Genomic DNA, 576,716 nt, shown 5'->3' with positions numbered 1-576,716 from the left:
AGGTAATATGGGTTTCAGAACACTGACACTATATTAGAATATACTATCCTTTTAATGAATTAAAATTGCCTTTTGCGGTTATGACGCATCTCTTTTCCTTTTCTGCAACAGATAAATAAAACAAGCATTTAAATAAGGAACAAGTGGCACACCTTATTGAGAGATGCTTTTTTCCTTTTTGAATACTTCTCTACTATTACCCTTCAAAAGATTTCACAACACACTACTATAGCCCCTGTTTCTTTTTACATATTGATATCAATTGCTCATTAATTTCAACAGTGGCCTCTTTCCTTTTGGTATTGCAAGTCTCCCAATGATTGTTTCTTTCCTTTACTTTCAAAAATTGCTTTGTACAAAAATTATGTTTTATTTCAGCATGTTTTCTGTTTTTCCCTTTCTGCAATTCTGTTCCATTCTTTTTGATTTGGGACATTCAGAAAAAAAGATGTAGAAAAAGTTAATAAAAATGCCATCAATAGTTAATGATTATTTATTTCAAATAAATAATTTTATACTTGCATTTTCATTCCTAAACATTAATTTATTTTGAATATATTTGTTGTAATTATGTTAACAAGAAACAGAAACACAGAAATAGAAAAACATGTATTACTTAATGTATAGTATTAGGTTAAGGATTCCTGTATTTTTTATTTATTAAAGAGACTCACCAACTGGCTGTCATCTTTCAAACTACAAGTGTAGTATCACATATGCCTTTATATTGCACTACATGCTCTTGCTGCTGATACATATTTTCATAGGTATATAATTCAATTTAAATGCTAGGATTTACAATGAGAAGTCCCACTGATTTCAGATGGTACATATAGTTAATATTGCAGTCCAAAACTGTAGTTCAAAATGCACATACACTTAATGGGGAAGAACCCCATTTAAATCAGTGGGACTTACTTTTGAATATAGACACATAGGACTGGGATTTTAGTCAGACTTTTTTAGTCTAAATAAGAGATGTTGGGCCAGCACATAAGTGCTTAGAACAGGGGACACCAGTGGTTATCAATGGACATAAACATCATTTGTGATGCAATGGATGTTTACATTTAAAATTTAACTAAATGATACCAGCATTGGCTTCTGTTTGATAAATGAAACATAATGCAGGGGGCTGATACCTCAATAAAAACAATTAGTCCCACTGAGGCCAATGAAAGCTAAGTGGCGTTCAAGTTTGATTTAACTGTATACATGTAAAGCTGCCTTATACTGAACCAGGCCATTGGTCCATAAAGGTGAGTATCAACTACTCAGACTGACTGGTAGTTCTTCAGAGCCTTAGGGGAAAAATTCTTTCACATCATCTACAACTTGGTTCTTTTAGATGATGATGGGGGCTGAACATGGAAACGTCTGTATGCAAAGCAGATGCTCTACCACTGAACTAACCATGGCCCTTCCCCTAAAGAACGGGAAGTTAAGGTAAGTGGCCTTTGTAAGAGTAAGAAAATCAGGCCTTAGTCTTAGTGCTAAATTAGATGAGATCCTGGAAGATACGTTATTAGGTCTCTCTATTTCCTGGAACCTTTTAAATAAATATTCAAGATTTTCAGATTATTACAGGAGTTTTAAACTGTATGGCAAAAAGAATATATTTTGGTTCTGATTTTCTTATTTTGGAAGCTTGCTTGAAAGGATAGACTTGTGTGTGTCTGTGTGATAAACAGGTTAGGAACTTTAGGCTACTATGATGTATTTAGCATTAGGTTAGCACAGGGGGCGTGGTACCATTCACTCTCCACCACTTACAGTATTTGGTAGCAAAATCTCAGACACACTATATGGTACTGTCTGTGAAATTCTGTGAAGGTTTACCCAGAGGCAAATCCCGCTGAATTAAATGAGTTTTACTCCCAGGTAAGCATGCATAATTTGTATCTTTAGAGCCTCTACGGTGTGTGAATCTGTTACTTTTATAAAACAATTATAAAACCAGGCAAGTCAGAGAACTGTGTAAAGCAGCATAAAATTAGGATGATTTGGGCTTTTACATCATCCTTGCATGACAAATACACCTCTAAAATGGGCACAGTAGGGATATAACAAGGAGACAGCTGGGAGATTATGGAAAGACAGTGAGTGCCAGCCTGCACTGCATTTTTTTAAAATAGCAGCATAGCAGTTCAGAAGCAAAGAGTAAACTTCCAAACATCAAGCATAAGTGACTTGCTTGTACTGCTACTCAGAAGTGAACGGATGCAAGTGACGAACTTGCATTATCCAATGTCCTAATTTCCCAATGTCACAAAACACATACCAGAGAAGGCATATCATTAAGCCTTCATAATCTTATCTCTTTCTGTGTACTTGTGGCTACCCAGTAAAACCTAGCCATTAAGGAGAGGCAACAGCCCTCTTTTCTGTCTGCTGACATCTGCTTTGGTGTGCAAGTGTAACTGCCTTCCCTGCTTGGTATCAAAATGGCTGGATGCAGAAGCACTCCCAGTGCAGCAAGGCTTAGCCTCCATCTCCCCTGTTGCCAGCTACTCCTCCCCTTTATTTCCCAGAAATTGCACCTTTCATTGGCTTCAGACACACACAGGCGCGCGCACACACACCAGCAAACAAGCCCTCTCGAGGGGGGTGCCCCCTCTCCCCGACTGCTTTGTCATGTTCAAGACGTCCCAGCCGCAGCTTCCGCACTCATCTCATTTGCCACCGGCACCCATTAAAATGGAGAGGCAAACCTGACCCACTACCGGAGGCCCTCGTGCCAAACTCTGCCCAACAGCGAGGCATCTCAAAGGCCTCCTCTGCAGCTGCTCACCTGGAACAGCACATCCCGCCCAGGAGCACCTGAAATTAAAGCCGCCCCCTGGTCCAGAGCACCGCCCGGCTTTGATTCCCCCCTGATTTGCACACCCCTGTTTGCAGAAGGAGGCTGGGGAAAGGAATCGCAAAGGAAAAGGAATCCCCTTCGCCGGGCAAGCAAGAGTCAGGCCCGGGGGGGGGGGGCAACAGGAGCCCGCCGTGGACCCACAGCCCAAACCCCAGGGGCCTCCGCAGAGCCCCGTCGCCGGCCGGCCATCGCGGAGGCGCAGCGGGGCCTGCATGCGCAGCTCCCGCCGGCGGCTTTGTCTGATGCATCCCCAGCTCGTTACCTCCGTCGGTCCTCGGGGCGTCGGCAGGCTGGGCAGCAACCGAGTCCGTGCCGGGGCAGGGCAGCTGCTGAGGCTGGCGCGGGAGGGATGCGCGGGCAGGGCTAGTGCTGCTGCTGCTGCTGCTGCTGCTCGGCGTTTGCAGAGGTGCCCTGGGACTGCCCCCGCCGTGTGTGTGTGTGCCTGCCTGCCTGCCTGCCTGCGCTCGGCGTCCTCCTCCCGCACTGCCTCCCTCCAGCTCCCAGCGCCTATTTAAACAGCCACCACCTCCGGTGGCCACGCCACATGGGCTGACATCTTTGCTCCCCGGCGCAGTCCAATGAGAGCTTGGGCTGGGCTCCCCGGCGCAGAGCCTGGGCCGCTGCCAGCCCCTTGAGCCGCGCATGGGAGGCGCCGCCACTCGCCGGCCAGGCAGGCAGGCAGGCAGGAAGGCGAAGGGCAGCCCCGCGAGCACGCGCGGCCCCACGCACCAGCCGCCTGGGCAGCGGTGCCAGGCGGGGACCGGGCCGGCCCGGGGCAGCTTCTCCCCCCACCCGGCCCCGCCACAGGCCTCCGCTCTTTGACCCACAGGCCTCCCTCGTTGCAAGCTGCAACCCCCCCCGTTCCGAGGCCGGCATGCCGCCTGCTGCATAGGGGACGTCGGGGTCGGAGTTCCACTTTGCCTCGTCCGAACAGAGCCCCTTTGGGGGGGGCACCCCCATCCACTCGCGCCCCCACCCCTAATGCAACCCCTCTCGTGGGCCCTTCTGGTCACAGCCCCCCTCGCCCCCCCACGCCACGCACCTCCTCTCCGCGTGCTTTTTGCAAGGTGTCTCCTGACTTCGCCAAACGCCTCGGCGGTCTTAGAGGCGAGAAAACGCCGCCGCCGCCGCCGCGTTGATTCCGCCCAAACAAAGGACGGGAGTCTGGGCCGGAGTGCGCGTTCCCACTCACCCCCCGCCAAAAAAAATACCCCCCCTTATTTAGGCATCCCTGGGTAAGTGCTTCGACACAGGGAAGTATCGGGGAATGGGAGGCGTGGAGAATTTATTGCGAAAATCAATTTTTGATGGGGACCATTGAAAGGATATTTTTTGATTTAACCTCTCATATATACTTTCTATCACGATTACATATTAAGGTACTGAATGAATAACATTAGATTAGATAAGATAAATATATATTCCTTAATAGGGGGATTAGTTTAATCAGCAAAAGTATATACACTTTATTTGTAGATGGAAGCGAGTGAGGGGGAAGTCACTATATGTTTATTACAGATTACTTATTAATTTTTAGTGTTAAATATTGATTTTTACACGGATGTATTAAATGAAGGAAAACAATAAAAAAAATTCATATATTAAAAAAAAAATTCAGGTAAGTATCAAGGGCGCGCCGGAGGCCGAGCGAGGAAGGTAATTGATTCCTTGCTGCTCTTGTGCGCGGGGAGTTAGGAATTAATTACGCGTCACTTGGGCGCGCTTTGCCGCGCAGGCCTCGGGAGACTTGGTCGCGGGCCGCAGGCTTTCCGCCTGGGGAAGAGTAACCGGTGTCCAGGGAGACGGCGAACGCCGCCTGTCTTGTTATCCTGCGACCGCCTTCCCTGCGAGCCGGCAAATGAAACTTGACAAAGGAGCGACCACATTTTCCCGAGGCCCTGGTCATTGACGCAGCCCTCCAATCAGGAGAGCGGGGCGGGTGGGAGTGTGCGTGGCTAGGCCAATCCCCGGCGCTTGTGTGGGTGTTGCTAGGAGATAGGGTGATGTGGTGACTGTATAAGGGGGACGGCTCTGTTTAGGGAACGAAGCTGGTGGTGATGCAAGAAGCGCCTGTGAATTGTGGCTTATTTCAGGTCATTCACCTCAGAAGAGTGCGAGCTTCCCGGGTTACTACAGTTCAATCCACCACGCAGATGCCTGCTGAGTGAAATGTGCTTTAGGGGACCGAATTCTTACTACACCTCAGTATACTGTCCCAGGAGATAGTTAACTAGTAGTTTCGGGAGGTGGTGGGGGCACTAATCCCTTTGTCACAATTAAGCCAAGGCCTGCTCCATGTGGCTTTTCTTTCGCCAATCCTGCCTTGTTACTTCGACAAGCTTCACAGCAATGCCACTCCCACTAGTTACCAATGAGAACTTGTATAATCTGGTTAATTCAGAGCCTTCTGTTGGCACAAAGCTGTTCCACTATGGTCTTACAGTCTGGCTTCCCTCACCTCTGTGCCCTCTGAACTTACTCAACCTTTATATCTTCTTTGTTGCTTTCCCCAAATGCAACACCCCCACGAGACACAACAAAATAGCTTCCCATTCCTCTCCAAAATGCTTATATCTTAAAATGATAGGCAGAACTACAACATGGAGCATAGACCTGAGGTGTCCTTGAATACAGCCGAGAGTAAGAGTAATATTTTTATTACTCATAACAGTACAGCATCGTCCACAACGCTGTTATTTCTCCCTTCCTATATTTATTGATCATTAATCTTGTGGAATTTCTCCTTAGATTCAAATTTGATTTTTAAATAATTAAAACGTGAAGTTAGAAATATGCTTGGCCATTTACTGCTGGTTCAAAACTGGTCTCCAACGCAGTTCAACATTTCTGCTCCATTTTTGTGACTGATTTGCATAAAATGCTGGGACTCACAGGTTCAAAACATTCTTTAGATAAGAACCTACACCATGGCATCATAGGTGAGAATGCTGGAGATTTACCCAGGTTATTTTATTTATTTAACATATTTATACCCCACTTTATCTCTTTAGACTTTAGGAAGATCATATGATGCAATTTAAGAAAAAATTGTTCTATGTGAAAGACTTATATGTAGCAGGGAGGGAAACTTGGCCATCAGTGATCTGTACTGGACGATTATGAAGATTGCCAGAATGGCTGTAGCATCCCTGTGTTAATTTGCATCAGCAATAGGGTTTGTGAATACCAAGTGTGCCAGCGCTGCCCCAGTTTACTGATTTAGTTGTGCAGCGTAATGGTTAAGAGGGGCGGACTCTAATCTGAAGAACCAAGTTTGATTCCCCACTCCTCCATATGAAGACTGCTGGGTGACCTTGGGCCAGTCACAGTTCTCTGAGATCTCTCAGCCCACTCAGAGGCGGGCAATGGCAAACCACCTCCGGAAGTCTCTTGCCTTGAAAAGCCTACGGGGTCACCATAAGTCAGCTGTGATTTGACAGCACTTTCCACCACCACCAGTAGCCATTAAGAGTGCTATTGTACATGCTTCACTTGTATTTCAGTACATTGTTACCTATTAAATGCTTCTGCAAGTTTGTCTGTACAGGCAGTCTAATCCTTGGAATGCTATATACTCCTTGGAATACTAGATTCTCCCAAGGAGAAATTACAGGGGGGAAATTTCATTTTAAAAGAGAGAGAATAGCAACACTCAACATGAGAAAAAGTGAGAGTAAGGAAAACACCATCTTTTAACCAGCAACAATCATGTCAGCAGGACACCAATGTTAAGAAGCAAAACCCACATCTTGCAGCATCTTTCTAAGCACACAGCCATCAGGGCATGCTAAAGAAGGATATGTCCTAGAGCATTTGGAATCTTCTATTGGTCCTGGTGACACAACCAGCCATACACACCAGAACTGAAGCAATTATAGAGAAAAGCCTAACTCTGGTGGGGCAGCACACATGAGATCTTAGGTCAGTGGTGGCGAACCTATGACACACGTGCCAAAGGGGGCACTCAGAGCCCTCTCTGTGGGCACGGGCGCCGTCGCCCCAGCACAGAGTTCGCCTGAATTCGTTACTAGAAAGCCAGAGGGACATGGGGCTGGGCTGCTCCCCTCCCCTTTTCCACGTGCGCCTGAGGGCATTTCTCACATCACCCGCCCTTCTGCCCAGCAGCCCAATGGGAGCACTTCCTCCCTCCCCTGTCACATGCGGCAGGGCGGCTCACATGCCGAGCAGCTCACATGCGTCGTGAGGGTGCAGCGCGGACGGCAGCCTGTTGAGTCTGTGGCAAAGGTGATTCCCGTGGTGGGGTTGGAGGGGAGCATAGCTCACAGCGTGGCATAGCTGGAGGGGAGCAGAGTGCTCGGGCCACAGCATGGGCTTTGTGGCGCCTCCCACCTTTCAGTGAAATCCCCTAACAGAAGAACACCCACTTACCTAGCATGTAATTGACCTGTGGAACTCCTTGCCACAGGATGTGGTGATGGCATCTAGCCTAGATGACTTTAAGGGGATTGGACAAATTTCTGGAGGAAAAGTCCATCACGGGTTACTAACCCTGATGGGTATGTGCTACCTCCTTATTATAGATGTGGGCCACTAAACTAAAACCTCAGTATTCAAGTTAAATTGCCGTGTTGGCACTTTGCGATAAATAAGTGGGTTTTGGGTTGCAGTTTGGGCACTCCGTCTCTAAAAGGTTCGCCATCACTGTCTTAGGTGCTAACCTTGGATATGGTCACCTACCAGAGAGTACTGGAAGAGCCCCCGCCCCCATACACACAGCCACAGCTGCCAGTGTAGCCCAGAATATTTTACTTAGCAACTTTCCATCCAGTCAACCCTCATCTGTTCAATTTCTCAACTCTTTATCAGTGTTAAAACAGCAGATCAGATCAAAATACAACACAAAGGTTTGCTCATAATAATAATAATATGTTGAAAAAGAAAATTAACGATTGATTGTTAGCTGCCCAGAGCCTGACTGTAGTCAGGAAAGGGTGGGATATTAATTCAATAAACTAAACTAAACTTACTTCCTTACAAAAAAATTACCAAAATCCCTCAATAACATTTATTAAAATTGTCATACAGAGAAAAATGTAGAGATATAATCACCCTAATAAGAATAGTTTACAATGTCCACAATCAAAATATATTTAGATGGCACCTGTGAATCTGGTTTATCTACATAATCATACAAAACGGAAACAAACTCCCCTTAAATGCCTTAAGGTTACCTAAATTTGCTAATTCTGATGGGTCAGCTTTTCCATAAATTTATACACACACACACATCCCAAACTTAACTACCAAGCCTCAGGAGTGAGATTAGTACACCACTCATTCTCCAGAATAACGTTTGCTGCCATTAATAAATAAATAGCAAGATCTCTTACACCTGCAGACGTGTACTTTTTAACATTATTTAATAAAAGCACCATTGAGTCCACTGATTCCACAATTTGATTCTTTTTGGAACTCCCAGCTGTCTTGTATGTTTTCACAGCTCCACCAGAAATGAAAAGACGTACGGTACCCTTGAGATTTGTAATTTTAGGGGGAGGGCCTTGATACCATGAAGGGGAAAAACCCCACACTAAGGTAAGTATTCCAGTTATGCTGTTGTGGAGCTTTCTGCACCTTAGGTAGCATTTCCTGATAGACTTACAAGCATTCTTGTTCAGCTGGTAAACAGTTAAACTCTAGAATTCTGAAGAACCTACAGGCATGACTTAGCACCTAGCTTCTCCCACAAGATCTCATGGCTCCTTATCCCCTGAATTTGTGCCATGGAAACTCAGTACATTTCAGGGCCTTCTGTTTTATGTTAAACACGTTCAATTTAAGCAAGACACTGGTTAAGCCTCAAGTGAACTGCTCATCAACATCAACAGAGAGAGTAACTTAGCTCACACCCAACACTATTCTGAAGCTGCATATAGCAGAGAAAAAATTGAAATTGTAGACAATGGTCAATCTGCTTTTCAAGGAAGCTTGTGCACTATTCTTACTCTATGGTTTCCTCAGCTCACAGTCTGAAAATCAGTGTCCCAAGGCAAGCACTGCATTGGATTGTTTCCTTTTTGTTATTATTCATAAACAATGAGCAACTATCTATGATTGCAAAGTACATTTTTTCATTCCACATTACTACTGTTTACGGGGGGGGGAAGTTGCATGTGAAGCACAAGCGTTCACACTCAAGTAGCTTAACCATGGAATTGTGCTTAATGTGGGCAGCCTGAGGACAGGGTGATTTGGTGAAGGGTGTGATGCACCTGGTAACTTTCCTCAGTTGGGTTTGGCCATTAGCTTCATAACTTCCTGGGCTGGCTGTAACTAAGGCTTATTGGAGCAGACCACAGTGAGAATTCCCCCTTCTCAGACTATGGAAAGTATCCAAGAAACAGCACAAATGGTTTCTGGGAGTAGCTAGTGTGTGTAATGAATAACACTCAGTCCAATAAGACCAAACCATATTGTCTATGGACATAAGCCACTCCTTCCTTCCTGCAGCCAGTAACAGGTGCCGAGTTTCTGCCTTATGCCCATACATGGAAGCTATTAATGCAATAAATTTGTGACCTGTTTCACATCCTGGCTCTGCATTTATCTCCTGTCCCCTCACTCCCACAGTTGCTCACACACACTGTGAACTATAAGTATTTAAATTAGCGAAAAACATCTTCCATGGGCAGAAGGGCATTTTTAGATGCAACTCGATCTTTACCAACTCCAGCTGCAGGGAAAAGGTAGACTAACATTCAATATCACGTCCAATGAAATAGTCCAATATTTCCATTTGGTATCTTAATTAATGAAAGACTTATATCAAATGAAAAGTTCAATCCTTTACATTGTAATTTCGAATTCTGGTTTTCTCCCGAAAGGTACGAGGCTTTCGTGGTTGGTCATATGATGACTTGTTTGGTTTTTGTTTTGGCTGGACATTAAACTTGTTTCCTGTGATGGTTAAGGCAGCTGCTGGTGTCCTCTCTAAATATATGCTGGCTTTTTCTTCAGCGTCTTCAGATTTTTCAACTCCATGGAGACCTTGGTACTCCTCTGCAATCAGAAGGAAGGAAATACTTACATTATTTTTACCTGTAGTTTACCAGTAATGAAATTCTGCTAAAGGCAAAACTGCAATCTGATAGCACAATCTGGATTTGATGACACAGAAATGGTCTCTCCCCCCTCCATATTTTAAAAGGAACTAATAGGCACAGAGGAACATAGATTTCTGTCAAGTCCTGAAACTTACTGAATATCAAACCCTTTATTAAGGGGACTCCCTTTAGGATTTGTCATTTCATTGTAAAAAAAAAAAAGCAGTGAATTGCTTAGCATTATGTACTATGATGATCACACCTACAGCAAATCCTTGTTGCAATCTCTTCTTTGCCTTGAACTCACTAGTTCATAGAGGGCCTTTGGAAGCCTTGGTTTCTCAACCTAGGAACTTCCTCTGATGCCAATAATTCTAAACTAGTTTAAAAATTTGTTGTAAAGATTATTGTGACAGATTGTGAAGAGCCGTGAATACGATAGACTGCTAAAGTGGTTATTATATTCTTTACACAAGCCACTCACTCCCAAAGTATTACAGGGTGCATAGAACCTCTGCTTGGGAATCGTTGTTTTAAGCTTTAGTTATATGGCAGATAACAAATGAGATCCTGACATTCATTTTGGTTAACTTATTCACAATTCAGAAAGCTGTTCCATATATAATCAGCTTGAAGTCTTAAAGCACCATTTTTTTTAAAGAGAGGAGCACAGATTTTCTGAACCTTCACCAAATACTGGTTTTGAATGGATGGAAATTTTGATTATTTCCACTGCAGTTTCCAAAAGGATAAAACTTGTGTGATGAAGCAACTCAGTCCAATTGTCACCGCTGTTTCCATAACCAAAAGCACCCACTCCTACATGCAACAGCTTTGAATTTGACTCTGTGTATCATCAAGTACAGAAAATCAAATGGGACTAAAGTTAATATTTATAAAACACTTGGGAAATGAAAAGCTTTGCATAACAGAAATTGCAGTCCCCGCTACGCCTAGAGCCAGAAGAGCATTTACATCTCTCCACTGGTTAATATTCTACCCATTCCTCTCATTGTCTGGCTCTTTACCCACATAATGGAAAAATGTGTTGAAATTTTGTCTCACAGGCAAGAGCAAAAGATAACTTATGACCCAATAGAAAGAGCATGATTTCAGACTAGCCTACTGGATGCTTTCAACATCCAAATTTAAATATTGCGGCAGAAAAGCTACTGTGGTTTTAACTATCCCCTATTTTTCTGCCCTTTGGCATTTTTCATGTGCATCTTATAATTCCCCCTGGAGCAGGAGTTCTGGAACTAAAATAAGATCAGAAGTCTTAAAAATCAAAATTATTTTCCAACATATTCAGGCTAGTCAACAAAGTGCTACTGCAGTAGTTATCTCAATATATCAAGTAATCAATATACTGGCAGGCGAATCACTTCCGGTTGGGCAAGATGGCGAAGTGACCACGCCTTACAGGAGCGGGAGCGAAAAATACCTGTTTTGTGGCTAAAAACTCTATACTTTAGCTCTGGGTCAGAAGATTTTCTTCAAGACACCCAACTCTCAAGAGAGAGGAGGAACGTCGCCACCCAAAAAGAGTTTTGGACGTACCAGCAGGCATTTTCAGGCAAGTCCTATATAGCTCCGACCTCCCAATTGACTACCCCCCCGTCTTTCCCTCCCTTCCCTTATAACAACACCCCTTTTTTTTCTTTCTTTGCACAGAGAAATTAAATATCCATAAGATATTAAATTGGTAAGAACTCCACTAACCTTTTTTGTTTTTTGCTGAGGAATTGGCCAGCGGAGTGAGAGCGAGTGGTCCGGAGACCGGCAACGATAGTGGGCAGAGGCGCTGACTCCCAAGGAGGAGATTTAGCCCCAGAGGCCGACGGTGTGTGGGAGAGGCGGCGGCGCGGACCCCCGAGGAGGAGAGGAGTTCCTGGAGGCTGGCAGCGTGAGAGGACGGCGGAGCTAACCCCCGAGGAACAGAGGAACCCCTGGAACCCGACGGCGTGAGGGGGCGACTGAGCGGACCCCCGAGGAGGAGTCGAGGCCCCAGAGGCCGGTGGCGCAGGAGAGGGCGGCGGCGCTACTCCCGAGGAGACAAGGCCCGGGAGGTTGGCTACGCGAGAGAACGGCGCCTCTGAAGCTGGAGGAGGCGGCACCCTGTGACGAGGACGGGTGAGATCGGCCCGTGGAAGCCGGTGATAACCTGTGCTGCCTGAAACTACAATTCCCAAGAGCCTTTGCGACTTCTGGATGTGTCTAATACAGTGCTTTGGATGTATAAGGAACTTATGTATAAGGAACTTAACCATAACTAACTGGGGAAATTTGATGAGATAAATAACGCAGATAGTATAGAAGGGTTGCTATAATAATTAAGTGTGCCTATGACAGTAATTTATTCATAATAGCTATTGAATTTGAATAATCCATATAATATTTTTTTCTCTTTTTTGTCTGTTGGTGTTAAAAGTTAAATTGGTCCTATTGAATTAATTGCCACAACCAATATAAGTGATCTGATATAAACAATAACTAATTACCTAAACTAATAACTAAACTAAAATACTATCTATTACACAGAGAAACTGTGTATGTCTGGTACTTATAAAGAACTACAAACCAGAACGAAAACATACAGATATAATTTAATGAAAAAAAGTAGAAAAACAGACAAAACCAGCAATCCAACCCCAAGGAAGAGCTCAGAAGAGGAGGAAAAGGAAGAAGAAGCAGATAGCGCGGAAGAGACTGCAAGTTATCAACCGCATCAAAAGAAAGCTAACAAGGCTCAAGTCAATATGGAGAAAGCATTGGAGAAACTGGCTACTCAACTAACAGCTTTAACGACTCAACGGGAACAGAGCAAAGATTAGAGGCAAAAGTGGATCAAATAAATAATAAGATGGACAAGGTAAACAAAGAATTAGAAAGGTTGACCAAAGAATGCAACTCGGTCAGAACGGATGTGCTCACGGTGCAGATGGAAATGAAAACAGTCAAACAAGAGCTGGTTTCAGGACTCCAGGACATCAAACAAAAAATAGAGGAGAACATGAAGGACATATTAGACAACACAGAAGACATAAAGAAAATTAAAGAAAGGCAAACAAAGACAGAGAGAACACAAATAGAACATAATACTTGGAAAGAAGAAATGGAAAATAGAATAGCTACTACGGAAATGCAAGTAAGAGAAAATAACCTTCGCTTTCAAAAAATCTCAGAAGACATGCCGCAAGAAAGCTTAGAAGAAGATATGACTCAGTTGCTTGCTACATATCTTGAGATCGAAGAGGAAGCTATTGACATCAGATAAATCTATCGGGTTAATTCTAAATATGCGTCTGTAAAAAAATTACCAAGAGAAATTTTAATAAAATTTGCGGATAAAAGAATAAAAGAGGATATACTGAATAAGCAAAGTGAAGAACCATTAATATACAAAGGAAAAGAAATACAGATCTTCCCGGACTTGCCTTTTTTAGTTAGGAAAAAAAGGCGTGATTTTGACTCGTTACGCAGGCTACTACGTGAACGGGAGATACGGTATAGATGGGTTGGACCATATTTTCTAAGTGTCCAACTCCCCTCTGGCAGAATTCTGATACGAACTATACAAGAAGCATATGACTTAGAAGAAGAACTTAAAATGAGGAGTAAAAAAAAAGACGCTAGACTGGACAGATCAGACACATCACGGAACACGGATAAGAATGCGGCTGCAGATCAAGAAGGCCTAATGGACGAGGCAGCACCTTACAAGTAAACAACAATATGATGGAAGGCCTAGAAATATTATCTATCAATATAAATGGCCTGAACACACCACAAAAAAGAAAGACCTTTCATGCGCTTTTTAAACATAAAGCAAATATAATATGCCTTCAAGAAACACACATAAAAAGAAAATATAATCATCTATTAAATAATAAACGACTTGGATCAGTGTATACATCATCGGCGTCTGGAAAAAAAAAAGAGGGTATAGCTATATACATTAGGGATCCTACCATCAAAGTTTTAGAAGTAATGAAAGATACAAAAGGCAGACAGCTAACACTTAAATTACAACTCCCAACAGGAGAAATAAAAATATTAACCTCCATTTATACACCATTGACATCAAAAGAAAGATTTTTCACAGAACTTTTCACAACATTAGAAGAACAACTGGAATATGAGATGATTATTATCGGGGACATGAATGGAGTGCTGGACGTCAAGTTAGACAGATCCAAAAATCAAAAAAGTGGCAAGCTACCAAAAAGTGTAAAACTGGATATGCAGCGTTTTAATTTGCAGCACATCTGGAGAATTAAGAATCCAAACGTAAAGACTATACATTCTATTCAGATAGGCACAGGACCTTCTCAAGAATCGACGTGTTGGATTTCGACCTCCCTGGTGAAAAATTTAGAATATGTTAAAATACTACCTCGGATTTTGTCAGTTCATAATCCTATAGTAATAAAATGGCTGAAACAGAAAAAGGCAACATTTAGATGGAGATTAAATGATACCCTTTTAAATAAAGCGACAGATCTTAACAAGAGCCGCGAAGAACTTAAGGAATTTCTGCAGAGGAATGAAACACCAGTTATGAGTCAAGCAACGATCTGGGACTGTTCAAAGGCCTATATGAGAGGTATCTTTATTTCAATAAATTCAAAAAACAAAAAAGAACGGGTAAAACATCTGACAGAGCTTCAAACCAATCTTGTACAGCTAGAAAAAACCCACCAACGAACAAATAGCAAGAAAACTTTAAAAGAACTCAAAAAGATAAGACATGAAATGGATTTACTTTTTACAGATGAGATGGCAAAAAAACTAAAATTTATAAAACAGAGGCATTTTACACATGCGAATAAGCCGGGCAAGTACTTGGCATCTATGATCAAAACAGAAAAACAGAAAAGAGCAATAATCGCAGCAAAAATAAAAGGGCAGATAACACATAAAGAAGACGAAGTAGCACAGTGCTTCTTGGAATATTTTAAAGACCTTTATAAAAAGAAGATACAAAATGAACAGATGAAAGAAATAAAAAGCTATATCCAACAGAATCATCTAAATTATCTTCCCAAGGAAGATATAACTCTCTTAAATCAAGACATTACATTAGAAGAAGTAAAACAGGCAATCAAGAAGCTAAAGAGTGGGAAGACTCCTGGGCCGGACGGTCTTACAGCTATGTATTATAAGTCATGTATAGAAGAAGTGGCCCCAACGTTACAAAAAGTGATGAATGAAATATATAAGAAAAATAAGGTGCCAGATACCTGGAAAGAAGCATACATAACGCTTATTCCAAAAGGAGGAACAGATCCAACATTACCCTCTTCGTATAGGCCAATATCTCTCCTTAATACAGATTATAAAATATTTACAACAATAATCGCACAGAGATTGCTAGCCTATGCAGATACATTGATTAATCCAGACCAGACAGGCTTTATACCCAAACGACATATGGCAGACAACACCAGATTTCTAATCAACGCGAGAGAGTTAGTAAAATATAGAAAAGAAAAAATCGCCTTTATTTTTGTTGACGCAGAGAAAGCCTTTGATAACATCTCATGGAACTTTATAAGACAAGTAATCTATAGCATAAGCAATGAAGGTAATCTATTTCACTGGATAGCTAGTATATACACAGAACAACAGGCAAAGCTCATAATAAACGGCACTCTGACCAAAGATATAAAAATAGAAAAAGGAACAAGACAAGGATGTCCATTGTCCCCACTGCTATTTAACTTAACACTTGAAGTATTAGCAAATAAAATTAGAACAAACCAAAGCATAACTGGTTTACATGTACAAGGAGAAGAATTCAAAATAAGAGCCTATGCAGATGATGTCTTGTTAACAATTACACAACCAGAAACAAGTATTAAAGAACTTATGAATGACATTCAAATATATGGAGGATTGGCAGGTTATAAACTTAACACAACCAAAACAAAAATTTTCTTAGAACATGCAACTAAAGAAGAGGAATCAGAGATAACGACCATCTCAGGATGTACAATATCAACCAAACCGATAAAATATTTGGGAATAACGTTTCCAAAAAAAAATCAAGATTTATTCATCCACAACTATCAAGTGGTTTGGAGTAAGATTGAACGTGACCTCCAGATCTGGACCAAGTTGAAGGTATCCTGGTTAGGCAGAATAGCCATAATTAAAATGAATATACTCCCGAAATTCAATTTTTTATTTCAAACTATACCCATTAGAATCCCAGATAAGACTCTAAAATTTTGGCAACAAAAAATTAATGGTTTCATATGGGATAAAAAACATCCCCGAATAAAATTTAAAATTATGACTGATGAAAAGAAAAGAGGGGGCATGTCACTCCCAAACTTAACAATATATCATCAAGCGGCAACCTTGGTATGGATTAAAGATTGGATCATGCAGACCAATAACAGGACTACTAAACTAGAACTGGCAGGTTCACAAGTTGGAGCGCATCATCTACTATGGGGGGAAAACTGGAGAAAGAGTTTAGAAGAAATGGGAGGCCATCCAACGGTAGAAAATATGGTGGCAGTATGGCGGAAACTGAAATTAAGGTTAAGTCCTGATGGGCCATTACTGACGGCACCCTTCAATGTCTATGGTTCTGTAATGGACAGGAAAAAATACGGGACAATACAATATCAGGACCTGGTAAAAACAGATGGCACTCCCAAGGCACTATCAGAGATACAAGTTAGCTATCCCTGGCTAATATACCACCACAGATGCCCTGGCTAATATACCACCAATTAATTTCAAGATTTAAAGAGGACTGCTGGATTAGGGGAGTACTAAAAGGGAAAACAGAATTCGAGCAGATGATAAGTAAGCCAACGGAACATTTACTAGGTAAAATATATAAGTTATTGCTGACACATGATACAGAAGACGAACAAGTAAAGCGATGCCAAATTAAATGGATGGAAAATCTTAATGAGATTATAACAACAGACGAATGGGATCAGCTATTTCGTAGAAATCTTAAATTCACTCTTTGCCAAGGGATTCAAGAGAATTGGTTGAAAATGTTACATAGGTGGTACATCACGCCGAGTGACATCCAGAATATAAACAGTTCGACATTGGTTTGTGTTGGAAGTGTCATAAAGCTAGAGGTACCTTCTATCACTGTTGGTGGACATGTACATTAGTACAAAATTTTTGGAAGAAAATACATAAGAACATAGAAGCCATCATCGGTCAACCTATAACATATGATCCTAAACTATTTCTCCTGAGTAAAACGCCAGACGAAAGCATCAAAGACCAACAGATCATATTAAAATACTTAATCACAGCAGCAAGAACAGTGTTAGCATCACTTTGGAAAACAGATAAAATACCAAAAATCGAAACTTGGATTGATAAAGCTTACGAATATATAACAATGGCGCACCTTACAGAAACACTACAAAAAGACACTCATAAAGCAAATAAAGACAAATGGAATTCCTTTTATGAATATATTAAAACTACAAAATAATAATAAAATCTCATAAGTCATAAGTAAGTTAAGTTGACAATCAAATCTACTTTATTAATAAATGATTGTAATATTGAACCTACAAGGGGGTAGAATTATGTATTTGTTTTGTTTTTGTTTTTTAATGTTAACTACTGTTTAATCGAAGGGTTCCTTTTTCTTTTTCCCTGTACCCTTAGGGGAAGGGCCAGAAGCGCTCAGGAGGTGGTGTGACCCCTGCACTGGCATAAATGCCACTTGTGCAAGCGTAAGGGGCAATGACAACGATGCGGCATTTAAGCCAGAGCTGAGAAATGGCATGGCAGCGTCACACATGGGCACACATGCAGCTATGGCGGAAGTGCACCTCCGGCACAGGGGCTCACACCAGTGCCAAAGGGGGCATTCCCAGGGGTGGGACTGGCATTAGTCAGCTCCCTGAGCCCTTTTGCCCCAGGAATGCTCACATTTGCCAGCATGAACTTACGCAGGCAAAAATGTTGATGCAGTCCATGAAGCAGTTTCATGGGGGTTGGGGAAGAATCCCTGTTGGGTTGCTGGCTGAGGCACAACAAGCCACTTAGGAGGCAGCTCAACTGCGCCGTGGGTGTGCCATCCTCGGCCGCATGCAATTACACCCCCTGGACTGCGCTGCCCATTTTCTCATGAGATAAATGTTTGCAGCCAAATGTTTTGGACAAGGGCAGTTTGCTTTGTGTGCCTCTGGTCTTCATAGTGGCCTCATCTCCTGCTACCTGACTGAACAAGAAGCTACCGTTGAAACTTGCAGGTCACTGAGTTGGTCTATTAGGAAAAAATCTAAAAGCAACAGGCAGGCAATGGCAAACCACCTCTGAATGTCTCTTGCCTTGAAACCCAATGGGGTCACCATAAGTTGGCTGCAACCTGACAGCACTTTCCATCACCACCAATGTAATACCTGTTGAGCAAGCTTTTCTACCATGCCCTGAAATATCTCCCCTTTGACATCAGAAACCACAACATTTAGAAACCAGTGGGAGAACATTTTAACCTTCCAGGACATTCAGTTGCTGATTTAAGAGTAGCAGTTCTCTTGCAAAGCGATTTCAAAGGGAGATTAGAAAGACAGATTGCTGAATTACAACTAATAACGAAGCTCAAGACAATGCAATTTCCTGGATTGAATACAGATATAGGATTCCTGGCAAATGAAGAAGTGGGATTAAACAGACAGGATGAGATGCTGTTTTCAGTGACTTCCATTGAGTTGTTTGGAACAGAGCAAATAAACTATGAGAAATATGAGGAAAACCAAGGTTGCAAGAAGCAGGTTTTGCTCCCATCCCTCCAGCATACCCTTTTAATTTCTACTATAAAATGAATGGATGTCATAAACTCCTATGGGAAAAGCAAAGCATTACATGAGGGTACCACTCCTATGGGAAAAGCAAAGCATTACATGAGGGTACCACTTTGTGCCGGGGATAAAATCTGCCCACAAACCCAGACAATGACGCTCAGTGACTGTGGAACTCAAGTGGCTCTTTGGCATCCAACGTGGGGCTCTTCTGAGCACCATTCCCCAATGAGGCACCAGCCCCATGTTACAGGAAAGTAGACTCAGCCAATGCCCAGTAGGTCTTGTGGTGTGAAACAGCTGCCACAAGAGGGAATGGACGGTGAGCTGCAAGCCTCCCTGAGCTATGGGCCAAGGATAGATTTAAAGGGCCCATCCTTTCCAACAACCCACATCCCTTCTCCACAGCTTCTGCACTCTCAGCCCAGCACCTAGAAAGCTGTAGTGTGCACAGTATTTAGCATAAGTGTGCAGAGGACCAAAGATTAAGCAATATGCCTCACAAATGTGTGGGGTTTTAGAGGGTTTCTGAATTTAGGAGATTTGTCTGAAGCTCGCAGAACTGACATCAGCTAAGTGCCCAGTGATCTCTGTAGAAGGATGGATGAAGCATCTATGTATCTTCTCTGCAGAAATTGCTTGCTTGAATCTGGCTGACAGCTGTAGGAGCCTACTTTGCTTTGTGGTGGGAAGAGAGCAAGAGGACAAAGATGGAAGTAAAGGACACGTAGACTTTCTACTGCAGGAGCCTGCTTGGGTAGGGCCATGAGTGTTCTGAAGGAGAAGAGTTGGGTTTTTATATGCCGACTTTCTCTACCACTTAAGGAAGAATCAAACCAGCTTACAATCACCTTCCCCTCCCCTCAACAGACACCCTGGGAGGTAGGTGGAACTGAGAGAGTGTGACTAGCCCTAGGTCACCCAGCTGGTTTCATGTGTAGGAGTGGGGAAACAAATCCAGTTCACCAGATCCTGTCATTCATGTGGAGGAATGGGGAATCAAACAGCTCCAAACCACCGCTCTTAACCATTACACCACGCTGGCTCCCTGGCAGGTTTCAAGCCACCAATGCTTGTACTAGGATCCTACGGGGGAAGCCTGTGCACCCTTCCCTCTATGTCTTTGTCCTCTCTCCCTGGCATGAGGCTTGCAGCTCAGATGACAATGAGACAGCCAAAGGGACTCTACTCCATTCCAGGGTAAGATCAACAAGGCAGGCTTCCCACTGCCTGCTCTGTGCCAGCCAGCCGTGTTGTGAAGCCTTTGTTCACCAGAAGCCCATGCATCCTTTACTTCCCCTCTCTGCCTCCTCACTCTCTCTCTTCATCATGAAGGTGAGAAAGAGTGAGATTCCAACCTGCCTGGAAGAGAGCAAGCTGGCTATGGAGAAACAGGAGTAAAACCTCAACCACCCCACTAAGGCCAGCTTCCTCTTTTTATGGCAGGCTGTGATGGTGGTCTTTTTTCCCTGTGACCAGTTTGGTCTCCTCCTGGCAGCTTCCCAGGTGCTGGCATGAGAGTGCAGAGGCTGCGGAGAAGGGTGGGAGTTTTTGGAGAGGGCAGGCTCTTTACTTCCAGACCTGGCATGAGGGCCACATCTCTGGGAGGCTTGAGCTTATCCATTCCACTGACAGTGTTTGTTTCAATGTGGGAATCACCTGCCAAACGCAAGCCCCACTAGGCCTTCCTCCCTTTACCTAAACATGGAACATATTCCACACTGGGGGATTGTGCTTAGAAGAAGCATAGGCAGCACTGAGGGTCACTGGCTTAATGAATATATTAGATAAGTTCAAATGTACAGATATAGATAGAACTGAGAACTATCTCTATTCAGAACACTACAAAAACTACAAATGGTTCATTAATTACGAATCAGATTACAAATGCCTTGATCCTATATACTGAAATTACTCCCATTAGGTTTTAGTATTATGTATAGCAGAGCTAAAGGGAAGGATAACAGGGCTTTAAAAGCATGTACATTTAATGTCCTGCTTAGGCCCCATTACAATATGACCTTTGAGTTTGCATTGTTAATCTTTCTTCTTCTCTCATGATATTAATTTCAGGGGAACTGGGGAGTAATCCTGTTCCAAGTCTCCCATAGAAACACCCCAGAAGTCTTCTTTTTTTGCCATGATGTTGCAGAAAGGAGGTTCTGTAATAAATTTTATGACTTCCCTTATCTTTCCTGTTACGCCAACCATTGATAATCCTAATTAAATAATCTGCATAAACAATTCCAGTTACCTTCAATGCAAACAAACTTTCTCCTATCATACCATCACCAGATCTTAGATTGTAGGAACCACATCTAGCTCTTTGACATGCCACCTATGGCTCTTCAGAGCACCCACCTCATGTTCCAGTAAAGTGGGCAAGGCCTTTGCCTAGTGAACTTATAGTTGGCAGATGGTTCCCACCTTGAAACAGCTGCCACGAGAGGGAATGAAGGATGGGTTAGCTGCTAGCTTCCCTGAGCTGTGGTTCTTATGCCAGGATGTCCGTAACAGGCCAATCCTTACTAACAACCTCCCATCTGTACAGCTGCGGTTATGGTTATATATTTAATATTGTTATATTATTATATGTGTGTGTTTGTCACGTGGCTCTTTTGGTTGATGGTAATTGTGAATGTGGCTCACCATAGGCCATGGAGGGAGAACCACTGGTCTAATAAGTCTTCAAGGGGAGGAAAATCCACAACTGATAAGAAGAGAGCAACAATTCATTTCTCTACAATTCCATCGTACAGATTTAGTGCAGAAGTTGGAATAGTCAACACAGAGTATCAGAAGAAGCAAATAATCCTTCCTGTATTAGAAGAGATTGACTGGCATAATTTGATATTTAGAGCTGTTGAATTAAAAAAAATTCGGTCTAGTTCGGATTCGGCTGAATTCAGCCCGTTTAGATTCGGGATATGCCGAAGTCCGAACTCCCCCACTTCAGGTCCGTGCAATTCGGCGGGAATTCAAAGTTCGGGGAAAAAATTGGGCTGAATAAAGCCATTAAAAACACAACCGCGCCTTTCCATGGCTCTGGGGGGGCATTTTTGGGGGTAGAGGTCCCAAACTTTCAGCGGAGCTTCAAAGGACCCTTCTTGCCAGACCCCCCAGGTTTTGTAAAGATTGGGTCAGGGGGAGCTGAGATATGGGCCCCGAAAGGGGTCCCCCCCACCCTTAATGTGCATCTCTGAGCAGAGCTTGCCGCCCAGCCCGCCCATGCACAAAGCTCCCAGCCCCGACAAACAGCTGATGAGAGCAAGGGCCGGGCAGGTGCTAAGAAGTTTGCAAAGCAACACAACTGCAAAGCAACACTGCAAAGCAACACAACTGCAAAGCAACACCTTTGCAAACATGCAAAGGGCGGGGCAGGTGCTAAGAAGTTTGCAAAGCAACACAACTGCAAAGCAACACCTTTGCAAACATGCAAAGGGCGGGGCAGGTGCTAAGAAGTTTGCAAAGCAACACAACTGCAAACAACACAACTGCAAAGCAACACAACCCTGCAAAGCAACACCTTTGCAACCGTGCAAAGCATGGAAAGGGACAGAGGCAGCTAGCTATGCATAAGGAGCAGGAGGGGGTGGAATTTCCCCTTTTGCATCAGACTGGGACCAGGCAAATGCATTCTTTAAGTCACCATTTGAAAACCAGTTTTGAGCACGTATCAAAACAGACCTAACCGATCTTATGAATGAGGGAAAACCTGAGGACACACTGAAGCCCCCCCTCAAACCAGGGAGAGAGAGACTCGAGGGGGCACACCCCCCCAGGCAGAACGGGCGAAAGCCCCCTTTGGCTTCCCCCCCACCCACAGAAACTGCTCCCTCCCCACACACACACAGACTCTGCTTTCCACACACACACACACACACACACACACACACACACACGAGAAAAAGTATAGATTAAACCCCCCAAAGGGGTCTTACTGTGGCTGTCTTCTGTTCCATTAGGAGAGGCTGGGAGGAGGACTGGGTAATTCAAGACGATTCCATTTAAGCACAGGACGTTTTGCTCTGGAGATGCATACAGGATCCCATTCATCCCAATAGGGAAAAGGGAAAAGGGGAAAGCCCATATCTCGGGGGGCCCTGACCCAATGTTTACAAAACTTGGGGGGTCTCTTAAGAAGGCTTGTCTGAAGCTCCGCTGAAGGTTTGGGGTCTGTACCCCAAAAAATGCACCCCCTGCAGCTATGGAAAGAGAAAAGGGGGGAGCCGATATTTCTGTCCCCACTGAACCCATCTTTACAAAACTTGGGGGGGTCTCTTAAGAAGGCTCGTCTGAAGATATCCTGAAGGTTTGGGGGCTGCACCCCCAAAAAAGCGCCCCCTGCAGCCACGGAAATGGAAAAGGAGGGGAGGGAAAAGGGGGGAGCCCATATCTCAGGACCCCCTGACCCAAAGTCTACAAAACTTGGGGGGTCTCTTAAGAAGGCTCGTCTAAAGCTCCGCTGAAAGTTTGGGGTCTGCACCCCTAAAAATGCGCCCCCTGCAACCACGGAAAGAGAAAAGGGGGAGCCCATATCTTGGGACCCCCTGACCCAATGTTTACAAAACTTGGGGAGTCTCTTAAGAAGGCTTGTCTGAAGCTCCACTGAAATTTTGGGGTCTTTACCCCCAAAAATGCGCCCTGCAGCCAAGGAAAGGAGCGAATGTGCACAAGCACCCCCCACACACACACGAGGATTTCTCTCACTCTCTCTCTCTCCCCGGCCCGGCCGTGCGTCAGCTGATTCCTCCAGTACTCAATCCTGACTGATTGGCCAGAAGAAGACCCAGCTTGGCCACTGATTGGCCGGGGGAGGAGAATGCTGCTTACTGACGGCCCTGAATTTGCCGGATTTATTCGTGAACTCCCGAACTCACTGAATTCGGCTCCCCGGTTTCTCGCCATTTTTGAGTTCGGTTCGTCCCAAACTAAAAACCACCGAATCAGGGGAAATTCGGCTGTTTTTCAGTTCGGGCCCAACCGAATCGACAGACCTATTGATATTACAGTGATTCTGATTGACAGTTCATTTACATATAATACAAAATTATTTTAGCGTCTGTGATATTATCTTTTGAGGTACAGAAACCATCAATATGTAATTAAATATAAAACACATCTAAGTAATAACTTCCTCCTTTTAAAATATGTTGTTACGATGGCTTGGATCCTCTGGAGCATTTCTATGGATGGATTTCCACTCTTATAGTGCAGCTTTCTCACCTCCCAAAATGCGAGTCTACCAAAATGCTTTTCCTAGGGAATAGAGGACCCAAAGTAATGGCATTGCAGGGGGTAATTTGGGCTTCAACAGGATGGAGGAGGCGAGAAAGTTACCCTCTATGGACAGGAAACCTGTCCATGGAGATGTTCCAGTAGGTCTGACCCCAAATTTGCATTTTGGTACTTCTGGGGTCACACCAGTTTTGTCAATAATTCTCAAAAATAAAAGCTCTTAGTTTGCCTTGTACTCTTAACAAATAGATGTGAGATCCAAACTTCACTGCTCTTGCCATTTCAGCAGATTAGGTGTCAGTCCAAAAGTTTTCCTTGTTCCTTTAGATTTGAAACGGCCTGGTTCAAGAGTCTACTCTTCTGCACATAGCTGAATGTACTTTACTTGGTAAAACGGGATGGGGGAGAAGCTCCCTTCTGTAGCTATGTGGGATTACTGCCACATCTACAGACTCTGCAGTACAGAGAATATTACCCAACACTACCTCTAGAAGAAATTATTATTACCTTTCCTTTTATCCCTTAGAAGCTCCTTGATCAATTGATCTTGAGCAGCATATATCTAGTGTTGGAGGGATATAAGGACTGAAACAAATCTTGCCACTGACAATGTAGCCTTGGGGTCCCTATCGCTTAGTTAAAAAGGCATTATGTCGGTCACAGAGGCATTGGATTTGTATGTTAAAAGGGGGAATTATTATTACCATATTGTTGGTGCTCAGACCTCAGATGTTAAGCAGGGTTAATCCTGGTCAGTTTTTAGATGGGAGATCACAAAGGAATTCCAGGACTGCTACACAGAGGCAGGCAATGGCAAACCACCTTTGTTAGTCTCTTGCTTTGAAAACACTACGGTGTTGAATAAGTTGGTTGCAACTTGATGACACTTTCCTCCACCACTACCATGATGCTGGCAGTGCTAAATAAAGGCCTTTCCACACCAAATAGGGTGATCAGTTAGTTTGGAATGTAAGCAATACTACTAGATCAGACCAATAGTCCATCTAATCCAGCATCCTATTTTACATATTGACTAACTAGAAGCCCTCAGAAGGCCTACACACAAGGCACAGAGACCAAGGTCTCCCTCTGTTTTTGCCCCTTCAACAACTGGCATTGAAAGATATTTTGTCTGATCATGGAAGTTCCATTTATTCATCATAGCTAACAGCCATGGATGAACCTAACCTTAATGAATTTGTCTAATTTCCTTTTTAATGCCTTTTAAATTAGTTATAAGACTGGTATTCCCACACCCTTGTTATCTATGGTGTGACCACACTTGGAATCATAGAGTTGGAAGGGACCACCAGGGCCATCTAGTCCAACCCCCTGCACAATGCAGGAAATTAACAACTACCTCCCCCCACATCCCCAGTGACCCCAACCCTCCCCCCGCCATGCAGGATCCCACAATCAAAGCACTCCCGACCCTGCCTCTGCTTAGACCTCCACCACCCTCCGAGGCAGCACATTCCACCGTCGAACAGCCCTCACCATCAGAAAGTTCTTCCTAATGTTTAGGTTGAATCGCTTTTCTCTTAGTTTAAATCCATTACTCTGTGTCCTAGTCTCTGGAGCAACAGAGAAGAAGCTAGTTTCCTCATCAACATGACATCCCTTTAAATATTTAAACATGGCTATCATGTCTCCCCTCAACCTTCTCTTCTCCAAACTAAACAAACCCAACTCCCTAAGTCTCTCCTCATAGGGCATGGATTCCAGACCTTTGACCATTCTGGTCACCCTCCTCTGGACACGCTCCAACTTGTCAACATCCTTCTTAAATTGTGGAGCCCAAAACTGGACACAGTATTCCAAGTAAGGTCTGACCAATGCAGAATACAGTGGTAGTATTACTTCCCTTGATCTAGACACAATACTCCTATTGATGCAGCCCAGAATTGCCGCCATATCCCACTGTTGACTCATGTTCAGTTTGTGGTCCACTAAGACTCCCAGATCTCTTTCACATGTACTGTTGTCAAGCCAACTATCTCCCATCCTGTACCTTATGTTGTTTCTGCCTAGGTGAAGTACTTTACACTTCTCCCTATTGAAATCCATTTTATTGCTTATGGCCCAGCTCTCCAGTCTATCGAGGTCATTCTGAACTCTGACCCTGTCCTCTGGGGTATTAACTACCCCTCCCAACTTGGTGTCATCTGCAAATTTGATTAGCATGCTCTCTATTCCATCATCCAAGTCATTTATAAAAATATTAAATAGTACCGGTCCAAGGACAGACCCCTGTGGTACCCCACTGGTCACTCCTCTCCAGGATGAAGTTGTGCCATTAATGAGCACTCTTTGAGTTCGGTGGTATACTGTATATAGTTTTGTTTGCTGTATCTCAAAAATGATTTTGTAGAGCTGGAAAATGTGCATAAAAGAGCAACCAAATTATTAGGGCTTGAAGTACCCTCCCTTTGAGAAAAGGCTAAGGAGTTTGGGGGTTTTCAATTCAGAAAAAAGATCACTAAGGGAGAATATGATAGAAATTTATAAAGTTATGCATGGTATGTACAAAGTGGATAGAGAATTTTTTCCTCCACCTCCCAAAATACTAGAATTTGATGGAAAGCAGTGAAATTGATGGGTGACAGCTCCAGGACAAACCATGGAGAATGCTTCTTTACACAGCAGTATGTCATTAATTTGTGGAACTCAGACATAGGATGTAGTGACTGAAGTTAATCTGTTTTCTCACTGGGGGCTTTCAACTGGACTTGTATATAAGAATTGGCAATCTGAAGAAAAATCACTAACAGTTTTTTGAGAGCATTCAAGCTGCTTCCCTATTAAGGTTTTTATCTGGTTCAACATCCAACCTGGAGTAGGTTTTTGTTTGAGATTTTTTTTTTTTTAGCATTGTCCCCAATTATTTATTTTCCTCCACGTTGCTGCAATCTTTCCCAATCTTTTTGCAAATACTGCAGCCCACAGCTGCCATTTCCCACTGCCACCAGAGGGCTTTAAAAAAAATTATAATTTTATAGCAACATGTCAGTTACTAATGTTCACTCTACTTATTCCTCTGAATTCCCAGCTTTCTTTTTTAAAAAGGGTAAGTCACCAGCCCTTTTCATTGTGGACACATAAAGGAAATGATAAATCTCTGCAACATACGAAGCTAGAGACTTAAAAAAATGAAAGCTGGGAATTCATAGAGGCAAATATTGACAATATTTAAAGAGAATCCCTCTGGTTGTGAAGAAAAATGTTAACAACTGGGAGGGGGCTGAAGCAAGGAGAGTGGGGCAGTAACTCCAGCGACACTTCCTTACACTTAAGAATCTCTTCTAGCTCCTTCAGGGCTACCCTTCCCAGTCACAATTTCCTGATTTCGTGGTTACAGTCTCCCTTTTGGTTGATGATGGAGCCAAGGAACAGAAAACCTTTAACAATTTTCTTCATTGTCAACCTTAAAGTTGTGAAACTCCTCAGTGGTTATTACTTTTGTCTTCTTGATGTTCAGCTGTAATCCTGCTTTGGCACCAAGACCACGGTCACACAGCCTGGATAACCTACAAGAACCACTGCTTTGGCACGTTCTGCTTTAACCTTCAGCAGTAGTCATTTCAAGTCTGCCAGTAGTGTGGTGTCGTGTGTGTGTGTGTGTGTGTGTAAAGTGCCTTCAAGTCGCAGCCGACTTATGGCGACCCCTTTTGGGGTTTTCATGGCAAGAGACTAACAGAGGTGGTTTGCCATTGCCTTTCTCTGCACAGCAACCCTGGTCTTCCTTGGTGGTCTCCCATCCAAATACTAACCAGGGCTGACCCTGCTTAGCTTCTGAGATCTGACGAGATCAGGCTAGCCTGGGCCATCCAGGTCAGGGCGTGGTGCCGTTTACATATCTCAAATTGTTAATGTTCCTCCCCCACCCCGGTTTTCACTCCAGCTTCATCTAAATCTAATCCAGGTCTTCTTATGATATGTTCTGCATACAGATTGAACAGATAGGGAGACAAAATACATCCTTGTCTGCCACATCTGCCAAGTGGGAACCATTCTGTTTCTCCATATTCTGTCCTAGCCTTTTGTCCAGAGTATAGGTTGCACATCAAAACAATGCTGTGGTACATTCATTTCTTTTAACACCAACCATAGCTTTCCATGATCCCCACAGTCAAAAGCTTTGCTGTAATCTATGAAACATAAACTGATTTTCTTCTGAAATTCTCTTGTATGCTCCAGTAACCAACATAAATTTGCAATATAATCTCTAGTGCCTCTTCCTTTTCTGAATCCAGCTTGAACATCTGGCATTTCTCATTCCATATCTGGTAACAGTCTTTGTTGTAAGTTTTTGAGCATTACTTTACTCGTGTGAGAAATTAATGTGATGGTCCAATGGTTGCTGCAGTCTTTGATGTCTCCTTTTTACAGCTTACAGCTTTTTTACAGCTTACACATCTCTTAATTCAGGGGTCCCCAACCTTTTTGAGCCTGTGGGCACCTTTGGAATTCTGACACAGGGGTGGGCACAACCACAAAAAAGGGCAATGTAGGAGGCAGACACACATACATACAAACAAACACAGAGGAAGTCCACGTGTAGGGGAGATAAGGGGTAATTAAAAAAAATACAATGGGAAGGAGGAGTGAAAGAGAGAATAAAACAAACACTATTATATTAGCTGCTGCCAACACAATGTTATTTTAATCTGCACAGCCAATCAGATCTCCAGTGGTCAATTAAAAGCTGTACCAGACAACAGCCCCGTCCTACTTTCTAAAAACACCTGGCAGGCACTGGAAAGGGTATAAGCAGGCTCCATGGTGCCCACAGAGACCACATTAGGGACTCCTGTCTTAATTAATCAAGCAGAGTAGAGGGAGGCTTTCAACAGAACACTTTGAAGGATGATCAGAGAATATGAATGATGCATAAATCCCAGTGATTATTAGTTTCATGACGTTTGGAATTTTATTTAGAAATCAGCACATACTGTACTTCAGAAATGGAATGCTTCCAAATCACCAGTAGGTTAAAGACGCTTCAAGAGCATGCTTCCACAGTGTGATACAATGCAAAGACAGAGACATTTAATTAAAGACGGGGGTGATTATGTTCTGCAAAATCAGAACAGTACTACTGTTATCCTGTTTGTCTTTATGAGCCCTCTGAAACACAAGGCCCCACCCCTCTATCCTACTGAAATAAAATTAAAAGTCATTTTAAAATTGCCATTATATCCACCAAAGGTGAAAGAACAGAGTTGCCCCTACTGGAGCACCTTTTTATTTGTAATAAGAAAAATGGCAAGAATAGTATTTTACTCTATATCTAGGGTTGCCAGATCCAGGTTTGGCTATACCTAGAGATTATGGGGGTGCAGCCTGAGGCGGGCAGTGTTTGAGAAAGGGAGGGACTTCAAGGACGTAGAATGCCCTAGGGTTCCCCTTCCAAACTGGCCATTTTCTCCAGGTGAACTGATCTCTGTTGCCTGAAGATTAGTTATAACAGCAGGAGATCTCCAGCTACCACCTGGAGTTTGGCAACCAATATCCTTATTCAAGCTCTGTTGATTTGATTTCCTTAATTATGTTGTTTACTTCTTCTCTTTAGAACTAAAAACACTGGATAGAATAACTGAATGAAATAAGCACCTTTAAGTACGGAAATAATACAGTCCCTAGTACACCATGGATAGATGTTCTGCTGATAGGAGGAAGAGCAGCACACTTATCCCACTGCACTTTCCCAACCCACTTAATCTGTGCTGGCCCCCCTCCCAATCACCAGCAAGGTCACAGGGGTCTGCTGGGAAATAGGGAAGACAGGAAAAGACCCTTTTCCACTAGCAAATGTCTACAGAATCCAACATTTGAGGTTTTTCCCTGCAAATGCCACAATACATTGGACATGCAACTATTTCATAAGCTCTGGATGTCTATATAAAATCCCAAATTTTGAGTATCTGTTCCTGGTAAATCACTGTCCCACTTTGTCCCTCTTTTTGCTTTGCAGAACGTTTTTTGAGATGCCTTCTAAAATGTTCACATGCTGCAGCTAGTAAGATCCATTTATTGGTAATATATAATTCTATTTTTATGTTTGTCCTCAACGAAAGAACAAACTCCCTGTTTACTTTTCAGTTTGAGCAGAGAATATGAATACATATATTGCAAGGGGGAAAAGAGCCTTCAGCAATGTGACAGGTACTCAGCCATCCTTGGTACAAGAGTGAGGATATAACAGTACACAAGAATATTCCTATTTTCATCTATGAAACATTGGAAAATATGCAACTCAAGGTCTCAAACAGCACCCATCAGTGTTGAATTGGAGATGAGGTTTTCCTACCCATTTTCCATCTTGCAAGTACTGAAAAAGGACTCTTTGAAAAGTGATCTTGAAATTGAAGATTATAGCTCTAATTATTTCTGCATTTTACCCAATTAATCCATGTTTGCATGGAAGACTGTATTCCTTACTGGAACCGAGTTAGTTAATTGTTGGCATGCCATTTATCTAGAATAACAGTCCAAGTGATATAGCCAAACAATACAAACACTTGGAAGGAAGGATTAACTAACGGAAAAATATTTAAAAAATTCCAAGGACTTTTTCGGTTCTTTTCAGTTGGAAGAACTAGGAACTTTTTCTGTTTTGGAATGAGTGGGGGAAATTTTTTAAGACTTGTTTTACTTGTTCAAAATGTGTAGCATGCAGGACAACCTATAGCATTAGATAATGAAAATTCTTGAGTCTCCTGTAATCACATACAACACACTTTCAAGGATATGTCTATGTTTAAACAATAGTAATTTTGTCCACAATTATTAAGCCACAAGCAGGGGGCCTGTGAGAACTCATGGGGAGGGGACATCCCATTCTCCCCATCCCTGCTAGCCCCTGTGGTCACTGCTGTGATAAGCCCCTACCCCCAGCCAGATAATGCAAGAGCTGGGTTTGGAACAGAAAGCTCGCTGTATTTGAGCAACCCCTCAATCAGATGGGTAGTGGCGGCAGAGACAGATGGAGCAGCAAGGGCACCAGACATGATTTCTGCTCCAAATCTCACTCCCCTAGCTACTGCTAGCCAGCCGATCTGGGGTCAGCCAACCTTTCTTCTCCAAGTCCAGATGCCAATCATCTGGTTGGCAGTAGCAGAACAGTAGAAAAATTTGGAGTAGAAAGCGTGCCCCACTACCATTCTCCAGTCACCAACAGTGTTCCTCCTTTCATTTCCTAACTACTGTTGCTGAAGCTTTCTCCATCTGCCTGTTCACCCACACAGTGGTGGTAGAACTGAGGTGCTTCCCTTGGCTGCTGCTGCCCATTTTTCCCTGACCATTGCCCAGCTTCTTTACCCCTCTCAGTTGCCACCCTCCCAGTGATGGTGGAAGCATGCTCTTTCTCCTCCTAGAGCTGCTGCCAGCTGCCTTCTTGCGCACTCAGCTTCTTCCACTCCTGGTCACCACCACCACCACTGTTTGCCTTCTCTTCTGCCTGCCCCCCTTTACTTTTCAAAAATCTTATCTATACATGCCCCGATTATGTAGATTTGTTGACCAGCACATTCAGAATCTATATACTAATAGCGAAGTTGGCCAAATCTGAGGATACTTAAATCCGGTGACTGGAGCTGTGAATGAGCAAGACAGATCTTTCTACAAACCTGAAAAGGGACCCAGGTTTGCAGAACAATGTGAAATGTAAAATATATATATTGGGGGATTTAAAAAAAATCAAAATTATAAAAGGAGCGCCTGTAGTTTTAAGCAACACATTCCCTCAGTGACTGTTGCTAGACAACCACAGTATTCCAGGCTTGGAGTTTCTATGAGTAAAAGGCAGAGGAAGGGTCTTTTCCAGGACTATTTTGTCCTTTGAGGAAGGACTCATTGGGGCCAGGCCTGACTAGGGTTGCCACCTCCAGGTTGGGAAATTTCTGGAGATTCTGTGGTGCAGTCTGAGAAGGCAGGGTTTGTGGAGGGAAGAGGCCTCAGCCAAATATAATGTCAGAGTCTACCCTCCAAAGCAGTCATTTTCTCCAGGGGACAGATCTCTGTCGCCTACAGTTCAGTTGTAATTCTGGGAGATCTCTAGGTCTCACCTGGAGGTTGGTACCCTAGGTCTGAAAGCAACCTTTAGGTGACTTGATACCACCGACTTCCATAACTCAACTAGGCCTGGCTGCTTGCTACTGTTCAACAGCAGCCACCGTATGAAAGCGAGTGTGGCATAGTGGTTAGACATTCACAGTAGGGTCTGGGAGACCCAGGTTCAAATCCCCATCTTGCTGTGGAAGTTCACTGGCTGATTTTGGACTAGTCACATACTTTCAGCCTAACCTATCTCACAGGGTTGTTGTGGGGATAAAATTATGAGGAGAATTATGTAAGCTGCTTGGATCCTCACTATGAAGAAAGATGGGGTAAAAATGAAGCAAATAAATAGTAAATATAGCTGAAGATGGAAGGTAGAGAAAAGGTGGGTTGGTGAATGGCTGAGGAGAGAATGAGGCAGGGAAAGGGGAGAGGATATGGGGGTTGTCAGGGGAGGGAAAGAGGAAATAGTGTGGGAGGGAGATATAGGGGAAAGTGAGGTAACCCCCCACAAGTTCTTGAGGGTTCCCTTCCATACAAGGGGCCTTGTCCAGTGGCTAGCACCACACAACTGGGCCATAGTTTTCCTAGGTGGGGGGGGGGAGAAGGAAGGCTTAAGACAGAAGGGCAGATAAAGATAGGTTGGTTGTTGGGTGGAAGGAAATAGGGTTGCCAACTCCAGGTTAGGAAATTCCTAGAGATTTGGAGGCATGCAGCCTAAGGAAGGGAGGGTTTGAGGAGGGGAGGGACCTCCGAGGAGTACAATGCCATAGTTTCCACCCTCCAAAGCAGCCATTTCCTCTAGGGGAACTAGGGTTGTCAACCTCCAGTGGGGGCTGGAGATCACCCGGAATTATAACTGCTCTCCAGATGACAGGGATCAATTCCCCTGGAGAAAATGACTGCTGTGGATTATGGACTATATGGCATTATATACTCTGCTGAGGTCGCTTTCCTCCCCAAACCTCGCCCTCCAAAAGGTCCACCCCCCAAATCTCCAGGAATTTCCCACCTGGAGTTGGCAACCACAGGGAACTGATCTCTATACTTGGAAGATCTGTTATGATTCCACAAGATCTAAAGGCCTCCCTGGAGGTTGGCAACCCTAGAAGGAGAGAAGAAAGCAGGAAAAGGGTAGAGGCTATGAGGGCTTTCAGGCAAGGAAAAGAGGAAATCATGAGAGAAGGGGAAATGAAATGCCTCCTGCAAATCGTTGTTAGATATAAAGGTTATGTATATAATACTCAACTGAAGAGTTAAATGTTTTCTGTGTTCTAAAATTATCTTGATATCCAGGTATGTGGCCATATTACTATACTATGACAATATTAGACTCTGTCCAAATAATACTTATTTTTGTTTACAGCACTATTTGTGTTTTCTATTTTCAGCTTTTATTTTTTCCTATATGTCACATGGCAAAACCAAGATATACACGGTAAGTTAGCAATAGAAAGAGTAGGTTACATGTCTCTCTCCGCATAACTGGGCGTGTTCACAATTCTGATTGTAGAAAACTAAGGCGTGTATACATTTAAATTTCATAAATATGCTAACCAAGTTATAAATTATTCATTTATGTTGTTCAAGAATTAAAAATAAATTTAGGCTAGATAAGATTAATTTAATTATTGCATATAATCCCCCCTGGAAATATACCAGGGAAAACTGTTCCCCTTTCCCAACGGTTTCAAATTTTTGGAAATTTTACATCTTTACATCTTTTACATCTTCTGGCTGCATCCTGCAGTTTTTGGCTATGGTAGGCCCAGAGTATGATTAATGAAAAACTCCCCAGGTAAGTTTTTTTATAATCAATCTGCATGTCTCAGATAAAACAGAATATCATTATTATCTCTTTAATAATAAAAGCAGCAATTTTTGTTCTGCTGGACTTTGGAAACCTGCAGCACGGACAGCCTGTGGCCCTAGCTGGGGGTGGAAGTTTCCAGTCCTAGATTAGGAAACCTGTGTCCTTGTAAAGCTGCCAGTCAAGAGCATGAAACATTAGAAAAGTTGTTGTGACATCTGCATGTGCAAACACAGTTCTTGCTTTATCAATAGGTTCTTGACCTGTAATATGCCCGCTATGCCTGAGATCATCAACAAATTCTGAAAATGTGACAAACCACTGCTAGCAGCACATCCACAACCCCATACAGTCATCCTCCTTGCTGTAATGCATGTGCCAGTGTACATCAATGCTGCCATACACTTGCCAACGCAAGGACAGAGTAATAACACATTTTCTATTTTTAACACCCTTAGCAAATATTAGGGGAGCCAGCGTGGTGCAGCAGTTAAGAGTGGTGGACTCTAATCTGAAGAACTGGGTTCAATTCCCCACTCCTCCACATGAAGCCTGCTGGGTGACCTTGGGCCAGAAACAGTTCTCTCAGAACTCTCTCAGCCCAAGCAGAGGCAGGCAGTGGTATACCACCTCCGAATGTCTCTTGCCTTGAAAAAAAATGCCACCATTACAAAATGTTTAATACGGTCCCAGACCAACAATAAAAAACTTTTACATAATAAAAATAGTAGCTATATACATCAATACATCAATAAATATATAATCAAACATTAGTAGGGGAACTATTAAAAACATAAGCTTAACTAGAACACAGTTAAAATTCGTTGGGTTCAACCCATGCTCGTCTAGTCTTCATAATTCGCCATCCAAATTTGGCCATTTTAAAAGTTAGCTCGGTGTCTTTAACGGAGAGCAAATTAGAAAGGCGAGTCGCTCTAGTGCTCCCTGGGTGGTCAGCTATTACAAGGGAAATGTCTTCTCTTATTTTATTGTAAATGTTACAGTCATAAATGACATGTTCAAGGGTCTCTATGCCTTGAAAACCCTATGGAGTCGCCATAAGTCAGCTGTGTATTGACGGTGTACACACACAGAGCAAATATTAACAAATGAATCATAGTCCTGGGGCTATTCTAGAGAGAGTTTATTAAATTGTCTGGTAGATTAATATTACAAAACACTAGTGTCTGCAGGGACAAAGTTAAAAAGAGAGACATCCTTTTCATCAATACTGGAGAGGAAAATGGTTAGCTAATTCATCTATTCGGTACCTGAGGAATAAAGGGAAGTTATTTGGCCATACATTTTTAGCACGGGACCTTATGAAAAGGGAAAATGGACTGAGATGCCAGAGTTGTGTAGTGGTTAGAGTGCTGGACTAGGATCTGAGAGACCCAGTTTCGAATTCCCACTCTGCCATGGTAGGTCACTGGGTGACCTTGGGTCCATCACACATTCTTGGCCTAACCTACCTCACAGGGTAGTTGTGAGGATAAAATGGAGGAGGGGAGAAGGATGTAAGCTGCTCTGAGTCCCCATGGGGGAGAAAGGTGGATATAAATGAAGTAAATCGGTCAAGCAAGCAAATAAGACTTACCTTGGTCTTTGTTGCCCTGTGGACTTAGAATGGAAGGGCTTGATCCCATCTCTAGAATCTGCCAAATATCCTGCAGGGAACTATGTGTACCAGGTGATGACAATTGGCCTTGCTGGGATTCACTGGAACTTCCTTTTCTAAGCTGTTGATCCTGATGGGGTACTAAGATTTCATTATTTTGAAGTCCTGCAGTGTCATTTATAACAAATGATTTTGACTGAACCTGTAAAAATGAGAGCATGATCTTAGTTCTATCCAACATTTTGCATCAATGGTACCTGGAAATGGGCTGGAGAGGTGTCACAAGCCAGGAACAGGCCTGGTTCTAGTACAAGCACTTGTGTGTAACATGAACCACTAAGACACTTTACCATGGCAAGTAATAAAATTAGTGGGAAGAAACTGAAGGCAAAGGTAGGGGGCTCAAGTGGTTTCGAAATGACCCTTTAACATTTCTAATTTATAGCAGTGCATGAAGAGTAAAATTGTGCTGGAAGTTTAAATTCAGTATAACGGATATAATGGAAGTTACACAGCATTATTAAGTAACCCACAGTTCAAGAGTCTGAGAGTCATAATAAGTACATTAGCTAATGTTACAAACCTAAACACACTTACTGAATTGGGACTTACCCATAAGCAAACATGCCAAGGATTTTGTTACACAGAATATAGCTAAGGATATATAAAATATTGATCCTCTACTGTACCTGTTTCATTGAGAGTTCTGCTCCTTCACTACAGTTATTGCTGCTTGGGACATTTTTATTATTAAACTTCTCAACAAGACATTTTCCTGAGTTATGTTTTCGCTGTGCATATTGTAACTCCTGCCATGAAAAGGAGACAGTCTAAATTAATATGTTTCATTTATTACAAAATCACCTCTTTGTTTAGTGTAAATACATACATACACACACACACACACACACACACACTAAAATTAAGATTTAAAAAAATTAAGAAAAAGAACAAATCATCATATAAAGCTCCTACCCTGTCCCAATCAATGAATTACTCTGAGACTGCAATACTCCTACCCACTTATTCCTGCTTAAGTTCATGGACTTCAGGGAGGAGGAGGAGGAGGAGGAGGAAGAGGAAGAGGAAGAAGAAGAGTTGGTTTTTATATGCCGACTTTCTCTACCACTTAAGGGGGACTCAAAAACCAGCTTACAATCACCTTCCCTTCCCCTGAAGCGGAGAGAATGTGACTTGCTCAAGGTCACCCAGCTGGCTTCGTGTGTAGGAGTGGGGAAACACGTCCAGTTCACCAGATTAGCCTCCGCCGCTCATGTGGAGGAGTGGGGAATCAAATCCGGTTCTCCAGATCAGACTCCACCACTCCAAACCACCAGTCTTAACCACTACACCACATGCAACTAGCGTAAAGGTAGTCCCCTGTATAAGCACTGGGTCATTATTGACCCATGGGGTGACGTCACATCACAACGTTTGCTAGGCAGACTATGTTTATGGGGTGGTTTGCCACTGCCTTCCCCAGTCTTCTACACTTTACCCCCAGCAAGCTGGGTACTCATTTTACCATCCTCGAAGGATGGAAGGCTGAGTCAACCTTCAGCCGGCTACTTGAAACCAACTTCCATGAGGATTGAACTCACGTTGTGAGCAGAGCTTTGACTGTAATACTTTAGCTTACCATTCTGCGCCATGGGGCTCATGAGAGACCACCAAGGAATACCAGGGTCATTATGAAGAGGAAGGCAATGGCAAACCAACTCTGTTAGTCTCTTGCCTTGAAAACCCTACTGGATTGTTATAAGTCGGCTGCGACTTGCTGGCACTTTAGACATACACAAGCAACTAACACAGCCTAGTATTATTTATGGCATCATAAATCCCCTTTAGGAGAGGGGCTGTGGCTCAGTGGTAGAGAATCTGCTTGGCAAGCAGAAGATCTCAGGTTCAATCCCAGCATATCCAGCTAAAAAGGAGGTGATCTCAAAGACCTCTGCCTGAGATCCTGCAGAGCTGCTGCCTGTCTGCGTAGACAATATTGACCTCAATGGACAAGGATCTGATTGAGTATAAGGTACCTTTGTGCATGTGTTAATTTACAAAGTAAATGCAATCCAATTCTGTTAGATGTATTTCAGTAAGACAGCAACTGTAACAATATGGGAATAAAGATTTTTACTATAGTGAAAAGCAAAATTTGTCTGTTCCATAAAAGCTACACATAACTCTTTGATGAACTCGTAAAAGGTCTAGTGTTTGACACACGTTCCAAAAGGCCTAGTCCTGTTCCAGATTAATACTTCAAATATGGCCATTCTTGGGCTACAAGTTCACCTATACTTTCTTCCCTTCAGCTACCAGTTTGGCTTCTTTCTTTCTGTAACAATACGATTATAAAACTCAACTTGAGTCTTCATTAATTCTTCTCTTTTTCACCACCAAGTTCTAGGCAGAGTTCATTTAACTGACAAAATTCACTTTATATCAAAATTAAGAATAGAAGAATTAATGTGTTCCACCCTTGTCTCAAAAAAGTAAAACTGAATCATTTTAAAAACTAATAATAAATCTCGAACTAATCTGACCATGGGGTTGGTTCACAAACTCTGGAATAGGTTTTTAGTGCTAAACTCCCCTGAAGTTGTTCTTCCTTTTTCCACTCTGAGAGAGGGTGATTGGCTGGAGCTGCCTTAGGATGATGGTGAAGAGAAGCATTTGATAGAGGAGTTGTCTACTTTGGCTTCATTTTACATAATGAGCCAATGAGCTGTACAATGACACTGTCTCCAGATACGATTAACCGCAAACACTGATTTCAAAGGTTTATAGCAATCACTGGCATCCCAGGGACTTTTCCCAGGATACCCAAACATTAGAGTTAGCAGTGTGCTAACTCTAAAACCTTACTTTGGGGCAAAGATGTTACTTCACACAACTAATAATTAATGTATAGACTCACCACAAGATTAGTGATGACCACTAACTTAGGTGACCTTCAGATGCAGAAAAAGTTCCTTTCCCTAGGTACTGATTCTGTGGGAAAGATCCATGCAATCAGCCCTGCCAACATGATTGCATCATTCAGATACAGCCCTTAGCCATTTGAGGATACCTCATTGACGAGCAGCTGCTTCTACATCTGAAAGGCACCTCAGATGTCTTTTCAAAAGAGCAGAATAAATTCATGGAAGACTGGCCTATGTTCAGGGTCAGAGATCCACAGCACAAGATGCTGAGGACAAACAACAGGGATACCTGTCACCTTCATTCCATCAATATGAACTTCCAGAACGATCTGGCTGCACTCAAATGACCCTTCGTCTGATCCAGCAAGGCAATGATATGCTTTCTTTCTTGCATTCTCAATTACACCGGCTCCCACAAACTGAACTGGAGTTGACAACTGCTACTTGTACAAAAGCCCTTAGTGCATAAACAGCTGGATCCTATGATTTGCCAGCGGAGCTCTACCTCACAAAATGGAACTGTACTGCCACCACCCCCACAAACCCTCAAGACCCCATCCCCTTGGAGTTCGGAGTGCCCCCAGGACTAGCAGTGGATGCTGTGTGGGAGTCTGCAGTGGGAGGGAGGTAAACCAGCAAAAACTGCCGCCCCAATTGTTCCCTTGCCCTGGCAGAAACACAACGTGGGATCCCCACCCAAAGGGAAGGGGGAGGACGAGACGGTGGAGCTACTGCTAGGCAAACCCTGAGCTCTACTCAGAGCCTTCTCAGTCCTCCCAGCTGTGAGTACGTCTTTCCCTTTTGCACAGAATGATCATCAAAAATGATAGCAAATGTCACTCACAGAAATTATATCCCCCAACCCTTCTCTATCTAGGATAAAAGTATCCCACCTCTTTCAACATTCCTATGTCCTTCATACTAAATCCTCACTGCTCTCCTCCAGTATATCAAGCTGCTTTGATTCTAACAGAAGAGACAACAAGGAGGCACAGGAGCGATCTCCACACTGGAGATCTCCACACTGGAGATCTCCACACTTTTACTGTGGATTGGACCGATTTATGTAAGACAGTGAAAGGAGAGCATGCCGTGTGCATGTTCCTTTCCACTATCCAGCCTGGCTTATGTACAGCTTGCACCCAATGTCTCTATGACCTGCAGAGAGAATCTGGCACTCTCAGGCAGCTCTGCACATACAGAAAGCACATGACTGTATCTGTTCCAAGATATGCTCACGTTGCAAAGAAAATGCTTCATTACCTGTGTTGTAAGCTGGTACTGCAGATGTTCTAAAGCTAAAAGGCGATGCTTAGTCTCCCTGGCTAGAACCTTTGGATGGAGAGCATCAAGGAAAATATGTCCTGGAGTCTGATTTGAGCACTTGGAATCTTGAGATCCTACACAGACGAGAAAATAAATACACTGGCATTTTCTATTTACATTAAACTCAAGTTCTGCCTACTACCCATGACTGCTCATAGCGAATTACACAGTACAGCTGTTATATCAGGATATAATGTTAAAAGACCTGTGTACAAACTGATCTGAGAATATCTTTTGCAAGCAATAACCTTTACTTAGCTACTCTAGCCAAAGAAGTTGAGTCGGAGAACACAAACTCTAAAACGAAATTCTCTTACTAGGCATCTATCTTGACTTCAAGTTTGTTAAACAATAATGCCATTCTACATTGTTTCTGATTTCCGGGGGGGAGGGGGGACCCAACAAATGCTTATTTCAGGAAGCCTTATAAATACTTCATAAGCACATAAAAGACCTTTCTGCTGTTGTGCAACATTCAGTTGCCACCTTGACCTCACAGTGCCATTGCTAAAGGTTTCCATAGCCAAGACCAGGGACAAATACTTTGTTCATGTTTTATCCCACAGTCTTCAATGTTTGGCGCAATTGTGCTCTTAATTACTAGAACTTCATTCTCAAAATCAAACTGGGGACCACTTAATCTCAGCAAGGAGCCCAGAGCCAACACTTCTACCTCCTAGAGCTCTCTCCATCTCGAGAGGCTGAGTTTTCCCCCACCCCGCTTTATCCTCTTATTAGAATCAAAATACTTCTGCCCGGTAAGTTTTACCTTCCTTTGATACTGCTCCAAGTTCTGCTCTCAGTCTGTTTACCATCTCTAGTAACTGTTGCTTTTCTTTGCTCAGATTGGAGATTTTTCTCACAGCTTCCTTCAGTTTCCTTTGCATCAATTGTTCATAGTTTCCTGTAGGTTGGTGGGATCCATCGCCAGCCTCCATGCCGAAGAACCATTGCTTGAGATGTACAGAGTCACCCTGACGTCTCTCAGACACTGCATTCTAGAAGAAGTATAGAAGTATAACAATATGTTCAACAAAGTACATATTTCATGGTCGTAGAACTGGGGAGACCCAAGCTCAAATCACAGTGATGCCAAGAAACCACTGGGTGACCTAGGCCAGTCACTCTCTCAGACTACTCTACCTCAAAAGGTTGTTGTAAAGATAAAATGGAGGAGAGGAGAACCACATACACAAAATTACTATTAATCTAGTCATCCCCAAAGCATGAAGCATGGCACACATCTAATTGTTTCAAGCCACAGTAGTAAGAGGGGCAGAAATGTGGCTCTGTACCCCCCAAGTTGAGACAAGTGGGGGAAAAGATTGAGGAGGTCCCCCAAATTCGGAGAGAGAAAATGGGTATAGGTATGCCACCATACCCAGATTCTGTTCCCCCCAAAACAAGGAATAATCAATGTTGATTATCTGTTCACAGTTTGGGGTAATCTCTGCACCCCTGGTGTGTTCTCTGGTCAACTGGCTGTTAACACTGGATTTCATGGCCTTAACCAGGTCCAGCTTAAGAAATGAATTTCTTGGGAGAGCGTTTGTTTAGATTATGTCTAAATCATCACAGATCATCACTCAGTGCCCCTTGGATGCGGGTGGCAAATTTAGCTAATCCCCTTTCATATGATACAGTAACAGGTACATGCTGCTGATGTTCAAGATCTCTTTTGTAGCCAAGCCCAATTATATTAAACCAAGGTTTTTATGCTTCCATGTCATCCTATTCTAATAGAGAGGAATAACTGTGTCATTAAGTCTAACATAGCACAGACAGGTAGAGTCACAATGCCCTCTGGTGGAGATCCAAGGATAGATATCAATTCTAACGCCTATGCTGCAGATTAGGATAGTTGAGGTGCACAGTATGTCAGGCTTCTTTTTTTACAGCAAAGAAGATATTACAGTCTATAGAAAATTCAGTTGGAAAAAATATACTGGCTTAATTTCTGAACGCAACAAAATCTTGAGTTGTATCCTACCAGCTTTACTGCTAGTAAAAGGGGGAGGAGGAGTGTCTTCTAGGGCTGCCAGGTCCCCTCTCTCCTCCGGCGGGAGGCTTTGGGGCTGCGGTCGGGATTGCGCGCATGTCACTTCCAGTTTACAACTGGAAGTGCCACCTCGCAAGGGGCCTTTTCCTCTTAGTTTGAGTGGTAAATCAGCCCTTTACCACTCAAACTAAGAGGAAAAGGTCCCTCGCACATCGGGCTCATGTGCACGTTTGCCCGCCAACCCTCAGGTGGTCGGCGGGCAGAGGGGCGAATTGCCAGGGGTTTCAAGCCACCACCGGGCACCTGGCAACCCTGGTGTCTTCTAACCACCCCGCAAAAAAGCAATGCTAGAGATTGTGGGATCCACAAGGGGCCTGCAGTGAGGGAGGGAATCAGGCAGGATGAAGTGGGAAGGGTGGTAGCCCCCCGTTCTCAAACATTCAGTGGCTTTGTAACTCTGTTCTATTGTTGAATGTTCTTATGTAATCGAAAGTATCTGAAGAGTTTCCCTACCACTTGTGTTCCTGTTAAATCCACATGTGGAGCTTTAGCTTCATGCTTTTTCAAAGAAGCTCCAGTAATTTCATCTGGTTGCAATGTACCTGGAAAGGCAAGGAGCAAAAAAGAGAGACATCACTCTGAACTAGGGTTTTCTATATTTATTGAAACTGTAATCTGCTCAAAAAGGAACATTAAAATATAGGTCCATCACTGTAAAAAGACTGGGCAGTCTACTTAAAATAATGTTAAAAATTGACTTACTGATAACCATATCTGGATGAGGTTACACTCCCCTTGAAGGAACAGGTTTGTGGGCTGGGGATGCTCTTGAACCCAGGCCGCCTGCTGGATAAGCAGGTGGCAGCTGTGGCCAGGAATGCCTTTTACCAGCTACAACTGATTAGCCAGCTGCAGCCTTTCCTGGGCAGAAAAGATCTGGCCACTGTGGTGCATGCCCTTGGTTACATCTAGCTTAGATACCAGCTGCAATGAACTTTACATGGGGCTGCCCTTGAAAATTTCCAATGGTACAAAACTTCAATTAGGTTGGTGCAAAATGCTGCAGCCAGATTGTTGACTGCAGTGGGTCACAGGGACTATACCACTCCAGTCTTGGTTCATCTACATTAGCTCTCAATCTGTTTCTGGGCACAATTCAAGTTGCTGGTGTTGACCTTTAAAGCCCTATATGGCTTGGGACCAGCATACTGAAAGGACTGCCTGCTCTCTTACAAACCTACCCAGCCATGATGGTTATCTTCTGAGGCCCTGCTTTGGATGCCCTGCCTTTGGAGATTAAGCTCTGAATCTCTGCAGCAGTAAGGGACGTTTGCTTAGCCCCCTCTCCAGGTGACTGATGGATCCAGATAATTTCTAGGGACGTTTCTAGCAGACATGGCATGCAGTTTGGTCAATGCTCCAGTCAATTTCTAAAATACAGAGATAGCTTGGGTGGTTTTGCAATCGCACGGAGATATCCCCTTCTACTGATAGAGCCAAAGGAGCTCCCAAGCAGCCTTCAAATCAAACGGAGGAAAACTCAGGATGAATATAACCACATAAATGAGCCTATTTGAAGACCTATTCTATGGCATGAAGGCAGTGAAGAAGTGGGATTACTTCATTACGAAGGTGCTTGCTCACTGCCAACCAGCAATGCTTTTCTAGGCTCTTGAATGTGTAGAAACAAAGGATAATCTTGAACTGACAACTGCCCACTGTGACATATCAGCAGATAAAATTGACACTCAGGCCTGAATACAGTATTAGTAACACCCATCTGCTTTTTAAAAAATCATTTTAAATTACTGCAGCCTGAAGATACTGAAAAGAAACACAGTTCTTTGAGCACCAGTTGAAATATGCTCACTGCAGTGAATTCTGATTAACAGACTGCTGCATTCCTGACCAACTGTAATGTCCAGACTTTATAAAGGCAGCCCAATATATGACTCATTATAGTAGAGAAGCCTGAACATTAATAAAGCATGGATAACATTTTCTTGGGGGAGCAGACTGAATGGCAACTACAGTAAGTTGAAGGTGCTCAGTGCTATAGATCCTACCTGTGCATTCAAATTAAATTTGTATCTAACAGTATTCCTTCATACCTTTTTCCAATTACCCCCTCCTATGGTAGACCTCACTACCCCTTCAAGCTGTTCCTGGGGTCGCCTTTTCAACAGCGGGGAACAAGTTTTGGGCTGCAGCAGGACAGGGAAAACAAGAAAGCTGTACTCCACAGATGGAAGTCCCTTCCATCTTTGGAAATCCGCCATGTAATCCAACCACTGAACCAGCAGGGTTGTACTCCTCCATCTAGTTCCCATTGCAAGTTGCCCACCCTGGCAACTGAGACAGTCTCATTCACCAAGCCAGGCTGGAAGCCATAATGAATTGGGCCCATAATGCGCTTCATCTAGAAACATCAGGAGCTTGGCTATCATCTCTACACAGAAAGGGGGCATTAGTGAATGCCCAATAGTTAGAAATGTTATTAAGGTATAGGGAGGGTTTCTTAAGAGTGGCCTCAAGGCTGCCTCTTTGAAAGAGGCTCCCAGACCTAACCAACCAGCACCAGCACCTCCCCAGTTCCACATTATCAGCCAAGATGGGCAAAGTTCAAGCAAAATAAAACAAAAAACTTAGCAGCACGTTAAAGACTAAGAACATTTATATTGTTATGATCTCAACTTATATTGTTAAATCTCAACAGTGAGATAAATGCTGTTAGCCTTTAAGGTGCCACTAGATTTTTGTTTTATTTTGCTACAGCAGACTAACATGGCTGCCCCTTTGCAAAGATCAAGCAATACATCCAGGAGGCAGAGGTATATGACCAACAACCTTCTCCCATTTTCCTTGCTTCAGCCCCCAAAGCCATCATTTCCTACCCAGTCCCACCAGAGGAATTTTTGATCTTAAAAAAAATCAGGAATTACTAGATTATCTATATATATATCAACAGAACAGATTATATATCTATATTGCTGTGGAGGGATACCACAAGGTATTGCTGTGGAGGTTGAAAGATACCACAAGGGCCATCCAGTCCAACCCCCTGCCATGCAGGATCCCATTATATCCCATTATAATGATCTATTGCCACAATCTACATGTTCTTAGGTTTCATTTTTTAAACAAGTATCTAGCCCTTTTTGTTGTAGAGTTATAAAAAGAATGGTGTGTCCTGCAGCTTTCCCCCCTACAACTTCACAACAAAAAGGCTAGAGATGTAACATTCTGTCTAAAATGAAAGCTGGAAACTAATATAGTGGTAACAGATCATTATAATGTTATAGCAATGTGACAATTCTGGGTGTTTTTTTTTTTTAAGACCTGTAGTGAAGAAGTGGAAATGGTAGCTGTGGGGTCTGATGTGCAAGGAAAGTGCAGAGGAAACTGCTGCTCCATCACCACTGTAAATGTCTCTGCACTCATGATAATAACAAGAGATAAGCAGAAAATTGTCTCTGTGTAGAATCAGCTTACCTTGAACTTCCTTACCTATTTTTTCCAAAGTCAAAACTTTGTTATAGGTTTTCAAGAACAGGCTAACTGAATATGTGACTATGGCAAAACTAACATCCTTTATACATAATAGATCAGTTTCAGAATTTCAGGAAAAAATGAATGTCTTGTTATAGATTTTCAATATATTGATTATAGATATTTATATTACAGCTTTAAATGCATTTAATTCTCAGTCTTCTATTGTTTCGTCTGTATAACTGAACGTCTATGGGAAATGAAACTAAGTTAGCTCAGCGGTCAGCTGACAGTCTAGGAGCAGCACCAAACTACTGATATCAGCTTTGTTTACGGTACTTGCAAGAACAGAGGAAAAAATGAGGACAGAGACGCCTTTTGAATTCGGCTTGTCTGCCTTTTCATCTGCTTTCCTTTGCTTAGAAGTTAATCAAGATGCAATACATATATAACTTTTAAGTTCCCAGAACGCCAGCCTCCAAAATTGTATAAAATGGGCTTGAAAACTGAGAGAAATTGGGACTCTATCCCCCAGACTTGTTGCTAACAGTCTGTATGGGAAATTCTCTCCCAAACATGCTTGCGTGCTGTTTGGCTTGAGAACTTTCTCCTGGCATGGTCATTGATGGGTTGGTTACTGGGTTGGTAACTGATTTATAACTGTGTTCTATTAGATCTATATTCTTTTGTTTGAAGCTTGTATATATTGTGCATATATCTTTTCATTTTACTATTTTCTGAAGTATGTACAATAAAAAGGAATCGTTTTACAATTCAAAATATGTTGTATCCTCACTTACAGTGACTGGTTAAACAAGGTAACGTGGTTTTTAGTGAATCACAAAATCTAAAAATCTAGTCACAGTGATTGACTACTTCAGTCTTTTTTAATTATATAGTTGAAAATTAATTAAGAATAAAATTAAATAAAAATAGAAGAAGAAAGATTTAGGTAATACATGTTTTCAACAAATATGTTATTAGATATGAAGATATATTGAGAAGATAGAGTAATGTAACAGCGTGGTGTAGTGGTTAAGAGCGGTGGTTTGGAGCGGAGGACTCTGATCTGGAGAACCGGGTTTGATTCCCCCCTCCTCCACATGAGCGGAGGGTAATCTGGTGAACTGGATTTGTTTCCTACTCCTACACATGAAGCCAGCTGGGTGACCTTGGGCTAGTCACACTCTCTCAGCCCCACCTACTTCACAAGGTGTCTGTTGTAGGGAGGGGAAGGGAAGGTGATTGTAAGCCGGTTTGAGTCTCCCTTAAGCGGTAGAGAAAGTCGGCCTATAAAAACCAGCTCTTCTTCTTCTTCAAAAAGAAATGAACTACTAAAATGTAAAATTTAAAAAGTAAGCTCCACATAAATTGTAGGGATATGATTGTAGGGTGGATTTGATTTAAATCAAATCGATTTAAATCATGGTTTAAATCACTAGTCAATAAGACTAGATTTTCATGATTTAAATCACTAGTCAGTAAGAGTATATTTAATTCATGGTTTTCTACATAAACAGCACTGCTTATGATGTTGTTTCACTTGGGCCACAAGGCCTTGCATTCCTTGTTGCAGTGTTTGCATTTTGCACACACGCCTGCCTTACCCATAGGTAGAGGAATTTCATTAAATTATTCCCAAACTGGGTCTCTTTTATAACCTGCTGCCATTATAGGTTTTCTCCTCCAGTGAGAGAATAATATGATACACCTCAGGCTATACACACAAAGATTCCAAGACTTGTGGAGAACTCTGCAGATAAAGGTAGGTTGGGTGGGAAGGAGACAGAGTTGCCAACTCCAGGTTAGGAAATTCCTAAAGATTTTTTTTGGGGGGGAGCCTGGGAGGGGAGTTTGAGGAGGGGAGGAACTTCAGGGGCTATAATGCTACGGACTCTACCATCCAAAGCAGCCATTTCATCCATGGGAATTAAGGCTGTCAACCTCCAGCTGGGGGCTAGAGATCACCCAAAATTACAACTGATCTCCAGATGACAGAGATCAGTTCCCCTTCCTGGAGAAAATGGGAGATTAGGTGGGTGGTCCTTATGGCCTTATATCCTGCTGAGGTTGCTTCCCTCCTCAAACCTCGCTCTCTGAAAGGTCCACCCCCAAATCTCCATGAATTTCCTAACCTGGAGCTGGCAACCGTATGGACAGAAGGAAGTATAAAAGGGGGAGAGTTTATGGGGGCTTTCAGGAAGAGGAAAGAGGAAAATGAGATGCCTCCCACAAGTCCTTGTGGGTTCCCACTTGAACATCTATTGTTTGAATATCATTCTTATAACTATTAAGAAGAGAAGCATGTATTAGATAATTGTGAACTGTGCATAAAAGATTGCTGCACAGTAAAGTTAACCCAGCCTTCTTTATTACCAGGAGTGAATGAAACTGCAGCAGTATCAGCAGTCCTATCTGTATCCTGTGCTTTTATTTTGGCGTAGTCCAAAGAAGATTCTTGATTATTAAGGGTCTCCATTTCTCTCCTCATTTCTGCAATCACAGTCCTCAAGTTGTTGTTCTGTTCCTGCAACCTTTGAACCTCAGGAGAAAGAAAATCTGCTTCAATGGCTCCAACATTATCCTGCAGTGTAACCTAAAAATTAACAGACAAGCAATTACATCTCAACAGGAAAACGCAGGACTCAAAGCTGCATGGACAAGAATAGGGATTTTGTGAACACAAAACAGACGGATCTAATATTAAAAAATAATTTTAATGATATGTCACAAACCCTGTAGAAAAATGTAGAAACTTAAGAGCTGAAAGAGTGCTCTGGTAAAACTTTTGGCCAGATGTGAGGTGATATGTGTAATTTAACTTGAGTGCGCTTCATGATAAAAGCCTCATTAGGTCAGCCAAGAAGACTGTTTCTGATAGTGAGTATGTGACTGAGAGAAAAGAGCCAGAATGGCCACCAATGGGTATAAAGAAAAATTTTCCTCAACCACATGGGTTGGTGGTGTTGAAATATATATATTGAAAAATTAAGAACATACATTCAGCTTCATATTAATCAATTCAGTAGCCCTTAACTATAGAGATAAATTTCAAAAAACCCTCTAGAGGTAAATTTGGAAGAAGAAAAAAAGGCATTAGATTATTTTTCCAGATCAGGAGGCAAATAAATAACTCATATATTTTCAGTGTATGAATGCTAATCCTATAGCATGTTTTAGGGGGGTATTTATTATTTTGACCTATATGAGCAGCAATAACAGCTAGCCTGGAAATGCAGCCAGTCAGGGAACCTATTATGCCTCTCAATGTGTGCACTCAGTAAAACACTGTGTGATTTATATGCATAAGGCCCTAGGCTCAATCCCTGGCATCTCCAGTTAAACACAATCTCAGGAAAACTGGGACAGATTATTGTCTGACAATTGTTTAGGAAGTTGCTGCCTGTTGGAAAAGTCACTTACAGATTAGATGAACCAAGGATCTTGTAGTATAAGGCAACATCATATATTCAATGTATGAAAAATTATTTATTGAAAATGAAATGCCTCATCAAATCAAGAGATGTATGGTTTATGTCAAGAAATTACAAACAGAGTAAATAGGGAACCCAATTAACTGATCCTCACATTCTAAATTACCGTTTTCTGCATCTAACCAATTTCCAGTCATGCATTATAAAGAAGAACCACATGATCCCCAACCACAAATTCCCATCCACCAGGTTCTTGTATGTTTATAAAAAGTATGTCTTAAATATAATTTGTAATGATACATTTGTATGCATCAATTAATATCTCTCTCCAATTTAAATCAGAATAATATTTTTAATCTTCAATGGTAGTGGATTATTTTCTTAACTGGATTATAATGTTTTCTCTATCTAAAATTTCTGTGATCCATTTTAAGAAAATATTCAATCAGACCCAGGAGAGAGTTCCCAAGAAGATATTCCCAGGCAACCACTAGAGTACAGCACAAGATATCTTTACTGTCAACATTCAAAATAATCTCTTGCAACACATCTTCACCACTGTGTGTGAAAACAGTCATTATCAGCAAAAGTAGTATCACCACCAAAAGATCAGGCCAATGATCAGGAATGGCCTTACTAAACTAAAAAACATTTTAACATTTCTCACTGATTTGCATAATAAGGAGAAGAATTTACATCTGAAATGGGTCTGGTATTACAGATGGCACTAGTATTGACAACACAGAGCTGTGTTGAGGATTTAAATAGGCTTTGGTTATTAACTGTTAGAACCCCCCCCCCATATAATCTAGTAATTCAGCAGAGAGCTCAAAGGCTATTGTGTGCAGCAAAGCCCATCTAATCTCCGTGCCAGGAACAAAATTACTCGGAGTTTTTTAACTATTCAAACTAATATACTTGATTTATTATAGGAACTCCATTTCTGGATAGGATAGAGTAAATATAGTTTCCTAATCTAGTCTAACTAACTAGGATGGGCGTGGGGTGGGAGATAGACCTGTGTCCTGCCCTCATGGTTGAAAGATGGAGAAGGAATGCGTGTGAGTAGAGGTGTGAAAAGGAAGGAAGGAAGGAAGGAAGTGTTTCCTTGAGAGTAGCAATCTAGACATCAAAGGGATAGTGCAAAAACATTTACACTTAAGTCACTATAACAGAATACTTTGGCTGTGTTTTCAACAGTCATTTAGCGAGTCGACTTTACAGCTTCACTTAACAAATGGCACCCTGCTGGGCTACTGTAGGCACACTGGGGCAAATCTAGCTATCCTTGGACTTGTGAAGTTTCATTCTTCCATAATTTATTAACTTTCCTTATGTGCAGGAGGCTTGTGCAATTTACTGGACTGATTAGAGCACTTTATTGCCCAAGACAGATGTGTGTTATCCATTCTCCTGACTTTCATAGAATTTAAACACTGAGCAAACATTCAACAAAAACTGAAGTTACAGCACAAGAGAAGAAGAAGAGTTGGTTTTTATATGCTGATTTTCTCTTCCTTTTAAAGAGAATAAACCCGGCTTACAATCTCCTTCCCTTCCTCTCCCCACAACAGACACCTTGTGAGGTAGGTGAGGCTGAGAGAGCTCTGAGAGAACTGTGACTAGCCCAAGGTTACCCAGCTGGCTTCATGTGGAGGAGTGGGGAATCAAACCTAGTTCTCCAGATTAGAGTCCACTGCTCCTAACCACTACACCACGTTGGCTCTCAGAACTATCATTCTGGAAGCAATTGCTTGTGGCTTGTCTAGCCTGATAAATGCTTCCAGAATGATAGTCACCACTAAGATCACCACTTAGAAAGTTGAGCAACTTAGGCATGATGAAGTAGAAAATTCAAATCAAAAGAAATACAAATAAAATTCATCCAGTAGCTGTGTCTTTCTCTTTTCTGCAATGCAGGTTCACAAATGCTTAAAAATATTGAAGGAAGGGAACTGTCTTCCCAACAGGAAAAAGCAAACCTTCACACTCAAGGTTGTTCTAATTATCTGGTGGCATCAGGACTTCTTATAAAATCCAGTACCCAAAAGTCCAACACCCAAAGTAATTATAAATGTCCAATCTGTAATGTCTTGCAAAAAACTCTTTGCCTCTCATACATGACACAGATCTACTCGCATGTGGAAAGTAGTGTGCAAACCATATGGACATTGTTAGATGTGAAGACTGCTTGTGAGTGTGTTTTGGTACAGGTATGTGTGCTGCATCCACATTACAAAACCACATCCAATCATGATTTTCAAATGCCCATACATACAATGAAAGTACATATGTGAATATATCATATGACACACTACATGCGGGCTATGTACCATTGTCACATGTGAAGTTGTTGTCAGGTGCAATATATCCTAGAAACAGCTTTGATTATAAAGTGAACTGTCCTAGGATTCATTCAAGTCAATAAATGGCATAAGTAATTCAAACCTGTTTTTTTCCTTCCGCCAAGAGACCATGCTTTTTAAGTACCCCAACAGCTTGATCTCTCTCAAAGGTTACAGAAGACAGGACCATTTCCACTTCATGCAACTTCTGTTCCTTTTTTTGCAGCTCAGCAGTAACCTACAAAAGAAAATTACACTAATTTAAATCTCGTGCTAAAGAATTTATCACCTTAGTATCTATATTCAGTTGTCAAGTTCTCCACTATCATGCAGGATTTCTTTCACGAGAAAGCTCCTGGTGCTTCTGGTTCCTTTGATAGCCTCCTTCCCCTACAATAATTAATGTACCTTCCTAACTTAACACTTAATTTTTCCCAGCCTAGACAATAACTATCTGCATCCTTGGACAGGAAGTACTAAGTACAGCCCAATTTGACTATGGTTCACTAATCACTATTACATATTGGCAGAACTGTCATACAAAATATTTATTTTATTTACCTGTTATGTTTACATTCTGCTTTTCTTCCATCATTGACCTTGTCACTTAACAAATAATTCCCAGGAAGCCTCTCATCCAGGCATTGACTAGGCTCAACCCTGATTAGCTTTGTCAGTGTGGCTCTGTCATGAGCCCTCTGGCCATACCCTGGGAGCCACAGTGAAAAAACTCATGGTTACCCCTTGTCAAGTGAAACAGTCACCTCTGTAGCAATAAACCTGACAATTTATAACCATTACCGTTTGGCCATGTCATAAATTTAAAGGATTAGCCTGTTTCCTGGTGTATCATCCAAGTATTAAAGAATAACATGGGGAGAGTTCCATATCAAACGCTTACACACTCTTCCACTGTTCCCAAGATAAGATGAAGAATTTGAGATTGTGAATTTCAAAGCAATTTGACTTAACTGCCCTCAGCGATGTCAGATGGGAGGGGAAAATCTTGCTCCTCTTTGAGATTCATCTTTGGATCATATTCTTGATTGGCCTATACTGGTCAGAGGATCAATGGTCCAGTTTACTATTAAGTTAGCCTTTAGCCATCTGGCACAAGTTTTTCCAAGCAAGGCTCAATAACACCATCAGTACCAATAATGGGCCAGGGACCATCTTGCTGCATCTCTTCTCCGCTGCTTTGCCACATATGCTGATTTGAAGATCTTGTACCCTGCTTGCCTCCACATATGTAAAAGTATGTTAAGAAGCTAGATTTTGTTACTTTATTGCATCTGCTTGTCTTTTGCCTTATGCTTAAGCCCGAACCTTTCCTTTAATCTTTTCAATAAAGCCTGTTGCATTTTTTGTTGTGTTCTACTGCATGTGTGTGAGTCCAAACCCAGTTTTGGTCAAACTATTAGAAAACAGTGTTTCACTTACCTGTAACTGTTGTTCGTCCAAGGTCTTCTGTGCAGTCCCACATTGGGACTGCGCACGCACAGGCCTGCCGCTGGGAAGATTCCATGGCTTCTAAAGGCTAGAATAGGGGGCGCCGCTCCCTTTGCGCATGCGTCCGCTTTCCCGCCGAAACAGAGCCCTCTAGGGGCTGCGCCCCCGTATTCCCTCAGTTCTTTCTCCTGCCAAGTGTATCTGTAAGCAAGCATAAACAGTAAGAAGCTAACAGTGGGGCAGGAGGGAGGGAATGTGTGCCTGCACAGAAGACCTTGGACGAACAACAGTTAAAGGTAAGTGAAACACTGTTTTTGTCTACAGGCTTCTGTGCAGTCCCACATTGGGAGATTATATAGCTACTCACCAAGGAGTGAGTGAGCTGTTAGTCAAACAAAGAATGTAAGACTGCTCTCCCAACTGCAGCATCCTTTCTACTTTCAGAGTCCACCGCATAATGTTGAACAAACGTATCCGGAGAAGACCACGTGGCTGCTTTACAGATGTCCTCCAAGGGAACACCACTCCGGAAAGCTGCAGACGAAGACAGTGCTCTGGTAGAATGCACCCTGAGAGAACTTAGACAGTGCACACCAGACAGCTGATAACAGGTTCGGATAGTCTGAACAATCCACCTGGATAAAGAAGCAGATGAAGCCGGACGACCCTTCTTGGGTCCAGCAAAACAAACAAAGCATCAGATTTTCTAAAATGCTTGGTACGCTGTAAATAATACAATAAAGCTCTTTTAACATCGAGCGAGTGTAGCGTGATCTCAGCAGAGGACGTCGGCTGTGGAAATAAAATTGGTAAGGAAACCGCTTGGGTTAAATGAAACTTAGAAATTACTTTTGGTAGAAATTCACAACTGGGCCTCAGGACCACCCTCTTAGGGAAAAACTGGATAAAGGGTGGGGAAGCCCTTAGAGCCGCCAGCTCACCAACACGGCGAGCTGAAGTGATAGCTGCTAAAAAGCAAACCTTCTTGGATAACAGAGAGAGAGGCAGTGGCTAGAGGCTCAAAGGGTGACAGCATCAACCTAGAAAGGACTAATGACAATGACCATTGTTCAATTTTCCTAGGAACAGGAGGAAACCAATTGTTAAGACCTTTTAAAAATAGTTTAGAAGTGTAATAAGAAAAAAGAGGACCCCCATCAATCCATGTATGAAAGGCAGAGATAGCGGCCATATGCACCTTAACCGAAGACACAGACAGACCTGAATTCTTCAGTGTAAACAAGTACTCTAAAACTTTAGGTAAAGGGGCTGAATGGGGTCGCAAGCCCTGAGCCTTAGCCCATTGGGAAAAACAGAACCATTTACAAGTGTAGGAATAACAAGTAGTAGGCTTCCTAGAACTAAGAAGAACCTTTAACACAATGGCGGGAAAAGTCACTCCTGCGGCAGAATCCGCCATGCTGTCAGGCGGAACCTGTCGGAATCTGGGTGGAGAGTGCCCCTGTGGGACAACAGGTTGGGTGCCAGAGGGAACCGATGCCAGATGCCCCGCGCTAGTGTCATAACAGTTGGGAACCAAACCAGTCGGGGCCAAAATGGGGTAACCAAGATACAGTGGGTTCTGCACTGTTGGATACGCTTGATGACCTTCACCAAAAGGGGCAAGGGCGGGAAAGCATAAAACAGCCCTTTGTCCCATGGGATTGCGAAGGCGTCTCCTATGGAGTCGGCGTCGAAACCTGCTCTGGAGCAAAAGATTGGCGCCTTTGCGTTGTCCAAGGTCGCGAATAAGTCTACATCGGGGAAACCCCCAACGCAGGAACAGAGGTGTTAGATAATCCCAATGCAGTGACCATTCGTGATGAGGTGCGAAGTTCCTGCTCAGATCATCTGCTAACACGCTGACGGACCCCGCAATGTGTACTGCTTGCAGGGTCATGTTGTGCTGGTGGGCCCACTCCCAAATCCGTGTGGCCTCCCTGCAGAGGGACCGGGAGACCGTGCCACCCTGCCTGTTGACATAAGCCATCGCGGTGGTGTTGTCTGTCTGGAGCAGAACGTGCTCGCCCTGAAGAGATTCTGTAAAAAAGAAAAGAGCATACCGAATAGCCCGTAACTCGAGCAAATTAATATGTAGTGACGATTCAGATTGGGACCACATCCCCTGAGTGGAGAGGTCCTCACAACAGGTGCCCCAACCTAATAGGGAAGCATCAGTGGTAACCACCTTAGTAGGTACAAAAATTCCGAATGGGACACCAGAGGCAAAATTGCCTCTATGGACCACAAAGTAAGTGACCTAAGGACAGCTCTTGGAATTGAGAATTTCTTAGATTGCAAATGAACAAAGGGATTAAACACTCTGACGAACCAATTCTGTAGGGGGCGCATATGCAGTCTGGCGTAAGGGGCCACTGCAGTAGTGGAGGCCATTAAACCCAGGAGTACCTGGATATCATGAGCAGGGCGAAAACGGACTGATTGGAAACTTAAAACCAATTTCCTAATGGCACAACGTCCATCCTCCGGTAAAAACGCTCTTCCAAGGGAAGAATCCAGGATAACCCCTATAAACTGGGTAAGTCTAGTAGGATCCAGCGTGATTTATCAAAATTGACCAAAAAACCCAGTGAATGTAACAATTCCACAGTAGTTTGAGTATGAAGTTGAACCAAGAGGCTTGTGGGTGCAGTGATAAGCCAGTCATCGAGATAAGGGTAAATAGTTATGCCCTGAGACCTAAGGTGTGCTACAATCACCGCCATGCACTTGATGAAGACACATGGGGTGGTAGAAAGGCCAAATGGGAGTACAGAGTACTGGAAGTAATGGCCGCCCACCTCAAAACGGAGGTACCTGCGATGCTCAGGACAAATTGCAATGTGGAAATAAGCTTCTTTCAAATCAATAACGGTAAACCACCAATCGGGGTTCAATAAAGCAAGAACATGTTGCACAGTTAACATTCGAAATTTTTTAATGACTAAAAACTTATTCAAACACTTGAGATCGAGGATGGGCCAGAGGCCTCCACCTTTTTTCTCAATGGTAAACAACCTGGAGTAAAACCCAGAACCCAGGGAGTCCACAGGTAACAATTGAACTGCTCCCTTCACGACCAGTTCTTGCAAAGCTTGCCCCAAAGCAGGATGTGGCAGGGGAGGCGGCCATGGAGAAGACATCAGGAAGGGTAATGAAACAAACTCCAACGAGTAACCAAACTGAACAATGTGGAGAACCCAAGTATCAGTAGTAATGGCCCGCCACGCTTGCAAGAAAGGGACCAAGCAGTCGCCAAACTGACCCATAGAGGGCACCCCTTCCACCTCTAGTCAGAAAGCAGGTTTCTGGCCCTGCTTGGGCGAAGCGGCCTTATTCCCTTGATTGCGAGGTCTCTTGGGCCTACGCCTGCTCTGGTATGGTTGGTAAGGTTGATAGGGTTGGTAAGGCCTATTCTGCCAATATGAGGGCTGGTTCTGTCCCTGACGAGGCCAACGATTCTGGGACTGGCGATCCCTATAGGAGAAACGAGGTTGCTGGAAAGTGGTAGAAGGTGGTGCTGAAACCCCCATATACCTGGCGGTCTGTTTCTGGGCCTTCAATTGCTTCAACGCCTCATCAGTCGAGTCAGCAAACAAGGTTTTATCATCGAAAGGTAAATCCTCGATGTGATTCTTTACATCTTGGGATAGGCTGGTAGAATGGAGCCAAGAAAACCTTCGAAGACCTATAAAGGCAGCCATAGCCCTGGCTGCACAATCTGAACCATGCCTTCCCGCATTCATTTGTTTGCTGGCTAACTTAATTCCTTCAGTCATCACAACTCTGGCCAAGGATTTCTGTTCCTCAGGTAGAAACTCCATAAACGTACTCATACGGTTCCATAAGTAACCTTGATACGCAGCCATAAAAGCCTGGTAATTGGCTATACGGAACCCAAGGGCGTCAGCAGAATAGCCCTTTCGGCTAAGGACATCAATTTTCCTGCTATCTTTATCTACAGGAGTAGAATTGATGCTCTGGCGATGTTTAGCCTGGACCTCCGCTACTATCACTGATGAGGTTGGAGGATGCGAGAACAAGAATTCGCACTCAGATGGCTGGATCTTATAGATGTTTTCCACTTTGCGCGAAGTGGAAGAACAAGTAGAGGGTTTCTCCCAAGCTCGTTTAGCATTGTCCATAAAGTCCGAGAGGACAGGAAACGAAACGGTCATTGGAGTGTCAGAATAGATTGGCGCCAAAATCTTCTCTTTGGGCTTAGGGGTAGAAGAGGTGATGTCAACCTCCAAGGACTTAGCCAATCGCACCATCTGATCCGCAAACCCCGGACATCCTCATTAGGAGAAATCAGGAGTCCACTAAATGTTTCGTCAGGCGATGGATCCGAGGGATTCAACAGAGGCAACAGGGCGTTTGCGCTCGGCAGAGGATGGAACCATAGCCATGGAACCGACCGGATCCAATACGGCAGATTGCTCACGCCCGGCTGAAACATTTGAAGCTGGCGTCTTTGAGCCCAATAAAGCCTTTTCATACAACCAGGACTTAAGTTTATCAGACCTGGCAGTCCTGGCTCTGGGTGTAAACAGAACACAAATCTGACACGAAGCCATATTATGGGCCTCACCCAGGCAGTACACGCAAAGAGCGTGATCGACCGATTTAGGCATTTTGGAGCTGCATTTTTGACATTTCTTAAACACAGCGATGTCCAAAGACGACATAGTAGAACTTTGAGAACTTTTAGTAGGTAAAAGAATAGATACGTCACCAACGAACAGATGAAGAGACTAGTGAAGCTAGAAAGGTCCTTTCCCGAACGGCGGCAGAGAAAGAACTGAGGGAATATGGGGGCGCCGTCCCTAGAGGGCTCTGTTTCGGCGGGAAAGCGGACGCATGCGCAAAGGGAGCGGCGCCCCCTATTCTAGCCTTTAGAAGCTATGGAATCTTCCCAGCGGCAGGCCTGCGTGTGCACAGTCCCAATGTGGGACTGCACAGAAGCCTGTAGACGAAGGCAATTTATTCCAGGGCACTAGGTTTAGGGACAGGGGAATCAAATTATCCTTGCAAGGACGTGGTGGGTCGGAAACCCATGTCTTTGACACCCCTGTCACATTTTGACCTTTTTCAAACAAATCAGTCATTTGTAATGCGATTCTAAGCAAAGTTACTGACTGAGAAGAGTGTAACTCTGCTCAGGATGGTACCGTTAGCCCTTCTTACAGAACACAATCCTCAGTAGAAGAATCTGCTGGTCCTAGGTTTGTTTTGTTTACTAAAATATTTACATCCCTTTTCCATAGCTCAAGGCAGTGTACAAATTCCAATTTAAAACATGCAAAATACAATAAAACTCCACACAATCCATTCACCCCGAGATTAAGGCCTAGTGGTGCTGTTTACCTAAATTACAACCAAATTGCTTCCTTGCATTGGCTGGATCAGCATTAGGAATGTACATTTTGTTCAGTAAAGCAACTATTTAAACTATGAAAACTTTATATCATTTAAAGGTTTAAACATTAATGAGCTCAAAATCTAATGAGCACATTAATGAGCTCAAAATCTAGTCTACATATATATTCCTACATATTATTAGCTCCACTACTGACTTTTGTTAAGGAAATTAACATGGTAACGTGCTCTGGTGTCTGTCTTGTGTGCAGACGAGTCAGAGGAAGGCTAATATTGGCAAAGACACAGATGATTCTAGAATGCACAGTAACCCTTTCCCATCTCTCCAAGCCTTGGAAAATGTTTACAGCAATTATATAAATGGCCAACACATCTTTATAATTAAATCATTCAAAAGCGTAATGTTTTTACCTCCCTAATCAGTACAGATATTATATATTTCAGAAAGTGTGTGTTAAATGCCTGAGTAAGATGGTACTACTTGTGTATTTGCTAGAAGAATGGTCAGCTCAAAAACATCAGATCTCCCATCATGAAAAGATGCCTATGCCGGTCCTCTGTGCTAAGCTGCAGTGAATGTGATGCAATACTAACCTGATCCCTAGCTGTCGACAAGCTCTGTATGAGAGCCTCTGATTTCTGATATTGATCTCTTTCAGCATTCTCACACTGCCTCCGCCAGTCCAGCTCTATTTGCACTTTAGCTCTTTCCAGAGCCTCTTCTCTCTCCGATGATAGTAAAAGCTGCTGCTTATACCTAAGGCACAGAGAAATTAGGTATTTATTTTTAGCTTCTCAGTCAAGGTCAACAAATTCAACATAATGAATGCTTCAACGTGAGTTTTGTCTTTAAATGTTCACAACTGAGGGGCGTAGTCTACAGGCCAAAGAACTTCAGTTCAGCAGTGGTCAGGCAGTGCACTGTGTGGAACAGTAACCACAAGGTTGTTTTTTTTAAGAAGCTAGAGATTTGAAAATCCAAAAGGTATCATCACATATGTGTAGCTGAGAAAGAATCTTCCAACAGACAAAGAATCTGTTGCATGGGAAACATTCCTTCAAATAGACTTGAAGTTATTTTGAAAATACACTATATATTTATTTACAGCATTTATATCCTGCCTTTCTGCGCAATCAGAGCCATACAAGGATGGCTGTAAATGGTTTTAACTACTTCAAATAATTTGGTGGTTTATTATTTCAGGTATTTTATTTGTCAGAGATGTAGGCATTTACAAAACAATGTAAAAGTTTGCTTTAATAAAGAAGTGGACCAACAAAATATCAACCCAGAGAAGACATCTCCAACAGCCAGAGACCTGGGGTGGAAAATCTTCCATTTCCAAAACTGTTATTTCATAAAATTAACAACAGTGAATAGATGCCATTGCCAACACGATATTAGTTTGATAGTTTCACAGTTGTGATTAAGGTTTTTTGGGGGATGGGCCCTAAGAATCATGAGAGAATATTGGTTCTAGTGATTCATAAATCACTATGCAGGAATTTAAAAAAAAATACACATAATGCCAGAATAAAACAAAAAAAATACATATAATAATCCAAACTTTAAAAATTAAAACAAGTTATGAATTAATCTCAGTGGGTACACAGGTAAAATCAAAACCAATAAGTCTCCTCTCACATGGTGGAATGGATATTGTAATTACCAATCTGATGAAGAACAAGCAAGTAATGCTATGGAGAGTGACTGTGAAACTGAGGGTGCTTCCACACATTGATGGTTCTCTTACTACTACAGTGCCCCCATGGAAGTTTCCCAACATTTTCCTTGTCTCAGCCCCCCCTCCATAGTCACCATTCTTCCCTTCACCACTGCTATCTCACCCACCCCATTTTTTATGTAAAGACGGGAAACTGTTATATTGACATTGTAGAGTGTAAATGGGACACACTTAGATCATGCAAAAGGGCTCTGAGGAAATCAAGGTTTAGCAATCACTCAAAGCTATTTACCTTTCAATATCTTGTACTAAGCTAGTCACCTGTGCTCTCAGTTTCACCTCTTCTTCTTGTAGTACTTGAATCTGAAGGTCTTTTGAAATCGTCTCCCTGGAGATCTGAGCTACTTTAGAATCCCAGCTTGATTGCAGTGCCACTAGCTCTTGTTCAAGTCTATACAAAAGAGTACACAAGCTTGATAAAATTTGTGGGGCTTTCACTTTGAGTAAAATCAAAAGCAAAAACTGGTATGAAGAAGTTCAGTCTCACCTATCCAAGTGACCTGAAGGGCATTCAAAGCATTTAGAAAATCAGAAACTTAAATAAATGGAAATGCTAGTTACATACCGTATATACTAGCGTATAAGCCGAGTTTTTCAGCCCAAAAAAAAAGGGCTGAAAAAACCGGCCTCGGCTTATACGCGGGTCAATACGGTAGAGGAGGGAGGGGGGAACTTGCCATCGCCGCTGGGCCTGCGCGGCTCCCCCCGGCCAGGACCGGCCTGGGAGGGCCTCCTACGGCCGCGGGAAGGCCACACCGCCATCGCAGCCAGGCACGCCCGGCTCCTACCGGCCGGCACTGGCCTGGGAGGGCCTCCTGCGGCCACTGGAAATCAGTGCCACCGCCAGGTGCGCACAGCTCCCCCCAGCCAGGAGCGCCCTGGGGGGGCCTCCTGGGCCGCGGGGGGGGCCGCCGCCGCCTTCGCCGGGCCTGGAGCGGCCTAGGAGCGGCCTGCGGGGCCTCCTGGGCTGCGGGGGGGGGGCCGCCGCCACCGCCTGCCTGCGCACCTAAGGTAAGCCTGCTGGGGGGGAGGGGTTATAAGCCGACCCTCGGCTTATATGCGGGTGCCTAATTTTTGCCCATTTTGGGGGAGAAATTATGCACCTCGGCTTATAGGCGGGTCGGCTTATACACGGGTATATACGGTATTATTGCAGTGACAGCAAAATATCCAAAATATACAATGGATCTGAATAAACAAAACTTTAAAGTAATAGGTTCCTGATAAAGGTGATAAAAAAGAAAAATAAGAAAATGTACTTCTTTGATCCACACCAACCAGATATTCTCCAGTATGCATCCAAGCAGGCATCTTAAAATAGCATTTTAAGATGCAATTTGCCAAATTTAAAGAGACCCAGAGTGCCTTGGTATGCCAGAAAATGGAAAAATAAAGATCAAAGTAGCAACTCAGTACTGATTCCCATTTATGGACCTTTGGTATGAATTACAGCTGCTTCTACAAGGTAAGAATTTTCCATGTAGCTCTCGTTGCATTCGTAGAGGCATTTGCAGTGGCAATGGGGTATTTACGAACTGCAGTGCATACTTCCAGGCTCACTGCTTAGGGGAGGGGTTTGGGGTTAGTAACATACATCAGTGAGTTCTGAGAACTGGTTAGAATTATTTGAGAAAGATTTCATTAAAAAACTAACTGGAAATGCTCACTCCATGTGCTGTGGTAATAGCCACACTGGCAGTCCAGTATGGTGTAAGGGGCATAGTGCTGGACTGGAGAGATCCAGGTTCAAATCCTTGCTCAGCCATGAATTTTACTGGATGACCTCGGGCCAGTATTTCTCAGCCAATCCAACCCACAAGGTTACTATAAGGATAAAGTATATGGAGGGAATCCAGTATATGCAGCTATGAACTCCTTGGAGAAAGAGTAGAGTAAAAATAAGACAGATAACAACAGATAGGGATTAGGGATGGAAAACAAAGCAGCAAGCATCACAATGACATTGTCTAAGCTTATGGTACATCCATATTCAAAATATTATATGTGTTTCTGTTTATTCAGTTCAAAGCAGATGCAGTTCAGCTGGAGAAGGTACACAAATAACCAGCTAATGTCGTTCTTAGGAAAATATCCTTGGGATGGAGTAGTACTTTAGAAAAAGCTTAAATAACAGAAATGTAATAGAGTGGCAGAGAGTGACTGGGTTTTTTTTAATTGCTCTTTTTCTGAAAGCAAAAAAAAATTAAGACCATCCACCAAAACTGGAAGCTATAAGTTTAAGAAATACAAAATAATGTTCTCTTTACATTAAAGGTAAAGGTCCCCTGTGCAAGCACCAGGTCATTCCTGACCCATGGGGTGATGTCACATCCCGACGTTTTCTAGGCAGACTTTGTTTACGGGGTGGTTTGCCAGTGCCTTCCCCAGTCATCTTCCCTTTACCCCCAGCGAGCTGGGTACTCATTTTACCGACCTCGGAAGGATGGAAGGCTGAGTCAACCTTGAGCCAGCTACCTGAAACCAGCTTTCGTTGGGATCGAACTCAGGTCATGAGCAGAGCTTGGACTGCAATACTCCAGCTTACCACTCTGCACCAGAGGCTCCATTACATTACAAAAGGCTAATCTATGGAACTCATTGACACAAGATGCTCTAATAGTCATAAGGAAAAAGCCTTTTAAAAATAATTAGATGCATACATGGAGAGGTCACCTATTGAAGCCTTTCAGACTAGCTAACATAAAAGGTAAAAGGTAAAGGTCCCCTGTGCAAGCACCGGGTCATTCCTGACCCATGGGGTGACGTCACATCCCGACGTTTTCTAGGCAGACTTTGTTTATGGGGTGGTTTGCCAGTGCCTTCCCCAGTCATCTTCCCTTTACCCCCAGTAAGCTGGGTACTCATTTGACCGACCTCGGAAGGATGGAAGGCTGAGTCAACCTTGAGCTGGCTACCTGAAACCAACTTCCGTCGGGATCGAACTCAGGTCGTGAATAGAGTTTGGACTGCAGTACTGCAGCTTTACCACTCTGCGCCACAGGGCTCTTAGCTAACATAATGAATTAACAATAGGGGATGATGGATATCACTATTACTCTTACATGGACATTGTGCATTGAAGAATGTGTTGTGTTTTAGAGTATGCTTCCTCAACTCAGAATTGCTAATCTCAAACATTAGCTTGCCTCACTGGCTCTGGAAGTATCCATTATGGATACCATATTTTGCCCTTATACATCTGATGCCTTTCATCTAATCTGCGGTCTCTCTCTAGCACATTCAGTATGTTCTGGTTTAGAGAACATGATTTGGTTTCCCTTAAATCTATATATAGCTACACTATTCAGGAAGGTTTGCTGAAAGAATATGGCCTACAGAACAGACATAGGAGACTTGGGTTCTATCTGTAACTTCCAATGGTTTAGTGGGGGGGATCTAGCACAGGTCCCTCACTACCACAGTATAGTTTTCTCTATCAATAAAATAAAAACAACAATACACTCCAACATTAAAGAATATATGAAGTGGCAAACCAGATCCTGTAGTGCAGAACTCTGCCTCTTTTAGTAACCAGGAACAGCAGTTTCAGACAACATCCAATAAAAATTTAAGAGCAACAATTACTAAGTTGTTTAGTACTTATTTGCATACTAATTTTAATTGGCAAAGTGATTCACATTCTTGAATATGCTTGTCCTGTCATGTACATCACACATTCCTGTTTACAACTAAGGAAATGAGCTTGCCCAACACAAATCAACTGAGATAAAATAGCCATTGCTGGAGCAATCTTCCATTATACTTCAGAGTTCAATTTCAAGCACTGATTTTGCTCTATGAAACACCAAATGACCTGGGATTGGTGGATGAAAGACAGTTTCATCCTTTTAAAAAACCATCTTCTATAAACCTTTTCCAGGCACTTCTTCCTTTGGAAATTCAACAGGTTTCTATTGGAGACAGCCCCCCATGTATGGACTGCCTACTCAAGGATTGTTCATAGATGAGAAAGATTTAGATTAAATATATTTATTAAGCAAGTATTAAAGGTGTCAACAGATATGGAAGAATATGTGGAGAATAATGAGAAATGTAATTCAAAGAAGCTGGCAATTGAACTATAATTCTGAATGGCAAGTTTTATGAGTTATACTGTGTATATGATTTGATGTGCTTATGTTTGTTTATGGTGCCTTGTTAAAATAACATTTTATTTTTAAAAAAGGCTGGTCATTGGTTTTGTTTAGGCAGCAGGAAAGAAAAGCTATTTTATTTACCAAGACTAGACTGCAGCTGTGCATAGTTATGAACCCATAAACTGCTGAATTTGAGAGTGGATAATTTTGATGTTTTAAAGAATTTTGGTATGGATTTTTTAGATTGTATAAAAGCCATCTTTAGATTGTATAAAAGCCATCTTATGTAAATAGAAAGGCTGCCCAAACTCCATCTAGATCCAACACATAAATGTGTGCATATTTTATGTACGTAGCACAAGGTTTTTTTTGAAATTGCTTCCTTTTAATTTAGCACGATTACATGGCCAACATCTTCAGTGGGGAAAAAACCATAATGACCCCATTATGTAACAAGTTCCCTATATCTAGAATGGAGTTATACACTGTAAATGGTTAACTTATTATTTTCCAGGATTATTTTTTCCACTGAACATTACCTAGCACTTATGAAAATTACATACCACCTGTTGTTTAAGTCCCCACTTACTCATTATTACATTATTTTAAATTTATATTATTATTTTATATTTATAATATTAAAATATTTAGTCACCTTCATAGTACATTTTAAAGTGTTTGCCCGTTCTGCAACCCAAGTGGCATTCTGTCCGATGTACAAGGAGCCATGCTCTTTACCTCTCATAAATTTTACCTTTTATATTATACTTTTGTTTCCCATGTTTATGCATTTACTGTTTACATTCAGGAACTCCCTTTCAATTAAAAAAACAGCAATGGCTGATATTCTAAGGACGTTTTCATGGCAGTAAGGCCCTTCTGAATTAGACTTACTTCTGAGTGGATAAGCTCAGGACTGCTTCCCAGTCTTTCAGACTGTTAAAATATTTCTGAAAATGTACCTACACTGTATTTTTTTTCTGTCTAGTGACAATGGTCTCCATATACATGGGGCCACTGACAATTCAAAGGTATCAGCGATGCATGATTTTCTTCTTTTTAAAAAGTACAGCATTTTCTACCACATCACTTTGCCTGTGTGTGCTGTATATATTCTTCACTTTAAGTACCTAATGTACAGATGCTAATAAATATTATTTTAACTTATTCATTCATTAGCAGTTGCATCTAATTCTTCAGTATACTTTTTGTTTGCTATTCTGCACATACCTGGACTTCTTAAATCCAACTTCTTTCAAACAAATTTCAGCAGGATGTGTATACTATTGCTGCCTTTTTCAGTAGCTGGTAGAAAAGGTGAATACCCCACCCGCCCACCCATGTACCACCCATGTGTGACCAGAAAACACTTGTGTGCATATGGAGAGGTAGTATTTCTTTCTGCCACCACTGGGTGTCACACCAGCATGGAGGACTGCTGATGGATAGGGGAGCTGAGAAGTCCAGCATAACAAGCATGAGGTGGCATGTGGGGCTTTGGATGCACAACCTAATTTTGAGTTCACCACCCTGCAATCTACACAACTAACCTTGGAACCATTTTTCATTTTCAAAGGAACAGTGGCATATTATTGTCTGGGACACTAGCTAATTTTGAGAATAGTTTAGTTACAGTTAGTAGACTTACAATGCTAGACAAACCTGCTTAGATTTCTTGGGAGAATATTATCTGGCCTTTTCAAATTATTACTAGTAAAGTTACTGATCAGCACCCACACTGGCTTTGATCCACTGAAGCATTTCCATGGACAAATGGATTTCTGCCCACATTTTGCCTCCCTCTTCTCACTGCAACCTAAACTACTCCCCCAAATGCTTCCTCTAGGGGACGTGGGACTCCAAAGAACAGCATTTGTGAATGGCATTTCAGACTGCGCAGTAGGAGGGGAGAAGTAAGACAGTCACACTTCACAAGTGGAAATCTTTAACACTCTGGTGGATACAAGTCACTGTTTAGGCTCACAGTTTCCTTTGTAATTTTTAAAACAATCATATGATTAACGCCAAGATCCTATTTATTTGGAAGTACAATATATTTTTAAAATGAATATACTGCCTTTCCAATGTACTAGCGTAGGTCATTTACAGTTATTCTAGTCTAAGGTCACTGAAATCAATGGGCAGACTGGAGTAACTACAGAGGACTGCATTGTTAGTATCGGCTATTTACGCCATACCGCGGAGAAAGCTGGTTTCGGCATTCACACAAGGAAGAACTCAAACGAACACCTCTGTAAATTCTGTAAATTGGCCTCCAGAGATAAATGTAGATTCCTACATTTACAGTAATTCTCCTTGTAAGCATAAATGTGTGCACAACGAAAACAAGGTTGCAGTTACCTGTAACTCATGTTCATTTAATGTCTTCTGTGAAGCACACATTAGGACTGCGCATGAGCAAACCTGCTGCAGAGAGATTTTTTCTAGCTTAAAAATTCCACTACTGGGTGCTGAGCCCTCTCTCAGAGCCGTTGTGACTATTTCCCGCTGAACAGTCAAGTGGTCCAAGTGAGGACCGTCCCTTCCCTCAGTTCCAGAAAGCTCGCATCAGGGCAGGTGGGAGGCAACATGTGCTTGCACAGAAGACACTGGATGAACATCAGTTACAAGTAAGCGCAATCCTGATTTCATCTTTGATCTTCTGTGCAGTCCCACAATGGGATTTTAACAAGCTACTCACCAAAGAGGTGGGAAGAGCTCTCAGAACCACATCACTAGAACACAAACTGAAACACATACTTTCCAACTGACAGGTCTAAGGTGTAGCGCTTCACGAACGTGTCAGTGGTAGACTGTGTCGCAGCCCTTAAGATCTCCTGGATTGGGACACCTCTAAGAGCAGCTGAAGATGCCTGAACTCTCGTGGAATGAGCATGCACTATCAACTGACAGGGCAACCTGGCCTGGTTGTAGCAAATCTTTACATTAGGCACAATCCACAATGAAAGGGTTTGTGGTAAAGCCCTCTTCCCTTTAGAGGGGCCCAAATAACATATAAGCAATGTATCTTTTCTAAAACCCTGTGTTCTATTCCAATAAAACAATAAAGCTTGCCTCACAAGTTTCCTTTCTCATCTGAACTAGAGTCAGGGAAGAAAATGAGTAGAATAATTTCCTGAGTTTGGTAAGAACTCAATATTTTGTCTCAACACAATCCATTCTTCAAATATTTTGAGAAAGGGTGGGTCCATTCTTAGTGCTGCAAGTTCACTGACCCTTCTGGCCAAAGTTATAGCAAATAGGAAACATACTTTCATAGAGAGCTGGGCTGATGATATAGTAGGTAGTGTTTCAAATGGTTGTGACATTAACTGTGTGAGAACCACAGACTATTGTGGTACAAAAGTAGGTCTTGGAGGATATGAGTTCAGTAAGCCTTTTAGGAGCCTCTTGGTAAGTTTGTGTGAAAAAACAGAGTCTCCCTGTATTGGAGGATGATAGACAGAAATAGCTGCTAAATGTACTTGGATGGAAGAGTAGCCTAGGCCTTTATGGCTTAATGTAAGCAAATAATCAAAGAGTGACAGTTGGATCAATACTCGGAACCAACCTAACATAGCTGCCCCACTATTGTAAGTATGCTGGGGACATGAAATACGGGTATGGATGCCAAGGCATAAGCTTTGGTTGGGGGATAATGAGAAGATAGAACAGATATGACCTAGCCTTTGATCTGGAGGCTGGGTCGGGTCTGAAGCAGATCTGGGTCTACCTCCCCTTCAGGAAAAAAATGAGGAAGGGATAAAGAGTGAATTCTTGGAGGCAGGACAATTTCATCAAGGTCAGGAAATGGTTTCAGAGATGGAATCGGGGTTTCAGATCTGACTTAACACGTTCCATGTGCTTTTACTTAGATTTTTTTGCCAGCGATTCCAATGAACTCCTCAGAACTGAGGGGGAGCAGCATTGGGTCCGAGCCTCTTGTGGTTCTGACCTGAGGCCTGTCGGGGTTGACTTAGTGAAGAGCACAGAGGGCAGTTTAGAAGGCTTCTCTGGCATTGTGGTTTTGGAAGGTGGGACTGAGGAGAACAGAGCCTTTCCCCAGAGGGCAGCCTTCAATTTTGACATCCTGTTGCTATGACCCTTTGCCGTAAATTGTTGACAAACTTTACAAGTTGTGACATTGTGGCCCTCACCCAGGCAATGTAGATAAAGATTGTGATTGTCTGTCTGGGTCATTTCAGCTTTGCACTTGGAGAAATTCTTAAAGAGGCATTTCTAAGCCATTTCAAAAGTCACCACCGACTGACCACCTCAGAATGGGGGGGGGGGGGTGTCAATAGATACATTCAGGGCCAAATGAAGAAACGGTTCTGATGCCACCCTGAGAAAAGCACTGAAACAAAAAGCAAAGAGCAATCTTTAAGAAAAGTCCACCACAGACTAGAGAGATGTTAGGATGAACCTACTCCATCAGTGGCGAAGAAGGAACTGAGGGAAGGGACGCTCGCTCCTCACTCAAACCACATGACCATTTGGGTGGGAAACGGTTGTGACGTCTCTGAGAGAGGGTTCAGTGCCCCCAGTGGAATTTTTAAGCTAGGAAAAGAATCTCTCCGCAGCAGGCCTGCTGATGCCGTCCCAATGAGGGGCTGCACAGAAGACAGGAGATTAACAGTATACTAGGGCAAGTATGTTTAGGTTTGAGTTACAGGACATGTCCCTCTGTAACTGCAAACTAGGAAGAGTTACATCAACCAAACTAATATGTAAATGAAGAACAAGGGTATAATTTGTATCTGCTTTAATTAATAGGACATGAACAAGTCTCCAAGTATAATTCCAAAATTTATAACCAGCAAAAGGCTAAAATACAGACTGACTAATACATCTAAATTTACATTTGACCTTTTGTTTGAAGAGCATATGAGAAAGGCTTTCCCCTGGAGATAAGGCAGTACATCCCGCTATCACTCAGTACTGAACAGCTACAATGTTCTTATGTGGCATTTCTGAATGGGGAAATGGTGCTGTTCAACTGAGAAAATATATATACTACTTTTAGGAAATGTATTCTTAATAGGAAACATGTACTATACTAAGTACTTTGAATAGTTAGCCACTTGACCAAAAGCCCTGAAAAGGCACGGTCACTGCACATGATATATAAAATATTTTCAGTTAATCCCCCTTCACTAAATACCACACGCTCAAGCTATTCTCAGAACCTAAGAGTTTACGAGTGTCCTCAAGTTTAAAGCCCAAGACATATCAAAGAAGCAAGCTCAGGAGTCTCACAGCAGCAAGAACAGTGTTAGCATCACTTTGGAAAACAGATAAAATACCAAAAATCGAAACTTGGATTGATAAAGCTTACAAATATATAACAATGGCGCACCTTACAGAAACACTACAAAAAGACACTCATAAAGCAAATAAAGACAAATGGAATTCCTTTTATGAATATATTAAAACTAAAAAATAATAATAAAATCTTATAAGTCATAAGAAAGTTAAGTTGACGATCAAATCTACTTTATTAATAAATGACTATAATATTGAACCTACAAGGGGGTAGAACTATGTATTTGTTTTGTTTTTCAATGTTAACTATTGTTTAACCGACGGGTTCCTCTTTCCCTTTTTCTTTTTCCCTGTACCCTTATTTAATATGGAAAACCAATAAAAATATTTATAAAAAAAAAGGAGTCTCTTCTGGTCACGCTCCATTAGAATAGCAAGATGGAGCTGCCATTAATGAGCTGTGTTTCAATGTTAGTTGAAAATGATTTGGTACTGACACTGTACATCAAGTCCAAAAGATGTCCCTATGCTAATGCAGAACTGATGTGAGTTCTTCCTTGGCTCATGACACCAGGAATGTTTGCACTAAGTCATCCCTTTCGCGTACACATTAGAATTGAATTGTTAAAAATGCTTGTTATCAGCATGCGTGAGCCGGGTGATCCAATCTCCCTCCCAGTGTCTAAACAAAGCAGGATTGGAGACTACTTTGCTCCTGCTAATAACATCACATATAACATATTTACTTCAAACCATTTTGCAGTCTTATCTAACTCCAGTGAGGCTCTCAGCTAAATGCTACGTGTGTGGTTCAAAGTGGAGACTCAAACCCCCTGGCACAGGAAGATGAGGAAAACATTGAAAGCTCTAGTAATACCCTGAAAGAGCTCTCTTTATTGACTGCCAAAACAGTGGAAAGCATCTTTGAACAACTAAACTCAGTGCTTTCAAAGCTTGACCACCTAACTCATCATGGAAGGGGCCTTGGCTCAGTGGTAGAGATCTGCTTGGAATGCAGAAGGTCCCAGGTTCAATCTGTGGCATCTCCAGTTAAAGGAACCAGGCAGTAAGTAGGTGATGTGAAAGACCTCTCCTGGAGACCCTGGAGAGCTGCCACCGGTCTGAGTAGACAATACTGACTTTGATTATCCAAGGGACTGACTCAGTATAAGGCAGCTTCATGTAATCATGTGTTCATGTGGGAAGCACCCTTTTAAAACAAAATATTAATTTCCCAACACAGAAACTTGGAAATAAAATGCTATTAAGGTCAGGTTTGGGGATAACATGAAGACTGCCTTAGCTGAGTGCATTATTAACTGCAATATGTCATCTAAACACACCTGCCGCAGAATACGCTATTTCCACTATCTAATGTTGAAAATCCTGTCATTTTCACTATGCAGTCCTAAGTAGAGTTACACCCTTCTAAGATCATTGTCTTCAATGGACTTAGCATGATGCAAATCTTCTTGGGATTGAACCATTTGCTGCTCGTGAAAATACACATTTAGACATGAACGTTAAGACATATGAATAGACGACAACCTTGCATACCTGCAAAACTACAGCTTATGCACAGTAAAATCAAATAAGAAAACAATCTAAGACAGATCAAGTCACACTTACTTTTCAACAGCAGCCTCCTTCTCTCTCAAGCAATCTGTATACCTCAGTTCAGCCCGATGTAGTACCATTTCCAAGGTATCATTGTTTATCTGCAGTTCTCGGATTTGATTCTCCCATTTATGCTTTTGTTCTACATGGGCCTCTTTCATGGAACTTAATTTTGCATCCTTTTCCCTGGTCAAACGATCTATTGCCGCGTGTCTTTTTAAAAAAATTAAACAAACAGGAATGTATTTAAAAATTAAATGTAAATTAAATATGAATCTCATGCCTCTGGGAGCCCTTAAAAGAAAGCTGACTGAACTGGAGGTGTTCTTTTCCCCGTTGAGCCAGTACTGATTATGGGTGGGGGCCCATCCTCCTCCAACAGCAATGTGCCTTTATTTCAAGTACTTAAATGGATTACAACAACTGAGTTAAGGGTGTTTAAGCCATTTTCCCAACCTGAAATGGCCTTGGGGGAGCTATTTTTTCCCACTGGGAAAACCTACATTAACAACCCCCGGGGGGCCTTTTCAGGTTGGGGGGAAAAGCACAAGAGGGAACCGGCTTAAGAACCCTTTCCCCATGTTCCATGGTTACGATCCAAACTGATCCCCCCTGTGTCTGGGAGACATGAGCTCCCAGAACCCGCCGACCAACCTGACCTGAGGACACAGCGAAGAAAAATGTGTCCTGTAGTTAGGCCCTGAAAAGCACTGATATGATCAAGGGCAAGTTATCTCTGGTGTTATCTAACCAAAACTTGAAGAATTTTTTAACCTTTTCTATCAATTTTTTACTATCTACAAGCTGAACCAAGAGATACAAAGAACCATTTCAACAGCAAAAAATGCCTTCTACAGACCCAGCAGAACATTACTCCAATATGATCCTGATGCCATATCACAAACAGCATTTGACATAATCTCTGTTTAAGAGTCTCTTTTTTTGCCCAAACTGAAGTACAAATACACATTACACATGCAGCACTAGTATCATAGTTCTTTGGCCCATTGTCAATGTGTTTACAAGTGTACTGGGGGGAAAGGAACATGAGCTAGAGGAAGCTGCTTGCCAATTTAGTAACAGTGCAGAGTCATGCTTGCCAAAAAAGAAAAGAAAAAGAAGCTGAAACATATGAAGCCCCAAAATTAAAAAGAAAACAATGTGATTGGGGTACAGAGTGTCCAATGAAAATGAAATGCAAACACGTATCTATTCATATTTATTTACAGACACATTATTCAGACACATTTACGAGGAACAACTTTTAAAAAGACATGAAAAACAACTTAAGCCACATGTACTACCCATGTGTCTTCCCACAAGCTAACAGAGCATCGTAATCTGAAAGCAGAAGTCTTCCAGCTACGTCAAACCCCTGTATGGTTATGTGTAGAAAATGCCTGCAAATGACTACTTTTATGATATTGTCAAGAAATATAGTACACTTAAAATATACTGTCATCTTTTTAAGTACTCACTTTTGCTCAAATCGTTCTTTCTCTTTTTTCCAGGTCAGCTGCACTGAATCAAGTCTCCTTTCTAAATCTTGTATCCTATATTGGTATGTATTGGAGGAAAATAAAAATATTATATCTAAACAAATGATCCTCGGAATGAGGGTTAAGAAAGATATGAGATCAGAAAGCAATTGAAATTTGCCCTGCTAGAGAATAAATCTTTCCTAGAAAGAAGCGTGCTAAAGGATCATACGAACAGAGGTCTCCGACGTGGCGCCCTTCAGTACCGTTCCTGATGCCCAAATGTTTTTATAAAGTGGGTGGGGCCAGGTGGGCCTCTTGGCCAGGACTTCTGATTGGCTGTGCAGATTGTTAAAAAGTTGCTTTGACAGAAGCTGCCACCACAGCACAAGGATCTTTATTGTATGACTGAAGGTGACCGGTGTGTATGGAAGACAATATTTTTAAACAATATGTTAATTTTTAAAAAGCCTCCTGTTACACAGAGCTTCTACTTCAAATGTTGAACACTTACTATTACAGTTATGCATGATCTCACTTCCTGACATTTTGTGGTTGGGCCCTGCACCTGTGGCCACCATCTTATGCCTGACTCCGCCTCCTAGAGCAGCCATTTTGTTGTTGAGCCCACCACCCTGTGTCAGAATTCCAATGGTGTCAGCAGGCTCAATAAGTTGGGGGACCCCTGTTCTAGATCTTGCTATAATGATGTATCAAGGTGTATATCCACATCAATATTCTTATTGCATTTCATTCTGAGTACTCTTCATCCCCACTCTACGGCTACAGATTCGAGAGAAACTGTCATTTGGACAAGCCCAAAAGAAACAGAGTGATATTATTTTTGTGGGTCAGGTTCATGAGCACAACTGAAATTTTTCAGTCCATAGTACAATCCACTACTGCAACTGCTGATACCTACAGATTACTTTTAAGTAATCATAACTAATTATTACCAGAAACTTGGTTCTAAAAGCATACTTGTCTTGTCATTATCACTACTATTTCAGCAACATCTCTCACATCAGTTTCATTGCTAAATTTCTTACATTTCTTACAAAACATCTTTTGTTAAGAATCTTCCGATTCCATGCTGTATCTTCTATCAGGCAGGCAGGCAGGCAGGAACTGTGATTGCTAATTCAAGACCTACTACCTTTTGCCATGCATCTTTGGTAGCCATATCACTTACTAGTCAATTACACTGACTAGGGAAAGTTTTAGAAGCTAGAACAAGTTTGTTGTATTGATTTTATTGACTCAATTCTATGCTCTATGTCTTTTGTTAATAAACCTAATTGATTGTTTGAGTAAACCTGATGGTTCTGAGCTAGGAGGCTTCTACTTAAGCTGCTCTTACCCTATGTTGATTTTTGTTGTTTTAAGCAAGTTATTGAGAAAGTACATTACAACCTTTTAATGCAGTTGGGTGGAAACAGATTAGAAACTGACAGAGCTATTGTTTGATACACCTATAATCTGCAACAGAACTACTGCTCTTTAAATCGGTAGGTTGTGGCAACTCCTGATTTTTGTGTGATTTAGCAAGGATTTGTGAAGCGAGAGCAATGAGGCACCAACCTAACACTGTCCCACTAACAGCACAATCCTATGCAGAGTTACTCCAGCCTAAGCCCATTGAAATGAATGGGTTTAGACTGGAGTAGTAACTCTCCTTGGGATTGCACTGTAAATCTGATAAAGTTGACAATTCTTAAAGTGCATGATCTATACATTTTTAAAAGTCTAAAAAGTGGAACTGAACATTAAAAAACAATTCTTTAAGAAACAACACTGCAACACTTGAATTACCACCTAATCCAAATAACCCCGTGGGTGCCAAGGTAAGGGAGAAAGGGGCTTTTCCAGAGGATTGCAAGGAATGTTACATAATATGTCTTTAAAAAGATGTACGTCATCCCAGTAAAAACGTTAACACAATTCAAAAAGGTATTGGTGCACTAAGTTAACCCCATCCTCAGTCTTCTGGTTAAGATGTGCGAACTATGCCATCTGTTCTTGTAGCCTGCCTACTTTTCCTTGCCCTGCCTTTGCAGCCTTTCTTCATTTTTGTGGTTTTATGGTTTCATATATTTTATTGTTTATTGTTATATTGGAAATTTTAATGTTGTAACCTGCCCTGAACCCGGCCTGGCTGGAGGAGGGCAGGCTAGAAATACAAAAATAAATAATTAAATAAATTTACTTTGGCAAAGAAGGGGATCATTTTTGCAGATGAGCCTAATTTTTTTTACTTATTTAATGAGTAACTCTTTTCTTGGGGGGGGGGGCTGTTGATTACACAATTTTGTAGATCTGCAACATAAATGTGTACAATTGTAATTTGCTATAGTGGAAATGTACAATCATGCATGACTTTGCGAAACAGTATTCATGAAAAGTCATAATATAACAGTAAAGAAAACCGCACTGACAGCTACATTGGGGGTAGAGTTTTGATACTAGATAACAAAAAACCCACTGTTATCTAAACAAAGGGCTCATATCTAATTTGCAGAGATTAAAGGAGCATCGCAACAAGCACATAAGGCAATACAGACACTGGAAACTCTGTGCAACTCTGGAGGTACATTAAGCTGCACTGTATAAATTGTGAAGTGAGCCACTGTTATGCCAGATGTGTGTGTTATTCTTCTTGAGAGTCACATTTGCCTTTTGAAGACATGAAAAATGTCAAATTAACAACAAATTAGTGTGAAGAAAAAAGAGATGAGCTAAAAAGAAGCTTCTCTTAAACCTCAAAGGAACAATACGTACTGAGCATCTTTTACAGCTGCAAGATCCTTTATTTCCCAATCCTTGTGTCTGACTTCTTTTTCCAACTCTAAATTGGCTGCTTCTACCACTTTCATTGATTCTGCTGCATTCATCCCAGCATCTTTCAAAGCTTCCAATTCCTTGGTCAACAACTTGACCTTTCAGAGAAGAAAAAGAACAACAACAACAAAAGGATGCATTCTATTTATTCCTTCTCCATCCCAAGCATGATTAGAGAAGAGACTGCAATCATAAAGTAAACTTATTTTCTGAACCCAACCAAAAAACACAAATGTATTTTCCTAATGAGATTTAAAATACAGTAAAATACAAATAAATTTTGGTATGATATCTGAACTGAGAGTTTGTGAGCAACTGGGAAACCATCATTTGCACCCCATGGCTGCTGCTAACAATGGCTTGGCGAGATGCCTGAAATGGCAAACCATAGTTGTGGCTGTGGCTTGGTCTCCAAAGGCTACTGCACCTAGAGACTGCGGTGCTGAGCAAACAGAAAATGAAAAAAGCAATTACAGACCAAACAGAAGAGGCTGTGTTATACAGTGGTTTGAGTATGGGACTAAAATCTGGGAGACCAGAGATCAAATCTGCACTCTGCCACGAAGCTTACTGGGTGACCTTGGGCCAGTCACTTTCTCTCAACATAACCTAACTCACAGGGTTGTGAGGATACTGTGGGGGAAGGGAGACCCATGTACACTGCTTTTAGGTCCTTGGAAGAAGGGTAGGGTTAAAATGACAGACAGACAGCCCAGCCAACTGACCACGCTTGGGTTCTAAACTAGGGTTTGATGTGATATCTGAATTGCCCCATTGAAAGGATTTTTACTGACCCATGGCATGAAGTTATAAACTGAATGAATGCACCCATCTTAAGTATCTTCACTTCCCTCAGAAATTATTAACCATCCTTGAAAGGACGATCTGAAAAGTTATGAAGATCTCTCTCAGGAAACCATCTTTAGATTTTGCCTAGCACACCATCTGGGCATTTGCCTTCTCCTTACCTCCTTGTATGTGATACTTTATGGAACTAACCAATATAAATGTTAGTGCTATAATTAGTGGTAAGGGGATGGGAAAGTAAACAGAGCAAGGGAGTATACTCTCTGCATTTTAGGGGTGGGGGTTGGGAGTTGGATATTTTGTATATGCTCAAAGACTTTTTAAACAAACAATTAATAATAGCATCTTCCCAACTCAGATCCAACCCATACATTCTATCACCATTAAACATTTTCACACTGGAAGTAAAAATCAAAATAATGGCTTGTATCCTACAAGATCTGCAAGCAAAGCAGAGTGGAGCTCAGAGTGGAGATACCAATATGGGTTGGCTTAACATTTCCTTCCACCCCTATCCCAATAATGTAATGCTGTCTCTGAAATCCATAACCTGAAGCAGTCAGCTTTATGTTGCCTAATGGGCAGATTTGTCAGGAATTATGGAAACAGAGAAGAATATGACTAATTAGAACAACCAAACTAGGAGTAATCATAAGCGCATTGATTTTTTGTTTTGGCACTGCTATATTGCTATCACATTTTCAAGGTGCACTCACCTTAAGCTCATGAGACAGATATAAATTGCTCATTTCATCTGCTTTCTGTCGAAATTCATGTTCTCTTTTTTTAATTTCTGCATCAAATTCCACTAGAAGTTCCTGAAATTGAAAGCATGGAATTGTATATAATTGTGCAAACACATATGTATAACACAGTTTAAAGATGGATTCTAGGACTCAAAGTAGAAGCAAATGAATATTGAAAACATGAGTACTGTGGCGTCCTTTTGTCATGGCAAAAGTATGAGAATCTTAGCCACTTGTATAACCTGAATAAATTTGTATTAATCAGTAAATTACAGTACAATCCTAAACAGGTCTACTCAGAATCCTACTCAGGTCTATTAAATGGGACTTATTCCCAGGAAAGTGTTCTCAGGATTCCATTGTTAATCAATTAAAATATTAGTTGATTAAACAATCGGGAATAAGTTTGTTGAAGCCATTAGTCAAGGCAGTGTTTATTCTTGAGGCTATTTTAGTTATTAATTTCAAAAGGGTAGTCATGTTAGCATGCTATAGCAAAGCTAAGCAGAAATCAAGTAGCGTGTTTAAGACTAACCAAGTTTATTCCAGAATAAGATATCATGATGCAGAGCGCAGCTCAGTTCTGACCCACAAAAACCTATTCTGAAATTAACTTGGAAAGTCTAAAAGGTTCCACTTGATTTCTGTTTTAGTTCTGATATGTTACAGTAATAGGAAATGAAAAAGAAAATTTTAAAGAGATGGTCTTAATTTGAGAAATTTGAGAAATATATCTTTTAAATTAAATTGTATAGTTCCTTCAATATCTCAAAAAGGCGCCTATACTGTTAACAGGCAGATGATTAATCAACTAAACATTGGTTCTCGTAGGTTATCCGGGCTGTGTACCAAGACCACGGTTACACAGCCCGGATAACCTACGAGAACCAATGAACTCTGACCGTGAAAGCCTTCGACAATATTTTCAACTAAACATTGTTTAATAAGTTGATATATTTTTAAATAGCCATGTGCAACGCTGGAAGAAAAATAACTTTGAAATCAGAGAAGTAGTAATTGTTGGCAAAGGCCTGTGTGTTTATTTAGCCTTCATGACTGCCTAAAGCTGCTCCTGATTTATAGCACTGACCTTCCTGAATGTTCAACGTTGGCAAATTTAGCACAGCATTTCTGCTAAACCTTGTGAAAAGAATCTTACACTATCTCATTTTACTAGACACAATCCTACCAATTATTCCCAGAGGGAGGATTCCAGAGCAGGAAGAAAACAAAGAAAGAAACAAAGAAATCCCGCCGGATACCTAAAATCATGAAGTAATTTCAGCACACTTTATTTTTTTTGCCCTTAGAGTTAGAAATAAAAAGTATAAACTGAAGGGATTTCAGGGGGACAACATACACACAAGTTTGACTACAACATATGCTATAAATCATGGCTGTTTTCTCTACAAGAAAAGAAAATATCAGTCTTTCCTGCTTAACTAATTTATCTGTTATTCCATACCTGCCTTTGCAAAGCAAGTTCACCTTCTACTTCCTGAAGTTTTCTCTCTAGTTGTCGTTTCATATTCTCATATTCCTCACAATGGTGATTGATATCAGAGTCCTTAGAGCTATGAAACCAAGCAATTAAAAATACCCAAGTTAAAAAATATTTCAATAATTAATTTTCTTCAGATAAAATCCAGTGAAACCCCTTTTGCATTAGTTACAGCAAATGGTTTAAAATTGATTAACCCACAATAAAAAGTATGCCCTATTTCAAAGAACTTGGGGATAAAATGCCGTATGTATTATGTGCTTGAATAAAGCCTTATTTCTGTTTACTGTCTCCTGAATTAGTCGTCCCACTCTAACTGCAGTTAGGATCTGATTGTACAATTCATTTATCTAAAATAACAGTACAGCATAAGTAGCAATCTAAGCCATTTGTCTAGTTTCAGGTAATAATAATACTATAAGAAATTATAAGTTGTGTATAAATATATCAAATAAGCAAAGTACATAAGGTTGTCTCTGAACCAACATCGACTTCTGCCATAATTCAACACAGAGGAGGAGAGAGACTGCAAGGTATTTCATACTATATTTTATTTTTTATTTACTACTTTTATATCCCAGGTTTCTCTCCAATGGGGACTCTGACCACCTTGGAAAACAAAGTAGCACAGGAGGACCACAAAGTACCTCAGCCATGTAGAACATAATGGCCTGAATGGTACTCAGACCCTCTAGTTCAGGTCCATAGTCCTTGGTGGATCCTGCAATGTGTTATCAGCTGGCAAGTATACACTCGTGTACAGAGAAAACAAGCTTGTACACCATAAGGCCAAAATGCTATAAAATTCAAAGGGTAGCAGTCAGTCTGTTAAATCTCTATGCAGACAGGATAAAGATGGAATGATACATTCACAAGCCAATATTTTGCTTTCCTTTGCAATTAATGGACTTTGATATTTTTCAATCAGATTTTTGTTTCAGCTAGAATAAGCATCTCTCTTAAAAATAACCAAGTTTAACACTAATTCTATCATCCCTTAAAACTGGTGAAAACTTCATCAGTCATCATAAGGCACAATAGTTCACATACTTATATTAGGGCTTGATACTCAGTCAGGCATCACTACAAGTGTTATCCATTGATTCATCTGGAGGGTCTTTTACTCCTGTTTTATGTATAATTACTAGATGATCTCTGTAATTGTTTCAGTACTCTAATTATACCTCAAAGAACACTGAGGTTTACCTCCTATTGCAGAGAATACTGATCTGCCCAGTAACCACTATCAGCCCTTCTATCTGCTGGAGATTAATTTTTTGTGAAATGGAGTATAGGCTCAACAAAGCTGTTATATAAAAAGGAGGAGGAGCAGACTAAAGCAGAAAGGACACTGGAAAGAAGTAACTTCCAGGGACAATTCCAACCAGCACTGGCTAAAAATGTTACAATTCACAGTATACCCTCTTGCATAAAGGCTTTATTCAGTTTTAAATCAATGTGTCACTATATTATAACAACCAAATAGAATGGACATTTATGAAGTGCCGGTACAATATAAGGACAATTTTGATTTAAAATTAACATGACTTCAATCAACCCCATCCTATTGTGAAGTTCATCAAGTGTTCACAGAACTTATTCCAAGAAAATGAGCAAGAAAAAAAATCACACACTGAAAGTTATCACTTTTTCCTTGTTTTCAGAAAAGCTAGCTGTACAGACTACTCACAATATAGTGTATTTCACACATCTCACAGGTTAAAGACAGATGGTTGCTTCTTCAGGTTAACTGTAACTGTGTGCTACATACAACCATGACTTTCTGCGTTATAGTACAACAGCAATATGATGCAATACTGCAACAGGAGTACACTGTATTTTAAATATATGTAGGCCTTGATATAAGAGACGTTAGCTGTCCATCAATTAGACATTGCTAGATCACCAAAACTGGGCTTGAAAATTTGACTCTTCATTATATTTATGCAAATCAGATCTGTCTTACCTGAGAAGCCGCTCCAGACCTAACTGATGTTCTTTAAGGTTTTGTTGATATTGGTACAGCAAAGCTTCTTGTTTTTTGGTTTCTCGAGTAAGTGCTTGTTGCAGCTTGTCCACCTGAATTCTAAGCTCACTAACTTCTGCCTCCTTAGCATTTTCAACTATTTTCAGCTGGGTGAACAAGGTGTCATAGTGTTGGAGTTCTCTCTCTCTCTCTTCTAAGACTTTAAGGTTATAGGTGAAATCTTCCTTTAATCTGTTGAATTTCCTATTCATTTCTTGAAGCTGCTTTTGGGTTTCTTGCAGTGTCGTTTTCAAACAATGGATCTGACAAGCTTGTAGCTCTTTCAGTTCTTGTTCTTTACAGATGAGAAGTTCATTTAATTCTTTTTCTGTGTGTAACATTGCTGAACCTGAGAAGGATGAAGAGTGTTAACTACAAAGTGGAGACTATTACCCCAGTCTATCATTTTTTCTTAATGTAACATCATCATCACTAACCCTGCTCTCAGTACCCTCACTTGCAGAAGTGAGACGAAACGTGACCAGACAGGGCTTTCTCTGTGGCTACTTCCCTACTGTGGAATCCCCTCCCTCCTTGAAGTTCCCTTGGCTCCTATTTTTCTGACTTTTAAGTGCCAGTGAAAACATCTCTCTTCACCATTGCAGCAACCACGTACACAACACAAGAGGCTTTTTATAGGAGGAAGAGCAGGGTCCAAAGGGGTACTTTTAATCCAGCCCTAAAAACTACAAGAATGGCCTCGCAACTCCAGTGCAGTTACAATCTTGTACAGCTCGGCCTTGTCTAGGATGTTGCTTTCTCCATCCCATGCAAGGTTTGAACAATCTAAGACACAACTGAACCTGCCACAGACGCAAGAGGGAAAATAATAATAGATGCCACCTTTATTAGATTAGATTGATTAGATCCAGCAGTTGTACTGAGTAAAAAAAGGTATATGCAGTTGTGCTTTAGCAATCAGAAAGAAGTTCCTACTAAAATTCAAAACCTATTTAAGATTGTTTTCAGGGAAAATATTAACACTGAATATAATATTTTAAATCAGTCAATATATGTTATTGAGAAGCTCATATATCCAGCTCTTTAAGTTTCTGTCTTGTTACATTCAGGATATTATACATTCCCATTGTTTCAAGAGTATAAAAATTCCCTCCACCCCTTAAAAACTGTATTTCAAATATGTATGTTGGTCCAGCAAATAATAACGGAACTATAATCTGGCTGTTTAATCTCATAACTTCCTAAATTGATTGTGCTACTAATATAAAGAGGTCATCTCATTCTACAGATTATCCTCCAATAATCTTGGTATTTTGTCTCATACCCAATGCCTAGCAATTTTAGGTATAATAATGTTTAGGTATAGTAATAACATTTATAATTTCCATTCTGCCTTCTTATTTACAACTGGCACTTTAATGCTACAAGAAACAGTAAATTATATTACTATAACTATATTACTATTATTACTATAATTATTCTACTATTAGTATTTAGTTACTATAAAATTGCCTTCTTTACCTCATTATTTTTACTTTTACTCCATCTTCCATTTAAAAATATAGATTTAAATTTCATAGATTTTTATTTTTATTAATTTGCAATAAGTTTTTCCTGGTAAAGCTAACTTCCACGGGCAGCCCATTCCTGAAGGGGGGGCAGAAGCCACATAGAAGCCAGCATGACCCCTTTACCGGCATACGCGCCACTTGCACCAGCGTTTCCCAGCTTATCTCCCTGTGCCAGCATCCTCGGGGGCATTCCCAAAGCAGAGCTGCCTTTATGCAGCTTTCTAAGCCCTCCCGGGCCAGGCATGCACCATTTTGCAGGGTGTTCAGTTACACCTACAAAATTGTGGTGCAGCCCTGTGGAACTCTATGGAGAGTTCCATGGGCTTCTTTCTAAATTGCGCTTTCCCCCCCTTTTTTGGGGGGGGGCTTGCTGCACTGGCAGCAAGCTGCTCTGGAGGCAGTGGAGCCACCTCTGGACACAACCTAACCACTTCTGGACACAACCACCCTTTAGGAATGCGCTCTAAGAAAGAAATAGTAGTATGGGAGGTGAAAAGCTTGCAAGGAAGGGGGGCTCAGCTCCTTCCCACCTGCCCATGCTCTCAATCATACCACTCCTAAGCAGTGTTAGTCTGTCAATAGCAGTAGAAAGGAGCAAGAGTCCAGTAGCACCTTAAAGACTACCGTAACAAAATTTATGGCAGGGTATGAGCTTTCGTGAGCCACTGCTCACTTCTTCAGATACATTTAGAATGTGATTCCATCTATCCTTAATTAGAGAAAAGTGAATTAGACACACAAAGGCAGTGTATATGTTAAAAGCAAGTTAATTACATTAGCAGGCGTGATTGGATTAGGTGTGATATGCAGAGAGGTAGTAGGCGTGTAGAAATTAGCATTGGTAATGAGAGAGGAATCCCAGATCTCTATTCAATCCAGGATAATGCATTGTCTTGAGCTTCATTATTAGATTCAGCAGTCTCTATTTCTAATCTCCCTTTGAAATCCTTTTGTAAGAGAATTGCTACTCTTAAATCAGCAACTGAATGTCCTGGAAGGTTAAAATGTTGCCCCACTGGTTTCTGAACATTGTGGTTTCTGATGTCAGACTTATGTCTGTTTAATCTTTATCACAGGGACTGGCCTGTTTGTCCAATGTAGAGGGTGGAAGAGCATTGCTGGCATGGGATTGCGATGCAAACTACCCATGCATAAATGGCCAAGGAGTAAATCTTTCACCTAATGGAAATAATATTGGATAGTATGCCTTAATATTTAATATTTAAACTAACCAACAGAGAAATTGAATATAGTATCTTAATGGATACTATATTCAACCTTGATCTAGATATCCATTTTAACACAGGCCCACCAGAAGAAAGGCCTAACACACTGCCTGGTCTATTTATGCATCATTTTAACCCAGTTTCCATGATGGATGTCAACAAGATCCTGGGATCGGTGAAGGCCACTACTTGTACTCTGGATCCTTGCCCATCTTGGCTACTACTATCATGTCAGGACTATATCAGCAAACCCTTAATATCTACTATAAATTAGTCACTAACTCAGGGCACCTACCCTCGGCCACTCAAAGAGGCGGTTATTCATCCTCTACCTAAAAAACCATCCCTATAGAAAAATTATGTGGACAATTATCGCCCAGTCTCTCTAACCTGCCCTTTCTCAGCAATGTGATTGAGAAAGCAGTAGCAGACCAACTCTAAGTCTTCTTGGATAACTCATCTGGCATTCCACAGGACACAATTCTATCCCCTATGCTTTTCAATCTCTATGTAAAGTCCTTAGGGCAAATCATTCATAGCTTTGGGGTTGGATGTCGTCAATATGCGGATGATACCCAGCTCTATATATCCTTATCCAAGTCTCCTGGTGATGCGGTAGAGGTCATAAATTGCTGCTGTGGTAAATTGGCTAAGAGCAAACAAACAGAAACTAAACCCTGAAATGACAGAGGTAATGTTCACTGGGGAGGTGGATATCTTGAAGGACATTGTGCTCCCAACGTTATTGATGGAGTTCGGCTGACCCTTGTTGACTCGGTTAAGAATCTTGCGGTTACACTGGACCCAACATTATTCAACATTACTGATGGAGTTCAGCTGACCCTTGCTGACTCGGTTAAGAGCTTTGGGGTTATATTGGACCCAACATTATTGCTGGAGAAGCAAATTAATGCAGATGCAAAAAAGGCTTTCTCCCAACTCAGCCTAGCCCATAACATGGCCCCTCACCTTGATACAGCTGATATGGCCACCTGGATCTACATCATGGTGACATCCAGACTAGGCTACCATAATGCACTGTACATTGGTCTCCCCTCAAAATCAATCCAGAAACTCCAGTTGGTGTAGAACGCTGTGGCTTGGCTATTATTGGGAGCTAGATGGAGCACACCCTGACATGGATGGCCCAGGATAGTCTGATCTCGTCAGATCTCAGAAGTTAAGTGGGGCCGCCCTTGTTAGTATTTGGGTGGGAGTCCACCAAGGGTCACTCAATGACAAACCTCCTCTGAATATGCATGGGTATTAATTTGTTAAATTACAATGTAAAGAGAACTTCAATTAAAAGTATGAACATTTTTTTTCTGCCAGGCCTCCTGTGCCTTTAATAGCTAGACGACAGGCAGAAGTATACCACATGAAGCTTTTTCCAAATATGACATGATAGGTTGACCCTCTTTCCCATTTTTTAATTTTGTTTAATTGATTTTTCCTTCTCTAAACAAAGCAGAATTTGACGCTAGCTATATGAATAGTGGTATCAGAAAGCCTTAGTAAAATGCTTTTTAAACACCAACATCTCTCACACATGCCTCTTCGGTTAAACTTAGCAAGACCTTTCTAATGTCCCTTAGAGACTGAAACTTAAGACAATGCTGTTACTGGTTTTTGGCCCCTCCAATTCTAAAACAAGAATTACATATGCATTTCTTAGGATGAAGTTTTTTTTAACAGAGTTTTACATTTACATCCACTCTTGCAACTTCTTTTTTTATGATAAATATATAAAAATTAACACACCTGAATTAGGATTAAAAGAAGTAACAACCATAAAACTCATCAAATGACCTTGGACCAGCTATTGTCTCTCAGCCTCACTGGGTTCCTGTTACTGCTGCTGTTATAGCTTCTGAGTAAAATAATACATTGCTGTTATTAAAAAGAACTAACAATTATTCCATTTCATTACTAATTCATCTGTACTAAATAAATAAGAACATCCCATTTTGTGTATTGTTCTCCAAAACTGCCAACTCCATGCACACTATGCTTCCACTACCATCAGGAATAAACCCCTGAAATTTAGCAACCAGCTTCCAAAGACTCCCCCACTACTCACCTTTCCTCTGTGGTCATGATAGCCTGGTTATCTTAATTAACATATCTAATTATCAACATGGCCAAATCTGGGGATACTTAAACCCGAAGACTGGAGCCATGAACAGACAAAGCTGATGATCTTTCTACAAACCTGCAGAAAATCTGCAATGTAAACATAAATAAATAAATCGTATAGCTAAAAGTCCTCAAAATAATAGCAGTTGTAGCTTTAAGAAATTAATGGTAGGGGACTGTATTGCCAGCCTTCAAACTTTGGTTTCTGTCAGTAAAAATCAGGGAAGGGGGCAAGGCTTTTAAAGGAAAACTCATTAGGGCAGTAACCACGGGGTGACATGATGACACGCAACTTGCAGTGCTCATACAGACCCGGTTGCTTGCTACTGTTCAGCAGCAGCCACCCCAAGAAAACCAGTGTGGAGTAGTGGTTAGTGTTTCAAACTAGGATCTGGGAAACCCAGGTTCAAATCTCTACTGTGCCATGGAAGTTGGATGGGGTGTCTTTGGACCAGTCATATACACTCAGCCTCACCTACTTCACAGGTTTGTTGTGAGGGTAAAATGGAGGAAAGTGGGGGGACATAAACTGCTTTGGGTTCACAGTGTGGAGAAAGGCCAAGTATAAATTAAGTAAATAAATAAATATAGCTGAAAATGGGGGGCAAATAAATGGCAGGTTGGTTGTTTGATGAGAAGGAAGCAGGGAAAGGTGAGGATATGAGTGTTGCCAGGAGGAGGGAAAGAGAAAATAGTATGGAGAAGGGAATACCAGGGAAAATGAGGTGGCCTCCATAAGTCCTTGTGGTTCTCTACTGCACAATTGGGCCGGACTCAGTGGCCAGCACTGCATAACTCAGCCAGAGTTTTCCCAGGGAGAGGCTGCTAAAGTGCGCGAAAGTGAGAAAAATGAAGGAGTGGTGAAGATGCTGGTAGGTTAGAAGGAAAAGGGGAGAGGCTATGGAGACTTTCAGGGAATGGAAAGATTAAATAGGAGGGGAGGGGGAAATGAGATGCCCTCCACAAGTCCTTGCAGGTCCTCTACCTGTATAAGTCTAACAGAGAGAAGTCCTGACATGCCAGGCGAGCCTGATCTCATCAGAACTCGAAAGCTAAGCAGGATCGGCCCTGGTTAGTATTTAGATGGGAGACCACCAAGGAATGCCAGGGTTGCTGTGCAGAGGAAGGCGCTGGCAAACCACCTCTGTTCGTCTCTTTGCCTTCAAAACCCCATGGGGTCGCCATGAGTCAGCTGCACTTTACCCATACGAAAGAGAGACAGTAGTAGAAAAGAGCAAGAGTCCAGTAGCACCTTAAAGACTAACACAAATATTTTCTGGCAGGGTATGAGCTTTCGTGAGCCACAGCTCACTTCTTCAGAAAGTGAAGAAGTGAGCTGTGGCTCACGAAAACTAATACCCTGCCAGAAAATATTTGTGTTAGTCTTTAAGGTGCTACTGGACTCTTGCTCTTTTCTACTACTGCAGACAGACTAACACGGCGACCCACTGCAATAACAAAATATTTGTGTTAGTCTTTAAGGTGCTCCTGGACTCTTGCTCTTTTCTACTACTGCAGACAGACTAACACGGCGACCCACTGAAAAGAGAGACAGGAAACCGAAGGCAGTTTTTCCAAAGGGGAAGAGACGAACCAAAATTCCCAGTACAGCCAGTTCACAATTCATCGTACAATACCTACGCAGATAATCATCTATGGTGTTTATAGCTCCAGAGAAGGAACTGGGAAATGAACGGCGACCTTCTTGAACTCATAATACTGACCGCCTCAAATCCCCCCTCCCCGCCCCAAACTGTACTCTATTGTGCTTAAAGCGAAACCGGGTTTATTGTAGAAAATAACTTCAATGCATATTTGAGAAAGCAGGCGCTAATAAAGGCCCTCAAGAAAGACGCACGCCCGCTCCCGTTGTACGAACCCAGCAAACCGGTCTCCTCTTCAAACGGTACCGTCTCGGGTCGCGTTTCTATGGAAACCGCGGCAATGGGCGCGACGTGAAAATGCTTCCCCGGACCACGTACCTTGAGTCTTTGGGGCCGTCGCGGTTTCTTCCCCGGCGGCGCGAGGTTCAGTCCGTTAGCAACGGCTCCAGCCCGTTCCCACTGGAACAGTCTTCGCCATAACAGGGACAGCTACTGGGAACTGGGTGCCGCCGACCCCCCCCCCCCTCCAATTTGAGCTGAAAACACGGATGGTATCCGAGACCCCGTCTTCTACCCAAGTTGTGTGTGTTTGCCCTCAAGTCAACTGATTTATGGCGATAGGGTTTCCAAGGCAAGAGGCATTCAGAGGTGGTTTGCCATGGCCTGTCTCTGCGTGGGCTGTAGAAAAGAGCAAGAGTCCAGGAGCACCTTAAAGACTATCAAAAATATTTTCTGGCAGGGTATGAGCTTTCGTGAGCCACAGCTCACTTCTTCAGACAAGAGTCCAGCAGCACCTTAAAGACTAACACAAATATTATCTGGCAGGGGATGAGCTTTCGTGAGCCGCAGCTCACTTCTTCAGATACTTCTTCTTCAGATACTGAAGAAGTGAGCTGTGGCTCACGAAAGCTCATACCCTCCCAGAAATGTTGTCAGTCTTTAAGGTGCTCATGGACTCTTGCTCTTTTCTACTACTGCAGACAGACTAACACAGCGACCCACTGGGAATTGTCTGCGTGGGCTGAGAGAGTTCTGAGAGAAGTGTGGCTAGCCCCAGGGTCACCCAGCAGGCTTCATGTGGTAGAGCAGGGAATCAAACCTGGTTCTCCAGATCAGAGTCTGTCACTCTTAACCACTACAACACGCTGGCTCCGCTACGCCCCAGTGTAAAACATTCTGCCATTGCCATGATTTGCTGCCATCAGCATTACCATATTATTAAATCGGGTTGCCAACCTCCAGGTAATAGCTGGAGATCTCCTGCTATTACAACTGATCTCTAGCTGATAGAAATCTGTTCACCTGGAGAAAATGGCCACTTTGGCAATTGGACTCTATGGGATTGAAGTCCCTCCCCTCCCCAAACCCCGCCCTCCTCAGGCTCCACGCCAAAAACCTCCCACCCATGGCAAAGAGGGATCTGGCAACCCTATTATTAAAATATATTTACTTCATTTATATCCCACCTTTCTCTACATCGTCCGACCTCCATTTTATTCTCACAACAACCCTGTGAGGTTGGTTAGGCTGAGAGTGTGTGACTAGCCCAATGACACCTAGCAAGCTTCCATGGCATAGCCAAATTTCCTAACCAAGGCCTTCCAGTGAGTCCAACACTCTAACCAGTAGCATCCCTTATTATTTTTTTCTATTTTCTGTATACCCTTTCAGCTCTGCATCCACCTCCATTGACATTTCCAGAAAGTGACATGTTCTACCAGTCCCATCTTTTGTTTCATGTATTTAGAATGGAGTCTCTCCACAAGCTTGTATCCTTTCCTTCTTCCTCCTCTAAGCTATCTTTGCAGGCCACACACATCCTCTGTCAACTCCACCTATTCTCGGTCTTCTCCTTAGCTACATTTTATACATTTATAATATTTATATACTGTTTTTCAGAACTTTGTCCTGATGCAGCTCACATCAGTCAAAAAACAGACTGTCATTTCCAGGTTTCCAAACTAACAATAAAGGGCATCTAAAGGACAGGAAATGGAAGGAAAGGTCAGAGGACATAGACATCAGTGAATCAGCAATGCAAGCAATTGGGCCTGAGCTGATGTTCTTTGTAGGAGGGAGGGGTACAGTGCCTCCAGGGACTGAGGACACAGCATCCCGCATCTTCTGTACACAACTATCACACAACCACAATAGACTATCTCTCTGAATCCTTCATGCATTTCTAATCAGTTAATGACCACCCCAAACCTCATAAGAACATAAGAAAGGGCCTGCTGGATCAGACCAAGGCCCATCAAGTACAGCAGTCTGTACACACAGTGGCCAACCAGGTGCCTCTAGGAAGCCACAAACAACACGACTGCAGCAGCACCATCCTGCCTGTGTTCCACCGCACCCAAAATAATAGGCATGCTCCTCTGATACTAGAGAGAATAGGTATGCAGCATTACTAGTATCCATTCTAACTAATAGCCATGAATACCCCTCTCCTCCATGAATATGTCCACTCCCCTCTTAAAGCCCTCCAAGCTGGCAGCCACCACCACATCCTGGGGCAGGGAGCTCCACAATTTAACTATGCATTGTGTGAAAAAATACTTCCTTTTATCTGTTTTGAATCTCTCACCCTCCAGCTTCAGCAGATGACCCCGTGTTCTAGTATTATGGGAGAGGGAAAAAAACTTCTCCCTGTCCACTCTCTCCAAACCATGCATCATTTTATAGACCTCTATCAGGTCTCCCCTCAGCCGCCTTCTTTCCAAGTTAAACAGCCCTAAGCATCTTAACCGCTCCCCATAGGACAGTTGCTCTAGTCCAGTGATGGCGAACCTTTTAGAGACCGAGTGCCCAAACTGCAACCCAAAACCCACTTATTTATCGCCAAGTGCCAATACGGCAATTTAACCTGAATACTGAGGTTTTAGTTTAGAAAAAACAATTCATACATTCACATATTTTGCGTTAAAAGAAAAAACACAATAACAGAGCTTTCAATGATGCAAACTTTTACCTTTCAATAAAAAGTTGTTTGTATTTGGCATGCATCTCTCCAGGACTCGTCCTCTGCTCAGCCACCAGACATTATTGCTGGGGTTGCCAGGTCTCCAGCCACCACCTGGAGGTTGACAGCCCTAGTAGAGGAAGGGAAGGGGGAGGGATGGAGAAAGGAAGGAACTGGGAAAGGAAAGAGAATGAAGGAACTGGGGAAGGAAGGAAGAAAGAAAGGGGGAGGGATGGAGAAAGGAAGGAAGGAAGGAAGGAAGGAAGGAAAGAAGGAAGAAAGAAAGAAAGAAAGAAAGAAAGAAAGAAAGAAAGGAAGGAAGGAAGGAAGGAAGGAAGGAAGGAAGGAAGGAAGGAAGGAAGGAAGGAAGGAAGGAAGGAAGGAAGGAAGGAAGAGGGGAAGAAGAGGGGAAGAAGAGGGGAAGGAAGGAAGAGGGGAAGGAAGAAAGAAAGAAAGAGGGGAAGGAAGGAAGGAACTGGGAAAGGAAAGAGAATGAAGGAACTGGGGAAGAAAGGATGAAAGGGAGGAAGGATGGAAGAAAGGAAGGATGGAAGGAAGAAAGCAAGTGTCCTGGGTCGGGCCTCAAGGACTTGCTCCAGGGCGCACACCCGAAGTTCTCCCCCCCATTACCGGTAGCTCTGGGGAGGCGGCGAGGCGACGGCACGGGACGGCAGAGACGTTGGGCCCCGGCGCGGCGGCATTGGGCACCTCCCAGCTGGCTGTCGGGGGCAGGGGGCGGCGAGAGCGAGGGTGAGCGCACCAACACTCGTGACCCTGCCAGCCTGCGGGCGACCTTAGGGGGCAGGCAGGGAGAAAGCAGAGGCGGAGGACTTGAGGGTGGCTCCGGCTACCCCACAAGCTTACTGCAGGAGTCAGGGACGAGTGCGAGAGGGGGAGGACGGCGGGAGACGGCAGGCCTTTCTCTGGTGGACGCACTGCTGTTGAGGAGCCGCCTGGCCCTCCATAAGCGCCCTGAGAAGGAGGCGGCAGAGGCGGGCGAAAACGGCCGGGGGAGAGGCACCTGAGAAGGATGACGATGGCGGCAGCAGCCTGGAGCTGGACTTTTGGGAGCCGCCTTAGGGGGACGAGGAGGAGGAAGGCGGCGAGGAGGAGCTGCTGCTGGAGCCTGGAGGACGAGGCCCCGCCTCGTTGCTGCTGGCCTCCCCGTCGCCTATCAGCTGTTGCGGGGGAAGAGGAAGAAGCCAGCCACGTGCATGCGAGGCAGGAAGCTGACGCGCCCAAGCACGCATGGTGGGGGGGAGCTCAGCTGAGAGAGAGAGGGGCACAGACGGCCCGGGAGGCCGCACGTGCCAGCAGAGTGGGCTACACGTGCCGGAAGTGGCACGCGTGCCATAGGTTTGCCAACATGGCTCTAGTCCCCTAATCGTTTTGGTTGCTCTTTTCTGCACCTTCTCAAGCTCTGCAATAACCTTTTTTAAGTGTGGTGACCAGAACTGTACACAGTATTCCAAGTGTGGTCTCACCATAGATTTGTACAAGGGCAGTATGATATCAGCAGTTTTATTCTCTATTCCTCGTCTAATTATGGCCAGCAAGGAATTTGCCTTTTTTACAGCAGCTGCACACTGGGTTGACATCTTAATTGAGCTATCCACTACCACCCCAAGATCCCTTTCTTGGTCTGTCGCTGCCAGCACAGATCCCATCACCTCCCCTCCATAAAAAAACACTCACCAACTGCTATCATTACAGAAACATTAACTAATTTTCCTGACAGTTTCCTACCACTAACCACTTCCCATTTCTCCCTTACTAATAGACACTCGTCACATACATCAGCCTTCTGCGGCTCCATTAATTTTTCACATACTTGTATTTCTAAATAACCACATTAATTATCAAACTGTCATTATATGTCCTCTATAAATTATATAAGGACATGCACACCCTCTTTTTCTACTTGTAAATCCTCCACATTAACTTGCTGTGCCATTTGTGTTGGTTACATATACATTATGGCAGCACAACAGATTTTTTTTTTTCATTTGCAAATAGAGTTTTCCTAGCATGTCTACATGTTATGTAAAAATATTTTTGCAACCTCAGGAGGGTGGCAATTTGAAGCTAAAAGAAATCACAGTTGGAAAAACGGTGAACTATTCCATCCTTTGGCCCCTACTACTTCTCCACTCTGAATAGCACTCTACCAAAATTGTTTTTCATTTAAAGAAAAACGGCCCTTTTATTTCATTTAAAGAAAACATATGGACTTTCCACATACAAGCTCTGTTAATATTCTGTCTTAAAGGGGCCCTTCCAGAAGCATGACATAGGAGTATGATTTTTTTTAGTATTCCATCATACCTATTCTGTACCATAGCTGTATTAATGGATGATGCGTGCATTTTTCCCTGAGGGAGCGGGTTGCATAAATTGTAAATAAACTTTACACATTACACTATAGGTATCCTGGAAGTCTATGGGCATTCATGGTTTAGAGTAGCTGAATACATGAACAAGGCCAAGGATTTGCTGCATTCCCTGACGCATGGTACCGCTTTGCGCACTATGCTACCAAGTTTTGGAATCCTGTAATTGTAAATAGGTAGCTGTACTAGTTGACCAATTTTTCACAGTGGCAATTTTCTATAGAGGAATGTGACATAACCAATACTGACTCAGAGATGCAAGCACAGTAACTCCTTTGGTAGTGCCAAAGAGTTGGGTGACCAGTAGCAGCATACCTACCTACATTAAAAAAATGCTGCAAGTATCATGTACTTGATAGCTATCCTGATAATTACCTCAATTTTGTCTTTGTTATGAGACAGCAGGTCTCTGGAAAATCAGTAGGCCTTTTGGAAAATCACTGGGTTCCAAAGGAGGGGGCCAAGAAGATATATTTAGTTCAGAAATAGACAGGGAGAGGCAAGAAGGAGACAATAACATAACCAAAAAGTCATTATTCAGCCAAGCCCAAGATTGAAAAACAGAAAAGCCATCAGGGAATTAGTAGGGAGGAAGATTAGATAGAATACCAGGTGTCTTAACAATGGACTCTTTACACAAGTTTATTTAACCAATCATGTTATTGCTGCTTTATGACTTACCAATGAAATGTCTGTATTAGTAAGCCAATGAACAAATGAATTACATATTAATCAACCAATAAGTTAGCAGAAAAGTTGTAAACCAATCATTAGTATAATGTATAAATGACGTATTTTAGATAATGTATAATGAGCTAACCAAAGGTTATATAAGTTTAAACACATTTATGTTCAGGGCTCCAACTCCATCCTGAAAGCCTCTGAAGGGCAGAGTCTGGGGACTCAAATAGCTATTTGAAATAATAAATCTGATTCTTTCAAAGCTGGCTTTGAGTCTTTGTGTTTGAAAATCTAGCTCCTGAAGTCTGCTACAACAGTTAAAAAAATATTATTTCTCTCCTATTGATCATTATGACCACCTCCCTAATTTACAGATGTTCAAAATAACTAAAATATGTTATCCTAACTGTGGACTGTGAAGGGCTCTAAGATGCATGAGTGGGTCACAGAATGGCAAGTGAGATTCAGTGAAGGTAAGTGTGAAGTTATGCACTTTAGGGGCAATTAATTTTGACTTCACATACACACTGATGAGTCTAATGAACAGATGGTGACTAATCAGGAAAGAAATCTTGGGATCCTAGTGAATATCTGATCATAAGCTCAATGAAACCAACAGTACATTCCTAAGGAGAGTTACTCCAGTCTAAGCCCACTGCAAAATGTGTGGTAGCTGTGAAAAAGCTAAATTCCATGCTATTTGGTCCCCTCCATCTCAAAAAAGGGCACTGTATAACTCAAAAAGATACAAAAAGAATTGACCTAATTACGAAGCACCAGTGCACCTATCCGATAAGGAAAGGCTAAATATTTGGGGCCTTTGTATTTAGAAAAAGGATGACTAAGAGGGCCACGATAGAGGTCTATTAATTTATGAATGATGTGGGAAAGGTAGATAGAAATAACTTTTCTTTCCCTCCCACAATACAAGAATGCAAATTGATGAGCACAACATTCAGGACAGACAAAATAAAGTACTTTTGCAAAGAACATATAATTAAGTTATGGGATTTGCTGCCACAATATATGGTGATAGCCACTAGCCTATATATCTGTATACAAATTCATGGAGTATAGTCGGGGGGGGGGGATCAGTCTATTCAAACACTTGAGACCTAATAGAATCCTGAAGGAGGATACATGGGGGATTTTTAAAGTATCCCCCCATTCCTCATGATCATCAATTATTCATGATTTCACACTGTGTTTCTACGTGAGGCTCAAGCAGCAGTAGGTTGGATTTAATGCCTTGCTACTGTAGTCACTCTATGACTTGACTGTCTGGAAATGACATCGCTCGTTTCCTGTGGTGGTGGTTTGCTGTTTATTTAGCACAAATCTACAGGTCATTTCCGAGAAAGGAAATAATCTGAGAAGTGCTATTACAATTGCAGAGAAGTAGAAGTTGTTTGGTGGGGGCAGAGGTGCGGGGGGGGGGGTCAGTGTTCTCAAGAACACTTATGACGCAATTACTTGTTAAGTGTTACCTAGGATTCTATAGCTTTCCATTATTTTGTTAAATAGAGTCTCACTCAGAACAAGGAACTAGTGGTTATGAAAAGAGGAATTTCACCTGTTGAAATGTCTGCCTACACAGCCATTAAAGGTGCAGCGTCCTGTATTCCTCTGCATTTGATCTCACGGTAAGGTAGCAGGAATGGATTTTCTTATGTGTTAGGACCAATTCACATGATGAACGGCCACGTTGTGAATGCCATTTGAGTGGATCTATTAGCATTCATACACTGAAACCACAGTACGATTTCTTGGGCAGCTGCCCAAATTTAGTGTAATGTATGTAAATAGTTAGGCAATATGCAGGGGGAAACTCAGGAGCTTGAGTCCTGGACGAAGGATCCTAAGTCCTGCATGCACCATTGGTCCAAACCGGCTCGCGCCATTGGCCCTAAGCCGGCACGTGCCATTGGTAACCCGGGGCTGTCTCCCCCCTATCATGGATCGGGGGGGAGTGGTGCGGGCCGGACTAGGGAGCATATAAGCAGGGCCGTTTGCCCTGAGTTCTCCAGTTCTGTTCTGTTCTTCAATAAATGTGTTGTTGTTGGAACTCTGTCTCGACCTCGTGTGTCCTCCCCACGCAGACTTAACATTTAGCTTGCTTGTTTGTTTGTTTTGGATTTCTAACTCATTGCATCGGAACGGCTTATGCTTAGGGTTGCCAGGTCCCTCTTCGCCATCAGCGGGAGGTTTTTTGGGCAGAGCCTGAGGAGGGCAGGGTTTGAGAAGGGGAGGGACTTCAATGCCATAGAATCCAACTGCCAAAGCGGCCATTTTCTCCAGGGGAACTGATCTCTATTGGCTGGAGATCAGGTGTAATAACAGGAGATCTCCAGCTTGTACTGGAGGTTGGCAGCCCTATTCATACTGGGTAATAATAATAAAATAAAAATGTAAGAAAACCCTTAAATATGATGCCTATCGTGGATTAAAATACTATGATCATTACACTTGTTTCGCATATTATTGGCCCCATCCATTAAAGGCTAGTCCTAATAATAATATATTTCAGCACTCTCAGAAATTGCTCAGACTTTGGAGGGTCATGTTTCAACGTAAAAGTCAGCCCACACTTATTATACCACAAAGGGGCCAAAAATATGTCAACTGGTGGTGCTATAAGTATTAGTTGGGTTGCAAGCAGGGTGCAAATATCCTGAGCAATGGCTCAGTCTCACTGGATACAAAGCGATGAACAAACCCATGCATCTACAACAAGGTCCTGTGAATTGTCCCTTGGGAATGCCTGGCCTTGGTGAGGTGCACCTTGTGTTCTCGGTCACTGTATGTGTTATTGCATAATGTAGCTATATGGGCTAAAGTGGAAGATCCTGCTTCAGTGCAGGGTGTGGGACCAGAGAGTATTCAGGTTCTTTCAGGCCTTACTGTTTCTGTAAGTCTTCGTAGCTAGCAACTCACATGACAAATATTATTATGCATGGCTACCTTTGAAGTTACTCTGGAAGCTGCAGCTGGTCCCGAACGCAGTGGTGTGGGTCCTTACAGGGACCCCTTGGAGAGCGCACATACAATCAGTGCTCCACCAGCTGCACTGGCTCCAAATTGAGTGCCAAATCAAGTTCAAGATTTTGTTATTGACCTTTAAAGCCCTAAACGGTCTGGGACCATCATACCTCCGGGACTGCCTCTCCTGCTACACCCTCCAGAGAGCATTACACTCAGATGATAACCTCCTTGTGGTCCCTGGCCCAAGAAATATCCAGTTGTCCTCAATCAGGGCCAGGGCTGTTTTGGCTACTGGACCTGGGCCCCACTTCTACCCTGTGCATATCCCTAATATATGATGATGATGATTCAGACAAATTATGAAGACCAGTCTAGATGTGGTAGGGTAATTTACATGTATGTATACAGTTGTCCATCCATTCACATATGAAACACAGGGTGAGAGGTTTTTTTAATGGAATGTATAGGCAAGGGAAAGTAAACCTTGCCTTCTTCTTTTTGTGTCATTACATTCTGTTGCTCTCGGCTTTTTTTTTTTTTTTTTACCAACTCAGTTCCAATATGAGAAGTTAGGAAGTTTTATCAACAGCTATGTGGTATAAACATTTGCTTTGCAAAAAAAAAAAAAAGGAGCAAGCTTTACAGTACTCTGCACATGTTATGGCATTGATCTATTTCTTAATGCCTCTGTTGTACTCTAGGAGTCTGTTACATTTAGGGAAAATGTTGCACTCCCCAGAATCTAATTTTGAGGTCTTTCTTTGTTAACCTTAATGGCTAAACAGTTGTTGTTTCTTGCTGTGTGCTCACAATTCTTCGTCATGAATTCATCTTTTGAAAAGCCTTTTTTATCTGTATGATGTGCCTGCCTGCCTGTTCCAAAGAGCAGACAGCTAGAAAGGCATCTTTGCTGTACAAATCATCTACAAGGAAAGGCTCATTGGATGTGTCCGCTTGATTTATTATGTCACATTTTCAGTTTCACATTCTCTGCTTTCACTATGTGTGTATTTCTGCTCATTTATCAGGAAGCTATTTGAGGGCTTATGGAAGAGAAAAATCAACATTGAAGAGCTCCTGTTAGGCTGTAGCAGTTCCAAAGAGTTCCTGCAGCTCTTTCCAGTCAATTGCATGTGCGCAGTTGATTGGCTGCAACCCTAAGAGGGTCAAAGCCAATGCAAGCAGTGAGTCAGCAGGAGTGTCTTGCCATACATATATCAGGGAGTGCTGCATCACTGAAAGCATCACTCTTCTGCCATCTCTGGCTCCAGGGAGTGCATGTCATCTTTCTGCTCCTGCCAGTAAAAATGAACACAGCCTTGTTGTGCAGAATACTGGACTACATGTTCAAAAAGAGCTTTGGAAAGAGACAGCAGGAAGGAAATGGCCTTGAAATACCAACCCAGCTTCCAGAAAGAGGTACCACTGAGCAGAGGTATTCAGGATTTTAACATCTGCATTCTTCCACATTACTTTAGCCTTCCAGACAGTGGGGGTTTGATTGCTAGAGTGTCAGAACTGGGGAGGTCCAGGTTTAAATCCCCATTCAGCCATGAAGCTCGTTGGCTGACCTTGGGCCAGTCACTCTTGGCCTAATCTACATCACAGAGTTGTTATGAAGAAAGGGGGAACCATGTACACTGTTCTGAGCAAGATAGGATGAAAATTTGTTAGACAGTACACTTTAAAAAACTTCATAATATTTGCCCATGAAGCATGTAATCAATCCCTTTCCTGTGAGAGACTTCTGGAACCCAATTGTAAAGTTTATTGGCAATCAGAGCTATACCAGGAGTGCAAAAGGCATATTGTTCAGGCCTTGCAATTAAGCAGTGTGTGCCATCCTGCTTCCAGTGCACCCCAGAGCAATTCACAATCCAAGACTGTAGTACATTCTGAGCACAGAGCAGATGCAGTATGGCAAAAAGTACACATGGGATCAGTGGCTGATGATTCACATGCAAGAGCCCAGCCACATACCGTTGGTTTAAATATGTCTTCCACACTTGCAGCAAACAGCCAGCAATTAAAATCGATGTACTTTCCGATCTATTGCCCTTGGCATTATCCGCTTCCTTCTGGCAAAGGCTTCCAGAATTTCAAAACCTTTTTCATACTGACTCCCTAATCAACAACAAACATTTTTTAAAAATCTCTTAAAACTGAACAAATTACACATAGCAGAAGATGACATGATTTTATCCATCTAATATGAGAAGAGAGACAGACATCAGATGATGATGTAGATGATGATTGCATGTGGTAAGTGGGGGGAGCAATTTGTGTAGCACCCATAGGCCAACATAGATCAGTTGCCCTAAGGCCAAGAGCTCCAAGGCAGTAGCTGCAAGCTTTCGCTGTCCACTGCTGCTATTCTGTTTGCACAATCCCCTCCCTGACTGGATAAGTAGCAGCCTGACTATGTGGCTGCATCCCCATTTTGCAGAGACTCTTCTCCACTATTGGGTTACTATAAGAAAAGTTCTCTTTGTAATTTGACAGATTAGAAGAATTAAGAGCATTGTGCACACTAAGTTAAATACAGACTCCATTTTTAAATACTGCATTTTCCCTGAAATCTTGTGGAAGGGATGGAGGGAAGACCAAGTACACAGTTCAATGTAGACACATGTTGAAATAACAGGTTTGCTTTGCATGCACAAAAAGGAAAGAGTTTGTGGGGGGGGGGAATAATGTGCCTTGCTCCACAGCCCAGAAATCTTAGATATACATGGGTTGGAGAGGAGGAATACCTTTCCCTGGCAACAACATATTAGGTGATTTGACACTATGGACTTAGTTCCATTTAATTATAATTCACTGCTCCCAAGGAAACCTGGAAACTGTCGTTCAGGAGGTTTGGGGATTTCTCCCTGAAATAACAGTACTGTTGCCAAATATCAATTTTCAGGATTCTTTGAAGGAAGTTGTGACACACTGGTCAAGAAGTGTTCTGCTTTTAGAGTGCAATTGAAACACTATCTGGGTGGAAGAAATCTGGATCCCCTGCGGCAAATGAGTGACAAATCAAATGCAGATTTGTGGCACAAATTGATCATCTGGAACGGTTCTTATTCTATAAGGCAGACATTGCAATTAATGTATGTTTTTAAATGTGGAAGGGAAAAGGAACCCTCTCTCAGACAGAAAGAACCCACACACAGCATTCCTTAAAGCGAACAGCTCTATGCAAGAAGGAGAGCCCAAGGGGGTACTTTGTCATGTGTTATGAAATCAGAAAGACACTGCACAAAATCCCCATGCTCACCCTTCTCAAAAAGCCCTACTGATCACAAGGCAGGGTGGCAAGCAGAAACAAAAATGGCATTAGCTGCCATACTGCACAACGTTCACTGGTTTTGTGTGTGTGTGTGTGTGTTAAGTGCTATCAAGTCGCTTCCGACTCATGGCGACCCTATGAATTAAAGTTCTCCAAAATGTCCTATCTTTGACAGCCTTGCTCAGATCTTGCAAATTGAAGGCTGTGGCTTCCTTTATTGAGTCAATCCATCTCTTGTTGGGTCTTCCTCTTTTCCTGGTGCCCTCAACTTTTCCTAGCATGAGGGTCTTTTCCAGTGACTCTTGTCGTCTCATGACGTGACCAAAATACAATAGCCGCAGTTTAGTCATTTTAGCTTCTAGGGTCCGTTCAGGCTTGATTTGATCTATAACCCACTGATTTGTTTTTTTTTACAGTCTACGGAATCCATAACACTCTCCTCCAACACCACATTTCAAAGGAATCTATTTTCTTCCTATCAGCTTTCTTCACTGTCCAGCTTTCACACCCATACATAGTAATAGGGAATACGATGGCATGAATTAATCTAGTCTTGGTGGGCAGGTGGTTTTACGTATCACAAAATGAACCCTGGGAATGATGCAGCAACACACATGAGTCTGGAGAAAGGTATGGGTAAATGAGGCAGGGGATGACCAAGGGGGCTTTCAAACGTACAAAATGTTTTTTTGTTCTGGTCACCTAGAAGGCAATCTGACTCCAGATCCTTGTAGGTCCTGGTTCTGAAATTGCCCTCACTGTCTAAGGAGGATCTGACGATTGCCTAGCACATTGATATCCTAGTTGTGTTGACCTGAACAGAGGGCTGGCACTGGGATTCTGCATTCTGATGATTGTTCTGTCTGGTAACCAATTCTGTTTGCATCGCTGGCTTGTATATCTCTTCTGGCCTTGCCACAGAGTTCCCAGGCTCCAGCTGTTCTGATCCATTTCTGCAGCTCCTCATTTTGGGGAAAACCCTAACCAGGTCTACTGAGAAGCGAGTCCCGTTTTGGTCAACGGGGCTTACTCCCAGGAAAGAGCTCCTAGGACTGCTCTGGTTCTAACCCCCAGGTTCGATTACTCTGTTTCTCCTCCTTCCTGACCCACTTCTCCTCTCATTAGGCTGAGGTCCGCTTTGTTTGTCCTGTGAATCTGATTCAATCCCCCTGTCTACCATCTGTTCCTAACCCTATGTCAGACTCCAGGGCCTAGTTGCATCTCAGGAATAATAAACTTCGCTCGAATTGTTTACACGTAATGGCTTTGAAATGCAAAACATCAGAGTTCTCTCCAACTTCAAGAGAGAGAGGGTTCCGGCAAAATCACACCTTGAGATCAGAGTAGATTTACAATAGGAAGGCTACTTTGAATGGAGACATCGGAGCCTCTGGCCATAGCACCTTTCTCCAAAACTTTAGAGACTTTCCCATGGGACCAAAAGGTGTGTGGGGGGGGTAAAGACAGCATTAGAATCAGCACCTTACAAACCTACAGTCTGGTTCAGGTTCGTAGATGATACATTTACTATTTGGAGCCATGGTGAAGAAAAATTAATGGACTTTTTAAATCATCTTAATAATATCCATCCAAACATTCAGTTTACCATGGAAAAGGAAATTGAGGGTAAACTCCCATTTCTTGATACCCTTGTCATCCATAAAACAAACTTTCAGTTAGGTCACAAGGTCTACCGGAAACCAACTCACACAGATCGCTACTTAACAAAAACTCCAACCACCACCCCCGACAGAAAAGAGGAATAATCAAAACATTAATGGACCGTGCAAGACGGATCTGTGAACCACAGTTTCTCAAGGAAGAAACTAATCATCTAAATCACGCACTGCTAGCAAACGGCTAATCCAAGAATGAAATCAGCAGGGCCATTAAACCAAACAAAAATCAGAAAACTCAGGAAAAACAGTCTCCCATAGGAAAGGTATTCTTGCCATTTATTAAAGGAGTCACTGATAGGATGGAGAAACTTTTGAAAAAACATAACCTACAAACAGTGTTTAAACCCACCAAGAAAATACAACAAATGCTACGATCAGCAAAAGACAAAAGAGACCCCCTCACCTCTGCAGGAGTATATCGTATACCTTGCAGCTGTGGAGAAGTTTACATCGGGACCACAAAACGCAGCATACAAACAAGGATAAAAGAACATGAAAGATACTGCAGACTTGGCCAACCTGAGAAATCAGCAGTGGCTGAACATGGACTGACACCAACAGGACACAGGGTCTTATTCCAAGACACTGAAAGACTGGACAATTCTACCAACTATTTTGTCAGATTGCACAGAGAAGCCATTGAAATTCATAAACATCAGCACAACCTTAACAGAAAAGAGGAGAGTTTAAGAATGAATAAGGCTTGGCTTCCTGTCCTGAAAACCTCCAGACTAACAAAGACTACAGTCAACAATAGCCATGCAGATTAGCTTTGGATTACACACATTAACAGATCACTTCAGGATACAATGGTTCCGTATTAACATACCACACCCTCATTAGCACATTATCTTGATACTTACAGGACAATGATTAGCACATTACTTTTGCAGGACAATACTCAGCTCAAACCCAACCCCTTTCTGACTATATATTACTCTTCCTACACCCTTGACACTGAGAGACACTGTCCTTCAGTGTGACTCCTCTGAAGATGCCTGCCACAGCTGCTGGCGAAACGTCAGGAAGGAAAATACCAAGACCACGGTCACACAGCCCGGATAGCCCACAAGAACCAATGGTTTTCCCGGTTCCTCAGCGTCGTGGTCTCCGCACGGCCCCACGTGGCTTTTCCAGTCCCAATCCCATCCCGGCGCTGGCCCTAGCTGTCGGGATCCGCCTCTTCGGCCGGTGGCTTCCCAGGCTCGGACCCCACCCAGCGTCCGGCAGCCTGGCCCTGACCCGACCCGAGCGGCCCCCCGCCGCCTGCCGGCATCGCCCACGTCCCCTAGCTGCCCGAGTCCGCTATGGACCGGCTGCGGGCGGCGCTAGGACCCGTCTAGCCCCGGGGCTCTCCCTGGCACCCTCTGACGTGGGCTGGAGACGGGCAGGCAGGCATCGCCGCTCTTGAGCTACAGGCGCTAAATCGCCCCTGGACCGGAGCCGGCGCAGGACCCCCCCCCCCGGGCCTGGCCTCCCACGGCCATCGGAGCCGGACGCGCTCAGCCTGTCGTCGCAGCCCAGCCCAGCCCGGCGGCCCGGCACCTGCAGGTACCAAAGCAAGGCGGAGTGGGAACCTGGCGCAGGTGGCGCCAGCCTCCCGCGGCCCGAGACTTGGGAGCCCCCCATCCCCACGGGCCGTGGTCTACCCGCGCTTTCTAGCTCCGGGGCGGACCCCCCCCCCTCGGGATCCGGGTCTAGGCTGCGCGCCGGCGCGTCGCCCCATCCCTTTTTCGCGCCCAGGGCGCCTGCCCGCCGTTCCCCGAGGGGTACAGGCGAAGAGGAGGGGGAGGCTAGCCCGCGGGGTGGGATACCGGGGGGCACGCGGGGAAAAGCTTCGGGGGTGGACCTGCCCCCCCCCACTCTCCCACCGACGCTCCAGCAAGAGGTTGCGCCGTGAGAGATGCCGAGCAGGGGCGAATGGAGGCTGCGTCTGTGCAACAGGGGGATCGGTGGTGGGGCAGGGAAGTCTGTCAAGTCTGTTCGTTGCCATCTGTGCTTTCTTTCCGTGGGATTTTAGAAATGCTTTCCACGGCGACATCAGCGCCTTCAAATAAACGTCTTTCTGTAGACCATGGAGTTCTTTTCACCCAACCTTTGGGTGCCCAGCTTTGTTCGTAGCTTGGGTTTTCTTCCACCACCATCCCTTTTGCCTATCAACCTGTATTAGTTGCCATCTTTTAATGGGATTTTAGAAATGCTTTTCACAGCGACATTAGCGCCTTAAAATGAACGTCTTTCTGTAGACCATTGAGTTCTTTTCACCCAACCTTTGGGTGCCCAGCTTGGTCCACAGCTTGGGTTTTCTCCCGCCAACCACCCCTTTTGCCTATCAACCTGTATTAGTTGCCATCTTTCCACGGGGTTTTAGAAATGTTTTCAATAGTGACGTGAGCGCCTTAAAAGAAATCTATTCCTATATCTAATTGAGTTTTTTTCCACCCAACCGTTGGGTACCCAGCTTTATCCATAGGGTGGGCTTTCTCCCCCCACCCCTTTTTGTTGCTGCGGGGCAGGGAAGTCTCCCCCCCCCTCCCACAGACAGGCGATTGGACCGGCGGCGGCGTCCTCTACTTGACCCCCCCGACCCCTCCTCCCTCGGGCCAGGTCGCCCCCTGCTAGCCCCGGGCGTCGCGACGGCGCGCGCACGGCGGGCGCGTCTCCTGCTCATTCATTCCCCCGCGCGCGTCCCTGAGCAGCGGGGCTGGGGGCGAAGGACGGCCTCCCCCCGGGCTCTGGAGCGCTCCCGTTTCTGGGCCGTCGACCCGTCCCTTTCTCTAGGGCAGAGCCCGGCTCGGGACCCAGGCTCAGGCAGGCACAAGGTCAAGGAGTCGGCTGCCTCTCTCGCTGCGGTGAGATCATGCCGCTGAATGCGTCCTGCCTCTTGAAAGGTGCGAAAAGCGAGGCCTGAACCTCCCATGCTCAGGGGGTTTCAGCGAGGCGAAGAAGCTTTGGGTGGGGAGGGTGGCTTTCAAATCTGGGACCCAGCCACTTGTTTCTTCCCTTTCGCGGGGTTTAAAGTCTTGTGTGTGTGTGTGTGTGTGGATGGCCCAGGCTAGCCTGATCTCATCAGATCTCAGAAGCTAAGCAGGGTCAGCCCTGGTTAGTATTTGGATGGGAGACCCCCAAGGAAGACCAGGGTTGCTGTGCAGAGGCAAACCACCTCTGTTAGTCTCTTGCCATGAAAACCCCAAAAGGGGTCGCCATAAGTCAGCTGCCACTTGAAGGCACTTTACGCACACACACATAAATACCACAATCAAGGATCTGGAGGCTAAAAATTTCTTTCTGTCTTGCCTTTCCACTTGTGCAAGACATAGCACAAGTGATGTTTCAGCGACATCTGCCTGATAATGACATTCTTCAGTCATATATCACCTCCAGATTGGATTGTAATGACTGTAATGACTCTGCTGTGCAGAGGAAGGCGCTGGCAAACCACCTCTGTTAGTCTCTTGCCATGAAACCCCCCCCAAAAGGGGTTGCCATAAGTCGGCTGCGACTTGACGGCACTTTACGCACGTACATGTGTGTGTGTGTGTGTGTGTTAAGGGCCCTCAAGTCGCTTCCGGCTCATGGCGACCCTATGAATGAAAATCCTCCAAAATGTCCTATCTTTGACAGCCTTGCTCAGTCTTGGAAGGCTGCAAAAGATGGAGGAGGTGGAGGGAATAGAAAGGTGACCAGGGTCATGAGCCTGTCAAAGGGGAAATGAGGATATGTCTGCCTCGGGCTTCATTCCTAGAGACAGGTGTGTCGGGACTGGCTCAAAACTACTCGAAAATCACCTTCTTTGGAAGCTGACCCCTAGCTATGAATGAGCTGTGGTGATTCAGTTGTGAAACATGCTTGCTCAGGCAGGGGTACTCCCACATCCAGAAGCAGAAAACCTCTGAAACCCAGGGCTGGGAGGCAGCATCGAGGGCCATGGCCTCTGTACCCTGTTTATGGGCCATCCAGGGAAACTGGTTGGTCACTGTATGAATCAGAATGCTGCACTAGATGGACCACTAGTCTGATCCGACAGGGCTTTTCGTATATTATCATTTTCAGACTCTGAACTGAAAAATGTTCCAGGCAAAAACCCTAGTTCAGGTTAAGTTTTGGTAATATCCTTCCCCACTCCCACCTCTGTCAGTCTTCATTAAAATTCTCTCCAGGTCCCTGAAAAATTAAAATTTATCAGTGATAATCCCCCACCCCGTACCATCTTGACTATGGCTAACCATTTAGCTCAATCTTAAGTAATCTGAGGCATCCTTCCTGGTCTGCCTCTGAGCTCAGCATGTGCCTGATTCATCCTCTCCAGCCAGTGCTCGGATTCTAATGACTACTTTAATTATATATCTTTTTTTTTGTGACAGGCCTAGGACATTTGCTTAGATTTGAAATACCTTCCTGGGTCTTGACCTTGTAACCAAGTGTCCTCAATATCCTCGATTGCATTTCTTGTTTGTCTGCTTCTTTGATTTGGCCTTTTAAAAAGAAGAAAATACTAGTAACTGAAAGGGATGGATTTGAGGTTGCCTGTTTCTCCCTCTGTCTTCTTTTGACATTTATCCCATCATATCTGGAGTTGGAGCTTGTTTCAGATCACTTGGTGTCTCCATTAATAGGGCTCAAGGCAGCTATTAAGGAATATCACATGTCATCTGTGTTGTCTTTCTTATTATATATGACATCCATTTCTCCCCCAGTGTACCCTAGATATTCTGTTGGTTTTTAGCTGTGATTCCTAGCTCTGTCCTGGTGTGCTGGAAATCCCACTAAGTTCCACAGAACTTATTTTCACCTAAGTGTGTATATAGGAATTATGCTGGAGCAGCAGAGGAGCTGCTTGAAAATCTTATGTGGAGCAGACCTTTGGGTAATGGATTCTCATGTAAAGATGGCACTGTAATTAGACTGTTCTCATTCTGAGGACATGAGGCAAGGTACATGCCAGGTTCTGGCTGCTAGTGTGGCCTCTCAGCTCCTCTGTGCCTTGACATAGTCTGTTCCCGCTAAAGGGTAAATTCTCAAGATGGACAGTTGCTGAGCTTGTGACCCAGTCTAAAGTGCAGCTCTCCACTGAGAACTGACTGTAAAATGATAGCCTCACTTGACAGCTCTTTCACTTTGGTATTCAGTTCTCCTCATGACTTGCTTTCTGTTCATGCCAACATTTGTGCACGTGAAGTACTTGAGCTTCACCAATGGCGCCATATAGCAGGTTCAGAGTGATCACTGGCATGTAGGTAGTACCCATCTGCATGAATATTTGCAGGACCAAAGGGTTTCATTTTAACTCTTCAGTGAACCTCTTCTTACCAAATTGCAGCACCAGGGATTGAACTGGAAATCTCCATTGTGAAACAGCATGACTTTTTATAGCATCAGACACATGGCCCTGACTCTTGCACAGCGGCACGCTCTGTTTTACTTTTGGGATATTTTAAATAAATCTCAGTAATATAAAGCTAACAACCTGAAGGGTTTGATGCTAGCTAATCTGGTGGTATTTTCCGCAGAACTGTTCACTCAGTGCTGACAGCCATGGGCAGGCACACTTGTAAACCTGCAGCAAGCTTTCTCTGTACGTGAGCGTGTGTATACATGTGTGTCCGTGCGAGCAGGAAAGCCTGCCGGCAATTATGCATGATGCCAGAACGGAGGACACAGCCAGGCTTTCTGTTTGGAACAAAAATTGAGGTTGTAGTCTTGGCAGGCAACATCACAGCAACGTTAGTACTATAAAACACACATGCATAGATTTGCCCTTCCAAGATGAAACAGGGAGGTGGTAGGCAATCTTTCTGCCCTGAGTACCAAAAACGCACAGTGTCTATGTGTGAAAATGTCAGTGTGCTGGATTGTCCTTGGCCAGACACACTGAAAGCATGCAGAGACTCAGTGGCACAGTTAGTGACTCAGGGGCTCGCCTCAGATCCAGCTGATGGCTGCACAAGTCTGGGAGGTGATGACAGGCATAAGCCGAGCCCTGCTGCCTTGCCTTCTCTCATGCTGCTGGTCTCATTGGTGCTGCTGCCAGCACCCAGTACCTTGCCTTGGTTGCTTGGCCCTGCATTCTGAGCAAAAGGGTCTGGTGTACTACTCTCTGGCCTACATGCTGTTGACTGCCTACCCCAGTATAGGTTTATTATGGCTCTTCTTGAACTGGATCGTTTTGAGGGCATTGTTCTGATCAATACTCTCCAACTTTCCTCTGGGGGTTCAGAAATGATAACAGTTGGAGAGAGCTGTTGGTTGAAGCACTTAAAAAAAGGTAAAGGTCGCCTGTGCAAGCACCGGGTCATTCCTGACCCAAGGGGTGATGTCACAGCCCAACGTTTACTAGGCAGACTTTGTTTGCAGGGTGGTTTGCCAGTGCCTTCCCCAGTCATCTTCCCTTTACCCCCAGCGAGCTGGGTACTCATTTTACCAACCTCGGAAGGATGGAAGGCTGAGTCAACCTTGAGCCGGCTACCTGAAACCAACTTCCGTTGGGATCAAACAAAATGGACGGGTTGGGAAGGAACTTTGTGTTGTCCTTAGGTTAAGGTCTGAACAGTTATAACCTCAGTAGTGCTGGTGGCCAGAACTTCATTATGACCCCTTACGTGCAGCTACTACTTGAGAGCCAGTGTGGTGTAGTGGTTAAGAGCAGTGGTTTGGAGTGGTGGGCTCTAATCTGGAGAAATAAACTCTTCTTCTTATGGACTGAATCAGTAAAACTTGGAAATTCCTAGTTCAAATCTCAGCTCAGCCATGAAATTCCTGGGTAGCCCCTATCAGGTCCCTATCGTGCGTACAACAACAGCTGCAACAATAATAAAGGGCTGTTTTAAAGATTATTAATAGTGCTACCCTAAGTAAAGTTATATACTTTTAAGCCCATTGAGTTCAACTGATTTAGAAGGGTGTAATTCTGCTTAGAATAACAATGTAAGATCCTATGCATGAATAATGCTGAGTACTTAGAAAAAGTTGTATATAAATGCTTTTTATTTTTTATTGTAATCATTATTGTTAGATTTGCGATTATCAAAAAACATACAAAATTTGGTAGAAAATTTGGACCAGCCCAATCACATTCTGTAATTTGAATAAAATGCCATTTGCAATTTAAGAGTGGCTAAGGGCTTTCTCTCCCTCCCTCTCTGCTGCTCTCTCCTTGTGCCTAGCCGAATAAAACACACCACCTCTGTTTGGTCAAGTGGATGAGTGTTATTTGCAGTACTCCACAAGTTATAGAGCACTGCCCTTGCCTGTGCCAGTGACACAAAATGAATTTAGCACTGGTGTGAGTCCTCTGTGCTTTGGTTACTGAAAAAGAAATGTCATAGTAAAGGTCAGAGAAAAGAGGAGACTGTAGTGAGCTGATGGAATGTGTTGTCAGATGGGACCAATAAAATAGATGAACAGAGATGGGGAGATGAAAGGTGAGTTGTAGTTCTCCAGTTGGAGAAGGGTATCTGATAATATGGGGAGATATAAAAGTGAAGTGCTCTAAGAAAGATTCTTAAAACTCTGAGGAATGCAAAACAATCTGTTCATGGTTATGTGTACTTTTCTTTTATAATCAGAAGAAAATTCCATAAAGTACATTTTTTGTGAATGATAGTCTTTTATATGTTATGATTTCCAAATTATATCTCGTTCCATAAAGTCAATTAAATGCAAACCCAAACACTCAACAACACTCAAGTCTTACTTTCGCAACGTCTGTCAGACTCCAGATTTTACACTATTTTAACGTCAGCAGATCATGACTATTTCATTTACTGGCAAGTGATGGGTTGCAGCATAGCATTCTGATTTTCCTCTGGAAGAAGGCATCTTCTGAGCAGAGCGGTAGAAAACAACCCAATATTTCCACTGTGGTTAATTAATTCCAACCTAACACATAATGCTGGTTCTGAATTAGTCAGTCCTAATAGCCAACCAAGGGTGTTCAAAATAAGCTATATTTAATTACCAGTTTAATTTCAGGTTTAATTTTCCTCCAGACCCTCTGATTATATAAAATATACAGTTCAATCTTAAACAGAGTTACATCTATCTAAGCTCACTGAAGTCAATGGGCTTAGAAGGGTGTAATTCTGTTTAGGATCCCAATGATAGTGTCTTAATTCTCCCACTTTGTTTGCTATGTCTTGGTAATGCAAGCATTTCCCATCATGTACCACATCTCTGGGCAATCTTAAGGGCTGCTTGCGCTGTGGTGGCTGCCCGCCAGTATAACTGCGGCGCCATTAGTCTGCTCCCTGAAGAGTTTGGTTAGTGAGCGGCTGACAGGAAAAAGAGTTTGTAGCTGGGTTTTTGAGGTCACAACTACGTCATCATCCCCAGCAACTTGCACCATAGCAGGTGTTTTGTTGTGCCCACAGAATCAATCAGGGACCAGCAAGTGGGGGGGGGACTGGCCCTGCGTTTGCACAGTCCATGGGCAGGAAGGGGCGTGGCCAGGGATGCTGGCTCCATGTCTGCAGCACGCACACACCCTTAAAGGGACCAAGTCCTGTCACAAATCCCTGGGTAGCTGACAGAGTTGGCAAGGGCCCCCAGCAGTCCAACTCCCATGGAGACCCCTAGCAGGCCCTTGGGCCACATGGTGCCCCTCACCTTGGAAGGGGCACGGGGAAATATTGAGGAGAGTTTGTGCAGTTGCGGGTGTTCTCCGCTCACCGGCGACCACGACTGCCAGCAACCCAGCCATGCTGCCAAGGGTGCCCCTGGGCCACCCCCGCCAGTGCCAGAGCAGGATAGGGGTCACTGGGGTGGATTCAGACATGGGGGGCACAAAGCACCACCATCAGATCCCCCAATAGCCTCAATGGAGCAGAAGTGTTCTAGGATTGGAATGGCCATCCTTCCACTCTGGGCACTGCCATTCCAGTCCCAGAGCAATCTATCTGTGCCCAGAATCCATCATTCTCAATTCTTTCTGCACTCATAGTAACTTTTGTGTGCAGTAATGTATTACAATCGAGTCCATGCAAGTAAATTAGCATTCCTGGCTTCCAGTATATCCAACAGGCATTCCTGCATCTCCCATTGTTCCCAATAGGCAATCTTGTCATTTGTGTTAGTACTTAACCACTCAATACACACCTGGCTGTCCTTGATGTCCTTTGTGACATCCAGCAGCCTCTGCAGGTGCGGCACAAGTTAGACTTTATTGAACTGCAAATCATGGTGAGGTCTCATGACTCAAATTTCTACCTTCATGGAGCCATGGGGAAATGGACTCAGCCTTCCCTGGCACAGCGTGTGTCTAAGTGGGGTGGAGTCACAGGTGGAAGGGATGGGTGGGTGGGCTGGAGCAGAAGATTGAGCAGAGTGTGTGTGTGTGTGTGTGTGTGTGTGTGAGAGAGAGAGAGAGAGAGAGAGAGAGAGAGAGAGAGAGAGAGAGAGAGAGAGAGAGAGAATGGCACTAGCCATGCCTAGAGACCTCCCTGTTGAATCCTCACCTATGGGAAAGCAAAACAGAGACATGTGCAGCGACAACAAGCAGCCAGGAGTGCCTTTCTGGGCGCTGCCGTGTCCATCATGGCCCGCCGGGAAATCCACTCCAACTCCGCCACAAACATCCAAACCACACTCACCTGTCCTGCATTGAAGTGCTCAGAGAGTGCTAATGATCCATCCACTGTGGCAGCTGCTGCACAGGACCCCGTTCCTGCAAAAGAATGAGTTCAAGGGTTGTGTGGCAACCTACTCCACCTAGAATGGAGGGGCTCCATCCTCCACCCAACAAAGCACCCTGTCCTGGGCAGAGGGCAAGCCCAGCAAAGGAATGAGCTTACAGCCCAGCGTGGAGCTGAAAACTTGGGTCCTCTCTCCCGAAGCACTCCCCACTCACCAATCCCCCTTGTGCGCATGGGGCCATAGTGCTTGGAGGCCATGGCTCCTGCTGCCTCTGCTCAACCGCAACATTGGTGGGCTTGGGTGTGGGAAGTGGTATTGCCAGGGTGGACCCTAGCCATGAATGAGGGGAATAGGGAAGCAGGTTTGAGAACCAGGCCACTGCTTACCTGTCAGTATGGATGCTCCTTTGCATCCTGTCTCCTGAGATGGGGTTCCTGTTTGGGTTCTGAAATGGGAGAGGTCAGCCACAGAGTATGGACTTCTCTCTCCCCTTTGGGTGTTGTGCTAAGTGCGCTTGCTATGTTTTTCCTGCCACCAAAGTGCCTCACTGGCTCTAAGTTTGCACAGCTGGGAGCTCTGAGACAGTGTCCCATGCTATGTGCCCTACCTCTTGAGATGTATGGCATTCTAGCTGGGGTTTTTGTAGGGCTGGGGGGCACAATCAGGTGATGGGGAGGGGGCTTGGCCATAAGGTTGCCAACCTCCAGGTACTAGCTAGAGATCTCCCTCTATTACAACTGATCTCTAGCCGATAGTGATCAGTTCACCTGGAGAAAATGGCCGCTTTGGCAATTGGACTCTATGGCATTGAAGTCCCTCCCCTCCCCAAACCCCACACTCCTCAGGCTCCACCCCAAAAACCTCCCAGCAGCAGCAAAGAGGTTCCTGGCAATCCTACTTGGCCACCACAGGGGAGGGAGATGATTGGTTGCGCCTCTAGTCAGCATCCTGAGCTGCTTTGGGACTTGTAAGCATGGCCGCCAACAGTGGGGGAGCACTTGGTTTTTTAGTATAATTGGTGCCTATGGGCAACGCTGTTTTTTGTTGGTATATCTACCTCTGACGGGCATTTCCAGGCTGAAAGGGGTTAGGGAACCAATTAGGGTAGCCAACAGCCAAGTGGTGCCTGGAGATCTCCTGCTATTACAACTGGTCTCCAGACAACAGAGATTGGTTCCCCTGGAGAAAATGGCTGCTTTGGAGACTAGACTACTGCATTGTACCCTGCTGAGGTCCCTCCCCAAACCCCATTCTCCTCAGGCTCTACCCCCAAAATCTCCAGGTATTTCCCAACCAAGAGCTGGCAACCCTAGAGCCAACTAACTCCGGGATGATAAAGCAACTTTTGCATTTTTAAACATTTCTCACAAGAAACTTATCAATCATATTTTGCCATTCTTTTGGTGTTCATAAAGGAATTATCATTCATAAGTTTTCCAACAAAAATAAAGTTTTGGGTTAAAACATTAATCTATCTACAAGGTAGAATTTTTACCTATCTGAGAAAGCTGCTAAAGTGACCACTTCTTTATGTAATCTGATATTGATCAATGGTGAAATTTAAATTTCAAATAGGTCTTCAATATTGGTTGTCAAAAGATAACTAAATATTTAATGAATTTTCAGACTGGCTTCCAGTTTAAAGATGAGAAATAAAAGTTTTATAGTACTATCCAATGTAGAGCCACTTCAGTCTAAGCCCATTGACTAAAACTACTTGAATTACTGGAATAATTACGCATATGACTGCATTGTTAGAATCTTCCTGGATATTAATCTTCAAAAAGACAATTAATATTTATCCCATAACCACATACTCTCCTGAATGCTGTAATACATTTAAATACTTTTTGAATAGATGTTTTAGGATTAGCAACATAATCACCATAACGGCTGTTTTAGAAACACAACACCCTCTTTCTGTTCTGGTAATCCTTTCACAGGATCTAATGAAGATTGTAAAAGGCTCTGTGCAAACTGTGAATAACAAAGCAGATAATGACCTGTACATGATGAAGTGCGCTCCAGCCCACACACGTTTGTGTTAGAATATAAAACTTAGAATCATAGAGTTGGAAGGGACCACCAGGGTCATCCAATCCCTTGAACAATGCAGGACATTCCCAACTACCACTCGCCCATACCCCTAGTGACCCCTTCTCCATGCCCAGAAGATGGCCAAAAAAAAAAAATCCTCCAGAATCCCTGGCCAATCTGGCCTGGAGGAAAATTGCTTCCTGACCCCAAAGTGGTAATCGGCATTACCCTGGGCATGTAAGAAAGGGTTAGGAGAGCCAAACACTGATGCAACCCTTCCTGCTTTCCCTTTCATGATCTGCCTAAGTTCACAGAATCAGCATTGCTGACAGATGGCCATTTAGCCTCTGCTTAAAAACCTCCAAAGAAGGAGATCCTTCCCTGTTGGTGAGACTCAAGTCCAAGATGGCAGACCCCCTTGTTTCCCTCTCCACTTTCTGGAAAATGAAGTTGTCAGCAAGACAAGTCAGGAATTTATTTGACTTTTCACTTTTAGCAGAGTTGGACTTCAACAGATATCCAGGTAATTAAAATCACCCATGACCACTGTGTCCCACCTCTTTGAGAACTTTGTAATCTGGTCTAGGAGTGTCTCATCCAAGTCCTCTGCCTGGTTTGGGAGTCTAAAGCAGACCCCCACCATAATATCACTATTATTTCTTACTCCTTCTATTTATACCCATAGACTCTCACTGAACTTGCTAGTCTTTGTGGCCACAATACTAGCAACACAACTGTGTGTAAAGTGCAGTCAAGTCGCAGTCGACTTATGGCGACCCCATAGGGTTTCCAAGGCAAGAGACTAACAGAGGTGGCTTGCCAGTGCCTTCCTCTGTATAGTGATCCTGGTATTCCTTGGTGGTCTCCCATCCAATTACTAACCAGGGCCAACCCTGCTTAGCTTCTGAGATCTGACGAGATCAGGCTAGCATTACCCTTTTGGAAATGTAAATGTGGATGACCTTTTCTGGCTCCTTACTGCAGATTTATTGTTTCTGGTTTAACCAGAAATTGCTTTAATAAATTTGTTAATCCACCTCAAAATGCAAACTAAAAATTGCCATTCCACTCACAAAAACATTTTTTCAGCATCAAGGAACCAAATGCATTTCTTCTTCCTTCTGACCATTTTTAAACCATACTTATTGATTAGCTTCCATACTATCCCTGTCTCCATCCCAGATTCAGTTGTTCATATTTGTATTGTAATAAGGTTTCTACTTGTTAGCTGTCTTGGGCATTCTTTTGAACAAAAAGGCAGGTTATAAACAAATAAATATTGTATTTTGATACTTTTAAAATAATAGTTGAAGCATGTTATTTAATAGAGTTGCCAGGTCCTCCTGGCCACTGGTGGGGGATGGGGGTAGGGTTGTCAGATCCAGGTTGGGAAACTCCTGGAGATTTGGAGATGGAGCCCGAGGAGGACAGGAACCTCAGGGTAGTCTGGAGAAGAGCTTTAATTCTGGGGGATCCCCAGGTCCCACCCGAAGACTGGAATCCCTATAATTTTACTTCATTTATAGTCCACCTTTGTCATAAGAAAGGCCCTGCTGGATCAGACTAAGGCCCATCAAGTCCAGCAGTCTGCTCACACAGTGGCCAACCAGGTGCCTCTAGGAAGCCACAAACAAGACGACTGCAGCAGCACCATCCTGCCTGTGTCCCACTGCACCCAAAATAATGGGCATGCTCCTCTGATACTAGAGAGAACAGGTATGCAGCATGACCAGCATCCATTCCAACTAATAGCTATGAATACCCCTTTCCTCCATGAACATGTCTATTCCCCTCTTAAAGCCCTCCAAGCGGGCAGCCATCACCACATCCTGGGGCAGGGAGTTCCACAATTTAAAGTCACTGAGACTCAAGGTGGATTTCACAATGAAAACCAATGCAAGCAGAGCAATATACAATGAACAGTATACAATCAACAATGCTATAAAACAGTATTACAGACTTAGAGAATTGCATAGATGGTGTATTATAAAATTGTATAGTTCTTTTAAAAGAGTTGGATTATGAGTTGATGAATTACATGCACATTTTCGCTGTTATTTGTCACCTACAAAAACGCAGCTGCAGAGGCTACAACGTTCCACACAGGACTGATAGAAGGGGAAAGGGATTCTTAACTTTTCTGGTCAGTCAGTTTCTGTTAAAAATTGCCCCTTTCAAGTTGGTTCTCCTTCCTCACATGAGAAAAGATAACATCTGTTATAATTTGCCTTGCTTGGGGGTGGATTGTACCATGTACTGATGCTGCCCTGAGTCCTGCCCACCCCCACAGTGGGGCCGGCAAGGATGAGCAGACAGTGTTTTGCTTCATCTTACTGGCCCGGGCGTGGAGCAGCTAGCAAGGAGAAGAAAGGACATAGCAGCACCTGACTTTGTACTGCAAGGAGGGACACAGGCACGATGGTGCCCTGCTTCACCTGGTGAGGAGGAGAACAGGCACAGCAGTGCCTGGCTTTGCCCTGTGAGGAGGACTAAGGGCACAGTGACGCTCAGCTTGGCTGACAAGGAAGAGTACTGGCACGATGGCTGTGGGGACGCCTTCCTTTTCAGTTGGATCTGTGGGCTCCATCAGGTGAAGGAGGTGGTGCCAGGAGGGGGTGTGGCCCTTTGCCAGGGCTTTCGTGGTCTGCCCACCTCATCCTTGTTGGGTAAAAAAGCAGTTTGTAAAACATTGGTTCTCGTAGGTTATCTGGGCTGTGTAACCGTGGTCTTGGTATTTTCTTTCCTGACGTTTCGCCAACAGCTGTGGCAGGCATCTTCAGAGGAGTAACACTGAAGGACAGTGTCTCTCAGTGTTACTCCTCTGTCCTTCAGTGTTACTGTCCTTCAGTGTTACTCCTCTGAAGATGCCGGCCACAGCTGCTGGCGAAACGTCAGGAAAGAAAATACCAAGACCACGGTTACACAGCCCGGATAACCTACGAGAACCGATGAACTCTGACCGTGAAAGCCTTCGACAATAGTTTGTAAAACAATTTTGAATGGGAAAAAAATTAAAACCTGCCTTCATGAGCCTTTCACATATGACTGTTCCCTATAAGACTGTAAGCTCAGCATGGAAAAACTGAATGAAAAACTGAACTGTTTATCCCTAAATAACAAGTGATCCTGTTTGCCTTTTCTTTATGTCTCCTAATGTTAATACTGTTCCTTCTGTTTGTATTATTCAGTATTTCTATACTGAATGATTTGATCAGAATAAAATAGCCCCCTCTGCTTCTTATCAACAGAGTAAATGAAATCGAGAGGGTAGTTGGTTAATATGGCAATATAAGATCAGCTGCTGGTGTCTGCCCAATGCTGGACCCCAAAAAAAATCACAAAATCTATCAGTTTTGGCAACGAATGTATGGTGAAGTCTGTTGAAGCTGAAACGAAATACTAGGAGATCCTGAGGAAAAATGACAATAACAGTGATGTCCGTCCACAGATCAGCGTATCACCAAGTAGGCTGAGGCCCTGAACATTAGTAACACTATATTTGCATGTAATAGATAAAACAATTAAAATTTTGTTTGGCATGGAGTAGTGGTTAAGAGCAGCAAACTCTAATCTGGTGAACTGGGTTTGATTCCCCACTCCTCCACATGAAGCCCGCTGGGTGACCTTGGGCTAGGCACAGTTTTCTCAGAACTCTTCATTTATTTATTTATTTATTGCATTTTGACCCTCCCCCCCACCCTAAGGTCGGGCTCAGAGCGGCTCAGCCCCACCTATCTCACAAGGTGTCTGTTGTGGGGAGGGAAGGGAAGGCGATTGTAAGCCATTTCGAGACTCCTTAAAGGTAGAGAAAGGCAGGGTATAAAAACCACCTCTTCTGCTTCTACTCTTCTAAAAACAAGCACTAAAAATACAGCTTTAGTTTTTCCATTCTGGCTTCGTGCTACACAGGTAAGAAGTGATTCAGTTAACCAGTCCACGTTGCTTAAAATATTTGTACTTATGCCACTGTTCTTTTCACACACATGCAGCACACGGCAAAGACTATTCAGGCTAGGGTACATACACGCCAGTTATTGAAATCAGTGGCCCTGAGCTGCTTTATTAGATTGATGGGCCCAATAGGGAGCCAGCCAGTCAAGCACACCCAAAGAAACACCCACAACTGAGTCAACATTAAGCAGCCTCATCTCTCCTTACTATTCCTACCTCAGTTTCTAAGGCAACAGCCTAGAAAACAGAAGCGCACCTTTGGAGGGAAGGCTGTACTTTCTCCCTCTTTGATAGGTAAGGTTACCATAGATGTGTGGCTGCTTTATATGTGAGCATGTGAGGCAGAGTGGGTGCGAATGTGGGTGGCTGAATGATAGCAGAGGAAGCTAGCTGGCCGGATCAATGCATGTAGCCATTTGACTAACTGCAGTCTCCTGTCTCAGATTATGCCCCATGTAAATATTCAGCCGGGCAATTAGTTTGTTCCCAGGCTTTGGTGGTGTTACTTTTCCCAATTTGGTTGGGCAAGTCCCACTGACAGAAATGTTTTCTTCTTCAAGTAATAAATCATTGGTATGGGACAGTTGTGCCGTCATTACAAGGAACAAGCCCCACAGGTTGGCTATGGATAACCCACCCACGGGTTGCCGTTTGAAACATGGGATGCAAGTGGCAGTTTGGGATCTGTTCTCCTGTGCATTCTATGGAATGGACAATGGAACTACGGGATAGATGCTGATTGAGTTTAGCAGGAGGGTCCCCCTAGGAAGCATTCTGGAAATCTGATCCAAGGCTTCTACCAAACTGCAGGGACTTCAGGAATTTCTCTTGGTTGAACTTTACCGGCGTTCTTGGTGAAAAACCACTTCTTTTCCCTAAGAGATTGAGCTCAGAATCATAAATTGCAGTGAGGTCGGTTTTTATCCATGTTGTATGTAGATAACCAGAAATGCCTTAATGATAAACCGTTCTGCCTTTCCGTATTTACACAACTGTTATCAATTTCCGAGCCAAATATTTAATTTTACAGCTGCGACGATAGCGTTGTTGGAAGCATAACTGAAACATATTGCATTTTCAAAGGGGAAAGGCATTAGAGGTTTGAGTCTAAGGATTACAGCTGTTGACGGTCAAAAGAGAAAAGTTCTCCAGCTTCCCGTCAGAGTCGCGGGTCCTCTGTGGCTCTGGAAATGTACGGGGGGTAGGGGATGGACCCTTTATTCGGCTTTTCCGCCGTTTAACAAACACAAGGTCAAGGAGAAGAGGACCTTATAATGAGGCCTGGCCCTCCATACCCTTCCCCCGGACTCCTAGTATATAGCAAAGCAGCAGACTTTTTTTTAAATATAAATTTTTATTATTTTTTATAACATAAAACAAACAAATACAATAATAGTATAAAAAAACTAAAAAAATAGAAAATACAAAAGAGTATCTATATATACTTTTTAATACATTCATGGTTACAAAATTATAAAGTTCAAAAAGATACCCCTTCAACCCTCCACCCACCCTAAAAAGTGACCCATCACCCGACTTCCGAAGAAGTGTCTAAACAGTTTTAAAGGTATCTATTAACAGTAAAATATAAAAGTATAGCAGCAGACTTTCAAACGCCCCAACAAAAGAGGATGTGTTATGTGCGTGTTAATTCACCCCTCCAACTCTGGCCGTGCGTTGTTTCTGCCCGCGTTTTGCTCTTTCTGACCTAGGTATTGCGCTATCTAGATCACAATACTAAAATCGGGGGGACGGGGGGGGGGAAGCGTCTTGATCCTTCCCCTATGTATGGCTGAGGCTAGGCTACACCTGCTCCCTGCTCTGTCCGTAGTAGAGTCACGGTGGCTGCCGCTGTCGGATCAAGCAGCAGAGTTCACCCGAGTTGGTTCTTTTAAAGGGAGGTAAGGTGTCTTAGTTAGGATTCCTAAAAAAAAGAAAGAAGGAACGTTGTGCGTTTGTTTATTGCGTTTTTAAGAAACGCGCTCTGAAGCATTCTTGCATATATTTTCTGCAAAAAGAGAGGGAAAGAGGACGGTAATACTTTCTGACGCTTTCTTTTGCAACATTACGGTCTCCGTGGGTCGCGTCTACGTGCAGGCGCATATCGTCGGGTACTTACGGTACCGGTACCTCCCGCCCTGCTCGTTCTGTCACGTCCTTCACGTCTGCATGCGGAAGGGCGTCCCCCTCATTGCTCCACCCTTTGTGCTCTGCCGGCGTGGTTGGTTGGAGGGAGGGACGGAGGGCTTCCGTATGTTGTCCGTCTCGCGACGGCGGGTTTTATTCCTGTGAGACCATGCATAGGCTAGGACTAGATGTCTCTGGCTAAATCCCCCCCCCCCCGATTAAGATTGTAGCCCCAAGGACACTTTCCGATTATGGTTGTAGCCCCAAGGGACCATTGAATAACAGGGCGCTTTCTTCTGAGCAAGTTTCCTGAGGATTGTTTTCAACGTGACCTGTTCTGTGGTCATGCAATAATGTTCTGAGGCTCAGTTTTTTTTTTAAAGCAAGCAAGGGCTCAGACCAGAGTTTCCTACATAAAAGGAGAGGCGCCGAGAATTTCCACCTCTGCCTTGCTTCTTAGCAGCACATGGATGCAGTTAACAGCTCAAGTCCCTGCATCACGTTGCACCTGCTCAGAGGCTCATATTCCTGGCCTTCACAATATTTATTTAAAACATTTGTATGTTGCTTTTCTACCCAAATGTGTGTGTTAAGTGCCGTCAAGTCGCTTCCGACTCATGGCGACCCTATGAATGAAAGTCCTCCAAAATGTCCTATCTTTGACAGCCTTGCTCAGATCTTGCAAATTGAAGGCTGTGGCTTCCTTTATTGAGTCAATCCATCTCTTGTTGGGTCTTCCTCTTTTCCTGCTGCCCTCTACTTTTCCTAACATGACGGTCTTTTCCAGTGACTCTTGTCGTCTCATGACGTGACCAAAATACGACAGCCTCAGTTTAGTCATTTTAGCTTCTAGGGTCACTTCAGGCTTTATTTGATCTATAACCCACTGATTTGTTTTTTTGGCAGTCCACGGAATCCGTAACACTCCTCCAACACCACATTTCAAAGGAATCTATTTTCTTCCTATCAGCTTTCTTCACTGTCCAGCTTTCACACCCATACATAGTAATAGGGTGCCTACCCAAATAGGGGTGCCCAAAGCCGCAAACATTGAAACATTTAAAATATTGAAACAGCGTTTAAATTAAGGTGTGTGTGTGTAAGTAGGGTTGCCAGGTCCCTTTGCCATCAGCGGGAGGGTTTGGGGGCGGAGCCTGAGGAGGGCAGGTTTTGGGGAGGGGAGGGACTTCAATGCCACAGACTCCAATTGCCAAAGTGGCCATTTTCTCCAGGGGAAATGATCTCTATCGCCTAGAGATCAGTTGTAATAGCAGGAGATCTCCAGCTGGCACCTGGAGGTTGGCAACCCTACCGATAAGTGTTACTGGAGTATACCAAACAAAACAAGTCTTCACCTGCTGTTGGAACACAAGGATAAAAGACAGGTGAATTTCCTTTGGGAGCGAGTTCTAAAGTTTTGGTGCCACAACCAAGAAGGCCTTTTCTTGGGTTGCTACTCATCTAACCTGAGATGATGGGGCATCTGAAGCAGGGCCTCAGAATTTGACCAGATTGGATAGGTAGTTTCTTATGGGACAAGGTGATCCTTAAAGTATGCTGCCCCTAAGCCATATAGGGCTTTAAAGGTCAATAGCAGTCCCTTGCCCAGAAGCAAATTGGGAGCCAGTACAAATGGAACAAGTCAGTATTCTGGCCACAGCATTCTGCACCAACTGTAGCTTTTAAACAGTTTTCAAGGGCAGCCCCACACAGAACACATTGCAGTAATCTAATGTAGGTGTTTCTAGGGTATGTACCACAGTGGAACAATCTTTTCCACTGCAGCTTCAGCCAGCACAGTTAAGAGCGGTGGTTTGGAGTGGTGGACTCATCATAGGTTAAGGGCGGTGGTTTGGAGTGGTGGACTCTCATCTGGAGAACCAAGTGTGATTCCCCACTCCTCCACATGAGCAGTTGACTCCAAACTGGTGAACTGGGTTGGTTTCCCCACTCCTACACATGAAGCGAGCTGGGTGACATTGGGCTAGTCACAGCTCTCTTAGAGCTCTCTCAGCCTCACCTACCTCACAGGGTGTCTGTTGTGGGAAGGGAAGGTGATTCTAAGCTGGTTTGATTCTCACTTAAGTGGTAGAGAAAGTTGACATATAAAAAACAACTCTTCTTCATTAGCTGAAGGTGACGAAGGACACTCCTGGCCACTGCTGCAACCCAAGGCCCAGGTCCAGCAACTTCCCCAAATGACAAACCTGCTCCTGTACGGGGAGTGCAACCCCATCCAGAACAGGAGATATCCTGGGTCAAACCTTCCCCCTACCAGTAGCACCTGTGTTTTGACCAGATTAAGTTTCAGTTTGTTAGCCCTGATCTATTCCAAAACTGCCTCCAGATACTGTTCACTGTTTCAGCAGCCTTCCTGGGATCTGCTGAAAGCGTGAGATCAGCCCAAATTTCCAGATAGCTCTCCCAACAGCTTCATAGAGATGTTGAAAAGCAAGGGGGACAAAATAAAACCGTGCAGGACCCCAGAGGCCAAGGAGCAGTGCAGCTGCCCCCCACCCCCAGCATCATACTCCGAAACCTACCTTTGATGTAGGACTAAATCCACCTCAGAAAGGTGGCTCCCAGTCCCAACCGGCAGGACAGAAGGATACCATGATTGATGGTTACAAAAGCTGCTGAGAATTGAGGTGAATTGACAGGGTTGTGCTCCCCCATCCATGTCCTGGCACCAGGGCAACCAAGGCCAGTTCAGTCCCACGACCAGGTATGAAACCAGACTGGAATGGATACAAACAATCAAATCCATTGGAGCGCCAGCAAACCTTTGTATCTACAGCTAGTCTCTCACATTTGAATATACTAGAGACCTAGGGTTGCCAACTTCCAGGTAATAGCTGGAGATCTCCTGCTATTACAACTGATCTCCAGCCAATAGAGATCAGTTCACCTGGAGAAAATGGCTGCTTTGGCAGTTGGACCCTATGGCATTGAAGTCCCTCCCCTCCCCAAGCCCCGCCCTCCTCAGGTTCCACCCCAAAAACCTCCCGCCAATGGCGAAGAGGAACCTGGCAACCCTATAGAGGCCCCTAAATATTAAAAGTAAAAGATTGAATTGTATTTATTTTTAACAGGATCAGCCCAGGTGCTAATTCTGTGTCAGTTTTTCTGCCCATCAGACCAGATACATCTGGCAGAGTTTTCTGTTGCCAGAGTGTTGTGTTTTTTTTTTTTAGGGCCCCTACTATTTAATATTCCCATACGGCTGATAGCATAGAATCATAGAGTTGGAAGGGGCCATACAGGCCATCTAGTCCAACCCCCTGCTCAATGCAGGATCCGCCTAAAACATCCCTGACAAGTGTTTGTCCAGCTGTTGCTTGAAGACTGCCGGCATGTACAGCAGTGTTCCTAACATGGGTGCTACAGTGGCAACGGATGTGTTTTTTAGTACTCACTTGCTTCCCCGAAACACATCTTTCCCAAAGCAAAGAGCTATTCCTGGCTTTTCTCCACTTCATTAGAAGCATCACCTTTGGATCTTCTGGGGGAGCCCATTCAAAAATAGCTGCCCTTATAGGTGGATGTTACATTTTGTAAATGCCCCTTCAAGGCAGCCATTTTGTTATCAGTCTTGCCTCCCAAGGCAGCCATTTTATGGTGGTGCCCACAACTCTCCAAAATTCAAAAAATGTCCACAGGCTCAGCATGTTGGGGGACTCTTGCCAGCAACCTGGAGAAAAAAAATCCTGTCATATTAATTGAGGTTTAATGAGATATTATTTAATGGGTGATATTATTTACCTCTAAGCCATGAAAAGCTTCAGCTGCCCATTTCTGCACATTAATCCTCTCTGAAAGGGGCATGGCATATTTTCTCCAGGCTACTGGAAACCCTACCTCTGTTGATGCTGTAACAGGTTAGATGCCCTTGCTTGGTTTTACATAGCCATGCCTTGTTTTATAATAATTTTGCAGATCCTACAGAACATAGCGGAAAGGCAGTATAGTAGCCTGAATACTGGATTTGGATAGAGATGGTTTGGGTTCGAGTTGGTGCTCTGCCATTAAATTCTGGATGACTTGGGTGAGTCACTGTCCCAGCTTACCAGGTTGTTGTGAAGGTATAAAACAGAAAAATACACGTGTTGTTGCCCTGAGGTCTCTCAGGAAGAAGACAGTACAAGTGTAATAAATAAATTATCCTGTTTCTGGGATTTACCGACTGACAGTACATTCCTGAGCTGAAAGGATGAAAGTCCTTAGGAGGCCAGGAAGGGGCTGCGCTGGCATTTGGGGCCCCTGCACCGGCGCCCCCTGCACTGGCCACTTATGCCACCCAGGGTGGTATACGGTTGCCAGTGGGGGGGCTACGCACACCATCCTCCTGGCGCTGCCTTGGCAGCGCCACTCAGGAACACTGGCACAGCCTCATTCTGGTGTCCTTCCGGGGGAGTTCCTGGGGCGTTCCTGTGCCGGGCCAGGGGAGAAGGAACCAGGAACGGGCTTGGCTCCAAAGGTGCCATTCTTCTGACTGGCACTTTCATTGGTGGAAGAGGGGAGGATTTTTTTTGCCAATTACTCCATCTACTGCAGATCCCCACTTTGACCCTCCCCCCCCCATTTCTGAGAGACCCTGAACCTCAGAAATAGAATTGGAGGGTTTTATCAGGAGTGGGGATGGGTCAACTCCATTCTACTCTACTCTGGCAAAATGTAGCATCCAGCCATAGGTTAGGCTGTAAATGGCATAAGACAAAGGCAGAGAGAAAAGTGTTGAGACTTGATAAAGGAGTAACCATGAATAATTAGATCCTCAGTTTTAAGTGGCAAGTTTCAACTAGTTTTAACTCGTACATTTAATACTATTTATATAGTTCATTATGACTACCTAAATCTATTGACATTGTGGGGAAAGACTGGAAATTACCCCTGTTGACTTCCTATTAAGGAAGCTGTGTCTCTAGAAACCAGGAATATATTTATTATACCCATTTGGGGAAAATCTTTGGTGGCTCTTCCTAGTTTTATGACCATTGCAATTCTGCTGATTAAGGTCATGGCTTCTTGGGCCACCAACACCTTTTCTGGATCCTGCCAAGTGTTTTTCAGAAGTGGGCAGGGCCAGGTAAGGATTTTGTCCAGCAAGACTTCTGATTGAGTATTGGAAATTTGATTGGCTGTGTAGATTTTGTAAAAAGGTTGCTTTGGCAGCAGCTGCCACACAACAAGGATCTGTCTGCACTGTGTTACTAAAGTTAAGCTGTGGCAATCCTTTTGTGCCAGACTCCGCCTCCTGCCGCAGCCATTTTGTTGCTGTGCCCACCATGACGTGTCAGAATTCCAAATGTGCCTGCAGGCTCAAAAAGGTTGGGGGGAAAAGGTTACTCAGTAAAGGATGTTGGAGACAAAAGGTCTTTCTCAAAAGGCTTCATGAAGGGAGGCTAAGATGATGCAATGTGATGTGAAAGAAGCACTTTGGGTGAGTCAGCTGTATCAGGTTTCACTGCCAAAGCACGCAGTAAGCCATGTCTTAAAAGTGAAGTGCTGAAGGGGAAGGAAACCCTGTCACCAAACAATGATTTACATGGTCATGTCTGTCAAATGTTCTGCACGTTCTGTGTGTGTGACCCGTTCTAGTATTTGTACTCCTGTCTGTTAGTGTGAAGCACAGTGACCTTAGGGTAAGAATGAACAGCTGGCTGCTTGTACATGTATGTATAGATGGCCACAGGGTTCTATGGTCCTCCTCCTCCAATACAATGCCTGGTTTAGCGAAAGGGAGCAGGTCTCCTACAACAAGTCTCCTGTTTCATAGGTCTTTGGTGCCCTTAACCTTTAGTAAAACTCTGAGGGAATTGATTAGATTGATCTGTTATGCAGACAGCATGATCTGTCAAGCAAAACTGATCGTCTCTCAGCATTGTCTATCAGCTTAGACTACCCTGGAGTGTTAAGGACACAATGGGGGGCTATGTATGCCAGTCTGAACTCCTTGAAGGAAGAGCAGGACAAAAATATAATTAAATATACAAACTAAACCTGTTGAGTTCTGTCTGGCTTACAGAATGACTTAGGGCATATGAGTAATATAATGATCAATTGTCAGACAGTTTAATTGGCAAGCAGACCGTACGTGAGAGAAAGCCAGTAGTTGCATTCTTTTTGGGAAAACAGATCTTCTTACAGATCTCTGAGCTGTCCTAGTCTAAAGCAACTTTTTTTTAACAAAAGCACTCAGAAGATAGATTTACTCACTTATTACGACTTGTATTGTTCAACTTCTTGTGACTAAGACAGCTGATTCAAAATATGCTATTTTTCCTAGCTAAAAGATCACACTGCTATGTAGCAATAAGCGCTGATTCATTTAAGAATCCATCTGCCTACTTGCAGATAGAAATTTGACTGACAGGAGCATATATTGCCCTGGCTTGCAGAGGGGAGAACCTCAGACAACCTTTATTGTAAATTCAGCAGAGAAGATACAAGTGAGAAATGTGTACAGGAAATGATGCAGTGATATGTGGGTGCTGGTAAAGATGATTTCTTTGCAGATTGGGTAAGAACCCGCAGGATGTTGGTTAAGAAACGTCTTGGGCTTCTTGTTGTGGTCACAACATGTAACTGGCAAGCCTTGTCATGCAATAACGTTAACCCCGGGCACTCGCCAAGGTGTCGTCACCTTAGGAATCCTCTCACTTTTCTGGGAGAAGGTGCTCTTGGGCTAGGATTGAAAGAACTACTTCAGACATGCCCATGAGTTTGTACTTGCCCTGTGGGATTTTTAACTCCCCCCACCTTTGAACAGCAGACTCCTTTGCCTTATCACAACCTGCTTTCCAGCTGTCTCCTCTGTTTCAAAAGTGGTTTGCTTTGGGTCATGGGAGGGCTGGCCTGGCCTGGCCAGGGCTCCCTTGGGTATGTGGAATGAGTTGCACAAATTCTTTGGATCCTGCCCTTTATATGTTATGAAGCTTGTTGCTTTGATGCTTGTTTCATGTTCACTCTTTATGTGGTTTGGGTAGCTTGTGTATTTATTGTAACTGAATCTTCCAGCAGACATAAAGAGATGATGAAGGAAAAGCATTTGGATGTTCTCCTTCTATAAGAGCAGTTCCATGCAATAGATCTGCTGTGGTAGCCTCTGCCAGGTTTATTTCTGGAGTTTGAATGTTAAATTCTTTTCTTCCAAGCTGAGGAGTGCTGGGCCTGAATGTCACAGAAAGGACTCTGAATGATCAGGTATTCAGCCCTCAGCTGTCTAGACACCGTTGGCTCCAATTTCATATTCATACCCACGACTTGCGGGACATTTATCATAGGAACAAAGCACAAAATGGTTCTTATTTATATATAATAGCAAAAGGGTGCCATCATGTGGATCAGAACATCCATACAGTGGGGCCAGCCAAGGCTATGATACAGGTATCTGAAAAAGGGTTCAAAAACTCCCCAAATGGTAACAACAAGGTGTGCACAGGCAGAAACATTAAAAACTCCCACAAGTGTCCACCACTAGGAAGGAGGGGGAAGCAGGAGTCTGGGAGAGGAGAGGAGAGGAGGAAAAGGGCACTGTCAGAAGAGAGAAAGCTGGGGCTAGTGAGAATGTGGGTGAGAAGCGGAGACATCAGGGGAGGAGGGCCAGCAAGGGGAAAATAACGTAATTTCTCCCCTCCCCTTGTGGGTCCCCCTCTTGTCACTCTATCCAATAGTAAACTGCCTGGCTTCACATGGATGATGAAACTTGCTCAGTGGTGCTGCCTGCACACAAGGTAGAAGTCTCTTTCCACTCAGGGGGCTCTCCAGGTATGCAGAAAAATATGGCTTTGTCAATTAGCCTGAAAGGGGGAAAATCCTCAAAATATGCCCCAGTGGGAACTGAAAATGCTGAGAGAGATGGAATGTTGAGAACGGCTGAGCATTAGTAAAGGGGAAAGGGGGGGTAATCAGAAAGTTTATTGAATTTCTGAGGGGGAGATTATGAGGAGTGGAGTGATATTTCCAAATTTCCCCACCTCTTCCCATGATACATTGCAGGCCACCAGCATGCACATTGTAATATTCAGACTTTTGATTGTCTTGTGAGAAAGAGCTGCTGCTTAGCAGGAGACATCTTTCTTCAGCAAGTAATTGCATTCACTGCCTTTGGATTTTGACTGGTAACTTCGGGATTTCAGTGGTTTTGCCATTAGCCAAACATAAAATCTGGACTATTTTGGAAAAGTAGATTTAACAGAGACATTTGGATTTTTTAAAACTTTTCTTGAGTTAGAAAATTATGAACAAAGAAGCTAAACCATAGGATTAAAGCTTTGCTATCATGTTACTGTATTCACACGCTTTTTGCAAGAGCTGCCTCTGAATAAGAGAAGGACAGGTAGCTCTCTACCATGTAGAATGCATTAGGCACATACCTGTATTCAGAGAGTGCAAGCAAAACATTTGCCCCTTTGCAAACAGGCAGGTGCAGCCCCAGAACAGAAAACAGAATAGCAAGCAAACAGAGCCCTTTCTGCTTATTCAGAATTTGTAATTAGATTTTTATCCTGCCCTTTCCCTGTCAGGGTAGGGCTCAGGTCGGCTGACATCCAACAATATCATTCACAATATTCCAGTTAATCAATATCATACAATATAACAAATAATTAAAATCTATAATATAGTCTAAAAATGAACCATTTAAAACTAGACAAATCTAAATCCAGGTGACTCCAAGACGCCTTCCATATCGGTATGATTCCATATTAGAATCAGGAAAGCCCTCCCTAAGCCTGTGCCCTGATCGATGGAAAGTGGTACCTGTGCACAGAAGCACCTATCTCTTTGGCTGGAATCTGTGTCAGATTATCTGCCCTCCTCCCACTACCCCTCCCACTGCTCGCTCAACATGCAACTGTGAAAAGCAGACAGCAAAGTGCCAAAATAAGTTCTGAAGATTTCCAGTTTTAGAAATCAGATTTGATATATTAAGGAACAGAAGGGATTTGGTTTAGATTTGTAACAGTTAATTTACAATTATGCATCACTATAATACATCTAAAATTAATCAGAAACAGTCAGTTGGAATATTTGTCCTTTGGAGTGCATCTTTATAAAAAAAAAGCCACGTCTTCATAGTTCTTACAGTTTATTCACAGTTAGTCTGTTTTTATGCTTGCCCAAAGAGTTTGTTGTTGTCTCTTTTAAATCTCACCCAAGTTGCTCCCTTTGTATCTGCCACTTTCTGCTCCACTTTCCAAGCATTACAACTGTACATATGCTAACAATTTAAACATAAGTAATATCTGGTGGTTAAGGTAGGCCTCAGCAACCCTTCGTATCTATACCTAAGAAAAGACTAGCATTGCTTTTCGTGGCACATTCTGTTATTTAGAGCCTGCTGTACTACAGTTCTGTACTGAATAACAACACTGGGACATTTTTTCCTGTTACTTGTGGGCTATGTAATCACTGTTCCCCCCCCCCATATGTTTTAGGAAGCTGATACACTGTCACAATGGGAGCTGTGGTGATTGATGATGGTCCATCCGGAGTTAAAGCCCCAGATGGTGGCTGGGGCTGGGCTGTTCTCTTTGGGTGCTTTGTCATCACTGGATTCTCCTACGCCTTCCCTAAGGCCATGAGTGTCTTCTTCAAGGAGCTCATCCGAGAATTTGGTGTTGGATATAGTGACACAGCATGGATCTCCTCCATTCTATTGGCTATGCTTTATGGATCAGGTACGTTTTTTAATTTTTTTGAAAGAGTAGAAGTAAAGAGATCAAAGAAGCATTTAATCACAGATATCTTTAGATAAAAACTTACTTGAAGCAGAGATTAAAGAAAATGATCCAATGAGACAATATGTAGCACATTCTTTATCAAAGACAAGTTAAAATACACGGCATTTCAAGCAGACTGTTCTTTAGTTTGTACCAAGCAGCAATATTGGGAAGAGTGTAAGGCCTGGGAAGTTATTTACTCACTGTCTTAAGCAAGCATATTAAAAAAAATTCTGTCCCATTAATTAAACCAATACATCTTATACTATACCACCAGAAACAATGGATTTCCAATCCACACAGTTTTATTCAAAGTTATTTTAAGTGACACAGATCTCTCAGATTAGGATACACAGAAATTTTGCCAAAAGCTGGCTCTACCACACTTATAGTGCAATCCTAAGCAGAGTTACACACCTTTCTGTTAAAATCACTGGGTTCAGAAGAGTGTAACTGCTCATGAATGCACTATTGGAGGCATCCCAGCACCTCAGGACCAAATGGCTTCCCTATAAACTGGTACAAATCTTATGGTGATGTACTGATTCACATCTTCATCCCTGTCTTATCAGGAACCACAGTAAATTAATAAGCTACCCTAACACTGTATGAAACATTAATCTCAGTCATCCATAAATCTGAAAATGGCCCCGCAACACTTGCAAAGTACAGACTTATTATTTTGCTCATTAATGTACTCTAAAATCTTTACCAGTCTTGGTGGTTAAGTGCTAGGAAGTAATTCCCAAGTTGATTCCTAAAATCAGGTAGGCCTTATTAGAAGAACCCAGGACTCAGACACCATTAGATCCCTGATAGACTTTCTTCCCCTGGCAAACTTTAAATTAGAACCAGCAGTTGTCCATTCTCTTGATGCCAAAAAGGCATTTGATGAGATGCAGAGACACTTTTCAATGGCAGCTGTACAAGTATTAACCTGCTGTCCTTTTGGGCTGAGCGGCTCTGATTTTTAGCAGCGTGGCAAGAGGCCGAGAGCTATCAAAGGAACAAGGGGAGCAGCCCAGTTAGGCTCAAGGCAAGGAAGAGGTAAGAAGCTGTCCAACCAGATAGCTATGACTTCATGGACACAAAAAGAGCTGCTGAAGCAGAGCAGCATCCAGGCAGCTACTGAAGACCTTTGTCACTGCCTCTGCAGCATTAGTGGAACTGATCCTGGCGATGTTTAAGCTGAGCCCAGTGAATGGCAGCAGTGGGGTCTTGCGCTGCCTGCTGAGCACTGCACCTTATGCTCTTGGCTTCAGCTGTAGCCTGCTGTGTTCTCTGCTCTTTGGGTATTAGGAGTAGTTACAGAGGGTTCTGAGAGCAATACGGTAGGTGGCATCAGAGGTACATCTGGCTTCCAGGAGTGAGCAAGGTCCACGAATGCCACCTTGTAGGCATGTTGCTCAATGCCCTCATGTGGTGTTGCTTCCTCCTGACCCCTGCCAATACTGGGACCTGAAAGGAGGTCCTTGGTCTGATACAGGAGGTCTGGTGACATTGCCTCCTCCTCAGAAGCTGTTCAGATTTAGGTTATGGGAGGTCAGGAAACAATTACAACTGCCTCAGCAGTTTATTCATTGGATCCAGTTTATCTATGTTTCTCTGAATTGAGAAGAGTTAACCAGTGGAATAATCTCATCCTATGTGATATTTCAAAGAGGCACTTGATGAGATTGTTGCATTCACTCCTCCGGTTTAACTTGATAAAAAAACTTTTAGGCAGGTGGGCTGCAAAATAATAGAGGTCAGGGATTTAAGAGCGAAGAGAGGAGCAATACAATTCTATTATATGCAGATGACATGTTAATTCTTTTCTGAGAAAAACCATGCATCTCTGTCAAAACTCATCTTTTATAAGAGTATTGGAGTAAAACAGAATGTGTACTGTTTAGAACTAATATTTCACATTAAGTGGAAAACTACAAGATTTACTTACCTGGGATCAAAATAACACCAAACGTCTCTCAAATGGAATAAACCAATATGGAATGGATAATTCTACAGCTGAAAATAGATCTAGATAGATGTAAAGGACTAGCAGTTTATGGGGTAGACTTAACATTCTTCTGTTATCAGCTTCCTGAAAATATTCCAGCAGAGAAGTCATTTTTTTCTGGAATGATGCACCACTTTGTTTTTTCTCCATAAACTCCAGCTTCCAGTAACAGAGAAGGGAATTATGCTACATAATTTACTTAGCTATCATAAGGACTTCTTAATAACATCAGCACTGGAATGCAAATAGCCGCCTGAGGAACTCACATGAACTCGTATTCACGCATCCTCTTTAACTCCAGCAGGAGGCTGAACTTTCCTCTGTTCCACTTACCATTGTACCTCCCTTAAGCAGTTTGCCCACAATCATTGCGACTAGACATAGTATGCAATCAGCAGACAAAAAAAATTGATTTAGACACACATGCAGATCATTCAATTTGGCATAACTCAAATTAAAAAAATTGTTAACAGTGCCTTGGCCAATAATAAATTATTAATATGAAATCAACTTGCATACACCAATGCAGAGTTTTATTCTTTCCAAATGCTCTGGAATAAATATAATCTCCCAGAGACTACACAATGGCAGTATATACAGCACAAATACCTTCTGGGGGAAAATTGGCCTGGTAGCATGTAGTGCCATAACATCACTGCCCCAAATGCCTGAAGCTACTTTTATTTATAAATAACTTTCTTCATTTTATAAAACTGCTATACATGTATTTCAGGGACAGTAGAACCTAGAACAACTAATATTACCTAATCACTGGAAATGGGTGCTTGCATCAATAAAGGCATCTACTCTTGATTCAAGACTGAAACCTCTATACTAGGTATACTGGAGCCCCTACAGACTATTTTGGAGGGGGGGAAATCTAACAGTTTGCTCCTTGTTGGAGGTGTGGTCACCCGGAAGATTCTCTGATTCATATTATCTGGGACTACTCTGGAATTGCACCTTTTGCAGGAGAATGTACTTGAATGAATCTCTTTGTGCAAATAATTTTTAATGTAACGTATGTTCTGTAGGGCTATATCCCAGCAGTATGGAATCTGCCACTCAGTCATGAAAAACAGATCCCAAAAGTAACACGGCAAAAGACTGGACAGATACTTGTCCATCAATCCAACTGTGGAATGAAGACTTCTCTAACCTACCAGTTTTAGAATCTCACATATATAACCACAACTGAAGGCACAGACATCAATCCATCTGCATGTTTTATATAGAAACATTGTTTGAGACTGTCACACAAGATATAATGTCTCTTGAAAGATAAGCAAGGACGGCTGTAGTACAATTATAGATAAACAGCCTATAGGAGGATATTTACATCCCCTTCACTTTATACCCCTAAAATCCCAGTCACAAAAAGCAGGAAAGGTCTCATTGGTATTTGGGTACTGACTTTGACAGATGTCTGGAGAAGAAAATTCCACAACTATGGGGAACCACCAAGAATGCCTGTGTACATGCCCTTGCTGTTTCAATGTGGGTCACAGATGGTACAGTTAAAAGGCACTTAAGGATGGTCTTAAATTTCATGAGAGAACTAAGGATAGAATACAGTTCCTGAGATATGTAGAGCCGAAACCACTAAATGGTTTATAAGGTCAGAGCCAAGACTTAGAATTGGGCTCTGGAAATAACAGGATGCCACTGCAGATGTTGGAGTACCAGTGAAAGGTGCCTTTGGCAACTCCCAATGAACTGCTTCAAGCATGCATCAGCTGAAGTTACTGGACAGTCCTCAAGGGTGGCAGTGTGCCTGGAGTCTGTTGCAGTGGTCTACATGAGGTTACAGAGGCACGAATGCTGGCTTGCTGGCCTTGTGCAGCTGGAGATGATATATCGCACCTTCCAAAATTGAGCCCGTAAAAGGTGAATGTGAATACTACTCATCATTTCAGGAGCAGCTGTGGATCCACAGGATTCCCCAAGACTGCAAAGCTAAAAGGTCAGGAGAGGCGGAAAACAACCTATTACAGATGTCTCAATCTCTCTCTCCAAATCACAAGACCTACCAACCACTGTTACCTCGGTCTTTTCTGAGTTCAGCCAACTTGGTTCCAGCTAGACCCACACTGTGGCCAGAGACTGTGTAAGCACTAATTGGTCAAGCACTGTCATTACAGAACCTGGGCCACCTGAAAGAAAGGGGCAGCCTTGTAATGGTCTCCAGCATCATATTTCCCCACAGCTGAATCTGAGTGTGAAATATGGCGAGGTGGTCAGAATGTAACAAATACCCACAATTGTTCTATGCAGAAACAATTGTATGATGGTCTTTTTTTTTTGCCAGGTCCCCTGTGTAGTATGTGTGTGAATCGGTTTGGTTGCCGTCCTGTTATGCTGGTTGGAGGCCTCTTCGCTTCACTGGGGATGATAAGTGCATCCTTCTGCACTAGCATCATCCAGATCTATGTTACTGTTGGTGTCATTACTGGTAAGTGGTCGTGACAGGATTTGAAAGACTCACTTAACTATGCAGTATTTGAGACAATGGGCCAGTCTACACTTTCAAGAAAAAAAAGCCCATGGAACAGTCTTCTCCTTGATGTGCTAGCTTTGTGCATGCAAGGAGATTTCTAGGAAAGGCAATGCAGAGCCTCCATCTGCATTATGAAATGCTATAGCCTTCGGACAGCTGTAACATGTGCTCCTGTGTTCCCAATGTTCTTTTGTCTCCTGCATTCCCTGATTTCCCATCCCTTCTCCCAGCTGATTGGCTGCAATAAAACATCTGTTTCCGTTCTTTCTTCTTCTGCCAGGTAAGTGAAGCTCTCTTAGGGTTTGGAGCTGGATCACAAGCACCTGTATGTAGCTGCAAGTGGAGAATAGCTAGTGGACAGTCTGTTACGGGTCTTGGTTGCTATAACTGTTTCTGTAATTAAGTAGATCCGCCATTTAATGGTATTTATAAATACCACAGCCCTGACCTGGATGGCCCAGGCTAGCCTGATCTCGTCAGATCTCAGAAGCTAAGCGGGGCAGCCCTGGTTAGTATTTGGATGGTAGACCACCAAGGAATACCAGGGTTGCTGTTCAGAGGCAAACCACCTCTGTTAGTCTCTTGCCATGAAAACCCCAAAAGGGGTCGCCATAAGTCAGCTGCGACCTGAAGGCACTTTACGCACACACACATAAATACCACAATCAAGGATCTGGAGGCTAAAAATTTCTTTGTTTGCCTTTCCACTTGTGCAAGACATAGCACAAGTGATGTTTCAGCAACATCTGCCTGATAATGACATTCTTCAGTCATATATCACCTCCAGATTGGATTGTAATGACTGCATCAAGTAGCCTTTTGATTTTTGTGTGCAGCAACAGTGAGCACTGATTGAGGGGTGCTGCTGTGGCTGCTTTTCCCCATCTCCAGTCCCTTCTTGTCCTCTGTCCGCACTGGTATTGGGGGCTTTGCAGCATGGTTGGGGGGAAGGAGCAGAAACTAAAGGAGTGAGCAGTTGATAGGAAAGGAAATTTGCAACTGTTAAAATTGCTGGGAGCAACACAGCTTTAAAAGTGATAGAGGTCACGTTAGGGGTTGAGATAGGAGCCCTACAAGGAAAAGACAGGAGAAAAAACTGAGGCCTGAATGGAAGCTGGACTAGGAACAAAGCAACTCTTTTAATGTAAGCCACTTTGAGACTCAATTATTGGGAGAAAAGTACGGTGTAAATATTTTAAATAAATATAAATGAATCAGAAATAAAAAATCAGCACTTACTCTTACATTAGCTGCTGCACAGTATCTTGCACAAATGAAACAGTGTCAAGTCAAACTTCTCTTTCACTACTACATAGCAGGATCGGACTCCAAGTCTCCTTCTGTATAGGTTTTGACAATAGGGTGCACCGCATAATGGAATGCCAATATAACTGTATTAGTGAAAAGAACAAGGCCATAGGAATAACCACATCCTAGAAATTTTTGTATCTTGATAATCTGATAGTTTGATAACTTGATAATTACTCCAGACTTTCATAGCACATTGTGACTGTGGGATGTGGACATTTAGTTAACGACAGGCTATAATTTTCATTTGTAAGGAAGCCTGTAACAGACATAGAAGTTCTGCAGTTTTATATTTATTGACACCCTGCTAATACTACGTCCAAGAATTACACAGATTTGTAGAAATTTTATAATTTATAGTCTGGTGTGCTAATTTCTTTTAGACCACTGAAAGAAGGCAAATACGCCGAAACGCGTATGGTCTTTATATGATTATATGTCTATGGTTTGCATATGATTGTATGTCTAAATGTGTATTACGCCAATTGTGTTAGTTTAATATATGTATTTGGAAGGCTTTTTGCAAGGCCTTATAGGAGTCATCAGTCTTATTTGGTTTTAACTTGTATTAAATTTATGTGCACTTAGATTATTTTTTAATAGCTCAGCTTTTAATTGTACACTTCTTGGCCTTGTTAGTTTGTTTTTTTGCTTGGCCTTTTAGGTACTTGATTCTGTTTTTAGGATTAAGTTTTGTTTTTCTCCCCCCCCCCCTTTTCTTTGGAGACAGGTATTGATGACCTGCAGCATGTGCTTTGTGGAAATGTCCATCCCTTGTCCATCCCTGCTATAGATGCTGAATTTGGTTTGTTTAAAATGGCTTTTGTCCTTTTCCAGGTTTGGGTCTCGCACTCAACTTCCAGCCTTCACTCATCATGCTAAATCGCTACTTTGACAAACGCCGTCCTTTGGCCAATGGGCTGGCTGCAGCTGGAAGCCCCGTTTTTCTTTGCGCTCTTTCACCATTGGGGCAGGTACTGCAACATCAGTATGGATGGCGAGGGGGATTTCTTATCCTGGGCGGGATACTTTTGAATTGCTGTGCTTGTGGAGCTCTGATGAGACCTTTGGAAGCGCCTAAGAAAATCGAAGATGCCAAAGCAGTCCCTGAGAAAAAAATCAAGAAGAAACTACTGGATTTCAGTGTCTTTAAAGATCGAGGCTTCCTCATCTACACAGTGGCTGCATCCATCATGGTACTGGGTTTGTTTGTACCCCCAGTCTTTGTGGTGAGCTATGCCAAGGATCTGAAATACCCAGACACCAAAGCAGCTTTACTTCTGACCATCCTTGGATTCATTGATATCTTTGCTCGACCGATCTGTGGAATAGTGGCTGGCTTGGAGTGGGTTAGGCCCCGCTGTGTCTACTTCTTTAGTTTTGCTATGTTATTTAATGGCTTCACTGATCTCATGGGGTCAATGTCCCACAATTACGGTGGCCTAGTGGTCTTCTGCATTTTCTTTGGCATCTCCTATGGAATGGTTGGTGCTCTTCAGTTTGAAGTACTCATGGCTATTGTTGGTACACAGAAGTTTTCCAGTGCCATTGGCTTAGTTCTTCTGGTTGAGGCAATGGCTGTTCTAATTGGACCACCTTCAGCAGGTAAATTTCAGTTCAGTTAATTAACTCATTGTGCTTTAAGTTCGGTGGGGTGTTTTGTGGAATAAGACAGAAGAACAAGTGGTAACAGTGCCGTGGGAAGCATAGTGTGAGGCGTTGAATGTTAGTCTTCTTTTTGATGCCTCCCATTCATGTGGTGTTCCTATTGGTACACTGTCCTCCATTCCATTTTTTCTAGTTCTAGGTCTGGTGGACTGGGAAATGGTGGAGGCTGTTTCCTGAGAAAAAATAGGAAAGATCTGAAAAATCAACAAGAAAACTTACCTTAGGCTCACAAAGTGATGTCCAGTGGTTATTGTTTAAATCTAAGGTTGTTCATTACATTTTTATCCTACCTTTCCTCTAAGGAGCTCTGGATAGCATGCAAAGTTCCCCCCTCCACCATTTCACTTTCTCAAAAACCTTTTGAGGTAGGTTAGGCCAAGAGAGATCACCCAATAAGCTGCCTGTGGGGATTTGAACATGAGTCTCCCCAAGGCCTAGTCCAACATTTTAATCACTACAAAACTCTTGTTTGTTTAAGAAAATAAAGGGAGCTGCCTGAATGATGGTGAAGATGCTAATCATGTCAGGTCACCCAAGAAGTAGTGTGTGTGTAAAGTGCCGTCAAGTTGCAGCCGACTTACGGCAACCCGGTAGGGTTTTCAAGGCAAGAGGCTAGCAGAAGTGGCTTGCCATTGCTTTCCTCTGCATAGTGACCCTGGTATTCCTTGGTGGACTCCCATGCAAGTACTAACCAGGGCTGACCAGGCTTAGCTTCTGAGATCTGATGAGATCAGGCGAGCCTGGGCCACCCAGGTCAGGGCCAAGAAGTAGTACCCCTCACCTAATTTTACGGAGTGTTACCAATGGAAAGAAATCTCAGTGACAGAATTCTCACAGATAATCTGAATCTCCAGTTCATGTTGATTTGGCAGACTTTCTGAGATGTTCTGCTTTCTGCTAAAGTACTTCTCAAAGGAAATAGTTTCAAATATGATTAAGAGGTTTTATTTACAAAATTAAATATATGCATTTAAACATTTTTGCCCTAACATTTTCTGATCTTTAATTAGGAGGCTTACAGAATCAAATATAAAATGGGACACCGGTTAGGGGGTGGGAAATCCAAAAAGTGCACAATGGAACATACTGGTCTTGTCACCATTTTTATCCTTAAATTCCTTTTTTATTTAAAGATGAAGCTTTGTGCTAAAGGCTTGTAATATAGGTCTTTGGAAGGCTTCTTTGGAGAGTTACTCACTTGAACTTTGGCTTCTAAGTTTTTTGGGAAAATTTCTTTTTAAAATTGTAGTGTCTGTTGAAGGTATAGTCATGCCCATTTAGAGAATGTATTTGATTGAACATGTTGCCGTTTTCTTCATTGTAATGTTAGCAGTTTCTGTTTAATTACCTGTGAATTCTCTTTTCTAGGTAAACTTTTGGATGCAACCCATAAATATATGTATGTTTTTCTTATTGCTGGCATTGAAGTTGTTACCTCATCTATCGTGCTTGCCGTAGGAAATGCTTGTTGTATTCGGAAGAAACCAGAGCATTCACAAGCAAAAGATGTAGCAGAACGAGAGGTGTTAAACAAACACCCTGAAGACTCCAAAGTGGACTCTATTGAAGTGGAACAGTTTTTGAAAAAGGAACCGGAAAACAATGGGGAAGTTGTCACTAATCCAGAAACGTGTGTGTGAGTGTGACAAGGATGAATGCCAGATATTTAGGAGATTCAAGGAACTCCAACACTCTTATTTATTTTAGAAATAGGACTAGCTTAGGGCTGGGCCATCTGTTTGCCTAACTGGAGGCTAACCAGCTCATGACATCACTCTTTGGAAGCTGACTTTTTTTTTTAATAGAAAATCCCTTCCCCCCCTTAAAACAGGATTGATCTTCAAGTTAAGCTGCTTGGGCATAACTACTGCTGTAAACGAAACGAATGGCCTTCTAAACACACGTAGAGGCCCCTGCTATGCATCACCAGAAAAACTCTCACTTGGATGAAAATGTATTTTAACTAGAGAGGAATAATACCTAAACGTTTGTGTAACGCAGATGAAATAGCTGTGTTTTTATGTTGTGGAGCAACCTTCGATGTATCTTCCACGTCAGTATCTGCTTTAGGAGGAATGGCTTAGCAAGAAGAAATCTCAGGGACTCGGTAGTCTCCAGTAGGTTTTTAAAAAGCATACTTTCCCAGATATTTTAGATCAATTGACTCAGTCCTAATCTAGTTTTGATAACATGTACAATTTTCAGTGACTTTCGGTTTGTCAATGTATTTTTATGAGTTTTTGTTTTACTTGTCCTTTTTACTGGAAATATGATATATGTACCAAAAAGGCACTGAGATCTTTCCTGGGAATCCTTATAGTTGCAGTTCCAAAATGGTGTGAAAAACAAAACAAAAATTGTGTATAATCCTAAGAGGCCCATCGAGCGAGCTGCCGTATAAACTACCTGTTGACACTCGGTTTTCAGTGCAATCCCTTCCAAGTATACCCTACTTTGGACAGCATTTTGTACAGATAATTACCTTGAATAGATGGATTCAAAGAACCTTCCCCCCCAACGACTGATGGACATTAATTTCTAGAAGGAAATTAAACTGGAGGAGGGGAATGCCTTGGGCAGACAGGTGCTAGTGGATTCATTTTTATAAAATAAAATATTGTAAAATAATGCTTTCCCATTATTTAAATATTATGAGGAACTTACGAAGTTGCCAGCCCTGTTACTAAATGGGATAGGTTAAAGGAAGACGTACAGGAGCCAAGAGGACTGTTTGCCTTCTGCCACCTCACACTCTTCTGAAGGAAACCTCAGGATGGTATCTTCTTCCCCCCCCCTTGACTTGTAGTAGCTGGTGAAGCAATGTTTAGATGGCACGACAACATTTGGAAGCAAAAGTGTAGTTGACCCTGCAGTGATGCTTTTAATGGCAGGAATGGCAAGAATTCACTTGGACATTCCAAAGAGGAAAAGAGTCCTAGGATTCATAGCTTCATATAATGCAAGTTATTTGTCCCTGGATGAATTTTAATCCCCTTTGTCTAGCGCCAAGATTGTGAACAGATAGGCATTTCTGCTCCTTCAGAGTCTTCAAAAAGAAGGTTGGTAATTCTAAGGGCTTGTTTATGCAATCAGAGGTCTTTCAGATTTGGATGTGTCACAGCTGTGAGTCCTGATTGAATAAACCCACTCCCCGTAAAGAAGTTTATGGAGTTTATATACAACTTTGGTCCCCAACAGGAATAATTCACAATGACCTTTGTGTTTGTAGAAGACTTTTCTGTATACCAAATACGTGTACCTGACTATAGTTGAGATGAAGGATAGCCAACTTGCACCCCAAGGACAGTACCAGGTCTACAGCCTGTTGGTCTACCACCCCAGTGCCCCACAGGCTCAGCAGGCAGGGAAGGGTGACATGAGGGCAGAAGTGTGATGCTGTCTTCTTTTCTTGCACTAAGCATACATAAGAGTTGCCAGGCTTTGCACAGAGCAGAGAAGGATAATGGTACACTCCAGTTCTCATTGAAGCTAGTTAGAAGAGGCTGGCAAGGGAATAATTCTGCCCTCATGTCATCTTCCCCTCTACTCCGAGCTGGCAATGATGTCACATTCACATGAAGTCTAAGCGCACAAGCAGGATGTGTATGTGCATGCATGTGTGTTGTTTGCCTGGCCCCAGCCCCACAAACAACTCCATAGTAATCGTGCACAGTCATCTTATCCCACTCTTTTTCCACCCACCTAAATCAAATGTATTTGTTCCAAGAGCAGCTGTCAAAAATAGTAGCTTTCTCCCTCAAATTGCTAAGGCACAAAGTGGAAAAATAGGACAGTTTAAATTGAGCAAAGTTTAAATGGAGCACTTTGCCTTTTACAGTGAATGTTCAGAAATTAACTAAATTGGTTTTTAAACCTCTCTCTTCCATTGAAACAAACATTGCTTCAGGCTGGATCATGCCTACAGATTTTAATGGCAGCTGCAGATTCTTCTCTGCTTCATTGTCAGAATGTTATGGCTCTCCTACATGAAAAGTGCTTTCCTGCAGGAAATATTTGGACTCCCCCTATAGACAGCCATTTGCATCTTCTCTAGATATTTATGTGCAGTGTGCATATAAACATAACATACATGTTTTGGGAACTCAATGCCTCAGCTAGCTCCCAGATTTATCACATGTGGTATATTTGCTTCTGAGACTGTTACAGTTGATGATCTACACAAAGGTTTCACACAGTTTCTCCATGGATGCACTTTCTGATTAAGGGCTCTGTAATGTGTGAATTCGCTCTGATTTTTTTTGCATATTTCAGTTGTTCAGATTTTTTACTTCAATTATATTGGTACAGAGGTGAATTAAAAAAAATTCTAAATGTTTTAATATATGTATTAACTAAAACCCGAAACACAAATTATTTTTAAAAATGGTACATGAAAAATTGCAAGATTTCTCATAAGCATTTTTTCACATTATTCTAATCAATGTTAAACTGAAGAAGGGGTGTACTTATCATTTATTTTGATAAACCCAGGGATAAACCTTCATCACAGAAGTTAAGCCAAGCTTAACTTAAGAGTATGTAATGGTTTTCTGGAGGTAGACTATTAACATGTAGGGCTTAAGATACTCTGTTTTACGAGAAGGAAATGGTTAAACTGAGTAACAAAATTAGGTGCCTATTTGTTGACCTAGTGTAGTGATTCCAGTATGGTAGGTTGCAGAGGCTGCAAATGACTGTCTATAGGGGGAGTCCCAATATTTCCTGACAATGAAGCAGAGAAGAATATCTACAGCCACCATTAAAAGTTGTAGGCATGACCCAGCCAGAAGCGCTATTTCAAAGGGGGAGAGAAATTTAAAAACTGGTTTTGCAAGAGAGGGTCTGTTAGGTGCTTTTGAGGAAAAGGTCAGCTAAGGATTCCAAAGGAGGAGTCAAAAGCGTGTGATTATTAGCTGGGTCCTCAAAGACAGAATATCATTAGTACATTATTTAACTGAGTGGTTGATAACCAGTACTTTAGAGAGAACTGAATGGTGTACATTCACACTTAATTTAACTAAGGTGTCTTTAAAGGCATGTGCCTGACTTTTTAGTATTTTCTAATTGGGTACGTTCCTAAAAATACACTCATCAGCTATTTCTGCGAAAACCCAATGCACTGGTAGCACAGACATCAATATCTGCCCTCTTTCAGCTAAAGCTCTTTTGTATAATAGCCTATGCCTGTTAAGTTGATTTAAGGCAGACCACGTGTGCTGCATTACACTGACTCCCATGAGTAACCATAGAGCTTATCAACGCAATACATCTGCTTCTGAATGATGCAGAGAGAGTCACTGTGCTCCAGCAAATGTTATTCTCAAAGATGTTGACATTGACTTCTCAGACCTAAAGAACAATTTTCTGTTATTATTTTATTTCTAAGATGTGCCAGAGGAAGCAAAGATATTTTAAAAACCCTACTTATCCAACCTGCATCACCACCTATAAATTTAGAAACGAGAAAGTTGAAAAGAGAAAGGAGGTAGGAAATGGAAATTTGGATCAATAGACAAGCTATTTATACTTTCTAAAATGGGATAGATTCTAAAAACTGAGAATTGGCCCTTTGCTAACAGACAGGGTTTTCTGGGTTTTCTCTTCTCCTCCTGCCCTCGACTGTCCCAGGTGTCCTCTGCAGAATAGCTCGTGAGTGTCTATGGAGCCTCTGAAATGCTGGAGGAAGCTGTACCGGAGAGGGGGGAGGTTTGCACTGGAGGGGGCAGTTTTGCAGCATAGGAGATCCTCCTTGTTAGAGTAGAAGCTCCTTCCATTGGCACAAGGGGCTTACTAGACCCTATATTTTGAACAGCTGCCAGAAAAACATTACTCCTTTTATCTCCTTCATCCAAGGGTTCTGATATGCTATAGGAAGAGTACAAATTTAAGTAGCGTGTGGAGCAAAGGGTCTAAAAAATCATAGTTATAAAGGAGAGAAGGTAATTATCTTTTACTGGGACAATTTTTGGAAATGCATGCAGTGCGTGCATTTCAGCTTCAAAGTTCTTTTGGCAGAAAAATACATGTTTTCATCCAATAAAAAAGCATCATGACCTTTTCTCTCTTATCTACTTTGTACCACCTTTACTGGGCCGGCACTCTTTTGTGGGGAATTACAGTTAGTGAAAATCTATGCATAATAAACAGGCAACAGTATTTTTCCTAGTTTTATAATTGTGAAGATGGCAAGATCCCTACCTCTTAGTGCACTTCAAAATAAGATTTTTATTTTGTATATGCTTACTTGTCCACTACCACATGACAACTGATTATTCTGTATTTCATTACTCTCTCATACCCTTACACCGATTTTATATAAGGATGGGTATGCAGTATGTGTGAATGCAAATGCACGTGTACATGTACACAAATGAAAATGAACCACAGCAGCTTACACACACGCTCCTTGATCCAGAGATGTGTCTGTGCCCAGTTTATGCTCTCGTATGGACTAATGTCCCCATTCATTTTAGAGGATGCAGTCAATCTTCATGTATAAAAGAAACTCTACAGTTCAGCATGCCCTCCCCCCCAAATGAATAGGGAGAACATTTTGAGCAAGGGGAAACTCTGTGTGGGTACTGAGGTTCCCATGCACAGACTGCTGGATCTGGACATCTCACGTTTCTGTAGCAGGGAGCTGATATGGGTTCTCTGCTTTCGTCCTACATAAAGCAAAATTTCTGAATTATTTTTCTTCACTTTTTAAAATCACATTGGATACAAATATATATTTTTATTCATTTGGAGTATGATCAAAAGCAGCTGAACCAAATATATTTAAATGATGCAGGAGTGACCAAGAGCCTTGTTTTATTTCTTTTCCCTCAATACAACTATTGTTAACTTGTTGTCTAGGTCGTCACATTGTGTGTGTGTGTGTGTGTGTGCAGCAGATGTAGGACTGATCAATTCTGAGTTCACAAAAAAAAAAACAACCCACAACTTTATTTAGAGAGTCTATTAAATTATTTTCTTCGTTTTAAAAAAGGAACCACTGTCAACCGCTATCACCCTGTGATGAATTCAAATGTTCACCTTGGTTCATTCTCAAAGTGCAGCTGAGGCTGTAGCACAAGGACGGTCAGGGGGTGGTGATGAAAGGTTTTCAGGAGAACAAAGCTCTTGGGTGCTATAGATATTGCTGTGTGCAGAATGTGTCTGTTTCAACTGTGTGCGTCAATATAAGCCAGCTGAGCGTGTGCTTGAGGCAAGTGATGTCACTTTTGTCCCTGCGTTCGTGTAAATGCACTTTAATGTAATAATGTGTGGATGCTGTTGTAATCTGGATTGATGCTTTTTCTGGTGAACTGCTGCAACCATAGTGAATAAAGTTATTTATTCTGTTGTCGATATTGTTACGTCAGGAATGATGGCGTAGAAAATGAGTTCTTCTGCTCCAACCATGAATTCTGGGGGTTGGGCAGAGTTGAATTTGTACTAGGCCTCTCCCTGGCATATGCTTTCCATTCCAGGCCTCAAACATGAAATATATGAAGTAAAAAGAAATGAAAGTGCCTTGGAGCAGGTACAGAATTCATGACCCTTATAAATAGGAAGTCTTCACGTGCCCAAAATTAGAAGGGAGCATTTGCAGATCAGGGAGTGGTAAGTGAAGACGAGCCTTGGTATCTTCATTTCTCAATCCTGAGCTGCTTGCAAAAACTGGATTTAAGAAGTACTGCAATAAGAGCACGTAGAGTATGTTCACCTCTTTATCTAGGTCTAAACTTGCCGCAATCCCTCCAAATGTATCTTGATTTTCTGACAATCCCGCAATACAGAAAACTATTTATGTTGGCTAGACTGAATGCCATTCCATCAGGGGAGTTAAGGGGTCATTTAAATAGGGTACTGTATTGTGAAAGAGTATGTCAATGTGGTTCTGGCCAAACAGACACTCTTCAGCAATCCTTGTTTAGCTGCAACCTGCTCAACGAAGCTAGGGACAGATGGATAAAGCCTTTTATCTGGGAATCTTTCTGTGAATTGGATAATTTGAGGGTTCTTTTAGCAGGGGTGGATTTTAATACTACATTGGCAGTTGCCAAGTTTTTTTCTCAGTCATAGAATCATAGAGTTGGAAGGGACCACCAGGGTCATCTAGTCCAACCCCCTGCACAATTCAGGAAACTCACAACTACCTCCCACACACACACCCAGTGACCCCTACTCCATGCCTAGAAGATGGCCAAGATGCCCTCCTTCCCATGAACTGCCCAAGGTCATAGAATCAGCACTGCTGACAGATGGCCATCTAGCCTCTGCTTAAAAACCTCCAGGGAAGGAGCACTTACCACCTCTCGAGGAAGTCTGTTCCACTGAGGAACCACTCTGTTAGAAAATTCTTCCAATGTCAAGACGGAAACTTTTGATTTAATTTCAACCCGTTGGCTCTGATCCAACTTTCTGGGGCAACAGAAAACAACTCGGCACCATCCTCTATATAACAGCCCTTCAAGTACTTGAAGATGGTTATCATATCCCCTCTCAGCCTTCTCCTCTTCAGGCTAAACATACCCAGCTCCTTCAACCTTTCCTCATAGGACTTGGTCTCTAGACCCCTCACCATCTCCTCTGGACATGTTCCAGCTTGTCTACATACTTCTTAAATTGTGATGCCCAAAACTGAACACAACACTCTAGGTGAGGTCTAACAAGAGCAGAGTAAAGCAATACCATCACTTTACGCGATCTGGACACTATACTTCTGTTGATGCAGCCCAAGATCGCATTTGCCTTTTTAGTTACCGCATCACACTGCTGACTCATGTTCAGTGTTTGGTCTACTAAGACCCCAAGATCCTTTTCGCACACACTACTGCTGAGACAAGTCTTCCCCATCCTATAATTAGGCATTTGATTTTTCCTACCTAGATGCAGAACTTTACATTTATCTCTGTTGAAATGCATTTTATTGGTTTTAGCCCAATTCTCCAGCCTGTCAAGATCATCCTGTATCCTGGCTCTGTCTTCTACCATATTTGCTACCCCTCCCAATTTAGTATCATCTGCATATTTAATAAGCATCCCCTCTATTCCTTCATCCAAATCATTTAAAGCTATTGAACAACACAGGGCCCAGGACAGATCCCTGAGGCACTCTACTAGTCACTTCTCTCCAAGTGGAAGAGGAACCATTAACAAGCACTCTTTGGGTGGCATCTGTCAACCAATTACCGATCCACCTAACAGTAACAGGATCTAAATCACGTTTTCCCAATTTGTCAATAAGAATATTATGGGGAGCCTTACTGAAATCTAGATAAACTTTGTCTACTGCATTCCCCTGATCCAGTCAATTAAGATAAAAAAATACTACTTTCCTTATGGGTTATTTAGATAGTTCTTTTTCTTTAAGTTTTGATCTCGGTGTGACATTGTTCAGGGCCGAATTGGCCATATGAACAGTTTCATTAAAGTAAGTATCTTTATTTCTATACACTGGACTAGTGAGCTCATTTTTGCTTCCGAATGGCCAAACATTAGATTGCTGCGTTACACTGGCATGACAGAGAAATAAGCTGAGTTGGTTTTTATATGCCAACTTTCTCTACCACTTAAGGAAGAATCAAACTGGCTTTCAATCACTTTCCCTTTCCCTCCCCACAACAGACACCCTGTGGGGTAGGTGGGGCTGAGAGAGTGTGACTAACTCAAAGTCACACAGCTGGCTTCAAGGAGTGGGGAAACAAATCCAGTTCACCAGATTAGTGTCTCCTGCTCATGTGGAGGAGTGGGGAATCAAATCCGGTTCTCCAGATCAGAGTCTATCACTCCAAACCACTACACCATGCTGACTCTTTAGAGGACACGGAAATTAACAGGTAGTCCAAAGGACTAGAGTAATTCAAATCTCCACTGGGCCTCAAGGTCATGCACTTCTCCTTCTCATGCTCCACAACTGTAAAGATCAGAAACAAACTTGAGAAATTAAAGGTGCAATTCTTGTGACCCTGAGTAAGCCACCCTGTCCTGGGGTAGTGCAACCACACATTTTTATATTTGCAAAATCCAGCAAACTACCAAGCCGTGATTCAGGGTTTTGTAACCGTCAGGATAACTATAAAAATAGGCTTTGCTGGAGACTCGGTACAGCTGAACATTCACCCCCCCCTTTATAGTGCTCTTTCTGCACACATTCTGCATTTTAACTGGTACTGTAGGTGGTTTCCAGGTAAAGTGTAATGAGCTACCACTGCCATGGTACATTGCATGTGGCTAGCATTCCACCTGCAGAGATGTGCTTCTTTTCTCATGGAACATGTAAAACAGGTTATCAGGAAATATCCTAACCTGTTACCAGATGAGGGTTACTCTGTCCTGATCCCTTCACCAGTCTGCAGGTTTTCCACCACCCTGAGCATGCTATTTTATTCTCAGAAGCTTTCACCAATGCCACAGCAAAACTGGAGTCTTTTACTGAGATTGGCATGAAAACACCGGAAAGAAGAAATCTACGAAGGGGGCAAAATGGTTTTTAAAAAGAGAAGTACACAGCTGCAAACATCCTGGTTTCTAACTGCTTGATACCGTATGGACCTCTTAGCGATTACCAGAGGAATGTCGCTAAGCTTGGTTCTACAAACATGAAGATGAAACATGTTTTTTCAGATCTGAAATGAACATCAGGGCTCTAGGATATGTACAAGTTTGTCCCAAATGGTGTCACCCCACCAGGGCACCCTAGGCTGCCTGGTACACCCTGTGAGGTGTACTGGACTGGAGCGAACGCACAAGGAGAGGGCACTGCTGTGTAGCCAGAGACAAAATTGAAGTTTTCTGGCATCCATCTTTGTGACAAGCTCCAGAGCCGACCAGCCAAGTTGAGGCTTGTCTGCCTGCCTCCTCCAGGCTTATGCCTGGAGAACAATAAGACAGAAACATACCTTCTTCAGCATATGTTTAGCTTTCTCCTGCAGCAGGAAACCCCAGTGATCTCAGCAATTATAACCCATTCAGTGAACCTGGAATCCTTACCCAGCACAACCAGATGTCTAAAACAAACCTATCAAGTTGCCAAATAGCCAGGAACCAAGCCCCTCTGAGTCATCCCCTCTTTCCTGAAAGGGATCTCTTATGAACATCTAAAAAAAATCTATAGCAGAACTTGATCAAGAAGAACCTAGGTATTGTTCCCACCTTCTGTCTTTTCTCACCGAAACATCTAAAATAATCAAAGAGCAATCAAACCTTTGTCCAATGTTTGGTCACTGGTGATTTCACATCGACCCAGGACCCATTTCAGGTATAAATGTCTGCACCCTGGCAATTAGTTCTCAGTAAAAAATTGGGCCACTATGGGCTCTCTCGGCAGCTCCTCTTATCAATGACTCATGAATCGGCCAAAGAACTTATTAAGACCAGAGTTTTTGAGGTAGAGAAGCAGCATGATCTGAATACGATTCAAAATCCCCTTTAGAAAGGACCTGCTTATTAGGAACACCACTATGCCTTATTTGTCAGATATCACAAATCATGAATATTGTAGGGCTTTTATGCTCCTTTGATATAATGCTCTCCTAAGTTTCTTGAAGGAATATATAATAAAAGGCCAATGGATGCACGAAAATGTAACCAGGACACATTAGAAACCACTGAACACGTACTTTTTGAGTGCTAGGATCATATATGCTCAGGCCCTCTGAGTCCCTTGTTAGTGGATTGTCCCAGACCTCTCAGAAAACATTGTCTAGAGCTCCTTTTGTCAGATACAACACCAAATTTATCTGTTAGTATGGCTAGATTTGCCTGGTTGGCAACTAAAATAAGACAAAATGCACTTAAGGCTCTGGAACAACCAATCGGTGATTAGAATCTCTACTGTTTTATGCATACCTTAGAGGATTTTATCCCTTTATTCCAGTTTTTAATCTCCACTATATTTTTACTTTTTGTATTATTGGTCCATAACTATTGATGTATGTATGTAATTTCAATTTTTTTAAGGATATTTGATGGTCTATGACTGCAAATAAAGTCTGTTCGGTATAAATGTTTCCCCTTTTGCCATGGCAGTGTGTCCCATTTCTAGATCTGAAATGCCGTGCCCTGCGCTCTCAGTACAGCTTCTTCTGTGAGAACGCTGGTCGTCCTCGCTCCCCCAGCAGCAGCTGCCATCCTGGCCCTCCTCTGATTGGTAAATATAATCTCCCTGTATCCTTTTCTTCCCTTAGACCTTGCATGTATCTTGTTTGTGCATTGTTTGTGTGTGTTATTGAAACCCTTTTAATAAAACCCTTAAATTTATAAAACGCTTCTGTATTCAGAGTATTGCCACATCCTTCAAATAAATAAGCTCAAAGATCCCCTACGTCTCCTCTCGAAGAAAAGCTCTACCAGTCTCCTAGCTAATTTCCCCCCAATAAAAGGAGACCCCTCTAATTGGCATAACAATGTTGACACCCCCCCCACGGGGCGAGCATCTCCACACTATGCATACCTATACCAGTATTTTTCTTAGTCAATGTGCAAAACATAGATAACATACTCTCTTGTTAAACACAAGTCAAATATTGGGGCACACTGGTTTTTAACAATGCAGATCATGCAGCTATATCATACCGACTGGGAAAATAGTAATATTGGAGTATGCACAGCAAGTACATTTGCAGTATAAACTATGGAGCTGTCTGTGGATTTCATAGAGCTTTGTTAATGGAAGAGGTAGTAATACAAACCACCGATTGTGTACAAACCACCGACTTCCCAGACTTGTAATAATCTCATTTTAGCAAAAGGAAGGAATTGTTAGAACTTCCATCACAGTGTAAAGACATCTGAATTTAGAGAAGGCTTAGATAATGGTGCTAATATATCATGCACTTCCTGCTCATTTCATAGCAAGACCCCAAACATGTTCATGGAAGACACTAACAGTGGAATCTCAAGCAGAGTTACACACTTCTAACTTCACAGATGTCAATGGCCTTGGAAAAACAGTAAATTCTGCTTAGATTTGCATTGTAATACACTTCTTATATTTACTAGCACATTACAAATCACCTTCTGTAACTACATTCAATTTAAGAAAAATGTTGAGTTGGATCCAAAGGACCTTCAATTCTCTTTCCTGCCCACTGCCCTCCCTGAAACACTACTCTTCCGTGTTGATGAACCTCAGGAGAAGCATGGGATGTGATTGATGAAAACCCCTTTCTGGCCACAGAAGTGCCTTTCAGCAGGCAGAAAACAACATTGGATACAACCCAGTAGACACAGTGTTTGCAAGACATTTAAGAGGTCAAAAGTTTAACCGTCAGACATGTTTAATGACAAACTGTTTCTAAATGTGCACCTATCTGCATGAATAGTCTAGAAACTCGTTTCTGTTTCAGAATTAAGATCCTCAGGATTATCATATCCCAGAACTAGGTTAAATCTAGATTTTCCATTGTTTTTGTTTATTGTGAGCAGCTGACCATATGGTAGAGTACTATTAGGACAAAATAACAGGCAGCCTTTGCTGTTTGATGGTTGAACACTGAGTGAGTGTAAATTAGACGAACAAGGGCAGATGGCAATATCTTCTGTTTAACCTAAATTAGAGGAAACACATACACATCAACTTTTTCTCAAGCAGAAATAATTTACAACTCCAGCAATCTCTGTCAAAGGGTTTTTATATTTTTATTTTGGGCACATATTGAATAAACATCCTTGCTAAACTGTAAGCAATAAATCCAGAACTGAATTTAACTGTCTTGATCCATGTACTGGTGACACATATTCATATAGCACAACTTCACAAGATGTGGTCCAGTACACTTGATCAACTTTGAGCACATTGGTTTGAGTTGCTTTTGTCTTGACACCAAGTAGTGGCTGAAAAACACCATCCTCTGGCAAGACTTCAGTCCAGTAGCACCTTAGAGACCAACAAGATTTTCAGAGTATAAGCTTCTGAGAATCAAAGCTCTGAACCTCTAAGGTGCTCCTGGACTCAAATCTAGAAGAAGAGTTGGTTTTTATATGCTGACTTTCTCTACCACATAAGGAAGAAGCAAACTGGCTTAATCACTTTCCCCTCCCCACAACAGACACCCTGTGAGGTAGGTGGGGCTGAGAGAGTTCTAAGAGAGCTGTGACTAGCCCAAGGTCACCCAGCTGGCTTCATGTGTTGGGAGTGGGGAAACCAACCTTGTTCACCAGATTAGCGTCCACCACTCATGTGGAGGAGTGGGGAATCAAACCTGGTTCTCCAGATCACAGTCCACCGCTCCAAATCACTGCTTTTAAACACTACACCATGCTGGCTCTCAGCTGTTCTACTACAGACCAACAAGGGTACTTTTCTGAAAATCTATTTGATGAGTAAATGAGAAACTAGCCTTTTGACCCAAAAGCTAGCCTTTTGACCCAAATGAAGGCCAAGCCGGCAGTAGTACCTGTCTGAGGGCAGACATCTCATTGTCGTACATTTAAGATTCGAGTCCAACACTACAGACGCCAACAGGCTTTCAGGGTATAAGCTTTCGAGAGTCAAAGCTCTCTTTTTCAGACACACTCTACTCATGTCTGACAAAGGGAGCTTTGACCCGCAGAAACTTATATTTTGAAGGTCATGTTGGTCTCTGCGGTGCTACTGGACTCAAATCTAACTGTTCTGCTGCAGACCAACAAAGCTACCGTCTGAAACTACCCTCATTGTCATAGCAGAACTTGAACAACTGAGCTTCCAAAATTGAGATTTAAAAAAATGCCAACTGATGTTCTTTTAACACATCTTTAAGAACTCACCATTTTGCCTTCAGAAAGTCTTGACACATTTTAAGGTCAATTACATGTCACATCTAGCCTCCTCAGCCTAACAATACTCCCAAGACAGTTACTCTTTGCCAAAAAAAAAGTGGTATATTTGTCAATAATCTGCAAAGGGTTGTAACAAAATTAATCAGGAGTCCAGTAACACCTTAAAGACTAGCATACGTTTATGCAGGAACACATAAGTTTCCATGGCAGAGTGGGGATTCAAACCTGGGCTTCCCAGATCCTAGTCCACTAGGTGAAGTGGGACATATGCAAAAGGCTATACTGATTCTGTTGATGAAGGAACAAAGGATGACCACCTTTTTGAAAATTACACCAAATATGCCCCACTTCTGATACTTTGTGGGCAGAAGTCAATTGCAGTCAAGAACAGAATCTTGACGGAGGCCATAAAGAAGCCATATCCAGAGGCTCACAAGGCAGATAGGGAATGCTCAAAGAATGCACCCACTTTGAGGTAATGAAAAACAACTTTCAATTTTTTTTCTTCCAGACTGTCTTAAAAATTACAGGAAATGGACAGGTAAAGAGTGTCCCGTTCTGTTGGACGAGGGCAAGCCAGCCTTGAATAGGTCAAATGATGCTAGAAAGTCTCCCAGATTGAGGACAGGACTGAGTGTCTAAGAATTCTTCACCAGAAACTGGCTCACTCTTTTCAGATCTAAGATGGCCCTGATGTGTGACTGTTCTTCTCCCTTGGAATGGCAAACTCAAAAGAAATTGCTGTGGAACAGTGATCTTGGTGGCATGCAAGAAAATTCCAAGGAATGGCCTCTTCTATCTGACAGTGGCTGTTACCGCACTAGGTATTCCCAGCGATGTATCAAGAGTTTGAAAATGTTATAAAAAACATCGCTTTAAAAGGGTTTTTGTATGCCACGGTTTTAAAATGGTTGGAAGACGTCTTCACAGCTAAAGGGGCCAAACAAAGTACAAACAGTATTTTTATAACAGTTACAAACTCTTAATACATCGGTGGGAATAATAGTGTGGTAACAGCCAGTGACTTCAATTGACTACAAATGCTGAAAACCTTCCCCTTCATCTGTTGTGCAGAGGTGAAAATAGGAGGAAGAACAGATAGGATCTTGAAAGAACCTAACTGCTGCTGCCTTTAGATTCAGAAGCACATGTGCTACTTCCGCTTGTAGACTTCTGCCACTGCTGCCCTGATAGAAGCAGAAAGCATGAAGAGAGTACAAAGCATCATCATCTGTGGCATGATTGTGCTGAAGGAAGGATAAGCCTTCCTGGAGCTTGTTCTCTATTTTTCTTCCCTGGACCTTTTCAAAACCGCAATACGAAAAAAAACTATCCCTACTGCTTACCTACCTCACTTCCAGAAGTGGGGCACACATACAGCAGAGCCTCTAAAGAGGAGTCTAACTGCTAGACAAGTTTATAAAGGAGATGACCCCATAAATAAGCTTATCCTTTTTCGTTAGGCTTCATATGTATTAAAATGCACATTCCAGAGATGATGTCTGAAGATAGTTGCAAATCTGCTCTTTAACATAGTGCAACCATATCCAGGACAGGCTGAACCTGCAATCCCTGACTGGTCTTATTGTTGACTAATGGTATCTCATGTCTTACCTGGATTGAATTTATGTATTGGCCATCATCCAGTCCAATTTTAACAGATCCTAATACAGAACATCCATTAATTCAGCATCCTACTGGGTCGTATACAGCTCATATACACAACTGAATAGACATTTGCAAGTCTGTGCAATTCTGAGACATCAACGTCTAGTGGCATTGCCTGATTCTACATTTTCATGTCATAGTACAGAATTAAGTCTATTGTGCTTACCACAACGTCTAGTGGCATTGCCTGATTCTACATTTTCATGTCATAGTACAGAATTAAGTCTATTGTGCTTACCACTGAGGGTAAGGATTGCTCAAGTTTTTTCGTTTCCTTATTGTGACAACTAGCTGTTGCTGTGAAACATACCGAGATAATATATAAAGTGCAAGGTCTTATCCTCTGCTTCTGCGAAGTGTAAAGTGTATGTGTGAGAAAGGAATGTCCCGTGTATGTGTGAGAAAGGAATGTCCCATGTATATCTTCCAACATCCCCCTTTAATGTTCCTTCTCTTTGAACCACAGTCAAAGAAATCATCTTCAAGAACACCCCCCAATCCCAACTGCACTATGACAGTTTTCAGCTTCATCTGTATAAACAGAATGAAAACAAATGCCTTCACTGCTATTACCTGATCTACACAGAATGTTGGTTGCTAAACACACAAATGCATAACTGTTGGCCCAGAAAACAGAGGTCTTCCAGTTACAAACTGAACTGCAACCGTCTACAAAAAACAGAATTTCCAGATGTCTGATCAAAATTCCTTGTACTCAGTAGAATTCCTTGTACTGAAATACAGAGCTCCTACTACTGAATGAACACAATGTTCTACAGGCGGAGAATCTAGGGACGTGCCAATATGGCCACAAGACAACAAAAATTAGAAGTCCTTATGAATTTTATTTACACAATTATTAAAGTACACAAATACAGTGGTAATACAAATGAAGCGTTCTGAGATATTGGTTACCAGTACACAGGTTTAGAGAGACATTCTAACTATATTTTCAGTAGGTGATGGTGGGATATAACTATAATGGAAGGGCAAGGACTGCCCACAACCAAGTACAAGTCTAGAAATCTGCAATAGTCAACTTTTAAGTATAGTACAGCAATTTAAGGTTCCAGATATATAGAGAGAAGAGGCTGCTTTTATAAGTCTCTAACATTACATCATTTGACCACAAATATTTACAAAGAAAGCACACGGAAGTGTAGTACTGTACAAATGGAAGTGCACATGCCCGAAGAACCCACATTTACAGTAACCAAGTGATACAGTTTTGCAAAATCCTCCATGGAACAACATTTAAAAACATTCCCTCTGCACACCCCCAATCATAGGATGCATCCAAACAGACCCTGAACATACGAATAAGCACTTGGTTAATGTTTTAGAGCAGCTAAAGAAAAGTGACAAGATCGTTACTACTCAAAAAACCACAAAACTAAAAAAAAAAAAAGGAACTGGCAAGGCTTTCGAACAATAAAATGCCTGCAAATGAACAGAAAAAGAAACCGTGGATTGATATAAGCCACTAAGTTTCCAAGGAGGCAAGAATCTCACATCTGTTGATTAAAAAGTAGTAACACAACACAGCTATGTATTGCACCTTCATTCCCGAGATGGGAGTGATGTTACTTAGAGTGGTATTTGGTATGATTTACATGCCTTCTACTTTCCCAGATTACAGAGGGACAAAATATATTGCTCATGAAAACAAAGACTCTTCCGTATTTAGCTGGCACGCCTGTTTGCTAGGATAAGCGTTTTTGGCCATTATATATAAGTGTCTCTTCAGCTGAAGGCCAGCTGTTCCAGACTTGCACACTTTTAAATATTAAATTCAACAGGCTGGAATATTCTCAAGTCTTGGCATCTTGCAGCAGGAACATTTTGTTTACAGCTCCACCAAGTCTTGGCATAATGCAGCAGGCTATAAGCACTTGCTGTTCTTCGCGTACTCAGAAGCACACCTACAACAACACTGCTCACACCGCAGTGGCAGCATTCATATTTATTGGCATCTGTACCAAAAACCAAGCAGAAACACCGGATCTTGTCACTAACATTTCACATGAAATCCTCCTGTAAATAAAGAACACATATTGTACATTCAACATTAAAACCTTCCGAAAAAAGTTATTTTAGAGCATTTGACTTGTGCTCTGCAGAGTCTATGATCTTATCACCTTGACTGGGTACTTCCCCCCCTTCTAAATAACTTTTTTCTTGGATAGTACTAGAGACGAATAAACATTTTTTTAAAAATGTTACTGTGCTGCATGGAGATTTGATTAAAAAAAAAACTGGAAGAACAAGATGGTAAAAAAAAAATTCTTTAAAAACAACACCCCCCAAACCCTTAAACCTTGACAGCATCCATACTCTTCCTCCTTTTAGAATGGGACCATACAAAAAGCAAACAGTGTAAAGTGAAATCAAACTGTTCTAATTCATTTACACATTCCCTGCCTGATGTAAGTTTACAAGAAGTTCAAGTCTTTTTTAAACTTCAAGATTGTTCACATTTCTACATAAGTTTCAGATCAGACAAAAGCGAGAGTGAATTCTTTACAGAGAGTTAAGCCAATAAATCTTAGCAAAATGAATACAAAACTTTCTTAAACCAAGTAAAAGATTTATAGTTACAAGTAGAACAATAAAAAGAGGGTAAAGGCTGCCCGCCTGTGGAGGGAAAACTGAAATGGCTATTAAATAACAGGCGGTTAATGCTGTAAAGTGTCTCTTCCTTTTCTAGCCCTGTTGCTAGAGTTCACACCAGGTTATCAGGTTTCTGGCCAAAGCCTCTTGTAGTGGCAGCTGCTGGATTCTGTCCGTGTTCCTGTGAGTATCTTTAGTAAGTGGCAAGGAGAGATCCAGTTGTAATATTTCTTCTGCTCTAGTTTGGGGGAGCTTTGCTAGTAAAAGCCATTGGTAACATAGGAGATCAGCCATGCATTATCTGCCCCTCAATGGCAACCTTATTTCACCGATGCACAGCAGACTGGAGAACGCTGGTTGTCGCCAGAGCAGGAATCTATTGAAGCCAAGGAACAGGATATCAATATCAGCCCACACTACTGAAACAGCATGAAAATGGATCTGTCAAAAGTAATCTCAGCCACTTCTTGCCAATACAATTGAGCAGAGTTCCACTCCGGAAGGATGAAATGAGAATGTGCAAATCTACATTCCAACAGAATCAGGACTGCACCCACCTGTAGCACCCTATGAAGTGAATGATATCTTCCTTTTGCATTGAGGTTAAGGCTAAGGCAAGAAAGGCACCTCATGAGATATAGTTGACGAAGCAAGAGAAAAAAGCACATGCTGGCAAAAAGGAACAGATCAGATGATTGTAGCTGAGCTCTTGAATCAGTAATGAAATCCAAATCAAGGGTTAAGGTGATAAAAGCAAGTGGCACCTAGGAGAGATTTGCCTTAACAATGACACGTTAATGAATATATTCTATAAAATTCTTTCCGAAGCATATGCCAGTGTTAAGCAAGGACCTGTGAACTCTACAATCAAACCTGTGCTGAATTTGGCTGTGCAAGCCCTATTATGATAAACAAAGCAAAAATGATTTAGTGAGCTCCATACGTAGTTGGTATTGACTGCCTGAGTCTTAGCCTCACTTCAAGGTGTAAAGTAGAAACACTTAAAGTAGGAACAGATAGGGGGAGAACTAAAACTGTCTGCCCAAACATGACAATTGGATTTTGGTTTAATATTGGTTCTGTTGGGCTTGCCATGCCGGCCTTGGGTTCTGCTTGGCTTCTTTGGTCTGACATTGGTTCCGTGGGCTTATTGGTGCTATTTACACTGGGAGGCTTTTGGCCAGAGACTGCTCTTGTGCATTCGTCTATTAGCTTCTTTGCCCCGGAGAAAGCGTGGATTTCCCCCCCCCCATAGGAAACAATGCAGATAAGTAGGATGGTTGAGGGTACATTGTTCAGGGGTTTGTACAATTTGACCCCTTGATCCAATTCACTTGAAACTTGAGGTGGGGGTCTTTAGTGGACAGGCAGGTATAGGTTTCCTGCAATTTTGGTGTCATTTGCTTGGAAAACACCCAGTCTCTCCCCAGGAGTTCCTTATAGAGAATAATGGACCCAAAATTTTTGGAACCCCCCCCCCAAAAAAAAACCTCAAATCCAAATTCTAAAACTATTTGGGGACCTGAATAATCCAGAATACTGGTATTCTGAGTAATACCCTTCCTGGAATTAAAACCCCCCCAAAAATGAACAAACCTCTAAAATATCCCCCAACTTCTTTGGAGGTCCTTCCAGATGTTACATTTAAAATCCATGTTTGACTTCATATGAATTGGGCTGAAATTTGCTCCCATATCTTCCTTTACAAGAACGGATGAGAGGGAAAACTAATGTTTATTTTTTAAATAAGTAACTGTTAACAGTGTGCACTTGTCCATTCCCATGCCTAATGGGGCACTGCACAAGACAGTCCTCAAACCCACAAGTGGAAAATATAGGGCTAATGGAAAGGACATTAATTTGGCCCACCTAAGAGGATTTGCCCTGACCTGGATGGCCCAGACTGGCCTGATCTCATCAGATCTCAGAAGCTAAGCAGGGTCAGCCCTGGTTAGTATTTGGATGGGAGACCACCAAGGAATACCAGGGTTGCTGTGCAGAGGAAGGCACTGGCAAACCACCTCTGTTAGTCTCTTGCCATGAAAACCCCAAAAGGGGTCGCCATAAGTCGGCTGGACTTGACGGCACTTTACACACACACATGCACCAATCCAGGGAGAAGAAATTTCATGGTGTCCATCCCTAGCTCAATCCCTGCTACACTAGTCTTAATTAGTAGTGCAGTACCCCTTCAATCAAAATGATGCTAGTCAGACTGTGTAATGCTGGAACATAAAATAATCTGCTCACAGTCCTTCTTGAGCAACTACAACACTTTTTTGATGCACAGTTCACAAGGGCCCGAGTCGCACTAAAGTAGCAATGATATCTGGACATGCAACGAGAGGTTAATAGTTACAGACAAGAACCTCAGCAGTGGACATGATCCTGCAGTACTTCCCTCAAGGTTTCCACTTGGCTTTAAATAGGATTTTAAGACCAGCACAGATCACTCAATGTAACAAGCTGGAAATTATGTTCAACATTGATGATGATCACTCACCCCAATTACTCAAATGTTGTAGCTTCTGTGCTTCCCCAATTTCAATTGTATGCCCACCAAAATGATGTAGGGGGTGGTGATGGTGGAGAAGATGGACATATGGGAGAAACCAGCTGAAAGCCAGCTGGCTGAATGACTGTGACTGGCAATCTGCCATCTACATACAATGAATCCTCTCCTTCCCCAGTAATCTCCATAGCAGTCTCAAGTGCAGGTTATCCACCTTAATTATGAAGCCCAGACCACAAGCAAGATTTACCCTCATCCAAGCACACAAGTATTCTCAGGAAGCATCTGCCTAGCACATTCCAGCATGAACCCTGAATACAAGGTGGTTTGGAAGACCATCTGCCCAACTAAACTGTAACATGAACAGCTGGATTATCCAGATGATCGGACCCATGTGGATAATCAGTTTGCTAACATAACTAACAAAGCAAACCGCTGTTGAGTCAGAAAAACACAAAAGCAGCAGGGAGAAAAACAAGAGCAATTCCACACCAAAAGGAAAGAGAGATTAGTGTGATATGGAGCTTTATCAATGGGGGGAAAGGAGGAGAGAAAAGCAAGAGGACCTGTTAACAGAAACCAACGAACTTCTCAGTCTGACTGAACAAAAGCAATGAAACAATTCCTAACATATATCTGCAGCAAACTTGTTCACACACACTTCATGCTACTCTGCTGAAGCCCTAGCTGCTCTTAAGACCAAAAATAAAAAAAAATTGCAAAAATAAATCACCCTATACATTTAAGAACTGCTGCCACCACAGGCAGGCATGCAATTTCTACCAACACAGGCATTTAAGAGTCTCCTGTAAAGAGTCCAGAGGCACTGCTTCGAGCTTCAATTTGAAAATGTTTTTTTAATCTTTGGCTGCTTGTGGGAAAGGGAAGAGAATAAAGGCTGAATTAATTGTCTGTTCTACTCACACTAGAAGGTAGTCATAGTTAAACTATTCAACAATAATCATGGCCATAGCATCACAGTATTGTAAAATACTGGATACCCATAGAGAAGAATCTTATTACATTACTTAGTAATATTATTAGATTTATAAACTTGAAAGAGTGGCCGATCTTATTGTATAAGATGTACTGATTCTACTTACGATAGCATTAATTTTAATTAGACTTGCTTGAAACACTTGGAGGCATATTAATTTTCACATTCTGCAGACTACAATCATATAAAAAATGCCCCTGTGTTCTGTTATTAGAGAGTACTGTAATTAAGTGTAGAGTAAATTTGTTTGGAGACACAGATCATATGCAAGATACATCAGTATCTTATTAACTGTGTTGCAGCTTCTAATTGTTAGAAACCGAAGGGTTGCAAAGATGCAGTCTTGCAGCAAAAGTAATAGAACTTTCTGGCTTGCTTTAGGCGGACATTTTCCCTACACAATCTACTTAAATCTGTGTGCTTCTGGCAAAGCAGACTTGCAGCAAAGCAGCGTACATGCTTTCTCTCACATGGAGATCAACTCTGTGCAAGAAAAATGGCACACGCAGCATCCCCACCCCGATACTGCTTCATCACTACAACTTTTTGTTATCCTGTGCTGATAGCAACAGCTTCTCTCACTAAGACACCAGTACAACAGTAGTAAGTGAAGTACTAAAAAAATTCGGAAAATATCTTTACTCATTTGAAACCTGCCTATGCTTCACCGGTAGGGCAATAGGACATAAAAGCGCAGAACTGACACAAAATGCACCCAATTTGATATCCCCGCATCCAAACCCACCCGCCAAATTGGTGTCTAGTGAGAAGGGACTCACCCAGTGCTGCTTTCCAACGAGAAGGAGACGAGCAGCTACTTGCCATGGTGTTCGAAGGGAATGCTATTCTGAGGTGGGGGAAAAGACAGCCATTTGTAACAATTCCACTGGCCAATATACAATTTCAAACTGGTTTTTTGTTTTTTACTGAAGCTGCACTTGTGAAGGGTGTCTTTCAGCTGCCTCACAGAAGTTGTTTTCTCATGGATTAAAAATCCCGACAGAGTTGACAACTTAAAAGGAATGTGTTTAATGACTGACGCAGAAAGAAAGACTGCTTCAGCAGCAGGAGGCAAACCACAGTTATTTGGGAAGTGATTTTTGCTCCAGCGCCTCTCGGTCCCAAAGGATCATCATCACTTCAACTGTTTATTGCCAACACTGGCCACTGATTCAAAAAAACATTTTCCTGTGTCACAGCAGCTACCTTTGCAGAGCATTTTAACACCTTTGCAACCGAAGACAGACCTCACCTCTCCCTTGGTGCCCTCTGGTCATGATTCACAAATAACCCCGGAAACAACAACTTGAAACTCAAACTCATGACTAAGGTGGCAGCCACTCTGCTGTCTGAGCAAATGCACACAACCTAGGCTCCCTTGCAACATTGGCTTCTCTGTACTTAGAATGATCACAATGAAACTGGTTTCTTGCGGAAGTATCTATTTTAATACTACCAAATGCCACGTTTCGGTCACCCAATCGTGTTTGCAGTTCTCTGATCCAAAACTCTTGCTCTCTCATTGGTTTTCAGTTCCTTCTTTTTAGGCACACAGTTGTAGAACATCCACATATCTGTACACACATCTTTTCTTGCAACAAGAGCTGGTGTTTAGCAAGGTCAAACTGACTGCCCTCTTCTGTGAGATCACACACCAGCCAATCACGTTCCCATAGACATACCAGGAAAAACAACAACCTTGCACCTTAATGCCTTGACCCTTTCCTCTCCAAAAGCAGGATAAGCAAAGTTGTACAGAATAATTTTGTAACCAACTAATAAAAGTTAAGGCTGCTGGGAAAATATACTTGTTTAACATTAGAGAGGAAAGGCAAACCAGCACTTCCTCCTTAGGGGGTGGGAGGTTTTCAGGTTGATCACAAAATTGGCAAAAGCCACTATGCTGTTTAGATGACCATTAGCCGGTGTACATAAGAATCTAGTACACTACTACTGCTCTCCAATCAATCCCCAATAACAGTACCCCCACTCCTGATCTTTTTTTATGTTCTGAAAGACTATAGAGTGAGAGTTCTTAACAGAATGGGACTCCTGAAACATCTACTTGGGAAAATCTTGTTTCTGAAATTACAAAATAGGAAGATCATAGCAATCCTGAATAATCAAAAGTGCTTCATTTAAGCAGGCTTACTTTCACAGATAAAAAGGCTGCAATAAATGAACAGATTCCCACTAAATATAGCAATACTGAGTATTGAATGAGTCAAATCATGCTAGTCTAAATGTTTAAGACAGAACAACAGGAGTAATTTCATACAGCATTGCCAGGAGTAAACCTTCTGTAAACACAACATGGTATCTAACCCACCCCCCACTCCTCAAGTACAATACAACTTGGTATGCAATGTGCATACAAGTATATTTGCATAACTGATTTAGGATTGTTTCACCACTGGAAAGGAAAGACGCAGCTGCATGCACATGTACGAAGCAGCGTGTCATCTGTTTGGTGGGGTATACCCACCACCGCATTAGTTAACTAGCTCTAAGCCTTATGGTCGAGTTCTCACTGAGGCGGTAAGCCTGTGAGTGGGCTCCAACACTTCTGAGTGTATTCACTTATTTACTTTTATTTAGGTTTATATCCCTCCAATACAGTGGGACTTGGGGTGGGTAACAATTCAAATTTACATTAAAACCAAGAACAGTTAAAACAGATTAAACTCTACACACAAATAACAATAAAACGGCACCGGAAGCTCCCAGCAGAGTTGACTCCTGAGACTAACAGACCATCCATGAAGTAAGTGGGGAGGGGGACCAGGAGGGGCATATAAATTCCTCAACCATGTGCCTGGTGGATCATACAGCTGAATCTGAAATCCTCACTATACAAAAAGCACATCCCAGTGTCTGCTCCCCAGTGTGCTAGCATTTTATGTAGAGAGATATTTGGTCATATGGGCCTCTAGTGCACTCAGACGTATTGAAGCCCACTCACAGGTTTATCACCACATCGGGAACAAAGCCTTTACCACACCCTCAGGCCCAAGTTACTTGGCAGTTAAGAGCTATATAACACTCAGGGGTTTTGCCAAGATGTCTGAGCCACCAGAAGGCACCCCAATTTCTTGAACTTCTAGAAAGGCCTCGTGTATTCATCTGTTTGTTTCCCTGACACACTGAGACCTATTTCTAACATTGCCTCTGACCAACTCCAAGCCCTTCTCATCCAAAAACCTTTGGCAAGGAAGTTGACTGCAATTCTCGTTTGCCTCTCCAAGTTTCATTCTACTCACCTCCTCCTATTTAATGTAGCCCTGAAATGCAGTGAATTCTGCGGGAATAGCACTGCCCCTTGGTGATGTGGTATCTTGACCCTTACATGATCAATATAGAAAAGCAGAGTTCTACTTGATCCGCAATCTCCTCCTGTTTATAACGCACGAACTTTTTTATGCAAGGCCAAAACAAGAATCTGGCCAATATGATGGACCTACAAGGTTAGCAGTTTATTTAGCACTGAACAGCAGAATTCAACGTTTCAGGAGCAAAATGTCTCTTTAAATCCACTTCTTTGCTCTTTATTAACTCTTCTTTCTTCATCATCTTCTGCCTTTTGTCTTATTTGCTCTTCCTTCTGCACTTCTTTCTTTGCAGCAACTTCACATTTTCAGCTCCCCGAAGGCTCCACTCACACCCCATCCCCTGGTGCACCAAGGAAATAGTTAATGTTGACCATAAGATATCATGACAGGGATTTTAATGCTCAAAGAACAAAAACTAAATGGGGCGCCAGGGGAAGAATTAATATAATTTCACCACGTGTGAAGTGCTCTAGAACTCTGGGTGGAGCCACTGTGCTTGGGTTATTACTATGAAAATATCATAAAATATGCTAAGAATTTCTATCAAAGATGTTGGCAAGTTGACTGTCCTGATGGCATAAATATACAGCCAGCAGACTGAACTTTGCCCACAGTGTGAACTGTGATTTCCCAGTCAGATATGTCATATCTAGAGAAAACACTTAAAGTGGTAGCATAGTTGGTTCAAAACTGCTAGAGGTGCAAAATGGTGATACATTTAATCTTTCAATGTATACAAATACGCAGACAGAGAAGCCATATATTTGTAAAACCCAATTCTGTCAAGGAGAGGCTAACCCATTCCCCCCCACTCCTACACCAACCTTTACTCCACTCTTACTTGTCTCAGTAATTTTCATCCCTCCCTAGTTCCCAAGGGATAGCCCTGCGCTATGCATATCGCCATTGGGAAATAAAACACGACATTATGACAGCTGCCAGTCTCTTGGCCCTTCCCTGGTGCCGCTAAACCCAAAAAAGAAAGGAAATGCAGGCACACAGCTATTACAGACCTTTGACAGCAGGTCAGAAAGCCACAAACATAGCACTGTGCTGTGTTCTCCTAGCATGGGAAGCATAGCATGATGCCAGGATGGCAAAGCGAGTGTAGGTTGATGTCATATGGTATGTGGCAGCTTGCCTTGGAGTAACAGCCTCTCACCCAGCAGTGTGGCAAGTTTCAAAGGTGTGGCTAGTTTCTTGGAGGTGTACTTGCACTGCTGGCATACTATATTTCCCCCTCAAGGTTTAAAGCCTTGTTGGAAACAGCTTTTGCTATATACCTTATTACTATCATTCAGTATTTAAAAATTACAGTACAACCCAACTTTGCTTCCATAAGTATTAGATTCTAAACTTTCAAGCATTCTGTTATGTAACATTCTGAAGAATAAGAACTCTACAAAATTTCCATCGATGTAGGTATGGAAAGGAGGGTGTTTTTTACTAGATATATGTAACTGTTCACTGTGTGATATATCTATCATTGGTTTAAATTAAACAGCTCTGAAGCAGCTAGATTTTAAAAGGTGTGCTACGGATTATTCAAACGCAGCATTGTTAGAAGCTTTTCTCTGAAGCACAGTATAAAGGCAGACCAGGGACTTGAGATCTTCCCTGTCCTGGATGGGGCTACATACAATCCCCTTGAAAAGTCAGATTCACAGATTGGGAAAGGCGGCTCGACCTTGCGGTCACCTTAGAAAATCAAGTGGCTGCTGTGGTTTGGAGTGCTTTTGCCCAGCTTTGCCTAGTGCGCCAGCTGCACCCGTTCCTGGCACAGTCTGACCTAGCCACAGGGATCCATGCCTCAGTAACATCTAGACTGGACTACTTCAATGCACTCTACATGGGAGGGGGGCTACCCTTGGAAGAATGCTTGGAGCCTGCAGCTAGTGCAGAATATTGGGGCTAAACTGCTGATCGGGGCCAGTTAGCAGGACACCGATTCTACAGCTTCTGATTTGGCTTCTAATCTGCTTCCAAGCCCAATTCAAGGTGTTGGTTTTGACCTTTAAAGGCCTATATGACTTGGGACTGGTGCACCTAAAGAACAGTATCTACCCATATGTTCCGCCCAGGAACTAAAATCATAGGGAGAGGCCCTCTTGACTGTCCCATTGACCAAAGAAGCTGGTGGATACAAGAGAGAGGGCCTTTTCAGCAGCAGCCCCAAGATTATGGAATAACCTCCCAAGGAAGGTGAGCCTGGCCTCCTCCCTCTCAACCTCTAGGAGGCAGATGCAGACAATTTTATTAATCACTGCGTTTTGATTCGTTTTCAATTCTTCTGCTACCGGCAATTTTAAACTAAATTTTATTGAGTTTTAATATATTTTATTGCGTTTTATTGTTTACACTGTAAGCAAACCTGAGTTCCTATAGTAAAGAAAGGCAGCTAATAAATGTTTGCTGGGAAGTATTAGGTAGTCACCAAGGGGCTCATACTGAAACACAGAATATTTTATTACACAGGGAAAACCTACAAAGAACAATCAGTTTGGCCCTTCAAAGAGAAGGAGTCCTTTTTGGCTTTGCTACTTTACTCAGAAGCAAAGGCTGAATATGGTGGGCACTCTATATTCTGTGTGCAGTGAAGCCCAAGAATGGGCCATGCAACAGACTGCAGCCTTTTAGAAAGATCATCTAGCTGAAATGTATAAAGTGTGCACTATTTGGATCTCTGACATTTAAGTTAACCACATTTCTACTTGAGGAATGATTTGTTTTACCGAATGAACTAACAAGCTGATTCCTGTTGGGCTAACTTCGTGCTTTTTGGAAGGTTTTGGAAAGGTTGGAATCCAAAGCCAAACACACGGGACACGAAATGAAAACCTGTCAGTATGAAGCACTTTAATTATTAGTTCAAAGTATGTTGTCAACCAATTTAAAAAGTTGTTTATCTTCCTTTTAAATAGGAACTAACAAATATAAACAGACTCACTACCATTTGAGCTACATTTATGAGCTGACAGCACTATTACATTTTCATACATGCTGCAGGGTCCATGGTGTGTCATTAATTTTCCTGATAAAACAATCTGAATAAAGCAAAGTCACGTCAGAACAGAAAGCTGAGCCTTTGTGCATCTGAGGAATACTATTCCTTGGAATACAGCCTTTTTCATCCAAGGTCCTCAAAGACTGACCATTATGTCTGAACACAAACACAAGTCATGCAGAAAAACCTTAATTTAATAAACTGCACTTTATGTATGTAATTACTGGCATCATATTGCAAACTTCATATCAGATTTTACGGTAACAATTTAGCAAGAGTGACTACCTCGCTTTATCCTTCTCCCAAACACAAAACACAAAAACTTCCTTCATACAGAGGTGCCCTAGAAAAGTGAGATGCTGGTCTACAGAACACTGGTTGGAAATCAGTACCTCCTAAAATGGAAATATTCGCAGCTATGCATCATGGCATAGCTTGCTGAGCTTCGAATGCTCCAATACAAAGGAAAGCAAGTGATTGGATTTCAGAGTCTAAAAGGGCCTTTATTTCAGGTCATTTAAGTGGTTTAAATATGCACTTTCTTCCTCTTCCTTCGAGGCATGCAGGAACTTGGCTTTACACATGGAAGGATAAAAGAGAGAGTCTCAACATCAGCAGGATCTATACATCCCCACAACACGCTCTCATTCAAACCCTAAGCAGAATGCTCCAGTATACAAGCTCAGAATATTAAGTTTGAGGCCAAGAGCATTATCTTACTCACTAGAGATCTGGAGACTGCATAGTAAGTGAACACTATTTTACAGAATTTTCCCTCATTTTCTGGAGTGGATGTTACCTCATTACCTGAGTATTATCAATAAATATGTTCAGAAAGGTATTGAACAGCCAACCTTTACCTGCACATGAAGTGAGTTAAAGGCTGCAAAGAAAGCAAGGGTATAGTATGAATGAATTTATACTGATTATCCCGTGCAGAATTGGGGTTAGCAGAAAACTTTAAAATCCTTCAAAACCCTGAATATGTCTTTCTGCAGATTTTTTTGTTTGGTTCCTGTAAAAAAAAATCTGCTGATAGAAGGATTTCTGTCAGAGTGTGACTTCCCTGCTTCTGCAGACCCAAATACCATGCCCATGAAATGCTGTTTCAGGGAGGGGGTGGGAAACAGGGAACCCCCCAGGAACAGCATGAGGGTGGAGTCTGAGGTATGTGGTGGATGTCAGACAACCAACCAAAATCTTCCTTTCCTCTGCCTGTGGAAAAGTTCTGCAGGACCCAATCCAGTACATTATAGTAATATTTTTGCATGTAATTGCAACTATTTGTGTTGGATCACAATTTGTATTTCTACAGTGTTGCCTTCATCATATTCCACATTCCAATTTAGAACTGTTGTCTGCTTAACAGATTTTTGTCCTTTGCATCAGAGACAATTTAATATTTAGGAGACTGTAGAGGTTCAAAAACTGGTATTCAGGTTACATATCTTCAACAACAGCTGTCATGAACAGAAGCTTTAAAATATGGCAACAGTAAGAAAGCTTTACTAATTTTTGCTAGGAAGCAGTTTTACTACAGAATGGTCTCAATTTTTTACTGTATTACAATTAATAATCTGTAAACAAACTTGCTTCCATACACTTTTGGAGGGAGTGTGATTTGTTATCCAGTAGAATATTTTCTGGTTAAAAAAACGAACCACAGATACTAGAAGTTTGAATTCCAGAATTATAAACTTCTTAATTCTTCCTTTTCTTAGCTCACTGTCTAACATTCCTCATTCACTGATTTAGGAGTGTGGTGGTCTAAACATCATTCTCCACGACTGCAGCATCCACATTTATTTACTGATCAACCACACATGTTTTTGCTGCTTTGGCACTTCCTGGTTTGAAATCCAACCACAGACTAACTCATTAACGCTTCTAAAGAGCCACTTCCTTGACACAATCTTGCCTAAATTCTTAGTGCTACCAGATTCCTTTCTGTAATACAAGGCTTCTCTATGTCTCTCACACACGTTCCTCATTACAATGGTACACTCTGGCATCAAACTCTAACCAGCTGTCCAGTATTGCTTCTAAATTCACAGCTGTTTCTTTGGCTGCAATTTTGGACTGGAAAGAGTAATCCACAGCCCAGAGAGATGCCGCTTTTCCTTGCTCAAGATTCCATGTGATGAGTACCTTATTGGTGGTGCATGGATTAATGACAGATTTGGTTTCATGACACACACACATACTTGGGAACTGAGGATAAATCAGGTACAAAACCTAAAAGGCTCTTTCCTGTCGATCAGTAGGTTTCTTCAGAAGCATGACCATGAGTTTCCAAAGCAAGGGAGGGGGGAGCAACAAAAACGTAACAAAACTGAGTCAACTCTCATCAGGCTTCACAACTATGCATCCTATCATCCAAACACTTGAATCTCTATACAACAAGCATTCACATTACAGCTTATTGTGTAACTTACGCTGGAATTCAACTGAAGTATTTCAGCATTTGACAGACTTTACAAAATTAGTGCATACTGCATGGGAAAAGTTATGATTGCAATTAACATGTTTACAGGTCAAAAGCCACTCACTGCCCTTAAATTAAGTTTACTGCACAGGCTGCAAATTCAGACACCTAATCTAGCTCAGTTTCACACTTTCAACAAGGATGCATGCCCGAACCTAGATTGGAAACAATTTCTACTTCTCAAACTTATGCAGAGGATTCTAAATGTGCTAGAAGAGAAAAGAAAAGCAAAGTTGTATGAACAGTACCATCACCTAATACAATTAACAAAGCAAACTAGATAGACTTAATCTTGTTTCATCAGCTGTAACAATTGCAGGCACTGAATAGTTTAACGTACACCCCTCCTATAGCACATAGAGACTGCAGTTGCTAATACCAATCAAAGGTTAGCAACCATTTCCCACAGAAGACAATTTGTTTTGAAATACAGCCCATGCTATGTCAATATCTCTGGGGAGGCACACATTTTAACAGTTAGACACTGAACAAGTGCCTCAATTTATTATTCATCTTTAACTTTGAATAGACTCTATAGCAAGAATAAGAGCAGAGAACTTATTAATCCTGCTTCTCCATGAAATGAAACACATACAAATGGTATTTATTCATTTACACGAGGCTTCTGAGAGCTGCACTGGTTAGGAAAAAATACAAGCTTTACATCAGTTGATAAATCACATAGTGAAACAGAAGTCCCTGAAATTTGCATGGGTGTTTAAGACTGTACCTAGCAATATACAAATATCCTAAAATACAAAGGAGGTACCCACCCCTAGATTTTTGAACCCTTAACATTTAAACCACAAAAGATAAAGAGTGCAGGCTTTTTTTTATAAGTGGCCATTCAGCAATTTTCAGATCAGCTAAGAGATCTAACCGTAACAATTGTAAGGTGAACTTTCCTTTAATCCTAAATTTCATTCTGAGGAAGGCGACTAAACTCCTAACTCTTCTCTCACAAAAATAAATTGGAACCATTTTGTACCTGTGAGGTTGACATGCGCGAGGTATCTTGTCGGCCTGTTAAATCAGACGAGGAGATATTGACAGGGGCACCACGATGCAATCGCATACTCACTTTCCGTTCTCGCTCCATTCCAGATACTGGACGAGGAGAGGTGTTTGCTGTCAAAAAGATTTTAAAAAGTCAAGAACTACACTTGTTGATTGTGTTAAACTATTAAATCTGTTGGCCTCTTCAGAGAAGAATGTCAGAAGTTCTGCTATTCTTAAATAAATAGCGCTGAGGAAGGATTCACAATACCTCAATACTATTGTACATACCATTTAAGACACTGTGGGGGCTATTCAGTATTGGTGTTTGCCAAGGAGACAGCAGACAACCCACATGTCAACAACAGGCTGGTCAGGAGAGCTCAAAACAAAAAGTCTGTTGGATTGTTCAAAATCTTCTAAGCAAATATGAATAACTGAGGAGAAACACTTCAACTTATTACCATCATCATGCTTACCTTAAGTTACAGCCACCTAATATGGTACCAAAGCTGTGGGCTTAAGGGTGCTCTGGACTTGTCCTCTAGAAGAGCGGTAATGGTACAGTCCCAGAAAAATGGCAAACTTTTTAAAATCCAGAGGCCTTTCAAAATGAAGTTATTCAGTGTTGGTAGTTGGCTGTTCAAAGTAAAAAATGTCGTCTGGAACAGGCTTAAGCCTTTGGATGCTCCTGAAGTAGCTTTCTGAATTCCAGCCAGGATATTTTACCTGGCTTGAAAGCATCTACACAGGGTCAAGACCACTGTGGTAACATGATGTGTAACAGACCAAATGCAAAACAGAATGAACAGATGGGCTCCAAATGCCACCAGCAAAGGAATGGTTCTGTGCTTCAATCATTAGCTCGCTTCCAATTCTAGCAACACTGCCAGGTTAACAGCAGCTAGGATCATCTACTGGGAAGAATAATCTTTTTCTCCAAGTAATGTGGCTGAGACAACAGAAACAAGCCTTTATTGGTAGACAACATTAATTAAATGGCTCACGACAGAGACGGCACTTCGCTTGACTGTATCTTGCAGAAGCGGCAGTTGAGAAGAGATTCTATTCAGACATGTTTACTATATGTTCATTCTGCAAGACTATCAAGATCAAATCCAAGTTATAGGAAGCCACATATCTTATCTTAGCATTTGTCAGAGATGGAATCTTTTTTATGGACTAATTTCTCTCTTATACCAAGCAATACGAACAAGTACTCTGCAAAGGCGACAGACAATGCTTTGTGTGGCACACTTCCTGTTTGAACATCTGGAAACCCAGGGACCAAAGATGCTGTTCTGTCCCACCCTGCTGCATCTGCCTTGGGATTAGGAGCCAGGGCATTTCACTGCTTACCAGTATGTGAGGTTGGGGTAAGAGGAGTTGGTGGGGCTACATCTTGTGTCCCTCTCAGTCTGCCAGAGGCAGTGGATGGTAAACCACGAACTGCTGGGTTTCGTGTATGTCTCAGTCTTTCTTCCCTCTCCCTTCGTTCACGCTCAGCATCTTCAACTGCTCGGCTGGCACCCTGAAAGATTAACAAGAAATGTGACAGGGGTTGAACTACTGTGTGTAGTACTGAAACTGATGACTAAAGCATTATATCTGACACAGTACTACGTATCTGTGATGTACTGAATTTGTACTGATGCGCATGGAAACCCAACATTAGCCTTTCTAGGGGAAAACAGATAGAAAGGGTAACTACAATGCCACAACCCGAGATAACTCTTACTGGGGAAATGCCTTATACCCTGGAAGCATGTCAAAAGTTACAATAATCAGGTCTGCACTCTGTATATGCTGAGAGAGTGCTGAGTGGCTTTTACAGGCTAAAAGGTACACAAGGGAAAAGCAGGGTGCACGTGACTAATCTCCCAGCACAAAAATTATCCAGTTCCATAATAGATATTCAGATGGCCCAGTCAGGGAAGACCAAATGATAAAAGTCACACCTATATCCCAAAGCCTGGGAAGCCAAAAAAGAAAAACAAACCTTGCTCCCCTCCCAACAAAAGTTAAATGGTGGTGGTGTGTTCTCTGGAGGCATTTCTTGGTGAGTCACATTTGATAATTTGTTATAAAACTTGGTACAAATTGCATTCAGGCTATTTCAATCAGTCATACTTCAGTTGTTTTAATCTTTTAATTCTACTTAATATGAAACTCTGGAGGTTGCCAAGCTGTCGAACGCCCTTAGCTCTCTACTACCCAGTTGCTCTGAGTGCTGTTTTCTGTGTTAATCACTGCTCCTCTAGACTGTTGTAGGAATCACTCTTTGTTGCTTTAGAGAAGTAAGTAAAAGGAATGGGGTTATTCCTCCTTCTGTATTATTTAGGTCAATAAGCAGCAATGCAGCAGAGGGGGCCGGGGAAGACCACTCATGCGGAAACTTCCCCTAGTTTAGTTACCCAGAGAGAGAGAGCCAACTGGGAGTGCAGGAAGAGGGGCAAGGCTGGGCAGCTAACCTGGGAAGGCCAGTAACCTCACTGGCTCAGTGGTAGAGTAACTGCTTGGCATGCAGAAGGGTCCCAGGTTCAATCCCTGGCATCTCCAGTTAAAAGGACTAGGCAAGTAGGTGATGTGAAAGACCCCTGCCTGAGACCCTGGAGAACAGCTGCCGGTTTAAGTAGACAATACTGACTTTGATGGACCGAGGGTCTGATTCAGTATAAGGCAGCTTCATGTGTTCAATTTCTAGTTGCACAAGCATCAAGCCAATTCTCAACTATGGACAATATATAATCAGTTTAGCGAAAAGATCAGGAAATATCTAGTGCTGCTTTGTTCCACCTTTGACTAGAAGAAAGTGCTTTATTCCCTTGAATGATGTCCTCAACATGCTGAATGTAAGAGAGATTGCATTTAAATGCTGCAACCAACTCTGCTTGTTTGCAATAATTACTTCCTCCTCTGTGCAGAGTGTGACTGAAAACTTCCTGCTTTTGGAAGCCTTTGAACTCCAATTTGATATCCTAATATAGGGTGCTTAACAGGAGTGTGTTACAGCAGCTGAATGCGTCCAAAGAAACTCCACAGTGAATCCATATTTGCGATTGAGGCAAATCGGAGCCTTGTTTACTCACCATGAGGGCTCCTTCTGTTCTGGGGTCGAAGGGAATCTTGCAGACTGTGGGTTTTGCCATCACATGCCCAGGGAGGCAGGACTAAACTTTCAACGTCCTGTCTTCCTGGGCGGGAAACCCGCCTGAGCCCAATTTGCGGACTCATCGAGCTAATAAGACAGGTAAGTATAGAACAAACAACACTAGAAGAAAAAACAGCTTGAAAACAGTAAACTGTAGGTAGAAATTGGGAATCCCATGAAAAAACAACTAGGATGGCTCCCTTTCCCTACGGGGAAAACACTAACGGCTTGAGGAGTTCTAAAGAACTCTTAGCTTCAGCATGAATATGAAGTCAGCATCACCCGATGGGGCAAAGGTTTACAGTCATCTTGGGAATGGATACTCTTGGGTGGGCAAGATGCCCTTCGACCCCAGAACAGAAGGAGCCCTCACGGTGAGTAAACAAGGCTCCATTCTCGTTCTAGGATTCCGGGCATCTTGCAGACTGTGGGATCTCCAAGAGCTAGACCGTCTGGGTGGGCCTAGGATTCGTCCAAGACGTGCTGCAACACCCTTCTTTCGAAGGCTGCGTCAGCCGAGGACATAGTGTCTATTTTGTAATGTCTTATGAAGGTGGAAACTGTGGACCAGGTGGCCGCACGCCAAATTTCCTCCACAGAAGCTTGCCTACCGAATGCTGCCGTGGTGGCTGCGCTACGAACGGAATGAGCGGTGATTCCCGTTGGAACCACGATATCGCTGGCCTTATATGCTTCGGTTATGCATTGTCTAACCGCATAGCTGATTGTTGCTCTGGACATCTTCAGCCCTTTGGATGGGTTGGACAAGGATATGAATAGCGAATCGGACCTTCTGATAGGGGCTGTGCGTTTTAGGTATACTCTAAGGGACCTTCTGAGATCTAAATTGTGCCACTCTTTTTCCCTGGGGTGTCCAGGGTTGGGGCAGGAGGGGAGATTGATTTCCTGCTTGTGGTGGAAAAGTGAATTCACCTTTGGGATAAAAGTGGGATCAGGTCTAGGGACCACCTTGTCCTTATGGAAGGTGCAAAAACCTTTGCGAGCCGATAAGGCCCCGAGTTTGGAAACTCTCCATGCGGATGCGACAGCCGTTAGCAAAATTGTCTTCATCCTCAGCAGTTTCAATGGGATCTCCCTTATGGGCTCAAAGGGAGGTCGTGTGAGAGCTGACAACACTACATTAAGTCGCCAAGTAGGGAACCGGTGCACTGGAGGAGACTTAGTTTGAAGCAACCCTTTTAGGAAGGCCTGAATGTGTGGGTGCCTAGAAGGAGCTGCGCCATCGACTGAGGAGAGGATTGTTGATAATGCCGCTATTTGTCTACAAAGGGTGGCTGCCTTGAGACCTCTATCTGCACCCTCTTGTGAGGAAGGCGAGGATCTTGGGGAGACCCGGAGAAAGCGGGTTGACCTGCTTTCTTCTGCACCATAGGACAAAAGTCCTCCAGAAAAAATCGTATATTCTCCTAGTGGAAGGCTTCCTAGGCTCGATCATGGTGTTCACAATCTCCAAGCTATATTCACAATTTAGGAGTCTGCTCCACTTAAGTTCCAGGCGGTTAAGTGAAGCCATTGAGGATCTGGGTGGAACAGAGGTCCCTGTAGAAGTAGGTCTGGGACAGGTGGCAGCTCCCACGGCTGTAGGACTGATAGCTCCTTGAGGCTGGGGAACCATGGACTTCTTGGCCAGAATGGGGCAATTAGGATGATGGTTGCTTTCTCCTTCCTGATTTTCCTGATGACCTTCGGGAGGATGGGGAAAGGAGGGAATGCAAAGAGTAACTCCTTTGGCCATGGCGACATCAGGGCGTCCAGGGCTTCGGCTGCTGGGTGGAAATAGCGAGTGAAGAAGTGAGGAAGAAGATGATTGCTCGCCAACGCAAATAGGTCCACTGTGGGTTGGCCGAACCTCTTTGTTATTTGGTCAGATTGACTTGTTGCGCGACCATTCCCCTTCGTCTAGGATCTGACGACTCAACCAATCGGCTTGTAGGTTGAGAACTCCCCTGATATGTTCCGCAGAGAGGGAAGATATGTGAATTTCTGCCCAGGAGAGGATCAGCTCTGCTTCTTGATGCAGTTTGGAGGACCTCGATCCCCCGTTTGTTTAGATGTGCTTTGGCACACACATTATCCGTTCGCACAAGGACATGCCGGTGAAGAAGCAATTCCTGAAAATGGAATAGAGCTAGCCTGATGGCTCTGAGCTGTAGAATGTTTATATAGGGTTTTTTCTCTGCCTTTGACCCCTGACCCGAGGCTCTGACATGTCGCTCCCCAGCCCTCGAGACTGGCATCTGTGTGGATCTGGATTTGGTCCTCTACGCTGAAGTATAGTCCTTTGTTGAGATTCTTGCGTTTGCACCACCATCTGAGGCTGACTTTGAAGTCATGGTTCAGGAGAATGGATTTGTCTCTCTTCCTGGCTATGAGATGCTGGTATGGCTGCAACAGATGTTGCAGCGGCCTCGTGTGGAACCTGGCCCAGAGAACTCAACTCAAACAAGACACCATTATCCCCAGTAACTTGGCGAGGAACATGATGCCCCTCGTTCTGGATCTGATTCTTCCCTGGACCTGGCGCAGATCAGAATATCGTCCATGTACGGGAATATCTTTATTCCTTCCTTCCTCAGTAAGGCCACCAATAAAGACATGTGGTACTGATGCCAGGCCGAAGGGGAGGGCTCTGAATTGAAAGTGCTTTCCTGCATAGGAAAATCTCAGAAATCTCTGATGTTTGTGGAATATGGGGACATGGAGATATGCCTCCTTTAAGTCCAAGGAAGTCATGAAGTACTCTGCCTGCAAGGCCTCTACTGTGGATCTGAGGGTTTCCATGTGGAATTTCTTGTATAGGACAAATTTGTTCAGGTGTTTTAAGTCTAATATGGCCCTCCAGTCTCCGTTTCGTTTTCGGACCATAAAAAATATGGAATAGACTCCCATGCCAATTTCCTGGTCCAGTATTGGCTCTATTGCCTGAATAAGGGTCAAATGAGCTATGGCATCTAATGTCCTTAGATGTTTTCCCTTTTTTAAGGATCATGGGGACATGACTGGCCTGTCTTTCGGAATGCTGGTAAATTCTATTTGATAACCTACTGAAACAACTTGGGAAACCTATGAATCGGTGTATGACCGATCCCACATCCGCTGGAAATTTAGGAGCCTTCCCCCCACTGCCAATGTCCTGGCGTCATTGCCTAGTATTTTTGGAGAACTTGTCTCCCTTGTGGCCGCTGAACTGCTGCTGTCCCTGTTGGGGACGAAAAAACCTGCCGCCTCCTCTATGAAAGGAACCTCTATTGTTCCAATTTCCCCTGTGCTGGTCTGGTCTGAAGCGCGCGAGGGCGTGAAAAGACCTGAAGTTTGGGAAGGAGGAGGAGGAAGAGGAGGACTTGCCTTCCTTCCTGTATGATTTGGGTAATACTATTTTCTTATCCTTGTCTTCTACAAGGATCTTTTCAAGTCTTTCCCTAAATAATTTTCCACCTGAGAAGGGGTAGGATAGAGTGAGTGACTTCGTCTTGAACTCATTTTGCCATGGGTGCAACCAAAGAGCCTTTCTAATTGCCACATTGGAAGAGAGGGCCCAGGCGGCGAAGGTCATTGTTTCAAGTGAGGCGTCCGCCATGAAGGTAACAGCTTTTAAAAGTCTGTTGAGTCCTTCAGCTATCCTACGGTTTTCTCCTGTGTATAGCTGGGCTACTTTCCTAGCCCATACTATGGAAACTCTGGCCATAATGGAAGTGGCTGCCGAGGCCTGAATGGCTAGGGCAGAAGAGTCATGGACTTTTTGGATAAAATTTCAGCTTTTCTGTGCATGGGTTCCCTAATGTTACCCATTCTGTCTTCAGCAGGCAGGTCTGGGCAGTGGACTGCTGCCACAGGAGCATCAATTAAGGGCATTTGGAGAAGTTCCATAGCCTGGGGAACCATGGCATACAGCTTTTTGATGTTGGATGAGAACTGTCCGTTTGCTGATGGCTTATCTAACTCAGCTTTAACCTGCTTCTCAAAAAATTCTGGGAATGGTATGGCATGACTCAGATCGGGATCTAGGGGAAAATTTGTTATCTCCCTTCTTTCTGGATTTTGGGTTGGACCCTGAAGTAGGTTCAGGATCCTCGTCCAGATCCAAGGCCACTAGAGCTTTGCTCAACAGGGACTGAAAGTCCTCAGCAGGAAAGAGTCAGGGCCGTTGTTCCTCTAAAATGACTGGATTTTCCCCGTCAGAATCAAACTCCCCCTCCTCCCTGCTTTCTGCGTCAGAGTCTGCCCCCACGAAGGCAAGCTCCTCCCTGGATTGATCGGTGATATCTATGTAGGGGGCCTTCATGGCTGCCTTAGTGGGCCATCTGGAGTCTGCCAAGCTAGATCTGGCCTCTGCGTCCCCTCTAAAATTGCCATCAGTCCTACCCTGGGGTGGGACAATACATATATTTTTGAGAAGGGGGGGAGAGAGAATCACTAAATGCCTGTAACATTTGGGATTGTCTGTCTAGCACGCCACTGAACAGGTCAAAGGCTTCCCCTCTAGATAATGGAAGATCGGGGTCAATTACGTTACCCTCCAGCCGGCCTGCTGAGCTGGTCGTGGCGGCGCCCTTTCCTGCCAAACCTACTGGCCCGTGAGTTATGCCTGCCGATGCAGCGTGGTGCACTTTTCGCGCCATTTCCAAGCTGCAATTTTTAGGCGCGCTGGGTCCATCTACGGTCAGCTCCACGGTACTGCAAGGGCGGCCGTTGGAGTCCTCCTGGCGATCTTGCCATGTCGAGGCGACGAGGGCTCGATCGCTGTCCTCCTCAGAGAGGAGCTCTTTGTCCGAGCTCTTCGTCCGACTCCCTCCTTTCGCCCGCCATCTTGCTCTCAGGAGCAAAGGGGTGGGGGAGTGTCGAAAAAAAAAACTAGGAGGACTGGGATGGAGAGGGCAGACAGAAATAGAGGGCTTGGCTGGAGTGGGGAAGAACTAGTGAAGATTGAAAAGGAAAGAATAGAGACAAAAGTTCTCATAAGGTGCTGGAGCTCTGCGACGAAGCTGCCTCCCTAAAGCAAGGCAGGACGGAAATTGGGCTCAGGCGCGTTTCCCGCCCAGGAACACAGGAAGTTGAAAGTTTATTCCTGCCTCCCTGGGCATGTGACAGCAAAACCCACAGTCTGCAAGATGCCCAGAGCCCCAGAACGAGAACAACAGTTTCCCTGGAATGATCTGCTGCAATTTTGGAGCTGCTGTTCAATAAATGGGGAGTCTGGACACATGGTAGGATAACAGAATTAGAGAGCAATCCTACACAGGTCTACTCAGAATCTTGTTCTTATCAACAGAATGACCTGACATCTAAAGCAATTATTTACTATCAAAGATCAGAATAGCAAGCAAAATTCTTGATTTGAGGAAAAATTGAAAAACAAAAATTATAGGGACATCCTAGCTCTAGTTTTCCTCATCTTGGCATAATACAGAATTGTTCTGATTCCAAATAAAACAGCTAATAGTCAAGAGCCTAAACATAAGAAAAATTAAGGCCTATATTTTAAAGACCATCCAATGGCTCTATTCTCATTCTCTTTCTATTTGCCTTTTGCTTTTGGAACAACCATGGCTAATCAGAACAGATATGAAGAGGAGTATTTAAAATGTACAGGCAACTTATAGCAAAATACCTCAAGTGATCTCATGCTACTCATCAACATTGGTTTAATACAATTTGCAGTTATATAACAAAGATGATTAAAATCAATGCAGGTAGCCATCCTACAGTCCTGTTTACCCTGCCATCTTTCCTGACACTTATGAGAGAAAGTCAAATAAAAGTGGGCCAAAAACAACATCAGAACAGCACCAATTGGTCCACTGAAATGATGATATAATGGAATGTTAATTCCTAAGAGTCAGTGGCTTAGATCCAATGCAGCATTTATGTAGACAGAAGACCCGAGAACACAATGTGTGTGTGTGTGTGCGTGTGTGTGCGTGTGTGTGTGTGGAGCATTCTGAGCTGCAGTGGGAAGGAGGAGATGAGAAAGTTATGCTCCATGGATGGAAAGCCTTCCATTTCCAAAAACGTTCTGCTGGATCCAAGTGATAAAGCAGTGAGGCAAGTATCACATCAGATCAACTTTGACCTCTCTAAGCTAATGACTCGGCCCTGTTTATAGCTGGATAAAATACAGGTTGCCAAATACACATTGTCAGACCCAGTCTTCAGGGATTTAGCTGGAAGCTAACATCATAAACTCTGGTTGCAGTCCTGTTGCTTACAAAGACTCATGCCAACATATCAACTGGTTCAGATGTAAAGAAAATCTATACAGTGCCTACCCCAAACATCCAATACGAAGTTCAACATCAGAAGAAAGTTAGCCATTTAACCAGCCTTTTGGATAGCAAATCAATATATCATATACTACACTTAATCCAGTTCTCCAACAGCATTCCCAGTTTCCCCCCTACATTTTAAAGAGATTTAAATTATCTGGCTACTTACAAATTTGAGCATGTTCCAATCAAACACATAATCATAGGAGAAGCCTTGTCTGTGGAAGAGGTTTCTGAATAATTGTCTTAGATAAGAATAATCTGGTTTGTCATCAAAACGCAATGAGCGGCAGAAATTCAAGTATGTAGCAAACTCGGCTGAAATGAGAAATCCTGATCATATTACCCAAGTCAATGCAAAAAAAGAAGAAAAATCAGTACAGATTCAACAGCTTTCGAAACCACTCCTGAGCATTTCTGCATTCACCATCCCAGCTGCATGGCAACTGAAGCAGCAGATCTGTATTGTATGAAGTGATAAAATTTTGTCCCCCATATAGAGAAGTGAGGTCTTTTCTTCACATGCTGAAAGGTTCTCAGTGATGATCACATCGTATCATCCTTTGGACGTTATTAGGCTACATTAGTCAGAGCCATCCCACAAAGGAGTAGAGAGGTCTGAACGCTAGTCAGCCACAAGAATATAAGGATAGTATTTCCCTTTTAAAAGGATGGCAGAATAAAACAAGGCATTAACCCATGCTAATTGACTAACAAACCATTTCCAGTTTTCCCAATTTACAGGACAAAAGCAAAGGAAAATAGGTGCTGGGGATATAGTAAACAATGCAGTTCCTGCCTGTTCAAACAGGAACTTAGCAACTATAGGTTAAATTATGGCGCCATGTGAACACTAAGTGCACACACGACTTTTCCCTTTAAGGATGCAATGGGCAGTTCACCATGATAAGCAAACACTATAGGCAGTGCAAAAGGCATACACTGAGCAAATGTATCTGAAAAGATAAAAGGGCAAAAGGAGTTGCTGAGTCAACACAGAAAACCCAAACAATTCACTTAGCCCAAGATAAAGTTGCTACATGAAAAGAAATGCCAGAGTAAATGGTGAACTGGAGATGTAACAAAAGACATAATATTAATAGAAGTTTCACTGATAAGTTTGATTGCATAATCATTTCAAGATTATCTATTCCAGAGGATGAACTTACAAGGGTATCCTTTACACAAAACCTCAATGGGTGTAGACATTTTCTTTTCACTGATGCGTTCATATTTCTGTCTCTTTGTGGCTGCTTTCAATCCCTGCCAGGGGAGGGAGCCCAGGTTAAAATACATGAGTACATAGCCCAAGGACTCCAAGTCATCTCTGCGAGATTGTTCTACAAGAGTATAAGAGTGGAGCCATTAGGTTCTATTATCTGGTGAAATAGCACAAAGGTGTTTAATGCAACAAATGATACTTAGCGAAAATATTACCTTAAAAAAGATACTGCTAAATATTGGGGTAGGGGTTCAGTTTGCCACACAATAAAAAAAAATATGTTTACTCCTATTTATTCCTAATGATTCCCATAGTGCCGGAAAGGACTTTGTAGAACCAGGGTCATCCAGCTCATCCCCTACACAGGATCATTTATCCTGGCCTGCCCGCCTACCCGTCAATCAGGGGTTCATAAATTCTAGTTTGGCTTACTAGCCAGTTGTTTGTGGTCACCACTACTTCCCTTCTTCACTCCAGTCCTCTGCATGCGCCTAAGGACAAACATAAGCCGCTGGCTGGGGTCTGCTTCATTTACTAGAGCTTTTGCATCTCTCATGCTGCTGCTTGAATTTGAGAGGTCAGCACATGCCAACAGTGAGGGCATTTTTGGAGCCCTGTGATCCAGACCACAGGGTGCCAGGAACAGTGAACCAGCAAGCTGTGGAAAGGTAATTACAGAGCAAGTAGCTAGAGATGATTCACACAAGTGATCCAAGCCACGCTCTGCAGGGTTAATCATAACACATCTTTCACTCAAAGTATAGCCAAAGACACAAGGCAAGACACTCTTCTCCAACCTATCTGCTCCAGAACTTTCATTATGATTGAGATGTTCTTATTGCTGGGGGGCTGAACAAAGGCAAGGCCAACCCAACCTAGAAGCACTTTTGCCAGCTTGACCTGAAGGTAAGGGTGTTGCCTACTCCAAATAAAGGTATGTGTCTGAACCTGACCAAAACACAGCTATCAAACCACCCCCACAGAAACATATTGGCCAAAAAAGCACCAAGCATCTTTGTTCTATACTGGGGTTGCCTGATGTTTTCAAGAGGTGGAATGCACTCCCTCACTTGAGACTATATTTCAATCAATCAATCAATCAATCCTTTATTGGCATAAAAAGGCACAATACAAAAGGATACGAAAGGAATGGAGATATTAAAAGGTGCCCTTTAAAAATAGTTAATAGACAGTTACATCGAATAACATTGTTTGTTAAATATAGACTATATTGTATTAGGAAAATTAAATAGAGTTTTCAGAATGTCACCAAGAAAACTAGCCATTTGACTTCTCCAGCTCTCATTTTATGAGCATGGATGCAACAGTGAACAAAAATAATCTGCTCCCAGCTCACCAATTCCAAGATGAGTGTTGATGGAGGCATAGCGGGCAGTTCCTGTTAAGTTTTTATTTTCACGATATGGAATGTGCTGGTGGGTACGAGCATCCCGGTATTTCTTGGCCAGCCCAAAATCTATGATATAGACAAGATTGCCCTTCTTGCCTAGTCCCATCAGGAAGTTGTCAGGCTTTACATCTCGGTGGATGAAGTTCTTTGAATGAATATATTCTATTCGACTAATCTGATTACAAAAAATAATTAATATTCAATATGAATACGTTACTGGAAATGTTCATGTTACCATGTTATAAACACTACTCTGCTAAAGGTCACCTTTAAATAGTACATGCTTATTATTTTGTCTGCTTAACTGATCTTTGAAAATAATGCCTGCCAATTTCCCTTATTTTTATTATTCAACAGGAAATGTTACAAAATTTTGTATGACATGACTCCATTCTGCTGGTGTTTCTGCCATAGGAGAAAATCTTGTTCATTAGGGGACTGGAGTCAAGGGATCCAACTCAATGTTTCGGGTGGACATTTTTACTACATTGTACCTTATATATTGGTAAGGCAGAGTTCCCAGTGGAAGTGGGCTCCTAGTTCAAAAGCGTAACAGAACTGACTAGACAGAAGCAGTGACCCAGATGAAAAAAAGCTTTCTAAAAGCCTGAATCAGATTCTCAATGCTAGGAGGAGCCAGCCACAGAGACTCCAACTAGCCCATACAGGGCTCAATTTAAGGGTTAATGATTGTGGCTGAAAGGAGACTGGATTTAGCCCCATTTTCAGTGACCACCCCCCCACTTTCTTCAAATTGAACTGTATGCAGAGCAACAGCAAGTTTCCCAGAAGGATGTGACATTGCACTACCTGTGGGCAATGCTGAACCGCATGTACTTTAGCAGAGAATGGGAAGGGAGGCAAGGGAAATCCCAAAACAATAGCACCACCATATGCATGACAAGACATACAACAAGTTGCATTTTACAAAATAAGAGCAGAAGGCACCTGCGGTTGTCCCCTGATGATGATGATGATGGAGGTCAAGGGGTCCACATGGGGGGGGAAGGAACATGGGTGGTTGCAGTGGGGAAGGAACATGGGTGGTTGGGATAAATCACTGCTCTCCATTTCTTACAACAATGAAGCCAGAAGAGCCAGTTCTGCCAAACTCTCAGTCCCCACTGCAGCGTCCCTCCCCAGTCATGCAAGTCCCCAATCCTCATCATCAGCTTTTCATGGCCCGAAAGGGACTGCTGGAGGAAGGCAGTATACTGGGGGAAATCTGCTTCTGTGAAAGTCTTGTCCTTTGTAGGAACCACCATCCTTCTGCGCCACTCTTGAAACATGCAGCTTATATTGGACTGATGGGGTTATCTACCTTGTACAATGTCTCCACAACCAACTATCTGTTTCAAACACAAGAACAATGTAACAGCACACTCCAGCTCACACCAGCACCCATGCACATAGAAGACATATGCTATGACAGTACTTAGTAGCCATTAGCCATGATATCCTCTGTAGACAAGTCTAGTTCTTGTTTTAATGGAAATACAAACCAAAACACCTTTACATTTTGTTTGGAAGAACAACCCTCACTACAAAGCTACAATTGTTTTTTAAACTCCAGGGGAATAACAACACCTAAGACTTTAGGTTTTACCATTTTTGTAAGTATACCCTTCTAAGAGATAAGGGCTTGGACCCTAAGCCTTGCTTCCGCCACACTGCTTTCTGTGGTGGAGGCAGCCTTTCACTGCAGAATGCTTTCCCCCAGCACTAGGAGCTTTCAGCCATGCAAGACCAGTATCTTTCAATTAACCAAAAAGCCTTTGGTCTCTGAAGAAAGTGCTATACACTGAAGGACCACCTCTGCCACAGATACAGAGGGGAGTAAATGAAAGTAAGGCTTAAGGTACAAGTCAAAGAACACACCCCAAATATTGCAAATGGCCAAGTACACACTTGACAGTGCAACCTATGGCCATTTCAGATGCCCACCTCCTAAACCCAGAAATAATGGGGTTTTTGGGGGGAAGGGGACACACATGTATTCTGAAGAAGGTACATGCACATTCTCCACTGCATTTACATCAACCAGATTCATACAGGCAAAAAGCAGCTTACAATACATGGCTTATACTAAATGATCACTTGTTTGTCTTTTGGTCTATGAAACAGTTTGTAGCTCTTTACAAAAACCACTGCCAGTTTTTGTCTTATGAAAAAACAACTTCTATAATTAGGCTTTTGGATACCTTAGAGTCCAGTAATCAAGAAATGCAAAAAAATTAATACCATTTGGTCAGCAAGTAATAGGACTGTTTTGAGGCTGAATTTCCTTGAACAGAAGTTAAAGAGATCTTCAAGGCTTGGTCCCAACAACTCCATCACCATTACATTGTAGTCACCTTCAGCACCACACCATTTGATTGTGGGAATCCCCACTAGGACAAGGGAAAACACAGGTTATTCATAATGCTTTGTGAAAACTGCACTGCATATCAGACATCTGCAGAAACAGCTCTAATGCTGCTATCATACAGTTATTAAAGTTTTAGCTATTTTCTTCCTGAAAATTATTTTTTCTTGAAGGGGTGAATTGGGTCACCTGGGACAGAATCACTCATGAAGTTAAGAGAAAGGTGCTCTTTTCTTCAACCATCTAGAACAACCATGTCCAACTAAAAGGCTAGAAAGTGGGGAGAGAAAAACAGTTGTGCTATTTATCCAAAATGGCCAGGATCACACAAGATAATCAGCTGCCAAATTAGAACACATTATAAACATTTGAAGTTGTAATGGTTTTACAAGAATCTGCCTGCTAAGTGTTCCAAATGCATTTTATGGCATATATGCACACTCGCCTCCTGAACCTGCACTATTTATTCTGGGTGCAGAACTGGCATTTGGGCACCATTAGAATACAGACTACTTGGTTACAGATTACTTTAAACAACTGTTCCGAAGTAATTCACAGGAAATTGCCCACTTCTACCACCTACCTGCACTGCTCACTCCAACAACACTGCATCATCGTAACACTGCATAACTATCTGGCTTCCAGCTTTAAAGGACAACTAGCTTTTTAAGACTAGATGAGAAACATATCTGGCTTGATCAGCAGCATAATACATGGCCCGTATACTACCGATTTGGAATTTTTAAAAAAGTAGTAATGATGCAAGACTAGGAGAGCAAGTGTCTGTACACAGCTGTTGGAGTGCCACAATGCAGCATTGCAGAACCTCCAGACCGGTTTCTCCAGCAAGGATCCAAGCAGCACTTGAAGTGGACGGATTTCTGTCAGGGTGCAAGTTTCTCTCCTCCTGCCGCAGCCCAAAATGACCCCTAAAATTTTGCTCTTGGGGGGAAGGGATCCTAAGGAGCAGCATTTCAGGCTGCAGGGAGAAGGGGAGAAAGCTGTGTTCTGCTGATAAGAGTCCTTCTGTCAGTGGAAATACTTCGTGGGATCTATCCCAAGATGAGAAATAAGTTACAAGATCTGCAGGAGCAGTACACATGCACTCAAATGGTACCCATGTACAAGCTTGGTTTTAACAATCCAAAATCTAATGAATATCTTGCTTTAGAAAGCATACAAAATTGGGTTGCAGTCACTGAAAAGAATTGCAGGTCTGAAAGAGAAAGTTTCTCAAGAAGTTCATAAGACGGGGGTGGGGGTGGGAATGGGGGGGTGTTGCAAACTTCCCCCCATTTTTCTGGTGGAAAAACTGGAAATGTTGGGAACACTGAAAAATCCTATGAAATATGTTCTCTTTTGGACTAATGAAATGCTTTTTAAGACAAAGCTTTATTTATTTCAAATGCATAGTATGAAGATTTTTGTGTATGACAGTCTGCAGCATTAGGTAATTCGTATGCATATTATAGGCATATAAAGCATCTGCTTGTTTCAATATGACTTATTTGTTCACAATTAACATGCTTTAACATGTGATAATGGAAACATTCAATCGTATTCCACAAATTTTAACTTGATATCCAGACTTGCTAGCAAGCCCTATGATGACTATGAGACAGCCTCTGCCCACAGAACACACTTCACTACAAAACTCGTGTGGTGTATTTTCAATGTTTATTTATTCAGACCTCTCAGATGGCACAAACTAAAATACATGAGCTAAGGCAGCAGAGGGTGCAGTAGTTTGAAGATCTCTCTCTCTGCAGTATTGAGTATTTACAGCTGCATTTACAGCTGCTGATAGAAAAACGTATTTAAATTTCATAAAAATGCCAGTGTAATTTTATACGCTAACCAAGCAATAAATTGTGCATTTTATGTTGCTAAAGTAGTGAAATAAGTTTAAGCTTGATGAGTGTTATATCTATTTCAATTTTCTCAAAATTTGTCCCCCCTCGGGAAACAAAAAAGCCCTCTCTGCTTTTCCCCATAGCTTCAACCTTATATCTCTATCCCACAGAGATTATGCATTATGTAAAGGTGTTCGTCAGCCCACTTAAATCAATCCATGCTTAAAACTACCGGCTGGAAATAATTCCCAGTAAAAAGTTACCATTTATATACCTGAAAAGTTCAAATCTCCAGTGTTAAATGAGTTTGAAAAGCACTGACGTTTAACAGCTGAACTCTAAGGTGACATAATTTTGCATCTGAAAAAGTTACCACCAACCAGGTGTGCTTTAAGTACCAAGACACAGAGGTACCTGTGGGAATATTCTTTTCTCCAAATCTCTGGCAGTTTGGGACTATATAGCAATGTACGATCTGTTAATCCACACAGAAATTCCAGACCAGCTAACCAACTTTAACACTGGGCAGCATGATCAGGCCACAGGTTCATGACATGACTGCCAAGTATTTCAGCTTCATGTTTCCACATGTAAAACAGATAGCAAGTTAACCTACCTTGAAGGGATACTGAGGCTATTGCACTAATTTCTTGCTTTCCTACAACTGCAATGGGAACATTAACAGACACATGATTTATCAGCATAATTTTACCTCCACCCTGCATCATTTTGTAAATTTTGCTCTCTATGTGAAGTTGAGGATGTTTGGTTTTCACACATTCCAGTTTGATGGCGACCTCTTCTCCAGCAGCAATGTCAGTCCCTGAAAGTAAAGATGACTCAATGTCATAACCCAAAACAGTAAAAATATTAACTGCCCCCCAGGAACAAATACAGCCAGCATAGGCTATCTCCTAGAATTCTGAAGCCATAGGAAGCACAGGATTGATAGATTTGAAGGGTCACTGAATGTATCCAGATCATGAACAAAACTGTTTGCCTTTTTCTTGAACTGGGATAAATTATTTCTAACTCATGAAGCTCTATTACTCTTTTTTGCATTTCTTTTGATGTATATTGTTCAATCCCTTGCACTACTGTTTCTTTTAGTTTAATCATATTTTACACAGTTAATAAAGCTGGCACCTACAGAAGTGTGGTTTGACAGACCATGATGAAAAGAATAAGTGACATTTTAAATATCTGCGTAAAGAGTGTAAATTAAAAGCCTCATTTTACAAATGCTGGAAGTTTTAAACTATTTTTGGAACAGGTCTTCAAAGTGCATTATAGACCTAGAGGTGGCATAATTAAGCTATTTAATGTTTTAAATTTTATTTTGGTTCCTGATGTACAAATTTATCAGGAAGGGCCCATGAGAATTATAGATTTGTTCTGTGAAAAGTAACCTCCCACGCCATAATAAATGGTTTCTGAAAATCTTTGGTTTAAAAAACAGTTTGTCAAATGGCACCTTAAGCTGTTGTTCAAAAGAGAATTTCAAAGCTCCCTTGGGGACATGGAATAAGCCAGATCCTAGCTAATTTAACACCAAAAAGTAAAGAAACACCAGAAGAGTTTGAACTTGTTTAAGTTTATTTTCATGATTAAAAATTTCCTCATGCATTAATGATAACAATAATAATCTATTCACAGCATAGGAACAATCCAGCCAAAATTAAGTTCATTCAAATTCCATTTATTTTTTGGGGTGGGGGTAAGCATGTGATTAGCACCTCCCTACAAAAAAGGCAACTCAGGATAGATCTTCCTTCATGGCTCTGTGTATCCAATCCAATATTTGCAGAAATTGTTCCTTATTCTGTAATTGGCAATATCCTAGGGATTCTCAAGAACTATTAGTGCACTTCCCAGCTATCACTAAGCATTCACTAAGTTAGCTGTAAGGTAGCATGTACTACTTTATCATGATGATCTGCAAATTATATTTACTAAGCAGCTTAAAAGTCAAGGGTAAAGATGGTTATAGACATACTATGCTTACGAAAAGAGCTGGGTCCCAACTCTTCCTTCAGTGACACTTTTTTGGGGTTTTTTTGCTGTCAAATCATAGCCAACTTATAGTGACCTCGTAGGGTTTTCAGGGCAAGCGACCTCAGAGGTGGCTGGCCACTGCCCGCCTCTGTGTCAAGATCCTGGACTTCCTTGGTAGTTTCCCTTCCAAATACTGACCAGGTCCAACCCTACTAACCTCCGGGATCTGAAAAGATCGGGCTAGCCTGGGCTTACATAAAAGGAGGGAGGGAAGCAATTTCCACACATTCCTGAAGGTCTCCTGACCACAAGGAGCATCTTTTGGGGATCACAGAGGGCCAACCCACTGTATCCTCTCTCCACCTCATCTGGATCATGGGGGAGGGAAGAAGAGACAGAACACAGAAATGTACAGAATGCAGCAAAACTGCTGGCATTAGACAGTTGGGTTTTCCCTGTCTGTGGTAATATATAAATTAGGACAAAACAGTTAGATCCAGCAACCTGCCAGTAGAAACTGCTGACATATGTGAATCTTTGTCATGCTCCCCTATATCCAACAGTTCTTTCTGTCCTCAAGAAAGTTGATCACCAGGCTCATAGGATGTGTATGGGCTAATAGTCATGTGGGGCCAGGACACTCAACTGAGGGGCAAGAGGGTGAAATTGCCCTTCTTCTGTCAGCGAAGCCATATTTGCAGAAAAGAAAGCAATTTTGCTCCCTTCTCTTTCCCGAGTACAGTGCTCCATCTTACTTGGGACCCACATCCTTGCAAAGCAACTTTCCCAGGGCTGGAAGGGATTGCTGGGGGGAGGGAGAATGTGATAAAAATCCACGCTCCTTGCATTAACAAACTGCTGGATCCAATGTATAGGAAATGTAGATGAAAATGAAGTGATTGCATTCTACTACTACTTTCATTTCAGCACCTTGATTTGGTAGACATTGTATCTCCTTAAGCACTTAAACATGTGAGAGCCTATCCAAAATTAGTGTTTAACATAGAGATTAACTACTGTCCTCTAAGTGTGGCATTGTGGATAATGTTTGACTAGCATCTGGGAGGCCCTGACCTGGATGGCCCAGGCTAGCCTGATCTCGTCAGATCTCAGAAGCTAAGCAGGGTCAGCCCTGGTTAGTATTTGGATGGGAGACCAAGGAAGTCCAGGGTTGCTGTGCAAAGGAAGGCACTGGCAAACCACCTCTGTTAGTCTCTTGCCATGAAAACCCCAAAAGGGGTCGCCATAAGTCGGCTGCGACTTGAAGGCACTTTACACACACAGCATCTGGGAGACCCAGGTTTGAATTCTCACTCTGCCATGCAAGCTTGCTGACTAACCTTGAGCCAGTCACACACACTCACCTTAACCTGCCCCATGGGGCTGTTGTGAGGATAAAATGGAGTGGAGAACTCATTGGGCCCCCAATGGAAAGAAAGGTGGGGTATAAATCAAGTTAATAACAAACTGCATTCAAGATTTTGGGGAGAGAGGTAGATAAGACTACCAAAACAATAACTAAGGGTCCTCAAACCATTTTCTTTTTGTTCAGAGGCAACAGCACACGCTTGATTTAAGGTCTTTTTAAAAAATAAGAACAATTGTGGTTGTTTCTAAAGGAGATTTCATATTACACCTACTATCCTGCATACGTTTATATGGATTATACACAGCTACACAGGAAAGGAAGAAAGAAAGAGGCAAGCTTTTCAAAAGGTCAGTCATTTTACTTAGACTGTCAGTAGAATGGCACATAAAACCACAGGACACAAATATGCTGTATATTCATTTCATAAGGAGGGATTAAATGTTGCAGTCGGACATAGATTCCTGAGCAAGGAAGCCACTGTTCTCAGGTAAGCACCTTTTCTGCCAATTTTTTTTTTTTAGTGAAGGAGCAACATTTCACAATTTTCAAGAAAACAGAAGCTGGGTAAAGGTCAGGGTCTGAGAAATACTAAGGTAATTTGGAGATAAGTGCTATGAATATGCAAGATGGATTTAACAGCTTGCTAATTTTTGGTATTAATGCACAATACTGGTGCATTGCAAAGCTGTTACCACTAGTAGCAGGAAGGTTCCAATAAAAGAAAATAGCAAAAAGTACCTCTAGATTAATGTTTGGCAACTGTGGGCCTACACCATCCAAGACTGAAAGGATGCAGTTTTAGATGAAGATGGGACATTAGCAGTGTTTTAAAATAGTCAGAATTAAACAAAACATTTTCTAGCTGCAGTCTCTGAATGTATCCTGTCAGACATCAGGCATAGGTCTGAATGTTCAATGTCTTTATCACATTTGTTTTACAACCAGCCAAAAGCATTTCTGCTGAGAAAGAAGAGTTGGTTTTTATATCCCACTTTTCTCTTCCTTTAAGGAGTCTCAAAGCGGCTTACAATCGCTTTCCCCTCCCCACAAATGACACCTTGCAAGGTAAGTGGGGCTGAGAGAGTTCGGAGACAACTGTGACTGGCCCAAGGTCACCCAGCAGGCTGCATGTGGAGGAGTGGAGAGATAAACCCAGCTCTCCAGATTAGAATCCACTGCTCTTAACCACTAAACCATGCTGGCTCTCAATCTCCTATTTAGAATTAGAACTTTGTGTTGGATTTTCTGGGAGAGCATGGCTATTGTCAAATCAAATAATCAAGATCAGCGTCTTCGTCATTGTCAAAGACACATATCTTTGTAACACAAAATACAAAGGTGGGTATTCTATCATTTCATGAAAAAAAAGTTGCTCTTCAGCATATTTTCTGCCTTGGAAACCAGTAGCTGAAAGACAAACTTATACCTCCCCATGATATCCCCCCAAAGAAAACCCTAGGAACAGTATTTGATATTAATGCCATCTTCAAGACAGGCAAGTAATACATGTGAGAATTTTAAAAAAGAGGGCAAAAGCTTCTTGAGATTGACAGACACTTCCTAAGACTGAAAAGAAAAAAACAGTTTTATACTTCTACTTTAAACTGCTTTCCTTTCGGTAAGGAAAGGACTTTACTTTACTTTATACTTACTTAAAATCTGCCTTAGAAATTGTTATGTGTATGTGTGTGTAAAGTGCCATCAAGTGCAGCCCACTTATGGCTATCCTGTGGGATTTTCAAGGCAAGAGATTAACAAAGGTTGTTTGTCTTCCTCTGCATAGCAGCCTGGACTTCCTTGGTGGTCTCCCACAGCTAACCCTGCTGAGCTTCTAGGTTTGACGATGATATTGGTTTCTTTTTTCATAGTAGCTGACAGGAGGAACAGCTTTCACTGCAATTAGTGGAAAGTTGTTTTCTAGGATCAGGAAGTAACACCCCAAATTAGTAAGGAAGGTAGAAAGCTAAACACAGCATCTGAATTTTACTGAAACCCCTCCCAACTGGTCTGATGCAATAAATCTCTAAATGCTATGATATGGAAATAAGGAAGGTTAGAGTCCAAGTTTCTGAAAATGCAGGCTGAACTGATGGGCTACTTCATGAAGAGACCTAGTTGAAAGGACTCTCACCTGTTTATTCCTCTCTTGGCATTTTCCAAACACACTGGTGTCAGGTTTAAACACTGACTAAGGGCAGTAAAGCCTTAACATATTTAAAGTTAGCAAAAGCCCCAGTACTAGAAAGTATGGAGGTTTTTAAAGTACCAGGATGGTTAAAAAGTTCAATACCTACAGTGTTGTGTTTTCACTAGTCTCAGTAGTTTCATAGCGATCAGAGCATAAAAGACTCAAGTCTGGTTGCTAATATACAAGGGATAGATAGCATATACATTGGTGCAGTGGCGTTATTCTCTCACACCCCCTCCCCCATTCCAGCCTTAAGACACTGTATTTCTATACAGTATATAGTCCAGATACCTGCACACTTTCTGGTACATAACTCCTTTAAAAAAATCAAAATAGACAGCTGCTTATCACAAACTAGTTGTTCAGCGTCTGGCTGGAAACTTGACACCTAGATGAACGGTGTTATTAAGACTAATAAAACCTCTCTCTTTTTATAACTAGTCTTTCAGCCTGCATGACAGCTTTAACTACTGCTCCCATAGGTGGAGCTGCAACAGAAAAGAAAGACAGCTCTTTCTACTGCCGGGGGCACACCCTTACATACAGCTCCATAAGCACTGCCTCACAATCCTCTAACTAATAATGACAGCATGTAGCATACAGCATTGGAAGCCTTTTAAAACAGTTCTCAAGTAGTTTGAGAACCAGCACCAGAGATCACCCAACACATATTCCAAGGCACTCTTATCACCATAATCTTCTGAACCAGTCTTCTGATCCTTGATAATGTACAGTCAAATAGAAGTCTTGGTTTTTCTTTTTTTTTTTCATACAGGCAGCTAAGAATATACAAGTGCATAGGCGATTAGGCATGCCAACATTCTAATACAGAATACTGCAATAGAGTAAAACTGTAAAGTGGTATGCTTCAAACAACAGCTAACAGATTTCACAGATGGATTCCCTGCTCGTGTCACACACAAATTAGTGTATTTTAACCACAAGTGCTCAGACTTGGATTGACTTATGTTCTTGTACATCAGCATGCCTAGTCAGCAACCCCATTAAAGCCATTCAATGCAGACTGCAGTGCTCAGCAGAAGACTTTGCAGGATTGAACCCAAACCTATTTGCCAGCATCAGTATATTATCAGAGATTTTTCTGGTTTACCTTTGCATAAAACACATCAGTTTGAAAGAAGACACCCAGACTCGCTTACAGCACACAACATGAAAGAGAAAATCCACACCAACCCTCAGGGTCTATTAAAGATTCATTACCATTTAAGAGGCCTCTGGTTCAGGCCCACAATTTATATAATCAAAACTGGGTGCTTGGTCTGAAGATAACTTAGCATACCTTTATGTTAAAAAAGAAAACGTATGTGTGCCTTCCAAATACACTCGGCTTAAAAAAGAAGAAGCCCTGTCACAGTAGGTATGACAAGCCACAAAAGGTGATGTGTACGAAACGACCCAAACCTCAGGGATTCTCTCTTTAAAACTCACAGCGGGTAGCCGCGTTAGTCTGTTTGCAGTAGTCAAAAAGGGCAAGAGTCCAGTAGCACCTTAAAGACTAACACAAAAATTTTCTGGTAGGGTAGGAGCTTTTGTGAGCCACAGCTCAGCTCATACACCAGAAAATATTTTTGTTAGTCTTTAAGGTGCTACTGGATTCCTGCCCTTTTTGTCTCTTTAAAACTGGATTAGTTGCTGGGGCCTACACCGCCTAAAGCGCTCAAATATTGTAATTAATAAATAAACCACATATGATGCTTCCGAAATCCATTTGTCCCCTGCAGAGCTGCCCAGAGCGGGCAGGGTATCTTCAGGCCCAGTTTGGGAAACCCAAAGGGGAGAGAGGAAAAGCGACTTGCCCAAGGTCACAAAGGAAGTTCCTGGGCACGACTCTGGCCCCCCACTCCGCACTACCGGAAGACGAATTAAGGCCGGAATACGGAAAGAGGTTCATTGGGAAGCAAACCCCACTCAAGAAACTGGGGCTGGCTCCCAATAAAGGCGGCTAGCTAAGCAAAGGGCTCATTTCCCACTACTGAGCTCACTGCGGCTCTCGGGCGGTCCGAGTCCCTCGCAGCGAACCTCGCCCAGCCGAGGCTCCTGGCGAAACGGGACAAGCGAAGCGGCCGCCGTTCCTCCCAAGGGGGAACCGCCCCCCCGGAGCCCGCACAACCCCCCGGCTCTGCCGCGGCTCGCCCAGGGCCGCGCCCGCTCACCCAGGTAAATGTCCCCGAAGGAGCCGCTTCCGATCTTCCGGCCAAGCCGGTACCGGTTGCCGACTCTCAGCTCCATCGAGGCGGTCAGGCTGGACCCCAGCCGGTTGCGGGGGACCCTGACTCAGAGCCGGGCGACTCCCGCGACCATCGCGGCCTTGAGCCCCGCTTCTCGGTCCCGGAGGGGTTCAGGGCCGGCGAGGCACCCCGACCGGGAAGGATGGACGCCGATTCCCCGACGCCCCGGATCCTCCCTCGGCGCAGCTAGGTCCAAGCCGCCATATTATGTGACCTCACTTCCTTGGCAACAGGGGGTGGAGCCTGAGATGGAGGCGGCGGCGGCGGCTCGTCTGATGGGAAAGCCGGGTCAAGGGACAGCGGCGGGGTGGGATTTCGAGATTATGAGGCCTAGAGGAGCCTCGTCGCCATAGCAACCGCAGGAGCGCCGGCCTGGACTGGAAGCTCCTGCGCGCTCCTGCCGTTTCGTTAATCGCTTTTGGCAAAACGCTCCTCGATGGCGGCGAACAGAGGACTTTGCCCGGGCGCGCCGACAGAAGCCGCCTCCGCCCTCTGCCCGAGGTCTGACCTGTCGTCCCGAGCAAAAGGAGGGGTCAAAGTACTTACAGATAGCGGAGCTTATTCTCGGTGCTCTTGGGGAAGCAATTACTCCCTACTTACTTTACTAGCTCCTCAGTCATTAAAAAAAAAAAGATGAAAAGGGCGGGTTTGGCCCATTTTGAACAGTGAGGGGAAGGGCCGGGGCTCAGTGGTGGAGCCTCTGCTTGGCCTGCAGAAGGTCCCAGGTTCAATCCCCGGCATCTCCCGTTAAAGGGACTAGGCAAGTAGGTGAGGTGAAAGACCTCTGCCTGAGACCCCGGAGAGCCGCTGCCGGCCTGAGTAGATACTACTGGCTTTGATGGACCAAGGGTCTGATTTAGTATAAGGCAGCTTCATGTGTTTCCGTGGACTGCCAAAAAAACAAATCAGCGGGTTATAGATCAAATCAAGCCTGAACGGACCCTAGAAGCTAAAATGACTAAACTGAGGCTGTCGTATTTTGGTCACGTCATGAGACGACAAGAGTCACTGGAAAAGACAGTCATGCTAGGAAAAGTTGAGGGCAGCAGGAAGAGAGGAAGACCCAACAAGAGATGGGCTGACTCAAAGGAAGCCACAGCCCTCAATTTGCAAGATCTGAGCAAGGCTGTCAAAGACAGGACATTTTGGAGGACTTTCATTCATAGGGTCGCCATGAGTCGGAAGCGACTTGACGGCACTTAACACACACACACAGCTTCATGTGTTCTTCACGTGTTGTCATTTTAAGACACTTGGTAAGCATAGCCCTTCAGATTAAATCTTCAGATTTACCCAACAGTTCTTAGCTGAATTTTGGCTATTAAACCACTTTTAAACCATCTGTAGTGTGAATACTCCAATTCTCACTGCCAAATATTCCTAAAACATTTGGCCTTGATTTCATACCTTCTCTGCTTATTATTATATGGTTAGACAGGTATAGCACTTTTCTACCCCATGAGAGAAAAGTACTTACAACATTGGCTCTCCTCCATTTATTATGACTTAATCACGTGGAAAGATCACCCAGCAAGCTTCCATGGCAGAGTTGAGATTCATACCTGGGTCTTCCAGTGCCTGCTCTGACACTGTTACTTGCAGACTCTCAATGGAAAAGATAGGCCTGTTTCTTTTTCACTAGGCCATTTTAACTTTGCAACCACTTATGCAAATCCGCATAAAAAGGGCACTTCCTCACCCCACCCCCCATCAGAGAAGTGGCAATATCTGTCTGGGGATTACAACCATGTTCCTAACCACATAGCCAGTGAAAAGAATGAACTCATTTCAATGTTTATTGAAATTACTGATAAAAAGATTTTAAACCCAAACCTGTCATTTGTAGGATAGTGTTTAAAGGCTTATTGGGATAAACAAGCAGGAATTACAGTTTAAGTATGATTAAAAGGATGGAATTTTTAAAAGGTAGATTAATATGGCTGATCTTTTTTATTAGAGTCTCTTAGTATACACTTAGCAAGACACTCTCTAGGCTATAAGTAACCCTAACCCTAACCAGCAGCTGCCAAGGAAAAGTCTTTGTATTGAAGTCTGTTGGCTCTTACCTAATACTCGACAGCAAATTTTCTTGAAATTGTTCATTAATGTAGAAATATTAACAGCACTCCCTTGTTATATTCATAGTTAAAATCACTATTTTATGTTAACATGCAAACATTTTTAATGTTCACTTTCACAAAATTTAATGAATTAATGGATCGTATTCATAACAAAACAACATCTCTGTCCACTAAATGTATTGCTTACTGGGGATCATAAATTTACATAACGTGTTATTTACACAGCTATTGTGTAATTACAGAAGGCTAACAGTGGACAAACCAATCTAGTTTTGCTTGCATACTGTTTGCAGTTTAAGGCTATACTTATTCCACAGTATGATGCTGGTATTCCCATTTGGTTCTTTGAACAGAAATATGTTGGGGGAATAAAAAACTCAATGCTTTTCCTGCAAGCAAGATATGAGAAAACCCAGTTGGTTTAGAAACGAACAATTCTGGATCCTATTGTTTGTAGGAGATTATTTGAAACCATGAGCCCTGCCTCTTAAGTAAGGTGGGGTACTTATGAGTGTTGAAGAATAGACAGCAACCCTAAGCACATCTATTCAAGATATGTTCAAGAGCACTGACTGCTCCAGCAACTGTTCTTAGTATTCCATTGTAAATTACAGATGCTGCACAGAAATTGGCTGCAACTATTTTGAGAAAAGTTTGCAATGGCAACAACTGCCTTACTGTAACCCAGAGATATATTTGAAAAACAGGCTTTTGGGGTTTGTTGTTGAACATTTAAATATAAGCAAACCAATGATAAAGAATCAAGTACCCAACAATGATTGCTTAGGGCCAGTATTACACTACTGTTCAAAGCACTGAGATAAGCTTTAAGTTAACTATGTGCAGTGCCTTCCAGTGTCACAAAATTACCAGTTATATGGATCTCTCAGCATGTAGAAGATAAATTTAGACGGCTGGGGTGTGCATCTCATAAGAGAGCTCAGATCAGATTGAAAATTCCTCCTCTCCTGCACTATTTCCAACAATGGTAATGTTCCACTTACTCGTTTCCCCCATTGGTTGTCTCCAGCATCTAGTACGCAAAGGTGTACTGCTTCTGATTACAGATGTTCTGTTTAACCACTGATAGTGCTATTCTCGACAAATTTGTCACATCGCTTAAAAAAGTTATCCAAGCCAGCAGCACTTTCATATACATTGTATGAAGTGATGCTTTCTTTAGTCATGAGCCCATCACCAATGAATGTGTTAGGTAATGTCATTATAGTATTTTTGTTTTTATGGGAGAAATTTTACTTTATTCATGCTTCCTCTGCAATTCATATGCATTTAGCTTAGGTTCACTGAATGAAATCAATCACTCCAGATTGCAAGTGAGAGGAATCAAAAGGCCTAGCAGTTCCACTCCAAGGGGGGAAAAATCACTGCCTATACTGTAGAATGTCAGAAATAGAACTAGACTACGACTCTTTCTTCCACATTATCATTTTTGTTTTCTCCTTAGGTTTTTCTGCTTTGTTAGTGGACCCAAGAAACCTTGCAACATGATTTCTCTGTGTGTGTGGATTTGCCTTGATTCCTATGCAATGTGCTCTTTTCAATATTACATTGGTGATGTAACGGGAAAAGACTGAAGACCAGTTTGTAAAGTTACCAATAGTTGTATTATTACTCAAGTAAGATGCATATAAAAATTCAAAGCAATGAAATACATCCACATTCTTAGTCATAGATTACACCATCTGTAAAGAGAAAAGCACAAACAAGGTCAGTACATGTGAAAACCACTGCATCCTACAAAGTAGCTTTTGTAGTTTAATTTTAAGAACAGTGGTGCATCAGCATGGTATTAAAGCATCTAACAATACTGAATGCCTAGTGAAAGGAAATAGTTATATTTGAGCTCCCACTCTCCTGGCTTTTTGCAAACTATGCAAAACTTAATTATTTAAGAGGGCTTCTCTGCACAGATAATAGGGCTGCACTGTACAAAATGGTTTTACAGACTTGCTTGGATAAATTAGAGACTGGTCTATGCTGCTGTGAATACTTTATTGTAAGTAGGATCCTATTTATGTAATTTCTATACTGCTTAATGTATCATGTGAATACTTATGCTATGCTGCAGGTCTTTCTGGTGGTTCCAGACATCTAAAATCCTAATGCATTGGTTGTTGAATGTCTCATTTTGTACTGACACAGTATATGTAATCCGCCTTGAGTCCCTGAGAGAAAGGTGGACTATAAATAATGTAAATAAATATAAAGATGCACTAAAATCAATTCAAGTCAATATAAAACGAATATTTAAATTGCCCTTTAATCTCAGACAGTGTGATGTAGTAGTTAGTGTGTCCGATTCAGATCTGGGAAACCCAGGTTTGAATCCCCACTCTGCCATGGAAGCTTGCTGGGTGACCGTGAGCCAGTCACACACCCTCAGCCTTATTTATCTCACAGGGTTGTGAGAAGAGAGATGAATGATATAAGCCTCTTTGGATCCCCTTTGGGGAGAAAGGCAGAATACAAATAAAGTAAATAAATGTTGATGCACCTTTTTATAAAGTCATATTTAAGAAAATCCACAGCGGTGCTAAGTGGATTTGTATATCTTCACAGGAATTAACAGTAATTTAGCTGCATATTGATATAACAGCTGAGATTTTTGGGATAAGAGTTAAGCTACACAGCCAGCAATTCCCCAGTGGTATCCTTGTTTTGGTTGATAAATTACCTCATTCTAAAGTAGACAGCTTAGAAGTCTGAGTAGTGTTGCAACCTGCAATGTTAAAATAGAGTTAAGCATTTCATAAGAACTATTCCCACTCTGAGCCGCTGTGAAGCAGTTTATCTTAAAAAACTAGATCCCAGTAGAACCATGCTATTTTCCTGAACTTTTATATATAGTTATTTACCATTTTCCTGAACTTTTATATACAGTTATTTACCATCCATTAGGCAAGCCAGAAACCATAAATATTATTTTTTCAAAAAGGAGACAAAGTAGTATGTACAAGTCCTCAGGTATAATGATGGTAATTTTCACATTAAGGGAATTTACAGAATGGGTGTAATGCAGCCACTCTAAAGAAATTCTAATGCTGCAATCTTATGAGCCTTGTATCAGGTGATTTTACTGGGCTTAAGTGTACCTGACTCTGAATAGCATTGGTCTATTAATCCCATTCATTTCAGCGGATTAATTTAAGTACATGTTTAATGCTTCCAAACTGAACAAAATACTAACTGGCTAGATCATAGCCAATGCTTGGATATATATTAATTTCTCAATCTTACACTTCCCCTAAACTCTGGAAGTTTGCTTAGAACTTGTTTTTCCTCTTGTACTATGCTAAACTAAATGTATATTTTAAGACAAAGAATTATGCAGACCAAGAGACCTATTATGGTGTCAGTCACATCCAAATCTGACTCTTAGGAACAATCTCATCAAGGAATGTTTCTTTTCCTGCCTTTTTAAAAGGGTAAAGGTACTCCCCAGTGCAAGCACTGGGTCATTACTGACCCATGGGTTGACATCACATCACGATGTTTACTAGGCAGACTATGTTTATGGGGTGGTCTGCCATTGCCTCCCCCAGTCATCTACACTTTACCCCCAGCAAGCTGGGTACTCATTTTACCAACCTCAGAAGGATGGAAGGCTGAGTCAACCTTGAGCAGGCGCCCTGAGACTGACTTCCGTGGGGATTGAACTCAGGTAGTGAGCAGAGCTTTGACTGCAGTACTGCAACTTACTACTCTGTGCCACAGGGCTCCTCCTGCCTTTTTACACCTGCTCAAAACAAATTCTAATGGCAGTCCAGAAGATTATTAAGACTCACAAAGCAGTTGGTAGGAAAAAGCCTTGGAGGTCTATTGACAAAAAGGTGGGGTATACATACTACTGCTGAAAGTTGAAAGAGAAAGTGCCAAAGCAGGACTACAGCTGAACATCAAGAAAACAAAAGTAATGACTACAGGAGAATTACACAACTTTTAAGGTTGACAATGAGGAAATTGAAATTGTTCAAGACTTTCTATTCCTTGGCTCCACCATCAACCAAAAGGGAGACTGCAGGCAAGAAATCAGAAGGAGATTGAGACTGGGAAGGGCAGCCATGAAGGAGCTAGAAAAGATTTTGAAGTGTAAGGATGTGTCACTGGCCACCAAGACTTGATTAATTCATGCCATCATATTCCCTATTATTATGTATGGGTGTGAAAGCTGGACAGTGAAGAAAGCTGATAGGAAGAAAATAGATTCCTTTGAAATGTGGTGTTGGAGGAGAGTGTTACGGATTCCGTGGACTACCAAAAAAACAAATCAGTGGGTTCGAGATCAAATCAAGCCTGAACTGCCCCTAGAAGCTATCGTATTTTGGTCACGTCATGAGACGACAAGAGTCACTGGAAAAGACAGTCATGCTAGGAAAAGTTGAGGGCAGCAGGAAAAGAGGAAGACCCAACAAGAGATGGATTGACTCAATAAAGGAAGCCACAGCCTTCAATTTGCAAGATCTGAGCAAGGCTGTCAAAGACAGGACATTTTGGAGGACTTTCATTCATAGGGTCGCCATGAGTCGGAAGCGACTTGACAGCACTTAACACACACACACATATTTTAAAGAAAGGAAGAATTTCATTAGTGGGGAAATCAAATTTCACAGAGACTAGTGAAAATCTGTTTTATTATGAATAGACTGGAATCTAAATGTCCAGGGCTGGCAAAACCCTCCTTGCACTTACCCACAGCTCTGGGGGCCAGCCAGGAAGCTGCGGTGACATCAGACCAGAAGAATCCCCCCTCACCATCTGCACCAGGACCAGGCTGGACAGCTACAGCAATGTCGGCAGGGCAGGAAAATCCTTCCCTATGATTATGGGTGAGCTGAGGCAGACTGGGGGAGGGGGAGCAGGCCTTGTCAGCACATCCAGGGACAGTTGGCCATGCCAACCTAATCATCTCAGGCCAAGAAAGGACCTGGAGACAGGCAGGGGAAGGGGATGAGACTTCCTGGGAGCAGCACCAGCCAGCAGAAGGCTGTTTATGAAGCCTCAGGTCAGGTGAGGCCAATGAGGGAGGGAAGGCCATTGGCCCAGGAACTGGGAATGAGCCAGGCCTCACCCCTAATTGGAAGGTACAGGCAGAGCCCGGGGTGGCCCCACCTCCAGGCAGGCCTTTATTAGTCATCTGGGAGGACAGGCCTGGCCACAGCTAAGCAATTAGAAGGTGGACCAAGGTTTGGAGAGAGCGCAAGGGCTAAGGGTGTTGTAAATCCCTCTCTGCCCCTTTATTGAGACACGTGGGGTGTACTAAAGAAAAGAGGATTCTGAAGAATGCCTGCCCAGACTTGGAGCTCCAGAAGGTGGAGTCTTACGCTAAATTATCAAATTTTAGAAATTAATGCTAAGCATGCCAATTTCTTGATTAAGCAAATACCCTTTGGGGACAACTGTCTGAAATAGGAACATAAATACAACCACAGTTTGGCGAGCATTCAGTTCACTGGACAACTTGGTTAACAGGCATCCCTGGACTACTGTTGCCTGCCAGCAGCAGCAAGTGCCAGCAGCCCCAAGCAGGCAACAGTGGAGTGAGCTGTGGGTTCCAGCCAGGTCCAAGGCATGGCTGCTGCAGCAACTCCCATTCCCCAGAGATGCCAGTTACCAAAGCTTTTAATGTACTAAAACAATAAAGAGTACAATCACAATTATATTTGTTTAATTCAATACGTACCTATACAATAAAGCTTTGCCTTTGTTATTTGCTACAGAAAAAAATCCACTTCTGGGTGAGAAGTCCATAGATTCAGCCAAGTATATTACCTTTCCTCCAAACAGAGGGAAATTTGAGAATACCGTAAGGGAAGGAATGTGGACCTGTTAAGAAGAGGGGAACAAAGCAAAGAAATAAATCGAAGGGTGAAAAACAGAAGTGCACTTTATTGTCATCAAGTGCTTGCATTCTAATTCAAGAACAGTAAAAGGTCCTTCAAAGTATCCTAGAAACCTGCTAAGCAAAGTCTTCAGCATGTTCATCAAGTCATTGTGATTATCCTAATTACAGCTCCCTGCACTACATAACAAGCCTCTTAAACACCCACAATGGTCTACAAAAATACATGCTAAATATATAATAAATTTGAACTAGGAAGGAAAAAGATATGCCTTGCAATGCAAAACCAAAGAATGGAATTGAAGGGCCCCCTCAGAACATGAAATTAAAATATATGTAGGGAAATTAAAAATGTTATTGCTGCTTATGTTATTATAGATATACTGTTGTAAATGTAATTTATGGATTGGTCTTAAGTTCTTTTAAAAGGTTGTGAGCCGCTCTGAGTCTGGCTTCGGCCTGAAAAGGGCAGCCTATAAATCTAATAAACAGGGATTATAAAAAAGGGATTATATACCCTCAAAACACTTAAAGGGTGATGGATTTTAAAGAGCTCATAAAAACTTTTATTTTTAATAACCATCTCTCACTGATGTTAAGGGATGTCATCTCACTGATGTTATGGCATTTTGTTATTTCCATGTCCATAATATTCTCTGCTGTTTTTTTGAGTTACTGCAACTTAGAGCATCAGACTAGATTCAGAAGAATTCATGGAGCAGAACTCATCCTCGTCTTCTTTCCTCATCTTCCCCTTGCTCCAAAAGCCTGCCCTTTATCCTGAAACTCCTCCTGAGGACTTTGAGAGGCTCACAAGCAAAATGTGCAACAGGATGAAAAGCTACAGCGGCAACAGGGAAACCAGGTTAAGATTGCCTCACTTTCCCTCTTCCCCTGATGCAAAGTACAAGCGGTAGAGGGAGAAAAAGGCAATTTTCTTGATTCCCACTCATCACCGCAACAGTCCGTGGCCTGTGGCACATTTTGCTTGCAAGGCTCTTTCAGTCCTCAGAGAAGAGTTTTGGTGGGAGACTTCCAGAGGAAGGGGAAGGCAGGGAAGAGCAGCAGACCATCATCATTTGTAGGAGGATCAGTTCCTGGGATGACCGTGAATGGCGAAATCCACAAGTATTGCTGGGGCAGACTGTGTGCGGTGCCTGGCTTGGCAAGATGGCTGCTGCTACCCAGGCAACTCACCTGGCAGGAGGGCTACGTTGTACGAGTTGCCCAACAGCAGTGGCTAATGCAGCTTGGCCCAGCTGGCACAGGTCACGCAGCAGCCAATGCCAGGCTCAAGCAACTTGTGCAATGGCAGATGCTGTTGGGCCCAGATGAGTCACACCACTGCCAGACAAATGGTCAGAGCCCGGCAATCATGGTGTCCCTGCAAGTCATCCAGGCCAGGCCCAGCAATGCGACTGGGCCACACAAGTCATCCAGCTGTGATTGCTTGAGTCAAGGAGGTCATGTAGAGGCAGAGAGGGGATTTGAACCTGGGTTTCCCAGATCCTAGTCCAACACCATAACAACTACACCACCCTGGCTCTCTTACAGCATGCCAAAGTTTCACTAGATTTGCTGAAGTCTTACTCAAGAGAAAGGAAGTAAACTTCCTAGGGTATGCAGATTACAAGGCCAGTTTTTTTCCTTCTCAAATACTAATCCACAGAACAAACAAGCCCTTGAAATGTCTGCCTTACAAAACGGGGCTACATACTCAGTGCATTTTCTGCAAAGAACTGCTTAAATGCAGTTACCTTAAAAAGCCAGGCACAGCTTACGTTATGTAATTTAATGTACCTATTCCTTCACTTAAAAAAACCCCTCTTACCAGCTTCACTGCATCATCAATTTTTTTGGAAGCAATTGCCAGTATTTCTGATGTGGGATTGAAGGACAGCGATGTAACAGCTGTTACCAGATTCATTATAGCTTTCAGAGGTTTAGGATTGGTTTTTCTGAGACAGTCATCATGGGCATACACATTCACAACTCCAGAACTAGAACTAGAAGGAAGAACAGTTCAGTCCATAACCAATATTGAAACACAATGGAAACAAGTTATACACACATATTTATAATACCCACACACACACCCTATCCATGATTTATCTGGAAGTATTGCACATTCATGTGCACAGAAAGGCAACCTTGGAACATAATCATAGGAAAACTACATTAAAATAAAAAATATAAGTCTTAATTAAACTAAGTTAAGCTTACAGACCTATATATGATCGTAGCTTCAATATTATTAATGGTTATCAGAAAACACATCTACACGCATTCCAGAGAGGGCACAAATCTGCCATTAAAAACTGCAAGATTCAGAAACCAGCTGGAGAACATTTCAGTTTCCCACATCATACTCTTACCAACCTGGAAGTCACTGTTCTTTAGCAAAAGAACTTCAGTTGCCGACTCCAGCATAAAATTGCTGAATTGAGATTAATTACGAGATTTCACCTCACCCCTCCTCCACTGAACTGACATTCGGGATTTTTATCTCATTATAATTGTCAACTATCTTAGCTAAACTTGGGACTCGCCACCCATTACAGGTGTTAACTCTGTTAGCGTTAAGTCACAAGCAGTCTTCAAGTTGATGGAAGAGGGAAGAGTGGGCAGTTTTGCCCCACTCCCCCACTCCCCTGCAGCCCTTCAGCCTAGGTGGTTATGAGTTCATGTGGAACCTGCAGCCTAGGGAATTATTTTCCCAGACTTGAATGAGAGTGTTGGGGGAAGGGGAAGATGGCAACACCCCTGATCCTTGTGCTAGATTGTAGGATCTAGCCCATTGTTAATTGTCCTGAGCACCTGTGGAGATTTATAAATGTTTTAAACAAGTCATGTTCAGAACACTCACAATTCAGTAATTCCATTTTTATACTACTGGAGTTACCCAAAACAGCTTCACAGAATGGGGCTGGGTAAAAATTATCCATCCCAGTGTGAAGGGCTGCTCAATACGCCACTTATCATACGGTCTACAAACCAGAAGAGCCCTCTACGCCTATCAACTACTACTTACAAACAAAATATCTACAATATCTTTTAGAAATGGCACAATAAATTATTTTTACTTCCCCCAACCCCCCGCCGGTGTGAATTTGCCTCTAGTCCGGCTACTCTTGACATCAACTGGCAACAACTTCAGCATCTACAAAGTACTGTCTCCTAGAGACATCTGCCTGTATGATGCAAAGGAATATATTTGCTGATTTTACTTTCACTTACCCACAAGCCACATATTGGCCATTTTTTGAGACTGCAATGCTCGTACCGCGCAGACAACCTTCATCAGTAAACCTGTGCAAACACCGCCTACTTTTCACATCCCATATGAAGACTTCACCTTCATCTAGTAGACAGACAAATAAGATATTGATGAAAATAACTCTAAGCACCACTTAGATATCAAACTGCAATGCTGGGTTTAAAAACAGTCTGCTAAACCATGAAATACAGCAGATCAAGAAAAAGCTGCCTCTCCCAGTCTAAGATTTTAAATATCAACTATAATCTTGTAGTTTTACATTAAACATTAGATTACGATCTAATCACAGGGACTGCTGCTATTTTAGTTTGGGACACTAGTTTTTGTCTTGACTGGATGGCCCAGGATAGTCTGGTTTCATCAAATCTCAGAAGTTAAACAGGGTTGGCCCGGGTTAGTAACTGGATGGGAGACCACCAAGGAAGACCAGAGTTGCTATGCAGGGGCAGGCTATGGCAAACCACCTGTTTCTTTCTCACTGTGAAAATCGTACAGGGTCGCCATAAGTTGGCTGTAACTTGGCAGTACTTATCACCACCACCACCGTACTAGTTTTCAGCGGTTTTATGGGAAGTTTGCATTGAGCTGTGAATTTTACTGTATTGTTTTAGATTTTAATAGTTTGACTTTTATTGTTTGCTGCTTTTTAAAGCAGCCCATAAACAGTAATAGACATCAAATTAAATAATTCTCTGAAAAATACCCGCTTCTACACAATGATTCTGCACATCATCAAGACTGACTTACCAGAATGTGTGTAGATTTTTCTGCCGTCTGGAGAAAAAGATGATGCAATAGCTCTCCCATTTATTTTCATGCTGCCGACAAACTCTTTTGTCTAGGATATAGACACAATGCTTGTCAGTGCAATTATTCACAGGAAGCTTAGGGGAAAGAAGCCTGGTCTCTCTTGGGAAGATGCCATTCTACAATCTCCACCATATGTTTTTTTTTAAACAAATCTGACTCAACTAATACTTTGTACAACAGAAAACTCAAAATGGATTAAGCAAATAGCTTGTCAGTGGTAGCATTTTAGATTGAATGTTAGTCTGTCAAGAAATTCAACAGATCATGAACTGCCTATTCAAACATATGCTCATTGGAAAAAATCAGTATCCAAAATTAATTTACCATTTCAGGTTTTAAAATGCCATTGGCCATAACAAACAAACAACAACAGTCAAACTGAGACAATATTAAAAAATAATGAGTTAGCTTTCCAATAGAATCGAATTACAGTTTGAACCAACAACCTTCTTTTCTAAATGTTCAAGCAGTGGTTTTACCTTCATTGATATCAAATGCTGATATCCTGACAGCCCAAAAATCAGGAGGAATGATCCATCTGGAGATACTTCAAATTTTCTGACAATTTTCTCCTCTAAACCTTAAAGGAGAAAAAAAAATTACTGTAGCATGTTACTTAGTTCCAAAGTATATACAAGTTATTTTCCAAAACCATAGATAGCAAGTTATCAGTTGTACAGACTCAGCCACTTGTTCACAACACAGAAAAGTTGTGTTAATCTGGGTGCATGTTTACTGTTTCTTACAAGAGTGGTTTACAGAACTGAGGTGGGATTTTATAGCACACATTCTAATTACTGAAGTGGCTAACAAAAAAAGGATGTATTGTTACTTTTTTTAATCAACATATAGCACATTGCGGACAGTGAATAGGTCTTATTCTACCTCCACTTCATATCTGGACATATGTAGAGGACTGCTGCTAAACAGTGTCTCAGATTTCAGGGAAGGGAAACAGATTCTCATTTTTACTGATGACGAAATCATACTAACTTGTGTGAATAACAATAGCCAAGCATGATACATGATTGATCTAATGACAGCACTCAACCATGTATTTTTCTAGTAAAAACAGAGAAGCATAATTCAAAATATTTGCCAAGCCTTTTGTATTTATCTCAGGGGGAAAAAAACTATATTCTTGTCCTTTATTGACAGATAACATTTGCACCTGTTTAAAAGTGTGCAAAAAGATGTAAAAAGTGGTTAGAACTTTACCTCTAATATGGTTTACAGGAATAATCTTTCCACCCATCATATCATATATATAGAACAGCTTGTCACGTATACTAGTGGCTATAACCTGCTCTCCATCTGCACTGAAACGTGCCTTGTAGACTGGAAAGTCTTCCAGATAGATGCTTTGTATCTTTGGGTTAGTTTTACCATCCACCTTAAAAAAAAGAAAAAAAGAAATGTTTTTACTTGTCACTTCACTGTACATATTTTTAAAGAAGTCTAAAAATAAACATAACAGCAAACACCAGCTTGACGTGAATGTAAATACCAAAGACTTACAATAAGCACATGCACACACCTCCCTTCCCAAACTAAAGACTGCATCCCAGAGCCTATGCGTGGACTGGTATTGAAGATGGAGTTCCACAAGACCATTTTGCCTCCATTCCAGACAATGGGTAAGGCCCACTCGTAAATGCTCTGGACTGACGTTAGTAGTGAAGTTTGGTATCTCACGTACTGATTTCACTGCACTTGTGACCAAATATGTCTTCAGCAACAAGAACATGAGGAAGAAAACAAACCAGAATCACATCCTGCGTAATTTAAAAGCCACACAGTAATGTAAAACAGTGTAGTTATAATTTAAATCCTCTAGAATGTCTGAACACAAAATGATGCATTCATTAACTCCTCACCTGAAACAGTGATACAGACTGATCAACCCCAGCTGTCATAACAACTTGAGCAGAGTGATGGAACTGCACAGTTGTAAGTTTTACATCTGACAGACGGTCCCTATTAGCGTGTGAACACTTTTTCATCTAAAAGAGACAAAGGTGGGCTATAAATATAACAAATAAAAATAAAAGGCAGAATAAACATGTATATAGTCAGAATAGAGCTGCACAATCTACAAATTGATAGAAAAACAAACTTCAGAACTAAATGTATACTATTGTTATACATTCCAGCAAACCTGCTACTTGCATAATAGCAGTGATACACTCATTCACAGGGATTATGAAGCCCTTCTGGTAGATTACATCTAAAGTCAGTTATCTGGAAAAGCAATATCCTAAATTAGAAGGTTAGAATTGTTTAGATATTTCTGTATTTGGAATTTCCATAATACATTACTGACCCAAGTGGACAGAACTATTCATAAATGTATTGCCTCAAACCACTAGTATTTAAGTAACCAATGAGAACTGTGCTTATTCTTGAGCTAAAGTTTTCATGTTTAATTTTAAATAAAGCACAGAAAAATATATACGTGTACATATAATTATTCTTGTTTTCAGAAAGCTCCACTTAACTAGTTTATCGCGTGCAAGGTTTTGCTGCTAGAATATTCAATATAAGAAAATGCTCTCAATACCCCTTTATGAGATGTTATTTTTCTTATAACTAAAGCAGCTGCTTCAGATATCTTAACAGAATTTACTCATGATGTGTGTGAATACAGCTTGTTGCAGTGCTTGTATAGTCTCCTTGCTTAGGATGTGGGAAGCCTTAAATTAAACTCACATTCACCATGGCATCTAAATGCAGGAGCCTGGATGATCTGACACTCTGAACTGGGATTCAATGTTTAGAATCTGGGTGTATGGAAGGCAAAGCAAACTTCTCTTAGCACAGGCAGTTGTATTTGGTGTCATGGTGAACTGGAATGAATCAAAACTTTCCACATTCAGAAGCCTTCAGTCACACTATACATGCAACAGAAAGACACAGGGGGAGAATGCAAGCACAGCAACACATTGTTTGTACTTGTCATGCACAGACTTCTGTTTGTCATGGTATCTGATTGCAAGTACTGATACAAATGTGCATGAAAACAAAGTAGAATATTTTACCTGTAAAATACCTCTTGGTAAAGATTCAGATGTGGTCACAAAATTGCCTGTCTTGCGCAGTAGATCAGCATCTTCATCCTCTTCACTGTCATCTTAAAGAAAATTATTTTTAATATTGCATTTATTTTACCTACACTTAAAAATATTAAAGTGCTGCCATATTTGTGAGAAGCAATGATCAAAAGTTAAGTTTTATACAGAAACAAATCAATGTATTCCACACATTTCTAGTTTGTACTACATACATCTTGACCCTTATGAATTCAGTGGAACTTACTTGAACTGTAGCCATAATGACCTTCTCTGCTTAGGTTCACAACACAGAAAGCCCCTCTTATTTACCTTCATTTTTTGTTTTTCTAATTTCCTTCTTCATAGACCTCTGTGCCCAAGAAGGGGTTGCTCCCATAGCACTCTGAAATCTAAGACCGATAATTCTGCATGTTATCGATAATAAATATACTACAATGTTATTCACTTAGGTAACCAGTAATAGGCTATTAATGTTAGCAGAAAAGTAGCCATATCGCTCTCAAATTTAAGGAGAGGAGGGAGACAGAACAAGCATTTGGAGCAGAACAAGCATAAGGAGAACAGTGGATTTTATATTGCATAGGAAATTGTGGTTTGAAAAGTCCTTGGGCAAATTAATTTGCATGTTGTCAGTCAATGGAGAACACAGGTATGCCAAGTTGGAAGCAAAAAGTACAATGTTGGATGATGATGAAGAGTTGGTTTTTATATGTCAACTTTCTCTACCACTTAAGAATCAAACTGGCTTACAATCACCTTCCCCTCTCCACAACAGACAACCTGTGAGGTAGGTGCGGCTGAGAGAGCACTAATAGAGCTGCGAATAGCCCAAGGTCACCCAGCTGGCTTCAGGTGTAGGGGTGGGGAAACGAGTGCACCAGATTAGTACCTGCAGCTCAGGTGGAGGAGCAGGGAATCAAACCCGGTTCTCCAGAACCGAGTCCACTGCTCCAAACCACCGCTCTTAACCACTACACAACTCTGGCCAAACTTCAAATAAAATGGCTTCCCAAGATTACATCTTTCTACATATTACAACTAAAGCTCACTCTTCTTGAAGTCTTCTCTGAAGCTTTTCCTTAGTTAGTTTTCTTTCTGCATCACTTTTCATCATATTTTTCCTATATCGATGAGTCATGTCAATTCTAGGAGAATAAAAACATACACTAAATTTGCAACATTTTCCAAAACCATTCAGCTAATCAGTTTGAGAGTTAGGATAAGTGACCACATTACATTTTACCATACATTAGATTATGTTGTTAAGCAGCAATGCAAGTTTCAATTAAGTTCATTAAAAATTTCTTTTAGCAGCAAAGTTCCAGGTCTTAGGAAGAGATGTGCAAACAATTATTTTTAAAGAATTCAGAAGATATACAGGTCTACAAAAGCAAGCAAAAACAAAAAAATAATATGGAACTAGACCACAATCCTAAACATACGAACTTGGTGTAAGTCTCACATAAATCAATGATACTTGCTTAGAACTGCAGTCTTAGCTAATCACTCTCTATTCACAAATGGAATTTATTACAAAGTTCTCTTACGTTTCCTCAGCTTCATCATCCTCATCCACCCATGCTGGCTTTTTAGATAGCAGGAAGTTGTCTGTATCATCATCAGTTTCGGAATCACAAGACTCCTCTTCAAGAAGGTTCCCACTAACCACTTTACCGTGCTGGGGGAAAAAAATAAAGTACATTTCAAAGAGAAGACTAAATAAACTTACCAGCGCTTATTCTGGGACCACCGACAATGGACAATAGTAATCAGAGGGAAGGGGTCCCCCATGCTGAAACACATCATCTCCGACAGCGTACATTACACGTCCACTAATAGAATTACCAAAAAGGGCAAGAGTCCAGTAGCACCTTAAAGACTAACAAAAATATTTTCTGGTAGGGTAGGAGCTTTCGTGAGCCACTGCTCACTTCTTCAGATACAGCTAGAATGTGAATCCATCGGTCTTTAAGTAGAGGAACAGTATGTAAATGTGAATAGCAGGCTTGATGGGATTAGGTGTGATATGCAGAAGAGTCTGTGATGTCCAGGGGAGAGATGGGGGTGGAGAAATCAGCATTGGTAATGGGCCATGAATGCAAGGTCTTTATTCAGCCCAGGTAAATGCATTGACTTTAGTTTGAATTAATAGAATTACCGTTTGTAACAAACGACCCAGGTGCAGCCTAGCATCTCCCTTGCATCGCCTCACACAGAGAAAGGGCCACGCTTTGAATCCCTGCTGGTCACCCAGCTGTTCAAAATATGCGGGAACCACCCCATTCCTTGTGACCAGAGAGACGAACTGAGGCTTCCCCCCCGCCCCGCCCCGCCAAAATACCTGCCCAGAGGGGCGGCCTCGCAACCGCCTCAGCAGGCCCTCGCCCTCCTCCGTATCTCCGAACACCAGCTCCTCCAGGCCACGGTCCGCCGCAGGCTTCTCTGCCAGAAGCGCCAAGTGCCGAGAGCGCTGGTCCTTCTCCGTCGGGTCTTCAGCCGCCACGCGGGGGTCCCCCTTGCCGACAGCCCCCCGGGCCGCATCCTCTCCGCGCCGGTCTTTGCGCGCTCGCTTCCGCCTCGCCGGCAAGCCGCAACGAGCAGCGGCCACCTCCTCCATGCTTCCTCCGCCTGCGACCTCCCGAGCGGAACCGGAAACGCCGTCCTTCAGTTCTCCCTTCACGTGACCCAGAACCCTCTTTACACATATCCCCGTGTGTGTGTGTGTGTGCGTTAAGTGCCGTCAAGTCGCCTCCCACTCATGGCGACCCTATGAATGAGAGTCCTCCAAAATGTTGTATCTTTGACAGCCTTGCTCCGATCTTGCAAATTGAAGGCCGTGGCTTCCTTTATTGAGTCAGCCCATCTCTTGTTGGGTCTTCCTCTTTTCCTGCTGCCCTCAACTTTTCCTAGCATGACGGTCTTTTCCAGTGACTCTTGTCGTCTCATGGCGTGACCAACATACGACAGCCTCAGCTTAGTCATTTTAGCTTCTAGGGTCAGTTCAGGATTGATTTGATCTATAACCCGCTGATTTGTTTTTTTGGCAGTCCACGGAATCCGTAACACTCTCCTCCAACACCACATTTCAAAGGAATCTATTTTCTTCTTATCAGCTTTCTTCACTTTCTAGCTTTCACACCCATACAGAGTAACAGGGAATACGATGGCATGAATTAATCTAGTCTTGGTGGCCAGTGACACATCCTTACACTACAAAATATTTTCTAGCTCCTTCATGGCTGCCCTTCCCAGTCTCAATCTCCTTCTGATTTCTTGGCTGCAGTCTCCCTTTTGGTTGATGGTGGAGCCAAGGAATAGAAAGTCTTGAACAATTTCCTCATTGTCATCCTTAAAGTTGTGTAATCCTGTAGTCATTACTTTTGTTTTCTTGATGTTCAGCTGTAGTCCTGTTTGGCACTTTCTCTTTCAACTTTCCTCCATAGGGATACACATACTCTCACCCTCCAATGGGGGGGGGATGGGCATGGATCTAACTAACAAGTGTTCGTGTTTTTAAAGAGAAAAAAGTGTTTTTAAAAAGAAAAAAGTTTTTTTTTTAAAAAAAAGAAACGTGTGGAACAATTGATGCTAAGAACGGGAAAAAGGAACTATAGAGATCTGAGGTTGTTTCAGCTATTTCACTCGGGTCCCTCTTATGGCGGTAGCTAAATGAATGCCGGAAGTGAAGGTACCGTATGACGCGCACCTTTCCTACCTCTATGGTCTCACTTCATCTCTGTTGAGAAGCGTTCCTCACGTGACGCCTTTCCAGCCCCGCCTCTCTTTCACATGACCCAATTTTTCGATTTATTTATTTTTTCCTCATAAGAACCGCTCTCTTGGTGGGCTGTTCCATAGCTCACATTGTGGGGGGTGGGAACGGGCCTGTTTTCCCATAGCGGCACACGCTTCTAAAGACACCTGGGCCTCAGCGAAAGGAAACAGCGGGAAGAGAATCGTCAACCGTGACGGTCGAGCCAATCACGGCGGCTTTGGAAAAGCAACGGCCCTTTTAACCGCCCCTCCCGGGTCCAATCATCTCCTCTTCCGCGTCGTAGTTCAGGCCGCCCGCCCCCGTACGGCGAGCGAGGACGATCCACGGAGTGAGGGGGCCAATGAGAACGCGCCGTGGGCGGGCGCGGGGGGGGGCGTCGGGCGCGTGCGCAGTGCGGTTATGCTAATGTTGTTGATATTCTGGAGCTCGGAGTTGAATGTCTTTTTCTTCCCCTCGTTAAAGTGAGAGGCCGAACTTTCTTCCTCCTCCGACCTGGCCCTGCCCCGCAGCAAGGGGAGGGGGCGAGCCTGGGGGAGGGGGCTGAGCCAAGGGGGCGGGAGGGGGGAGGAGAGCGGCAGCAGCAGGAGGAGGCATCCCCTGCCCATGAGGGCCTGATGGAAAACACAAAGGACCTGGTGAGTAGACCAGAGCAGAGCAAACCCCCTCGGAGAAGGGGGGAGGAAGAGGAGGAGGAAGCAGCAGCAGCTGTTATTGCTGCTGCTGCTGCAGTACGGAGGGGGGGGGGCGTTTGGCTAGACTGCTTGTCCTGGGAGGCTTTTATACTGCAGAGGGTTCCGGTGCTTTGGGCTTGTTCTTTGGAGGCTGAGAAAGTAGGCTGAATCCTGAGCTCCATTCTGCCTTCAAAGGGGGAGGCGAGGTGCCAGGAAGGCTGGCCTGAGGGGAGTTCTGCAGAAGCAGCGACTGCCAGGTGAGACGTTCAAGTAGTAAAGAGCAGTCAGCGTAACTAGTGGCGTCCTTCCCCTTTTCTCTTCACCCCTCCCCCAGTTTGCCGCTGTAGCAGCTGAGAAGTGGTGGGGACGTGTAAAAGTGCTCTTGCTTGGTTGTTTGCACAAGGGAGCCATCGTTGATCTTTTTTTCTCTGACGTGCTTCCGAGCTCTCTTTTTGTGTCATCTGCCTGCCTGTCCCTCGCAGTGAGTTTCGTGGACAATGCTGGGACCTCCTGGTTTCTTGGGCGATGAGCTGCTTCTGCAGTACTGCTCAGTCTTGTGCCCTGTGGGGTTTCTACACAAAACGGTAGCGTGTGCAGAAGTATTCCTGCTGTTCTTGCTTTGCATGAAATCTTAGGCGAACCGCACGCAACACTTCGCAAGAGGATGTGCAGAACGACGCCGAGCGAGTAATGTCTTCTCAAGGTCTTTTGTTGTTGTGACGGCTCTGTAAGTAGGAAGTAGAGTATGGAGGTTGTAGAGGAAATGTGTTGGTTTGCAAATATTGTAGAGAAATCTGTTTCAAAATCTAGTTATTAGATCAAACTTCGCAACTATGGAGAAGCTGCTGTTTCTTGGCTAGTGCTTTTTTCTGCTAATTGTTTTTCAGTGATCTATCCTAAAACTTGCAGTGGAGATCCTTACAATCAGCTTTGCTGCATTAAGCATCCAGGAGCAAAATGAATGCTGTAGACTTCTTGTGTGTCATGCCTGCCTGGGTTCATTTAAAAACACTTTGAACAGCTTATGCAGAAACACCTTTTAAAATTAAAATAAAAAAACCTGACTTTTTAAAGAATAAACTGCCAAGTATGTAAATGCATCCAATGCAGCAGCATCCTTATTGCATTTTGTTTGTTAATGAGATTTTTATCGCTGAATTCAGTGCATGGGCTGAACTTTGTTACAGGCAGCTTTTCAAATGCTATTTGCTAAATGTGGATCTTGAATCCCATTTAAAATGTTTGTGTTTGCAATGGAAAAGATTGACAGGTAGCAAAAATATTTGGGACAGTGCAGCTTTGACTTCTGTGGGTGCTAAGCTTTATCAAGGCTCCAGAGAAGTAGTCAGATTGTTCATAGCTTGGACATTCCTACCTTTCTGCTGTGATTGGGAAGATGCTTATCTACCATTCACATTTGTAGCAATGTATCTGTTTGCATAGATAGATTTCCTGCTCTGTTAATTTGGTTGTTAACCATTCTATTATGCATTGAATTTATCCTAGAATGTTTAAAAAGGAGACTCTTCTCCATCTATTTCAAGAATGTTTGTGTTTAAAATTGTTTGTTGTACTCTCCAGAATCATAACAAACCCAGTGGAAGTTGTTCTTTGTGTCAGATGACCTTTACTAAGTACCACACAGCAGCAAATATCCCCATTTTAGGAAAGGTGTGTGAGCAAGTAACTCCAAGCTTCTTGGACGGAACAGACTTATTTTGATCTGGCTACAGGCCTGACTTTACAGCTGAAACTGCTTTGGAGGCTCTAATGGACAGTCTTCACCCAGAGAGAGACAAGAGTGTAATCTTGATGACTGTCCTGGAGTTTTGAGCAGCTTTTGATACCATCAGCCATGGCATCCTTCAGGTCTACAAGACCAAGGTGGATATTGGTGGCACCATACTTCAGTGTTTCAGTAACTATCTCACTGATCAGTACCATAAGGTAGTTCTGGAGATCAGCTGTGCAACACCATAGATTTGTGCTATAGGGTTTTGCAAAGTTTAGTTCTGTTTCCTGTGCATTTTAACATTTACATAAAGTTATGGGAGAAAGATATCTGGGGATTTGGAGTGAGGGTTCATCGCATAGATGACACCCAACTTTGTTTCTTTCACCACTGTCACTGCCAGGAGATGGTAATGAGCTGGATAAGGGCTAATAAACTGAAGTTCAGTCCAGATAAGATGGAGCTAGTGTTGGATGATTATGGAGTAATTTTGCCACTTGGGGTACTAATAGATCTGGAGGTACTGGTGGAGGTTGAAGTCTTCTCTGTGACATGCAGAACCTGGTTCTGCCAGTTCCATGTTTTCCATCAGAGATGGAATTTGGTCATGGCCATTCATACACTAATCATGTCTGGGTTAGATTATTGTAGTGCTTTTTAGGTGGGGCTGCCTTTGATGAAAGTTCTGAAGTTTTAATTGTGGCAGATAGGGTTGTGAAGCTGCTGAGTGGCATAAGTTACAGGGAACAAAGTTTACAGTTTAAAAAGAACTATACCAACTGCCCGTTTGTTTGCAGGCCCAATTCATTGTGCTGGATATTTAACTCTAAAGCCTTAAATGGCCTGGAAGGACTGCGAGTATCCCTGCAAACCTGCCTGGCCCTTGAAATCATCCTTGGAGGCTTGGTTCTGTATGCATTTACCTTCTGAATTAAGGTGAATAGCCACAAGAAGTTAGGATTTGTCAGCTGTGGAACCATGGCTGTTCATTTGCTTGGTGTGGAGTCAATCTAAGTTTTGCTTACAAGATAAAACATTTTGCTTTTTATTTATTTATATCCCGTCCCTCATCAATGCCAGGCTAGGGGTGGCTCACAACAGCATAGTACAAAATTTAAAAACATATAATTCCTGTTAAAATTCTTTAACATCTTAAAATTTCTAATGGCGCCCTTAATTGTTCAAGTGGTGGGTACCAGCTGAGTAGTGGCAAGAACGATCTCAACAAGGAAGGGATCAAGGTTAGGATAGGTATGACTGTTAATATAACTAAAGACCAGGGTAGAAGACGGGGAAAGGGAGGGGGGAAGAGAGGCCAGCCAAGATAGGAAATTGTCGCTGTCCTCAACCATAGGCCTGGTGGAACATCTCAGTCTTGCAGGTCCTGCAGAATGGCATTAAATCCTGCAGGGCCCTGGTCTCATTTGAAAAAGAGTTCCACTAGGCCGGAGCCAGAGGTGAAAGGACTTCGGACAGGCAGACACACTTTGGGTCAGCAACCACCAGCAAGTTGTTTCCTGTTGAACATAATTCGGGGGCGGGGTGTGTGGATATATATTTTGACATGTGTTTCAACTGATCTGCATTTAATATTTTAACATCTTACCGTCTTTTATTTTGTCTTATTATCAAGCCACAAGCACAGCGTACTTCAGTGCTTACAGAGGCTAATGGCTCTGGCTGAAGTAGAACAATAGGTTTTAATATCTCACGCCTTTCTTGAACATCACACCCTAGGGACAGAGACTTGGACGGCCAAATGGCTAGACAGTAATTGCTACTTCTTGATTACAATGACTCCTTGAAGGATGGACTCTTGAAAGAGAGCTTATAAATTCTGCAGATATGAGGAAGATAAATGCAAGATAAAAGAGGCCATAGGCCCACTGTTGGGTGAAAATGGAGAAACTCTGAATGAGGACAGAGAGAAAGCAGAAAGGCTCAATGCCTAATATGCCTCAGGTTTTTCCCTGAAGAAGAGAATGGGCTCATCTGGAGATGGTAGTAGGCAAGCCATGGCGTTCGGGCTGCTGGTTGACATGGACAGAGAACTTGTTGAGAGGTACCTGGCTGCATTGGATGTGTACAAATCCCCTGGGTTAGATGGTATGCACTTGAGAGTGCTCAAAGAACTTTCTAGAGAGCTTGCAGAGCCGTTGTCCATCATTGTCAAGACCTCTTGGAGGACAGGAGATGTGCCACAAGACTGGAGGAATACAAATGTTATCCCAATCTTCAAAAAAGGGAGGAGGGATGACTGCAGGAAACTATAGGCCAGTCAGTCTGACCTCTGTCCCAGGGAAGCTATTGGAGCAGATTTTAAAGGGGTCAGTCTGCTAGCATCTGAAGGACAACTTGGTGATTCAGGGAAGCCAGCACAGATATGTTCCTAACAGGTCCTGCCAGACCAACCTCATTTCCTTCTTTGATCAAGTGATGAGCTTACTGGATCATAGGAATGCCATCAACATAACCTTGATTTCGAAGCAAAAGGGGTGGCATCGCTGAGGGGAGTCTTGGGAGATCTGGGGTTTTTTCCAGCCTCCTGAGACCTTAGGGAATGGTGCTTGTGAGGCTTCTTCACACTAATGCATGCTGTAAATCAGTTTGCTCCCTGTTGTGTTCAGACTGAATAAACTGTGCATTTGTTCTTGGCCTTGTAGCCCCATGCTACAACCAGCTGCACTGGCAAATGTTTAGCATAGGGAGCAAAAATTATTGTGCTAGTTACAACATCAGAATCTGTGGTGATTAGCTGTGGCGGGGAACCACCAAAATTATATAAATGGTTGGTGAAGCTATGCTAAAAATGATTGCCATTGCCCATTATAGACTTTTTGTCATTGAACAAAATAGAGATGAATTCTGCAGAAAAGAGGTATGATAGCAGTGGGAACAACTTTAGTATGTGGAACCCCAGAAGCTTGTTGGTTAGTGTGAAATCTGTGCTAGTGCAACATGCCATGCATAATATTTGCTCGCAGTCTTATTTATATTGCATTTCAAGGCTAGTGGATAACCCCACAAAGCCACTGGTGCCAACTTTTTTGTGAACCTCCACAATTATATAATCACATAAGGAATAATATTAAACAGCTCTTCCTTGTCTGTCTTTGTCAAACTTTTCTCTCTCGTTTAACTTGCGATTGCAAGAGCCTTTGGAATAGGGGCCTATTTGCCCATGTGAACCAGAACAGGCAATATGCAACTTATCCCCCTCCACAAGTACTTTTATGTGGCTTATAGATACTTGTTAGGTTTGTGAAACTTTGAGCTTTGAACAAAAGAAATTATCAGGTCCATGTGGCTGCAGAGAATATCATACAAATACAATACTTATAGCTGTAGATAATTGGTACAGAGAGGGAGCACGCTGCAATCCTAAGCAAAGTTACTCTTCTAAGCCCAATGGTTTCAATGGACTTAGAAGGGTGTAAGGTTGAGCATGGTTCTGGCAGAGTCCAAGGTATCAACACAGACGAGGGCAGTCCAAGAAGTCAGGATGCCAGGAATCTGAAGTATAACAGGGAGACAAGGCTGCTACACTGGGGTGGTGGTGGTAATGAGTTGCTTGCACAATAGCCAAGCCTAATTGATGGATCAAATAGGCCCTTATCTTGCTTTTATAGCAGAGCCAGCTGTTGCCAATTAGGCTGATCTGACATTCCCAGCCAGGTGGTGTGCTTCAGCCCTGCTCTGCCCTTGTCACTGCTGTCAAGAAGGGCTTTACATTCGGCTTGCAATCTTGCACTGTAGCATTTCCAGTTGAACTGTTCTCCTCCTCTGGTCCAGAAGCTTTGGCGAGCCCTCTGGGGACACTGCTTGTTGTGAGGTGTCAGGCCCAGCTGGATTCCTTGAGCTGGCAGGCTTCAGACATGGTGAGTCATCCTCTGGCTGTGGCTATCCCTCTGTTCTGACTTCTGCCTGCAGCTGTCCCTCTGTTCTGGCTTCTGCCTGCAGCTGTTCCTCTGCTCTTGAACTGCCTCCTTCTATTTCCTCTTGATTAGAGGAGATCTGCACAGGCTGACTCTTGACACACTGTTAGCCTGTTGCAGCCCAACAAGCAAGAGTCTTCTGGCAATTTAACCGCATTTAACAAAATACCATATGGTCCAAACATAACCTTATGTCATTGTTCTGTCCTGTAGATGCCATAGGGTTATATTCTCCCACTGAGTTCGGAGTACATCTTCATCAGCGGGTTTTGTCGTTCGTATGCTCAGGGAGGCAGGATCCAAAAAACCTTTGCTTCCTGTCACATGTGCTAGGACCGCCCTCTGATATCCAGTTCTCTTCCTGCCTTAGAGGGAGAAGCAGCATTTGTGGTTAGCTCTGTAGCAAACCTTCTTTCCTAGCCTTTGCACTTCAATAATTATTCCTGTCTAACTTTATTTCTGTGTTTTTTCTTAGTCCTAATCTTGGTCTGTGTGCACCCAGCAGCCTTTTCCACTTGTATCTACTGTTTTCCCTCGTCTTTGCCTCTGTCTCCCCCTCCCCTTCCCCCTCTTCCATTTACAATATGTCTGAGAGTGGAGATAGGGCTTCAGAGGAATTAATGTCAGGAGACGAGGAGCAAGTTGAAGGACTCCTCCCCCACCGACAGCTTTCCCTAGCGGAGTCCAAGAGCCGCGAAGGGGAAAAACGGGCAAATCGACGCGATTTGCAAGCGATGGCACAAAAATGGAGCCTTCAGCCGGGAGACGTTAAAAACGGCACGAAAAAGACACGCATGGACAAGATGGCCTCTAGAGGTTACGAGGGCGAACTTGATCCCAGTGATGCCGGCTCCTCTGGAGTTCATGCGACTGGGACTACCCCTGGTAAAGTTGAAAATGTTCATTTTTTAATTGCGGAAGTGGGGGAGGGCAACTTAAGTCTGATAAATTTAATGCGGCAGGCATTGAGAGAGGAGTTTGCCCAAATTAGCGACCATTCTTGTGGGGACGTCACAAGATCCAGAGCCTCATCCCTGGGTTCCAGGGCTTCCATCCACTCTGAGTCAGAACATGGGGAATTCTTCAGTGACAGACGCCATGCCTGGCCAACTAAGGCAGCAAGGAAGGCACCATTGTCCTCTTCCAGCAGAAACAGGTCCCCTTCTCCCTCTTCTAGCGATAGAGAAGAGGGCGAGTTCTCCTCAGGAGAAGACAAGGAGGGGGAGGAGACTCAAAATCAGGAACAACAATCCCGGTTATTTGCCGGGGAAGATTATCAGGCGTTCCTGAGCGAGGTATTGGCAGTCTTAGATCTTCATGAGGATGAGGACTCAGCTTCCAAAAGTAGGGCTAAGTTTAGGGGCATGAAGGAATTCTTCACCAGACTGAGGACCCATACCCGGGTTTACCTTTTCCTGAATACTTTGAGGACCTTCTCAAAAATGAATGGGAGAAGCCTTTCTCTAAAAGACAGCTCCCCACTGCTGTTAGAAAAATGTATAATCTAGAGTCCCGAGTTTCTAACCTCCTTCAGGTTCCCTTAGTTAAAGCACCAGTCGCCGCTCTGCAATCTACCGGCTTACTTTCTGAGGATGGGGCTGGCAACATCAGGGACCCTCTAGATAGAAAAGCTGATTATGCTATCAAAAAGGCCCATGAGGCTTCGGCCGTATCCATACAAGCATCGGCTACTGCAGCATTGGTGGCTCGGGCATCCATCATGTGGATCAGAAAATAATTGACCTGACTCCACAAGACAATAAAAGGGTTCTGAGTGATCTTAACAGAGTTCTGAAAGCAGTAAATTTTATGGCGGATGCCACTCTTGATTCCATGACTATGTCAGCCAGGGCACTGGCAGTTTCCTCTATTTCTAGGAGGGCACTTTGGCTCCGGTCCTGGTCAGCTGACTTCGGTTCCAAATCCATCCTGTTGGGATACCCATTCGAGGGTGATCGGCTCTTCGGCTCTAAACTAGAGGACATACTAGTCGAGACAAAAGACAAGAAAAAGGCCTTGCCAAAATACATAAGGATAGAAGGTAAGACCTCTTACTCTTCTTCCTTTCGTCCCTTCCGAACCTCTCACACCCTGGCAAGGGGCAGAGCGGACAACAGAAGGAACAACTGGAATTCTGGAAGGGGATCCTTTCGCAAGGGATTCCAGCCACAACAACACTTGGACAAGTCCAACAGATTTAGTGAGAAACCCGGGAAACAATGACTGCTGGGACAGTCCGGTGGGGGGAACACTCCAGCTTTTTCCCAATACCTGGGACTCCCTTCACCCAGACACTTGGGTGCAGAAGATTATTCACGAGGGATACAGCCTAGAACTATGCAAATCCCCCCCCCCAAACCGCTTCTTTCTCTCCTCCTCCTCTTCCAAACCGGACAAGATAGCCCGCAGTCAAGCAGCCATAGACCACCTGCTTCAAATCAGGGCAATCGAACCAGTCCCCAGACAGAACAGTGCGCTGGGGTATACTCTGTTTTCTTTACCGTTCCGAAGAGAAACGGAGATTGGCGCGCAATCCTAAATCTAAAGCACATCAACAAATTTATCCGGCTCAAACGTTTCAGGATGGAGACACTCAGGTCCATCATAGAGCCACTCCGTCCCCAAGTGTTTCTGACGTCTATAGACCTGACGGAAGCGTATTTACACATCCCCATCTACCCCAAGCACCGAAAGTTTCTCCGCTTTGCGTACAACCTCGATCACTATCAGTTTCAGGCCCTCCCGTTTGGTCTCTCATCGGCCCCGAGGGTCTTTACCAAGGTCCTGGTGACGTTGGTGGCTCACCTGAGAGAGGTAGGGACCCATGTCTTCCCATATTTAGACGATATCCTGGTGAGCGCTCCTTCAGAAAAACTGTCCTTACAGCACACGGAGACCGTCCTAGGGCTCTAGAACTCTACGGTTTCCTGGTAAACCGGATCAAGAGCACCCTCTCTCCATCCCAGTTCATCCATCACCTAGTTCATAGACACGAACCAGAATGCAGTCTTCCTTCCGCCAGACAAGATTTCCTCCATTGTCAAGTTGACAAGGACAGTGATTCTTTTCAAATCCTCCGGCCTGTCGTCCTTAGTCAGACTGCAGGGGAAAATGGTGGCATGCATAGGGATTGTGCCATGGGCTCACCTCCACATGAGGGACGTGCAATGGTTTCTCAAGCCATTTCAACTGCAGATAACTCAAAAGAGGAAGCCTCACCGTCCCGAGACAAGCGAAGGACAGCTTAAGGTGGTGGACCAGGTCCCACAACCTAGCCAAGGGCCAGAACTATCTCCCGATCTCCACGATCCAGATTTTCACCGATGCCAGTTTGGAAGGCTGGGGGGCGATTCTGCAGCAACAAGTAGCACAGGGTCGTTGGACACCAGAAGAGAGTCACCGCCACATAAATCGGCTGGAGTTACGGGCAATCCGGAAAGCCTTGATAGTTTCAGCCAAGAATTGAGAACAGCCACATCCTGCTGAGAACGGACAATGTCTCAGCAAAAGCTTACATAAACAAGCAAGGCGGGTCTCGTTCCTCCTTCCTTCACGCAGAAGCCATAACAATTCTGAATTGGGCAGAGGCTCACTTGGCGTCCATCAGGGCAGAGCACATAAAAGTACTAAATGAGCAGGCAGATTGGCTCAGCCGACAGCAGGTGGACGAGCGGGAGTGGTCCTTGAAGAGAGAGACTTTCCTTCAAATAACGGAGAAATTCGGAAGACCCATCATGGACCTCTTCGCAACAGGTGAAAATCACCAGCTCCCAAGGTTCCTGTCAAGATTTATGCATCCAAGGGCAGAGGGAATAGATGCACTGTTGTCCCCGTGGCCACGGGGTCTCCTTTATGCATTTCCACCTCTACCAGTGATCGCCAAAGGTCTACGAAAAATCAGACAAGAGAGGGCCCTGGTCATCTTCATAGCCCCTCAATGGCCCCGACGACCTTGGTTCGCAACACTGAGAGAGCTATCGATCCGGGAGCCATGGTCCCTACCTCCAGTCCAGGACCTTCTCCAACAGGGCCCCTTAGTACACCCAGATCCAGCCTGGTTAAAGCTGACCGCCTGGCTTTTGAAAGGTCAAGGTTGCTAGAGACGGGCTATACCCCAGAGGTCGTTGATACCATGTTGGAAGCCAGGAAACAATCCACCAGGCGCATATACGATTTTTCCTGGAAGGCCTTCGCTAGATGGTGCGGGAGAAAACATACTGATCCAGTGACCATTTCCACTGGCAACTTGCTTGACTTTCTCCAGGAGGGATTAGCTCAAGGGCTGAAAGCATCTACTCTCAAATGACAGGTGACGGCGATCGCGACGGTTGTTCCCCAACTGGATGGCTACCCAACGTCAGGGCATCCCCACATAGTCACTTTCTTGGAAGGAGCCTCGGCCATCTCTCTGCCGACAATTCATAGATTTCCGACTTGGAGACTTCACGTGGTACTCCAGGCTCTGACTCGACACCCATTTGAACCCTTACGGGAGGCTTCCCTGGGTCACCTTAGGATGAAAGTTCTCTTCCTCACGGCTGTTACATCAGCTAGAAGGGTGTTGGAACTGGTGGCTTCGTCATCTAGAAAAAGCCTCTGTGTCTTCCACGTGGCTAAAGTAGTACTACGTCTAGATCCGGCCTTTATCCCGAAGGTAAATTCTACGTTCCATAGACAACAGGAACTCCATCTTCCATCCTTTTCCCCTCACCTTTCTCATCCAAAGGAGAAGAACTGGCACACTCTGGACGTGAAAAGAGCTTTACGCATCTTTTTGAGAAGGACGGAACCTTTCTGGCGCTCGGAGTCTTTATTCATTTCTATTTCATCACCCAATAAAGGTTGCAAAATGTCAAAGACAGCTATCAGCAAGTGCATCAAACAGTATATCCAGCTGTGCTATCAACTTAGCAACATACCAGTGCCGTTAGGAATTACCGCTCACTCAGTCCGCAGCGCCGCTACTTCAGCAGCATTTGATGGCCGTGCATCCGTGGAAGAAATATATAAGGCTGCGACCTGATCGAGCCCTTCTACATTCATAAGACACTACAAGATAAATGCCTATTCTTCATCCTACGCGGCATTCGGCAGGAGAGTCCTCCAGAATGTTGTATCAAATGATCAATGAAGACTCCCTCCCAGTGAGCATCAGCTTTTGAAGATCCCACTGATGAAGATGTACTCCGAGCTCAATGGGAGAACGGAACCTTGGCTTACCTGTGAAGGTTACTTCTACACTGAGGGAGGAGTACATCTTGCCAGCCCAGGGTGAAGAATGGATCAAGATGAAGAATGTAAAGTGTCCAGATAAAGCTGAATTTAAAAAAAAAATTAAAAATGGGAAAACAATATGTTATATATAGGAACAATAATTCTTGGTTTTAAGCTGTGTTTTTTGCAGTGGCTGCTCCTTGTTCTTTTGGGTGCGCATCTGTCTGTTTTTAAAAATTCTGCTATGGAAGTCCTCGAACTGGATATCAGAGGGTGGTCCTAGCACATGTGACAAGAAGCAAAGGTTTTTTGGATCCTGCCTCCCTGAGCATAGGAACGACAAAACCAGCTGATGAAGATGTACTCCTCCCTCAGTGTAGAAGGAACCTTCACAGGTAAGCCAAGGTTCTGTTCTCTCACCTGTGCTCTTCAACATTTATGAAGCCACTAAATTAGGTCATTTGGAGCTTTGGGGTTTGATGCCATCAAAAGGCAAATGACTCCCCCTCCCCATCTACATTTCATTATCCAAGCCTCCAGATTTGTTCCTCCTTGCTTTGAGGCTGTAGTTAAGTTGCTAAGGTAGAACAAGCTGAATACAGACAAGACCAAGCTGATGCTGGCCAGAAAGGCTAATGTGTAAGGGATTAGTTTCAGTTGTAGTGAATGGAATGGCGTTGGCATTTTCACAGCAGGTTAAGAGCTTGGGGATGCTCATGGCCCAGTCGTTGCTATTTGAAAAATCAGTTGGCTTAGTGGCTAAGCATAGGTTGGTTTAGTGGCCTTCTGTCATCATGTGATAACCAACTGTCATCCTCTTTGGACACTGCAGATCTGCTATGGTGATCCATGCTTTTGTTAACATTGAAGTACTGTAGCATGCTCTACGTTGGGCTGCCCTTGAAGACTCCCTGGAAACTTCAGCTTATTCAGAATGCAACAGCCCTGTTATTGTTGGGCTAGCTGATGGGAACGTATCTTGTCTATGTTAAAATAGCTACCTTGGCTGCAGGTTTATTTCCAAGTCCAGTTCAAGGTGTTGATTATGACTTTTTAAGCCCTTCATGGGCTATGATCCACATATCTGAAGGACTGTTTCATCCCATATATCCCTATGGGTCTTAGAAGAGATTGATTTTCTGGAACTAATATCACAGGGAGTGACCCCCTTGACTGTCCCATTGACCAAAGAAGCTTGTCTGGTAAGTACACCAGGGACTTTTCAGTGGTAGCCTCGCAATTATTGAACAGCCTCCCCAGGGAGGTCACCTGGCCCCCTCACTCTTGGATCTTTAGGAGGCAGCTGAAGGCAATTTAATTCATGATGGCATTTGACTAGTTGTTCTGCCTACTGACTGCTTTAAATTATTGATTTTAATTAGTGGTGTTTATGTATTTTATGGTAATTTATTATTATTTACATTGTAAGGCTCCTGGAGTTCCTATAAGGCAGTAAGGCGGCTAATACATTATTTAAATTTTGAAAATTGTGCCATGGTCCTCAGGCTACCATCTACTGGCTTTTCCCCACTGAAGGTAGCTCACTTGGCACCAACCCCCTGCCTTCTCCAATGTATCTTCCTCCAGTGTGAGCTCCCTGAAGAGGAGGAGGGGTACCGTGTTGAGACGTTTTTAGGAGGCACTGCAAGGCCATTTTATTTTCCAGCCTTTTAATCAGGTATAACTGCAGCTATCCCTTTTGGAGGGAGGGGAATTATTTGGGTTTTTATTTTGTTGGCTTTAATTATGATTTTACTATGATTTATCAGCTGCCTTGACCCATGAGGAAAGGCAGGATATAAATATTTTAATAAATAAATGTATTAGTCTTAAAGGTGCCACAGGACTCTCTCCTGCACTTAAGCCAGTTTCTCTCTCGGCTTATACATTTATGTAGTGGCAAAAATTGGGAGAAATTTTTAGAACATATAAAATAACATCCTGACTAATGTATGATCATCACAAATAAGTTGTAGGGATAGTTACTTGAATCAACAGCACAGAAATATAATGTGTCCGGCAACTGTAAGACTGCTATACCCATGGGTACAAATTCATACTGTGGCTGTAATTTACATTAGTCTGTGTTCTGCCACATGTCTTGAAAAAGAAGTATAAACTAAATGCATGCCTAATTTCCCCCTTCAGCCAGGACAAAGTGTTTCACCCTCCTTTTCTCATGTTGAGCACCCAACCATGTTGAGCACCCAACCAGTAAAGGTATTTCTCAGTTGGAAAAAGCATGACTTAAGGAGAATGGTATTTTGCCTTCCTTTTTAATACAGTGGATCATTTGAGATGGTAGATTGTCAAATCCATGCATGCCGCCCCACAGAGTTAAGGATGGAAGGCATCGTTTTGCAGTGCTTCTTCTCCTATCTAATTGGTGTCAGGAGGTGGTGTTGTACCTGCTGTACCCCACTGCAGCTATCCTGTGGTGTCCCATAAGAGTCCATCTTGTCCTAATATATTTCACTATTTACAGGTGGCTTGAGATGAGACTGTATTACATGTTTGTGTGTTCAGTTCGTGTGTTCAGTATGTAGACGATGACCATTAATACTTCTGCAACAGTTTCAGGAGCAGCAATGAGCTCTTCAAATATTTGAGAGACTGATTTTGGAAGTTGATAACGAATAACAAATTGAAACAGAATGCTTTCAAGGTGGGGGAGTAGAGAAAGGGAGTGAAGGTTGACGGTGTGGTAGGAACTCTGGATTGTGTCCTTATTTATGCTTCCGTTTTCCAAGACCATTTTCTGTAACTGTAAAACTGCTTTTTTAAACTACTTTCTTTTTTAAAAGGAACAGACAAGAACAAGGGAAACTCAAAAGCCAGCAACTAAAGAGAATTTTTTTAAAAAAAGGAAAAAAGGTATACCCACAGACAAAAATATAACAGTGGTGGTAGATCTGTACATAAGTTTCTATAAAAGGTTTCCAAATATCTAAACATAAGTCCATGTGCAATTGTCGTCTATATGCCATGCATTCAAATATTGATAGAGTACTGGAGTTAGGCATTTATCTATCCAGTGGTGTAGTTCAAATCTTTTAGCCTGTAGTAAGGGCATGGAGGGTCCATTTTCATTGCCTCTTGGTCAGTAGGTTTAACAGAGGTCTTTTGTCTTTATGTGCTGTTTTGACATATAAAATGTATGGTTTGACTTGTACTGGGCAAGGGATATCCCTTTAGTTATGGCATTCTGTGACTGGGAATTTTGCTATGTATTGTGGTTCCAATGCATAGTGTCCCAATGCACAGTTCTAAACTATTGAGATGCTTATATGTTTCATTCTGTTTGTCAGTAACCATGGAATTGCTTCTTTGACTGATCACTGCTTGAGGATACTAGCTTACTTCAAACATTGAAAGTATGTGGAGGGAAACACGAGGGGACTGCCCAAATTCAGTCATCAACAAAAGACACTGTAGAGAATGTAAAGAATAGCAATGGCACATACCTGGGTATGACTTCTCTGGTTCTGTTCTTGTTATTAACTGGAAAGATTCTTGGTTTTTGGAATGAAGTTTGCTGTGGGCTGATAATGAAACTAACTTTATCTCAGAGTAAAATCCAGTGATAGCTCTGTTTTCATCCCCCCCTCCCGAAGTTCAGAAATCTAAACCAGATAATTTGTTACCGTCTGGCTGTTACCTTCTGGTCAACCAGAGTAGATAAATAGTGTTTAAATGTTTAAATATTTTTAAGCATATCAGCTGGTGATGAATTTTGGGGAAAAAGCAAGCATCACTTAATATCGTCTCGTCTTCTAATTATCTAAATGTTTGAAGAGTTTCATTTATTTGTGTATATAGAATTGTACTGTATAATTCATACTTCATGCAAACTTAAGATTTGTTGAAATGCTGAAATCGTATATCTTCAGAGACATCAGTATTTTTAATTTCTCTTGTGTTTTAGACTGAACATTCTTCACGGTCAGAAAGGAAGAGACGTGACTCGTTCGGGATGTTTGATGGTTATGATAGCTGCAGTGAGGATACCAGTAGTAGTTCCAGCTCTGATGAGAGTGAAGAGGAAGTTGCTCCTTTACCTTCCAGTCTGCCAATTATCAAGAACAATGGACAAGTCTACACATATCCCGATGGCAAATCTGGCATGGGTGAGCACAAAAACTTAATAGATTTCTCAGTTGAAAGTTCTGTTGAATGACACACAACTGTCTTCAGTTGTCTGAACTCAACTGTCACAGAATATTTCTGAGTTCTTTTATTCTACAGGTATGTTAGATATTTTGTTCACTTGTGGTTCTCTCTTTATATGATCTGCTAGAAGGTGTCTTACTGATAAATTACAAAAAAATGGTTTTAATTAGTTTTTGATTCTGCTTGGCATGCAGAAAGTCCCAGGTTCAGTCCCTTGCATCTCGAGTTAAAAAGGATCAGGTAGTAGATGATGTGAAGTACCTGTCTTTGAGACCCTGGAGAGCCACTGCTAGTTTGAGTAGTCAGTACTGACCTTGATGGACTAATGGCAGCTTCATATGTTCATGTCAGCCATAAAAGCATAGAAAACTATGCATTTAACATACTTGTTTTTACATAATGAACTCTAATACCTAAATATAACTTTAGCATAATTCCAGGGATATTTTGTTGCTTTAAAGCTACATTTATAGAATGGGAGATGGGGGAGAGTTGTAGAACACAAAAGTTTTGCAATGAATCAGGCTTGCCTCTCCCAAGCTAGGCTGTCCACCACTTCTGCTATAATCTTCTAAAATCACAATACAGTCTTTATTGCACACATGTGCATGTTCACACAGAAAAGAAACCAAAACTGATACGCCAATGGTTAAGATCCCAATTTGAAAGGAAAGGGAAAAAAGAGGAGCAACATAAGACGTGGGAGGAGAGGAACTACTTTAATTCAGGAATCTGAATGGTAAACTGCTGTACAGTTGAAGAGACCTGTTTTATAGCTGAATACTACTTGCTAAAACTCTTGTGGGCTTATAAAGAAATTCTGGTACAAAATTTAACATGTTGATTGAATCCGATTACTGCTTAAACAAGCGGCAGTCATCTGAGACATTTCAAGGCTGTTCTCATTGCCCCCAAGTCATGGAAGAAACCTCCCATTTTTACAGGCATTGTGTTAAGCAGGGCAAAAGAAGGCAGTAGATAAAAGTATTGTGACTAGACTGTAAACAGTTGTCATTGAACTACTTAAGTCATATGAGCCAAAAAACAATAAAGAACAACGTGAATGTCATTTCCAGCTGTTGACCTAACTTTTGGCAGGTACATGCTTTAGCACGATGAGCATACAGCATGATAACTTGCATCACAAAACAGAATGAGTATATGCAAAGAACTAAAGCTATTTTAAAGACCTATATGTGACCTTGTACAAAGACTTTTTGCAAGTGGTATTTTAAAAGTTTACTTTAATTATACTGTGCCTTTGTCTCCAGTGGAGACCCAAAGCAAGTTATACCATTCTTCATTTTATCCTCAGAAAGGCCCTGTGAGGGACATGAGGCAGAGAGTGTGTGACTGTTGCAAGGAACCTAGGAAGCTTCCATGGTGTCCGGGGATAGTGCTTGATTGGGGCCCACTCCCCTGACTTGTGCTGCCAAAACTGCCCACCCCCTATACATTGACTGGCCATAGCTCTGCTGGAGTCTCCGGCTGCAGGGGCAAGCAAAGCATGCCGGGAACCAGTGGCCCCAGCATGCCCAGAGCAGCTGTCACTGAGAGAGCCCAGGCCTCCTTGGAGATACCTGGCTGGCGACAGCTGCCACTGCTGAAAACCGGGAGTCAGGCAGCTCCCCAGCTATATCTGTGGCTTTGCACCTTTTTCCAGGCAACCCTGGAGGAGAGGAAGCTGGGAAAACAAGAGGGAAATGGCTGCCTAGAGGGCCAGCAGCCAAACAAGGATGGTAGGGGTGGGCTCAGGGCTTACTGATGGGGATGACTACCCTGGGGAAGGCACTATCAGCTGGCAGCTTGGTTCTCAGTGGGGCCTACCAGGAACAACTGGAGGGCAGGCCCACTGCAAGCCAGGGTAAGCCCTGAGGCCCAGTAGTCCTTTCCCATTGGCCTGTCGCCTTGGCTATGAGGGAAAAGCCAGAGTTGGAGGAAGGTGGGACAGGTGTGGGTGGATGGGGAGAGATTATGAAGGTGAGGGGTTGTTTATGCCAAGGATTGGCCAGGGTCCCAGCAAGGGCGAGACCTGGCCCAGGATTGGGCAACTGCCGGAGGGGCAGGAAGATGATCGGGGCTTAAAAGGGAAGCTCCTGATGATGGCTGGAGAGAAGAAGTGGGCTCAGCTCAAGGCTGTGTGAGCTGCTGCTTGGGGAAGAGATGAATAAGATGAAGCAACCCCCTCTACTTCCCATTCCGAGGCCTGGGGAGTCCCCCATGGCTTGCAGCAAGATGGCCAAGAGGCAACCAGCTGAAATTGGGCAGGAGGAGCACCTCACATGCCAAAGTGGGGATTTTAACCTTTGTGTCCCAGCTCCTAGTCTGACACTCTAGCCACTACACCACACAAGCTCACTGGTATATCCTTTATCAGAAGTGAGTTACCCATATTAAAATGAAGGAAGGAAGATGAAGGCCAAGAAAGGAGTGCATGTAGAACCTACAAAGACCTATTATGAATGCTTGATTTGGTTCCCAGAGGTGTGTGTGTGTACACACAACACACATGGTTTTAGCCAAATTTGGTCCTGTGAAAGTTAAATGGGACTGCCTTCTGTGTGAACTAATAAAAGCTTAACTATAGCAGCTTCTTGACAATGTGTGTAACATCTGTATGTCATGATTTTAGCATATTGATTCTCTTTTCCATTAGCTACCTGTGAGATGTGTGGGATGGTTGGTGTCAGAGATGCCTTTTATTCTAAAACCAAGCGTTTTTGCAGTGTTTCCTGCTCAAGAAGTTACTCATCGAACTCTAAGAAGGCCAGCATTCTGGCCAGACTTCAGGTAACGGTACAGTCACAATTTTATTCTCTTTATTACATAGATAAGCATATAAAGACACTTGTACAAGATTAATGATTGTTTTTTTTAAAAAAATGTTAGTTATTTTAAATGAAATGTAACATTATTCCAAGAATGTTAGATTAATTAGACTGGACCAAAGGGCCATTCGATCCAGCATTTGTTTCTGCCATGTGCATCTGAGAAAGGGCATTATTTTCTAAGCTAAAAATCCTGAGAACTTTTAACTTTATAAGGAAATTTCTTTAATCTCTTGATGATTTTGGTTGCCCTTTTATGTGCACTTCTATGATTTTTATTCAACTTCTCTAGATGCTGAGTTAATCTTTTTACAGTGATTCATCTACCATGAAACCCAAGATCTCTCTTGTGGACAGTCTGTAGCATATGAGAATGTAACTACTTTTATTGCTCAGAAAATTCTGGTTCAATAAGCTTCTGATAGTGTGAGCACCAAATATGACAATTAAAAAAAATGCTGTGTAGCCCAATCCTGTGCATATTTACTGAGAAGCAAGTTATGTAAAATTCAGTGGAGGTCACTTCCAAATTAGTTATATTTTTACAAGATTTCTAAGCCCCTTTACAATGTGATTTACAAAATAACCAGATAAAATTAATTTGAATAAACTAAAAACCCACAAATACATAGTTTCAAAAAAGAGTAGAGTAGTTGTTACCTATTTCCAGAATGCTATGAGAAAGGCAGTCAGACAGTTTGTGGGACGTAGTTCCAGAGCATCAAATCAGAAACCTGTGCTGCTTGTACAGACCAATGTGACTTCTACCTAAGGCGGAACTTGAAGCTGGGCATCATCGATAGATCTTAAGTTCCTGATAAATTCATTAATGGGTCCCAGGACACAAAGGGCTTTATAGTTCAAAACTAGCATCTTTAAATGAGCTTGTAAATAAAATAAGCAGGTAGCCAATGTAGATGTTCAGTATGGGTGTTGCATAAATTTGCAGATGTATCCATTACAGTCTGGCTACAGATGAAGCAAGATGGAGTGCAGAAATACCCTCAAGCTATGAAACTGAACTTTCACCCGGAGTGCAATTCTGTCTAAAAAAAGGTTCACTGAGTCTCACTTGGAATGAGTTTAAATTTATTTACCCTTATCCAGAATATTACTGAACCCAAGCAACAAGTTCTGGATCATCATCACCTATCCTGGACTGGATGAGTTAGATATCGTCTGCATATTTGACACTGCATTCCATGACCCTGGGTGACTTCTCCTAGTGGTTTTATATACACAAAATTGATTCCCTAAGCACTCCACAGGGAAGAACTGTAGTTTCCCAGCAACACTTCATGGAGGTTTCTTTTCAGGAAGGAGCAGCACTGGTGCCTTTTACTTCCAGAAAAATTCCATGGCTAGTGTATTGAAAGCCACTGAGAGATTCAGGAGAATCAATAGGGTCACACACACCTGTCTTTGGGTGCAGGTCATCCATCAGTTTCTATCCTAAACCCAGTCCAAAACCAGTTTGAAATGGATCTAGATAATCAGCTTCATCCAAGAGCATTTGGAATTATCAAGCAGCTGCTTTGATGAGAACCTTGCCTAAAATCATGTTAGATGAAGGCCTAAAATTACCTAGCTCAGTGGAGTCGAATGAATTTTTTAAAGAGGTGTTAACAGACTCCTTCCAGACTGTTGGCCGGTAACCCTCCTTAAGAGGTGGGTTTACCAATTTCTGACTGGACAACATATTACAGCTGGATGTCACCAGTCACTTAGGGCAAGTTGTGGCCAGAATGTCTTCAAGTACTTCTTCTGTGTCCTTTGGTGAAGTCAACTGCAGCTGATTCAAGCTTTAACGATGGAGGCCATCAAGGGAACCTGGGGTACAAAACTAATGATCAAGACAGTGCCTGAGTCAGAGCAGATCCGAGCAAATTTTTTAGCCTGCAAAATGTTTTGCAAATTGGTGACAGCAGCCTACTTTTAGTTTCTTAGGCGTCTGTTAGCAGAAAAGTAAAAGTTCTTTGTTGCCAGCTTCACCACGTAATAGGTCTTCAAATGGGTTGTAAACTGTTTGCTTGGTTGTAAACTGAGTGCAGGGGGTATAAGACTCTGGAAAAGTATAATCAGCCATCCCAGCAGCTTCATCTCCAGCAGGCTTCCAGGAAATTCAGGAGCAGCCTCATATGTACGTTATGAGAATGGGCATCTGGGACAACTGGTTCAGTGACCTGGGCCTACTCTCAGTTCTAGAATTCTGCCAGGGGCTTGACGGGGGACCCTTCCAGATGGAGAGTTTCTCGCCAAAGAGCAGTCTGGAAGTTCATAAGCTCACCAAGCTTGTGACTATTTTTAATCAGTCTCCTTCCACCTGCAAAGGTTAACAAGCCCCATGACTCCCAGGTAATGATTTGTTCTTAGTGAGGGAAACAATCAAATCTTCCCCATCCAAAGATCAATACCCTCATGTTCAGAGCAAAATACCAAGTTGAAAGATTGACTAGTAGAGTGTGGGAGGCTGAAAGCACATTGGAAGGAGCCTCTCGACTGTCATAGCACCCATGAAATCTTGAGCTACTCCAGATGAAAGATATCAGTATAGGTATTGTAACCCAGAACTAGCAGCCAGGAAGTTGCCAAAATCAGGGTTGAGATGCTCTCTGAGCTCAGTTAGGGAGTCTGTTACATGTGGGGTAGGCAGTCTAGTTACAGAATTTTCAGTCTGTTGCTAGTACCAAATACAAGTGACATACACATAGCAAATATAGTGTTTTGCTTATGGCTCCCATTGAACAAGATATCCATATGTTTCATGGCAATCCACCTGTCCAGTCAATTTTTTCATGCTGAAACTGTGCCAAGTAACTGGCCAGAGAATGCTGTGTCAATACTGGGTGGTTTGATCTTTCCAGGACTCCATGATACATGCCAGGCTGATATTTTCATTCAAAATAAAGTCCTGGATAACAGGTGTTTGATTGAGGACCGGCCTGACAAACTATTGGGAATCCAGTACAGTAACTTGAGTCCCAGAGAGCAACGTTTTCATCCAACTCTTTCCTTGCCGAGCTTCCAGACCTTTGTTCTTGTTCCACTTAGAGTTCACCTCCACTTGATGTCCAGGGGTACCACTGTTGGCCTCTTTAGGACTTACCAGAAATTCTCCTTCACAACAGGCCAGAACGGCTAAGAAGAGCCCCTTAATTGGGAGTGGGAGAGATGGACCCTGAAGCACAAAACACACATAGCAAGTTCCAGGCTGCCTCACCTGCTGACATAACCATGCTCTGTAGCTCAATGCACGGTGGAGGAAGAGAGTCTGCTAGCTGCTTTTGCTTCTGCTAGTATATTAACTGCTGGCGGTCAACTTCTCTCTGATCTGGGTATAAGTCCTCACCAGAAGTTCCGTTAGTCATAGTGTAAATATGCATAGGATTGCAGCTTTAGCAATTTGATTTGTTGAAGAGTTAAAACTATCCAGGTGCATCTAAAATTATCAAATCTCAGCATGAAACATGGCACTGGATATAAGAGGGAGATCAGAATGGGTGAGACCAGTCGCTACAACCACCATTTTCAGTCCTCTGTAGAATTTATGTAAAGGTTGCTTTACAGCTCAGTAGCCAGATAAATGCTAGTGCAATAACGAAAGGAGGCAATGGGGCTGTTCGTGCTAAATCGTCCTGTGGGTCTTGTTCATCCTATTTAAGGTTACGTACAAGGAATCAAGCAGTGTGTATGTGTATTATGCTACTCTTGGAGCAATGAATGAATAATAAAACTGGCTGCCATGGGCCACTTGCACCTGCAGTGTTAAGTGTCCCTCTGTAACAGCAGAATACTAATGCATTTTCATCTGAGAGTACTTGTTAGCTTAAAAGATCATGGTGGCTAATTCTGTTGCTCTCTCTTGAATCTTAATTCAGAGTGTGAATAATTAGGATTGGGAATTAAAGGTTTTCTAACATGCTGGATAACCCTCTCAAACAAAAATAAACATTTAATTTTTATATTCTGACCTGAAACGGTATTTCCTAAATATATTCCTGAATCTGACACTTTAAAGAAAAAACCTGTGCCATTGACATGATGGCTCTGATTTTATTCATTCTAATCCTTTTTAGATACATATTACTGGCACACCATTTCTTGTGATTGAATTTTACAGATTAGTATATAGGAATCCTATGCTTTTTTTCCCTATGTGGGGTTCCCGTTAACTATATCACACAACTGCTTCATGATTGTAATAGACTTAAGTGTTTTCTCTAAACTTATATTATTGGTAAAACAACTGCTAGCTAAATGTTTTATGAATGATCAGATAGAGGCAAGTGGATTTTATCCATAAATTGAGGACAGCACTTAATCCTTTCCTATCTGCTTTCTAATTATATTTTTTGTAAGAGTTTCTTTGCACTTGGGGTTTGCTTGTTTAAAACAAGTGTTTTCCTTCCTGAGAAATTTTGTTAGTAAAACAAGTATTTCAGTGTTTTGAGTAGAATGGCAGAACATTGTGTTTGTGAAAAGGACCTTATTTAGCTCTTGTTGTTTTAGGGAAAACCTCCAACTAAGAAGGCTAAAGTGCTACAGAAACAACCTTTAGTTGCTAAATTAGCTGCATATGCTCAATACCAAGCAACAGTACAGAATCAGTCAAAGACTAAAACAGGTAACACGGGCATTAAGAATCTGAGGAACCGTTATGATGGTAACATCTGTAACTGAGTGGGATCAATTTCAAAAGAATTGTAAGATCTTTTTAAATATATATAACAGTTACTTGGGCTAAGAAAGGGTGAATTCTCTAAATATTTTGAGGGGTTGGGGTCTTTGAAACAGTAGGATTAATTCCAGCTGTGGTGGGACATTGGTGGGATGACCCAATGATAAAGGATGCTACATAAAACCTATTGAGAAGCTTAGCTGATTGGTCCTTGCTTACATCTTTTTAGTCACATTTGAATATTGGAAAGATTACTTTTATCATATCACATTGGTTTGTTTTGAGGGAGTGTCTGTGACTGTACTTAATGATTTCCTAGGGGCTGTAATGGCATCTGTGCACTGCACGTGCTGCTATCTGCTTCCAGCCTCTAATAGTTAGCATTGGTAACAATCTGTATCATTTAGATGGATTAGCTTTTGAATATGCCTCTGAGCAGAAGGTTATCTCACAGTTCCTTTGAAAGTTTCTTCTAATCCAGCTTTTCTATGAGTTTCCATCAGACTAGAAACCACTATTTGGAAATGTTGTAAATATCAACTTACTTATATACCTTGCTAAATAAAACAACTCTCATTCTAGCATCTGTTCCAGTGGAAGGTTTCAGCTGGGGCAACTACATCAATAGCAATAGTTTCACAGCCGCTCCTGTTAACTGTTTTAAACATGTAAGTATGTTTCACTTTACTGAAAGTAGTGTAAAAAAAGTGTATAACTATGAAATAAAGATTCAGCAATTCCCACCCTGAAGAAGCTAACTGCTTTTCACTTAAGGCTGTTAGAGCTGTTGTGAGGAAACCTTGAAAGCAACCTTTGGTTATTCCTGTGGTTCTCACCTTCATGCATATAGCTTCTTCCAGTTTCCATAAAGTCGCTATCTTAAGCTGCTATCTTAAGCAAGTATGCCATGATAAACAGCAATGTTTGACTGAAAGCCAGTTTGTCATGTCAGGCTTGGGTGGAGAGTTCTGCTTAGTACCTTGCTTGCTTGTGCTCTGAACTGCCTGAGCACTTCTTGTGCACCCAGTGCGGCACTCCTCCGCAAAAGGAGGAGTTCAGCACAAGCATGTTTTTCAGGTTGATTTTGCAAGATGGAGCATGTTGCAATAAGCTACTTTGTCGTTAATATGCGGCACATTAAGCCATGCGATAAAGTTTAGGTAGATTACTTCCAGAGATCAAGAATAAAATTGCTTCAATAAAAAGTCAGCTGCTACAGCGAAAACTTATGGTATTAACACAAGTGACATTTCTGCAACTACTTCTCTTTTACAGTTCCGCCATAAAGCAATTCAGGATTTCTTGTGTCTTGCTATCAGAGCGGGGAAAGCTACTTGGCTCAGTTTATTGGATCCACCAGTACAGTTTTAATTGCACTCTACTAGATCTGCCCATCCCTGTAGCAGTAGCAAACATGGTGACAGTGTGTGTGGGGTGTGTGAATGCAATAACAGGCAGCAGAACAAATCTAGTCACTGTTATCAGGGCACCGACACCAAGGCAAGGCAAATGCTGCATCTTTTTAGCCTCTTACAACTTGTTGCCACCAATTCACGTTTTCTCCCTCTCCTGTTCATTTCCCATCTGTCCATTGTCAGTGTGAGTTTAGGCATACTGAAAGAGAAAAGACCAAGGTCAGCAAGTAGGGCAGGTGTGGCTGCAGCAAAGGAGTATCCAGGCAGGCTCCCTGTAAGCAGAGGGACCTGTGTATTCACTTTGCAGCCTCTGGCAGACATAGTCGGGATTGCCTTGCTGACTTTTGGTTTTCAGTGTTATATAGGCCTCAGAACTGAATCCTTTCATAAGGCAACAGAAAAGTAAACATGGTGAGAAAGAAGAAAAGTGCATCAGATATGTACATTAGAGATGCTTCTCCTGTAGTTATTATTGAAACAGAGGGCTTCCATTATTTTTCCTGTTTTTGCTTAATTTTAAACGAGACTTCTGTTTTTTTTTTCCTTGGTAAGGTGTGATATATATACCTAGCAATTTTTTACCCAGTTATGCCTGTAAAATATTCCGCTAATTTAACTTATACATTATTTAAGCTTGTTTGTATGGTGTTGGGAGTCTAAAACAAGTTGATACAAGGAACAAAAATATCAGGGAAGAAGGCTAATACTGATTCCAGGTTAAAGTTTATCTTTAAACCTGCTAATTGACCCTGCACAAATAATTTTTGCCTCTTGGATGTTCTCTGATTGCTCCTTACCTTAGGCAAATGGGTAAGTGACAAATGCGGCTTCTCTTTCTTTTTTTGCATTTTACTTTGGATGCATTTGAGCAACCATTTATGAACATAAGCACAGTGGGCTAGTCGTAAAAGCAGCAGTATTACACGAGGAGGCAGAGAGCCATCCAACACATCTAATTATTGAACAGTGGCAAAGTCTACACTTAATGTTTTGTAGTAAAAGCCTGGTAAAGTTAGGGAATTGTCCAGGTCAGGAACTGATTGGTAAGACTTCTTGGAGTTCATTGGCTATTTCTATCTTGTTGCATGTCATAATACCATGGGTATTTTTCCTAGTTCTTTTCCATTCAGCTGAGGCCACTATGGCATTGTGTCTCAGTCTCATCCTGTATGCAAAATTACGGCTGTACATGATAAGCAGCACAAAGATGGGAAATGCGTTCTCTTTCCACTAGTGGGCCAACTAATGTTCCTCAGAATGCCCTTAGTGGGTGAGCAGCCTGTAGTATAATGATGTGATGCCGGGCAGGCAGAATTCATGTGTTCCATAAAAAATTATTTTGGTAGATTTTATTTGAACCTAATTTTTATTTGAACCTAATTTTTAAAAGAAGAGATAATTTGAAAATATCAAATCAATCTTTATTAATGCAGTCATAGACCAGCACAAATCACAACAAAATTCAAAACAGTAATTTAAGGGAAATACAACTTAAGTAAAATAATAAGTAAGGTTATTCAATTCTATAATATGACTAAAAGTTTAAACTGTCAGTGATTGATGAACTTCACAGACCGCCACACAGAACTTCACATTACATGCCGAAACCAGTGGGTTTTCATCAATAAGTAATATACAAGCATAAACTGACTCTGATCGTCCAGGATACCAACTAAACAAGGGAAGAATAAACAGCTCTCTGCTGAGTCATACAGAGAAACTGTGCATTAGGAACTTTTAAGGCATTCAGTAAATGAAAACTGGCACCCATCAGTGGAAAAATATATAGGTAGTACTAAACCTTTGTAAACCACATCTCTAATTTAAATTTCATGTTTTGCACATGCACTTGGTGGGTTAAATTTGGTCATGCTTTTAGCTTTATGCCTGAGATCATCTAAAGTGAACCATGCTCTCTTAAACATTGATGATTTTATGTCATTAGCTGCTTTATGTTCTGTTTGATGTCAAGGAGGAAGATGCCTTCTGTACTAGTTGGCTTTCCCCTCCTCTGTGAACCATGCAATGAGTTTTGGGAATAGCAGGTTGATGTTGGTCAGTAAGGAATATGTAGTGCATTAACATGCTTCCTGCAGGTATGGTTCAGATGTTGTTCAAATACTGCTAGTTCATACAGATAGGTTAGTTTGCTTTGTAGAAGTTATAAAGTCTTACACGCCTAGTGCTTTCCCCTTTGTTGTAGGATTGTGTGACTTCTGTTTTTTTTAAAAAAAAAAACAGGTTCAATCACTAATCTTAAAAGCTTTTCATCTCAAATATTGATCATTGCCTATTGTTCCTCCTTGCACAGAAATTATTGTTCTTTGGAAATGTATTAATTACGCAGGCTTCTTTGCTAAATATTTGAAAGGGTATAATGTTGTATGGATATCACATTGTCTTCCAAATCAAAGATAGCAGCAAGAACTTACAGTGCAAACTTGACTGTATGCACTAGAATGTTCACTAATAGGACAATATGAGGGTTGATGGCACTGTTCTCTGAATTAGTGTGAATCTGAAAATAAAAGTGATGTAATACTTTTTTATTAGGATTAATCAGAGTATTGCAGAACAATGTGAAATCTTCATCAGGCTAGATTTTTAAAAAAAAGCAGTAGGGAGATGTTCCAAGTCCTGATGTTAAGAACTTTAGTCTGCATCTTATGCAGGATGTGTTAGACAACGTTTGGTTCTGTGACACTTGTTTCAAGTGGCACCTAAGCCGCCTTAGAAAAAAATACTCTTCAGAACCAAAAAAAAAATGCACATCTTAAAATCTGACAGTTGATTGTCACGGTATTCATCAAGTGTTGCTACTTTGAATTGCAACTCATGTATATGGTACCTGGGAGGTTAATGGAGTAGGTAGTAGGGCTGCTCTTGGGAAAAGAAAAAGTTAAAAATGCACTGAAAACAGGTATTCTGGGTCATCGCTTATGCACATGCAAAAGATAACCATTCCTTGCCTTCATGGGCATTAGTTACACCTTGTTTGGCCCTCTGAAACAAACCTATAAAGTTCTACCTCGAGGGTACTCTGGAAACCCTAGAGGCTTTAAAAATTCTGCTAATGCTTTAAAAAAAAGTGTTTATGCGTACACCCACACACACCAAGAGAGCCAGGACTACATACTTACTGTCCTAGGCAGTAATTATAGGGTCAGCCTTTTTTTGGGTTGGGAAGCCTACTTATTTAAAGTTTGGACCTCACCCACCAAGACCTTCCTGATTGCAACTTACCTTGCAGGGAAGGCGGCTGTCCCTCACAGATAATTCCTCCAGAGTGTGCGCTGGATCCAAGTGGTGGTTTCCAGGCAGTCCTTCCTTTTATTGGGAAGGAGCCAGAATTGGATGTCTTCGGCGTGAGTCTGAAAGGTAAACTTGTTCTTATCTGTATGCTATGGTTCTGCTAGTTCATATGATGCCAATCCAGGAGAGTTATCGATACAACTTATTTTTGGATAAGGATTGGCACTTACTTAGTGCTATTTTTCCCTCCCCCATGTTTTGAGTAATACTGAGTAGGCTAAGTCTGGTGGTGTGAAGGAAGATGGGCGATTATAGCCATAGATTGTCTACTCTTCCAGGAATAAATGTAATGGCAAGAGAAGACCACATATTGATTATACTATCATTTAAAGGCCACAAGAGCCATATGGATTGGTGTAGGAGGAGCTAGCAGAACCACTATCTTCACAGACAAGGACAAGTTTAAATTTCTGCTATACCCCTATACCAATCCACATCCCTGAAATCTGTTGTGTCGAACTCTGCTATCAGTTGAACTGGGGAAGATGACAATTCGAGAGTCTGTGAGCTAGTTAAATGGGAGACCACTTACGTGGCTCTACTGAACCCACAAACATCCAGCTCAATACTTCTTCTAAAATAAAATAAGATGCATGGTGATGCTGATAATGATCTGGTGACATGTTTAGAAGGGAATGTGTTAGATTTAACAAACGTTAGTATTTCAAATTCATTAAATGCTCTCAGTGAAAATGTGGATCTAATAAAATAAGATTATGGAATAAAGTCATTTAAATCTAAGGGTTTGAAATGCAGAAATATTGTGTAACTAATTGTATAGCGAGATCTTGATTTTTTTAGCTAAATATAAAAATATTTTTTATAAAAAGTGATTGATCTTGAGGGTTTTTTCCTATTCTACGTAAGTCAAGAGTCATGTACCCTAGATAACTGCAGGGTGTTGATTATGTGGAAGTATAAGGAGCCCTAGATGCAAGAAACATTTTTGTCTGTGTAGTAAATACTTTCAGATTTGAATAGTAGGCTTCCCTGCCCTAGATTTGACATTATAGCAATAAACCAGGAGTATGGGAAACATTCTTCTCAAAAGCAGATAACTTCCCCTTCTTTCTCCTGCAAAGAATCACTGTAGTAATGGAAAGAACAATATTTTACAACATGTTCAGTCCTCATAGGTTGCGCAGTCTCCTTCCTTAGACTTATAGACAGATTGAGGCTCATTGCAGACGTAGTTTTCTGGTCATACACATATATAGAATGTAGGGATGTGCTAAATTGGTGCATCTGGTCCCCTAAATAAGGAGCTTTTCATGAGATACTTGTAATCTCCAGTACCAAGACAGTAATATTGAGCTAGACTTGTCATGGATTATGCAAAGGCTAAAATGGCCAAGTCTTTGGATAGTCCCTAACATTAGGTGGTCTTCTAACAAACTTCTTGGCCACCGTCCAGCTAAAGTAAATTCTTACTAAATCCCACTGAAAGCAATTGCACAAGTGAGTCATAGCTAGCTTTGTTAGCCACCTTTTGGATTTCATAAAACAAAGCCAGGATACAAACATTTTAGTAAAACAAACCATCAAAGTACTACAGCATATAAATTAAGGAGCCAGCCAGAGAGAATAAAAGCCATGAGCAAAAAACCCCAGCCATAGTAAAAAGTCTGTCAAAAGTTCTTCTAAAAAGCGCTGCCTTTTCCTAAGTGCCACAAGGAAACCTATCTTCCCTGGAGAAGAAAGTTCCACAATCTTGATGTTACTGTTGAGAAGGCTTTGTCTTTTATAGCCACCCACTGTGTTTCCAACAGCTGGGTTACACACAGAAAAGGGCCTCTGGAGAAGGCTTGAATGTGCAGGTAGGTTCATATAGAAGTAAGCAGTCCTTTAAATTATCCCAAACCTAGACTGGTGTAGGTTAAAATCAACACTTTCAACATATCATGGAAATAACCATCAGCTGCTGCAGAGATGTCCTAAGATTGGTGTAGTACAGTCCATGTGGTTGGCTTCTGTTAACAATTTGGCTGTTGTGTTCTGAACCTGTTTATACTTCTGGACATGCAGAGCACATTTCAGTAGTTCAATCTAAAGAGACCAAAGCATGAGTGACTATGGCTAGGCGATGGATCTCAAGAAAAAGGCATAGCTGGCAAACCAGCCTAAACTGGTGAAATTAACGTCTGTCCACTGCCACCCCCTGCACATCCAGATCTAGGGATGAGTCCAAAAACTTACTCAGCCACAAGCCTGAATCTTGTTCCCTTTGTTTCAATTTAACTTAACCACAATTATCTTTAGGCAGGTTTGGGTCCATTGGGTTATTAAACACATTAGATCATTTTATTGTAATCTGGTAAGAGGAATTTATGTAGCTTCATCAAGTTCATTTAATATATGCACAATGAATCCTAATTTCCATTGTACGGTAGGTGCCTATCAGGCTAACTCATATTCTCCCCCAACTTTCTGGTACCTTCATATGGTCGCAAACTGGCATCAAAGTAATTAATTTGTTGAAACCCCTGCTTCAAGATTTGCCACGCTTAAAAATTATGAAATCATTTTGCTGTAAGGCTAAGTCATCTGTTGCACATGCTAAAAGTTGCTTCTGTAAATTAAACTAGGCATGACCAGGTCATTTTCTGCCTTGTTCTTAAGTAGTGAAGATCAGTTGTCCACCTTTATGGCAGCCTTTAAATAATTTGCATATTTTTCCTTCAAACATATTTTCACACAACGTTCTGCTTCCTTCAGCTATTATATTTCAGTTTTGTTTAACTTAAAATTATTTAAATCTTCACACACTAATCCACTGAAAGAAAGTAGAGGTGCTATGTTAATACTCAAATTATATTCTGAACTGGCTCTGTATCTTTCCTGAATATTTTCCACCCAGGAAACTAGAGATCTTAGAACTTTCATCCCCAGAATTCTTCAGCAATTGTTGCCAGTCAGATGCTGACCAAGGCTAAACAATACAAAGTCAGGATAGCTTTATACAATACATATTTTAAAATTTCATAATTCACTTAATCGGTACACTCTATTTGACTTACAAGTTTGTGTTCTCTAATTAAAATTATTAATATTTGGTAATTGTTAACCCAGCCTCTTAGAATGTAAAGATTTTAGTTTATTGGTAGTCCACAGCCATTATTTGTTTTATTATTCCAAAATTTGTATACCTAAGTTAATGCTAAATATTTAGCAGAAAGAACCTGTATCACTGTAAAACATGCCATGAACAATCGCTTAAGGTTTTAGATATAGCTATCACAGTTACATTCTTCTTAAATGGGTTTATCACATATTTTCGTGCAGCCAACAAGTTATTCCCCATCAACCTAGTTTTCTCATTTGGCAGTCTCGTCTAGCTGCTTAATAATAAACTTTTAAGTACAATTTCTTGAATATTCTCAGTTTTTGATGGTGCATTAACTGAAGTATGACTTTCCGGGACATGCGCTCCTTAAGGCATTATTTTTCCATTATCCCAACTGAAGATAATGTTCAGCGAATGCTCAAAGGCTTATTTTTGTCAGGCCTTCAAGACTGAAATTAATCCATAATAACTCTTGGATACTCTGCTGATTTCTCATTGAGTAGTATACATCTTTCCAATGCTGTGTCAGTCATAATTGTGTTTAATCCTCTGACTGCAATCTGTAAACGCCTTAATTCTGCCTTTTTTCTTTTAAGATTTCTGTAAAGTTATTTCCCCCCTAAAGAATAGGATATGTTAATCGGTTCCCACACATTGGTCATTGTTAGCAAACAGAAGGTATTCCAGTAGGATTGTCAACCTCCAAGTAATAGCTGGAGATCCCCTGCTATTACAACTGATCTCCCTCTGATAGAGATCAGGTCACCTGGAGAAAATGGCCACTTTGCCAATTGGACTTTATGGCATTGGAGTCCCTCCCCTCTCTAAACCCTGCCTTCCTTAGGCTTCGCCCAAAAAACCTCCTGTCGGTGGCAAAGAGGGACCTGGCAATCCTATATTTCAGCCATTTTCTGGCAAGACTTGACATTTTCTTCACATGTCACCTTTAAGAGGAAGTGATATCACAGACCAGTAATGCAACAAGGACCTTAAACAAAATTCAAGGTTTAAACATGAGGTTAGTGGTGTGTGTATATGGGCGGGATTCACTACAATCCACTAAGGTAAACCAAGAATTACCAGTTGCAGAAGCAGTAACCATGTTGTCTCTATTGCAACCCCCTCTATCTTAAAAACGTGCTGTATTAATTTGTTGTTGGGGTATGATATATCCCAAATATGTTGCAGTTGGAAAATACATCTCTTATTATAGTTTAGCATAAATTATTCTAGTTTTAGCATAAAGGGGAATTTTAGCTTTTGTTGAAAAGTACTAAAGTTCCAGCATAATAGCCCTTTATATTACTTTTACAATTACTATGCTTAAAACAAAAACCTCATCAAAGCATAATAAGTGAAGAAACCTAATGCAAGCAGTGTTATAACTGGCAGTGACGCTCAAGCACTATAGTTGCGTGTGCTGAGGCTTAACTTCTAAATGGTTTTCTTTCTCTCCCTGCCCTGGAAAATGTACATAATCCTGTTAGTTGCAAAACCTTACATTAACCGCAGATAACAACTTTGAGGGTCACCTAGAGGTGAGGCTGGTTCAGTTTGTAAGCTGCAGAGACCTTAACTGCAGCTATAAAAATTAAGAAAGGGGTTTCTGATTACCTCTTCAGCAAGCTACACAAGTAAAAAAAACCTTGTGCAGCTTCGTGCTAGGGAAGAGTTAAGTGGTACATTAAGACTATCAAGATAAAATAAACTTGGAAGTTAGTAACTAGAGTTCTCCTTCTGGAGTCTAATTAACCCCCAGTGCACTTATAGTGGAATTTTTGGTGTATGTATTACATTAACAAACAAAATTCTACAATGTGTTGTTGCCAATGTGTTCATTTTCCTGTTCATTCCAGCAGAGGTCACTTACAGCCCAGTATTATTCTGATATTTTCCTTAACTTTTTAAAATAAGAACAGGAAGGGTGAGGCTGAAAAAGTGGAATATAATTGAACTGAGTATACAAAGTGGTACAGGATTACTAAAAAATTGTATGTATTGAATTCTGTGCAAACCCACTGGAAGAAAAAGGTTTAAAATTGTGCATGTATTTCTTGTACGTGTATACCTATGCAAGCTGAATAAAACGTGTAACAATGGTATTTTTGTACTTTTCATTGCAGGCACCCATGGGGACTTGTTGGGGTGACATTTCAGAAGGTGTGCGTGTAGAAGTCCCTAACACAGACTGCAATTTACCTACCAAAGTCTTCTGGATTGCTGGGATTGTAAAATTAGCAGGTTACTAATTTTATATACAATTGTATAGTTTTTTTTAATGCAGATGTTTAGAAAAGATTGAGAGAATTAATAGTAAAAAGAAAAATAGTAATAGGCTTGAATAGTCAGTTGTAATGTGGCAAGCTCTTAAGTGAACAGTGCTTACACCAGTAAGTTCTGTTTATAAATGATACCAGTGAAGGCTTTAAACGTCAGTCATACTAACATACTAACAGATGTCAGACTAATATCTGCCATAATGAACAATACAGAGACTATTTTCTATAGCCTTTGTTTACATTTTTCACAGAGGCTGGTTGGAATAAATTCATCTATTTTATTTATTAATACAATTTTTAACAAAAATCCAACTTTCCAGTTAAAACAATTGACCATTCAAGGCAGTATATAAGGAATAAAAGAATAGTGACAAGGCAGTATATAAGGAATAAAAGAATAGTGACAAAATAGTAAAATAGAACCAGCAATAAAACACAAATATCAAAGCAGTGCCATATTTAGCTATTAGTCTGGATGTGTGTGTGTGTGTGTGTGTTAAGTGCTGTCAAGTCGCTTCCAACACATAGCTGCCCTATGAATCAATGCCTTAAATGACGAATGTGGATGACTTCGGAGAGTGTAGCGGGGGGAAGGGTCTTGACAGAAGATCTTAGTAGGCAGTCCTTAGGCAATCTGGGTTCCAGACTGTTTAGAGCGCTATATGTCAGTGCCAGCACTTTGCCTGTACTTAGAAGCAAATGGGGAGCTAGTGAAGTTCTTTCAGAATTAGGGAAATGCCATGTTCTACACCAGCTGAAATCTGCACATAGTCCTCAAAGGTAGCCCCCCTTAGAGAGCATTGTAGGAATTAAGCTTGGTTGTAACCAAATGATAACTGTCTGAAAAGGGTGCAGCTAACAGATCAACTAAAACTGCTGAAAGTCACTTGGAGCAGTTAATGTGTACATTGCAGCACTGATGACTTGGTAGGATTGGTTCCCTGATTCCTGACATCTCCCAGGATTAAGCTTTTTCTAACTTCCGTTCTGTGATGTCCCTTTTATATTTAACACTTAGCAATCTGCTTATTCAAAGAGTTGGATCCCATGATCTGTCAGCAGATGGCATTGGTGATTGCCGATCCCCCCCACCCCCCAAGCAGGGGACTAAATTGTTCTTTCTATCTCTGCTGTCAGGGCAGCTCTGCTGTTGGAAGAGAAGACAGGGTGGTTTCTCCTCCTTTCCTTTTCCCCACTGCAACCTCCTGACTCATGTGGCTGTTGCACCACAGGGCTCCTCCAGTCCTGGGTATTAACTTTTCCAAAGTCAGAGAGGACTTCCATAGGGAGGGTAAACACAGGAAAGATTGGCAGTCCTTGCATCTTTGGATTGCAGGATCCAACTCAGCGGCTGTTGGAGCAGGGTACTGTCAGTGGAAATTCTTGGATCTTTTTTCTTTGTTACCTAGTCATGTTTGCCTGGGGCATAGTACTTAAGGCATCAGTAAGGCTTAGGAGCTGCGCCAAAGAATGCAGCACCTGCAGCTCAGATCTCCACTTAGTATGTTGAGTACTTCTGTGTTAAACGGGTTTGGAAAGAGCTGTTTCAGATTAATGTTTTCTAAAAGGTTCCTTGCAACAGCAAGAGTATAGTGGTATTATCATATTTAATTATTTAAATGCTTCACCCTGTTTTTCTCCCAACACTGGGGACTTGCAACATAAAATACTCACAAAATACAAATGTAAATAAAATATGCAGTACCCAACAGTCCTCCAGTCAAACTTAACACAGGTGATAAGCCGTGAGAACATCATGGGCTGCTGCTGGTTCTGCAAGCACTACATGCACAAGGCCATACTGCAAGCCATGGGCTAAGAGCTGAAGACCCTTTGTATTTGCCCTTCAGCACATGTCAAAGGTTTGTGCCTGTTGCAGAGCCCAGGCTTTAGGGTGCCTGCACAAAGGGAGTTAAAGAGAGATGCTCAGCCCAAATCTTACTCCGATGGCTTAAATATTCCCAATTTCTTCCCATTTGTCTCCTATTGGGTAATGCACACATTAACCTTTTATTCGCTACCTACCATTCTGTCTGACTTGGCTTATTTATTTAAAATACTTCATCCTACTTTTCTCCTAACAAAGGACCTAAAGTGACTTCCAAAGAACGGGGAAGACTTCTTTCCTCTGGCAGCCACTGGCAGCTGGAAAACACCACCAGCATTAGCTCCCTTTTTGTAGAAGCCATTATCAGATGGAAGGGGCTTGACTCCATGTGTATCCTTAAGAGTAACATGAATCAGCATATGAGTTTGCTCTGTTTTCAGGTTACAATGCTTTACTAAGATACGAAGGCTTCGAAAATGATTCAAGTCTTGATTTCTGGTGCAACGTTTGTGTTCCTGATATCCACCCAGTTGGTTGGTGCGCAACCAGCGGGAAACCTCTAGTACCGCCTCGAAGTATGTAAATCTGGCATTAACTGTTATTGATCTCATGCTTTGTGTATCAATCATGTTATGTAACATAAATATTGTGGTGTGTTTTTTTTATATGATCCTGATGCGACAAGGCTTAACTTATGGCCCTCCTAACTTAGTAGTGCAAACAAAATATATTTGCTTCATACATGTTTAAAGATGGTTGGGCTTCATTTATTAATTAATAGGATGGAACAGAAGGCTATACGTGCTTTTAATAAGACCCCAGGGTAGATGTCAAAACCTTGTAAAGTTACCAAAAAGTTTGAAGTATTTCCAACAGCTGAAAATATATCAAGTGAAGTCTTTAAAAAAATCATTTTTTACATATCTCACTCAGTATTGTAAAACACAACTAATTTTTTTTCTTCTGAACACTGACAGCCATTCATCACAAATACACAAACTGGAAAGCTTTTCTAGTGAAACGACTCACTGGTGCCAAAACTCTTCCTCCTGACTTCTCTCAGAAGGTAAGTCTGATTGTAACAAAAGCCTGGGCAGCCTCTCAAGAAAGGAAGGTTATTCCTCATTTGATGTGTAGTATTTTGTGTACTACATTTGAGCAGGAATAATATCAAAACAGTTTAAGAACAGTGAAATAGTATGAGTTGGATTCAGTGATCTTTGTGCACAATGACCGTGGATCTTTTCTTTGTTCCTCTCATCCCATCAGTTCTGATTTCAGGAAAATGGATGGCCAGAGATGTAGGACCTGCATGGACTAATAGCCCTACAGATCAGGGGGCTGCACTGAGGAGGGGGAAGGAGGTGAAGTCACCCTCTCCTCTTTCTTCCATCAGCACAGCTGTATTGACAGAAGAAGGTAGGAGGAGCAGTTTTGCCCTTCCCCTGCTCCTCAGTGCTGACCCCTGACCTATGTGGTTGAACACATGAAGCTGCCTTATACTGAATCAGACCCTTGGTCCATCAAAGTCAGACTGACAGTGGCTTTCCAGGGTCTCAGGAAGAGGTCTTTCACATCACCTACTTGCCTGCTCCCTTTAACTGGAGATGCCGGGGATTGAACCTGGGGCCTTCTTCATGTCAAGCAGATGCTCTACCACTGAGCCACAGCCCCTCCCCCTGTGGTTCTTAGTTCACAGAGGTCCCTTGACTTCAGGAGTTGCCTGCTGGAGAAAGACCTTCCTTGAAGGATCCAACCTGGTCTCTAATAACTGGAAGTAGCATCTGCCAACGAATACAGCCAGAGTCTGAATGAAAGCAAAAGCCTTTGCTTACAAAAATTCAGCAGAATAACCAGGTTTTCACTTGTATCCAAAAAGCGGCAAGAGAAGTTGCCTGTCTGGCCCTAGTTGGGAGAGAATTCTGTAATTCAGGAAAAGCGCCGAACAATATAGTATTTCATTTGCTGATGATAAAATAGGTAAGGGGAGGATGAGATGTAAGATAGTCCTTGAGATAAGCAGAGTTCAGGCTATTCAGGGTTTTCAAGGTCAAATCACTGCGTCCCTTGATCGATTCTTGCTCTGCATTGGAAAATCGGGTTGGGTCTTGCTCCAGTAATGTTTTTAGATGCCCCTAAGTGTAAATATTTCATTGATAAGAAGGTATGGCTAATTAATTTGGATTAAGGTTGCATATGCTGCTAGTTTAACCTTATACCAGATGAAGAAAAATGACTATGCCTACAAGGAGAACCCAGGCATAGTAATGAAGAAGAAGAGTTGGTTTTTATATACTGACTTTCTCTACCACTTAAGAGAGACTCAAACCGGCTTACAATCACCTTCCCTTCCCCTCCCCACAACAGACACCCTGTGGGGTAGGTGAGGCTGAGAGAATGTGACTTGCCCAGGGTCACCCAGCTGGCTTCATGTGTAGGCATGGGGAAACAAATCCAGTTCACCAGATTAGCCTCCGCCACTCGTGGAGGAGGGGGGAATCAACCTGGTTCTCCAGATCAGAGTCCACCGCACCACGCTAAACCACCAAAAGAGAGCACTGTGTACAGATCTGTTTGGTCAAAAATTAGTGATGCGTGCCTTGATTACATAGTTTTCTATAGTTTTTATTTTATTTTATTATTTTATTTTTATCCATAGTTTTTATTTTATTTTGGTGTTTAAATCTGAGTATGTAGTTCTGCAGAAGCAACAGGAGGAAACACAGACTCAAAGATCTAGACCCTGGAAACAAATCCTGGTGCCAGCTCTGCCCCAATATCCATTCAAGTGACTCTATCACAGCACCCAATAACATTGCCCATGCCTTCAAGGGTACATTCACTTGCATGTCCCCTAATGTGAAATATGCTGTCATGTAATGACTTTCTGCCTTTACTACTGGACAATCTGTATGCAAGAGAATAAATAAACACAGACTGTACATTAAAATAGAAACAAACTAATGGGAGCATTTCAGCCTCCCTGGGCATTCACTAATAGACATATAGATTATAGTACTTCAGCAGAGCCCTGAGGTGGATGGCCCAGGCTAGCCTGATCTCGTCAGATCTCAGAAGCTAAGCAGGATCAGCCCTGGTTAGTATTTGGATGGAAAACCACCAAGGAAGTCCAGGGCTGCTGTGCCGAGGAAGGCACTGGCAAACCACCTCTATTAGTCTCTTGCCTTGAAAACCCCATAAGGGGTTGCCATAAGTCGGCTCCGACTTGACGGCACTTTACACACACACACACACACACTTCAGCAGAAACGTTTCAGCGGGAGGCGCTCTCAAGTAGCTGTTGAGTTGGAATACTATGCATATTTGATACTGTCAAACTTGGGTTCAACACACTACAAAACGTAATTGTTTCTCATTAAAGATTTATGTATGCCGTTCAGATTCATCCTGTTTTGCCAGTTCATTAGCCATTGAGAGTGGTCTGAGTAGATTACTTTTGCTCTTGTTTTCATGTGTGCTTCGCGGTATTATGATGTTCTGGGAAACGGAGCCTTCTGACCTCCTGCCTTCTGCTATTTGTAGCTTTGGATATAATTTTTTTCTGCCCACTGAATGTAACACTTCACATAACTGATGAAGTAGGTTCTAATTCACAAAAGTTTTGTTGTTTTTACAGAAAAAAGTCTTATGGCACCTTAAAACTAATAGAACATCATCAATTATTAATTAACTTTAGCCCCCAAAATAACATTTCCGTGACAAATGTCATCCAATTGTTTAGATACTTTCTGGAGTCCTTTTGCCTCCCTCTCCCATAAAAAGGCTGCTGAAATAAAAAGGTTTTCACTGTTTTCCTAAAAGTGACAACCGATTTGGTGGAAAGAGGTTCCATGGGAAAAGGTCATGGCTCAGTGATAGAGCGGGTGTCGTGTGTGCAGATCCGGTTTCAATCCCTGGATCACAAAAGTTAAGAGAAACCTTGATTTGTCCAGGTCCCTGCAGATCCTTTGCTAATGCTGAGCTGGATGAACCAGCTTCATATGCTCATGTGTGATAAGAATGCTGCCACTGAGAAGAGCCTTTCAAAATAACTTCAGATAAAGGATGAGTTTTGAGTTGACTTAGAGCCTCTTTACAAATCAGAGTACACCAGTTGGGTCCCCACCACGTATTCTGGGCAGCAGTCAAATATGAGCTGTGGGTTCTCCTCAGTTCCTGTGCACGTGGTGTCTGATTTATATTGAGACTACGGTGCACATTTCCTGATCTGAAACAGTCCATGAGGGGGCAGTATTTCCTCAGTGGGCTAAATAGTGCTCCCAGGACCATTTCAAGAGGTGAAGGCCAGTCACTAGTGCAGAAGGTGGGAAGTGTTTTCCTAAGGTAATCTGGACCAAGGTTGTTTAGGAGAGGCAAACTGGGAGGCAACGGAGTTGTTTCAGCACCAAAAATAGGGTTGTGAACTTTTGAACTGGCTGACTGGGGAATCGCTATTCATAATATGTAAAAGTAGATTTTGTTCGTAAAGATTCTTTTTGGTAGCAGAAAATTTGTGAAGTGTGTTACATTTTTAAAGGCAGGGACATTACTCTTCCTACTCTTTGTTTTCAGGTATCAGAAAGCATGCAGTATCCTTTCAAACCTTCAATGAGAGTGGAAGTTGTTGACAAAACACATCTCTGCCGAACACGGGTAGCAGTTGTAGACAACGTAATTGGAGGCAGATTAAGATTAGTATATGAAGAAAGTGAAGACAAAACAGATGATTTCTGGTGCCATATGTACAGCCCTCTCATCCATCCCATTGGTTGGTCTCGAAGTATAGGACATCGGTTCAAAAGATCTGGTAAGTTCAACTGGTAAGGAATGGTAAAGAGTGAACACCATTGTTGTATATGTTTTTGTAATGGGTAATCAGCCCATTTACCACAAACATGTTGATATATCCACCTGATTTGTCTACTACAGCTGTGAAAACATGAGTGGTATAAATCTTGTCTGATTTTCATAACCATTGGACCAGTTATCTTATAAAGGAATGATCTTTGAAGTGATGAACTAGAAGCCTTTATATTTTCATAATTTGCTGTTACTTTTTATTTTTACTACTATTTCTTCACAGATATTGCCAAGAAACAGGATTCTCACTTTGATGCACCCCCACATTTATTTGCTAAGGTATGATGTTTTACAAGGAATTTCAATTTTTACCATAGAAGGAATTAGTTAGCACTGATATATGAGAAGCAAGTGGGCAATACTGTATTTCCTCTTGCTGAAGAAGTGTATTTTACCATGTGATACTCATGGAGAAGTGAATAAAAAATAAAGATTTTAGAGAGAGTAAGACTATAAGTGATGAGGGCCCCAGGTCCATCCTATGGCTACCAACACCTTTTCAGAAGCATTTGTAATTCTTTACAAATTGGCTGAGGCCCTAATTTGGATTGGATTCAAAATAAGGCCAGGAGCCCTTGTCTCCCATTTCCCCCACGCTGAGAGCCAATGTGGTGTTTGGAGCGGTGGACTCTGATCTAGAGAACCGTGTTTGATTCCCCACTCCTCCACATGAGCGGCGGAGTCTAATCTGGTGAACTGGATTTGTTTGTCCACTCCTCCACATGAAGCCAAGGTCACACTCTCTCAGCCTCACCTACCTCACAGGGTGTCTGTTGTGGGGAGGGGAAGGGAAGGTGATTGTAAGCCAGTTTGATTCTTCCTTAAGTGGTAGAGAAAGTCAGCATATAAAAAACTCTTCTTCTTTTCAGGTGCCAAAAACAGTTATGGGAGAGCTGTTGCTGCATCTGAAAAGGCTTGGGAGGGGACAAGAGCTCCTGGGGCCATCGCATGTCCAATCAGGATTGGGGCTTCATGGCAATTTTTAAAGACCCACAAATGCTTCTGAAATGGCATTGGCGGCCATGAGTTAGACCTGTGGCCCTGGTCACTTGTAGTTTAGCCCTGAATGAATAACTGTTTTTGATGCTGACCGTTCTGATTTTATGGCATTTATTTGATGCTTCAGAAAAATGTCTGTGGTTTCTTTAGGTAAAAGAAGTTGAATCGAGTGGAGAATGGTTCAAGGAGGGAATGAAATTGGAAGCCATAGATCCATTAAACCTTTCTGCAATATGTGTGGCAACAATTAGAAAGGTAACAACATTAACATACTTTGGAGTAGAGACAGTCCCTATGGCCATTCTCTCTACATTTGTGTTGCAGCCAGAACCAACTGACTTGCTGAAATAAGATTAATACCTGATTAATTCCCATAGCTCTGCACTACAAAGTGGCCCTTGATGGATTCATAACTGGACTGCTCGAGAACCCATTGAATAGCATGGTATTCAAACCAAGGAACTGAATTATTTTATTGACTGGCTGGTGAATTAAACCCCCCCCAGCAAAGAGCAATTCAGAGTTACTTTCAAAAATACAATTCCATTATATTTAGAAGTGCTGCAGTATCTGATATTTTGGAGCAATTTGTAGCTCTACCTTGTCTCCTTTCACTGCAGGGGCTAAAACATAAGTAGAGCGCGCACAGGTCTACTGATCACTAGTAAGGGCCACTGAACACAATGTTCCCAATCCCTTAATGATGATAAGGGCAGTGGCGGACCTACATTTTTGGGGCCCTGAAGCTTGAACTGTTATGGAGGGCCCTTCGCAACCGGCAACAATAGGGCAACATCCAACAAGGTCCAAAGGGCCTTGCTGCCCTTGCAAGGACCTCGAGGCTCAAATGGTGGTGAACAGGGTGGTGGGGTGGAGTCCTTGAAAATGAGACATACAGTGATGAAATAAAACTACCGAACTATTAAGCCTGCACCAACAAAGGATCTGACAATCCAGCTGCCAAAATGTAGGCTATGAATAGATCCTGGGGTGAGCCGTTACAGCTGGGTGTTCGAGCACAGCAAGCCCCCGAGAAAATTGTGAAATCTGACCAATGACAGGGACATTTTGAGGTCGTACGAAATGGGTATTAGAGCATATTCTAATGTCAATATTAAGTACTTCAACCCATCAGCTTATGATTCTATTCACTTAAAAAACGCCATCGGTTTTGTTGAGAAATTCACTCATTAAAAAAAGTTGCTTCAGGGGGCCCCTCCGGGATTAGGGGCCCTGAAGCTTAAGCTTCATTAGTTTCACAGTAGATCCGCCTCTGGATAAGGGCCTGTGCTTTGGAGTCACACAGCCTTCCACCCAGCTCCATGCCTGCTGCCTGCCTCTGTCCTTTCCTTGCCATCCTATACCATGTGTTAAAATTTACTTCAGCATCAACTTTAATCAGAATTTGAAACCAGCTTCAGATCTGTTGTTAGCATTAACGATGATTAAGGCTGGTAAGGAGAATTTGCATCAAGGTGGGAACTAGAAAGAGTGCCCTGCTTCTGCTCCATTAACCTTATTTAAGAGATCAAGGGTATTACATGCGTTACCAGCCTTACCTGAAATGCTATAGTACAATACATACAAACTATATAGAAGACTTTGTTTTTAACAAGAATTCCTCTTGAACTAACGTTGCTTATTACTTTCCTCCCTTTATCGCCTCTTGTGTTTAACTTCTAGTAGGTATAAATCCTAACTCTTCTGTGTCTTCTGTTTTTTATCAAGGTATTAGCAGATGGATATCTTATGATTGGAATTGATGGCTCTGAGGCAGCAGATGGGTCTGACTGGTTTTGTTACCATGCCACTTCCCCTTCTATATTCCCAGTTGGTTTCTGTGAAATTAACATGATAGAACTAACTCCACCCCGAGGTATTTATGCCTACCTATCCATAAAAATATTACACTTTTGTCAGCAATATTATGTGAAAGAATGGAGTCCCTTTAAGCTCCCTGTCCAGAATTTGTCTTCCGCATCTCTGTTCAGAGTCCTGACTGAAGCTGTTTTGCCAGCAGCTGTTCAGCAGTAAATAGTGCTTCATTACTGCCTGTGCTATCCTTTCGTAGGTTGGCTTGGATATACAGTCTGCTTTCTCAGTCTTCTTTCCCCCTGTTCCTTAGCAGACACTGGTGATGCAATCTGGTATGGTTAAGCTAGGCAAAAGTGAAGAGAATTTGGGGATTTGCCACACTATTGCTTGCTTGCTGAGAGGAAGCAGGTGGGAGAAGGTGTCAGGGCAGGTGCTCGAGTGTCCCTACTGACTTCTGCTTACATCTCTTCAAAGTGAATGGCTCTTTCCCTCTTTTGCCTAGACTACATCAGTCTGATACCACCTTTCTTGGTGGCTTTCTTTGGCTTCCTCCCCCAGTCAGCTAGAACAGCTAGGTTCTGGGGAAAACAGGGAGCAATGGACATTTCCTATTTGGGCTCCCCTCCATCCAAAGAATTTGCTACTGGCTGAAATTGAACAGCTGTATTGAGTTGTGTGTGCAAGAAGTGGTCAACCAGATGAAAGGGGGAAAGGAGAGTGAATGGGCTCTGAAAATGGTTGGTAGAAGAAAGGTAGCAGAGGCAAGCATTGGCATATTAACTTAGTCATATTAAGAAGAGTGGGGGACATGGCAACGTGATTTGGCATATTATTGCTAGCTAACTAATCACCATGTTAATTTCCAAATGTTGCTGAATTCCCTGCACCAGTGTTTGATCAGTGATTTAAAACCACTGATTTAATCTAAGACAAATTTTGTTTGTAATAAGAGGATCATATGGGGCGTGATTACTCTTCCTTTCTGAAACAACCACTGAGAGGCTGAGCCTGTCATATTGAGAAGTGTTTTTGTGTTACTACATAATTGTTAACTTTGCAGGTTATGCAAAACTACCTTTCAAATGGTTTGACTACCTCAGGGAAATGGGTTCAGTAGCAGCTCCTGTGAAGTTCTTCAACAAGGTAAACTGTCACACAGACCAGATTCTTAATTTTGGGGGGCACATGTAAGTAAGGATATGTGCAGATGTTCTTTCACACCCTTCCTGTCCCTTAGAAAACACCCCCCAGACCTCCAAAATGTTGATGGATGTAGAACTTGAATAGATAGAAGTCATACATTCTAGAGGGATAGCAGTTTCAAAGAGGTTAACTCAGTATTTGTTGGGCCATACGTTACAATTTACCTGGAATAGGCAGTGTGAGGGTGCACATAAACCTGAGGTTTGTTTTCATGCTGTTTTGAAGTTGGAGGATTTTTTTGAATGTAGGAAAACTTTGTATTGAATTCAATACAATCTGTCGTGCTTCCCCATTCCAGGAAGTTCCAAACCATGGGTTTCATGTGGCAATGAAACTGGAGGCAGTAGATCTAATGGAACCTCGTCTAGTATGTGTGGCCACAATAACTCGCATTATCCATCGTCTGTTGAGGATACATTTTGATGGCTGGGAAGATGAATATGATCAGTGGGTGGATTGTGAATCTGCTGACCTCTATCCTGTAGGATGGTGTCAGCTAACTGGATACCAACTACAACCTCCTGCATCGCAATGTAAGTAGCGTTTGATTTGTAAGGATTTTTCTTGGACCCTTTTTAGAGAGTGCATTGCTGTCATTGGATTTCTTACCTGCCCTGACTTTCCTTTGCGGCAGAAAGTCTGGCTTTTCTGCTTAGGACACTTCATGGTAGGTGACAATATAACTGCCAATTGTTAGATTAGTGTGATGGATGGCTCATGATTTTGGTGTTAAGCCTTAGGTAATGTGATCTTGGTGCAAAGTAATGTTTTTCTCCCACTCATACCCCGTTCTCACTTTATTATCTTATATTCTGGAGCACCAGTCATTGACAGGATATGCATTAACGGAAAGCATGAGGTTCACCTACAACTGAACACAAAGTACATCACAACAACTGAACACAAAGTACATCACATCAAGAATAACAGTAAATAGTGTATGATATGATAAAATCCAAACATTACCCAACTCCTAGAGTTTCAAAACTGAACATGTGCAACCAGAAACTGGCCAATTTACTTCAAAATAGTATATGCCTTTTAGCCCCGTCCATTGTTTTTTGCCCTCGTTATCCCATTAGGACAAAGCAGTAGAAGTTATAAATGGCAGAAAATCCCTTCCAAAGCAACTGTTAAATGTTACAGCAGCATTTCCAGGGCCTTTTATGTATTTTATTTAGCAAGTTTTGATCACCCCTTCGAGGAGCTCAGGGCAGCATACATTGGTTTCCTTATCTCTATTTTAGCCTCAAAGCAGCCCTGAAAGGTAGGGTTGGATAAGAGTGACTGACCTAAGGTCACCTAGCAAGCTTGATGGAAGGGTGGGGTTTTGAACACGGTCTCCCATATGCTACTCTGACACTCTTATCCACTACACTGCAGTGGTACTAATTTGACTCATTGGCCATGGTTCTCAGCTCTCCAAAACCTTTTCCTTCCTTCTGATAGAGCATAGCACTTCCTGTCTCTAGCAGACCCTATGTTGGGTTCTGTCCAAGTCCTGTTTTCTTGCTGGTTCTTCCTTTTTTCAATATTGGAGGCATTTGTCATTTCCTCAGATTCCTGTTTTTCAAAGATGTCAGACAAGTTGTCAGTTTGACATGGATTAAAGATGCTTGGGACAATAGAAGTTATGTCACTCATGCTGAAGGCCAGAAAATTCTGGGGGAAATACAGGAGCTCAGAGGCAAAATGACTGAAGGAAGTATTTTTCAGTTTGACCTTCCTGTCAGTATTCAGCTTTATCACTTTTTAATCATTCACCAGAATTTTTCACCATCTTGCACTTGGTCCCAGTGCTCTGGTTTATCTCTGTATATATTTCACTCTTCCTATTAATGCCTTGCATTGATCCAATCAAAACAGGATCATGTCGCTACAGGCTAATTAGGGCGGCTGTTGAAGCTATAAGAGTGGTATGATGGCATGAAAAAGCAAAACTCAAAATGGACCAACCGCTGTGTGTGTATGTGGGGGGTGGGGAGAACTTATTTTGTTAAATCACTCTTCTTCATTAAGCAAAAGATCTCGTGCAAATGTTTGCTACTCTGCCAATAAAATCTTAATTTCTATTTTAAACCACTTTAATTCCTATCTGGTCAGAAAATGAAGGCTGTAATCCTGCACCATTTAAAAAAAATCAGTGGGAGAATATCAGCAGTGTCAGCTGGTTCAATCCTAAAACTGTACTAATTGCCTGTATATACTCCCCCTCCTTAAAGCAATGTATTTCCTGAGACAATCTACTTGGACATATGCCATGCCCTGCAGAAGTTGAGTCAGAACAGACTTTTTTTTAAATTTCAGCATCAAGAGATAGCCAATCAAGTTCATCGAAGCAGAAGAAAAAGTCAAAGTCACAACAGTACAAAGGACACAAAAAAAGTAGGTAATGAACTGGTGTGTGTGTGTGTGTGTTTAACCCTCCTGTTAGAAAGTTGTGCATCTTTCAGGATGTGTTTGCTGCTGTTTCTCAGTCAGATGTTTTAAACTTTAAATATAAAGGAATTAAGAATTATATTTTTGTCGTTCAAAGTGAAATAAAATGCAAATGAAGGTGGTAGTTTAAATGTTTTGATACTACCAGTAACCTTTACTGCAGTTGCCACTTAATCTTGTTACTGAATCTTTTGCCCTTTCATATAACCTCTTTTGTCTCAGAAGATAGGGGTATAACCTTAATGTCTTGTTCAACAAAATGAGGAAGATAATATATTTTATTCAACTGTTCATAGAACTACTGCTGTCTCTGGTATCACATGCAACCTTCTCTAGTTCAAAGTAGAGAATTGTGACTTAAAGGCTGCTGGATTGGGCAAGAGAGTTAACATTGAACCTGAATTAATAGATACTGAAGAAATTGTGTTTGAAAAGGAGACCAGAAGAGAATGTTGATATAAACATTCTCCTGTCTGTTGACTAATATTATCATACAAGTTCATCATCTGTTTTGCTCAGTGTGATCTTTTCCCCATTATATCCTCCAAGAGCACTTTTATCTTCATTACAGTGGCCAACAATTACTGTATGGAGTCTCACCTATCAGGGGTCTGAAGAACACTGGAAATGACACTTGGCATAAAAAAGTATTATGAAAATGTACTACTGGTACATATAAATCTCATTTGGCTAGCATGTTTTGAATAGACACATGTTAGGATTGGTACACTACATTTTAATGGCTCAGTCTTTATGGCATATAGGTAAACTATATAAATTGGTAAACTATATAAATAATTCTGGAGTGAACTGAGACCCACTATGCCTAAACTGGCTCTGGAGCTGCTTGGTATTTTGAGAAAGGTTTGTGAAAAGGAAGGATCTTAGAAGAAGTTGGAATATTTTTTGACTAAAGATGACAAGGAATGAAATCAGCACCAGCCAAAAAATCCCAGTACTGTCAACAGCAATAGCGAAATGAGTGTACAGATTTCATCAGCGCTATTCTTGCATATGTTGACTGCCACATAGGATCTTGTTGTAGAAACTGTCTAATGTGCAATTAAGTCCAAAAAAAGTTGCAGAATTCCACAATCCAGCTTACTAGATGTTTTTTAATGTGCAGCTAGTAAGTTTTGAGGACCAGCTGTGCTTAATCAGTAAAACAAAAGCTTTAAAAGCCTAAAAAATGTTTAAGAAATTCTCATTTTCTACTAAAAGTAAAGTTTCTGTTATGTAGCAAAGAAATATCATTTTATGTGGGTTCACCCTACAATGCTGCTGTAATTTTAAATGACCTATAACGGGTGGGGAACCTTTTTTCCGCCAAGGGCCATTTGGATATTTATAACATCATTCGCAGGCCATACAAAATTATCAACTTAAAAATTAGCCGACCAAGCCCAAGCAGGCAGCTTCCCCAGATGACCCCCCCGCCCCGTGGGGGCAAAGAGTTAACACAGTTTCTTGGGCAGTCCTAGCAGCTCCATAGCTAACGACTCTTCTGCAAGCGGGGAAAAAGGTTCCTTTTCTCGGCAAAACAAACTCACATCTGAGTAAATAGCCTTAAATAGAGGCTATTCCTGTCTGCGGGAGGGGGCGGCTCACCAGTCTTAGGTCCTTCTGAGCTAGAGATCTGCCAGGACCCTCGAAGGGCCAGACCAAATGATTTTGCGGGCCTTAAACGGCCCCCGGGCCTGACGTTCCCCACCCCTGACCTATAACCACACGAACAGAGCCAGTTATATATATTCTTATGATACAGTTGTTCTCCTCAGTAACAGCCAGGCAGTGATTGTCTGCTGTGTACCATTGGCCCCCACCCATGTAGTGGCAAATCTTTGGGAAGATCCCATGGAAGCATCTGTAATATTTAAGAGAACTCCAAAGATGACACAATAAGTGTAACATAAGCTGGGTATTAGGGCAAACATCTTTAAATGTAAATTCAGTTGTTAGTGAAACATATAACTTTAGAAAGTAGTGGAGTCCTTCAGGAAGTAGTGGAGACGTTGGGGCTGAGTAAACTTTTATAAATGCAATTGAAGAATAAAAGACTTTGGGCCCTTCTTATCGGACACAGTGATAGAACGCAAATGTCACCAAAAGATTTCAACTTGAGCCAAAACACACCAGGGCTGAGTTGCTGGGCCTGTCCTTTTTTTTTTCCCCCGGGGGGGAGGGAATCTGACATATGTGAACTAATAAGGAAAATTGTGCCCCTGGGGTATTGCAGAGTGCCTTTCCCTCTCCACTGGATAACCATATCCAAGACCCACACACGTGGAATTAAGGGTGAGCGATTATATGGTATGTCCTAAAGATGAATTGAGTTGCTTGTTATTTACCCCATAATGGTTTGGCAATCTTGCCATTGCCATATGTGAAATGTATTCACATATATGCTAAATTTCTGGTACATTTGGTAAAGAATCTAGAAACCCTGTGCATTGGTGGACTTTGGAATCTGAAAATAGGTATCTAGTGGTCGTAGGAGCAAGTTTCTATCCCATTCCTTGCAAGTTATCCAGCCCTTCCTCCAAATTTATTTACCAAATTGGTACACTGCCACTATCTAGCTTTTCCAAGCAGCTTAAATGGTTTATTAACCTTCTCTTACAGCAATATTATATGTGCTATTCTGGTTACATTAGCTAGCACAGTGCATGAACAGGCAATATGCAAAAGACCCCAGGCACAGAACTGTAGTTAAAAAGCCATACTGGTTTATTACAAAACACCTTTATTACCAGGGGGTTCAAATTGACTTGGTTGTGAGAAAAATCCTTGGTTCAAGCTATTTTGATGTGGAGATGGCTACATACTGTCTTCAGAAAGGAAGATGTTTCTCTAGCTCATGAGCTCTACAATCTTTCCAGGCAAAGAATAAACTAACATGAATCTTTTAAGAAAGTCATCTTTATCTTCTGCATTTATTCTCTGGGATTGAAAGGGTGTTCAGCCAAGACTGATAAAGGGCTCTTCAGCCAGTAAGATGGATTGGCCAATTTCTCTGTCAGAAGTGTAGACAGACAAGGTATTCAAATGTCATGCAGTGTAGGAAAAACCTGTCATATCTAGCAGCTGTGACGTAAGAATGCATTTCTGATTGCCTGGATGAGATAGGATTCCTCCATAGGAAATTGGTTATGTAAACTTTAGAAATACAGGCAAGATATGCTGTTTCTGTTGCATCTTGTTTAGAATCAATGTAGTTGGTGATCAAAATGCCCAATTTTTATAGGTTCCAGGAAAAAATGTGGAAACGTGAATTCAGTTTATACTCAACTATCAATGTGACATGCTCATAATTAGCCTTTCTATAGCATACAGCTTGTCTTGGCTTTCTGTCACCCCAGTTTATTAGAAACTATTGCAAACTTTCAGTGTGTGAAATTCCTCCATGTGCTGTTGAAGTAGAGTGTGCAAATTGGAAAAAATATGGAAAGATATGCACTAAATGCACACTTGGAGACCATGTAATTGATAATGACATCAACATCCTTAATATTCTCACAAGCTCATTGTTAATTCTGTCCTACTTGTAATTTTGGAAATACATACAATGATAAGGCTAGAAGAAAGGGTAATACCTAAGCCAGGCTCTACAAGAGTACAGGTACTTGCCACTCTTTCTATTATCTTGTTTCAGCCTCTTCAGTGGTCTATCTTACTATGCCATTTTGCAGTTGTCTCTCTTGAACTCACCCCTCTCTTTTTACTCGTATAAGGCTTAAGTGGAGCATAGCTTGCTTGTTTTATTTCACAAGTGGTCTGACTTGCCTCTTTGATCTCATACTGAACTGCAGTTTAATAATGAAGAGTGAGAAGTGTTTTAAAATTGCTTCTGTATATAAGTCTAGCACCAGTTATACTGGATTGTTGGCCAAGTGCTCAGAGATGGAAGCAACTAGTTTGATTTACTTCCCAAAGCGTGGTGAATTCTTATGCTATTGAGGTTTTCTAAGTCAAATTAAAATGCTGCCATGTCCATATTTTTCTTTCCTTAAAGATTGCATTGTCTTACAATAGACAAGGAATTTCATATCTCTACACTTAGATGCCTAATAGTCTTATTCTCAGGTCATGCTTAAAATAGATGCTTGGTGTCTTTTGGAAGATAATGGCAGTGGTAAGCAATGGCAAAAATGAATAGACGCAATTTAGGGAATGTCTTGACTGCTTAAATTACTATCCTGAACTTCTAACTTTCAAGAAGCTGTGAACCAATGCATTTGGATTAATACAGAATAGATACTTGTCTTCTTACTTGCACATTTAAACTTATAAAATTAATTCTCATTTTCCATTTTCTTAATTTATAGTGTCTTGGCTTAGTATAGGAATTCAGTTGTGAAATATGGTGTAATGGGTTTAGGGTGTCCATAGTGTGTGTTCTGGTATGGCCTACAAAAGAAACCCTTACACCATCGTTTTGTGACCAACTTACTATCTTCTTTGTCTGTTACCAGGTCTTGCTTCTTTCACATCAGAAGATAGGGTATGACATGTAATGAATATTAGAGTAGATAGTGTCTTCCGATGCACTGTAGAACATCACTCATGGTTTACAAAATGAGTTTGCAATGGATAGGTCATGTAACAATGAAGAGATGCATTGCTCATATGTCTGTCACTCTTTCATAACAAGCAAAGAGTAATATTGCCAAGTTCTGCTAATTGAGTTTTTCTGGACTTCTGAGAACATTCTAAAGGTAGCTAAATAAACAGGCTGTAAATTTAAATACAAGAGATCTATGGACTATCATCGCTGTGACTCTTATAGGTAAGGAACTGTAATGTAACCTTCAGTGAATTACAGCACCCTTCTTAATTTTAGGAAGATATTGAGGATTTGCTTAGGCTTGTTTCTAATAAAAACTCATGTGAGTGTCTTGATTCTTTAACCAAACTACAGTTTCAGTTCTATGCCTGTTGGTTCAGGATCCAAATTCTTAACCTCAGTTTGTTTAAGAATGACATGGTTATCTAATGAATTGTACTACAGTTTCAGTCTTAGTAGTGTAACCAGACTAAGATAAATAGATAACCAGAAAAGCACAGACTGAAATGTTGCAAATGGCATTTGTTTAAAATACGTGTATGGTCTTTCATAACAAGCAAAGAGTAATATTGCCAAGTTCTTCTAATTGAGTTTTTCTGGACTTCTGAGAACATTCTAAAGGTAGCTAAATAAACAGGCTGTAAGGCTGTAATGTTGACGTGTATGGTCAAATACTTTTTTCTTTAAATTTAGAACTGCTTTGGGTTACTTTTTGTGATATTTGAAAGCATTTGTTCTATTGTCTCTGGGTGGCTGTTCCATATTTTTAAAGGATAGCTGCTCAGAGCTAGTTAAGCATATTTTGTATGCTTATCAAGGGATGAGCGCTTAAAGACTACTTCTCAATTTCTGCTTCACTAAATAAACTTGGGATGGATTTAACAAATGAGAAATGTCTCTGGTTTTCAGGTTTACACAAATTAGCATATGATTAAGTGTTTATAGAGCAGTGAAATTATAAACTAGGAGAATATAAATTTATTTTTTCACTCTTACCTTAAAATATTTCCCCCCAAATAAGCTAGTTGATTAATGTTGGTAATAAGCTAGTTTTTGTTTGCAATAAGCTCAATTATTAATGTTTATAAGAAAGCTATAAACTAAAATAATCATTAAATAATGGGGTGCTCTACGAGGGCATCTCATACTGGGTGAAGTTCTGGTAGACTCTTACTGCTGTGCTATCAGCTGTCAGCCTTACCTTTCAGTAGAATTCACTGGAAGTTTAGACGTAAACAGAGATGTCCATCAATCAGATGAACATCAACTGAAGCCTTTCTCAGTAGGCCATTAGTCTTGAGTTGCCTTAATGCACTTTTATCTAAGTGTTTACTTTAGTTTGACTTGATGTTTAGAGAGGAAGATACCAGTTGGGAAGAAGCCTGTCAGTTTGTCGAGCGTCCCCATGACAGGTGGGGTACGGAGGAGCTTCTCTGGTGATGAAGAGTTGACTCCTCCTCAGTATCGAACCTTTCCAGCACAGACAGCCCCGGAGGCCTGCCAGCCTCCCAGGACTAGCAGAGAGTTCAGTCCCAGCCTCAAAACAGGTAATTGGTCATGTTAAAAAAACAAAAAACAACCCTCCGCTTATGGAGGGCAAAGTTGACTGAGGACCAAGTGTGGTCAGGCATGAAACATGCTGACTCATTGCCGCCCTCACTTTTCATTAAAAATAGAAAGAAACATTCATTTCCTCTGGTTATGCATCAGCCCATCTCATTGAATTAATCATAAGTGTTGAGTCCCTTTTTACGCTTCTTCAGAATCTCATGCAAGGATTTTGGTGACTTGGTTAAAAGGCTTCTATATCATATTTATAAATTAACAAACCATATTGTCGAAGGCTTTCACGGTCAGAGTTCATTGGTTCTTGTAGGTTATCCGGGCTGTGTAACCGTGGTCTTGGAATTTTCTTTCCTGACGTTTCGCCAGCAACTGTGGCAGGCATCTTCAGAGTAGTAACACTGAAGGACAGAGTAGTAACACTAAAGAGACACTGTCCTTCAGTGTTACTACTCTGAAGATGCCTGCCACAGTTGCTGGCGAAACGTCAGGAAAGAAAATTCCAAGACCACGGTTACACAGCCCGGATGACCTACAAGAACCTAACAAACCATGTTCAAAAGGAGGAAAAAAAATAATTTGAGGTGTTTTTCAGTTAACTTACTGAAGTAAAATGGTTTAAGAAACACTTGCTTCTCTTTTAAAGCCTGGATATCAGACCCAAACAGTTACGGTAATTGATTGCATTGGAACTTTAAGCAGAAAATCTTTTTTGGAAGGTTTTTTTTTTTTAGAAATAAGTTTAAACTTAAATGTGTAGACAGGAGTTTAGCAAAAATTGCAGTATCTTAAGTAATATTTTAGGAGCCCCGTGGTGCAGAGTGGTAAGCTGCAGTACTGCAGTCAAAAGCTCTGCTCACAACCTGAGTTCGATCCCAATGGAAGTTGGTTTCAGGTAGCTGGCTCAAGGTTGACTCAGCCTTCCATCCTTCCGAGGTCAGTCAAATGAGTACCCAGCTTGCTGGGGGTAAAAGGAAGATGACTGGGGAAGGCACTGGCAAACCACCCCACAAACAAAGTCTGCCTAGTAAACGTTGGGATGTGACGTCGCCCCATGGGTCAGGAATGACCCGGTGCTTGCACAGGGGACCTTTACCTTTTAAGTAGTATTTTATCAGTCCAAGCCCAAGTGCCACTTGCATACGCAGAACTCCTTTGACCAATAAATGCTTCCCAATCACTTTAGGGGAGGTGCAGCTGCTTGTGAGCACAAGAGCAGGGTTGTAGCCTTGTCCAATAGAAGTTACTGCTAAGTTCTTATAAGTATGCAAATTTGCTTAATCTTCAAATGGCTTTTTGGCTGAACACTTAAATTGGGGTCATTAAAGATCCCTAAGACAGTTCATAAAAATAGGTGCACTAGTTACCCAGCTAGACTTCCTTTTTTTTGTAAAGCTGACAGCAAATTCCACCTAAGATAAAACTCTCTGGATTTGGAGGTTCTTCCTGGGTGGAACCTGTTTCAGATTTTTTGGGGGAGACTTAGCAGAATCCATGAGGGGTTCTGTTTGAAGAAGTCTCTTGGTATCTACAGAGCTTGTTTAGGGCAAAATGATGCCAAGTACCAGGGACAACCTTGTTGTGTCCTGTTACCTAAAGCCCTGGATGGCTACTGCCTGGATGGTACAGATCAAGCTCTGCCAGCTGCTCCCAAAATGTTATCCAGGCATATAGCAGAAGAGGCCTAAATTGCACCGTGCACTACATATAGAGGCCCTTGATTCAAGTTATGGGGTCGGAGCAGATGAAGACTAACAGAAAACCTGAAATTCCATGGAAGTCAGTGCTTGGTTAGGAGCACATTAATTGATCCATGGAATTCTTTCATACCCATTCCTGGTTTTTAACCTTCCCTACTTTTTGGGTAGTTTGCATAATCACTGATAAGAGAAAAAGCTTGATACTTGTCAAAGGCCTTCTCATAAACAGGAATAACTTGTCTCTTTTTTTCCAGTAAGCATGCTGAAGACATCCACCCTTTTTAAAATAATAATTATCAGGAACCTCAATCCAGACCATTATACATCCCCATTTTCCTGTCATTCTAACATCTCAACAGGTGCATTGTTGAGTGAAAAATTATTTTGCTATTTTAACAGCTGTTCTTGCTTCCTAAACTGTTCATGCTGCTGGTTTTTATTATTAAATGTTAACAGTGATAAAATTGTTGCATGTCAGCCCTGAGAATGTATAACCTTAAGTCAGTTTTCTTGAGAGAATGGTCTCTTGAAGAATATGTAGTGTCCCCAAACTAGTTCCATTTTCAGTCCATTTGGTCTTCTTAACTAATACCATACTGGCCTGAAAATACAATGGGATTGCGATTCATCGGCCATTTAGGGAGTTAGAAAAAGAACTGCTGCAGTTCACTAAGTTTATGAAGGCTAGGAACAAACTTTGCATATGTCTGCCTCTTTTCTGCCTTCAGAGAATTTTCTTTCCTTCACCCAAATCCACAAGGTTGCCGAATAAAATATGTAGCTATTTATATCACAGTTCAAATGTTGAAGCATGACCTTAGGGGGAGGTTTATCAACAAGTCTCCATTTGGAGTATGCTTTTCTCTAGCTATTCTGAAGAGCTAGTTCTCTGAACAGAGAACTGTACTGTAGTTCTCTGAACAGAGAAAGCAAGTATTTGTTGGAAGGGATGAAGCAAAACCTTGGTAGTTCCTGCCAGAAGTCCCTTAGAGTGGTTCTTTGAACTGCCCATAGGTCTTCATGTAAGTGTATTAGAAGCTTCTCTTGTTCACATGTGAGAGACCCATTTTCAGTATATATTTGTTAAATGGCACTGACATTGATTTGTAAGGTCTTTAAAGAAAAGCAAGTGTCAGATGCCTTTACTTTATTTTAATTGTGATTTACATTTTTGGATATCATACCCTTAATATGCATTCTGAAAGCAAACAACAGAGTTGTTCACTAGTGGTAGCCGCTTCAGTATTTTATCAGAAAACCACAGCCTTTCCAGAGTGCTCCAGCATGCAAAACTTGAGTTTGCCAAAAATTCTAAGCAAAAAATTTAGATGTCAACACATTATAATACATGTTTTGTTCTATACCTACCCATAGCAAAAGGGCTCTATTGGTTTTAATTAGCAAGTTGACTCCAAGCTTGATGGCCACTTCTATGCCCTTTATCAGTGCACTGCTTCTCTTCTGTTGCTGTGTTTATTAGATTTGTTAAACGGTTATACACTGTTCTCCTCTGAAGAGCTCAAGGCAACTTACCTGGAGTTCCCCAGTGGTTCTTCTATCCCTGAGTTTCCTGTATCAAGATGATCTGAGCAGGGCTGCAGTGTTTTATGCCTTCACACCATGCCCATTATGTCTGTAAGGCAAACAGTTGTTAAAGGTACACAACACAACTAGATCGCAAAAAGAATTCTTTGAGCTTAACCACCCAGAACATTGGGGAAGGAACACATATTGTATGGAAAGGGTCCCGTGCGTTTGAGTTGCATCACCGGCAAGTGGCTTTTCACATAAAAATGGAGCAAGAGGTAGAAAAGCTTTCCATGATCAAAGTCTCCTGGGTGGGGGAAGAATATGATGGAGAATCTTCTTGAATGAAGCACTGGAGCACAATTCCAGCCTCTCCATGTGAGTGTTGCTCCTTTCTCTTGGTCATATGAATCTAGTAACCCTAAGTGGAAGTCTCTGTGCTAAAATAGGCAGAGCTGAAATAGGGGTATGCAATATTTTCTGTATAGTAAGGGTAGGATCCAGACTAGATGTTTCCATAGGTGCAAGGGCTTCCTCCCATTGAGTACAATTGTCCCACCTCCCCTCTAATACGGAAGAATCAAACCGGCTTACAGTCACCTTCCCTTCCCCTCCCCACAACAGACACCCTGTGAGGTAGGTAGGGCTGAGAGAGCTCAAAGAGAGTTGTGACTAGCTCAAGGTCACCCAAGCTGGCTTCACGTGGAGAGTGGGGAAACCAATCCAGTTCACGAGATTAGCATCTGCCGCTCCAAACCACAGCTCTTAACCACTACACACTGGCTCTCCTGAAAGCCCCCCTGAAATCTAAAAACAGAATTTTAGGGGGCATTTTGGGCTGCTGCATTAGAGTGGAGACCATAAAACCATGCTCCACAGCCAGAAGTGCTTTTGCACCTGCAGAACCATCTAAACTGGTTCCAAGCCTAAGAGTAAAAGGAGAACATTTTCATGAGCAATTGAGCTTCATTGTTATGGGTGATATGTTTAAGTAATTAAATTCAGTAACGGTATCTAATTTTATTTATCTGCCTGTATCCACACAGGTAATAAATGCTGTTTTTCCCTTGAAACTATTGTCAGTTGAAGCAGTACTGAGAAATTTTGCAGGGTGTTTAGCAGAAGGCAGTAGCGTGTGTATATATGTTTTAATCTTGGGTAGACATTTGGATTTTTCCATTTATCAGTTTTGGACACCACTAGCAATGTATGTGTTGGTACAGTACATGCCTAAACACCCATAATTTCATCTTATTTTGACACGAGGAAGCTGTGTTGGATATTTAAGGCAGAATGAAGAATGTACTTTCATAGCAGGAAATCCCATTTTAATGTGTTTTCTTTAATCAAAGGGATTGTTACTCTTCACTATTTCAAATGGGGCGTTAGATCAAAAGTACTGTGAGTGGAGTGTATGCAGTGGGACATTCCCCTTCCCACTGCAGCCTACTGGGCCCCCTGCAATTCTACTTCAAGGGATCCTCACAAACAGCATGATAATATAGTGGAGGGTCTGTAATGGGAGGAGTGAATTGACAAAAGTTGTCCCCTGTCCTTTGCCAACAGAAATGCCACTGCACTGGTGTAAGTAATGTTAGGGCACCAAGAGACCTCCACTATGGATCCAACCCATAGTGATTTAAGTTATTGCCTTGTGTAATGGCAGCATCAATAACATACACAATCTCTTTCGCTAGCTACAAACTTTCTAGGACAAGCTCTTTTCCTCAGTCATCTTTTACTAATTTATTAAATCTGAAATAAAAACTATATATGTGAAAGTAGGGCTTGAAGTTAGAAAACTGCATTCCTCATTTCACAATAAATAGCAGTCATGACTTGTTCATATTAACAGCTTTAATGTGGCACACATACATCGCTAGTGAAGCCCACATCTGGAAAATAATCAAGAATTCAGTTATGTCTACCAAAGTTGTGGTGTTCCCCTCAAACCAAATACCCTTTTAACCTGCAAACCCTTTTGAAGAGCAAACGGGGTCATACCCAGCCACAAGGCCTCACTGAGTTTTGAGACAAAGTGAGAATTTCATTGTTTTCAAAACTGCTTTCTAACTACTTCCTTCAATGAAGAGAGCACAGGTTGAACCATAGAAAAGGGGAAGGGGATATGTACCGATTCCATATCCCTGCTGGTAATGGTTATAAAAATGATAATTTAGTGACCTTGAAGTGCTGAGCAAACTTGTGGTCTTACAAAAAAAATAATCCTGTGTATGTTGGTAATGTTTAAAGTGGGATCCATGGTTTAAGACACTGATTCCTGGACATCTTGTCCCGTGAGCTCTAGCTTCATAGGGTCCCTAGATCTCCACAGTACGGGATTTAGAGAATGACAGTAGAAAAAGTGTACTGTTGCCTTGAGCCACAATCCAGAAATGTATTATACTCAAGGGCCTTTTAAAGTGTCTTGCAGTTTATATGAAGGTAACTGCTGTCATGAAATAAAGCCCTGAACCTCTGAAATCTAGCTACGTCCAGTCCGGATTAGATATGGTGAAGAATGAGGCAGGTAGGACACTCCTGCAGGATTGTGTTTGAAAATCATTCTGCTATGTATATCAGTTAGCCTCTATATTACTTATTTTTATCTTTCTCTCAGGCTCCTTCTCATTTCCTTGGATGACTTGTGGCTTTAAAACTAGTTGTTGAACTGGTCCAGTGTTGCCAAACTGGGGGTTTATATATACACAGTTTGACAACAGACAAATGACAGAATGTTTTAGCTGCTCTGGTGAAGGTGGAGCTCTTGTACGCTGACAAAAGAAAGGGAGTCTGTTTTAATCTGAAGGCACGGAGGGCAAAGCATGTATATGTTGGGAAGAGACAAAAGTTTGTTTGCATTGGCTACATAGATTTGCATTTTTATTGTATAATTCTCATGTCCACATTTTAATTCTTTAATTTTTTAAAATTTTGTTTAGCAGAGGAATGTGTGTCAACGAGGAAGATGATATAGAACCGTACTAAGAGAGAAATCGAGTGGCCTGTGTATTTTAGTAAGGTTCCAAGTAGCATCAGGTTGTACTTTGAAACTACACCACAACAGACTTCTTTGTACTTTTTAAAAAGACATTTTTTGTGAATGTTTGTAATGTGAGCTGCCATATTGGATTAAAACAAAGGTCAGCTGAACTCGCCACCTTTGAGTTACTATTTTTTTCAGTGTTTTAGTTATTTGCTCATCAATCAGTCGTTTGGTTTATATGGATATTGCATTTATTAACTTAGACAATGTCTTGTTTTGCATTTTGCACGGTTTAATTTTCACTATTTTTCATGCAGTTATCATGATCATTTGCTTTATATCATGCTTTTAACCCAGAAGAAGGGGTCTTAAAAACTTGTCTGAACTGGATCTGCTTTCCATTCATTCAGCTCTAACACATTCTGTAATAGCCCAGTTTTTAAAGTTTCCTGCCTTAAACCATAATTTTTGGTGGAGGGGGCATTAGAATGTTTAATTTATTAATGTCATGTATGTTTAGTAACATAGTGAGCTCTCAGATCCTTGCTTTGGAGCCTTTTAAAAGTACTGTTCCTAAATGTTTTCCATTTTACTGGATTTCTAGCTCACCCGATCCCCAAATGAAAACCAAAATTCAGTAAAAAACCATTAAATGTCTGTTAACCAGTTAAATAATCAAATGGAATACTAGTTAAAATTACCACTGAAGCCTTCATTAAACATGGTGCAATGTTTTCTGGCAAAATTTCCAGCTGTGGCTTTAATGCAGGGGAAGGGAGTTCTACAGCCCTAAAGGAATCACTTTTTACACTTTTCCTCTGTGCTCTCATAATGATTTGGTTTTGCTGCAGTTAAGAAGATGACCACAGCTGCTGAAAGAGGCAGTGATTCAGAGTAACTTACATCCTGAGTCTGGTGGGAGTGTCCTGTGTTAAAGTGTACGTGAAGGAGTGCATGTTTAAATATGCCTCCGTGTTGTTTAAAGGCAGGAGTTCTTATATTCAGAAAACTAACACATTGGGGCAGGGGGTTCAAATTGTTGCACAGGGGAGTCTTTACATACTAAAAGCATGATATTCAGTATGAACAGGGCTTTACCCAGTTATGCTGAGTGGCTCTTCAAAATTAGGATGAACATTATGAAGGCAGTTTTTAGGCATTGAAGTAAGACTCCTTTTGGCTTAAGCTGAAAAATGCACTGTGAGTGGCAGTTGAAAGACAGTGGTGTGCAGGTGGTGGTAAAACCAGCTATATTTTAAGTAGCTCTTGCAAACCATCCAGCCTAGCATGGGGCAGGCTCCTACATACTGTATAGGCTGCCAATTTTACTTTTACGCAACGTGCATGCACACATGCATATTAAATTAGGAAACAAACTTGGCAGGAGGAATTATATATTTCAGCTACTGTTGCAAAGCCATGTGTGACAGTAGCAGCACACCATGCCTTCTGAGAAGGCAAAGGAAAACCTAACCAGTTGCTGTCTCTGCAAAGTTAAACACATAAGAACCCTAAGCCGAGTTTTAAGCCTATGGACTTCAGTTGCTTCAGATGGGTTTAACTCAGGATTGTTCTCTAGGCCTAGGTAGGGGACAAAGGGGTGGCGGAAGAGGGAGAGACAGCTTGAAAATTCTGCTCTTGTAGGTCATTTAAACCTCTGAGGCTCCGGGGATGGTGTCTGCAGTAGGAGGGGGAATTGGTAGAAATCTTGTGCAAGTAGAAAAGCTGCTTGCATCAGAAGGAGGCATAGCCTCCAACTTTGGCTCTAATTTTTCACCAAAGAATATAGGGTGTTCTGTTGGATCAGACTAGTAGATGATCTAGTCCACCATCATGTTTCACAATGTGGCCAACTAATTTCCCTGGAGGGGCTACAAACAGGGCATGGAGGCTGAGCTGAACCACAGGAATTCAGAGATTTACTACCTCTGAATATGGAGCTATATTCTAGTTTTAGTAATCCCATTTAAAGAAGGGTGTAAACAAAGGAGAGATCAAACAATAATATATGGTCTAGAAAGCAATACATGAGCAAAGGACTGAAGGGCTTGTTTAGCCTAAGTAAAAGTTGACACTTATAAAGAAAAAGCAGAACCATGGCAGGTAGTTGGACTAAATGACCCAGCTGGTTGTTATTTTCAGCTGAATGAGTCTTCTTGCTCTGTTGTTGTAAGTACTCATCATAAAAATAGCACTTTTTGGGTCAGAGTATCAATAGTCCATCAAGCCTCATATCCTTTTTTAGGCCTAATTCTCACAGATGTGCTAAATCTGTGGGTAGGATCCAGCTAAGCATTACCATAGGCACAAAGACTTCTGCCCAAAGAATGCTATGTTCTCAGCTCCCTCTCCCACAGTGGCCTTAAAAGTCTCCTGAAATCCTGTTCCTATGGGGGAGTGGACCCCAGAACAGGAATTCAGGTGGGCATTTCAGGCTGCCATGGGAGGGGGGAGCAGACATAGTCACAAAGAGAAATCCTAACACCTGTGGAAGTGCTGCTCTGTATCCAACCCTGCATTTGGCTACTTCCACGTCAGACTCCAGGTGCAGGCTCACCTGATTTAAACGCTTCTTCATATGAAAACCTTTGCATATCAAAAATAATGTGATGTAAATGTTAAAAAGAAAGGATTAGCTGGCTTCTAGTATGCTGTTTTTCCATTCTGTTAAATGTCTTTGTATGGAGGTGGTATGGCTCACACAAAAGATTGACCTCAGCATGAATTAGACCAGCCAGTCTCCAGATCCAACTTCTTTAATTGTTTGGATTAAAATACTTTAAAAATCCAGTTTCATTTTGGTTTGGATTAAAGATTTCCATTTCCTGTCACGGGTTCCCAGCCTCTGCCATTACGGGGAGTCATCCTTAACTACAAGATGCATGGTCTACGCATCACCCCTAGAAACTAGGGAGATATTTTTGGCTTCCTTAAAAAAAATTATGTAAAAGTTACTCATTTGTGAATGCTCATTTTTACTGAGCCATCATCCTTAATTAATGTGCATTGTCCTACCCCTTTGGAAATCTGTAAATGTGTGTGAGAGTTCTGTTTTTAATATTATAAAACACAATGGTAAAAACGCAGGATTACGACACTGGTAATCTTGATTGTATGTGTACTTTGCAGCATTCCCACCGTGACTTTAATGAAGCAGTTCTAATAGTCTAGCTCTTACACTTCCTCAAAAATTGGCTGTCAACCAGAAAGGAAGATCCTTGCGTGTTTGTACTTATGATGCTTTTATATACTGAGGTAGGTGGTATTGTAACAGTAAATATGGCAGTTACAGTGCCACCTTAGCAGAGACATTCCTTTCTGTATATGAGAGAAAGCCTTTACTAAAGTGGTGTCTACTCTGATAGGTGTGTTTATCAAAAAGAGAGAACATGCTTATCTAATATACGAGTGGAAACCTGTGCTTTCCTATGGTGGAAGGAGTCTTACCCTCATAAATCAGGCTCTTGCTTCAGGAAAGACTGTGCTTGAGGAAGATGCCTCCACAAACAGAATGGATCCGTGGAATCCAACCCAAGTAACTTAAGCAGATTTAATAGGTGTACAATTAATCAGCTAAAGTGATAACAGCCTGCCTATTTTGCTGTCAGATCTACAGTGACAGTCTAGATGAAGGAAGAAATCTCAGCTTCCAGTGGCTTATTACCTAAATTCTGACTGAGCAATATGGGGCAACCATAAAAGACAAATAGCTTCCTCCCTACCTAGCTCCACAATTATAATCTTTGAATATCAGCCATGAAAGTCAATGTGTGGTTTTACAAGGAGTGTTCAACTAGAACTCTAGGTTTAAAGTCACTTCTGATAAGAACTCATTGTGTGGGTTGGGGGCAAATAACTGCCAGTCACATTTTCCCAGTCTGTACCACCTGAGCTTTGGTGAATGAATTTGTGGGGGGGAGATGTGAGAATAAATAATATGATGACTATAAAGCACTTTCTGATATGTGCTGTTGAAATAGTAAATTATGACAGTGTAGTTAGGTAGAAAGATCCAGTGTATTAGATCTCTTTGCCAACGGTAATCCAGCAATGTGATTTTCTTTGTTTTGGACCCACCTTTCAGTCCCATTCTTTGACAGAAAGCATCCCCTCCTTGGCCACTTGCATGTTTCATTCTTTTCAGTCATCAAAGTTGGAATGTTCTCTCAAAAGATTCCCATGAGACATTGTGGATCATGATGATGGGGATTCTCTTGACAGTGCAAAGTAAATCTCTCTCAAATTACTGGATGGGAATGACATTAGAATCTTTATGGTATCCCCGTGTACATCGTCCTTTTTTTCCCTGGTCACATTTTCAGTTTCAGTCCACCAACATACTACTTTGGGTGGTTTTCATTGTGCACATTGAATTTAAATTTTCGCTTTCCCGCATCAGATTTGGGGCTTACATTTTGCCGCTTACAAATGTAGCATCAAAAGTTGGTCAGTGCGGTTGATCAGTTCCCAGAAAATTAACTGGAATGAAATGTTCCCAGTGTCTTTGTATATTCACTGAATCAATTTCTAACCTCCCTTTTCATGTTTAGTATCTTCACTGCAGCTGAAGGAGGAGTTACTAGATGGAGAAGAATACAACTTTCTTCAAGGAGCATCTGATCAGGAAAGCAATGGGTCTGCCAGCCACTACATCAAACAGGAACCCTAAGGGCGGGCTTGGAAGCCTGCACCAAAAAGAGCCTTTCTGCAAGACTGACAGTCCCATTCTAAGGATACAATTGGACGGCTTCTACTGAAGGCACTTTGCTAACTGCAGATAATATTTCAATTGAGAATTTTTGGAGGACAAGGAAACTATTTTAGTGAGAGAAAAAAGATTTTTTCAATTTATTACAAAAAATGACACTTTTGTGTTGTATTTGAAGCTTTTGAAAGAATTTTTGTAATATTTTCAAGTTCAGATTTATTGTGCATTGTTTTAAAAAAATGAAGCTCTAATTTTTTGGTAAGAATTAAAAGCTTAGTGACCAGGATTGCAGGAAACCCTTGCAGGTTGATAGTATAGTTGAAAAAAACAAGTGAACTGTCATAACAGGTGAACCTTCTGGTACAAGCTGGGAGATTCTGAATTTTAAAGCTACACAGTTCATCTACCCTGTCCTTTCTATAATGAAATCTTGAAGCAAAAATTTTAGGTGGTGAAAACATACCCAAGTAAGTTGGAACAGAATCTGAACAGAAGATATTTTTCAGAAAAGTGACAACACACTCGTCTCTATCTGAGATTCTGTTAAATCATGTTCTAGTCCAGTCTCTACTGAGGTCAGTGAATGGTGGACTAGATACAGCTGCGTTCTGGATTGCATTTTGAATTCTTGGGATATTCAAGCAAGTGATCTGCAAAGTGTCAAAGGGTTTCAACTGGAGATATTTTAGAACGGAAATCAGTTTGGGATTTTTGTCTTATGCAAGGAAAGAGAAATATTCCATACTTGAAAGGCCTTTTTATGCAGAAACATCTACAATTTGGCTTTTCGTTTTACTGGAAGACACAGATGAAGAAGAAATGCAGCATGGGAAGGCGCAAGTCTACTGTGGGACCTGGCATTTGGCTTTCTCACCTGTGTGGAAGAGCTTTTAGCTTGTCATGAATTAAACTGGTTTGCCTGAAGATTGTGTTTGGACCTGGCTTTAGGCATCCTATTTTCTTCGACTTGGCTGCTGATACAGTTTTAAATTGACATCTTTTTCAAGAGTTTGTGTGACTGGTTTGGCAAAAATGCAAGAATGCTGAATTGCCTGGAATCTTTTTGCAGAGAGTTAAATCTGGATATCAGCAGATGGCTTTAGTCATGGAATTGAACGTTCTGACATTTCCACTCTGCAGCGTTGTGACAGGATGGTGTGCATCAAGAGTTTTGCTTTTACCAGTAAGGTTCATTAACTAAACTCTCAGGAATTAACTGCTTACATTCTGTAAAGTGCTTCTGGGTCATAGCAGGTCCTATTTAGAGCAGTATATCTTGTCAAATTCTTTTCTCTAGGGTAGGATTTAGAAGGAATTAATTCTATTGATTAACCTCTACAACCTTCAAGCCTATGACTAGCAACCCATAAAAGCCCCAGAGACAGTTTTTTTTGGCATATAATTGTTTTGAATTTTTAAAAAGGCATAGAAAGTTGAAAACCAGCAATTTGATTCTTTTCTTAATTATCTTGCTCTATTGTTAGGTATATACCATTGGTGATATGCAAAGGTTTACCACATTCTATGCAAGAGGGGATAATGGTGTAAAATTTTATAGTAACTACTGGAAGTACATTTGTTTCTGTATAGTATAGGAATGTATGAGAACAATTTCTAGTCATTTTTTCCATATAGCTGGGCCATTTTTGACAACTGCTTCATGTATACTTATTTTAAAAACTGGTTTTGGGTGTCGGATACATGTGAATTTAGGCAGTAATTGGATACTTTATGTCCTAAAAGGATTATGGTCATGATTCAGAGAACTGTGAGGGGAACCTCTGGGTCTAGCTGGGCCTTCTTTCTTTTTCTGAACAGCATGCAACCCCAACCCCATCCTTAAAAGCTCCAGTTGCATTCTAAACTTCTCCCATTTATGAAATGGCTAATAAGCATCACAGAGGGGTTGCTTTCTGGAGGGAAGAAGCAGAAAGCTCTATTGTATGCAGACATAAAGGAGTTCACTGGATTACAGCCAATATTAATGTCAAAAGTCCTCATTAATTTTTGTTTTCTTTTAGTAATGTTACTTTACATTTATTTCTTTAAAGCCAGTGCCTCCCCAAACAAGTATAGCCCATGTCACCTGACTGTCCAACTGTTGGGATAGAATGACCTAACAGACACACAGTCCTGAGGAAATTGAGGCCAAGACATGATAGTGATCCACTGTTCTTCCCGTTTGGTGGCAAGGCTCTGTCAGTCCGGGCCATACATAATAGTAGTAGGTAGTAAACTATGCAGGTAGTAAACTAGCAGAATATCAACATCACAGTGCTGAAGGGTAGAATGTGTTCCACATGATTTCATGTGGTCAGACTCGAAAGGACTTAAGAGTAGTATTTCTTATGATTTCAGTAGGGACCACTTGTATGCTTAATACTGTTTAATGTGAAAAAGAGATCCAGAACAAGGCCTGTAGTAGACCTGGACTACCTGTGCAGCAGAATGAGGTGGTAGAATAGATTGTACCCCTGCAGGGAAGTGCATACATTTTTAAAAGTCCCTCTACATTCATAGTTTCCTGTAAATGCAAAACTAGCACAGCATGGGAAAAGCCTAGGATAGAACCTTTCTCCCTGATGTGCTAGGGGTTCTCCCCCCCGCCCCCCCCCCCGGGAGTTTTTACATGAGGGAACTTTAAAAATGTGATTCCTCCCACCTGCATTCAGTCACCTCATGATTCCACCACTACATTCTGCTGCACTTGTAGAACAGTCATAGCGTCCTTTGTCATGAGGAAAAGAAAACTACAGTGTAAGCTTGAATTTGTGTATATACGGATTCTTGTATGGACGTAAAATCTGAACTTGAACCAATACACCCAGCTGGAGTTGCCACCTGTTTTCCTTGCATGTTTTGTATCTTTTCAGTAGCTACACAGTAGACAGAAATTTAGCAGATGTATCACTGCACATTTACACTTGGAAGCGTCGCCTGTTGAGTTTCTGCCAGTTAAGTGGTTCTTTTAAGGCACATAACCTTTTTCAGGAAAACAGGTGGCAACCCTACTTCTACCTCTGAATATGGCAGCTGCTGGAAAATCCATAGCCAGCCTCAATCCCTACCACGTCAGCCTAGAAAGTGAACCTGAAACATTCAAAATAGCCTGCTGGAGCAGGTCAGACCTTGGATCATGCTGTGGGATGCTACCTTTGTTTAGTGCACTGTTGCTAGTCCTCAGGTTTCTGGAGGTAGCTTTGCATATTTAAAGGAAGATGGTCCCAGTAGTGGGAGGTGAGTATAGTGTGTATTATATCATATTGGTGACACTGCCGATCTCCCCCAACCCCCAATTTCTTTCCGTGGACAGGATTTCACATCTTAAGAGAGATGTGCATATAGTAGAAATTTAAATCTTGGAATCTCACCTATTTTTAAACTTTTGATTTAAATGCCATGCAACTATCTTAACTGATTCCGTTCCAGATTAGTTGAATAGGGAATATTTTCTGTTATTTTTTTAAACTTCATTCTTGATTCTGTGCAACATTTACTCATGGCCTCATAACACAGCAGATGACTGGGAAATAGTAAACTTTTCTTTGTGCAGCTTTAATTGTTTTTGGTATGCATGCATTTTGGTATAATGTAGCTCTAAGAACATTCTTTTATTTTTTACTATGAACTGATTTACGCAAACAAATTGGGATAGTGTTGGGGTGGGGTGGGGGTGTTGGTCTGGGGTTTGAGGCCTGTACTGATGCTAAGGGTTAGCAAATTTCAATAGTTGGCACGTGGCAGGATTTTCTATGGAAGAGGGCACTGCAGACAAGGTAAATTGTATTGCAAGTGCTCCTTCTTTTCACCGCTCAGAATCTTAGCTGACCCTTTTAAAGTTTCTTTTTAAATTTCCTAACTGAATCGGAGTAAAGCAAAAGCAGTTATCAGTTTCTTGTTCTATTGATACTAACACGGGTTTCAGTGTGTGTTTGTTTTTATTGTTGTCATTTTTATGTGATGTGAACACCCTCTCCCATCCATATTTGTATTATGGTGCTAATATATTTGGTAACAATCCTTTATTGGAAAGGGATTAAAACTGTGATTAAATTGAAATTTGTTTCTTTTTAATTTTCATATTTAAGTACAGTCTCAGCCATTTATAAAAAAAGAAAGAAAGAAAAAACACCTTTTGCCCTGGGAAAACTTTATCCAGGCAGAAGTTTTAAAAAAAACTGAATAGGGTTTTTACATCATTTCTGTATGTATTTGATATATAGATCAATATCTGTATAAATTCAATCTTTTATTTTCTTGGTAACATGCGTGGTCAAATGGGAGCGTTTTAAAACCTCTAATGAAATGTACATAACTCAGTGAAAAATGCTTTTGAAGAAATTAATGTTACTTTCATTTTTACCAGACTGCAGATTTTCAAGCATGGATGTGAAAAAGCATTAAAATTATAACTTTGTGTACAAGATGAAAATAATTCACTAAATTTGCCCTTTTTTACACAAAATAAAAAATGTTAAAGTAAAAACAGATGGATTGACTTTTGTCTGTCTTCGGGAATGCAGTTCAGGGAGGTGCGTTTTTGGTAATGTTTCACTTGCATTGGTGGGGGTAGTGTACAGGAGCTGCAAAACGGTTGGGGTAGAATACGTACATCTGCCTCAGCAAGATCTTTGTCTCAAAGCATATTGAAACCATTGGAAATAACTGAATGAAGCTTTCATTTTTGTACTTCAGTCTATTTGATAAATTGTAGCTCTGTTAGTGTTGGACAATGAAGCATCAACTGTGGTTGCCTGGTCCTTATCTGGACAAAGTCAAGCTCCCTTGAAGGTTTGTAAGTATGTCAGTCTCTTGCAATCCTAATCCTCTAAGGCATACTTCTGAGTTTGATATGACTAGTGAATAAACCTCCACAGGATTTGCACTATTCTTTAAAAGATAAACAGGAAGTACCCATCTGTGCCACCCTGTATTCCTTGAAGGTTGAGCGTGGCCCAGCTACTGTTGGGTGCTAAGTGAAATCTGCATACCACTCCCACCCTGCAGACACACCATTGGTTACCAATCAGGTGCTGGACAACTCAAGGATCTGTCACCTACAAACCCCTTTATGGCCTTGGACCCTGCAGGACCGCCTTTTCTGCCATAGTCCACTGTAACAGCCCTACCAGCGTAGTGTAGTGGTTAAGAGCAGTGGTTTGGAGCAGTGGAGTCTGATCTGGAGAACCGGGTTTGATTCCCCACTCCTCCACATGAGCAGCGGAGGCTAATCTGGTGAACTGGATTTGTTTCCCAACTCCTCCACATGAAGCCAGCTGGGTGACCTTGGGCTGGTCACAGCTCTATTAGAGCTCTCTCAGCCTCACCTACCTCACAGGGTATCTGTTGTGGGGAGGGGAAGGGAAGGTGATTGTAAGCTGGTTTGAGTCTCCCTTAAGTGGTAGAGAAAGCCGGCATATAAAAACCAACTCTTCTTTTTCTCTTCAGAGCAAAGGCTTCTAAAGGTGCCATCATGCCATCAAGTAAAATGGGCAACTTCCTGTTCTTCAGCATTCTCTATGGTGGCCCCCATATTTCAGTGGTTTTCCAAAATGTGCAAAACATTGTTCTAGAGGACAGTCTTGTGGAGGAAGTAAAGTTATAGTGTGTAATGGATCAGCTGGGGAAATAGCATCTATTGGGAATGTGCTTTTTTCCAGTGCCTCAACCCAGCCCTACTGTACTATGTGGTTTTACTAGGAATTGCTGTCAGAGTTAAATGCTGTCATATTTTGAAATCTGCTTGCTGATTGACTGAATTGTCTATCATATTTGAAAGCTGCCTTGAGTCCCAGCAAAAAAGGTAGACTATAAATGAAAATAACATAAATGCTGTAAAATTGCTTCAGGGCAATGAATTTAGAGCCTGTGCTGTTCAATTGTTCCTTTCACCTGTCTTTCTCCTGGACTTTTTTAGCCAGTAGCAAGATTCAAAGAACACTGCCTCACAATCACTAGCGAAGGAACAAGATGGAAAGCCCTTGGCTGTGCTTCCTTTCAATACACTGAGGCATTTTCAGTACATTGGTTAATGCTTAATAACACAATGCAGAGGACTGGAATACAAAGTCCGAAGAGGGACAGAGAAAAGTTCTGTAAAGGGGAGCAAGGAATTAAAAGGAATCTTGTTAAACAGAACTTCTGCCTGAAATATTGAATAGCTCCTATTAATTATATATAACCATGTTCCCTGACGTTTTGTGATTGTGCCCATCACCCTTTGTCAGAATTCCAAAGGTGCCCACAGGAACTAAAAAGTTAGGGCCCCTGGTGTTAGTAGTCAGTATGGATGAGTCAGACCTGTTCTGCTTTTATAATACCAGTGCTGAGAATACTGTAGTTGCCAGATATATACATTTAAGTCATGTGTTTAGGGAGCCAGTCACCCCCAGCTAAAGCAGCTTGGAAAGAACTGTCAAATTCTCAAGCAAGACATGTAACAGCGTATGATACAGTTTATAAATTATACAACCTCTCCCATAAATATTAGGAATGTGACTTTTCAATGGTAGATTAGTCAACTGAAACCCTAATCCTAGATTAGGACTCTCAGCCTCTGTTTGTGGAACTGAATACAACTAATTCTTCAGTAGCATAACTATGCAGGCATACCAGCTTCTTCCCTCCTCCATCAAGACCGATGTACAATGCCCACTTGAAATCTACATTAACGCATCTTTAAAGCTTGGATCTTTCACACTACTGCTAACCATGAGCTTGGAGTGTGTAGGTCATTTTGACTATAGTATATTGCTGTGATCGGGGATATTCCCTGTTGAAAGAGTATGCTGGATCATTTCTCAGTTGAAAGTGTCCCATTCCTTCAGGATCCTCAAAGCTGGATTACTATCATTACACATCTGTACCTGATGAGGATAAAATCCTCCTTGTAATTTGGCAGCATAACTCATTGACCAAGATGCCAAAAGCTGCACCGAGATTTTAAAGTTTACAATCCTAAAAGCTGTACAGCAGTGGATGCTTGTTTATATATTACCTTTGATTCCTTAAAATAAAGAAAAGCACAGTAGTTCATGATAGTTTATTTGTTAGTGCCAATAATGAAAGATAACTGATAATTGTCCCAGGTCAAATACTTGAGTGGAATGAGATGCTTTGTTAGAAAAAGGCACAATTCATTGAAAGTCTTATTCATAAATCCAGTCATGAGCACAAGATTTGAAGCTCACAAGTTCTCCAGGCTTGAACCACAGGTTAATCTCTTTCTGAGCACTCTCCACAGAGTCACTGCCATGAATGATGTTCCTTCAAAAAACAAGGATCAAATTGAGGCTTGAAAAGAATTCATAACTTATTTAAGGTACAAATCTAGAACTGAAGCTTACACAACTATGAATTTAAGTTTCTCTAAGCCTAAACATCCCACAGCCCTGACCTGGATGGCCCAGGCTAGCCTGATCTCAAAAGCTAAGCAGAGTTGGCCCTGGTAAGTATTTGGATGGGAGAGCACCAAGGAAATCCAGGGTCACCATGCAGAGGCAGGCAATGGCAAACCACCTCTGTTAGTCTCTTGCCTTCAAAACCCCATGGGGTCGCTATGAGTCAGCTGTGACTTGATGGCACTTTACACACATGCCAATATCCCACAAGATTCAATCCACGCTTAAACCCATACTGTCACATTCTATTAATTAACCCAGTGGCTCTGCTCAACAGTAACTGTAGTATTGCACTTAATTTTTTCAGGGTTTGATTTTTTTTTAACAGTTGTCATCAATGCTCTACAACCACTTTGACTAGAGCAACATTGAACAAGCAAGATAACCCATCCTGTAATACAAAAGAATTATGTTCTGCTTTATGTATGTAGAACCCCAAATATCCCAGTTTTCTATCATAAAATTTATATTCTGCACATTTTCTTCTAAAGGGCTTAAAATTTAGTACTTTCAAGAACAGCAACCTGCAAACCTTCTGAACACTTCAACAGATGTTCTTGTACCAACCTGCCCACTTGAATGCAGAAGTCACCACGGATAGTGCCAGGCTTCGAATCTGCAGGGTTAGTTTCCCCCAACATTACTCTGCCAGTCTTGACAACATTGAGGCCTTCCCAAACCTACAGCAATACAGTTGTTTAATATATGTGGCTCACCCTTGTAATTTAACAGAGGGAAGGGGTTGGGGACCTAAAGACCAAATACATTCTTTAAAAACAACAACCTCAAAACATATTAAGCAGTTGTTTCATTATTTAAAGCAGCCAGTATATCATGGAGTACCTCCAAAAGTGACAAACATGAATTCCTACCACATATGAACCCCCCTTCCACATATGCTCTGTGGTCTCTTCCTGGAGTAATGAGTACAAGGGATAGAAAAACTGCAAGTGAACAGACTGCAGCTTTGGAAACTGGACTCCTTTACCGCTGTTCTGAATGTTATCAAGCCTACATGGGTGCCTAGAAACTGGAAAGTAATTAGATGTTCTCAGTAAAATTAGAAGGGCTCCTCTTACTAAATAAAAATCTAAGCCTTGAAAACATCTCATTAAAATGAATCAAAGGATGCCACAGACTCTCAAGAGCATAAAGATCTACATTTTAAACCAGCTGAGGCACCAATGACTCCTCTTACGGGTTTAATAGTGAAAACTGCAGAATTAATTACAAACAATGGAAACACTAACTAGATATTTATCTTTCATTGAGTTATTTAGAGACCAAGGTTTCTAAAACAGTCTCAATGATATCCCTTGGTTTTAATCTTCCAAAACACTGCGCGTTTATACAGGTGGTCCATTTTGTTTTAAATAGCATGGAACTCACACTGCCTTTTCCTTTTTCTAAGCACGGAAAGTCCTCAAATAGCTAAAACATTCCAACAGTGAAACAGTAAAACTGAATATGAATTAAACAGACATTAAAGATAGATTTCTACCATGACAGTTAACGAGCAATGAAATATACCTGTCTGTCAAGGTACAAATACCGTATATACCCATGTATAAGCCGACCCGCGTATAAGCCGAGGTGCCTAATTTCTCCCCAAAAATGGGAAAAATTAGGCACCCGCGTATAAGCCGAGGGTCGGCTTATAACCCCTCCCCCCCCCACAGGCTTACCTGACAGGGCTCTCCAGCGGCGAGGGTCCGGCGGCGGCGTGGCCCGGGGGGGCCTGGGCAGCCTTCCTGCGGCTGCAGGAGGCTGCCCCAGGCCGCTCCCGGCGGGAGGAAGCGGCGGCGAGGCCCAGGGGGACCCGGAGCAGCCTTCCTGCGGCTGCAGGAGGCTGCCCCAGGCCCCTCCCACCCGGGAAAAATGGCGGCGGGGGGTGGGAAGGGCCGGGGCAGCCATCCTGCGGCTGCAGGAGGCTGCCCAAGGCCCCTCCCGCCCAGGAAAAATGGCGGCGGGGGCCTTGGGCAGCCATCCTGCGGCTGCAGGAGGCTGCCCAAGGCCCCTCCCACCCGGGAAAAATGGCGGCGGGGGCCGGGGCAGCCTTCCTGCGGTTGCAGGAGGCTGCCCCAGGCTGCTCCCGGCGGCAGGAAGCGGCACGGGCCCGGTGGCGGCGACGGCGGTAAGTTTCCCCCCTCCCTCCTTCCCCTCGTATTGACCCGCGTATAAGCCGAGGCCGGCTTTTTCAGCCCATTTTTGGGGCTGAAAAACTCGGCTTATACGCGAGTATATACGGTACTTATTCCCTTTCCCCACAAAAATTCTACTCCTTTAATCGCAGCATTTAAAATAGTTCCTAGCCAAAATTCGATACAGTCCCCCAAGATGTAAGTAGCTCTAGGCCCAGTGTATGATCTTTAAGATTACAGCTCAAATGATTATCAAGTCCAGCAAAAAGCAGAGCAAGGGCTATCCATCTGCCTTGCAAACCAGAGAAAACAGCTATCCAGAAATCTCCAACACTCATTCTCTCTGCTCTGATACAAGAGAAAGGGCTGTTATGGCACACAGGAAAGGGATAAATATATCTGCATTACAGAAGAGAACCAAAAAATTATTACCAGCCTCTTCTGACTCAGGTCCCTCCACTCTCCTTCCCATGAACAGCTGAAACATCAGGTCTAGAAAGATTTATGGTGTAAGTGGCTAAATTCAAGTAACAGTACTTACCATGGCTACTACAGGTCCAGAATTCATATATTTAACCAAACCTGGGTAGAATGGCCTATCTTTCAGGTCAATGTAATGCTGTTTGAGAAGGTCTTCAGAAGCCTTTAGAGAGATGTGAAAGATAAATCATGAAAAATATTACAGGGCACCAGCAAAAGATTAACTCTTCTATTCTGCACCAGAGAAATCCATCGCTAAGTAGGTCCTATTTTAATCCCCGCCCAGCACCACTGAAACAGTATCAAAAGGAAACAGTAGAACACACATTGCCTCACTCAGAAATTAGTTTACAAAGCAGTTTCAACATTATCTATTAGCAGTATTTCCCTTTCACAGTAATGCTGTCAGTACATAACAGATTAGGAGCCCCGTGGCGCAGAGTGGTAAGCTGCAGCACTGCAATCAAAAGCTCTGCTCACGACCTGAGTTCGATCCCGACGGAAGTTGGTTGTAAGGTAGCCGGCTCAAAGTCGACTCAGTCTTCCATCATTCCGAGGTTGGTGAAATGAGTACCCAGCTTGCTGGGGGCAAAGGGAAGATGACTGGGGAAGGCACTGGCAAACCACCCCGCAAACAAAGTCTCCCTTGGAAACGTTGGGATGTGACATCACCCCATGGGTCACGAATGACCCAGTGCTTGCACAGGGGACCTTTACCTTTACATAACAGATTACCTTAATCAGTATAACTTTAATCAAAGTCATACAAGCTTATTTGTGCTGTGTTACATGGTTGTTTTAATACAACCTGCTATACTGCCAGAAATGGAACCCTGCCAGATTGAGCAGTCTGAAGACAAAATTTATGCATGTGCGACTAGGCCACATTTTTAAACAACAGGACAAAAACAATTGGGGTGCATTTTTGTCTTTTTCCACCCTAAATAGCTGCAAAATTTATTTATTTAACTAAGGGCTGGAAAATGCAGCAAAATTAGGTGCTAGGGCCCCATGACAGAATGAACTTGCACCATTTCAGACTGCAGGTGCAGAATTCCTGCTGGGAACCTTTCTTCCAAGTCAGTGAAGAACTGTAACAGGAGGGACAAAGATTTTACCCCTTCTCTTTGCTTGCTGTGGTATGCACAGAGTTTTCCAAGATAGGAGAGCAGTCCAAAACATGATGCTCCATGACCCTCCACCTGCAGTCTTAAGTGGTGCAGTCCACTCTACCACCATCACATCCCCCTCACATTATACACTGGACTTTAGTCTTATGCGTGCGCATTTAGCTTTCTGCATTTTATCTCAAGCTGCTGCTGCTGTTTCTACCCTTTATCTCACATATTTTATGTGTGTTCGCTTGAATCCTACAGAGGGTATCTGCAGCAGATAGGGTTGTTTTTTACCAACTCCCCCAAATTGTTCTTGGAAGGAGGGTCCTCTGTTCCCCAGGAGCTACATTTCAGGTGGCATTTGGGGTTGCAGAGTGAGAGGGGAGGGGTGAAAGTCACATTACACAGGAAGGAATCCCTTCTATCCACTGAAATCTTTCAACTAGTAATGACAAATGGCAGCCCTATGGTTGAACTTGTAACATTAACCCACTAGCATGTCCCCCCACAATGATACAGAGCAGCTTGTCCACATGCTGCTCTTCAAAGCAAGGATGAAACTTACATGCATAAATTTCATAGCCACCAATCGGAAGCCCTTCTGTTCAAAGCGCTTGATGATTTCTCCTACTAATCCCCGCTGGACTCCATCAGGCTTGACGGCAATGAAGGTGCGTTCAGTGTTGGAAGCCATTATTAATACTGCAAGAGAGATGCAGAGAGAAAACTATGGAGACAGACAGCAAAATAGGGCAGCACTGTAATCATTCCTATATTGCAGACCATCACCACAGAAGCTAACTCACCAAACCAAGGACACCAATCCAAAACTCAGGATTTTAAAGCAGGCCAGGATCCAACCACACAAACATATATAAGAATGTACTAGGTATTTCCTGATCATCAGTGTGACTGGCCTGGCCTACACATGTGGCAAAATGAGATGAGGAGGTAACAGAATAGATGGAACCACTTTACAACAGACAGGGGATCGTATTTTGTTACGGTTCCCCTACATAAAAGGCTCACTGCAAGTATAAAACCAGAAGGGCAGGAAGCGCTCTGGGCTAGAATATGTCTTCCTGATGTGCAGTTTTACAGGCAGGGAGTTTTTTAAATGGAAATGCATGCAAAAATAGCAATCCCCACCTGCAGTCTATTCCACCATCTCAGGATTTTACTTTTTCATTCTAGTGCTTGTGTTCCCCAGGCTCCTACTGTGCAAGGAAACAGTTTCATCACCACTAAAACACCCGCTTAATAACAGATTTTTCTACATTGATTTTTCAGAAACAAGCTATAAGTCAGAGCTATTAAACCACCAACCAAAAGGGGGAAAAAACCCCTCACCAAAATGAAGCAACTGTAACACTATTCCTCTCTTGCTTTCCTCATGGGATGAGCCCTGCCACTTCGAGAAGCCCTTAAATTTCTAGCCTTAAAACTCTTAACGCTTTCCTTATCAAGGCCATGGAAAGTCTACTTTTAAAGGGCGACTTTCCAAATGTGTGTGTGTGTGTGTGTGTGTGTTAAGTGCTGTCAAGTCGCTTCCGACTCATGGCGACCCTATGAATGAAAGTCCTCCAGAATGTCCTATCTTTGACAGCCTTGCTCAGATCTTGCAAATTGAAGGCCGTGGCTCCCTTGATTGAGTCAGCCCATCTCTTGTTGGGTCTTCCTCTTTTCCTGCTGCCCTCCACTTTCCCTAGCAAATGAAATATGATAAATCAACACGAAAAGAAAACTGCAGCCCTGACCCGTTGTCTTTATTCGCACGCAAACAAATGCTGCGCGGAGTTTTCCTCCCACCCACCCACCCCCGAACCTCTGCCCCATCTATAAAGCTCGTGGGCGGCGGCTGGGAACTGGACTCTCTTCTACTGGACGACTGTGCCACGTGGGGTAGGGCTGGAGATTCTGCCACGGGTAAATCTCAGAATTGGGAGACACTTATTTCTGTAAGAGGCTAAAAGTCAGGTTGATGGGAGGGGCGGGAGGAGGAGGAGGAGGAAGAAAGAGACGCGTTGCAGAACCTTTGGCTGGAAAGGGGAGGCGGAGCAGAGCCCCGGCCCCGCCCTCCCGGAGAGCCTTTTGTTCAACCCCCCCCCCCGCCTCGGGGCAGCCAATCCCGGCCGCTTCGGCGCCGCCTCCGCGGCGGACTGGCCCGCCGGCCGACCAAGCCCGGCTCGCCCACGTGGCAGGAGGCACGGAAAGGGACCAGAGGAGCCCCCACGCGGCAGCGGCGGAGGGAGGCCCATTCCCGCACCCAGATTGTTATTAACCTTATCACACTTTTATTATGTGATAGGTAGATAATCGGATTGATTTTTATATTTTTACAATTACATCTTTAGATTGGTTCTTGTGGGTTATCCGGACTATGTAACCGAGGGTATTTTCTTTCCTTTGGAAAGAAAATACCAAGACCTCGGTTACACAGCCCGGATAACCCACAAGAACCAATAAACTCTGACCGTGAAAGCCTTCGTGAAAGCATTCGACAATACATCTTTAGATATATTTCATTTTACTTGATTAATATTCATGCTTGTCATACGGCCTTGTATTCGACTCGGTTTCCCCCCCCCATTGAATCTGCTGTATTGTTTTTGTACATCAAACGGTTTTTTACCCTTCCCTTCTTTTCCCTTCTGTATCCCCTTAATCATAAAAACAAACCATTAAAAAAAAAAAAACCCACCTTATTTCTAAAAGGGGCTCTCCCAGACCCTCGCTGCACAACCCGTCTGGGCCGCTTCCGGGCGTCCCCTCTGCCCCGCCGCTCGCTCGCTCGCTTTCCTTCCTCGTTTGGCCCTCTCTTGTTCCCCTCCCCGCGCGCGTTCTCCCTCCCCCCCTCCCCCCAGCAGAGGTGGGGAACGGGGGACGCCACTTACGTCGCGGCGGTTGTCCGGCCTGGAGCGCGTGGCTGCGGCGGCCGTCTCCCTGAGGTCGTCCGGGGGAAGAGGCGGAGCGAGGCCGGCAGGGGAGGGAACCCGACGTCAGCCCGGCAAGGAGGCGGTCTTCCTCGCGGACCTCCTCCTCCTCCTCCTCCTGGCCTGCGCCTCTGTGGACCCCTCTTCGCCTGTGGGGGAAGGTGTGCCCTTCCACACCCACGGCCGGAGCTAGTTGATGTGGTAAAATGAGGAGAAGGAGACCCAAGACCGTTGTTTGCAAGGAAACCGTTATTTATTCGGAGCAGCTGCTACCCAGAGCACTCTACCGAGTAAAAATCTCTGAGCCCCGATTGTACTGAGGAAGGGATATTGATCCAAATTCAAGATATGACAACCCATCAACATTCAGGGCAAAGCTGATAGCACTACGGACATGGAGGCGGCAGTAAAGTAACAGTTCCACCCAGTTCTTGTGATGGTTTACTGTAACCCTCCCTGACTCTTGCCCCAATTCCTTAGCACAAAGACACAGATATTCTGCCCAGCAACAAGCGAATCCCTGGCTATCCTAATACATTTCAATACATTTTACAGAAAGGAAAAGAGATTATTGCAAATTGCTAAATCAGTGGATCTTCCATAGTCAGGGGAAGTCTACCCTGCTGTCTCAAAGTAGCGCCCTTTTCTCATCAAGAGTGGGAAGGAAGGCTCTGCTGCTGAACCCGAGTGATGCAAAACAACCCTAGACTTTGGAGTGGCCGCGCTGGGTGGGTGGGTGGTGGCTTTAACGATCATAAAACATAGCAGTGAAAGAAACAAGGCTAACATCAAGATGCAATTACCCCTCTTCTTTTTTAGTAGTGGAGAGTCCTGTGGCACCTGTAAGACTACCAGATGTTCTGAGGCAGAAACGTTCGTCAACCACAACTCCCAGCTCTGGCCTTTCGTCTTGTCTCTTTGTTATTCTTTGTTATTTTGCTTGCGGAAAACTAACACGGTTACCTCTCCACAGTCTGGCTGTTACCGCACTAAGTATTCCCAGCGATGTATCAAGAGTTTGGAAATGTTATAAAAAAAATCGCTTTAAAAGGGTTTTTGGATGCCACGGCTAAAAAATGGTTGGAAGACATCTTCACAGCTAAAGGGGCCAAACAAAGTGCGAACAGTATTTTTTATAACGTTTTCAAACTCTTAATACATCAGTGGAAATACATAGAAAGTGCGAACAGGCTGTGCTGTAACAGAACTTTAGCACTAAGAAAACTGAAAGGATCTTTTCCAAACATTTGATCTAGTAAAACAGGCAAATCAAATACGTTCTCACAACACATTATGATAATATAGTACATTTGCCTAGACACATCTAAAAAGTAATTGGAACAGTATTTTTTATAACATTTCCAAACTCTTAATACATCTTGTACATCTTGTAGGTTATCCGGGCTGTGTGACCGTGGTCTTGGTATTTTCCAAGACCACGGTCACACAGCCCGGATAACCTACAAGAACCAATGAACTCTGACCGTGAAAGCCTTCGACAATATCTTAATACATCGCTGTAACAGCCCTTGTCTCACGAAGGCCCAACTATTGCTCCACCTGGGGTCCTGTTGTCCAGCCAGATGTGTGGTGGCAGCTCGGTGCTGAAAATTCCTGGGTGTTCAGGGGCCCAGTTCAGATTGGGATCTCTGCACATGGGGAGAGGGGGCTTAAGTCCCCCCCCCCCGGCACAGTCATCTAAACTGGGCTCCCGCTGATCTGGGAATTAATTTTGAACACAACTCCCAACACACTTCCGGTTGATGGAACACAGGACAGACCCATACATAATGCATTGGATAGTAAGGCTGTGATCGAGTAATGAAGTCTGCCTGTTTGGTTCCATTCTCACAGCCACGTACCTGGAACAGAATCACCACAATTACCTTTTGAAAGGATAAAAAGGGGAAAAGGAGAACCACATGTCACCCTGAGCTACTGGGAGGAAAGATGGGATAAAAATATAGGCCCTTCTTTCAACTATATTTTTGGGAGCGCGAAATGAGGACTGGACATACTACCAAAGAAGATTCAAAACAGGCAGCTGAATGTACAGGTTATTTCTGAGTGCTTCAGAAATACACTACCATAAAGTGTTCAGGAACCAAATGGTTTTTTTTTTGTTGCACAGCGATTTTTAGGGAGTGCTCCTCAGGGCACAGTCCTAGGGAGTAAGTTCCATTATAGATAAGATTGGGCTGCAAGTGATCAAACATATGCCTTGGTTCTCTTCCTATCTCTTCCTGTACCAAAGCTATACAAGTGCATTGTCCTTATGGATGGCAGGGTAAACATGGGATAGGGTTGCCAGGTCTGGGTTGGGAAATATCTGGAGATTTGGGGAGTGGTGTCTGAAGAGGGTGGGGATTAGAGAGGGGAGGGACTTCAGTGCCATAGAGTCCAATTTGCCAAACTGGCCATTTTCTCCAGGGGAACTGATCTCTATCGCCTGGAGATCCGTTGTAATAGCGGGACATCTCCAGCCACCACCTGGAGGATGGCAACCCTGCCCCTACAAACACACCCCATTCCACGGATGGCATTGGAGGCATTCGCCTAGAGCACAGTGGCCATGGTGATAGGAGGCACCCCCACCCCAGTATCCACCAGGCACCTGTGGCCTGCTCCAGTTCCTTTTGCTCTCTCCATGCCACTTTCCTGGGGGTTGCCCTGTCACTCCACATGGGGCCTACTTCTGGGTACGCCTGCTTGGGATTAGTCCTGGTGTGTGCAGTGGTATGGTCCCCTTCCCCCTTTTTTTGTACTGCTGCTTCTGTGTGGCAAGGAACTGTGCCTTTAAGGGGGTGAGGTGTGTTCCAGCAGTGCATGGGTCTGCCTCTCACCACTCCTCTGCTTGCATGTCCCCAGGGCTGGATCCCCATGGCTGCCACCCTGCCATTGGTTGGTTCCCTCCCATCTGTCACAGCTGCACTGTCATGCCCTGTGACATCCTCTGGCCTCAACAGCACTGTTGGTGAGGACGCCAGTGCATCCACGGCCCCTGAAGCCCCGCTGCCGGGGCACTTGCCCAGTCCTTGGCCTATGCAGGTTTCCTTTAGGGAATGGAACAGTAGCATCTCTGCCTCAGCAGCCATCAGGATTGCGCTGAATATTAGTTAAAATGTTTAGTTCACTGACAGCCTTGCTATAGATTCTACGATAAAGATGGTGAACCAAATAAAACATTTGCTATGCTAAGTATTCTCAGACCAGAACTAAAATAGCATAAATCCAGTGTTGTTTATAATGTGAACATTAGTGATTCAACTTGGTTATCATGCCAAACCATGGTTTGCACTAAGCATAGTTTAGAATGCAATCATAGTTAAGTTTCCAATGTTCAGGCAATTTGTGATTTATAGCTGCTTTTCTGTTTTAATTTTCTTTCTGCTCAGCTCTCCAGTTTCCAGGTGTACAGCCTGCAGTGGCCACAATAGTAACTATGCTTTATGAATGTGGATATTGTATATAGCCATGTTTTGCAAACCAGTATTCCTGATTTTGGCTTGTCAGCTAATTACAAACCATAGTCTGTCAATTTAGATACTACAGCAAACCACAGTTCACCTATCTCAACTAACTTTGGCATGATGTCTGAATTAAGCCTATGTGTGTCTTGTTCTAAAGTTTAATAATTAAGAGAAGGAAACATGTATGAACATGTAATAAAGAAAAGAATAGCTCAACTCTATGAAGAAGCAATTCTATAATTCACATGTGTTCAATATCAAACAGAGTGATAGAAATAATTCACAGGAGGAACAGATTACTGAACAGCCTTCTCGTTAATCTCCTTTTCTCATACAAGCACACGGCATAAACTGCTATATTAATCCTGCTTTCCAATGGCACAAAAGAGCAATTCTAAGGGGATGGAGGAAAAATTAATAACCATCAGTATAAGCATTAATTACAACGTGTATAAGCATTAATTGCATATCCACACAACACAAAAACAAACTTGAACTTTGCCACCATTTCAGCAACATTTTAACAGTTCTGTCTTGCATTTAATAATTTTTCAATTTGCAGTGATTTACGCAAAATTCAGATTATTTCATAGTGCTTTGGTTTGCACAGCAGCACCATGTCTTGTCAGTTTGTAGATAAACAGAACAGTCATTCAACTAATCTACTTCAGACAGTATATTCTTTTAAGCCAAATCTCCTATATAATATTCCCTGCAGCCAAAAATGCAGTTTTTGTATAGTAGTTTCCCATCTATCTACCTCTCTTGCACAAGCTTAGCCTAAAAGATCAGGTAGAGTCCATTGGTTGCAACTGACCTATGCTAACAAAATTAAGCATGTGCAACTGAGCAACCACTTAATAAGAGCTTAGTGGTAAAAACTGTTGCTCTTTTCTCACACCCTTTTACCTCTTGGCATGTTCTAACTGAAATTAAGTACAATGCAATCCAGTCAATAAAGCATTTTCTTCAGCCAGAACAAAAACAGTAATTGCACATATACTTTAAATCACATGAAGAATATTTCCACAAATGTGCAAACAAGTACATCGAAGGGGATAAAACCCATAAAGGATAATGGAGGTAGGGATTGTTTCAAGGTCAACAGTCAAAGGAGTGAAGGGATAAGCAAGCAACTCATCAATTTTAGTTATAGATCCATGGGTGCTCACAGCTTCTGTAGTCAATCACTTCTTCAGGAGCAAACCATAGGTTAATTTCTGTCTCAGCACTTTCTATAGAGTCACTGCCATGAATTAAATTCCTAAAAGGGGAAAACATAAATAAAAACAATGGGTTAGAATATGATCAGGTGGCATGGTATAGCCTGATCTGGTTTCAGATTCAGATTTATTATAAACACAGCATAAGCCAGTAAAACATATCGGTTATACAAAAGGTAAAAATTTATAGCAATCCACCCAAAAACATACATAATTAAAATTTCCAAATAATTTATAATAGACTAAAATTAACCAAATTATTATTGAATCTAATTGCAATAGCCCAATGCTAGGCATTGAACTTTATATGCAATTGCACAAAATTTGGCTACCTGTTTTGCTGTCTGGACATTCCCTTCCCAGAGGAGACCCTTAACTGATATATGTGTTTTACTGGCTTATGCTGTATTAATAATGAATCTGAATCTAGCCTGACCTTGTCAGAAATGGATGCCCTCAGTAGCCACTGCTGGGTAACCAAGCCTTGGTTTCGGTAAAAAGGAGCGGGAGGGCGAGGAGCCCTTTCCAGGTTTTGGCCTTTGAAGGAGGACTCATTGACGCATAATGTATATCTGGGGGAATCCCTAGGTATATAGAAAAACATTAGTTTTTCCTGCAGTCTATCAGACTTCAGTACCTTGTTGCATTTCAGCAATAGTAAACTTAACTCCAGACGCTACAGAGAGTTTAAAGTTTTATTAAGAAAGCAAACGGGTTCAGTAGGTCTACACAAACTTAAGGCCAGAATACAGATGGGGGAAATACAGCATCTTTATAGGGGACACACACTAGAATTGATTACATGTAATCTTTGAAATGCAAAACATTATGGTTCTTTCAAGCTTCTAGAGGTGCCAGGTTTCTGGCAGAATTGACACCTTGAAAACAGATAGTTGATTTACAATAGGAAGGTGTGCTTTGAAGTGGAAGTATAATGCCTTCGCACCTTCCTCCCAAACTGAAGAGACTTTCCCACGAGACCAGGAGGGGGGGAGAACAGGAGCTTGCTTATCTGGGGCCCGACTGGGTGCCCTCGCTGACACTCCGCCTCCCCAAAGACCCCTCCCCAGGCTTTCTCGGTTTGGCGGGGTAGTGCCGATGGAATTCCGCTACCAGGGTGGGGGCCTTTACGTGCACATCGGACACCCACTAATCATGGCTGGAGTTCAGGTGTCTCCAATGCACGAGATACTCCAGCTGGCCCCTCCGCACCCGAGAATCTAACACCTCAGAGATCTCAAAGTGCTGTTCCCCTTGCACCATAATTGGGGTCGCAGCTGCGGGTTCAGGGTGCCATTCAGGTGCCGGTATAAAGGGTTTTAACAGACTCACGTGGAATACTGGATGCACCCCCTGTAAGGTTTTCGGCAGTTCCAACTCCACAGTAACCTCATTGTTGACCCGGGAGATTGGGAACGGCCCCACAAATTTTTGACTCAGTTTCTTGCACGGACGTAAAGACCTGAGATTCTTGGTGGAGAGGTAAACCTCCCCTCCGACCTTCAATTCCCATTGGGGCGCCCTGTGTTTGTTTTCCTGCGCCTTGTATCTCTCCTTTGCCTGCTCCAAATTTTTTATAAGCCAGGGCCAAGTGTTCCTCACTGTGTTGGCCCACACTGACACCTCGGGGGGGGGGGGGTCGCCACCCGGCAGGAGGGGTATAGCCCCCAAGGGTCCAAATTCCATTCCGTAGACCGCTTTGAAAGGGCTTATACCGGTAGCAGAGTGTACCGAGTTATTATAGACGTATTCCGCCAAAGGCAGCAGATCGATCCAATTGTCCTGGTGGTAATTCACAAAACAGCGCATGTAACATTCTACTACGGCGTTAACCCTTTCGGTCTGCCCATCGGTCTGCGGGTGATAGGCCGAAGACAAGCCCTGTTGTACACCCACAAGTCCTAAAAATGCTTTCCAAAACTTTGACACGAAAATGGACCCCCTGTCACTCACGACTTTCCATGGGAAGCCGTGTAATCTGAAGACCTGGTGCACAAACAAGCAAGCCAGTTTGTGTGCAGAGGGCATTCCCTCGCACGGAACAAGATGAACAAGAGATCAGTGATGACCCACAGAACCGTCTTCCCCTGGCTATATGGGAGGTTGGTTATGAAATCCATCCCGATTACCCGCCAGGAGTCTGGAGTCTCTAGGGGCTTTAACAATCCAGGAGATTTCCCCATTAAGTTCTTGCTCGTTGCACACACGGGACAAGATTTAATGAATACATCGATGTCCTGGTGCATTCCTGGACACCAGAACTGCCTTCTTGCTAGGTGCAAGGTCCTCATGAACCCGAAATGCCTCCCCCCCCGTTGTGGAACTGTGGCTCCATTTCAACACCTCCCGCCGCAGCTCCAGGGGGACGTAGTGTTTATCCCTGTGGGCATCATTCCCGTCCGTTACCTGGGATGGGAGAGACTTATCCCCCTGCTCCCACTGAAGAGCCTCCCCCCACCTTCGTCTGACGGCCTCTGGGTGGTCCTCCGGGACTGCCAAGGATCGGGGGGTAGAGGCAGCCGACTCCTGAGGGGGGATTGGGACCGGCTCCTCTGCCCTGTCTCCCCGCTCTCGCTGAGAGGACTCTCTCTCCTCCCCTGCGACTGCGGCTGGAGGATCCCCTGGGACCGCCAGGGATGGGGGAGCAGGGGCAGCCCTCACCTGAGAGGAGTCTGGGACTGACTCGCTGCTGTGCGGGTTTGGGCTCTGGTTAGAACTCCTGCGCTACTCCCCTCCGGAGTTAAGCCCAGGTGTTCTCGGGTAAAGAGGGATCCCACCGGCCGTTCGACTCTACATTCATATTGCGGCATCCGGGACAGCCCGTCGGCCAGGCAGTTTTCCTTCCTGGGCATGTGTTTAATGTTGAAACGGAACTTGGAAAAAAAATCCACCCAGCGCAGCTGTTTAGCCGATAGCTTCTGCTGACCCAATATAGCCTCAAGATTCCGGTGGTCAGTCCAGACCTCAAAAGGTTCAGCTGCCCCTTCCAGGAACTGCCGCCAGACCGTGAGGGCATGCTTAATAGCCATGGCTTCCTTTTCCCCAATCGGCCAGTTTAGCTCCAGGCTGGAGAATTTCCGTGAAAAATAGGCACAGGGTCTAAGCACCCCTTGGTCATCCCTCTGAAGGAGCGCACCTCCCATTGCCTTCTCTGAGGCGTCTACTTGAAGGGTGAATGGCTTAAAACAATCTGGGTGAGCCAGAACGGGCTCGGAGGTAAAGCGCCTCTTCAGGGTCTCAAATGCCGCCTGACATCGGTCAGTCCAAGGTACTTGGTATTGCGCAAAGGTAGCTTTCTGCCCCTTCCCTTTGGTTTTAAGCAGATCGGTGATTGGCAAGCTATTTTGGCAAAGTCCTGGATAAAACCTCTGTAAAAATTTGCGAACCCCAAGAACTGCTGAACCTGCTTGCGAGTTCTGGAGGGTTCCCACTCCCAGACCGCCTGAACCTTCTCGGGGTCCATAATCAAACCATGGGGGGATACAACATATCCGAGAAAGGACAACTGGCTCTGGTTGAATGCACATTTCGACAGCTTGGCATACAAATGGTTGTCCCTTAAACGACGCAAAACCTCCTGCACCAAATCCCGGTGTTCCTTGGGGTCCCTGGAGTAGATCAGAATATCGTCCAGATAAACGATCACCCCTTTAAACAGTAGATCATGTAGAATCTCATTAATTAATTGCATGAAGCATGACGGTACCCCAGATAGACAGAACGGCATGACCATAAATTCAAATAACCCATAACAACAAGAAAAGGCCGTCTTTGCTTCATCCCCCTCCTTAATCCGGACCCGGTAGTAAGCTTCCGCCAGGTCAAGTTTCGAGAACACACAGCTCTCCTGGAGAGCACTCAGGAGATCTGGGATTAAGGGAATGGGATAGGCGTTAGTCTCAGTAATCGCGTTAAGCCCCCTATAGTCTACACACAGTCTAAGATCAGAGGTCCCCTTTTTCTTCACAAAGAAGCAGGGAGAAGAGAACGCGGCTTTGGATGGCTGTATGAACCCCCGCGCCAAGTTCTTGTCAAGGAATTCTCGCAGCACCGCTTTCTCTTGGGGGCTCATGGGATAAACTCGGGCTTTGGACGGCTTGATGTCCTTCAGCAGTTCTATGGCACAGTCCGTCATGCGGTGAGGAGGTAACAAGTCACAGTCCGTCCCCTCAAAAACTTCCGCAAAGTCACTATACTCCGGGGGCAGCGTGTGCGCCTCAATTGTAGCGCCATCCCCCCCTTCGCCTCTGGGCATGCAATCCCGGCCATGTCTCTCGCATTGGGGAGCCCCAAACACAACCCGCCTCTGTTCCCAGTCGATGCTCGGGTTGTGTCCCGCCAGCCAGTTGCTACCGAGAACCACCGGGTAGGAGATCTTAGGCACTACTATGAAATGGATCTGTTCCCAGTGGTCTCCCACCCCCAACAACACCTTGCGAGAGCGCAAATGGACCGGGCCCCCCCGCAGATCACTCCCATCCATTTGATGGAAATGCAAGGTCTGGTCCAGTTCGCGAGTCCTGACCTTCATGCATTCCACTACAGCCTGATCAATCAAGGTCCGGGAACACCCGGAGTCCAGGATAGCAACGACAGCCACAGGTTCCCCTCTCTGGGGGTTCCGCAACACAACAGGCAGCAGCAACGTTTCCCCCTGGTCACTCACCCTACTCAGAGCCGGTTTGGTTTCTTCCGAGGGTGCCCTCCATGCCGGCTCTCTCACAGAAGGCCGTCCTCGTTTTTTGCCGGCGAGGGATCTCTGGAGCGATCCTGAGGGCTAAGGCTGCTCGGATCATAAGACGGTTCCGCTTGCAGGGCCGCCGTCCCGCGCCGGCTGGCAGTCCCCTCTGCTTTTTTCCGCTCTAGGGTCCGGGGTGGTGTAGTCTCCCGTTCTCGGGTTGCTCGGTTGCCTGACCCCTCCGCTGATGCTCTGTTGCAACTTGCCACGAAATGGCCCATCCTCCCGCACTGAGGCAACTAAGCCAGCCTCAATAGCCAGCAAGGTGTCTGCCTAGCATTCTGTAACAAGGCCTCAGCAAAGAGCTCGGTCCCCTTGCCCAAGCGCTGGGCATCAGTTGGGTTCTGCAGTGGAGCTTTGGTGATGTAGGGGTGCACTACATGGGGAGACTAGAAAAGGGAGACAGTATTGGGAGTGTTGAATGGGGAATGATATGTAATTGGCAGGACATGGAAGACAGAACAGCTGGCAAGGGATGCAGTTGAGAATGAGGTGGAAGAGGTTAAAGTGAGCCTGGGGGAGGGGGCTAGAGAATGGGGAATTTAATAAAAAGACACTTTAGGGTTTACCTGCCAACATGTATGCAGAAGTCTCCACGAATTGTGCCAGGTCTGGAATCTACAGGGTTAGTTTCTCCCAGCATTACTCTGCCAGTCTTAATGGCATTAAAGCCTTCCCATACCTTTAACCACACATACAAAAAGAGATGAAAGTGATTCTCTTATTACAAATTTGAAGGTGACATTTTCTCACATTACATTTTTGTACACACACTGAATATATCCAGAAGATGAAGCACTCAGATTCAGGCTTTCTAAAAGCTGTTACAGACAATGGACATAATCCAGGATAACATCATGTGCACTTAAACCCTAGTAATTTTCTTAAGAACATAAGAAGCTCCCTGCCGGATCAGACCAGTAGTCCATCTAGTCCAGCATCCTGTATCACACAGTGGCAACCAGTTACTCTGGAGGGTCAACAACAGGGCACACAGGCCAAGGCCTTCCCCTTATGTTGCTTCTAGGCATGAGTATTCAGAGGTTCCCTGCCTCTGAATGTGGAGGTTCTCTTTAGTCACCATGGCTAGCAGACACTGATAGACCTATCCCCTATAAATCTGCGAAATCCCCTTTTAAAGCTGTCTATGCCTGTAGCGATCACTACATCTTCTGGCAGTTAATTCCACATTTTAATTTGTATGGGGCTTACATATGTATAACTAGGGTTGCCAACCTCCAGGTGGTTATACAATTCAAAAATCGTCCCTTGTGCTATAATAACAGAGTTGAAGGAAAATAACAAGCACTGATGGCTACTGGAAACATCAATTAGACTTTTTATAATTCAGTCATAAAAATCAAACCTTATACAGTGAAACAGAAGCAAAGTCCCGTAGTGAAAAACAAAACAAAATATAGACAGACTTCTATCTCAGCAAGAAAATCGCTTTATTTTCATGTTTAATACGATGTCTCCCTATGGATTGAATACAGCCTATGATTATTCCTGTTTTTTGTAATACGACCTGGTAGCTTTGAACATGTAATTGGCATAAGGCCTTCATTCTTGTTTCCAAAATGTATTGTTTCTTTAATGCAAGCTTGCACCTGTTGGCAATATAGCACATTCAAGCATTGCTATGAGTACTCATTGTTAAGAATGCTACAAGCCTTCCTCATGACAGATGCGATATTATTCACTGACATTTGGCATGTATGTGTTAAGACTCCTCTGTATAATTACATAGTAATATTAGTATTCTTAAGATTGTACAGCATATTTAAGTCTCGCATTTTTGTATTATTTCTTCTTATATAGAGTCAAATATACTTTGCTCAAGCCACCTTAAGCCCGATGGACAAAGCATCAGCGAAATAGGAATATACCGAAATCCTATTTCGGGCTTAAAATATTCAAAGGAAATTCTCCTTAAAGAAAAGGACAATTCAGCTCTAATTTTTGTTATAATATACTTTAAACCAAGTTTTGGCTTGATATTCTTCGGCTACATATAGCCAACATCAATCTGCAACTACCTTTGCCTGCGATACCTGTTTCATCCGCGGCTCGGCATGCCGCTAGTGCCGCCTCAGTGAACGGATCAGGAGACCTTACCCGGCGGAATTTATTTTCACTACGGGACTTTGTTTGCTTCTGTTTCACTGTATAAGGTTTGATTTTTATGACTGAATTATAAAAAGTCTAATTGATGTTTCCAGTAGCCATCAGTGCTTGTTATTTTCCTTCAACCTCTAGGTGGTGGCTGGAGATCTCCCACTATATTACAACTGATCTCCAGGTGACAGAGATCTGTTCCCCTGGAGAAAATGGCTGCTTTGGCAATTGGACTCTATGGCATTGCAGTCCCTCCCCTCCTCAAACCCCGCCCTCCTCAGGCTCCACCCCCCAAATCTCCAGGTATTTCCCAAATCGGAGCTGGCAACCCTATATATAACTGTGCCTTACAGACAGTCCATCAAGCAACAAATATATAAGTGATGCTTGTCTGAAACTGCACCATGGACTGTTTATTCTGACAAGATCACCATCTCAAGGATGGTTTTTCTTGTTGTATCAGATCGACCAGCCCCCCCTCCCCAAGAATGACACTTTGAGGGCTATTGAACTGTCCCAATGTTCAAACACTGTTTACCAAAGAAAATTCCTTCTTCAAGCAGAAGGCACACAGCAGGTAGCATGCTGTGTCAACTGCAGTTGCATAAATTAATGTGGAGATTCTAGGAGCCATCGGGGTGGGATTGAATTTATTGCATTTTAAATTGGTTATGTTGTAATGTGATCATATTGTATTTTAGATCATGTTAGCTGCCCTGAGCCCAATACACTAGGGGAGGGCAGGATAATACTAATACTAATTATCTAGAAACACCAGTGGATAGTGCAGGTGACATCACTGGTAACAGACAATACAACCTCTGGCATGTCAGTTTCATGTCTTTACAGTCTTCTCCCTGCTTCCTTTGCTGAGTGTGCTCACCTTCTAAGGGCTACCAAGCAGGAGCTATATTTCAGTAATACCCCTCAAGCAAGAACGTGCTCATACAGAAAGGAGTAACTTTGATTAGAATGACATAGCAATATTACTTACCCTGAAATTTCTGATTTAAAGATAACAATGTCAGGCTTTACTAGAATTCATTTTTAATGTAAGAAAATATTGATAACTGGCTACTGACACAAACACATTAAATTCTATTAACCATGTTTTACTATATTTTGAATGTAATTACTGACATATATGGAGGTTTTTTTTGTCATGCCTCCCTCTTCCAATATTCCACAAATAGCTTTTCTGCTTCAAAAATTATAATCTAGTCTCTCATTAATTTTGTGACCTTGTCCATTATTAATATCAGGTTCTCTTATACTTCCTCTTTCATTTTTTTAGTATACCAGGATTGTATTCTGTGATTATTCTTCACAGCCTTAAGAATTAAAAGTTTAATTGTTGTTAAGAGTCCAAATTGTAAGCATTCAGACAAGAGCCCACAGAACAAATGAAGTACAGTTTACTCATCTTTTCCTAAAACTTTGCTTGTTGAAAACTTACCATGGCCACCACAGGACCAGAGTGCATATATTCAATTAAGCCATCATAGAATGGTCTGTCTTTCAAGTCAATGTAGTGTTCTCTCAGGAGGTCTTCAGGGGCCTACAAGGATAATGAAGAACTTAAGAACATCTTGCGTCACATTAGATTAACCACAGGAGTAGTATTAATCCTTATACTGTATGCACACTTGTCAAAGATTGAGCCAGCACCATATTAGTCAACCAATTTGCTTGGCTTGTACAAATTTGAAATGTTCTTTGGTATAGTGCTTTTCACCAAATCAGTGCCAAAGCTGTATTTGCTTATCTGAGGACATGTGAAGCATTCAGGTGAAAATATACCTCAAAGGACACTTCTTTTAGATTAAAGAAATCCGCTTGCCAAAATTAGTCTGCTCAGAATAGCTTTCTCTTCTGGTAGATACTGGAAAGACTCCAAAATACCAGGCTATCGTACACAAGAAATTATACTTTTGACAGGAGCCCATGGAGAAAAATAAATTACATTTACGTCTAATGGATAGTGCTATCTTCAGAGGAACCACTGAAGAAGAAAACTTACATGAATTAGTTTCATAGCCACCAGTTTGAATCCTTTCTGTTCAAATCGCTTGATAATTTCTCCCACGAAGCCCCGCTGTACCCCGTCAGGCTTAATGGCAATGAAAGTGCGTTCAGAAATAGAAGCCATGGTGCCACTATGCAGAAAAGCAAATAGAGGCATAAGAATCAAGAATTAAGTCTGGGTACAATGGAGGTATGGATGGTCTAAAACACAATCTATCACAGAGCTACGTTTCAGTATTAGGCTGCTAAAAAGGCATTGGCTTAATTAATCCTCTATAAGCCACAGTGCATATAGCATATTTGTATCACATCAAGACAAGCCCAGACCAACAATAGTTGCACGAGTATGTAGGTGGTAAAATACATAAACATGTTGGGCAAAAAGAATACAGATATTTTACAGTCAATTAGAAGAGAATATATTACAGGAATACTCCAGGCTGTGCTGTAACAGAACTTTAGCACTAAGAAAACTGAAAGGATCTTTTCCAAACTATTGATCTAGTAAGACAGGCAAATCAAATACGTTCTCACAACACATTATGATAATATAGTACATTTGCCTAGAAACATCTAAAAAGTAATTGGAATGAAGATTCCTACTTCAGGTGTTCAATTTTAAACACGGTAAATTTACTTCATTTCCCATACAGTACAGAATGAGCAAATTCAATACAGGAATACTACACTTTCTGTACGCTTCATTATTCTCAATAATCCTATACCATTCTAATTTTGTACTCAGATCCTAAATACATTTACTTGGAATTTATTTCACTGGAACCTACTTTATGTAAATGCATTTAGGCCCCAGTGTTAGAGAAGTCGTCAGTGATTTCGGTTATAAAACACATTCAAACTCATCTCATCTGTCTATTATAAGCTCACAGGAATGTGCCACATGTGCTCTTCAGATCTAAAATACCTTTGCAGAAGCGTGCAGGCACTTGGTTCCATATAGCTTTTTCATCATATACCATCTCCTCTCAGGGACTTCCCAGATCTCTAAAATAGGGGGGCCATTAAATCTCATGCTAGCATAAAATACTGGTAAGCCTTTAAGGTGCCAAAAGATTTCTGTTTATTTTTGTTGCAATAGGCAAACTCCTCTAGAGTTCTTCCTCAAATGGTTAGACACTTTAGGCACTCCTGAATCTCTGATCTAATGAACACCATCAACTTGAATTCCTTTAACTGCACTCCGTTACCATCCCTCTGCATCCTTTCCACACTATCTCATGAATCCTTTATACCTTCCTCAGCAGAACTACATCTCATCACCTCCAAACAGACCTCAGACATCTTCCGATCCTCCTGGGCCCCTCATTTGCCCTCCAGCTCCAAGCTTCACCCAGCCTGGCTAGGACTGCATAAGCGTACCTACCTGCCTGCTCGTGCTTGGGTGACTGAGCTGGCACTGGCAGCTGTGCTAACACCACTGATACTTTAAGCCTCAGACAGCCTATCTCCAAGGTTCATTTTGACTGGACACACGCCCCTTCATCCCCATGTGTCCTTAGCGGTCTGCTGGGTCACTAATTCGCAAAGCAGAGCCAACTTCCTGGCTCCCTGTTTACCATCTGTTGTTTCTTGAAAACCCTACCTTAAACATTTCTATACATATTCAGGCTCCTCAAAACTTTTCAGAAACCCGAACATCATCATCAATATATGGAGCTTTCAGAGGATCTGTAATTTAGCAGTAGGGTTCAAGATTTACATGTATAAGGTCCCAGGTTCAATCCCTGGCATCTCCAGTTCAACTTCGAAAAAGAATGCAAGCTCTCAATATCTGAAAATGCTGGGCTAGATAGAGGAATGATCTGACCACAAGGCACTTCCTATAAGCTAAGCAGTACCAGGCTCACGACAAGGAGGCAGGCAATGGCAAACCACCTCTAAAGGTCTCTTGCCTTGAATACCCATGGCAGAGGTTCCCAAACCTTTTGAGTCATGGAGCACTTTTAAGGAGAGAAATTTGTCACAGAGCACTAGTTTTCACCTAGCACCTATATACTAAACCGAATGGCAGTAGTATTTTTCTTTCCAATCTCTTCACGGAGCACTAGGGGATGCTTCGTGGAACAACAAGTGCTCCTTGGAGCAGTTTGGGAACCTCTGCCCTATAAGTCAGCTGTGACTTGACAGCAAACCCCCCCCCCAAAAAAAACCCAGTCTACTCTCTCCTTATAGTGAGCCTCTTATGGTATTAAGTTGTCTAAGTCTGGAAAACAGTTCATGTCCCTTCTGTCCTTGGTAACCCAATGAATTCGAAAGCTTGTTCTAATTCTCACTGAGGTGGTAGACCTATGTCTGGGCTGATTTGATGTTTGAAAATAACTTATGTGAAAGCCAGGGCTTTAAAGGACAAAACCAACACCTCAAACTGGGCTTGGGATTGGATCGGTAGCCACTGTAATTGCTCTAGTATTGGGGCCACATGTTCCCAGTAGATGGCCCGACCAGTATTTTATCTGCAGCATTTTGCATTAGCTGCTTCTTCAAAATAAACTCTAAGGAGAACCCCAAGTAGAGCACATTGCAATAGTCCAGTCTACATGTACACAGTGCAATCCTATGGCAAGTTACTCCAGTTTAAGCCAATCGACTTCAATGGGCTTAGATTGGAGTAACACACCATAGGATTGTACTGTATGGCATGGATTACTGTGGCTAGATCTGACTGAACCAGGAACAGGCACAGCTAATACACCAGCAGAAGCTGGTTCTTCAGACCACCTCATCCTCCTGGTTTTCTAATATGATTGCTTGGTCAGTGCTCCCAAGCTGTGAACCTGGTATTCCAAGGGGTGTATCACCCCCAACCAAGACAGGAGAGACCTTGAGTCCATGGTCTGCCTTTCTGATAACCCTAGAGAACCTCTGTTTTGTCAGGATTAACTTTCAGCTTGTTGACCCTCATCCAGCCCATTACTGACTCCAAGCACTGGTTTGGAACATCAACAGCATCCTTGGAATTAGGTGGAAAAGAAAGGTAGAGCTGGGTATCATCTACATATTTGTGACACTGCAGGCTATAGCTCCTGGTGACTTCTCTCAGTGGCTTCATATAGATATTAAATAGCATGGGGTATAAGATGGAACCCTGTGGTACCCTACAGACCAATGGCCATGGGGCAGAGCAGGAATCCCCCAACACTACCAGCTGAGACTGACCCTTCAGGTAGAACTTGAACCACCTTAACACAATGCCTCTTAGTCCCAGTGCTGAGAGGTAGCTCATTCGGATACTATGGTCAATAGTGTGGTCTTTTAAAGACTTGGAGCGGAAATGGCAGGCTGGAGAGGGTGGGAGGGATGACAGTCAATCAGCTGAGAGGCCAGTCACTGAAGGGGCTTGGGGCACATCGGTGAGATCCCTGGGAAGCCCCACTCCAGGTACTCCTTTGTAACGCCTCATGGAGACAACCATGGATAGGGTTGCCAGGTCCCTCTTTGCCACCGGCGGGAGGTTTTTGGGGAGCCTGAGGAGGGAAGGGTTTGGGAAGGGGAGGGACTTCTATGCCATAGAGTCCAATTGCCAAAGCGGCCATTTTCTCCAGGTGAACTGGTCTCTATCGGCTGGAGATGTGTTGTAAAAGCACGAGATCTCCAGCTAGTACCTGGAGGTTGGCAACCCTAACCATGGAGGAAGGAGGCCAGGTCTTGTCCTTAAATCCAGAGGGGAGGCAGGGGCTGGGGAGAGAGAGAACCAGGGTGAGGGAATACCCCCCTCCTCTCCATTGCTGAGACAGTGCCCATCAGGCACACTGGAAAAGCAGAAGCTGGACTCTGGCCCTGACAGCGGAGTCTAATGGGGAGAAACAGATTTTTTTTATCCCCTTCATTCATCTAAATCCTCCTTTTATTTCCTTTATTCGTAATTTCTACATAACAGGCATGGGTGCTGATTTCTGCTGTCATATGAATGACAGAAAATGAACTAAAGAACTAGAATCTTGACGATGGTACCTGTTAAGTCTGCGTGGGGAGGACACACGAGGTCGGAGACGGAGTTCCAACAACAACCGCTTTATTCAGAACGAGTACAGAACTGGAGAACTCAGTGAACCGGCCCTGCTTATATGCCCCCCCTGGCCACCTGCGGCCACTCCCCCCCTGATCCGTGATTGGGGGGGAGAACAGTCCCCAAGTAGCCAATGGCATGTGCAGGTTTAGGAGCCTTCGTTGTAACTCAAGCTCCCCGGGTTTCCCCTGCTTACCGGCGCTAACTATTTACATACACAACAGTACCAGGGTATGAATTAATGCTAGTACTTTTCTTCCTTGTGAAGCAGGACATGTCTGCTTTTCTACCCCAATAATGTTCACAGTTTCCCTACTTTTTTCAACAGTTTTTACTATAGACTTTTGTCTTCCATATTTTCACCCACTATTCGGTCTTTACCTTCCCCATTGCATTGGATAATTTTGGTCTCCTTGCCTCCATTATCCTTTCACTGCTTCTTTCCTGTAATCTTTATTTATACCTAGGCCTTTCACTGTTGGTCTTTTAATCTACTCACTGGATTTTCAGTGCTTAGTATCCTTGTGAATGCCCTTGATCCTTTTATCCTCTGCCTTTTAATACCCAGTTTTGCTCGTGGGCACACGAGTACCTGCAGAATTTCATTGTGCCTGTGTCTGCTAACATAGGTTATTTGTATAATGTTTGCAGATCTAGCATTGCTATTCCTTTCCTCCATTTTTAATATTGGTGAGACGCTTTGAAATGGGGTACACACTTCTAATCATCTGTCTCTAGGGCCATAAAAAAGTCTCACTGCTATTTACCTTTGTTTACATGTGTATCCTGTCACCATTCAAGGATATCAAGGATAGTCAAGGATATAGAGTAATCTTGTTTTACCTCCACAGTAACCCTGAGGTAGGCTAGGCTGAGAAATGGAGAGCTGCTCCAGGCCACCCAGTGAGATCTGACTATGAGCAGTCAATCTTATTGACATTACAAAACTTACAGCGTGATCCCATGGGTATGCTACGCTGGTAACCCACTGTGTAATACTGATGTAGCATATATTGTGCACTTCCAGTAGAGAATCTGAAATAAACTCATGGCATTGAAACAGCAGAGACTGGCATTCTCAATGCATCCATGGCAACATTACTAACACATACACACAAAATCATGGCATGGCTCTGCATACCAGGCAATGCATGAATATCAACCACGCACAGAAGCTGCCAATCCATGCATAACAATGACAAAAGGCCTCCTTACATTACTCTGCCTCATCAAACATAACACAGCAGGTACAATATGTAAGTAGTGTCAACCTTTGTAGTAAAGTGACACACAACTAGACTACAAACAGCAACCATCAGGAGACTGTGAATCCTTAGCAGCCGGTTCACATGTAGTCACTCACAAACCTTCCTTCCAGTGTCCTTTTTGCTTTAGTATGTTCCTCCTCCTTTGTTATATAACTGCTTTGTTGAGCCTGTACCCTATTTCACAAAAAAGCTTAATCTCCAGCGGAAGGAGGGGCTGACAGTAGTTACTGGCCAGGTCAGTATTCTTAATGCTACAGGTGATAAACATCCATGTTCTTTGAATTAGATTGATAATTAGAGTACAGAGACAATTGCCAAGACAATGTAGTAATTAGACATAAAACCAGAGTAAATGGTAACCTAGATTAATCAATGGATAACAGTATCGAGCCCTAATATAAGTTTACCAACGATTGTGCTCCATGATTGATGAATTTTTTACCACTCATCTTTACAAAGAAAAGCTGCTTTTCATAAGAGGGTCATAAAATCAGTTTTAAAAGGTTATGGATTTGCTTTAAATCCAGAATTTGTGTTAAACCAGGTCATTGTAAAGAAAGATGCTTATTATAGCTGAAACCTAAAAATTTGATTGAAAAAAATGTCTTAACTCAAACTTTGTAGATTTGACTGGTCAGCCCTATATTAGGATTGCCATCTCTGGGTTGGGAAATTCCAGAAGATTTGGGGGCTATACTTGGGGAGGGCAGAGTTTGGGGAGATCACTCAGGAGGGATGTGATGCCATTAGAGTCCACCCTCTGGAACTACCATTTCCTCCAGGGGAATTTATGCCTGTCATCTGGAGAGCAGTTGTAATTCCAGGAGAACTCCAAACCCCACCTGGAAGTTGGTAACTGTAACCCTATTCTTGTCCCAGTGTCTTTCTTGGTTTCACTTTCTTCTATTCTAAAACTGGATAAAATATATTAAATTTGAATCTTGAAATGCATTAGGGAACTTCTATAATAATTTGAATGATTACCTATGACACCATCTGGATGTTGTTTTTATATTTGAGTACCCCTCTGATTTGATTTTCTCTCACTCACCCTCATAACAGTCTATTTATAGCAATGCTTTTTAGGCAAAATCAATCTTTTAGAACTTAATTTCTAATTAAATGATAAGTCTTTGCTGCTCTCTAGTGGAAAAGAGTGCAACAGACCCAACAAATAGTGTCTCCCTTTTCCTCTAATGCTTTTCCCTCCATTGACATGAATAGGCTACATTTCGTCTGGAATCAAAAGTGCCTCAAGACTGCAGCCTAGTGGTGTATATCCTAGCCTGTCTCTTTTTCCAGCTGCAGCATCTTAACCCCATCAACCAAAAAATTAGGCAGATTTGTAATTGTTTTAAACAGTTGTACTCTCTAAATAAAAGGATGTGCTGTATTGAGGGAAAGTCCTTTTGTGCTTCTTGGGGTAGGAAAGGTTTCTCTGCTTCTTCCTTAGAAGAATAGGAATGGCAACAGCAGAGCCCGGAAAGGATGTCCACACTTAAGTCTTGTTATATTTTGAACAGGTTCTAACACCGCTGGTGTCTTCTGTGTCCCATGGGTGTGAAGCAGGAATGATGCATTTGGCAACTTGGTACTGTGGCCAGATTCTGTTTCCTTATTGCTTGTCAGCAACCTCCTGTGAAAAAGTCTCTCCTCCCCCCAAACCCCGCCCTCCTCAGGCTCCGCCCCAAAAATCTTCCAGTTTTCCCCAACCCAGAGCTGGCAACCCTAGCCCTAAGGAAGCATAGAGAAAATAATATGAAGTGCAGAGGTAGGAAACAATTAGAAAAAAATGCCACCACCCAGCCTTCTTGAATCACCGCAACTTAGCCATTACATGGATAGAATGGGCAGTAGGGAAAGAAAGGAAATACAGAGAAACAGATTTGATGTTCACAAAGAACCATTTATGATTATACTATGAATTATTGAAAGTAATACATGAACTAGCGTCTCTCCCCAAATATCTTTCAAAGTAAGTGTGCATTCCAGTTTCTCTGTACTGATAGGAAAAATGAAGCAGAAAGAGATCAAATAATTTGATTGTAGTAGTAAAATCATTTATACAGATGCGGTTATGTCATTGTCCTCTTTATTGCTTTTTTCATTTTATGCATGGGTAAAGATCAAACAGGCCCTTTGGGCCAGAAGACAAACTAAGGGTATAACTGAGGAAGCATTGCAGGAGTTAAACCCATGGGCTGGGTCTGGCCTGAAATTTGTACTTAGAAATGCACCCAACCAATGATACCAGAAAGATATGTTTCCTTTTACCTGTACCAATTATTATAAGCAGCTGTGTCTTGAACCAACTGAGGTGTTTGTACCATCTTCAAAGGCAGCCTCACAAAGAGCACATTACAATAGGGCTTTTCCGCATTCTAATTTTCCTTTCTTGTGTGTTCCCGTTACTTGGGGGAGGGTGTGCATTTTGCCAGTGTTTTCCTCCCTCTAGTGGTCAATTTGATATTATATTGGTTTAAGTCCGGCATCAAAACATGCAGTTAAAATTGATACAGAGATAGGCCCGACATCAACAGTTGTAATATGGAATCGACCACTAGAGGAAGCAAAACATGTGCAGAACCGAAAAGAAACCCCAAAGCAACAGGAACACACAAGCAAGGAAAATGAGAATGCCCTACAATCTAGTTTTATTGACTTCATTTTTATCTTCAGTCAAGGGTGTGAGGTGAGAACCCAATTACAATTGGTCAGGACATGGAGAGGAGTAGTAGTTTTAAAATAAGTAGTATTTATTTGTTAAGCCTGCAGGCTGTGTTTAATTTTATGATGTTTTTTGATGTTTCTTGATTTTAAATTGTTTTGTTATCCACATTAGGTCCTCTTTGATTGGGGGGGAAAGTGGGCTTATAATTGTTTTAAATAAATAAATGTCTGACCGGAATAAATATGTAATGCACTACTTGTAACAGCCCGAAGAATTAGGTATACACTTGTTTTCCAAAACGTGGTCCATTGTGACAGGGAATCACATTTGAAAACACAATAAAAAATGCTCTCTTCAAGGTTGTTGTACCCTATAATTTGAACGATGTATACCAGAAAGTTATCTTTCCCTGGGGGGTCTGTATGATGGTACCAGCCTCCTGTTGATTTCCTCATGTCTGAGATGACCAGTAAAACGTGACCTGAATTGACACGAGTCGTTAGAGAGGAAACCCACTTTCTTAGAAGCAAGTCCCACACAATTGTTATAGAGGGAGGTTAGGACTGCCGTTTCCTGAGCCGACCCACTGTGAAGTTCTTAAGCTGCCCTCAGCAGTCCCAAAAAGTCACTTGCTCGAACAGGTAGAGTTGAAGCAGGTAAATCTTTATTGAGGAGCTTGAAGGTACACAGCATGAGCAATCCACGGAGTCAAAGCTGCCAATGGCGGCCAGAACTACAAAGCATAACTTTAAGCATGACACCATCCCAGGTGCAGAGCGAAGCGGGATGGGAACCATAAGATAACAGCGCCTGGTAGAAAGAAAGGGAGCGAACCAGCCATAATACGGAGAGGCCAACTAGGAGCTCGAGGTTGGAGCAGGGAGGGAGGATGGGGGAGAGTGGGCTGCTGGAACAGTACAAAGCAGTGGTTCCCAACCTTTTTTTGACCAGGGACCACTAGGACTTTTTTGTTCGGTGCAGGGACCCCAAGGTTCAAAATAAAAATTCAGGGAATTTGAAAATAAACTTTAATCATAACTGCTAGTTAAACATTAAACTTAGAATTATATTTGAATATATATATTTTATAACAGAGAACTTTTAATTGAAAATATTAATTTATTATGGGTTTATAACTTTGTTTCGCGGACCTTAATTTAGTTCTCGCGGACCCCTGGCTGGGAACCAGCGGTACAAAGAAACGAAACCAACGTGAGATGTGTGAACAGCAATGGGCCTAACTCATGTCAAGAGCCTGTCAGACCGCTTGACATTGCGCCGTGAATCAAACCCACCTGACCTGTTGCTTGACAGAACCAGGCATGGGACCGTCAGGATCCTGATGAAGCGGTCAGGATCCGGACACCGACTCCGCCCCCCCCCCCGCACCACCCACAAAGCCGCCGCGCCATCGACGGCCCGTCAACCTCTGGCACCCGCCTCCCCCACCCCGAGCCCTAATGACGTCACCGAGGGCCCGCCCACCTCCTTGGCCAACCCAGTCTCAGCCGCGTCCCCGCCCGGGCCTGACGTCACTGCCCCGCGTCCCCTCCCCGGCGCCGTGGGTGAGGTCAGTGCCGCGCGCCTGTCACCCAGGCTCCCTCCCGTCGGCGCTGAGCTGTAATCAAGGCCCTGCTGCAGAGGGAGGCGCGGCTCTCGCTGCTGCTCCGGAGAGACGCTTTTGGCGCCCGCCCGCTTGGCCCGGCCCGGTCGGCCCCGCGCTCCGAAGCCATGGAGCTGGCGGACGGCGTGGTGTACCAGGAGGACCCGGGCGGCCCCGGCCCGGCCATGATGTCGGAGCGGGTGTCGGGGCTGGCGGGCTCCATCTACCGCGAGTTCGAGCGGCTCATCGGGCGCTACGACGAGGAGGTGGTGGCCGAGCTGATGCCGCTGGTGGTGGCCGTGCTGGAGAACCTGGACTCGGTCTGCGCTCACAGCCAGGAGACCAGCGTGGAGCTGGAGTTGCTGCGGGACGACAACGAGCAGCTCCTCACCCAGTACGAGCGGGAGAAGGCGCTGCGGAAGCAGGCCGAGGAGGTGAGTGTGTGTGTGTGTGGGGGGGAAACCCCTGGCGGGGGCCGCCGGGCCGCCAGACAGGTGTCGAGAAAGGGCCCGCCGGCCCAGTCTGGTCTCGTTGCAGAGGAGGGCGGGCGAGGATGGGGTCGGATGAAGAGGCGAGCGCGTGGAAGTTGGAGGAGGGAGACGGAGGAAACTTCCCCGACCCTCGTCAGGGTGTGGCGGCTGCGGGACGAAGGAGGCGAGGTGGGCGCCCAAACCAAAGGTAGAAATCAAAGGTAGTTGGCTGAGTACCCCTGACATAAGCCAAGCGGAGCTGACTGATGCGGTGGCAGGGAGTATGCTGCTCACGTAGGTGTACGGGAGAGGTGTTGGTGCTAGATAAAGGTGATGATAAAGGCTGTTGCTAGATAAAGGAAGGGTGGCAGTAAGGTGGCCTGTATTATTCGTGCCTTGTTTAGGAGCTTTCCCAAATGCTAGTTAAGATGGATGTTGGTTTTACCCAGCAGGGTTACTCTTATATTCTCAGAACGTGGGTTTTCGGCTAGGCTGAAGACGGTTCAGTGTATAGCTTTGAATGTTTCCTTTCCCTGAGGCTGATAACTACCAAAGTGATGGTCTTCAGGGCTTGTGGATGAAAAGAATCTCAGCTAAGCAACAGGTGATCCAACTACATTTTATGTCAGCAAAAATCCCAAATACAAAACAGAGTGAATGCTATTCAGTGATTTCTACTATATTTGCTTTCAGTAACATGTATCTAAGAAAATTTTATGCGCAGAGTATTATTTCAGCTTTGGCACACTGTTGCTTTTATCACTTGCTCTGCCCTGCTGAGTCTCAGCTTTTCTATTAAGAAACTAGATAGAAACATCCTGTAACTCCTTTTGTCTGGAGGTGTAAACATAATGATGGCAAGGGTTAACCACCCTTCCCTCCCTCATGTTTCTGTTCTTCCAGTTCTGTCCACAATCTCTGCTGCTGCTTTTCATAAAACAGCTGTGGGAATTGAACTGGAAAAATCAGTATGACCTTAGTTGAAAGAGTACAAGCTTTCAGTGTAGGAGGTTTCAGGTTTAGTCCTGCACAAACCCAGCTCCTGATGGTAGGGGAGGGGCTGCAGACAGCTACCGTACTCACGCTGTTCACATGTGTTCTGTTTACTTTGAGTGATACGATGTATAGTACTGAAACCAGAAGTAATTGTTCCTTTACTGTTGATGTCACTGCTTTGGTAAATTCCTTAAGGTTAAAGGATGGGAATAGAATCTATGGCCTGCATTGTTATATTTCCATATGTGACAATAGCATTGGAGTGAAGAATACCGCATAGAACAAAAACTGTGGTAAAAATTGACATTTTATATTGCATGCATGTGTACTTGGTGTCTAGAGTTGGTAGTGGGGATATCTGTGCTTGTTTTTACTCACTTTCTGTGACATGTGGGATATGTGACCGACACACAAATGTAGATAAACAAGTACAAAACTGCCATAAAGTCTGTGAAGGGATACAGATGATATAATGATGCCGTTTTTCACTGTTTTGAATTGCATTATGTATATTCAGTTTAGCAAATTTGTAGAACAGTATCTGCAAAGCAGTAAAGTCATTCTGGTTAGGTGGTCAGTACAATGCATGCACACCATCTTTTGCTCATTTGCTGCAGAAGTGCATATATATGGCCTTTGAAGCAGTAAAATCTGTTTATGCTCACCTTATGTATGAATTACCAATAACCCCAGAGGTGAATATGCATTTATAGGGAAGGAGAATTATGCATTTTGTTTACACTGAACCCCTTGATCCGCGTTTGAAAATGTGACTTTAATGCAGAGATTTTGAAATGAATGTGCAGTGAAAGGCAAATCTTGAAATTTTTTTTTAATGAACCAGCTGTAAGTGTCAAGCAAGTAGCCACTGTTTGTCTTTTCTAAACAGAGTAAATGTGTCCATTTTTGGGACCCTGGGGATTACTGTTGCAAATTTAAGAAGAGTAGTAATTAATTGCTTAGTTTTGAAGGTGCATATGCTGTTAATGTGGAATAGACGTGATACTTGGCATCTCCAAGATTTTTTTTAGTTGATTACCAGAGCTAGGAAAGGCCTTAGTCGGAGTCCTAGGAAAACCTGGGCCAGTCAGGATAGATAATTTTGGGCAGGTGGACAAATGGTATAACTCCATATAAAGCAGCTGTGAATGCTGCTGTCACGGCCACCCAGTTTGCAAGTGTAGATTGCCTTCTTTGGGAGCTTTTATTGCATTACTGACTTGTGATATTGTGTGTGTGTGGTGTGTGAAAGTCATTTTTTCAAAAAATAACTGTGCCTAAGTATAGGCCATAGAAAACATTTCAGGTTTTTGTAATTACCATTACAGTACATATGCCCTGACCTGGATATCCCAGGCTAGTCTGATTTCTTCAGAACTCAGAAGTTTAATAGGGTTGGCCTCCTTACTGCTTGAATGGGAGTCCACTAAGGAAGTCCAGGGTTGCTGTGCAGAGGCAGGTAATGGCAAATCACCTCTGTTTGCCTCTTACCTTGAAAACCCTACGGGGTTGGCTGCAACTTGATGGCATTTTCCACTACCTCCATGGTTCGCGTGACGAAGTTCTTAAAACTGATAAGATGTCTTGTCTGCTCTTTTCAAACAGTGTGATATAGTTTTCAGTATCATAAATTTCAGGAAATAGAAGAATCTGATGATCTGCTAGTGGTTTGCATGTGACTGTTAAATAACTTGTTTTGCAAAGTGACTATTATGAAAGAAATCTTTTCAGTTGTAAAGGAGTGTTATAGTTGAGATGCTCCAGAAATAAAAATAGGCAGAGGGCATGCATATGATCTGTTGCTCCTGAATGTCTGTAACCTGTGCATTGCAGATTTCTTTGCTTCTTTCTTCTGTGGTTGTGATGGTTTGTGTTGCTTACTGTGCTTTTGAATCATTTGGTCACCTGCATCTTGCAGTGATCTATATTAGATACTTCCCCTTTATTTCAAATGCTTCCAGGAAGCTTGATTCTGGGCATTGCTGGCTACTGTAGCCTGTTTTTAAATACCTTGCAAGTTATGCATTTTGTATCCTATAGTAGGCACTTTGATGTAAACATACTTAGATTACTCAGTGAGTTTTCGAAGCTACTCAGCTGAACACTGGTGTAAACCTAAATTAACCATGCCATTTGTGGAAAACACCTGCTGTAGGGGAGGAAGGGGTGATTTTTGCTTATTTATTTATTATTTCCATTTGTTACTCTGCTCTTCCTGGCCAAAGCCAGGCTCAGAGCGACTTACAGAATATAAAAGTCATATTAATACAGACATTAAAACATTTTAAACATTAAAACATTTCCCTCCTTCAGCTGCACATCTTCACTTTCCTCCTCCCATGCTGTTTCTGGAGATCTGCTAGTGGTTTTTACGGACAGAGGCTGAAAATTCCCCTTCTGTGAATGCTGCTGTACTGTCATAGGATAGGATAATATCCAGGCCAATGTGTAAAGAACTCCCTTCTCACAGTTCTGAAAGTGTGAGTATACATAGGAGAGGATGTGTGGAGGGGTAGGTTAGAATGATGCCATGAGCTCCACAGTCTCTGGGTAAGCCATTGGTAATTAAAACCAGACAATCAACCCCCCTTCAAACAAGTTCAGTATTCAGCTTGTAGTTTTAAAGCTGTCATAACATTATGCTTGAACAGATTTAGATGATATCAGTGCTGAAAAATATAGGTCAGAAACATGATACAGTAGCCTCCGAGTGGCATATTTGCATTAAGCAGTTAGTGCAAGCAGCATCTTACTAGTTTTTGGTTGTAGTTCATTGGCAAACAAAATCACACATCTGCTTTTGCTAAGTTAACTGGCAGAATAATTTTGTTAACAGCTTTGCCATCTTATTTGAAAACTGGATTTGTATTTTAGAGTTTAAACAGCAGCCAAGTTAAGGCATGTGATTTTTTTGGACTTGGGCTTTGTTGGCCTGTGTTCTTATTTTGAAACTCGACAACTTTCTTAATCAGCTTGCAATTTTTATGAGAGAACAAGACCTTGATAAACTCATTTAGTGTCAAGCTGATAGCCAAGTATGGTTAGTTACTAGAAACTATTAATTGAGGGGAGTGGGGGCAAGAATGGGAGTTAAATGCTCTGTCGGAATTAAGAAACTTCAGTTGAGCACTCTGCAGTCACATGAAATACTCTTTTTAAAGTAAACATATCTTAATAGTTTCTTTTTTTGTATTAACTACAACTATACAAAGAACTGAAATAGGTTGCCACTATAGCAGCTTGCTCAGTGTAATAGACATAAGAGAATGAATAAGGGGCAGTGAAGGGGCGAGGAAAGCAGGCTGTGTGAAGAAAGATGTTAGCAACTGTTAAGTGCTTTCAGTTATGGGAGTTGTATACACCCCAGGTCTATCAAGTCTTTAGAACAGGGGTGTGGGGAACCTTTTTTCTGCCAAGGGCCATTTGGATATTTATAACATCATTCGTGGGCCATACAAAATTATCAACTTAAAAATTAGCCTGCTATATTTGGTCAAACATTTAGCCAAGAGGCACGACCGGAGATGGCTTCAAATGTCTGCCCCATAGAGCGACTCTCTTTTGAGCTTTGCCATCCCCAGCTGGGTCCGAGAGATTCAGGCAGGGCAGCAAACACAAGACTGAGTGAGTGACAAGCCGCTCGGGACTTGTAGGCAAAGGAGCCCGGTCCAGTAATGCCCTGATCCGGCACTTTCCTGCCCTATGCGTCTTTTGCAGGACTTAGAGGGGGAAGGATCAGAAGGGAGAGAGGCAGCTGCCCAAATGACCCCCTCGGTGTGGGCAAGCAGGCAGGCATCCAACTAGTGGTGCACTCACCCACCTGGTGGCACAAGATGATCTGTTGCACCAGGTGGGTGTAGCCATTCTGCCGCACGCTGGAGTTGCTCCTGCTCCATATGGTCGGGGCAGGATTCTACAGCCGGCTCCTGCTACCTCTAGCAGGGATGAAATGAGGCCATACTGGCTAAGAACTCACCCCCGCGCATTCTGGCCCTGCCCCCTTTAACCCCTCCATTGTCACCACTTCCGCCCCCTGCCCTCTTGTAGTACAGAGGGAATATGTTTCTCCATGGCCCAGGTGGAAAAGGGTTAACACAGTTTCTTGGGCAGTCCTAGCAGCTCCATAGCTATGACTCTTCTGCAAGGGTTGCATTATACTATTTTTGATGAAGTAGTGCTAACTCTTGTTGGACTAACGTCTTTCAGTGTAAGAGAATGAAGATTTTGAAGCATTGCTCAGTGGGGGTTACCGCACTTGTATTCCCAGCGATGTATTAAGAGTTTGAAAATGTTATAAAAATACTGTTTGCACTTTCTATGTATTCCCACTGATGTATTAAGAGCTTGAAACTGTTATAAAAAATACGGTTTGCACTTTGTTTGGCCCCTTTAGCTGTGAAGACGTCTTCCAACCATTTATTAGCTGTGGTATCCAAAAACCCTTTTAAAGCGATGTTTTTTTATAACATTTTCAAACTCTTAATACATCGCTGGGAATACAAAGTGCGGTAACCCCGTCTTGCCCTGCCATGTAAATAGTTCCTTGTAGCTTTAAAGCTTTTTTTAAACACCAATTGACTCAATAGTGACAATGTTGTACAGTGGTATTTCCAGACATGTGACAACTTCTGAAAATAATTTCAGTCTCTCGCGTATGCATGCAGCTGTACTGTAGAAATGGTTCTAAGGAGCATGTTTTTTGAAACTGTCATGAGAGATAAAATATGTGGTGAATTGGATCCAAAGAACTCCAAGCAGAGATCTGCTTACAGGATGGATATTTCCTCCCTCTTGTTGCAGATCTCTGCCCCCCTGCCACCATTTCTGAGGGTTGTAGGATCCTTGGAAATGGGTGGTGCTTATGGGAAGGGGAAATTGGTAGAAATTTCTTCCCTTGTTTGAATGCCCTTCTGTTCATGCAAGGGTGATACTGGATCCAATCTGTTGCGATATTTGCATAAAACATTACATGTGGAATCTAAACCAGGTCATTAACCACTGATTGATTTTACTTTGGAGACTTACAACGTGAGTCTGAATTGCTGGCTAATCTAGGGTAACACATGAAAGCAAACAGGAGGATTTATTTTGTCTGTCTATATCCTTAGCTTTTTAGTCCTAATGGGACCCTAAAGATAGCTCACGACAAACTGGTTAATGATCTCAAAAATGTTATAAACCAAAACAGAGTAATTAATGGCTTAGTTTGTGTTGCCAGCCACCCATGTTATGCGGTGGCATGGAGGCACTGTTGATCCGAGACCTAAAATGTACTGTGGCCTCGCTGCGCTGTTACAAAAATAATTGGGTTCAGAGAATGTTTGGAACGTTCTATGAAGATAAAGTGCGTTAATACCTGTTCACAGGCCTATTTAACTGTGTTTTACATTTTTCTACCCATCAGAAATTTATCGAGTTTGAAGATTCTCAAGAACAAGAAAAAAAGGAGCTGCAGATAAGAGTTGAAGCTTTAGAGTCACAAACTCGGCAACTTGAACTGAAAGCAAAAAACTATGCTGATCAAAGTAAGTATGAATATATAAGCAAGGCTCTAAGTAGGATATTCCTATATGGTTTGCATGCATAATTCACTTCTCTTTGTATATAAAATAGAATGGCTATACACCATATATTAATTAACATGCTTCACTCTCATTGATAAAAGTATTCCTGACTTAGTTCTTATTTTGCAGTCAAGGGAGAGAAGATGAGGAGTTAACCAGTCTTTTTATGACTGTTTCCCCATTCGTCAAATTTAGGAAGATGTCCTATGAGAGACCATTTAATTGTTTCCTGATTGGGCTGATCTCATCTAGAAAAGTCATGGGACACAAGCCTCTTGGAACTGCACCACATTAGAATGCAGGTGGTGCATGACATGATTGATTAAATGTTTCCCACTGTGCAAGTGTAGCAACTAGGAAACTGAGTTGTTAATGGTGGAGTCTCTTTGTCCCAGTTCTTCCATGAAGTTAGTGTGGCCTTAGGCAAGCCTCTGTTTCTCTCAACCTCACCTGAAATATGAGAATAATATTATCTTAACATTATTATGTGTTATCAAGCATACCTCAAAGCATTATATACATGCCACTTAGTTTTAGCACATTAGGGAGAAAGCTAGACTAGAACCCTGACTAGATAGTTTTTCACAGGCAGTGAATTATTTCACATTAGGAGCACTGAGTCAAACGGTCCTTCATATTTTCTAAATGTGTTGATCAGCTTTTCTGGGACTATCTAATAGGAAGCTTTGCAGGGTAGAACGTTCAGTCACTTGATTAATCTGGTTTTAGGAAACCAACTGCCACAGATGCTCACTGAAACAGGAAAAGTGTCTTCACTTTTCTAAATAGGTGACTAGTGAATAGAGGCGTATATTTCCCCCACCCCCTTTGGACAGCTGACTCTCATGGAATATCTAAAAGCATCTCAATTTGAGCAAGCTGAATCTAAAGCCATCTTGGGCTGACACAAGTAGTTTCATGGTTCTTTGGACGCTGACCAATTTGGGGTTTTGTTTGCTTTAGTAAACAGCGATGAAGGCTTTGCGACTTTAGAACTGGTAATAATATTATCCCCTCTCTCCTTAAAGGAATTCAGCAGTGTGTTATCCTCAAAACACCCCTCTGGGGCTTGCAAGATACTTGCAACAAACTGTAGGATTGTGTGCTCCATCCCCTCTCAGCATGAATTCCTGGCAGCCTTAATCTTGGATAATGTGTAATGCTAACTCTTCAACAGGATTTGAAATCAGAGATAAGCTACTTAAAAATCCTAATTAAGTGTGAACTCTGCTTGTTGTTAACCGTGAGGAATGTTGTTGCTGAGATATTAACAGAAAGTTAAAACCAGGAGTTAAGCGCATGAGAGAGGATCTGTTCAATGTAGGAAGGGTAGAAGAGGGAATGTATAATCCCAGAATCACAGTTAAACAACAGGGAGTGTTAATCTGTCCGGCCCCTGTAAGGTAGGCTAGGCTAATTTTATACCGTTGTTGTATAAACTGTGGGAAGTGAGTTTGATTTATTTGAGCAGCCGTTCTTTGTTGCTCAAATACTTGTTCTTAGTATCGTTTTCTAGAAATATAGTTTCAGCATTATATGAAACCTTGCTTTGCATAATTCGGCAGGAAAGGAAAAGTGAGTACCAGGTTAGAATCATAGAGTTGGAAGGGACCACCAGGGTCATCAAGTCAACCACCTGCACAATGCAGGAAATTCACAATGCAGGAAATTCAGGTTGTGTAGAGAACTGATACCAATTTTTAATACTCCATGCTTGAATATGACTGCTCATTTGGGGCTAAGGGTGTGCGTTCAGCAAAGCCAAACAGAACCCCCCCCCCCAAAAAAAATACCTTATTGGTATTTTTTGTTGTTTTTCTCCTGAAAAAAATGGTGGCTTTTTAAAGGGAGCCTGAATCAGATCCTGAATCATGCTGTAAAATTCAGGCTGCTTTGGCCCCACCACCATTAAAAAAAAAGACTGGAGGGAAATCCCCTCTCCCTCCCTTTCCCTCTCTCTTACCTTCACAGGCTGGTGTAGAGCTCCACCGTTGCAACCTCCAGGCGCCACATGGGGCTCAGAGGTGCAGAGCTTGTGTGAGTTTGGAGGCAGCAGGTGGCACAGAGCTGTACGCTGGGCTCAGCTGGGCCAAGCCCAGGGTGCAGCTCTGGGCGGGTCAGAGCAATGGTGGCCTCTGGGCTCTCTGTGGGACTCGGAGGCAGCCACGGCCGCTGCTGTACTGCTGGTCTCCAGGTAAGTGAGGGGAGGGGGAGTTGGTGGGGAGTAAATTTGGATTCAGGTCTAATGGGCCTGAATTTTTCGGCAATCCTGGATATTTCCGATATGGGGTTCAGGAATATCTGGCATTCCCGAAAAATTTTTCAGGTCTATTAAATCCAAATGTGATTTGTACCGTATTCCCCCCTTTTTTTCCACACCCCTATTTGGGGCTTGCGTGTGAGTGTATGTCATAAAAAGTTGTTTTAAGTCAAACGCATTTGACATAATAGCGGTGTTAATGTGCATACTGTCTGTATTGGTGTTCCAGACATATTTGGGATTGCTTATTGATCTTTAAATGTAAAGATTATGTTTGAATGTGGTACACTGTAGTAGGTGTGGTGAGGCTAGTGAGGGCAGTGCAGGCTTGGCTGTTAATGGGACAAAGCAGCAGGAGGAGTAGTAGAATACTTCCTGTTAGTTCGCTGTTGCAGATTTTGATTCAGCTCATGGATATTTTCCTTTCAAAAATGATTGGTGAATGAGAAGAACTGTGTGTTCATTTTTGTGGTTTAATATTTTTTCCATCTCATAAAAATGATCCTTTTAAGTTTTGCGTTCCAGACTTCAGTGGAACAGCTCCGTTTCGTATGTTTTGACAGTTTGAAGGGAAAGATATTCATTTTGCTGTTGTGTAAGTAATACTTCCTACTTGAGCTGCAATAAAGTTGTAATGAATTTTTAATAAATTGTGTTTAGAGCCTGGTTGGCACAGTGCATTTGAAATTAACAGGACACGAGTCTGGTAATAAATGGCGCAGCTAGCTCATGTATACATTTTCTCAGTGTTTATCATACTTCAGCAGTCCATATTTATGTGAAAATTTTTCTTTTAAGGACAAGTAGTCCATAGCAAACTATTCTGAATTCTTTGTAGCTGCCAATTTTCATTGAAAAAAATTAGGTAATATCTGTAAAAATAGAGCAGCATCTTGAATGCAGGAGAGATATGATGCATGTATATCTAATATGATTTATTTCTGTCCAATTTATTCTTCTGTGCATTTTTATGTGTTGAAGTTTTTTTTTCTTATGGTGCTTTAGTAACAGAGGGTTGAGAGTGATCAGATCCACCCAGATGTATGAGTTATTAAGGTACCGTGTACCAAAATAGAACGACTCAGTTATGGAGATCCTGATTGTGAGTTCTTTGGGAGATTTGAAATTGGTTATGGGATTGGGAAAGAATGGGAAATCTATCCATAGCCATTCTTGGGTAGTCTGATTGCCCTTTTCATCCATCCCCAACTGGTTTCCCCCTATCAACCCCCCCCCCCCAAGCTGGATAGTAATAGCAGCAAGGAACAACCATAGGAAGAATCAATTAGCAGCAGCCAGTGATATGCAGGGACACTTGGCCTAATGTGGATGCATCCTGGGAGAGTGTTGCATGAAAAGGACCACTGTTACTGTGTATTATTTTTTTTGGGTGTCTTTTCTGGACTGATCTCTGGTTTGCATTAGGGAAAAGAGTTTTCTCTGGTGTCTCAGCCATCATAACTTGCTTCTATTATAAGAAATAACTTCTTCATAGACAGTAGGACATTTATTGAGGCTGTTGTAGTTAAGGGAGTACAGACACGCAAATGCTTTTTAAACATTCTACAAAAGGCATGATCAACCTGCTGGAAAGTGCAGAGACATCTTTTGCTGTGACAATGAAAAGCATTCCTCAGGTTCCCAAAACTACTATTCTAGGAGATAAGTTGTATTAAATGTTCTTGATGGCATGTAGTGTTCTGTGGAAGCTCCTGTTCATATTAATATGAGGGCCTTTTATATTGTCAGTGTGAACAAAGCTCTTACATTAATGAAATGTCTCAAATGTAAATATTTTCCTGAAGAAAACATTGCCCCATGCTGAAACCTGAATTTTATATCTTTACAACCTGCACTAAGTAGGTGTAAATATAGTAAAGTAATTAATACTTGAAAACACAGAGGGGTGCTTCCTGGATGGTTCTGAAGCATTTCCTATTCCAGTGGAAGCGGAAGAAAGCCAGGATTGGCCCTTTGCTTTGGGGAAGAGATGCTTTGGAGAAGGAAGCTCACCGTGTTCAGGAGCACTGCCTGGACTGTTTTGTAATTGAAGTGCATATAATAAATTTTAACTGCATCTTAGTGATTACTAGATTAGCACCAGCTTACGTTAACAGTAAAGACAAAAGCTAATGAATGTTGTTTGCTCCTGTAAGGAAGGGTTGAGCAGTCATGATGTGTATTTGTGTTGTATTATAAAGATATTCATCGGAGCTATGTAAATGTTTAAGATTAGGAGAAAATGCTCTCCCAGATATGGATAAGAAAACATAGAAATCAAAGCAGCTGTATTAATACAAACACTTATTTTGTCCAATCGAGTTTCTCAACTTATTGCTGAGTATATTTAAACCTAAAATGGGGAGCCTTTGTTGGATGTGAGGCCATGTTTAATAATTTACTTGAAAAATGTGAATCCAGCTTTTCTCAGTATAGTGAAGTTTGTTCAGTAAATAATGCATCATAATGCAGATGGGAAATGTTGACTATATAAATGAAGTGCTTTGAAATTCTTCAAATAACACTGAGTATTGCCAGAAAGTTTTGGTAATCTGCTGCTTCTCTCCATTACTCAACTGCTAGCTTGGATGCTGTGTTCTTGCCTTCAGAGACTGAAATTCTGTACTTGTCCATTTTGTTTTACTCTCTCTGGGTTTGTTGGGAGTTACCAATGCACGAGGAGCTATACTACTAATATAAAATGAACACAAGGTAACTTCCCCCAAACTCCTTCCAAATGGCTGGCTCCTTCTGGCAGTGCCCAGAAGCAGCCGCCTACAAGACACCTGCCAGGTTAAGGATCAAATTAGATGTGGGAGAATCTGTGTGAATTCGGTCATCTGTCTACCCATTCACGTAAAAAGGGGAGAATGGACAAGGACTATTAATAGAAAAAGCAACTCCTTTTAACAGAAAAAGCAACCCTTTCTCCCTGCCCCCCATCTCACAGTGCTTCATTGCTGCATATTTCTTCCTGCCTTCCTTACATTATGAAGCTCCCCTCACCTACAAGTTCTCCTGTCTATTAAAAATGGAACCTCAGGCTCTGAACATCTCTGTGGCTTCTAGTTTCCGTATGAAGTTCAGATTGCATTGTCCTGGTGATCCCATTAAATTCCCAGTAATTTTACTCTTCTTTTTTTTTTTGCATATTTTCCTCGCATTGTAAATATTTTCCTCCATGGCGTAAGTGTCTCAGAGATGCTTAACTCATGATAGTAGGAGTTCTGTGCCCAGAAACAAACATCCAGGTAGTAGAAACTAAAGGTCTTTGTTTGGAAAGGTGTGAAAATCTCCATCCACCTGCTTTCTCCAAGCTGATCACTGCCAAGTAGGAAAATGGCAGCTGCCTCTCAAAGCATTATTCCCCTTTCAGGTAAGGCATGTGAGCTAGGGCAACACTATTACAGTCCAAGAACATGGAAACTCTTATGCACATTTCCCATGAAACATGAAAGAGGCCTAGGGGTTGCTTTTGTGTGGAGCGTCTACCCAGGATCGAAACTTTTAAGGTCATCTGAACTGACATAAATGTAAAGCTAGGAAAAATGTTGGCTAGCTGCCTCAGGGATGTTTTTGTTTGTGCTGTGTTGCCATTCCATCCAGGATTCCCGCATAATGTCTTCCCCTCACCACTTCCCAGGGTATTATCTGAAGCATTTTTCTCCCTTTTGTTGTTCCCAATAAAGCGGTTATCTTTTCCTTGGAACCAGAATCTGTGATGTCTCTGTTGTGCTTGGTGCATTTTCATAACTTATGCACCTCTGTCTAAACAAGGATTCTGAGATGAAGAATGGGTTGTTGCAGGGTCTCCCTGTCTGTCCTCTGGCTGGAAACATGAAGATAAGTAGCAAATATCAAGAATTTGCCCCAACACCCTTATTCTCTTGGCTGTATCTGGCACAAGACTGATACCAAACCACACATGAGTTGTTGTAGGCCCAAAGGCCTAGATTTAATCCCTGGTATCTCCAGTTAAAGCACCTGGGATAGCAGTTGCTGGGAAAGACTTTTCTCTGCCTGAGAGCCTGGAGAGCCACGGCCATTCATAGTGGGCAAGACTGATCTAGATGGACCAACAGTTGGACTCAGTGTAGGATAACATGTGTTCTCTTTGGGCATGATGTGTTTGAAAGCTCTCTTGTTGCCAACCCTCACACAGAGCAAGAGAAGGATGCACTTCATGGTATTCTTTTCATAGCTAGTTCGTTCACATCTCCTGATAAAAGAGTGATAGGGTTCATCTGGACAAAGGCAGCCACAAAGTTACTGTCTAGTTTTATTTGTTATAAATGACTTCAACAATAATGTATTTTCTGATGCATTCATCTTCACCTCTAATCTCAAAGAAGATCCCTCTGTATCAGTAAAAAGTCATTTTGGGGGAAATTGTCCCTGAAAAATTAAGACGTGCATTCCAGAAAGGGTGTAATTCATAATAGATGTATTCAGAATTGGCTGCAAAGCAAAAAATACATGCCTACTTAAAAGCAGCCAAAGTGAGTAGAAGATTCAGATACCATTTTATGATATGGAAATGTGTGGATTTCTGTCTGCATCCATCCTAAAATTCTTAAGGAAGGTATCATGCCAGGATTATTCCCTAGTTAGCCAAGGAAGCATTAAACTTTGACCTGCTTTACCCTGGGCTAAAGTACTCTCATAAATCTTAAGCATGTGTTTCTTTTATTTCCTGTTGTGGGTACATTTCCATGCTGACTTCACTTATTCTCAACCAACAGTCAGAACTGCAGAGTTATACTATGGAGGACAAATGCATGGACATGGCTCCTTAAACATAGAATCATAGAGTTGGACCATCAGGGTCATCTAGTCCAACCCCCTGCACACTGCAGGAAATTCACAACTACCTCTCCCACACATCCCCAGTGACCCCTACTCTATGCCCAGAAGATGGCCAAGGTGCCCTTCCTCTCATGATCTGCCTAAGGTCATAGAATCAGCATTGCTGACATATGGCCATCTAGCCTCTGCTTAAAAGCCTCCAGGGAAGGAGCACTTACCACCTCCCGAGGAAGTCTGTTCCACTGAGGAGCCTCTCTAACTGTTAGAAAATTCTTCCTAATGTCTAGGCGGGACCTCTTTGGAGTTAATTTCAACCCGTTGGCTCTGGTCCAACTTTCTGGGGCAACAGAAAACAACTTGGCACCATCCTCTATATGATGGCCCTTCAAGTACTTGAAGATGGTTATCATATCCCCTCTCAGTCCTCTCCTCTTCAGTGGAGCATGAACTTTGCATGCAGAAGTTCCTAGGTCCAATTCAAGTAGTAGGTTTTATGAAAGACCTCCACATGAAACCCTACCAGTCAGAGCAGACAGTATGAATTTTGATAAGGACAGTTGTGTCTTCAAGTATTGTAGTACTGATTTTTGGAGAGAGGCTCCTATTTCAGGTGGTTGAGCAACACTGTTTGGAACTGTTGTGATAAACTAATACTAGGAAGCAACTGTGGTCCAACTGGGCAACTATATGCTATTTGGCTGCAGTAAGTAGTGTAGTCTAGCATGTATACATAAACTGGCCCAGCAGTTGTTTTTGTTCATCCCATTTCATTACCGCTTACCTCAGTGCAAGAATGGGCATTCTTTGTAGCAGCCCCTCAGCTATGAAATTGCATCCCTGAAGATATTGAGCAGATATTTCTTACCGTTGGAAAGGCCTGTAAAATATGGCTACTTCAGGCGGCCTTCTGCTGACACCAACGAAGGCGCTATATACGTGAATCATGATGGTTAGGTATTATGAGATTGGTGTGAGGGTGGTGTCTTCTGTCATGATCATGGGTAACGTTTAAATAATATTCTGTTTTTGAACTATTCTCTTATTCACTGCTGTGAGCATTTTGGAAAAGTGGAATGAAAATATGTTAAACATCTTTCTAGAGTCCCCACCCTATTTTAGGATGAATGAGTAGTCTGCCTTTACATTGTTTACAGGGCATGCTCAATTACTGATGCCGCTTACACTGCATGTTATCAAACCAATAGTCCACTAGGTGGAGCAGTAGCTGTTTGTCAGATGGTTCAATATGTAGGAATAGTCATGTTACACAACTGGAGACTAAATAAAATGGAGTAGAAAAATCAGCCTGTTAATACTGTCTGTCATACTTCCTGCATTCATGTAACTAGTCAGGATTAAGGAGAATGTCTTGGATGCGTATTAAGGTGTTTTCAAATGGTCGCCTTTTGGTACTGGGGCCCTGTTTAAACTAGAGGCTTATTATATGATGGCAACTTGTGAATTAAGAAGAAAAACATATTTGAGGAAATTAGAAGTAAACCACCTGGTTGGTTGTGAATTCTGCCTATAAATATCTAAATAAGCAGGATAACCCCAGCTCAGTCCTTCTCAGTGTCTCTTATATGTACAGGTTAGTAAAGTGAAGTTAGTAGTAATCTATTTCTTTGATTGCCTTTTATAGCACTGTTGGTTTAAATGGGAAAACTTTCTGGTGCCCTAAACAAAATGCTATCTGATTTAGCATATTTATTTTGCCTATTTAGTAAACAAAACTTTAAAAGTACCCCATGTTCATTTTATGTCCCAAGAGCAACAAATACTTAAACTGAAATATTTGATTAGCAAAAAATCAAGTGTGACTTAAAATGTTGTATATTCAAAGCTTTATATAGAAATCATTTTAGTGGGATAATATTTGTAAGTGAAGAAGAAGGTGGTTTTTATATGCTGACTTTCTCTACCACTTAAGAAAGAATCAAACCGGCTTACAATCACCTTCCCTTCCCCACAACAGACACCCTGTGAGGTAGGTGCGGCTGAGAGAGTGTGACTAGCCCAAGGCCACCGAGCTGGCTTCATGTGTAGGAGTGGGGAACCCAACCCGATTCACCAGATTAGCGTCCACTGGTCATGTGAAGGAGTGGGGAATCAAACCTGGTTCTCCAGATTAGAGACCACCGCTCTTAACCACTATACCACGCTGGCTGTATGTTTTACATCAGTGATACCCACTCTGTGACTGTTTAACATACCACCTATGGCTCTTCTGAGCGCCCTTTCACAATATGGTAGCCACCCCATGTTCCAGGAAAGTGAGCAAGTCCACTCTCAGGTAGAGCTTGTATTTGGCAGGTGATTCCTACCATAAAACAGCTGCCACTTCAGGGATTTAAGGACGGGTAAGCTGTGAGCTTCTTGAGCTGTAGGCCTTGTGCTAGGGCTGGAAATAAAGCAACCACCCTATCCAGTAACCGTCTCCCCCCCCTACACACTGCACATTTATCTCAGCACCCAGGTGGCTGCTAGGAGGAAAACAACCAGGCCATAGAAGAGAGAGCAAAAACACTGCAACCATAGCAGTCACACAGGAAAACAGCAAGATGGCCATGGTGGGGCTGTGGTGGTGGTGGTTTTACTCCCCTTCTCTGCAAACGGCTTGCTCTCCTCCAGTTGCCTTAGCAGTTTCACTCTCTCACCTAAACTGCTGTGCCTCATGCCAAGTAGAGAGAAAAAAGGCAACGAGGGAAGTCCTTCACTTTCCCTCCAGATACATAAAAGCTGGCAACGGATCAGCATTGGGGAGAGCCAACCCTACATGCTCAGAATTATAGTGCAATCCTGAAGGGGAGGGGGAAGGCCTCTGGAGGCGGTATGATCCCTGTGCTGGCGTAAGTGCCACTTGCGCCATCCACATGGACACTTACCCCGGCACTGGCCACTTACTCTGGCGCCAGGGAGCACCACAGCAGCATGAGGCACAGGCGCCAGTGCAGCCTCAGCAGCAGCGCCACTCCGGCGCAGGAGCTCATGTCGGCACCAAAGAGGGCCTTCCTGGGGGCTTCCCTAAGCCATTTCACCCTTGGAATGCCCATTTTTGCTGGTGCTAAATTATGCCAGCAAAGATGGTGGTGTAGGCCTTTGGAACTCTAGGAGCAATTCCATGGGGCTTCAGGGGAAATTATATTTTTGGCTGAGCCATGACAGGAGGTCACTGGGGCACCTGTTTCACTGTTGCTCTCTGCAGCATCACTTCTATTACTTGTTAGTTCTGTGTTTGTGATTATGCTATCACCATATGAGAGGAGATATAAAAATAAGAATTCTAGCTTTGATTTCGATTTGATCTGCACAGCCAGTCAGGTAAACTCATTTCTTATTTGGGTTATTATATGTAATTGTGGTCCCCCCCATTTATAAATCAATAAAACACAATGTACTCTCTCATGTAATTTCTAGGGGTAATCACCCTAAAAACATTACAACTTTGAAACTGCCACCCTTGCCTAATACTATATAGGTAATGGCATCTGTTCACTGTTAATTTTACGAAACTATGAAACAGAAACTTTTCTGTAGAAATAATGCACCGGAAAAATTTCCATTTTGTGGGAAATCTTACATCATACATCTCTGAGAACCTCTCCCCTTCACAATATTCAGTGTTAGGAGTGCATGTTACTGGTTATGGAATATTTAGGCATTTTTGAGGGGTCAAGGTGGGCAGGAGTCCACCAGTAGCTACCCTTCTGTTAATGACAAGGATGCAAGACAGACCCTTGTGCTCCCCCATTGTTCACTGTTGCAGTGGGCTTTAGTGAGTGTGTTGTCTCAGTTGGGCAGCTTGGATTGCTTCCTGGATGGCAAGGCAGATGAATGACACCAAAGCCTGCTTAGAACAAAGAGGCGTTCACATGCTGTCAGAAAGTCAGAAATAGATGTAAGTGGACATTGGTTCTGTTGCTGGTGTCAACTCTCTTTTCGAATAAGCTAACTTTATCTTTTTCAGTTGGCAGACTGGAAGAGAGGGAAGCGGAACTAAAGAAGGAATACAATGCTCTTCATTCAAGACATACAGAGGTAGGTAATGAAATATTTTTTCGAGCTGTTCCCAGAACTGTGGTCTTGTAGGCAGTTGTGCTTAAGGGGCAGTTTGCTGCCTTCTTCTGTATCAGTTCTTTGACCTGGGTTTTTGGAAGTCTGTTGCACATTGTTCAAGACTTTGTTAAATGGATGGATTGGAGTGGAACAAAATTGTATATTGGCAGAATATTGATCCTATTCCTGCATTTGCCCAGGTAATTAGGATTCAGTGATGGGAAGGGGTCACTTCCCAGGGATGACTGCGAGGCCGAAGTAAGGAGTGCTTAATTTCTCCCATACCCTGTGGATGCCCCTCCGGTACCTGTCTTGCTCCTTGAGGAAACTTTAAATCTTTCCGTGGGAGCACTTCAAATGGAGAATTGAGTGGGAGGATTAAATAAACTCAGCTGATTCTCATGAATAATACCCTCCCCCGATTTAGTATCTCAGGGGATCACTAGGTTGGACTCTGTTTAATCTATAATATCTAATAGTAACTTTAAAAATGTAATAGTGACAAAGGCCATTCCTGTTTGTTGCTACTATTGGATGTATCTGCATCAGTTACCAGGCTCAATTTAAGGTACTGGCTATCGCATACAAAGCCTTTCATGGCCATGGCCTTTCATTACCTGCGGAAATGCCTCTCCCCCATGCCCTCTAGTTATTCAAGAGAGCTTTTCTATGCAGGCAATAGTATTGCACTGTATAAAATTATTAATGGGCAACTCATTCCTGAGGTTTGCGGCAGCCAGGGATGGCGTAGCTGAGGTGCCGCCATGGCATTTCCAAAGAGGTTCCCTGGTCGCCAAAAGGATTAAAAAAAGCCTTTTTAAATGTTAAAGTTTTAAAAAGGGACATTTCCCCCCATACAGAACAGTGAGGCTGCGCCAGGAAAAACCTGGCACAGCAGCACTGCTTTAGAGGGGGCATTCCCGGGCTGGAAGGGATTAGGAGGCAGCCTACCAGCAGCCCCACCCCCCGGAACGCCACAGGAACACCTTCCAGGATGCGAGCACTTGCACCAGCAGGACGCCAGTAGGAGGCTGAGTCGGCATCCATGGGCAGCACTGCCGCACCAGTCCTTGGGCACCGCCACAAGTGGTACTACACCAGCGTCCATGCCACTTTGCATGTCGCAAGAGGCACGGACGCCGGCATAGGGGGCTGGTTGCCTCCTAAGCCCATTTGGCCCCCAGGCTCAGGAATGAGCTCAAAGTTACTTAGGCAAGTGATTAGGGACTGTGGTCCATGATAGTATGTATAGCTTGCTGTAAGCAGGAACCTGCTATGTAATCTTGCATCATTTAATGTGTCATGTTAATATTCTTTGCTTCAGTTCCGTTTTTAGATTTCTGGTTGGCTCTATAACACTAATCCTATGGCATTGGTTTTTTTAATGTCCCATCCTATTGATCATATTGAATCACTCTGTGTAATCTGCCTTGAGTCCCAGTGAGAACGGTGCACTATAAATAACGTAAATAAATAAACGGAGTTTGACTTTGTACCAGTGGTATTCTTTGGATTGAGAAAATGTGGAGCGAAGCCTTGAAAAATGTTTGTTCATTGTCAAACTTCTGTTGGGTCAGATTGTTTCATCTGATTATTTGCTTGAAATAGAGTGACATTTCAGTGTTCATATCAGCCATTCTGTTTCAAGCTTCCCAGAAAAGAGCCTAATAATGAGCAGTCAGGCTTTCTAGGGCATGCTGAGAGCTAATGAGGGATTTTTCTACAGACCTAAGTTGTATTTAGGAATTAATGCCAATATCCTTATTTGTTTAAGCCTGCCGGTATTTATGAACTGCATATTTGATGCAACAAATGGGTCATTTGTGTTATGATCAGGTTGGTGTGTACTTTGTACTTAAGAAAAAACTCAGGCATAAAGATGTGTTAGGTTGGGGGCAGAATGAAGCACGGGAGAGAATAGAAAAATATAATTCATTGAAACAACTTTTTAATTTGATGCCACTTTTACATTTGAAAATGTGTGTTGTTCAGAAGAGTTATTAAGTCAGTTTCCTTATTTCTCACACTTTTTATATCTTTTATTTCTCAGTCTTTGTCTCCATTCTCTTTTTTCCCTCTCGCCCCCTATTTACTTTTTTTTGGGAATGGTAGTGTTTTATGTGTAACTTTGTTTAAACTTTGATGTGAAACTTTTTTTTTGTTATAAGTTGCACCTGCATAACCATATGAAAAACTAAGTAAAGTTGTCCTTTTGTCCTTGAGATTTTAAGAAACAAAAATATTCTTCAAAAGTAGTACTGTCACTTTCATTACTGCTTAAGTCATGATGTTAGGGAAATCCTTAGCCACAGAAGAAGCTGTATAAGCAAAATATGTTCATTATTGTCAACGCCAACCTGCCTATTTTTCCTAGCTCTTTTAAATATTCACTCCTAAATAACTGATACGTTTGGTAGCCTGCTGACCAATCTTGAAAGATAATCCTGCCGCAAGGCAAGGCACTGAAGCTTTCCTTCTGGATCCAACCCTAGGAGTCTAAGGGTTGGATCCAGACTAAATACTCCATTCAAGGTACTTCTGCAAGTGGAGCAGAAATGCCTTTCGTCTCCCACTGAAGCCCACAGAATTCCCCGATATGCTGCTCCTGGGGGATAGGGGACCCTCCAGAGCAGTATGAGATACAAATAAAGGGTCTGCAGAAGGAGAGGGAGTTGGTGGAAATTACCCCCACCCATTCTGTTAGCAGAAAATTGAGTCTGTATCCAACCCTATAGATTATAAGGGGAGTAGGTCTGGTTCTGAGTGGCTGAATGAGCCCAGCCAGATCAGTGGCCTCTTGAACTTGCATTCATAGGGAGGTTGGGAAGATTGCTTGAAACTGCCCTATGCTGAGTCAGCTGGTCTATATAGCCCAATACTGTCTAGTCTGACTGGCAACATTTCTTTGGAGCCTCAGGCAGAGGTCTTTCACATCACCTGCTGACTGTTTTACCTGAAGAAGTCAGGAATTGAAGCCTGGACTAGGGATGTGCACCAATTTTTTTCAGTGTTTTGTGGATTCGGGTTTAATATACCTATTTTTTTTTAAATCTGAAAAAAGCCAAATCCCCATACCGATGTGCATTTCCCTCCAGCTTTGTTCGAATGTCCAATGTTATCCTATAGCGAATCTTTCCAGAGCTCTGGAGGGCTGTTTTTCAAGATAGATGCACCAAATTTTCAGTGGAGCTGCAGGTGCCTCTCCTTATGAGAACCCCCACATTTAATGAAGATTGGTCAGGGGGCTCCCAAATAGACTCCCAAATGGAGGAAAACTAAAAAGGCAAAAGTCCCCCGTGCAAGCACCGGGTCATTCCTGACCCATGGGGTGATGTCACATCCCGACGTTTACTAGGCAGACTTTGTTCATGGGGCGGTTTGCCAGTGCCTTCCCCAGTCATCTTCCCTTTACCCCCAGCAAGCTGGGTACTCATTTTACCGACCTCGGAAGGATGGAAGGCTGAGTCAACCTTGAGCTGGCTACCTGAAGCCAACTTCCATTGGGATTGAACTCAGGTCGTGAGCAGAGCTTGGACTGCAGTACTTCAATTTACCGCTCTGCGCCACGGGGTGCCTATAAAATTGGACCCCCTGACCCAAACTTAACCAAACCTTAAGCAGAGGCTCTCATAAGGAGAGGCACCTGCAGCTACGATGAAAATGTGGTGCCTCTGCTTCAAAAACCACACACCCCAGCATCACAAAGACTCCCCAAAGAGTGCAATGTTGCCAAAAAATTTCCTACCATTGCGAGAATGGTGGGGAAATTTGCCTGATCTAAAATCGCTTGATTGCAACAGGGTAGAGAGAGATTGTTGCAGATATTCCCTCAAGTGGCATTCTCTTCCATTTCTGAGTTCTACATACCTTGAGAGCAGCTCTTAGAGGGGCTGCAAAGGGAGAAAGTCATTCTTTGTACATGTTTGTTCGTGGTCCATTGGCTTTTTTTCCAGAGTACAAAATCTGTTAAGGCTTTCCAATATTTGTCAGATGAAAATGAGTACTATAGTGTGGAGGCGGCAAGGAAACAGATACCTTGGGGGCTCCAGTAATGTGTTGTTGCATCTGAGGATAATGAAATGCGAATATTTGCAAGCTTTGTTCCTGCTGTGCAGAAAGTACACACTTTCCACACTTTAGAAAATCTGTCACTATAAGATTCCAGTAGAATTTCCTTGTGGCTGTGCCTGAGTTGAATTTTTGCATATGTGTGTGATCAAAAGCATTCCAGTATCTAACATGATGGTGTCCATGGATGTTTCTTTGAATGAAAACACCTTGATTTATGAACAAACAACCTGAATTTTTAAAATTAATGTTGCCAATACATTCTTAAGTGCTACCAACCAGATGTTGTTTGGAGCCTCTGTCCCAGTTTGGTCTGTGTAAAACCTACCCATCTTTGAAAAGTCTTTCTTGCCCTTGCCAAATGTTTACCTGAATAATTGAGTGATCCTCTGTTGGCATGTGTGAGGGAGAGAGAAAAGTAGGCCATGTTTTCATGGATAAATTTCATTCGTGGAGTACAGTGACTGAACCCTTAGCACAGAAAGACAGCCATAAATCCATTAAGCATTATTAGCTCTGTAGCTGCTTTTCTAGAAAGTTTCAGCTGAATCACAACATTATACCCTGTTGTGCAGTTTCAAGTTAGTTAAACAGAAATACTTCAGGAGATTCTCAAACCTGTAGCTGAAAAAGGCTATTGTGATTATGCCCTTACTCTTCCTTGTTCCTGCTGGCCTTATTTGGGAGGACTTTGGTTTTGAGAACTCCTCTCAAATATGCATCTTCTCTGCCTGAAGCCCCCCCCCCACATCCAGAGATCTCCTTCATATTATTCCACCTGCCTCAAACCCCACAAAATTCAGTTTGTTTCTGTTGTTGCTAACCCCTGGAACAAGAGCTGCCCTTATTGTTCCAACTCATATGGTGCCTTGGAATTGTATCTCTGAACCCTGAGGATCTACGTTTGCTTGTTTTCCCTCAGTCCTGCTTCACATGTTTTACCCTTTGTTACCTTTCTTGGATTAATTGCTTGGAATACTTCCTGGATTTCTGGTTGGTACCCTTGCCAAGTGACCCGTCCTGGGACTTCTAACCTTTGGGTTGGTGTTGGTCTGAGGTACCCCTAGATCTTCAGACCCCAGAACCTTATAAGCCCCCGCAGATGACATCACTACACAGAAAGGTAACATCTTTCTCTTCTCTCTGTACCATCCCCTTCTATTTCATCTCCCTCAAATCCTTCATTCTTTGGGATTCACATTGCACAGTATGGATAAATATTGTGCAAGAGCTGGAATTGAGGACAGCTGTACTTGGGCTCTTTAATACTGTCATTTATTGCTGAATCCCTGAATATTATTTTGACTGTCCTTTGATTTTTCTCAATAAACTTTCTCTGCTAAATGCCAGGCTTTGTCTTCATTCCAGTTTTTGCATTGGAACCCCATCATTTTGTCAAATGAGTGTGGTAGTCCAACTCTCAGTTTCTGGGCACATTCCTTTCTAAAAACAAGAACAAAACCTGTGCAGTACCTTTTATTAGGACCAAGGTTAAGACCTTGAGTGGTATTACCCTGTGGTAATTACTCATTTACCCAGGTCTGCCTTCATTCTGTTGACAATTCCCTCTCTTGGCTGAAGTAGAAAAAGTTGTGCAGCTGTACTAATCCATGCAGAATCTATAAACAAAGAACAAAATCTGTGTAATACCTTTTATTAGAACCAACCAAATTGACACAAAATATTGTGTAAGCTTTTGAGCTTACTAGAACTGTTCATCAGGTTGGATATAACAATTTAAAGAATATAGCCAGGGCATATATTAAAGCCCAAGTCATCAGTCTCTGCCAAGAGAGGACTGAAAGATGGGAAATGGAAGAGAGGATTATTTCTTACATGTGGCTATTTTGTGTGACAAAGTCCAGTTTGGGAAGTTGGGCTCATTCTCACAAGGCATCTGTCCAACTGATACTGGTACAATCCATGCAGAGTGACAGTGATGAAGAAATTGTGCATAATGCTGATGCAAATTCTGGTTATTGTTCAACTGATAGGTTGGTCATAAAAGGAATGAATAAACTCACACATGAACACATGAAGCTGCCTTATACTGAATCAGACCCTTGGTCCATCAAAGTCAGTATTGTCTACTCAGACCGGCAGAGGCTCTCCAGGGTCTCAGGCAGGGGTCTTTCACATCACCTACCTGCCTAGTCCCTTTAACTGGAGACGCCGGGGATTGAACCTGGGACCTTCTGCATTCCAAGCAGAGGCTCTGCCACTGAGCCACAGCCCCTCCCCACCTTTTGCTTTGTAAATCTTTTCAGCCCAAGCGTAAGAACTGAAAGCAATACCTACCATTAAAGTTGAGTTGTCGGGAATCTGTTGAAGGTGTGTGGAGGAAACCCAGAGAGAGATGGGAAAACTGGCTGACTCAAGGCCATGGCAGTAGCACACTGGAAGAGAGTTGCTTATCACTTCCCCATGTGCAGTTCCTTGTTTATTTTGTTTAGTTTGGCCTTGTTTGTGGTTGTTCTTTCTGATTATTATTTTTGTAATAAACCTATTTTATAGTCCTTAATGGGCAGAATTGTTGTGATCCTACGTATTTCCCCTTAAAAGGTAAAGGTAGCCTCCTGTGCAAGCATCGGGTCATTACTGACCCATGTGGTGGCGTCACATCACAACGTTTATTAGGCAGACTTTGTTTTCAGGGTGGTTTGCCAGTGCCTTCCCCGGTCGTCTTCCCTTTACCCCCAGCAAGCTGAGTACTCATTTTAATGACCTCGGAAGGAGGGACGGCTGAGTCAACCTTGAGCCGGCTACCAGAAACCAACTTCCATCGGGATCGAACTCTGGTTGTGAGCAGAGCTTTGACTGCAGTACTGCAGCTTACCGCTCTGCACCACGGGGCGCCTTAGTATACAAAAAAATAAAATAAAGCGGATATTGGCCAATCAAATTCTGTTTATTTGAGTTGCATAAAACTAATGACATTGGAAAAATGTTTTGCTTACATATTCATTTAGCAGTTATTGTTGAAGAGAAACATAGTTTATTTGGTTACATTTGGACACTAATAATATAGAACAATCTTCTGTTGTGGTTTAGAGTTTAAATTGCCCCAAGGGCTGGAAAAACAATCTTTTGGCATATTGAATGCTCACAGTGTGATCTGCTGTGATGTCCTGCTATAAGTAGGTTAAACCTAGGAATGTGTGTGTATAGATAGATAGATAGATAGATAGATATAGATTTATTTATTTATTTAAAACATTTTTGTGCCTTTCCACTCTATTTAGGTTCCCCGAGGTGACAAACATTAAAACATTAAGAAATGTTTAAAATGCAAATACATATAAAACTTAAAACAAATAAAACACATCAATGCAAAAAAACACAAGGACAGGGAGGAGGGTTAATAAGAGTTAGTGAGAGAATGTGAAAAAAGGTTCACCTGCTGGCAGAAGACAAAGATGGAGGGAGACAGATGAACCTTCCTGGGGAGAAAGTTCCAAATGTTTTATGCCATGTCAAAAAAGCCCCTTTCTTGGGGTGCCACCCATCTTGCCTCAGATGGCAGAGGCACTTACAGAGTGGTCATATTGTTGATGCATTTGTCAGAGTTTCCTCTTTTTGGTTCAGCTGCTAAGGGAATTGTATCAAAATGCCAACTATTGAAAGAGTTGGTTTTTAATAATATGCCATACTATCTTCCATACTTGATGATGTTCAGCCAAATAAGAGCTTAGAAAATGTTTCAGTTCTTAAGACTCTTCTGTCTCTATGCCGTTTTAAGGAAATGGCTGGCAACCGTGTCAAAGTATCAGAGTTCTTTAGACATGCAATTTTTTGAATGCTCCTTCGTGCCCTGCATCAAGGCTGGAAATGTGAAGAACCTCATACACTTAGGGCAAGAGTCAGGTCTTTAGAATACAACTTCTAAGAACACTGACAAATAAAATATTAACAAGACAAGTGGGAACCTGCAAGAAATTGCTGGGTGCATCTCATTTCCCCTCCCCCACTATTTCCTCTTTCCCCCAAAAGCCCTCATAATCCTCTCCCTTTTTCCTGCTTTCTTCTCTCTTTCCCACCCAACAGCAAACTTACGTTTTTCTGTCCCCCACCTCTTCAGTCCCCCCCAACCCTGAGCAGCCTCTACCTAGGAAAACTATGGCATGGTTGGGTGATGCCAGCAGCTGGTGAGGCCCAGTTGCATGGTAGGACTTATGAGGGGCAGTTCACATTCTCCTGTACTCCCTCCTCACATTATTTCTCCCCTCCCTCCTCCTGGCAACCTCCATATCCTCTCCTCTTTAACTGTCTCATTCTTTAGCCATTCATCAACCTCCCTTTTATCCGCCTCCCATTTTCAGTTATATTTATTGTTTATTTACTTCATTTATACCCTGCTTTTCTCCACAGTGGGAACCAAGCTAGCTTACGTCATTCTCCTCTCCTCCTTTTTATCCTTACAACACTCCTGTGAGGTAGGTTAGGCTGAAAGTATGTGACTGGCACAACATCACCTAGTGAACGTCCATGGCAGACTGGTGATTTGAACCTGGGTCTCCCAGACCCTACTCTGAAGCTCTGACTGCTACACCGCACTGGCTTTCATAAGGTGGCTGCTGTTCATCAGTAGCAAGTAGCCAGGCCTAGGTGAGTCATACAAGCCAGGCGGTATCAAGTCACCCAGTAGTTGCTGCCAGGCCTGGCCCAGCTAAGTCTTCCTTCAAAGGTCAGAACAGCCCTGGAAGGGCCCTGCCGCCTCCCCCGCCTTTTACTTACAGAAACCAAGCCTAAAATGCTGTGGTTGCCTAGCAACAGCTACTGAGGGAATATGTTTCTTAGCGCTACAGGTGCTCTTTTATCATTTTCGGTTTTTTAAACCCCCCAATGTATTTTTTTTTTAAAGATTTCACCTTTTTCTGCAACCCTGGGACATTTTTCAGATTTGTAGAAAGATTTGCCTTGCCTGTTAGACAGCTTCAATCACTGGCTTTAAGTATCCTCAGAATTGGCTAATTTGGCCAATTTACAAATCGAGACCTGCAAAACACTTGCGGGGAGGGTGCCTCCCATACTCCCACCTTTGCTTCTTTCCCTCTCCCCCTACTCAAACTATCTTCCACCTCCTCTTTCTCCTCCCTTCCCCTCATATATCAGTCTTCCCCTCTCTTTTTCTTCCCTCCCCTCACAATCTCACCCCTTCTCTTTCTCTCCCCCCTTCTTCCTCAATCTCCCCCTCCTTTTTATCACTATTCCCCCATCTTTCTTCTCCTCCCTCCCCTCCTTACCTTGACCTCCACTTCAACTGCTGCATGAGTGGCAGGGCTTCCAGCCACCGCTCTTCCAGCCACCCAGCAGCTATCAGGGCTTTTTGGAGTTGCTGTGTTGGTTGGGCAGGTAAGTAATCTGTGCATGCACAATAATGGTATTTTGGAGAGGGGTTAAACTCCTCAGTGTGTGATCTGCCCACACTTGAGAAATAGATTTATGGATGATGATTTTTGAGCCCTGTTGCCAGTCACTCCTCCCTAATACCCAGTTCCCCTCTATCTGAGAAAAGACTGTTTCACCAAAACCACATGTTGCTGCCATCTGGTAAAAAAGCTCCATGGGGAAGTGAAGTGCCTGGTTGTCTTATAGAGTCCAATAAAGACAACTAGGAGGAGGTTAAAAGCAACAGTTCTTTATTTAGCTAAACACAGACCTGGGGGGAAATAACCCACAAATAAGATGCAGAGTTACTCACCAGAGAAACAAAGGAAGCTTAGTATCATTTATGCATTCGCATGGGGCAGGCCCATGGCTGCTGACAAGCAGATTGATACACAAAAGCACCAATGCACATTAGGTGTCTACTCCACTCTAATTAGCATAGCCTATAGATATTGCCCGAAGGCGTCTCTAAGCAAGTGATCTTGGAAGTAGGTCTTGTGATCTTGGAAGTAGAGAACACATTCCTAAGGATGAAGGTAATTCAGAGCTCTCTACTGGTGAAAGGCCGTACCAGGCACAGAGAGCATGATTTGTTGGTACATGGCTCCCGGATGCCAACTTCCCCAAAGCTTCCATGTGTGTGCATATGAGAACATAGTATTTTATACCAGCCCTTATATCTGTGCATTACAGAAGGAGGGTATCATATCTAGGAAGGAGATGGCCCAAAGATACCCAATGAGCTGGGCCATCTCCTTCCCAACAAACAGAATGGACTGTGAATGGTTTCCCTCAAAGTTTTAATGTTGGATTTCCACATGACCTGGTGAAAGGACGAGCCCTCCCATTTGCTGCGGCAATTAAGCCATGAGATAGCTGGTCACCAGGTTTTCATATCAATAAAAAGCTATCCCACAGCTGTCATTCTTTGTCATGTTCTTGGCCATCACTGGAGGAGTTAGGAAGGGGCTGAATCCTGGTGTTCATTGCACCGGCAATGGGGTATTTTAGATATCTGGTAAATGTTTTTAGTATGCTAATGTGGTTGTGCTTTCACTTCTTTTTTGCCTTTGTAGATTTTAACTCATTTTTTTTACTTACCAATTCATGCAGAACTTATTCCAACCCACCTACCATTCTTCCTCTTCTTTGTATACAAATAAACTTATTTTCTTTTGCTTGGAATGTGGCTGCTGTGTTTCTACTAAACTGACTGCACATGCCCCGAAAACCCCCTAGCTACCTCAAGGATAGAAGGAAAGGGTTACATTTCCATCTCCCTAGGATTTTTTTCTTAGCTGACTTTAGCTCAAAAGGGCTGCTGAAGAGGGTCAGCAAAGAGGTGAATCAGCAAAGAGGTGTAGCTGTGGAAATCTTTCTATCTAAATCTGGTTTCTGGTTCCAGTGATTCCCTACCCCCTGTTCTTTGGGGATTCCCAGCATTCTTTGTCCGTACACCCCAGCTAACCCCACCTTAGGTCATGACAAATGTGCCATCCCACATGTGCCACCTTTCATGGAATTTGGGTGAACAAGGCGTACCTATTTGCCTTTTGTAGCGTTGTGTAGGTCAGATGTGTCAAATGTAAGGTCCATGGGCTGGTTCCGACCCCTTGAGAGCTCTTATCCAGCCCCTGAGGCAGCTACTTTCCCCCATTCTCGATCTGGGTTGGCAAGCCATGGGCCAGCCCGACCAAGTGACATTTATGTCCTATCCGGCCCTCGTACCAATTGAGTTCGACACCCCTGGTGTAGATGATTTAATTGATCTGAATTTCTTACTATTTTTGCGTCTAAACCTAGTATCCTGGTTCTAATTAAGAAGTAGCTGTATGTATATTAATTAATGTAAAAGTGTACATTCTGTGGGCTAAAAATAACTGGTAATAAAACTTGAGAGAGCCCTTTCCAGTATCCAGAACTGGCTTGGAAACAATCTAATGTGTCCAGTCGCATGACACACAAAAGTCTGTAGATTTTGGGCAATATGGCAGTCAGTTGCCTCGGTAAATTCACTGGGAATATACCGGTAATTAACTCGCGTAACTCTGTCATCTTGTCCCACATTGCTTTAAAGTGCAGAAAGGGATGACATTTGTTTCTGTCATTGGTATCAAGTGATAGTAAGGCTGATTCATGTGTACCCTTATGCTGACGTGCCCTCTGTAGGTAGAAAATAACACCTGTCTATCACAATATTAAGTGTATCTCTGTCTTGGCTCTCTATGAATCCTCTGTCCATTGCCATTTTACAATCTCAGTGGGTTCAAGGAGATCCCAGGCACAAATTCCCAAAGTTATAATACTGGGTCAGAAATTAATGTATATCTGTGGTGAGCATTGCAGGGTTAAGAATGCAAACAATTAACAGTGCAAATGGGTTTAGACACAATGCACACTCTGCATAAGATTGCGCGGTTAGGGACGCCTTTATTTTCTACCAGGTACAGAAATGATTACAGACAAAGTTGGAGCCACCTCTACTCCTTGGGTGCCTGCAGTGTATGTGGGAAAACTCAACTTTGCAATGATTGTCCCAGTGTTGCATTACTTTTCTCCTGCTTTAAGTATCGATTTTGTTTAGTTTTGAGTTTAGAATAGAAATTTATGCCTCCAATATCACAATAATTTATTTAATATGTACTGTATGTATGCATGCATACTGTGGCTTCTATCTGAGGCAAACACAGATAGCTTTGTTGTTAAAACATTTATGCTAATGAGATTATATAGATGGTGGTGGGTAGATATTTAGTCGAACATGCAAGTATATGTATAGCAGCAATTTTAGCATGTTGGAATAATGGTATGGTAGCAACCTCAGTTTGATGTATTATATCTGATGTTTTTTTTCAGTTTTTGTAGTTTTTACAGAATTTCCTCATGTATTTGTATAAGTTTTGTATTTTATATATTTTCTGTATTCTTTTTTCTTTGTATCTTTAATTATGTACCAAAAATAAAATCTATTTAAAAAGCACTTCTGCTAATGAACATGCAACAGAAGAAACTACATAGTTTTGGTTTATCTATACTCCCCTTACCCCAAGCAGCAGTGAATGAAATATTTTAGTTGGATCAAACTACAAAATCATAATGCAGAACTACTTTACAACAAACTAAAATATTTCATTTTAGAAGTATGAACTGTATTATAAAAAAACTGTAATTCCCCCGTTAAGTCCAGATATTACTTTGAGAGTTGAAGGGCTATTTAAATGTTGATTCTTCTTTGCTCGGTTTTCAGACATTTATCAAATACTTATATTTTAGATTAAATTATTTCAGAAATTATTCTAAAATGTGCTTAATACTAAAGCTTGCATGAAAATAATTTTAGTTTCCAGTGCCATATGTAGCCAAAATACAGATGTAACTAAAACAAGGGATTGGTGTCAGGTTCTCTGTGTGCACAAGTTCACGGTGAAAATATGTATTGTGTATTTCTCATCTTACTGTGGAATCTGTCTTCCACTCTGTCACTGAATGCTTGCTGGTTCTGTTGATTGCAGATGGGTGACAAACTATTTGTGTGTTTTTTACTGTGCTGTTTGTGTTTGGGGGTCATTCATTGAGATTAACTGTTAGTGCTCATGCTGGTTTAATGACTTGAAGTCATGAAGACCATCTCAATGTAAATGATCAGCGATTTGGCTCCAAAGACCAGTTGTTAAGTGGTTGTGTTCTATATATTGAGGGTGAAAAATCAGTTTAACATTGGAACACTGCGCAAATATTTAATGGTAAAAAAATATATACTTTACCAGTTTACTTCAAGAAATAACTTCAGCTCGTTACTCCTAAAACTGAGTGCTACAAGTACCTAATTATTTTATTGTGCAGGGGGAGGAGAAAAAGCATACGTTTCTTCCCTAGTCTGGTGAAACAGATACAGAGCAGTTTTAAAAATTAAGTCTTAGCTTTATATTTTTCTGTTTGATAACAGATGATTCATAATTACATGGAGCACTTGGAAAGAGCCAAGCTTCACCAACTGACCGGGGGTGATCAACTAGAGCCCGTCATGCACAGTAGAATTAGGTAAGCCTTATTGACCTTTGACTGGCCTTAATCAGTTTGTTTTGTATCTTTGAGGCTTTGCGTGGTGTTGTCTGGAGTGATGCCCGGCTAAATCCGTGCTGTCTTCAGTGATGCCTGGCTAAACCCAAACAACTTTATGTATGGGTGGAATCTATGAGGAGACCAGTGTAAAAGTGTGGGGCGGGTGTGTGTGTGTAAACCGTTATTATGCTGTTGAGACAATGGGAGGCCTGGCTGCAATTATCCACTGTGCTTTGAGTTTAAGCATCTTTTCTTACAGCTCTGGTCAGGCAGGTTCCCCCCCCCCTTTGTCTCTTAAACCAGCACAAAAGCAGCAATGAAAGGATCCCCCTCTAAAGGACTTGACATAATTGAATTACATTTGCATGATTTGTACTTTTGTCCACATGTTCCTGAGACGGCTTCTCTAAGACAGCTTTGTCACTACGTTATGTGGATGCCAGATCTTCCCATCCAATGAACCGGAGCTGAGCTACAAAGCCTCGCATTGGTGGGGAGGGGAAAAGCGGCTCTCCAGCTTGCTTATGTCTGTAGGTTGCTGCATAGATGCTCGGGAGAAGAGAAGCCGCTCTGTGGTGGCTTTTTTTCCTCGTTAGGTGGGGGAGGAGAACGAGGTGATGTCATTGGCTTTGGAGCTGCTGCGGAAGAGATTGGAAAGCTGCTGCCGATGGCATTGTTTTTGTGGCAGCGGCTGAATGACAGACTCTCACTACAAAGATACTCCCTTGTCCCCTGTGTAGCCTTGGTTCCTGCATTTCACCATGCCAGCGCAGCGCCATGAGTCCTGGATGCATGCTGCTATTTGTGTTTGGCTTCGTTGGCGGGGCGGTGGTCATTAATTCAGCTATTTTAGTGTCTCTTTCTGTTTTGCTGCTTGTGCACTTTTCTATATCCACTGGCGTGCCAGCTCTGACGCAGAACTTACCAAGGATTCTCAGGTACTCGGGCTGCTGAACCTCTGCCGGCTGAATTCTTTGTTCTTTGGTTCCCCTTATTTCTCTCTTCTTGGGAGAGGAGGTAGTAGGATAGTGATTTCTTCAGCGCTGATTCCAAATTCTTATTTAAACTTGGCATTCATAGGCTGCGTGAATCCTAGGACTGTCCGTTGAAAACGTAAAATGCCATTTTCTTTGTGCTTTCTTTTGAGGCTGCAACAAAGTCAGTTATGTTCTGGAGAACAGGATTAGCCCTTTCATTACCGTACCTTGTAAATTGCATAAAATGCTATGTGAAAACATTGTGGACAAAGCTTTGCATTCACTGTATTGTCAGGTGCTTGACTAATACTGGGCAGCCTGGCTGCTACTGTGGTAGCAGAGGCCTTTCATTTATTCAGTCTGTCTTTTTTTTTTAAACTCCAGAGAATTCTGCAGAATTTGATACTGAATAACCTTTCAAAGGAAAAATGTTATAATTGCGCCTTTGCGGGGGGGTGGGTCTTAATGTAAATTAATTGCTGGGATACAAAGTCATTTTGAGTATTATAATGGGAAAAAGATGAATTTAAACACCTCAGCTAAACTAAAGCTCTTTTCATTCCATTTGTATGCCATTTGTTTTCACTGTAAGAGGACAGCAGCAGAACTGTGGTTAGAACTGTAATATGGCTTTCTGAGAACTTCTAATGTTTTAAAACTGTAAAACTTGACAGTTGATGTGTTGGTCAATTAACCATTGCATAATATATTAAGGCAGAGTTTGCATATGTTCTTTAAACGGAGTGCCACTTTTATAATTTGTAAAGTATTCTTAGAATTAATTTCTTCATAGTGAATTATGTAATTGGGAGCATCTGAGTAGGCCATTTTAAATTTTAGTCCCGTGGTGAGTAAAGATTAAACAAGTTGTATATCCTCAAAAGTTTGTTTAATGAGCTAAGTAAGCATATTCGCTGACTGTCCTACCTCAAAGACCAGTTTCTTAACTCAATTTTGGAATGGGGAGGAGCTACAGTATGGGATTTTCATGTGGGTCCTTAGTTTCTCTTACTACCCAGGGGCTCTGAGAAGTGGGCCAAAGTAATAGAAAAACTAAATCTAATTCGATATACTTTAGTGATGGAGGAAAATGCAAAAATTTAAAACATAAAGTCATGTAACTTCCCTATGAGTTAACATCTATTCACTTAAAAAAAAACCCCAATGATTTATAAGGATCCTTACTGCCTACTAGTAAACTTTTAATACTTGGAAGTTAAAAAAAAAAATTAAGGGTCCTATGGATAACATGCAAGTAATGCTTGTTTTAAAGGGTTTATATTAAGTAGGGTCAGAGAAATTAAGTTCATACAAGTTTCTCTACAGTACAAAGAATTTGGCTGCAGAGCTCTATAGCTGTAGCATTTTAGTAGTGCACAATTAACCTTCTCTTAGCTTTGGTGGTTTAATAATGTGTGACCTTGCATTTAATCAGTGGTGTATTTTCAGCTGTGGCATTTCCAGACTCAATGATACTTTTAGCTAGGTGTTTTTGTTCATGCAGATATATTAAAAAATTACTAATATGTGGGGGAGATTAAAGCTAACACGCTACTTAATCTAGAGGTCTTTCTAGTCAAAGTAGCTCTTGTATAGGGAATGTGTAATTATTTACTCACTTGCTGAGTGTGATCCAGATATTGTTCTTTCCCGACTCCCTTTTTCCAGGGGAAAGATTATCTTTTTTCTCAAATGGTAGCATTGAGCTGCTGGGAAAATGTATTGACTCATTGCTCTCCCCCACCATGCCACTTTTGCCCCCAAACACTACTGTTGTGGCAACGGTTGTCTGGTTCACGATTATCCTGCCATGAGTACTTACCTGGGGTGAGGCCTCCAGCATCATTTTTAATGGCTTTACATCCCCCAGCCTATACTTTGCTTGATCTACATGATTTCACTTTCTTTATCTTGTGATTTCAAGTGTCTTCCCCCTCTCCTTTGTGGAGGCTGTGCTAAGTCTTCTCCATTATGTATGTGTGTTTTCAAACATATTCCTTGATGGCAAGGGTACCTCCACTCATTGTCATTACATGGTGAACTAGGGTTGTTTCTGTATGGTGATGATTCCCTGTTCCGATATGATTGATGCTCTGAATGCCTGATGTTCACAGCAACAGCAGTGATTACACATGGAGTTTTACTTAGTGCTTTCCTCTCCCACCTGCCATCCCCCTTGACACCGGTGGACACTTCGCCATCGCAAAATTATTGCTAGTTGGGATATCTCTGTTAAAGTACTGTAAAAATATCTTGTTGGTGGAGGGGGAGGGGTAATGATGCCAGATATGGACAGGGAGGTGTGGAAATCTATTTTCCAAAATCCAAACCAGGTTTGCGGAAAACCACAGTGGAGCTGGGGAAAGCCCAGAAAGTTGATGGATGCAACACTATATTGTGAGAAAGCAAAATTAAATATAGGGCAATTGGGGAGGGGGTGCAAAGCAAGAGCAGTGTGTGCAGAACTGACCTAGGATGTGAGGCCGCTGACCCTAATGCATTGGGTCCAGTGCAATCTCATATATGTTACTAGTCAAGAAACCTTTAATAGCCTGCCTATTTATTCCATACAGTTTAAATCAGGGTTGTCAACTCATTTGTTTTGAGGGCCAGATATGACATAAATATCAATTGGTTGGGCCAGGCCATGAGTATTTAAAGCCGGGTACCGGAGATTAAAACTTTATAGAAGACATAGGCAAAGTCAATTAGTGATGTTATTTTTTACTTTATTTTTTTACTTAAAACAATAACACTCTTACAGTATTTTCTTTTATTTAACAGTCTTTGGTAATTGACACCTCGGGACTGGGGGAAGTGGCTGTCTCAGCTTGTAGGCCCTTAGTGGGCTGTCCAGCCCAGACCGGGACTGTGGGTGTGGCTGCCTTGGGTGGCTCACGGGCCAGATTAGAGCCCTCAAGGGGTTGAATGCGCCCCCCGGGCCTTATGTTTTGACACTCATGGTTTAAATCATTTGTAGCCCATCAACAGCCTAAAAAAAAGAACCCATTCACATATTTCTGTTTGCCTTCTCATATTTCTGTTTATACACTCCACCGCTGTATAAAAGAGGAAGCAGGGGTGGTGCTTCAACACTTGCATATTAGAAATCTTTTTGGTTTTAGGATTGATCCCTTGATCAGAAATAGTGGCCAGGACCCCACCACTTCACTTAGTAAAGTTTGAAGCTGACAGTGGACATTGTCATAATGCAAACAGTTATAAACTTCAAAAGGAGTAAGCTTGATCAGTTTAAACCAGTGATGTAGGTTTTCTGGAAAAACAGGAATTGGAAAATTGTATAATCTTATTTAGTATTTTTATTTTTATTTGTTTATTGAACAAAGCTTTAAAAGTACCCCATATTAATTTTATGTCTTAGTAGCAACAAAAATTGAATTAAAATATTTAATTAGGGAAAAAATAATGTGTAACCGATGTTGTATTCAAAGCTTTATATGGAAATTATGTGAGAAAAGGGAAGGGAAGAGCCACATATAGATTGTATTACCTTGCATTATTCAACTTGAAGACAAAACGAAAAAACTGTTAACACAGTAATTTTAGCACACCCAGTGAACTATGTATGATATGTGCTATGGACGTAGTTACCTACTCATCTATTTCAACAGGATTAAACTTTGTTCCATGAAGGTCACTGGGGCACCTGAATTTCCCTTTCACTCTCCATAACATCACTTATACTACTACTTAGTTCCATATCAGGTTGGTGATTACGCTGTCCCATCATGTGAGAGGAGACGCATTAATTTTAGCTTTGGTTTTGATTTAACCTGCAAAGTCCGGTGAACTCATAATTTAATTTTTAAATTTTGGATTATTATATGTAATTGTCCCCATTCACCCCCCTCCTGGTTTACATATCAATGAAACATACATGTACTCTCCCACAATTTCAAAGGGATAAGTGCCTAAATGTTAACTACCACTCTGAAATGGCCAAGCTTGCCTAATTGGCAATGGCATAAATTAATCGTTGTTAACGTTTTGAAAAAAATGAATCTTTAGAAGTGGAAATTTTTCTGCAGAAAAATACTGTAAAAATTTTCCATCTAACATCTCTGGTTTTAAAGTAAATCATATAAAAAAGCACTTTTTTATATGAAAAACATTTTTAAATGTTTGTGCGCTCTTGCTACTTCCATGATTTAAAAGCAGATGCAGTGTAAGAAACTGATGCAAATAATTTTTTTCTCCAGCAGAAAGGAGCGTCCTATATCACTGGGCCTCTTTCCACTACCTCCAGGAGATGCACTTCTTACACCTGACACTCAGAGAGGAGCAGTGGAAGCTCCTGGGTCAGACAATTGGAAGTTCCATGAACTAAGTCAGCCGCGTTCTCACACCAGCCTAAAGGTGAGCTAGTGGTTTAGGGGGCATTTTCCAGTTATGAACAGTTTTTAGAAATATTTCTTATGGTAACATTGTTTGTCGCTGATACCTACATTCCCAATGTCTATCCTTAGTTCTTACTCTTCTAAATGTGAATCTTTCCAGGTAAGTTGAAGGTGAGTTTTTGTGTGTTCTGTGTCTTGATGAATGGGTCTGAGGTGGCACTGGGTATTGTGGGAAGCACATATCTTGATTTCTGGGAACGCTATTTCTTTGTTAGTTTTCTAGACATGTACAGCTTTTTATTTGTGCATCTCTTGTCTTTATTAATTGACTAATATTTTCCTGTAAAGAAAATTATTGTATATAATATATGTGTATCTGAAGTTTCCTTCCTGTAAGAGAGTCAGCGTAGTGTAGTGGTTAAGAGTGGCGGACTCTAATCTGGAGAAACTCCTCCACATGCAGCCTGTTGGGTGACCTTGGGTTAGTCCTAGGGCAGGTATAAAACAAACAAATAAACAAACTTTCTCAGCCTCATCTACCTCTCAAGGTGCTTGTTGTAAGGGGGGAAGGGAAGGTGATTGTAAGCTGCTTTGAGACTCCTTTCGGTAGATAAAAGCAGTGTATCAAAACCAACTCTTCTTCAGAGGGAGTGTAAATTGTGTTGTGCCTTCCATGAAATATTTTTCAGATAGATCTGATATCAAGGCGATAACATGTATAGAGACATTTAAGATACTCTCCTTCCCCCCCCCCCAAGTTGTACATACCCACCTAGTTCTTTTAGTGTTAAATTTTAGGCAGTTCAAAACTGGAATCATGGCAGCAACTATATAGTTTGGAGTATATAGCAACTATATAGCTACAGTTGCTATTCAGAAACAGGCAATGGCAAACCATCTCTGAAAGTCTGTTGCCATGAAAACCCTATGACCGTGTTGGCGAACCTATGGCACATGTGCCCCTTCCGGCACGCGTAGCCCTTTCTGCCGGCACGCGCGGTTCCTCCAAGCCGCTGGCCTTTCCGGCTCTGCCCCGCCACGGATGGGGGAGGCTGTAGCCCAGGGGTGGGGAACCTCCGACGTCATTGGCGGTGGCCCCCGGACTCTCCCACAGAAGCTGCCGCCATTGCCGCCGCTGGAGCATGCGCGGCCAGCCAGGCGAATGGGAGAGCGGGGAACAGAAGCCGAGCGCCCACACTCGGCATGGTTGGCGGCTTCTCCGGCGCCCTCTGGGCCTGTGCGGGCGGAGGGGCATGGCTGGTTAGTGGGTACGAAGGAGGCGCCCTCTGCCCCACCCTGCTCGCCTCTCACAAGCCTGTCGCCGCGCCCCACCGAGTGGCAAATCCAAGGCAAAGCCTCCCATGCATAAATGGCCTTTTTCTGTCTCCCTCTGTCCTTTCTCTCCCTTGCTCCATTTCTTTCTCCCTTTCTCTCTCTTTTTCTTTCTTTCTCTCCCTCCCTTCCTTCCCTTTCCCCCTCCCTTCCCTTCTTTCCTTCCTTCCTTCTTTCCCTCCAGCGGCTTCTCTGGCGCCCTCTGGGTCTGTACGGGCGGAGGGGCGTGCAGTCCTATTCCACCTTTGAAGTGCCCACAAGCTATCCTCCAAACACCTTTCCATTTGTCTTGATATGTAGAGAGAAAACACTAAGGAACTAGTTGCCAATCTCCAGGTACTAGCTGGAGATCTGCTATTACAGGTGATCTCCAACCAATAGAGATCAGTTCCCCTGGAAAAAATTGCTACTTTGGCAATTGGACTCTATGGCACTGAAGTCCTTCCCCAAACCCCACCCTGCTCAGGCGCCACCCCAAAAACCTCCCACTCATGGCGAAGAGGAACTTGGCAACCCTAGCCTCTCCCTCTGGGCCCCCTCTGGGGGTGGTATTCAGGTTAAATTGCCGCATTGGCACTCGGCGATAAATAAGTGGGTTTTTGGTTGCAGTTTGGGCACTCGGTCTCTAAAAGGTTCGCCATCACTGCCCTATGAGATTACCATAAATCGCCTGTGATTTGACAGCAAAAACTGTTTGTAAAGAAAATACTCCACAAACCAAACCAAAAATAGGTGATCATTCAAAGTCTGCTACATCTTTGTTTGGATAGCATGAATTGGGAGCATCAGATGAAGCAACATCTTTTGTGCTCTGTCTGGGGCACTGTGTAGCTGAATACTGAAATGCCTGGGATGAAAAATACTGTGAAGTAAACTTAAAAAACAAAAAACTACCAGTGTATTGAAGATATCCCCCAATGTTCTTCTGTTTCCTGTGACACAACTCTAACAGCACAATCCTAAGGGGGTGCCCGGTAGGGCTGTTGAAAAAAAAATTCGGTAAAGTTCGGCTTCAGCAAAATTTGGCCCTTTTTAATTCGGGACGTGCCGAAGTCCGAACTCCCCTGCTTCGGATCCGCGAAATTCGGTGCAAGATCCGGAGTTCGGGGGAAAATTCGGCCAGGTCTTTGAAGTGCTGGGCGCCGCCTGCCCAGGCGGCGCCCACCACTTCAAACCGAGAGTCGGGAAGGGGGCAGGGGTCTTTAAAGAGCCCCCCCCCGCGGGCCTTCACGGGGCTTCCATGAAGGCGCGCGGGGGGCTCTTTAAACAGATCTGCGCCTTCCAGCTGGAAGGCGCAGATCTGTTTAAAGCGCCCCCCCCCGCGCAACAAGCCGAAAATGTAATTTTCTCAAAACCCTGTGAAACTGCTCCATTCAGTTTCTTGGGGCTGCGCCACCATTTTTTCAGGCGCAACTTCATGCCAGCAAAAGGGGGTGTTCCCAGGGCGAAAGGACTTAGGGAGCTGACTCAAGTCAGCCTCTCCCTCAGGAACGCCCCCTTTGGTGTCGGCAAGAGCCCTTGCGCCCGAGAAACACTGCTGCATGGCTCCCCAGCACCCATTCCTGATCACATAGGGGTCAATAATGATGTTCAGAAATTAAAATCATAGGATGACATCATTAGTGTACACACTGTCTTTGGGAATTTATTAACTAATCTTTAGCCAGAAAAATCGCTTATGTGAGATGCAAAACCAGAAATGAAATATTTCTAATCAGTAGAACTTTAATTATGCAACTGGGTTAGTCCTTTTCTTTGTTCAACTGTTCAAACTAACTGCTGAGGTTTCCTTGGTCCTTTTTTCTTGGCAGTTAGGCTGTTTGTTGGAAGCTTTTTGTTTGCTAAAGTCAGTGGTCTGTGTTCTGCATTCTTTCATGAATGCAGTTGGAATACAGAAGCTGAGAAATGTTTGCACAAAGCCAAGTTTTTATTCTCCTGCATGGGTGAGCTTCCTCTGCATGGGTGAGCTCTGGGCTGTAGTTTCCTTGCTTTGTGAATCTTAGTAATGAAGAGATGAAATAGAAAAGAGATGCTCAGCTGCATTGCTGAGATTTTTTGTGGAGTAGGCGGAGGCAGGCAATGGCAAACCACCTCCAAACATCTCTTGCCTTGAAAAGAAGAAGAGTTGGTTTTTCATACCCTGATTTTCTCTGCATTTAAGGAGACTCCGGCTTCCCTTCCTCTCCCAACAACAGACACCTTGTAAGGTAGGTGGGACTGAGAGGGTTTGGAAGGAACTGACTAGCCCAAGGTCACTCAGCAGGCTGCATGTGTAAGAGTGGGGAAACCAACCTGGTTCACCAGATTAGAGTCACCGCTCATGTGGAGGAGTGGGGAATCAAACTTGGTTCTCCAGATTAGAGTCCACCGCTTTTAACTGCTACAGTGCACTGACCCTACGGGGTCGCTGTAAGTCAGCTGTGACTGGATGGCAAAAAAAGGAGAAATGAGCATGTGAGAGCTGCAGTTGAACTAAATTGGGCAGCTTAAAACCTCTTCCAGAAATGCTTTCCTGAGGCATTCTGTGAAGGCAGGTCAATGAATTACAATAGATTGCCCTAAAAATGTAATAATGGGTGATTACAGCTGCCCTCACATTGATTGGGTAAATGTATGCTGAAATCATGCCATAGAAACAAGGTTTCTGGACGCCATAAATGATTATGCATTTTCACAATTGGTCACAGATCCAGTTGCAGGGAATGGTGACCCTGGACGTGGTTCTGAGCAGAGCTCAGCATGTAGTATGATGTATAGATGTTGTTGCACCAGTTGCAAATGGTGAGTGCATTGCTATTAAGTTCAGCTTATGTGTTAATGAGAGTTACTCAGAAGTACCAGTCAGTCACATTTGATTTCAAAAGGGGGCTTTGCAAAAATGCAGGGACAAGTTAAGAGGAAGCTGAAAGACAGAACCAAGAGAGTAAGATATCTCCAGGAAGTTTGGACATTATTTAAAATCATAGTAATTGAAGCCCAGATGGAGTGCATACCTCTGGTTAGGAAAGGTACCACCAAGTCTAAAAGGATGCCAGCATAGTTAATGATAAAGTCAGGAAAGCCATAAAAGACAAGAAGGCTTGCTTTAATAAGTGAAAGGTTTACCCAAATGAGGTGACAGAATGGAGCACAGGATCTGGCAAAGCAAATATAAGTTAACAATAGGGCAAGCAAAAGTAGAATTTGAGGAATAGATTGCTAAAGATGATCAGTAAGCATTTCTTGACATGTCAAAAGCAGGAAACAAGCAATGAAAGTGAGTCACTGGATGACAAAGGAGTGAAAGGAAGATTGGTGAATGACAGAAATCAATTGAACTCTTTCAGTCTGTTTTCACTGTGGAAAGTGTGGGGCAGAGACCTATGGTGGACCTGTTGCTCTTGAGAAGGGTGTTTGAAAGACTGACTCAAATAGAAGTGATGATAGATCAAGTTAAAGGACTAAAAGGCAAATTAAAAATGAACAGTCTTTGGGTTCTGGTGGCACACACCCGAGGGTCCTTAAAGAACTGAAATGTGAAATGGTTAGACTTCTAATCCGTATGTGTAATTTATTGCTAAAATTGGCTTCCTTAGTAGACTATAGAGTAGCAAATGTAACATTTTTAATAAAAGGGGTTCAGAGGAGATCCAGGAAATTACGGGCCAGTTAGCCTAACTTTTGTACTGGGTTAATTAGCAGAAATGTTTATGGAAACTAGATTATTAAGCATGGGGGAGAAGCTGCCTGCTCAGGGAAAATTGGCACAGCTTCTGCAAAAGGAAGTAGTACCTTACCAGTCTTTTGGACTTCTTTGAGAGAATTGTTAATAAACATATGGAGAAGGGTGATCCGGTAGAAGCCATATAGTTAAACTAGGGCTGTGCACTGATTCCCCCCCTCCCCCGTATAAACCTGAAAATGTTTGAAAAATCCAGGAAACTCGGATTAAAAAAAATATTCAGGGTTAATGAAACATGAAACATACCGGAAAAAATCAGCACAGATAGCAAGGCGCAGGGGGCGTTTTTTTTTTGCTGCTGCCTGCCCGCTGGAGCAGGCAGACAGCGATGAAAGGAACACCCACCTGTCTTGTCAGCTTGGGCTTCCGCTGAGGCCCGAGCTGGCAAGCATGTTGCATGAGAAGCCAAAAGGAACACCCCCGTGTCTGAGGGGGTGTTCAGGGGGAACCTGAACACGGTGAGAATTTGAGGGCTGCTGCCTCTAGATTCTTGCTGCGTTTGGGCTCCTGGCTCCACATGCACATAGTAAATCCATTCATGGAAAGAATATTGAGTTCTCTGGCATTCTTCTCATTTTCAGCTGTCAGAAGAGACAGTAGGAACAACCATTCCTGTGGTCAAGGGATGCTGGAGTGAAGAGGGGTGATATTACTCCTTGTCTTTGACTGAGCTGCACTTGCAGAAGAGGAAGGAGGAACAATTTTCCCTCCTCTCCTTTCCTCACTCCACGTTCCCCCATATTGTGCAGCTATTCCTCTACACAGGAAATCTACCTTGGGAGGATGGACTACAGTAGTGGGATAAATCTACTTGGGATCCGGGGGAAGATGCAGCAACTCCTGCCCGAACCCTTTTTGAATTTTAAATTGTACCCCTCTCCTGACACGTCACACAGTGACCTAGACCTGCAGTTGAAAATATGGGTCTGGTGTTATCACTTGTGGCTTGCCCTTATAGCACAATCCTGAGTGGAAGGGTAGTTGGGTCAGGCCAAAAATACAGGTAAAAAATGTAATTTTTAAAAAACCCGGTGAAATTCTTCCATAGAGAAACTCTTCGATAGAGTTTCATGGGGCTACAACTGCCAAGTTCCTGCTGGCTGAAGGGGATGTTCCTGGGGCGAAAAGGGTTTGGGAGCTGACTAAAGTCAGCCCCTGCCCCATGGAACACCCCTCTTGACGCCGGCGCGAACTTGACACTGGGAAAACACTGCTGGCGAGCCTGCATCAGTGCCTCGCACTGCCATGCTGCTCCCCAGAGATGGTATAAGTGTCCCTTTTGTGGCATAAGTGCCAGTTTAGCTAGCACTAGTGGTACTTACGCCACAGCATGGGTAATTCCGACTCCTAAGAGCTTCCCCCCCTCTTCAGGATTGCTCTGTCCGTCTCCTTCAAGGATTTTTTTCTGAACTGAATTTGCTTTAACAAAATGTTTCGGGTATTTGTGTGTGGGGTTGAATTGTCTTGAGAGGATTTTTATATTGCACCTTATGATGTTGCCTTGAAAATATGACTTTGTAGCCATTGGCTAGTATAACTGGGTCTATTTGTAATACTACTTGTGTGTGTTGCATTATTATGCATATGCTTAGCAAGTGTTCTGAAAAATGTGAAGTTTGACATTGAGCTATATAATGCTATGTTTATAAAATGGATGTTATGTCTGACCAGTTCCATTCCAGCAATATAATCCCATTCTGACCATTTCTCAAGAGAATATAATAACATTGCAAGAAATTTGTGCATGCAGTAAAATTAAAGTGAGTTTTATCTAGTTCTTGGGCTTGGTCCATTCCCATCCCCCCTGCCCCCAAAAGAGCTGAACATATCAGTCAGTAAACATTCTGGAGCCTCTTACACTGCAACCCTCTTACAAAATCAGCTGTATTTTCTTCATAGTATACATTTAGTTCCTTTTTTCCTGGGAGGTAGCAAAATAAGTCCATGCTGAAACATTGGGAATTCAGTTATTTTTGATACCTGATGCTTCATTTCCCCTGAGCACTCTCTGGTTTGCTTGATTTTATACTCATATAATCAGTTCAGTTTCTGAGATGACCAAAATGGAAATGTTTAAAATAAGGACATGAGTCTAGTCAATTACCTTGAACAGTTCCATTTAGAAGTAGAATACAGCTGCATGCAATACATGCTACCCATTACATGCAGATGTGCGTGCCGGTAGCTGCTTTCCAGAGAAGAGGAGGAGCAGCTGCTTTCCAGAGAAGGCAGTGGGGAGCAGAAAACCAGAGGTTGGCTCTTTCCTGCTTTTCCACTCTGCCTCACCATCTCATGAAATGCTTTTCCTTTGAAAAAAACTTCCAGGCTATAGATACTGGAATTTGTATGTCATTTGGTAGTGTGTGGTGTGAATGGTTTATTTTGTTGATCATGGTGATTCCTATGATTGGAGCTACTGGGGAAAGTGCAGCCACATCCACACAAATAGGTTGGTACAGCCAGGGTTAAACTTGCATTGAGCATAACGCTACCTGGTCACCCTGCATGTGGTTCATGTTCATCTTCCCACCAAAATATGCTCACATATGCAAATGCATGGATAAATTCAGAAATGTTAGCTTGCCCGAAGTAAATAGTCTCATTTATTTCAGTGGGATTTACTTTAAAGTGTGGTTTTAAGTGTAGAGCTGCATTATTTTTTGTTTAGCCTTCAGTAGTTTGATCATATTGCTATCAAATTCAGCTGTGAGGTTTCTTCTAGGTTGAAATTTCATTGGTGAAAGGTGATCAGATCAGATTTCTTTCTGGGTCTCCACTTTTGACTGCTGTCACAGTAGACACAATGGGATCCATGTCACATTTGTTCTTTGTGTATCTGCCCTGTTAATGTCCAAAGCAGAGGGTGGTTTGTTTGGTTTTTTGAGGCCATAAAATGTGCATGGGAGGGAGACCCTCTGGACCCTTCTCCCATCTCTTGCCTTATCTCAGCCATGCTTCATCAGCTGCAGGCATTTTTTTCTGTTCCAGCTGTCCTAGCAGAAATGAGCTGGAGTGAGAATGGTGCTTCAAGAAACTGAGCACGGGCAAGTGGCGGGGGTGGTGTCAGCTACTCTTATCCACACGTACTTTTCATAACTCTGTTTTTTAGATGTGAACTGGGCAAATATATACATAAATAATCATGGCTGCTCCTGTTGCTTCTAGTGTGGCTTTCAGTGTTGGCAGCTTCTCATAACGTTTGGTCCATTATTGCCAGGCCAGTATGTTTTAGTCCTTTGTGTGTTCTCCTTATAGCATAAATAGATGATTATGCAGGGAGGGGGGGAAGCAGCTTGTGTTGAAAAGAAAACACAGGGTGGCTGTGCCTAAAATAATTTGTAAATTTATTCCATCTGTTCCCAGATACGATTACAAAAAGTTGTATAGTTAACCTGCTACAGAAAAGTGACAGCATAAGGGCTTATTCATGGAAGAAAAACTTCGATAGGATTTCTTACATATCTTTGCCTGCTTTGTGAACTCTACAACAAAGCGTTTTTGTGCTGGGCAGCTTGCTTTTCCGTAACTTCCTAGTTCCTTGTTGCCATCATGCCGTAACAATGGCATTGACAATGTAAGCAAATGTGCGAGAGAAAGAGGAGAGGCTAGTTCATGAAGGTGGTGTGCTCTGTGGCAATGGAGAATGGGGCCTTCCGAAGACAGTGTTATTTAGAGTAAGGGGGAGATGTAAGTTTATTCAGAGTGAGGGAGGGATCCCTTGTAGGATGTCATCATTTAACTTTAGATTGTCTGAAAGCCAGTTGCTTTCCTGGTTGACCCATTTTTATTGATGCTTGCAAGAGTGACACATGTAAACATAGTATAAATAGTACATTTTAATCCCTCCCTTCCTCTGAAGAGCGCAGGGCATCATACATGGTTCTGTCTTCTTCCGTTTGCCCTGCCCTGCAGCTCAGAGGTAGGTTACATTAAAAACAACTGGCTCACAGTTGCCGAGTGCGCTTCGTGGCCAAGTGCCAACCAGACATGAAGCTTGGACCACCCAGCAGTTTGTTTACTCCTTGAAATTACAGGTACATGTAGTGCCCATTCAGATTGAGCCTGTAGCATGAGGGAGGGGGGATTTCCCCCCATCCCCAGTAATATTTTATCAACCTGAAAGGACCCATTCAGCTGCTATTTTCTCTCTTGGGGCGCGTGTACAGGTTTCAGTACCTGTGTGTTTCCTCAGGGGGGCAAATAGTAACTCTGTAGAGTTGTTTCATGTTGGGACAACTGGGTATATGTGTGTGCATGTGTGCGTGTGGGTGGGAGGGAGGGAGAAAACTTTTTAAAATCCTTCATGCCACAGGTCTGATCTGTATCAGTCCAATACACCCCTGCTATTTAAAAAAACACCTTGGTTTTAGTTTAGTTTAGCCATGAGTGAGGATTTGGACTTGGATCTACTGGGTCAGTCAAACGCTGTCCATGACACCACACTGGCTTTATTTATATGAGTAGTGTTACCTCAGGAGTAACTTGTACAACCTCTCAGCTCCTCTCCTATGAACAGGAGAGTCTCCTTTGGTCAAGGAGGGTGACTAACATGTAGGATTACTTCTCCCATCTGCTCTAGTAATAATAGGCATTTTTTGGAAAGGAAAGGCAACATATGAACTGGCTTCAGTATCCATCCAGGAATGTCATTATAAAATGATGTATAAAATTCTGTAATTCTTGCAAAATTCTCTGTCCTTTAGGATGAACTTTCTGATAGCCAACCAGGTTCAAAATCTACTACACCAATATCGACTGCTGCTTCAGATGCGCTTGGATCTGCTGAAACTCCCCTGAATGAAGACAGCGAAGGACTTGTGAAGAACTCGGATACAGGGAACAAGAAAACGGAAATAGGTAAACACATTGAAGTGCAAGTAGCTCAAGAGACAAGAAATGTGTCCATCGGTAAGTTCCTGAAATGGCTGTGTGGCTATAGTTAATATTTTGAGAAATTTTAAAATCCAACTTTATTAAGTGTTAAGAAATAAGATTGATAGATGTAAGTTTTAGAAGATTAGCTATGCTAATATTTAGGGCTACTTAAATGCTGTGCGGTTGTGACACAGGAAACACTAGTCATTTTGTTGGAAGCTGCCCTGAGCCCGGCAGTGCTGGGGAGGGCAGGGTATAAGTTTAATAAATAAATTAATTAATATACAAAACATTACATACGCTGCAAAAACAAAACTGGCTAGGGCTTCTTCATCCGGTGTATGTTAGATTAAATGTATATGTAAAAATCCATGTGCTGGTGGACTGCTGCTCTCTGAAGGGCCAGCACTTTGATTTATGATACACACATCATAGATAGTTAATAATCTACATGGATGCTCAATTAGCTTCCATGAAACATATTTCTATGTATAATACATGTGGTATCGTAGTATTGTTGGTGTTTTTTTTAATTGCCTGAGGAATGTCGATGGAAACTTCCAGTTTATTGTCTGAGGGCCAACCACTTCACACATTGCAACGATTCTGTGTGAAAGCGAACTCTGTATAGGATTTTTGTAGCACAGGAAATGGCCATTATAACTTGGGCAGAGCAATCCTGAAAAGGGGGCCGAATGGTGTTAGGAGCCAGTGTGACTTCTGTGCCAGCTAAATGGGCACCTTATGCCGGCGCAGGGTCACTTATGCCGTGCTGGGGAGCCACGTGGCAGTGCCATGCATGGGTGCCAGCACAGCCACCGCAGCAGTGTTTCTGTGGCACAAGGGCTTGCACTGCTGCCAAAGGGGGCGTTCCTGGGGGTGGGATTGACTTGAGTCAGTTCCCTGAGCCCTTTTGCCCTGGGAATGCCCCCATTTGCAGGCGCAAACTTGCACCTGCAAAAAGGCAGGTGTAGCCTTGTGAAACTGAATGGAGCAGCTTCACAAGGTTTTTGGAAATTTACAGTTTTGGCTTGCGCGCCTGGCCTGCAAGCTGCTCAGGAGGCGGAGCAGCTGCACTGTCCCTGGGCCCACCGTATCTCCTCCCCCCTTAGGATTGCACTGTAAAATTCTTCTGAGCATGGGAAAGGCCTAGAAGAATATACTAAGGTAATTCAGGGTATCATTTTGCTCTTTGGCAAGATGCCTTATACCAAAACCAATCAGTATATGAAATTAACTTGTGGCAGGTGGGTTGATCCTACAATCCGTGAAAATCACTGATGGATTTGGATCTTTCCCTCCCCCCACCAATTGGAAAGTAGATTCCCGGGGTCACAGGACCCACTTGGACTAATAATCATGTGGGTTGGGAGGGGGAAGGGAGCAAAATCTCTGCTCCTTCCTCCTCGGTCAGCACAGCTGCATTGATGTAAAACAGAGGAGAATGTGAATTTGCCCCTTCACACTGCAGCCTCCAGAGCCATATGGTTAGTATCCACATGGTTCTCACATCCCTCGATAGCAACGTTCCCAGGATTGGAAAGGGCCACTGAGAGGAGGGAAACAAGAGAGAAATACTTGATCTTTGCAGTTAGGTATAATGGAATGTAATCCATGGGCTATATGTGATAGACCGTTAGCAGAGATCAGGAAGGAGCAAGGTTTGTCAGTCCCTGTAAAATCCAGGAGCCCCATCATTAGTTAGACCTTATATGTGACTTATCAGGTTTCATAAGCAGTTCCCCCCTTCTGTTAATTGATATTTACTACTACTTTCTTCTCAAGGTTCTAATGAAAATGAAGACAAATCTGAAGTTCAGGCAATCATTGAATCCACCCCAGAACTGGATATGGATAAAGACCTTAGTGGATATAAAGGTTCAAGGTATTTGACTGATGTCTTTTAGCCAGTGAAGAATTTAGAAACATGGGTAAATCATAACAACCTTTGATTAGGGCAAATGCCCCTGTAGCTCCTAAGTGGTTCAATCAGCCACAATGCCATTTATCATTTTACATCGGGTTCTTAGGAAGGTCAGAAACAGTATGAATGCATCCCTGTACTACCTCAGCTGAGATACCAAGAAGGTCCAAGCATTTTATGCACAGTCTCTCAGGAAGGTGAGGGCAGTCTGCCAAACTTTGTGCTTCCAGTCTTTCCAAGCATCTGGCACAGAGCGAAGGACTTGCACCTCTTAGATATGCCGAGGACTTGGGAGAGGAGGGGAGAAGAAGAGGAGGATAAAATGAACCATATGCTGTCAGATGGAGGCAGTGGTTAAAGAAGGTTGTTGGTGGGTCAGCTGGAAAGATATTCTTGGGTAGATTGATTGAAGAGGAATTTTTTTAGTATAGTTTAACTGGATCTAGACACCAAGAGTTGTTGACAGTAAGTGAAAATTCACTAATCTACTTGTGAAATGGATTTGGGTCTACATTGTGATGGTGAAAAGTGCCCTCAAGTTGCAGCCAATGTACGGCAGCCCCATAGGGTTTTCAAGGCAAGATATGTTGAGAGGTGGTTTGCCATTTCCTGCCTCTGCTTAGCAACCCTGGGCTTCTTTGGTGGTCTCCCACATAATTACTAACCAGGAGTGACCCTGCTTAGCTTCCAAGAGCTGATGAGATCGGGCCAGCCTGGGTCTACATAGGTTACGTTTAAACCAGTTAACACTGGTATCTTTTAAAAACATAACTTTTAAATTGCAATTTTGTTACACAGCACTCCTACCAAAGGCATAGAGAACAAAGCATTTGATCGTAATACAGAATCACTCTTTGAAGAGTTATCTTCTGCTGGCTCTGGTCTGATTGGGGATGTGGATGAAGGAGCCGACTTGCTGGGTAAGTGGATATTTTGGAAACTGCTGTCGATGATAAATAGTAAAAATAAATGGACATTTAAGAATCATGGAGATAATTGCTCCATGGCTATTAAATATTAAAATTGCATTTAAAGAAGAATTGAAATAAGATGATTAACTTTGCCTGTGTAATATTCCTTTTGGATTCTTTACAAATGGTTTAATGATGAGGATGAAAACATTCATTCTGTTCTAAAATGTGACTACCAACTTGCTCAAACCTTTCAGAAGATAGCACAGGTTTGGAAGAAGGGTAGCTTGCAGCCAGTCTCTAGGCAAGAATCAAGTATTGTGTCATGGGGACCTCTGAAGCCATTCCCAGAATCACCAGTCTGCACAACAATAAGGAACGCATATAACAATCTAAATTGCTGTGTTTTTTTTAAGGAAGGCATAGGTCAGTATCTTGCCTCCTCAATTGACTTCTGGGATCAAGCTCACATCTCCCCTAGTTACAGTCCACATCTTTTTATTATAACTCATATCATAATGAGTGCCTTGGAGCTAATATGCCCCCCTGAGTTCCTACTTCAGTCCAGTTGCCTTATCAATGTCGATCTTGCATTGTGTAATTTCATCAAATTCTCTAGAGATGGAACAGAGTTGTTCCACTTAGTTGCTAATAGAAGCATCCAGTGGCATCAAATTGTACTACTTCCAGATATCCAGGCACTGGGTGCTATGATGTGGTTGATTCAGAATTTTGTATATATGGTGATGAGGCAGTTGCTGTCAAACAAATTATATTTAAAGTTTGATGGGTGCCTTTGCCAATATAATGTGGAAATAATTTTGGGCGATCAAATTTTCCTAACTAGTCTATAAATGAAGCCTACACTACCATTCCTCCTGTGAACAACACAATGAGTCTCATTTTCCTCCTTTCTTTTTAAAATTTAAACAAATTATGATTCATAAATCCATATGATAAACGAAGGTAGTGGCCATCCAGGAATTTTCCAGTAACTATTGGCCATTCTGCCTCTGGTGGTCAATAGCATCTAGCACCGAGGCAGGAGATGGGTCAGTAATCTGGAAAAAAAGAACCCTACTGTGTTTAGTTTTTTTTTTAAAGCCAGCTGCCAGAACTTTTAATATAAAAATCACAAAGGTGGGCTGGCTGCCAGGATCTGAGTGCTGCTGGAATTTTATCAAGAGCAAGTCAACATCATACTTTTTATTTACTGGGCATGCTTGAGCTGTGCAACCCGTGTATGTGTTAGTTGGTTGAGCTCTGCCCCAGTGCACAATTTTATATGTGCTCTGTTGGATTTACGTAGTGCATCCACCTCTTCTGTCGCTTTCTCCCTCGTTTAATACTCAACTCTGTTGAGTCAGGGGAGGTGGAATAGATAATAGCCAAGCAGTAGGATAACTTGGTAACAGCAGCAGGTATGGGGGCCGCACTTACACCCACTTCCCTGTGGCGTGTGTGTTCACTATGCACAGGGATACATACGTAGCCTCTCCTCACCATATTGGCCAGAACCAACCACAAAACATAACAGCAAAGGCTTCTCTTTTTAAGCCGTGATTCCACTGAAATCTAGTGTGATCCACCCTTTAACCTTGGGCCCTACCCAAGTGCTAGAATTTTATAATCAAAATTGGCCATCCTAGCTATGAAAGTGTGCAGGCTTAGGTTAAAAAAAGGCAGCTCGTTATCATGCTGCAGATGAGTATGAAGATTATTATAACTTCCTTTATCCACCATAGAATGTTCATGCTTTTGTTATATAGCTTAGAAGAGAATTCTATCTAATTGTCCTTTGAGTAATCAAACTTGTTTATGCCACTTAAACAAGGACATTATTTCTTTAATGTGAGAAATGACAACATTCTTCTCCTGCTCATCTGAAATTATTGGCTTTTCAAGTAAATGTATTTCTTCATATATGTTGGATAGCCTTATTTGCCAGGAGTGCAGTTCCCTGAGAAGTGCTGTCTTCTTTCAGTGCCCTTTAAGGCACAGGTGCATGAGCTACCTGCTTGTTAAACTGGTTTGAACTAGCAGAGGACCCGCAACGATTTTCATTTCATTTTCCCCTTTCCTGAAAGCCCTCATAGTCCTCTCCCCTTTTCCTGTCTCTTTTGCTCCTTCCCACTCTCCAGCCAGCCTACCTTTTATCTGTCCCTGTCTTCAGCTTTCCCCTCCTTCCCTCTCCCTGCAGCCTCTGTTTGGGAAAACTATAGCCTAGTTGCACAATGTTGGTCACTGGGCTTGGCCGTGGGGAACCTGCAATGACTTGCTTGAGGCACTTTGCTTTCTCCTGTATCCCCCTCCCATACGATTTCCTCTTTCCCGCCTCCTAGTAACACACATATCCTCACCATTCCCTGCTTCCTTCTCTCCTTTCCACCCACCCAGCAGTCTACATTTTATCTGCCTCCCATCTTCAGCTATATTTATTATTTACTATGCCTTTCTCCACAATGGGGGACACAAAGCAGCATACATCATTCACTTCTGTAAGGAGATAGTGTGTGAGAGTGGCTGAGAGTGTGTGACTGGCCCAAGGTCACCCAGCAGGCTTCCATGGCAGGAAGGGGATTTGAACCTGGGTTTCCCAGATCCTTGTTTGAAACTAACCAGTACACAACACTGACTTTTGTGGGGTGGCTGTTGTTGAACAGTAGCAAGCAGCTGGGAGTAGATGAGTACTGCAAGTCATGGGGTAAACTTGCTCAGTGGTTGCTGCTGAGCACTGATGAGTCCTCACTCAGAGGCCAAAACAGCCCTGGTAAGGGCACTGCCCCCTCCCCCTGCCATTTGCCAGCATTCCAGGCTTGGTTTCTGTCAGTAAAACTGTTGTGGTTACCTAGCAATAGCCACTGAGGGCATCTGCTTCTTAAAGCTTACATGCTCAGCTAAGGCTGCAGTTGGAATGTAGGACATGAAGCTGTTTCAAGCTATCAACAAGGTTGCCCTTTTATGACCACTCCCACCCCTGTGGCATAAACTGGTCCCCTGGTTTACCACAGAACTGGATGAGAGGACTGAGATATGTCTAGAATGACACTGGTGGCAAACATACTGAATCTGATAAATTACGCTATAGAGCCCACCAGAAAATCTATGAAGTGGTCGTAGCAGCAGAAAAGATGTGTTACTGCTCTGCTACTATAGCATCAGCTAACTCACAACCATCCCTATCATTCAAGGTAGCTCAACAGCTGCTGATGCCAAAATCTTAGCCTTTATTGTCTCAGGAAGAGACAGCTAGCATTGATATGTTGCAAAGTTTTTTGCCAATAAAATATCAAGAATACGCTCTGACCTGGATGTCAGTTGTAACATAGGCACACCAGAAGACAGAACTAATACACTTCTTAGTCTATTTATGGATCATTTTGTTCCATTTTTCTGAGATGGATGTTGAGAAGATCCTGGGATCAGTGAAGGCCACTACTTGTACTCTGGATCCTTGCCCATCCTGGCTGCTAAAATCGTGTAAAGACCCTTAGTATCTATTACAAATCAGTCACTAACTGAGGGCACCTTCCCTCGACCACTCAAAGAGGCAGTTATCCACCCGCTACTTAAAAACTATCCCTACAGAAAAATGATGTGGCCAATTATTGCCCAGTCTCTAACTTACCCTTTCTTAGCAGAATGGTTGAGCGAGCAGTAGTGGACCAACTCCAGGTCTTGGATAACGCATCTGTTCTAGACCCTTTTCAGTCTGGCTTTAGGCTGGGTTGTGGGACAGAGGTGGCTCGGCTAGCTTTAGTTGACAACCTCCATCTGAGTGTGGACAAAAGGCCATGCTTCTTTGCTGCTACTATTGGACTTCTGCAGTCTTTGATAGATCATACCATCTTGTTGAGGCACTTGGAGGCAGAAGGTATCAGGGGATACACATTGAACTGCTTCAAATCATTCCTCACGGATTGGATTTATAGGGTTGCTGTTGGAGAACAGTTGTCATCAGTGTAGAACCTATCCTTGGAGGTTCCACAGGGCACAATTCTATCCCCCATGCTTTTCAGTCTCTATGTAAAGCCCTTGGGGTTGGATGTTATCAATATGCAGATGATACTCAGTTCTATATGTTGCTATTCAAATTCCCTAGTGATGCGTAGAGGTCCTGAATCCCTCCTTATGCAAGAGGAGTTGGCGAAATTTCCTCCTCCTTGCTGCAGCCCCCATGCACTTGACATTTTTCTCTGCAGGGGCCTTGAGCCTTATTTTTTCAGGGTGCTAGGGTAAAGGGAAGGAAGTCCAGGGTTGTTATGCAGGGGAAGGCACTGGCAACCCACCTCTGTTAGTCTCTTACCTTGAAAACCCCATAAGGGGTCGCCATAAGTCGACTGTGACTTGACTGCACTTTACACACACACACAGGGTAAAGGGAGGGCAGTTATGATCTGCTTCTGCTAACACTTTCTACTCTCAGGAGCTTGGATCCAACCACACATATTTAGCTTTAGAAAAATATATCAAGGGTTTCATTATCAATATTGTGCTGTAGAGCAGGCTCGTAAACAATGTTACTTTTGTAAGATTTTCTTATGTGCAGCTAAAACTTTTTTAATGAGAGAATCTTCAGCTCTTTTGTAACATTATCCAGTGCTCTTAATAATTCTACCAGGCTTGGTGGGGTCTTTTGAGCTAGGGCAAGGAAAACATTTTGTGCAAATAGAACTAACAGCATTATCCTAACCATATTTACAAGAAGCCTCACTGAGTTTAATGGGACTTAATTCCATATAAGTAATCTAAATAACTTTTATTTGTGTGCATTTCTGTGGTACTTTTAAGGAAAACGTGTTTTATAATTTTTAACTTGTGAACAGCCTTGATCGTGTGTTTATTCACAGAAACATGGCATGTAAGTTACATAAACAAGTGTGTGTATGGATTGCCACTCAACTTTTATTTACATTACAATAAAATGTTCTGTATTAGTAGTTTGACATGCTGCAAATTGATTCTTTCATTTGATTTATGGTGCACAGTTCTACAAAATTAGTTAATTGGGATTCTCTAATCTGCTTTCTCTTGGGCTGCATACCCAGGGGAATATTCTGGTGTGTATGCTTTTTCTATATTTTGAAAGTGACCATGTTAACATTCAGTATTCATGGCTGCTGTTCTCATAATGTGTGTGCTTTTTAAAAACAATCTTGCTTGGTATCTTTTATTTTGCCTAATATTTTTTCTGTTAGGGATACCTGCAGTTAAAAGTGTAGTGCAAAAACTCCAGTACTCTTAATTGTCAATGGTTATAAAATGATTCTTTTTAAAAGCCAAATCACAAGTATTCATGGAAGTAAGGGAAGACCCGTTTTCTTTAAAATTGGCCAACATCTGTAAAAATTATGTCTTGTAGAAACCCTCCAAGCAGGAGTGTGTTTTGGTGTAAGTACATGACTGAGACTTCTCCTTCTGGAATCATCTTTACTATGTCCCACTTACTGAGTGCAGGATGGAGGGTCAATCCCTTATCTTTAAAACATGCCAAACACATTGTAGGATGCAAATACAACTACTGACAAGATATAAATAATATATTGCAGCGCCACTACTCCAGCACTAGGTGAGTCTGGGGTTGGATCCCACCAACTTTTGTGCAGCTGCAAACGGAGGGGTTTTTTTACCCTTAAAAAGCTTATGCTGGAAATTGTGGGAATCACTTGCACAAAAAGCTGCATTCAGTGGAGCTCAAAAGAGGAGAAGGATTGGGTGAGATTGCCTCTTTTTCCTCTTGCACCAGCAGAAAAGCTAGTTGGGGTTTCTACCCACCCCTGCAGTAAAAATGGGGCACGCTTAATTTTTGGAAGTGGGTCTTCCATTTTTAGGACTGGTGTAACATTACAGCAACGGTGGAAATAGCCAGTTAAAAAAAATATTTTTTGCCATCAAGTCACATCTCACTTATGGCGACTCTGGTATTCCTTGGAGGTCTCCCATCCAAATACTAGTCAGGGTCAAGCTGAGTGTGTGTGACTGGCATGAGTGGGGATATGAACCTGGGTTTCCCAGGTCCTAATCTGAGACCTTAACCACAACACCACGCTGGCTCTGGAAATGGCTATATCAAACACTATTAACTTTCATCAAGATGCCATCATATCTGAATGTGTTATAAAATATATTTATAGTTTCTTTAGCGCATTTATATCCTGCCCTTCCTCCATGGAGCTCACACACATGGTTTTTCCATTTGCATTTTATCCTCAGACAACCTTGTGAGTTAGATTAGATTGAGAGAATGACTGGCCCAAGGTCACTTAGTAAGTTTTATGGCAAATGGTGATTTGAACCTAATCCACCACTCTAACCATTGTTCCACACAGGCTGTCTTCACTCTATCCTTATCACATATAGTGAGTTCAGAAACAGGGTTTTGCCCTGATCCAGTTACTTACTTCAGGTCACTGAACTTTCTCTCCTTTAAGGACTTTCCTGTTCACTTAAGGACTTTCCTGTTCACAAGGATGAGTTTCTTGAGCTCTGTTTTTCATCCACACCAGCCTGTGAACGGGAAAACCCATTTGCTTGAGAGCTCCATGTGTGTGGGCATATAGTACAGGACATGTGTCTTGTATTCTAAAGAGATGTGTTTATGGAAGTCTATCTCATTTATTCAGTTTATAAATATATGCTATAAATAGCAAGTCTGTTCCAATTTAATACACATGTCTGGGATTAATTTTCCTAGATCTGCTGTGGAACCTCTAATCTTTTATTGGCCCCAGTGTTCTAAGAGACATGGAACTTGGTCGGGATTAAAAGTACATCATCAAACATTTAGCTTTTACTGCAGTTTTCTAAAAAAATGTTTCTTTGAATGTAATTGTCTTCTGAAGAACTGAAATGTACAGGCATTAATGTATTATAAACTGTGAATGCTCCCCCCTACACTTGAATAGCCCATTATTAAGACCTTGTTTGTAATATGATTCATTCCAGTGTATTCTGCACAAGTCTTGCTGCCGCATCTCAAAAAGAATATACTAGAGCTGGAAAAGGTACAGGAAGGACAGGCAAAATAATCTAATTTCATAAAATTATGCATGGTATGAAGAAAGTAGCTGCAAATAAATGTACTTTCCTATTTCTGTTAATTTATTATGTAATCTGAATCAGGTCAAGTAAAAAAAAGTATTTTCCCATCTCATAGTACTAAATTTGAGTCTTAGGTCACCTATAGAAACTGATGGGTCATAGGTTCAGGACAGACGAAAGAAAATACTACTTCACACAATACATAGAATTGTTATAAAATGTGGCGTGGCTGATGGTTTAATAGCTTTAAAAGGGGATTAGACAGGATAGATCTTAACAGTTTAGCCATGATGGCTCACTGGAGTCTCCGCGTTCAGCAGTGGCGTATATCAGTTGCTGCGGATAAACTAAAGAGGTGGGTTGTGTCTTTTATAATTTGTTCGTGGACTTCCTAGCAACATCTGTCTGGCCACTGTTGGAAATCAGTTGCTGGAGTAGATGGACCTGTGATCTGATCAGCAGGGCCCTTATATTTCTCTTTTTGACACTACTCTCTTAACTGTTAGTCTTTCTTTCTCTGTCGTTTACAGTTGGAACATATTTTGTTTCAAACTTTCAATGCCATCTTTGCTTTGAAATCTTTCATATCTAACAAATTTCTAGTCTTGTACCACACCTCACCCATACTGTCCTCCTCACATGAAATGTCTTTTCTTCTTTCTGCTCTTCATGGGATGCATGGGCTTTAAAGACCATAATTTCTTTGGTAAGGCTTCATCTCATTTGGGGATCGTTTACAGGGCGAGTTGGATTGTCTTTGAGCTTTCCATATTCAGCATGTCTTCTGTGTTATTTAAATTACCTAGCTTGAACATCAAAGCATATACTACAACTATACTAAGAACTTTGGTTGATATTAACCATTGTAAACTTCAATTCATTTTACTTATCTGGGAAAATAGTTAATTTTTGTGAGCCAAGGCAGATGTGGAAGATAGGAGGGAGATTCAGGGGCAAAAACCCATAAAAGTGAGAACAGTCAGACATTAGATACTTGGACTGAAATATTTTTCTTCTTCTGAAGGGTGTCAGCTTCCATATTGAGCATTTTCAAATTCTACCAACAAAACATACTCAATTTATTTTTAAAGATACTTATCAGTCCATTAATCATGGGCGCAGGTACTTCAATATATGAACAGAACTGCACAGACTTCTCTTCCATCTCAGTGGAGAACATGCATACTCCTGTGTGTGTGCAGGTCAGTTCTCTCAGTTGAAATTAATGATGAGTCCTGTTTGTGCAGTATCTCTACACTCTATACTCTGGATTAAAATGCATAAATCTGATACATGTCTCAATGTTTCTCTTTTCTGTCTTTGAAAGGAATGGGCCGTGAAGTTGAAAACCTTATTTTAGAAAACACACAACTGCTAGAAACCAAGTGAGTAATCTTTTTAAACATGGAATTACTTCTGCTAACCTGTTTGATTTGTTGTTAAGCACAGGTTTGGATTCCTTGGAAGAGCTCATGGATGGTGCTGGCGTCTCTCTCCGCATCCCCCTTACTCAAGCAGCCTGCCATTTGTCCTGAAGCTCCTTGATCAGAATTGGCAGAGACTCATAAGTAAAATATGCCACATGAAGGGGGACAGCAGTGACAAGGGGGAACCAGGTTAAAATCTCCTCGTTTCCCCCTCTTCCATCTGCTGCATGCATCTGCTGTAGAGAGAAGGGGGGACTATTTAACTTGATATCTCCACATCATTGCAGGATTCATGCTTTGGCTCATGTTGTTTGTGAGCCACTCCCAGTCTTCAGAAGAATTTCAGGACAAATGACAGACTGTGGGGAAAGACCCCCTCCTTCAACTTTTTCAGTGTGCTCTTCTGGTAGGTCTAACCCATGCCCTTGTATGAGGTTGCTGATTCTAAAGGATACAATCCCAGTCTCTCAGGGAAGTAAACCTGGGCCTGTTCAGTGTGTTCTGCTAACACATGTATGCTGTCTTGAATTCTATGATGAATTACAGTAATAAATAAAATAAACCAAGCTTGCTTATGAATTCTGTTACCGTTGTGGGTGCCTCTGGCTTTAAAAGCATATTAGATAATACATGGGACATAAATTTAACGGCAGTAATTATTTAAAAAATTCATTAGCCAGCAAAGCTAAGAACTGAACTTTCAGGTTCAGAAGTGGTTTCTAATAATGCAAATGCTAGAGACAACCAGCAGGAAAGAAGCGTTGTCATTACTTGCTTATGAGCCTGTCAGATAATCTGTTTAGCTACTGCTGGAGTGTTGGATTAGAGGGACTTTTTTCTCCTCATCCAGTGTGTTAGATTATGCTATGCCAAAAATAAAAACCAACGTTTTAATTTTTTGTTTTGTGCATGCTATTAAAAATATCTGTGGTGAAAGAAACAACCTGAGTCTCAATACAGTAATACTTGCCATTTGCAAAGGGCTTTCTGAGAGTGCTCATGAAGTGTTTTGAATAATGTCAGTCCTTACATCTGGGATTGAGAGATGGTTCTGTACCCGGGTGTGGGAAAGCTTGAAGTGGGGATTTTACACTCTTAACCCTGTCAGCTTTTTGTTCAAAATAGCTATATAAATTACTTGGGCTTCATTCAGCAAAATGATTACAGGAAATTAAGACTGCACTGTGACCTGCTTAGAATATCAAAGTATCGCAGATCCTGCTGGATTGCAGGCATTCTCGGAAGAGAGGGGTAACTCTTTATTGCATACATTCCTATGGCAGGAGTGAAATACGGAAGCTGAGCATTATTTGTGTTGCTGTGGGGCACTGCTTGAAATGACCTGTGGCAAATATCTCTGCTGTTTAGAAATGCCTTGAATGTGGTGAAGAATGACTTAATTGCAAAAGTGGATGAATTATCCTGTGAGAAAGATGTTCTGAAAGGAGAGCTTGAAGCTGTCAAACTAGCCAAACAAAAGCTCGAAGAGAAGAATAAGGAACTGGAGGAGGAACTTAGAAAGTGAGTGTAATACACTCCCCGTGTGTTGTGGTGGAGAGGGCCATGAAAGACATTCGGGTTGATGTAATTGGTACCTCTTGCATTTGTTTAGAGCCCGAGCAGAAGCAGAAGAGGCAAGGCAAAAAGCAAAGGAGGATGATGATGTATGTAATTGAATTGATCTTTTATCTGATTTTTTTCCCTATGCAATATTGCCAAGTCTTAGAAACTTTCAATGGCACTATGGAGGAGGACTGTGTATTTACAATGGGCTATGTGCATCTCATCTGTTTACTGGGGCAGTCCTGGATCATAGTTTGCAGCTGGGTTACAATCAGGGACAAGGATTTTTTGGCGGTGGGAGGTCTTCTAAAAAAACCTGCTTTGGGGGTTTTTTTTGTTTCCATTTGCTGCCATTGTTTCTTCCCTGCCATTATTGCATATTAGGCTTAACCGTAAAGGCCCCTGAATCGTTTTGAATTTGCTGTTCTGCCCTTCTGTAGTTCAGCAGTATTGGAGCCAATAAATATATTTTTTTCAAAAACCCTCTAATCCTTTCATTTTCTAATATGATACAATGAACATTCTTGTCCCCCCTGTCCCCCCATCTCCCCTTCCTCGGTATGCAACAGAGCGATATTCCTACTGCTCAGAGGAAACGATTCACTCGGGTTGAGATGGCACGTGTCCTGATGGAAAGAAATCAGTACAAAGAGAGGCTGATGGAGCTTCAAGAAGCGGTGCGATGGACTGAGATGATACGGCAAGTTGAGACGCTATTTTTGGGGTGTGAGAGTGGTTCGTGTCCAATAGATCCTTGAGCTAGTAGTTGCTTGTGGCTTTAGAGAGAGAGTTCAATTATTGTCGAAGGCTTTCACGGTCAGAGTTCATTGGTTCTTGTAGGTTATCCGGGCTGTGTAACCGTGGTCTTGGAATTTTCTTTCCTGACGTTTCGCCAGCAACTGTGGCAGGCATCTTCAGAGTAGTAACACTGAAGGACAGAGAGACACTGTCCTTCAGTGTTACTACTCTGAAGATGCCTGCCACAGTTGCTGGCGAAACGTCAGGAAAGAAAATTCCAAGACCACGGTTACACAGCCCGGATAACCTACAAGAACCAAAGAGTTCAATTACTTTAAAGTGTGACTGATAGTCTGTTGCATTGTGAATAGCAGGTTAACAACCCATCCACAGTAAGCCTAAAATTGTTTGTATCATCCACCCAGAGGCAGGCACAGCATTAGAGCTCTGATTTCTGAGAATTTTGTATTCCTTTTTTTTTTTAGGCCAGCATAAGCTACCGATAGGCGAGAGGGGGAAACTTGTTAGATGCTGCATGTTAACAAAACCTTTACCTTCCATTACTAAAAAAAGTTTGAAGTATATACCCTTTTTTTTTTTTAAAAAGGATTCCTAGCGATCCAACCTTCGTTGTGAGAGAACTGCCACTGTGGGCCAGCTGGGGGGGTGTATTAAAATTTTCCATAATTAATAGCAACGTGCTATGGCATGCAGATGACCCCTTGCTGATAGAGCAATGGATAATGCAAGCAAGCTGATGGTGAGGGGTCAGAGGGATGGTTTCTGTCACTTTGCTATGGCTGTGCTGAAAGAGACCCCTCATTTAGCAGGCTCCCTTCCTTTTCCCTGGGGCTGGGGAATGTTGGTATATTAAAGTGAGCTTTGCCACGTGCGTCAGATTGCTTCTAGGCTTGCTCAGTTTACCTAATGCTGGCGTCAGAATCTGTAACGCATTGCTGAATATGTCAGGCTGGAGGGTTTGTTTTGTCTGAGACACAGCCTTACATCATGAACCCCCCCCTTTTTTTTTTGCTGTGAAAGATCAGCCTATGCTGGACACATATTTTTTTAATAGGGGGATGCTTAACCTTTCCCTGCTGTTTGCTGTTTATCTCTTTCAGTTCTACACTTCAAGCGCTTTTCTCTTGTTTGTGGCTTGAGGGGGGGGGGAGGAGAAAGCACCTGCTGTGGGGAGCAGACTGTAGGGAAGGAAAGTGCATGTCTGTATGGGGTGTGGGGTGTGTGCGTATTCTTAACCCGCACAGCCTTTTATTGTCAGTAGTAAACCCCACCTTTCTTCTACTGATCTGTGTTTTCAACACACCTCTCTGCTGCAGTTGTGCCTGACTTGGCCTTTCCCTTGGCACTCCCATAATTAACATCATGTTTTGCTGCCATCTAATGGCCCAGCGTCATTACAGCATCTTTAGGGTTAGCTAGTGATTACAGAAGATTTTTTGTCTATTTGTGACTAACTAGGACTGTTCTGCATGAGTCAGGTCTACAGGCACGTGTTGCAAAGAAACGGTTTCTCCTTTCACTGTATATGTGTGTAGTGTGCCTTCTGCAACCATTGTGTTGGGTACTTGTTCTTCTCATTAAAATTCTAAATATTCTTATGGGAAACTCAACCATCTGCCTCAAACCCAGGCGTTGTTTTTGCCATTTACCACTTTTACAATATCACCCGTGTTAGGCCCATCTTATGATGCAGAGTAGCCTTTTAACTGTGTTGATCCCTTAAGCAGTATGCTAAAAAATGAGTAAGTATTAATGTCAGAGAGGCTTTTTTGGAATGGGGAGGGAATTATCCAAAAGGCAAACAGATTTCTAAAAGTTTCCTTATTCTTGCTGCTTATGTTAAATTGATATAAAAATTCTCTTAAGAGCCATAAAAATTGCTGATGTTTTAATACTACTTAAACCTTGCTTAGGGTATTTGATAATGTGCAAGTGGTCCAGAGACAGTCTTGTGCAGTCTTAACATATTTAGTTTTGATAATGTTGTCCCAGCTGTTTGAAAGAAAACAATGTTATTTTTAAAAAGCAACAGAATATTTTGAACTCATTAGATACAGCTTTCTGATTTGTGTTTCTAAAAAGGGAATTGCTCCCTAAACTTTATTGTGCTACTCCTTCCCAAACTTTTCTTACCTTAAGTAGGCTAGTAATTTTCTTACCTTAAGTAGGCTAGTAATTTTTAAAAAACTTTTAATAAAAAACAAAAATTTCTTTCTAGCCCTGGCTGCACAGACAGTTTCTTATGCCTGTGTTTCCACAAAATCTGTATTAGAATATATAGGTTGATACTCTCAGGTTTCTCCAAACATTGGTTTTGTTAAATAACAAGCTATCTTCATGTGCAAAGACAATTTTCCATTTCAGTCTTAGTGTTCTGGTTTAGTTCATAATTTTAAAAATGAAGTATTTTGTGTTTTTATTAAAGTCATCTCTCTCTCTTTGATAGCATGATGTTTTGCAATCAAGCCTAAGACACTGGTTTCTTTGACACAGCACAGACCATTCTAGGTGGTCATCTGTTTCCTTCCTGCTCAAGCAGTTAGTTTATGGTTCTTTTCTTTTAGGGCATCAAGAGAAAATCCAGCCATGCAGGAGAAGAAGAGATCAAGCCTTTGGCAATTGTAAGTCAAAACATAGTCGTGCATTTTGTTCTAAAATATGTATGCAGTTGGTCTTTTTATTTCTTTAGAAGCTAAGGGACTAAAATACAAATCTGTTTCTTTTTTTGCCGTCTAGTATGCCAACTGGGTAAGGCTGATCTTAAAGATGAATTGTATTGTAAGATGCATCTTGCAATGTTGGTTGTGCACTTGACAGAGAAATGCAGCTGCCATAATCTAATCGTGCTAGGGTTTCAACTAATAGGAAGCAGTGTCCTGATACAACAGATCAGAGATTTGTAGCTGCTGTTCTATGAATATTGAAATAAACTGAAATCTGAGGTGCTTTTTGTGTGGTCTGCATATAAGTTCAGTGGACTGTTAATGATAGGACATTTTGGAAGCTATTAATTCACAGGGTTGCCATAAACCAGAGGCATTTTGATGACACATAAGAACACACGCTCCTTTCATGTGAGAATATGAAGTGATAAGATGCAGTGAAGGTTTGGGTTATTACCGAGAAATTAGTACATGGGAAATATCTCAAAATCCTGCTTGTGTTAAGAGCTTTCTTCCTCTATTTTGCTCTGAACTATGCAGGAATTTTGAGTAGGTAACAGACTGGTCTAGTGAGCATGCAGGTGAGGCTATGATCTGAATTTCTGCAAGATTCTGTTTGTCTTCATGGCTGTATTGAGCCATATATTTTGAATCTAAACCATTCTTGTTTGTCCCTCTCTTCAGTTGTGAGAAAACGAATCATACTGAGGTTATGGTTTTACCATACCTGGACATATGCACGAGTCTTATAGTGTATTAAGCCCTCACTTTGTCACACAGATGTGATATTTAAAACGTGAATTTTGTTTTGTAGATTTTCTCGCTCCTTATAAACATTTTTGTAAGATAGCCTCTTCTCCACTTGTAATATGTGGCTAAAACTGGCACGAGAGACAGTATCTTGCCTCAGGCCACCCACTGGTTTACAGTGTTCATGCTTTTAACTACTGTGCTGTACTAATTCAGATGTTCATCAGAAAGTATGCAAGCCTACAGAGGTTAGAGAATGAGCTGCATGAATATATTATATTGTTGCATTGCTTTGAGAGCTCAGTTAATTTTCTATATTTTCCAAATTTACAGAGCATTAACTAATTTACTACATTATTTATTTACAAAATGTTTACCCTGCCTTTCTGCCCAAACAGAGTGTTATAAAAATAGATCATAAAACCAGAACTAAAAGGCATACACGAAAACACATATACACATAAGGAAGGCTGAAAAGTATTCTAGCTCTCAAGAACCAAACTCTTAAATTCTAGACGGTATCATTGGACCAGATGCTTAGACATCTGAGCATTCTCCAGCATATAAACATCCATTCTTTCTCTGTTCCTAGTTTGGAAGTGCATGGGATCGTTTCGATGAGTGCTATGAGTGTTTAAGCATCTGCCAGCTTTCTGATAGCGTGAGATGTGCTGGGTAGTTAATGTCTGCTGTGTCTGGGCTCATTTCTTTCCTGCTCTTTATCCTTACTGGTTGCTTTGTATTGGGAAGTGTGTGGAGTGTCTCATGTACATAAGAAACTAGGCCAAACAAGTCTGTCTTTCAGGTGTATGTATGAATATATCTGCTTCTGCTCCCCACCTTCTCCAGTTTTAGCAGGCTGTTCAGCTCCTCGGGCACCACCGCAAAGAAACCTGAACCACCTGTAAATGTTAAGTACAACGCGCCAACCTCTCACATTACTCCATCGGTCAAGAAAAGAAGCAGCGCTTTATCTCAGCTACCTAGTGACAAATCAAAAGCCTTCGACTTCCTCAGCGAAGAGTAAGACCTGTTTTGCGTGTACTGTTATGGTGATGATAAATACCAACTTTGCAAACTTGCAGTTATAAAATAAATTTAATCAGTCCAGGGTGCCATTCTTTGTGCTTGTGGTAAGAGTAGAGAAGGTATCAATATCTGTGGCAGATGGCTGCAACTGACCAGAAATATGTATCGGTAGCTGCTGGTGGTCAGATATCAGCAGCTAGGTTTTTAAGACACTGCTGTCCTGTTTGCTTTGTGTAGTTAATGACTACATAAAACCCCTTCGTGTGAAACAACCTGGATTTGCAAACATTTTTGAAGCTATGCCTCCCAGGCAGAGCGCACTACAATACAGCGCTGTGCTGCTTGACTCTGTTGTAACTTACAGCCAAAATTCTTCAGGGCCCTTCTGTATAATCTTTTTATTTTCTTTGGCAATGTTTGCATTCATAGTGTACACTTTTTTTTGTCTCGCTCAGGTAGTACTTTTGTTATGACGAGGCTGCAAGCAGTCAATGCACGTTGTTCTTTAAGCAGGAAAACACTGTGTGCCCCTAAGACAATTTAGTCTTTGGTATTAATTGTGTTTGTGACATTTGTGCAAGTTTAGCTGGCACTTTGTGGGTGTAGTTTATGGTGGGGAGGAACATGTCTCCTTCCCACCCCTTTCAACAGCATTCCATTCCTTGCTGAAATACTTGCCTAAACAAGCCATGCCATTTTGTGAGGTTTTTAAAAGTTTTGTCGAAGGCTTTCACAGTTGTTTGGAAATTTTGAACTCCCCTGCAAACTTTCAGATGCTTCTAGTCCAGTTTTTCTTCCATTTGCTTTTTCTAGTGATCTGAAGATTGCTCATAGAGTACATGGGAGGAGACTGTCTCTAAGAGATACTGGGCCTAAGCTGTGATGTTCTCTCATATTCTTATATCTTTTCTCAGAGTAGCTGAGAGCATTGTACTTAGTTCCCCTGTCTCTGCTTTGTCCTCACAACAGCCCTGTGATGTAGGTTAGATAGAGTGACTGGCCTAAGGTCAGTCAGTGAGCTACATGGCATTGTTGGGATTTGCACCTGGGTCTCGTTGCAATCATACACACTAACTGCTACATCATGTTGGCACTGTGTGTGGGACCAGAGCTTTGAGTTATAACCAGCACCTTGAATTCTGCTCCCCAGAAGATCAGGAAGCCATTATAGATGTGCAAGTGCTGGTGTATTGTGCTTTTATAGTAGTTTTGAAAAGCAGCCCCATTTAGAGAGGGGTATTTCAGTCATCTAGAAGCCTAAACCATCATGGCCAGTTCATCATCAGATTGAAAAGCATCAGGGTCTTGTCCCCAGATGAAGTTGGTAAAAAGCACGCCTGGCCACCCTCACATTCTGGGCTTCCAGGTGTAGCTATGGATGCAGAATCACTTCAGGGGGTGAATCTGAGAGATGAAAGGTTGGGAGAGCAAACTGGGGATGTGATGAAAAGGTCCAGCTCATCGAAGGCATGTGACTTGCCAACCGTCAACATGTAATATACTGTTGTGTCAGGAAGTTCATCTTTTATGTGGATTGCAGAGCACAGGTGTTTATAAAAGCCCTTAGTGAATGCTGGGAGGTGCAGAACCTAGATTTACATCCATCATTACCTTCTACTGATGGAGCACTGGATCTAACCCAGAGCATTGAGAAGACATGGGGCCATGTAAGCCTTACTCAATACATTTTGATAGAGAGAGGATTCAAAGGTAGTAGTTCTAAGACTATCACAGAAGCTAACACAGTTGGTGTTCTGTTCAGGAAAAGGCATTTAGACTTAGCTTCTAACTTCAATGGTTCTCATTTTTTTGCCTATGCCACAGATATGTAACACTCCCTTCCCCTCCCCGGTTATATCTGAACAAATGGGAGTTTGAAAGGAGCAGAATATCTGGGACACAGCTTGTATCTTTTCCCCTTCACCCAGGTCTGAGGCCAGTCTTGCCTCACGGAGAGAGCAGAAGAGAGAACAATACCGCCAAGTGAAAGCGCATGTTCAGAAGGAAGATGGCAGAGTGCAAGCTTTTGGTTGGAGTCTTCCTCAGAAATACAAACAGGTATTGTGCTGAGGGGATTAAAGATGCCCTTCAGGCACTAACCTCATGGCAAAGCACCATAAAACCCCACTTGGATTGTGTGCAGCATTCACTGTTTTCCTGTCTTCAGTTTTATCTTCATAACAACCGCCCTTTGAGGTAGGTTAGACTGAGAGAGACTTACTGGCCCAAACTCACCCAGTGAGTTTTAGGGAGTGTGGGGTTTTGTACCTGAGCCTCCCAGATCCTTGTCTAATTGCTACACAAGTTCTCATTGCTCACATGACCTTTAATGTGGTGATATTGTGCAGCAAGTCACAAAGGGACACTTTTTCACTTATAAAATCAACTGGAGAAAATATGGATGGGCAGCAGCCAGGTAAACAGGAGGCTTGGCAAGAGGACTTCAGTTATCGCCATTCTCCCCCGCACCCCCCGGGCCTCTTTGGTGCTTTCAGGAAGGAAAGGGACCTCAGAGGTGATAGCCAGTGTTGCCTGTCAACCACTTCACCTATGAGGGAAGCCTTCTGCTTTATTTGTATAGTCTGTGTTTTAATTGCGATTTGGTAGGAAAGCAGAATGTAAACATAAAATCATGGGGAAGAGCAATACATACACATACATACACGAACCTTTATTGGCATAATAACCACATTGCCAGATGCATGTTTGTACAGTCACCTTAAAGGAAAAATCATGTTCCATCATAAAATGGCAATCAGTTAAGATCAGTATAAAACAAACATTAAAAAAAGATCTCCTCATATTTCAAGCTAATAAAGCCATCTGGATCCTTTAATAAGAGAGCAATAATACTTTCTAGGATGCATAAGGAGCAGTTGTGGCAAAACAGCAGTCTTGTAGAGCTGCCATGTTACCTTTCTGAGATTACCATTTTGAAATCACTACTCCTTATGCAGCAGGGAAATGTAAATATGAAATTTGAAAAATATCCTAAGAGCACTACTATGCATATATATGTGTGTGTGTATATATCCCTGTTAAGTACATTTTCAAATGCTGGCAAATCGGGCTTCCTTAGACTGCTTATGAAAAGTCAACATTTTCCCCCCAGTTAAACGCAAACTGCTGTTGAGGAAAAATTCTAGCTGTAAAAGGTCAAAGAACTGTGGGAAGAGTGGGGATGGGCTACATGTTCAGGCTGCTTATAATGGAACATTCAGTGCGCATTGTTTGCAGGAACATATATGTTGTGATAGAAGACAAGTATAGTTTCAAATCAAAACCAGCATTGTGCATAATAAGACTTTTTAATTGTTTGCAAGGCCTGCATTAACGTATTTATTTATTCCTTTCTCTCTTCGTTAGCGGCTATGAAAACATTTTGGCTTATTTTAAAACAAGTCACTGCCTCTCTGATTATTCAGTAGTATTTCCTTTGTAAGATGCACAGTGTTGTCTGTGTCATTTTCCCCCTGCATGCTTTTGTTGGAAAAAAATGCTTTTTTATTCATATGGGAAGAATTCTGTATCTCTCTTGCTTTCGTGATATTAAAAGAGTAGATTTATGAATTTATTTTCTCCGATGACTCAGTATTCTGGTCATCTTGGTGAGAGCCATTAGGGGCAGAGGTGTGCTTAGAGTAACTCAGCAAATTTCTTGGTGATCAAATCAGTCTGCAGGATTCCAGCTATTTATTTTATGTTCCCTCTTGTTTTCTAGATTGTGAATGGTGGTGGCCAGGGTGACAGTAAGATGAAGAATTTACCTGTGCCTGTTTACTTGAGACCTCTTGATGAAAAAGATACATCCATGAAGGTAGAGTTGTTTACTTTCTCTCTCATATTATGTCAGGCCTGACAAACTACCTGAGCAACCTGCATCTGCTTATGGGAAGGCCTGAGTATCTGTACAGTGCCCAGATTAATGTGTAGGTGCTTAATAAAGTATTTACAAGCTGGGGTGCCCTTGAGGAATCACTGTAGGGGGAAATAAACAGTTTGGAAATCTCCTCCAGGCGGAGCTTTCAGGAGATAGAACAGGCTCCTACACATTAATCTGCCCCCACACCCCAGTAGCAGTCAGCTGTGCTCAATACACTGTCCTTTCTAGAACACTTTCAGTCTTCATCAGACTGAGTGTAGAGGTTTTTTTTTTAGTTAAATTACAAAGTCATATTTTTTCTGCATACCTTGAGCAGACCTCCTCAGTAGCCCCATGCTATGTAGCCTGTCATCTGGGACGTGGATGTCCTGGGTAGGGTATATACAGTTCTGTTGAGAGAGCTGTGATCAGCTGCAGATTTGGTCAGGATGCTAAGCTGGCTGTGTAGGAATGGTAGGAGGCAGTGTTTTTTGGGGAGGGGATTCTGGTCTGGAGTTAAGCGGATGCAGTTGCTTACACTAGTACTGCTGCATCTCTGAGTTCATGTTGGTATGAAGTTTAGTAGCCATCCTGAGCAATCTGTTGCTTAGGGTTGTACTGCTAGAGCATGATATGGTATGTTTCCCAACAGTCCTTATTTGTGACTTGTAAGGTTAGTGCCATACACACTGCTGCCAACATACTTTTGGTTCAACTGTAAAGATAAGGCATTCTTGTTAGGTTTTTACGCAGGGAGTTCAGGGTGGTTCTCCCCCTTCCTCCATTTGATCCTCACAGAAGCAATCCTGTGAGAGGCAGGCGAGAGTGAGTGAGTGAGCTGAGGGGCTGGCCCACGGTCAAACAGTTAGTTTCAAGTCGAGGGGGATTTGAAAATGGATCTCCCAAGTCCTGTTCCAGCGCTCTCAACAAGGCACCGTGCTGGCTCTCCGCTGTTACACAATGTTGGGCTGTTTAAGTATGACGTTCTTTTGTCTTTCAAGCTGTGGTGTGCGGTGGGAGTTAACTTATCAGGAGGGAAGACGAGAGACGGAGGTTCCGTGGTTGGTGCCAGCGTCTTCTACAATGACGTAGCGGCTCTGGATGCTGACAGCAACAAGCAGAGAAGTGCATCTCAGAGTAGCCTGGATAGATTAGATCAGGAACTCAAGGTACGGCCCAAATGTATAATCAAATAATGAACAAGTTTTAAAGGTCTATTAGCACTTCAGGTAAATGGGAGACTTCAGCATTGTGATGATATTCTGTTCAGCATTCTTTGTATAAATATATTTGAGTCAGCTTACAGCAAAAAGATAAAAGCAATAAACATATGTAAACTTTTAAAAAACGAAGTGAAAACAGTAGCATAAAACCAAAGTGATTTAATACAAATACATAACTACTAAAACATCCATCAGATAAAAATGGCACCAGCAAAAACACGTGTGAGCATAAAAGCAAAAACAGGTGTGAGCATAAAAACCAGACATAGGCTTGTGTATATATTTGATTGTTGCGATTTGTATTTTGAAATTATAAAATAAAATACCCGACGTACGTTTGGACCCACAAGTAATTTCCATGGACAGAAGGGATTTCATTACTTTCTCACTTTCCCCTCCTACTGCAGCCCACAATGCCCCCCAAATGCTGCTCTTGGGAGATAGAGGGACCCCCTGGAACAATATTGGCGGGGGGAGTCTGAGATCTGCTGCAGGAGGAGAGAATTGGTGAAACCCTCTTCCCCCTTTCCAGAGATACCCAGTGGGATAAAATCAGGTTTACTGAAAAGTTTGGGGAAATGGAAACATTTTTATTTGGTACCTAAATAATAGGTTTGGCACTAGACAAATGTCTGTGGGGAGAAAGTTCCACAATTTTAGTGCCTCCGTAGAAAAGCCTCCTTCCTACCTCTGAGCATACAAAGTTAAGGCCTCAGATGATGATCTAGGTGAAGTGATCCTTCAGGTGCCCTCATTCCAGACCATAAAGGGCTTTTGGGGTAATAGTTGTGTTCTACATCTCAGCCCTTGACTAAATCTAAACGGCTTTATGTCCCAACAAAAAAGCACAGACTTTGTTTCAGAGCTTGGCCTGTTTCAGAGCTTGGCAGCAAGTTTTTCCTAGTGCACCTTATATCTAGTTCCTGTATTGCTGCTAAGTGCTCTGATCGCTGGTCTGAGGAAGGTGGCGTAGTCCTGCTAGTTTAAAAGGTAGGAATCCTTTTAGCATTGCTGTGTCGGCCAAAAAGGTCCCAACAACAAGCCTGAGGCTACCCAGACCTCAGCTAAGTGTTTTGAGAACAACCTGTTATGACAGGTCTGTGGGCCATCGCGCTGGTTTGTAGAAGCACTTCAGTCTTCACAATTCCCTGTCCTGTTTATTTGTTTGTTTTATTTACTTCATTTATGGCCCACTTTTCTGCCTGGAGTGGGACCCCAGAGTGACTTACAGCATAAGGTTCTCCCCTTCTCCATTTTATTCTCACAACAACCTAGTGAGGTAGTTTAGCTGCAAGTGTGTGCCTGGCCTAAGGTCACCCAGGGAGCTTCCATGGCAGAGAGGGGATTTGAACCTGAGTCTCAGAATCTAGTCCGACAGTGTAACCACTACAACATGCTGGCTCTTATTTGCAATTTCCTTAGAAACTCATTGTATTGTCCATACAGCAGGGCTTATATGTAATGATTCTCTTACGCTCATTCACCAATTAACACCCCATTCTTTTGCAGTGAGTCAGTCGTCAGCCTCTACGTTCCACAAGGAGCTTTGTTGCCCTAAACTTTTATTCTTACCAAAAGTGGCTCCATGTGAGCAGAACACCAACACCTAATTCCACACATCTTCCCAGTGTATTCTGTCTGAAATTTTACATGGATATTAAAATCAACTGGGCAACTTATGTTGAGCTGCTACAATAACTCTGTTGTTCAGTAGATGTATTTTCCAGTAAGCAAGACTGAATATTTTGCTTTTTGATCTGTATTTTTATTGACTACATCATTGTGAATTCCCCCCCAATAAATTAAAGGTGGATAGAGCACTCTGTAAGCATTATTCCACACATTGTGTGGCTGTGCACTTACATTAGCTTTTATCGGGTTTCCTCTTTATAGGACCAGCAGAAAGAACTGAAAAATCAGGAGGAACTATCGAGCCTTGTTTGGATCTGTACTAGCACTCACTCTGCTACAAAAGTGATCATTGTGGATGCTAACCAGCCAGAAAACATCCTAGACAGTTTCATTGTTTGCAATTCTCATGTACTTTGTATAGCTAGTGTGCCAGGTAAGAAACTTGAGAGAGCAGTTCTTGAAGTTAATGCAGATTTGTTTCCATCTATTTTGGAGATGTTGGAACCTTTTGTTTCTATCGAATACAGCTGGAACAATGGGCTGTTTCAAGTGGCCAACATAAAGGCCACAACATATAGAACATGCATTGTGTCTTGATCAGTTCAGATTCTGCTACAGGTTTGTAACATGGAACTTGCAGGTGGTTGTGTGAACACCTTGGAATAACCAGTATGCAGTTTCTGTTGTAGTCCAGAAACAGAGCAAACTGATTCTTGCTGCTAGCCTTGATGGTGGTATTATTAAATAGTTGATATAGTTGAATCATTTCCCAGTTCATTTCACTGGTGGCTAGCTTTGAATCATTCTCAGAGGCAAAAATGAAATCCTGAACTGATTATTACCGCCTCTGTGTTTGAATCCTTGGCTTTTAGAACAGGTGCTTAAAATAATTTTATCTTAAATCCAGGAACCAGATATGTTTTAAGAACATTGCTTTGTCTCTGAAAATTAGGCATCAGTTACTTTATTTGTACCTTTAGTATTAAAATGGTTGTTACTTTTTCAAATGCATTTCTCCCTGGCTATAAGTTTCAGTGAGATCTGGTATGTGAGTATTATTAAATATATTGCTTGGTTCCAATACATTTTGATAAACAGCTCACATCCTGTAAACTGGCAGTGTTTTTCAGTAACTCCATGCCGCAAAAGAGCACTGAAGCATTTAAACTACCTCCAAGGAGCTGAATGAAGTCTTGAATTTGTTTCAGGGGCAAGGGAAACCGACTATCCTACAGGAGAGGAAGGGTCACAAGAAACTGACTCCGGTCTGGTGGACAAGTCGTCTTTGTGTAGCAGTATGAACAGCAACAGCTCAGCAGAAACAGACAGTCTGTTAGGAGGAATCACAGTAGTTGGTTGTATTGCAGAGGGCATCACGGGGCCTTCTGCTTCCCACAACGCCAGTGGTGCCTCACCTGAGGCAGATAAACAGCCAGGTATGAAAATATTATGTTTTTCTTTGCTGTAGCCTAGAATAGTGTTGAACTGTTAATTTTATTAACTCTGGCTGCTTCTTGAATTCTCCCCTATTCCAGTCTAAGAATTGGACCTTTTGAGAGCCAGCGTGGAGTAGTGGTTAAGAGCGGCGGACTCTAATCTGGAGAACCGGGTTTGATTCCCCACCCCTCCAAATGCAGCCTGCTGGGTGACCTTGGGCCAGTCAGGTTCTCTTGGAACTGTCTCAGCCCCACGCCTACCTCACAAGGTTCCTGTTGTGGGGAGAGGAAGGGAAGGTGATTGTAAGCAACTTTGGGACACGTTATGGTAGAGAAAAGCAGGATATAAAAACCAACCCTCCTTCTCCTTCTTGTGTAGCAGAACGAGCAGCGACAATTCAGCTTGCAGATTCCAGACTGGACGAGGGAAGAATTCCAATAGTAGCCAGGATCATATCCATGCTCCACATGAAGCCAGCTGGGTGTCCTTGGGCTAGTCACAGCTCTCTTCGAGCTCTCTCAGCCCCACTTACCTCACAGGGTGTCTGTTGTGGGGAGGGGAAGGGAAGGTGATTGTAAGTGGTAGAGAAAGTCGGCATATAAAAGCCAACTCTTCCTCTTCCTCCTCCTCTTTATGTAGGAGATAGAAGTTTGCTCTTCTGCTCTCTTACATTAATAACCTTGGGGTTAACTATCACCAGTGTACATTCGTTTAATGAGAGGCTGAATCTGCGGAGAAAACCACCTTCCTTTGTTTCCAGGAAGGATATGGATGTCTTTCTCTGCTTCCATTGGTATAATATACATTGGTTAGAGTAGTGTGGAATGATAAATAGCAAAATTGTCCATACACTACTAGATTTCTGGAGAGACTATTACTGATTTAGTGAAGCTGTTCCATGCCTGTGTATGTAGGGGTTTTCAAAGAACAGCATTAGCAGCAGGTAGTGAATTAAAATAGGCTATAAGTAACTATACCTGCTGAGTAGCCTGCTGAGTTAGAGATGGCAGTGCCTTGTTTGCAGCAGAGACGGTGCTTGTGTGCAGAAGCACTACAAAGCAAGCAAGACACTCCTGACTTGTAGCAAGCTAATTCTGCTGCTTAGCACCCTCCTCCCCACACCCGTATGCTTTAGATGTGGCTTCATCAAGGGTGAAATAGCAGCAAGAGAATAGAAAGGTATGTAAGAACAGCCTCAAGTACGACTAGCCCGCTCATGCAAAGAAGCGTAGCAGTAGGGAGCTGAGTGATTATTTGGGTTCATTTTGTAACTGAAATATTTATCACAGAGGTTGCAGCCGAAGATAATGATGCCGTAGATGAGAATGTCCAGACAGCAGAGGAAGCAACAGAGGCAACAGAAGTCAATGCTGGTTCCGGAGAAGAAGGAGTGGATGTTGCCCAAACTGGAGTCTACACAGAGCATGTTTTCACAGATCCTTTGGGAGTTCAGGATACCGTAGAGGGTTCTCCAGCATATCCACCTTGGTATGCCCGTTTTTGCATTAACAAAATATAGAGGCTGATAAATACCTATTAGACTACATATCTTATTACAATTGTTGTCAAGCGGAGGTGTTCGTTTAAGAAATGTGAAACCAGTATGTGGATGTATGTGCTGCTGGGTACAGCTTATGTGGCATCTGTTACAAGGTTTTGCCCATTAATGAGTTGTCAGATTGTCATGCAGTCCGCACAGGGAACTCTTTGTGTGATCAGTGGCCAAGAGAGGGTTTGTGAAACCTGTCACTTCTGCTAATGATTGTGATCCCTCGATTGAGATAGGTTCTTAGACAAAAGTAAACCAGTCTTGTGATAAAACATTAAGCTGTTAGGCATTCTGTCTTGGATGTCTTCAAATGGATTCACATTGTGGAATTTGCAGAATTTAAAAAGGGGGTTTAAACTTCACAAAGGTCCTTGAAATAAAATCGCCAGGAGAAAATCATGTTAAAACATGTAGCGCAAACTGTAACTTAGTATCCATTTGTTTCAAAAGCTGCTTTGGGATGGTATGATAGCAGAGAAGTGGTGGGAGACTAGAACTGTTAACTTTCCCCCTTCCTATCCTTTCCTGCTCCACAATGTGTCCCACACAACTTGCCATCCACCTGGGATTTCAAGTGACATTTAAAACCCTATAGCGGAGAGAGAGTTTTGTGGAGCAGGGAAAGGATAACTAACTTTCCCTTGCTGTTTCTTCATTATGCCCCTTTAGAGAAACCTTTAAAACAAAAACATATGAGCCAATTGACTACAGTTACACAAATTTTGCATCCAACATGTTGTTTGGCCCTTGGTAGGCCTGTCAAATTTGACACACTTGGACCAAATGAGAGCAGTATTCTGTTGCTTTCAGTTGCTAAAGAGTTCCCTTTCTCACATAATTAAGGCTCGCCAACCTATTTCATTGTTCTGAAATAGAAGAGAAATCACAGTAAAACTCCTGGTAACATGGTATCAAGTGATGTGTGGTTAAAGTAAGTTTCTAAAATGAGAATTCCTCTGAGCACTTACAGAAGATGAGGAAAAATGTAATGCCTCCCATCTCTCAGCCTAACTTACCTCAGGGTTATTGTGAGGATGAGAGCCGAAAGCAAGGGCCCTGAGTTCTTTGAAGGAAGGGCAGGATAAAAACAAATTAGTAAATCAAACGAATAAGCTCTCCCACAGGGAATTTTGGTCACATTATGAGAAGACCAGAGTCACTGGAAAAGGCAATCATGCTAGGAAAAGTTGGAGGCAGCAGGAAAAGAGGAAGACCCAACAAAAGATGGATTGACTATAAAGGAAGCCATGGCCCTCAATTTGCAAGACCTGAGCAAGGCTGTTAAAGATAGGACGTTTTGGAGGACATTGATTCATAGGGTTGCCATGAGTTGGAAGCTACTTGATGGCACTTCACACACACACACACACACACAGAGAGAGAGAGAGGGAGTTCATTCTGATCTTACTCAGCTTTGGAGTTAAATCTGTTGACAGGTTCTATGTTAAAAGGCAGCGTTTTAAGTGTGTTACTCGGCTTACACTGGAGTTGTGTTAGACTTGTGTGCAGTATAATTTCTGAATGTTCTTTGTTCATACTGTTCTTAGTAGTATGGCTTTTCTTTTCTCAGCAATGAATCAGACTTGTATAAAGATGTTGCTGTGTTGCCAAATGAGCAAGATCTCGTCAGAGAAGAAGCTCAGAAAATGAGCAGCCTTTTACCGACTATGTGGCTTGGAGCACAGAATGGATGGTAAGCAAGGGCTTTGCTTTGTTCGGTACTAGTTTGCCAATAAAAGTCCCTTTGTGGTTAGTTCAGTGCCTGAAAAGGAAACATCAACCTTGAAAACTGTCTGCTCTGAATTACAACCATAATTCAATACTGAGGTATTAACTTGAACCCAATGAAGTGGCTGTGAAACACTGACCCACCCACATGCCCCTTTGACCGCCTAGAATTATTTTTCCTGCACTGCCAGGAGAGGGAAGAAAATCACTTTCATCATCTTTTATCTTATTACAATAATACCCTCCACCCAACCTGGATGTTCATCCCCTGGAGTCCCATAGCCCCATAAATAATCTTTCCAGGGGTCAAGAGTGACTGCTATGGGCGGGGGTGGGGGGAGTGAAATGCAGGGAAAATGCATATATCTTAGATTGGCAGCTTGTTGTGTACAAGTGGAGACTTTCAATAAATGTTAATTGAAATTTTGTCAGTAGTCACTATCCTTGATAATTTGTGTTCTCAGTGAATGGTATAAGACCCAATCAGGTATTGATTAACGTTGAGTTAGGAAGTGAGTGACATTTAGATAAGGGATTTCATGGTATGCAAACTCTGGTTTAACTTTGTGTGCCCCCCCCAAATGAGAACTATTTTTGTGTAGGAGCACAGATTTCTTTGCATGCCTGTATTAATGGATCCATTAAGAACCAGCAGCAAGCTGAATTTCTGGGCAGGGAATCAGCAAAGATGAATAAATTAGATGCTACCAAGAGAACTTAATATAGGCTGGTCGAAGTTAGTAATGTATAAGACCACTTATGATTTTTTCCATTAGAATTTTTTGGTTAGTCAGTCCAGAACAGTGAACAGTAGAGCCATTCATAAAACACTGACCTGGGTCTTATACTTTTGGATTGTTAATCCATTCTTTTTTTGTCATTGCAGTTTATATGTTCATTCTTCAGTGGCTCAGTGGAGAAAATGTGTCCATGCAATTAAACTTAAAGATTCTATACTCAGTATAGTGTAAGTTGCTACCAAATTGCATTTATGTTTTAAACTGGTGTTTGCTGAGCAGAAAACAATTCTACTGGAAGCTCTATTCTATTAAGTACTAGTTTTGAAAGACAACTTTAGTTCTGTTTGGGAGAAGAGAACAATGGGTTGTAATTAAGTCAGCAGGGTTGTGTGATGTTTCCAGTTATGAAGCTGTCATATTTTCTTGGGTTGTTTCTGGACATTTTTGAGGCCAATATAACTACTAAATGCAGGGACTGGGAAAAAACCCTGCAAGTAGTTTTCACCTTTTCTAAAGTAATATACACAATTATCCCTATTTGTTAACAGTGGTTTGTAAGAGATGATAGGTTTCTGTGCGCAGATTTGTTCTGCTACAAGTGTCAGATAATGCTGTGCGCACACTCCATCCTCCATCCAATTTCAGCCCTGGGGAGTGCTTAGAGATACATTATCTGTGCACCATTTTTCTTTATTGAATTGTTACTAATTTTAAAAATTTGTGTGCTGCCTTTGCCTCGTCAGGGACACCTGATGGTGTGAAATATATAGCTTGAGCTATGGATCATGGGAACTTCATTAGAGGCTAAGGAGATACCATTTTGGATGTTGAAAATATCCTTCACTGTGGAACAATACATTGAGTCTCTTTTGAACTTGGCCAATGCAGGAAGGAATTACTGATATAATAAGAGACATTCCAGACACATTCAAAATGGTTGCTAGTTTTGGATTAATTATGTAACAGTTCCCATTAACACTCACCTGTATGTGTACCTGAATGCTAACAGCACTGTTCATCTGTTAGAAGGGAAAAAAGGCACCACTCTAACAGTGCAATCCTATGCAGAGTTACTCCAGTTTAAAGTCCATTGAAATAAATAGACTTAGACTGGAGTAACTCTGCATAGGATTGCACTGTAAGGGAAGGACCTGTGTGGGATGTGGGGGTGGAGAAGTCTTGATGAGCACAGCCTTCTGCTTTTATGCTCCCAACTCCCTCACTATATGTATATTTTTTCCTCTCTCCCTCTTTTCCAGACATGTAAAAGGAATAGTATTAGTTGCACTAGCAGATGGAACTTTAGCAATATTTCACAGAGGAGTAGGTAAGCATTCAACCCAGGTGCCTAGACCTGGTCTCATATTTACATTTCTGGTTTGCCTCTGAAAGGCTTATACAGTTTCCCATGCATTGAGTATTCGCTCAGTGAGATGGGATTCTTGAGCAAACATTTTTGTTAATATCCTTCATTTTATCAAGCAATGCAAAGGTTGCTTAGTTCCTTGCACAGAGATCTGTGTTAGATGCATATCATTAAGTGTGAGCACTCCCTCCATTTGTGTTTTCCCCTTCTCTTAACGTGTGAACTCAGTACAGAATGCTTGTAGTTCTTTGGACAATCTTGTACAACCTTTGCTGCTGTTACGTAGACAGATAATAGATGTATGTGGGTTGCAGGGCACTGAGCTGATCCCTTAAGAGCTAGTTCTGTCCCCTAGACCCAGTTGAAAGATGGCTGCCAGTATCTCCTGTGGATTTGAAATTGCCTTAAATATTACAATGTCATGGTCTCTAAAATGGCTATTAAATGTTCTGTGTCGCTGTTGCTAGTTTGGAGTTGCCCATCCAATGTGGTAATTAAAAGTAGTAACTCTTTGAATGCAAAGCATGGATTGCATGTGTTTTGACATTAATCCTCTATGTAATCATGATTTTTTGTGACAAAAACATAGGTAAATGCTAGAATAGAATATAAATGTCTTTAAAAACCCAAATAGGTAAAGTGTAGACGACTGGGGAAGGCAATGGCAAACTACTCCATAAACATAGTCTGCCTAGTAAACATTGGGATGTGACATCACCCTATAGGTCAGTAATGATCCATTGCTTGCACAGGGGACTACCTTTACCTCTGTTATATATATTTAAAATAATAAAATAATTATTAAGAGCCAATGTAGTGTAGTGGTTAAGAGTGTCGGATTCTAATCTGGAGAACCGGGTTCGATTTCCCACTCCTCCACATGAAGCTTGCTGGGTGTCCTTGGGCCAGTCACAGTTCTCTCAGAACTCTTTCAGCCCACACTGAGGTAGGCGATGGCAAACCACCTCCGAACAGCTCATGCCTTGAAAACCCTACAGGGTCGCCATAAGTCAGCTGTGACTTGATGGCACACACGCAATGTATAATTACGGAGTTGTCATGTACACAAACTAACATCTTCAAACAAGCTCTTTTTTTTGATCCCTCAATCCACTCTGCTTCTTCTTTTTTCACAGATGGGCAGTGGGATTTGACCAACTATCACCTTCTAGATTTGGGCCGACCTCATCATTCCATCCGATGTATGACTGTGGTACATGATAAAGTCTGGTGTGGCTACAGGAATAAAATCTACGTGGTTCAACCCAAAGCCATGAAAATAGAGGCAAGTTAAACATATTTCATCAGAGTGGGTTCACTAAAACGCTTCCATACTTTCTACTTCTATTTAAGACATAGGCCTATTTAAGACATTTCCCCACTACCAGCTTCTTGCTGCAACCATGTGCGCACTGCTTGGAACACTTATTTTATTGAATAGACGAAGAGGGATGAGCATGGGCATTCAGAACACCTAGAATGAGCAGAGAGGCAATAGCTTTTCTGACTGTCAGGGTAAACATGTAGGGAGGGAACTCTGGGCTCAGTTAAAAGTACTGGCTGCAGAAGGGGGCTGGTAGAATTTGATAGGCTGGTTGTATTCTCAGGTCATTGGCTTTAGAGGATGGCCAAACCTGCTGCAGTGCAATGACGTCTTCCTCCTAAGGGGCCCTAAGTCAAACTGTTGGGAGAGTTTTGTGTGAGAGCAGGCTTGCAGGAAGGGAGCTGTAGGCAAGTGACTTTTATTGCATAGAGATGGTACCTATGAAAGCCAAGTTGCCTGAAGCAGAAATGGCAGATGAGGCACTTTCAGAGAACAGTAAGAACTCTAGGGCATGCTTTGCCATTTTAACAGTGGAACCCAATAAGATAGCCATGTTGGTTGACTAGAATTAAACTCAACGGAAAAATATGTAATGCTTTACCACTTGGTCTTCTGTATGAACCCTCCCTCTCCTTAAGGTCTCCCAGCAAGGCCCAGCTGAAGATGCCATCTGTGGTCATAAAATTAGCATCTGGCAGGAAAAGGCTTTCTTAGTTGGTTCTTCAGGAAGTCCACCTATCCTTTTCTGTGGCTTCATTTTAGAGGCAGGTGAAGCTGTCCTTTCCCATCAGGCATTTGAAATGTAATACGCTGAAGATGGTAGATGTGTTTGTTGGTGTTTATGCTGTTCTGGTTTTTAAGTTGCTGATTTTTGCTGTTTTCATTCATGGTTTTATTTTGCTAACCACTTTGGAAACCTAGGTGATGGATAATAAAGGGACCATAGTACTGACGGCATGTTAGCAGAGACTGTTTTATGGGAAAAAATGAATTTCTGTATGATCACTGTGTGTTAAAGATGATGTGTAGTCTTTTCCCATAAATATATATAGTGGTGGAGGGGATACTTTATTATGAAATCTTAATCAAGCTGTAATTTATTTTAGAAATCATTTGATGCACATCCAAGGAAAGAGAGCCAAGTGAGGCAGCTGGCCTGGGTGGGAGACGGAGTGTGGGTGTCCATCCGTTTAGATTCCACACTCCGTCTGTATCATGCACACACATACCAACATTTACAAGATGTGGACATTGAGCCCTATGTAAGCAAAATGCTAGGTAAGTCATTGGCTATTTTTTACAGATGAGACAAATTGCTGGTTTAAAAAACCCCATAACAATTGCTATATATAATCATACATTTGTAAATGGAGCTAGGGTTCTCAAACATCAACCCAGTAAACCCAGGTTCTATCCCCGGCATTGAACCTAGGTTCAATCCCTGGCATCTCCAGTTAAAGGGACTAGGCAAGTAGGTGATGTAAAAGACCTCAGCCTGAGACCCTGGAGAGCCACTGCCAGTCTGGGTAGACAATACTGACTTTGATGGACCAAAGGTCTGATTCAGTATAAGGCAGCTTCATGTGTTCAAGTTGACATTACATTCTTTTAACATCACAATGAAATTCTGGTCATGCACATTACAATCTTGTAAGATCAGATGCCCTAACCTGGATTGCCCCAGGCTGGCCTGATTTTGTCAGATCTCAGAAGCTAAGCAGGGTTGGCCCTGGCTAGTATTTGGATAGGAGACCTCCAAGGAATACCAGGGCCACAATGCAGAAGCAGGCAATGGCAAACCACTTCTGAACATCTCTTGCCTTGGAAACTCTATGGGATTGCCATAAGTCAGCTGTGACTTGAAGGCAAAAAAAAATTAAGGGCAGATGTAGAAGTTTGCAATAGTAAGGTGCCGCGTTCCTTAAATTGAATATCAGTATATTTACTTGCACAGTTCTCTTACACAAATGCATGTGATGAGTGATAGTCTTGAATCTTGTGGATGTACTCTGAAAACTTGATAGACCAAGTATACAACCCAAAACGATGCAGTTGTCACAATCATCAGAATTAAGACTTTGGTTTTTGAGACAGATGGATATTTTATTTTCTAAACTGCAGCTGAGAAATGGTTTAGAGAATTAAGAACTGAACCCTTAAGATAGCAAGAGTATCCAAATTCTTTTTTTAAACTTTACGATAGCATGATCTCTGTAGAAGTATCTATCTTAAATTTCTAACACACACTGTTGTGGCTGTTCCAGGTACTGGAAAACTGGGATTTTCATTTGTGAGAATCACAGCTCTTATGGTATCCTGTAATCGGTTATGGGTTGGGACGGGGAATGGTGTCATCATCTCCATACCACTAACAGAAAGTAAGTACAGTAGGAATGATGGGATAAATAAGAGTCCCCAAGTATTTCCAAGTACGAAATTGTAACAGAAAAATTAGTTTAATGTTTGCTGCATCTCTACATGCTAAGACAAAACAACCTTGTTGGAGACCTGATGGCACTCGAGAATACAGGAATTTATTCAGAGGATGCACGTATATAGAAGTGTGTGTGTTAATTTGACTTTTATTTTCTTGGCAACCCTATGTAGTGGACTAGGTTGAGAGTTAATAGTTGGTCCAGGGGCCTTCTGGTTGGCTTCATAGCAGAATGGAGGATTTGAACCGAGGACTCCTCATTCCAAGTTTGACACGTTGACCAATACACCATGCTGGTTTTTGATACTGGTGCTTACGAAATGTGTTTGAGGGATTTCAGAACTTCTAGCACAATACTATGCATATTTACTTGACAGTACCACTGTGTTCATTGGGACACTCCAGAATAAATATGTGTAGGATTATAGCTTTAGGATTGGATCTGCTACCCACCACTCCTCTTTGCAGAATATTAACTTGGAGAAAGGTAAGGGTCCACGACTTCTGCTGATTCTTCTCTCTAGCTGCAGATTTTTTTGCGACTTCCCACTCTGTTTCTAATGGTCCCTTGACCATTCAGAGTGGGGTTTTTTTTTAGGGATCACAGGTGGCTGCGGGAAGGAGGAGAAAAGAAATAGGCTCTTCCCAAACAGAATTCTACCCATGGAGCACCGCTTCCGGTTCTTAGAGCCCCACCTGCTGTCTCCGTGGATGCAACACTGGGGGAAAAGAGGGCTGGGACTCTTTTTCTCTCCTCTGCCCCCAACCATTTTCTCAACTTGAAACGGCCATCCTGGGCTGCATTGGGGAAGGGGGTATCTTTATCACGCCTGACTTTTCCCCCTTTCCAGAGATACAAGTAGTCTGGGAGCGTAAGGTGGTATGTGCGAGTTACATTTTTCTTTCCCCAGCATAGCGACCCTAATGCATATCTTGCCTCAGCCCAGCAGCAGGACTGTTTTTGCTGTTCAGTTTCATGTGTGGGGATATGAACACGGATGCCAAATATTACATGGGGTTTGTCCCTTGGTGCAATAGTATAATAGCATTCTTCAGATATAGGCATTATTAGTTTTGAGTAAGGCAGTAGGAAAACATCACTTTTGTCACAGTTCTGAAGTCTAGTTTTTTTCATATGTTCATATTTTACTTAATTTATAGTTCACCCTTTTCCACCGATACTCAAGGCGGATTACACAGTTAAAAACAATGCAATAGAATGAAGACAGTGTAATGTAATGCAAAGATGGATTACACAATCAAAAACAATGCAGTAAGGGCACTATGGTACAATTTAAAACAGTGCAGAAAAGGACACTATTCAAACAAAAAGCATGCTTTAAAGTAGAGTTCAAGTGCCATAGCACCTTAAGAAGCCAACAAAATATTATTGGGTATAAGCTATAATGAGTCAAAGCTCTGTTTGTCAGATATTGAATCTGACAAAATCTAGAAGAAGAAGAAGAGTTGGTTTTTATATGCTGACTTTCTCTACAACTTAAGGGAGAATCAAACCGGCTTACAATCACCTTCCCTTCCCCTCCCCACAACAGACACCCTGTGAGGTAGGTCAGGCTGAGAGGGCTCTAAGAGAGCTGTGACTAGCCCAAGGCCACCCAGCTGGCTTCATGTGTAGGAGCAGGGAAAAAAATCCAGTTCATCAGATTAGCCTCCACTGCTCATGTGGAGAAGTGGGGAGTCAAACCTGATTCTCCAGGTCAGAGTCCACCGCTCCAAACCACCGTTCTTAACCACTAGACCGTGGTGGTGGTAGTAGTAGTAGTAATAATTTATATTCCACCCTCCTCCACTAAGGTGGGCTCAGAGCGGATCACAACACGATAAAATACATCATATCACATTTGATAAAAACATAATCATACTTATAGTGCCAATCAACAACTCCCCAGTATTAACAAAACAGGGGAGATCAGAAAAAACATACCCAGCCTGCTTAAAATCACAAAATAACAGAAAGGGGGACCTGGGAGAAGAACCTGGAGGAAAGAAAAAATGGGCAGGAGTAAGTTTCGGGAGCCCAGGCCAGCCGATGGAACCTCATAGATGAAAAACTGCCACTGTGCTCAACCATAGGACTGGCGAAAACATCTCCATCTTACAAGCCCTACGAACTGAGAAAGGCCTGTTGGGGACCGGGTCTCCTTAGACGGAGAGTTCCACCAGGCAGGGGCCACAGCCCTGGTCAAGGACAGCCCTGATAATTTTTAGGCCAGGGATCTCCAGGAGATTATATGAAGAGGAGCACAAGGCTCTGTGGGGGAGAAGTGTATTGGGAGAGGCAGTCCCATAAATGCAAGGGTCTCAGACCATTTGGAGCTTTAAAGGTAAGCACCAATACCTTGAATCTGATCCGGATTTCGATCTGAAGCCAATGCAGCTGGCAGAGCACTGGTCGAATATGTGCCCTCCAAGGAGTTCCCGTTAGGGTCTGCGCAGCTGCATTCTGGACTAACTGTACTCTCAGGAGCAGCTTCAAGGGTAGCCCTGTGTAGAGCAAGTTGCAGTAGTCCAATCTGGAGGTGACAGTTGCATGGATCACTGTGCCTAGGTCCGGGTGGGACAGATAGGGCTAAAGTTGCCAGGCCTGGCGAAGACGGAAGACACGCCAGCCTGGCAACTTTGGTGACCTGGGTCTCCAAGGAAAGAGAAGCATCTAGGATCACCCCAAGACTCCTGATGGAGGCAGATGGTGTTAACTGTACTCTGTCAAGGGTCAACAATCGCCCCATCGGATCCACCCTGGCCCAGACCCAGGACCTTTGTCTTTGATGGGTTTAACTTCAAGCAGCTCTGCCTCAGCCACCTCACCACGGCCTCTGAACACTCGTCCAAAACATCTGGAACAGTGTCCGGCCGACCATCCATTAACAGGCAAAGATGGGTGTCATCCGCATACTGGTGACAACTCAGACCAAAGTTCCGAACCAAGTGAGCGAAGGGGCGCATATAGATGTTAAAATAACATTGGAGAGAAGATCGGCCTCTGAGGCATCTAATGAAGTGAGCTTTGACTCATGAAAGCTGGAAAATTTTATTGGTCTCTAAGGTGCTACTGGATTCGGACTTTGTTTTGCTGTTACAGACTCACATGGCTACCCACCTGAAACTATGCTTAAAGTAGTATGTTTGTATCATGCCAAGAAGGTGTATAATTGCTTAACATCTTATGGTTTCAAAACCTGCTTAGGGAGAGAAAGCAATTCATGTAAAAATCAAGGCTGCTTTCTGGGATTTCCAGCTAGATCCTGCAGCTGACCCTGTACTCCCGTCTCATTATCACAGCCCCAGCTTCTGGCTGGGAAGTAAAGAGGGGTGAGAATTCCTGTTCCTCTCATGCATATGTGAAGGGGAACCTGATTCTATCCTCCTGAAGTGTGCATGTGAAAATGAAAAATGTTTTTATTACTCAGCCTATTTAATTCTGTAAATCTTTGCCCCCCAAAAACAACCATTTTCTGTCTCAGCTTTCTTATTTGAATGACAAGATTTAGTTACATTAAACACCTTATATCTGATATCTTTTGTAATATTGGCATTATGGGTGGTAGAGTGTTGTGGGATGTCATTCTATAGCAAATGTATTTGCTGATAACGTACTCTTTTGTATTGCTTTGAACACCACACGCATTGTTTTCCATGCTGTGTCATTACATGATCATCCATTAAATGTTTAATTTTGCACTGCGTATGTGTAAAAGCAAATGCTTTCATTCATAACTGGTTTTTAAATTTTTGAGATTCTTCAACAGGTAGTAAATAGGTCTTTTGAAAGGGTCCCCATTAAAGCTGGAAACCTTTAAGCTGTATTCCTTATACTTTGCTTGGTTGATGGCTTCCTTGTAGTTGCTGGAAGATGATAATGATATATTACTGTTTGAATATAAAGAGGGGAAGAGGTATTAACTATTCCCCTTGCCCCATTCATTCCATGATGCCAAGACCGATGGTCTGCTTTAGTCTGTTGTACCCAGGGAAATTGGGAGAGGAGAGCAATCCTGCTTCCTTTATATTGCAACTGAATGTGCTAGCAACTTCTTGTTCCTAATTTTAGGAGCACATGCATTCCCCAAAGGGTGGAAGAGAGGAAGTTGGTTTTTCCATGTATTTCTAGCAGATCCTGCAGAAATCAAAAGTAGGGCAGATGTTCACTCTTTCCTCTTCCCCGGTCTTAGCAGCCACAGCTATACAGGAGGAAGTGTTTCCCATAACCCTGCAGAAGCTGTTGCATTGTGGGCAGCAATAATGCTTCTAACATCCTTACTCTTTAGCCTCGATATCCCTTGTGGCACAGCAGAGCACTGGGTAGGCATGGTGGTGGAGGGAAGCTTTGCATGACAGCCACACACCCCCAAGATACTGCCTGCTGTTGCTACACATCTGTGGGTAAGCTGAATACTCCGCTGATATTTGTCAGCACACAAGCTAAGATTCGAAGGATAGTCATTTTCCAGGAGGTGTGGACTTACCTCTTTTTTCCAGAAGAGGAAGCGGCTTAAATGTCGCCTTTGTGGTTTTATTCCTGTTAACTACGATAGCACCCCTCTAAGAAAAGAGAGAAAGGGGAAACATAGTTTGCTGGTAAATAAGTGCTTTTGCTTTCGTTGGCCCCTTTTGAACTAAAATGACTAGAAGGAAAGGCCTTGTTCATTACTGCTCGTTTGATTGTACCTTCAGTAGTTTGGAGCCGATACATAAAAGCTCGTTCTTATCAAATACCAGAACACGTGGCGGGTTCTCATTAATCCTTCTCCTCTGCTGTCACACCTATCCATTTCCCCTTTCCTCCTTTCTTACTTTAGCTGTAATCCTCCACCAGGGACGTTTACTGGGGCTGAGGGGTAAGTGCTGATCCCGAACCAAAACAATTTATATTCTCAGGCTTCTCTAATAGCCACCTTGAGGCTGTTCCCCACTCCTCTAAATTTACTCCCACCCCACTCCCCTTTGTATGTTCCTAAACCTTTTTTTCAACTTGCAGTTACCTGCATCGCAGCATCTTTATGTTTGCTAAACAACCACCCGTCCTGCTCAGCAGCCTTAGTGCCTCCGTCTTCTGTTGCAGCTGAACTTTTTTTCATACCAGCCTTGTTTTTTTTTCTTCCAGTGCCATTTGTGATACCATAACCTTATAACTGTCATTAATCCATATCATTTTTTCTCCTTACGACAAATTGCATTTCTTTCCTCCTCTGATATGTTGTTTGAAATGGAGATGGTTTTGTGCGTCTAGCATACAGATATGTAAGAAGTAATAGGCTGGTCTGTAGATTTTTAAAATCCCTCAAACAAGGCACTTAACATAGGGATCCTCGGTGCCTGCAGATGGCCACTTACTGCTGCTATTTCCTTTTGCTTTAGCAGATTCAAGAATCATAGTTGCTGAGGAAGGCTTAGAGCCCCCGTGGCGCAGAGTGGTAAGCTGCAGTACTGCAGTCAAAAGCTCTGCTCACGACCTGAGTTCGATCTCGACAGAAGTCAGTTTCAGGTAGCCGGCTCAAGGTTGACTCAGCCTTCCATCCTTCTGAAGACAGTAAAATGAGTAAAGTGTAGATGACTGGGGAAGGCGATGGCAAACACCCCATAAACAAAGTCTGCCTAGTAAACGTTGGGATGTGATGTCACCCTACGGGTGAGGAATGACCTGGTGCTTTCACAAGGGACTACCTTTACCTTTTTTAAAGGAAGGCTTCCCTTAGCACCTTTAATGACTAACAGGTTTCTTTGTAGCATAGGTTTTCATAGATAGATCTGCAAAAGCTTATGCTGCTATAGTCTTTCAGGTGCCACAGGATTCCGGGTTGCCTGTGCTACAACATACTAACATGACTATCTGTCTGGAACTCCCTCTGTCTTTTTTTAAAGCATAGTTATGCATCTGTTGGTAAGATTTGCTTAGTGTCTACAATATGAAAAAGCTGTGCTACGCTTTATTGTGAATGTAGATTTTTTAAAAAAAATTCCAGTTATGCTAGACTTAGCAAGCTGCTCCATTTTTTCCTCCCAGAGGTACTTCAAATAACTAAGCATGCTGTCTTTTTATTCCTTTCCAGCTCTGTCTTGAAACTGGCATTTTGTTGCCCCTTCTGTTTTGTTTTATCTGAGTTGGCTTTAGCTTCTAGTTGGTGCCCTAAGGTTGTTGTTTTTAAATGAATAATCTTCTCTGCTGTAATTTTGAGTGGAAAATATTGTCTTTCTCTGTTTTGTAGCTAATAAAGCAGCAGCAGGTTCTAGCAGCCGCCCAGGCAGTGTAATACGTGTCTATGGCGATGAAAACAGTGACAAAGTGACACCTGGAACGTTCATACCTTACTGTTCAATGGCGCATGCGCAGCTTTGTTTCCATGGGCATCGTGATGCTGTTAAATTCTTTGTTGCGGTCCCTGGTAAGCCTTGTGTGAGACCCTTCTCCCTATTTCAGCCTGACAAGGTCAAGTTGGTGGAAAAAATACTAAAAAGCTTCTTCTCTCTAGACTTTGGATGTATTTATGGACTGTTTAATGGCTTCTTCCTTATTGATTTAGGTAGCATAAGCAGAGCCGTCTGCCTCTGCTCCAACTATAGGCCGAAAGCTGCTTCTCAGAGCAAGGGGCATGTGCTCACACTGAACCAAAGTAAAAGGAACTGCTGAAATGCCCATAGTGGAGACAGAGATGTACTCCTGAAGGGGACGATGATTAGTGCATTCTTTTGTGCTGCATTGTTTAAAGCCAGCCGCAGCAAAGTCCAGTGGCAAGATGATACGGATGCAGTGGGCTTTCTTCCCACCATCACTGTATAGCTTGAAACTATTGGCCTTGATTTCCTACTCTTTGCAGAGTCCTCTTCTGGAATCACTCAGGTCTTTTTACAAGTCCTCCTACCAAACAGAAATCTTTGCAGAATGTTTCTCACCTTCCAGCGTTTTCACAGAGGAGTTTCCTTGTAGATTTTCACCCATTGCTTTACCCAATGAGATTTAATGTAAATGTCTGCCACTTCAGAGTTGATATTTAGTACCAACTGTGTGCTACTCTTTTTTATGGAATATAAGCTTTGTAAGCAACCCCTGTCATGCTACACAGCAAGCGGAACTGAACTTCAGAAAGGGTCTCAGAAGCGCCATGAAAAGTGACTGCTAGAAAAAAGGGGAACCCCTGGGTGTATGCAGAAGCTTTTGCACCTCTTTGAGTGAAACCATAGGTAACAAAGCCAAAAGCATAGAGATACAAGTCTGACAGAATAGACAAAGGACCAATAGTGAAAGAGTTGTTATAGCAAGACAAGAATGGAGAGGAAATTTGGTGGAATGGGTGTAAAGAGAGTGGGTTGGATCCAGTGCAAGGACCATGCATGGTCTGTATAAGGATCCCCAAGCTTTCCCCTCCTACCAGTAGCATTTTTTGGCCTTAGGGACGTTTATTCCCATGTGGTGTAATAACCATATGGGTCAGGAGGCTACAGGGGGAAGAGGGCGAAATCGCTCCCTTCTCTCTCTTCCATCAGCAGAGCTCTTCTCATGCAAGAGGCAGGAGAGAGTTATCCTGTAGCCTCCTGACCCACATGGCTATTACTCCACGCAGGTTCAGCAACCCCATAAGTTAACTTTCCCAGGGCCAGAAATGGCTGCTAGAGGGAAGGGAAAGATGGGAAGATCGGTGTTCTCAGACCCTTCTGCTGATGGATTGAGGGATCCAGCCCTGTATTGTAGAAGTTGCCAGAGCTTTCATGGTAAGTAACATAAGCTTGAATTGAGGCTCAGAGTGATAGAGAACCAGCACTGACTTAAGGATGGAGATGACATGCACAGGTATTTTGAAATAAAGTGGGAAAGAGGGCAGAAAGGGAAGCAAGGAGAAAACAGCCAAAATCTAGACAAGATGCATTGGTAAGATTTTTGGTTTGACTGCAGGTAGGCTGTGTGTATGACGGAAAATCTTTTCAAACTATATCTTCAGTTAAAAAGGTATTTTGATAAACAGAGCTTCTGCTTGAAATGTTGAAGACTTACTATTAGAGTTTTGCATCACCTCTCTGCTGACATTTTGTGGTGGGCTCCACCTCTTGAGGCGGCCATGTTGTGGTTGGTTCTGCCTCCTGAGGCAGCCATGTTGTGGTGGCCCCCCCACCGCCTTGTGTCAGAATTCCAAAGGTGCCCACAGGCTCAAAAAAGGTTGGGGAACCCCTAATCTAGATAACCATTTCGGAAAGCCTTTGTATCTGAAACCGCTCCATAAAATGTAATGCTGTTGATGCTTTTTTTTTTTAACAGGTCAGGTTATTTGTCCCCCGGCGGGAGGAAGTCCTGATCTGTCAGGTGATAAAATGACACTCACTGCACAGGAGTCCAACAGCCAAGCTTCTTTGAAATCCATGTTGGTAATAAGTGGAGGAGAAGGGTACATTGACTTCAGGATGGGTAAGAACCTTGAACTTATCGGGAGAAATTTATTTGCTTTGATCCGTTCAGTAAAATGTGAGAAGCATTTGTTTTTAGGAACATAAGAAAGGCCATGCTGGATCAGACCAAGGTCCATCCAGTCCAGCAGTCTGTTCACACAGTGGCCAACCAGGTGCTTCTAGGAAGCCCAAACTAGACAACTGCAGCAGCATTGTCCTGCCTGTGTTCCAAAGCACCTAATATGATAGGCATGCTCCTCTGATCCTGGAGAGAATAGGTATGCATCATGACGAGTATCCATTTTTTTTTACTAGTATCCATGAATTGCCCTAAGAGCCCCGTGGCGCAGAGTGGTAAGCTGCAGTACTGCAGTCCAAGCTCTGCTCACGACCTGAATTCGATCCCAACGGAAGTTGGTTTCAGGTAGCCGGCTCAAGGTCGACTCAGCCTTCCATCCTTCCGAGGTCGGTCAAATGAGTACCCAGCTTGCTGGGGGTAAAGGGAAGATGACTGGGGAAGGCACTGGCAAACCACCCCGTAAACAAAGTCTGCCTTGGAAATGTTGGGATGTGACGTCACCCCATGGGTCAGGAATGACCCGGTGCTTGCACAGCGGACCTTTACCTTTACCCTTTTTTTATGGATAGCCCTCTCCTCCATGAACATGTTCACTCCCTCTTAAAGCCTTCCAAGTTGGCAGCCATCACCACATCCTGAGGCAGGGAGTTCCACAATTTAACAATTTTCAATTGATTTACAAAGTAGACATGATTTAGGGATGTTCCTAAATCTCCTTTGACTCTGTTTAGAAGACAGAGAGCATACAGACAGCTCTGGAGGTTTTTCTATGATTTTGTATTCTGTTTGGCTTATAGAAAATGGGAGTATGCATCACTTCCAATTTGCCCAGGCAAAACTATCTGCAGCAGTGGCTTTATTTGAATGTTGATAGAACCAGAATCATTTGAGCATATCCTTTTGTAGTGTCCCCGCCCCCCCCCCCAATTCTGCCATAAGTCTTAATGTGTGACTGTGGCCCACTCAGACCATTTCAGTCCATTTCACTTGAAAGGGTTGTTGTGAAGATAAAATAGTGGGGTGATGATGTGTGCCGTCCTGAGCTCCTTGGAGGGAACAGCTGGATAAAAAAGTATAATACAGACTTTAAAAAATCAAATTTATGATAATTTATGATAATTTGAATATTTGATTTCTAAATCCTTATCTGGGATTCGGTTGCCTTGTTTTCTTTTAGAAGGTCTGAGTAGACAATACTGACAAGGGTCTGATTCAGTATAAGGTTCATGAGTTTAAATGCCACTAAAAGCCTCATAGCTAGAGGAGGGCCCGTGGCTCAGTGGTAGAGCATCTGCTTGGCATGCAGAAGGTCCCAGGTTCAATCCCCGGCATCTCTAGTTAAAGGGACCAGGCAAGTAGGTGATGTGAAAGACCTCGGCCTGAGACCCTGGAGAGCTGCTGCCGGTCTGAGTAAACAATATTGACTTTGATGGACCAAGGGTCTGATTCGGTATAAGGCAGCTTCATGTGTTCAAGGCTCCTACCTAAGAATACAGTGCCAAGAGACTGCAACAAGAATCCACTTTAGCTTGGAGCGGGCATCTGTTGTTTTTTGGAGGCCCTTCTGGTTCCCTTCCTTTAACTAATATCATGGGAGGAAGGGATGGGACCCAAATGGCATGTTCAGAGCACTTTTGTTGAGTCAGCCTGCAAGTTGGTATAATAAGAATGATGTGTATGTAGCTATGGTAGGGACAATAGGCTGCTTAATATTCCTTGGTCTTAATTTTTTATTAGGACGTGGCTGCCCTTCCTGTATGCCCTGCAGTTCCATTGGTCTGTTCCCATAAAATATTCTATCTGTTTTCCAGGTGATGAAGTTGGTGAATCTGAACTCCTCGGAGAGGCCCTGCAACTTGAGCCTTCTGTAGCCAAAGCTGAAAGGAGCCACCTGATAGTGTGGCAAGTAATGTGTGGCAATGAATAACACTCCCCAGCCCTGCGGAAAGCAGCTTGAGACTTTGAAAACATTTTGCATGTCTTTGGTTTTTGTTTTCATTGTTTGCAAAACCCATTTCACTGCATACCGTCTGAGCATTCCTTTGCCATTTGGCTTTATATCACAAACCTCTCAAACCTTAACAATACAGGAATCGGCTCGTGCTGTTTTACTGCATCAATGTTACGTAGCGAGAACAGATCTGTTTTCGCCAAGCAAACGGAAGCTCTGCATCTTTACTGTATTGCTCCGTCTCTGTTTGTAGAAGAATTTGTTTCGTTTGACAAGTGTCACTTTCCCATCACAAATTGATTTTTAAATGTTAGGACATCTTTTGTTCATCTGCACAACATTTATTGAGTAAAACAGCAGAGTTATTTTCAGCGAAGTATTTTTAAAATATCAGACGAATTATAATCAAGCTTCATTCTGCGCATTCAATGAGGGCTAAAACGAGTTAAGTCTTTACATGGTTGTTTCTAAATCCCACCATTCTTGTTTACCCTGCTGCACTGAATGTCCTTTGCTCATCTCAAGATCCTGAAGAAGGCAGAAGTGGTTATGTAGATACATCCCAATAATAACTTGTTTCAAGATTAATTACTGTAACACACAAGATGAGAGAAGTACTGGCCCTTGGTGATGCGGGTCATGTTTTTGGCGAGGAGAATCTTTAATGGTTTATTTCCTTTTATCTTGGGAACTTGTGAAGTTATCTCGAAGGAGAGGTTTAGGATGATTGTCAAACTACTTTTTTTGCCACTTGAGCAGAGGTCAGGTTGTTTTTGGCATGCCTTTTATCTTGGACCTTAGCTGGTCAGTTTCATGGCCCCTTGTGTAGAAGGGCTCCAGCAGAAGCAGAGAATCAGCTGGGAGTCCTAACAGCTCATATTACTGGGTGAGGGGAGCCCTTATTAGGCCAAAAATGCATTGTTTTTCATAGGCCATTTAACTAATGAAGCTCTATATGCCATTTTGCTTCTTTGAACTGAATAAGCAACAGATTGGCAATTACTTGCATTTATGTAGTCACATGATTTTAATTGGACAATACCACTGTACAGGGTCTGAGTCTCCCCCTGAGTTGGAGGATACCAAGAAATAACTTCATACAACTCATTCTGCCTTCTTGCTATATATATATATATATGTATTTTAATATATGGTAAAGTTTGGGTAGCGTCACCTCCTTTGGTACAGAGTCCCCAGTACAAAACTCAGTTGAATGCTACACTTTTTAATTCCCTAAAGGATATAAAAGCCTCCCAATATTATTTCATATCTTGGAAATTATGAGCTAAAATGTTATTTCTCAGATAGGTCCCACCAAGAGACTGGGGCTATTCTTATTAGATGGGAGCTGATAATATAGTTCAAGTGACAGAATGGAAAAAGTATTTAAAAACAAAACAAAGGAAAAAAAATAAAACTGTCCTGAAAAACTGCCTGAACATTTTATGCAATAGGAGCAGTTTGTGATCTGTTGAGGAAACATATTTATATATATATATATATACATACACACACATTAATTTTTTAAAACATGGTAAGCTGAGGTCTATTGTGTAAATATTTATTTAGGCAGCTTTTTAAAAAATGTGCATCTTCCTGATAAAATTCAGAAAAATTCCATTCAGGTCTCTCGGTTATAGATTTATATGTATAAATACTTTTTAAGAGCATATTTTGTACACAACTAATTGGTTCTGGTAAGTATGTATTTAGAGCATCATGTGTGGTTAAAAATCACTGAATGTCTAATACCTTGGTAGTAGAATTTCCCCCCCTCCGGTATGCCAAAAGCAATGAGTGATCACAGTTTGCTCTCGAAAATTTTAGCTTGACTGAACTGTTCTTAGAAAATTCAGAAAAAGAATCTAAAAATCCTTTGACAGATCCAGAGGAGCATGTGGCTTTTTGTCTTGTTTTTTTCTTTCCCCCCAAACAGCAGTCACACATACACCAACCTTATGCTGTGTTGCGACTTCAAGCACTTTTTTAGATGGGAGAGATTAAAAATAAATTTGGAAGATGGGGTTCCGCAGCAAAAAATAATGAAGCAGCATTCACTGCATGCGACTCAAGATGCATCTTTAGGGTTCTATGTTGTCGTCTAAGGTTTCCAAGCTCAATATGGAGCTCTTTTTATCTTGGGAATCCAAATGAAACCCTTGCTGTCTCTTCACAGTAATGTGAGCCTGTCACTCTGGGAACCGCACCTCTGGACTCCTCGCCTGGATTGGCATAGCTTTCAGAGCTTTCATGGGAAGTTGAATTGTCACATTCACATTATTGGAAATAGATCTAAAAGATCCCCACCACCACCATGCTCGCACACTTTGGGTAGTTCTTTTATTTAAGATGATAGTGTTGTTTCTCTGAAGTGCTTCACTGCTTTCAAACAGATGCATATGGGAAGCATGCTAATGTCTTGCCAGATGTGTTGGGTAAACTGTGCCATTCTATTCTCATTGGATCAACTGCTTATATACAGTAGAAGAGATGAGAGTTCAGCAGAGACTTCAGCACTATTATCAGTGCAAATGAAAGACCGAAACACATTTTCTTGCCCTTATTTAATTTTAAAATGTGGCCCCTGTCCTAAGAAATAGCCTGTTTAGAAGGTAGGAGTCATCACCATTCACTGAGATTTATACACTCCCTGTTGCTGAGCACTTTTAAGGGTAGGTAGTAAAATGTGGTGCATCTCATGCATCAGATGATTGCCTAAAAACTCAATCTTGAGGATGTCTTATGTTATCACATACTCATAGTTTGTTTAAAAAAAATCAGGAGTGGGAATGAATCTCTTGGTAGTTGACAGCTTTTTTAATAGTTTGAGAGAGCGTTTCGAGCACAAAGATATGCGGCACATGATTTGTCTGGGGTAAATGTGTCTTGCATGGTAAAAGGCAAAACAAAAGTTATATATCCTGCCATACTGTTAATTTCTTGTAAGGTCTTCCTGCATTGGATCAGTTAGAGCTGGCAGAGTGTAGACACTTTATCATAGGCTGCCTTAGTAACTCAGAAATGTTTTATAATCTTCTAATATGCTAACTGTTCTAAAGAACACAGTGTCTTGAAGATAATGTGTAACTGAATATTTATTTCCATGTGAGTATTACGAAAGTTACCAAAGGACTGAACTGACTTGGCACTCTTGGAATTGACCCTTGTGCATACAGGATCTCATGAAGATCTTAAATTTTGTAAAAAAAAAAAAAAAAAGTGACACAGAATGGAGAAAACACATTCTTTGTGGATGCTAACTTTATTTTCCTAACAGGGTTATGCCATATTGTAACAACCTATGTTGCACCTCAAAAACATTGTTCTATACACTAACTGTTTTTCTTTCCCTCTAACAATTTCATTACTGCACATTTCTCAATCTTTTAAACATGTTTTAAAACATTTTATGGTCTTTACTTTTTTTGGAAAATGTCTAGACACTTTACGCTGAATCTTACTTGCCTCTGTAACCTTGAGATGGATACTGCAGCATCAAACTTGCTGTCTGTTTAAAACTTGAGGCTTTTTTTCTGTGAGCCAGAAAAGCTCACGTAGCAGTGAAGTTATTTCAGTATTTATTATTGAATCCTTGGGGGTTCAGAATGTAACTTTGTACATGAAATATATATATAAATATGTATATGAAATACACACTTGTCTTGGCATTTTTCTTGCAACCTCCTGTGAGCATAGATTGGTCTTTAAGGGTGTATTCACATGACTAAAATAAGCTTTTTGCCAAAGTAAAGTTTTGAAATGTGGTGTTGGAAGAGAGTGTTATAGATACTGTGAACTGCCCCCCCCCCAAAAAAAGTGGGTTCTATGGCAAACAGTCTGTCAGGAGGTAGGATTTCTTAAACTGGATGTGAGAAATGCCTGTGCTGAATAAGTGAGCCTCCCAGGGAATCCAGCCACACCCAGGAGGATCAGGGAACCAAGAACAAATAGAGAAATTTTTATTCAGTGTACCTATAGTTTAATTAAGACTTAAAACTTTAATTAAAGTTTATTAGGTTAATAAACAGTGTACCTACCTATATAGTTTAAGTTTAAGAAATTTGGCTCTCAAAAGAAATCTCAATCGTTGTACTGTTGATATTTGGCTCTTTTGACTAATGAGTTTGCCGACCCCTGTCCTAGACCCTTATTAAAGCACTCTACTAAACCGTTCCATGATACTACAACCCTATTTCCTTTATAAATATGGCCTCCTAGACATTTCGGGTTTACATATTCTGTGGAATCATAGAAGTGTGGAATAGGGCTGTCGATTCGATTTGTCCCGAACCGAAAAACAGCCGAATTTCCCCCAATTCGGCTGTTTTTCGGTTCGGGAGGAACCAAACTCAAAAAAGGCGGGAAACGGGGGAGCCGAATTTGCCGACTTCGGGGGTTCGGCAAATAAATTCGGCAGATTCGGGGTTCCCCCCCGCACCTTCACGGGGCTTCCATGAAGGCGCACGGGGGGCCCTTTAAATAGATCCGTGCCTCCCGGCTGGGAGGCACAGATCTATTCCACACACCCCCGAGCGCCTTCAGGGGGGGCCCTTTAAATAGATCTGTGCCTCCCGGCCGAAATTGCAGAAATTGACATGATTGATAAGGAGGAGATACAAAAGAAAATTCTGTTTGCAAAACAAACGTTCTTTGAACATGCAACAAGCCAGGAAAATTCCTAGATTACTCACTTAGAAGACAAGCGGGGGGAAAGACAATAATGGGCATTAAGATAATGGACAAAATCAGTTTCAAAGAAAGAGACATAAAAGAGCAATTTTTAAAATATTTTGAAAATTTATATCGAACTCAGACATATAAGAAGAATATAGATGAAATAGATAAATATATTATTAACTCTAAGCTGAAAACTCCGTCTCAGTGCTTACATTTATCCCTCTATCCGTCACACCTTCCTAATCACTTCAAGCAGACCATTCCACAAAGTGGGAGCCACAACAGAAAAAAAAAAAAAACATGTACAAGGCAGCTCTTGGTCTTACCCTTTTGGAAGGTGAAACCTTTGGAAGACGTTGCTCAGATGAGTGAAGCTGTCCTAGCAGAGCAGGAGAGGCTGTCCTGTAGATATAAGGGGCCAAGGCCATGCAGGTTAGACACCTACACTACTGTGTTCAGTTTGGGGCACTGCAATTTAAGAAGGATGTAGACAAGCTGGAACATGTCCAGAGGAGGGCAACAAAGATGGTGAGGGGTCTGGAGACCAATGAGAAAAGGTTGAAGGAGCTGGGTATTTTTAGCCTGAAGAGGAGAATGGGATATGATAACCATCTTCAAGTACTTGAAGGGCTGTCATAGTGGATAGTGCAGAGTTGTTTTCTGTTGCCCAGTAGGTCAGACCAGAACCAACGGGTTCAAATTAAACCAAAAGAGTTTCCGTCTAGACATTAGGAAGAATTTTCTAACAGAGCGGTTACTCAGTGGAACAGGCTTCCTCAGGAGATGGTAAACGATCCTGGAGGTTTTTAAGCAGAGGCTAGATGGCCATCTGTCAGCAATGCTGATTCTATGACCTTAGGCAGATCATGAGAGGGAGGGCATCTTCGCCAACTTTTGGGCATGGAGTAGGGGTCACTGGGTGTGTGTGGAGGAAGGTAGTTGTGAATTTCCTGCACTGTGCAGGGGGTTGGACTAGATGACCCTAGTGGTCCCTTCCAACTCTATGATTCTTTGTGGGTGATAACCAGCACATTGACTTGAATCTGATAAGTGGCCTGTAAACAACGGAGTGACTGCAGAATGGGTGTAATTGTGCATACTCTGCCTAGCTCCAGACAATAACCCCAGCTGCACCGTTCTGAATCAGCTGGAGATTCTGAAAGGATATGTGAATTGATATATAAAATATTGGCCTGGTGAAGGTATACTCCAAGGTAGTGCCTGAGTAAAGGTGGCATTGGGGGTAAACGCCCAACAAAATGGAACTGGCCATTTGTGAATATGATGGCTTAATCTTTAAATCTCTAAGCCAATATAAAAATTGCTTTGAGTTAAGACTGAATCATCTATCATTGCACCTTAAAATGGGTTCTTGACTGGCTCCAATGTTCTCGTATTCCCAACCCTAATAAATAGTGGACATTCTGCTGCAACTGAATTCTTCGATGGAAAATCACAGAGCAGAGCAAGAGGCGATGCAGCATAATGTAGCAGAGCTAAGAGAAGAGCTGAGACCTGGAAAAGTGTCAGTTCAAATGGCACCTCTGCTATTAATTTAAATGACCTAATCTAATAGATGTTTTTCCCATTTGGAATTTCTCGTCTGCAATATTGGGATAAGAATACTGACTTGATTTACAAGGTTATTGTCAGAATAATGCATGTAAAATGTTTTGTATGCTGAAAGTGCTACCTAAATGCTACTGTATTAAGAGCACTTTAGACTTATGACATGGGAGCACTGTGATACAGCTGAGCCACAGTTTGTTTTTAAAAAGCATTTAATGTTAAAGGTTCTATAATGTACTGCAATAGATTCATAAATAGCATATTTGTTGCTATAACAGCCTTCCCTCCTTCATGTCCTGGTTAACACTTCCAATTTTCTATGACTATACTTTTCTTCCAATTTTCTATGACTATACTTGCTCACATCTGGAGCAAACCTGCAGGTGAGAAGTATTGTAGTGTTTAATAAGTTAGAAGCGCAATCGTATAAGAGAGACAACAAAGGAAAAGTAAGTATCATAGTTTATTTCCGGTCATGTGGGGCTCTGTGCACCGCCGTGTGTGTGTGTGTGTGTGTGTGTGTGGGCAGGGGAGGCTGGGGCCCGGTCACGTAGGGCCAGCGTGCGCAAGTGTGTGTGTGTGGGGGGGAAGGTTTTTCTCTCTTTTCTTCCTCTTTTTCTGTCACTCTCCTTTTATCTCCCTCTCTTTCCCCCTCTTTTTCTGTCTCTTTCTTTGTCTCCCTCTGTCCTTTTCTTTCTGTCTCCCTCTCTCTTCATTTCTTTCTCCCTTTCTTCCTCCCTCTTCCTCTTTCTCTGTTTTCCTTCCTCCCTTGCCGATCGACTGTGGGCTGCCCCCCCCTGGCACCTCGTTTTCTCGGGACCACTGCTGGCTGCCCTTCCGCCTGGGAGGGGGGAGTGGGGGCACCCTGCAGGCCTTCTCTGTGTGGCCTCCCCTGGGGTTGCCAACCTCCAGGTGGTGGCTGGAGACCTGGCAACCCTAGCCTCTCCCCCCCACCGGGAGATCTACACCTGGTATGGCCCCTGAATGATGTCATAAATGTGCAAATGGCCCTTGGCAGGAAAAAGGTTCCCCACCCCTGATATAAATGATGGCTTTTGCTAGCTAAACCCAATGGGAGTAGTGATCCAGAAAGGATGAAGTGCATGTATGAATTTTTTTTTAAGTTATGAAAATGAATCCAAGCCATGTTTAAATTTAAAATAAAACAGTCAATCAGCAAAAATAAAACCACTATAAAACAATTGTTGGCCTATTCTTTCTGTTAAAGCTTCCATTTCTGTACAAGCATGCCATTAGTAAATGATCTTATATTGTATTTCAGATGGGATTTTTTTCACCAGCTCTACACAATAGGATTTGTGGTACAGGATTGCAGAAGATGTACTTTCCTTGCTGCTGAAGCCACTAGTGGGGCAGGGGTGGGCTGGCTAGTTGTGCCTGATCTTGTTTTTTTAACTAGGATCCCTGTGGTGTTTTAAAATGACAGAGCAAAACCTCTGTTTCAGTTTAGCTGTTAACTGTGAAGAAATTTTGAGGATACACTCTTGCATAAGAGTGTAAATGCTTGACCAGATCAGACCGAGGTCCATTGGCCTTTTTGACGGAATCCCAGGAAGCTTGCTGGATGATCCAAGAAACTGGCCAGTGGTCCACTGGCAGATTACAATGTACTTTTTGGCTACCATGGTCTTTGATCAGCCACAAAGATCAGTAGGGTAAATGAAAGTCATAATTTTTTTTAACCATGCAATCTTTTCCCATCAGCAAACTAATGAGAGGCAGTGTGGTGTAGTGGTTAAGAACGGTGGTTTGGAGCGGTGGACTCTGATCTGGAGAACCAGGTTTGATTCCCCACTCCTCCACATGAGCTAATCTGGTGAACTGGATTTGTTTCCCCAATCCTACACACGGAGACAGCTGGGTAACCTTGGGCTAGTCACAGCTCTCTCAGCCCCACCTACCTCACAGGGGATCTGTTGTGGGGAAAGGAAGGGAATGTGATTGTAAGCCGGTTTGAGTCTCCCTTAAGTGGTGGAGAAAGTCGGCATCTAAAAAACAACTCCTCCTCTTCTTCTTCCTCTTCCTCTTCTTCTTGCTGTAGAATAAAATGCCATTCTAAAATGAAGAAAAAACATGAGAATCCCAGTGACAGACATTGGTTTTCTTTTGTGCGTGTGTGATTCACAGACTAATGTATTCATTCAGCCTTACAAGCTGAACACGAGATGGCGCTCTTGCAGTTTCCTACACAGTTGTCTGCTTATCCTCGCTCTCTCTCGCGCACATTACTAATTCAAGGATTCCATCTCTTCACACCCACAGCAGTTAGAGGAGACATAACTATGATTTGGTTTACCATGCCTGGTTTACGATTGTGATGATTGTACTGGTTAAAAGGAGGACATATATCCCTTTTAGCTAGGTGGCTCACCACAAAGAATGGTTTGTGTTTGTAAGTGTGTAATTCATAGGGTGGCAGAAGCCAGCAGTAAGGCAGGGTTTCTAAACTGAATGAACAGTCCTGTTACCTGTTATGGAAGACTTACATTCTTATTTAAAACAGAGCATCTTTTACATAATGGCAGAATGAGTCAATATACACTAGCATAAAACCTCAGTATTTGAATTAGGCTGGCTAGGTTGCTTTGGTGGACAACCTCCCACCATTAGTCTTCGTCCCACTCCACCACTTGATAGGGCAGCAGGAGGAAAATGGGAGGGGTAAAGCGGCACCCTGCAGTATCGCTTCTGGCTAAGTAACCAGAAGTGATGTCACCATGTCACAGGACACTCTAGGATTCACCCAAAACTCTAGAGGTTTTTATTGGGAGGAATCCAAGAGCTGCTCACAATGCAGTAATGTCACTTCCAGTTACGCAGTCAGAAGTGATGTTGCTGTATCTCAGGACACTGTCAGTCCCCCCACCACCACCAGCGTCCTGGGAAGTTGTCAGCTAAGCAACCTTGAGTTGTGTATAACCACACTTTCTGGAGCCAGAAGTGGCCTCCTGTGTCATTTTCTTGAGGGGAGAACCCACACTGTGCGCTATGACACCCACCAACCAATACGTTTCCTGATTCCCACTTGCTGCTTTCCCCGTAGCATCTCTTCCCCAAAGCAAAGAGCCCGTCCTGGATGTCTTCCGCTTCACTGCAGTAGGAGGTGCTTTAGAGAAGCTCAGGAAGCATCATTTTTGTGTCTGCAGAGGAAGCACCTCTTTGGAAACAGCTGCCTCCAGACAACACAGGAGGCTGCTTGGTTTGGAGCCACTTAACCTTTAGTGAATCTCCAAGCATTTTGTTATTAGATCCAGCCCGTGGCAGTCATTTTGTGATTGGCCCTGTATATAACCCACAGCAGCCATTTTGTGGTGGTTCCCTCTACTTGTTCTCAAAATTCCACAACTGCCTACAGATTCAACAAGATTAGGGCCTCCTGGTGTAGACAATGGGTGATCTGATGCCAGTAAACAGGGAGACCAGTAGTGGTGATTATTTTTTTTTTAAGCATTTGATTGTGGCTTTTGTGTTTAGAAAAAAATTATAGTTCTTAAAAGTTTTCAAGTATGTCGAGATATGGAGTTCTAACTAGGGTTGCAGGCTCCATGTTGGGAAATACCTGGAGATTTTGGGGGCGGAGCCTGAGGAGGGTGGGGTTTGGAGAGGGGAGGGACTCCAATGCCATCGAGTACAATTGCCAAAGCGGCCATTTACTCCAGGAGAATTGATCTCTGTCGCCTGGAGATCAGTCGTAATAGTGTGAGATCTCCAGCCACCACCTGGAGGTTGGCAACCCTTGTTCCAACCCATTTTCTGAAGCATGATCCAGTAGTGCAAAGTGCTTGAGCAGAAAGCACCTAGCAGTAGAGAAATGTGCTCTGTAATGGAAGCAGAATAAAATATTAGGATTCAAGCCAGGGGGGATGTCAAGATAATTCCAGCTGGGTAGCCATGTTAGTCTCTAGCAACTAAACAAAATAGGAGTCCAGTTGACGCTCCAAACACTAACAAAATATATTGTAGCTTTCATAAGTTAGAGCTCACTTCATAAGATGAATGAAGTGTTCATGCCTAAGGTAGAAGTGTTTATAAAAGCAGAGCCCTCCCAGCCATTCAAGCAGCAGCCTAGGAAGCTCACAGGCAGCCTTGGGGGGTGTATGGGGGGGGGGAGACTCTTGGTGATCCAACATATGATGTATGGAGCTGTCTGCTACAAAGTATAGTAATAGCTACTAGCTCACCTTAACAAGGGAATTAGACAAGTTCATGAAGCAAACGTTTGTGGACTACCATTATAGTACAGAAGCATTGTTTCTGAATATCAGGTGCTGGGGACAAAAAAAACCAAGGAAGGTCTTGATGCCGTGCTTGTGAGTGCCTAGAGGCATCTGACTGGCTGTTTTAGGAAACCCAATGCTGCCTAGATGGACCATGCTTAGCTCCAGCAAGGCAAACTATTCTTAAGCATTTGTTTATTTGATTCTCCTCAGTGGAGACTCAAAACAACTTACACAGCTCTCCCCTCTCATTTTATCTTCTCAATGACCCTATGAGGTAGGTTAGGCTGAGTGTTGGTGACTGGCCCAAGGTCGCCCAGCAAGCTTCCATGTAAGGTCGCCAGCTCCAGGTTGGGAAATACCTGGAGTTTTTGGAGGTGGAGTCTGAGGAGGGAGGGGTTTGGAGAGGGGGGGGACTTCAATGCCATAGAGTCCAATTGCCAAAGCAGCCATTTACTCCAGGGGAACTGATTTTTATCATCTGGAGGTCAGTTGTAATAGCAGGAGATCTCCAGCCACCACCTAGAGGTTGGCAACCCTACTTCCATGGCTTAGTGGGGGTTGAATCTGGGTCTCCCACATCCTGGTCTGGCAAATCATGGCACTACTCTGGCTCTCTGAGTAGTCAGGCACATACAGCTCTAGGCCCATCAAGCTTTTAACCTGGCACACACTGTACTGTATGCTTGGTAGTTAATGAACAAGGCCTAGAAGGTTCTCTTGTGTGAAGTCTAGCAGGAAAGCCCAGAACTGGCTGATCCGTCGTTTTGTAACCTTGAAGCTAGACTTCTGTAACCCTACTATACATGAGGATGAAACATTCAATTTGTGCAAAACACACTAATTTTTTGGCTAAAGTGATCCAATGCATAGGGTTGCCAGATCCCTCTTTGCCACTGGCGGGAGGTTTTTAGGGCAGAGCCTGAAGAGGGTGGGGTTTGGGGAGGGGAGGGACTTCAATGCCATAGAGTCCAATTGCCAAAGCAGCCATTTTTCTCCAGGTGAACTGATCTCTATCGGCTAGCGATCAGTTGAAATAGCAGGAGATCTCCAGCTACTACCTGGAGGTTGGCAACCCTACCAATGCAGTGGATTCTTCCCCTACTCTACCACTCCACTGTGCATCATTTATTCATTATTTATGTATTTATTTAAACATTTTATACCCCCACCTTTCCTTTTGAAGCCTTCCTCCAGTTATGTAGCTATTCTGTTAGAGCAGTGGTCGGCAAACTCATTAGTCAACAGAGCCAAATATCAACAGTACAACGATTTAGATTTCTTTTGAGAGCCACCTAAACAAATAAAGGGAGAAGAAAGAGGGGGCAGGAAATCAGCTTGCTTTCCCCATCATTTCCCCCACCCTGCAGTTATTTATGGAGCCTTCAGCTGGCTTTTATTAAGTCCCATCAACATAAATAACACCATTAGGGTCGCCCAACTCCTGCAACTGAGATTTTGCTACTAGGTTAGCAATGGGAGGGGGGTGGAAGGAGCCCCAGTGTCTGCCTGCCCTCCACAAATGCTGTATCTCCCATTCAGCCCCTACACAGCAGCCACCGACTCTGCCTCCGGAGTGATCTTGTGCAAATCGAGCCCCGTTGCCGCCGCTATCTCCCCCCAACCCCACCCAATGGGTGCCCTGCTCTGCACTCTGGTAGGGATTCCCCCCCGCGCCCCACTGCCGCCACCCTCCCCTCCTTCCCGGGCCGGCTGGGCGAGGCGGCGGGAGCGCATGGGGCATGCAGCCCACTCCGGCCCAGCGCAAGGCGGAGCCTGCGTCTCCCCCCCTTCCAGCAGCAGCCTGGGTGGCCGGCCGCCACCTCTCCCTGCCACCTCTGATCCCTCACCGCCTGGGGGAGAGAGAGAGAGAGAGGAGGGGAGGCGGGGGGAGGGGGGCGCCGCCTCCCGCTCGCCTGCTGGCTCCTCCCGCCTGGGGTGCGCTGGAGTGCGGCGGGAGCACGGTGCCTCTGCCTGGCTGGACGTGGGGATGCGGAGGAGCCACTCAGCCGACGGACGGGGGTGGGGAGGCAGGGAGCCGCACTCAAGAGGCCAAAGAGCCACTTGCGGCTCGGGAGCCGCGGTTTGCCGACCACTGTGTTAGAGGAAAAGCCACTTAAGTTGGAGGAAGGCTTCTTAGAGAATGGTTGGATGTACCCCAACGTCAACACATTTCACCAATGTTAGAAAAATTTATTCGATTGCAGAACAGTGTTGAGATTATCCATGACCTTTGCAGTGTCCATTAAGCACACCACCAAAAGTATTATTTCTTCCCTACCTCACGTTTACAAGTTTCTTTATGAAATTAAATGTAGCCCCCTCCAACCAAAGGTATTGTTTCTTATTCAAAGAGGGGAGGTTGCACTGCCAGCTAATCCAAAAAAATTGTCACCAGTGGGGAAAAAACAATCACTAAGGTTGTTTATGCATGGGTACTTTCACTCACGTTCACCCCTGGTCTATCTCAGTTATTCCTTGGAGTTATGCATGAGTTTTCCCGTCCATTAGAGATGACCTCGCTGCCAGCCCCCACAAATCCTGGGACTTCCCGTTCCTCTTCCCTCTCCCCGAGCTCAGCCCGGGTGAAATCCCTGTGCATAAGGCAAAGCACGTGCAGGACATGCAAGCTTGGTTTCTCTCACAGCCAATTACAAAGCAGCGTGTAAATAGGCAGGGATTTGAATGCTTCTGCAGAGCTCTTTCTGAGCAGAAGAAAGGCTTTTTAAAACCAAGGCTTGGATTTTGTATATGGAGTTGTTTAATAATGTGGTTTTTATATAATACCTCTTGCTATATATTCTTATTGTGAGCCAGCTTGGACCTATTTTTTGGGAGGTTTGGGAGAAGGCAGGGTAAAATATTTTGATAAATAGAATGTGGCATGGAAGGCACAAAGATGTTCTTTCAGCTTGTCAGATCATTCACCTATGCCACAATCCTACTAGGGATGATTTCACACAGAGGATTTTCCCTGTTTCAGCCACATGTGTGGCTTTCCCCCTCCTGTTTCTACATTACCTCATCTTTCTTTCATGGTTAGATCATGAACACCCTGGTCTTTCCACAAAACAAAACACTGCTTTATTAAAAACCTGTAAAAATACCAGTTTTCCCCCAGAAAGATACTATCTGCACAATCTTTATCTTGTGTCTGAGAGGAAAGGTATGCTTTGTGCTTGAATGAAAGGAAACATCCCTTTCATTCAATTCATTCATCTGCATTTTGTCCATGAACTGCCCCTCGGTTGCTGGCACCAATAAAATGAGAGGGGGGTGGGTTTGAGAATAACATGGTAGCACAGCTTCAACTTCAAAATTTCTAGTGGAACGCTCCCCTCCCGACTGGTTTATAAATTTATTCATAATGTTGGGCTCCATTTCAACATATGAAAAGCCTCCCTTCCCTGTGTATGATTTCACATTATGAATTTCTCTCTTCACTGACTGATGACATTATATCACTTGGAAATGCCTTGGAAGGGGACAGGTGCCCTGTTGCCAAATAATTCCATATCCTAAAAGACAAAGACAAAAACACTACTCCAGAACAGTGCAATTGCAGGACTTTTCACATTAAAAAGGATTTCTTGCCAGAAGCCTGGGTACCAGAACAGCAAAAATAAGTTGGTGTTGGAATCTTTTCCTCGTGCAAGAGTTCATGGAAGGGAAGGTGAGGGGCAAAGGTCTGGCAGCAAAACAACAAAAAGTAGTCCAGTTGGGGGCATGGGCATTCCAGTGGGGTGAAGATGAAAAAACAGTGATATAAAGTTATTCCAATACAGCACTGTGCCTGTGCCTCAAAAAAAAATGTGCAGAGAATAATGATTGTGTGACAATACAGCAGCAGTGCATGTGCATCTCTGTGAAAGAAAATAGAAAACAGATTGCCCCAAGACGTCTGGAATCTGCATTGCAATGGTGATTTTATGTACAATCGCATCAACAACATGACCACCATGGACTCCCCTGCTTCGAAGCACCCCAGGGTTATCTTTTCCAGGCCTATACAGATGGACTGTCTAAGCTCACCTGGCTGAACTGTAGCAATAAAATGTATGTTTGGACCCCTCTTGTTACACTGGCTGTCAATAGGCTGGCTGTTTTATTTTGGCATCTCATGAATGAGCTTTTTCATCATAGGACATTCATTCCATTGCAGAGGGGCCCACTTGAGATTTCCAAATAAACATTTTTTAAAAGTGCCATGCATCTGAAGTAGTAAGGGATGTTCATTATGCATTATAAAACTGGGATCTCTTTCATATTGCTGTTTTGCATACCGAACTTAAAAAAAGAAGAAGCAAATATTGGAGCACTTTTCCAGATTACTTTTAAGACTTCTTTTCAGAATATCACCTTTTTAGGATATCGCCCGTTTTTCTTCTTGTGTCGTAGCCTATCCTATCCTTTAAACATAACTTTGTTTTCCAGTGCTTCTTTAAAAAAGCAAGCAAAGACAGCCCTGCCTTTTTAAAGCAGCATTGGGGGGGGGTTAACTTACTGGTTGCAGTGACCTTGTTTTAAACAAGCTTTGGGATTAGGGCCACCAGCCTCAAGGTAGGGCGGTCGATTCGGCCCGAACTGAAAAACAGCCGAATTTCCCCCGATTCGGCGGTTTTTAGTTCAGATGGAACTGAACTCAAAAAAGGCTGGAAACCGGGGAGCCGAATTCGGCGAGTTCGGGGTGTTCAGCGAATAAATTCGGCAAATTCGGGGTTCTACACAGCAGCATAACCGTCAGTTAGTAAGCAGCATTCTCCCGCAGCCAATTGGTGGCCAAGCAGGGTCTTCTTCTGGCTAATCAGTTGCGATTGAGCATGTGAGCCCAGCTGCTGCGTGGCCCGTGGAGAGAAAGAGCGTATCTGTTTGTGTGAGAGAGAAATCCCTGTGGGGGGGGGTGCGAGTGCACATTCGCTCCTTTCCGTGGCTGCAGGGGGCACATTTTTGGGGGTGCAGCCCCCAAACTTTCAGCGTAGCTTCAGATGAGGCTTCTTGCAAGAACCCCCAAGTTTTGTAAAGATGGGATCAGGGGGTCCAGAGATATGGGTCCCCCCTTTTCCCTATTGGGATGAATGGGATCAGCCGATCCTATGCATCTAGAGAGCGGCAAATCCAAGGCAAAACCTCCCGCGCTTAAATGGAATCATATTGGATTACCCAGTCCCTCCTGATGGAACAGTAAGACATCCACAGTAAGACCCCTTTTGGGGCTTTAATCTATAATTTTTCCCGTGTGTATGTGGGGGGGGGGAAGCAGAGTCTGTGGGGGGGCAGTTTTTTGGGGGAAAGCCAAAGGAGGCTTTTGCCCATTCTGCCAAGGGGTATGTGACCGCTCACCTCTGTGGGAGTGTGTGTACTGCTTTTAAAGTTAAGTTTAAAGTTGAGTCTGTGCGGCGGCTAGCGAGTCTCTCTCCACTCGGCACCCTTGGTGTCGAGCCTCCTCCTTGGTGTTTTTCACTGTTTTTGCCTCTAGCCTGGGGTTGAGTGCAACAGGGCGGCTTGTGTGAGATCCCCTGCGTCTTGGATTTTTTCCCCGTTTGGGGAGTGCACCGCGGCGCCATATTGGTTAGAGAGGTGGGGGGGGTGCTGGCGAGACTTGCTTGAGTTTGGTGGGGTCGTTTGCATAAGGGGGGAGCATCCCTCCACCATGAGAAGAAGGAGCACGGCAGAAAATACAAACTCTGGGGTTTTTTTTGCACGGTCTGTTTTGCTGCTCACTCAAAAATGTTTTTGCAAAATCTGACTTTCACAGTACATTTTCACGGTCCAAGTCACCTGCTCCTTTTTTTCTTTTTGCTATAGCTAGCCTAGTGCGCCTCTGTTCCTTTCCATGGTCGCTCACGTGTTGCTTTGCATTGCAATGGTTAGCACGGGAGGTTTCGCCTTGGATTTGCCGCTCTCTAGATGCATAGGATCGGCTGATCCCATTCACCCCAATAGGGAAAAGGGGGGGAACCCATATCTCTGGACCCCCTGATCCCATCTTTAAAAAACTTGGGGGTTCTTGCAAGAAGCCTCATCTGAAGCTACGTTGAAAGTTTGAGACCTCTACCCCCCAAAATGCCCCCCCGGAGCCACGGAAAAGCGTCAATGTGCTTTAAGTGGCTTTATTCCTGTCACTGTGGGCGTTTTGGGGGGGCCAACCTCTTCCGGGCCCCATATCTTGGGACCCCCTGACCCAATCTTTACAAAACTTGGGGGTTCTTGCAGAAGTGTCCCCTCAAGCTACCCTGAAAGTTTGAGACCTCTACCCCCCAAAATGCCCCCCCCCCGGAGCCGCAGAAAGGCGCGAGTGCATTTTTAATGACTTTATTCGGCCGAATTTTCCCCCAAACTCGAACTAGGCGCCGAATTCCATGGATCCAAATCGGGGGAGTTCGGACTTCAGCATATCCCGAATCGAGACGTCCCGAATTCTAACGAATCCGAACTATACTGATTTTTTTTTCAACAGCCCTACCTCAAGGTGGGGACTGGAGTTATCCCAGAATTATGACAACAGAGATCATTTCCCTGGGAGGAAATGGCAGCTTCAGAGGGTGAACTGTATGGTGTCACATTCCAGCTCCTCTTCCCAAACTCTGGCTTGCCCAGACACCACCTTCAAATCCAGGGGTTTTCCAAGACAGGAGAGTTGCCAATGGAAACTTGGGGGGGGGAGGGGTTGGGTTAGGCATATTGAAATGACATTCGGTGAGAACACAATGTCATTTCCATATGCAGTGATGTCAGGGGGTGTCAAGGGAATCCTAGAGTGTACCGTGGCACGATGAGGTCACTTCTAGTTACACTGCTGGTGGTGACATTGCAGCATCATGGATGACATTTCAGCCCCTCAATTTTGCCTGTTGCCCACTTTTGTAGTGGAGGGGGAAATCCTAGAGCGTTGTGCAGTGCAGTGATGTCACTTCTGATTATGCAGCTGGAAGTGACGTCATGACATTAAATTGGGGTTACCAACCTCCAGGTAACAGCAGAAGATCTCCTGCTATTACAACAGATCTCAAGCCAATAGAGATCAGTTCACCTGAAGAAAATGGCCGCTTTGGCAATTGGACTCTATGGCACTGAAGTCCCTCCCCACCCCAAACCCCGCTCCCCTCAGGCTCCACCCCCAAAACCTCCCACCGGTGGCAAAGAGGGACCTGTGTAAGCTCTAGCCCTGCGGCAAACCCATAAACAGATTCCAGCAGACGGCAAGTCCACGAAAACAGTTTTATTGGTTAGAATCGACAGGTTTCAGAAGCCATATTCAAAAGGACACTAGTAAGGGGCAAAGGCAAGGTACATGGCATATATGGAAAAGCAAAAGGAGATAACTGGTAACCCAGGCAACCTCCCTCCCAGAGGCAAGAAGGAGTACTTGGCGATTCCCACAGTATGGGAATCTATGAAGACTAAACAAGGGGCATAGACTGGCCTTGGACAGAATAGCACAACAGCACCTGGAAGCGGCACAATCACACTACCGCATACCATCCTCATGGCCTGCTCCTGACAACCTGGCAAACCTACATTAAATGATAATGTTTCACTAGATCACGCTCCCCTCCCACCCCCCGGTTTCTCATGGGTTGCCAGCATTAGGCTGGCAACACTAGCCCCTGGAGACCTTTAAAATGACATTCCCTACAGCTGCTGTGTGGCTGCAGTGTAGGCAAGTCGGGTCTGGCAAAGCCGGGCCTGACTTGTTTAAAAAAAGTTCTGTGTAGCTTGTCCCTGGCTTACATAAGGTTAGAGAACTATCCTCCCTCCTAGACTCAGCCAGTCTCACCATGCTGATGCAGGTTGGATTACTGTAACTTGATCTGCATGGGGCTTCCTTGGAATAGCATGTAGAAGCTACAGATGGTACAAAATGCAGCTGCCTATTTGTTTGTGGGAATGAGGTGATATGACCACATAACACCACACTATATGTATTTGTCAGCGTTTTTCACATTTTCTACTTTTAAAGCACTCTTTCTATATCAACATGTCTCCTACAGAATCCCTGCATATTGCAGAGGATTCAGGAGCACATTTTAAGTCAGGTGTGGTGTCTTGCAAACAGTGTATATATAACCCCCTCTGGTGACTATGCATTATAGGAAAACATTGGCAGTAGACAAGGTTGCCAAATACCCTGGAAGAAAAAGTATCCTGTCCCTTTAATAGAGGCTTAATGGGAAGTTATTTACTAGGCGACATTATTAACCTCCCTGCCAGAAAAAGCTTCAGCAGACCATTTCCATGCATTATTAAAGGGACAGGACTTTTCTCCCCACTCCAGGTCTACTGACAACCTTAGGTGTGAGCCGGCTGCCTTTCAGGAAAGCTTATCTACTGATCTTTTCAAAGAGAAACTCCTGATCAGCTGCTAAGGAACCCTGGGGTTCTCTTGAACGCATTTTGAAAATCACTGTTTTGTGCGTTTAACTTTTACAAAACACCACTTTTCTTGTCCCCTCCTTCATCTATTGTTCCTTCTTTATTGGCATTTTTGTTTAAACTTCAAATAGCAAGAGAAGGAACTTGGAAGTGTGTGAGTGAGCAGGATATAGGTGGAATTTGTCTTAGTAAATTTAATCAGAAAGGCAGTTAAGTTGTCTGCAGCTGGGACTTCCACAAAGTGGAAAGCTTGTGTAAGGGAAGGGAAGCAGCATTACTAAGAGTGGGTGAGGTTGTAGGAAAAAATTATCTAGACACCTACACTTTGGGGAAATTGATGTCAATACATTCTTCTGAAAGACACTAAACTTTCCTTTCTGTTGCGACCTTTCCCATCCTAATAACCTCAACCTCCTTCCCCAGATTATTCCAACTCTTCCCTGCCCCCCTTAGAGTAGAATATGAGTACAGATGTGGAGGTAAGGTTGCTGCTGCTATTTGTAGTACAACTGCATGGGGGAAAGCCCACGGGGCAAACCATGCCAAAGACAACCTGTGAAAAAAAGAGAGGGGTTGTTTTGGCACAAGTGAAATGGAACTGTATGAGCAACTGATTCACTCAATGAGCTTCCCATCTGGCTGAAGTTCAGACAGCAACTACGTTGGCTTTCTGCGGTTTCGTTTTTATTGCATACGGCCAATGGCCGTTACAAAAAATAAAGAAAAAATAAAACACCACAAAACCGGATGACAATAGTTAACAAACGTTATGTTTTAGTAACAAATTAAAATCTTTATGGGTATGTTTCTCTAACCCTCCGGATCTTATCAAAATACCACACATAAAACATTATTAAATAGTTAACCCTTCAGAGTTATGGTGGCTTTTGACACAGGAAGTGGACTTCTGGGAGGAGGGGAGGGGGGAAAGCTTGTTCCAGAACCCAGGTGCTCCTAGTTACTGTGTGCACAGGCTTGAAGAAAAACATTTTTAACAGCACGGTCCAAGGGTCATAAATGTCAAGATGTACAAGGTGAGATGTAATTATGTAAATTTCACAGGTAATAATAATAATAAATGTATTGCAGTCATAGACCATAAAATATCACATTGCATTTCTATGCTACATTTCCAGAAACCTAAAATCTTGCAATTCAAGAATTGCTAATGAAACAGATAAAATACTAATTAAGCAAACAATAACAACCCCATTACAAAACTTGGAGCAGTATTTCTGTACAAATTACAATTCCTTATCCTTTCCAGGTAATAAAGAAAAATACACACAGCATTCACCAAAGCAGTTACACCACCTCCCTTGTTTATTCACTTATTTTATATTTATTTACTAACTTAATTCATATCCCGCTTTTCTCCCCAATAGGGACCCAAAGCTGCTTATACCATTCTCCTCTCCTCCATTTTTATCCTCACAATAACACTGTGAGGTACATTAGTTTGTGTGTGTATGTGTGACACTGGTCCAAGGTCACCCTGCATGCTTCCATGGCATAGTGGGCATTTGAATCTGGGTCTCCCAGATCTGAATCAGACACTCTGGTCATTAATGCATGGGTACTTGGACTCACGTTCGCCCCGTCTGACTCGGTTGTTCCTTGGAGTTCTGCATGTGTTTTCTGTCCATTAGAAATGACCTCGCTGCCAGCCCTCACAATGTCCGGGTCTTCCCATTCCTCTGTTAACCCGACTCTTCCCTCTCCCCCGAGTTCAGCCCGGCTGAAATCTCCATGCAGATGGTAAAGCACTGGACACAGAAGATTGCTTTCTGTCACAGCCAATCACAAAGCAGCGTATAAAGAGGTGGCAATTCAAATGCTTCCTGCTTCCTCGGAGCTCTTTCTGAGCAAAAAAAAAAAAAGGCTTTTTAAAACCAAGGCTAGAATCCCTCCCCTTTCAGCTTGCTCCGATTTTTGTTTTTAAAATGCTTTTTTATGTGGCAATTGGTTTTTTTGGGGGGGAGGATTTTTTTTCTCACGCTGAGCGCTGCAAAGTAAGCTAATTACAAAGCAGCATTTAAAGGGGCGGGACTTGATTTGAGTTTGGAGATTGCTGGTTCAGAAATACCCAACTGGAAAGTGTGGGTCCAGCCAGCAACAAACCTCAGGTAAAACTCCCATGCATAAATGACCTCTAATTACTATACCACATCGGTTCTTAGTTTTGCTAAGTGAACACATGTAATGGTTAAGGAATTCCAGGTCCTTATTCAGGTGTCAAGAAATACAGTCAAATTTCATCAGTTCTTGTAGGCTATCCGGGCTGTGTGACCGTGGTCTTTGTATTTTCTTTCCTGATGTTTTGCCAGCAGCTGTGGCAGACATCTTCAGAGGAGTAACACTGAAGGACAGTGTCTCTCAGTGTCAAGTGTGTAGGATGAGTAATATATAGTCAGAAGGGGGTTGGGTTTGAGCTGAGTCATTATCCTGCAAAGTATTAAAGGTAATGTGCTAATCATTGTCCTGTAAGTATCAAGATAATGTGCTAATGAGGGTGTGGTATGTTAATGTGGAACCATTGTATCCTGAAGTGATCTGTTAACATGTGGAATCCAAAGCTAAGTTTAAGAATGAATAAGGCTTGGCTTCCTGTCCTGAAAACCTCCAGACTAACAAAGACTACAGTCCACAATAGCCATGTGGATTAGCTTTGGATTCCACATGTTAACAGATCACTTCAGGATACAATGGTTCCACATTAACATACCACACCCTCATTAGCACATTATCTTGATACTTACAGGACAATTATTAGCACATTACCTTGGATACTTTTTGCAGGACAATGACTCAGCTCAAACCCAACCTCCTTCTGACTATATATTACTCATCCTACACACTTGACACTGAGAGACACTGTCCTTCAGTATTACTCCTCTGAAGATGCCTGCCACAGCAGCTGGCGAAACGTCAGGAAAGAAAATACCAAGACCATGGTCACACAGCCCGGATAGCCTACAAGAACCGATGAACTCTGAACGTGAAAGCCTTCGACAATATACAGTCAAATTTCTTGATAAGTTCCAATTCAGCAGCTTCACCTGGGAGTGGAGTCTCTGTAAGGGAGTTCTGTGTAGATGGCTTCTATGGTCTTTTGTGCATGGGAATTTAACCTTGGGCTCGATGCTCTCTTGACCCATACTTTTCTAATCCAAATTCTCAAAAACCTATGTACGGAGGTTGTTTGCCTCGAATAAATTCCTGGAGTATCAGGAGTACTGCAGAATCACCAGCTGAAATCCAGAAGCGTCTGAGTCCCTGCCCCTTGAAAAAGCTGCTTTGTAATTGGCTGTAGTGTTTATTGTTAGAAAAATGTCACCCCCACCCTGCCAGGTCCCCTCTGCCCCCAGCGAGTGGCCATCTTACAATCCAAGTGACACCAGAAAAAAAGAAAAAGAAAAAGCCAGCACCGCAGCCTGGGGCTCAGATACCTGTCCCCCCTGTGATCAACAGGGACTAGAGAAGTAAGCAACCAAACTCTACCTTTCTGGGATGGATTAATGGCCCCTGGTAACTATAAATACTGTGCCTTATCTTCCATAAGAATTTGATCATCTCAACCCAGTAAGGTGTTTAGTTTAAATACATGATTTTATTCTCCCTAAATAAACTAACCATCATTTAACATCTGCTCATTTTGCCTCAGGAGTTCAGTACTTTGACTTAAATCCCACTGCTACGTGACTTTGAGCTACCTAGAGATTATAGGCTTCAGGAGTGGAATGAGTGGGTAGAAAGCCTGTGTGTGTTAAGCATAATTTTGTTTACATCTTGCCAGTTCTAGTTGCTCCTATGTTTGCCATAATATCTTACATACCTGGATCTAAATATGAGAAGGTGATAGAAAAATTGCATGGGAGGGAAGAAATGTGACAGGAGATGCTGGAACTCAGCAGGCTTACCAAATGGGAGTTCTATGGAAAGGCTAGCAGTGTCCAATAAAAGTCTCACCATCATCACAAAACATCTCCAGAAACCCCATGGGTTCTTTGAGCGAACCAATGATAACTAAATGGCTTTAAAATGTGTGGTACACCCCACCAAAGACAGGTTCTTTATCGTCAGGCTCACTGAAAGTTGATTGACTACTGTCACTGTCTGCACCTGAGGAAAATGTTTCATGACACCACAATCCTGTGTTGTTTTAGATCCAGTTGCAAGGTTGGCCAACCTATAGATTGCCAACTGTCTGGAGAGAGAAAAATGCTCTACTCTCCCTTTAACAGAAATTTAATGGGATGTTATTGACCAGGAGATGTTATTTACCCCCATGCCATGAAAAGCTTCAGCTGTCCATTTCCACACATTAAAACTCTATTCAAGAGACAGGACATTTTTTTCTAGGACTGTTGGGGACCCTGTTTGAATAATTGGCATGGGGTCAGCAACTGGAGATCAGGAGAAAGACACTCAGCATTGGAATATGATTAGGGCAGTCACTCTGTCCCCAGAAATTATTTAGCCTGATAGGATAAACAGATAATTTGAAGAGAACTAGCCACAAGTGCTGTAAAAAATTTTTTTAAATAATCGATGCATGTGGAAGGGTGGACCTTTCATAATCCAATTATCTGATAGCTAGGAAACAAAAGATTTCTATGACAAAAAACATAGGTGGTCTTTGGTCAAGAGACCTTCCTCTTCAAACTGAATACAGACTGTAACTTACCCTCTGATTGCTCTGTCTCAGAGAGATGATCACCAATACATTATGTTACAGGAGACAGTTGAGCATTGTCTGCTCTATAGTATACTTCTCCTTAAACTAGACATACAACATACAGGTGTATATAACATTCCCTCCACATTTTGCCAATGAAAAGTAGTTGCAATCAGAAGTGATGTGCTAGGTAGAGAAGACTTAAGTATATTTCATCTTCATTCCAAACTGGTTTTTTTGGGGGGGGGGGCACACAGGGAAAGCCGTGGTGGCAAGTGGTATTTTCCAGCCTCCTGTTCCATATGGTTCCCCATCACAAAATAAACTTGAATGACCAGGGCCTAAAATACACATCCATTAAGAATTCCTGCACCTGTAGCCATCTTAAATAGCAAAAGGCATACAGATGTTCCTCTAGAGCAGTGGTTCCCAAAGTGGGCAGTACCACCCCCTGGAGGGGGGCACTAAGAGGCAAGGGGGCCACAGGAGAGTGCTAGAAGTGGGCTCCTTCAACTCTGTTGTTGGATAGGGTAGGGGGCGCTGGGGTTGAGTTTGTGGAACCAAGGGGACGGTGGCCCAAAAAGTATGGGAACCACTGCGGCAGAGCAAGTGGAACACAGCAACGGCTGGTGGCTTTTGCCTTTTAAAAAAAAAAAATCAGTTGGAACTTAAGTTTTTCTGCCAATGTATATACTGAGGCAAATAGTGTCGGTGCTAGAAGTGGCAACTCTAGAAACTATGTCTGATTCGTTTAAAAATATGATTTGGCGTTCTTCCCAGACTCCACATCTGCTTTACACTTCTACCTTTCAGTATTCAGTTTGTGCTGAAAGAATGCAGGCTCAGTCTGTGGCTTGAAAAGGAAAGGCTTATTCAGAGGCACGGTGAAGGTGTGCTCTAAATGCACGGTATTATTTTATTAATTAATTTAGATAATGTATTTGCTGCCTCTCCAGAGACCTGCTCAAGGTGGCTCACAAGTTAAAAGCAGCACAGTAAAATCATAAAAGTGACATAAGATGTTTATTTTTTTTTATTTTTTTTACAAAAGCAAATGGTTCATGAAATGTCAGGGTAGTGTTTGGTGTAGGATGGGACAGTTTTTTCCTCATGTTATACAGCTATTTATATATTTACTTCTTTTATACCCCACTTTTCTCCTCAATGGGGACACACTGGCTTCATTTTCCTGTCCTTCATTTTATCCTCACCACAAGAATGAATCATTTTTAATCTTAATCAACTGGGGGTAAAATTTGGCAACTGGCTGCCAATGTAGTATTAAAACCGCCCCTGCTAAAATAAACCTATTTGACCAGACCCACATTGACACACTCGCTCAGAATACAGCACCTTATTTAAATGACGAAATAGCTCCCCTGATAGAATGGCATTCAATCTAGCCAACATAAATAATTGCCTGTAGCGTGGGACTATCAGGAAATCAAAGTATGTTAGAAGAGATTGCGGCAGCATTAAACCTAGCTATTAAGGTGAACACACTCTACGTGCTCTTATTCCTTCAAAAATGATTGTTACCGAGATGATAATGTGAGAAAGTTAACGGAGTTTGAGAAGATAATAACAAAATCATCAGACCACTTGCTATCTAAAATTTATAAACTTTTGTTGACATATGAGACTGAATCCGAACAAGTGAAAGTCTGCATGGTTAAATGGATGCAAAACTTTCGTGAAATGATTTCAATGGAAACATGGGAACATCTTTGGACTAAGGGAATTAAGTTTTGCGCATCACAAACAATAAGAGAAAACTGGTATAAAATGTTTTATAGATGGTATCTCTCACCAAAAGATCTTCAAAAGATGTTTAAGAAAAATCAAGTGAATTGCTGGAAATGTTCAGAGGTAGAAGGGACATTTTATCATCAATGGTGGTCGTGTAAAAAAAGCCAGCAATATTGGAAAGCCATACACAAATAAATGCAGGAAATGTTGCAGTTGAAATTTGAACTTAATCCTAAGAATATGTTGCTGGGAATAGTACCTTCTCAACTAAATGTGACATACACAGAACATTTCCAATAGGCAGTCATCACCGCTAGAATTGTGTATGTAAGAAACTAGAAAGAAGCAAAGATACCAGATGTGGCTGAGTGGACTAATAAACGATTTGACTTTGCTTCGATGTCAAAATTGACATGTTTGATGAAAAGGAACTCAATTGATGAATACAAGCTGAAATGGCAACCCTTATATGAAAAATATTAATCAAACCTCAATTCTTTGGTCTTTTAGAGGAAAGAGACTTAAGTTGACAAATTAAAAAGCATAATGTTTAGAATTAAATATAGATAGAAGTAACATTCAGAGTATGTAAAGTACAATTATATAATTATTAATAGAGGATGTGATAAGAGAACATGAAAATAACAAAGTAATATTTTCTTGAGATAGATGAAGGATGCCTGTATGTAATGTTCTAAAGCCACTAGGACACAGATATAAAGTATTATTATTATTTTCCCCTCCTTTCCCCCAATATAAGAAAAAATAAAATAATTATTAAAAAAATAATTACCATTAACACGCCAATGATATCTGTGTTGACATGAGGACCTAGAGAACTTTATCTCTTTAGATTTGCTATAATCAATAGACAGGCCCTCAGAACAGCAATACTCTACAAGAGAGCTCAGAAATCAAGTGTAGACCCAGTGGAGTTCCAGAAAGGAACAGTGTGTCATCAGCATACAGTAGGGTTGAAACAGTAGTTAGTGCCAATACAGGGGGATGGAACTGCTGGTTATTTAATCTGAGGACCATATCATTAATATAGAGGTTAATCAGAATGGGAGCCAGCAAACAGCCCTGTCTTACTCCCTCCTGTAAAGAAAAGGAATTGCACAGATGCCCTTCAGAACTACAATGAAGCTGGACAGCCAAGGGTTTGGGTCTTTGTTTTGATTATGCATGCCATTTCCGACTGTCAAAGCTTGCCTTCCTCTCCCCCGCATTTCCCCACGTTTTGCCTGTGTTTTCAGAGTCCTGTTTTATCTCAAATTTGAAAATGCGAGGAAACATAGGGGGAAAGTGAGGCAACCTCCGACAGTCAGAAACGGCATGCATAATCAAAACAAAAGACCCGAAGTCATTGGAGGGGTGAAGGCTAGGGAAACAGCCATGCATAAAAGGTCATAGAGTTTTTGTCTCTATGGGGGGTTTTGCCTCTATGTTTATAAAGATAAGAGTTTTTCTATGTTTATGAGCTTTCTCAGTGAGCATTTTGGAAACGTCCATCTGGTTTCTGAGATCCAAAACTGGATGAGGCACTGGTAGCTCAGTTATCAGAGCTTCTAGTGGTTTTTTAAAATGTAAATATCAGATTATCAGTAGGAACACCATACTGATTGGAAACATGATAAAGGGAGGGGATTTTAAGCATTCCTCCCATTTTGCCATTTTCCCAACCTGATCTATTTGCATCTGTACCTTTCCTTCTTTCAAGCTCCCTTGACCAAAAGGTCTTGAGCAGTAAAAAGGGAGCCTTTATTTCTTTTAGGAAAATATGGTGGATAGATACTTGGCTACAGCAGGAAAATTAACAAGTACTCAGGGCATTTCAGGATGGAGAAATGACCTTGGGGAGCTACTTTTTGCCCCATAAGGGAAACATATAGGCCAAAAACGCATGGTCCCTTAACCCACTTTATTCCCCGTTTCAGCCAGGATCAAATTTACCCTGGCTGGGGAAAAACTGTACGCATTACCTGGAAAAGCAGGGATGAAACTGTGTGCAAATCCATCCATGTAAACAGAAAATGCGGGAGACGTTCACAGTTCCTGTTTAGCTTGCAACACCCCCACCCCTGGTGATTGGTTGTTTCCTGGGGCAGGGAAGGCCCTCATTGGTCAATTTGAAACGACCAATCACCGGGGGGGGGGTGTGGGGTGCCAAACTAAACAGGAACTTCACATCTCCCACATTTTCTGTTTACATGGATCGATTGGCACAGTGTCGTTCCTGCTTTTCAAGGTAATGCGTACAGTTTCCCCCCCAGCCCGGGTAAATTTGATCCTGGCTGAAACGGGGAATAAAGTGGGTTAAGGGACCATGTGTTTTTGGCCATAGATACCCTGGGACTGTTTGATGTTGGGAAAATGATGTGGGCCCAGGCTTGACACCCCTTCCCCTCATGCTAAGGTCCTGAGAATTCCCCCAACACACAATATGATAACTACATTTAAAAACAAAATGCTGGCTTAATAACAGAACCCCCAGCATTCACCTAGTTTGGCCCTGAGAATCCTCTCCCAGATCATAATATTGGTTCATGTATGTGATTGTATTGTCCCCTGGGAACTATAGTTCAACCTCACCTGCTCTGCATCCACCTCACAGCACTGGCCATGGTGGAGTGCTGTCTGAAAACTCCACACCTCCTCCTCAGACAAACACACCCAGGAACAAGAATGAGGTTTAGATCTAGATCACAGCGTAGAACCACAGAAAACATTTGTTAGAAACAAGAAAGGGAACCCATTGATCCCGATAGACCACACAGCACCCAACAAAAGGCTGCTTGGTCAGATGGGCTGGTCATGAAGGTCATGGCAATCCATTGAGAATGTAATCAAGAGTGAGGGATTAAAGCAGTTCTGCTCAGCTGTAGCACAGCTGGTTTTGGCTTGCTGAATGCTGACTGAGCATGCTCAGAATCTCATTTAGCATTCTGAGCTGGAGAAGAATTTCACAGGGAAATTGCATTCTGTTCATCATACAGCTTACCAGGTCTATTATGAGCCGGGCAAATTCATATATGGAGCTGGGTGATTAAGAATTTTGAGTGACATCACTGTCCATAGCATAATATTCAGTCTCACTGGAATGGATTTGGAAGAAGTTGTCATGTCCCATTCAAATACCCATGCTACCTTTTAAAGTGTTTTTCCCACTCCAGAAATTACCTCTCGAAAACCTTAGTTTCACCAGATACTTGAAATCCAGGCACTGCATAGAATGGTTGGGTGTAAGCGAAATTGTTTCCATTGGAACGCTGAGGACAATTCCTTGAAAAGCACCCAAATACAGCTATATCACTGCCACTGAGAAATCAGTCCCCACGATATCAACACAACCACTATTCTCACAAGACTCAAAACTGAATTGTTTCCTGGCAACTCAAACCCCAGGACATCCTGCTTATGTGTATTTATATATTGAATACCACATAAGAGTGTTTTTCCTGTGCTCTTCACAAAATCAAGCAAAGCCTAGGAGCGGATAAAAGGATTAGAGGTTATTTACATTTTTTTTGAAGTTTGGCTTTGGGAAGCAGCTCAGAAAACAAATTGCTGTAATAACATTACTCCCTGACTTTTACATTTAAAGAGAGACATTCAAAGAGTAACTATGTTATATTCATGAGGCCCTGTACTTAACGATGCTTGTGATGTCCAGTGATGTTAGAGTGATATATCAAACAGAGCACCAGAATACCTAGTTTAAAATTACAGCTCATATAGGGAACTACGGTAGTGGCACCATCATAATCCATGAGCAATGTATCATTCTGAAAGATGGAGATTACAAGGCCTAATCATAATAACATGGTTATGTGTGGCTGGCAGAGAAGTGCTAGGAGTAAGGTGGACCAGCTACCAACCTGGCAGGAGCATGGTAGGGTTGCCAACCTCCAGATGGTGACTGGAGATCTCCTGGAATTACAACAGGACGCCAGATGACAGAGATCAGTTCCCCTGGAGAAAATGGCTGTTTTGGAAGTTGGTCTCTATGGTATTATACCCTGCTGAAGTACCTCCCTTCCCCAAACCCCACCCTTTCTAGGCTCCACCCCCCAAAATCTCCAGGAATTTCCCAACCCAGAGCTGGCAACCTTAATGGGTGGTCCACAGAAAAGTCCTCTTGTACCACGAACTAAACAAGAGCACTTTCTGGTACTGTGCCCTTCTTGAGAACCAGTGTGGTGTAGTGGTTAAGAGCAGCGGACTCTAATATGGAGAACCGGGTTAGATTCCCCACTCCTCCACATAAGCAGCAGATGCTAATCTGGTGAACTGGGTTGGTTTCCCCAACCAACCGGATTGGTCACACTCTCTCAGCCCCACCTACCTCACAGGGTGTCTGTTGTGGGGAGGGGAAGGGAAGGTGATTGTAAGCTGGTTTGATTCTTCCTTAAGTGGTAGAGAAAATCGGCATATAAAAACCAACTCTTCTTCTTCTTCTTCTTCTTCTTCCTTTAAAGCATTTGCTGTAGTTGTTTTCCAAAGATCCTCTTTTGTGTTCACTGCTGCAAGATTCTCTGTAAGACGCAAAACATGGCGGTTGCTCTCCATGTTTTGTCTGTGCCTTGTGAGACTTGCTCACAGTGTTACATGTGCAGTACATACATTCAGGCTGGGAAGGAGGGGTGTGCAGATGAAAGGGGGCTTGAAACACCTGTGGGGGGCAGGCCATTGGCCCATCAAGAAATTACTCAGTAGCTTTAATGGCTAGTCCACTCTGATTCAGATAGTGACGATAATAACAAATGGGCTGAAGAAAATTGTGTGGAGGAGGGAGGAATTAACTGAGCATGCTTCACCTTAGAGAAAAGATTATTGAGTCTATGGGCAAGTCTCATATATTAAGGCAACCAGCAACAGAGCTCCTCCAGATAGCAATAGTCCGTTTTCCTTTTGTTCTTACTATAGCTCTTTACAGAGGACATTACTCATATTAAGATCAACTTGTATAGGTCACAGGTGCCACTGACTCAGCTGTCCCCCAAGCATGACTGCCAGCTCAGGAGCAGGGACTCAACATGTGTACAAAGTGTGTGGGGGTAGGCTCTGCTTAGGGCTGTCTACTTGGGGTTGAGAAATTCCAGGAGATTCACCATACAGTGAGTGAACACATGTATATCCTGAGCTGCTGCTGCTTCTTCTTCTTCTTCTTCTGCTTCTGCTTCTTTTTCTTCTCCTTCTTCTTCTTCTGCTTCTGCTTCTTCATCCTTAGCTAAAATAAAACTGGGGACTAGTACCTGGATAAATGTGGGATTTAAATTGTGTGCTCAGCCATGCACATGCTGAATGTAATGTAAAAATTACTCAGCACGTATACAAAGAAAAACCAAGCATATACATTCCTTGTACACATATTAAGTTGTACCTATATTAAATTCAATGTGTGGATGGTTGAATGCGTGATTTAAACTTTTTAAAGTGAATGCATGGTGGCTATTTCATTCAGACAAGTACATATGTTTGTATAGGACAGAGGCAGGCAGGTAGCTAAACTCGCTAAAAATCCTATTTGGGGGGCCTAATGGGTGGATCTAGACTACAGTTACCAGCTCTGGGTTGGGACATTCCTGGAGATTTGGGGGTGGAACCTGAAGAGGGGAGTGATTTCAGCAGGGTATAATGTCATGGAGTCCTCCCTCCAAAGCTGCCATTTCCTTCAGGGGAACTAGTCTCTGTCATCTGGAGGTCAGTTCTAATTTTGGGAGATCTCCAGGCTCCACCTGGAGGTTGGCATCCCTAATCTAGACAGTGTAAGCAAATGCAAACCTAGACAAGAATGCCCTTCCAAGAGAGATGGTGACGAGATCCCAGGCATTGGGGAGGAAGTAAATAGAGGTAGGAGGAGAAATATGTCCTTTGTCTTCTAAAAACAACAGCTATGAAGGTCCATCCTTAGGTTTGCCAGCTCTGGGTTGGAAATTCCTGGTGATTTGGGGGCGCAGCCTGGGAAAGGTGGGGTTTGGGGAGGGGGAGAGGCCTCAGTGAGGTATAATACCATAGAGTCCACCCTCCAAAGCAGCCATTGCCTCCAGGAGAATGGATATCTGTAGCCCGGAGATCAGCTGTAATTCTAGGAGAATCTCCAGGGTCAGCTGCTGGCCGAGATAACCTTTTAAGGCCTTCTGATTCTGTGATCTTAAAAAAGAAAGATAACGTGTTTGGGTTTTTCTCCCTTTCTACTAGCACAGTGAGTTGCCCTACAGGCTCCTAGAAATAGCAAGGCTGACTGCCAAATCTTTGAACTTTTCTTGGTATTTAAAAGGTCGATTCACCATAGCAACCTTGACAAACTCCAGTAAAGCCAGAAACATCAACATTGAGCTAAAGGCAGAGTTTAACCATTGCTGCGTGTTACAAATAGAGTCAGTTATTTTGTTAGCCCGATCTTCATTCCATCAGCTCTTCCCCTTCCCCACCTGCTTAACACCTGGCAACAGGGGACCCTGATAGGGAAATGGGACTTCCGCGGGACGTTGTTGTTGCAAAATGGTATATTCATCGTTACATGCTGTGGAATTAACAACATGGGGAGAAAATGAGCAGTGTCAGAAGAACTCACTTTTGGATTTACTTAACATTTTTAACAAACAAGCAAGCAAACAAGCAAACAAACATAAGAGCCCTGATGAATTAATTGAAATGATAGTTTGCCCAATCCAGCAAAACAGTTCCTTTCGTTCTTCTTTATTTTAATCTCAGTATTTGACTGGACAAGATTCTCTCCCACGCCCGGGTTCAGCAATTGGACCAGTTACACTGCTATGGTCCATGCATGGTTTTCATTAGATAGCTTTTGACTACAGGTGGGTGCACTCAAGACAGTCCAAGGAGTACGAACATGTCGGACAATTGCTGTTGCTTTGCCCAAACAATATCTCAACAGATTTATAAATATTACATCAGTCAGTCTCCGACATTTTGGCAGAAGCTATTGAGGATAAACAGTCACAAGAAACTAAAGAAGGATTACAACTAATTTCTCAGTTAGGGGAAGACATTATAGGCTTGGATCTCCATCTGCAGGGCAGAGCTTCCCTGCATCGCACTTCACCTCCACCTCCAAATGCAATCTGCTCCAGGGGGAAAGGGGACCACCCAGAAACCGCTTAGGGGTGGTGTTGGGGGAGTCAGAAATCAGTGTTGGAAGTAGGGTTGCCAACCTGCAAGTGGAGGCTGAAGATCTCCTGCTATTACAACTGATCTCCAGGCGAACATCAGTTCACCTGGAGAAAATGTCCACTTTGGCAATTGGACTTTATAGCATTGAAGTCCCTCCCCTCTTCAAACCCCACCCTCCTCAGACTCCACCCCCAAAATCTCCAGGTATTTTAGGGTTGCCAACCTCCAGGTACTTAGCACAGAAAACAGAGTGTACAAAAGTAGCAAATTATTATTGGGTGCTTATGCATAAATGACAAACAAGCGTGGAAAATGTAACAAAAATATGTAAAAACTATATACACAAATGTACAAATAGTTTTGATGCAGTCTCTATGCAACAGCAATAAAGAGTCTTCTTAGTATATATTCACAGGTAAGTCCATAGGATGGTACATAATCAAATAATCCCCCCAAAATGGGAAAGATGGGGAACCAAAAAAATGGGAAAGAATATGCATTTATGTGTAAGCACCCAATAATAATTTGCTACTTTTGTACGCTCTGTTTTCTGTGCTAATTTCCTAACAGCTTGGTACTAGCACAGAGGTGCCTTCTTTGGATTGTAACCTCCAGGTACTAGCTGGAGATCTCCTGCTATTACAACCGATCTCCACCTGATAGAGATCAGATCTCCTAGAGAAAATGGCAGCTTTGGCAATTGGACTCTATGGCATTGAAGTACCCCCCCAAAACCCTGCCCTCCTCAGGCTCTGCCCCAAAAACCTCCTGCCGGTGGCGAAGAAGGACCTGGCAACCCTAAGGTATTTCCCAACCCAGAACTGGCAACCCTAATTGGAAGGGGGAATTAGACATAGCCATCTCACCTGATAGAAATTTATGCTCTGTTAATACCAATTTGCTGGTGGTCCCCAGCCTGAAGAGTGTCTGGCAAGCCTCAACTAGGGCCAGGGCTTTTTCGGCCCTGGCTCCAGCCAGGTGGAATTCCCTTTCCGGTAAGACCAGGGCCCTGCGAGATCTTAAAATATTCCACAGGGGCCTGTAAAACAGAAATATTCCACCAGGCCTATAGTTGAGGGCAACTATGGTTCTTTCATCAGTGCTGGCCTCCCGACTCCCCCTTTTCTTTTATGTTGTTACCATTTTAAATGGTTGGGGATTTATCTTTTGAAACTACTGTGATCTCTATGCCTCAGTGTTGAGCGCCATCTGTTTTAACTGTTCAAATGTTTAATGTTCAGTTTTAATTGATCTATAGGGTTGCCAGTTGCTGGAACTGGCGGGCAATTGCCTGCCAGTCCAGTAGCCTGCTTGGAGCAGTGGCCGTACGTGACATGCTTACGTTACTGCCGGGTGTAGTCCCAGAAGCGCCACATTGTGAAGGGGCCCTTACCGTTTGAGTGGTAAAGGGCCCCCTTCACGATGCGGTGCTTCTGGGACGATACCCAGCAGCGCCATAAGCATGTCATGCTCAGCCACGTGCACGATAGGGTTGCCAGGTGCCTGGTGGTGGCGGACAAATCCCGGCAATTCACCCCTCTGCCTGCCGACCACCTGAGGGTCAGCGGGCAAATGTGCACGGGCGCATACACACTGCCTCGCGAGGGGCCTTATACCACTCAAACTCTTAGTTTGAGTGGTAAAGGGCCACTTGCGATGCGGCACTTCTGGGTGTAAACACATTGCAAGGGGCCTTTTACCACTTGAGTGGTAAACACACCTGCGTTCACCTGAACTCTGCCCCAAAAGCTCCTGCTGGAGGAGAGGGGGGACCTGGCAGCCCTAGTGCACGACCACCTGTCCCCGCCCCCAAAAACCTCCCACCGGTGGAGAGGTAGGACCTGGCAACCCTATTGATCTATGTTATTGTGGTTTTATTGCTTTTATTGTATTATTGTATTAATATGGATGATGTTTGTTGTGTATGTACATAGTTGGCAGACAGGCAGGGGAACGGAGGAGCTTGAGTCTTGGACGAAGGATCCTAAACCCTGCACACATGATTGGCCCCCTGCCGGCAAGCGCCATTGGCAGCCTGGGGTTGTTACCCCCTATCATGGATGGGGGGGGGAGTGGCCTCGGGTGGCCAGGGTAGCATATAAGCGGAGCCATTTCCACTGTATGCCAGTTCAGTTCTTCACTACAATAAAGCGTTGTTGTTGCAACTCCGTCTCGACCTCGTGTGTCCTCCCCACGCGGACTTAACAATGTTAGCCACCCTGAGCCTGGCCTTTTCTGGGGATTGAGGGTGGGATAAAATAAATAAATAAATACCCCCCCCCCCAACCCTTCCACCCACATTGTATGGAATTTTTCTATGAGGAGTTCTTGAGCTGAGATCTCAACAGAACTATTTTATTCCCCCTTGAAAGAAAATGTTTATAGACTGTGGTCACTTATGCATGGAGTTCTGCACATTGGAAATGACCTTGCTGCCAGCCATCGCAATGTCCAGGTCTTCCCATTCCTCTGTTAACCCGACTCTTCCCTCTCCCCTGAACTCAGCCCGGCTGAAATCTCCATGCAGAACACAAAGCAGGGGCCACAGGAAGATTGGCCTCTCTCACAGCCAATCACAAAGCAGTGTGTAAAGAGGCAGGAATTCAAACGCTTCCTGCTTCCTCGGGGCTCTTTCTGAGCAAAAGAAAGGCTTTTTAAAACCGAGGCTTGGATTTATCCCCCCCCCTTTCTTTCAGATTGCTCCAGTTTTTGCTTTTTGTTCTTAAAAAGCTCTTTTATGCAGCAATTGGGTTTGGGGGTGGGGCATCTTCTCTCAGAGTGAGCACTGCAAAGTAGGCCAATTACAAAGCAGCATTTAAAGGGGTGGGACTTGATTTGATCTTGGAGAGAGCTTGGTGCAGAGATTCCCAACTGGAAAGTGTGGGTCTAGCCAGCAACAAACCTCAGGTAAAACTCCGATGCATAAATGACCTATGTTGCAGCCCAGCCTCTACGTACGTTTGGACACATGGCCACCATAATTTTTGCTGGCTGTCCTTCTGTTCCTATATCATAGCAAAATGCAATAATAATAATAATAATAATAATAATAATAATAATAATAATAATAAAAATAAAAATTAGTGGCTAGTGCTTTTGCTAATAGACAAAGGGGTGAGGAGGAAAATATTTTACCTGCTCAGATCATCTGCAAACTGCTGTGAAAACCAAGGACCCGAGACTGTAAGCAGAGGTGGCAAACCTATTCAGACTCCATGTTAAGTTACCGAAACTGCAGCAACCTTAATATTGACAGTGATTTTGCAATAATAGGTGGCTGTCAGAAAAATGGAAAAAATAAGAAAAGGAGAGATGCAAAATGAAGGGAGAACAAGTTGGCATTCTTTTTTAAATAAAGTTTTATTTTTAAACACAACACAAAAAACCCATAAAACATAAACTTATAAACATACACAGTAGAATTATTGCATTCTACTGGAGCTTATTTTGAAATTACATGTCAATGATTAACTTCTTTAACTTACACTTTTGACTTACACTTCTCTATGTTCTTGTCATATTTTCATATCTGATAATGGCTTTACTTTTAAATATTTGTTGTCTGGATTTTAATACTCTGTTTCTATTCTTATTTTTTGCAAATTGGCACTCTTGAGGTGGTGGCATTCATCCAGCCAGAGTTGTCAACTGACCAGGAAAAAATGACCTGACCTGGTCATGTGCCTTTAACAACATTCTCCACACATGACTGAATGCAGCTGACTAAAAATAGAAGAGTCAACTTTTGAACCGTGATAATTCCAGAAGGGTTGCCGGACACTCTAGCTGCGCCTTTAGTAATAGGTTGGACTGCAGGAATGAATAGGTGAAGCTTTCCAGGCTGCGATAAGCCTTCACCCGCTTGCTTGTCGCAGATCGAGCTGTTCTTAACGGGGCTGCTTCAAAAGCTGACTCCCTCTTCTAGTCATTTGCTGTCTTGTGTGTGTGTGTGTGATTTTGTATGGGTAACTAAATATTAGAGATCATATTTTTAATATCTGCTGGCGAAAGAAAGGATAGGTCGCAATTTTATTCCTGGAAGGAAGCTGCCAATAAATTACACTGGGGGTAAGAATATTGGGGGTGGTTATCAGTTACAGCTCAGCTTCCTAAGCGCCCTTACAAGATTTTTCTCCCTTTTAACAAATAAACAATGGAACATACTTTGGAATTCATTACAACTTTCTTTAGGAGTGGCGGAAAATCTAAAATGGATAATTTCCCTTTTTACATGCTCCAAAATGCTAGTTCCTTGATGAGCAGTCTTAATTAATTGTATTTCTTAGATTTTTAGCCTTGGATTTTTTTTTGTACCAAAACCTATAATTCATGATAGCTAAATGAAAGCCATAGCTTAGACAAATGTTTTTTAAAAGTAGGGGGAACCTTGATGATGCATCTAATCTTAAAAATCCCACTAGCCAGGCACACAGGAAAGTTTTCTAATCATAGCCAGTGCTTGGAAATAAACTGCACTTTCATTGGCACAGTAATTTAAACCCATGTCATGGGAATCCCCATCCTGGCTGGACATATCCCTTTAGGATCTTATGTGATAAAATTCTTCCTTCATCTCGATTGTGATCACCCTGGGCAATCCTTTAACAACTACCAGATATTTGCTACATGAACATGTCATTGTTGGAGTAACCTATTACTCCCAGTTTACTTAAAGTTTGGTAAAACACCATTACTTCCCCACTTCACATTTTAGCTGTTTTTGTACTCCTAAACTATTTGTAAAAAAAATTAACATGTTAACTAGCCAGGAAGCAAATGTCCTATTTATGACATACGGCAAAGTTTTCTATGAAAGACGCAAGACATGAGCCAGAACACAGGCATGCCTATGTCACATAGGGCAGTGGAACACACTGTTTAACTATGTGCTCAATGACTATCAAGCTCCACTGGAGTTAGTTGAACTGTGTTATGCCAACTGTCTTCTTAGTAAAGTTTAGATTTTGGCTACCAGTGAGTCAGTGGGTGGTTTGAGCTCTTAATAGGGAGTCTTTAGGTTGATGTGAATCTATTTGTACTTGCATAGTCAGCATGCATTTAGCCACAGATCTTGAGTACCCATCTTTATTTATTTCATTTATTTACCATGCAATCCTGGAGGGGGGGGCGAAGCACCTCGGGAGGTGGCGCGAGGCTTGAGCCGGCATAAGTGCCCCTTGCGTCATCAAAACTGGCACAGACACTGGTGGTGGGGCAAATGCACCAGCGCTGTGGAATAGTGCAAGAGGACAAGACAGGGGCGGTGGTGCAACCCCCACTGCAGCGCAACTCTGGCTCAGGGACCCTTGCTGGCAGGAAAGGGGGCATTCCCAAGGGCAGGGGGAAAGGTAGTCGGATTCCTGAGGGCTTTTGGCATGGGAATGCCCACTTATCCCGGAGTAAAGTTAAGCTTGCTGAAATCGTGGTGCAGCCCGTAGAGTGCCAGTATAGGTGTTTTTCCCAATCCCCCCTCTAGGTGCAGCCACACACCCCGGGCCTATGACTGCTCAGGAAGCCAACCAAGTGGCCGGCCACTGGGCCAGGGCAAGAAGGGGGCCAAGCCCCCACGGCAGGTCCCAACTACAGGGCAGCAGCCCCTTCATAAGCACCGGTCCCCCCGCACACACCTTTCAGCAGGTAAGGCATGCATGGCTCGGGATGCTATCCGTCAGCTCCCTGCCGTGGGGACTTAGAGAGAGCGACACAGCTCTCATGGTGTCGGCAATAGTACAGGAGAGCAAATTTCAGACGTTCTGTGGCTGAGGTCTCCCACTCAAGTTCTATTTCAGATACAACAGATACACAGGCAGGACACAACGGGGCACCCATGCCATTACAGGTAAGCTGGGCAATGCACCTCCAAACCACCTTCTCACACACACCCTTTTCCTCTACCAGGGTCGGCAGCCCTCACAGGCTCTTGGGCTCATCAGTGCCAGGCAGTGGCAAGAGCTCTGGAGCCCACATGTTGCCTTTGCCCCTTGTCCCTGCCAACAAGGCGGTGCAATGCTCTGGGGCGAGGGCAGAAGGGGGAGATGAGACGGATGTACAATTGTTTCCCATCCCCTGCAGTAGTGGGCCTTTTCTGATGGTCATGGAGTGAGGGTGTTGGAGTTCCCCCCTCTGATGGTTCGGAGCATGGGCAATCCCCTGGATTCCAAGCTCTCACCCAAGGGTGGCCAGCTGGGAAATACCTGGAGATCAGGGGGTGAAGCCTCAGGAGGTTGGGGTTTGGGGAGAAAGGGACTTCAATGGGGGATCATGCCATAGAGTCCATGTTTCCAAGTGGCCAGTGTCTCCAGGGGAACGGATCCCTGCCACCTGGAGATCACTTGTGATAGTGGGAGATCTCCAACCACCACCTGAGGGATGGCAACCCGACCTCATCCTCAATATATAGACTTCTGAGCTAGGAGGACTCACCTCACCATCGTTGGTGCCTGGAGGGCCACCATAAGTCCACCTCATGGAGTGAGGGCTGGTTGGAGCCTCACTTGCTCACTGTGGCTGTGGTCTCTGGGAACCTTGGGGCTTTGCTTGGAGTGGCACAGGGTGTCGCTGAGGGGCAGACACGTGCCGAGCAGGTCTTGAGTGACCTGTCCTACTCTTTGCAGGTCCCTGTGCTGGTTCCGGCCTCCTTCCCACCACTGCCGCCACCGTGACCTGCCCAGAAGCATTGCCCTCACCAGCGTGGGCGCCCCTCTGGCCTTTGAGGTCTCCGTTGATACCCTGCCGCTCCCCCACACCTCCGTGGCTCCACCCCTACCTCTTCCCCCCCAGCCTCTGTCCATTCCATTTTGAGCACTCTGCCATTTCCCCTGTAGCCTCAGAACCTAGCTGCTCAAAGAAATGGGGTTTTGAAACAAAAGGAGCGGGGACCTGGGCGTTAACACATGCAAAGCTTGGTGAGAGGGAAGGGTACACTTTCTCCAATTGAGATGAGATGAGGAAGCTAGCTACCCTTCTGAAAATGACAAAGTTTAAACACCCCTCCTCCTTTGCACCTGAAGCCAGTATTGCTGGGATCTTTCTGGTGCTTGAGTGCAAAGCAAACTAGATGAACATGCTGTGACTGTACTCTTTTTGGGGGGAGGGGTTGCAGATGTCCCAAATCATGGATTGTCCTTTGATGTGGGGCATCCATTTTATGCAAGCTTTCCCACCATTTCTAGAGCGCATGCGCAAACCCAAAAAATAAAATAAGGGGAAGTGGGGGGAGGCCCCAGAGCGATAATCATTCACCATGTCACAAATGACATGACACTTCCCACCAGAAAACATCACATTTAAAGGAAAGTGTGAACAGGGTAACACTAATCTAGAAAAACAGAAAAAAACGTTGCAAAGGGAGGTGTGCAGACAAAAACAGTAGAATGCAATTCCAAGCCTTGCAGATTGACCACGTGGAATATCTGGGGTAAACAACGCATGCGGAAAAGGCCAATGTTTATTTTATTTCTGCCTGGTTGTTCCAGGGTGCTCCACACTGTAATAGCAATCAATTTTGTAAAAAGAGCAAATGGAGGAATTGCAAAGTCAGAAAATGAATAATTAAGGATCCATTGTCAGTGGCAGGGAAGAAATGATTTGATCCAGTCCCATTACCCTGACTTTGGAATGTTTTGGATCTTATTTTGGTGTGCCTTTAGATGGATCCTCGAGAGTTTTTAATGGGAAGGTATATTAGGTGCTGCATGGAACGCCAATTTTAATTCCATTTCCAGTTGATTGCAAAAGAGTATTCATTCCATAAAGCTAAATATCATGTTAGAGATTTATAAAATTATGCACAGGATAGAGTGGACAGAGAGAACTTTTTCTCCCTCTCCTAAAATGTTAGCATTCGAGGGCATCCAATGAAACTGATGGGTTGTAAATTCAGGACAGACAAAAGGAAATACTTCTTTACTAAAGAAGTTATTACAATGTGGAATTCACTGCCAGAGAATATAGTGATGTCTTTAAAGATAGCTTTAAAAGGAGGTTAGACAGATTCATGGAGGATAGGGCTATCAGTGGCTACCAGCCTTGGTGACTGTTAAGTCCGCGTGGGAAGGATTCACGAGGTCAGAGACGGAGTTCAAACAGCAACGCTTTATTGTGGTACAGAACAGAACTGGAGAACTGTGCAAAGGGGCCCTGCTTATATGCCCCCTTGGCCGCCTGCGGCCACTCCCCCCCTGATCCGTGATGGGGGGAAACAACCCCCAGGGTGCCAATGGCATGTCCTGGCTTAGGGCCAATGGGGCGCTCTGACAAGGGACAATAGCGTGAGCAGGGGCCAGGAGCCTTCATTGGGGATTCAAGCTCCTGGGTTCCCACTGCTTACTATCCCAACTATTTACATACATAACACCCCTCCCCCCTAAGTCCGAACAACCCAGGAACATACATAGTCTCTGAGGTAGCTCGGCTGTGCTCGTTGGGAACAGTGAGGCATGGGGACAGGGGTTGCCGGTTGGTCTGCGGGTTCAGGGTGGCTGTTGCTCGTGGCAACCGGGTCTCTCACCGTTCCGAGGTTGGGCTGGGCGGTCTCGCTGGCCGGCGGGGAATAGGTGGGTTGATCGGGTGCCGGAGTCTCGGTGACGGCTTGCTCTCGGATGCTCGGACCCTGGGCCGGCTAGGGAGCGATGTCGAAGTTGGGCGAGTCTGCAGGGCAGTGACGCACTTGGTTGATGTGCCGCCGCAAGACTCGCCCGTCCGGAGTGGCAACCCTGTAGGATACGGGGCCAGTTGCTTCCTAAATCGTGGCCGGGATCCAGGCTGGGCCCGCGCTGTAGTTCCTTGCATAGACCGGGTCGTCCTGTTCCACTGCCCTGGGCACGGCGGGGCTGTTTTGGCAGGGTTTCTCCAGAGCAAGGACAGGGTGCAGGTGGTCGAGTAGTCCTTTCGGTCGGCGACCCATCAAGAGTTCAGCGGGGCTTTGGCTCATTGAGGAGTGGGGCGTGATGTGCTGAGTCAGCAGGAAGTTTGCCAGCCGCACATCCCAGTCCCCATGGACAATGCGCCAAAGTGCGTCCTTGGTCGTTCGGACCATTCTTTCTGCCTGTCCATTGGTGGAGGTGTGAAATGGCGCTGAGGTCACATGGTGGATTAAGTCTGGAATGTTGCTGGAAACTGACATTCATGTGGGCGACGCCCCGGACCGGCACCTGCCGCCGCTGGTAGTCCGAAATGGTGATGCCGGTCGTTATCTCCGGGAATGGAGTCTCGAGGATCTTCGCGGGAGCCAGCAGGGACTGGGCGAGCTGGAAAGTCCGCGGGCCACACATGCTGAGGAACAGCGAACGCTTCTTGCCGGCATCGGTGACGTCGTTGGCGTCCATGAATCACTTTACCCAGTCAGTGTAGCTGTCCCACTCGCTTGGGCTGGCGGAGTCAAATGGTTCCAGTGAGCCTCAGGTGGCCATCGAAGTGACCTGTTGTGTCTCTGCCGAGAATCCAAGCGAATCAGCAATCGGGCCGGGCTGCTTACCGGGCACAGCGAGGTCGCGGAGCGAGGTGAGAGCTGTGGGGCAGCCGGCGTGTGATTCAGCGATGTGGACCGGGCTGCCTACTGGTCACTTGCGAAATGGCGGAGCGAGAGTGATTCAGCCGGTCAGCTGGGCCACTCTCCAGTCTTGGTCGCCACTGTTAAGTCCGCGTGGGAAGGATTTATGAGGCCAGAGACGGAGTTCAAACAGCAATGCTTTATTGTGGTACAGAACAGAACTGGAGAACTGTGCAAAGGGGCCCTGCTTATATGCCCCCTTGGCCGCCTGCGGCCACTCCCCCCCGATCCGTGATGGGGGGAAACAACCCCTGGGGTGCCAATGGCATGTCCCGGCTTAGGGCCAATGGGGCGCTCTGACAAGGGCCAATAGCATGAGCAGGGGCCAGGACCCTTCATTGGTGATTCAAGCTCCTGGGTTCCCACTGCTTACTATCCCAACTATTTACATACATAACAGTGACTAAAGGGAACCTCCACGTCCAAAGGCAGCAAACCTCTGAATACCAGTGCCAGGATGTAGCATCAGACTATAGTTGGTCTGCCAGAGTAACAGGCTGGCAATTGCATGAGACAGGATGCTGGACTAGGTGGACCATTGGTTTAATGATGGGAATCATAACAGGTGAAGTGCAATATTGCTAGGGTTGCCAGGTTCCTTTGCTCCATTGGCAGGAGCTTCGCGGGGGCGTAGCTAGGGGCGTGGGACATGCACATGCCCCCCCACAATACACCAATATCACTTTAGGGTTTATACAGAAGTGACGCAGGCGCTCTAGCAATCTCACCTGAAATTCTATGGTCATCAGCGCATCATGTGGGTCATGCGCACGCAAATCACCCGCCCCCCTACTCCTGGCTGTCTTTTGCCCACTGATCCTCAACTGGTTGGTGGGCAGCTCAATGGATTGGCAGGCTTTTGCCCCTACCAGGCAATTGGCAAGCCTAACTATTACTAAGTGCTGTCGACTGCTGTTGACTGAAGAAGGAGGACGCTTGTCAAACTGAAGCAGAACGTGTTGACAGAAGGCCCACAAATCTGAATTTAAAAGCATTCTGAGTGTAAAAGCAAAATGTGATTTTTTTTCTAATCAGAATGGGCATAATCTTGCTGAAGGAAAGCACTTTTTAAGTCCCGTCGATTTCCAAGGGAGATATTTAAACATGTGTGTACCCCTCCCACAGAAATAAATTACACTGAAAAATGCAACTTTGCCAATTCAGTCCCAGTAGCCTCCATTAAGAGAAAATAAAATTGTGAATAAAGTAAATAAAGAAGAAAAAGGGCAGAGGAGGATGGAAACGAAAACCATAATTACGGATCCTTGTAGTCAATACAGTGCTTTCAATTGACTCCAACTGCCTTCAAACAAGAGGTGCAATTGGAATTGGAGGAGACCAGTTTGATGCTGTCTGCAGAAGGAACTTCACCAAAGGGTGACCAGGTACCCTGAAGAGTAGGCATACTGTCAGATCTAAAAGCAGAAACAAAAGCCAGGAAGAAATCAGTGCCTGGTCAAAAATCTAGTAGATGCAGGCAATTGCCTATTTGTTTATTTTCATTTTTGTTATAAACAGGTTTGCTTATAATGGTGCATATAAAAGGAGCTGAAGCCAAGCATAATTCCTTGAAGGGTTGACCTATATGGCTTTGAGCAAATCACATAAAAATCGCATACTTGATAATGACAACCAGCCTATGATTGGGCCTGGTGGAACTGGAGAGAAAAGATAGGCCAGGTTTTCTCTGGAAGTGATATCACATTATACACTCAATGGCCATTTTTTATGTTTTCTCCTGCTGCCACTCAGATGTGGAGAGAAAGGAACTGGGACTGAGGGACTGGTATACACAGAAGGGTGGAACTGTAACAAAAGATCATTTATCTTCTTTCAGTTAACTGGATTTTCTCACAATTCTGTGGCCTTCTCCGCATGCATCACTTACCCCAGATTTTCCAAGTGGTCAATCTGCGAGACTTGGAATTGCATTCCACAATTTTTGTCCACACACCCCCTCCTTTTGCAAAGTTGTTTTCTGTTTCCCTAAATCACTTTTATCCAGTCTCCACTTTCCCCAAAAAGCAATGTTTTCTGGTGGGGGCGTCCCATCATTCGTGACATCATGGATGATAATGCTGGATGCTCCACCCACTTCCCCCTATTTTTTTGTGGTTTTGCGCATGTGCACTGATGCATATGACCATTAAACAGGAAAAACTATTACGAATTGAGAAGTGGCCCTGTGTCCCAAGTTGCCGGCCACAGAAACATGTTCCCATTATTCAAGAGCACTGTGATTGGCTCCTGGGTGCCCACGAGGTGATTCTGGGAACATTCTGGGAAGGTCACTTCTCTTGCGCATATATGTCTCATTCGCCATTTTGTATTTGGAAGAGTTTGTACTCAAAATGGGGCCCCCACACCAAAGCACAATTTACCATTAGGAACATCTGCATGCCCTCCTAAAAAACAACTAGAGGCCCAGTGCGTCCAGCCACTTTGCTCTGCGCTCAAGAACTATTGAGCTATCGCACACTCTGTCCCATTTGCTTATTGTATTGCTAACTGAGAATCCCGCATTCAAAAGGCTGGGAAGACTTGCATGCTTTTGAAACCGGCCCTTTGTGATTTCCAAGATCCTTCCTATAGCAAGCAGATAAATGAAAAGAGGATGGGCGCAGGCTTGGGGGCTGAGGGTCTCGTTGGGGCGTAATCTACCGGGAAGGCCTCCTGGGTTGCAAAGATGGCTATCTTAGCGTTTATGCATCCATTCGATCCAGTGATTTATCGCTAATCTCGGCTTCAATTTTTAAAAAAAAACTAGGGAGAAATGGGTGGAGGGAGGAGAGATGAGCAAAACGGTGGGTGTGAAAGAGAGAAGGGTGTTTGGTGGGACAAAGAAATAAAGACCATTTCAAGAAGTTCTCACAAAGGAAGCTGGCTCAGAAACAGAGAAAAAATCACAGTAAAAGTACTCTGGGAAAACAATGGAGGAAAAATGATGGGAAAATGTTTCCGATACCAAACGGAGGGAAAAAAACATGTGGAAATGAAAAAAAAAATGTAGCTTTTGACGGCAAGGAAAGATTGTAAACCATTCATGCAGAAAAGGCTTATGTTGTTCTGGGTTTTTGCTTCTGAGTCAATTCTGAGTGTGTTACCACAATAACTAATGCACTTTAGTATTTTATTTCTTTTTTATTTCCTTCATTAATACCCTGTCATTTCCCCCAAAGCAGCTTACATTGCTCTCTTCTTCTCCATTTTGATCCTCACAACATACTGTTAAATGTGTGTGTGTGTTAAGTGCCGTCAAGTTGTTTTTGACTCACGGAGACCCTTATAGTGTCCTCCAAAATGTCCTATTCGTTAACAGCCTTGCTCTGGTCTTGCACACTGAGGGCTGTGGCTTCCTTTATTGAGTCAATCCATCTCATGCTGGGGCTGTTAAATATATTGTCCTTTAAATATTCTTTGAAAGAAGTGGGGGTGGGGGTTAAGCTTTTTAGCACTTTTTTAACTGCCTTGACCTTTGGGAATGAATGAATAATTAGCATGCCTAAAGCAATAATTTATGGTACCACTTAGGCAGGGTTGACTCCCACCCTACATACAGCAGAAAGTAATCTACCCTCTTTAGAGTTACTTCGTGTTCATTTAGAACAGTTTTGTTGGCACTTCAAAGGGGCAACTTATGCAAACCATTTCTAATAATGGTTATAAATCTAATGAAATAAAAGACAACAGAATAATCTAGGGTTGCCAACCTCCAGGTGGTGGCTGGAGATCTCCCAGAATTACAACTGATCTCCAGGCTATAGAGATCAGTTCTTCCAGGAAAAAATGGCTGCTTGGGAAGAAAGAAGAAGAGTTGGTTTGTATATGCCAACTTTATCTACCTTTTAAGGAGGATCAAACCAGTTTACAATTTCCTTCCCTTCCTCTCCCCACAACAGACACCTTGTGAGGTAGGTGGAGCTGAGAGAGTTCAGAGAACTGTGACTAGCCCAAGGTCAGCCATCTGTCTTCATGTGTAGGAGTGGGGAAACCAACCTGGTTCACCAGATTAGAGTCCGCTGCTCATGTGGAGGAGTGGGGAATCAAACCCGGTGGACTGTATTGCATTATACCCTGCTGAGGTCCCGTCCTTCCCCTCCCCAAATCTCACCCTCTCTAAACTCCATCCCCTAATCTCCAGGAATTTCCCAACCCACAGCAGGCAACCCTAATTTGACCCCTTCCCCTTAGTGCAGTAAACTTTTCTCCAGAAAAAATCAGCGTCCAGCCTCTCTATTTTTCAGTGCAGCCCCTTACCAAAGTCTTTGATATGATTAAGGTTGTTGCATTTTTAAATATAGCATAAAAATAATGCTACAGAATAAGATGAGCAGGTTGCTTGAAAAGCAACTTCATCCAAGGGCAGTTATGTAAACCAGTAGGTCACAGCTAAACCTTTTTATAGGCCATAAATTCACATTTATTTCCTGGATTTTATAGCTTCTGTTTTTCGGTGATTTTTTTAAAGATACTGTGTGACCAGAATAACCCTTGGACCCCATTCACCAGCTTCTAGACCCAAGTACTATTCTGCAGAAAACTGCTCTTCCATACCATTAACATTTAAACATGTGTAAAGGCAGGCACATTAATAATAGCACATGTTCGGGGGGGGGAATTCAGCATTAAAGCATTATGTGCCATAAATAGTGACATGTGGTCAGCACCAAGAATCACCTCTGAAAAACATGAACAGGATAGCTGTCCTCATGATAATTATGTCTGGAAATCTGAGATCAGTTGTCGTGGATTAGAAATCGAGGTGGTTGTTTGGTGAGGAAAGAAATTTAGCCGATGTTTCATTATTTTGTAAAGGAAGTTGTTTAAAGGTTTTAGTATCCAGGGACAGCAAATTTTATGGTCCATCCTTAGAGTGTTCATTGTGGAAATTACCTAAAGCCTATATTTTTGCAAACATACTGGCACAGGGACTATAAAAATTGTCATTAAGAAATGCACATGCAGGGAAAATCCAAGCTCCCTTTTCATCATAGTCAGGAGGAGTTTAGGTTGCTACTGTACAGCAATAAAATTCAGGATGTCTCTGAAGCCTTGAGGTGAATACTTACCTTTTATTTATCCATAAGAGTAAAAATTATAGTTTCAGGGGAGGCATTAGTGTACTCTCCTGGGAAGTTGGAGATCCTTGTCAGCACACACCTGTTCTGTAGCTTTTCCATGGCAAATTACTTCTGCTACCCTGCAGCTGTGACTCAGTCTACCAAGATCTAACTGAGTTCCAGGAATTACCTGTGGTCTTCTAGCTACAAAGTTGTGACTTTACCTTTAATAAGGCATGGACAAGCTAAAATAAATACGACCAAAAGGAGGAGAAGGCAGCAGAATTTATTTACTCTCACGAGAAGCAGTATTCTCATTGCCTCACGGAGCCCCTCATTCTACGAAATGGTCCAGGGGTTTTCCAGAATTGGTTCTGGAACAGGGCTGTTTTACACTGGCATTCCCTCCCCAAGCTTTCAATCTTTATTAATTTCAAAGATGTATATGGCACCTCTCCACCATTTTGTTTCCAAGGCAGCTTTCAGACTCATTGGTGCTGGACTTCCGCATGTAAACTTTCCACCCTACAACGAGCCAACAGGCTCCTTTGCCCTGTTATTCGCATTATAGATCCATATTGGAGTGGGGCTCAGGTTGCCAACCTCCAGGTGGGGTCCCAGAATAACTCCTGATCTCCAGACTACATACATAATTTATTTGTTTGTTTGTTTAAAACATTTATTCCACTTCTCCTGGAGAAAATTACTGCGTTGGAAGGTGGATTGCATGGCATTATACTCTACCAAGGTCCCTCCTCTCCCTAAACCCCACTCTCCCATGCTTCACCCTCAAATCTCCAGGTATTTCCAAACCTAGATTTAGCAGCAACCCTAGATGGGGCAATACTTAGATAGCCCAGGCTAGCCTGATATCGTCAGGTCTTAGAAACTAAGCAGGTTCAACCCTGGTCAGTATTTGGATGGGAGACCACCAAGGAATTTCAGGGTTGCACCGAGGCAGGCAATGGCAAACCACCTCTGAACATCTCTTGCCTTGACAACCCTATGAGGTTGCCAACTTGATGGCAAAAAACAACAGCCTTCTGCTGCCATCCTCTAGCGCAGCAAGGCAGAAAGTAAGCCCTCCCCAGAAGCGACCACCCTCAAATCAATTTAAGATTGGAGCATACAGCAGTAGCGAGTTGGGGAGCCCCCCCCAATTGAAGAGGCAGGAAGGAACATAGCAACACTTCTGCTGTAGGTAGTTAGGATCCAAATAATTGTTTTTAGGTCGCTGTTTGAAATAGGGCTGTCGATTTGGTTCGGCCCGAACTGAAAAACAGCCGAATTTCCCCTGATTCGGCGGTTTTTAGTTCAGGATGAACCGAACTCAAAAATGGCGGGAAACCGGGGAGCCAAATTCAGCGAGTTCAGGAGTTCACGAATAAATCCGGCAAATTCGGGGCCGTCAGTAAGCAGCATAACCGTCAGTAAGCAGCATTCTCCTCCCCCGGCCAATCGGTGGCCCAGCTGGGTCTTCTTCTGGCCAATCAGTTAGGATTGAGTACTGGAGGAATCAGCGGATGCGCGGCCGGGCCGGGGAGAGAGAGAGAGAGAGAGAGAGAGAGAGAGAGAGAGAGAGAGAGAGAGAGAGAGAGAGAGAGAGAGAGAGAGAGAGAGAGAAATCCTCATGTGTGTGTGTGTGTGTGGGTGCTTGCGCACATTCGCTCCTTTCCGTGGCTGCAGGGGGTGCATTTTTGGGGGTAAAGACTCCAAACCTTCAGTGGAGCTTCAGACAAGCCTTCTTAAGAGACCCCCCCAAGTTTTGTAAACATTGGGTCAGGGGGTCCCGAGATATGGGCTCCCCCCTTTTCTCTTTCCGTGGCTGCAGGGGGTGCATTTTTAGGGGTACAGACCCCAAACTTTCAGCGGAGCTTTAGACGAGCCTTCTTAAGAGACCCCCCAGGTTTTGTAGACTTTGGGTCAAGGGGTCCCGAGATATGGGCTCCACCCCTTTTCCCTCCCCCCTTTTCCATTTCCGTGGCTGCAGGGGGTGCTTTTTTGGGGGTGCAGCCCCCAAACCTTCAGGATATCTTCAGATGAGCCTTCTTAAGAGACCCCCCAATTTTGTAAAGATGGGTTCAGTGGGGGCAGAAATATCGGCTCCCCCTCTTTTCTCTTTCCGTGGCTGCAGGGGGCGCATTTTGGGGAGTACAGACCCCAAACTTTCAGCGGAGCTTCAGACAATCCTTCTTAAGAGACCCCCCAAGTTTTGTAAACATTGGGTCAGGGGTCCCCGAGATATGGGCTTTCCCCTTTCCCTTTTCCCTATTGGGATGAATGGATCACCCGATCCTGTATGCATCTCCAGAGCAAAACGTCCCGTGCTTAAATGGAATAGTCTTGGATTACCCAGTCCTCCTCCCAGCCCTCCTGATGGAACAGAAGACAGCCACAGTAAGACCCCTTTGGGGGCTTTAATCTATACTTTTTCTCCTGTGTGTGTGTGTGGGGGGGAAAGCAGAGTCTGTGTGTGTGTGGGGAGGGAGCAGTTTCTGTGGGTGGGTGGGGGAAGCCAAAGTGGGCTTTCGCCTGTTCTGCCTGGGGTGTGTGTGCGCCCCCTCGAGTCTCTCTCTCCCTGGTTTGAGGGGGGGCTTCAGTGTGTCCTCAGATTTTCCCTCATTCATAAGATTGGTTAGGTCTATTTTGATGCTTGCTCAAAACTGGTTTTCAAATGGTGACTTAAAGAATGCATTTGCCTGGTCCCAAGTCCGATGCAAAAGGGGAAATTCCACCCCCTCCTGCTCCTTATGCATAGCTAGCTGCCTCTGTCCCTTTCCATGCTTTGCACGGTTGCAAAGGTGTTGCTTTGCAGTTGTGTTGCTTTGCAAACTTCTTCGCACCTGCCCAGCCCTTTGCATGTTTGCAAAGGTGTTGCTTTGCAGTTGTGTTGCTTTGCAAACTTCTTAGCACCTGCCCCGCCCTTTGCATGTTTGCAAAGGTGTTGCTTTGCAGTTGTGTTGCTTTGCAGTGTTGCTTTGCAGTTGTGTTGCTTTGCAAACTTCTTAGCACCTGCCCGGCCCTTGCTCTCATCAGCTGTTTGTCGGGGCTGGGAGCTTTGTGTGTGGGCGGCAAGCTCTGCTCAGAGATGCACATTAAGGGTGGGGGGGACCCCTTTCGGGGCCCATATCTCAGCCCCCCCTGACCCCATCTTTACAAAACTTGGGGGGTCTGGCAAGAACGGTCCTGTGAAGTTCAGCTGAAAGTTTGGGACCTCTACCCCCAAAAATGCCCCCCCAGAGCCATGGAAAGGCGCAGTTGTGTTTTTAATGGCTTTATTCGGCCGAATTCTTTTCCCGAACTTTGAATTCCCGCTGAATTGCACGGACCCGAAGTGGGGGAGTTCGGACTTCGGCATATCCCAAATCTAAATGGGCCGAATTCAGCCTAATCCGAACTATACCGAATTTTTTTTAATTCAACAGCCCTAGTTTGAAATAATTTAGCGTATAGCTGGAAAAAATGTAATGTAAAGCAATCACATTTCTGTCAGCTTAAAACCATGCCATCTCCCCCTCCCTCTTTTTGGCAACCGAAATGTGTCAAGCACAGAAGGGAAAGGACAGAAGCCATCTGTACAGAGATGTCCACAAGAGCTCCTATTCTGTTAAGGATTGCACAGAAATACAATAAGATAGCTTCTTGTCCTAGCAGTGCCTGACAGAGCTCCTTTGTCAGGGAGCTATGTGCAGATGCTGCTGTCCCAAATGATCAATGTAGCGGCAGGGGATTTTCTGACAGATCCTCGGCTTTCTCTCTCGCATGAGTTCTGTCCGGAAAGTTCCAGAAGGGTAGCAGTGTAAGTCTGTGGCAGCAAAAACAAAATGCCATCCTGTCGCACCGTAAGGACTTCTAGCTTTATTATGGCATAAACCTTTCTGGGCCAGGGTTTGCGTCATCCATTGCTTGTTTGGAATTACTTGTTTTTATGGTATTGGTTTTGTTGTACTATTTTAATTATTGAGCTGCCTCCACCACGTCCCTGGAGAGGCAGAGTATAAATTTTCTAAGATAATAATAAGATGCATGAAGCGTGTCCTCATTTGGCAGATACACGTACATACGAGCACGCTTGGAGATACGGAGAATGAAAAATATAAACAGTTGAGTTAAAGAGCATTGAAGTATGAGCAGTAAACGTCTATGATATTTACGGTGCCATCCTCAGCACAGTGACTCCTGTGGACTTAGAAGGGTGTCACTCTGTTTAGGACAGTACTGTTATGTTCAAGGCTCAAAGATAAGCACAGAAACTGGGGATAACCACACGGGGTTCCAAAGCAAAGCCCCAAACCATATAATGCTTTTAGGGAGCCAGTGTGGTGTAGTGGTTAAGAGCCGTGGTTTGGAGCAGCGGACACTAATCTGGGGAACCGGGTTGGTTTCCCCACTCCTACACATGAAGCCAGTTGGGTAACCTTGGGCTAGTCACAGCTCTCTTTGAACACTGTCACCCCTACCTACCTCACAGGGTGTCTGTTGTGGGGAGGGGAAGATGATTGTAAGCCAGTTTGATTCTTCCTTAACTGGTGGAGGAAGTCAACATGTAAAAACCAACTCCTCCTCCTTTTATTACAACCAGCAAAAACAAGGCAGTTGTGTTATTTTGGTTGATCCTATCAAAGGTATTCCATGGCTTTTGTTTCCAAATAAGCACAGTTATCATTCGCAACAGCAGTAACTGATAGGGTTGCCAGGTCCCCCAGGTTTTTGAGGCGGAGCCTGAGGAGGGAGGGTTTGAAAGGGGAGGGACTTCAATGCCATAGAGTCCAATTGCCAAAGCGGGCATTTTCTGCAGGTGAACTGATCACCATTGGCTGGAAATCAGTTGTAATAGCAGATCTCCAGCTTGTACCTGGTGGTTGGCAACCCTAGTAACTGGTGATATGCTAGTCTTCTAGCTTTATTATGCTAAGGGAACACCTATAGCATAGTCTTTCCCTTTCTGCGCCTCCTCCCAGCAACCCTTTGGTTGGCTCCTGCATCATCTCGATAAACCAGACTCTTCTATTGTGGGTTCAAAAAGCATGGCCCCTTAATTTTCAATGTATTGTGCCTGCAGGTTTTTGTTAGATCAACAATCTTTCAGTATGCTAAAATGAAATTAGAATTAGCATGTGTCTGAAATTAGTCTCCTGCAGTACAAGGATTTTCATTTAAAATAATTATTTTTTCTTGCAAGTGAAAGATCTGAATCACAGAAGTCAACATGGAGTGTAACAACGTGCTACAAATGCATGCTACAAATGCATACACATACAGGAGAAAAGGGTAAATAGACCACCAGTTAAACTAATACAAGCATACCTCGTTTTATTATGCCTCACTTTATTGCGATGCGCCAATATTGAGTTTTTGAGGAAGTCTGTCAGTGCCATTTTTCCAACAGCATAAGCTCACTCCGTGTCTCTGTGTCACTTGGAAATTCTTGCAATGTTTCAAACGTTTTCATTATTATTACAGTACATTGGGTTTTTTAGACATAATCCTATTGCACGCTTAATAGACTACAGCAGCGGTTCCCAAACTTTTTGAGTCATGGAGCACTTTTCAGGAGAGAAATGAGTCACGGAGCACTAATTTCCACCTAGCACCTATATACTAAACTGAATGACAGTAGTATTTTTCTTTCCAGTCTCTTCACGGAGCACAGTTTGGGAACTGCTGGACTACAGTATCTTATAAACACAACTTTTATATGCACGGGCAAACAAAAAACTTCCTGTGACTCGTTTTATTGCGACATTCGCTTTGTTGCAGTGGTCTGTGACCGAACCTGAAATATCTCTGAGGTATGCTTGTAACATGAAGCTATCTTATTTGGAGTCAAAGTGTTGGTCCAGCACTGTCTCCAATGTCTCTCTAGGGTCTCAGGCAAAGAAAACCTTTTCACAACACTTGCCCAAGACGCTTTAAACTGCAGCGTGGCCAAGACTGAATCTGAATCCTTCCATATGCTGAGCAGGTGCTCTGCAACTGAGTAACAGCCCCTCCCTGTTTCTGAAAAAGTATATTGTCAGCACAGCCTGGCAAGAGTTGTTCTCTTAGATATCTGAAAATATATTATAATTATTTTACTCCTTTTAGCTATAGCCAAACCAATCTGCGAAATCAATATTTTCTCTATCTGCACTACTGTCCAGTGAGAAACTTTAGCGGGGAGCCATTAAAGAAGCTTCTGACAATCAGTGACTTAAAAACAAAAACCATTCATCGATTTAAAACTGGAAATCTCAAAACATATTTTCCCCAATAATGATTTGGAAAATAGGTCCACATGTTAAAATGGATGCCTTGGTCCCAGAGGGGGTAAAAATCCATGCATGGCCAGTTCATTGTATTTTGTCATCTTGAGCAAGGAAACCTGGCCCGTCCACTGCTGGGCAGGTCCAAGGCATAGAGTAGGGTTGCCAGGTCCCTCTTTGCCACCGGTGGGAGGTTTTTGGGGTGGAGCCTGAGGAGGGCGGGATTTGGGGAGGGGAGGGACTTCAATGACATAAGAGTCCAATAGCCAAAGTGGCCCTTTTCTCCAGGTGAACTGATCTCTATCGGCTGGAGATCAGTTGCAATAGCAGGAGATCTCTGGCCACCACCTGGAGGTTGGTAACCCTAGCATAGAGGCTTGACTTAGACTAGGCTAGTAGCAATGCGGGCCCAGGAGGAGATGTGCCAGTCAATCAACTGTTGATGGCTAGAAGCAAGCTGCATCACAGCCCTCCTGGAGGACTGGCTGTGAATACATATAATGACCGTAGGCCAAAGAGCTTGCCTGTGTCTTATGGGCAGAGCATCTCACTTTCCTCTCTGGGAACAGCTCTTCATGCTGCATGTCTTTTAAACTGCTCCATATTTTTTGGGCTCCTTCAGTGCGGAACTACTGTGAAACTAATGAAGTTTAAGCTTCAGGGCAACTTTTTTTGAGTGAATTTTTCAACAAAATTGATGGAGTTTTTTTAAGTGTTTGTCATTAAAATAAGGCTATTTTAGTGATAGAATCATAAGCTAATGGGTTGAAGTACTTAATATTGACTTTAGAATATGCTCAAATACCCATTTCATATGGCCTAAAAATGTCCCTGTAATTGGTCAAATTTCAAAATTTTCTCAGGGGTTTGCAGCTCTTGAACCCCCAGCTCAGGGGTCTGCAAACTGCAGCTCCTGAGCCGCATGCAGCTCTTTGGCCCATTGAGTGTGGCTCTCCGAACTTGGTTTGGAGCCCCTGCTCTTGCGCCTGCTCGCGCCGGCAGCTGGGCTGTGGAGCCGGCGCGCCTGAGAGAGAGACAGCAGGCTAGCTGGTGTGCTGTCTCCCCCCCCACACCGCCGTGGAGAATGGCCAGGTCCCCCTTTCTCTTGCCCTTAATGGTTGGGAGGCTAAAGCCTCCCCTCCCCTCTAGCCGCGTGATTGCTGGGCTGGCGGCTCGGCAGTTCCTGGCCCCTCCGCCTATCAGCTGTTGGGCGGGGCGGGCTTCCTTTGGTAGACCTGGCCTCCAGTTGAGTCCCATTGGGAGGCCATGTCTACCCACTGGCTTTCTTGGCGGTAGACCTGGACTCCGAGGAGGGGAAAAAGTCCCCCTTCAGAGGCCAGGTCTACCCATTGACTTCTATGGGCCTCTGGAGGCCAGGTCTACTGCCAAGAAAGCTAATGGGTAGACCTGGCCTCCCAATGGGACTCGGCCGGAGGCCAGGTCTACCAATAGGCTTTTATGGCAGTAGACCAGGCCTCCAGACGAGGACTCCGGACGGGGAGGGGGAAATGGCAGGGACTTACAATTTAATTTTTATCAATAAATAAGATCACTATTAAGTATGATATCAAGTTTTATTCAGTGTACCTACAGTTTAATTAAAACTTTAATTAAAGTTTATTAAGTTAATAAACAGTGTACCTACCTATATAGTTTATGTTTAAGAAATTTGGCTCTCAAAAGAAATCTCAATCGTTGTACTGTTGATATTTGGCTCTTTTGACTAATGAGTTTGCCGACCCCTGCCCCAGCTGAATGGGCTTGCTGAGCTCACCAGAATCTATTCATAGCCTTCATTTTGGTTGCTGGATCCTCAAATCCTTCATTGGTGCACGGCTTAATAGTTCTATAGCTCACCCCTTAGACAAGAGCCAATCGAAACCATAAAAAGACATCTGAATTCTCAGTTCAGCCTGCACTCGTCTTGCTTGTACATTTTAACATCAAAAATCAGATTTTCACCTCTATATCCTAACGAGCCCCCTCTGATGACCTTCTACCTCTCTGTTAGAGAACAAACCAATACATCTGCCTTAGAACAACCCCATGGAAGAAGATAACAGTGGTTACCCAGACCTCATTGCTTGTGGGAAGGGGCTCACTGTATGGCCCATTTTCAAGGACTCCACCCCACCACCCTGTTCTCCACCATTTGGGCCTCGAGGTCCTTGCGAGGGCAGCAAGTCCCTTTGGACCTTGTTAGATGTTGCCCTATTGTTGCTGGCTGTGAAGGGCCCCCTGTAACAGTTCAAGCTTCAAGGTCCCAAAAATGTAGGCCCGCCACTGGGCTCCTTGTGAGATGGTGTGTCAGGTTGCTGTTAGGTTGAGGGGCCCTGGAATCCCTGCTGTGTGTGTGGAGCTCGACTTGTTGCTGTTTGAGAGAAAGCGGTTGTCTTTGGGTTTTCCTTCCTTGTTTTATGCATGTTGTGCTTGAGTCGGGTTGATTTGCTCGATTTTACTAGAGTGCTATGAGCAGAAAATGTTGGACACGTACAGATTCATTGTTTTGCTGAGGAAGAAAATTTTGGAGTGCCTCTTACATATTTTTAAATACATTTTTGGATGGCTTCTTGCTTCATGATTCGATATGTTTCATGACTGTCAACAGCTTTTTGTTTTGCTGGCCTCTCAAAGACACAATGGATTAATCACAAACTACAATTTCTTCTGCAACAGGGTTTTGCTTTCATCCTCAGGGTCTAGCTGATAGTCATATTTGTGGTTAGGAAGGAACCTTTCACCAAAGTCAGAGTTGCCATTACTCCTAGGAATCGGAAAGAGATGATTTAGCCTTGAAGCATTTATAGGTATGGAAGACCCTGACTTAAAGGTGGGAGCTAGACAAGGTGGGCTTTAGGATCTGTACAACGCTACAGGTTTACAATTTGCGATGATTGTGATTGGAAGAACTCAGTTATTCATCTCCCTAACTAAAAGGTTGGTTCATGGTATTTTGTCACCTCAAGCAAGGTATGCCCATTGCCTACTCCTGAACCACTGGCAGCTGAGTCCAAGCTGAGCTCCTGAGTTTTGAGTGTGCAAAAAAAAAAATTATTGGGAAAATTTAGATTCGGGTATATTGAACCCGAAGGTTTTTTGGATTCCCGAGTATTCCTGAAACCCCACACCAGTATGAGGGTTTTTTTTTTTTTAAGGGGGGGATCTGAAAAAAATCAGTTCCATTATAGTCTATGAGTAATGTTTCCAGGGCTCTGTGGGAGGCTGTTTTTAAGGTAGAAGCATCACATTTTCAGCACAGCTTCTGGAGACAGTTCTTAGAAGAATCCCCAAGTTTGGTAAGGATTGGGTCAGGGGGTCCAATGTTATGGGCCCCCAAAGAGGGTGCCCCGTCCATTCTGAATTGTTTCCAATGGAGGAAAAATGGGGGGGGGGCATAAAATTGGACCCCATGACCCAATCTTTACCAAACCTGAGGGTCCTTGTTAGGAGAGGCACCAGGAGCTGTTGTGAAAATTTGGTGCCTCAACCTTAAAAAACAGCTTCCCCCCCGAGAGCCCCAGAAAGTTTCTCAATAAGCTATAATGGAGCAGAAAGGGGGGGAGATTTAAACTTTAAAGTGCTGTAGAGTTCTGCGTGAATGTGCTTAAGTAGGGTTTTTTTGTTTTGTTTTTAAAGGGGTTTCTTCCCTGTCTACTGGTGATCCCAAAATGATCCGGAAAAAAGCCATTCCCCCCCCCCCAGCTTTATCGGGATTACTGGCTGTGGTTTAAAAAACCTTTTTTCCTCCCAGCCAAAAATAAAGTATTTTCCGTCTTTTTTCAGTTCGGCTTCACCAAACACACCCCTACTCCTGAGGTGCATCATTCACCCTTCTCATAATGCCACCTCAAGCAGTCACTGGTTGTGGCTTAGTCGAAGAACTGATCCAGCTAATTTGAAATTTAACAAGTTGTCCTTAACCACCTAATCACAAATGTGAAATCGAACATTAGGTGTTCCTCGTGATCTCATAAGAGGTACCTGTTAAGCTGCTTTTCAGATCTGTTAGCCTTTTAACCCCAAATATGAGCTCTTACTTGATAGCCCAGAACACGATCCTCCCACCCTGACATGGCAGTGGCTATATCCTTGGTTCATCATACGTTTTTTTCATTCTCCTGCATCATTTGGAGAAGCATGGATAAAATATTCAGATATCTGCTTCCTTTTTATTTAACCTGAATTTTGGACAACCAATCTTGCTCCAATAGCCTGGAACAATTCTTTATGCATTCACAACTCTAGGAAGGCTAGATTGCATTTACAGGTTGCTCAACACCATAGAACCTCGATGGTCTTTCCAGATGGGAAATTTATTGCACAGTTGTACAATCCTCACTTAGAATCCAAAAATCTGTCTCACAGTTGGTATGCTCATTTGCAGGAGGATCCAAATATCTTTTCCATAGCTACATTTGCTGTGTATTTATGTGCAGTGGAGACGATGGGGTGACACGTTTTCCTAGCAATACAATATAATATTTTGTTGCTTGGAAAATGTGATTCTTTCCTCAGCTAGTGAACCCAGCATATTTAAATTTGTTATATAGACAGTGGCTGTGTGAGTATTGGAGGCCCCATTAGCTGAGGTCTGTAATATTGCACTCATTTTTAATATAAATTTTAAGGCTGAGCATTTTTCTTTATGCTACTATAGTGGAAGGGCCAATTCCAACGTCTTATGTGCATTTGCTTGCATGTGTTTGCATGTATTTGCATGTGAACACCAGGAAAGCTTTCCTGTTCCCTCGTCCCCTCAAGCTCTACCGTACCACTTTATGAGCCGTTCCTATTTTAAACTATTTTTTTAAAGTATTTCTGGTTTATGCATTTTCTCTTTCCAAAGCTGGAGCACACATGTATAAGGTTTAACATCCAGAGAAAAGACTAGAAGGAAATCCTGCTGCACCATAAGCCCCCATCCCATCCATCTTTAAGTGCACATTGTGCTAGAAATGGAACTTGGCCTATTATTATTTAGTGCTATCCTCATCACTAAAAACTAAATCCGTTTCCCCCCATCATCTGGAAAAGCCTGAAGTGATCCATGCTAAACCACAAGCTCTCTTCCTGCTCCAATAACTGGCAGGTTATCCTACCTTAGGCTAGAGGAAGTTCCTCCAGGCCAAGGAGTCTTTCTTCAACACAAATGGCTCTTCTGTTGGAGGAAGAGCCATTTCAATGTGAGGAGGGCTGGAGGAAGCTTCCAAAATTGCTAGAAATTGCTCAGTAGAGTCTTAGGATACAGGCCACTGACTCTCATATTTGGGAAAGGGAGTCAGAGAGCACCTGCTTTGCATACGCTGGAGGTCCTAAATTTAATTCCTAGTATTTCTAGTTAAAGGATCAGTTGTAATGGGAGTTAGGAAAGACACTTTTCTGCCTGAGACCCTGGAGGGCAGCTTGCAGTCAGAACAGACAATACTGAGCTAGATGGACCAGTGCTCTGACTCAGCATAAGCACCTCTGTATATATAGTCACAACATATAGCAGGAGTTTATTTTATTTAACAAGATTTTTACCCTGCCTTTCTGCCCTCATAGGGCTACCAAGGTGGCTAGCAAATTAAAAGATAAAAAATAAAATCTCTTCTTAAAAGCTAATAAAACTGACACACAAATACATCTTTAAAATCAGAGCTTAAAACAAATGCCAAATAAATAAATACAAAAGATAAAAACAACCTTTAAAACTTTGGGGAGGAAGGAGGGATCGCGGAGGGAATGCCAAACAAACCAAAAAAGGCTTCTTCTGCTGGCAGAAGATGGCAACAGAAGGGGAGTGCCTCACTCTTCCAGTTAAGAAAGTCAGCCAGGAGACAGTTCTTATTCTTTCTTTCTTTACCAATCAACTGACCCAGCGGTCTTGGACAGAGCCAGTCTTACTAATGCTACGCTCTATTTCCATCCATGCATAGAAGCCACTGCTGCCAAAAATTTAGCCACAGGCAAAGTAATAGCAGGATCAGTATTGGCGAGCAGGAAAGGAAAGGAAACGAGGGAAACTTTGGAGACTCTCACCGCTGTATCCACAGAGAGAGAGAGAAGGTTAAGATTCCTACCTCCCTGTTCTGTTATATGATAGCGTGAGGCTATAGAGTGGCTAGGCTTGTGAGGAAGCTAATCCAGAAGAGTCTCCGAATCAAAGTTCTAGGAAGCAGTTTTTAATTCAGATATTTGTTACTGCTTGAAGCCTGTCAAGGACATTTTTTAATTTTATGCTTAAGCCCTGCTGTTCCCTGTAGATGCTAGTGGGGGAACACACTGGGGACAGCATCTTTGCAGCCTACTCTTCCTAGGGTTGCCAGGTCCCTCTTTGCCACCGGCAGGAGGTTTTTGTGGCAGAGCCTGAGGAGGGCAGGGCTTGGGGAGGGGAGGGACTTAGAGTCCAATGGCCAAAGCGGCCATTTCCTCCAGGGGAACTGATGTCTATTGGCTGGAGATCAGTTGTAATAGCAGATCTCCAGCTAGTACCTGGAGGCTGGCAACCCTAACTCTTCCCCACTTTTACACAGTGGAGGATTTGATTCCCTCATCAGATCTAATTCCAGGCACTGGGGCCTGTTTCCCCCTATGGAGATCCTTCTGCCAACCTGCCTCTGCAGGAGAAAGTTACTAGGGTAGATAATCTGCTTTCAACATCAAAAGGGTTAAGTTTGCCCGATGATTCACAAATGAGATATGGGGAGGGGGTGGGAGATGGAGGAAATGCTAGCTCTGGAATTCTGTCTGGAGCCACTACCAATGCTTGACATCAGTATATTTTGGGCCAAGCTGTGTATGTTCTATTTTGAGGCCTGGTATGCCAAGACTGCAGGGCATGCTGTCTACGACAGTCATTAGGACCATGTGAGTTTTCTATTGCTAGGTGTAATGCTTACTGCATAAGACTTAAATGCTCAAGAGAGAAAGTCTGTGCTGCAGTGTTAGTGCAGCATGTCATTATTTTAGTTATCTCTCTTTCTGTCTCCATTTCTTCTTCTTCTTCTGTTTATTTTCAGTTTCCTTCTTCTAGGCTTCTTTTTGCACCAGGTGGTCAAGCAGCTGTTGAATTTTTTTTTAAAAAATCTCTAAGTAAAGTTAAATGAGATTTCAATTTGGGGAGGAGAGAAAAGGGGTACACAAGTGACGGCAACAACAGTGAGGTGAGCAGCTGAACTCAAGTGAGTTCGCCATCCGTTAGTACTGTCAGGCTATATGCCTTCTTGTCCGGAACATATGTTCCGTGGAACCTTGACGGAACATCACAGGATTGCCTGAATTGACCAGCGAAATAGGACTCGTTACCGGAAGCCTATTTTCTCTCTACTCATGGCATTCTAGGACTTTGATATTTAGTCACTTCACTTACCTGTGTACACTGCAGGAACGTGGTGACTTTTCTACACATGTAACAGGAATTTCCTTCTGTTCTTGGTTGTATTGTTTGTTTAATTTGTCATTACAAACATGTTGTTCAGCATTCTTTTGTAGTGCTTTTTGTGCCATAAGTGCCTACTCTTGCTTTGCTGAACTCAAGTGAGTGGCACAGATTGCCCAAAAAGCCCCCGGATCTCAGGGCTCCCATTAGGGTTGCCCGCTGCGAGTTGGGAAATACCTGGAAATTTTTGGGGTGGAGCCTAAAGAGGGTGGGGTTTGGGGAGGGGGAGGGACTTCAACGCCATAGGGTCCAATTGCCAAAGCGGCCATTTTCTCCAGGGGAACTGATCTCTATCGGCTGGAGATCAACTGTAACAGCGGGAGATCTCCAGCTAGTACCTGGAGGTTGGCAACCCTAGCTCCCATGCAAGACATGCAACCAGCAGCGAGAAAGAACTGCAAGGGCGAAAAGCAACTAGAAGGAATGGGGTGGCAGGAGTACAGTTCTGGAACTAGAATAAATATTGACAATCTAGATCTACTCTCTTAACCTGAATACCTCCATAAGAATGCCTCAGGTGACCCATATTGTATTTTCATCCCCAAACATAGTGGCCAGGGTTGGAAGACAATCTGAACTCCTGGTGCCTGCCTGCACTGTTATTACTTCACCCTTAGGGTTTCCAACCTCCTGGTACTAGCTGGAGATCTCCCGCTATTACAAGTGATCTCCAGCCGATAGAGATAAGCTCACCTGGAGAAAATGGCCGCTTTGACAATTGGACTCTATGGCATTGGAGACCCTCTCCTCCCCAAACCCTGCCCTCTTGAGGCTCCGCCCCAAAAACCTCCCGCCGGTGGCGAAGAGGGACCTGGCAACCCTATTCACCTGTGAAACCTCAATCTGATGTTGCTAGTAAGGGCCTGCATGTTCCAAAGGCTAGGCAGGTGAAGCAGCCAAGGTGTCTGTGGTGAATAATGGGTACTGAGGCAAAAGTGGTGGTAGAAGAGAAGAAACTGGGGTTATATTGAGGCATACTTACATACACTTCCACAGCAGTGCAGGATCATATCAAAAGGAAACATCTCCAGCATTGGCTGTACATATAGAAGTGTGTGAAGTGGCCTATTGGAGGGACCCCCACTGATTTTCTGCTTGGTGTCAGACATTCAACCAACTGTTAGTTTTTATGCTCTGGACCAGAAGGTGCCATCCTCCCTTTGTCTTCCCAGAAGGTTCAAAGCGTGACCTGATAGCAGCTCCACAAAGCACCATATTATCTATTCGAATCTGCCTGGCATTCTACACAGGGTGTAGACCAAAGGCATCTCTCCACCTGGTTTTTGTTTTGTTTTTTAACATCCAGCCCAATGAAATATTCTGGAGAACTCGAAAGCTTATATGCTATTTTGTGGTATTTTGGTTGGTACTAATAAAAGGATCACAAAACCAATATGACTACCTGTTACTTGTCAACATTAGGTGCTCCAAACTGTGGAAAAGATCCTAATAATAAACCTGTTCTTCTAACATACTAGTTCAGTCTAGAGATTAGCAGTAGCTTTTATTTCTGTTTTATTACACTGTGTGATCTACTGCATCCTTTTTCTGTCCCATATAATTGTGTGTCCTTCAAAGTGGTATAACTGAGCTTGAAGTGTTGAGTGACTAAAGGCCAAAACAGATGTGGTGAAGATCATGGATCACTGTCAGTTTGTAAAGGGTAAATTGTGTGTGTGTGCACTGCAGCAACTTTGATTGGGGCTACAAAAGAAAGGAAGAGGGGATCTAACCCTTTAGCCCCTTCTCAGTTTAGCTGATTGAACCCCCCTATGCACTTTTATTAGCATTTTTAAGGGGGAGAGATGGTCTTTAAAGGACAGCTTTATATACTGAGGTTGGTTGGTCAATATTTTTGCATATGGCAAGACAGCTCTCTGGTCCCTGATTTGACTAAAAGAGGGTTTTTTTTCTAATTCCTCTCATGCAACTTAAAGAGCGCTGGGTTTGGAGTAGGCAGTCCTGGGGTATCTCAGGAAACAGAGGGCAGCTTACCAAGGAACTGCAAGAAATTTAGAAACTTGTTTGTGCTGGCTTGTGTAGTCACTGAGCTCACCTGATCTTGGAGTACAGGATCTATGACAAGTTGTATCTTTCACCCTAGAAGTGGAATTTTATAAGACTAGCCATGCTGGATAAGACCAATGGTCCCCAAAGCAAGTCCGGCAGACAACAGCCCCTCCCATTGTTTCCCAGAACCGGACAATTAGGAGCAGTCTGCTTTTGGACCTGGAGGCCCTATTTGGCTATCCTGGCTAATACCCAATGACAGCACTACCCTTCAAAAATCTGTCCAACCCCCCCCTCCTTAAATCCATTTAAACCAGTGGCAGTGAGCTCCATATTCAACTACCCACTGTATGAAATACAGTCCCTCTAGAATATACTGCAAATTGTTTTTTTGGGAGGGGACCCCGAGTTTTGTTTTTCTTCCAATAGCTTGTGGACCTGGGCATAGCTGACTATGGGGATAATATGGCTGTAGGGACGAGGGAATGTGCTGCAGAGCACAGAAAAGTTTTAGAGAAGACTAGCTGATGTGAGGGTTTTTGCTTTTTAAAAACAGCTCTGGTTTTAGGCTACTGAGCAAATCTGGTACCACTTTACATACAGTTGCTGTTGAAAATCTCTCTTCTTGTTTCTCACCAGTGATCTGACTAATTTAACAGCCTATCTAAGGCAACAGTACATTTCCGTGCACTTTTTGATTCTTAATTGCCTGGCGCGTGCACCATTGTATCGGAATCTTTTGTATCTAATGTGGGCTTCTGTGCGAAAGAACAGAAAATTGCTGGACAAAGAAAATTGCTGGACAAGAAAAATCATCATGTATACTTGTGACAAGCAACAAAGGCTGATCTCTGGATTTAAAAGGCATTACTCAGAAAGAAGGCTGCCTGCATGAGCTGCTGGAAAATGTTAATTGGCAGAAAATGATTCTGGTGAGTAAAATACTGTGGGGGCCACTCAGAACCATCAGAAATGGGAAATGGTGGCTGTTGATACATGTCATGTGCTTTAAAGGCCACTTAACCATGCTTGTCAGCAGCTTCCTATGTGCTAATTATAGCCTGGAAATACGTTCAGGCTGGCATATGACATATGCAGTTACCTTGGGAATTCAGCAGAGGTTCAACCTAGAAACACATCTCTAAACCATGAATATACCTCCTCCTGCAGGATTCTTGGAATGGCGAGGAATGCAAGCAAGAAGACACGGAGCCACAATGACAGCGGGAGACAAAGGGATGAGGAGTGGAGAGGGGAGTCTGAAATCTTGTTGGGATTTGGAGAGAGTGTAACTGGCAGTAACATGGAAGAGAGAGGAAAACAGGCTGACGTGTACGACACTGATGATCTCTCCAGTACAGTATGTACTAATCTCACACACAAGGGAAAGGGAAGCCTGGCCACTAAATTTAACACAAAATCCGTTCTTCGGTTTCAAGGGCAGGTTTCCCCTCCCTTTCTCCCCCTGCCTCCCTTTCTTTTACTTTTAAAAGCAACCCCAGTACTGTTGAACTGACAGTATTAGTTTTAGTGTAGTATTTTAAATGCTATTATTAATAGTAAAGTCTCTCCTGCCCAGTGGCGCATAAGGCAGTAATCTCTAAGAAGATTCTCAGTATTGTGATGAACATTCTCATAGTCAATTTGCAATGTGTCACTTGGTCTTCTTATCGATCCAGATAGCATCAGAGCTGCCCCAGTTATTTTATACACTTACCCCATAACTTACCTCAAGAGAAGCTTGTTATACTTTATAATAATATAGGCCTTCTTGAATGGTCAAAGAGTTTGTATCAACTCAGTAACCTATACAACACAGACATGGTCAGTATTATGAATCCCATATTGCAGATGATTAGTGGGCTGAAGCTGAGAGAATGGTGGCTTGTCTGAGGCTACTGAATGAATGCATGTGATGCTGCTAGCAGGAGGGGCTCAAATAGAGCCTGCCCCACCCTAGGGAGGAACCTGGATTTGGGGGGGGGTATGGGATACCAGAGGCTGGGTAGCCGGTTTCCTGCTATAATATACGTTACGCTGTTTTAAAATTTTGTCTTGATGAATATGGAAACAAAAAAGTACTTAATAAATCAAGTTATGATTATTATTCCATTTTATATATATATTACAATATCTTCTGCAAAGAGATTTGGTGTGTAAGTATATTTTCCTACCTGACTCCCTTTGGTTATTTATACATGGGAACTGTCACTCACATTTGCCCCCGGTGTGTCTTGGTTGTTCTTTGGAGTTATGCATGAGTTTTCCGTCCATTAGAGATGACCTCGCTGCCAGCCCTCACAAATCCCGGGACTTCCTGTTCCTCTGTTAACCCGATTCTTCCCTCTCCCCTGAGCTCAGCCCGGGTGAAATCCCCATGCATAAGGCAAAGCGTGGGACACGCAAGCTTGGTTTCTCTCACAGCCAATTACAAACCAGCGTGTAAAGAGGCGGGGATTCAAATGCTTCCTGCTTCCTCGGAACTCTTTCTGAGTAGAAGAAAGGCTTGTTAAAACTGAGGCTTGGATTTCTCCCCCTCCTTTCAGGTTGCTTTGTTTTTTGTTCTTAAAATGATTCTTAATGCAGCAGTTGGATTTTTGGGGGGATTTTCTCTCACAGTAAGCTCTACAAAGTAAGCCAATTACAAAGCACCATTTAAAGGGGCGGTGGCTTGATTTGAGCTTGGAGACTGCTGGTACATAGATTCCCAACAGGAAGGCCCAGCGAGCAATAAAACTTAGGTAAAACTCCCATGCATAATTTGATTTGCTCATAATTCTGGATAAATGGAATTATTATTATTATCCCACCCAATCTGGGCTGTAGCTTTCTCGGCTTGGAATCCTATATGTGCTGATCCTGCATGTGGAAGGAATGGCTTTGATCAGCCATATGTTTTGTTCCAATGACAGCTGGAACCTCTGAGTGCCTCTCAAAGGTTGCATATTACATAAGTGGTCTCATAGTGTCGCAACCGAGAATCCTTCAAGGCTGATTGGCAACGTGCAACATGATTGGCTACAGGCCATTTCAAGCAATATGGACAGAGATATGCCTGTCTGTTAGACAGTCCATTTTTCTGTACCAGCTTACAGTGATCCAGCGATGATGCCGGTGCCTGGCTTCATGACTTCATGCACTGATGTCAAGGGCTTTGTCAGAAGAACGGAAAATCTGTCTATGATTCCGTGACTTCAAGAAAGCTTGGAGAGCTGAAAGCCTGCATCAGGAGAAATGTAGCAACTATACTGCCCAACCAAGATAGAATCACCTCTGCCCTCCGTTATTTTTGTCATCACTCCCTGTTGCATCCACGTGGTTTTTATATAGATCTAGAAGTCCAAAAAATGCTGTCTCCCCCCATGCATTGACTTTTGGTTGGCCTTGTTCCTATGAGCTAGCTGTTGCCCTGCTTTAAGAAACCATGTTCTGACTAAAGCAAGATGCTTAAAGCTCTTCTCCTGTGGTGCGGTTGTAGCCATGAGAAGTAGCCTTGTTTTGTCTGTTCTTTTACAAAGATGCATGAAATGTCCTGGTCAGGGATTGCTATTGAGTCAGCTGTGGCTTCTTAGATTACATAGAACGATATATAAAGTCCGCAACCATACGTCCTCATCATCAGCATCTCAAACAGCTGCACAGGGGGTATCACACCAGGAGCATGACACAACACACGGCCCAAGATGGACGTACCAATCCAGGAAACATTTGTTATTTTCAGCCAAGTGGCGCAATAAGGCTGGGGTGTTTTGCAAGAGCATCAGCTATTAATTACAAGTGTTCCTACAGGAACGGTGTCCAGTTTTGCCTTTTTGTAATCTGCTTTTTGCAATGTTTCTTTTAGCATGTATTTTAGGTTAACTAGTAAAGTATCTCAAGCCAGGTGATACTTTAAGAATGTTTAATGAAGAAACAGTTGTCTTAAATTGATCAAATGTATTTTGAAATTAATCAAAAATACTGAATTAAGAAGTAGAGGAAACGAGGGGGGGGGAGATTGAGAGAATGTTGTAAATATGTAGCCTGCAGTGTTCTCATAATTCTGGAAAAGGTCCCCATACACTCTGGAATTTATCCTTCATTTCTCAATGAGCAAATGTTGGTTTTCTTGGCCAGCAGGGTCAAAAAAGGTCTTCAATTATTTTCCCCACTGATTGAAGTTATTGATTTCCAGATCTGAAGAATCTCTGCTTTAAATTAAAAACATTTTTTGTGCACGCACATGTGTATGAACTAGGGTTGCCAACCTCCAGGTACTAGCTGAAGATCTCCTGCTATTACAACTGATCTCCAGCTGACAGAGATCAGTTCTCCTGGAGAAAACGGCCGCTTTGGCAATTGGACTCTATGGCATTGAACCCCCTCGCCAACCCCCACCCTCCTCAGGCTCTGCTCCAAAAACATCCAGGTATTTCCCAACCGTGAGCTGGCAACACTACTGCCTGCCCAGTTTTGCTGCGATATTTTCCAAAACATTGCAACAAAGCAGGTACAAGAAACATTGCAGAAAAGACTGAAAAAAGCCTGGAGGTGCACAAAAGCACCACGATGCTGCGGGAAGCAAACAACCTGCTTCCCAATAGTATCCAAGCCTGGGCAAACAACCCATGCTGAAGTGACCTTAAGCACTTGAATTCTGTACGTCTCGCTGCACTGCCAAATCTTGACAGGGCTGCCTTCAGGCCGACACTTCACGAGTTGCTAACATCTTGTCTGTCCTTTAGGAGAAATCCAAAAATAACAAAGCTGAAAACAAAAAAGCACAAGAAAGAGCGAACATCTTCTCAAACCTTGTTTTAGTTCATTCTCTTGGAGCTTTGGGTTACATAACGTTTTGAGGGGGGTGGGGGAAGACAATACGCCCTCTGCCTCTCTCCAGTTTGCAGCTTTGTTGGCTGTGTGCAGAGAGAAGACTGGGCGAAGATCACAACCACCACCATTGCCATTCCTTTGTAACTGTTAAAAAAAGTTTATTTTGGGGCGAAGACATCTGGTCGTGCTAGTTTAAGGTTGCACTGGAGTTTTCGATTGCAGCAAACAGCACGACACTATTGCAGGTATGGCTTAGTATAATGGGCTTCTTTCTTTTCTGCACAACTTAATATTGTGTGGTGTCTTACAAAACTGGTTACTTTTTATGGGCCACGTCAGATAGAAAACCACAGTGCCCGCATTTTACTTATTAGATAGAACGTCAAAGAGGAGTAGAAATTCCACCTCCAGATAGCATCATTCTTTTGGTGCCCTGTTTCTGCTTCTGATAGGTGATATATGCAGAATTCGTCTCTGTTGCAAGCGACTCTAATAGCTTCCATTTCTGTTTGTTCTCGTGTTCCTTCCAGCTTTACAAAGATCACTGTCACCTCTTCATTAACCCCCAAAGAACCTCCTAAAAATGTAACAACAGTCCTATGTGAAACTCTGCTTAGCACAACAGCTGTGAAGAGCAAGATAGGAAGAAACACCATTTTATTTTGTATCTTTGCTTTCCCTTTCCCCCCAGTGTATAATAATGGACCCTCAAATATAGTTTGAAGTGGCTGTGATCAGCCTTAGGGTTGCCAGGCACCTCTTCGCCATTGGCGGGAGTTTTTTTGGGCGGAGGGACTTCAATGCCATGGAGTCCAATTGCCAGAGCGGCCATTTTCTCCAGGTGGACTGATCGCTGTTGGCTGCAGATCAGTTGTAATAGCAGGAGATCTCCAGCTACTACCTGGAGGTTGGCATCCCTAGATCAGCCTGGCAAGTGGCACACTGTCCACATGGATTGTGGGTGTTGGGCATACAGACTAAATGCACTATTAGCCCTCAAGCCCAGGGTCCCCAACCTTTTTGAGCTTGCAGGCACCGTTGGAGTTCTGACACTCTTTATTCATGGAAGGTTTTGCCTTGGATTTGCCACTCTTTAGATGCACTTTCCCCCCATCCATATTCTCAAAACTCAACAATAAGCTGCCATGCAGAGTTTTGAGAATTCAGATGGGGGAAATGTGCATCTATAGAGTGACAAATCCAATGCAAAACCTTCCATGAATAAATGAGAGTGATGGGCACAGACACAAAATGGCTGCCATAATATAGCTTCCACAAGAGGTGGAACCAGCGATTAAATGGCTGCCACAGCTTACTTGCAACCACGCAGTGAAGATCCTTGTGCTGTGATGGAAGCTAGTAGCAAAGCAACATTTAAAAAAAAAAAACCCACATAGCCAATCAGAAGCCTTGCTGGGTAAAGCCTCCCTGGCCCCACCCACTTTCTGAAAACACTTGGTGGGCATCAGGAAAGGTGTTGGTGGGTGCCACATTGGGGACCCCTGCCTTAAGCACTTTTACATAATAGCTCCCCCCCCCCGCTCCCTCTCGGCAGTGTGATTTTTAGCCATTCCTTAGTAAGCCAATGAACAATTTGCCTACAGTTGAACAATGAGAGAATTTTCTGGGGCCTTTTACGCAGGGTCAATTTTGATGCTCGCTCAAAGCGGTTTTTAAAAAATGCGACCTTTAAAATGCTTACTCACAGTCCCGACGCAAAAGGAGAAATTCCACACCCACCCACTCGCCTGCTCCTTTGTTCCTTCCATTAGCAGCCTCCGTTTGCATAACTAATGCACGGCTGTGAATTTTGCATGGTTCCTTGAGGGGATGCTTCGTGGCGAGGGCGGAGCAAACACAAAAGGCCGCGTTAAAGGGGCTCTTAAGAAATGCGAAGCAAGTATGCGCCGGCTTCACAGTCACTTCCTGAATGACGGTTCAGCGGGAAAAACGCAAAAAAAAAAGCTGTGGGGCGCTTCAGCCTAGAACGCGCTGCTAATTACCAAGCATAAATGGCCTAGGGGTAAGGCAACCCAAAAAGCATTCCATGTAGCTGGTCAAGGGACTAGCTCGAGGTGGCCCTTCATTCAGTTAAATGTTCAATATCAGTTCCAGACAAGTAGCAATGTCTGTCTAGTGCTGAAAAAATACACAGGAGTCTAGTGGCACCTTAAAAGCTAACAACATTTTATTTCAGGATAAAATTTCACGGTCTCGCTTATGCTGGAATAAAGTCTTGTTAGTTTTTAAGGTGCCACTAGACTCTTGTTCAGTATTAAGAAAAGGCCAGACTAGATGTAATATTTTGCGTAAGTTTGCCAAGGAGACTAGCAACCATACTGGTGCTGCAGGCTCCTTGTGGCAAATCTGTTTAGAAGCACCACAGATTTCCCCATTTGGATTGAGACCATAGCATAGGGGAAAGAGGGGCTCCTGACTCCCGCTGGTGCTTTTTCAGGTTGCAAAAATGGCATGGGGGGGGAAAGGCAAGAGTTTGTGACCCAGTGCTGATCCAAATTGAGCCCCTGCAGTGCTGCTAAATGGAGTTGCTAACAGAACTTGTAGCTGCAGTAGGATTGCCGTGTCTCCAGCTGTGGCAGGAGACCTTCCACCAGCAACCCCCAACCACCCACCCCTCTGTTGGCCCGTGTGAGAAAAATAAACTGAAAAATCACCGTTGGCTTTATGGCATTCCATCACTTCTGGGGGAAACTAAGAAGAGACATCATTCCTCTTTAGGAATTACTGGCAATTCCTAGAGAAGCATGATGTCACTTCCAGCTTCCAGAAGTGACGCAATGCTGTTAGGCTCCCCCAAGTTCCTGCCAGCTGCTGGCTATCAGTCCTTTGGGGTGTCAGTGCCCATGGGGAACTCATGTAAAATGTAGTGTCTAGTTTGGCCCTAACCTGTATTACTTCCATTTGCAGCAGCTTCTAGCCCACAGCTAGGAGGGGAAAGGATGGGCTTCCCCATGGCTATTCAGTTAGTTCACAGTTGATATGGAAGGGTATCAAGTGGTAGTGAAGGATATTTGGGATGAGAATCCTTTTCCCTTGCCTCTCCACCTCTTCCGAGGTCTTGTCCTTTGCAAATTGCAAGAATAAATATATTCATTTAAGAAACAGTCAAAACCATAGCTCAGTGCTAGAGCTTGACACAATATACCTAAAGGAAATACAAGGCTGACTCAAGTCTCTCTAGTGACTTTCATGGATCACGCTTGTTATTTCTGTCTTTGTAAAAAAATAATAAAAAAAAGAGGTTGATGATTATGGCTACTATGGCATCCTTTTAAACCACTGCGTATTCAGTGCTAAATTTGCTGTGTTCACAAACATCTGTGTGATGTGGGTTATTTTTAAATTATGTGCCTCAGAAGGTGATCACACAAAGCATGCCACACAACTTTATTTCATACTTTGCACCAATACTTCTTCCTGTAGGCCTTGTTCAAGAACTGTAGAAATGAATTTATTTCAATAGCAAGACCTAAGAAAATGTTTTACGGGTTTGTGAATGGGCATGAGTAGCCTACTGAAGTGCATATGGGCTCTCAATAGCATGTATACTTGAAGACACAGACAAAGTTTCATTCCACCTAAAGCAAAGCAGGGTGTATTGCAGAAGGTAACGCTGGTTGGCAAAGCTGATATGCTAGAGGGACTGAAATCTACTTATCTTGGATGGCGTGAAGTTAGCTTTTTCAGAGCAGGTTAAGAGCTTCGGGTGCTCATGAACCCTGGCCCTGTTGTTTGAAAAGCAAGCTGGCGTGGTGGCCAGGCAGCAGCTGCATCTGGCCTGTCAACTTTGTCATTACCCAGACTCAACAGATCTGACTATGCCAGTCCATACTTCTGTATCCTCATGGTTGGATTACTGCAATGCACTCTATATGGGACTGCCCTTGAAGACAACCCAGAAATTACAACCACTCCAGAATGCAGCTGAGAACATGTTGCCCCTTTTGAAATAGCTACATTGGTTGTCAATATATTTCAATTCAAGGTGCTGGTAATGACCTTTAAAGTCCTTCACGCCCTGGGACCCACATATTTGAAGGACCATCTCCTTCCATTTGTCCCTGTGTCTTCAGGCAGCCATTTGTTGTCTATCCCACCACTTAGGATTGCCTGCCTGGCTAGGGTTGCCAGATCCCTCTTCGCTATCGGCGGGAGATTTTGGGGGCGGAGCCTGAGGAGGGCGGGGTTTGGGAGGGGAGGGACTTCAATGCCATAGAGTTCAATGGCCGAAGCGGCCATTTTCTCCAGGGGAACTGAACTCTATCGGCTGGAGATCAGTTGAATTAGCAGGAGATCTTCTGCCATTACTTGGCAGTTACTATAAACTGGAGGTGTACTGATATAAGGTTAGTAAATCCCTAAGGAAATGATCTCAGTACACAGCCACTAATTTTCTTAACCATATGCACCTTTACTAATATACTACTATAATATGCACAATATGCTCAACATATGCAACTAGGTTTTAAATTACAAGGTCCTAAACCACAAAAAGTCTGAAATAATGTTAAATAGGCTTCTATACATTTACACAATTTCTTTTCTTCTCTATGGTACAATCTCCTCAGACCATCATACCCCCAAGGGGAATATCTCTTACGACCAGCAGCCAGGTCCACAGAGTCTTAAAGATGTATTATGCTTTGCCACGAATCTGGCAATATAAATTCCAAGTGTTCTCATTCGCGGTCAGCTGATCCCGTGTAGACCAATCCGATGATTTTACTTCCTTAACTGCTGGTTGAGCCGATTTTAAACGCTAGCTTCTGTGGCTATGCGTTTTAGTTGTTATAATGTATGGCACATAAATGTTGACAAGTTTCCGGTATATCTCCTTGTTTCGCATAAAAGTGCAATGTGCTTCCTCAGATAGTGCGATAATGTCTCTAAAATATTAACAACATTACAATAACATACCAATTACAATTACATACCAATGAAATACAATTTTCTATAAAACCCACCCTTGTGCATTCAATATGAAATATCAAAGTGATTTTATCATACCTGACAGCAGACTTGCTGTTCATGAGAATGACCCATAGTCACTTTTTTCCTCTTGTTAATACCATTCACCTGACTTTAAATAGTCTTTAACAGGTGTAAATGCTGAAATCTACTATGGTAAGTATTCTGTGTGAACTTATTTTGTTATAATTATTTTAAATACATTTTTAATGTTGTTATAAATACATTTTTAAATTTTTTAAATATTTTATTAATGCTTTTAAGAATTTTAAAAGTTTTTTTTTTAAAAAATTTTCTAATTAATTTTATTAATGGGTTTTATAGAAAATTGTATTTCATTGGTATGTAATTGTAATTGGTATGTTATTGTAATGTTGTTAATATTTTAGAGACATTATCGCACTATCTGAGGAAGCACATTGCACTTTTATGCGAAACAAGGAGATATACCGGAAACTTGTCAACATTTATGTGCCATACATTATAACAACTAAAACGCATAGCCACAGAAGCTAGCGTTTAAAATCGGCTCAACCAGCAGTTAAGGAAGTAAAATCATCGGATTGGTCTACACGGGATCAGCTGACCGCGAATGAGAACACTTGGAATTTATATTGCCAGATTCGTGGCAAAGCATAATACATCTTTAAGACTCTGTGGACCTGGCTGCTGGTCGTAAGAGATATTCCCCTTGGGGGTATGATGGTCTGAGGAGATTGTACCATAGAGAAGAAAAGAAATTGTGTAAATGTATAGAAGCCTATTTAACATTATTTCAGGCTTTTTGTGGTTTAGGACCTTGTAATTTAAAACCTAGTTGCATATGTTGAGCATATTGTGCATATTATAGTAGTACATTACTTGGCAGTTGGCAACCCTACTGGCCTGGCATTGACAAGCCTTCTCCATTATCGCTCCTGCTGTATGGAATGGGCTGCATGAAGAGGTGAGGGGAACCCCCTCCTAGGAGATCTTTAGGAGATGCTGCAAGGCTTGCTTGTTTGCCAGGGCTCTTGAGGGAGTTTGGATAGCAGGCAACTTGTAAGGGGAGGGAGATTTAGGGGTTGTTATTTCATTCTTGTTTAATTGGAAATGTTTTTAACTATCATTGTAAGCCACCTTGAACCAGGAGGAAAGGCGGGATAAAAATGTTTTAATGAATAAATAGACAGCATCCACATTTTGATGCACATCTGCAAGTGTATGCAGATGGTCTATCCGAATTACATTGCTTTCAATGGAATGTGCACTCGACGGCCAATTTCCTTCCTTTCACTGTGGCTCCCAGCTCCTGCCAAATGCTCTGCTCTTTCTGTCAGGATAATAGTAACCCATACGCTCCTCTCGGGTTTCGGACATTGGAAAGTATTTTTATTTTATTTTTATATTTGTGTTTACTGCATACTTTGGGGGCCTCCACTGGCATGCTGGAAACTCCTCTGGGCCACACTGTATCTACACATACACCCTGTTTGAAAATAATGCCAATGACCATTGTGGCAGAAGAGTGTCCAGAGAGATAAAATGTTGTAGTTGGCATAATGGCATGGAGGGAGAGTGTTTGTTTATTTATTTGTATATTTTTTTCGCACCAACATATCCCAGCAAGCCTCAGGGTGGCTGTTAAAAATAAAAACATGGAATCCCCAGGGTATTCCAGCTACCTCCCTGAATTTTTAGTTGCCATTTAACAAAGTAAGCCTCCAGCCCTTTTATTTGTGGAGAAATATGGGAACGTGTTAGGGTTGCCAACCTCCAGTTACTTGCTTGAGATCTCCTGCTATTACAACTTATCTCCAGTTGATAGAGATCAGTTCACCTGGAGAAAATGGCTGCTTTGGCAATTGGACTCCATGGCATTGAAGTCCCTCCCCTCCCCGAACCCTGCCCTTCTCAGACTCTGCCCCAAAAACCTCCTGCTGGTAGCGAAGAGGGACCTGGCAACCCTAAAATGTGTGCAGGCATTGCTCTGTCCAATTGCTCTGTATGAAACAAAGCTGTTCTTGCTTTGTTACAGGCTTTGACATATTAGAGCACATGAACTATGATATTGGTGTTGTACATATGCAGAATTATTCAATATAAAACCCAATTACACATATAAACTGCAAATTATAAAGCAGAGGCTTTTAATTTCCTTTTAAAAGGAAAGAGAGCCTGGATATTCTTTGCCAGAGGCTTATGTAATGTAAATGCTTCAGAGTCATTGCTATATACTAGCAATACATTCTGGCTTTTTCTATGACCTTTCCCAGCCTTTTCAATGGCTAATGAGAAACGGTTAAGCAGCACTTTCTATAATTCTTGAGTTACAGAACTGAGTGCTTGATTCTCACCTTTCCAATGACTTAGAGTGCAGAAATGCTATCCATTCCAAGGGTATTACAGGCTGACTAAGATGTAATGATGTAATGTAAACAATAATTGTATTTTATGATTTAAACATGAAAACATAAAAACATAAAAAATTAATGAATGGCTTCAATCTCAACGTATTTTTCTGGAGATGAGAATGATGATAAAATTGATTATGTAGGGAGATGGCAAATCTCCAAACCAATTGTTTAAAGTTTAGCAAAATAGCCTGGTGGAAAGGAAGTCTTTATTTGGCAATACAATGGGAGGCCACTGAGCATGTGCAGTAAAAATGAAAATTGCTCGATTCTCAAGAGTCAACCTCATTGAAGGTGATTGAAACAGTATAAATACAGGCAAGGAGAGGGCTAGTACTTCAGACCTCTCTCAGAGGGTCTCAGAAGATGGTGTTGGTATGTATGGCTTTACAAATATATTATTGTAGAGTGTGAATTAGATACTTTGAACTGAATCAGACCTTTAACTGTTATATTTTAAGTGTTGGATTTTAAAACTGAATAGTATGTAGAACTTGCTTGCTTTACTGTATACATTGTTACTGAATATTAAGACTGTACCGTATATACTCGCATATAAGCCGAGTTTTTCAGCCCAAAAAAAGGGCTGAAAAAGCCGGCCTCGGCTTATACGCGGGTCAATACGGTAGGGTAGGGGAGGAGGGAGGGAGGAGGGAGGAGGGAGGGGGCAACTTACTGCCGCCGCCATCGCCGCCGACACCGCTGTCGGGCCCATGCGGCTTCCCCCGGCCAGGAGCGCCCTGTGAGGGCCTCCTGCGGCCACTGGAAGGCCGCCCGGCCGCCGCCGCCGGGCGCGCCCGGCTCCCCCCACCCTGGAAGGGCCGGGGAAAGCCTCCTGTGGCCTCTGGAAGGCCGCGCGGCCGCTGCCGCCAGGCGTGCCCGGCTCCCCCCGCTTTGGAAGGGCCGGGGGAAGCCTCCTGCAGGGGGCCTGCCGCCGCCACCACCGCCTTTGCTGGGCCTGAAGGTAAGCCTGCGGGGGGGGGAGGGGTTATAAGCCGACCCTCGGCTTATACGCGGGTGCCTAATTTTTCCCCATTTTTGGGGAGAAATTAGGCACCTTGGCTTATACGCAGGTCGGCTTATACATGGGTATATACAGTAATACTTGCATATACACATATATATACATAGTTACATTGGAGTACATCAATAAAAAGACTTACTTTTTAAGTGAGTAAAGTAGTTGAGTCCTGCTTAGTAGGTGACTATCTGAATAAGATAACATACCACATCTTAGGAAGGGGTCAATTCTAAGAGCTTAGTCACTTGAAAGGCACTGACCCACTTCAGCTTTCCAGTACTCCAGCTAATGAGTGAAAAGCCACTTGGATAACTGACAAGCAGGTCTCCAATGGTCTAATTTGATATACTGGCTTGGATCCAGTGGTAATTTCCCTGGATGGAAGGGATTTCCACCTGTGGAGCTCAACTGGCCCAGCTCCAAGAACAGCAGGAGGGGGATGTTGGTGGTTCCTGCCAACCTCCAGGTACTAGCTGGTGATCTCCAGCTATTGTAACTGATCTCCAGCCAATAGAGATCAGTTCACCTGGAAAAAATGACCACTTTGGCAATTGGACTGTAGGGCATTGAAGCCCCTCCCCTCCCCAAACCCCGCCCTCCTCAGGCTCCACCCCAAAAACCTCCTGCCAGTGGCAAAGAGGGACCTGACAACCCTAGGGCTCCCCCTTCTGTCTGTGGAAATACTCTGCAAGGGTACCAACTCATTAACCATTACACCACCATGGCTGTACAATTATTTTTAAAGCAGCAGCAGATAAAACACCCCCAGATTAATTTTTTAAAAAAGCAGATTCGTCCTTCTAGAAAACAAGGACAAAGCCAACATGGTGAGCTTCACTAGAGAGGGATTCCAGAGAACAGAACCACACTGTTGTTTTTAAAAGGCCCTGTTTGGTGTCCCCAACAATCTGACTGCAGATAATAAAACAGATTATTTGACTTATGTTTATGATATTTTTATCTCACCCATTTTTCAAGGAAGTCAAGGTGGTGTGTACATGCTCCCCTACGCCCGTTTTATCCTCACGATAACCCCGTGAGATGGGTTAGTTTGACAGAGAGCCCAGTCGCCCGGCGAGGTTGAAGCTTGAATTGGGAGTTGAATTCGAGTCTCCGCAGTCCTATCCAATGTTCTAACCACTACTTCACTCTGGCTCTTTGAAGATCTTCATGTACAGAGAGCCTTGTGAATGAGGATACATTTCCTGAAGTTACTGGTGCTTTGAGAGTTGTGCGTAGAAACAAATAGAGCATAATACACACCCATTGGCTGTTCCACGCTGTTAGGTAGGCTGCCGGCTTTTGAACTAATTAAAGTTTCTGAACCATCTTCAAAGGCAGCTTGACTGCATTGTGGACACTGATGGCATTGTATAAAAGAGGTAACAGACAATACATGCAACTTCTGTGAAGACTTTCCTTTTGCTAACAGGCGCTGACATTTTAAAGTTGTTTTTAAGTTGTCTTGCTGTAGAGTAATAGCTGCTGTACTATTGTTCCCCCGGGCCTTTTAAGAAAAAATGTCTGGAATTGGACAGGAAAGGGAAATACACAGATTGCAAATAATTTAAAAACGAGATCCCACCCTAAGTTTGAGATGGCATTGGCAATGCAGGTCTAACTGACCCAGAAGCTTTGCCTTGACACTTGTAGGATTTTCAGAAGGCCTAATAAATAATTAAAAGAACTTGAAGTGCTCAGTTATTTTGGAAGCCCATGAAGAAAAAGTATTACCCGATGGAAAGAACTGTGCGGTCATAAACTGGGTAGGCTATACTCTCCAGCCTTACAGCTGGATTCCTTAGGGGTTTTTCTTCTGAGTACAGACTTGTAGTTGAATATTATTAAATCAAACCACAAGACGAGCTGGATAAATTCCATGACAATGGTAAGAGCTAGCTGAATGAAAGGAACAAACTAAGTTTTAAGAAGCAGGGTAAATGCACTCTGCTGTGACACTGGAAGAACGAGCCACTGTGCCTCGCCTGGACCAGAAACTTCTGGGACTTACTTTTTGCAGAACTTTGGCTTAACTTCTACATAAGGCTGTGCATTCAGATAAAGCTGAACTGAAAAAACCCTGAAAAATAATTTTGGGGGGTGAGGTTAACCGGTTTAAAAAATGGCAGCAATTAAAAGGAGACAAAAAAAATGAATCCCGAATAATGCAAATTTTTTGGGCATTATTCGAGGCCGCTCTGGTCCCACTGCCATTTCCCCCCTCTCCTCCTCCACCCCCCCTTACTTACCAGAGCCAGATCCATGCTGCCTGCTGGCTCCAAACTCCATGTGGAGGTCAGAGCAGGCAAGCAACATGGCCTTCGGATACACATGGCCTTCCGGCTCTGACCTCCATGTGGAGGTCAGAACTGGCAAGCAGTGTAGATCTGAATGCCCAGCGGCACAGAACTCAACACTGAACTCTGTGGAGCCCTGCGCCACCTATTTTTCAGGTTCAGGTTTCAAAAAAACCAAAAATTTTTGAATTTTTCAAAAAGCGGGGTCCATTATATTTGGCTTTTCAGATTTTTCAAAAAATTCTGGGTTTTTAAAACCCGAACCTGAAAAATACAAAAAAAAATACAAAAAAAGGTGCACAGCCCTATTCCTTCATCCTCCTCCTCAGCTGAGTAACCAAATGTTAAGTAGGTTTAGCAGTATTTTTCCCACAATTATCCCTCTCTACCCTTTCTCTCTTTCTCGGTTTTGCTTTCCCCATTTATTTCAGCTTGCTTAACTTAACGTTTCGTGCCTGGGAAAATGTAATACCTCAGCCAGATAGCACATTCACTGCAATTGCAAAAGTCATATCAGTCAATGCTCAAGTGTTCTAGGTAAGGTAATGGCTGTTGTTTGTGTTGTAATTTGTGTGAGGAGCAACAGACCTCTGTGGACACCCCATCCACGCCTGCACTATTTCATGAACACTGTGGTTCAGTTTTTGGTTTTTAAAAAAATCTGATCTGGCCTCCAGCACAACCTAACTGCTGCTGAAGAGTACCCATGTAGCCAATGGTTAACATTGAAATGTCAAGTAACAGTGAGGCTCTCTCCTTGCAGCAAAATGATCACTCTCAGCCACCAAGGCTATACATATATTATCTTAGCTATATCAAGACACTATGCTGTTGTCAATGAAACCCTACTTGTGAGAGTAAAACAGCCTTGGGATTCCCCCGAAAAGAGAGCTAGGCTAAATGAGGAAGCAACATATCATGGAAGACTGAACTATGACAACACTTCTGGGCTATCTTTAATCACTCTTGGATGATGAACCTCCTTAAGAATCTTGTAGACAACAGGACAGGAGGCGCCTCTAACAGTGCAATCCTAGACAGAGTTAGGTTTACACTTAGCGTTGCCAACCTCCAGGTGGTGGCTGGAGATCTCCTGGGATTACATCTGATCTCCAGGAGACAAAGATCAGTTCTCCTGGAGAAAATGGCCGTTTTGGAAGGTGGGCTCTATGGCATTATACCCCATTGAAGCCCCTCCCCAAGCCCTCCCCTCTTCAGGCTCCACCTTCAAAATCTCCAGGTATTTCTCAACCCGGAGCTGGCAGCCCTATTTGCACTGTACGGGGCTTAAAAGAACCCAAGATGGATATGAGGAAAGGTAGTCATAATGCAAAAACATTGTTAGATCATTGGCTGTTCTGGAGTTAGTTTGTCAAGCTCTGTCCCTTGACCCCTTGACCTGTGCCTCTGGATACCAGCCAGCATCAGGTTTGGCAATCCTGGTGAATATTGATTAGGAAATCTGATTTAGTCTCTGTGTGAATGTACTTAGGCTCTTCTGCGTAGGATTTTACCATATGGCTGATTATTTGAGGCATGTATTACCACATCTGTTTAGTATTGTAATCCCTTGGATATTTGTGTAGATGTGCTCTTACTGTTTTATCCTGTATTGCTTTGAAAGGGGAGACCTTTCTCAGTTTCAATTTACTGTGCTTAAAACATTGGCAAGTGTGAAAATTCATGTGCACCTGATATGAAATCTGTGGACTATTGGTGGAATATGTCATGAACTTTACTTTCCTGCTTACTGTCTGTTCAACCTACTTCAAAAGGCATGCTGGGTGGGATTGTCTAAATTTTATGTGATTGCATAACCATGAAAATTGATTTGCTGAAACTCCATGACAGTAAATGACACAGAAAATGTGAATGACGTATCTTTAAAAGCAGGTATCATTACAGTGTTCTTACAGGCCATTGCACAACATTTGCAAGAGATCTTTTAAACTGCAGGGTGAATCAGATGCCTCGTTCAACAATAAGCATGGGATTCAGAGCCAGCAGTGGCAATGGGACAGAGTTTGAAGGAACAACAGGAAGTGGGGAGGAGCCTGAGGGATGGGGCTGCAGGGACAACAACTGGGGAACATTTCCCAGATCACTGAAAATGAAAGCCCCTCTCCCCACCTCAGCTCCTATGTGCATGGTTGGTCTCTGCTTTGGTCCTGCTCACCAACAGTTTTGATGCATTCGTATAAAGATTCTTGCGTGTGGTTCCCCACCTTTGTATACCCACACATGGCCCATTGTATTGAGCAGCAACTTCACATCTGCCTAGGGTTGCCAAATCCCTCTTCTCAACCAGCAGGAGGTTTGGGGGATGGAGCCTGAGGAGGGCGGGGTTTGGGGAGGGGAGGGACTTCAATGACCTAGAGTCCAATGGCCAAAGTAGCCATTTCCTCCAGGTGAACTGATCTCTATCAGCTGGAGATCACTTGTAATAGCAGGAGATCTCCAGCTAGTACCTGGAGGTTGGCAACCCTACAACTGCCACAGGCATCAAACTCTCTGGGCACCCTTCCTGAGGGAGGAGTTTTTTTTGTTGAAAGTGAGAGAATTGCATGGTCTGCCATAGATCTGGATCATTCTACCTCAGCAGTAAGCAACCTTTTTTGCCCAAGAGCTGGAAAAAAAATGCAGCGTCTATTTCTGAGGATATTTGTGGGCCAGCAAACAAAATGGTGTGTGTGGGGGGGCAGGGCGGTGGATACAAGGGTTGTACTTGGAGCCAAGCCGTAACGGCACTGCCAGCATCTTAGGGACTTGCCTTGTTGCACATCTAGAAGAAGAAGAGTTGGTTTTTATATGCTGACTTTCTCTACCACTGAAGGAAGAATCAAACCAGCTTATATTCACCTTCCCTCCCCCTCCCCACTACAGACATCCTGTGAGGTAGGTGGGGCTGAGAGATCTCTAAGACAGCTGTGACTAGCCCAAGGTCACCCAGCTGGCTTCATGTGGAGGAGTGGGGAAACCAACCTGGTTCACCAGATTAGTATCCGCCGCTCATGTGGAGGAGTGGGGAATCAAACCCAATTCTCCAGATTACAGTCAATCGCCCCAAACCACCACTTTTAACCACTACACCACACTGGCTCTCTAGGAGGCCAGGATGGGCATAAACCATGCCTGATACCTTCTCCTTCACCACTGGCCCCAACAGTGCTCTAAGTGCCTTGATTGCTTGGGCAGAGATCTGGCCCTGGGTGCCAAACAAAACGGTACAGTGTGCTGTTGTTGACAAAAGGGCCAGGGGTTGCCTTCCCCTATTCTACCTAATCAAGCATGTTAGTTTGTGTCCTGTACAGGACTATCTTGCCTCCCCCTTGTCAAAGATGGGGGTTTCCAACCTGCCACATCTTTGCAAGGATGATTTGATTCCCCTATCCCCAAACCTGGGACCCTGGAATCAATCTCCTTCTGATAGTTTGACCGATACTGGGTTTGGACTCTTTCACAAACAGCATACCATACCAATAAAAGCAATAGGCTTTATTTGAAAGATTAAAGAAGAGCGGCCGTGGCTCAGTGGTAGAGCCTTTGCTTGGCATCCAGAAGGTCTCAGGTTCGATACCCAGCATCTCCAGTTAAAGGGACTAGGCAAGTAGGTGATGTGAAAGACCTCAGCCTGAGACCCTGGAGAGCCGCTGCCGGTCTGAGTAGACAGTACTGACTTTGATGGACCAAAGGTCTAATTCAGTATAAGGCAGCTTCATGTGTGTGCTTTTTTTCAGGCTTTTAAGCATAAGACAAATAAACAGGTGCAATAAAATAACAAATCTACGGTAGCTTCCAGATATACACTTACGGACATGGAGGCAAACAGGTTACAACAGAGCGGCAAGTAGGTGATGTAGCAAAATGATCCCTGGGCCATTATTGATCCTGATGGTGTTATTGGACCATGTTTGGAAAAACTTGTGCCAGATGGCTACAGGCTAACTTAGTAGTAAACTGGACCACTGACCCCCTGACCAGTATAAGCCAATCAAGAACATGATCCAAAAGATGACTCTTGAAGAGGAGCAAGACTCCCCTCCCATCTGACGACGCTGAAAGTAGATCACTTTGAAATTCAAAGGTGCGATCTCAAGCTTTTCATCATAGCTTGGGAACAGCGGAAGAGTAGTAAGTGTTTGACAGGGAACTCTCCCCATGCTACTTTTAATACTTGGATGACATATCAGGAAACAGGCTATTGCTTTAAATTTATGACATGGCCAAACGCTGATGTTTAAACTGTCAGGCTGATTGATTCAGAGATGACCATTTCTCTTGATACCCCTCTTGCTGATAACCCCACCCGTCATAGTTTTTCCTGGGTACAGTGGTAACTCATGAATCGCATGGGGGCCAAGCAGGGATTTGTAGAGAAAGGGAGGGGTATGGGCAGAAATTCACTTCTCTCCTCCTCTGACAAAAGCACCTTCCTGTCATCAAAAAAAAAGTCAGTAGTGTTATTGTCAAACTGAGAGTCATTCTCTGGATCAAACCTTTGGTATCACATGAAACACCTAATAGTACAACACAAACCAACTCATGTCTGCATATTGTATGGTGACAGCTTATAATAACACAACTTATGCAAGCACCCCACACATTTTAAGTAAAGGAACTTCAAAAGAAACAAACTAAATTTCTATAAGCAATGCAGACTAACACTGCACCAAGTAAAAGCAGAGTAAGCAGCAGCGTGGGCATGACTCTTGTGGTTACATTGACTTTCCTTCTGGAGTTAATTTGGTTAAAAATGCTGGAAGGGTGACATAATTTAGACAATACTGCTGATCTGTTGGAAGGGAGAGTATCTTACGCCCCAGATACTTATCAGTTCTTGCTTGTTAATATATATTAAATCCTTTTTAAATGTCCCTGCTCTGCTATAAGACATTATGTTCATCTGTAAGTACACGGCCAGCGCTCACATATTCTTCATATTAATCATCATAGTAAAGGCATTTTAAACCTAAACTATTTAGGGTGAAATCTTCTTTTCATTGACATTCAGGGGAGTTTTGCCATTGTATTCAAGGAAATAAACTCATATGCCAGACCCGATTGAATGCTCTGCATTTCCTGCTTCTTTTAAATTGGTAACTATGTGGTAAGCTGATTAAAACCATACTCTCTCAAAATGGAAAAAAAATGTACAGAGCTCATAATTTTAGGACTATGCTAGCAATTTCTGCAGCTAAGTCCTTGAAGCTTTAGCCTTTACTCTAGCCTGGAAGACAGCAAAATGGGGAAATCCTAGCAATTTGAACTTCTGGTGATCCCAGGGATTTGAGGATTTGGTTTCCACTCAGCTAGATGTTGATAATGCTTTGGACTCATCTCTGCCAAGCAAGCCCTTTGTACACAGGCCATCCTGACACATGGCACATTAAATTTACCTTCTGAAGAGGAAAGGACAGCGAAAGAAGGGAGAATCAATTTTTCAATTGTGTCTGGGAGGGGGAGAGATCAAGAAGTTAAAACTGTCCTGTTTACAGGGCTGTTTGCTACATGCCGAGGAAGCGAATAGGGTACTAGTATGTGCAAGGTACAAGAGGCGCATACCATTCTCAAGACGTGAGGTATCCATTGTACCACCAGACAAAGCCTGATCAGTCCTTGAAGAATGTCATGTACTTTGGATGTAAAGTGCTGAAATACTGTTAAAAACGTAGGAAAGGATCATGGATACAGTGCCTGTGGATACTTGCCATAAACCCTGACACTCTTTTTTTTTTTACTGCTTTCACATTTTGGGAAGTACTACTTCCAGCAAAGATGGATGTATGAAACTTCCTATCCTTGCTAGCCATCTTGAGAACACATTCATAATAGTTTAGAACCAAAAGTCTATTTTTATTTGAATTTGTATTGTTTATGTGTATTTTACTTTAAAAGCTACTTTGAGTCTCCAGCGCAGGAGAGAGACAAGGAGAAAAATATTTAAATAAACCAATACAGCCTGGAAGAGCAGTCAGGCAGTAAGGAAAGCTTGTGAACATTTTCTATTTGTGCAGGCAAACCATGGATCTTACGAAGCTTCTGTACATTCTCAGGCATCTCACATAAGGTGCAACCGGATTTTCTTGGTATTTTCTATTCTTGGCTACACTTGAATAATAATTGCATGAGAGTCTTAAACTTCAGCTGAATTTTTTTTAGCACACTAAGGGCATGAATTCAGTTAGGGATGTTATGATAAAGGAATGCAGGATACTTTCATTAACACAAAAGAAACACTAGCTTAGATAGGTTACCCTCTTCCCTGGGAATGAAGCATTAAACTCGGATTTCAGAATCATGGAGTTGGAAGGGACCACCAGGGTCATCTAGTCCAACCCCCTGCACAATGCAGGAAATTCACAACTACCTCCCGCCCCCACACCCAGTGACCCCTACTCCAGGCCCAGAAGATGGCCAAGTTGACCTCCCTCTCATGATCTGCCTAACGTCATAGAATCAACATTGCTGATAGATGGCCATCTAGCCTCTGCTTGAAAACCTCCAGGGAATGAGAGCTTAACACCTCCCAAGGAAGCCTGTTCCACCGAGGAACCACTCTAATTGTTAGAAAATTCTTCCTAATGTCTAGATGAAAACTCTTTTTATTTAATTTCAACCTGTTGGTTCTAGTCCGACTTTCTGGGGCAACAGAAAACAACTCGGCACCATCTTCTATATGACAGCCCTTCAAATGCTTGAAGCTGGTTATTATATCACCTCTCAGTCTTCTCCTCTTCAGACTAAACATACCCAGCTCCTTCAACCTTTCCTCATAGGACTTGGTCTCCAGACCCCTCACCATCTTTGTTGCCCTCCTTTGGACATGTTCTAGCTTGTTTACATCCTTCTTAAATTGCGGTGCCCAAAACTAAACACAATACTCTAGGTGAGGTCTAACCAGAGCAGAGAAAAGTGATACCATCACTTTGTGTGATCTGGACACTATACTTCTGTTGATACAGCCCAGGATCCCATTTGCCTTCTCAGCTACCGCATCACACTGCTGACTCATGTTCAGTGTTTGGTCTACTAAGACCCCAAGATCCTTTTTGCACACACTACTGCTGAGACACGTCTACCCCATCCTATAATTATGCATTTGATTTTTCCTACCTAAATGCAGAACTTTACATTTATCTCTGTTGAAATGCATTTTATTAGTTTTAACCCAATTCTCCAGCCTGTCCAGATCATCCTGTATCCTTGCTCTGTCTTCTACTGTATTTGCTACTCCTCCCAATTTAGTATTATCTGCAAATTTATTAAGCATCCCCTCTGTTCCTTCATCCAAATCATTTATAAAGATATTGAACAACACAGGGCCCAGGACAGATCCCTGAGGCGCTCCACTAGTTTGCCTTTATGAAGACAAATGAGCAGGATGAAGATGACCATTTGCCCACCTGCCAGGAAGAAGCAAGATAGATTGTTTGTGGGATATCCTGAGTTAGGGCTGTAAACATTGAAGACATGTGTCTTGTTATGACTGAGTAAAGATGCAGGGCAGCACATGTGGCAACTCAAACCAAATTCCGTGATAGGTCAGGAAGAAACCCTCCCAACTGGGAGGGAAAGAGCTTAAAAGGTTTAAAATACTCTGTGAAAAGTATGCAACCCGAAGCCCAGGGAATAGGAAGAAATGACCAGCCTCTATTTCCAAGTTCCAGCTTTGCTTATGACCATTCCTCAGAATGCAGTGCCAAGGTTGAAAGCAGTCAATTGTACAGTCTAATTTGTGTCTTTTGACTAGTTTCTGTAACATTCCTTCTAATGTTCTGATACGAGTTTTCTATGTTTCTGTACTCCTAGAAATTAGAACTGTTGGTTAGTGAATAAGATCTTTTTTATTTAAAAGATCTCAAACTGTGACCAAAGATTCTTACCCAAAGTGCCTGGCCATTCATCCATGCATAGACTAAGATCGTATATGCATGGGAGTTTTACCTGAGGTTCATTGCTAGCTGGACCCATAATTTCCTGTGGTGAATCTATGCACCTACAGTCTCCAAACTCAAATCAGGAAGCATTTGAGTCCCCGCCCTCTGAAATGCTGCTTTGTAACTGGCTGTAGTGCTTACTGTCAGAGAAAAGTCCCCGCGGAAACCCAACTGCTGTGTTAAAAAGCATTTTAAAAACAACCCCCCCCCCACAAAGCTCTCTAAAAGAAACAGGGGGGGGTAAGAAACCCAAGCCTCGTTTTTAAAATCCTTTCTTCTGCTCAGAAAGAACTCTGAGGAAACAGGAAGCAGGAAGCATTTGAATCCCTGCCCCTTGACACACTGTTTTGTAATTGGCTGTAGTGCTTTCTGTGACAGAAATGCCACTCTCCCAAGCTTCCGTGTCCCGTGCTTTGCCTTATGCATGGGGATTTCATCCAGGCTGATGTCAGGGAAGACGGAAGAATTGGGTTACTCGAGGAATGGGAAGTCTCGGGATTTGTGAGGGCTGGCAGCGAGGTCATCTCTAATGAACGGTAAACTCAAGTCCCTCATAAAGGGGAGGGACTTCAATGCCATAGAGTCCAATTGCCAAAGCATCCATTTCCTCCAGGTGAATTTATCTCTATTGGCTGGAGATCAGTTGTAGCAGCAGGAGATCTCCTGCTACTACCTAGGGGTTGGATTGGAAGAAGAAAATACCTATGCTGGAAATAGTAGAAACTGTAATAAATGGCAGCACGTGGCTTTAAAGATAATAATATGAAATATACCAACTGGAAAAGAAAACAATATTATAGAATATAATAATTCTATTTTTTGAAAAATCCAAAACACAACATATATTCATAAACACTGTGTTGAAAGCCACACAGAAACCTCACAGGGTCTAAAAATAACAAAAAATGTATAATACAGATTGCTTTAAACAACATGAACAACATAAATTCAAGAATAATTTCTATGGCCTTAGCAAGGGCTCATGTATACTTAAGAATTATAGTCCATGAAAAATCACGAAGAGACGAAGAAAGGTCCAAGGTGGGTCTATCACAAGTACGTGTTTCGGAATCCAATCCTTCCTCAGCTTGGCGACCACAATGATGTTTAAAGAGACCAAAAAATGGCTTCTAGGAATAATGATAGTCATAGTAATAATAATAAGGCTAATAATAAGGCTTATCAAAATGGCTACAGTGACAACTTAAGAGGGACTTCAATGCCATAGAGTCCAATTGCCAAAGCATCCATTTCCTCCAGGTGAATTTATCTCTATTGGCTGGAGATCAGTTGTAACAGCAGGAGATCTCCTGCTACTACCTAGGGGTTGGCAACCCTACTTCTAGTCAGAAAAGGCTGAGAGGCTTCAGATGTGATTTACCACTTCTACAGACATTTTTTCATGGTGTGAATCTGCCACCTTGTCCATGCCTGAATATTTTGGTTCCATAAGAAAGCACATAACTTTAAAAAAAAATGCCCTGGAGTCCAATTCTGCTAATTTCAGGTCTGAAAATTATAGCTGGAAAAGCTGAAAGGGATTGTGGGTTTCATTTAGTCTCTGCTTTCAAAGAACTCATGTTCATATATAGAACACTGATGAAAAGTGGAGGGAAGTTTTTCTCATGAAAAATCTACTCTCCTTGACATAACATAATATAAAAAAGAAACAAAGAATGTCAAAGGTCAAAGATCAAATTTCTACTTCAGGTCATCACAAGTTCAATAAACTGGATTATCTTTCATGTCTCTTGCAGCTGTTTAACCCTAACTGCAATCAACTGGAATACGGTCAATATTTTTTGTGGGATTACCCAATAAAAAAGCCAATCTGTAGGCAGAGTAGAAAATTAATCCTCCAAGACAGGTAGACATTGATTTACAGTAGAATGAAACCTTTAATTCCCAGCATTTAGGATGTTTTACTGTTAAAAGTACAATATAGGTTGAATGAAGCCGTGTTTCAAACATGCCCCGATCCATGGAAGGAAGCCATTCACATAGTACTGCTTCCAGTACTTTATTCCCCTTCAGATTAATTTGAAATGCTGGCCTATCACAGACTGAAACCGGGATGTATTTTTTGATTCCATTCCTCCTATTCTACCTGGTTCTCGGACACTGCTGAGTCAGCATTGTCTGTGAAACGAATAGGCTAAATCCAAGTGGTGTCAGGCTGAAGACCAGTACGGACTGAGTCCAGGATCAGATGGAAAGTTGCCTGAAGTGCCAATTTTTTACAGGGCTCTAAAGGGAAGAAAATGGTCCCTGTGAGAAAAAAGAGGCAATGGCAATCACCTCTTATAAATAAATATTTATATAGTACAGGAAAATGGGTATTTCAACCCACAGTTCAGCAGAGGGGTTAAAATGTTTAAACAAATATTTATATAGTACAGGAAAATGGGTATTTCAACCCACAGTTCAGCAGAGGGGTTAAAATGTTTAAACACACCCTGATTTTTTGTGTGTTGTCAAGGCACAGCTGACTTGTGGTGACCCCATAGATTTTTCAAGGCAAGAAATGTTGGAAACTCTATTTTTCTTCCACTGAGTGTTGTAGTTGCTCTCAAAACAGCACCAGGCAAACGAACCTGAACCCCAATTTGGGTATCAGTAGGACAGTCTTAAAGTATAATTTTAACTGATTGTAATAAAGTTTCAAATAATTAACACTGAGAACTCATTCATGTCATGTTTTTCAGTAAATCATAATGTTCCCATGTCCTTCCACGTCAGAGCCCTGGTGTTCCTTGGAGGTTTCCCATTCAAATACACACCAAGGCTGACCCCGCTTCGCTTCTGAGATCTGACAAGATCAAGCTAGCCTGGGGCTATCCAGTTCACCCTGATTACTATTTCTTTAGTCACGTTTGAATTATAAATAGCCAGACTTTGAAATGAAAATCTCATTTTGTAAAGCGCCTGGGGACTTCTACACACGTCTATCGAAATCAGTTTCACTTTTATCATAAATATAAGGGTTAACCAAGGGATAACAAAGGTTAACAAACTTTTCATGTGAATCCTAAACTTATCTCAGGCTGGCATATAGATATTTGACATGGGAACATTGTGATTTACTGAAACACATGACATTAATGAGTTCTCAATGTTAATTATTTGAAACTTTATTACAGTCAGTTAAAATTATACTTCAAAACTGTCCTACTGATACCCAAATTGGGGTTCAGGTTCATTTGCCTGGTGCTGTTTTGAGACCAATTACAACACACACTTATTGGAAGAAAAATAAGGTTTATCTGTGGTCACAAACAGACCGACACAAGGGGGTCATCTCCAAAGCTTGTGTAAGGAGACAGCAGACGTGCATTGTATTCTATACCTTGATCAATTTGTCATTTCATTGGTGTGACAAGACATAACATAACATAACACATTGCATCTCATTTCCAACATACCTCTTAATCCATAGCTGATCATCAGTTTCGCTCATTTACTTGATCTCCAAAGCCGGTCTTTTCAACATTGTTATCTGCCTAGCTGGCACATTCCCTTTGAAGTACCCATTAGAGTAACTGGTACTCATTTCTTCTTGGCCCCTCTCTCAGCTACTCCATCCTACTCCTGTCCTTTCTGTTCATGCAAAGATTCTTCTTTCCTAGCCTGGATATAGTTCTTGGCAATCACTAACCAATTCTAACATGTTATTAATAAAGCATATCATATATGCACACAGCACTGATGTTTATAATAATTCCTACCATTTTACTACATAATATATATTTTCTCATACTATCACTGCCACCTGAGCTAAAAGGTTATCCCCAAAGGATAGGGTTGCCAGCTCTGGGTTGGGAAATACCTGTAGATTTTGGGGGTGGGGCCTGAGGAGGGCGGGGTTTTGGGAGGGGAGGGACTTCAATGCCATAGGGTCCAATTGCCAAAGCGGCCATTTTCTCCAGGTGAACTGATCTCTGTCGGCTAGAGATCAGTTGTAATAGCAGGAGATTGCCTGCTACTACCTATGGGTTGGCAACCCTACCAACAGATTGTGCATGACCCAAATTTATCTCAGACAAATTTATCTCTGCCAAATTTATTTCAAACATAACTAGATCTCGCAAACATGGTAAGTCAGCGGGGGCTACTTTCCCCACAGAGACCATGCTTCTCCTCTGTGCAGAGGAGGCCCTGTCTTGTCTTGTCTCACTATTGTTCACCAGGGTTTACTGGCATGCAGGTGGGGGCCTGCTAGGGTTGCCAGGTCCCTCTTTGCAACCGGCAGGAGGTTTTTGGGGCGGAGCCTGAGGAGGGCGGGGCTTGGGGAGGGACTTCAATGCCATAGAGTTCAGTTGCCAAAGCGGCCATTTTTCTCCAGGTATCTGAACTCTATCGACTGGAGATCTATTGAATTAGCAGGAGATCTCCTGCTACTACCTGGCAGTTGGCAACCTTAGAGCCTGCCTCTCTGGGAGTGCCAGAGACTGCCTTGATTGCTGGTCATTCTGTGACCCCCTCCTATTGGTTGTAAAACCTTGGGCTATTTTTACCACCAGATTAAAAGCATGTGAGAACAGCTGGTACAAATAAATGACATCTCTGCAATACTATGGCAAGTCTTTGTTCTCGCTTTGCAATGAGTTAAGTGTGATGTCTTAAAAGCTCAAAAAGATTGCACTTCCTTGTTTGCAAAAAAGGAGAGAGGCATTTCATGATGCTGAAGACTGTTATGATGCCTTTGAATTGCACACAAGGGACAAGGTCACTTTGCTCTGTAGGAAATTAATTTTATGTTTCAAGGATGCAATGACGTGATTTTGGCATTGTGGGTTTTTCTCTCTCTCAAGCAAAACAGTCTAAATTGACCTTCTAGACATTATACTGGAGCTAATTTTAAGCATTATGTAAACTAATGTTCTGCCGTTCCGTTATTTAAGTCCCAGCGTCATTTGCCTCCAGAATGCTCTTATGAATTACCCTAACCTCTTACCCTAAGGTACTTTCACTTTCAAATCTAAATTAAAGAGTTTTCAACGGAAAATAAAGTCAACATTCCCATTAGTTGATTGCAATACTGAAAAACAGCAAAATATTCATGTACCCGAGGTCCATCATACAGCTCTTTAATAAACTTATTATTCCTCATATTTATATTACACCCTTCCTCCAGGATGCCCCCCCCACCATGTTATCCTCACAAGAAACCTTTGTGGTAGGTTAGATTGAGTGAGCATGATTGGCCCAAGGTCACCCAATGAGTTGCAAGCAAGATGAGATATGACCTGAGATATGACCTAGTCCGACTTCCGGTGGTGCCGTTGGAGAGAGCACTCCATTTCCCCAGGTTGTCCTGGGAGAAATCCAAGTTTGCGTTATTTTTGGGGTACATAGATACCCCAATCCGACCCTTGCAAGTGGGTTGGAAAGCAGGAACTCCCTGCAGCCCGCAAACGCGGTTTGACCTCCTAGGTACTCTGAGGGGGCTTTTTTAAGCCCCTCGGAGTCCTAGACGCCGGTCCTGCGAGGGCACTAGGGAAGGACATCGCCAAAACGCAACTTTGGCAGCAAGCTCTACCCTCCACCGCCTTAATACCAACATAAGGACTACATAAAGAAAAGAACCTCACCTCTTGACACCCAAGTGAGTACAAAAGAACTCTTCGTCTACTTACTAGAAATTTGAACAGACGGGAGGCTGATAAGAATATTTCTGGGACCCCCACCCCTCCATAATCCGAACTGAAAAAGTTTGATCTGAGTTAGTCATCGGGATTAGCGACAGGAGCCTTATCGGATCGATCAGCCTAAACCATAACAAAGAGTCGGAAGGATACCTTTTAGACTGACAAGAATTATCACCAATGAGAGGTCCGAAGGAAGGGGAGGGTGATTTCTCTTCCTGATTTTCCGGCGAATTCCTGCCACGTTTGCAGTAAGGGAGTGCCTGGAACGGAAGACTCTCTATAACACCCTCTCTATCATTGGAACTAAAACAACAGGAAGTAGCCGCGGGACTGAATATCCGTCGCACTCGAGTTACTTTCAAATCATTCCTGAAGGAATAACCATCGAGAAGAGGCGATAGAAGGTCTGCAGCACTAGTAACTTCCTGTTTACTTCCTGATTAATCCGATCTAGAGCGACCGAAAAAACTCACTGGTATTTTAAAACTTTAAAATGCAATTTTAAAGCCAATTTCGACTCTTTTCAACCCGAAAAAATTACTAGGCTGATCTTTGAACTATCATCTTTTAACCAGCACCTTAAAGGCCCTGTCGGTGGACATGTATTTTACCAGCTTTTTTTGAATGTAAATGTCTCGACCCCGCTCTGGCTCACTACATAGCCCTGCCTATACTAAACTAAGGGACTCTTTACAAACCTCGACCATGGAAAAAAAGTTACAGGATATGCTAACTAAACAAACTGAGGCAACAAATAAACAGTTTGAACAGATGTCTGCACAGATGGCACAGTTGACTTCTATGATGACAAATCTTGGTCAAGCATCCCAAGCTATTAATCAGAAGTTGGATGTGGTCACTGGAGACTTGAAAGAAGTAAAAACTCAAATGATTGTTATGAAGACAGATATGCAAGCGATGGATGTATCAATTAAGAAAGTGATGGATGAGCACAAGGACACAAAGAAAAAATTAACAAGCCAAGAAAAACAGATTGAAACAATACAAGCGGATCAGATGGCGGCAAAAAATCAAATGGCAATGATGGAGATGAGAGTGAAAGAGACCAACCTTCGTATACGCAATTTTCCAGATATGATGGGAGATAATAAAGAATCTGCAATACCAAATTTGGCCTACTTATTTCAGATAGATGAACAAGAATTAAAACAAGCCATTAATAGAATATACAGGATACCACTACCTGCTAGAATGAGAAGATCTAAGCCAAGAGATTTGATGATAGTGTTCTATGACACCAGAGTTAAAGACAAGATTATGAAGATTCATTATGAAAATCCAGTGTCAGCAGGGGACTCCTCTCTTATACTACTGAAGGATATTCCAAGGCATCTACTTTCACAGAGGAATAACTACAAAGACTTTGTGTCTATACTGAAAGCTAATGGCATCAAATATCGTTGGATTATGCCACAAGGTTTGGCTTTCACCTATAAGGAAGTGAAAACGACAATTCTATCCCAAGCAGATGTGGGGAAATTTTTGAGAAAATATAAAATGGACCTTAAAGAATTACCTGGAGAGAAGGAGGAAGAAGAAGAGGAAGAAGAAGAGGTACAGGGTGCAGAAGGTGGTACTAAATTATAGACTTTTTATTTTGTTAAAAAATACTACATTATGGCAAAAGCAATTTCTTGGAATGTAAATGGACTGAATGAGAAAACTAAAAGGGCCAGAATCTTCAAATATCTACAGAAATATAAATACTCCCTAATTTGCCTACAAGAAACCCATATAGCTTCAAAGCATAAAAAATACTTGGAGAAACAGATGCTTGGACAAGCATTTATTGCTTCTGCTAAAACTAAAACAAAGGGAGTGGTAATCTATGCCCACCCCAGTCTCTGTCCAGAACTAGTATATAAAGACAATGAAGGAAGAATTGTAATTATCAGAACTAAAATATTGGGACAAAGGACAATAGTGGTTGGAATCTATGCACCCAATGAAGGGAAAAAATCCTTCTATGAAAAATTACATGACCTGATAACCCAGTACGCACAAGACCAAATTTTATTGATGGGCGACTTCAATGGAATTATTCTCCCATCTCTGGACAAAAAATCAAAAGCAAAAGATATCAATGATGGATGCTTGCCTAAAACTTTCTTTGCCATGGCTTCAGAATTAGAATTACAAGACATTTGGAGAACAATGAATACAACAGCTAAAGAATACACCTTTTATTCAGCAAGACACGATTCACACTCCAGAATTGATATGATATGGGCCAGTAAATCAATTTTCACGCAACTACGTAAAATTCATATTTTACCTAGAACTTTTTCTGATCACAATCCTGTTACCTTTGATTGGAACAATAAACAAGCATTTAGATGGCGAATGAACGATAAACTTTTAAAAGACAACAAGATACAAAAGGAATTACAGGTTTTAATGAAAGACTTTTTTGAAATTAACCTTAATGGGGAAACTTTTTTAAATACAGTTTGGGATGCATTCAAAGCTGTTCTGAGAGGTTTTATGATACAGAAACACTCGGCCTGGAAGAAGACTCAATTGCAATTTACAAACAACATACTTTGGAATTTACAAAATTTGGAGCAGAAATTGGTAATGGTAACACAGGAAGAGGAGAGAAGAGAAATTCAAATACAGATTTCTGCATCTAAATACCAATTAAATTTGGTAATAATGGAGGAAATGAATAAAAATCTGAAACTTGCTAAACAAAAGTATTTTGAATATGCAAATAAACCAGGAAAATTTTTAGCAACACAACTGAAGGACTCATTTCAAAAGAAGATTATAACAAAAATCCAAACTGCTAAAGGACCAGTTTATTCAACTTTAGAAATTCAGAAAGAATTTGTTTCATTTTACTCTAAGTTATATCAGAAAGAAAATACTCCAAAACAGAAAATAGACAAATTTCTAAACTCAATACAGATGAAAGCTTTGTCAATGACCCAGAGAGAATGTATTGAAGCTCCAGTAACAAGGGAAGAAATACAAGAAGCAATACTGAGACAAAAAACGGATAAAACACCTGGACCAGATGGAATTACTGCACTATTTTATAGAACTTTTAGTGACAATTTAGTTGGATTTTTTGGTTCACTTTACAATGCAATTTTGGACGAGGGAACATCCCCGGAGACTTGGTCACACGCATTTATATCACTGATACCCAAAGAAGGAAGAGATCCAGAAAAAACATCTAATTACAGACCTATATCGCTCTTAAATGTGGATTACAAAATTTTTGCTTCGGTTTTGGCATGTAGGATAAAGCAATTTATTAAGGATCTTATACATGAGGACCAAGCAGGTTTTATACCAGGAAGGCAAATAAAAGACAATGTAAGAATTTTACTAGATTCACTGGAATATTATGACCATAATATTCAACAAACTGCGGCTTTTGTATTTTTGGATGCAGAAAAAGCCTTTGATATGGTCTCTTGGAACTTTTTGAAACGGATTTTGGATAAATTGAATTTTGGAGATCGTTTTCAGAAAGGTATATCGGCTATTTATACCTCCCAACAAGCTAAAATTTTGATTAATGAATCAATGTCAGATAACTGCCAAATCACGAAAGGGACTAGACAGGGATGTCCCTTGTCTCCACTTTTATTTTTGTTGGTGTTGGAACCGCTATGTGTGAAACTAAGAAGTATGGAGGACATCCGCGGGCTAAGAATTAAAAAACATGAATTTAAGTTGAGAGCATTCGCGGACGACCTACTGCTAATTTTGGAAAACCCAACACAGTCAATGAATATACTTCAGGAGACTTTGGATGATTTTGGAAAAGTATCAGGCTTTAAAGTGAATCAAGAAAAAACAAAGATAATATTTAAAAATTTATCGGAAATACAACAACAGGAATTTATATCATATACTGGCTGGGAGAAAGCTAACAAAGTTAAATACCTGGGAATTTGGATCACTGCAAAGAATAAAGATCTGTTAACCAACAATTACCTCAAGTTATGGGGTAAGATTAAAACTGATATGATTATATGGTCAAACAAAAAATTGTCATTAATGGGACGTATCTCAACGATCCAAATGAATGTCTTACCGAGGATGCTCTTCTTATTCCAAAATTTACCAATAATATCACAAACAAAATATTTTGAAACTTGGAGGAAAGACATTTCAAACTTCATCTGGCAAGGAAAAAAACCAAGGACTGCTTATAAATACTTGGTGGATCTAAAAACTAGAGGAGGTTTAGCACTGCCTAACTTTCAACTCTATGCTGAAGCGGTAGCTTTAGTATGGCTAAAAGACTGGATGAATTTGTCAAATGTACGTTTGCTAGACTTGGAAGGTTATAATAACTTAAGCGGATGGCATGGTTATTTGTGGTATGATAAAATTAAATTACAAGCAACATTCCGTAATCATATAATCAGGTCCTCTCTACTTCGTATTTGGATGAGATATAAACACATTTTGGAACCAGAAACACCGATGTGGATATCGCCCCAAGAAATGCTAACTTTGCGCCCACTTAGACCAGACAAATTTATTACTTATCAAGATCTAACTAATTGGGAAGGAAAGAAATGCTCACTAAAAGACTTTCAACTGCTTAAGGATGATTTACAATGGCTTCAATATTACCAAATCAAATCAGTTTTTGTACAAGATGCAAAAAAAGGTTTCTCTAAAGAAAAATCTCCTTTTCAAAGGATTCTACTAGACAATAATACAAAGCTGATTTCTAAAATGTATAATCTCCTTTTAACAATATACTGTGAGCAGGACACGATTAAACCAACTATGATCGATTGGGCTCAAAATGTGGGACATGATATTGTTTTAAATAAATGGGAAAGATTATGGTCTAAAGATTTAAAAGGAATAAAAGCACAGTCAGTGCGAGAAAACATCTATAAAATGATGTATAGATGGTATCTAACACCCAAGAAAATTGCAAAGATTTATAAAACGATGTCCCCTACTTGTTGGAAATGTAACAAAGAAATTGGTTCCTTTTATCATATGTGGTGGACCTGTGACAAAGCCAAAGACTTCTGGGACATGATTTATAACGAACTGAGATTAATACTACAAAAGAATATATCCAAAACACCAGAAATGATGTTATTGAGTATGATTCCAGACGACTTAGCAACACAAAGAACTTTTTTGATATATGCCACAACAGCTGCGAGACTGCTTTATGCAGCGAAATGGAAAGGGCTAGAAACTCCAGAGAAAAAAGACTGGATTGTTAAAATGTTTGAAGTGGCAGAAATGGCAAAACTCACAGCTATTCTAAATGAAGAAAATGACGTTCGGTTTTTGGGGGAATGGGGGGCGTGGATGCATTATTGTGAATATGAGTTAAAATTGGGAAGAATGGAAGAATATTTTCTAATCTGATCCAGAGGATTATTTTTGACTTTTTTTTATATTGAATAAGCATAATTATATTTACTAACAGATTATGGTTTTTTATATATGGTATTGATATTTTATCAAGATTAGATTACCTATGACGGGAGGAACTTTTTATTAAGAGGCAGATAGAGGTGATGGGGAAGTCAAAAAATTTTCCATTTCTTTTTTTCTTTTTTCTTTTCTCTTTTTTATTATATGATATGGAATTATAACAACTTTAGGTTAGAATTGAAATTCGATATTGTTATAGATGTTGTTTAATGCAATGGAAAATTTCTATCATAAAACCCAATAAAATTTATATATAAAAAAAAAAAAGATATGACCTAGTCCAAATCCACCACTGTAGCTCTCACTTTGGCGTTATCTGACATGTTATCTAAAGTGTGGTGCTTTGCAGACAACCACTAAATAGTACCATGCTCCTTCCCAGTTATGGTTCTCGAGACTGTTTTCATGCAGGGATGTCATAAGGCCCAGTTCAGGGATGACTGTGGCTATAGTCAACCAGGACGAAGGTGAGGAGGCTAAGTGGTTAAATGTTCTCTGTGAGGAACTGCAAGTTCTCTGGAGGAACAAGGCATATGCCTGGAAAGAGGAGGCTGTTTCTAGACAGGATTGCCAACCCCCAGGTTCTAGCTGGAGATCTCCTGCTATTACAACTGATCTCCACCCGATTCTCCAGTTCACCTGGAGAAAATGGCTGCTTTGGCAATTGGACTATGGCATTGAAGTCCCTCCCGTCCGCAAACCCTGCCCTCTTCAGGCTCTGCCCCCAAAATCTCCCACTGGTAGCAAAGAGGGACCTGGCAACCCTATTTTTAGAGCTGCTCTGGCCATTCAATGACAATGGAGAACAGCACAAGAAGTCTTGAGGGAATTCCACGTGAATGTCTACATTTAACAGAATTGCACTATTATGGTGTGTGTGTGTGTTGGGTGTCCTTTAGCTGTCAACTTTTATATATGCAAGTATCAATCTACAAGAATAATGAGATGATTATTTCCTGTCCAGGTTTCAACCTCCACCCCAAACAAAACAGACAACTGAGGCAGAATAATAAAAAGAGATAAGAAAAATGGATTGACTCCTTCTGCTAGCACAAGGGACACTTCTGCTTTAGGTAAATTACTGCCAATCCCCCATTCCCCTCCAGGCCCTCCATGCTGTTCCCCAGAGCCTACTGACTCGCACTGTTTGCATTCTGGAGAGCACAGCAGACTGCTGTGGGAAGGGGCAGGTGGTAAAGTTCTGTTCTATGAATGCAGCTGCACTTAGGGTGCTTAGGACACAACCCATTATGTTTGAACCAAAGGATACACTGTTCCTTGCTGTCAGCCCATGCAAATATTTATTTTAATGTTTATTAAAGCATTTGTAACCTCAGCAACAGAGCCTGCCAAGATGGCTTCCACTTTAGAGTTACAATTAACAATGCCATATTTAAAATTAATGAACATAATTTAAAAAATCTTCAACCAGAGGTTAACAGCATCACAAAATCAATAAAAGCAGGTCTTAAAATCATTGTATCAACGCCAAAGGACGTTGAGCAAAATCGTTATGTGGGAGGTCAGTGACAAAAAAAAAATCCTACACAGGTTAAGGTTGTCAGAATCCTTTAATTTAAAGAGCATCCTTATTTGAAAGCAGTTTCTGAACTAGAAGCTTCCAAACTTAGCCATGCTAAAAGAGAGGTATAAAACTGAGCCTAACAATGCTTGGTTCATACATAACGATCTTATGAGAACAAATTTGGATATCCCACAGATCACATACAACCCCCCCCCCCATGCAGTGAGAAAGGCAAAGCAAAGCATAATCAACCATGGCTATTTCCCAGTTTGGAATCCTGGTTTGCAGGAGAAGGCCCCCCCCCCTATGGTTTGTCAGCCCAGGGCCTGCAATCTCAAGGAGCTCCCAGGCATAGCTCTGTAGTCTGATGATATTTCTAAACCAACCCTGTCTGAAATCAATCAAATTTGAGAAATGGAACTGTCAGTTGCCATTTTAAACAAACTAAAATCCTTATCCCAAAGTGATGAAAACTCAGTTACTTTCACAAACTACCTTGAATACAGGTTGAAGAGCTCCAAAGCCTTGCTTCTAGACCACTTTGGGTTGCCAGGTCCCTCTTCGCCACCAGCGGGAGGTTTTTGGGGCAGAGCCTAAGGATGGCAGGGTTTGGAGAGGGGAGGGACTGCAATGCCATAGAGTCCAATTGCCAAAGCAGCCATTTTCTCCAGGTGAACTGATCTCTGTCGGCTGCAGATCAGCTGTAATAGCAAGACATCTCCTGCCACCACCTGGAGGTTGGCAACCCTAAGACCACTGCAGCTCTGAGAATGTATGCAGGTCTCTGATTTCAAAATGCCCAAGAATTGGAGAGCATTACATAATATATATTATTGCTGTGCACCCTGTCTTTTCAGAAATGACATTTCAAATTCTGACACAGTTACAGTACCTGTCTTTTGGTAGATTTTTAAGGAAATCTAGCCACACTGACTGCCCACTGGATGTCACTGGTTCTTTGCAGAGATGGCACAGTTTCGGCTGTTTAAATCTATTGTGGAATAGACCTTGGGGCAATTAAGGCTGTTGCTGCAGATTGCAAAAAGACATATACATAAACAAGCAGGTGCTCTGAAGATTGCCTTGTGAGCTCATGCTGCAGAAGCACACCTGTAAATTAGGGTTACCAACCTCAAAGTGGGACCTGGAATTCTCCAGGAATTGCAACTGATTTCCAGACTATAGAAATCTGTTCCCTAGGTGGATATGGCAACTTTGGAAGGTGACCATTTTGGTATACCATAGAATGTAGGAGAAACTGAAGTCCTAGAGTGACGTCACATCCCCACTGTGCTCCCAGATATCAACCAATTGTCCAAGCTAGAGTTGGCGACCTTTTTTTTAAAAAAAAAATCTTTATACTCCACCTTGCTCCTCAACAGGACCTGAAGTGGCTTGCACCATTCTCCTCTCCTTCATTTTATCCTCAAAACAACCCTATGAGGTACCGTATATACCCATGTATAAGCCGACCCGCGTATAAGCCGAGGTGCCTAATTTCTCCCCAAAAATGGGGAAAAATTAGGCACCCGCGTATAAGCCGACGGTCGGCTTATAACCCCTCCCCACCCCCGCAGGCTTACCTTCAGGCCTGGCTGTGGCGGCGGTGGGCCCCCCGCAGGAGGCTTCCAAGGTGGGGGGAGCGCGGTGCGCCCGGCAGCCGCGGCCGCGCGGCCTTCTGGGGGCCGCAGCAGGCTTCCCCCGGCCCTTCCAGGGCGGGGGGAGCGCGGCACGCCCGGCGGCCGCGGCCGCGCGGCCTTCTGGGGGCCGCAGCAGGCTTCCCCCGGCCTTTCCAGGGCCGGGGGAGCGCGGCGCACCCAGCGGCCGCGCGGCCTTCTGAGGGCCGCAGGAGGCCCTCACAGGGCGCTCCTGGCCGGGGGAAGCCACATGGGCCCAGCAGCGATGGCGGTGGCGGCGGCGATGGCGGCAGCGGTGGTAAGTTGCCCCCTACCTCCTCCCCCCTCCCCTACCGTATTGACCGAGGCCGGCTTTTTCAGCCCTTTTTTTGGGCTGAAAAACTCGGCTTATACGAGAGTATATACGGTAGGTTAGGCTGAGAGTGTGTGGCATGTATTTGGTATCCAATTAGGAGGGGTTGCTGCTCATGTTAGCAGCTTCCACAGGACTACAGATATATTTGGTTTCCCGAACCCTGAAGAGATGAGCACCCAGCAATGAACCAATGTTTGCATGGATACAAAAAGCCTTGTTATCATGGGTGTTTTATAGGCAAGATGAACCACTAACCTTTATGAACATCTGCATTCTATTTCTGTATGCTCATGTGTGTCATTTGATATCCCTCTTGCCTTCTCATTAACTTCAGCTGCTCTGTAGAACATGACTGAGGAAGTTCCTCCCTGGGGTCAGGGTAAGTGAAATCTGAATGGTGTTTCCACAGCATTTAGGAATCACAAGTATTGCATTCACAGAGTGAAGTTCAAATTAACTTTGCATGCAAAGCTGATAAAGCAGAAATAAACTCTTTTGATTAATCTTCACTGCAACCAACACAGAAGGAGTTTTCAATACCAGAATGTGCGCAAGGATTTCTGTACGATAACAATTTATGAAATGAGAAAGAATACTATAGAAGTATAATTTTAGTTGTAAAAATTACTATTGTGGAAGAACACTTACCATTTTTTAGTCAGATGTAGTAGAAAAGAGCAAGAGTCCAGTAGCACCTTAAAGACTAACAAAAATATTTTCTGGCAGGGTGTGAGCTTTCGTGAGCCACAGCTCACTTCTTCAGAAAGTGAAGAAGTGAACTGTGGCTCACGAAAGCTCATCCCCTGCCAGAAAATATTTTTGTTAGTCTTTAAGGTGCTCCTGGACTCTTGCTCTTTTCTACTACTGCAGACAGACTAACACGGCTCCCCACTGTGAATTAGTCAGATGCAGACATTCTTTTCTCCAGGATGAAGGTCAGAGGAAGCCCATTCTTTCTTTCTGCAGTGGAAGGGGTTGTTCTCAGCGCTGATTGTCACAAGGGTTAGCCAACCTAAAAGATACCTTGTTGGATTAGTAGGGATGCCAGTTCTGGGTTGGGAAATACCTGGAAATTTGGGGGGTGGAGCCTGAGGAGGGCTGGGTTGGGGGAGGGGAGAGGCCTCAGAGAGGTGTAATGCCACAGAAACCATATTCCAAAGCGGTCTTTTTCTCCAGATGAACCGATCACGGTCGCCAGGAGATCAGTTGTCATCCCAGGAGATTGTCAGCCACCACCTGGAGGTTGGCAACAGTATAGATTAGTCTGTCAAGTTCAATTAAAAAAATGAAAGCATCAGATGCATGCTTACTCAGAAAAGCATGCACCGCGGTTGAAAGAAGAAACAAATAAAAGGTAGACAGTCTGAAGCATAGGGAGAAGATCAAAGAGGAAATAAATGATGGATTTGGAACCAGTATGTGTGTTATTTGATGAACGCTGTTGGATCCAGGCTGTGCAACCGGGGGTGGTGGTGGTGGTGGTGGTGTGTGAGTCTGCAATGACTCTAATTTGTCTGTGGTTACCCAAAGAGAAACTGGAAGTGAACCAGAGTTTTATCCCAATGCAATGAGGCTGAATAATCTTTAGCACATATTACTATATGCAGTCTAACCAGCAGTTCTAAACAAGCATGGAGTCACAAGACAGTGGCTTTCGTAAATGTGGCTTTGGAACAGAGCTGCCCACACAAGATAGTTTGTACTCAGCAAAACTGTAGAACGATTATGCCTGAAAGGCATCGTCTGAAAATAATTGCAAATTACATGAAGAACATTGAAGGCTGGCTGCAAACCAAAGGTTAGGCATTAACCGCCGAAGTTTAGCACAATACACTGTCTTTCACCTTAACTGGTTAGAATTGAAATAGTCCCTGCAATTCTTCTGCTCTGGTAGTATTGTCATGAAGTAGATGCAAAACTGCACAAAAAACCTGACCTACAACTAGATCGTCCGGATGAAACAGTGAGATCGGTTGAAGATGTGTGCGTGTGCGCTCACTTGTTGAATGAATGTGCACACACGTGCCAGCTATTATGCCAGCAAAGTGCCATCTGTATGAGTACGGCGCAACATTTTTTGAGTAGAAGACTTCCTCAGAGGCAACTGAATCCGTTTCTAGGAAGGAACCGCTTGAAACAGTCTTACGCCACGTTTGCTAAAATAATTCGTAAGACAGCCCCAGAGGGGATTTCATGCTGCTGAGTTTAAAAACTGGAAGCTCTCCACAGGCACAAACGCCCCTTAGCTTTTCAACATGGCGTTTTCTCTAGACCAGTGGTTCCCAACCTTTTTTTGACCAGGGACCACTAGGACTTTTTTGTTCGGTGCAGGGACCCCAAGGTTCAAAATAAAAATTTCGAGAATTTGAAAATAAACTTTAATCATAACTGTTAGTTAAACATTAAACTTAGAATAATATTTGAATATATATTTTTATAACAGAGAACGTTTAATTGAAAATATTAATTTATTATGGGTTTATAACTTTGTTTCGCTGACCTTAATTTAGTTCTCGCGGACCCCTGGGGGTCCACGGACCCCCGGTTGGGAACCAGTGCTCTAGACTATCTCGTGAGTTATTTTAGCAAATTCAGACTTTGATGGCTTCAAGCAGTTCCTTCCATTAAACACAATTTTATCAGCCCCTAAAGAAGAAATTTGTTGATTCAACAAACTGCTTTTTTTGTTTCCTGTGCACCTTTTGAGAATTTGGCTGTTGTCTGAGAGATGGTGTCGCTCAGGGGTGTCAAACTCATTTGTGACGAGGGCCGGACATGACATAAATGTTACTTGGTTGGGCTGGGCCTTGCCTCGCGAGCCCAGATCAGGTCTGTGGGCGGCGGGGTGGGGGGGAGGTGACTGCCTCGGCATGTTCTCAGGCCGGATAACAGTTCTCAAGGGGCCAAATCCGGCCCTCGGGCCATAGGTTTGACACCCCTGGTGTAGCGTGACTAAGGGCCAATCTAGACTTGATGACACCCTTGTGTCCACCACAGGGAATCCACGGTTATTTAAAAGTGATTTAAAAATGGGGATAAAAGCCAGAGAGAATTGGTTGTCTGACACCCCTAGAGAACAAAATCCTCTTGTGTAGTTGTAAATAAACAGGCAGATTGTGTGGTGTTCTCTATATATTCAGGAAACATGGCCTTCCCTCAACCCCATATTCCACGTTAACAGCAATTTCCCTTCTTTAATCACAATGTGTTGTTGTTTTGTGACTCAAAGGATGAATGTTTTGCTCCTTGACATTTAGCTATTGAAATAATTTCTTCTCTCAATAACAGGGTTGCCAACCTCCAGGTACTAGCTGGAGATCTCCTGCTATTACAACTGATCTCCACCCGATTCTCCAGTTCACCTGGGGGAAATGGCTGCTTTGACAATTGGACTCTATGGCATTGAAGTCCCTCCCCTCCCCAAACCCTGCCCTCCTCAGGTTCTGCCCCAAAAACCTCCCGCTGGTGGCAAAGAGGGACCTGGCAACCCTTCTCAATAAATTTCTAAATTTCTATGTAGTGTGAGGGCTTACAGCTAGGTGAGCTGAATTGCCCTTGTTCCCTCACCTTTTCTTTTCTTTTTTCTTTTCTTTTTTTAAATTTTTTGAAAGATACAGAAAGAAAATGGGCAATAGGAGAAGGAAAAGGGGGAAAGGAATATAACAATTCAACATATCCAGGCCCAGCTGTTACCAATCTAAATGTTCATGTCGTCAACATGCTTCTCATACATTGGTATTCAGGCCTTAGATACTTCTGTTCAGTTTTAGTCATATTAACTCATCTCTAACCTTTACATAAAAGCTGTGATATCTTCAGTAATATTGTAAGTTAATACTTCTTTTTACCATCTATCATCTATTTTAATAAAAATAATGTAATAATCAAATATTTACAAATACCTGTCATACTCTAATTTATATCTTAAATTCATTCTAAATCCTTAAGCCTAAGGTCAAACGGGTCTGTCATTAGTCAAACATATCTGTCATAAAACAATTGCTATCTATACTGGTAGTCTTCCATCGATTTTCTTCGAAGCAAATTTGTTAGTCTCGCCATTGTTGCAAATTCATGCATTTTTGTAATCCACTCAGATATCTCAGGTGTTTTCTTGTCTTTCCAGTGCCACGCAAAGAGAATTCTAGCCGTTGTTGTCGCATATTGAAAGAGTTCATTATGGGTAGATTGTATATGAGTTGGAATTAACCCAAGTAGCATATATTTTGCATTTAAGTCAAAATTTACGTGCAACATGTCCTGTATTTCTCTGTGTATTGATTTCCAGTATTTTTGCGATTTTTTGCAAGTCCACCATTGATGGACTCTACTTCTGAACACTTCCAACAGTTTGCTTGATTAGATTTATACATTTTTTTGGGTAGATCTTTTGGAGCAAAATACCAATGATAAAACATCTTATACCAATTTTCTCTTACAGCTTGCAACATTGAAAATTTGACCTCAGTCCACATTTTCTTCAAGTTTGCATAGGGATCATCTCGTTTATCGTAGTAGGAGGGGTATATTTTTTGTTGATTTTGCACTTGAGCGGTACATATTTTTAAGGGTCTCCATACCCTCTTGAGCAATTTATAGGGTGGGGTTGGGGCAGAGCAACAGATGACAGGAGAAGGCAGCAAAATGTGTTCTGCAGGCAGAGCTTGTGATTCTTTGTGTCCAAATCCAAAGCGACGGGATTTAAGCTACCGTACTTAAACTTGTGACAAGCTTGCTCCATTGGTTTCAGTGGAATTTAGACACACTTTTAACTTTAGCCAGAGTGGGGCCAATGTCTTTCAAAAAGAACAGCTTATTTTAGTTGTGCCAATTTCAGACGTGACCTTTCTGGTGCCTTGGAGGAAAGAAATTCAAAGATCGCAGGAAGAAAATCCTTTCAAGCCAAAGTATGGAGTCCTGAAACAGTACAGACTTGATATAGATTAACTTTGTGTTTAACTGTTCCCATTCTGATTAACTGAACTGGTTTTTCCATGAATTTCAGAGGTGCCGGGGGTATTTGGATGGCTCTAGGAGCACTAAATGGGAATGCATTTCTTTTTACCTTACAAGCCTGGTGTTCCTGAAAATCAACAGAACATTGACATGTATATTGAAGTTGGTTGCAGTCTTGACCTTAAGAGAAGAAAATGAAGCAAGCTGAGCTATTTATAGCAGATTTAATCACTTTCAGAGATACCAAGCATTGGGTTCTTGTTCTTTGACTCCTTCCCTTTTTGTTTTTTTAAAGCCTATTTGGAAAGAAATTCACACACGCGCACACACACACACACACACACACGCCTTTTTATAGTATATTTGCCAGCTGCAATATAAAAGTTTGGCAGTGGTTTTAACTGCAGGATTTTGTAAGAGGAGGAAAGTGAACACAACATGGTATTTATAGGCTGCAGTAAGATTAAGTGCAACATGTGTGGGTGCGAGCAAAAGACAATATGGTCGGTGTGGTTTTGTTTTGGATTTTTTTAAAGTCCCTGTTGCATAACCAAAAACAGATTAAGGAATAAGCCTGTGTGACTTACAATTTAAAAAAAAATCTATGGTAGTTTCTGTCAAATTCCTCCAGGCTGCATCCCTACATTGCACAAGGAGAGATTGGGGGAAGGGAGGCGGGACTCACATGGTGCTCCTAATAGTGTCGGTTTCATTTTTTTATGTTTGCACAAGCCTGGTGATTTCTTATGCACCTGTAACATACCACAAAATTGAAACTGAAGCAGGAGCAGAAGCAGAAGCAGGAGACCAAGTATGATATATTGTATTGTGCTGCATTTGAACTAGGGAGACTTGGATTCAAATCCTTGCTTAACCATAGGGTTGCCAGGTCCCTCCCTCTTCGCCACCAGTGGGAGGTTTTTGGGGCAGAGCCTGAGGAGGGCGGGGTTTGGGGAAGGGAGGGGCTTCAATGCCATAGTGGCCATTTTCTCCAGGTGAACTGATCTCTATCGGCTGGAGATCAGTTGTAGTAGCAGGAAATCTCCAGCTAGTACCTGGAGGTTGGCAACCCTACTTAACCACGAAATCGGGTGAGAATCTACTGGATGGGCAAATATAATGGCCACCTTTGGCACATAATAAGATGGCTTCTGTAATCACCAAAGAGGAACACTTTCCCCCCATGGGTGCTTATTAGAGCGACAAGCAGCCGTCCAAGGGGCAGTTAAAGGGGCAGGGATTTGCAGCCTCCGTAATGCCTGGGGGAGGGCTACAATGACGATAGTCCAATCCAATCGGTGCGAACTACTGCGGGCCAGCGGTTTTCAATGAATAACCAAAGCCTCAGACTTTCTCATTGTAATCTGTACCCGTGAATAGGCATTATATGGTGCGGGTTATCAAACACCACTGCGTGCGAGTGGCAAAGCCTTCCCTGCATAAATGGCCATTGTCTCTCATTGTGACATACCTTACAGGGTTGTTGTGATGATAGCAATGGGGAAACCCAAAGAATGCCACCATATTCCTGAAAGGAAGGGCAAGCTATAAATGTAAATTTAATAAATATTTAAAAAGTAAGAATCCCATAATAACACTGCAGCTATTAAGTATGGGTGTTAACAGAGGCATTTCTAGCAGGAGAGGGAGGTTGGGAACTCTTTTTTTCCAACTGACTGAGATCTGGACTGAGCTTCTGTTCCTCTTCTGTTGCAAGTATTTAGCCTAGGCGTGGTGAAAGAAGTCTTAGCTGGTCGCCTGTGCCCCTGAGTGGACCAGGCCAGCATATCCAGGACTAGACCAAGACATGTCATATTGCATCTTTTGTTTTCTGTTTACTTAAATTGTATTTTTGTAGTTTGTAAGCCACTTTGGATCCCCATTGGGGAGAAAAGAGGGGTAAAAATCATGAAATATTCCCACATTGTGCAAGACCTGCAATGGTAGCCATCCATGCAGTGTTTCTTTAAGCAGAAGCAGACCATGCTGCATACAGCACAGGCTGTGAAAGCTGGACGTGGCTCACAATGGATTTGATCCACAGATTTCTACCAACGCACATCTGCCTTCTCTCCTTCCAGTTTCAGCTTATCTGAGTCATTTCATAAACAGCTTGTATTTCACATAGTTCCAAGATTATACCCTTCTGGCTGACCTGGAAACAAACAGGCCAAATACAACTGGGACAGGATAATGGCATGATGGACTACAGTGTGCAGTCAGGTGAACGGAATGCATTAAATTTACTGTCTTGCAGATGGAGAAACAGGGATATTTGGGCTATGGATAGTTTCTGAGGGTGCCGTGTTGGTAGCCAGTGGAAGAGCTAGATTCAAGTCCAGTAGCACCTTAGAGACCAACAGGATTTTCAGGGTATATGCTTTCAAGAGTCATTGTTCCCTTTGTCAGATACTGCAGTCAGTGAAACTTTAGAGCCATTCCTAAATAATTCTAATAGCTCCAAGGAACTGACCAGTAGCATTTTGTCTCTATGTTGGATGTACTCATTAATACCTGCCCTTAACCCTAAAACAATCCCCCCTCATACCACATGAGACCTATGTTTTTCCAATGCCAAACCACAACCCCAGTGGCCCACTGAAGGCATTCCCTTTGTAATGACTATGAAGACACAAAGAGAGACATCCTCAGTGACAGGGTCCCCGGGTTGCAGCACCCAAAAACAACCCTGCCATTTTAGTGCCTGACATGAGATTTTAAAAAGATGTGAGGGCAGCGTGGTGGGATCAGTCACTCTTGTCCCCCCACCCCATGACCATTTCAGCACTTGAAAAGGGGGGGATATGACAAGCATGCCTGATCGCACCGCACTACAGCCTGGATCTGGTCTGGGCTCTCACAGTTTTTTTCAAATGTCCCCTGTTAGGCACTAAAATGGCATTATTGACCCTGGATCCAACCCAGGGACACCGTCACATCTAGTTGTGCCTTCCAGTGGTTGCTCTCAAATCCCTTCATCAGTTAGATTGGTCAATACATTCCCTGGTTGCTCCCTTTGTGTATTGGAGAGAGTGGGTGTCCTATTTCCAACTCCACTAGACATCCAGTGAGAGGCGATTTGAATGAGTCATGTGTGTGTCAAATGCATTTATTTTTCAAATATTTATATGCATGCTTTTATTCTGTCATAGTCAGGATCTAAGGTGAGTAATAAGATATGATCTATATAATAAATAATCCGGTTTTAAGAAATTACCACAAAACTTGTACAGTTAAACCAGCATCCAGCCATACCACCTTCAGGCTGATCCATATGCTCTGCTGAACAGCTCCATTTTGCTGAAAGGCCATGCATATGCCTGTCTTATCTTCTCCAGGACAGGAGATGGATAGCAACTGAGAAAAAAAACCCAAATATGGGCCCAAAGAGTAACAGATCATATCCTAGTCAAGGAAACAAGGTACCACTAAGAGACCTTAACCAATTCCATGCTCACAGGCCCAGATTGCACTTCTGAGTTTCCAGATAAAATTTGAGAATAGACACAGTTTCTTCCAGCGTGGGTTGGATTTTACACATGCAGCCCATATTGAGAGCTCTGGAGTCAGTGTGGTGTAGTGGTGAGAGTGTCAGACTGGGATCTGGGAGATCCAGGTTCCAATACCTGTCTGGCATGGCAACTTGATGGGTGACGTTGGACCAATTACACACACTCGGCCTAACATACCTCACAGGGTTGTTATGTGGATAAAACAGAAGAAAGGAGAACAGTATAAGCTGCTTTGGTCCCCATTGTGGCAAAAGATAGTGTATAAATTTAGTAATTAAATAAATATTGTGCAGTAAATTCCTAGACACAGCACCAGCATGGCAGCTGCTGTACCCATCCCTGGAGTTCATACATTCACTCATTTATGAAGTTTATATCGCAATTTCTCCTAGGAGCTCGGGGTAGTGTATATAGATAGTGGGATCCTAGAACTGGTTCAAGTAGAAGGACCTTGAAGCAAAATGAGGACTCTAGTGTCTAATTGTATGAACTACTGTTATATGTTGCATAGGAGGGAAGAATATAGTGCAAGTGGTGTTCAACAAACCCTCACAGGATCTTACTGTTGGAATATATGGAGCATCCACTGTTAGTCCTAAGACGATAGTAAAACAAGGTGGAAGTACTGAAGAGGAGTGTGAGAGCGCCCATGCTGTGGCATGCAGAAAGTCCTAGGTGGTAGGTGCAAAACTTCCACTTTAGACTGTGGAGAGCCACTGTAAAAGTAGGCAGTACTGACATTGATGGACCAATGGTCTGATTTAGTTCAAGGAAGTTTCATGTGTTCATGCTCGTACCAGGAACCACCTTTTCTATGAATATTAGATTGTTTGAGGTTTTATCAGATGTATTCCTTCCTTTCTTTCCCCTCTGCTCCCTGTACATGGGTCAACTGCCTATACATATAGCACAATATTCATGAGAAGTTGTGACTGATCTGATTTATGCAGGTATAAAACTACCACAGGATTACACTTTACTGAATGTTATATGCAGATTTAAATAGAATGCAGATTTAATTTCTTTTTATGGCCATGGGACGCACAGTGAATTTTTTGAGTGGAGGATTTATGAGACTCATTTCAAGAGCGTGAAAGGGTTTTTATTATTATTATTATTATTAAATCCTTCTAAAGGCAAGTGTTTGGTTTTATTTCTGGAAAAAGGAGAAGGGTGACATAAAAATGAAATAGCTAAAACCTGGATGCCTGGCAAAGCAAGCTGTCCTATCTCAATATCTCAATAGTGCTCCAAATGCAAATCCATGTGCTGGTCTGTGATTTTTAGGGAGCAGGTCTCCTCAGAAGTAAGTCCCATGTTATTCAACAGTGTTTGCTCCAAATAATGGCTCCTTATGGGTGTCACAGACTCTGACCTTTGTCATGAACCGTTGGAAGTACCCACCAGTATCAAGTACTGGCACCTTTAGGGTGCTTTCCTAAGTCCCAAAGGGGAAACTGGTAGCAATTGGCACAACCTTATAAATGAGCCTAAAAGTGCAGGGCCAGGCTAGCCTGATCTCATCAGATCTCAGAAGCTAAGCAGGGTCAGCCCTGGTTAGTATTTAGATGGGAGACCACCAAGGAATACCAGGGTTGCTGTGCAGAGGAAGGCACCGGCAAACCACCTCTGTTAGTCTCTTGCCATGAAAACCCCAAAAGGGGTCGCCATAAGTCGGCTGCAACTTGAAGGCACTTTACACACACACACAAAAGTGCAGTCCTGAAAGGGGAGGTAGATCCGGCAGCAGCTAGGAGCAGCGGAGCCGCACCAACTCCTCAGAGGCATCTTGGGTGCCACTGAGACAAAAAAAGAATTTTTGTAAATAAAAAAGGGAAAAAAGGGGAAATGCCCCATTGAAAACAGCAAGTCTGCGCCACAAAAAAAGGGAAAGCTCTGCCTGCGTGGCTGTGCTGGTGGCAGGGAAAGCCCTGCTGGTGTGGCTGCGCTGGTGGCAGGGGCCAGTAGCCCCCAGGAGCTGGTATGTTTGTTCTGCCAGGTCCCTCTTTGCCACTGGCAGGAGGCTTTAGGGGTGGAGCCTGAGGGGGGGCGGGGTTTGGGGAGAAGAAGGACTTTAATGCCATAGAGTCTAATTCCCAAAGTGGCCATTTTCCCCAGATGGACTGATCTCTATCGGCTGGAGATCAGTTGTAATAGCAGGAGATCTCCAGCTAGTACCTGGAGGTTGGCAACCCTATCTGCATACCTAGTTGGTATAGTTTATAGTGAATGTAAAACTGAATTATTCAAGAGGGGCTTTTCGACGCAGGCAATAGCACTGCACAAAATGATTCACAAAGTTACTTGGACAAATTATTAGGGGCTGTGGTCTCTACTGCTGTGTAGTTTGCTGTATGTTGGATCCTACTGTGTAACTTTGCATCACTGAATGTGTCATGTTAACACTAATGCTTTGCTTTGATTTTTTATTTTATTTTTTAGATTTCTGGTTGGTTTTACAACCCAAATCCTATTTCATGGTTTATGGAATGTCCCATCCCATTGATTGTATTGACTTGCGCTGTAGAATCCACCCTGAGTCCCAGTGAGAAAGGCAGGCGATAAATAACGTAAATAAAAAAAACAAACATGGCTGTGTGATGGCAGGTGAGTTTTTGACCAAACTCTATCGTTACCCAACTTTTACTCATGTTGTTCTTTAGAAGTAGCTATTTTCCATCAGAGCACAGGAAAGTATTCATCATGGAGTTAAAAAAAAAATCCCTTAAGCACCAGAACGTTTGCATGATAGATACTTGAACCAAAACAATAAAATGTGTTTTATCCAACTGCCTGCACTTTGGTCCACTGGACAGTTTTTAATGTTAAGGAAGGCCTTCCTTCTATAAAATTCACCGCATTAGAAACTGTATTAGAAAACATTTTGTTCGGAAATTTTGTGGCTAGTTCTTAAATATTACTGTGCAGTCGCAAGGCAGTGGTTGTCCATGGCGATCAAAAAGGCTGTAATAAAAATACAATTGTGCTCAATTTATGCCCAGATTTTTCATGTCCCTTGTGCCAGTAGGGTCGACTGACAGTGTTGGTTAGTTATGCAGGCTTTCAAATGAATACCTTTTAAATTTCACACCTCTCTAATGTAACTCTGATGCGTTGGGGAAACACCTTGCTGCTGGCCATATCCAGTGGTACAGAGATAACTGTCAGTGGAACCATTGCTGTCATTAATGCTGCAGGGTTACTCATCCATTACCAGTGACACTGGTAACCACTGTTCTTGGATTGTATCAGGAAGCTGCCTCTAGCAAAAAAAGAAAAGTCTCGTTGTGCCAGAATACCTCGCAGAAATGTAATCAGCAATGTACAACGGAGACCTTCAGTTGTTTCCTTGGCAACAAGCAATAGAATTAGTCAGCATTATTATTGTGGACAAAATATAGGAAGAGGTAATGCTATGGTATAATACTTTAGGTATTGAACCAGTTCTGAATGGCTGCTGCACCCAACAAGGAGAAATCATAATTAGTCTCCCCTTGGATTCTTACACTCAGACGCTTTCTGTTGACAACTGCTTGATTAATTCAGCCTTATTCATATTCCGGTTCTGGGATGCAGTTTTTGTATTCTGTTCCTACTTTAGGTGATCCCAACGTCCAAGAAACTCTTTGGTCAGAGGAGTGTGCTCAAATGGAAGGACAAGCAAAACTTTTTCTCCTCTTGAATTTCCAATTTTTTTGGGGGGTGGTGGAAATATAAACCCACACAGGCTGAATTAAAAAAATATATAATTTCGATTTTACTGAGCACATAAAAATTAGATTACAAAAGAAACAAATTGACTAAGTAAATGTTTAGTTCTACCAGCTCAGCTAAAGAAGAACTACAAGTATGGAATAAACACACCCTTACCCCCAAAACCTTATATTTATACCAAAAGGTGGAAACAAGGTATCAACCAACAAAGAGGATTCCAGCTTTTGATGTGACTTGCCTATTGGGGGGGGCATATTTCTCCCTTCTTCTGAATGGTATCTAAACTGCTTCTTTCATCCAACAGCCTCTAATGGCAACCTTTCTGTCCCCCTGCCCAATTTTCAAGTTCCTGTATTACAAAAGGAATCCCTCCTACCATTTAGACCTAATCAAACCCCATCCATCTAATTACTGGTGTTTTCCGGTGGATCCCAGTAATTTCTGTTACTAAAAGTTCCTGATGTCTTTCACTGTGACATTCAGCTATGGCTCTAAGAGAGTGATCCTAAGTAGGTCAACTCAGAATCCTACAGGTCTATTCAATGAGGCTAACTCCCAGGAAGGTGTTCTTAGGATTGCACTGTTAGAGAGCCTTTTGTTTTACCAAGGTCAGTAATCTATACATCAATATGTTTTCTTCAAGAGTAGCTAGGAAGCATCTGTAAAGCAGGACTTAGGAACTGTCTATCCAATCAGAAGGACAAGGGTGACCTTCCTAGTTTATCATCCACTTAGGAGCCAGCCATTTTATTGTTAGACATTGTGAAGATAATGCATTAGCAATGCTGGATGTTATATGAAGTGGAGAAGAAGATTTTTATACCGACTTTCTCTACCACTTAAGGAAGAGTCAAACCAGCTTACATTTACCTTCCCTTACCCTCCCCACAACAGACACCCTGTGAGGTAGATGGGGCTGAGAGAGTGAGACTAGCCCCAGGTCACCCAGATGGCTTCATGTGGAGGAGTGGGGAAACCAGCCCGGTTCACCAGATTAGCCTCCATTGCTCATGTGAAGGAGTGGGGAATCAAACCTGGTTCTCCAGATTAGAGTCCACTGCTCCAATCCACCGCTTTTAACCACTACACCACGCTGGCTCTCAAAGGAATAGGAACAACATAGGAATATCCATAGGAATAACAAAGAAGTCCACAGAGAGTGAATGAATCTGATATTCTCAAACAAAGGGAATTTGCGAAGGCAGACAACTTCAGGCTATGGGGATAAATGCAATTAATTAATGAACAATAGTCTATTGGTTTGGGTATGTTGTTGGAAGTAATTCTAGTTGCTACTAAAAGAGTTGGCAGCCTCCACATCAGAGGATGATCCATATTCTACTTACATATGTATGAAGTCAGTTCACCTCTATCAACTAGAGACCACTGTACCCCCTTTGGATTTTATCCTTTTAAAGATCTTAGCTTCCCTTCACTTTTTTAAAACTTTCCTTGCTCTGGCAAATGTATAAAGTCAACACAATGAGCAGTTTATTTTACTTGTAGAATTACTACTGAGCACTATAAAAAACCATGAATATTTAAACACTGGCTGACTAGTCATCTTCTGTTTGCATTCCAGGGAACAATCTACTGATGCAGCTTGCCAACAGGAATGTTTGTGGGAGCATAAAAGGGAATGTGAGAATATGTATTAAAGCAATAAGCTTGTTTGTTCTAGGAGCATTCACTCCAGAAAACGAAGGGACTAGCCTTTCTTCCAGCCTGCAAATTCAGCAACCAGGTTGGCAGGCAAGTAGGAAACAAAATCTCAACGTATGCATTTCACTTGGTTTTTCAGGTCACTGAGATTTTGGCTGATAACCATGCACAGTGCAAATTAACTTGGTCTCTGCCAGCATTATTTTGGAGTATATGGAACCAGGACATTGGGACAGCTGTTACTTTTAATTCTTTGTGACTGCTTTATGCAGCACACAGGTGATGTGTACAGATGTGCAGGTTACTGTTTCTTCTATGAAATATGTAGCATCAGATGGCCAGATGATTAATTTCAGATAGATACTTTATATAATAGAAATCTGAAACACGTTATCATGTGCATTCTTTGAAACAGCAGCTTCCAGGCTAAACATTCAGGCTGCAATTGTATAACTATGCACTAAGGCCCATTACACTTACTCCTGAGTAAACATGCACAGGACCAAACAGTTTCTTATTTATCTACAAACATAATTTTTGGTTTTGGCACTGTTTTCTATACAAGACAGACAGCCCATTCCTGAAGGGCGGGTAGTTAGTCGATGGCCGGAGCAGCGCAGGTGCGCCACTTCTTAAGAGGCTTCCCGGCAGGAAAATACACAAATAAAGCATTTAAAAATAGAAACCCATGAAACTCCTCCATGGGGCTACACCAGCTATTTTGCTGGGATAGCAATGCTGCAGTGTAGAGGGGCGTTCCTGGACTGAAAGGGGCTTGAAAGCTGACTAACGTCAGCTCCACCCCGGGGAACACCCCGGGAACGCTTCTCTGATGCCGCTACGGGCATTCGCTTCTGGGTTCTTGTTGTCTGTGTGACACCACTAGTAGCTGAGGCCTGCGCTGCTGCGTCAGTCCCCGCTGCCGGCGTAAGTGCCCCCACGCTGGCATCCATGCCACTTTATCACAGCGCAAAGTGACACAGATGCAGGCGCAGGGTAACACTGGCTCCTATGGCGCTTTGGTCCCCATCCCCCCCGTCAGGATTGCACAGAAAATTTTCCTTCTTTTATTCCAATCATTCAGACTATTTCATCATCTCAACATATCCCAAAGAGCATTTTCAACGGCATCTTCTTTCAGAGGACCAACGGCATGCCTGCATATTCAGGGCAAACACACATACACACAATTCAGTCAACTGCCATTTTATTGGGAACATGAAAAAACACACCCTAATAATCAATTCATATGTGTGCGATTGCCAGCACAAGTGCACAAAAGATGGTTTGCAATGTTCATTACCTGCCCGCACATACAGATGATATCTAAATGATGCCGAAGTGCCTGCAATGCTGGGAAGAATGGAAGGAGATGAGTGGCTGAGGCTGGCTCATCCCGGCACCATTAGGGAACTGCTGGTTGGCCAGCTGTACATCTGCAGAGTTTCAGTGCCTTTGTTCCCCTGCTTCTTTAGGCTGAGGGGGGACGGAGATTCAGGTATCAGTGGCTGGGAATGAGCTGTTGTTGGGATACACCTGCCGGAGAGAATGATGTGAGGAAAATAAGAGATTTACTCACTTTGTGGGGTGGGAGGGAGGGGGAGAGATTAATGGGAAGGGGACGTCACTGAAAAAGAATGAAGGGGGCATTGACTCTTAAAACCTTATACCCCAATATTTTGGAATGAAGAATCTTATGGAAAAATTAATGGAAGAGCAAATGAAGTTTTGGGCAGATCCGGGAGGGGAATTAACTGGGTAAATTGATTTGGATGGGAAATTAGTAAATTCTCTTAAAGTGGTTTGATGGGTGGGGGAGGTTTATTAAGCATGGGGCTTAGACTCTGCCTTGTACTCGGTTTGTGGCCTTGGGCAAGTCAGACCTCCAGTGCTCTGGTCTTAACTGTGGACAGCAAAAATCCCTCTAGAGAATTTAAAAGCGGGATATGATAGCAATTGCATTTCCCTATTGTTTGAAAAAGCAGCAAATGTTCTTTTGTCATTGTGGGTTCCCTCAGTCAGGGCCCCTCAGAGCGCCAACACGAATACTGGGAATACTAGGCAGTCCTTCAGCTAAATGGTTTCAGACCATTTAGGACTTTAGAAGTCAAAAGCAGGATTTTGAATTTTAGAAATCACTAGACCTGGTCACTATTTTTAAGTACCCCAAAATCTGTTACCCAGCCTAATAATAGGGTTGGCCCTACTTTTAAACAACACAGATAATCTGCTGCTTAAAATGTCATCCATAAACAGATTTTAAATACTCTCACTCTTTCAATGAGAAGGGGTTACTGATGCAGAGCCGTAAAGTACTTTACGTGATTTTATGTGATTATACGGCTATTTGTTTTTAGTTTATGTATATATCTATTGTTGACTGTCCATTTTTATTAATAAAATAATAAAATACTCTTTCACCATGTTTAATGTGAATAAAACTGCTCATAAACTGGATAATGGTTTAAGAGGCCAGAACAACTGCCGGAACATGAGGTCAAGCCATGAATTACGATGACAGCTTTTACAAGTGTTTCTTGATTTTGCTAGCTGCACACACATGTCATACTTTAAAAAAAAACATTGGACAAAACTAGTACAGTAAAAATACCTGATGTCTTTATTCTCCTGTGGAGCTGGCCATGCATTAGAGCATCTGGAGCTATTATGTTCTGGAGTGATGGATGTCCCCTAAAATAAAGGACTCATTGTAATCCAGAAGAGGCCAGCAACAGTCCTGAAACCAGTGAGCGATATGGTGCTCCAGGGTCTTAAATTAGTGCTCGCATTTTATTTGGTTAGTCACTGACTTTGTCTGAATTATTCCCCTGAATAGCTGAAAGCTTCAGAAGGTTGTGCAGTGCCGTGACTGAAGGTGCAACCTTAAACAGAGTTGTGTGTGTGTGTTAAGTGCCGTCAAGTCACTTCCTTCCTTCCTTCATTGATTCATTCTTATATCCCGCTCTCCCCGGCAGAGCCAGGCTCAGAGCGGCTTACAATAAAACAGAGCATATTAAATTATTAAAATGCATTAAAACATTATATAAAAATAAAATCCAACCCCAAAATCAACGGGTCACTAAGATCAGAATGAAGATGCATAAATGCATTGGATGGCGTTCTTCAGTGGTATAAGCCCTGCAGGGCCAACAGGCAGTAAGTCCCCCCACCTTAGGGTTGCCAGGTCCCTCTTTGCCACCGGCAGGAGGTTTTTGGGGCAGAGCCTGAGGAGGGCGGGGTTTGGGGAGGAGAGGGAATTCAATGCCATAGAGTCCAGTTGCCAAAGCAGCCATTTTCTCCAGGTGAGCTGATCTCTATCAGCTGGAGATCAGTTGTAATAGCAGGAGATCTCCGGCTAGTACCTGGAGGTTGGCAACCCTACCCCACCTTGTAATTAAAATGAACATAGATGTTAAAGAAAAAGGGAGGGGGGACAGGGAGGCCAGCACTGATAGAAAACCTTAACCGTAAGCTGGCGGAATAGCTCTGTCTTGCAGACCCTGCAGAACTTAAGGTCCCGCAAGGCCCTGATCTCATTTGGGAGGCTATTCCACCAGGTGGGGGTCAGGGCAGAAAATTCTCTGGCCCTGGACAGCCAGACACTCTTTGGTCCAGGGACCACCAGCAGAATGTTACTTGAAGAATGTAGTGTTTTCTGGGGGGCATACCAGGAGAAGCTTCAGGTTGAGGAGGGAAATACTTCAGCCTTTCACTGCTGTTTCAGTCTTTGGATCAACATCAGTCTCTATGGCCATACCTAGAATTTTTGATAGTGAGACCTTGGGAACCACTGTAGATGGGACATTAGATATATGATATTAATAAAATAAAAGAGCATCAAGTGCAAATGTTTAGGGAAGGGCTTTGGAATAACTCGGAGTTTAGCATCTTCAGGCTCTCCCCTCCTTCTACCATGGCAATGGACTTGCCAAAAGTCATGCCTTTGAATCCAAGCATCCTTTTAAAACTGGTGGAGCTGGATCTGAGGTCTATCCATGCATGCCATCACTTCAGCAAGATACCAATGTAAAAAAAAGAGAGGACCCCATTACCTGCCCATATCTTTAACATCCATGGGACAATAGCAGACCCTTGAAATGGGTAGCATGGGATTTAGGTCTATGCGTATGGCCTCTGATACATAATTTTAATATGTAATTTGCCCTTATCCAGGTAGCCTGTGAGTAGTATAGTCCATCTACAATTCTTTCTGAAGGATCATTAGAGTGAATGTGAGTGACACGCAGTGGGAAAATTTGTAGGAAGTAGGAGTCAATTAGGCATATGCAATGTTTGCCAGTTAGCTACATAGGGTTGCCAGGTCCCTCTTTGCCACCGGCAGGAGGTTTTTGGGGCGGAGCCTGAGGAGGGTGGGGTTTGGGGAGGGGAGGGACTTTGGTGCCATAGAGTCCAATTGCCAAAGGGACCATTCTCTCCAGGTGAACTGATCTCTATCAGCTGGGAATCAGTTGTAATAGCAGGAGATCTCCTGCTAGTACCTGGGGGTTGGCAACCCTATAGCTACGGCTGTTTCAACAGCAGCAAGCAAAGGCCACGTGCAAGAAGACTGGGGGGATTACTAGCCAGAAAGATGTCCCGAGTGCAGGAAAAGAATGAACAGTCTACTGGGCTCTACTGGGACTAAAATTGACCCTGTACTAGAGACTTTTTAAAGTGCTCATTTTCAAATGTAATATTGCCTCTTGTCCATAATTAAAATTTAAATGTAGGCTGCTCCTACACAGCAATGGGGCTCTTGTTGCTGCTGATAATGCAGGGCCATTGACAATGGCAACAGTGCATCCACATGGCATGTTTCCCCACACTATCCCTGCCCCTGTCTCCAGCAGCTGCAACCCTCACACACCATCAGAGGGCTTGAGGGGGTACTTAATCATTAATTGGCACATTACTATAGTAATTTTTGTTTTAATAATTAATCAACAATTATGGGGCGGGGCGGGGGCAAAAGCCCGCAGGTGGCACTGAGGGAGTAATGCAGCCATGGGGAAATGGCAGGCAGGGGAAATGGCACTAGTGCAAGTTGTGGACTGGGGAAAAATCTGCACTTTCCCATTCACATGGCATCCGCTTTGACTGCAACCTTTAAAAAATTGTTGCAAAAATTTAGGAAAGATCACACTAAAGCAAGGGAAAAACCCGAAGGTGCTCAAACACACTATATAATGCCTTATGGAAGCGCTAAAAAAAAATCCCACTGCACTTTCATACCTACGCCGGACCAAAACACCCATGTGGAAATCAACTACGTGTCAAAATGATTAAAGCAAAAGCTTGTCTTTCATGGAGAAGCACTCCTTCCTATTGCTTACATGTGGCTAGCAGCTGATCAAATAGGCTGTGCAGAGTGCTAATGTAAACATTCTGGCTCCCTATAGAAGGCACTTGTTATCAGGGATGTTGGAACTGGAGCCCAAAGCACAGAGGATTACTTGTTCAGTCAGTTTGATGATAATTTTTCATTGGCCCACTTTTGATTTTTCAAAGCTGAGAAATGAAGGCCAGGAAGTAACTCTATCTGGAGTTATTTATAAACCAGGTGCTTGCCACTTAGAACAGTGACATTTGACACAAGGGACGGGTGTGGGGGGAAGGCAGTGGTGCATATTGATTACTGGTAGTTTAACAACTGCTTGCTTTCAGGAAGCGAAGAGCTGAAGTGTGAGCAGGGGCGAGGCCTGGGGCTGAAACTCGGTGGCATCAATGATAAATCGAACACGGTCAAAAATGCAAAATCCAGACAAGACATCAACTATTTGCTTGAAGACATCGTTCATTCATGTCCAAATAATCAACTAGTAACATTTATTTTCCTTTCCTTAAACAGGATGGATGTCTTGCCCATGGCTTAATTATTTCCTCAGGGCTTTGTGTGTGTGTGTGTTTGTGTGGGTTGGTTGGTTTTTAAGGTCTAGGCGGAACAGAACTGTTTAAATTTAGTGCTAGTAAAAGATTTCATGTTGATGATCTTGGAAAGAAGACTCTGCATACTTAACAGTCTGGATCAAGCAAGCCCTGTTCTAAAGCTATTCCTACACCCTTCACTAGGATGTTGACATTAAACAGGGCCACAAGATAACTTGCCCTTATTTCTAACAGGTGGATTTTTGGCCTATATGGCCTATTATTCTAGAGCAGTAATCGTCAGCTTTTCTGGACCTGGGACCAACCTTTAACCCCATGTGGCAGTTTGAGATACACTGAACTGCAAGTACATGACAAGAGAAAATCATATGACAGAAAGAGTTATGACCTTACCAGTGTTAAGGCCAAGATTGTGGGCAGTGAGACCAAGAATTGGGGACTGGAAATCCAAGCCAAATACCAGGAGGTGTACCATAGTGAGGAACAAATCAAGGGTCAAAGTAGGGTTGCCAGGTCCCTCTTCGCCACCGGTGGGAGGCTTTTGGGGTGGAGCCTGAGGAGGGGAGGGTTTGGGGAGGGGAGGGACTTCAATGCTATAGAGTGCAATGGCCAAAGTGGCCATTTTCTCCAGCTGAACTGACCTCTATCGGCTGGAGATCAGTTGTAATAGCAGATCTCCAGCTACTACCTGGAGGTTGGCAACTCTAGGACAAAGCCATGAAGGAAACCCGTCCGCTGCTGGGCAGCCGCAGGAGTAAGCCTGTTACTCTGCACACAGAGGCAGAAGGAGTGGAGTCCTTGCCCTCTACATATGCACACTAGAAGCAGGTTCTTTGAAAAAGCAGCAAAAACATATTATGGGTTCTATAGGCGACCCAGCAGGTGGGTTGCCTCAATCCACCTGAGTGTCCTGATCCATAGGCTGAAGACCACTGCTCTAGAAGGTGAAAGCATGGATATACGTGGTTTGAAGTAATATGAAACATGTTGCCTTTGCCCTTCTCGCTCCAAAATGAGAATATGATATCAAACTTGTCTAATTCAGCAGATTGCTTAAACACTGATGATGAGACAATAGGAGTCATACTGATAACTGATTAGTTTGTCATAAAAGTACAGACTTAAAAGGGTCTTGTTTAAATACTTTATTAAATCACACTTCAGTAACACTTTTTACATGGCAGTCTTCTTTGAGTATGGAAATGAACCACCTACACACTTGAGAGATACCCAGGCATGTGTGTCCCCCGCCCCAGCTTTAGTGTGTTTCCTTCTGCAGGAGAATGTTGGCTTGCATCCCATATATGAGAAGTATCAGTTACTGTACATAAAATAATGTGCAGTAAACATTGAGAAAGTTAAAGTCATTCATCTATTTTCAGGCTTGCAAGCAGAGTAGGGACAACTGGTGTACAGCCATGCCATGACCAAGAATTTGCTCAAAAATATTGTTTTGGAAAATAAGTGATATGGCAGCTTCCCTTTGAAGGAGGAGGGGATTTTTTTAGAATATAATTTCTGGTTTAATTTTTTTAAATAGTGCTATTTGATTGCCTCCTCTATAGCAGTTCTTCAACTCTACTCTCCTGACTCACTCAGCTCTGCTCATCCATGATTCTCTGTACTTAATAGCATAGCTTTCAAGATCGCTATCATTATCATGCGCGAGAACCTGGAAAAGAGCTCCCTTTAGATTCTGTCACATAGCAGAATGTAAGCATTCGTCTTAAGGGGCAAAGGGTACTTTAATGAAGTTATCATTTATATAAATAAGATATTCACTGTAAACAGGGGGAAATGTCTGACCTTAAAAATAACTGTTCTCATTCAATTTCTAACACTAATATTTCATCAGTGTTAAAATACACATAGCTACTTTGACTCAGTAACTGGGTAGAAAAATGTATATTGGGCTGCACCCACATAGCATTGGATATTGTGCTATTGTTGCACTACAGCAATCATTTGCAGCTAGAGTTCCCTGTGGCGATAAAATAATCCAGTTGCAGATTACTGTTATAGCAGCGCAATATCCAGCAATGTGTGGGTACAGCCTTGGTTATGGAGAAATCATTGATTTTCTATTCATGTCTTCAAGGACCAGTCTGACAGTACGGCTGTCTGCAATCTTGCTCGAGTTCAAGGTAAAGATACTTCCAGCTGGCGACTTACCCTGCAACAAGGGAACAAGAAATATTTTACAGAACAGATACTTACATAAGGAATGGATACTGTCATTACTGGGTTTGCACTTTAGTTGCTGTACCACATCTTCCGATGCTACCAGATTAGCAGTGATCACCACAGGAATTAACACATACACCCCCAGCTGCATTATGGGTGTCAGATGTGTCGATTCACCATCTGGAAGTGACATAAGATACTCCGCTTTAAAAAGCACTACTTTGTCTGGAAGAGACAAGAACGTTATTACTCGGGAAGCTCTTGATGTTGTGGTAATGAGAATGAAAATGTATTTAGCTTAGCTACCATACAACGTTGCCCACAAGTGTGTATGTATGAGGTCCCTGGTCTTTATCCTTGTTTTCCCTTTTTGTGAATGAATTAAGATGGTATCTTGCCCAGATCTGAAAGTAATGGGAAATTTTATTTAGCTCATCCTGTCCTTTTATGTCTCACCACATTGGCTTTCTGCCAAGCCTCAGGCTAGCTCTCTCCTGCCTCTTTTTAAAACATTACAAATGTTGCCTGTCATGTTAATACAATGGACTGAAGTCAAGCTTCCTTCTATTTATAGAATTCTTGGGACTAAGAAAATGAGGCAAACTTCAAATATATGCTTAATCACCCTCAGGGAAAATTCCCATTATAGTTTTAATAGCATAAGCACACTAGATTAGAAAATCTGGGATCTGTTCAAGACCTTTTGATCAGGGGAGCTTTGCAAGCTCAGAAAATTAAAAACACAGACAGATGGGGATTAGAATTGAGTATCGGGAAAATAATTTCCTTTTTTTTAATTTCAGTTCCACTAGAGTCCAGTTATGTAACTTTTGCATCAGAGCTCAACTATATATGGAAAATAATGCTAAATGTAATTAAGTCATTACATATTCCATGGTTGATTTATAAGATCCTTGCCACGTGCACAACTGAAATGCATTTAGAGAATCCAAAAAGACAGGCAGGTTGGTCAAAACTAGCTATCTAAGTTTGTCAGGATACTCGCAGGTAGGCTTTAGGCACTTGCTTCCCAAGTAAAAGAACAACTCTTTTCAGATTCAAAACAACAGAATGATTTAATATATAATACCAACTTGATAACAACAAAAATGCAGAACTGTCCTTGTTCTTATTCTATATGTTAATTCAGATTTAACAATCTTCTGAGTCTTTTCTGCCAGCATTCCCAAGGGGAGGGGAATCTCCTCTTCCCAGGACTTCAAAGTAGCAGCTCCCTTCATGGACTGCCTTGAGACTGGCTGTAGTCAGGATGCTATCCCTGCCCTACAGCTTCCTCAGCTCTCAGGCTCCTTCCACCTCCCGAGGAAATTCTCTGCTGCAGGTATCTGGACTTCAGCTCTGTCCCTGTTTTCTGAAGTCCTTCAAAACTAGGGTTGCCAACCTTTAAGTACTAGCTGGAGATCTCCTGCTATTACAACTGATCTCCACCAATGACACCACTGATGATGACAGTGCCCCTTCCCTTGAAAATCCTCTTCATTGAAGGCACATGTGGAAGAAAATAAGCTGACTCCGCAACTGTGAAAATGCAGAGGGAGGGCAGACATGCAAAACATCTATGCCCTCAGATAGAGAAATGTTATGGCTACAAAGGACCCAATGCACTAGTGCTTGGTCTCTTTTTTCGCTGGGGTTATGCATGAGTTTTCCATCCCTTAGAGATGACCTCGCACCCAGCCTACAAAATGTCTGGGTCTTCCCGATTCTGTTGTAATGCAATTCTTTGATCTCCCCTGAGATTACCCTGGATCAAATCATCCCCATTTACATGCATAAGCCAAACCGTGGGAGAGGGGAACGGGGGTGGTGGTAACGTTTTTCTCACAGTAAACACTATAACCAATTACAAAGCAGCATTTTCAAGGGGCTCAGACGCTTCCGGATTTCTTCTGGTGATACTGCAGAACTCCAGAAACCCCAGGATTTTTTCCAGGGCAAACCACAACATGTGTAGCAGTTTTAGGATTCGGAACAGAAAAGTGTGGGTTAAGAAACCCAAGTAAAACTCCCATGCATAAAAGACCTCAGAGAGGTAGGAGAAAAATGTCCAATTTTCTGTTAAACCACACCAAATGAAAAATTCTGGAGGGGTGTGTGTGACTAGGTTAGTCTGTTGTAACAAGGAAGTAGCAAAGAGACAGGTTGGTTTATTGTGGCATAACCTCAGGGGAAAAAACTGTTGCTTCATTTGAAGTCAATTATTGACTCCTCCAATGTTCCTTTGAGCTTTGTTTCTGTGACAGTTTAAATAAGCAAAGATCCAGCGTCACCTAGTCAAGGCCCCTCTGAAACCCTGCAAACGTCATCAGAGCAGCTCAGGAACTATCTGCTGCTGTAACTTTCAGGAAGGTAGTTATGGGGAAAGCATCATGCCAAAAGCGAAAAGAATCCTTGTTACTCTAGGAAAATGCCATGAACTGTAACACCAGAGCTCCTGTCCTGGCATTCTCCTGTATGACCAAAGAGAACCAGGACCCCAAATTTATGTTTATGAGGGATCTGCTAGTTCCTTCTGACCTGATATTAACCAACAGGTACATGCTTTGTTGTTTCCAACATACTCATTTTGCCTTCTCTCTGAAGCTTGGAGACTCCTTCATAAAATGTTCACCATCAGTGACAAATTCCATTGTTGTAATTTGTCTTGTACCATTCCTGGCACTTTCTTCTTTAATCAGGAGGGAAAATAGACCTGTTTTTTCTTTGGTTTAAAAAGGAAGTGGCTGTGGGGGAAGAGCCTGTGTGGACTCTGTCCCCCTTGCCACTATGGGAAGGGGTGGTAGACCTAAGCTCTGCTTTCAAAATGGGACAGGGCAGCTTGCCGTTGTACGCCATTATGCCTCATTAGCCCTGTAAAGGGCTGTATTCCCTTTCCCTGCCAAGACACACAGGTGCAGTAGGTGGGGTGTGTGTGGCAAAAGCAGCAAGTGGTGTGGGAACAGGAGTGTATGGTTGCCGTTCCCATCCATTCCCACGCTGCTATCTGCTGCTGCTGCCATGGCTATGGCATGTGGAAGCTGCCTACAAAAATATTTTCTTACGTTCATTCATTTCAAAAGTGAGTAGTATATGAATGAGCAAGAACTAAAAAAGCCACTCTTCTCGAGATAAAAACAACATGGAGCTGCATGTAATAGATTGTTTCATCCTAAGAATGAAACAGAAAAACTCACATGAATGAGGGTTGCCAACCCCGAGGTACTAGCTGGAGATCTCCTGCTACTACAACTGATCTCCAGCCGATAGAGATCAGTTCACCTGGAGAAAATGGCTGCTTTGGCAATTGGACTCTATGGCATTGAAGTCCCTTCCCTCCCCAAGCCCCGCCCTCCTCAGGCTCCGCCCCAAAAACCTCCCACCGGTGGCGAAGAGGGACCTGGCAACCCTACATGAATGCCATAGAGGAGTTAGCAGGTAGTTCTGCAAGCTATGCCCTCATCCCATCCCATTCCCTACATAGCCTGTAGAGAAGGGTGTCAAACATAAGGCCTGTGGGCTGGATCCTGCCCCTTGAGAGCTCTTATCCAGCCTACAAGCCAGTCAAGGCACCCCCACCCCCCTTGATCTGGGCTGGCGAGGCATGGCCCAGCCTGACCAAGTGACATGTCATATTCAGCCTATGTAACAATTGAGTTCAACATCCCTGCTGTGGAGGAATATCCCTAGGGTCCTACTTAAAATGATGACTTCCTAGTGTTATTTTATTTATTGTGTTATTATTTGGGTTTACTGTCCCACACCACCTTTCTTAGGTACCCTTGCCAAATGCCTCCCACAGCTTACTTTCCTTGTGAAATAGGGAGCTTTTCTTCTGTCTGTATGAAATTTACCAGGGGAGGACCCATTTGTTGAGGTTTACAGAATGTCATCCAGTAGGTACAGGGTGAGGTTGCAGGTAGAAAAATACATTGAATAATTAACTTTCAAAACAAATGTAACAAGCCCAAATCAAGTAGTTCCTGAAAAAGAACTGAAAAAGAAAACAATCGTTTATTGTGTACATCATTAATAGGTCTAAATTCAAGCCATGGGAATTAATCCAAAGGTCCCCTTCCTATCACAGAAGAGTTTTTTCCCCATGAGCAGAAGAGCCCCTTTAGCTATACTGCATAATATAAAGGAGGTAAATGTTTGAGGGTCTTTCAGACAAGTAACTGATTCTCAGAGGTACCAAGAATGTCTCTGCAATCAACGTTGGCTGTCTCCTCCCTGTTTATTAGCTCCAGTTTCAATGCTGTTCGGAAGCAAGACTTTTCCTGATTCCCTACAGCTTTATGGCGCATTCATGCACTTCCCTGGTTTTTCCTAGCTTTTCTCCAATCCTTCCCAATTTGCTGCGGACTTTTGGGAGTGATCATAGCAAAGCCTGGATGGCTACCATGTTGGTGGGAAAGTTTGGATTTATTTATTTATTTTGCTTACTTAATTTATACCCTGAGCCAATGGTTTTTCCTAGCTTTTCTCCAATCCTTCCCAATTTGCTGCGGACTTTTGGGAGTGATCATAGCAAAGCCTGGATGGCTACCATGTTGGTGGGAAAGTTTGGATTTATTTATTTATTTTGCTTACTTAATTTATACCCTGAGCCAATGGGGATCCATATGGAATCCATGGTGCTGCTGCTTGGTATCAGCGGTGGTGGCAACAACGGAGAAGCTACATAAGCCTGTTTCTGTGTGGAAAACACTGTCTGTTGTTCAAAGCGTACAGCACAGTGTACCTTTTCTAACATAAAAGGCCGTCGTATTTTAAATGCTTTAAAATTCAGTAAAATCCCGCCCAATAGTAATCCTCCATCTTTGTGATTAGATACTTCGGATATGCTCTTCACACACACACAAACACGAACACACATACACAGATTGTTGCTTAGTGAAACTATACATATTTCATTGTTTTAATCCTCTCTCGCAGGTCGGTCCTTCCTAGCTAGCTGTAGATATTTTTCACTTCACATGGATTAGTTTAGTCTCCATTTTCCTGTCATAGTAAACAGCGGGGGAGGTGTTTTATGTTGAAAACTTGACAAAAATATGAGTAAGAAATGGCAAGGTTTGTCAAATGTTTTTGTTGGGATCTATTAAAAACTATGTTGGACCTGATAATACAGAAATTGTTACATCTGTGCAGACTACTGCTAGAATGCATATAGCAAGTGTTTGGAAATCAAGGAATCCACCACCAAGATTGGATTTGTACAAGAAGATCCAGACTGTGGCACTTATGATTAAAATGACAACAGGGAGGAAGGAGGATCGTCATCAAATGGACTTGTTAAAAATTGGATTTTATTTACAGAACACTGGAATATAAAATGTCCTGATCCTTTAAGACCTTTGTATTGTTTGCATTGATATAAATACAAATATTACATGCAAGTAAAAAAGAGACTACAAAGGCATAAAATATGTCACTCAAGAGTCACATTGATAGATATATGGCCAAAAACATCAATCTATGAAATATCAGTGTTCACCTTAAAATATGCAAGAAATCTAAAAAAAGGGCCAAAGTTTGGAATTTGACATATCCCATTCATAATATAGTGATCTTTAACAAAACGTTGGACATACCCTGATGAAGGGACATCTTGCCCCTTTGATGTCCACAGTTATTTGCAGCACAAAGTTCACAGTTACTCTCAATGCCAGTCACATACCTCTCACATTTGGTTTCTATGCTAACTTCATAAAACAAGGTGAGAGGGGATGATTTATCAGGTTTTCTTGCAACAGGTCAAATTGACCTGTGTTGTAAACCAACAACAAAGGGCTGGATGTACTGCCCTGGTCTGGATTACTCATCAGAAGAGGTTTCTCTGGCGAAGACATCTGATCCCCCGCCACAGGCCGTATTCTCTCTCTCTTACTGATGCTCGGCTATCGAACACATATACACATTGTGCTCTTATTAGCCTTGGAAGGGGAAAAAATAATGATGACTTCCTGTCTTTTTTTTTTTTTTTAACTTGAGAACATAAGAAAGGCCTTGCTGGATCAGACCAAGGCCCATCAAGTCCAGCAGTCTGTTCACACAGTGGCCAACCAAGACCAGCAGTCTGTTCACACAGGGGCCAACCAAGTCCAGCAGTCTGTTCACACAGGGACCAACCAAGTCCAGCAGTCTGTTCACACAGGGGCCAACTTCCAAGGCTAACTGGTAGTTTTGTAGGCAAACTAAGCAGAGGTGGAAGGGGTAATCCTCCTCTCCGTCTCACAACACTAAAAAAGACACACCAAGGCCTTGCTTTCATGACATGGGGATGGGTGACTGCTGCAGACTGCTGGTGTTCACACTGAGCTGGTGTTCATGCTGAGCTAACCAACCTTCAGAAGAGCTATGCCAATGTACCTTTCACTGGAAGCACCCTAAAACTCTATCAAGCATGCTCAGGACAGCAAAAATAATGTTGACCAAAGCAAAACTAAACAGCTAGAGTTCTCCTTTGTGCCAGTTTTGCAAGGAGACGAGGTGCAAAGGTTCATGATAAGTTGACAACATTGCACACTATATAGTTAGTAATGAGCTCTCCCTTTGTGGAAATGATGTCATTAAGAAAATGCATATTGTTTGAAAGATTCCAAAATATCCTGGATTTCATTCTGGGAATAAAATGTTCCCTGCATAGACAGGCTTTTTGCATTAAATTGGTGAGCATGTGCCTAGAAACATCAATTAAAGTTAATAAGATTCTTTAGCATCGCATCAGGAAGTTGGAATCGTTTTAAAACTGTTAAAAACTGCTTCCCCCTAGTGCTTTCAGCAGCAGGATAGCCATAATCACTTGTTGCTGTTTTTCTTTCTCCCTTGGAAGCAATAAAAGACCCTAATGTTTACCTTTTGAAGCATCCTTAAAATGTAATTATATTTATCTTCAGTGTGGTAGCTAACTCTAAAACTGTTGTGTATGTAAATAGTTAGATGGGTAAGCAGGGGAAGACCTAGGACCGTGTTGGCGAACCTATGGCACGGGTGCCACTTCCGGCATGCATAGCCCTTTCTGCTGGCACGCACGGTTCCTCCAAGCCGCTGGCCTTTCCGGCTCTGCCCCACCCCGGATGGGGGAGGCTGTAGCCCAGGGATGGGGAACCTCCGACATCATTGGCGGTGGCCCCAGGACTCTCCCACAGAAGCTGCCGCCATTGCCGCCGCTGGAGCGTGCGTGGCCAGCCAGGCGGGTGGGAGAGCGGGGAACAGAAGCCGAGCGCTCACACTCGGCATGGCCAGCGGCTTCTCCGGCGCCCTCTGGGCCTGTCGGGCGGAGGGCATGGCTGGTCAGTGGGTGCGAAGGAGGCACCCTCTGCCCCACCCTGCTCGCCTCTCACAAGCCTGCCGCCGCGCCCCACCGAGTGGCAAATCCAAGGCAAAACCTCCCATGCATAAATGGCCTCTTTCTTTTTCTGTCTCCCTCTGTCCTTTTCTTTCTCTCCCTTGCTCCATTTCTTTCTCCCTTTCTCTCTCTTTTTCTTTCTTTCTCTCCCTCCCTCCCTTCCCTTTCCCCCTCCCTTCCCTTCTTTCCTTCCTTCCTTCCTTCTTTCCCTCCAGCGGCTTCTCCGGCGCCTTCTGGGTCTGTGCGGGCGGAGGGGCGTGCAGTCCTATTCCACCTTTGAAGTGCCCACAAGCCATCCTCCAAACACCTTTCCATTTGTCTTGATATGTAGAGAGAAAACACTAAGGAACTAGTTGCCAATCTCCAGGTACTGGCTGGAGATCTGCTATTACAGGTGATCTCCAACCAATAGAGATCAGTTCCCCTGGAAAAAATTGCCACTTTGGCAATTGGACTCTATGGCACTGAAGTCCTTCCCCAAACCCCGCCCTCCTCAGGCCCCACCCCAAAAACCTCCCACTCATGGCGAAGAGGAACTTGGCAACCCTAGCCTCTCCCTCTGGGCCCCCTCTGGGGGTGGTATTCAGGTTACATTGCCGCATTGGCACTCGGCGATAAATAAGTGGGTTTTTGGTTGCAGTTTGGGCACTCGGTCTCTAAAAGGTTCGCCATCACTGACCTAGGAGTTTGAGTCCCAGACGAAGGCTCCTAACCCCTGCTCACGCTATTGGCCCAAGCCAGCGCGCCCCATTGGCCCTAAGCCGGGTTGTGCCATTGGCGACCCGGGGGTTGTCCCCCCCTATCACGGATCGGGGGGGGAGTGGCCGCAAGTGGCCAGGGGGGAATATAAGCAGGGCCGTTTTACACAGTTCTCAGTTCTGTTCTGTACCACAATAAACGCGTTGTGTTGGAACTCCATCTTGACCTCGTGTGTCCTCCCCACGCGGACTTAACAAAAACTATCTGCAGTCTTTGCATATGCAGTAACGTCTCCCTTATTGGGAACTAGGGATGAGCATTATTCCCCCATTGCATTCCTTTACTATTCTAGAAATTAATTCTGTCCTGCAATTCACTCCTCTTTATTTCAAGTTTAACTAGGAGAATTTCTAACATTAATTCCAGGATTGAAGCATGCATACTTTGTAACAACTTCCAATACTTCCACTCTATTTGTGTTTTCCCCTGCATTCTACGTTATCAAGTATATGTGCATTGACAAAATGCAGCCAAAAAATCTTGATGTGATTGTACATTTGATTTCATCAAGATTCCTTTTGTGTGGTGTGATGCACACCTTGCTCACGTGCGTCAGTAAAACATTCCACTAAAAGAATCTTTATGCAGTCATCTGTACAGTTATGTCACTGGGGAGTGTTTTGTCACTGACATGTATATTGCGAGACATGTTTATTGGTAGAACAAAAAGCAAGCTACACACAGTCAGTGACCTGTGCAAAATTCAGAATTTTTTTTTTTTAATGAGACATTCTAATGTTCTGGTTCCACTTCAGAAATTAGACTTGGTAATTTAGAACTCTGAAATCCAGATGAGAATTTCAGAAGCTTCTTTATCCTGAATCAAATTGTTCCTTGCTCTAGATGTGCCTTGCATAATCCGTATAATATCCCCCTATTTCATGTTCCCTCTTTTAGGAATAACATTCTACCATGTACATATATATCTAACATGATGCAATGTTTTCTGCTACCCACCAATTATATCTTTTAATGGCTTAATGAGCTCTTTTCTCATTAAACATACTATTTTCTGGAATCTGCCAAATTTGTGCCATAATAACAACCCATCCCTAGGAGATCAAGCCATTAATTAGCCCATATTCCCAAAGAAATGCTTTTGAGGACTGCATTCACTTAATGCTTGGAACACACATGCATGTGCATTACTTGACGACTGTTGACTTTCATGGATGAGTAAACTGCCTCATTCATATCAGCTCACATCACCTCAAACAGTTCTTTTCAGGAGAGCCATTTCACCCACTCAGCTCCTGATCTTCAAGCGCTGTTCAGATTGAGGTGCAAACTGGCAACAGTATTGCATCTCAGTCGGCATGGGGAGAACTGGAAGCTCTGTATGCGGTTAGATTTGTGATAGCCCTTTCCTACATGCAAGCCATCATTTAGTTGCCAGTGAGGAACATCCATGTATGATGATCCAATCCTTAGTGTAGCGTAATCAAATGTTGAACAATCCAATGATACATAAATTGGCTCTAATCAGAGGGGTAAATTGCAAGTTTATCCTGACGTGGAAGCAAGTGGTTTAGGAGTTCCTCCAGGACATAACCACCAGCAGTCTTGCTTTATAAGAAACAGTGTCTTTTATTTACAGTGCACAGATAAAACATACCATCACGTACACTACTCCACTACTACTTCCAGGCTGTAATTGATTTGTATTTGAGTGAGTGAGTTACAGAAGCACAGTTACATAGCTTTATATACACCCACTGCACCTGATCTGCATTAGGCCACCTGTGGACCTTCCCAAGCATTACGTCAGCAAACTGCCCAGATCCAGATTCCTGCAGTTCCCTTTGGTACCAGCAAGGCTATCTCCAAGATCTGACAGCTCTCACACAGCTGTTACTTGTTATTACAACCAACTTGATACTCTGACACTCCTTCTCAAGTTGTTATAATAATTGGACCAGTTGTTTAAATCTGTCACTACTCACTGCTTTAGTGAACAGATCAGCCACGTTTCTTTCACCTGCACACTTTACAATATATACATCCTTTCTGTTTATTGCATCAGCCACATTTTGATATCTTATCCTTATGTGCTTGCTCTTGCTTCTGAAACATTGCTCGTTTCCCAAGCTCATTGCTGCAGAATTGTCAGTGTATATTTTCACAGGTGCATTTACAGTTACATACAGTTCTTTTAGTAGGTACATGAACCACTCCAACTGCGTTATTGTTTCGCTTATTGCACTGTACTCAGCTTCACAAGTACTCATTGCAACGAATGACTGAGTCACTGACTTCCAGTGAATGGGGGCCTTACCCAGATATAACACATACCCACTGGTGGACTTTGCTTTTGACTGGTCTGCCCATGAGGCATCAGAATAGGCAACCAGTTCACCATCATAAGCATTAAAGCACAGCTTCCTGTGCATAGATCCTTTCAGGTATCTTAGCACCCTTTTAGCTGCCTTCCAGTCAGTTACTGTTGGTGACATGCATTGTTTACTCAGGCAGTGCACAGCCTGATATACGTCTGGTCTAGACCAGGTTGTGAGATACAGCAGGCGTCCAACCAGAGATTGATACATGGTTCTATCACACTCTGCCTGTCCCTCTGTTTCTCCACTCACATAACCTGTTACCATGGGAGAGTCTACAACATTAGCTTCTAACATCTTAAACTTCTCCAGAAGCTGTTGTATTTTATCTGGCTGAGATAAAGAAAACATTCCATCTTCACCTCTGCTTATTTGCACTCCCAGGTAGTTACTTATTCTGCCTAGACATTTTAGCTTAAAACGTTCGCCAAGTAGCTTCTCAAAATGCTCTTTGTCACCTTTATTATTAGTCATTAGACACAGGTTGTCTACCCAAGACATTACAAAGCACTCTTTCTGTCCTGAACATTTGGAAAACAAACAGGAATCAGACACACTCTGCTTGAATCCCAATTTCTTGATAGCATCAGTCAAACAATGGTTCCACTCTCTAGCAGACTTGCCTCCCCCCTGCGTTTCCCTGCATTTTGCCAGCTTTTTAAAATTCAAGATAAAACAGGTCCCGCTAAACACGGACAAAACGTGAGGAAATGCAGGGGGAGATCGAGGCAACCTCTGACCATCGGAAATGGCATGCATAATCCAAACAAAAACCCAAAGCCGTCAGAGGGGTGATGGCGAGTGAAACAGCCATGCATAAAAGACCCCACTCACATTCTTTTGTTCTGATTGGCTGGAACACTGGAACATAGGACCAGGCTTCCTTTTAAATAAGAAGTTATGGAGAACATTGTCTGCACACTTTCCCTTAAATATCTATAAAGCCAAGGGCTAGATAATTTTTTTAAAAACCTTGAAAATTCAGGAAAGAAGCCATGAATATTCTGGATGAAGCACACCCCTGCAAGCTCATCCCTCACGGCTACAGCGCTGGCTGTTATCTGACCTCAGCTATTATAGGCCTGTGACATAACAGTACAGTTTATGTAAGTGGAGATGCAAGGCAAGGGGATAAGAAAGAATCAGGAGATTGTGGGAAAACTGAGGCAGTAGATCCAAAGCTGGACATATAAATTATTCTGGTGTTTATAACTCCAGAAACATCCGTTTGTGAGGAGAAGAGAATGATAGTCATAAGAGGGAGCTTTCCTGTAAATCACTGGTTCCCAACCGGGGGTCCGTGGACCCCCAGGGGTCCACGAGAACTAAATTAAGGTCCACGAAACAAAGTTATAAACCCATAATAAATTAATATTTTCAATTAAAAGTTCTCTATTATAAAAATATATATTCAAATATTATTCTAAGTTTAATGTTTAACTAACAGTTATGATTAAAGTTTATTTTCAAATTCTCGGAAATTTTATTTTGAAACTTGGGGTCCCTGCACCGAACAAAAAAGTCCTAGTGGTCCCTGGTCAAAAAAAGGTTGGGAATCACTGCTATAAATGCATTAATAACAATCCAGCTGCAGAATTTTCAGAAGCTACAATTCTCCAAGGTACAATAGCAACGGCAGATCAGATCAGAACTTTTTGCGATCAGCCCTATCAATTAAGTGACAACGATCGAAGCCAAATGTGGATCTTCACCCCCACAGTGAATAATAAAATGTACTCTCTCTATCTCCCCCCCCCTTCTGTGTGTATTCAGCTGAACAAACTATTTGGAAGATATTATTCATACTATAACTGCACAGAATAGCGGATTACATTCATGAGTCAACCATGAAAATCGTTCAGAAACCTTCAGCTTCAGTGGTTTATTTTATTATTATTAGGATGGATTTTAAAAAAAATCTTTATTCCTCCAGGCCAAACCTGCTCCCATTTCATCAGAGCCCTGTAATGAGCTGCGGCATACAAAGCTTGTCATACAATATGCAGCGGAGCAGAGAAGAGAGAATCTTTGGAGTAGGTTTCCATAGAAACACTAACGTATTGCCTGGCTAACAGGACATTGAGTTCCTTGAATGAGAGGCAAGTTTTTTTTTTTTTTTTTTTTAAAGAAGCTGTTAAATGGCCGAAAGCCAATCCAGTAAAGCCGCAGCTTTGCCTCTGCCAGCAGAGTATGACTTTAAAGGCTGGAGCAACAAGGAATTGCCCTTCACTTTATAAAGTTATGACTTTTGGATAGCTGTTTGTAAACGGGGAAACCGGTTCCAGAAAAGAAATTAAACGGCTCGCCTGAGCTCAGCCAAGTGACAACGCCAGAAGCACGTCAATACTTGAGGCTGTACAATTTCTAAAATCTTCTCCCTTTTTGTCGCCAGCTACAGTTCCCAGCGGCTTTCGTTTCAGCACAAATCTATAAGCCTGCAGGTTGCAAACTGATGGTAAAGTCCTCAGGCTTGGCTGGGAATTGGGCAGGCATTTTGCTCAAGCACTGGTTCTCTGTTCTGAAATGTGCCGTCCTTGCCTAAGTAGGAAGAAGGTTTCTGGCGGGAATTATAATGCCCTGGGGTGAGCCTTTGAGGACCTTAGGGTGTGCTGAGAGAACAGATTTACTGCTCTGTCTTCCTCAGGCACGAAAGAAAAGTGAGCGGTAAGAGTTGCCAACTTTTTACTGGCTCTGCTGTCGTTCCTCCAACAGCAGCCTGGCTGGCAAGCAGACAAAGCTTTTGCTGGCACCGTGATAAAACGATGAGCTTCTGAGAAAAACTTCACCTGCTTAATTTGTGCTGATGAAGGCATGTAAGAACAGGGCCAGGAAAACGTTGTTGGCAGCCATAAAGAAACTGAACTCATCTGCCCAAGTCTTCATCACTGGTTTCCCACCATTTTTTGCTTTACACGCTAAGCCTCTACCAGAATTCATAGAACTATCTATTTGCAGACACAGCCTGAATGGGGAGACTGCAAGCCCGGCCTGAACATAAGAACATAACCCACGTGCCAGAATATCCTTCCTGCCCCTTAAGCAAGTGCAGCATCGCCATACGCGTAAATAACTCGTGAGACGCAGCTGGAGGGTGAACGGCCACAACTTTATTTATGACAGCGTTGGGCATTGGCGTCGCATAGGGGCGGGATCCAGAGATCAGCTGGCCTGCCTGCCAGCTGATGGTACCCTGCGCCCAACCTGTCTGCTGGGCGCAGCCTGGGATGGCAGCCTGCTGGACCCACTTGGACGGAAGCCTACTGTGTGGTCCTCTGCCACTTGGGAGGAGGCCATCCTAAAGCCCTGAGCCCAGCTTTTCCAAATCCAGGTCCCCCAAAACCCTTTATTGGGGTCCCCAGAGTGGGAGAAGGGGGCATACAGGCCGGCTTTCCCCCAAACTGGATCCGGCCCCATGCCCAAACCGCCGTTCCTTAAAGCTGTGACAAGAAATAACTTATGAAGTACCCTGGTTGTCTTATAGTGTCCAATGAAGACAACTAGGAGGAGGTTAAAAAGAGCAACAGTTCTTTATTCAGCTAAACACAGACCTGGGAGGGAAAGAACCCACAAATAGCATGCAGAGTTACTCACCCGAGAAACAAAGGAAAGTCAGTATCATTTATGCATTCACATGGGGCAGGCCCATGGCTGCTGACAAGCAGATTGATACACAAAAGCACCAATGCACATTAAGTGTCTACTCCACTCTAATTTGCACAACCTATAGACATTGGCCGAAGGCTGTCTCTAAGCAAGTTCTAGGTCTTGTGATCTTAGTAACTAGAAAACACATTCCTAAGGATGAAGGTAATTCAGAGCTCTCTACTGGTGAAAGGCCGTACCAAGCACAGAGAGCATGATTTGTTGGTTCATGGCTCCCGGATACCAACTTCCCAAAGCTTCCATGTGTGTGCGTATGAATACATAGTGTTCTAAACCAGCCCTTATATCTGGGCATTACACTAATAACCATGCACATAGGGAGGAAAGGCGGGACAAAAGCAGGTAGAGAACCGGTGAGGCAGAGAGAAGGGCCAGCAATATTATATACCCGGCCGGCAGACCAGAGTGGAAAACCTTGGTCCATTGCAAGCCGGCCGGGATGCCTGCAGCCAGGAAGGGCCCTGATTGGCCCAATTTGAAATCTGGAGGCGGGGTGAGGGAGGCGGCCAGCTGGGGAGCAGGCAGACGCCATTAGCTCCCAGCCGCGCTCCCACGCGGAGCAACAGAGCTAGCCTTGCTGCCCGCGGAGGCAGTGAGGCAAGGCAGCGCCACACCACCCTCCAGAGCCCAGGAAATGCTGCCGGCCTACTCTCCGCCTCACAGAGAGGCCCCACCCTTGGCCTCCCCATGTGTGCGTCCGCAAACTTGGCTCCCGGTGAGTCAGAGCCGTCCCATGTCTACATTCCAAACGTGGCTGTCCTGTGTGGATCAAAAAACCCACAAGAGGGGAGCAGCAAGGGATCAGGGGGATTTTTTTCTATAACCCCAGGTTGGCTGAAAAATCAGAGAGTTAATATACTCCCTGGATTGAAATGTTTGAACATTTTACAAGTTCAAGCTTACCTTGATTCATGCTTCTTGCATTCCATGCATCGAACAGCTTTGGACTTTCTAAAGAAAGAGGGTTAATAAAAACAAAAACTCCTGAAGCAATTCTGTGCCGTTGCATTGTGGCTGCCATCCAAATCAATGCTGTTGAAACGGGCAGCACTGGAAACTGGGGAGGAGAAAGGTGGTAGCAAGAAGGCAGGAAAGGAAGGAGAAAGGAGGAAGCAGCTGCAGAGGAAGAAGGGGGAAGTGGGGGCAGTGGGGGATGGGATCTCAAATAAGTTCTACATGGTTCTCCTACTTGTCAGGTACTATTTTTGCATTGATGTTCTATTTATTTTTTTGTACACATAGGTGGAAAGATTGCTTTCATCTTGATCTTATACCACTTATTGCACTCCCATGATAACTTCTGCTTAGCAGTCTAGCTTCTACCATGTCTACATACATTAGGGGTCTCCCAACCTGTGGGCACCTTTGAACCTCTGACACAAGGTGGTGGTTACAACCACAAAAGGTCTGCCACGGAAGATGGAACCAACCACAGAAGGTCAAGGAGTGAGGTTATATATAACTCTAATAGTAACTCTTCAACATTTCAGGCAGAAGCTCTGTTTGAACATGATGCCTTTTTAAATGTATAGTTTAAGATTTTTGTGCTGTGGCGGCAGCTGCTGCCAAAGCAATATTTTTAAAAATATGCACAATCATATTTTTTAAAATAGCAGAATCAGACCTCCAAAGGCCAATCAGAAGCCCTGCTGGGGAAAGAGACCCATCTGGCCCCTCCTACTTTCCGAAAAGGTATAAGTAGGCAATACGTACATGGTTTCCTCCTTCATCTGCCAAATGAGACTGTGGAACATAAAAAAAAATTGTGTTCACTACATTCAAGGTGGAAGAAAGGACATTTCTCTTTGGGAAAATTCTGAATTTCCAGAAAAGTGACATTTCGCATCCAGATTTACATCACAATACCTCACAATAATAATGGTCAAAACAGTATGAAAAAATGCTTCCTCTCTTTGAAATGGTCCCTTTCATCTGTGATCAGAGATCAACCATCATAGAACTTCAATATCACCTCTGCTGATGGAAGGATTTTTGTCAGTGGGGAACGACTTCCTCACGTCACCCATTCTTCTGCAGCCCAAACAATGCTCCTCAAAATGCTTCTTCTGGGAGGACATGGAGTCAGAGGTCTGCAGCAGGAGGAAGGAATCAGGAAAAAAAAATTCCCTGTCAGTAGAAATCCTTAATGGGATCCAACCTTCCCCATTTATTCTTGCTCATTCCTTTTATCGTTCATTCCTTTGTTCATAGCTCTGTTTTGTATGAGTTCATTATCCTTCAGAATAGTCAGCAGTTTATGTTGTTCTTGAGCTTTGCAGTGCAAGAATTATTTTTTAAAAATTGCTTTACCTATAGAGAACATTGCAAGCACTTTGAAGATAATTGCTACTTCATAAATAATAACATGCTGGAGTCAGAAAGTATTATAGATTGCTTTCATCTGAGATTTTAAAATACAGCAGCAACTTATCTGTATGAATGTGGAAAAGAGCAAGAGTCCAGTAGCACCTTAAAGAGTAACAACATTTCTGGCAGGGTATGAACTTTCATGAGTCATGGCTCACTTCTTCAGATCTGTATGGTAAATGAGGTTCCAGATAAGGAAGTGTAAAATGATAACAAATGGGACAAAAGAATAAAAATCAACAGAAGCCCAGCTACCAGTAGGACTTGAATGACTGTAGTCTAAGATGAAGCTTTGGCAGGGAAAAAGGCAAGTTGTATACAATGAAGTACCAAGGCAGGAACTGAAAATAAAACTGTTAGTTTGTGTTTATAGATCTGCCACATTTGGAATACTGCATATGGTTCTGCATATGGCTCTGTCTCCAAAAGGGTTTTTGTAGAGCTGGAAAAGGCGGAGAAAAAAGGAACCAAAATAATGAATGGGATGAAGAACCACCTCTTTGAGGAGAACTTAAAGTGTTCGGGAGCTTTAAACTTTAGAAAAGGGGAGACATGATAAAGGTTTGTAAAGGGGAGACATGATAAAGGTTTGTAAATATGTGGAGAAAGCAGATAAAGAAAAAAGTCTCATGTTTTGAGAATGTCGTCACCTACGCAGATTGGGAGTTGATTCAGGACCAGCCAAAGGACTTCTTCACTCATTGGTAATTATGGAATATGCTGCCACAAGATGTGGCAATGGCCATTGATTTGATTAAAAGGAGATGGATTCTTGGAGGTAGAGCTACCATAGATTATTAACCACAAGAGATGAATGGAACCTCTGTATATAGAGGCAGTGTACCTCTGAATGACAGTAGATGGGAGGCAAACAACAGGGGAACAGTGTTTGCATTCATGCTCTAATTGTATGCTTCTTGGAAGACTGGCCACTGTGGAAAACAGGATGCTGGACTAGATGGACACTTGGTCAAATCCAGCAAGGTTCCTCTTATGTTTTTGTCAACCCATCTTTCTTAAATGATATTTCCAAGTAAGAGGTTATCTAGACATGAAATATGTCCAACCAGAGTTGCCAAGTCAACACACTGAGAAGGAATGCTCTTTCAATATTCGGGTCTGTAGTCAATGCAGAGGGACATGTTTCATTTGATCCGATGTCACAGTAGCATTGTTCTATCGCCACTGGTTTGTTTTACTTTAATTGGTAGGTCTTTAGCTGATAGATTGACAGTGCAATCTTAAACAGAGTTAGTTACACCATTCTGTGTGTGTGTGTGTTAAGTGCTGTCAAGTCGCTTCCGACTCATGGCGACCCTATGAATGAAAGTCCTCCAAAATGTCCTATCTTTGGCAGCCTTGCTCAGATCTTGCAAATTTAAGTCAGTGGGCTTAGAAAGATGTAACTTTGTTTAGGATTGCACTGTTAATGAGAACTGTGAAATGTTGCCTTTGTTAAAAGTTGAACAATGAGAGAAAGGCAGAAACACAGAAGCTTGGGTGAAACAAAAACTCTGTAGGTATGTTTGTAAAATGTTGACCTTTTAATAATTTGTGGAACTGAAACCCATTCACTAAATCAATATTCCACTTTCTAGGAAAGATGTAATTCATAAGTCTGTGTGGTGGGTTCTTTGAGCAAAATTCAAGAAGAATTTAGCATGAAGAATGGTACCTCTTGTATGGGTGCAATGTCCTGGTGGCCCGTTTAAGAAACTGCCACCGCCATTTCTGTCCTGTTACTAGCTGAGCATCTGAATGGAGAGAGGTGTCCAGTGGGGTGCCACAGGGTTCGGTTCTGGGCATAGCACTTTTCAATATTTTTATAAATGATCTGGATGAGGATGTGGAGGGACTACTCATTAAATTTGCTGCTGACACCAAATTGAGAGAAGCAGTGAACACACCAGAAGATAGAGATAGAATTCAATGAGATCTGAACACACTGGAAAAGTGGGCAGATGTGAACAGGATATAATTCAAGCAGGATAAATGCTGAGTTCTACATCTGGGTAACAGAAATGAGGGACATGCATACTGGATGGGGGATACACTTCTGAGTAGCAGTGTGTGTGTGACCAAGATCTTGGGGTACGGGTGGACCTTAAGTTAAATATGAGCAGCCAATGTGATGCAGCGACAAAAAAAGCTAATGCAATATTGGGGTGCATCAACAGAGGCATAACATCCAAATTGCAAGATGTCATACTTCCGCTGTACACTGCATTGGTCAGGCTGCATGTGGAGTACTGTGTGCAGTTTTGGAGGGCTCACTTCAAAAAGGATGTTGACAGAATCGAGCGGGTGCAGAGGAGACCAATGATGATGAAGGGCCTGGAGATCAAGCCTTATGAGGAAAGGCTGAGGAAGTTGGGAATGTTTAGTCTGGAAAAGAGGAGGTTGACGGGGAACATGATTGCTCTCTTTCAGTATTTGAAGGGCTGTCACTTAGAGGAGGGCAGGGAGCTGTTCCTGTTGGCAGCAGAGGATAGGACTCGCAATAATGGGTTTAAATTGTGGGAGGAAAGGTACCGGCTGGATATTAGGAAAAATTTTTTACAGTAAGAGTTGTTCGACAGTGGAATCAGCTACCTAGGGAGGTGGTGAACTCCCCCTCACTGGCAGTCTTTAAGCAGAGGCTGGACAAGCACTTGTCAGGGATGCTCTAGGCTGATCCTGCATTGAGCAGGGGGTTGGACTAGATGACCTGTATGGCCCCTTCCAACTCTATGATTCTGTGATTCTAAGTGCTAAGCTCCCAACTGGACCACTATGCTAGGCCATGATACATTCTGCATTGCAGGCAAATAATGAGATTAAGTAAATAAATAGCCTCCTGAAAAAGCTGTGGCTGCACTTTAGAATATGCTACTGGCAAATAATGAGAAAGCGTCTGACTACTAAAGAGATCCTAAAATAGCCGGGCAAAATGTAGGCATGACATTATTTGCTTGGCTTCAGCTGTAAATTATAATCGAGACTGTGTAATGTATGCTTCCCAGTGAAAGGAAATACCTGCAGAGTCTATATGATCCTTGCTCAGACGAATCTCATTAATTATACACTGGCTAGAATTGTACTTTTTAAGTTATAGAAGATTAAAGGGCTACATGAGTCCTGTCAAGTCTGAGAAGTACAGCAGGGAGCTTTCAGCCTATAAAGTGTGTATGTGGGGGAAATAAATTTTAAAAGTCATGGCGTAGTGTGGGCATGGGGAGGGAGTGTTGCTCATCTCTCACTGTTGGGTGAACCATCACTTTCTAAGTGTTTCCCTGCACAGAGGCATGTGATAGACAGGTAGAGACAATTGCATTCCTCTCACCCAACAATAGCGGGCAGTTCAGTTCTGAAAGACATGGCTAGCAATTTTCTCACTGATTTCTCTCTGAACCAAAACTGTCAGCCATTTCATAGAATTGCTGCCTAGGTGGGTAGCAGGACAATTATTACTCGGATCTAGCCATGGACCTGCAAAGAAGTGAGCAGCCAATTTCCCTGAGAAATTATCCTCTCACCCGTCTGTCATTTGTATGTCTCCCAAGAAACAAAATCTGGCTTATGAGAACATTGCATACATTCTGTAGACTGCCCTGTGTGGACAAATTGAAGTTTCTCAGGGCTACTGTGTCTTTAAATTATCCTCCTTTTCATCTTCTTCCAGCTTTAATTTTATGTATTTATTTATTATATTTTCAACCCGCCTTTTCCTGACCAGGTTTGGGCTCAGGGCAGCCTAAATTACTTCCTGTCTCTTGTGACAAGTTGGTCATAAATCATTTGTAAATTATCCGTTCTTGTTTGAGGGGGTGGGGCCTGAAGTACTGATTTTCACTTTGTGGCCAGCCAAAGCCACTGCTTATTTATTCTCTTTCTATTATTGTTATTTTCTAATGGTGTTACTATCATAATAAATAATAAGATTTTAAAAACTTATGAGTGACTTTGGCTGGCTACAAAGTGAAAAGTAGTAGCGCCACCACCTTCCCAAGGGCATAAGAACAGATGGCCATTGATTCATAAGTGCATTGAGAGAACCTGACGTCCCTAAGCATTGCTAACAGGTTTATTAATCAACTTTAGTGACCCAGGGAGACTCTTTCCCATTACAACAAAGCTGCATTGAACTACTTATCTGCAATGTGACAGGCCAACAGCAGGGGATGGGGTGGTAGGTTTGCCAATCCAGCTTGGGAAACTCATAGAGATTTGGGGATGGAGTACAGGGACCTCAGTGGAGTACAATGCCATAGAGTCCACCCTCCAAAGTATCCATTTTCTCCAAGGAAACTGATCTTTATAGTCTGGAGATGAGCTGTAATTCTGGGGCATCCCCAGGTAACAACTGGAGGCTGGCATCCCTACTTGAAGGAACCTGAAGGAACTTGCAAAAAAACAACAACACAACCCTTTATATAAACATGTTTTGTGATACTGGGGTGGATCCTGCCATCCACCAGGCAGCCTATCTCCAGCCCAAGGAGTCTAAGAGCTTTCATTCTGCAAATATGCATAGCCTGTTTATGGGCGAGTGCAGATTTTTCTAAAGGTTTTTCCCTAAGCTTGCTAGTCCTTTCCTTTATCCCTTAGAAGCTCCTTGATCCATTGATCTTGAGCAGCACATATCTAATGTTTAAGGGATATAAGGACTTAAACAAATCTTGCCACTGACAATGTAGCCTTGGGATCCCTGTCACTTAATAAAAAAGGCATTATGTCAGACACAGAGGCATTAGATTTATATGTTAAAAGGGGAGAGATATAATGTGATCGAGGTGGTAGGGTAGACTGCACCATTTCAGATTGTGGGTGGACCTTTTGGAAAGTTCCCCTATTTTAAAAACTCCCCACAATCAGAAAAAAATTGAAGCAAAGAAAAGGAGTTAAAAACTTTTCTGCTGTGCGAATTTTCAGATTGCATTAAGTGACTTTCCCCTGTTCATTCCTTTCTTATTTTTTTCTGCATTGTAGGCCTCTTTGGGTCCCATTGGGGAGCAAACCAGAAAAGAAATAAGAAGGAACACTGAAAATTTGGGATCTAACACCTGCAATCTGAAGTGATGCAATCCGTTCAACCATCTAAGGCCCCTGCTACTTCACTAAGGTTGCCAACCTCCAGGTACTAGCTGGAGATCTGCTATTACAACTGATCTCCAGCTGATAGAGATAAGCTCACCTGGAGAAAATTGCCACTTTGGCAATTGGATTCTATGGCATTGAAGTCCCTCCTCTCCCCAAACCCCACCCTCCTCAGGCTTCGCCCCCAAAACCTCCCATCGTTGGCAAAGAGGGACCTGGAACCCTATACCTCACTCCCCGGCATGAAGGAGGTCTAAAAGCGGGTCAAGGATTAACTGTTCAGTGGCAGGGAAGCTGTCAAATGCATTCTATCATGTGGAATGTTGATTCTAACCCTGGTCGCTGCTTTGGGACATTCAGTAAATATTAAACGATTGTATTAAAATAGTGAGGGTAGTCCCATTTTTATCATATTTCCCAGCCGTCCCGTCTTTCTAATTAAAATGTCAATTTTGTCCCGTTTTGCACCTCATTACACTTCCAACGTTTGTTTCCTTCAGTTCTGACATTTCTTATGCTGTATGCAGGCGTGGCTGGGTAAATTCTCACAGAAAAAGTGATCTGATCGGGTTACACTATTACATAACCCCTGTCCCGTTTTTGTCTCAAGGAAATATGGTCAGCCTAGGGTAGTGATAAGGAAGCGTCCGTTTCAGATTTATTCATCTGAAAAGGGTTTCCACGATATGTTCTCGACACACCCTCTGCTCGCAGAACAACGGGCATTGATTATCGTTCCCAAGCCCCATCGCACGACTACAAAAGATTAGATGCAAAACACAAGCTCTGCAAAATGTATTAACAGAAGATGTTAGTATTGCAGAAAACGCACACACCCCGTGTTAATTTTCTTATAAAGGTTATGTGCCTCTTGGATGCTGAGACTGCAGAAACAGTAGATGGTGCTGCAGGAGCGCTCCTGGAGATACAAAGGCATCATTGTTTTTTGGCTGTAACAAAAGCTGGCAGCTACTGCAAGTGGGCCTGGTAATGGACAGAGGCTTCCGTTCCTTGTTTAGGGGAAGATGGTGTCTTTCTAGTTTCCAGCCATTCCTAAGCAGCAGATGCAGCCCCATCCGACATCCTCATCTCCTCCGATGGGCAGTCCCAGCAACTCCTTTACATCACGTTTGTATTTGGGCCTGACGATGCTGTTAGTTATCGACAAATGTGAGCTTTACAATCCAAATATTCCTCGTTTTAACACCTGAAAACAAACCACTCCTTTCTCTCACCTCAGCTCCCAGTCCTGTTCGCCCATTCCGCATCTGATTTTGGACTAAAAAACAGAACATATGGAAAACTCTTCCAATGCTACTTGTAGTAAAAGGAAGAGAGGGAGGTACTTGTAGAGGATATTGGGATTTTCTCTTTACGATCAAAATAAGAGACATGTTTGCATTAGGGTTGCCAGCTCCGGTTTGGAAAATACCTGGAGATTTTTTTTGGCAGAGCCTGATGAGGGTGGGGTTTGGGGAGGGGAGGGACTACAATGCCCTAGAGTCCAATTGCCAAAGTGGCCATTTTCTCCAGGTGAACTGATCTCTGTCAGCTAGAGATCTGTTGTGATAGCAGATCTCCAGCTAGTACCTGGAGGTTGGCGACCCTAGTTTGCATTGATCAGTTCTGGCAACATGTATGGCATTCACAATGTATTTGCATTTGTGGTTCTGCTGTAGAGGATTTATCCCATTATATTTTAACTTGTCCTCTTTGTGTAATACTTAGAGGAAAATTCCTTCATACCATATTAACTGTTGTTAATGGTTCCTCTTCCACTTGGAGAGGAGTGACTAGTGAAATGCCTCAAGGATCTGTCCTGGGCCCTGTGTTGTTCAATATTTTTATAAATGATTTGGATGAAGGAATAGAGGGGATGTTTATTAAATTTGCAGATGATACTAAATTAGGAGGGGTAGCAAATACAGTAGAAGACAGAGCCAGGATACAGGATGATCTTGACAGGCTGGAGAATGGGGCTAAAACCAATAAAATGCATTTCAATAGAGATAAATGTAAAGTACTGCATCTAGGTAGGAAAAATCAAACGCATAATTATAGGATGGAGAAGACTTGTCTCAGCAGTAGTGTGTGCGAAAAGGATCTTGGGGTCTTAGTAGACCGAACACTGAACATGAGTCAGCAGTGTGATGCGGTAGCTGAGAAGGCAAATGGGATCCTGGGCTGTATCAACAGAGGTATAGTGTCCAGATCACACAAAGTGATGGTATCACTTTTCTCTGCTCTGGTTAGACCTCACCTAGAGTATTGTGTTCAGTTTTGGGCACCACAATTTAAGAAGGATGTAGACAAGCTGGAACGTGTCCAGAGGAGGGCAACAAAGATGGTGAGGGGTCTGGAGACCAAGTCCTATGAGGAAAGGTTGAAGGAGCTGGGTATGTTTAGCCTGAAGAGGAGAAGCTGAGAGGGGATATGATATGATAACCATCTTCAAGTACTTGAAGGGCTGTCATATAGAGGAGGGGGCTGAGTTGTTTTCTGTTGCCCCAGAAGGACCAGAACCAAGGAAGAATTTTCTAACTGTTAGAGCGGTTCCTCAGTGGAGCAGGCTTCTTCGGGAGGTGGTGAGCGCTCCTCTGGAGGCTTTTAAGCGGGAGGCTAGATGGCCATCTGTCAGCAATGCTGATTCTATGATCTTAGGCAGATGATGAGAGGGAGGTCATCTTGGCCATCTTCTGGACATGGAGTGGGGGTCACTGGGTGTGTGTGGGGGAGGTGGTTGTGGGCTTCCTGCATTGTGCAGGAGGTTGGACTAGATGACCCTGGTGGTCCCTTCCAACCCTATGATTCTATGAAACTCATTTCCTGATTCCAATAAATCACTTTCAGGCTGTCAATTTTCGCTCTAGCAGCTAGAAAGATGAGCCAAACTGGTGCCAAAGAATATAACTAGCCAGAACTGATGGCCGGCTAAGATATATTTAAATTATATTGTATTTTATCATAATTTATATGGCATTTTGTATTTTATCTTTTATCTTTATTGTATAATTTTCTTGTTTTATAGTTTAACTTACCTTGTAATGGCTTTTGGCTATCTACAAATAAAATTATTTACTTACTCACTATGGCACTGAAGTCCTTCCCCTCCCCAAACTCTGCCCTCTTCAGGCTCTGACCCAAAAATCTCCAGGTATTTCCCAACCCGGAGCTGGCAACTGTGTGTGTGGGATACCTTTCAGCTTGTTCAGTCTGAGGATATGGACAGGATTCTTGGAAGTCTGAGACTTACCACATGCTTGTCTGACTCTTGCCCCTCCTGGCTACTTAAATCCCCAAGGAGATTAATCGGTCTCCTAGAGATGTGCACTTGAAAAAAAAAAAGATATTTTTCTGATTCTGAGTTCAAGAAGGGTATCCATACTGGTAGTCTGGATTATTCAGGTTGCCAATACTGTTTTGGGATTTGAATTTTTTTTTATTTTTCTGGTCCATTATTCCCTATGGGAGATTCTTTCTAGGGGGACTAGCGTAGCTGTTTTTCAAGCAACTGACACCAAAACTTCAGGAAACCTAGGCCTGCCTGTCCACTAAATACATCCCAGATTTCAAGTGAATTAGATTGGGGTCCAAATCTACAGGGCCCTGAACAAGGTGCCCCCAGCCATCTTATTAGTCTCCATTGTTTCCTATGGAAAAAAATTATGCTTTCTCTAGGGCAAAGAAGCCAACAACCAAACACACAAAAGCAACACTGGCCAAAAGCTTCCAGTGTAAACAGAACCAACAAGCCCAACAGAACCAAAGTCACACTAGAGAATCCCAGCAGACCATGGGTCAATGTGGTAACACCAACAGAACCAATGTCAAGCTAGAGAGTCCAGTCATCATGCTGGAGCAGGCAGTTCTAGTGCTCCCCCTAACATCTGGTCCTGTTGCCTGGAACAGCTATCTCCCCCCCTCCTCCTATTGCCTGGGAATCCAGTGAAACTGGAAGAAAACAGGCATGGGAACCTTAAAATTCTGACCCTGAATATGCTCTCTAATATTTCCAGAATTTTTCAGGACCTGATTATTGGTATTCTGGAAAACATGAATATCACTCCAGATACTTGAATATATTTTTAAAAATACCAGTATACCAGTAAGTATATATATCCAGACCAGAAATATCCGAATTCCCATCCCTACTGTCTCCCTCTATCATTACCTTCGATCAACAGGTGAAGACTTTTTTGTTTAGTTTGGTGTTCTCTCACTAGCTCTTTTTAGCCTTCTGCCCTGTTTGTGTTTATATGTGTTTGCATATTTATATGTTTTATTAAATGTTTAAAAAATATTTTATATGTAATTTGTATTTGTAGTGTTTTTATGTTCTTGCCTTGAGGACCCTGAATTGAGTGGAAAGGTGGCATAGAAATATTTTAAATAAATAATAATTCAGGAAGTCTTCAGATTCATGTGCTGCCTTTTCCCTCACTTCACAAGAGATTCAAAGGCAGTTGTGATGTTTGCACAGGGCAAAGCAACGAACTATGGTTTGTTCTCTCAACCAGGATTTTAAACTAGGATTAAACTCTGGTTCAGACTCCTGGTTTGCAAAGCGCACCATTCCAGAATTTAAAACTAGTGATAGATGGGCATAAAGCCCCTGGCAGAAGGGAGTTCCAGTATTTCGGTACCACAACCAAGAAAGCCCTTTCTTGCATTGCCACCCATCTAGCAGGGGCACCCAAAAGATAGCAGGGGCACCCAAAGCAGGGCTTCTGAGGATGACTGGAGTGATCAGGTAGGTCTCATTAGTCTACAGTTTCATATCCAGAAGTATCACCAGGCTTCACTCCCAATATATCCACTGTCACTATGCAGATAGAGAAACATTCAAGGTAATTTCCAGTGTCACAAATTCAGGGCCAACATGGGTATTTTGCTATTGCTGCTGCTCTTACTATTCTTCCCCCTGCTACATGTTAGGCAATGCCCAGAACGTATAAGTATCATGGTTCTTGACTCTAGGTGTTATCCTCTAGGCCCAAGGACTGAACAAGGTAGAGAACCACAAATGTAAGCATTCAGATGTAGAATGCAACTGATTCAGAAAATAACAGGGGTCAGGGAAAAGATATAATATGCGAGTAACACGATCACAGCAACAAGAGATGGAGATTATTTGAGAAAGAATTCCACCTCTTTCTGGTCTCAAGTGTTACATAATCGCTATGGAGACCCTGTTGCTGCCTGCACATTCACTACATTATGCACAGGTCAAAGATCAGGAAAGAAGATCCCTGTCTTTTGAGCAGGGCCGGTGCTTACTTCTCTTGCTCCCCAGGCCAGAGGGAAAGGCAGGGGTGGCAATATTCGAAGTAGGTTATTTGGTGATGTCATAGGTACAAATAGACATTGCAGCTGTGTGTATGTAAGAATACAGTGGGTGGTTGTGTAGGCACAAAGCTCCCAGCATGATTGTCAAAGTGTAGCACATGGCGCCATGCTGGGGCAGGCAACAATTACTGTTCATGCCCTAGATGTTTGGATGCTACCCCAGTCCTAAACATGACCTCTTAGGTAATCCCTTTTAATACTTGCACAGTGTTGTATTTTGATTATGGCTTTGTGCTTGTGCCATATGCCTCACCTCAGTCACGTATTTGCTGATAGAGAAATGTCAAAGCCATTGTCACATAGGATACTGAGAGCATCTTGGATCCTCTTCACCCTACCTACACCTGAGAATTCTGATGACATGGGATAGAAAACAGAATAATAAATGTGGAAAGGAGGAGAACTGTTTTAAAACCCTCAATCCTTGTAAAAAGCCATCTAAGTTTGTGGCTGTAACCACATTTGGTGAGTGTGAAGTCCAAGTGTGTTGTGTGCGCGTGCTCTCTCTCTCTCTCTCTGGCAGATTCAGGACTCAGCAGCTCTACTTGTCTTCACTGCATGAGTTTTGTCTTAAAAAATGTGCTTTCATCCTTTTAATCCTGGCCATATATATATTGTATGTGTATGCATGCTTTTGCCGATAAATTTTGGGTTCAAGTAAAAATTTCAAGGATTTTATTTCCTATGCGCTATCGATGCTCTGAGAACTAACCATTTGCTCAAGTGCTGTGGAGATGGATGCAGCCAATCATCTGAATGAGCCACACATCATCAGCTGCTGAGGTGGGTTTTGTTCTTTATGTGAGTCATCATTCCCTCTCTGACCTACGCTTCTAATTGCTAGTCATTTATTCTTTGGGAATCCATTATCCCTGCCAGTAATTTTCAACAAACAGGCAACAACTTGGAATGGCAGGTATTTGTCTCAGAAGGCCCTGGTGTGTGTGACAAATTACAGGAAACTCAGAAACCTGGCATGCTTTGCTAGGGTTCTGCCACCAAAGATGATCATCCATTCAAACCTTCTGTTTTTGTGTCCGTCTTCTTTGTCCCCGGTCAATCCAGAGCAGGGCTGGCTAAATCCAGAGAATTTAGATGATGTGTTCTGTTCCAGTTCAGTTAGAGGTCTTGGAAAGGAAGTCTTTTGAAACCCTTTGATCTCTATTTGCGTCTCACAAACAGTAGACTGGGGGCAACTACTGGAACTGGATTGTGTATGGAATTCTGCCAAAAGACCCTGTATCTTCCCTCTGTTCCTCCCTCATCCTCATTCAGGAGGCTCCCCAAGATGAGCTTCCTGCAGAGGAAGGGATACTGGCATTATTTATTTGTTTGCTTCATTTATAGTCCACCTTCTCGCTGAGGCACAAAGTAGATTGCAAATTAAAAACAATGCAGTATGAGCAGTATAATGCATACCATTAACAGTGTAATGAAACTGGATAACAAGATTAGAGAACAGTCCACCGACGCAGTATAATGCATACAATCAAAAAGTAAGGTACATACAATAATGTCAGAAAACTGGATTACAAAATTAGAGAAACGGCATGCAACAGTATAATATATTCAATGAGCAAGGCAACGAAAGCTACACAAAATGTCACAGACAATATCTATGACCCTATGACTTCCTGAGCCCTGACCTGGATGGCCCAGGCTAGCCTGATCTCGTCAGATCTCAGAAGCTAAGCAGGGTCAGCCCTGGTTAGTATTTGGATAGGAGACCACCAAGGAATACCAGGGTTGCTGTGCAGAGGAAGGCACTGGCAAACCACCTCTGTTAGTCTCTTGCCATGAAAACCCCCAAAGGGGTCGCCATAAGTCGGCTGTGACTTGACGGCACTTTACACACACACACAAGACTTCCTTAACAGTTCCAGTTTACACAATCTGTGAAATTATAGAATTATTGGAGCCTTCCTGACCACAGGCAAGCCATTCTACCTGGTGGGAGCCACAACAGAGAAACGTCGGTGTGGGCAGCTATTAATAATCAAGCTGAAGCATTCTGTACCAGCTGGAGTTTCTGAGTTATCTTCAAGGCAGACCCATGCAGAACACATTACAGTAGTCTGGCCTTGAAGTTACCATGGCTTGAATCCATGAGGCCAGACTGGCTGAGTCAAAGTACAGAGCCATCCTCCCTACCTTGTCAACTTTTGGAAAAATGTGCTTATTGCCAACATGGCCGTATGCAAAAGCTATGACTCACCTAGGGAAAATCAGTGATACCTCCATGGCTTCAGAAGTCCCTAGTTTCTTATTCCAACACATTTAGTGTGTCTGTCACCTGCTGCTGTATGATAATGAAGCAAGCCCAAGTTATTTCTAGGCATGCTGAGAACTTTGAGGTGAACATGCTTAGCAAGTGAACATACCTTGTTTGAACTCCCTTGATTACATGTGAGGGGAGTCTCTGATTGGATCATCATGAGCACAGGTACCTTTTACCTGCACATGGTTGCTACAACTTGTGGTTGCTTTTGCCCAGTTCAAGAACTAAACCATCTCTTACTGGAGAAGAGGCTGTATCCCCTGGAGGTGGCTCAGTGGTAGAGCATCTGCTTGATGTGCAGAAGGTCCCAGGTTCAGTCCCTGGCTTCTCCAGTTAAAAGGATCAGGTAGTAGGGGATGTGAAAGACCCTGGAGAGCCGCTGCCAGTCTGAGTAGACAATGCCGACCTGTGTTCATAGTCATTAAACTGACTGATGTATATGAAACATGCTGTTTTACACACAGAGCAAACAATTTATAGAACAAACACTTACTGTTTGTCACCTTTTTGTACCTGTACAATCAACTGTATCCATTAAATGACCAAGAGGCACACTGAATTGCTTGCCTTTTGTATCTGTACAGTCAGCACCATCTGAGAAGTGGCTGTAGGAACCAATTGCAATATTAGCTAGGTTCATGAGCAGACACTGAGACACTAAGTAGTAAGTCTCAACTCAAAAATTTCAAACTGATTTTTATTCACTCATTTTACTATATACCCTTTCAAAAATTGGAGGCAGCAGCAGATGGCTGATGGCAGTGAGACAGTCTAATAAAGTGAGGAAACAGTGTGATCATGTGAACAGATGCATCTAGACTCATCTGGATGCATCTGAACAGTTTGCCAAACAGCTGGCTCCCTGCTTGTGACCCATGAGCAAGATGTGAGCCAAATCAGCAGGTGTTTGAGCATGCCAAGTTATTTCACAAGTGTTGTCTGACAGAAGAATAAGTGGCTGGGTAGAACAGATTTTTTTCTCCTTTGAAGGGGTCCAGTCATCAAGATGTTATGCTTGGATCTAACCAAAATGATGCTCTTTGTCATTTCAAGTTTAACAGATTTCTCAGCTCCATAGCTGCACAGTGGAGAAAGCAGTTTGGGAACTTGGCATAACTGCTGCTCAAAGGATCCTCATGAAGAAGCAACTTGTGCACACTGCTAACAGTTCCCTTTCCCCAGCTCTTTTCAAAAAAGTTAAAAGAAGCTTAGGTTTTGGGGAGGAGGGGACTACTACTTGAAGCAATCTGGGCACAAGTCCAAATCTTTTAGATGCCAGGTTAAGCTTCCCTTTAGTAGAAGCTCAATAAAATGCAGATATTTATGACCTTCACAATGAACAAAAGTGTGGCAGATGATTATGTGTATATGCCACTCTCCTCCCTGATGATCAAGGTGATTTGCAATAAACGTTTTCACAAGATAATTGCAAGATGCATTAGAAGTAACACAGAACAATTACTTAAAATATCAATGCAAGAGGAGCAGGATATAGATTTTAAAAACCAAAGATCTTTAAATTGAGAAAATAGTAGCATATAGACACAACCAGACTGAGGAAGCAAGGTCAGACTGTAGTATTACAAAACCACAACATATGCAAAGAAAAGAAGCATGAAATTGTAAGGCTTTCAACTGGACCTAAAAACATATAAACAAGACTCTAAGTGGGGTGGGGGAGAGTTCCTCAGATGAGGAAGCACCACTAAGAAGTCCCTAACCCCACTCATCACCAATTTCAATTAAGAAGGTGAAGGTATCTGGAGAAGGACATCTCCAAAAAGTTCTCAGTGAATGGCCAGGATTGTACAGGAGGAAACATCGAAGTATCCAGTGGGGTAACTCCTGGAATATAGTCAGGCTGCAATCCTATGTACACTTACATAGGAATAAGTCCCATTGAATTAAGTTGGTCTTAGTTCTGAGTAAACATTCAAAGGTGCCGGCTGACACGTGCCTATGCATGCCTAGATTATATCCAAGGAGAAATGTACCTAGCAAGCTACTACTAACAGTGTAATCCTAAATAGAGCCACACCCTTCTAAACCCATTGAATTGGCATTGGACTTAGAAGGGTGAAACTCTGTTTAGGACTGCACTATAAGTCAAGTATGTTTCTGTGATCGAGGTATATCAACCAAGGGCTGACCTCTTTCTGACTGCCTGTACATTGGATTGGGAACTACTGAGTTAATGATTTCAGATTTCCTTTCTCCAATATTACTAAGGTCACGACTATTCTTCCACTCCCATTTCTTATGCTACATTCAAAGCAGGAGATGCCTCCAGGGAAAGGTAAAAGGTCAGAGGGCAAACATGCCTAATTGCTACAGTCAGCAGACTGTAGCAGATCTGTGTTCTTGTTTATCTTTCACTTCATCAAGGTTGGCTGGCCCAACCCTTAGGCACATCGCCACGATTCTTAGCATTGTTCAAAACGAAGCCTAGCAAAAATGTCAGAGGCCATTTAATACCCCCACTCTCAGCACAAAAGAAAATACAAAGATTTTCTCAGCCCAGTGAGCACTGCTTGAGTGAACAGACAGGCCTTGTTCTTTCATTATACTGAAAAGTTGCCAGTTGACCCTTTTCATTTCATAAATTCACACAAAAGGTTTTTAGACATTTCAAAGAGTTTTTGTTTCTTCAGCCTGCTATGTTCTGTTGAATACCTGTTATAATGTGATCGATAGATGGAACTCCTGGGGCCTAAACTATTAAGCATTTCTACAAATGTGCCCACTTGCAGAGCTGTTGTAATGGCAGAGCCCTGATCCAGCGGCTAATACATTCTGATGCTAAGCACACATGTGCAGACTTGGAGTTTAAAGGGCAATCTAGCATTTAGGGTTTTAAAAGCAAGTCATTTCTTTAAAATCTGGTGTGTCCTCTCTCTCTCTCTCTCTCAAACTGTGAGGATATATCAGAATCTCCATGATTCTGAACATTCTCTTTTAGCCATTTCCACTGTGACCTTTTATGTTGTGTCCTGTCAATTCCACTCATGTAAACAGTAGTCATATTTACTCAAAATCGGATTAAAGCCTAATTATGGTTTGGATGTTTCCCAGGGCATTTTGATAAGTCAAGTGGTGCTGTACAGGATTCATATCTGTTTCCAAGGAAAATATCACTGTCATACAGTGAAACTTTTCCACGTTTTTTCTTTTCTCATGGTTCTGAGCATAGAAAGCCCTTAAACCTGTCATTTTGAGAAGCTTTGCAAATGGTTAATCAGTTAGTTATGAAAACACCTTATGAGGAGAGTGAGGGAAGTCAGGTTTCCAGGCCTCACGCTATGGTGGGAGACTTCCTGCTGGCAATATGCTCTTGCTGCTGCCTCTCAAAGCAGTGGCAGAGAAAAATTAAAATATTGCTATCAGTCATCTCTAGGAATAGCTGAAAATTCTATGGGTTTACCATAGAATTTCTGGTAATTCCTAGAAAGGCATGTCATTTCCAGGTGTTCCCCAGAAGAGACGTCATATCATCACTAATGGTGCTCACCATGCTCCTGCTCCCCTGGACTCCCACTGAAAAGGGAAGGGAGTGGAGAATATCACAAAGTGGCTGTCAATATTTAAGCAGCTCACTAATCCTTGTGATATAAGCCTAGTTAGATTTAAGAATGGCACATTTGTTCATCTTGAAATATCATTTTGACTGTTGTGTGTTGTATGTCATGTTTAATGTTTAATCGGCTCATACTTAAGACCAGCCACTTTATATTTCCATTTTCCTGCCTTCCATAAAGTTGAACTTGCCTCAGTCCCCTTCCCTACTAGTTCCAAGCTCTGTTTCCCACACCTAGCCCTGCCCACTTTGTTCCCAAGACCTTGCAGCCTTGCCCTATAACTGGGAACAAAATCCTTCCCTATGTGTCCTTTGTCTGCTCCAAAATTCTGTTGTGTCTTATGAGTTGCTTGAACCACTGTCTGAAGCATGACATGCAATCCTGCTTTTTCTCTTTTGGAGTTACTTTCTGCCCAGCTACCTGGATCCCTTCCCCCGCCTTGTCATCTCTCACTTCCCCCTTTCTGCTCCTCAGAGTGGAATAACTTGTTTGTATTCTCGATAGCTGGAAACACTCGATTGTTCAGATCTGCCCACCCCTCATCTCCTTTAATAAACTTTATTTCTGATTTTTACTTTCTCTGAGCTCTGTCTTTCAAACTGCCAACTTGGAAGGCTTTAAGAGGGGAGTGGATATGTTCATGGAGGAGAGGGCTATTCATGGCTACTAGTAAAAATGGACACTAGTCATGATGCATGCATATTCTCTCCAGGATCAGAGGAGTATGCCTATTAAATTAGGTGCTTTGGAACACAGGCAGGACAATGCTGCTGCAGTCGTCTTGTTTGTGGGCTTCCTAGAGGCACCTGGTTGGCCACTGTATGAACAGACTGCTGGACTTGATGGGCCTTGGTCTGATCCAGCATGGCCTCTCTTATGTTCTTAAATCTTCTCTGCTTTTGGTAGTGCTTCATTACCCAGTCAAAAGATGGAGGGTAGAGTATGAAGCTGAAGGGGATAGGTGGTCTTTCCACATTGGACTTGCTCAGTGCAAGTAGTAGGACCATATTCACAAGGATGTGTATCTAAGGAACATATGTGCTAACACCTGAGAGTAAGTCCCACTGAGTTCAGAGCACATAAAATTGCACTATTCCATTAGAAGGTTAGAAATCAGGGAAAGTAGATAAGCTTGAAGCTAGTAAGACTGCAATGCATGGAATTGCCCCAGTAAAGATAAGAGATGAAACTACAGATATTAGATTGAACAGCAAATTGATCAAGATAAGCACAGAGGAAAAGAACAGTCTTAGATGGATTTAGGTGAGTAGTACATAGATTTTTAGCATTCAGTTCTGATAGGTAGGAAATAAGACTGCGGGCTGCGGCAAGAAAAAGCATGTGATGTGTTTGTTTAGAGCACAAACCGAGAGCTTTTATTTAACAAAAGTGTGTGAGAGAGGAAAAAGAATTTGACGATCCCTCAAAATGCTTCATCAAATCCTAATCATAGGGTAAGTCAGTGACAAACTATGTTCATCCAGTCTTGCCTTTAGCATTCTACTTTATACAAGACAGCTAAAATTAGGAGGTTTATCAGAGCTACTGCTTCAATGTGTAATGCAATTATCATGAGAAATCTCTCATTCCTGAACAGTTCTCATGAGGCAAAGCTCTGTACATTATAAGATTGCACCACTTTCTCTTAAGAGTCTGGTGCCAACCACTGCTGGGCAAAGCAGCTAGGGGGAGAGAAAGAACAAATACAAAAGGAACAAACAAATAGAAAAGGAAGGCTATGGTTTGACTTAGGAGGTTTACCAAGACAAAGAATGAGAACTCTTTGTCCTCAAACAGGAGAGCACAATTTCCTTTCAAGGTCAGGACTCGAAATTTATGCAATAAGGTCCTAGATCAGAGCTGTTACTGTTACCCCTCTAGCAATAAAGAAAGGTGTGTCTCACCATGGTTGTCGTATACTGTTTGTTTAGGGGATTTTGTTACTTGCTTTTAAAAAAGTTCTCAACCAAGATACCAAAACATAAGAAAAACAACAATTCAAACAGGATACCAAACCAATCTTTATTCAACAGCATGCTCAAATATCTTGGGGGCAATGCTATAAAAGGGTTTTAAAGAAAATCATCAGCATCTAGAATTTAACCAGGAAATGGGCATCCAGTACAGTGTTTAACAGTAAGGGGTTCCTTTATGGAGTGCTGGCACTCAGGCACAGCCAGGACATTCCATAACGCCCCCCACCCCCAATATGGATGTCATAGACCAAACTAGACATGCCTTTTTTTAACAAGTTGGGTTGGAGGAACCTGGATCCAACTCTTATTCCTCAGTCTGATGGCGGCAGCTGTGAACTAACGTTCCAAGTCCTGTAGAGGTCTGATTCTGATCAAGACCATGTTGGAAGGGGAGAAGGGGCTTCAGCCCCCCCCCCCATGTAATTTAGTCAAAAGCAAATGGCCCTAGAGATATTTGTTCCTTTGGGGGTCTGCTTGTGTGGACAGCTAGTATAATATGTAGGGATGCCAGCTCCAGGTTGGGAAATACCTGGAAATTTTGGGGGGCAGAGCTTGAAGAGGGCGGGGTTTGGGGAGGGGAGGGGCTTCAATGCCATAGAGTCCAATTGCCAAAGCGGCCATTTCCTCCAGGTGATTGGCTGGAGATCAGTTGTAACAGCAGATCGCCAGCTAGTACCTGGAGGTTGGCAACCCTAATATGTTCTCTGCAGCCCACACAAGAAATTAATCTCAAATTTCAATACCTTAATTGGCATACCATCAAGCAGTCGAAGAAATTAATCTAGTTGATGCATTCTGAGCCAATTCTCGCTTTTGAACTGTATCCAGGGGCCAGCTCCACATAACATGCTTTATAGTAGGCCCATAGTAAGTTACTATAGACAGCTGGTTTACTCTTTTGATATGAATTACAATATTGATTCTGATGATATTCATTTTTATTTTTTATTTCAATTTTTTTTTCTGCCAGTGTTATTTTCTCCTACTTTTGTTTATATTTTTAACTAACTGTTACCGAATTTTGGATGTCACAGCATACATTTGAAGATGGAATATGGATAAAATGGATTACATCACAGTACCTGCAAATCTTCTATTGAAATTCCATTTCTGCTTACTGTCAGTAATACTTTTACTGCTTGAACACATGAAGCTGCCTTATACGGAATCAGACCCTTGGCCCATCAAAATCAGTATTGTCTACTCAGACTGGCAGCAGCTCTCCAGGGTCTGAGGTAGAAGTCTTTCACATCACCTACTTGCCTAGTCCCTTTAACTGGAGATGCCAGGGATTGAACCTGGGACCTTCTGCATGCCAAGCAGATGCTTTACTACTGAGCCACAGCCCCTATACTGTTTGCAGTCTTCGTGTGTGGATTCTGATCTGTTTTTTCATCAACAAGTGAACTCTGTTGCAAAAACTTGCTGTTGGTTTTAAACGATGTTGTAAATATTCACACATTTAGTTATTTTGATGTAACTAAGGCCTTAATTAAAGTTTTAGTTACTTCTCATCTTTATTATGCCAACATTCATATTAGATTCCTGACTTCTCATCTTTCTTCTCATATCTCATGTCTCAGTCAGTGCTCATCTTATTTTCCTATCTTGTCATTCTGATCATGTATCACCTCTTTATTTTTTAATTTACTGGTTAAGTTTTCCTGCACACATTAGTTATAAACTACCTCACCTTAAAATATTGTCGAAGGCTTTCACGGTCAGAGTTCATTGGTTCTTGTAGGTTATCCGGGCTGTGTAACCGTGGTCTTGGAATTTTCTTTCCTGACGTTTCGCCAGCAACTGTGGCAGGCATCTTCAGAGTAGTAACACTGAAGGACAGTGTCTCTCAGTGTCAAGGGTGTAGGAAGAGTAATATATAGTCAGAAAGGGGTTGGGTTTGAGCTGAGTCATTGTCCTGCAAAAGTAATGTGCTAATCATTGTCCTGTAAGTATCAAGATAATGTGCTAATGAGGGTATGGTATGTTAATATGGAACCATTGTATCCTGAAGTGATCTGTTAATGTGTGTAATCCAAAGCTAATCTGCATGACTATTGTTGAATGTTGATCTGTGAACCACAGTTTCTCAAGGAAGAAACTAATCATCTAAATCACGCACTGCTAGCAAACGGCTATTCCAAGAATGAAATCAGAAGGGCCATTAAACCAAACAAAAATCAGAAAACTCAGGAAAAACAGTCTCCCATAGGAAAGGTATTCTTGCCATTTATTAAAGGAGTCACTGATAGGATGGAGAAACTTTTGAAAAAACATAACCTACAAACAGTGTTTAAACCCACCAAGAAAATACAACAAAAGCTACGATCAGCAAAAGACAAAAGAGACCCCCTCACCTCTGCAGGAGTATATCGTATACCTTGCAGCTGTGGAAAAGTTTACATCGGGACCACAAAACGCAGCATACAAACAAGGATAAAAGAACATGAAAGATACTGCAGACTTGGCCAACCTGAGAAATCAGCAGTGGCTGAACATGGACTGACACAAACAGGACACAGGGTCTTATTCCAAGACACTGAAAGACTGGACAATTCTACCAACTATTTTGTCAGATTGCACAGAGAAGCCACTGAAATTCATAAACATCAGCACAACTTTAACAGGAAAGAGGAGAGTTTAAGAATGAATAAGGCTTGGCTTCCTGTTCTGAAAACCTCCAGACTAACAAAGCCTACATTCAACAATAGCCATGCAGATTAGCTTTGGATTTCACACATTAACAGATCACTTCAGGATACAATGGTTCCATATTAACATACCACACCCTCATTAGCACATTATCTTGATACTTACAGGACAATGATTAGCACATTACTTTTGCAGGACAATGCTCAGCTCAAACCCAACCCCTTTCTGACAACATATTACTCTTCCTACACCCTTGACACTGAGAGACACTGTCCTTCAGTGTTACTCCTCTGAAGATGCCTGCCACAGCTGCTGGCGAAACGTCAGGAAAGAAAATTCCAAGACCACGGTTACACAGCCCGGATAACCTACAAGAACCAATACCTCACCTTAATCTGCAGGCTCTTGTGATCTTGCTGCTTTTCATGTTTCATATTTCCTGCCTGATTTCTCCTTATGTAAAATAAAACATACGTCCGGTATCACCTTAAAGACTTCTTCAGATGCAGCGCTGATTCACAAAAGCTCATACTAGAATAAATATGGAAGTATTTAAGGTGCTCACCCTGATCTGGATGGCCCCTGGCTAGCCTGATCTCTTCAGATCTCAGAAGCTAAGCAGGGTCGGCCCTGGCAAGTATTTGGATGGGAGACCCCCAAGGAATGCCAGAGTTGTGACATGGAGGCAGGCAATGGCAAAAAAAAACCTGTCTCTTGCCTTGAAAACCCTATGGGGTTGCCATAAGTCAGATGTGACTTGATGACAAAAAATAAAATAAAAATAAAAATGTGACAGTGGGTTTCGATTTTATTTTGCTACAACATGGCTTCCCCCTGAAATTCTCATTATTTATGCTCTCCTCAGTCTCATCCTCTGATGAAGCCTTCTGTTTCCTCAGCACAGTTGTATTTTCAGTCATTTGTTTTAGCCTCCCCTGTGCTTGAAACTCTTTATGTCTTATTATCTGTATTTTCTATTCTCTTTCTTCTTTTACAGGTTTTTTAAATGTACTTACGTTACATTTTCTTCTAGGAACTATTGGTTTGTTTGGTCAGAATCCATTTTCCCCTTGTTGCATCCCTTCCCTACCCTTCATATTAGTTAGTTTCAGGACTGTGAGCCTGTGGGCAGGGAATCATCTTTTTAAAAATTTATTATACGTCACCAATTAATTGTAAGTGCTTTATAAATAAAGTATTATGATAATGATGGTGGAATATTTTTCATTTCCTTGTGTGAAACTGTGGACATACCTCTTATTTCACCTTTATTGAAATTTGGTGGTGACATCAGGGGACAGACATAATTCTTGGACTGCTTGTTGCCCCTCACTAGGCTAATGTATAGGTGGGTAAGATAAACTGTGTGTTGTATTTTGAAAAATAATATTGTTGGAAGTGAAGAGGCATTGAAGACTGTAAAAGGCAATTGTGCATGCTGGTATATCTAAAGAGTAAATCAGTAAGAGACAGTAAATTCTTAGGAATTCCTTTTGAAACATGGACACTTAAGGGTCATTTTAGGAACTATTTTCCCTTTTTACTAGGAACCAAGACCACCATCTCCATTTTGTGATTTTTGTGATCACACAAAGCAGCTTAGTTGCAGAACTTATTGAAGTCTTGTCCCTTCATATCTGGTACCGTCTGTTTTCATTTCCACAGCAACTTTATAAAGTGCATTTGATCTATTGAAATTTGACAATGGTGAATTTTTAGAATTTGTTATATTTATCACTTGTCAGTTGTCTCTGCTTCCATTCTCTGTCATGTCTAATGTGTATTTCATTTTTGTATAATTCTTTTTATATTTGAGGTATTTTGTAATGATTTCTATGAAATCAGAGGAAATTGTAATAGCCATGGGAAGAAGAGTTCATTCTATCCTTTTTATAAGAGTCTTTCTAGTACACAGATTCTCAGTACACAGATAGAACAGAGACAAACTGTTCACCTGGCAGTGTTCATTCTTACTATCAGGCTGAGCACAGACTCAACTTTTTCAGAAGACTGGAGACAGTGCTATAGAAACCTCATTGACTGCAGTACATACATTCAGTCCTTCCAGTCAAGGAAACAAATAATGAACTATTTTCCCTGAATAATGTCAGCAGACCTTGAGTCCGTGGATATCTACATGGCATTTCAGGATCAAGAACACATAGTTATTATGGCATCCAAATTAACACACCAGGGCCAGATCCAGGAGTCTTGGTAGTGATAGCATCATAGGTAAAGGTCGCCTGTGCAAGCACCAGGTCATTCCTGACCCATGGGGTGACATCACATCCCAACGTTTACTAGGCAGAGTTTGTTTGTGGGGCGGTTTGCCAGTGCCTTCCCCAGTCATCTTTTCTTTACCCCCAGCAAGCTGGGTACTCATTAGCATCATACATGTATGCTTTTAGAAGAAAAATTTGTGGGTGAATTCTGCAATGTATGGGGAGAGAATTATATATAGATAAGCATTTGCTAGGGTCGGGCAATGGTAAAGGAACTGATTCCTCTCTCCTTGTACTGTTGCCGCTTTCTAAAGCTCCTTTGTTCCATATCACCCTATTAGGCTTACTGGAAAAACAAATCACCCAGGATGCTGGCACAGCGCAAAGGTTACTGGTGCTACTGTAACAGGAGATGCCACATGTGCTGAACTTTCCCTTCCGTGCAATACTTAAAAGCTCAGGAGTTTCATTTGGGTCATGAATTATCTAACCGATATATAGGTGAAACACGAGATTTCACAGATTGGTACATGTTTTGCTACTATTCTGGGAACAACTGCGAATCTGCAGCCTACAGCAACACTATGATCAACCTCTCGACCATTTAAGAAAATAAGAGGAGTTCTGCAGGATCAGATCAAAAGCCCATCTAATTGAGTATTCTTTTCACAAAGTAGTCAGCCATCTGCTTCCAGGAAGCCTACAAGACAAGAAGGCCCTCCCGCCGCCAAGCAATTGCATTCAGTGGTATACTGTCTGTAAACATGGAGGTTCTAGTTAGCTATCAGGGCCAATAACCTCTGATCTTTCCTTTATAAATTTCTCCAAGTCCCTTACAAAACTATCAACAATGGGCATTAACACATCCGGTGGCAGAAAATTCTATAAATTCATTATTCATTGTTTGAAGAACTATTTTCCTTTGTCTCCCTGAGTTTAATGACTTTCAGTTTCACTGGGCAACTATGGGTGAAAACACATGGTCGCTTTATCCTCCTTTAATCCCTGTTTTGGCCAGGATCAAACGCACATTAGGCGAAACGCATGCATTCGATTCTGGCTGAATCCTGGCTGAAACCGGGATTAAAGGAGGATAAAGCGACCATACGTTTTTGCCCTATGAGTCCTACTGTGTGAGACAGAGATATAAATTCTCTCTGTGGCTCAGTGGTAGAGCATCTGCTTGGCATGCAGAAGGTCCCAGGTTCAATCCCTGGAATCTCTAGTTAAAGGGACCAGGCAAGTAGGTGATGTGAAAGGCCTCTGCCTGAGACCCTGGAGAGACGCTGCCAGTCTGAGTAGACAATGCTGACTTTGATGGACCAAGGGTCTGATTCAATATAAGTCGGGCCAGTGCTACCATTAGGTGAACTAGGCGGTTGCCTGGGACGCAAACTAGTCTGAGGGGCACAGTTTTAAATAGATTAGTTTCTTGGGGGAAAAATGAAACTGACAATTTATGGGGTTTTTTAGTTTAAGATAAGTACCACAATAAGTGCTATGGAATATAATTAATTATAATGTCTTATAAAAAGTTTTGTGCTTTTATTTTTCTACAAGACCTCTGTTTTTGAAAATTAGTTAGCAATGGGGGGGGGGGGCACAAGTAGTTAGCCTTCCCTAGGGCGCAAAAATAACTGACACCGGCCCCGAGTATAAGGAAGCTTCATGTGTTCACCACATACCCCCATACATCATTTCATAAATCTGTATTACATGTTTGCTATGGAAGTGCATGCCTTAGGTTGAAACGGTGCTGCCCTCATATAATACATAGGTGGCTCGCACTAGCAGCACACTGACTATCTGATTCATGCCCAGTGCCGCCGTCTCCAAAGTCTTTCACGTATCACTGATGGAAATGGAAAATAAAACAGCTGATAGGAGCTACTGGAATTTGAACCAGCAACCTTCAGAGCTGGAGCCTTGCTGCTTCATGCAGGCGAGTATCGCATGGGGCAATAAGCAGCTCAGTGCCTCTCTGCGTCCACGCCTGCCGGCCACTAGCTCTCTGCTGCACAAAGCATTAGAAGTTCCAAGGCAGGCTGGTGATTCCTGTCTTGCCAACAGTCTTACTGCTGGTCCTGCCTTCCTGATTTCTGACCTTCAGCTTTTTCTGTGGCTTTGGCTTCTGTCTGTGATTTGGTGCAGCTTCTCCTTCTTCAATATCACCCTCTGGACTTCTTTGTGACCTCGGCTCCTCCTCAGAGATTTGGTTTCTGCTCTTATAACATCTTCCCTTGGACCTCTCCGGGATTTCACCCTGGGCTCTGGGTTTCTGGCTGTGCTGGCCTGCCATCAGAGACCCTAGCCTTGACAATAACACCAACCGTAACTGTCATCAACTGGTCTTAGTTGCTGCTTCGATCCCTCCAGTTTTATGAACTCCTGTAACCACAGAGCACTCATTAATATCCCAGTGAAACATAAGACAACTGCTTGGTGGCAGTTTCTAAAAAGAAAACAAGAACAACAAGAAAAGGTTCTTTATTCCCAGTACCATTGGTTCATGTAAGCGGGCCTGTCTTGATCCCAACAAACCCACAGTAATAACACATTGCTGTGGACAAAAGCCATATCGGCTGCTTCAACATGAACGGCTTTCTCCATCTTCACTTCCAAACTGGTGTACTATTTTGGGGAACATCAACATTATGATGTCCTCTAACTGTCCAGTTTCCAGGTTTTCCCTGACCTCCGTAGTGTTTCTCAAAGCTGCTTTGCTACAATCTTTTGAAATGGAACACAGTCCAAAAGCGTGTTCATCTGGATGGGCAAGTTCACATTTCATAGAATCATAAGAGTTGGAAGGGGCCATACAGGCCATCTAGTCCAACCCCCTGCTTAATGCAGGATCAGCCTAGAGCATCCCTGACAAGTGCTTGTCCAGCCTCTGCTTAAAGACTGTCAGTGAGGGGGAGCTCATCACCTCCCTAGGTAGCTGATTCCACTGTTGAACAACTCTTACTGTAAAAATATTTTTCCTAACATCCAGCCGGTACCTTTCTGCCCTCAATTTAAACCCATTATTGCAAGTCCTATCTTCTGCTGCCAACAGGAACACCTCCCTGCCCTCCACTAAGTGACAGCCCTTCAAATACTTAGAGAGCAATCATGTCACCCCTCAACCTTGTCTTCTCCAGTCTAAACATTCCCAACTCCCTCAGCCTTTCCTCATAGGGCTTGCTCTCCAGGCCCCTGATCATCCTCGTTGCTCTCCTCTGTACCTGCTCGATTCCGTTCACATCTTTTTTGAATTGAGGCCTCCAGAACTGCACACAATACTCCAGGTGCGGCCTGACCAATGCAGTGTACAACAGAACTATGACATCTTGTAATTTGAATGTTATTTTCAGAGGTCCTGCCCACATTAGCCCTATTTGCCTTCCACCACACCCTTGCAGTTGCTTTAAAAATCAATAATTGCTAGAGTGCTATGGCAATGGGGGGGGGGATGCAAGGAAAATGGTAGCTGATGGAGGAAAATGCACAGAAAACCCCTGTGTCGATGCTCCATTGCCAATACTAATGTCTCTGCGTTCACGTGCAATGAATGTAAAATAGAGAATTCTAGTCATGTGGATGCAGCCATAATTTCAAAGGACCAGTAATCAGTTACACTGGTATAGAAGATGAAATGAAAAATAAACTAATAATCATATGGATGAAGAAACACCTGGATCTTTAATGACACAGCTGCGTTTAGAGTTACCTTCCCTTTATTTTTAATCTATTGTTGACATTAAGTCCCGGTAATATGGCATTTTCTAGATGTGTATAAGTTGTTATAACTTGCTATTTATTGGTGTGTGTGTGTGTTAAAATTCACTAATATTTTATTGGAGTGTTGAACTTATTTATTATTTATTTTATCCTGCCTTGCAGCCATAGATTCTGTTAAAAAAAAGTAAGGAAATACAGGTAAAGCTTCAGTGAAACGCAATAATATAAAACATCAATTAAAAATACTTATCAATTAATCTGCAGCTCAGCAATGAGAAAAATAAGATCAAGTTTATTCAGGAGTGGGAAAATAACAAATCAACAACACCTCTGTAGCCAAATAAACAGATCAACATCATAACACACACACACACACAAAGAGACAACTCAACCTCTAGTCAAAGACAAGGACATGTCTTAACCTGGTGCCTGAAACTCAGCAGGTAGGTAGGTAAATACTTGTAGAGAGGAAGTTCTGCAGTCTAGAAGGGCCTCGATGGAAGATCTTAGTTGATGGACAAGTCTGCATAGGAGCAAATGGTCCTGTGAAATGCCCATGTTCCAGAGTGCTTACGGCTTTAAAGGTCATCAAAAGCAATTTGAATTGAACCCTGAAGTCCAATGGTAGCCAAAGCATTTCTTTTAAGACTGGGAGACACTTTCTTAGTAGCTACTACCAATCAGCAATCTTTCACCGCTGACTGCACCAATTTAGGGATGCTGCAAATTTTGCAGCAAGTTAGTTCAACAGTTGAACTTACCACACTCAATGGTTGTGAAATGCAGCAAATCAATCCCCAATTTTTATTGTTTGCTCAGTGCATGTCTCAAACAACTTGCCAGGCAGTTTGCAGCTGCGCAGTAGATGTGTTGTTTGCTAGCTGCACTAGCATGCCGTTGTCTTATTTTGCATGTGCACAATACAATCCTATTATACTACCTATGCACATTGATATTTTACCTTTATTTAATTCCTTCATTTATACCACGCCCTGCTCCCCAATTAGGACCCAAAGTGGCTTACATAATTCTCTCCTCCATTTTATCCTCACAACAACCCTGTGAGGTAAGTTAGGCTTAGAGCACGCAATTGGCCCAAGGTCACCCAGCAATAGCCTCGCCAGGTCTCCCACTAGGGCAGGAGGCCTCCCACTGGCAAGCCCCATTGCCCGTTGCCGCTCTGAGGAGTGGCAGGAGAAAAAGAAGAAACAGTGGCATAGCTATTTCTGGGTAAAATCTGGAAGTCACATAGGGTAGCTCTAGGTATCGCTGGAAACTTTTATTGTAAAACCATAGAGTTTCTGGTGACTCCTAGAGCTACCCTTTTTTTGACATTTACGCATGGGAGTTTTACCTGAGGTTCGTTGCTCGCTGGACCTGCACTTTCTTCTTTAGAAGCTATGCACCAGCAGTCTCCAAGCTCAAAACAAGAAGCCCGTCCCTTGAAATGCTGCTTTGTGATTGGCTGTAGTTCTTTAGTTGAGAGAGAAGTCCCGTCCCCCCTGCAGAAATCTAAGTGCCCAGCCAAAATGCATTTTAAAAGACAAAAACAAAACAGAATTGGGGGTGGGGGGAGAAACCCAAGCCTTGTTTTAAAAGTCCATTCTTCTGCCCAGAAAGAACTCCCAGGAAGCAGGAAGTATTTGAATCCCCGCCTTTTTATACACTGCTTTGCAATTGGCTGTAAGAGAAACCAAGCTTGCATGCCCCGCACTTCGCCTTTTGCATGGGGATTTCACCCAGGCTGAGCTCAGGGGAGGTGGTAGAATCGGGTTAACAGAGGAATGGGAAGACCTGGCGTTTGTGAAGGCTGGCAGCGAGGTCATCTCTAATGGAGGGAATGCATAACTCCAAGGAACAACCGAGACAGACCTGGGGCAAACGTGAGTGAAAGTACCCATGCATAAACAACCACATAGGGTAGCTCTAGGTATTGCCAGAAACTTTTATTGTAAAACCATAGTTTCTGGCGATTCCTAGAGCTACCCTTTTTTTCGACATAGCAACGTCAGCGACATCACACACATGCCTTGTTCCCACCTCCAGTCTGCCTGCTGGTTGCCAGGGTTGGCCTGGCAAACCTACCCACCAATCTTCCATGGCAGAGTGAGGATTTGAACCTGGGCCTCCCAGATACTACTCTGACTCTCTGACCACTACACACCGGCTTACCTGCACTTTTGCAGTTACCAATAGTATACTTGCATTTAACAAGTTAGTTTGAAGGTAAAATTTTTGTAACTGTTGGTATGGCAATCACCAAACAAACAAAGGGGACTGGCGCCGAACAACGGGTCAAGCACCTTTAAAAAATGAGCGGGTTATGGGTGTGTAAAATCCAAACAACTATCATGGTAGAAAATGACCATTCCCATGGTCTTTCGCAGAGCCATGCACATGTGAAAATTCTGCCAAATCATTTATATCAGTGATTGCAAGCAATCAAAAATCACTAATTGGAGAAAGTTAAAGATAGGATCTACTTTTACAAGTCTTCATTGTCCAAGACACTCATGATACATTTATTTTGGGTGGCAAATTAGTGTGTCTATGCAGCAGCGCCATCAGGCTGTAAGAGACAACCCACGTGCACAAAGGTCAATCATGCTTGTGTTCTGGGCATAAGAAAAAGCCATCCATCAAACTCCACGGAGCAGTTCCATGAGATCTCGACACAATTGTTGATAAAACGGAAGCAAGTCTGTAAATGGCAATCAGGACGCAATCAGAACTTGAAGGAGTTCGAACATCCCTACACCAATTTAAGCTTCAAACCCATCTTCAGAGGCATCAATGAGTGCATTGCAATAATCCTGCACCGTACATAAGCATGTTGCCAAAGGAACACTCAATTCTCCCATTTACTGCTGTTTATTTTTTGTGCCTAACAAATCATAACCAATGTTTGTGGCCCTCCTTGTCCTGGCTTTTGCAAGCGTCTTAAATCTCTTCTATACTTAAGGACAGATGGACTGACATACTAGGTGCAACTGAAGAAGCGAGCTGTGACTCACGAAAGCTCGTACCCTGCCAAAAATTGTATTAGTCTTTACAGTACTAATGGACTCTTGCTCTTTTCTACTGCTACAGACATACTAACAGAGCTACGCATTGTAATATAATCAAAGATCTACGGTAATATTTTAATTAAAAATAATCATTTTAAACCTCTAGAATATTTAAACAGGTGCTGTCTCATAACCAGTTCAGCTCAGATGCCTTATAGAACAGGGATGTCCTTTATTTAATATGGGAGGTGCCTCTCTCACCTTCAGGAGGAAGTTATTCCAGAGTTTGGGAGCAGCAGCTATGAAGGCCTACCCACCAATCCTGACCAACCTCACTTCAGAAAAGGTTGGTTCCTAAAGGGAGGCACCATTACTGTATCTAAGAGCTCAAGAGGTTAACTGCCATTGTATTGCTACCACTCGTAACTATTACCATGATTGGGCCTGGGGTACATGATACAGCTTAACAAATTAATGGCTGATGACATGATGTCTTACAAGGGTACTTGCTATGAATGTTGATAATTATGAATGATAATATGCATTGCATGGTGTCAACGACTGGGAGCCATCAACGTTTGAATTCCTTTCGCAATGGAAGAGCAAAGCTTGTTTATCACATGAACACGTGAAGCTGCCTTATACTGAATCAGACCCTCGGTCCATCAAAGCCAGTGTTGTCTACCCAGACCGGCAGCGGCTCTCCAGGGTCTCAAAATTATCAAAAAAATATTATATGTTACTGGAATTTGCAGACCTCCAAAACATTTTGTGCGTAAGTGGAACACAGGTGTTATCTACCCACAGTTCATCTCTGGGCGTTGTATTTTACAACCGATCTCCCAACAGCTCCTGGCGGTGCTCCACACTGCAAGTTTTGCATGCTGGGTTGAACCTGCAGTAAAAAGTTGCGTGGTTTTTTTTTTTAAACCCTAACATGTCAAAACATGCCCCTAACTGGCAAGAGGGGCCCCATGTGCCCACACCTCTAGGTCCCTTGACATTGCTTGGGAGAGAGGCGGCTGCTCGCTCCCTCCCGTCCTCAGCTCTTTTCCTCCCCATGACTCCTCCCCCACTAACCCGAAGCTTGACGTACTCCTCCTAGATACCCAGTGACCAATCAAGCGGTTACTAAGGAAGGGATGCAACCAATCGTACATCGTTGCTACCTGAAGCCAATATTTTTAGCACCAAGGGGGGGAAAAAAAAGAGATACAAAGACAGAGGAGAAAAGCCCTTTATTCTGCATCACAACGGTTTTTGCGCAAGTTTCGTTGTTTAAAAAAAAAACAAACCCTGATTACAACTTAACAAAAAAAATGCGGCATCACAGTACAAACGCAAAGCAGTTTCAAATATGAAACAAGACACATAGACATCAATTCTGGTTTTTTCCCCCCTTAACCAGCATCCAACCAACACCGTATATATCTTTTTCCCCGCACAGACCTTTGTCCGCTTGTAGCTGACCGTCGCATGGCCTCGAAAACCATCCAATCCAGCTGGGACTAATTTCGGTCATCGCTGCTGGCTTTTTAGGAGGAAAAAAACACGCGCGCGCGCTAAAGGAATGTTCTTCTTCCCTCCTCGTGTTTGCAAAGCCAGCCCATCAGCCGCAGAGATCCTGCGGGGCAGAGGAAGCTCCGGCGGCGCCGGTGCGGAAAATCCAGGGCACCGCTCCTCCTTCCGCCCGCCCTCCGCTTGAGTGGCAGATTTCCCCACCCAATTGCTTTTCTCCCCCGCCGGAGAGCTCGTGCGCTTTCGCCACCAATTGCAAGGGGCGTCGGCCGCCGCTTCCCTCTACCTGTCTCGTTCGCCCTCCCCCGCGCCTCTTTCCAGCTCGCCTCCCGGTGCCGTGTGGCAGGCCGCTTGCCTTCGTTATCGCGGCCGCGCCAGCAGCGCAGGCCGCAGGGTTGCCAGTCTCCAGGTGCGCCCTGGAGATCTCCTGGAATTACAACTGATCTGCAAGCTACAGGCATCAGTTCCCCTAGAGAAAATGACTTCTTTGGAGAGTGCATGCGATGGCATTATTCAATAGGGTTGCCAGTCTCCAGGTGCGCCCTGGAGATCTCCTGGAATTACACCCGATCTGCAAGCTACAGGCATCAGTTCCCCTAGAGAAAATGACTGCTCTGGAGAGTGCATGCGATGGCATTATTCAATAGGGTTGCCAGTCTCCAGGTGCGCCCTGGAGATCTCCTGGAATTACACCCGATCTGCAAGCTACAGGCATCAGTTCCCCTAGAGAAAATGACTGCTCTGGAGAGTGCATGCGATGGCATTATTCAATAGGGTTGCCAGTCTCCAGGTGCGCCCTGGAGATCTCCTGGAATTACACCCGATCTGCAAGCTACAGGCATCAGTTCCCCTAGAGAAAATGACTGCTCTGGAGAGTGCATGCGATGGCATTATTCAATAGGGTTGCCAGTCTCCAGGTGCGCCCTGGAGATCTCCTGGAATTACACCCGATCTGCAAGCTACAGGCATCAGTTCCCCTAGAGAAAATGACTGCTCTGGAGAGTGCATGCGATGGCATTATTCAATAGGGTTGCCAGTCTCCAGGTGCGCCCTGGAGATCTCCTGGAATTACATCCGATCTGCAAGCTACAGGCATCAGTTCCCCTAGAGAAAATGACTGCTCTGGAGAGTGCATGCTGTGGCATTATTCAATAGGGTTCCCAGTCTCCAGGTGCGCCCTGGAGATCTCCTGGAATTACACCTGATCGGCAAGCTACACGCATCAGTTCCCCTAGAGAAAATGACTGCTCTGGAGAGTGCATGCGATGGCATTATTCAATAGGGTTGCCAGTCTCCAGGTGCGCCCTGGAGATCTCCTGGAATTACACCCGATCTGCAAGCTACAGGCATCAGTTCCCCTAGAGAAAATGACTTCTCTGGAGAGTGCATGCGATGGCATTATTCAATAGGGTTGCCAGTCTCCAGGTGCGCCCTGGAGATCTCCTGGAATTACATCCGATCTGCAAGCTACAGGCATCAGTTCCCCTAGAGAAAATGACTGCTCTGGAGAGTGCATGCTGTGGCATTATTCAATAGGGTTCCCAGTCTCCAGGTGCGCCCTGGAGATCTCCTGGAATTACACCTGATCGGCAAGCTACACGCATCAGTTCCCCTAGAGAAAATGACTGCTCTGGAGAGTGCATGCGATGGCATTATTCAATAGGGTTGCCAGTCTCCAGGTGCGCCCTGGAGATCTCCTGGAATTACAACTGATCTGCAAGCTACAGGCATCAGTTCCCCTAGAGAAAATGACTGCTTTGGAGAGTGCATGCTATGGCATTATTCAATAGGGTTGCCAGTCTCCAGGTTCGCGCCGGAGATCTCCTGGAATTACAACTGATCTGCAAGCTACAGGCATCAGTTCCCCTAGAGAAAATGACTGCTCTGGAGAGTGCATGCGATGGCATTATTCAATAGGGTTGCCAGCTCCAGGTTGGGAAATACCTGGAGATTTTTGGGGCAGAGCCTGAGGAGGGTGGGATTTGGGGAGGGACTTCAATGCCATAGAGTCCAGTTGCCAAGGTGGCCATTTTCTCCAGGTGAACCGATCTCTATTGGCTGGAGATCAGTTGAAATAGCAGGAGATCTCCAGCTACCACCTGGAGGTTGACAACCC

General features: G+C 42.8%; 8 protein-coding genes across 14 annotated transcripts; 3 read left to right on the top strand and 5 right to left on the bottom strand.

Moving 5' to 3' along the window:
• Window positions 1-9,662: 9,662 nt before the first annotated feature.
• On the bottom strand, window positions 9,663-80,258 carry CCDC57 (coiled-coil domain containing 57). Its single transcript, XM_056848534.1, has 16 exons — window positions 79,855-80,258; window positions 77,853-77,961; window positions 76,358-76,459; window positions 74,775-74,932; window positions 71,997-72,071; window positions 70,531-70,731; window positions 59,772-59,930; window positions 58,389-58,551; window positions 51,070-51,204; window positions 47,564-47,783; window positions 42,212-42,300; window positions 40,469-40,697; window positions 39,637-39,773; window positions 36,139-36,258; window positions 35,429-35,651; window positions 9,663-9,883 (listed from the first exon to the last, which is right to left on the bottom strand). The coding sequence occupies exons 1-16, from the start codon at window positions 80,253-80,255 to the stop codon at window positions 9,663-9,665; spliced, it is 2,742 nt and encodes a 913-aa protein (XP_056704512.1). The 5' UTR covers window positions 80,256-80,258.
• Window positions 80,259-127,574: 47,316 nt separating this feature from the next.
• On the top strand, window positions 127,575-137,119 carry SLC16A3 (solute carrier family 16 member 3). Its single transcript, XM_056856262.1, has 4 exons — window positions 127,575-127,811; window positions 132,161-132,304; window positions 134,495-135,262; window positions 136,694-137,119. The coding sequence occupies exons 1-4, from the start codon at window positions 127,589-127,591 to the stop codon at window positions 136,963-136,965; spliced, it is 1,407 nt and encodes a 468-aa protein (XP_056712240.1). The 5' UTR covers window positions 127,575-127,588; the 3' UTR covers window positions 136,966-137,119.
• Window positions 137,120-154,088: 16,969 nt separating this feature from the next.
• CSNK1D (casein kinase 1 delta) lies at window positions 154,089-191,791 on the bottom strand. 3 transcript variants are annotated; one of them, XM_056854541.1, is made up of 10 exons: window positions 191,690-191,791; window positions 184,676-184,786; window positions 181,987-182,135; window positions 179,692-179,920; window positions 178,282-178,452; window positions 177,282-177,430; window positions 169,037-169,208; window positions 167,670-167,809; window positions 158,643-158,710; window positions 154,089-154,730 (listed from the first exon to the last, which is right to left on the bottom strand). In XM_056854541.1, the coding sequence occupies exons 1-9, from the start codon at window positions 191,763-191,765 to the stop codon at window positions 158,678-158,680; spliced, it is 1,230 nt and encodes a 409-aa protein (XP_056710519.1). In that variant the 5' UTR covers window positions 191,766-191,791; the 3' UTR covers window positions 154,089-154,730; window positions 158,643-158,677. The 3 variants fall into 3 exon arrangements, with proteins under 3 accessions (XP_056710519.1, XP_056710511.1, XP_056710527.1); XM_056854533.1 differs by lacking the exon at window positions 158,643-158,710; XM_056854549.1 differs by lacking the exons at window positions 154,089-154,730; window positions 158,643-158,710 and adding an exon at window positions 161,390-161,532.
• Window positions 191,792-196,478: 4,687 nt separating this feature from the next.
• Window positions 196,479-209,480, bottom strand: UTP18 (UTP18 small subunit processome component). Its single transcript, XM_056857214.1, has 13 exons — window positions 209,205-209,480; window positions 208,411-208,541; window positions 207,913-208,008; window positions 207,173-207,252; window positions 206,831-206,922; window positions 205,670-205,795; window positions 205,011-205,185; window positions 204,272-204,372; window positions 203,730-203,820; window positions 202,943-203,066; window positions 201,537-201,711; window positions 199,547-199,689; window positions 196,479-196,585 (listed from the first exon to the last, which is right to left on the bottom strand). Exons 1-13 carry the CDS (start codon window positions 209,478-209,480, stop codon window positions 196,561-196,563), a joined length of 1,635 nt encoding a protein of 544 aa, XP_056713192.1. The 3' UTR covers window positions 196,479-196,560.
• Window positions 209,481-211,196: 1,716 nt separating this feature from the next.
• Window positions 211,197-274,109, top strand: MBTD1 (mbt domain containing 1). 2 transcript variants are annotated; one of them, XM_056856953.1, is made up of 16 exons: window positions 211,197-211,273; window positions 226,116-226,317; window positions 229,017-229,150; window positions 233,698-233,812; window positions 234,449-234,534; window positions 243,781-243,898; window positions 246,205-246,339; window positions 246,742-246,830; window positions 250,337-250,571; window positions 250,848-250,903; window positions 251,774-251,878; window positions 253,352-253,499; window positions 254,499-254,581; window positions 254,940-255,174; window positions 256,949-257,026; window positions 273,971-274,109. In XM_056856953.1, exons 1-16 carry the CDS (start codon window positions 211,253-211,255, stop codon window positions 274,087-274,089), a joined length of 1,959 nt encoding a protein of 652 aa, XP_056712931.1. In that variant the 5' UTR covers window positions 211,197-211,252; the 3' UTR covers window positions 274,090-274,109. The 2 variants fall into 2 exon arrangements, with proteins under 2 accessions (XP_056712931.1, XP_056712922.1); XM_056856944.1 differs by having other exon boundaries at window positions 229,017-229,156.
• Window positions 274,110-281,196: 7,087 nt separating this feature from the next.
• LOC130491892 (nucleoside diphosphate kinase) lies at window positions 281,197-285,962 on the bottom strand. Its single transcript, XM_056865649.1, has 4 exons — window positions 285,830-285,962; window positions 284,211-284,312; window positions 282,096-282,208; window positions 281,197-281,394 (listed from the first exon to the last, which is right to left on the bottom strand). The coding sequence occupies exons 1-4, from the start codon at window positions 285,956-285,958 to the stop codon at window positions 281,277-281,279; spliced, it is 462 nt and encodes a 153-aa protein (XP_056721627.1). The 5' UTR covers window positions 285,959-285,962; the 3' UTR covers window positions 281,197-281,276.
• Window positions 285,963-292,606: 6,644 nt separating this feature from the next.
• Window positions 292,607-303,175, bottom strand: LOC130491908 (nucleoside diphosphate kinase-like). Of its 2 annotated transcripts, none has more exons than XM_056865664.1 (5): window positions 303,156-303,175; window positions 301,767-301,902; window positions 301,203-301,304; window positions 298,198-298,310; window positions 292,607-292,931 (listed from the first exon to the last, which is right to left on the bottom strand). In XM_056865664.1, the coding sequence occupies exons 2-5, from the start codon at window positions 301,893-301,895 to the stop codon at window positions 292,814-292,816; spliced, it is 462 nt and encodes a 153-aa protein (XP_056721642.1). In that variant the 5' UTR covers window positions 301,896-301,902; window positions 303,156-303,175; the 3' UTR covers window positions 292,607-292,813. The 2 variants fall into 2 exon arrangements, with proteins under 2 accessions (XP_056721642.1, XP_056721633.1); XM_056865655.1 differs by lacking the exon at window positions 303,156-303,175 and adding an exon at window positions 303,065-303,084.
• Window positions 303,176-311,450: 8,275 nt separating this feature from the next.
• Window positions 311,451-404,341, top strand: SPAG9 (sperm associated antigen 9). Of its 3 annotated transcripts, XM_056865676.1 has the most exons (30): window positions 311,451-311,774; window positions 318,211-318,331; window positions 329,404-329,474; window positions 342,895-342,989; window positions 348,211-348,364; window positions 358,102-358,306; window positions 360,059-360,158; window positions 360,996-361,117; window positions 369,477-369,534; window positions 370,945-371,097; window positions 371,189-371,240; window positions 371,709-371,839; window positions 374,463-374,519; window positions 376,161-376,334; window positions 378,269-378,398; window positions 380,062-380,157; window positions 381,204-381,371; window positions 383,319-383,490; window positions 384,266-384,493; window positions 385,784-385,982; window positions 387,614-387,736; window positions 388,658-388,738; window positions 389,771-389,838; window positions 391,014-391,162; window positions 392,308-392,479; window positions 393,466-393,579; window positions 398,456-398,494; window positions 399,863-400,039; window positions 401,905-402,051; window positions 403,923-404,341. In XM_056865676.1, the coding sequence occupies exons 1-30, from the start codon at window positions 311,469-311,471 to the stop codon at window positions 404,036-404,038; spliced, it is 3,978 nt and encodes a 1,325-aa protein (XP_056721654.1). In that variant the 5' UTR covers window positions 311,451-311,468; the 3' UTR covers window positions 404,039-404,341. The 3 variants fall into 3 exon arrangements, with proteins under 3 accessions (XP_056721654.1, XP_056721662.1, XP_056721671.1); XM_056865684.1 differs by lacking the exon at window positions 398,456-398,494; XM_056865693.1 differs by lacking the exons at window positions 311,451-311,774; window positions 318,211-318,331; window positions 329,404-329,474; window positions 342,895-342,989 and adding an exon at window positions 343,620-343,948.
• The last annotated feature ends 172,375 nt before the right edge of the window (window positions 404,342-576,716 follow it).

The sequence above is a fragment of the Euleptes europaea genome, chromosome 1 (genome assembly GCF_029931775.1).
Source record: "Euleptes europaea isolate rEulEur1 chromosome 1, rEulEur1.hap1, whole genome shotgun sequence".
Lineage (NCBI taxonomy): Eukaryota > Metazoa > Chordata > Lepidosauria > Squamata > Sphaerodactylidae > Euleptes > Euleptes europaea.
This window is presented reverse-complemented; position numbering and strand designations above follow the sequence as displayed.

Coding starts and splice junctions, on each gene's coding strand:
- SLC16A3 (XM_056856262.1), top strand. CDS start 127,589: ATGGGAGCTGTGGTGATTGATGATGGTCCATCCGGAGTTAAAGCCCCA. Junction 127,812..132,160: donor GGCTATGCTTTATGGATCAG/GTACGTTTTTTA, acceptor TTTTTTTGCCAG/GTCCCCTGTGTAGTATGTGT. Junction 132,305..134,494: donor TACTGTTGGTGTCATTACTG/GTAAGTGGTCGT, acceptor GTCCTTTTCCAG/GTTTGGGTCTCGCACTCAAC.
- SPAG9 (XM_056865676.1), top strand. CDS start 311,469: ATGGAGCTGGCGGACGGCGTGGTGTACCAGGAGGACCCGGGCGGCCCC. Junction 342,990..348,210: donor GTCATGCACAGTAGAATTAG/GTAAGCCTTATT, acceptor TTTCTCCAGCAG/AAAGGAGCGTCCTATATCAC. Junction 371,840..374,462: donor CGATGGACTGAGATGATACG/GCAAGTTGAGAC, acceptor CTTTTCTTTTAG/GGCATCAAGAGAAAATCCAG.
- CCDC57 (XM_056848534.1), bottom strand. CDS start 80,255: ATGTTACACACAGAAAAAGAATTAAATGAACTTCTCATCTGTAAAGAA. Junction 77,962..79,854: donor GGTCTGGAGCGGCTTCTCAG/GTAAGACAGATC, acceptor TTGGTTTCATAG/CTCTAAGGACTCTGATATCA. Junction 39,774..40,468: donor TGGAGCAGTATCAAAGGAAG/GTAAAACTTACC, acceptor TCGTCTGTGTAG/GATCTCAAGATTCCAAGTGC.
- LOC130491908 (XM_056865664.1), bottom strand. CDS start 301,895: ATGGCTTCTATTTCTGAACGCACTTTCATTGCCATTAAGCCTGACGGG. Junction 301,305..301,766: donor TGGCTATGAAACTAATTCAT/GTAAGTTTTCTT, acceptor TTATCCTTGTAG/GCCCCTGAAGACCTCCTGAG. Junction 298,311..301,202: donor CTGGTCCTGTGGTGGCCATG/GTAAGTTTTCAA, acceptor GTGTGGTTAAAG/GTATGGGAAGGCTTTAATGC.
- MBTD1 (XM_056856944.1), top strand. CDS start 211,253: ATGGAAAACACAAAGGACCTG. Junction 250,572..250,847: donor ACATCGGTTCAAAAGATCTG/GTAAGTTCAACT, acceptor ATTTCTTCACAG/ATATTGCCAAGAAACAGGAT. Junction 253,500..254,498: donor AGAACTAACTCCACCCCGAG/GTATTTATGCCT, acceptor TTAACTTTGCAG/GTTATGCAAAACTACCTTTC.
- CSNK1D (XM_056854549.1), bottom strand. CDS start 191,765: ATGGAGCTGAGAGTCGGCAACCGGTACCGGCTTGGCCGGAAGATCGGA. Junction 167,810..169,036: donor TACCCCAACCTCACATACTG/GTAAGCAGTGAA, acceptor TCTTTTTGACAG/CAAACACCTCTCCTCGTCCA. Junction 161,533..167,669: donor CGCGCATGTCAACCTCACAG/GTACAAAATGGT, acceptor TTGGTGCACCAG/GGGATGGGGTGTGAGTGGAG.
- UTP18 (XM_056857214.1), bottom strand. CDS start 209,480: ATGGAGGAGGTGGCCGCTGCTCGTTGCGGCTTGCCGGCGAGGCGGAAG. Junction 208,009..208,410: donor GATGATGAAGCTGAGGAAAC/GTAAGAGAACTT, acceptor TTATTCTCCTAG/AATTGACATGACTCATCGAT. Junction 207,253..207,912: donor CAGAGAAGACTTCAAGAAGA/GTGAGCTTTAGT, acceptor TATCGGTCTTAG/ATTTCAGAGTGCTATGGGAG.
- LOC130491892 (XM_056865649.1), bottom strand. CDS start 285,958: ATGGCTTCCAACACTGAACGCACCTTCATTGCCGTCAAGCCTGATGGA. Junction 284,313..285,829: donor TGGCTATGAAATTTATGCAT/GTAAGTTTCATC, acceptor ATCTCTCTAAAG/GCTTCTGAAGACCTTCTCAA. Junction 281,395..282,095: donor TTCTGCATTCAAGTGGGCAG/GTTGGTACAAGA, acceptor TGTTTTTTGAAG/GAACATCATTCATGGCAGTG.